The sequence below is a fragment of the Capricornis sumatraensis genome, chromosome 18, assembly GCF_032405125.1.
Source record: "Capricornis sumatraensis isolate serow.1 chromosome 18, serow.2, whole genome shotgun sequence".
Taxonomy (NCBI): domain Eukaryota; kingdom Metazoa; phylum Chordata; class Mammalia; order Artiodactyla; family Bovidae; genus Capricornis; species Capricornis sumatraensis.
The window spans coordinates 4,343,235-4,919,950 of NC_091086.1; positions in this window are offsets into that span (position 1 = coordinate 4,343,235).

Genomic DNA, 576,716 nt, shown 5'->3' on the forward strand with positions numbered 1-576,716 from the left:
GCCTGACTCCCCTGGGGAGACTCCAGAAGTACCCAAAGATCCATGTCAGCCCCTGAGAAGAATCCTCGGTTCCGGCCCTGACTCCACACAAGGTTTTTGGCCCCGGTATCGACGGGAGAGGAATCCCGAGAGGCCCCCTAGCAACTCGCATGGGGACTGGCCTCTCCTGAGGCCACCAGGGCGGGTCCCTGAGGTCCCCGTCGTAACTCGAGAACACCTGCCGCAACTCGAGAAAATCCAGGAAGTTCTCCCTTCCAGGCGAGATGAGGCCTATTTCCGATGAGGCGTCTGGAGACTAATGACACCTAACCTCTGGAACTTCGAAAGGGTCTTTCACACCCTTGCTGCAACTCAAGAAGTTCACCGCCATACCCGTCTCCAATCGAGAGGAAGCACGATGGTCCCGCCCACATCCAGAGGATCCCCGTTTCCCCCTCGGAGCTCGAGATGAGGGATCCTTTCCCTGCTTTCAACGGGAAAGAATTCCCGGCGATCCCGTCGCATCTCAAGAGGAGGCACTCTCCACTGGAAAGCCGAGAGGAACTCCATGGTCGTACCACCATTGCAAGAGTCCCCCAGATGTCTCAGTCCATTCCAGAGGAACCTCTTTGCCCTGCACTGGCTCATCTTTCACGCCGAAGATCGACTCACACCACGGTGGCACGTGGGACAGCCCTGTGGGAAAGCCTCGAGGGAAAGCCTCGAGGGAAAACCACAGATCCTTTGATCCACGCGACGGGAAGCGTGACATTACTGCTACAGCCTGGAAGGAAAGCGCACGTGCATGCCCTCACTCGAGACGAGGCCTGAATCCCCTGGGGAGACTCCAGAAGTACCCAAAGGTCCATTTCAGCCCCTGAGAGGAATCCTCGGTTCCGGCCCTGACTCCACACAAGGTTTTTGGCCCCGGTATCGATGGGAGAGGAATCCCGAGAGGCCCACTAGCAACTCGCATGGGGACTGGCCTCTCCTGAGGCCACCAGGGCGGGTCCCTGAGGTCCCCGTCGTAACTCGGGAACACCTGCCGCAACTCGAGAAAATCCAGGAAGTTCTCCCTTCCAGGCGAGATGAGGCCTATTTCCGATGAGGCGTCTGGAGACTAATGACACCTAACCTCTGGAACTTCGAAAGGGTCTTTCACACCCTTGCTGCAACTCAAGAAGTTCACCGCCATACCTGTCTCCACTCGAGAGGAAGCATGATGGTCCCGCCCACATCCAGAGGAGCCCCGTTTCCCCCTTGGAGCTCGAGATGAGGGATCCTTTCCCTGCTTTCAACGGGAAAGAATTCCCGGCGTTCCCGTCGCATCTCAAGAGGAGGCACTCTCAACAGGAAAGGCGAGAGGAACTCCATGGTCGTACCACCATTCCAAGAGTCCCCCAGATGTCTCAGTCCATTCCAGAGGAAACTCTTTGCCCTGCACTGGCTCATCTTTCACGCCGAGGATCGACTCACACCACGGTGGCACGTGGGAGAGCCCTGTGGGAAAGCCTCGAGGGAAAGCCTCGAGGGAAAACCACAGATCCTTTGATCCACGCCACGGGAAGCGTGACATTGCTGCTACAGCCTGGAAGGAAAGCGCACGTGCATGCCCCGACTCGAGACGAGGCCTGACTCCCTTGGGGACACTCCAGAAATACCCAAAGATCCATGTCAGCCCCTGAGAGGAATCCTCGGTTCCGGCCCTGACTCCAAAAAATTCTTTTGGCCCCGGTATCGACGGGAGAGGAATCCCGAGAGGCCCCCTAGCAACTCGCATGGGGACTGGCCTCTCCTGAGGCCACCAGGGCGGGTCCCTAAGGTCCCCGTCGTAACTTGAGAACACCTGCCGCAACTCGAGAAAATCCAGGAAGTTCTCCCTTCCAGGCGAGATGAGGCCTATTTCCGATGAGGCGTCTGGAGATAAATGACACCTAACTTCTGGAACTTCGAAAGGGTCTTTCACACCCTTGCTGCAACTCAAGAAGTTCACCGCCATACCCGCCTCCACTCGGGAGGAAGCACGATGGTCCCGCCCACATCCAGAGGAGTCCCGTTTCCCCCTCGTAGCTCGAGATGAGGGATCCTTTCCCTGCTTTCAACGGGAAAGAATTCCCGGCGTTCCCGTCGCATCTCAAGAGGAGGCACTCTCAACAGGAAAGGCGAGAGGAACTCCATGGTCGTACCACCATTCCAAGAGTCCCCCAGATGTCTCAGTCCATTCCAGAGGAACCTCTTTGCCCTGCACTGGCTCATCTTTCACGCCGAGGATCGACTCACACCACGGTGGCACGTGGGACAGCCCTGTGGGAAAGCCTCGAGGGAAAGCCTCGAGGGAAAACCACAGATCCTTTGATCCACGCGACGGGAAGCGTGACATTGCTGCTACAGCCTGGAAGGAAAGCGCACGTGCATGCCCCCACTCGAAACGAGGCCTGACTCCCTTGGGGAGACTGCAGAAGTACCCAAAGATCCATGTCAGCCCCTGAGAGGAATCCTCGGTTCCGGCCCTGACTCCACACAAGGTTTTTGGCCCTGGTATCAACGGGAGAGGAATCTCGAGAGGCCCCCTAGCAACTCGCATGGGGACTGGCCTCTCCTGAGGCCACCAGGGCGGGTCCCTGAGGTCCCCGTCGTAACTCGAGAACACCTGCCGCAACTCGAGAAAATCCAGGAAGTTCTCCCTTCCAGGCGAGATGAGGCCTATTTCCGATGAGGCGTCTGGAGACTAATGACACCTAACCACTGGAACTTCGAAAGGGTCTTTCACACCCTTGCTGCAACTCAAGAAGTTCACCGCCATACCCGTCTCCTCTCGAGAGGAAGCACGATGGTCCCGCCCACATCCAGAGGAGCCCCGTTTCCCCCTCGGAGCTCGAGATGAGGGATCCTTTCCCTGCTTTCAACGGGAAAGAATTCCCGGCGATCCCGTCGCATCTCAAGAGGAGGCACTCTCCACAGGAAAGCCGAGAGGAACTCCATGGTCGTACCACCATTCCAAGAGTCCCCCAGATGTCTCAGTCCATTTCAGAGGAACCTCTTTGCCCTGCACTGGCTCATCTTTCACGCCGAGGATCAACTCACACCACGGTGGCACGTGGGACAGCCCTGTGGGTAAGCCTCGAGGGACAGCCTTGAGGGAAAACCACAGATCCTTTGATCCACGGGACGGGAAGCGTGACATTGCTGCTACAGCCTGGAAGGAAAGCGCACGTGCATGCCCCCACTCGAGACGAGGCCTGACTACCCTGGGGAGACTCCAGAAGTACCCAAAGATCCATGTCAGCCCCTGAGAAAAATCCTCGGTTCCGGCCCTGACTCCAAAAAATTCTTTTGGCCCCGGTATCGACGGGAGAGGAATCCCGAGTGGCCCCCTAGCAACTCGCATGGGGACTGGCCTCTCCTGAGGCCACCAGGGCGGGTCCCTGAGGTCCCCGTCGTAACTCGAGAACACCTGCCGCAACTCGAGAAAATCCAGGAAGTTCTCCCTTCCAGGCGAGATGAGGCCTATTTCCGATGAGGCGTCTGGAGACTAATGACACCTAACCTCTGGAACTTCGAAAGGGTCTTTCACACCCTTGCTGCAACTCAAGAGGTTGACCGCCATACCCGTCTCCAATCGAGAGGAAGCACGATGGTCCCGCCCACATCCAGAGGAGCCCCGTTTCCCCCTCGGAGCTCGAGATGAGGGATCCTTTCCCTGCTTTCAACGGGAAAGAATTCCCGGCGATCCCGTCGCATCTCAAGAGGAGGCACTCTCCACAGGAAAGCCGAGAGGAACTCCATGGTCGTACCACCATTGCAAGAGTCCCCCAGATGTCTCAGTCCATTCCAGAGGAACCTCTTTGCCCTGCACTGGCTCATCTTTCACGCCGAAGATCGACTCACACCACTGTGGCACGTGGGACAGCCCTGTGGGAAAGCCTCGAGGGAAAGCCTCGAGGGAAAACCACAGATCTTTTGATCCACGCGACGGGAAGCGTGACATTACTGCTACAGCCTGGAAGGAAAGCGCACGTGCATGCCCCCACTCGAGACGAGGCCTGACTCCCCTGGAGAGACTCCAGAAGTACCCAAAGTTCCATGTCAGCCCCTGAGAGGAATCCTCGGTTCCGGCCCTGACTCCAAAAAATTCTTTTGGCCCCGGTATCGACGGGAGAGGAATCCCGAGAGGCCCCCTAGCAACTCGCATGGGGACTGGCCTCTCCTGAGGCCACCAGGGCGGGTCCCTGAGGTCCCCGTCGTAACTCGAGAACACCTGCCGCAACTCGAGAAAATCCAGGAAGTTCTCCCTTCCAGGCGAGATGAGGCCTATTTCCGATGAGGCGTCTGGAGATAAATGACACCTAACTTCTGGAACTTCGAAAGGGTCTTTCACACCCTTGCTGCAACTCAAGAAGTTCACCGCCTTACCCGCCTCCACTCGGGAGGAAGCACGATGGTCCCGCCCACATCCAGAGGAGTCCCGTTTCCCCCTCGTAGCTCCAGATGAGGGATCCTTTCCCTGCTTTCAACGGGAAAGAATTCCCGGCGTTCCCGTCGCATCTCAAGAGGAGGCACTCTCAACAGGAAAGGCGAGAGGAACTCCATGGTCGTACCACCATTCCAAGAGTCCCCCAGATGTCTCAGTCCATTCCAGAGGAACCTCTTTGCCCTGCACTGGCTCATCTTTCACGCCGAAGATCGACTCACACCACGGTGGCACGTGGGACAGCCCTGTGGGAAAGCCTCGAGGGAAAACCACAGATCCTTTGATCCACGCGACGGGAACCATGACATTGCTGCTGCAGCCTGGAAGGAAAGCGCACGTGCATGCTCCCACTCGAGACGAGGCCTGAATCCCCTGGGAAGACTCCAGAAGTACCCAAAGATCCATTTCAGCCCCTGAGAGGAATCCTCGGTTCCGGCCCTGACTCCACACAAGGTTTTTGGCCCCGGTATCGACGGGAGAGGAATCCCGAGAGGCCCCCTAGCAACTCGCATGGGGACTGGCCTCTCCTGAGGCCACCAGGGCGGGTCCCTAAGGTCCCCGTCGTAACTCGGGAACACCTGCCGCAACTCGAGAAAATCCAGGAAGTTCTCCCTTGCAGGCGAGATGAGGCCTATTTCCGATGAGGCGTCTGGAGACTAATGACACCTAACCTCTGGAACTTCGAAAGGGTCTTTCACACCCTTGCTGCAACTCAAGAAGTTCACCGCCATACCCGTCTCCACTCGAGAGGAAGCACGATGGTCCCGCCCACATCCAGAGGAGCCCCGTTTCCCCCTCGGAGCTCGATATGAGGGATCCTTTCCCTGCTTTCAACGGGAAAGAATTCCCGGCGATCCCGTCGCATCTCAAGAGGAGGCACTCTCCACAGGAAAGCCGAGAGGAACTCCATGGTCGTACCACCATTCCAAGAGTCCCCCAGATGTCTCAGTCCATTCCAGAGGAACCTCTTTGCCCTGCACTGGCTCATCTTTCACTCCGAGGATCGACTCACACCACGGTGGCACGTGGGACAGCCCTGTGGGAAAGCCTCGAGGGAAAGCCTCGAGGGAAAACCACAGATCCTTTGATCCACGCGACGGGAAGCGTGACATTGCTGCTACAGCCTGGAAGGAAAGCGCACGTGCATGCCCCCACTCGAGACGAGACCTGAATCCCCTGGGGAGACTCCAGAAGTACCCACAGATCCATTTCGGCCCCTGAGAGTAATCCTCGGTTCCGGCCCTGACTCCACACAAGGTTTTTGGCCCCGATATCGACGGTAGAGGAATCCCGAGAGGCCCCCTAGCAACTCGCATGGGGACTGGCCTCTCCTGAGGCCACCAGGGCGGGTCCCTGAGGTCCCCGTCGTAACTCGGGATAACCTGCCGCAACTCCAGAAAATCCAGGAAGTTCTCCCTTCCAGGCGAGATGAGGCCTATTTCCGATGAGGCGTCTGGAGACTAATGACACCTAACCTCTGGAACTTCGAAAAGGTCTTTCACACCCTTGCTGCAACTCAAGAAGTTCACCGCCATACCCGTCTCCACTCGAGAGGAAGCACGATGGTCCCGCCCACATCCAGAGGAGCCCCGTTTCCCCCTCGGAGCTCGAGATGAGGGATCCTTTCCCTGCTTTCAACGGGAAAGAATTCCCGGCGATCGCGTCGCATCTCAAGAGGAGGCACTCTCCACAGGAAAGCTGAGAGGAACTCCATGGTCATACCACCATTCCAAGAGTCCCCCAGATGTCTCAGTCCATTCCAGAGGAACCTCTTTGCCCTGCACTGGCTCATCTTTCACGCCGAGGATCTACTCACACCACGGTGGCACGTGGGACAGCCCTGTGGGAAAGCCTCGAGGGAAAGCCTCGAGGGAAAACCACAGATCCTTTGATCCACGCGACGGGAAGCATGACATTGCTGCTACAGCCTGGAAGGAATGCGCACGTGCATGCCCCCACTCGAGACGAGGCCTGACTCCCCTGGGGAGACTCCAGATGTACCCAAAGATACATGTCAGCCCCTGAGAGGAATCCTCGGTTCCGGCCCAGACTCCAAAAAATTCTTTTGGCCCCGGTATCGACGGGAGAGGAATCCCGAGAGGCCCCCTAGCAACTCGCATGGGGACTGGCCTCTCCTGAGGCCACCAGGGCGGGTCCCTGAGGTCCCCGTCGTAAGTCGAGAACCCCTGCCGCAACTCGAGAAAATCCAGGAAGTTCTCCCTTCCAGGCGAGATGAGGCCTATTTCCGATGAGGCGTCTGGAGACTAATGACACCTAACCTCTGGAACTTCGAAAGGGTCTTTCACACCCTTGCTGCAACTCAAGAAGTTCACCGCCATACCTGTCTCCACTCGAGAGGAAGCACGATGGTCCCGCCCACATCCAGAGGAGCCCCGTTTCCCCCTCGTAGCTCGAGATGAGGGATCCTTTCCCTGCTTTCAACGGGAAAGAATTCCCGGCGTTCCCGTCGCATCTCAAGAGGAGGCACTCTCAACAGGAAAGGCGAGAGGAACTCCATGGTTGTATCACCATTCCAAGAGTCCCCCAGATGTCTCAGTCCATTCCAGAGGAAACTCTTTGCCCTGCACTGGCTCATCTTTCACGCCGAGGATCGACTCACACCAAGGTGGCACGTGGGACAGCCCTGTGGGTAAGCCTCGAGGGAAAGCCTCGAGGGAAAACCACAGACCCTTTGATCCACGCGACGGGAAGCGTGACATTGCTGCTACAGCCTGGAAGGAAAGCGCACGTGCATGCCCCCACTCGAGACGAGGCCTGTCTCCCCTGGCGAGACTCCAGAAGTACCCAAAGATCCATATCAGCCCCTGAGAGGAATCCTCGGTTCCGGCCCTGACTCCACACAAGTTTTTGGCCCCGGTATCGACGGGAGAGGAATCCCGAGAGGCCCCCTAGCAACTCGCATGGGGACTGGCCTCTCCTGAGGCCACCAGGGCGGGTCCCTTAGGTCCCCGTCGTAACTCGGGATAACCTGCCGCAACTCGAGAAAATCCAGGAAGTTCTCCCTTCCAGGCGAGATGAGGCCTATTTCCGATGAGGCGTCTGGAGACTAATGACACCTAACCTCTGGAACTTCGAAAGGGTCTTTCACACCCTTTCTGCAACTCAAGAAGTTCACCGCCATACCCGTCTCCACTCGAGAGGAAGCACGATGGTCCCGCCCACATCCAGAGGAGCCCCGTTTCCCCCTCGGAGCTCGAGATGAGGGATCCTTTCCCTGCTTTCAACGAGAAAGAATTCCCGGCGTTCCCGTCGCATCTCAAGAAGAGGCACTCTCAACAGGAAAGGCGAGAGGAACTCCATGGTCGTACCACCATTCCAAGAGTCCCCCAGATGTCTCAGTCCATTCCAGAGGAACCTCTTTGCCCTGCACTGGCTCATCTTTCACGCCGAGGATCGACTCACACCACGGAGGCACGTGGGACAGCCCTGTGGGAAAGCCTCGAGGGAAAGCCTCGAGGGAAAACCACAGATCCTTTGATCCACGCGACGGGAAGCGTGACATTGGTGCTACAGCCTGGAAGGAATGCGCACGTGCATGCCCCCATCGAGACGAGGCCTGACTCCCCTGGGGAGACTCCAGATGTACCCAAAGATACATGTCAGCCCCTGAGAGGAATCCTCGGTTCCGGCCCTGACTCCACACAAGGTTTTTGGCCCCGGTATCGACGGGAGAGGAATCCCGAGAGGCCCCCTAGCAACTCGCATGGGGACTGGCCTCTCCTGAGGCCACCAAGGCGGGTCCCTGAGGTCCCCGTCGTAACTCCAGAACACCTGCCGCAACTCGAGAAAATCCAGGAAGTTCTCCCTTCCAGGCGAGATGAGGCCTATTTCCGATGAGGCGTCTGGAGACTAATGACACCTAAACTCTGGAACTTCAAAAGGGTCTTTCACACCCTTTCTGCAACTCAAGAAGTTCACCGCCATACCCGTCTCCACTCGAGAGGAAGCACGATGGTCCCGCCCACATCCAGAGGAGCCCCGTTTCCCCCTCGGAGCTCGAGATGAGGGATCCTTTCCCTGCTTTCATCGGGAAAGAATTCCCGGCGTTCCCGTCGCATCTCAAGAGGAGGCATTCTCAACAGGAAAGGCGAGAGGAACTCCATGGTCGTACCACCATTCCAAGAGTCCCCCAGATGTCTCAGTCCATTCCAGAGGAACCTCTTTGCCCTGCACTGGCTCATCTTTCACGCCGAGGATCGACTCACACCACGGTGGCACGTGGGACAGCCCTGTGGGAAAGCCTCTAGGGAAAGCTTCGAGGGAAAACCACAGATCCTTTGATCCACGCGACGGGAAGCGTGACATTGCTGCTACAGCCTGGAAGGAAAGCGCACGTGCATGCCCCCACACGAGACGAGGCCTGACTCCCCTGGGGAGACTCCAGAAGTACCCAAAGATCCATGTAAGCCCCTGAGAGGAATCCTCGGTTCCGGCCCTGACTCCAAAAAATTCTTTTGGCCCCGGTATCGACGGGAGAGGAATCCCGAGAGGCCCCCTAGCAACTCGCATGGGGACTGGCCTCTCCTGAGGCCACCAGGGCGGGTCCCTGAGGTCCCCGTCGTAAGTCGAGAACCCCTGCCGCAACTCGAGAAAATCCAGGAAGTTCTCCCTTCCAGGCGAGATGAGGCCTATTTCCGATGAGGCGTCTGGAGACTAATGACACCTAACCTCTGGAACTTCGAAAGGGTCTTTCACACCCTTGCTGCAACTCAAGAAGTTCACCGACATACCTGTCTCCACTCGAGAGGAAGCACGATGGTCCCGCCCACATCCAGAGGAGCCCCGTTTCCCCCTCGTAGCTCGAGATGAGGGATCCTTTCCCTGCTTTCAACGGGAAAGAATTCCCGGCGTTCCCGTCGCATCTCAAGAGGAGGCACTCTCAACAGGAAAGGCGAGAGGAACTCCATGGTCGTACCACCATTCCAAGAGTCCCCCAGATGTCTCAGTCCATTCCAGAGGAAACTCTTTGCCCTGCACTGGCTCATCTTTCACGCCGAGGATCGACTCACACCAAGGTGGCACGTGGGACAGCCCTGTGGGAAAGCCTCGAGGGAAAGCCTCGAGGGAAAACCACAGACCCTTTGATCCACGCGACGGGAAGCGTGACATTGCTGCTACAGCCTGGAAGGAAAGCGCACGTGCATGCCCCCACTCGAGACGAGGCCTGTCTCCCCTGGCGAGACTCCAGAAGTACCCAAAGATCCATATCAGCCCCTGAGAGGAATCCTCGGTTCCGGCCCTGACTCCACACAAGTTTTTGGCCCCGGTATCGACGGGAGAGGAATCCCGAGAGGCCCCCTAGCAACTCGCATGGGGACTGGCCTCTCCTGAGGCCACCAGGGCGGGTCCCTGAGGTCCCCGTCGTAACTCGGGATAACCTGCCGCAACTCGAGAAAATACAGGAAGTTCTCCCTTCCAGGCGAGATGAGGCCTATTTCCGATGAGGCGTCTGGAGACTAATGACACCTAACCTCTGGAACTTCGAAAGGGTCTTTCACACCCTTTCTGCAACTCAAGAAGTTCACCGCCATACCCGTCTCCACTCGAGAGGAAGCACGATGGTCCCGCCCACATCCAGAGGAGCCCCGTTTCCCCCTCGGAGCTCGAGATGAGGGATCCTTTCCCTGCTTTCAACGAGAAAGAATTCCCGGCGTTCCCGTCGCATCTCAAGAAGAGGCACTCTCAACAGGAAAGGCGAGAGGAACTCCATGGTCGTACCACCATTCCAAGAGTCCCCCAGATGTCTCAGTCCATTCCAGAGGAACCTCTTTGCCCTGCACTGGCTCATCTTTCACGCCGAGGATCGACTCACACCACGGTGGCACGTGGGACAGCCCTGTGGGAAAGCCTCGAGGGAAAGCCTCGAGGGAAAACCACAGATCCTTTGATCCACGCGACGGGAAGCGTGACATTGCTGCTACAGCCTGGAAGGAATGCGCACGTGCATGCCCCCATCGAGACGAGGCCTGACTCCCCTGGGGAGACTCCATATGTACCCAAAGATACATGTCAGCCCCTGAGAGGAATCCTCGGTTCCGGCCCTGACTCCACACAAGGTTTTTGGCCCCGGTATCGACGGGAGAGGAATCCCGAGAGGCCCCCTAGCAACTCGCATGGGGACTGGCCTCTCCTGAGGCCACCAGGGCGGGTCCCTGAGGTCCCCGTCGTAACTCGAGAACACCTGCCGCAACTCGAGAAAATCCAGGAAGTTCTCCCTTCCAGGCGAGATGAGGCCTATTTCCGATGAGGCGTCTGGAGACTAATGACACCTAACCTCTGGAACTTCGAAAGGGTCTTTCACACCCTTTCTGCAACTCAAGAAGTTCACCGCCATACCCGTCTCCACTCGAGAGGAAGCACGATGGTCCCGCCCACATCCAGAGGAGCCCCGTTTCCCCCTCGGAGCTCGAGATGAGGGATCCTTTCCCTGCTTTCAACGGTAAAGAATTCCCGGCGTTCCCGTCGCATCTCAAGAGGAGGCACTCTCAACAGGAAAGGCGAGAGGAACTCCATGGTCGTACCACCATTCCAAGAGTCCCCCAGATGTCTCAGTCCATTCCAGAGGAACCTCTTTGCCCTGCACTGGCTCATCTTTCACGCCGAGGATCGACTCACACCACGGTGGCACGTGGGACAGCCCTGTGGGAAAGCCTCTAGGGAAAGCTTCGAGGGAAAACCACAGATCCTTTGATCCACGCGACGGGAAGCGTGACATTGCTGCTACAGCCTGGAAGGAAAGCGCACGTGCATGCCCCCACTCGAGACGAGGCCTGACTCCCCTGGGGAGACTCCAGAAGTACCCAAAGATCCATGTAAGCCCCTGAGAGGAATCCTTGGTTCCGGCCCTGACTCCAAAAAATTCTTTTGGCCCCGGTATCGACGGGAGAGGAATCCCGAGAGGCCCCCTAGCAACTCGCATGGGGACTGGCCTCTCCTGAGGCAACCAGGGCGGGTCCCTGAGGTCCCCGTCGTAAGTCGAGAACCCCTGCCGCAACTCGAGAAAATCCAGGAAGTTCTCCCTTCCAGGCGAGATGAGGCCTATTTCCGATGAGGCGTCTGGAGACTAATGACACCTAACCTCTGGAACTTCGAAAGGGTCTTTCACACCCTTGCTGCAACTCAAGAAGTTCACCGCCATACCTGTCTCCACTCGAGAGGAAGCAAGATGGTCCCGCCCACATCCAGAGGAGCCCCGTTTCCCCCTCGTAGCTCGAGATGAGGGATCCTTTCCCTGCTTTCAACGGGAAAGAATTCCCGGCGTTCCCGTCGCATCTCAAGAGGAGGCACTCTCAACAGGAAAGGCGAGAGGAACTCCATGGTCGTACCACCATTCCAAGAGTCCCCCAGATGTCTCAGTCCATTCCAGAGGAAACTCTTTGCCCTGCACTGGCTCATCTTTCACGCCGAGGATCGACTCACACCACGGTGGCACGTGGGACAGCCCTGTGGGAAAGCCTCGAGGGAAAGCCTCGAGGGAAAACCACAGACCCTTTGATCCACGCGACGGGAAGCGTGACATTGCTGCTACAGCCTGGAAGGAAAGCGCACGTGCATGCCCCCACTCGAGACGAGGCCTGTCTCCCCTGGCGAGACTCCAGAAGTACCCAAAGATCCATATCAGCCCCTGAGAGGAACCCTCGGTTCCGGCCCTGACTCCACACAAGCTTTTGGCCCCGGTATCGACGGGAGAGGAATCCCGAGAGGCCCCCTAGTAACTCGCATGGGGACTGGCCTCTCCTGAGGCCACCAGGGCGGGTCCCTGAGGTCCCCGTCGTAACTCGGGATAACCTGCCGCAACTCGAGAAAATCCAGGAAGTTCTCCCTTCCAGGCGAGATGAGGCCTATTTCCGATGAGGCGTCTGGAGACTAATGACACCTAAACTATGAAACTTTGAAAGGGTCTTTCACACCCTTGCTGCAACTCAAGAAGTTCACCGCCATACCTGTCTCCACTCGAGAGGAAGCACGATGGTCCCGCCCACATCCAGAGGAGCACCGTTTCCCCCTCGTAGCTCGAGATGAGGGATCCTTTCCCTGCTTTCAACGGGAAAGAATTCCCGGCGTTCCCGTCGCATCTCAAGAGGAGGCACTCTCAACAGGAAAGGCGAGAGGAACTCCATGGTCGTACCACCATTCCAAGAGTCCCCCAGATGTCTCAGTCCATTCCAGAGGAAACTCTTTGCCCTGCACTGACTCATCTTTCACGCCGAGGATCGACTCACACCACGGTGGCACGTGGGACAGCCCTGTGGGAAAGCCTCGAGGGAAAGCCTCGAGGGAAAACTACAGATCCTTTGATCCACGCGGCGGGAAGCGTGACATTGCTGCTACAGCCTGGAAGGAAAGTGCACGTGCATGCCCCCACTCGAGACGAGGCCTGACTCCCCTGGGGAGACTCCACAAGTACCCAAAGATACATGTCAGCCCCTGAGAGGAATCCTCGGTTCCGGCCCTGACTCCACACAAGGTTTTTGGCCCCGGTATCGACGGGAGAGGAATCCCGAGAGGCCCCCTAGCAACTCGCATGGGGACTGGCCTCTCCTGAGGCCACCAGGGCGGGTCTCTGAGGTCCCCGTCGTAACTCGAGAACACCTGCCGCAACTCGAGAAAATCCAGGAAGTTCTCCCTTCCAGGCGAGATGAGGCCTATTTCCGATGAGGCGTCTGGAGACTGATGACACCTAACCTCTGGAACTTCGAAAGGGTCTTTCACACCCTTTCTGCAACTCAAGAAGGTCACCGCCATACCCGTCTCCACTCGAGAGGAAGCACGATGGTCCCGCCCACATCCAGAGGAGCCCCGTTTCCCCCTCGGAGCTCGAGATGAGGGATCCTTTCCCTGCTTTCAACGGGAAAGAATTCCCGGCGTTCCCGTCGCTCTGAAGAGGAGGCACTCTCAACAGGAAGGGAGAGAGGAACTCCATGGTCGTACCACCATTCCAAGAGTCCCCCAGATGTCTCAGTCCATTCCAGAGGAACCTCTTTGCCCTGCACTGGCTCATCTTTCACGCCGAGGATCGACTCACACCACGGTGGCACGTGGGACAGCCCTGTGGGAAATCCTCTAGGGAAAGCTTCGAGGGAAAATCACAGATCCTTTGATCCACGCGACGGGAAGCGTGACATTGCTGCTACAGCCTGGGAGGAAAGCGCACGTGCATGCCCCCACTCGAGACGAGCCCTGACTCCCCTGGGGAGACTCCAGAAGTACCCAAAGATCCATGTCAGCCCCTGAGAGGAATCCTCGGTTCCGGCCCTGACGCCACACAAGGTTTTTGGCCCCGGTATCGACGGGAGAGGAATCCCGAGAGGCCCCCTAGCAACTCGCATGGGGACTGGCCTCTCCTGAGGCCACCAGGGCGGGTCCCTGAGGTCCCCGTCGTAACTCGAGAACACCTGCCGCAACTCGAGAAAATCCAGGAAGTTCTCCCTTGCAGGAGAGATGAGGCCTATTTCCGATGAAGCTTCTGGAGACTAATGACACCTAAACTCTGGAACTTCGAAAGGGTCTTTCACACCCTTGCTGCAACTCAAGAAGTTCACCGCCATACCCGTCTCCACTCGAGAGGAAGCACGATGGTCCCGCCCACATCCAGAGGAGCCCCGTTTCCCCCTCGCAGCTCGAGATGAGGGATCCTTTCCCTGCTTTCAAGGGGAAAGAATTCCCGGCGTTCCCGTCGCATCTCAATAGGAGGCACTCTCAACAGGAAAGGCGAGAGGAACTCCATGGTCGTACCACCATTCCAAGAGTCCCCCAGATGTCTCAGTCCATTCCAGAGGAACCTCTTTGCCCTGCACTGGCTCATCTTTCACGCCGAGGATCGACTCACACCACGGTGGCACGTGGGACAGCCCTGTGGGAAAGCCTCGAGGGAAAGCCTCGAGGGAAAACCACAGATCGTTTGATCCACGCGACGGGAAGCGTGACATTGCTGCTACAGGCTGGAAGGAAAGTGCACGTGCATGCCCCCACTCGAGACGAGGCCTGACTCCCCTGGGGAGACTGCAGAAGTACCCAAAGATCCATGTCAGCCCCTGAGAGGAATCCTCGCTTCCGGCCCTGACTCCACACAAGGTTTTTGGCCCTGGTATCAACGGGAGAGGTATCCCGAGAGGCCCCCTAGCAATTCGCATGCGGACTGGCCTCTCCTTAGGCCACCAGGGCGGGTCCATGAGGTCCCCGTCGTAACTCGGGATAACCTGCCTCAACTCGAGAAAATCCAGGAAGTTCTCCCTTCCAGGCGAGATGAGGCCTATTTCCGATGAGGCGTCTGGAGACTAATGACACCTAACCTCTGGAACTTCGAAAGGGTCTTTCACACCCTTGCTGCAACTCAAGAAGTTCACCGCCATACCCGTTTCCACTCGAGAGGAAGCACGATGGTCCCGCCCACATCCAGAGGAGCCCCGTTTCCCCCTCGGAGCTCGAGATGAGGGATCCTTTCCCTGCTTTCAACGGGAAAGAATTCCCGGCGTTCCCGTCGCATCTCAAGAGGAGGCACTCTCAACAGGAAAGGCGAGAGGAACTCCATGGTCGTACCACCATTCCAAAAGTCCCCCAGATGTCTCAGTGCATTCCAGAGGAACATCTTTGCCCTGCACTGGCTCATCTTTCACGCCGAGGATCGACTCACACCAAGGTGGCACGTGGGACAGCCCTGTGGGAAAGCCTCTAGGGAAAGCTTCGAGGGAAAACCACAGATCCTTTGATCCACGCGACGGGAAGCGTGACATTGCTGCTACAGCCTGGAAGGAAAGCGCACGTGCATGCCCCCACTCGAGACGAGGCCTGACTCCCTTGGGGAGACTCCAGAAGTACCCAAAGATCCATGTAAGCCCCTGAGAGGAATCCTCGGTTCCGGCCCTGACTCCAAAAAATTCTTTTGGCCCCGGTATCGATGGGAGAGGAATCCCGAGAGGCCCCCTAGCAACTCGCATGGGGACTGGCCTCTCCTGAGGCCACCAGGGCGGGTCCCTGAAGTCCCCGTCGTAAGTCGAGAACCCCTGCCGTAACTCGAGAAAATCCAGGAAGTTCTCCCTTCCAGGCGAGATGAGGCCTATTTCCGATGAGGCGTCTGGAGACTAATGACACCTAACCTCTGGAACTTCGAAAGGGTCTTTCACACCCTTGCTGCAACTCAAGAAGTTCACCGCCATACCTGTCTCCACTCGAGAGGAAGCACGATGGTCCCGCCCACATCCAGAGGAGCCCCGTTTCCCCCTCGTAGCTCGAGATGAGGGATCCTTTCCCTGCTTTCAACGGGAAAGAATTCCCGGCGTTCCCGTCGCATCTCAAGAGGAGGCACTCTCAACAGGAAAGGCGAGAGGAACTCCATGGTCGTACCACCATTCCAAGAGTCCCCCAGATGTCTCAGTCCATTCCAGAGGAACCTCTTTGCCCTGCACTGGCTCATCTTTCACGCCGAGGATCGACTCACACCACGGTGGCACCTGGGACAGCCCTGTGGGAAAGCCTCGAGGGAAAGCCTCGAGGGAAAACCACAGACCCTTTGATCCACGCGACGGGAAGCGTGACATTGCTGCTACAGCCTGGAAGGAAAGCGCACGTGCATGCCCCCACTCGAGACGAGGCCTGTCTCCCCTGGCGAGACTCCAGAAGTACCCAAAGATCCATATCAGCCCCTGAGAGGAAGCCTCGGTTCCGGCCCTGACTCCACACAAGTTTTTGGCCCCGGTATCGACGGGAGAGGAATCCCGAGAGGCCCCCTAGCAACTCGCATGGGGACTGGCCTCTCCTGAGGCCACCAGGGCGGGTCCCTGAGGTCCCCGTCGTAACTCGGGATAACCTGCCGCAACTCGAGAAAATCCAGGAAGTTCTCCCTTCCAGGCGAGATGAGGCCTATTTCCGATGAGGCGTCTGGAGACTAATGACACCTAAACTCTGAAACTTCGAAAGGGTCTTTCACACCCTTGCTGCAACTCAAGAAGTTCACCGCCATACCTGTCTTCACTCGAGAGGAAGCACGATGGTCCCGCCCACATCCAGAGGAGCCCCGTTTCCCCCTCGTAGCTCGAGATGAGGGATCCTTTCCCTGCTTTCAACAGGAAAGAATTCCCGGCGTTCCCGTCGCATCTCAAGAGGAGGCACTCTCAACAGGAAAGGCGAGAGGAACTCCATGGTCGTACCACCATTCCAAGAGTCCCCCAGATGCCTCAGTCCATTCCAGAGGAAACTCTTTGCCCTGCACTGGCTCATCTTTCACGCCGAGGATCGACTCACACCACGGTGGCACGTGGGACAGCCCTGTGGGAAAGCCTCGAGGGAAAGCCTCGAGGGAAAACCACAGATCCTTTGATCCACGCGGCGGGAAGCGTGACATTGCTGCTACAGCCTGGAAGGAAAGTGCACGTGCATGCCCCCACTCGAGACGAGGCCTGACTCCCCTGGGGAGACTCCAGAAGTACCCAAAGATACATGTCAGCCCCTGAGAGGAATCCTCGGTTCCGGCCCTGACTCCACACAAGGTTTTTGGCCCCGGTATCGACGGGAGAGGAATCCCGAGAGGCCCCCTAGCAACTCGCATGGGGACTGGCCTCTCCTGAGGCCACCAGGGCGGGTCTCTGAGGTCCCCGTCGTAACTCGATAACACCTGCCGCAACTCGAGAAAATCCAGGAAGTTCTCCCTACCAGGCGAGATGAGGCCTATTTCCGATGAGGGTCTGGAGACTAATGACACCTAACCTCTGGAATTTCGAAAGGGTCTTTCACACCCTTGCTGCAACTCAAGAAGTTCACCGCCATACCCGTCTCCACTCGAGAGGAAGCACGATGGTCCCGCCCACATCCAGAGGAGCCCCGTTTCCCCCTCGGAGCTCGAGATGAGGGATCCTTTCCCTGCTTTCAAGGGGAAAGAATTCCCGGCGTTCCCGTCGCATCTCAATAGGAGGCACTCTCAACAGGAAAGGCGAGAGGAACTCCATGGTCGTACCACCATTCCAAGAGTCCCCCAGATGTCTCAGTCCATTCCAGAGGAACCTCTTTGCCCTGCACTGGCTCATCTTTCACGCCGAGGATCGACTCACACCACGGTGGCACGTGGGACAGCCCTGTGGGAAAGCCTCGAGGGAAAGCCTCGAGGGAAAACCACAGATCGTTTGATCCACGCGATGGGAAGCGTGACATTGCTGCTACAGCCTGGAAGGAAAGTGCACGTGCATGCCCCCACTCGAGACGAGGCCTGACTCCCCTGTGGAGACTCCACAAGTACCCAAAGATCCATGTCAGCCCCTGAGAGGAATCCTCGGTTCCGGCCCTGACTTCACACAAGGTTTTTGGCGCCGGTATCGACGGGAGAGGAATCCCGAGAGGCCCCCTAGCACCTCGCATGGGGACTGGCCTCTCCTGAGGCCACCAGGGCGGGTCCCTGAGGTCCCCGTCGTAACTCGAGAACACCTGCCGCAACTCGAGAAAATCCAGGAAGTTCTCCCTTCCAGGCGAGATGAGGCCTATTTCCGATACGGCGTCTGGAGACTAATGACACCTAACCTCGGGAACTTCGAAAGGGTCTTTCACACCCTTGCTGCAACTCAAGAAGTTCACCGCCATACCCGTCTCCACTCGAGAGGAAGCACGATGGTCCCGCCCACATCCAGAGGAGCCCCGTTTCCCCCTCGTAGCTCGAGATGAGGGATCCTTTCCCTGCTTTCAACGGGAAAGAATTCCCGGTGTTCCCGTCGCATCTCAAGAGGAGGCACTCTCAACAGGAAAGGCGAGAGGAACTCCATGGTCGTACCACCATTCCAAGAGTCCCGCAGATGTCTCAGTCCATTCCAGAGGAACCTCTTTGCCCTGCACTGGCTCATCTTTCACGCCGAGGATCGACTCACACCACGGTGGCACGTGGGACAGCCCTGTGGGAAAGCCTCGAGGGAAAGCCTCGAGGGAAAACCACAGATCCTTTGATCCACGCCACGGGAAGCGTGACATTGCTGCTACAGCCTGGAAGGAAAGCGCACGTGCATGCCCCCACTCGAGACGAGGCCTGACTCCCTTGGGGAGACTGCAGAAGTACCCAAAGATCCATGGCAGCCCCTGAGAGGAATCCTCGCTTCCGGCCCTGACTCCACACAAGGTTTTTGGCCCTGGTATCAACGGGAGAGGTATCCCGAGAGGCCCCCTAGCAACTCGCATGGGGACTGGCCTCTCCTGAGGCCACCAGGGCGGGTCCCTGAGGTCCCCGTCGTAACTCGAGAACACCTGCCGCAACTCGAGAAAATCCAGGAAGTTCTCCCTTCCAGGCGAGATGAGGCCTATTTCCGATGAGGCGTCTGGAGACTAATGACACCTAACCTCTGGAACTTCAAAAGGGTCTTTCACACCCTTGCTGCAACTCAAGAAGTTCACCGCCATACCCGTCTCCACTCGAGAGGAAGCACGATGGACCCGCCAACATCCAGAGGAGCCCCGTTTCCCCCTCGGAGCTCGAGATGAGGGATCCTTTCCCTGCTTTCAACGGGAAAGAATTCCCGGCGTTCCCGTCGCATCTCAAGAGGAGGCACTCTCAACAGGAAAGGCGAGAGGAACTCCATGGTCGTACCACCATTCCAAGAGTCCCCCAGATGTCGCAGTCCATTCCAGAGGAACCTCTTTGCCCTGCACTGGCTCATCTTTCACGCTGAGGATCGACTCACACCACGGTGGCACGTGGGACAGCCCTGTGGGAAAGCCTCGAGGGAAAGCCTCGAGGGAAAACCACAGATCCTTTGATCCACGCGACGGGAAGCGTGACATTGCTGCTACAGCCTGGAAGGAAAGCGCACGTGCATGCCCCGACTCGAGACGAGGCCTGACTCCCTTGGAGACACTCAAGAAGTACCCAAAGATCCATGTCAGCCCCTGAGAGGAATCCTCGTTTCCGGCCCTGACTCCAAAAAATGTTTTTGGGCCCGGTATCGACGGGAGATGAATCCCGAGAGGCCCCCTAGCAACTCGCATGGGGACTGGCCTCTCCTGAGGCCACCAGGGCGGGTCCCTGAGGTCCCCGTCGTAACTCGGGATAACCTGCCGCAACTCGAGAAAATCCAGGAAGTTCTCCCTTCCAGGCGAGATGAGGCCTATTTCCGATGAGGCGTCTGGAGATAAATGACACCTAACTTCTGGAACTTCGAAAGGGTCTTTCACACCCTTGCTGCAACTCAAGAAGTTCACCGCCATACCCGTCTCCATTAGAGAGGAAGCACGATGGTCCCGCCCACATCCAGAGGAGTCCCATTTCCCCCTCGTAGCTCGAGATGAGGGATCCTTTCCCTGCTTTCAACGGGAAAGAATTCCCGGCGTTCCTGTCACATCTCAAGAGGAGGCACTCTCAACAGGATAGGCGAGAGGAACTCCATGGTCGTACCACCATTCCAAGAGTCCCCCAGATGTCTCAGTCCATTCCAGAGGAACCGCTTTGCCCTGCACTGGCTCATCTTTCACGCCGAGGATCGACTCACACCACGATGGCACGTCGGACAGCCCTGTGGGAAAGCCTCGAGGGAAAGCCTCGAGGGAAAACCACAGATCCTTTGATCCAGGCGACGGGAAGCGTGACATTGCTGCTACAGCCTGGAAGGAAAGCGCACGTGCATGCCCCCACTCGAGACGAGGCCTGAATCCCCTGGGGAGACTCCAGAAGTACCCAAAGATCCATTTCAGCCCCTGAGAGGAATCCTCGGTTCCGGCCCTAACTCCACACAAGGTTTTTGGCCCCGGTATCGACGGGAGAGGAATCCCAAGAGGCCCCCTAGCAACTCGCATGGGGACTGGCCTCTCCTGAGGCCACCAGGGCGGGTCCCTGAGGTCCCCGTCGTAACTCGGGAACACCTGCCGCAACTCGAGAAAATCCAGGAAGTTCTCCCTTTCAGGCGAGATGAGGCCTATTTCCGATGAGGCGTCTGGAGACTAATGACACCTAACCTCTGGAACTTTGAAAGGGTCTTTCACACCCTTGCTGCAACTCAAGAAGTTCACCGCCATACCTGTCTCCACTCGAGAGGAAGCACGATGGTCCCGCCCACATCCAGAGGAGCCCCGTTTCCCCCTCGAAGCTCGAGATGAGGGATCCTTTCCCTGCTTTCAACGGGAAAGAATTCCCGGCGTTCCCGTCGCATCTCAAGAGGAGGCACTCTCAACAGGAAAGGCGAGAGGAACTCCATGGTCGTACCACCATTCCAAGAGTCCCCCAGATGTCTCAGTCCATTCAGAGGAAACTCTTTGCCCTGCACTGGCTCATCTTTCACGCCGAGGATCGACTCACACCACGGTGGCACGTGGGACAGCCGTGTGGGAAAGCCTCGAGGGAAAGCCTCGAGTGAAAACCACAGACCCTTTGATCCACGCGACGAGAAGCGTGACATTGCTGCTACAGCCTGGAAGGAAAGCGCACGTGCATGCCCCCACTTGAGACGAGGCCTGTCTCCCCTGGCGAGACTCCAGAAGTACCCAAAGATCCATATTAGCCCCTGAGAGGAATCCTCGGTTCCGGCCCTGACTCCACACAAGGCTTTTGGCCCCGGTATCGACGGGAGAGGAATCCCGAGAGGCCCCCTAGCAACTCGCATGGGGACTGGCCTCTCCTGAGGCCACCAGGGCGGGTCCCTTAGGTCCCCGTCGTAACTCGGGATAACCTGCCGCAACTCGAGAAAATCCAGGAAGTTCTCCCTTCCAGGCGAGATGAGGCCTATTTCCGAAGAGGCGTCTGGAGACTAATGACACCTAACCTCTGGAACTTCGAAAGGGTCTTTCACACCCTTGCTGCAACTCAAGAACTTCACCGCCATACCCGTCTCCACTCGAGAGGAAGCACGATGGTCCCGCCCACATCCAGAGGAGCCCCGTTTCTCCCTCGGAGCTCGAGATGAGGGATCCTTTCCCTGCTTTCAACGGGAAAGAATTCCCGGCGATCCCGTCACATCTCAAGAGGAGGCACTCTCCACAGGAAAGCCGAGAGGAACTCCATGGTCGTACCACCATTCCAAGAGTCCCCCAGATGTCTCAGTCCATTCCAGAGGAACCTCTTTGCCCTGCACTGGCTCATCTTTCACGCCGAGGATCGACTCACACCACGGTGGCACGTGGGACAGCCCTGTGGGAAAGCCTCGAGGGAAAGCCTCGAGGGAAAACCACAGATCCTTTGATCCAGGCCACGGGAAGCGTGACATTGCTGCTACAGCCTGGAAAGAAAGCGCACGTGCATGCCCCCACTCGAGACGAGGCCTGAATCCCTTGGGGAGACTCCAGAAGTACCCAAAGATCCATTTCAGCCCCTGAGAGGAATCCTCGGTTCCGGCCCTGACTCCACACAAGGATTTTGGCCCCGGTATCGACGGGAGAGGAATCCCGAGAGGCCCCCTAGCAAATCGCATGGGGACTGGCCTCTCCTGAGGCCACCAGGGCGGGTCCCTGAGGTCCCCGTCTTAACTCGGGAACACCTGCCGCAACTCGAGAAAATCCAGGAAGATCTCCCTTCCAGGCGAGATGAGACCTATTTCCGATGAGGCGTCTGGAGACTAATGACACCTAAACTCTGGAACTTCGAAAGGGTCTTTCACACCCTTGCTGCAACTCAAGAAGTTCACCGCCATACCCGTCTCCACTCGAGAGGAAGCACGATGGTCCCGCCCACATCCAGAGGAGCCCCGTTTCCCCCTCGGAGCTCGAGATGAGGGATCCTTTCCCTGCTTTCAACGGGAAAGAATTCCCGGTGCTCCCGTCGCATCTCAAGAGGAGGCACTCTCAACAGGAAAGGCGAGAGAAACTCCATGGTCGTACCACCATTCCAAGAGTCCCCCAGATGTCTCAGTCCATTCCAGAGGAACCTCTTTGCCCTGCACTGGCTCATCTTTCACGCCGAGGATCGACTCACACCACGGTGGCACGTGGGACAGCCCTGTGAGAAAGCCTCGAGGGAAAGCCTCGAGGGAAAACCACAGATCCTTTGATCCACGCCACGGGAAGCGTGACATTGCTGCTACAGCCTGGAAGGAAAGCGCACGTGCATGCCCCCACACGAGACGAGGCCTGACTCCCCTGGGGAGACTCCAGAAGTACCCAAAGATCCATGTCAGCCCCTGAGAGGAATCCTCGGTTCCGGCCCTGACTCCACACAAGGTTTGTGGCCCCGGTATCGACGGGAGAGGAATCCCGAGAGGCCCCCTAGCAACTCGCATGGGGACTGGCCTCTCCTGAGGCCACCAGGGCGGGTGCCTGAGGTCCCCGTCGTAACTCGAGAACACCTGCCGCAACTCGAGAAAATCCAGGAAGTTCTCCCTTCCAGGCGAGATGAGGCCTATTTCCGATGAGGCGTCTGGAGACTAATGACACCTAACCTCTGGAACTTCGAAAGGGTATTTCACACCCTTGCTGCAACTCAAGAAGTTCACCGCCAAACCCGTCTCCACTCGAGAGGAAGCACGATGGTCCCGCCCACATCCAGAGGAGCCCCGTTTCCCCCTCGGAGCTCGAGATGAGGGATCCTTTCCCTGCTTTCAACGGGAAAGAATTCCCGGCGATCCCGTCGCATCTCAAGAGGAGGCACTCTCCACAGGAAAGCCGAGAGGAACTCCATGGTCGTACCACCATTCCAAGAGTCCCCCAGATGTCTCAGTCCATTCCAGAGGAACCTCTTTGCCCTGCACTGGCTCATCTTTCACGCCGAGGATCGACTCACACCACGGTGGCACGTTGGACAGCCCTGTGGGAAAGCCTCGAGGGAAAGCCTCGAGGGAAAACCACAGATCCTTTGATCCACGCGACGGGAAGCGTGACATTGCTGCTACAGCCTGGAAGGAAAGCGCACGTGCATGCCCCCACTCGAGACGAGGCCTGTCTCCCCTGGCGAGACTCCAGAAGTACCCAAAGATACATATCAGCCCCTGAGAGGAATCCTCGGTTCCGGCCCTGACTCCACACAAGGTTTTTGGCCCCGGTATCGACGGGAGAGGAATTCCGAGAGGCCCCCTAGCAACTCGCATGGGGACTGGCCTCTCCTGAGGCCACCAGGGCGGGTCCCTGAGGTCCCCGTCGTAACGCGGGATGACCTGCCGCAACTCGAGAAAATCCAGGAAGTTCTCCCTTCCAGGCGAGATGAGGCCTATTTCCGATGAGGCGTCTGGAGACTAATGACACCTAACCTCTGGAACTTCGAAAGGGTCTTTCACACCCTTGCTGCAACTCAAGAAGTTCACCGCCATACCCGTCTCCACTCGAGAGGAAGCACGATGGTCCCGCCCACATCCAGAGGAGCCCCGTTTCCCCCTCGGAGCTCGAGATGAGGGATCCTTTCCCTGCTTTCAACGGGAAAGAATTCCCGGCGTTCCCGTCGCATCTCAAGAGGAGGCACTCTCAACAGGAAAGGCGAGAGGAACTCCATGGTCGTACCACCATTCCAAGAGTCCCCCAGATGTCTCAGTCCATTCCAGAGGAACCTCTTTGCCCTGCACTGGCTCATCTTTCACGCCGAGGATCGACTCACACCACGGTGGCACGTGGGACAGCCCTGTGGGAAAGCCTCGAGGGAAAGCCTCGAGGGAAAACCACAGACCCTTTGATCCACGCGACGAGAAGCGTGACATTGCTGCTACAGCCTGGAAGGAAAGCGCACGTGCATGCCCCCACTCGAGACGAGGCCTGTCTCCCCTGGCGAGACTCCAGAAGTACCCAAAGATCCATATTAGCCCCTGAGAGGAATCCTCGGTTCCGGCCCTGACTCCACACAAGGCTTTTGGCCCCGGTATCGACGGGAGAGGAATCCCGAGAGGCCCCCTAGCAACTCGCATGGGGACTGGCCTCTCCTGAGGCCACCAGGGCGGGTCCCTGAGGTCCCCGTCGTAACTCGGGATAACCTGCCGCAACTCGAGAAAATCCAGGAAGTTCTCCCTTCCAGGCGAGATGAGGCCTATTTCCGATGAGGCGTCTGGAGACTAATGACACCTAACCTCTGGAACTTCGAAAGGGTCTTTCACACCCTTGCTGCAACTCAAGAAGTTCACCGCCATACCCGTCTCCACTCGAGAGGAAGCACGATGGTCCCGCCCACATCCAGAGGAGCCCCGTTTCCCCCTCGGAGCTCGAGATGAGGGATCCTTTCCCTGCTTTCAACGGGAAAGAATTCCCGGCGTTCCCGTCGCATCTCAAGAGGAGGCACTCTCAACAGGAAAGGCGAGAGGAACTCCATGGTCGTACCACCATTCCAAGAGTCCCCCAGATGTCTCAGTGCATTCCAGAGGAACATCTTTGCCCTGCACTGGCTCATCTTTCACGCCGAGGATCGACTCACACCACGGTGGCACGTGGGACAGCCCTGTGGGAAAGCCTCTAGGGAAAGCTTCGAGGGAAAACCACAGATCCTTTGATCCACGCGACGGGAAGCGTGACATTGCTGCTACAGCCTGGAAGGAAAGTGCACGTGCATGCCCCCACTCGAGACGAGGCCTGACTCCCCTGGGGAGACTCCAGAAGTACCCAAAGATACATGTCAGCCCCTGAGAGGAATCCTCGGTTCCGGCCCTGACTCCACACAAGGTTTTTGGCCCCGGTATCGACGGGAGAGGAATCCCGAGAGGCCCCCTAGCAACTCGCATGGGGACTGGCCTCTCCTGAGGCCACCAGGGCGGGTCTCTGAGGTCCCCGTCGTAACTCGAGAACACCTGCCGCAACTCGAGAAAATCCAGGAAGTTCTCCCTTCCAGGCGAGATGAGGCCTATTTCCGATGAGGCGTCTGGAGACTAATGACACCTAACCTCTGGAACTTCGAAAGGGTCTTTCACACCCTTGCTGCAACTCAAGAAGTTCACCGCCATACCCGTCTCCACTCGAGAGGAAGCACGATGGTCCCGCCCACATCCAGAGGAGCCCCGTTTCCCCCTCGGAGCTCGAGATGAGGGATCCTTTCCCTGCTTTCAACGGGAAAGAATTCCCGGCGTTCCCGTCGCATCTCAAGAGGAGGCACTCTCAACAGGAAAGGCGAGAGGAACTCCATGGTCGTACCACCATTCCAAGAGTCCCCCAGATGTCTCAGTCCATTCCAGAGGAACCTCTTTGCCCTGCACTGGCTCATCTTTCACGCCGAGGATCGACTCACACCACGGTGGCACGTGGGACAGCCCTGTGGGAAAGCCTCGAGGGAAAGCCTCGAGGGAAAACCACAGATCCTTTGATCCACGCCACGGGAAGCGTGACATTGCTGCTACAGCCTGGAAGGAAAGCGCACGTGCATGCCCCCACACGAGACGAGGCCTGACTCCCCTGGGGAGACTCCAGAAGTACCCAAAGATCCATGTCAGCCCCTGAGAGGAATCCTCGGTTCCGGCCCTGACTCCACACAAGGTTTGTGGCCCCGGTATCGACGGGAGAGGAATCCCGAGAGGCCCCCTAGCAACTCGCATGGGGACTGGCCTCTCCTGAGGCCACCAGGGCGGGTGCCTGAGGTCCCCGTCGTAACTCGAGAACACCTGCCACAACTCGAGAAAATCCAGGAAGTTCTCCCTTCCAGGCGAGATGAGGCCTATTTCCGATGAGGCGTCTGGAGACTAATGACACCTAACCTCTGAAACTTCGAAAGGGTATTTCACACCCTTGCTGCAACTCAAGAAGTTCACCGCCATACCCGTCTCCACTCGAGAGGAAGCACGATGGTCCCGCCCACATCCAGAGGAGCCCCGTTTCCCCCTCGGAGCTCGAGATGAGGGATCCTTTCCCTGCTTTCAACGGGAAAGAATTCCCGGCGTTCCCGTCCCATCTCAAGAGGAGGCACTCTCAACAGGAAAGGCGAGAGGAACTCCATGGTCGTACCACCATTCCAAGAGTCCCCCAGATGTCGCAGTCCATTCCAGAGGAACCTCTTTGCCCTGCACTGGCTCATCTTTCACGCTGAGGATCGACTCACACCACGGTGGCACGTGGGACAGCCCTGTGGGAAAGCCTCGAGGGAAAGCCTCGAGGGAAAACCACAGATCCTTTGATCCACGCGACGGGAAGCGTGACATTGCTGCTACAGCCTGGAAGGAAAGCGCACGTGCATGCCCCGACTCGAGACGAGGCCTGACTCCCTTGGAGACACTCAAGAAGTACCCAAAGATCCATGTCAGCCCCTGAGAGGAATCCTCGGTTCCGGCCCTGACTCCAAAAAATGTTTTTGGGCCCGGTATCGACGGGAGATGAATCCCGAGAGGCCCCCTAGCAACTCGCATGGGGACTGGCCTCTCCTGAGGCGACCAGGGCGGGTCCCTGAGGTCCCCGTCGTAACTCGGGATAACCTGCCGCAACTCGAGAAAATCCAGGAAGTTCTCCCTTCCAGGCGAGATGAGGCCTATTTCCGATGAGGCGTCTGGAGATAAATGACACCTAACTTCTGGAACTTCGAAAGGGTCTTTCACACCCTTGCTGCAACTCAAGAAGTTCACCGCCATACCCGTCTCCACTAGAGAGGAAGCACGATGGTCCCGCCCACATCCAGAGGAGTCCCGTTTCCCCCTCGTAGCTCGAGATGAGGGATCCTTTCCCTGCTTTCAACGGGAAAGAATTCCCGGCGTTCCTGTCACATCTCAAGAGGAGGCACTCTCAACAGGATAGGCGAGAGGAACTCCATGGTCGTACCACCATTCCAAGAGTCCCCCAGATGTCTCAGTCCATTCCAGAGGAACCGCTTTGCCCTGCACTGGCTCATCTTTCACGCCGAGGATCGACTCACACCACGATGGGACGTCGGACAGCCCTGTGGGAAAGCCTCGAGGGAAAGCCTCGAGGGAAAACCACAGATCCTTTGATCCAGGCGACGGGAAGCGTGACATTGCTGCTACAGCCTGGAAGGAAAGCGCACGTGCATGCCCCCACTCGAGACGAGGCCTGAATCCCCTGGGGAGACTCCAGAAGTACCCAAAGATCCATTTCAGCCCCTGAGAGGAATCCTCGGTTCCGGCCCTAACTCCACACAAGGTTTTTGGCCCCGGTATCGACGGGAGAGGAATCCCAAGAGGACCCCTAGCAACTCGCATGGGGACTGGCCTCTCCTGAGGCCACCAGGGCGGGTCCCTGAGGTCCCCGTCGTAACTCGGGAACACCTGCCCCAACTCGAGAAAATCCAGGAAGTTCTCCCTTCCAGGCGAGATGAGGCCTATTTCCGATGAGGCGTCTGGAGACTAATGACACCTAACCTCTGGAACTTCGAAAGGGTCTTTCACACCCTTGCTGCAACTCAAGAAGTTCACCGCCATACCCGTCTCCACTCGAGAGGAAGCACGATGGTCCCGCCCACATCCAGAGGAGCCCCGTTTCTCCCTCGGAGCTCGAGATGAGGGATCCTTTCCCTGCTTTCAACGGGAAAGAATTCCCGGCGATCCCGTCATATCTCAAGAGGAGGCACTCTCCACAGGAAAGCCGAGAGGAACTCCATGGTCGTACCACCATTCCAAGAGTCCCCCAGATGTCTCAGTCCATTACAGAGGAACCTCTTTGCCCTGCACTGGCTCATCTTTCACGCCGAGGATCGACTCACACCACGGTGGCACGTGGGACAGCCCTGTGGGAAAGCCTCGAGGGAAAGCCTCGAGGGAAAACCACAGATCCTTTGATCCAGGCCACGGGAAGCGTGACATTGCTGCTACAGCCTGGAAGGAAAGCGCACGTGCATGCCCCCACTCGAGACGAGGCCTGAATCCCTTGGGGAGACTCCAGAAGTACCCAAAGATCCATTTCAGCCCCTGAGAGGAATCCTCGGTTCCGGCCCTGACTCCACACAAGGATTTTGGCCCCGGTATCGACGGGAGAGGAATCCCGAGAGGCCCCCTAGCAAATCGCATGGGGACTGGCCTCTCCTGAGGCCACCAGGGCGGGTCCCTGAGGTCCCCGTCGTAACTCGGGAACACCTGCCGCAACTCGAGAAAATCCAGGAAGATCTCCCTTCCAGGCGAGATGAGACCTATTTCCGATGAGGCGTCTGGAGACTAATGACACCTAACCTCTGGAACTTCGAAAGGGTCTTTCACACCCTTGCTGCAACTCAAGAAGTTCACCGCCATACCCGTCTCCACTCGAGAGGAAGCACGATGGTCCCGCCCACATCCAGAGGAGCCCCGTTTCCCCCTCGGAGCTTGAGATGAGGGATCCTTTCCCTGCTTTCAACGGGAAAGAATTCCCGGTGCTCCCGTCGCATCTCAAGAGGAGGCACTCTCAACAGGAAAGGCGAGAGAAACTCCATGGTCGTACCACCATTCCAAGAGTCCCCCAGATGTCTCAGTCCATTCCAGAGGAACCTCTTTGCCCTGCACTGGCTCATCTTTCACGCCGAGGATCGACTCACACCACGGTGGCACGTGGGACAGCCCTGTGAGAAAGCCTCGAGGGAAAGCCTCGAGGGAAAACCACAGATCCTTTGATCCACGCCACGGGAAGCGTGACATTGCTGCTACAGCCTGGAAGGAAAGCGCAAGTGCATGCCCCCACACGAGACGAGTCCTGACTCCCCTGGGGAGACTCCAGAAGTACCCAAAGATCCATGTCAGCCCCTGAGAGGAATCCTCGGTTCCGGCCCTGACTCCACACAAGGTTTTTGGCCCCGGTATCGACGGGAGAGGAATTCCGAGAGGCCCCCTAGCAACTCGCATGGGGACTGGCCTCTCCTGAGGCCACCAGGGCGGGTCCCTGAGGTCCCCGTCGTAACGCGGGATGACCTGCCGCAACTCGAGAAAATCCAGGAAGTTCTCCCTTCCAGGCGAGATGAGGCCTATTTCCGATGAGGCGTCTGGAGACTAATGACACCTAACCTCTGGAACTTCGAAAGGGTCTTTCACACCCTTGCTGCAACTCAAGAAGTTCACCGCCATACCCGTCTCCACTCGAGAGGAAGCACGATGGTCCCGCCCACATCCAGAGGAGCCCCGTTTCCCCCTCGGAGCTCGAGATGAGGGATCCTTTCCCTGCTTTCAACGGGAAAGAATTCCCGGCGTTCCCGTCGCATCTCAAGAGGAGGCACTCTCAACAGGAAAGGCGAGAGGAACTCCATGGTCGTACCACCATTCCAAGAGTCCCCCAGATGTCTCAGTCCATTACAGAGCAACCTCTTTGCCCTGCACTGGCTCATCTTTCACGCCGAGGATCGACTCACACCACCCTGGCACGTGGGACAGCCCTGTGGGAAAGCCTCGAGGGAAAGCCTCGAGGGAAAACCACAGACCCTTTGATCCACGCGACGAGAAGCGTGACATTGCTGCTACAGCCTGGAAGGAAAGCGCACGTGCATGCCCCCACTCGAGACGAGGCCTGTCTCCCCTGGCGAGACTCCAGAAGTACCCAAAGATCCATATTAGCCCCTGAGAGGAATCCTCGGTTCCGGACCTGACTCCACACAAGGCTTTTGGCCCCGGTATCGACGGGAGAGGAATCCCGAGAGGCCCCCTAGCAACTCGCATGGGGACTGGCCTCTCCTGAGGCCACCAGGGCGGGTCCCTGAGGTCCCCGTCGTAACTCGGGATAACCTGCCGCAACTCGAGAAAATCCAGGAAGTTCTCCCTTCCAGGCGAGATGAGGCCTATTTCCGATGAGGCGTCTGGAGACTAATGACACCTAACCTCTGGAACTTCGAAAGGGTCTTTCACACCCTTGCTGCAACTCAAGAAGTTCACCGCAATACCCGTCTCCACTCGAGAGGAAGCACGATGGTCCCGCCCACATCCAGAGGAGCCCCGTTTCCCCCTCGGAGCTCGAGATGAGGGATCCTTTCCCTGCTTTCAACGGGAAAGAATTCCCGGCGTTCCCGTCGCATCTCAAGAGGAGGCACTCTCAACAGGAAAGGCGAGAGGAACTCCATGGTCGTACCACCATTCCAAGAGTCCCCCAGATGTCTCAGTCCATTCCAGAGGAACCTCTTTGCCCTGCACTGGCTCATCTTTCACGCCGAGGATCGACTCACACCACGGTGGCACGTGGGACAGCCCTGTGGGAAAGCCTCGAGGGAAAGCCTCGAGGGAAAACCACAGACCCTTTGATCCACGCGACGAGAAGCGTGACATTGCTGATACAGCCTGGAAGGAAAGCGCACGTGCATGCCCCCACTCGAGACGAGGCCTGTCTCCCCTGGCGAGACTCCAGAAATACCCAAAGATCCATATCAGCCCCTGAGAGTAATCCTCGGTTCCGGCCCTGACTCCACACAAGGCTTTTGGCCCCGGTATCGACGGGAGAGGAATCCCGAGAGGCCCCCTAGCAACTCGCATGGGGACTGGCCTCTCCTGAGGCCACCAGGGCGGGTCCCTGAGGTCCCCGTCGTAACTCGAGAACACCTGCCGCAACTCGAGAAAATCCAGGAAGTTCTCCCTTCCAGGCGAGATGAGGCCTATTTCCGATGAGGCGTCTGGAGACTAATGACACCTAACCTCTGGAACTTCGAAAGGGCCTTTCACACCCTTGCTGCAACTCAAGAAGTTTACCGCCATACCCGTCTCCACTCGAGAGCAAGCACGATGGTCCCGCCCACATCCAGAGGAGCCCCGTTTCCCCCTCGGAATTCGAGATGAGGGATCCTTTCCCTGCTTTCAACGGGAAAGAATTCCCGGCGTTCCCGTCGCATCTCAAGAGGAGGCACTCTCAACAGGAAAGGCGAGAGGAACTCCATGGTCGTACCACCATTCCAAGAGTCCCCCAGATGTCTCAGTCCATTCCAGAGGAACCTCTTTGCCCTGCACTGGCTCATCTTTCACGCCGAGGATCGACTCACACCACGGTGGCACGTGGGACAGCCCTGTGGGAAAGCCTCTAGGGAAAGCTTCGAGGGAAAAACACAGATCCTTTGATCCATGCGACGGGAAGATTGACATTGCTGCTACAGCCTGGAAGGAAAGCGCACGTGCATGCCCCCACTCAAGACGAGGCCTGACTCCCCTGGGGAGACTCCAGAAGTACCCAAAGATCCATGTCAGCCCCTGAGAGGAATCCTCGGTTCCGGCCCTGACGCCACACAAGGCTTTTGGCCCCAGTATCGACGGGAGAGGAATCCCGATAGGCCCCCTAGCAACTCGCATGGGGACTGGCCTCTCCTGAGGCCACCAGGGCGGGTCCCTGAGGTCCCCGTCGTAACTCGAGAACACCTGCCGCAACTCGAGAAAATCCAGGAAGTTCTCCCTTCCAGGCGAGATGAGGCCTATTTCCGATGAAGCGTCTGGAGACTAATGACACCTAACCTCTGGAACTTCGAAAGGGTCTTTCACATCCTTGCTGCAACTCAAGAAGTTCACCGCCATACCCGTCTCCACTCGAGAGGAAGCACGATGGTCCCGCCCACATCCAGAGGAGCCCCGTTTCCCCCTCGTAGCTCGAGATGAGGGATCCATTCCCTGCTTTCAACGGGAAAGAATTCCCGGCGTTCCCGTCGCATCTCAAGAGGAGGCACTCTCAACAGGAAAGGCGAGAGGAACTCCATGGTCGTACCACCATTCCAACAGTCCCCCAGATGTCTCAGTCCATTCCAGAGGAACCTCTTGGCCCTGCACTGGCTCATCTTTCACGCCGAGGATCGACTCACACCACGGTGGCACGTGGGACAGCCCTGTGGGAAAGCCTCGAGGGAAAGCCTCGAGGGAAAACCACAGATCCTTTAATCCACGCGACGGGAAGCGTGACATTGCTGCTACAGCCTGGAAGGAAACTGCACGTGCATGCCCCCACTCGAGACGAGGCCTGACTCCCCTGGGGAGACTCCACAAGAACCCAAAGATCCATGTCAGCCCCTGAGAGGAATCCTCGGTTACGGCCCTGACTTCACACAAGGTTTTTGGCCCCGGTATCGACGGGAGAGGAATCCCGAGAGGCCCCCTAGCACCTCGCATGGGGACTGGCCTCTCCTGAGGCCACCAGGGCGGGTCCCTGAGGTCCCCGTCGTAACTCGAGAACACCTGCCGCAACTCAAGAAAATCCAGGAAGTTCTCCCTTCCAGGCGAGATGAGGCCTATTTCCGATAAGGCGTCTGGAGACTAATTACACCTAACCTCTGGAACTTCGAAAGGGTCTTTCATACCCTTGCTGCTACTCAAGAAGTTCACCGCCATACCCGTCTCCACTCGAGAGGAAGCACGATGGACCTGCCAACATCCAGAGGAGCCCCGTTTCCCCCTCGTAGCTCGAGATGAGGGATCCTTTCCCTGCTTTCAACGGGAAAGAATTCCCGGCGTTCCCGTCGCATCTCAAGAGGAGGCACTCTCAACAGGAAAGGCGAGAGGAACTCCATGGTCGTACCACCATTCCAAGAGTCCCCCAGATGTCTCAGTCCATTCCAGAGGAACCTCTTTGCCCTGCACTGGCTCATCTTTCACGCCGAGGATCGACTCACACCACGGTGGCACGTGGGACAGCCCTGTGGGAAAGCCTCGAGGGAAAGCCTCGAAGGAAAACCACAGATCCTTTGATCCACGCGACGGGAAGCGTGACATTGCTGCTACAGCCTGGAAGGAAAGCGCACGTGCATGCCCCGACTCGAGACGAGGCCTGACTCCCTTGGGGACACTCCAGAAGTACACAAAGATCCATGTCAGCCCCTGAGAGGAATCCTCGGTTCCGGCCCTGACTCCAAAAAATGTTTGTCGGCCCGGTATCGACGGGAGAGGAATACCGAGAGGCCCCCTAGCAACTCGCATGGGGACTGGCCTCTCCTGAGGCCACCAGGGCGGGTCCCTGAGGTCCCCGTCGTAACTCGAGAACACCTGCCGCAACTCGAGAAAATCCAGGAAGTTCTCCCTTCCAGGCGAGATGAGGCCTATTTCCGATGAGGCGTCTGGAGACTAATGACACCTAACCTCTGGAACTTCGAAAGGGTCTTTCACTCCCTTGCTGCAACTCAAGAAGTTTACCGCCATACCCGTCTCCACTCGAGAGGAAGCACGATGGTCCCGCCCACATCCAGAGGAGCCCCGTTTCCCCCTCGGAGCTCGAGATGAGGGATCCTTTCCCTGCTTTCAACGGGAAAGAATTCCCGGCGTTCCCGTCGCATCTCAAGAGGAGGCACTCTCAACAGGAAAGGCGAGAGGAACTCCATGGTCGTACCACCATTCCAAGAGTCCCCCAGATGTCTCAGTCCATTCCAGAGGAACCTCTTTGCCCTGCACTGGCTCATCTTTCACGCCGAGGATCGACTCACACCACGGTGGCACGTGGGACAGCCCTGTGGGAAAGCCTCTAGGGAAAGCTTCGAGGGAAAACCACAGAACCTTTGATCCACGCGACGGGAAGAATGAGATTGCTGCTACAGCCTGGAAGGAAAGCGCACGTGCATGCCCCCACTCGAGACGAGGCCTGACTCCCCTGGGGAGACTCCACAAGTACCCAAAGATCCATGTCAGCCCCTGAGAGGAATCCTCGGTTCCGGCCCTGACTTCACACAAGGTTTTTGGCGCCGGTATCGACGGGAGAGGAATCCCGAGAGGCCCCCTAGCACCTCGCATGGGGACTGTCCTCTCCTGAGGCCACCAGGGCGGGTCCCTGAGGTCCCCGTCGTAACTCGAGAACACCTGCCGCAACTCGAGAAAATCCAGGAAGTTCTCCCTTCCAGGCGAGATGAGGCCTATTTCCGATAAGGCGTCTGGAGACTAATGACATCTAACCTCTGGAACTTCGAAAGGGTCTTTCACACCCTTGCTGCAACTCAAGAAGTTCACCGCCATACCCGTCTCCACTCGAGAGGAAGCACGATGGTCCCGCCCACATCCAGAGGAGCCCCGTTTCCCCCTCGTAGCTCGAGATGAGGGATCCTTTCCCTGCTTTCAACGGGAAAGAATTCCCGGCGTTCCCGTCGCATCTCAAGAGGAGGCACTCTCAACAGGAAAGGCGAGAGGAACTCCATGGTCGTACCACCATTCCAAGAGTCCCCCAGATGTCTCAGTCCATTCCAGAGGAAACTCTTTGCCCTGCACTGGCTCATCTTTCACGCCGAGGATCGACTCACACCACGGTGGCACGTGGGACAGCCCTGTGGGAAAGCCTCGAGGGAAAGCCTCGAGGGAAAACCACAGATCCTTTGATCCACGAGACGGGAAGCGTGACATTGCTGCTACAGCCTGGAAGGAAAGCGCACGTGGATGCCCCCACTCGAGACGAGGCCTGACTCCCTTGGGGAGACTGCAGAAGTACCCAAAGATCCATGTCAGCCCCTGAGAGGAATCCTCGCTTCCGGCCCTGACTCCACACAAGGTTTTTGGCCCTGGTATCAACGGGAGAGGAATCCCGAGAGGCCCCCTAGCAACTCGCATGGGGACTGGCCTCTCCTGAGGCCACCAGGACGGGTCCCTGAGGTCCCCGTCGTAACTCGAGAACACCTGCCGCAACTCGAGAAAATCCAGGAAGTTCTCCATTCCAGGCGAGATGAGGCCTATTTCCGATGAGGCGTCTGGAGACTAATGACACCTAACCTCTGGAACTTCGAAAGGGTCTTTCACACCCTTGCTGCAACTCAAGAAGTTCACCGCCATACCCGTCTCCACTCGAGAGGAAGCACGATGGACCCGCCAACATCCAGAGGAGCCCCGTTTCCCCCTCGGAGCTCGAGATGAGGGATCCTTTCCCTGCTTTCAACGGGAAAGAATTCCCGGCGTTCCCGTCGCATCTCAAGAGGAGGCACTCTCAACAGGAAAGGCGAGAGGAACTCCATGGTCGTACCACCATTCCAAGAGTCCCCCAGATGTCTCAGTCCATTCCAGAGGAACCTCTTTGCCCTGCACTGGCTCATCGTTCACGCCGAGGATCGACTCACACCACGGTGGCACGTGGGACAGCCCTGTGGGAAAGCCTCGAGGGAAAGGCTCGAGGGAAAACCACAGATCATTTGATCCACGCGACGGGAAGCGTGACATTGCTGCTACAGCCTGGAAGAAAAGCGCTCGTGCATGCCCCCACTCGAAACGAGGCCTGACTCCAGTGGGGAGACTCCAGAAGTACCCAAAGATCGATGTCAGCCCCTGAGAGGAATCCTCGGTTCCGGCCCTGACTTCACACAAGGTTCTTGGCCCCGGTATCGACGGGAGAGGAATCCCGAGAGGCCCCCTAGCAACTCGCATGGGGACTGGCCTCTCCTGAGGCCACCAGGGCGGGTCCCTGAGGTCCCCGTCGTAACTCGAGAACACCTGCCGCAACTCGAGAAAATCCAGGAAGTTCTCCCTTCCAGGTCAGATGAGGCCTATTTCCAATGAGGCGTCTGGAGACTAATGACACCTAACCTCTGGAACTTCGAAAGGGTCTTTCACACCCTTGCTGCTACTCAAGAAGTTCACCGCCATACCCGTCTCCACTCGAGAGGAAGCACGATGGTCCCGCCCACATCCAGAGGAGCCCCGTTTCCCCCTCGGAGCTCGAGATGAGGGATCCTTTCCCTGCTTTCAACGGGAAAGAATTCCCGGCGTTCCCGTCGCATCTCAAGAGGAGGCACTCTCAACAGGAAAGGCGAGAGGATCTCCATGGTCGTACCACCATTCCAAGAGTCCCCCAGATGTCTCAGTCCATTCCAGAGGAACCTCTTTGCCCTGCACTGGCTCATCTTTCACGCCGAGGATCGACTCACACCACGGTGGCACGTGGGACAGCCCTGTGGGAAAGCCTCGAGGGAAAACCACAGATCCTTTGATCCACGTGACGGGAAGCGTGACATTGCTGCTACAGCCTGGAAGGAAAGCGCACGTGCATGCCCCCACTCGAGACGAGGCCTGACTCCCCTGGGGAGACTCCAGAAATACCCAAAGTTCCATGTCACCCCTGAGAGAAAACCACGGTTCCGGCCCTTACTTCACACAAGGTTTTTGGCCCCGGTATCGACGGGAGAGGAATCCTGAGAGGCCCCCTAGCAACTCGCATGGGGACTGGCCTTTCCTGAGGCCACCATGGCGGGTCCCTGAGGTCCCCGTCGTAACTCGAGAACACCTGCCGCAACTCGAGAAAATCCAGGAAGTTCTCCCTTCCAGGCGAGATGAGGCCTATTTCCTATGAGGCGTCTGGAGACTAATGACACCTAACCTCTGGAACTTCGAAAGGGTCTTTCACACCCTTGCTGCTACTCAAGAAGTTCACCGCCATACCCGTCTCCACTCGAGAGGAAGCACGATGGTCCCGCCCACATCCAGAGGAGCCCCGTTTCCCCCTCGTAGCTCGAGATGAGGGATCCTTTCCCTGCTTTCAACGGGAAAGAATTCCCGGCGTTCCCGTCGCATCTCAAGAGGAGGCACTCTCAACAGGAAAGGAGAGAGGAACTCCATGGTCGTACCACCATTCCAAGAGTCCCCCAGATGTCTCAGTCCATTCCAGAGGAACCTCTTTGCCCTGCACTGGCTCATCTTTCACGCCGAGGATCGACTCACACCACGGTGGCACGTGGGACAGCCCTGTGGGAAAGGCTCGAGGGAAAGCCTCGAGGGAAAACCACAGATCCTTTGATCCACGCGACGGGAAGCGTGACATTGCTGCTACAGCCTGGAAGGAAAGCGCACGTGCATGCCCCCACTCGAGACGAGGCCTGACTCCCCTGGGGAGACTCCAGAAGTACCCAAAGATCCATGTCAGCCCCTGAGAGGAATCCTCGGTTCCGGCCCTGACTCCACACAAGGTTTTTGGCCCCGGTATCCACGGGAGAGGAATCCCGAGAGGCCCCCTAGCAACTCGCCTAGGGACTGGCCTCTCCTGAGGCCACCAGGGCGGGTCCCTGAGGTCCCCGTCGTAACTCGAGAACACCTGCCGCAACTCGAGAAAATCCAGAAAGTTCTCCCTTCCAGGCGAGATGAGGCCTATTTCCGATGAGGCCTCTGGAGACTAATGACACCTAACCTCTGGAACTTCGAAAGGGTCTTTCACACCCTTGCTGCAACTCAAGAAGTTCACCGCCATACCCGTCTCCACTAGAGAGGAAGCACGATGGTCCCGCCCACATCCAGAGGAGCCCCGTTTCCCCCTCGTAGCTCGAGATGAGGGATCCTTTCCCTGCTTTCAACGGGAAAGAATTCCCGGCGTTCCCGTCTCATCTCAAGAGGAGGAACTCTCAACAGGAAAGGCGAGAGGAACTCCATGGTCGTACCACCATTCCAAGAGTCCCCCAGATGTCTCAGTCCATTCCAGAGGAACCTCTTTGCCCTGCACTGGCTCATCTTTCACGCCGAGGATCGACTCACACCACGGTGGCACGTGGGACAGCCCTGTGGGAAAGCCTCGAGGGAAAACCACAGATCCTTTGATCCACGCGACGGGAAGCGTGACATTGCTGCTACAACCTGGAAGGAAAGCGCACGTGCATGCCCCCACTCGAGACGAGGCCTGACTCCCCTGGGGAGACTCCAGAAGTACCCAAAGATCCATGTCAGCCCCTGAGAGGAATCCTCGGTTACGGCCCTGACTCCACACAAGCTTTTTGGACCCGGTATCGACGGGAGAGGAATCCCGAGAGGCCCCCTAGCAACTCGCATAGGGACTGGCCTCTCCTGAGGCCACCAGGGCCGGTCCCTGAGGTCCCCGTCGTAACTCGAGAACACCTGCCGCAACTCGAGAAAATCCAGGAAGTTCTCCCTTCCAGGCGAGATGAGGCCTATTTCCGATGAGGCGTCTGGAGACTAATGACACCTAACCTCTGGAACTTCGAAAGGGTCTTTCACACCCTTGCTGCAACTCAAGAAGTTCACCGCCATACCCGTCTCCACTCGATAGGAAGCACGATGGTCCCGTCCACATCCAGAGGAGCCCCGTTTCCCCCTCGTAGCTCAAGATGAGGGATCCTTTCCCTGCTTTCAACGGGAAAGAATTCCCGGCGTTCCCGTCGCATCTCAAGAGTAGGCACTCTCAACAGGAAAGGCGAGAGGAACTCCATGGTCTTACCACCATTCCAAGAGTCCCCCAGATGTCTCAGTCCATTCCAGAGGAAACTCTTTGCCCTGCACTGGCTCATCTTTCACGCCGAGGATCGACTCACACCACGGTGGCACGTGGGACAGCCCTGTGGGAAAGCCTCGAGGGAAAGCATCGAGGGAAAACAACAGATCCTTTGATCCACGTGACGGGAAGCGTGACATTGCTGCTACAGCCTGGAAGTAAAGCGCACGTGCATGCCCCCACTCGAGACGAGGCCTGACTCCCCTGGGGAGACTCCAGAAGTACCCAAAGATCCATGTCAGCCCCTGAGAGGAATGCTCGGTTCCGGCCCTGACTCCACTCAAGGTTTTTGGCCCCGGTATCGACGGGAGAGGAATCCCGAGAGGCCCCCTAGCAACTCGCATCGGGACTGGCCTCTCCTGAGGCCACCAGGGCGGGTGCCTGAGTTCCCCGTCGTAACTTAAGAACACCTGCCGCAACTCGAGAAAATCCAGGAAGTTCTCCCTTCCAGGCGAGATGAGGCCTATTTCCGATGAGGCGTCTGGAGACTAATGACACCTAACCTCTGGAACTTTGAAAGGGTCTTTCACACCCTTGCTGCAACTCAAGAAGTTCTCCGCCATACCCGTCTCCACTCGAGAGGAAGCACGATGGTCCCGCCCACATCCAGAGGAGCCCCGTTTCCCCCTCGGTGCTCGAGATGAGGGATCCTTTCCCTGCTTTCAACGGGAAAGAATTCCCGGCGTTCCCGTCGCATCTCAAGAGGAGGCACTCTCAACAGGAAAGGCGAGAGGATCTCCATGGTCTTACCACCATTCCAAGAGTCCCCCAGATGTCTCAGTCCATTCCAGAGGAACCTCTTTGCCCTGCACTGGCTCATCTTTCACGCCGAGGATCGACTCACACCACGGTGGCACGTGGGACAGCCCTGTGGGAAAGCCTCGAGGGAAAGCCTCGAGGGAAAACCACAGAACCTTTGATCCACGCGACGGGAAGCGTGACATTGCTGCTACAGCCTGGAAGGAAAGCGCACGTGCATGCCCCCACTCGAGACGAGGCCTGACTCCACTGGGGAGACTCCAGAAGTACCCAAAGATCCATGTCAGCCCCTGAGAAGAATCCTCGGTTCCGGCCCTGACTCCACACAAGCTTTTTGACCCCGGTATCGACGGGAGAGGAATCCCGAGAGACACCCTAGCAACTCGCATGGGGACTGGCCTCTCCTGAGGCCACCAGGGCGGGTCCCTGAGGTCCCCGTCGTAACTCGAGAACACCTGCCGCAACTCGAGAAAATCCAGGAAGTTCTCCCTTCCAGGCGAGATGAGGCCTATTTCCGATGAGGCCTCTGGAGACTAATGACACCAAATCTCTGGAACTTCGAAAGGGTCTTTCACACCCTTGCTGCAACTCAAGAAGTTCACCGCCATACCCGTCTCCACTCGAGAGGAAGCACGATGGTCCCGCCCACATCCAGAGGAGCCCCGTTTCCCCCTCGGAGCTCGAGATGAGGGATCCTTTCCCTGCTTTCAACGGGAAAGAATTCCCGGCGTTCCCGTCGCATCTCAAGAGGAGGCACTCTCAACAGGAAAGGCGAGAGGAACTCCATGGTCGTACCACCATTCCAAGAGTCCACCAGATGTCTCAGTCCATTCCAGAGGAACCTCTTTGCCCTGCACTGGCTCATCTTTCACGCCGAGGATCGACTCACACCACGGTGGCACGTGGGACAGCCCTGTGGGAAAGCCTCGAGGGAAAGCCTCGAGGGAAAACCACAGATCCTTTGATCCACGCGACAGGAAGCGTGACATTGCTGCTACAACCTGGAAGGAAAGCGCACGTGCATGCCCCCAATCGAGACGAGGCCTGACTCCCCTGGGGAGACTCCAGAAGTACCCAAAGGTCCATGTCAGCCCCTGAGAGGAATCCTCGGTTCCGGCCCTGACTCCACACAAGCTTTTTGGCCCCGGTATCGACGGGAGAGGAATCCCGAGAGGCCCCCTAGCAACTCGCATGGGGACTGGCCTCTCCTGAGGCCACCAGGGCCGGTCCCTGAGGTCCCCGTCGTAACTCGAGAACACCTGCCGCAACTCGAGAAAATCCAGGAAGTTCTCCCTTCCAGGCGAGATGAGGCCTATTTCCGATGAGGCGTCTGGAGACTAATGACACCTAACCTCTGGAACTTCGAAAGGGTCCTTCACACCCTTGCTGCAACTCAAGAAGTTCACCACCATACCCGTCTCCACTCGAGAGGAAGCACGATGGTCCCGACCACATCCAAAGGAGCCCCGTTTCCCCCTCGTAGCTCGAGATGAGGGATCCTTTCCCTGCTTTCAACGGGAAAGAATTCCCTGCGTTCCCGTCGCATCTCAAGAGGAGGCACTCTCAACAGGAAAGGCGAGAGGAACTCCATGGTCGTACCACCATTCCAAGAGTCCCCCAGATGTCTCAGTCCATTCCAGAGGAACCTCTTTGCCCTGCACTGGCTCATCTTTCACGGCGAGGATCGACTCACAACACGGTGGCACGTGGGTCAGCCCTGTGGGAAAGCCTCGAGGGAAAGCCTCGAGGGAAAACCACAGATCCTTTGATCCACGCGACGGGAAGCGTGACATTGCTGCTACAGCCTGGAAGGAAAGCGCACGTGCATGCCCCCACTCGAGACGAGGCCTGACTCCCCTGGGGAGACTCCAGAAGTACCCAAAGATCCATGTCAGCCCCTGAGAGGAATCCTCGGTTCCGGCCCTGACTCCACACAAGCTTTTTGGCCCCGGTATCGACGGGAGAGGAATCCCGAGAGGCCCCCTAGCAACTCCCATGGGGACTGGCCTCTCCTGAGGCCACCAGGGCGGGTCCCTGAGGTCCCCGTCGTAACTCGAGAACACCTGCCGCAACTCGAGAAAATCCAGGAAGTTCTCCCTTCCAGGCGAGATGAGGCCTATTTCCGATGAGGCCTCTGGAGACTAATGACACCTAACCTATGGAACTTCGAAAGGGTCTTTCACACCCTTGCTGCAACTCAAGAAGTTCACCGCCATACCCTTCTCCACTCGAGAGGAAGCACGATGGTCCCGCCCACATCCAGAGGAGCCCCGTTTCCCCCTCGTAGCTCGAGATGAGGGATCCTTTCCCTGCTTTCAACGGGAAAGTATTCCCGGCGTTCCCGTCGCATCTCAAGAGGAGGCACTCTCAACAGGAAAGGCGAGAGGAACTCCATGGTCGTACCACCATTCCAAGAGTCCCCCAGATGTCTCAGTCAATTCCAGAGGAACCTCTTTGCCCTGCACTGGCTCATCTTTCACGCCGAGGATCGACTCACAACACGGTGGCACGTGGGACAGCCCTGTGGGAAAGCCTCGAGGGAAAGCCTCGAGGGAAAACCACAGATCCTTTGATCCACGCGACGGGAAGCGTGACATTGCTGCTACAGCCTGGTAGGAAAGCGCACGTGCATGCACCCACTCGAGACGAGGCCTGACTCCCCTGGGGAGACTCCAGAAGTACCCAAAGATCCATGTCAGCCCCTGAGAGGAATCCTCGGTTCCGGCCCTGACTCCACACAAGGTTTTTGGCCCCGGTATCGACGGGAGAGGAATCCCGAGAGGCCCCCTAGCAACTCGCATGGGGACTGGCCTCTCCTGAGGCCACCAGGGCGGGTCCCTGAGGTCCCCGTCATAACTCGAGAACACCTGCCGCAACTCGAGAAAATCCAGGAAGTTCTCCCTTCCAGGCGAGATGAGGCCTATTTCCGATGAGGCGTCTGGAGACTAATGACACCTAAACTCTGGAACTTCGAAAGGGTCTTTCACACCCTTGCTGCAACTCAAGAAGTTCACCGCCATACCCGTCTCCACTCGAGAGGAAGCACGATGGTCCCGCCCACATCCAGAGGAGCCCCGTTTCCCCCTCGGAGCTCGAGATGAGGGATCCTTTCCCTGCTTTCAACGGGAAAGAATTCCCGGCGTTCCCGTCGCATCTCAAGAGGAGGCACTCTCAACAGGAAAGGCGAGAGGAACTCCATGGTCGTACCACCATTCCAAGAGTCCCCCAGATGTCTCAGTCCATTGCAGAGGAACCTCTTTGCCCTGCACTGGCTCATCTTTCACGCTGAGGATCGACTCACACCACGGTCGCACGTGGGACAGCCCTGTGGGAAAGCCTCGAGGGAAAGCCTCGAGGGAAAACCACAGATCCTTTGATCCACGCGACGGGAAGCGTGACATTGCTGCTAAAGCCTGGAAGGAAAGCGCACGTGCATGCCCCCACTCGAGACGGGGCCTGACTCCCCTGGGGAGACTCCAGAAGTACCCAAAGATCCATGTCAGCCCCTGAGAGGAATCCTCGGTTCCGGCCCTGACTCCACACAAGGTTTTTGGCCCCGGTATCGACGGGAGAGGAATCCCGAGAGGCCCCCTAACAACTCGCATGGGGACTGGCCTCTCCTGAGGCCACCAGGGCGGGTCGCTGAGGTCTCCGTCGTAACTCGAGAACACCTGCCGCAACTCGAGAAAATCCAGGAAGTTCTCCCTTCCAGGCGAGATGATGCCTATTTCCGATGAGGCGTCTGGAGACTAATGACACCTAACCTCTGGAACGTCGAAAGGGTCTTTCACACCCTTGCTGCAACTCAAGAAGTTCACCGCCATACCCTTCTCCACTCGAGAGGAAGCACGATGGTCCCGCCCACATCCAGAGGAGCCCCGTTTCCCCCTCGTAGCTCGAGATGAGGGATCCTTTCCCTGCTTTCAACGGGAAAGAATTCCCGGCATTCCCGTCGCATCTCAAGAGGAGGCACTCTCAACAGGAAAGGCGAGAGGAACTCCATGGTCGTACCACCATTCCAAGAGTCCCCCAGATGTCTCAGTCCATTCCAGAGGAACCTCTTTGCCCTGCACTGGCTCATCTTTCACGCCGAGGATCGACTCACACCACGGTGGCACGTGGGACAGCCCTGTGGGAAAGCCTCGAGGCAAAGCCTCGAGGGAAAACCACAGATCCTTTGATCCACGCGACGGGAAGCGTGACATTGCTGCTACAGCCTGGAAGGAAAGCGCACGTGCATGCCCCCACACGAGACGAGGCCTGACTCCCCTGGGGAGACTCCAGAAGTACCCAAAGATCCATGTCAGCCCCTGAGAGGAATCCTCGGTTCCGGCCCTGACTCCACACAAGGTTTTTGGCCCCGGTATCGACGGGAGAGGAATCCCGAGAGGCCCCCTAGCAACTCGCATGGGGACTGGCCTCTCCTGAGGCCACCAGGGCGGGTCCCTGAGGTCTCCGTCGTAACTCGAGAACACCTGTCCCAAATCGATAAAATCCAGGAAGTTCTCCATTCCAGGCGAGAAGAATCCTATTTCCGATGAGGCGTTTGGAGACTAATGACACCTAACCTCTGGAACTTCGAAAGGGTCTTTCACACCCTTGCTGCAACTCAAGAAGTTCACCGCCATACCCGTCTCCACTCGAGAGGAAGCACGATGGTCCCGCCCACATCCAGAGGAGCCCCGTTTCCCCCTCGTAGCTCGAGATGAGGGATCCTTTCCCTGCTTTCAACGGGAAAGAATTCCCGGCGTTCCCGTCGCATCTCAAGAGGAGGCACTCTCAACAGGAAAGGCGAGAGGAACTCCATGGTGGTACCACCATTCCAAGAGTCCCCCAGATGTCTCAGTCCATTCCAGAGGAACCTCTTTGCCCTGCACTGGCTCATCTTTCACGCTGAGGATCGACTCACACCACGGTGGCACGTGGGACAGCCCTGTGTGAAAGCCTCGAGGGAAAGCCTCGAGGGAAAACCACAGATCCTTTGATCCAGGCCACGGGAAGAGTGACATTGCTGCTACAGCCTGGAAGGAAAGCGCACGTACCTGTCCCCACTCGAGACGAGGCCTGACTCCCCTGGGGAGACTCCAGAAGTACCCAAAGATCCATGTAAGCCCCAGAGAGGAAACCTCGGTTCCGGCCCTGACTCCACACAAGGTTTTTGGACCCGGTATCGACGGGAGAGGAATCCCAGAGTCCCTCTAGCAACTCGCATGGGGATTGGCCTTTCCTGAGGCCACCAGGGCTGGTACCTGAGGTCCCCGTCGTAACTGGAGAACACCTTCCGCAACTCGAGAAAATCCAGGAAGTTCTCCCTTGCAGGCGAGATGAGGCCTATTTCCGATGAGGCGTCTGGAGACTAATGACACCTAACCTCTGGAACTTCGAAAGGGTCTTTCACTCCCTTGCTGCAACTCAAGAAGTTCTCTGCCATACCCGTCTCCACTCGAGAGGAAGCACGATGGTCCCGCCCACATCCAGAGGAGCCCCGTTTCCCCCTCGTAGCTCGAGATGAGGGATCCTTTCCCTGCTTTCAACGGGAAAGAATTCCCGGCGTTCCCGTCGCATCTCAAGAGGAGGCACTCTCAACAGGAAAGGCGAGAGGAACTCCATGGTCGTACCACCATTCCAAGAGTCCCCCAGATGTCTCAGTCCATTCCAGAGGAACCTCTTTGCCCTGCACTGGCTCATCTTTCACGCCGAGGATCGACTCACACCACGGTGGCACGTGGGACAGCCCTGTGGGAAAGCCTCGAGGGAAAGCCTTGAGGGAAAACCACAGATCCTTTGATCCACGCGACGGGAAGCGTGACATTGCTGCTACAGCCTGGAAGGAAAGCGCACGTGCATGCCCCCACTCGAGACGAGGCCTGACTCCCCTGGGGAGACTCCAGAAGTACCCAAAGATCCATATCAGCCCCTGAGAGGAATCCTCGGTTCCGGCCCTGACTCCACACAAGGTTTTTGGCCCCGGTATCGACGGGAGAGGAATCCCGAGAGGCCCCCTAGCAACTCCCATGGGGACTGGCCGTTCCTGAGGCCACCAGGGCGGGTCCCTGAGGTCCCCGTCGTAACTCGAGAACACCTGCCACAACTCGAGAAAATCCAGGAAGTTCTCCCTTCCAGGCGAGATGAGGCCTATTTCCGATGAGGCGTCTGGAGACTAACGACACCTAACCTCTGGAACTTCGAAAGGGTCTTTCACACCCTTGCTGCAACTCAAGAAGTTCACCGCCATACCCGTGTCCACTCGAGAGGAAGCACGATGGTCCCGCCCACATCCAGAGGAGCCCCGTTTCCCCCTCGTAGCTCGAGATGAGGGATCCTTTCCCTGCTTTCAACGGGAAAGAATTCCCGGCATTCCCGTCGCATCTCAAGAGGAGGCACTCTCAACAGGAAAGGCGAGGGGAACTCCATGGTCGTACCACCATTCCAAGAGTCCCCCAGATGTCTCAGTCCATTCCAGAGGAACCTCTTTGCCCTGCACTGGCTCATCTTTCACGCCGAGGATCGACTCACACCACGGTGGCACGTGGGACAACCCTGTGGGAAAGCCTCGAGGCAAAGCCTCGAGGGAAAACCACAGATCCTTTGATCCACGCGACGGGAAGCGTGACATTGCTGCTACAGCCTGGAAGGAAAGCGCACGTACCTGTCCCCACTCGAGACGAGGCCTGACTCCCCTGGGGAGACTCCAGAAGTACCCAAAGATCCATGTAAGCCCCAGAGAGGAAACCTCGGTTCCGGCCCTGACTCCACACAAGGTTTTTGGACCCGGTATCGACGGGAGAGGAATCCCAGAGTCCCTCTAGCAACTCGCATGGGGATTGGCCTTTCCTGAGGCCACCAGGGCTGGTACCTGAGGTCCCCGTCGTAACTGGAGAACACCTTCCGCAACTCGAGAAAATCCAGGAAGTTCTCCCTTGCAGGCGAGATGAGGCCTATTTCCGATGAGGCGTCTGGAGACTAATGACACCTAACCTCTGGAACTTCGAAAGGGTCTTTCACTCCCTTGCTGCAACTCAAGAAGTTCTCTGCCATACCCGTCTCCACTCGAGAGGAAGCACGATGGTCCCGCCCACATCCAGAGGAGCCCCGTTTCCCCCTCGTAGCTCGAGATGAGGGATCCTTTCCCTGCTTTCAACAGGAAAGAATTCCCGGCGTTCCCGTCGCATCTCAAGAGGAGGCACTCTCAACCGGAAAGGCGAGAGGAACTCCATGGTCGTACCACCATTCCAAGAGTCCCCCAGATGTCTCAGTCCATTCCAGAGGAACCTCTTTGCCCTGCACTGGCTCATCTTTCACGCCGAGGATCGACTCACACCACGGTGGCACGTGGGACAGCCCTGTGGGAAAGCCTCGAGGGAAAGCCTTGAGGGAAAACCACAGATCCTTTGATCCACGCGACGGGAAGCGTGACATTGCTGCTACAGCCTGGAAGGAAAGCGCACGTGCATGCCCCCACTCGAGACGAGGCCTGACTCCCCTGGGGAGACTCCAGAAGTACCCAAAGATCCATATCAGCCCCGGAGAGGAATCCTCGGTTCCGGCCCTGACTCCACACAAGGTTTTTGGCCCCGGTATCGACGGGAGAGGAATCCTGAGAGGCCCCCTAGCAACTCCCATGGGGACTGGCCGTTCCTGAGGCCACCAGGGCGGGTCCCTGAGGTCCCCGTCGTAACTCGAGAACACCTGCCACAACTCGAGAAAATCCAGGAAGTTCTCCCTTCCAGGCGAGATGAGGCCTATTTCCGATGAGGCGTCTGGAGACTAACGACACCTAACCTCTAGAACTTCGAAAGGGTCTTTCACACCCTTGCTGCAACTCAAGAAGTTCACCGCCATACCCGTGTCCACTCGAGAGGAAGCACGATGGTCCCGCCCACATCCAGAGGAGCCCCGTTTCCCCCTCGTAGCTCGAGATGAGGGATCCTTTCCCTGCTTTCAACGGGAAAGAATTCCCGGCATTCCCGTCGCATCTCAAGAGGAGGCACTCTCAACAGGAAAGGCGAGAGGAACTCCATGGTCGTACCACCATTCCAAGAGTCCCCCAGATGTCTCAGTCCATTCCAGAGGAACCTCTTTGCCCTGCACTGGCTCATCTTTCACGCCGAGGATCGACTCACACCACGGTGGCACGTGGGACAACCCTGTGGGAAAGCCTCGAGGCAAAGCCTCGAGGGAAAACCACAGATCCTTTGATCCACGCGACGGGAAGCGTGACATTGCTGCTACAGCCTGGAAGGAAAGCGCACGTGCATGCCCCCACTCGAGACGGGGCCTGACTCCCCTGGGGAGACTCCAGAAGTACCCAAAGATCCATGTCAGCCCCTGAGAGGAATCCTCGGTTCCGGCCCTGACTCCACACAAGGTTTTTGGCCCCGGTATCGACGGGAGAGGAATCCCGAGAGGCCCCCTAACAGCTCGCATGGGAACTGGCCTCTCCTGAGGCCACCAGGGCGGGTCCCTGAGGTCCGCGTCGTAACTCGAGAACACCTGCCGCAACTCGAGAAAATCCAGGAAGTTCTCCCTTCCAGGCGAGATGAGGCCTATTTCCGATGAGGCGTCTGGAGACTAATGACACCTAACCTCTGGAACTTCGAAAGGGTCTTTCACACCCTTGCTGCAACTCAAGAAGTTCACCGCCATACCCGTCTCCACTCGAGAGGAAGCACGATGGTCCCGCCCACATCCAGAGGAGCCCCGTTTCCCCCTCGTAGCTCGAGATGAGGGATCCTTTCCCTGCTTTCAACGGGAAAGTATTCCCGGCATTCCCGTCGCATCTCAAGAGGAGGCACTCTCAACAGGAAAGGCGAGAGGAACTCCATGGTCGTACCACCATTCCAAGAGTCCCCCAGATGTCTCAGTCCATTCCAGAGGAACCTCTTTGCCCTGCACTGGCTCATCTTTCACGCCGAGGATCGACTCACACCACGGTGGAACGTGGGACAGCCCTGTGGGAAAGCCTCGAGGCAAAGCCTGGAGGGAAAACCACAGATCCTTTGATCCACGCGACGGGAAGCGTGACATTGCTGCTACAGCCTGGAAGGAAAGCGCACGTGCATGCCCCCACACGAGACGAGGCCTGACTCCCCTGGGGAGACTCCAGAAGTACCCAAAGATCCATGTCAGCCCCTGAGAGGAATCCTCGGTTCCGGCCCTGACTCCACACAAGGTTTTTGGCCCCGGTATCGACGGGAGAGGAATCCCGAGAGGCCCCCTAGCAACTCGCATGGGGACTGGCCTCTCCTGAGGCCACCAGGGCGGGTCCCTGAGGTCTCCGTCGTAACTCGAGAACACCTGTCGCAACTCGAGAAAATCCACGAAGTTCTCCCTTCCAGGCGAGAAGAATCCTATTTCCGATGAGGCGTTTGGAGACTAATGACACCTAAACTCTGGAACTTCGAAAGGGTCTTTCACACCCTTGCTGCGACTCAAGAAGTTCATCGGCATACCCGTCTCCACTCGCGAGGAAGCACGATGGTCCCGCCCACATCCAGAGGAGCCCCGTTTCACCCTCGTAGCTCCAGATGACGGATCCTTTCCCTGCGTTCAACGGGAAAGAATTCCCGGCATTCCCGTCGCATCTCAAGAGGAGGCACTCTCAACAGTAAAGGCGAGAGGAACTCCATGGTCGTACCACCATTCCACGAGTCCCCCAGATGTCTCAGTCCATTTCAGAGGAACCTCTTTGCCCTGCACTGGCTCATCTTTCACGCCGACGATCGACTCACACCACGGTGGCACGTGGGACAGCCCTGTGTGAAAGCCTCGAGGGAAAGCCTCGAGGGAAAACCACAGATCCTTTGATCCAGGCCACGGGAAGCGTGACATTGCTGCTACAGCCTGGAAGGAAAGCGCACGTGCATGCCCCAACTCGAGACGAGGCCTGACGTCCCTGAGGAGACTCCAGAAGTACCCAAAGATCCATGTCAGCCCCTGAGAGGAATCCTCGATTCCGTCCCTGACTCCACACAAGGTTTCTGGCCCCGGTATCGATGGGAGAGGAATCCCGAGAGGCCCCCTAGCAACTCCCATGGGGACTGGCCGTTCCTGAGGCCACCAGGGCGGGTCCCTGAGGTCCCCGTCGTAACTCGAGAACACCTGCCACAACTCGAGAAAATCCAGGAAGTTCTCCCTTCCAGGCGAGATGAGGCCTATTTCCGATGAGGCGTCTGGAGACTAACGACACCTAACCTCTGGAACTTCGAAAGGGTCTTTCACACCCTTGCTGCAACTCAAGAAGTTCACCGCCATACCCGTGTCCACTCGAGAGGAAGCACGATGGTCCCGCCCACATCCAGAGGAGCCCCGTTTCCCCCTCGTAGCTCGAGATGAGGGATCCTTTCCCTGCTTTCAACGGGAAAGAATTCCCGGCATTCCCGTCGCATCTCAAGAGGAGGCACTCTCAACAGGAAAGGCGAGAGGAACTCCATGGTCGTACCACCATTCCAAGAGTCCCCCAGATGTCTCAGTCCATTCCAGAGGAACCTCTTTGCCCTGCACTGGCTCATCTTTCACGCCGAGGATCGACTCACACCACGGTGGCACGTGGGACAGCCCTGTGGGAAAGCCTCGAGGCAAAGCCTCGAGGGAAAACCACAGATCCTTTGATCCACGCGACGGGAAGCGTGACATTGGTGCTACAGCCTGGAAGGAAAGCGCACGTGCATGCCCCCACTCGAGACGGGGCCTGACTCCCCTGGGGAGACTCCAGAAGTACCCAAAGATCCATGTCAGCCCCTGAGAGGAATCCTCGGTTCCGGCCCTGACTCCACACAAGGTTTTTGGCCCCGGTATCGACGGGAGAGGAATCCCGAGAGGCCCCCTAGCAACTCGCATGGGGACTGGCCTCTCCTGAGGCCACCAGGGCGGGTCCCTGAGGTCTCCGTCGTAACTCGAGAACACCTGTCGCAACTCGAGAAAATCCAGCAAGTTCTCCCTTCCAGGCGAGAAGAATCCTATTTCCGATGAGGCGTTTGGAGACTAATGACACCTAAACTCTGGAACTTCGAAAGGGTCTTTCACACCCTGGCTGCAACTCAAGAAGTTCACCGCCATACCCGTCTCCACTCGCGAGGAAGCACGATGGTCCCGCCCACATCCAGAGGAGCCCCGTTTCCCCCTCGTAGCTCGAGATGAGGGATCCTTTCCCTGCTTTCAACGGGAAAGAATTCCCGGCGTTCCCGTCGCATCTAAAGAGGAGGCACTCTCAACAGGAAAGGCGAGAGGAACTCCATGGTGGTACCACCATTCCAAGAGTCCCCCAGATGTCTCAGTCCATTCCAGAGGAACCTCTTTGCCCTGCACTGGCTCATCTTTCACGCCGAGTATCAACTCACACCACGGTGGCACGTGGGACAGACCTGTGGGAAAGCCTCGAGGGAAAGCCTCGTGGGAAAACCACAGATCCTTTGATCCACGCCACGGGAAGCGTGACATTGCTGCTACAGCCTGGAAGGAAAGCGCACGTACCTGTCCCCACTCGAGACGAGGCCTGACTCCCCTGGGGAGACTCCAGAAGTACCCAAAGATCCATGTCAGCCCCTGAGAGGAATCCTCGGTTCCGGCCCTGACGCCACACAAGGTTTTTGGACCCGGTATCGACGGGAGAGGAATCCCAGAGTCCCCCTAGCAACTCGCATGGGGACTGGCCTCTCCTGAGGCCACCAGGGCGGGTCCCTGAGGTCCCCGTCGTAACTCGAGAACACCTGCCGCAACTCGAGAAAATCCAGGAAGTTCTCCCTTCCAGGCGAGATGAGGCCTATTTCCGATGAGGCGTCTGGAGACTAATGACACCTAACCTCTGGAACTTCGAAAGGGTCTTTCACACCCTTGCTGCAACTCAAGAAGTTCACCGCCATACCCGTCTCCACTCGAGAGGAAGCACGATGGTCCCGCCCACATCCAGAGGAGCCCCGTTTCCCCCTCGTAGCTCGAGATGAGGGATCCTTTCCCTGCTTTCAACGGGAAAGAATTCCCGGCGTTCCCGTCGCATCTCAAGAGGAGGCACTCTCAACAGGAAAGGCGAGAGGAACTCCATGGTCGTACCACCATTCCAAGAGTCCCCCAGATGTCTCAGTCCATTCCAGAGCAACCTCTTTGCCCTGCACTGGCTCATCTTTCACGCCGAGGATCGACTCACACCACGGTGGCACGTGGGACAGCTCTGTGGGAAAGCCTCAAGGGAAAGCCTCGAGGGAAAACCACAGATCCTTTGATCCAGGCGACGGGAAGCATGACATTGCTGCTATAGCCTGAAAGGAAAGCGCACGTGCATGCCCCCACTCGAGATGAGGCCTGACTACCCTGGGGAGACTCCAGAAGTACCCAAAGATCCATGTCAGCCCCTGAGAGGAATCCTCGGTTCCGGCCCTGACTCAACACAAGGTTTTTGGCCCCGGTATCGACGGGAGAGGAATCCCGAGAGGCCCCCTAGAAATTCGCATGGGGACTGGCCTCTCCTGAGGCCACCAGGGCGGGTCCCTGAGGTCCCCGTCGTAACTCGAGAACACCTGTCCCAACTCGAGAAAATCCAGGAAGTTCTCCATTCCAGGCGAGAAGAATCCTATTTCCGATGAGGCGTTTGGAGACTAATGACACCTAACCTCTGGAACTTCGAAAGGGTCTTTCACACCCTTGCTGCAACTCAAGAAGTTCACCGCCATACCCGTCTCCACTCGAGAGGAAGCACGATGGTCCCGCCCACATCCAGAGGAGCCCCGTTTCCCCCTCGTAGCTCGAGATGAGGGATCCTTTCCCTGCTTTCAACGGGAAAGAATTCCCGGCGTTCCCGTCGCATCTCAAGAGGAGGCACTCTCAACAGGAAAGGCGAGAGGAACTCCATGGTGGTACCACCATTCCAAGAGTCCCCCAGATGTCTCAGTCCATTCCAGAGGAACCTCTTTGCCCTGCACTGGCTCATCTTTCACGCTGAGGATCGACTCACACCACGGTGGAACGTTGGACAGACCTGTGGGAAAGCCTCGAGGGAAAGCCTCGTGGGAAAACCACAGATCCTTTGATCCAGGCCACGGGAAGAGTGACATTGCTGCTACAGCCTGGAAGGAAAGCGCACGTACCTGTCCCCACTCGAGACGAGGCCTGACTCCCCTGGGGAGACTCCAGAAGTACCCAAAGATCCATGTAAGCCCCAGAGAGGAAACCTCGGTTCCGGCCCTGATTCCACACAAGGTATTTGGACCCGGTATCGACGGGAGAGGAATCCCAGAGTCCCTCTAGCAACTCGCATGGGGATTGGCCTTTCCTGAGGCCACCAGGGCTGGTACCTGAGGTCCCCGTCGTAACTGGAGAACACCTTCCGCAACTCGAGAAAATCCAGGAAGTTCTCCCTTCCAGGCGAGATGAGGCCTATTTCCGATGAGGCGTCTGGAGACTAATGACACCTAACCTCTGGAACTTCGAAAGGGTCTTTCACTCCCTTGCTGCAACTCAAGAAGTTCTCTGCCATACCCGTCTCCACTCGAGAGGAAGCACGATGGTCCCGCCCACATCCAGAGGAGCCCCGTTTCCCCCTCGTAGCTCGAGATGAGGGATCCTTTCCCTGCTTTCAACGGGAAAGAATTCCCGGCGTTCCCGTCGCATCTCAAGAGGAGGCACTCTCAACAGGAAAGGCGAGAGGAACTCCATGGTCGTACCACCATTCCAAGAGTCCCCCAGATGTCTCAGTCCATTCCAGAGGAACCTCTTTGCCCTGCACTGGCTTATCTTTCACGCCGAGGATCGACTCACACCACGGTGGCACGTGGGACAGCCCTGTGGGAAAGCCTCGAGGGAAAGCCTTGAGGGAAAACCACAGATCCTTTGATCCACGCGACGGGAAGCGTGACATTGCTGCTACAGCCTGGAAGGAAAGCGCACGTGCATGCCCCCACTCGAGACGAGGCCTGACTCCCCTGGGGAGACTCCAGAACTACCCAAAGATCCATATCAGCCCCTGAGAGGAATCCTCGGTTCCGGCCCTGACTCCACACAAGGTTTTTGGCCCCGGTATCGACGGGAGAGGAATCCCGAGAGGCCCCCTAGCAACTCGCATGGGGACTGGCCTCTCCTGAGGCCACCAGGGCGGGTCCCTGAGGTTCCCGTCGTAACTCGAGAACACCTGCCGCAACTCGAGAAAATCCAGGAAGTTCTCCCTTCCAGGCGAGATGAGGCCTATTTCCGATGAGGCGTCTGGAGACTAATGACACCTAACCTCTGGAACTTCGAAAGGGTCTTTCACACCCTTGCTGCAACTCAAGAAGTTCACCGCCATACCCGTCTCCACTCGAGAGGAAGCACGATGGTCCCGCCCACATCCAGAGGAGCCCCGTTTCCCCCTCGTAGCTCGAGATGAGGGATCCTTTCCCTGCTTTCAACGGGAAAGAATTCCCGGCGTTCCCGTCGCATCTCAAAAGGAGGCACTCTCAACAGGAAAGGCGAGAGGAACTCCATGGTCGTACCACCATTCCAAGAGTCCCCCAGATGTCTCAGTCCATTCCAGAGCAACCTCTTTGCCCAGCACTGGCTCATTTTTCACGCCGAGGATCGACTCACACCACGGTGGCACGTGGGACAGCCTTGTGGGAAAGCCTCGAGGGAAAGCCTCGAGGGAAAACCACAGATCCTTTGATCCAGGCCACGGGAAGCGTGACATGGCTGCTACAGCCTGGAAGGAAAGCGCACGTGCATGCCCCCACTCGAGACGAGGCCTGACTCCCCTGGGGAGACTCCAGAAGTACCCAAAGATCCATGTCAGCCCCTAGAGGAATCCTCGGTTCCGGCCCTGACTCCACACAAGGTTTTTGGCCCCGGTATAGACGGGAGGGGAATCCCGAGAGGCCCCCTAGCAACTCGCATGGGGACTAGCCTCTCCTGAGGCCACCAGGGCGGGTCCCTGAGGTCCCCATCGTAACTCGAGAACACCTGCCGGAACTCGAGAAAATCCAGGAAGTTCTCCCTTCCAGGCGAGATGAGGCCTATTTCCGATGAGGCGTCTGGAGACTAATGACACCTAACCTCTGGAACTTCGAAAGGGTCTTTCACTCCCTTGCTGCAACTCAAGAAGTTCACCGCCATACCCGTCTCAACTCGAGATGAAGCACGATGGTCCCGCCCACATCCAGAGGAGCCCCGTTTCCCCCTCGGAGCTCGAGATGAGATATCCTTTCCCTGCTTTCAACGGGAAAGAATTCCCGGCGTTCCCGTCGCATCTCGAGGAGGCACTCTCAACAGGAAAGGCGAGAGGAACTCCCTGGTCGTACCACCATTCCAAGAGTCCCCCAGATGTCTCAGTCCATTCCAGAGGTACCTCTTTGCCCTGCACTGGCTCATCTTTCACGCCAAGGATCGACTCACACCACGATGGCACGTGGGACAGCCCTGTGGGACAGCCTCGAGGGAAAGCCTCGAGGGAAAACCACAGATCCTTTGATCCACGCGACGGGAAGCGTGACATTGCTGCTACAGCCTGGAATGAAAGTGCACGTGCATGCCCCCACTCGAGACGAGGCCCGACTCCCCTGGGGAGACTCCAGAAGTACCCAAAGGTCAATGTCAGCCCCTGAGAGGAATCCTCGGTTCCGGCCCTGACTCCACACAAGGTTTTTGGCCCCGGTATCGACGGGAGAGGAATCCCGAGAGGCCCCCTAGCAACTCGCATGGGGACTGGCCTCTCCTGAGGCCACCAGGGCGGGTCCCTGAGGTCCCCGTCGTAACTCGAGAACACCTGCCGCATCTCGAGAAAATCCAGGAAGTACTTCCTTCCAGGCGAGATGAGGCCTATTTCCGATGAGGCGACTGGAGACTAATGACACCTAACCTCTGGAACTTCGAAAGGGTCTTTCACACCCTTGCTGCAACTCAAGAAGTTCACCGCCATACCCGTCTCCACTCGAGAGGAAGCACGATGGTCCCGCCCACATCCAGAGGAGCCCCGTTTCCCCCTCGTAGCTCGAGATGAGGGATCCTTTCCCTGCTTTCAACGGGAAAGAATTCCCGGCGTTCCCGTCGCATCTCAAGAGGAGGCACTCTCAACAGGAAAGGCGAGAGGAACTCCATGGTCGTACCACCATTCCAAGAGTCCCCCAGATGTCTCAGTCCATTCCAGAGGAACCTCTTTGCCCTGCACTGGCTCATCTTTCACGCTGAGGATCGACTCACACCACGGTGGAACGTTGGACAGACCTGTGGGAAAGCCTCGAGGGAAAGCCTCGTGGGAAAACCACAGATCCTTTGATCCAGGCCACGGGAAGAGTGACATTGCTGCTACAGCCTGGAAGGAAAGCGCACGTACCTGTCCCCACTCGAGACGAGGCCTGACTCCCCTGGGGAGACTCCAGAAGTACCCAAAGATCCATGTAAGCCCCAGAGAGGAAACCTCGGTTCCGGCCCTGACTCCACACAAGGTTTTTGGACCCGGTATCGACGGGAGAGGAATCCCAGAGTCCCTCTAGCAACTCGCATGGGGATTGGCCTTTCCTGAGGCCACCAGGGCTGGTACCTGAGGTCCCCGTCGTAACTGGAGAACACCTTCCGCAACTCGAGAAAATCCAGGAAGTTCTCCCTTCCAGGCGAGATGAGGCCTATTTCCGATGAGGCGTCTGGAGACTAATGACACCTAACCTCTGGAACTTCGAAAGGGTCTTTCACACCCTTGCTGCAACTCAAGAAGTTCTCTGCCATACCCGTCTCCACTCGAGAGGAAGCACGATGGTCCCGCCCACATCCAGAGGAGCCCCGTTTCCCCCTCGTAGCTCGAGATGAGGGATCCTTTCCCTGCTTTCAACGGGAAAGAATTCCCGGCGTTCCCGTCGCATCTCAAGAGGAGGCACTCTCAACAGGAAAGGCGAGAGGAACTCCATGGTCGTACCACCATTCCAAGAGTCCCCCAGATGTCTCAGTCCATTCCAGAGGAACCTCTTTGCCCTGCACTGGCTTATCTTTCACGCCGAGAATCGACTCACACCACGGTGGCACGTGGGACAGCCCTGTGTGAAAGCCTCGAGGGAAAGCCTCGAGGGAAAACCACAGATCCTTTGATCCAGGCCACGGGAAGCGTGACATTGCTGCTACAGCCTGGAAGGAAAGCGCACGTGCATGCCCCAACTCGAGACGAGGCCTGACGTCCCTGAGGAGACTCCAGAAGTACCCAAAGATCCATGTCAGCCCCTGAGAGGAATCCTCGATTCCGTCCCTGACTCCACACAAGGTTTCTGGCCCCGGTATCGATGGGAGAGGAATCCCGAGAGGCCCCCTAGCAACTCCCATGGGGACTGGCCGTTCCTGAGGCCACCAGGGCGGGTCCCTGAGGTCCCCGTCGTAACTCGAGAACACCTGCCACAACTCGAGAAAATCCAGGAAGTTCTCCCTTCCAGGCGAGATGAGGCCTATTTCCGATGAGGCGTCTGGAGACTAACGACACCTAACCTCTGGAACTTCGAAAGGGTCTTTCACACCCTTGCTGCAACTCAAGAAGTTCACCGCCATACCCGTGTCCACTCGAGAGGAAGCACGATGGTCCCGCCCACATCCAGAGGAGCCCCGTTTCCCCCTCGTAGCTCGAGATGAGGGATCCTTTCCCTGCTTTCAACGGGAAAGAATTCCCGGCATTCCCGTCGCATCTCAAGAGGAGGCACTCTCAACAGGAAAGGCGAGAGGAACTCCATGGTCGTACCACCATTCCAAGAGTCCCCCAGATGTCTCAGTCCATTCCAGAGGAACCTCTTTGCCCTGCACTGGCTCATCTTTCACGCCGAGGATCGACTCACACCACGGTGGCACGTGGGACAGCCCTGTGGGAAAGCCTCGAGGCAAAGCCTCGAGGGAAAACCACAGATCCTTTGATCCACGCGACGGGAAGCGTGACATTGGTGCTACAGCCTGGAAGGAAAGCGCACGTGCATGCCCCCACTCGAGACGGGGCCTGACTCCCCTGGGGAGACTCCAGAAGTACCCAAAGATCCATGTCAGCCCCTGAGAGGAATCCTCGGTTCCGGCCCTGACTCCACACAAGGTTTTTGGCCCCGGTATCGACGGGAGAGGAATCCCGAGAGGCCCCCTAGCAACTCGCATGGGGACTGGCCTCTCCTGAGGCCACCAGGGCGGGTCCCTGAGGTCTCCGTCGTAACTCGAGAACACCTGTCGCAACTCGAGAAAATCCAGCAAGTTCTCCCTTCCAGGCGAGAAGAATCCTATTTCCGATGAGGCGTTTGGAGACTAATGACACCTAAACTCTGGAACTTCGAAAGGGTCTTTCACACCCTGGCTGCAACTCAAGAAGTTCACCGCCATACCCGTCTCCACTCGCGAGGAAGCACGATGGTCCCGCCCACATCCAGAGGAGCCCCGTTTCCCCCTCGTAGCTCGAGATGAGGGATCCTTTCCCTGCTTTCAACGGGAAAGAATTCCCGGCGTTCCCGTCGCATCTAAAGAGGAGGCACTCTCAACAGGAAAGGCGAGAGGAACTCCATGGTGGTACCACCATTCCAAGAGTCCCCCAGATGTCTCAGTCCATTCCAGAGGAACCTCTTTGCCCTGCACTGGCTCATCTTTCACGCCGAGTATCAACTCACACCACGGTGGCACGTGGGACAGACCTGTGGGAAAGCCTCGAGGGAAAGCCTCGTGGGAAAACCACAGATCCTTTGATCCACGCCACGGGAAGCGTGACATTGCTGCTACAGCCTGGAAGGAAAGCGCACGTACCTGTCCCCACTCGAGACGAGGCCTGACTCCCCTGGGGAGACTCCAGAAGTACCCAAAGATCCATGTCAGCCCCTGAGAGGAATCCTCGGTTCCGGCCCTGACGCCACACAAGGTTTTTGGACCCGGTATCGACGGGAGAGGAATCCCAGAGTCCCCCTAGCAACTCGCATGGGGACTGGCCTCTCCTGAGGCCACCAGGGCGGGTCCCTGAGGTCCCCGTCGTAACTCGAGAACACCTGCCGCAACTCGAGAAAATCCAGGAAGTTCTCCCTTCCAGGCGAGATGAGGCCTATTTCCGATGAGGCGTCTGGAGACTAATGACACCTAACCTCTGGAACTTCGAAAGGGTCTTTCACACCCTTGCTGCAACTCAAGAAGTTCACCGCCATACCCGTCTCCACTCGAGAGGAAGCACGATGGTCCCGCCCACATCCAGAGGAGCCCCGTTTCCCCCTCGTAGCTCGAGATGAGGGATCCTTTCCCTGCTTTCAACGGGAAAGAATTCCCGGCGTTCCCGTCGCATCTCAAGAGGAGGCACTCTCAACAGGAAAGGCGAGAGGAACTCCATGGTCGTACCACCATTCCAAGAGTCCCCCAGATGTCTCAGTCCATTCCAGAGCAACCTCTTTGCCCTGCACTGGCTCATCTTTCACGCCGAGGATCGACTCACACCACGGTGGCACGTGGGACAGCCCTGTGGGAAAGCCTCAAGGGAAAGCCTCGAGGGAAAACCACAGATCCTTTGATCCAGGCGACGGGAAGCATGACATTGCTGCTATAGCCTGAAAGGAAAGCGCACGTGCATGCCCCCACTCGAGATGAGGCCTGACTACCCTGGGGAGACTCCAGAAGTACCCAAAGATCCATGTCAGCCCCTGAGAGGAATCCTCGGTTCCGGCCCTGACTCAACACAAGGTTTTTGGCCCCGGTATCGACGGGAGAGGAATCCCGAGAGGCCCCCTAGAAATTCGCATGGGGACTGGCCTCTCCTGAGGCCACCAGGGCGGGTCCCTGAGGTCCCCGTCGTAACTCGAGAACACCTGTCCCAACTCGAGAAAATCCAGGAAGTTCTCCATTCCAGGCGAGAAGAATCCTATTTCCGATGAGGCGTTTGGAGACTAATGACACCTAACCTCTGGAACTTCGAAAGGGTCTTTCACACCCTTGCTGCAACTCAAGAAGTTCACCGCCATACCCGTCTCCACTCGAGAGGAAGCACGATGGTCCCGCCCACATCCAGAGGAGCCCCGTTTCCCCCTCGTAGCTCGAGATGAGGGATCCTTTCCCTGCTTTCAACGGGAAAGAATTCCCGGCGTTCCCGTCGCATCTCAAGAGGAGGCACTCTCAACAGGAAAGGCGAGAGGAACTCCATGGTGGTACCACCATTCCAAGAGTCCCCCAGATGTCTCAGTCCATTCCAGAGGAACCTCTTTGCCCTGCACTGGCTCATCTTTCACGCTGAGGATCGACTCACACCACGGTGGAACGTTGGACAGACCTGTGGGAAAGCCTCGAGGGAAAGCCTCGTGGGAAAACCACAGATCCTTTGATCCAGGCCACGGGAAGAGTGACATTGCTGCTACAGCCTGGAAGGAAAGCGCACGTACCTGTCCCCACTCGAGACGAGGCCTGACTCCCCTGGGGAGACTCCAGAAGTACCCAAAGATCCATGTAAGCCCCAGAGAGGAAACCTCGGTTCCGGCCCTGATTCCACACAAGGTATTTGGACCCGGTATCGACGGGAGAGGAATCCCAGAGTCCCTCTAGCAACTCGCATGGGGATTGGCCTTTCCTGAGGCCACCAGGGCTGGTACCTGAGGTCCCCGTCGTAACTGGAGAACACCTTCCGCAACTCGAGAAAATCCAGGAAGTTCTCCCTTCCAGGCGAGATGAGGCCTATTTCCGATGAGGCGTCTGGAGACTAATGACACCTAACCTCTGGAACTTCGAAAGGGTCTTTCACTCCCTTGCTGCAACTCAAGAAGTTCTCTGCCATACCCGTCTCCACTCGAGAGGAAGCACGATGGTCCCGCCCACATCCAGAGGAGCCCCGTTTCCCCCTCGTAGCTCGAGATGAGGGATCCTTTCCCTGCTTTCAACGGGAAAGAATTCCCGGCGTTCCCGTCGCATCTCAAGAGGAAGCACTCTCAACAGGAAAGGCGAGAGGAACTCCATGGTCGTACCACCATTCCAAGAGTCCCCCAGATGTCTCAGTCCATTCCAGAGGAACCTCTTTGCCCTGCACTGGCTTATCTTTCACGCCGAGGATCGACTCACACCACGGTGGCACGTGGGACAGCCCTGTGGGAAAGCCTCGAGGGAAAGCCTTGAGGGAAAACCACAGATCCTTTGATCCACGCGACGGGAAGCGTGACATTGCTGCTACAGCCTGGAAGGAAAGCGCACGTGCATGCCCCCACTCGAGACGAGGCCTGACTCCCCTGGGGAGACTCCAGAACTACCCAAAGATCCATATCAGCCCCTGAGAGGAATCCTCGGTTCCGGCCCTGACTCCACACAAGGTTTTTGGCCCCGGTATCGACGGGAGAGGAATCCCGAGAGGCCCCCTAGCAACTCGCATGGGGACTGGCCTCTCCTGAGGCCACCAGGGCGGGTCCCTGAGGTTCCCGTCGTAACTCGAGAACACCTGCCGCAACTCGAGAAAATCCAGGAAGTTCTCCCTTCCAGGCGAGATGAGGCCTATTTCCGATGAGGCGTCTGGAGACTAATGACACCTAACCTCTGGAACTTCGAAAGGGTCTTTCACACCCTTGCTGCAACTCAAGAAGTTCACCGCCATACCCGTCTCCACTCGAGAGGAAGCACGATGGTCCCGCCCACATCCAGAGGAGCCCCGTTTCCCCCTCGTAGCTCGAGATGAGGGATCCTTTCCCTGCTTTCAACGGGAAAGAATTCCCGGCGTTCCCGTCGCATCTCAAAAGGAGGCACTCTCAACAGGAAAGGCGAGAGGAACTCCATGGTCGTACCACCATTCCAAGAGTCCCCCAGATGTCTCAGTCCATTCCAGAGCAACCTCTTTGCCCAGCACTGGCTCATTTTTCACGCCGAGGATCGACTCACACCACGGTGGCACGTGGGACAGCCTTGTGGGAAAGCCTCGAGGGAAAGCCTCGAGGGAAAACCACAGATCCTTTGATCCAGGCCACGGGAAGCGTGACATGGCTGCTACAGCCTGGAAGGAAAGCGCACGTGCATGCCCCCACTCGAGACGAGGCCTGACTCCCCTGGGGAGACTCCAGAAGTACCCAAAGATCCATGTCAGCCCCTAGAGGAATCCTCGGTTCCGGCCCTGACTCCACACAAGGTTTTTGGCCCCGGTATAGACGGGAGGGGAATCCCGAGAGGCCCCCTAGCAACTCGCATGGGGACTAGCCTCTCCTGAGGCCACCAGGGCGGGTCCCTGAGGTCCCCATCGTAACTCGAGAACACCTGCCGGAACTCGAGAAAATCCAGGAAGTTCTCCCTTCCAGGCGAGATGAGGCCTATTTCCGATGAGGCGTCTGGAGACTAATGACACCGAACCTCTGGAACTTCGAAAGGGTCTTTCACTCCCTTGCTGCAACTCAAGAAGTTCACCGCCATACCCGTCTCAACTCGAGATGAAGCACGATGGTCCCGCCCACATCCAGAGGAGCCCCGTTTCCCCCTCGGAGCTCGAGATGAGATATCCTTTCCCTGCTTTCAACGGGAAAGAATTCCCGGCGTTCCCGTCGCATCTCGAGGAGGCACTCTCAACAGGAAAGGCGAGAGGAACTCCCTGGTCGTACCACCATTCCAAGAGTCCCCCAGATGTCTCAGTCCATTCCAGAGGTACCTCTTTGCCCTGCACTGGCTCATCTTTCACGCCAAGGATCGACTCACACCACGATGGCACGTGGGACAGCCCTGTGGGACAGCCTCGAGGGAAAGCCTCGAGGGAAAACCACAGATCCTTTGATCCACGCGACGGGAAGCGTGACATTGCTGCTACAGCCTGGAATGAAAGTGCACGTGCATGCCCCCACTCGAGACGAGGCCCGACTCCCCTGGGGAGACTCCAGAAGTACCCAAAGGTCAATGTCAGCCCCTGAGAGGAATCCTCGGTTCCGGCCCTGACTCCACACAAGGTTTTTGGCCCCGGTATCGACGGGAGAGGAATCCCGAGAGGCCCCCTAGCAACTCGCATGGGGACTGGCCTCTCCTGAGGCCACCAGGGCGGGTCCCTGAGGTCCCCGTCGTAACTCGAGAACACCTGCCGCATCTCGAGAAAATCCAGGAAGTACTTCCTTCCAGGCGAGATGAGGCCTATTTCCGATGAGGCGACTGGAGACTAATGACACCTAACCTCTGGAACTTCGAAAGGGTCTTTCACACCCTTGCTGCAACTCAAGAAGTTCACCGCCATACCCGTCTCCACTCGAGAGGAAGCACGATGGTCCCGCCCACATCCAGAGGAGCCCCGTTTCCCCCTCGTAGCTCGAGATGAGGGATCCTTTCCCTGCTTTCAACGGGAAAGAATTCCCGGCGTTCCCGTCGCATCTCAAGAGGAGGCACTCTCAACAGGAAAGGCGAGAGGAACTCCATGGTCGTACCACCATTCCAAGAGTCCCCCAGATGTCTCAGTCCATTCCAGAGGAACCTCTTTGCCCTGCACTGGCTCATCTTTCACGCTGAGGATCGACTCACACCACGGTGGAACGTTGGACAGACCTGTGGGAAAGCCTCGAGGGAAAGCCTCGTGGGAAAACCACAGATCCTTTGATCCAGGCCACGGGAAGAGTGACATTGCTGCTACAGCCTGGAAGGAAAGCGCACGTACCTGTCCCCACTCGAGACGAGGCCTGACTCCCCTGGGGAGACTCCAGAAGTACCCAAAGATCCATGTAAGCCCCAGAGAGGAAACCTCGGTTCCGGCCCTGACTCCACACAAGGTTTTTGGACCCGGTATCGACGGGAGAGGAATCCCAGAGTCCCTCTAGCAACTCGCATGGGGATTGGCCTTTCCTGAGGCCACCAGGGCTGGTACCTGAGGTCCCCGTCGTAACTGGAGAACACCTTCCGCAACTCGAGAAAATCCAGGAAGTTCTCCCTTCCAGGCGAGATGAGGCCTATTTCCGATGAGGCGTCTGGAGACTAATGACACCTAACCTCTGGAACTTCGAAAGGGTCTTTCACACCCTTGCTGCAACTCAAGAAGTTCTCTGCCATACCCGTCTCCACTCGAGAGGAAGCACGATGGTCCCGCCCACATCCAGAGGAGCCCCGTTTCCCCCTCGTAGCTCGAGATGAGGGATCCTTTCCCTGCTTTCAACGGGAAAGAATTCCCGGCGTTCCCGTCGCATCTCAAGAGGAGGCACTCTCAACAGGAAAGGCGAGAGGAACTCCATGGTCGTACCACCATTCCAAGAGTCCCCCAGATGTCTCAGTCCATTCCAGAGGAACCTCTTTGCCCTGCACTGGCTTATCTTTCACGCCGAGAATCGACTCACACCACGGTGGCACGTGGGACAGCCCTGTGGGAAAGCCTCGAGGGAAAGCCTCGAGGGAAAACCACAGATCCTTTGATCCACGCGACGGGAAGCGTGACATTGCTGCTACAGCCTGGAAGGAAAGCGCACGTGCATGCCCCCACTCGAGACGAGGCCTGACTCCCCTGGGGAGACTCCAGAAGTACCCAAAGATCCATATCAGCCCCTGAGAGGAATCCTCGGTTCCGGCCCTGACTCCACACAAGGTTTTTGGCCCCGGTATCGACGGGAGAGGAATCCCGAGAGGCCCCCTAGCAACTCGCATGGGGACTGGCCTCTCCTGAGGCCACCAGGGCGGGTCCCTGAGGTCCCCGTCGTAACTCGAGAACACCTGCCGCAACTCGAGAAAATCCAGGAAGTTCTCCCTTCCAGGCGAGATGAGGCCTATTTCCGATGAGGCGTCTGGAGACTAATGACACCTAACCTCTGGAACTTCGAAAGGGTCTTTCACACCCTTGCTGCAACTCAAGAAGTTCACCGCCATACCCGTCTCCACTCGAGAGGAAGCACGATGGTCCCGCCCACATCCAGAGGAGCCCCGTTTCCCCCTCGTAGCTCGAGATGAGGGATCCTTTCCCTGCTTTCAACGGGAAAGAATTCCCGGCGTTCCCGTCGCATCTCAAAAGGAGGCACTCTCAACAGGAAAGGCGAGAGGAACTCCATGGTCGTACCACCATTCCAAGAGTCCCCCAGATGTCTCAGTCCATTCCAGAGCAACCTCTTTGCCCAGCACTGGCTCATTTTTCACGCCGAGGATCGACTCACACCACGGTGGCACGTGGGACAGCCTTGTGGGAAAGCCTCGAGGGAAAGCCTCGAGGGAAAACCACAGATCCTTTGATCCAGGCCACGGGAAGCGTGACATTGCTGCTACAGCCTGGAAGGAAAGCGCACGTGCATGCCCCGACTCGAGACGAGGCCTGACTCCCCTGGGGAGACTCCAGAAGTACCCAAAGATCCATGTCAGCCCCTAGAGGAATCCTCGGTTCCGGCCCTGACTCCACACAAGGTTTTTGGCCCCGGTATAGACGGGAGGGGAATCCCGAGAGGCCCCCTAGCAACTCGCATGGGGACTAGCCTCTCCTGAGGCCACCAGGGCGGGTCCCTGAGGTCCCCATCGTAACTCGAGAACACCTGCCGCAACTCGAGAAAATCCAGGAAGTTCTCCCTTCCAGGCGAGATGAGGCCTATTTCCGATGAGGCGTCTGGAGACTAATGACACCTAACCTCTGGAACTTCGAAAGGGTCTTTCACTCCCTTGCTGCAACTCAAGAAGTTCACCGCCATACCCGTCTCAACTCGAGATGAAGCACGATGGTCCCGCCCAATCCAGAGGAGCCCCGTTTCCCCCTCGGAGCTCGAGATGAGATATCCTTTCCCTGCTTTCAACGGGAAAGAATTCCCGGCGTTCCCGTCGCATCTCGAGGAGGCACTCTCAACAGGAAAGGCGAGAGGAACTCCCTGGTCGTACCACCATTCCAAGAGTCCCCCAGATGTCTCAGTCCATTCCAGAGGAACCTCTTTGCCCTGCACTGGCTCATCTTTCACGCCGAGGATCGACTCACACCACGGTGGCACGTGGGACAGCCCTGTGGGAAAGCCTCGAGGGAAAGCCTCGAGGGAAAACCACAGACCCTTTGATCCACGCGACGGGATACGTGACATTGCTGCTACAGCCTGGAAGGAAAGCGCACGTGCATGCCCCCACTCGAGACGAGGCCTGTCTCCCCTGGCGAGACTCCAGGAGTACCCAAAGATCCATGTCAGCCCCTGAGAGGAATCCTCGGTTCCGGCCCTGACTCCACACAAGGTTTTTGGCCCCGGTATCGACGGGAGAGGAATCCCGAGTGGCCCCCTAGCAACTCGCATGGGGACTGGCCTCTCCTGAGGCCACCAGGGCGGGTCCCTGAGGTTCCCGTCGTAACTCGGGAACACCTGCCGCAACTCGAGAAAATCCAGGAAGTTCTCCCTTCCAGGCGAGATGAGGCCTATTTCCGATTAGGCGTCTGGAGACTAATGACACCTAACCTCTGGAACTTCGAAAGGGTCTTTCACACCCTTGCTGCAACTCAAGAAGTTCACGGCCATACCCGTCTCCACTCGAGAGGAAGCACGATGGTCCCGCCCACATCCAGAGGAGCCCCGTTTTCCCCTCGGAGCTCGAAATGGGGGATTCTTTCCCTGCTTTCAACGGGAAAGAATTCCCGGCGTTCCCGTCGCATCTCAAGAGGAGGCACTCTCAACAGGAAAGGCGAGAGGAACTCCATGGTCGTACCACCATTCCAAGAGTCCCCCAGATGTCTCAGTCCATTCCAGAGGAACCTCTTTGCCCTGCACTGGCTCATCTTTCACGCCGAGGATCGACTCACACCACGGTGGCACGTGGGACAGCCCTGTGGGAAAGCCTCGAGGGAAAGCCTCGAGGGAAAACCACAGATCCTTTGATCCACGCCACGGGAAGCGTGACATTGCTGCTACAGCCTGGAAGGAAAGTGCACGTGCATGCCCCGACTCGAGACGAGGCCTGACTCCCTTGGGGACACTCCAGAAGTACCCAAAGGTCCATGTCAGCCCCTGAGAGGAATCCTCGGTTCCGGCCCTGACTCCACACAAGTTTTTGGCCCCGGTATCTACGGGAGAGGAATCCCGAGAGGCCCCCTAGCAACTCGCATGGGGACTGGCCTCTCCTGAGGCCACCAGGGCGGGTCCCTGAGGTCCCCGTCGTAACTCGAGAACACCTGCCGCAACTCGAGAAAATCCAGGAAGTTCTCCCTTCCAGGCGAGATGAGGCCTATTTCCGATGAGGCCTCTGGAGACTAATGACACCTAACCTCTGGAACTTCGAAAGGGTCTTTCACATCCTTGCTGCAACTCAAGAAGTTCACCGCCATACCCGTCTCCACTCGAGAGGAAGCACGATGGTCCCGCCCACATCCAGAGGAGCCCAGTTTCCCCCTCGTAGCTCGAGATGAGGGATCCTTTCCCTGCTTTCAACGGGAAAGAATTCCCGGCGTTCCCGTCGCATCTCAAGAGGAGGCACTCTCAACAGGAAAGGCGAGAGGAACTCCATGGTCGTACCATCATTCCAAGAGTCCCCCAGATGTCTCAGTCCATTCCAGAGGAACCTCTTTGCCCTGCACTGGCTCATCTTTCACGCCGAGGATCGACTCACACCACCGTGGCACGTGGGACAGCCCTGTGGGAAAGCCTCGAGCGAAAGCCTAGAGGGAAAACCACAGATCCTTTGATCCACGGGACGGGAAGCGTGACATTGCTGCTACAGCCTGGAAGGAAAGCGCACGTGCATGCCCCCACTCGAGACGAGGCCTGACTCCCCTGGGGAGACTCCAGAAGTACCCAAAGATCCATGTCAGCCCCTGAGAGGAATCCTTGGTTCCGGCCCTGACTCCACACAAGGTTTTTGGCCCCGGTATCGACGGGAGAGGAATCCCGAGAGGCCCCCTAGCAACTCGCATGGGGACTGGCCTCTCCTGAGGCCACCAGGGCGGGTCCCTGAGGTCCCCGTCGTAACTCGAGAACACCTGCCTCAACTCGAGAAAATCCAGGAAGTTCTCCCTTCCAGGCGAGATGAGGCCTATTTCCGATGAGGCGTCTGGAGACTAATGACACCTAACCTCTGGAACTTCGAAAGGGTCTTTCACACCCTTGCTGCAACTCAAGAAGTTCACCGCCATACCGTCTCCACTCGAGAGGAAGCACGATGGTCCCGCCCACATCCAGAGGAGCCCCGTTTCCCCCTCGAAGCTCGAGATGAGGGATCCTTTCCCTGCTTTCAACGGGAAAGAATTCCCGGCGTTCCCGTCGCATCTCAAGAGGAGGCACTCTCAACAGGAAAGGCGAGAGGAACTCCATGGTCGTACCACCATTCCAAGAGTCCCCCAGATGTCTCAGTCCATTCCAGAGGAACCTCTTTGCCCTGCACTGGCTCATCTTTCACGCCGAGGATCGACACACACAACGGTGGCACGTGGGACAGCCCTGTGGGAAAGCCTCGAGGGAAAGCCTCGAGGGAAAACCACAGATCCTTTGATCCACGCCACGGGAAGCGTGACATTGCTGCTACAGCCTGGAAGGAAAGCGCACGTGCATGCCCCCACTCAAGACGAGGCCTGACTCCCCTGGGGAAACTCCACAAGTACCCAAAGATCCATGTCACCCCCTGAGAGGAATCCTCGGTTCCGGCCCTGACTCCACACAAGGTTTTTGGCCCCGGTATCTACGGGAGAGGAATCCCGAGAGGCCCCCTAGCAACTCGCATGGGGACTGGCCTCTCCTGAGGCCACCACGGCGGGTCCTTGAGGTCCCCGTCGTAACTCGAGAACACCTGCCGCAACTCGAGAAAATCCAGGAAGTTCTCCCTTCCAGGCGAGATGAGGCCTATTTCCGATGAGGCGTCTGGAGACTAATGACACCTAACCTCTGGAACTTCGAAAGGGTCTTTCACACCCTTGCTGCAACTCAAGAAGTTCACCGCCATACCGTCTCCACTCGAGAGGAAGCACGATGGTCCCGCCCACATCCAGAGGAGCCCCGTTTCCCCCTCGGAGCTCGAGATGAGGGATCCTTTCCCTGCTTTCAACGGGAAAGAATTCCCGGCGTTCCCGTCGCATCTCAAGAGGAGGCACTCTCAACAGGAAAGGCGAGAGGAACTCCATGGTCGTACCAAAATTCCAAGAGTCCCCCAGATGTCTCAGTCCATTCCAGAGGAACCTCTTTGCCCTGCACTGGCTCATCTTTCACGCCGAGGATCGACACACACAACGGTGGCACGTGGGACAGCCCTGTGGGAAAGCCTCGAGGGAAAGCCTCGAGGGAAAACCACAGATCCTTTGATCCACGCCACGGGAAGCGTGACATTGCTGCTACAGCTTGGAAGGAAAGCGCACGTGCATGCCCCCACTCGAGACGAGGCCTGACTCCCCTGGGGAGACTCCACAAGTACCCAAAGATCCATGTCAGCCCCTGAGAGGAATCCTCGGTTCCGGCCCTGACTCCACACAAGGTTTTTGGCCCCGGTATCTACGGGAGAGGAATCCCGAGAGGCCCCCTAGCAACTCGCATGGGGACTGGCCTCTCCTGAGGCCACCAGGGCGGGTCCTTGAGGTCCCCGTCGTAACTCGAGAACACCTGCCGCAACTCGAGAAAATCCAGGAAGTTCTCCCTTCCAGGCGAGATGAGGCCTATTTCCGATGAGGCGTCTGGAGACTAATGACACCTAACCTCTGGAACTTCGAAAGGGTCTTTCACACCCTTGCTGCAACTCAAGAAGTTCACCGCCATACCGTCTCCACTCGAGAGGAAGCACGATGGTCCCGCCCACATCCAGAGGAGCCCCGTTTCCCCCTCGGAGCTCGAGATGAGGGATCCTTTCCCTGCTTTCAACGGGAAAGAATTCCCGGCGTTCCCGTCGCATCTCAAGAGGAGGCACTCTCAACAGGAAAGGCGAGAGGAACTCCATGGTCGTACCAAAATTCCAAGAGTCCCCCAGATGTCTCAGTCCATTCCAGAGGAACCTCTTTGCCCTGCACTGGCTCATCTTTCACGCCGAGGATCGACACACACAACGGTGGCACGTGGGACAGCCCTGTGGGAAAGCCTCGAGGGAAAGCCTCGAGGGAAAACCACAGATCCTTTGATCCACGCCACGGGAAGCGTGACATTGCTGCTACAGCTTGGAAGGAAAGCGCACGTGCATGCCCCCACTCGAGACGAGGCCTGACTCCCCTGGGGAGACTCCACAAGTACCCAAAGATCCATGTCAGCCCCTGAGAGGAATCCTCGGTTCCGGCCCTGACTCCACACAAGGTTTTTGGCCCCGGTATCTACGGGAGAGGAATCCCGAGAGGCCCCCTAGCAACTCGCATGGGGACTGGCCTCTCCTGAGGCCACCAGGGCGGGTCCCTGAGGTCCCCGTCGTAACTCGAGAACACCTGCCGCAACTCGAGAAAATCCAGGAAGTTCTCCCTTCCAGGCGAGATGAGGCCTATTTCCGATGAGGCCTCTGGAGACTAATGACACCTAACCTCTGGAACTTCGAAAGGGTCTTTCACATCCTTGCTGCAACTCAAGAAGTTCACCGCCATACCCGTCTCCACTCGAGAGGAAGCACGATGGTCCCGCCCACATCCAGAGGAGCCCAGTTTCCCCCTCGTAGCTCTAGATGAGGGATCCTTTCCCTGCTTTCAACGGGAAAGAATTCCCGGCGTTCCCGTCGCATCTCAAGAGGAGGCACTCTCAACAGGAAAGGCGAGAGTAACTCCATGGTCGTACCATCATTCCAAGAGTCCCCCAGATGTCTCAGTCCATTCCAGAGGAACCTCTTTGCCCTGCACTGGCTCATCTTTCACGCCGAGGATCGACTCACACCACCGTGGCACGTGGGACAGCCCTGTGCGAAAGCTCGAGCGAAAGCCTCGAGGGAAAACCGCAGATACTTTGATCCACGCCACGGGAAGCGTGACATTGCTGCTACAGCCTGGAAGGAAAGCGCACGTGCATGCCCCCACTCGAGACGAGGCCTGACTCCCCTGGGGAGACTCCACAAGTACCCAAAGATCCATGTCAGCCCCTGAGAGGAATCCTCGGTTCCGGCCCTGACTCCACACAAGGTTTTTGGCCCCGGTATCTACGGGAGAGGAATCCCGAGAGGCCCCCTAGCAACTCGCATGGGGACTGGCCTCTCCTGAGGCCACCAGGGCGGGTCCCTGAGGTCCCCGTCGTAACTCGAGAACACCTGCCGCAACTCGAGAAAATCCAGGAAGTTCTCCCTTCCAGGCGAGATGAGGCCTATTTCCGATGAGGCGTCTGGAGACTAATGACACCTAACCTCTGGAACTTCGAAAGGGTCTTTCACACCCTTGCTGCAACTCAAGAAGTTCATCGCCATACCGTCTCCACTCGAGAGGAAGCACGATGGTCCCGCCCACATCCAGAGGAGCCCCGTTTCCCCCTCGGAGCTCGAGATGAGGGATCCTTTCCCTGCTTTCAACGGGAAAGAATTCCCGGCGTTCCCGTCGCATCTCAAGAGGAGGCACTCTCAACAGGAAAGGCGAGAGGAACTCCATGGTCGTACCACCATTCCAAGAGTCCCCCAGATGTCTCAGTCCATTCCAGAGCAACCTCTTTGCCCAGCACTGGCTCATTTTTCACGCCGAGGATCGACTCACACCACGGTGGCACGTGGGACAGCCTTGTGGGAAAGCCTCGAGGGAAAGCCTCGAGGGAAAACCACAGATCCTTTGATCCAGGCCACGGGAAGCGTGACATGGCTGCTACAGCCTGGAAGGAAAGCGCACGTGCATGCCCCCACTCGAGACGAGGCCTGACTCCCCTGGGGAGACTCCAGAAGTACCCAAAGATCCATGTCAGCCCCTAGAGGAATCCTCGGTTCCGGCCCTGACTCCACACAAGGTTTTTGGCCCCGGTATAGACGGGAGGGGAATCCCGAGAGGCCCCCTAGCAACTCGCATGGGGACTAGCCTCTCCTGAGGCCACCAGGGCGGGTCCCTGAGGTCCCCATCGTAACTCGAGAACACCTGCCGGAACTCGAGAAAATCCAGGAAGTTCTCCCTTCCAGGCGAGATGAGGCCTATTTCCGATGAGGCGTCTGGAGACTAATGACACCGAACCTCTGGAACTTCGAAAGGGTCTTTCACTCCCTTGCTGCAACTCAAGAAGTTCACCGCCATACCCGTCTCAACTCGAGATGAAGCACGATGGTCCCGCCCACATCCAGAGGAGCCCCGTTTCCCCCTCGGAGCTCGAGATGAGATATCCTTTCCCTGCTTTCAACGGGAAAGAATTCCCGGCGTTCCCGTCGCATCTCGAGGAGGCACTCTCAACAGGAAAGGCGAGAGGAACTCCCTGGTCGTACCACCATTCCAAGAGTCCCCCAGATGTCTCAGTCCATTCCAGAGGTACCTCTTTGCCCTGCACTGGCTCATCTTTCACGCCAAGGATCGACTCACACCACGATGGCACGTGGGACAGCCCTGTGGGACAGCCTCGAGGGAAAGCCTCGAGGGAAAACCACAGATCCTTTGATCCACGCGACGGGAAGCGTGACATTGCTGCTACAGCCTGGAATGAAAGTGCACGTGCATGCCCCCACTCGAGACGAGGCCCGACTCCCCTGGGGAGACTCCAGAAGTACCCAAAGGTCAATGTCAGCCCCTGAGAGGAATCCTCGGTTCCGGCCCTGACTCCACACAAGGTTTTTGGCCCCGGTATCCACGGGAGAGGAATCCCGAGAGGCCCCCTAGCAACTCGCATGGGGACTGGCCTCTCCTGAGGCCACCAGGGCGGGTCCCTGAGGTTCCCGTCGTAACTCGGGAACACCTGCCGCAACTCGAGAAAATCCAGGAAGTTCTCCCTTCCAGGCGAGATGAGGCCTATTTCCGATTAGGCGTCTGGAGACTAATGACACCTAACCTCTGGAACTTCGAAAGGGTCTTTCACACCCTTGCTGCAACTCAAGAAGTTCACGGCCATACCCGTCTCCACTCGAGAGGAAGCACGATGGTCCCGCCCACATCCAGAGGAGCCCCGTTTTCCCCTCGGAGCTCGAAATGGGGGATTCTTTCCCTGCTTTCAACGGGAAAGAATTCCCGGCGTTCCCGTCGCATCTCAAGAGGAGGCACTCTCAACAGGAAAGGCGAGAGGAACTCCATGGTCGTACCACCATTCCAAGAGTCCCCCAGATGTCTCAGTCCATTCCAGAGGAACCTCTTTGCCCTGCACTGGCTCATCTTTCACGCCGAGGATCGACTCACACCACGGTGGCACGTGGGACAGCCCTGTGGGAAAGCCTCGAGGGAAAGCCTCGAGGGAAAACCACAGATCCTTTGATCCACGCCACGGGAAGCGTGACATTGCTGCTACAGCCTGGAAGGAAAGTGCACGTGCATGCCCCGACTCGAGACGAGGCCTGACTCCCTTGGGGACACTCCAGAAGTACCCAAAGGTCCATGTCAGCCCCTGAGAGGAATCCTCGGTTCCGGCCCTGACTCCACACAAGTTTTTGGCCCCGGTATCTACGGGAGAGGAATCCCGAGAGGCCCCCTAGCAACTCGCATGGGGACTGGCCTCTCCTGAGGCCACCAGGGCGGGTCCCTGAGGTCCCCGTCGTAACTCGAGAACACCTGCCGCAACTCGAGAAAATCCAGGAAGTTCTCCCTTCCAGGCGAGATGAGGCCTATTTCCGATGAGGCCTCTGGAGACTAATGACACCTAACCTCTGGAACTTCGAAAGGGTCTTTCACATCCTTGCTGCAACTCAAGAAGTTCACCGCCATACCCGTCTCCACTCGAGAGGAAGCACGATGGTCCCGCCCACATCCAGAGGAGCCCAGTTTCCCCCTCGTAGCTCGAGATGAGGGATCCTTTCCCTGCTTTCAACGGGAAAGAATTCCCGGCGTTCCCGTCGCATCTCAAGAGGAGGCACTCTCAACAGGAAAGGCGAGAGGAACTCCATGGTCGTACCATCATTCCAAGAGTCCCCCAGATGTCTCAGTCCATTCCAGAGGAACCTCTTTGCCCTGCACTGGCTCATCTTTCACGCCGAGGATCGACTCACACCACCGTGGCACGTGGGACAGCCCTGTGGGAAAGCCTCGAGCGAAAGCCTAGAGGGAAAACCACAGATCCTTTGATCCACGGGACGGGAAGCGTGACATTGCTGCTACAGCCTGGAAGGAAAGCGCACGTGCATGCCCCCACTCGAGACGAGGCCTGACTCCCCTGGGGAGACTCCAGAAGTACCCAAAGATCCATGTCAGCCCCTGAGAGGAATCCTTGGTTCCGGCCCTGACTCCACACAAGGTTTTTGGCCCCGGTATCGACGGGAGAGGAATCCCGAGAGGCCCCCTAGCAACTCGCATGGGGACTGGCCTCTCCTGAGGCCACCAGGGCGGGTCCCTGAGGTCCCCGTCGTAACTCGAGAACACCTGCCTCAACTCGAGAAAATCCAGGAAGTTCTCCCTTCCAGGCGAGATGAGGCCTATTTCCGATGAGGCGTCTGGAGACTAATGACACCTAACCTCTGGAACTTCGAAAGGGTCTTTCACACCCTTGCTGCAACTCAAGAAGTTCACCGCCATACCGTCTCCACTCGAGAGGAAGCACGATGGTCCCGCCCACATCCAGAGGAGCCCCGTTTCCCCCTCGAAGCTCGAGATGAGGGATCCTTTCCCTGCTTTCAACGGGAAAGAATTCCCGGCGTTCCCGTCGCATCTCAAGAGGAGGCACTCTCAACAGGAAAGGCGAGAGGAACTCCATGGTCGTACCACCATTCCAAGAGTCCCCCAGATGTCTCAGTCCATTCCAGAGGAACCTCTTTGCCCTGCACTGGCTCATCTTTCACGCCGAGGATCGACACACACAACGGTGGCACGTGGGACAGCCCTGTGGGAAAGCCTCGAGGGAAAGCCTCGAGGGAAAACCACAGATCCTTTGATCCACGCCACGGGAAGCGTGACATTGCTGCTACAGCCTGGAAGGAAAGCGCACGTGCATGCCCCCACTCAAGACGAGGCCTGACTCCCCTGGGGAAACTCCACAAGTACCCAAAGATCCATGTCACCCCCTGAGAGGAATCCTCGGTTCCGGCCCTGACTCCACACAAGGTTTTTGGCCCCGGTATCTACGGGAGAGGAATCCCGAGAGGCCCCCTAGCAACTCGCATGGGGACTGGCCTCTCCTGAGGCCACCACGGCGGGTCCTTGAGGTCCCCGTCGTAACTCGAGAACACCTGCCGCAACTCGAGAAAATCCAGGAAGTTCTCCCTTCCAGGCGAGATGAGGCCTATTTCCGATGAGGCGTCTGGAGACTAATGACACCTAACCTCTGGAACTTCGAAAGGGTCTTTCACACCCTTGCTGCAACTCAAGAAGTTCACCGCCATACCGTCTCCACTCGAGAGGAAGCACGATGGTCCCGCCCACATCCAGAGGAGCCCCGTTTCCCCCTCGGAGCTCGAGATGAGGGATCCTTTCCCTGCTTTCAACGGGAAAGAATTCCCGGCGTTCCCGTCGCATCTCAAGAGGAGGCACTCTCAACAGGAAAGGCGAGAGGAACTCCATGGTCGTACCAAAATTCCAAGAGTCCCCCAGATGTCTCAGTCCATTCCAGAGGAACCTCTTTGCCCTGCACTGGCTCATCTTTCACGCCGAGGATCGACACACACAACGGTGGCACGTGGGACAGCCCTGTGGGAAAGCCTCGAGGGAAAGCCTCGAGGGAAAACCACAGATCCTTTGATCCACGCCACGGGAAGCGTGACATTGCTGCTACAGCTTGGAAGGAAAGCGCACGTGCATGCCCCCACTCGAGACGAGGCCTGACTCCCCTGGGGAGACTCCACAAGTACCCAAAGATCCATGTCAGCCCCTGAGAGGAATCCTCGGTTCCGGCCCTGACTCCACACAAGGTTTTTGGCCCCGGTATCTACGGGAGAGGAATCCCGAGAGGCCCCCTAGCAACTCGCATGGGGACTGGCCTCTCCTGAGGCCACCAGGGCGGGTCCTTGAGGTCCCCGTCGTAACTCGAGAACACCTGCCGCAACTCGAGAAAATCCAGGAAGTTCTCCCTTCCAGGCGAGATGAGGCCTATTTCCGATGAGGCGTCTGGAGACTAATGACACCTAACCTCTGGAACTTCGAAAGGGTCTTTCACACCCTTGCTGCAACTCAAGAAGTTCACCGCCATACCGTCTCCACTCGAGAGGAAGCACGATGGTCCCGCACACATCCAGAGGAGCCCCGTTTCCCCCTCGGAGCTCGAGATGAGGGATCCTTTCCCTGCTTTCAACGGGAAAGAATTCCCGGCGTTCCCGTCGCATCTCAAGAGGAGGCACTCTCAACAGGAAAGGCGAGAGGAACTCCATGGTCGTACCAAAATTCCAAGAGTCCCCCAGATGTCTCAGTCCATTCCAGAGGAACCTCTTTGCCCTGCACTGGCTCATCTTTCACGCCGAGGATCGACACACACAACGGTGGCACGTGGGACAGCCCTGTGGGAAAGCCTCGAGGGAAAGCCTCGAGGGAAAACCACAGATCCTTTGATCCACGCCACGGGAAGCGTGACATTGCTGCTACAGCTTGGAAGGAAAGCGCACGTGCATGCCCCCACTCGAGACGAGGCCTGACTCCCCTGGGGAGACTCCACAAGTACCCAAAGATCCATGTCAGCCCCTGAGAGGAATCCTCGGTTCCGGCCCTGACTCCACACAAGGTTTTTGGCCCCGGTATCTACGGGAGAGGAATCCCGAGAGGCCCCCTAGCAACTCGCATGGGGACTGGCCTCTCCTGAGGCCACCAGGGCGGGTCCCTGAGGTCCCCGTCGTAACTCGAGAACACCTGCCGCAACTCGAGAAAATCCAGGAAGTTCTCCCTTCCAGGCGAGATGAGGCCTATTTCCGATGAGGCCTCTGGAGACTAATGACACCTAACCTCTGGAACTTCGAAAGGGTCTTTCACATCCTTGCTGCAACTCAAGAAGTTCACCGCCATACCCGTCTCCACTCGAGAGGAAGCACGATGGTCCCGCCCACATCCAGAGGAGCCCAGTTTCCCCCTCGTAGCTCTAGATGAGGGATCCTTTCCCTGCTTTCAACGGGAAAGAATTCCCGGCGTTCCCGTCGCATCTCAAGAGGAGGCACTCTCAACAGGAAAGGCGAGAGTAACTCCATGGTCGTACCATCATTCCAAGAGTCCCCCAGATGTCTCAGTCCATTCCAGAGGAACCTCTTTGCCCTGCACTGGCTCATCTTTCACGCCGAGGATCGACTCACACCACCGTGGCACGTGGGACAGCCCTGTGCGAAAGCTCGAGCGAAAGCCTCGAGGGAAAACCGCAGATACTTTGATCCACGCCACGGGAAGCGTGACATTGCTGCTACAGCCTGGAAGGAAAGCGCACGTGCATGCCCCCACTCGAGACGAGGCCTGACTCCCCTGGGGAGACTCCACAAGTACCCAAAGATCCATGTCAGCCCCTGAGAGGAATCCTCGGTTCCGGCCCTGACTCCACACAAGGTTTTTGGCCCCGGTATCTACGGGAGAGGAATCCCGAGAGGCCCCCTAGCAACTCGCATGGGGACTGGCCTCTCCTGAGGCCACCAGGGCGGGTCCCTGAGGTCCCCGTCGTAACTCGAGAACACCTGCCGCAACTCGAGAAAATCCAGGAAGTTCTCCCTTCCAGGCGAGATGAGGCCTATTTCCGATGAGGCGTCTGGAGACTAATGACACCTAACCTCTGGAACTTCGAAAGGGTCTTTCACACCCTTGCTGCAACTCAAGAAGTTCATCGCCATACCGTCTCCACTCGAGAGGAAGCACGATGGTCCCGCCCACATCCAGAGGAGCCCCGTTTCCCCCTCGGAGCTCGAGATGAGGGATCCTTTCCCTGCTTTCAACGGGAAAGAATTCCCGGCGTTCCCGTCGCATCTCAAGAGGAGGCACTCTCAACAGGAAAGGCGAGAGGAACTCCATGGTCGTACCACCATTCCAAGAGTCCCCCAGATGTCTCAGTCCATTCCAGAGGAACCTCTTTGCCCTGCACTGGCTCATCTTTCACGCCGAGGATCGACACACACAACGGTGGCACGTGGGACAGCCCTGTGGGAAAGCCTCGAGGGAAAGCCTCGAGGGAAAACCACAGATCCTTTGATTCACGCCACGGGAAGCGTGACATTGCTGCTACAGCCTGGAAGGAAAGCGCACGTGCATGCCCCCACTCGAGACGAGGCCCGACTCCCCTGGGGAGACTCCAGAAGTACCCAAAGATCCATGTCAGCCCCTGAGAGGAATCCTCGGTTCCGGCCCTGACTCCACACAAGGTTTTTGGCCCCGGTATCTACGGGAGAGGAATCCCGAGAGGCCCCCTAGCAACTCGCATGGGGACTGGCCTCTCCTGAGGCCACCAGGGCGGGTCCCTGAGGTCCCCGTCGTAACTCGAGAACACCTGCCGCAACTCGAGAAAATCCAGGAAGTTCTCCCTTCCAGGCGAGATGAGGCCTATTTCCGATGAGGCCTCTGGAGACTAATGACACCTAACCTCTGGAACTTCGAAAGGGTCTTTCACATCCTTGCTGCAACTCAAGAAGTTCACCGCCATACCCGTCTCCACTCGAGAGGAAGCACGATGGTCCCGCCCACATCCAGAGGAGCCCAGTTTCCCCCTCGTAGCTCGAGATGAGGGATCCTTTCCCTGCTTTCAACGGGAAAGAATTCCCGGCGTTCCCGTCGCATCTCAAGAGGAGGCACTCTCAACAGGAAAGGCGAGAGGAACTCCATGGTTGTACCATCATTCCAAGAGTCCCCCAGATGTCTCAGTCCATTCCAGAGGAACCTCTTTGCCCTGCACTGGCTCATCTTTCACGCCGAGGATCGACTCACACCACCTTGGCACGTGGGACAGCCCTGTGGGAAAGCCTCGAGCGAAAGCCTAGAGGGAAAACCACAGATCCTTTGATCCACGCCACGGGAAGCGTAACATTGCTGCTACAGCCTGGAAGGAAAGCGCACGTGCATGACCCCACTCGAGACGAGGCCTGACTCCCCTGGGGAGACTCCACAAGTACCCAAAGATCCATGTCAGCCCCTGAGAGGAATCCTCGGTTCCGGCCCTGACTCCACACAAGGTTTTTGGCCCCGGTATCTACGGGAGAGGAATCCCGAGAGGCCCCCTAGCAACTCGCATGGGGACTGGCCTCTCCTGAGGCAACCAGGGCGGGTCCCTGAGGTCCCCGTCGTAACTCGAGAACACCTGCCGCAACTCGAGAAAATCCAGGAAGTTCTCCCTTCCAGGCGAGATGAGGCCTATTTCCGATGAGGCCTCTGGAGACTAATGACACCTAACCTCTGGAACTTCGAAAGGGTCTTTCACATCCTTGCTGCAACTCAAGAAGTTCACCGCCATACCCGTCTCCACTCGAGAGGAAGCACGATGGTCCCGCCCACATCCAGAGGAGCCCAGTTTCCCCCTCGTAGCTCGAGATGAGGGATCCTCTCCCTGCTTTCAACGGGAAAGAATTCCCGGCGTTCCCGTCGCATCTCAAGAGGAGGCACTCTCAACAGGAAAGGCGAGAGGAACTCCATGGTCGTACCATCATTCCAAGAGTCCCCCAGATGTCTCAGTCCATTCCAGAGGAGCATCTTTGCCCTGCACTGGCTCATCTTTCACGCCGAGGATCGACTCACACCACGGTGGCACGTGGGACAGCCCTGTGTGAAAGCCTCGAGCGAAAGCCTCGAGGGAAAACCACAGATCCTTTGATCCACGCGACGGGAAGCGTGACATTGCTGCTACAGCCTGGAAGGAAAGCGAACGTGCATGCCCCCACTCGAGACGAGGCCTGACTCCCCTTGGGAGACTCCAGAAGTACCCAAAGATCCATGTCAGCCCCTGAGAGGAATCCTCGGTTCCGGCCCTGACTCCACACAAGGTTTTTGGCCCCGGTATCGACGGGAGAGGAATCCGGAGAGGGCCCCTAGCAACTCGCATGGGGACTGGCCTCTCCGGAGGCCACCAGGGCGGGTCCCTGAGGTTCCCGTCGTAACTCGAGAACACCTGCCGCAACTCGAGAAAATCCAGGAAGTTCTCCCTTCCAGGCGAGATGAGGCCTATTTCCGATGAGGCCTCTGGAGACAAATGACACCTAACCTCTGGAACTTCGAAAGGGTCTTTCACACCCTTGCTGCAACTCAAGAAGTTCACCGCCGTACCCGTCTCCACTCGAGAGGAAGCACGATGGTCCCGCCCACATCCAGAGGAGCCCCGTTTCCCCCTCGTAGCTCGAGATGAGGGATCCTTTCCCTGCTTTCAACGGGAAAGAATTCCCGGCGTTCCCGTCGCATCTCAAGAGGAGGCACTCTCAACAGGAAAGGCGAGAGGAACTCCATGGTCGTACCACCATTCCAAGAGTCCCCCAGATGTCTCAGTCCATTACAGAGGAGCCTCTTTGCCCTGCACTGGCTCATCTTTCACGCCGAGGATCGACTCACACCACGGTGGCACGTGGGACAGCCCTGTGGGAAAGCCTCGAGGGAAAGCCTCGAGGGAAAACCACAGATCCTTTGATCCACGCGACGGGAAGCGTGACATTGCTGCTACAGCCTGGAAGGAAAGCGCACGTGCATGCCCCCACTCGAGACGAGGCCTGACTCCCCTGGGGAGACTCCAGAAGTACCCAAAGATCCATGTCAGCCCCTGAGAGGAATCCTCGGTTCCGGCCCTGACTCCACACAAGGTTTTTGCGCCAGTATCGATGGGAGAGGAATCCCGAGAGGCCCCCTAGCAACTCGCATGGGGACTGGCCTCTCCTGAGGCCACCAGGGCGGGTCCCTGAGGTCCCCGGCGTAACTCGAGAACACCTGCCGCAACTCGAGAATATCCAGGAAGTTCTCCCTTCCAGGCGAGATGAGGCCTATTTCCGATGAGGCCTTTGGAGACGAATGACACCTAACCTCTGGAACTTCGAAAGGGTCTTTCACACCCTTGCTGCAACTCAAGAAGTTCAGCGCCATACCCGTGTCCACTCGAGAGGAAGCACGATCGTCCCGCCCACATCCAGAGGAGCCCCGTTTCCCCCTCGTAGCTCGAGATGAGGGATCCTTTCCTGGTTTCAACGGGAAAGAATTCCCGGCGTTCCCGTCGCATCTCAAGAGGAGGCACTCTCAACAGGAAAGGCGAGAGGAACTCCATGGTCGTACCACCATTCCAAGAGTCCCCCAGATGTCTCAGTACAATCCAGAGGAACCTCTTTGCCCTGCACTGGCTCATCTTTCACGCCGAGAATCGACTCACACCACGGTGGCACGTGGGACAGCCCTGTGGGAAAGCCTCGAGGGAAAGCCTCGAGGGAAAATCACAGATCCTTTGATCCACGCCACGGGAAGCGTGACATTGCTGCTACAGCCTGGAAGGAAAGCACACGTGCATGCTCCCACTCGAGACGAGGCCTGACTCCCCTGGGGAGACTCCAGAAGTACCCAAAGATCCATGTCAGCCCCTGAGAGGAATGCTCGGTTCCGGCCCTGACTCCACACAAGGTTTTTGGCCCCGGTATCGACGGGAGAGGAGTCCCGAGAGGCCCCCTAGCAAATCGCATGGGGACTGGCCTCTCCTGAGGCCACCAGGGCGGGTCCCTGAGGTCCCCGTCTTAACTCGAGAACACCTGCCGCAACTCGAGAAAATCCAGGAAGTTCTCCCTTCCAGGCGAGATGAGGCCTATTTCCGATGAGGCGTCTGGAGACTAATGACACCTAACCTCTGGAACTTCGAAAGGGTCTTTCACACCCTTGCTGCAACTCAAGAAGTTCACCGCCATACCCGTCTCCACTCGAGAGGAAGCACGATGGTCCCGCCCACATCCAGAGGTGCCCCGTTTCCCCCTCGGAGCTCGAGATGTGGGATCCTTTCCCTGCTTTCAACGGGAAAGAATTCCCGGCGTTCCCGTCAGATCTCAAGAGGAGGCACTCTCAACAGGAAAGGCGAGAGGAACTCCATGGTCGTACCACCATTCCAAGAGTCCCCCAGATGTCTCAGTCCACTCCAGAGGAACCTCTTTGCCCTGCACTGGCTCATCTTTCACGACGAGGATCGACTCACACCACGGTGTCACGTGGGACAGCCCTGTGGGAAAGCCTCAAGGGAAAGCCTCGATGGAAAACCACAGATCCTTTGATCCACGCGACGGGAAGCGTGACATTGCTGCTACAGCCTGGATGGAAAGCGCACGTGCATGCCCCCACTCGAGACGAGGCCTGATTCCCCTCGGGAGACTCCAGAAAGACCCAAAGATCCATGTCAGCCCCTGAGAGGAATCCTCGGTTCCGGCCCTGACTCCACACAAGGATTTTGGTCCTGGTATCGACGGGAGAGAACTACCGAGAGGCACCCTAGCAACTCGAATGGGGACTGGCCTTTCCTGATGCTACCAGGGCGGGTCCCTGAGGTCCCCGTCGTAACTCGAGAACACCTGCTGCAACTCGAGAAAATCCAGGAAGTTCTCCCTTCCAGGAGAGATGAGGCCTATTTCCGATGAGGTGTCTGGAGACTAATGACACCTAACCTCTGGAACTTCGAAAGGGTCTTTCACACCCTTGCTGCAACTCAAGTAGTTCACCGCCATACCCGTCTCCACTCGAGAGGAAGCACGATCGTCCCACCCACAACCAGAGGAGCCCCGTTTCCCCCTCGTAGCTCGAGATGAGGGATCCTTTCCCTGCTTTAAATGGGAAAGAATTCCCGGTGTTCCTGTCGCATCTCAAGAGGAGGCACTCTCAACAGGAAAGGCGAGAGGAACTCCATGGTCGTACCACCATTCCAAGAGTCCCCCAGATGTCTCAGTCCATTCCAGAGGAACCTGTTTGCCCTGCACTGGCTCATCTATCACGCCGAGGATCGACTCACACCACGGTGGCTCGTGGGACAGCCCTGTGGGAAAGCCTCGAGGGTAAACCACAGATCGTTTGATCCACGCGACGGGAAGCGTGACATTGCTGCTACAGCCTGGAAGGAAAGCGCACGTGCATGCCCCCACTCGAGACGAGGCCTGACTCCCCTGGGGAGACTCCAGACGTACCCAAAGATCCATGTCAGCCGCTGAGAGGAATCCTCGGTTCCGGCCCTGACTGCACACAAGGATTTTGGCCCCGGTATCGATGGGAGAGGAATCCCGAGAGGCCCCCTAGCACCTCGCATGGGGACTGGCCTCTCCTGAGGCCACCAGGGCGGGTCCCTGAGGTCCCCGTCGTAACTCGAGAACACCTGCCACAACTCGAGAAAATCCAGGAAGTTCTCCATTCCAGGCGAGATGAGGCCTATTTCCGATGAGGTGTCTGGAGACTAATGACACCTAACCTCTGGAACTTCGAAAGGGTCTTTCACACCCTTGCTGCAACTCAAGAAGTTCACTGCCATACCCGTCTCCACTCGAGAGGAAGCACGATGGTCCCGCCCACATCCAGAGGAGCCCCGTTTCCCCCTCGGAGCTCGAGATGAGGGATCCTTTCGCTGCTTTCAACGGGAAAGAATTCCTGGCGTTCCCGTCGCATCTCAAGAGGAGGCACTCTCAACAGGAAAGGCGAGAGGAAATCCATGGTCGTACCACCATTCCAAGAGTCCCCCAGATGTCTCAGTCCATTCCAGAGGAACCTCTTTGCCCTGCACTGGCTCATCTTTCTCGCCGAGGATCGACTCACACCACGGTGGCACGTGGGACAGCCCTGTGGGAAAGCCTCGAGGGAAAGCCTCGAGGGAAAACCACAGATCCTTTGATCCACGCGACGGGAAGCGTGACATTGCCGTTACAGCCTGGAAGGAAAGCGCACGTGCATGCCCCCACTCGAGACGAGGCCTGACTCCCCTGGGGAGACTCCACAAGTACCCAAAGATCCATGTCAGCCCCTGAGAGGAATCCTCGGTTCCGGCCCTGACTCCACACAAGGTTTTTGGCCCCGGTATCGACGGGAGAGGAATCCCGAGAGGCCCCCTAGCAACTCGCATGGGGACTGGCCTCTCCTGAGGCCACCAGGGCGGGTCCGTGAGGTCCCCGTCGTAACTCGAGAACACCTGCCGCAACTCGAGAAAATCCAGGAAGTTCTCCCTTCCAGGCGAGATGAGGCCTATTTCCGATGAGGCGTCTGGAGACTAATGACACCTAACCTCTGGAACTTCGAAAGGGTCTTTCACACCCTTGCTGCAACTCAAGAAGTTCATCGCCATACCCGTCTATACTCGAGAGGATGCACGATGGGCCCGCCCACATCCAGAGGAGCCCCGTTTCCCCTCATAGCTCGAGATGAGGGATCCTTTCCCTGCTTTCAACGGGAAAGAATTCCCGGCATTCCCGTCGCATCTCAAGAGGAGGCACTCTCAACAGGAAAGGCGAGAGGAACTCCATGGTCGTACCACCATTCCAAGAGTCCCCCAGATGTCTCAGTCCATTCCAGAAGAAGCTCTTTGCCCTGCACTGGCTCATCTTTCACGCCGAGGATCGACTCACACCACGGTGGCACGTGGGACAGCCCTGTGGGAAGCCTCGAGGGAAAGCCTCGAGGGAAAACCACAGATCCTTTGATCCACGCCACGGGAAGCGTGACATTGCTGCTACAGCCTGGAAGGAAAGCGCACGGGCATGCCCCCACTCGAGACGAGGCCTGACTCCCCTGGGGAGACTCCAGAAGTACCCACAGATCCATGTCAGCGCCTGAGAGGAATCCTCGGTTCCGGCCCTGACTCCACACAAGGTTTTTGGCCCCGGTATCAACGGGAGAGGAATCTCGAGAGGCCCCCTAGCACATCGCATGGGGACTGGCCTCTCCTGAGGCCACCAGGGCGGGTCCGTGAGGTCCCCGTCGTAACTCGAGAACACCCGCCGCAACTCGAGAAAATCCAGGAAGTTCTCCCTTCCAGGCGAGATGAGGCCTATTTCCGATGAGGCGTCTGGAGACTAATGACACCTAACCTCTGGAACTTCGAAAGGGTCTTTCACACCCTTGCTGCAACTCAAGAAGTTCACTGCCATACCCGTCTCCACACGAGAGGAAGCACGATGGTCCCGCCCACATCCAGAGGAGCCCCGTTTCCCCCTCGTAGCTCGAGATGAGGGATCATTTCCCTGGTTTCAACGGGAAAGAATTCCCGGCGTTCACGTCGCATCTCAAGAGGAGGCACTCTCAACAGGAAAGGCGAGAGGAACTCCGTGGTCGTACCACCATTCCAAGAGTCCCCCAGATGTCTCAGTCCATTCCAGAGGAACCTCTTTGCCCTGCACTGGCTCATCTTTCACGCCGAGGATCGACTCACACCACGGTGGCACGTGGGACAGCCCTGTGGGAAAGCCTCGAGGGAAAGCCTCGAGGGAAAACCACAGATCCTTTGATCCACGCGACGGGAAGCGTGACATTGCTGCTACAGCCTGGAAGGAAAGCGCACATGCATGCCCCCACTCGAGACGAGGCCTGACTCCCCTGGGGAGACTCCACAAGTACCCAAAGATCCATGTCAGCCCCTGAGAGGAATCCTCGGTTCTGGCCCTGACTCCGCACAAGGTTTTTGGCCCCGGTATCGACGGGAGAGGAATCCCGAGAGGCCCCCTAGCACCTCGCATGGGGACTGGCCTCTCCTGAGGCCACCAGGGCGGGTCCCTGAGGTCCGCGTCGTAACTCGAGAACACCTGCCGCAACTCGAGAAAATCCAGGAAGTTCTCCCTTCCAGGCGAGATGAGGCCTATTTCCGATGAGGCCTCTGGAGACTAATGACACCTAACCTCTGGAACTTCGAAAGGGTCTTTCACACCCTTGCTGCAACTCAAGAAGTTCCCCGCCATACCCGTCTCCACTCGAGAGGAAGCACGATGGTCCCGCCCACATCCAGAGGAGCCCCGTTTCCACCTCGTAGCTCGAGATGAGGGATCCTTTCCCTGCTTTCAACGGGAACGAATTCCCGGCGTTCCCGTCGCATCTCAAGAGGAGGCACTCTCAACAGGAAAGGCGAGAGGAACTCCATGGTCGTACCACCATTCCAAGAGTCCCCCAGATGTCTCAGTCCATTCCAGAGGAACCTCTTTGCCCTGCACTGGCTCATCTTTCACGCCGAGGATCGACTCACACCACGGTGGCACGTGGGACAGCCCTGTGGGAAAGCCTCGAGGGAAAGCCTCGAGGGAAAACCACAGATCCTTTGATCCACGCGACGGGAAGCGTGACATTGCTGCTACAGCCTGGAAGGAAAGCGCACGTGCATGCCCCCACTCGAGACGAGGCCTGACTCCCCTGGGGAGACTCCAGAAGTACCCAAAGATCCATGTCAGCCCCTGAGAGGAATCCTCGGTTCCGGCCCTGACTCCACACAAGGTTTTTGCGCCAGTATCGATGGGAGAGGAATCCCGAGAGGCCCCCTAGCAACTCGCATGGGGACTGGCCTCTCCTGAGGCCACCAGGGCGGGTCCCTGAGGTCCCCGGCGTAACTCGAGAACACCTGCCGCAACTCGAGAATATCCAGGAAGTTCTCCCTTCCAGGCGAGATGAGGCCTATTTCCGATGAGGCCTTTGGAGACGAATGACACCTAACCTCTGGAACTTCGAAAGGGTCTTTCACACCCTTGCTGCAACTCAAGAAGTTCAGCGCCATACCCGTGTCCACTCGAGAGGAAGCACGATCGTCCCGCCCACATCCAGAGGAGCCCCGTTTCCCCCTCGTAGCTCGAGATGAGGGATCCTTTCCCTGGTTTCAACGGGAAAGAATTCCCGGCGTTCCCGTCGCATCTCAAGAGGAGGCACTCTCAACAGGAAAGGCGAGAGGAACTCCATGGTCGTACCACCATTCCAAGAGTCCCCCAGATGTCTCAGTACAATCCAGAGGAACCTCTTTGCCCTGCACTGGCTCATCTTTCACGCCGAGAATCGACTCACACCACGGTGGCACGTGGGACAGCCCTGTGGGAAAGCCTCGAGGGAAAGCCTCGAGGGAAAATCACAGATCCTTTGATCCACGCCACGGGAAGCGTGACATTGCTGCTACAGCCTGGAAGGAAAGCACACGTGCATGCTCCCACTCGAGACGAGGCCTGACTCCCCTGGGGAGACTCCAGAAGTACCCAAAGATCCATGTCAGCCCCTGAGAGGAATGCTCGGTTCCGGCCCTGACTCCACACAAGGTTTTTGGCCCCGGTATCGACGGGAGAGGAGTCCCGAGAGGCCCCCTAGCAAATCGCATGGGGACTGGCCTCTCCTGAGGCCACCAGGGCGGGTCCCTGAGGTCCCCGTCTTAACTCGAGAACACCTGCCGCAACTCGAGAAAATCCAGGAAGTTCTCCCTTCCAGGCGAGATGAGGCCTATTTCCGATGAGGCGTCTGGAGACTAATGACACCTAACCTCTGGAACTTCGAAAGGGTCTTTCACACCCTTGCTGCAACTCAAGAAGTTCACCGCCATACCCGTCTCCACTCGAGAGGAAGCACGATGGTCCCGCCCACATCCAGAGGTGCCCCGTTTCCCCCTCGGAGCTCGAGATGTGGGATCCTTTCCCTGCTTTCAACGGGAAAGAATTCCCGGCGTTCCCGTCAGATCTCAAGAGGAGGCACTCTCAACAGGAAAGGCGAGAGGAACTCCATGGTCGTACCACCATTCCAAGAGTCCCCCAGATGTCTCAGTCCACTCCAGAGGAACCTCTTTGCCCTGCACTGGCTCATCTTTCACGACGAGGATCGACTCACACCACGGTGTCACGTGGGACAGCCCTGTGGGAAAGCCTCAAGGGAAAGCCTCGATGGAAAACCACAGATCCTTTGATCCACGCGACGGGAAGCGTGACATTGCTGCTACAGCCTGGATGGAAAGCGCACGTGCATGCCCCCACTCGAGACGAGGCCTGATTCCCCTCGGGAGACTCCAGAAAGACCCAAAGATCCATGTCAGCCCCTGAGAGGAATCCTCGGTTCCGGCCCTGACTCCACACAAGGATTTTGGTCCTGGTATCGACGGGAGAGAACTACCGAGAGGCACCCTAGCAACTCGAATGGGGACTGGCCTTTCCTGATGCTACCAGGGCGGGTCCCTGAGGTCCCCGTCGTAACTCGAGAACACCTGCTGCAACTCGAGAAAATCCAGGAAGTTCTCCCTTCCAGGAGAGATGAGGCCTATTTCCGATGAGGTGTCTGGAGACTAATGACACCTAACCTCTGGAACTTCGAAAGGGTCTTTCACACCCTTGCTGCAACTCAAGTAGTTCACCGCCATACCCGTCTCCACTCGAGAGGAAGCACGATCGTCCCACCCACAACCAGAGGAGCCCCGTTTCCCCCTCGTAGCTCGAGATGAGGGATCCTTTCCCTGCTTTAAATGGGAAAGAATTCCCGGTGTTCCTGTCGCATCTCAAGAGGAGGCACTCTCAACAGGAAAGGCGAGAGGAACTCCATGGTCGTACCACCATTCCAAGAGTCCCCCAGATGTCTCAGTCCATTCCAGAGGAACCTGTTTGCCCTGCACTGGCTCATCTATCACGCCGAGGATCGACTCACACCACGGTGGCTCGTGGGACAGCCCTGTGGGAAAGCCTCGAGGGTAAACCACAGATCGTTTGATCCACGCGCCGGGAAGCGTGACATTGCTGCTACAGCCTGGAAGGAAAGCGCACGTGCATGCCCCCACTCGAGACGAGGCCTGACTCCCCTGGGGAGACTCCAGACGTACCCAAAGATCCATGTCAGCCGCTGAGAGGAATCCTCGGTTCCGGCCCTGACTGCACACAAGGATTTTGGCCCCGGTATCGATGGGAGAGGAATCCCGAGAGGCCCCCTAGCACCTCGCATGGGGACTGGCCTCTCCTGAGGCCACCAGGGCGGGTCCCTGAGGTCCCCGTCGTAACTCGAGAACACCTGCCACAACTCGAGAAAATCCAGGAAGTTCTCCATTCCAGGCGAGATGAGGCCTATTTCCGATGAGGTGTCTGGAGACTAATGACACCTAACCTCTGGAACTTCGAAAGGGTCTTTCACACCCTTGCTGCAACTCAAGAAGTTCACTGCCATACCCGTCTCCACTCGAGAGGAAGCACGATGGTCCCGCCCACATCCAGAGGAGCCCCGTTTCCCCCTCGGAGCTCGAGATGAGGGATCCTTTCGCTGCTTTCAACGGGAAAGAATTCCTGGCGTTCCCGTCGCATCTCAAGAGGAGGCACTCTCAACAGGAAAGGCGAGAGGAAATCCATGGTCGTACCACCATTCCAAGAGTCCCCCAGATGTCTCAGTCCATTCCAGAGGAACCTGTTTGCCCTGCACTGGCTCATCTTTCTCGCCGAGGATCGACTCACACCACGGTGGCACGTGGGACAGCCCTGTGGGAAAGCCTCGAGGGAAAGCCTCGAGGGAAAACCACAGATCCTTTGATCCACGCGACGGGAAGCGTGACATTGCCGTTACAGCCTGGAAGGAAAGCGCACGTGCATGCCCCCACTCGAGACGAGGCCTGACTCCCCTGGGGAGACTCCACAAGTACCCAAAGATCCATGTCAGCCCCTGAGAGGAATCCTCGGTTCCGGCCCTGACTCCACACAAGGTTTTTGGCCCCGGTATCGACGGGAGAGGAATCCCGAGAGGCCCCCTAGCAACTCGCATGGGGACTGGCCTCTCCTGAGGCCACCAGGGCGGGTCCGTGAGGTCCCCGTCGTAACTCGAGAACACCTGCCGCAACTCGAGAAAATCCAGGAAGTTCTCCCTTCCAGGCGAGATGAGGCCTATTTCCGATGAGGCGTCTGGAGACTAATGACACCTAACCTCTGGAACTTCGAAAGGGTCTTTCACACCCTTGCTGCAACTCAAGAAGTTCATCGCCATACCCGTCTATACTCGAGAGGATGCACGATGGGCCCGCCCACATCCAGAGGAGCCCCGTTTCCCCTCATAGCTCGAGATGAGGGATCCTTTCCCTGCTTTCAACGGGAAAGAATTCCCGGCATTCCCGTCGCATCTCAAGAGGAGGCACTCTCAACAGGAAAGGCGAGAGGAACTCCATGGTCGTACCACCATTCCAAGAGTCCCCCAGATGTCTCAGTCCATTCCAGAAGAAGCTCTTTGCCCTGCACTGGCTCATCTTTCACGCCGAGGATCGACTCACACCACGGTGGCACGTGGGACAGCCCTGTGGGAAGCCTCGAGGGAAAGCCTCGAGGGAAAACCACAGATCCTTTGATCCACGCCACGGGAAGCGTGACATTGCTGCTACAGCCTGGAAGGAAAGCGCACGGGCATGCCCCCACTCGAGACGAGGCCTGACTCCCCTGGGGAGACTCCAGAAGTACCCACAGATCCATGTCAGCGCCTGAGAGGAATCCTCGGTTCCGGCCCTGACTCCACACAAGGTTTTTGGCCCCGGTATCAACGGGAGAGGAATCTCGAGAGGCCCCCTAGCACATCGCATGGGGACTGGCCTCTCCTGAGGCCACCAGGGCGGGTCCGTGAGGTCCCCGTCGTAACTCGAGAACACCCGCCGCAACTCGAGAAAATCCAGGAAGTTCTCCCTTCCAGGCGAGATGAGGCCTATTTCCGATGAGGCGTCTGGAGACTAATGACACCTAACCTCTGGAACTTCGAAAGGGTCTTTCACACCCTTGCTGCAACTCAAGAAGTTCACTGCCATACCCGTCTCCACACGAGAGGAAGCACGATGGTCCCGCCCACATCCAGAGGAGCCCCGTTTCCCCCTCGTAGCTCGAGATGAGGGATCATTTCCCTGGTTTCAACGGGAAAGAATTCCCGGCGTTCACGTCGCATCTCAAGAGGAGGCACTCTCAACAGGAAAGGCGAGAGGAACTCCGTGGTCGTACCACCATTCCAAGAGTCCCCCAGATGTCTCAGTCCATTCCAGAGGAACCTCTTTGCCCTGCACTGGCTCATCTTTCACGCCGAGGATCGACTCACACCACGGTGGCACGTGGGACAGCCCTGTGGGAAAGCCTCGAGGGAAAGCCTCGAGGGAAAACCACAGATCCTTTGATCCACGCGACGGGAAGCGTGACATTGCTGCTACAGCCTGGAAGGAAAGCGCACATGCATGCCCCCACTCGAGACGAGGCCTGACTCCCCTGGGGAGACTCCACAAGTACCCAAAGATCCATGTCAGCCCCTGAGAGGAATCCTCGGTTCTGGCCCTGACTCCGCACAAGGTTTTTGGCCCCGGTATCGACGGGAGAGGAATCCCGAGAGGCCCCCTAGCACCTCGCATGGGGACTGGCCTCTCCTGAGGCCACCAGGGCGGGTCCCTGAGGTCCGCGTCGTAACTCGAGAACACCTGCCGCAACTCGAGAAAATCCAGGAAGTTCTCCCTTCCAGGCGAGATGAGGCCTATTTCCGATGAGGCCTCTGGAGACTAATGACACCTAACCTCTGGAACTTCGAAAGGGTCTTTCACACCCTTGCTGCAACTCAAGAAGTTCCCCGCCATACCCGTCTCCACTCGAGAGGAAGCACGATGGTCCCGCCCACATCCAGAGGAGCCCCGTTTCCACCTCGTAGCTCGAGATGAGGGATCCTTTCCCTGCTTTCAACGGGAACGAATTCCCGGCGTTCCCGTCGCATCTCAAGAGGAGGCACTCTCAACAGGAAAGGCGAGAGGAACTCCATGGTCGTACCACCATTCCAAGAGTCCCCCAGATGTCTCAGTCCATTCCAGAGGAACCTCTTTGCCCTGCACTGGCTCATCTTTCACGCCGAGGATCGACTCACACCACGGTGGCACGTGGGACAGCCCTGTGGGAAAGCCTCGAGGGAAAGCCTCGAGGGAAAACCACAGATCCTTTGATCCACGCAACGGGAAGCGTGACATTGCTGCTACAGCCTGGAAGGAATGCGCACATGCATGCCCCCACTCGAGACGAGGCCTGACTCCCCTGGGGAGACTCCACAAGTACCCAAAGATCCATGTCAGCCCTTGAGAGGAATCCTCGGTTCCGGCCCTGACTCCACACAAGGTTTTTGGCCCCGGTATCGACGGGAGAGGAATCCCGAGAGGCCCCCTAGCAGCTCGCATGGGGACTGGCCACTCCTGAGGCCACCAGGGCGGGTCCCTGAGGTCCCCGTCGTAACTCGAGAACACCTGCCACAACTCGAGAAAATCCAGGAAGTTCTCCCTTCCAGGCGAGATGAGGCCTATTTCCGATGAGGCGTCTGGAGACTAATGACACCTAACCTCTGGAACTTCGAAAGGGTCTTTCACACCCTTGCTGCAACTCAAGAAGTTCACCGCCATATCCGTCTCCACTCGAGAGGAAGCACGATGGTCCCGCCCACATCCAGAGGAGCCCCGTTTCCCCCTCGTAGCTCGAGATGATGGATCCTTTCCCTGCTTTCAACGGGAAAGAATTCCCGGCGTTCCCGTCGCATCTCAAGACGAGGTACTCTCAACAGGAAAGTCGAGAGGAACTCCATGGTCGTAGCACCATTCCAAGAGTCCCCCAGATGTCTCAGTCCATTCCAGAGGAACCTCTTTGCCCTGCACTGGCTCATCTTTCACGCCGAGGATCGACTCACACCACGGTGGCACGTGGGACAGCCCTGTGGGAAAGCCTCGAGGGAAAGCCTCGAGGGAAAACCACAGATCCTTTGATCCACGCCACGGGAAGCGTGACATTGCTGCTACAGCCTGGAAGGAAAGCGCACGTGCATGCCCCCACTCGAGACGAGGTCTGACTTCCCTGGGGAGACTCCAGAAGTACACAAAGATACATGTCAGCCCGTGAGAGGAATCCTCGGTTTCGGCCCTGACTCCACACAAGGTTTTTGGCCCCGGTATCGACGGGAGAGGAATCTCGAGAGGCCCCCTAGCACATCGCATGGGGACTGGCCTCTCCTGAGGCCACCAGGGCGGGTCCCTGAGGTCCCCGTCGTAACTCGAGAACACCTGCCGCAACTCGAGAAAATCCAGGAAGTTCTCCCTTCCAGGCGAGATGAGGCCTATTTCCGATTATGCGTCTGGAGACTAATGACACCTAACCTCTGGAACTTCGAAAGGGTCTTTCACACCCTTGCTGCAACTCAAGAAGTTCACTGCCATACCCGTCTCCACTCGAGAGGAAGCACGATGGTCCCGCCCACATCCAGAGGAGCCCCGTTTCCCCCTCATAGCTCGAGATGAGGGATCCTTTCCCTGCTTTCAACGGGAAAGAATTCCCGACGTTCCCGTCGCATTTCAAGAGGAGGCACTCTCAACAGGAAAGGCGAGAGGAACTCCATGGTCGTACCACCATTCCAAGAGTCCCCCAGATGTCTCAGTCCATTCCAGAGGAACCTCTTTGCCCTGCACTGGCTCATCTTTCACGCCGAGGATCGACTCACACCACGGTGGCACGTGGGACAGCCTTGTGGGAAAGCCTCGAGGGAAAGCCTCGAGGGAAAACCACAGATCCTTTGATCCACGCGACGGGAAGCGTGACATTGCTGCTACAGCCTGGAAGGAAAGCGCACATGCATGCCCCCACTCGAGACGAGGCCTGACTCCCCTGGGGAGACTCCACAAGTACACAAAGATCCATGTCAGCCCCTGAGAGGAATCCTCGGTTCTGGCCCTAACTCCGCACAAGGTTTTTGGCCCCGGTATCGACGGGAGAGGAATCCCGAGAGGCCCCCTAGCACCTCGCATGGGGACTGGCCTCTCCTGAGTCCACCAGGGCGGGTCCCTGAGGTCCGCGTCCTAACTCGAGAACACCTGCCGCAACTCGAGAAAATCCAGGAAGTTCTCCCTTCCAGGCGAGATGAGGCCTATTTCCGATGAGGCGTCTGGAGACTAATGACACCTAACCTCTGGAACTTCGAAAGGGTCTTTCACACCCTTGCTGCAACTCAAGAAGTTCACCGCCATACCCGTCTCCACTCGAGAGGAAGCACGATGGTCCCGCCCACATCCAGAGGAGCCCCGTTTCCCCCTCGTAGCTCGAGATGAGGGATCCTTTCCCTGCTTTCAACGGGAACGAATTCCCGGCGTTCCCGTCGCATCTCAAGAGGAGGCACTCTCAACAGGAAAGGCGAGAGGAACTCCATTGTCGTACCACCATTCCAAGAGTCCCCCAGATGTCTCAGTCCATTCCAGAGGAACCTCTTTGCCCTGCACTGGCTCATCTTTCATGCCGAGGATCGACTCACATCACGGTGGCCTGTGGAACAGCCCTGTGGGAAAGCCTCGAGGGAAAGCCTCGAGGGAAAACCACAGATCCTTTGATCCACGCAACGGGAAGCGTGACATTGCTGCTACAGCCTGGAAGGAATGCGCACGTGCATGCCCCCACTAGAGACGAGGCCTGACTCCCCTGGGGAGACTCCACAAGTACCCAAAGATCCATGTCAGCCCCTGAGAGGAATCCTCGGATCCGGCCCTGACTCCACACAAGGTTTTTGGCCCCGGTATCGACGGGAGAGGAATCCAGAGAGGCCCCCTAGCAACTCGCATGGGGACTGGCCTCTCCTGAGGCCACCAGGGCGGGTCCCTGAGGTACCCGTCGTAACTCGAGAACACCTGCCGCAACTCGAGAAAATCCAGGAAGTTCTCCCTTGCAGGCGAGATGAGGCCTATTTCCGATGAGGCCTCTGGAGACTAATGACACCTAACCTCTGGAACTTCGAAAGGGTCTTTCACACCCTTGCTGCAACTCAAGAAGTTCACCGCCATACCCGTCTCCACTCGAGAGGAAGCACGATGGTCCCGCCCACATCCAGAGGAGCCCCGTTTCCCCCTCGTAGCTCGAGATGAGGGATCCTTTCCCTGCTTTCAACGGGAAAGAATTCCCGGCGTTCACGTCGCATCTCAAGAGGAGGCACTCTCAACAGGAAAGGCGAGAGGAACTCCATGGTCGTACCACCATTCCAAGAGTCCCCCAGATGTCTCAGTCCATTCCAGAGGAACCTCTTTGCCCTGCACTGGCTCATCTTTCACGCCGAGGATCGACTCACACCACGGTGGCACCAGGGACAGCCCTGTGGGAAAGCCTCGAGGGAAAGCCTCGAGGGAAAACCACAGATCCTTTGATCCACGCAACGGGAAGCGTGACATTGCTGCTACAGCCTGGAAGGAATGCGCACATGCATGCCCCCACTCGAGACGAGGCCTGACTCCCCTGGGGAGACTCCACAAGTACCCAAAGATCCATGTCAGCCCCTGAGAGGAATCCTCGGATCCGGCCCTGACTCCACACAAGGTTTTTGGCCCCGGTATCGACGGGAGAGGAATCCCGAGAGGCCCCCTAGCACATCGCATGGGGACTGGCCTCTCCTGAGGCCACCAGGGCGGGTCCCTGAGGTCCCCGTCGTAACTCGAGAACACCTGCCGCAACTCGAGAAAATCCAGGAAGTTCTCCCTTCCAGGCGAGATGAGGCCTATTTCCGATGATGCGTCTGGAGACTAATGACACCTAACCTCTGGAACTTCGAAAGGGTCTTTCACACCCTTGCTGCAACTCAAGAAGTTCACTGCCATACCCGTCTCCACTCGAGAGGAAGCACGATGGTCCCGCCCACATCCAGAGGAGCCCCGTTTCCCCCTCATAGCTCGAGATGAGGGATCCTTTCCCTGCTTTCAACGGGAAAGAATTCCCGACGTTCCCGTCGCATTTCAAGAGGAGGCACTCTCAACAGGAAAGGCGAGAGGAACTCCATGGTCGTACCACCATTCCAAGAGTCCCCCAGATGTCTCAGTCCATTCCAGAGGAACCTCTTTGCCCTGCACTGGCTCATCTTTCACGCCGAGGATCGACTCACACCACGGTGGCACGTGGGACAGCCTTGTGGGAAAGCCTCGAGGGAAAGCCTCGAGGGAAAACCACAGATCCTTTGATCCACGCGACGGGAAGCGTGACATTGCTGCTACAGCCTGGAAGGAAAGCGCACATGCATGCCCCCACTCGAGACGAGGCCTGACTCCCCTGGGGAGACTCCACAAGTACACAAAGATCCATGTCAGCCCCTGAGAGGAATCCTCGGTTCTGGCCCTAACTCCGCACAAGGTTTTTGGCCCCGGTATCGACGGGAGAGGAATCCCGTGAGGCCCCCTAGCACCTCGCATGGGGACTGGCCTCTCCTGAGTCCACCAGGGCGGGTCCCTGAGGTCCGCGTCCTAACTCGAGAACACCTGCCGCAACTCGAGAAAATCCAGGAAGTTCTCCCTTCCAGGCGAGATGAGGCCTATTTCCGATGAGGCCTCTGGAGACTAATGACACCTAACCTCTGGAACTTCGAAAGGGTCTTTCACACCCTTGCTGCAACTCAAGAAGTTCACCGCCATACCCGTCTCCACTCGAGAGGAAGCACGATGGTCCCGCCCACATCCAGAGGAGCCCCGTTTCCCCCTCGTAGCTCGAGATGAGGGATCCTTTCCCTGCTTTCAACGGGAACGAATTCCCGGCGTTCCCGTCGCATCTCAAGAGGAGGCACTCTCAACAGGAAAGGCGAGAGGAACTCCATGGTCGTACCACCATTCCAAGAGTCCCCCAGATGTCTCAGTCCATTCCAGAGGAACCTCTCTGCCCTGCACTGGCTCATCTTTCACGCCGAGGATCGACTCACACCACGGTGGCACCAGGGACAGCCCTGTGGGAAAGCCTCGAGGGAAAGCCTCGAGGGAAAACCACAGATCCTTTGATCCACGCAACGGGAAGCGTGACATTGCTGCTACAGCCTGGAAGGAATGCGCACATGCATGCCCCCACTCGAGACGAGGCCTGACTCCCCTGGGGAGACTCCACAAGTACCCAAAGATCCATGTCAGCCCTTGAGAGGAATCCTCGGTTCCGGCCCTGACTCCACACAAGGTTTTTGGCCCCGGTATCGACGGGAGAGGAATCCCGAGAGGCCCCCTAGCAGCTCGCATGGGGACTGGCCACTCCTTAGGCCACCAGGGCGGCTCCCTGAGGTCCCCGTCGTAACTCGAGAACACCTGCCACAACTCGAGAAAATCCAGGAAGTTCTCCCTTCCAGGCGAGATGAGGCCTATTTCCGATGAGGCGTCTGGAGACTAATGACACCTAACCTCTGGAACTTCGAAAGGGTCTTTCACACCCTTGCTGCAACTCAAGAAGTTCACCGCCATATCCGTCTCCACTCGAGAGGAAGCACGATGGTCCCGCCCACATCCAGAGGAGCCCCGTTTCCCCCTCGTAGCTCGAGATGATGGATCCTTTCCCTGCTTTCAACGGGAAAGAATTCCCGGCGTTCCCGTCGCATCTCAAGACGAGGTACTCTCAACAGGAAAGTCGAGAGGAACTCCATGGTCGTAGCACCATTCCAAGAGTCCCCCAGATGTCTCAGTCCATTCCAGAGGAACCTCTTTGCCCTGCACTGGCTCATCTTTCACGCCGAGGATCGACTCACACCACGGTGGCACGTGGGACAGCCCTGTGGGAAAGCCTCGAGGGAAAGCCTCGAGGGAAAACCACAGATCCTTTGATCCACGCCACGGGAAGCGTGACATTGCTGCTACAGCCTGGAAGGAAAGCGCACGTGCATGCCCCCACTCGAGACGAGGTCTGACTTCCCTGGGGAGACTCCAGAAGTACACAAAGATACATGTCAGCCCGTGAGAGGAATCCTCGGTTCCGGCCCTGACTCCACACAAGGTTTTTGGCCCCGGTATCGACGGGAGAGGAATCTCGAGAGGCCCCCTAGCACATCGCATGGGGACTGGCCTCTCCTGAGGCCACCAGGGCGGGTCCCTGAGGTCCCCGTCGTAACTCGAGAACACCTGCCGCAACTCGAGAAAATCCAGGAAGTTCTCCCTTCCAGGCGAGATGAGGCCTATTTCCGATGATGCGTCTGGAGACTAATGACACCTAACCTCTGGAACTTCGAAAGGGTCTTTCACACCCTTGCTGCAACTCAAGAAGTTCACTGCCATACCCGTCTCCACTCGAGAGGAAGCACGATGGTCCCGCCCACATCCAGAGGAGCCCCGTTTCCCCCTCATAGCTCGAGATGAGGGATCCTTTCCCTGCTTTCAACGGGAAAGAATTCCCGACGTTCCCGTCGCATTTCAAGAGGAGGCACTCTCAACAGGAAAGGCGAGAGGAACTCCATGGTCGTACCACCATTCCAAGAGTCCCCCAGATGTCTCAGTCCATTCCAGAGGAACCTCTTTGCCCTGCACTGGCTCATCTTCCACGCCGAGGATCGACTCACACCACGGTGGCACGTGGGACAGCCCTGTGGGAAAGCCTCGAGGGAAAGCCTCGAGGGAAAACCACAGATCCTTTGATCCACGCGACGGGAAGCGTGACATTGCTGCTACAGCCTGGAAGGAAAGCGCACATGCATGCCCCCACTCGAGACGAGGCCTGACTCCCCTGGGGAGACTCCACAAGTACACAAAGATCCATGTCAGCCCCTGAGAGGAATCCTCGGTTCTGGCCCTAACTCCGCACAAGGTTTTTGGCCCCGGTATCGACGGGAGAGGAATCCCGTGAGGCCCCCTAGCACCTCGCATGGGGACTCGCCTCTCCTGAGTCCACCAGGGCGGGTCCCTGAGGTCCGCGTCGTAACTCGAGAACACCTGCCGCAACTCGAGAAAATCCAGGAAGTTCTCCCTTCCAGGCGAGATGAGGCCTATTTCCGATGAGGCGTCTGGAGACTAATGACACCTAACCTCTGGAACTTCGAAAGGGTCTTTCACACCCTTGCTGCAACTCAAGAAGTTCACCGCCATACCCGTCTCCACTCGAGAGGAAGCACGATGGTCCCGCCCACATCCAGAGGAGCCCCGTTTCCCCCTCGTAGCTCGAGATGAGGGATCCTTTCCCTGCTTTCAACGGGAACGAATTCCCGGCGTTCCCGTCGCATCTCAAGAGGAGGCACTCTCAACAGGAAAGGCGAGAGGAACTCCATGGTCGTACCACCATTCCAAGAGTCCCCCAGATGTCTCAGTCCATTCCAGAGGAACCTCTTTGCCCTGCACTGGCTCATCTTTCATGCCGAGGATCGACTCACATCACGGTGGCACGTGGAACAGCCCTGTGGGAAAGCCTCGAGGGAAAGCCTCGAGGGAAAACCACAGATCCTTTGATCCACGCAACGGGAAGCGTGACATTGCTGCTACAGCCTGGAAGAAATGCGCACGTGCATGCCCCCACTAGAGACGAGGCCTGACTCCCCTGGGGAGACTCCACAAGTACCCAAAGATCCATGTCAGCCCCTGAGAGGAATCCTCGGATCCGGCCCTGACTCCACACAAGGTTTTTGGCCCCGGTATCGACGGGAGAGGAATCCAGAGAGGCCCCCTAGCAACTCGCATGGGGACTGGCCTCTCCTGAGGCCACCAGGGCGGGTCCCTGAGGTACCCGTCGTAACTCGAGAACACCTGCCGCAACTCGAGAAAATCCAGGAAGTTCTCCCTTGCAGGCGAGATGAGGCCTATTTCCGATGAGGCCTCTGGAGACTAATGACACCTAACCTCTGGAACTTCGAAATTGTCTTTCACACCCTTGCTGCAACTCAAGAAGTTCACCGCCATACCCGTCTCCACTCGAGAGGAAGCACGATGGTCCCGCCCACATCCAGAGGAGCCCCGTTTCCCCCTCGTAGCTCGAGATGAGGGATCCTTTCCCTGCTTTCAACGGGAAAGAATTCCCGGCGTTCACGTCGCATCTCAAGAGGAGGCACTCTCAACAGGAAAGGCGAGAGGAACTCCATGGTCGTACCACCATTCCAAGAGTCCCCCAGATGTCTCAGTCCATTCCAGAGGAACCTCTTTGCCCTGCACTGGCTCATCTTTCACGCCGAGGATCGACTCACACCACGGTGGCACCAGGGACAGCCCTGTGGGAAAGCCTCGAGGGAAAGCCTCGAGGGAAAACCACAGATCCTTTGATCCACGCAACGGGAAGCGTGACATTGCTGCTACAGCCTGGAAGGAATGCGCACATGCATGCCCCCACTCGAGACGAGGCCTGACTCCCCTGGGGAGACTCCACAAGTACCCAAAGATCCATGTCAGCCCTTGAGAGGAATCCTCGGTTCCGGCCCTGAATCCACACAAGGTTTTTGGCCCAGGTATCGACGGGAGAGGAATCCCGAGAGGCCCCCTAGCAGCTCGCATGGGGACTGGCCACTCCTGAGGCCACCAGGGCGGGTCCCTGAGGTCCCCGTCGTAACTCGAGAACACCTGCCACAACTCGAGAAAATCCAGGAAGTTCTCCCTTCCAGGCGAGATGAGGCCTATTTCCGATGAGGCGTCTGGAGACTAATGACACCTAACCTCTGGAACTTCGAAAGGGTCTTTCACACCCTTGCTGCAACTCAAGAAGTTCACCGCCATATCCGTCTCCACTCGAGAGGAAGCACGATGGTCCCGCCCACATCCAGAGGAGCCCCGTTTCCCCCTCGTAGCTCGAGATGATGGATCCTTTCCCTGCTTTCAACGGGAAAGAATTCCCGGCGTTCCCGTCGCATCTCAAGACGAGGTACTCTCAACAGGAAAGTCGAGAGGAACTCCATGGTCGTAGCACCATTCCAAGAGTCCCCCAGATGTCTCAGTCCATTCCAGAGGAACCTCTTTGCCCTGCACTGGCTCATGTTTCACGCCGAGGATCGACTCACACCACGGTGGCACGTGGGACAGCCCTGTGGGAAAGCCTCGAGGGAAAGCCTCGAGGGAAAACCACAGATCCTTTGATCCACGCCACGGGAAGCGTGACATTGCTGCTACAGCCTGGAAGGAAAGCGCACGTGCATGCCCCCACTCGAGACGAGGCCTGACTTCCCTGGGGAGACTCCAGAAGTACACAAAGATACATGTCAGCCCGTGAGAGGAATCCTCGGTTCCGGCCCTGACTCCACACAAGGTTTTTGGCCCCGGTATCGACGGGAGAGGAATCCAGAGAGGCCCCCTAGCAACTCGCATGGGGACTGGCCTCTCCTGAGGCCACCAGGGCGGGTCCCTGAGATACCCGTCGTAACTCGAGAACACCTGCCGCAACTCGAGAAAATCCAGGAAGTTCTCCCTTGCAGGCGAGATGAGGCCTATTTCCGATGAGGCCTCTGGAGACTAATGACACCTAACCTCTGGAACTTCGAAAGGGTCTTTCACACCCTTGCTGCAACTCAAGAAGTTCACCGCCATACCCGTCTCCACTCGAGAGGAAGCACGATGGTCCCGCCCACATCCAGAGGAGCCCCGTTTCCCCCTCGTAGCTCGAGATGAGGGATCCTTTCCCTGCTTTCAACGGGAACGAATTCCCGGTGTTCCCGTCGCATCTCAAGAGGAGGCACTCTCAACAGGAAAGGCGAGAGGAACTCCATGGTCGTACCACCATTCCAAGAGTCCCCCAGAAGTCTCAGTCCATTCCAGAGGAACCTCTTTGCCCTGCACTGGCTCATCTTTCACGCCGATGATCGACTCCCACCACCGTGGCATGTGGGACAGCCCTGTGGGAAAGCCTCGAGGGAAAGCCTCGAGGGAAAACCACAGATCCTTTGATCCACGCGACGGGAAGCGTGACATTGCTGCTACAGCCTGGAAGGAAAGCGCACGTGCATGCCCCCCCTCGAGACGAGGCTTGACTCCCCTGGGGAGACACCAGACAGACCCAGAGATCCATGTCAACACCTGAGAGGAATCCTCGGTTCCGGCCCTGACTGCTCAGAAGGATTTTAGCCCCGGTATCGACGGGAGAGGAATCCGGAGAGGCCCCCTAGCAACTCTCCAGGGGACTAGCCTTTCCTGAGGCCACCAGGGCGGGTCCCTGAGGTCCCCGTCGTAACTCGAGAACACCTGCCGCAACTCGAGAAAATCCAGGAAGTTCTCCCTTCCAGGCGAGATGAGGCCTATTTCCGATGAGGCCTCTGGAGACTAATGACACCTAACCTCTGGAACTTCGAAAGGGTCTTTCACACCCTTGCTGCAATTAAGGAAGTTCACCGCCATACCCGTCTCCACTCGAGAGGAAGCACGATGGTCCCGCCCACATCCAGAGGAGCTCCGTTTCCACCTCGTAGCTCGAGAGGAGGGATCCTTTCCCTGCTTTCAACGGGAAAGAATTCCCAGCGTTCCCGTCGCATCTCAAGCGGAGGCACTCTCAACAGGAAAGGCGAGAGGAACTCCATGGTCGTACCACCATTCCAAGAGTCCCCCAGATGTCTCAGTCCATTACAGAGGAACCTCTTTGCCCTGCACTGGCTCATCTTTGACGCCGAGGATCGACTCACACCACGGTGGCACGTGGGACAGCCCTGGGGGAAGGCCTCGAGGGCAAGGCTCGAGGAAAACCACAGATCCTTTGATCCACGCCACGGGAAGCGTGACATTGCTGCTAAAGCCTGGAAGGAAAGTGCACGTGCATGCCCCCTCACGAAACGAGGCCTGTCTCCCCTGTCGAGACTCCAGAAGTATCCAAAGATCCATATCAGCCCCTGAGAGGAATCCTCGGTTCCGGCCCTGACTCCACACAAGGTTTTTGGCCCCGGTATCGACGGGAGAGGAATCCCGAGAGGCCCCCTAGCAACTCGCATGGGGACTGGCCTCTCCTGAGGGCACCAGGGCCGGTACCTGAGGTCCCCGTCGTAACTCGAGAACACCTGCCGCACCTCGAGAAAATCCAGGAAGTTCTCCCTTCCAGGCGAAATGAGGCCTATTTCCGATGAGGCGTCTGGAGACTAATGACACCTAACCTCTGGAACTTCGAAAGGGTCTTTCACACCCTTGCTGCGACTCAAGAAGTTCACCACCATACCCGTCTCCACTCGAGAGGAAGCACGATGGTCCCGACCACATCCAAAGGAGCCCCGTTTCCCCCTCGTTGCTCGAGATGAGGGATCCTTTCCCTGCTTTCAACGGGAAAGAATTCCCTGCGTTCCCGTCGCATCTCAAGAGGAGGCACTCTCAACAGGAAAGGCGAGAGGAACTCCATGGTCGTACCACCATTCCAAGAGTCCCCCAGATGTCTCAGTCCATTCCAGAGGAACCTCTTTGCCCTGCACTGGCTCATCTTTCACGCCGAGGATCGACTCACACCACGGTGGCACGTGGGACGGCCCTGTGGGAAAGCCTCGAGGGAAAGCCTCGAGGGAAAGCCTCGAGGGAAAACCACAGATCCTTTGATCCACGCGACGGGAAGCGTGACATTGCTGCTACAGCCTGGAAGGAAAGCGCACGTGCATGCCCCCACTCGAGACGAGGCCTGACTCCCCTGGGGAGACTCCAGAAGTACCCAAAGATCCATGTCAGCCCCTGAGAGGAATCCTCGGTTCCGGCCCTGACTCCACACAAGGTTTTTGGCCCCGGTATCGACGGGAGAGGAATCCCGAGAGGCCCCCTAGCAACTCGCATGGGGACTGGCCTCTACTGAGGCCACCAGGGCGGGTCCCTGAGGTCCTCGTCGTAACTCGAGAGCACCTGCCGCAACTCGAGAAAATCCAGGAAGTTCTCCCTTCCAGGCGAGATGAGGCCTATTTCCGATGAGGCGTCTGGAGACTAATGACACCTAACCTCTGGAACTTCGAAAGGGTCTTTCATACCCTTGCTGCGAATCAAGAAGTTCACCGCCATACCCGTCTCCACTCGAGAGGAAGCACGATGGTCCCGCCCACATCCAGAGGATCCCCGTTTCCCCCTCGTAGCTCGAGATGAGGGATCCTTTCCCTGCTTTAAACGGGGAAGAATTCCCGGCGTTCCCGTCGCATCTCAAGAGGAGGCACTCTCAACAGGAAAGGCGAGAGGAACTCCATGGTCGTACCACCATTCCAAGAGTCCCCCAGATGTCTCAGTCCATTCCAGAGGAACCTCTTTGCCCTGAACTGGCTCATCTTTCACGCCGAGGATCGACTCACACCACGGTGGCACGTGGGACAGCCCTGTGGGAAAGCCTCGAGGGAAAACCACAGATCCTTTGATCCACGCGACGGGAAGCGTGACATTGCTGCTACAGCCTGGAAGGAAAGCGCACGTGCATGCCCCCACTCGAGACGAGGCCTGACTCCCCTGGGGAGACTCCAGAAGTACCCAAAGATCCATGTCAGCCCCTGAGAGGAATCCTCGGTTCCGGCCCTGACTCCACACAAGGTTTTTGGCCCCGGTATCGACGGGAGAGGAATCCCGAGAGGCCCCCTAGCAACTCGCATGGGGACTGGCCTCTCCTGAGGCCACCAGGGCGGGTCCCTGAGGTCCTCGTCGTAACTCGAGAGCACCTGCCGCAACTCGAGAAAATCCAGGAAGTTCTCCCTTCCAGGCGAGATGAGGCCTATTTCCGATGAGGCGTCTGGAGACTAATGACACCTAACCTCTGGAACTTCGAAAGGGTCTTTCATACTCTTGCTGCGAATCAAGAAGTTCACCGCCATACCCGTCTCCACTCGAGAGGAAGCACGATGGTCCCGCCCACATCCAGAGGATCCCCGTTTCCCCCTCGTAGCTCGAGATGAGGGATCCTTTCCCTGCTTTAAACGGGGAAGAATTCCCGGCGTTCCCGTCGCATCTCAAGAGGAGGCACTCTCAACAGGAAAGGCGAGAGGAACTCCATGGTCGTACCACCATTCCAAGAGTCCCCCAGATGTCTCAGTCCATTCCAGAGGAACCTCTTTGCCCTGCACTGGCTCATCTTTCACGCCGAGGATCGACTCACACCACGGTGGCACGTGGGACAGCCCTGTGGGAAAGCCTCGAGGGAAAACCACAGATCCTTTGATCCACGCGACGGGAAGCGTGACATTGCTGCTACAGCCTGGAAGGAAAGCGCACGTGCATGCCCCCACTCGAGACGAGGCCTGACTCCCCTGGGGAGACTCCAGAAGTACCCAAAGATCCATGTCAGCCCCTGAGAGGAATCCTCGGTTCCAGCCCTGACTCCACACAAGGTTTTTGGCCCCGGTATCGACGGGAGAGGAATCCCGAGAGGCCCCCTAGCAACTCGCATGGGGACTGGCCTCTCCTGAGGCCACCAGGGCGGGTCCCTGAGGTCCCCGTCGTAACTCGAGAACACCTGCCGCAACTCGAGAAAATCCAGGAAGTTCTCCCTTCCAGGCGAGATGAGGGCTATTTCCGATGAGGCCTCTGGAGACTAATGACACCAAACCTCTGGAACTTCGAAACGGTCTTTCACACCCTTGCTGCAACTCAAGAAGTTCACCGCCATACCCGTCTCCACTCGAGAGGAAGCACGATGGTCCCGCCCACATCCAGAGGAGCCCCGTTTCCCCCTCGGAGCTCGAGATGAGGGATCCTTTCCCTGCTTTCAACGGGAAAGAATTCCCGGCGTTCCCGTCGCATCTCAAGAGGAGGCACTCTCAACAGGAAAGGCGAGAGGAACTCCATGGTCGTACCACCATTCCAAGAGTCCCCCAGATGTCTCAGTCCATTCCAGAGGAACCTCTTTGCCCTGCACTGGCTCATCTTTCACGCCGAGGATCGACTCACACCACGGTGGCACGTGGGACAGCCCTGTGGGAAAGCCTCGAGGGAAAACCACAGATCCTTTGATCCACGCGACGGGAAGCGTGACATTGCTGCTACAGCCTGGAAGGAAAGCGCACGTGCATGCCCCCACTCGAGACGAGGCCTGACTCCCCTGGGGAGACTCCAGAAGTACCCAAAGATCCATGTCAGCCCCTGAGAGGAATCCTCGGTTCCGGCCCTGACTCCACACAAGGTTTTTGGCCCCGGTATCGACGGGAGAAGAATCCCGAGAGGCCCCCTAGCAACTCGCATGGGGACTGGCCTCTCCTGAGGCCACCAGGGCGGGTCGCTGAGGTCCTCGTCGTAACTCGAGAGCACCTGCCGCAACTCGAGAAAATCCAGGAAGTTCTCCCTTCCAGGCGAGATGAGGCCTATTTCCGATGAGGCGTCTGGAGACTAATGACACCTAACCTCTGGAACTTCGAAAGGGTCTTTCACACCCTTGCTGCGACTCAAGAAGTTCACCGCCATACCCGTCTCCACTCGAGAGGAAGCACGATGGTCCCGCCCACATCCATAGATTCCCCGTTTCCCCCTCGTAGCTCGAGATGAGGGAACCTTTCCCTGCTTTCAACGGGAAAGAATTCCCGGCGTTCCCGTCGCATCTCAAGAGGAGGCACTCTCAACCGGAAAGGCGAGAGGAACTCCATGGTCGTACCACCATTCCAAGAGTCCCCCAGATGTCTCAGTCCATTCCAGAGGAACCTCTTTGCCCTGCACTGGCTCATCTTTCACGCCGAGGATCGACTCACACCACGGTGGCACGTGGGACAGCCCTGTGGGAAAGCCTCGAGGGAAAGCCTCGAGGGAAAACCACAGATCCTTTGATCCACGCCACGGGAAGCGTGACATTGCTGCTAAAGCCTGGAAGGAAAGTGCACGTGCATGCCCCCTCACGAAACGAGGCCTGTCTCCCCTGGCGAGACTCCAGAAGTATCCAAAGATACATATCAGCCCCTGAGAGGAATCCTCGGTTCCGGCCCTGACTCCACACAAGGTTTTTGGCCCCGCTATCGACGGAAGAGGAATCCCGAGAGGCACCCTAGCAACTCGCATGGGGACTGGCCTCTCCTGAGGCCACCAGGGCCGGTCCCTGAGGTCCCCGTCGTAACTCGAGAACACCTGCCGCAACTCGAGAAAATCCAGGAAGTTCTCCCTTCCAGGCGAGATGAGGCCTATTTCCGATGAGGCGTCTGGAGACTAATGACACCTAACCTCTGGAACTTCGAAAGGGTCTTTCACACCCTTGCTGCAACTCAAGAAGTTCACCACCATACCCGTCTCCACTCGAGAGGAAGCACGATGGTCCCGACCACATCCAGAGGAGCCCCGTTTCCCCCTCGTAGCTCGAGATGAGGGATCCTTTCCCTGCTTTCAACGGGACAGAATTCCCTGCGTTCCCGTCGCATCTCAAGAGGAGGCATTCTCAACAGGAAAGGCGAGAGGAACTCCATGGTCGTACCACCATTCCAAGAGTCCCCCAGATGTCTCAGTCCATTCCAGAGGAACCTCTTTGCCCTGCACTGGCTCATCTTTCACGCCGAGGATCGACTCACACCACGGTGGCACGTGGGACAGCCCTGTGGGAAAGCCTCGAGGGAAAGCCTCGAGGGAAAACCACAGATCCTTTGATCCACGCGACGGGAAGCGTGACATTGCTGCTACAGCCTGGAAGGAAAGCGCACGTGCATGCCCCCACTCGAGACGAGGCCTGACTCCCCTGGGGAGACTCCAGAAGTACCCAAAGATCCATGTCAGCCCCTGAGAGGAATCCTCGGTTCCAGCCCTGACTCCACACAAGGTTTTTGGCCCCGGTATCGACGGGAGAGGAATCCCGAGAGGCCCCCTAGCAACTCGCATGGGGACTGGCCTCTCCTGAGGCCACCAGGGCGGGTCCCTGAGGTCCCCGTCGTAACTCGAGAACACCTGCCGCAACTCGAGAAAATCCAGGAAGTTCTCCCTTCCAGGCGAGATGAGGCCTATTTCCGATGAGGCCTCTGGAGACTAATGACACCTAACCTCTGGAACTTCGAAACGGTCTTTCACACCCTTGCTGCAACTCAAGAAGTTCACCGCCATACCCGTCTCCACTCGAGAGGAAGCACGATGGTCCCGCCCACATCCAGAGGAGCCCCGTTTCCCCCTCGGAGCTCGAGATGAGGGATCCTTTCCCTGCTTTCAACGGGAAAGAATTCCCGGCGTTCCCGTCGCATCTCAAGAGGAGGCACTCTCAACAGGAAAGGCGAGAGGAACTCCATGGTCGTACCACCATTCCAAGAGTCCCCCAGATGTCTCAGTCCATTCCAGAGGAACCTCTTTGCCCTGCACTGGCTCATCTTTCACGCCGAGGATCGACTCACACCACGGTGGCACGTGGGACAGCCCTGTGGGAAAGCCTCGAGGGAAAGCCTCGAGGGAAAACCACAGATCCTTTGATCCACGCGACGGGAAGCGTGACATTGCTGCTACAGCCTGGAAGGAAAGTGCACGTGCATGACCCCTCACGAAACGAGGCCTGTCTCCCCTGGCGAGACTCCAGAAGTATCCAAAGATCCATATCAGCCCCTGAGAGGAATCCTCGGTTCCGGCCCTGACTCCACACAAGGTTTTTGGCCCCGGTATCGACGGGAGAGGAATCCCGAGAGGCCCCCTAGCAACTCGCATGGGGACTGGCCTCTCCTGAGGCCACCAGGGCCGGTCCCTGAGGTCCCCGTCGTAACTCGAGAACACCTGCCGCAACTCGAGAAAATCCAGGAAGTTCTCCCTTCCAGGCGAGATGAGGCCTATTTCCGATGAGGCGTCTGGAGACTAATGACACCTAACCTCTGGAACTTCGAAAGGGTCTTTCACACCCTTGCTGCAACTCAAGAAGTTCACCACCATACCCGTCTCCACTCGAGAGGAAGCACGATGGTCCCGACCACATCCAAAGGAGCCCCGTTTCCCCCTCGTAGCTCGAGATGAGGGATCCTTTCCCTGCTTTCAACGGCAAAGAATTCCCTGCGTTCCCGTCGCATCTCAAGAGGAGGCACTATCAACAGGAAAGGCGAGAGGAACTCCATGGTCGTACCACCATTCCAAGAGTCCCCCAGATGTCTCAGTCCATTCCAGAGGAACCTCTTTGCCCTGCACTGGCTCATCTTTCACGCCGAGGATCGACTCACACCACGGTGGCACGTGGGACAGCCCTGTGGGAAAGCCTCGAGGGAAAGCCTCGAGGGAAAAACACAGATCCTTTGATCCACGCGACGGGAAGCTTGACATTGCTGCTACAGCCTGGAAGGAAAGCGCACGTGCATGCCCCCACTCGAGACGAGGCCTGACTCCACTGGGGAGACTCCAGAAGTACCCAAAGATCCATGTCAGCCCCTGAGAGGAATCCTCGGTTCCGGCCCTGACTCCACACAAGCTTTTTGGCCCCGGTATCGACGGGAGAGGAATCCCGAGAGGCCCCCTAGCAACTCGCATGGGGACTGGCCTCTCCTGAGGCCACCAGGGCGGGTTCCTGAGGTCCCCGTCGAAACTCGAGAACACCTGCCGCAACTCGAGAAAATCCAGGAAGTTCTCCCTTCCAGGCGAGATGAGGCCTATTTCCGATGAGGCGTCTGGAGTCTAATGACACCTAACCTCTGGAACTTCGAAAGGGTCTTTCACACCCTTGCTGAAACTCAAGAAGTTCACCACCATACCCGTCTCCACTCGAGAGGAAGCACGATGGTCCCGCCCACATCCAGAGGAGCCCCGTTTCCCCCTCGGAGCTCGAGATGAGGGATCCTTTCCCTGGTTTCAACGGGAAAGAATTCCCGGCGTTCCCGTCGCATCTCAAGAGGAGGCACTCTCAACAGGAAAGGCGAGAGGAACTCCATGGTCGTACCACCATTCCAAGAGTCCCCCAGATGTCTCAGTCCATTCCAGAGGAACCTCTTTGCCCTGCACTGGCTCATCTTTCACGCCGAGGATCGACTCACACCACGGTGGCACGTGGGACAGCCCTGTGGGAAAGCCTCGAGGGAAAGCCTCGAGGGAAAACCACAGATCCTTTGATCCACGCGACGGGAAGCGTGACATTGCTGCTACAGCCTGGAAGGAAAGTGCACGTGCATGCCCCCTCACGAAACGAGGCCTGTCTCCCCTGGCGAGACTCCAGAAGTATCCAAAGATCCATATCAGCCCCTGAGAGGAATCCTCGGTTCCGGCCCTGACTCCACACAAGGTTTTTGGCCCCGGTATCGACGGGAGAGGAATCCCGAGAGGCCCCCTAGCAACTCGCATGGGGACTGGCCTCTCCTGAGGCCACCAGGGCCGGTCCCTGAGGTCCCCGTCGTAACTCGAGAACACCTGCCGCAACTCGAGAAAATCCAGGAAGTTCTCCCTTCCAGGCGAGATGAGGCCTATTTCCGATGAGGCGTCTGGAGACTAATGACACCTAACCTCTGGAACTTCGAAAGGGTCTTTCACACCCTTGCTGCAACTCAAGAAGTTCACCACCATACCCGTCTCCACTCGAGAGGAAGCACGATGGTCCCGCCCACATCCAAAGGAGCCCCGTTTCCAACTCGTAGCTCGAGATGAGGGATCCTTTCCCTGCTTTCAACGGGAAGGAATTCCCTGCGTTCCCGTCGCATCTCAAGAGGAGGCAGTCTCAACAGGAAAGGCGAGAGGAACTCCATGGTCGTACCACCATTCCAAGAGTCCCCCAGATGTCTCAGTCCATTCCAGAGGAACCTCTTTGCCCTGCACTGGCTCATCTTTCACGCCGAGGATCGACTCACACCACGGTGGCACGTGGGACAGCCCTGTGGGAAAGCCTCGAGGGAAAGCCTCGAGGGAAAACCACAGATCCTTTGATCCACGCGACGGGAAGCGTGACATTGCTGCTACAGCCTGAAAGGAAAGCGCACGTGCATGCCCCCACTCGAGACGAGGCCTGACTCCACTGGGGAGACTCCAGAAGTACCCAAAGATCCATGTCAGCCCCTGAGAGGAATCCTCGGTTCCGGCCCTGACTCCACACAAGGTTTTTGGCCCCGGTATCGACGGGAGAGGAATCCCGAGAGGCCCCCTAGCAACTCGCATGGGGACTGGCCTCTCCTGAGGCCACCAGGGCCAGTCCCTGAGTTCCCCGTCGTAACTCGAGAACACCTGCCGCAACTCGAGAAAATCCAGGAAGTTCTCCCTTCCAGGCGAGATGAGGCCTATTTCCGATGAGGCGTCTGGAGACTAATGACACCTAACCTCTGGAACTTCGAAAGGGTCTTTCACACCCTTGCTGCAACTCAAGAAGTTCACCACCATACCCGTCTCCACTCGAGAGGAAGCACGATGGTCCCGACCACATCCAAAGGAGCCCCGTTTCCCCCTCGTAGCTCGAGATGAGGGATCCTTTCCCTGCTTTCAACGGCAAAGAATTCCCTGCGTTCCCGTCGCATCTCAAGAGGAGGCACTCTCAACAGGAAAGGCGAGAGGAACTCCATGGTCGTACCACCATTCCAAGAGTCCCCCAGATGTCTTAGTCCATTCCAGAGGAACCTCTTTGCCCTGCACTGGCTCATCTTTCACGCCGAGGATCGACTCACACCACGGTGGCACGTGGGACAGCCCTGTGGGAAAGCCTCGAGGGAAAGCCTCGAGGGAAAACCACAGATCCTTTGATCCACGCGACGGGAAGCGTGACATTGCTGCTACAGCCTGGAAGGAAAGCGCACGTGCATGCCCCCACTCGAGACGAGGCCTGACTCCACTGGGGAGACTCCAGAAGTACCCAAAGATCCATGTCAGCCCCTGAGAGGAATCCTCGGTTCCGGCCCTGACTCCACACAAGGTTTTTGGCCCCGGTATCGACGGGAGAGGAATCCCGAGAGGCCCCCTAGCAACTCGCATGGGGACTGGCCTCTCCTGAGGCCACCAGGGCGGGTCCCTGAGGTCCCCGTCGTAACTCGACAACACCTGCCGCAACTCGAGAAAATCCAGGAAGTTCTCCCTTCCAGGCGAGATGAGGCCTATTTCCGATGAGGCGTCTGGAGACTAATGACACCTAACCTCTGGAACTTCGAAAGCGTCTTTCACACCCTTGCTGCAACTCAAGAAGTTCACCACCATACCCGTCTCCACTCGAGAGGAAGCACGATGGTCCCGACCACATCCAAAGGAGCCCCGTTTCCCCCTCGTAGCTCGAGATGAGGGATCCTTTCCCTGCTTTCAACGGCAAAGAATTCCCTGCGTTCCCGTCGCATCTCAAGAGGAGGAACTCTCAACAGGAAGGCGAGAGGAACTCCATGGTCGTACCACCATTCCAAGAGTCCCCCAGATGTCTCAGTCCATTCCAGAGGAACCTCTTTGCCCTGCACTGGCTCATCTTTCATGCCGAGGATCGACTCACACCACGGTGGCACGTGGGACAGCCCTGTGGGAAAGCCTCGAGGGAAAGCCTCGAGGGAAAACCACAGATCCTTTGATCCACGCGACGGGAAGCGTGACATTGCTGCTACAGCCTGGAAGGAAAGCGCACGTGCATGCCCCCACTCGAGACGAGGCCTGACTCCCCTGGGGAGACTCCAGAAGTACCCAAAGATCCATGTCAGCCCCTGAGAGGAATCCTCGGTTCCGGCCCTGACTCCACAGAAGGTTTTTGGCCCCGGTATCGACGGGAGAGGAATCCCGAGAGGCCCCCTAGCAACTCGCTTGGGGACTGGCCTCTCCTGAGGCCACCAGGGCGGGTCCCTGAGGTCCCCGTCGTAACTCGAGAACACCTGCCGCAACTCGAGAAAATCCAGGAAGTTCTCCCTTCCAGGCGAGATGAGGCTTATTTCCGATGAGGCGTCTGGAGACTAATGACACCTAACCTCTGGAACTTCGAAAGGGTCTTTCACACCCTTGCTGCGACTCAAGAAGTTCACCGCCATACCCGTCTCCACTCGAGAGGAAGCACGATGGTCCCGCCCACATCCAGAAGAGCCCCGTTTCCCCCTCGTAGCTCGAGATGAGGGATCCTTTCCCTGCTTTCAACGGGAAAGAATTCCCGGCGTTCCCGTCGCATCTCAAGAGGAGGCACTCTCAACAGAAAAGGCGAGAGGAACTCCATGGTCGTACCACCATTCCAAGAGTCCCCCAGATGTCTCAGTCCATTCCAGAGGAACCTCTTTGCCCTGCACTGGCTCATCTTTCACGCCGAGGATCGACTCACACCACCGTGGCACGTGGGACAGCCCTGTGGGAAAGCCTCGAGGGAAAGCCTCGAGGGAAAACCACAGATCCTTTGATCCACGCGAAGGGAAGCGTGACATTGCTGCTACAGCCTGGAAGGAAAGTGCACGTGCATGCCCCCTCACGAAACGAGGCCTGTCTCCCCTGGCGAGACTCCAGAAGTATCCAAAGATCCATATCAGCCCCTGAGAGGAATCCTCGGTTCCGGCCCTGACTCCACACAACGTTTTTGGCCCCGGTATCGACGGGAGAGGAATCCCGAGAGGCCCCCTAGCAACTCGCATGGGGACTGGCCTCTCCTGAGGCCACCAGGGCCGGTCCCTGAGGTCCCCGTCGTAACTCGAGAACACCTGCCGCAACTCGAGAAAATCCAGGAAGTTCTCCCTTCCAGGCGAGATGAGGCCTATTTCCGATGAGGCGTCTGGAGACTAATGACACCTAACCTCTGGAACTTCGAAAGGGTCTTTCACACCCTTGCTGCAACTCAAGAAGTTCACCACCATACCCGTCTCCACTCGAGAGGAAGCACGATGGTCCCGACAACATCCAAAGGAGCCCCGTTTCCCCCTCGTAGCTCGAGATGAGGGATCCTTTCCCTGCTTTCAACGGGAAAGAATTCCCTGCGTTCCCGTCGCATCTCAAGAGGAGGCACTCTCAACAGGAAAGGCGAGAGGAACTCCATGGTCGTACCACCATTCCAAGAGTCCCCCAGATGTCTCAGTCCATTCCAGAGGAACCTCTTTGCCCTGCACTGGCTCATCTTTCACGCCGAGGATCGACTCTCACCACGGTGGCACGTGGGACAGCCCTGTGGGAAAGCCTCGAGGGAAAGCCTCGAGGGAAAACCACAGATCCTTTGATCCACGCGACGGGAAGCGTGACATTGCTGCTACAGCCTGGAAGGAAAGCGCACGTGCATGCCCCTACTCGAGACGAGGCCTGACTCCCCTGGGGAGACTCCAGAAGTACCCAAAGATCCATGTCAGCCCCTGAGAGGAATCCTCGGTTCCGGCCCTGACTACACAAGGTTTTTGGCCCCGGTATCGACGGGAGAGGAATCCCGAGAGGCCCCCTAGCAACTCGCATGGGGACTGGCCTCTCCTGAGGCCACCAGGGCGGGTCCCTGAGGTCCCCGTCGTAACTCGAGAACATCTGCCGCAACTCGAGAAAATCCAGGAAGTTCTCCCTTCCAGGCGAGATGAGGCCTATTTCCGATGAGGCCTCTGGAGACTAATGACACCAAACCTCTGGAACTTCGAAAGGGTCTTTCACACCCTTGCTGCAACTCAAGAAGTTCACCGCCATACCCGTCTCCACTCGAGAGGAAGCACGATGGCCCCGCCCACATCCAGAGGAGCCCCGTTTCCCCCTCGTAGCTCGAGATGAGGGATCCTTTCCCTGCTTTCAACGGGAAAGTATTCCCGGCGTTCCCGTCGCATCTCAAGAGGAGGCACTCTCAACAGGAAAGGCGAGAGGAACTCCATGGTCGTACCACCATTCCAAGAGTCCCCCAGATGTCTCAGTCCATTCCAGAGGAACCTCTTTGCCCTGCACTGGCTCATCTTTCACGCCGAGGATCGACTCACACCACGGTGGCACGTGGGACAGCCCTGTGGGAAAGCCTCGAGGGAAAGCCTCGAGGGAAAACCACAGATCCTTTGATCCACGCGACGGGAAGCGTGACATTGCTGCTACAGCCTGGAAGGAAAGCGCACGAGCATGCCCACAGTCGAGACGAGGCCTGACTCCCCTGGGGAGACTCCAGAAGTACCCAAAGATCCATGTCAGCCCCTGAGAGGAATCCTCGGTTCCGGCCCTGACTCCACACAAGCTTTTTGGCCCCGGTATCGACGGGAGAGGAATCCCGAGAGACCCCCTAGCAACTCGCATGGGGACTGGCCTCTCCTGAGGCCACCAGGGCGGGTCCCTGAGGTCCCCGTCGTAACTCGAGAACACCTGCCGCAACTCGAGAAAATCCAGGAAGTTCTCCCTTCCAGGCGAGATGAGGCCTATTTCCGATGAGGCCTCTGGAGACTAATGACACCAAACCTCTGGACGTTCGAAAGGGTCTTTCACACCCTTGCTGCAACTCAAGAAGTTCACCGCCATACCCGTCTCCACTCGAGAGGAAGCACGATGGTCCCGCCCACATCCAGAGGAGCCCCGTTTCCCCCTCGTAGCTCGAGATGAGGGATCCTTTCCCTGCTTTCAACGGGAAAGAATTCCCGGCGTTCCAGTCGCATCTCAAGAGGAGGCACTCTCAACAGGAAAGGCGAGAGGAACTCCATGGTCGTACCACCATTCCAAGAGTCCGCCAGATGTCTCAGTCCATTCCAGAGGAACCTCTTTGCCCTGCACTGGCTCATCTTTCACGCCGAGGATCGACTCACACCACGGTGGCACGTGGGACAGCCCTGTGGGAAAGCCTCGAGGGAAAGCCTCGAGGGAAAACCACAGATCCTTTGATCCACGCGACGGGAAGCGTGACATTGCTGCTACAGCCTGGAAGGAAAGTGCACGTGCATGCCCCCTCACGAAACGAGGCCTGTCTCCCTTGGCGAGACTCCAGAAGTATCCAAAGATCCATGTCAGCCCCTGAGAGGAATCCTCGGTTCCGGCCCTGACTCCACACAAGGTTTTTGGCCCCGGTATCGACGGGAGAGGAATCCCGAGAGGCCCCCTAGCAACTCGCATGGGGACTGGCCTCTCCTGAGGCCACCAGGGCCGGTCCCTGAGGTCCCCGTCGTAACTCGAGAACACCTGCCGCAACTCGAGAAAATCCAGGAAGTTCTCCCTTCCAGGCGAGATGAGGCCTATTTCCGATGAGGCGTCTGGAGACTAATGACACCTAACCTCTGGAACTTCGAAAGGGTCTTTCACACCCTTGCTGCAACTCAAGAAGTTCACCACCATACCCGTCTCCACTCGAGAGGAAGCACGATGGTCCCGACCACATCCAAAGGAGCCCCGTTTCCCCCTCGTAGCTCGAGATGAGGGATCCTTTCCCTGCTTTCAACGGGAAAGAATTCCCTGCGTTCCCGTCGCATCTCAAGAGGAGGCACTCTCAACAGGAAAGGCGAGAGGAACTCCATGGTCGTACCACCATTCCAAGAGTCCCCCAGATGTCTCAGTCCATTCCAGAGGAACCTCTTTGCCCTGCACTGGCTCATCTTTCACGCCGAGGATCGACTCACACCACGGTGGCACGTGGGACAGCCCTGTGGGAAAGCCTCGAGGGAATACCACAGATCCTTTGATCCACGCGACGGGAAGCGTGACATTGCTGCTACAGCCTGGAAGGAAAGCGCACGTGCATGCCCCCACTCGAGACGAGGCCTGACTCCCCTGGGGAGACTCCAGAAGTACCCAAAGATCCATGTCAGCCCCTGAGAGGAATCCTCGGTTCCGGCCCTGACTCCACACAAGGTTTTTGGCCCCGGTATCGACGGGAGAGGAATCCCGAGAGGGCCCCTAGCAACTCGCATGGGGACTGGCCTCTCCTGAGGCCACCAGGGCGGGTCCCTGAGGTCCCCGTCGTAACTCGAGAACACCTGCCGCAACTCGAGAAAATCCAGGAAGTTCTCCCTTCCAGGCGAGATGAGGCTTATTTCCGATGAGGCGTCTGGAGACTAATGACACCTAACCTCTGGAACTTCGAAAGGGTCTTTCACACCCTTGCTGCGACTCAAGAAGTTCACCGCCATACCCGTCTCCACTCGAGAGGAAGCACGATGGTCCCGCCCACATCCAGAAGAGCCCCGTTTCCCCCTCGTAGCTCGAGATGAGGGATCCTTTCCCTGCTTTCAACGGGAAAGAATTCCCGGCGTTCCCGTCGCATCTCAAGAGGAGGCACTCTCAACAGGAAAGGCGAGAGGAACTCCATGTTCGTACCACCATTCCAAGAGTCCCCCAGATGTCTCAGTCCATTCCAGAGGAACCTCTTTGCCCTGCACTGGCTCATCTTTCACGCCGAGGATCGACTCACACCACGGTGGCACATGGGACAGCCCTGTGGGAAAGCCTCGAGGGAAAGCCTCGAGGGAAAACCACAGATCCTTTGATCCACGCGACGGGAAGCGTGACATTGCTGCTACAGCCTGGAAGGAAAGTGCACGTGCATGCCCCCTCACGAAACGAGGCCTGTCTCACCTGGCGAGACTCCAGAAGTATCCAAAGATCCATGTCAGCCCCTGAGAGGAATCCTCGGTTCCGGCCCTGACTCCACACAAGGTTTTTGGCCCCGGTATCGACGGGAGAGGAATCCCGAGAGGGCCCCTAGCAACTCGCATGGGGACTGGCCTCTCCTGAGGCCATCAGGGCCGGTCCCTGAGGTCCCCGTCGTAACTCGAGAACACCTGCCGCAACTCGAGAAAATCCAGGAAGTTCTCCCTTCCAGGCGAGATGAGGCCTATTTCCGATGAGGCGTCTGAAGACTAATGACACCTAACCTCTGGAACTTCGAAAGGGTCTTTCACACCCTTGCTGCAACTCAAGAAGTTCACCACCATACCTGTCTCCACTCGAGAGGAAGCACGATGGTCCCGACAACATCCAAAGGAGCCCCGTTTCCCCCTCGTAGCTCGAGATGAGGGATCCTTTCCCTGCTTTCAACGGGAAAGAATTCCCTGCGTTCCCGTCGCATCTCAAGAGGAGGCACTCTCAACAGGAAAGGCGAGAGGAACTCCATGGTCGTACCACCATTCCAAGAGTCCCCCAGCTGTCTCAGTCCATTCCAGAGGAACCTCTTTGCCCTGCACTGGCTCATCTTTCACGCCGAGGATCGACTCACACCACGGTGGCACGTGGGACAGCCCTGTGGGAAAGCCTCGAGGGAAAGCCTCGAGGGAAAACCACAGATCCTTTGATCCACGCGACGGGAAGCGTGACATTGCTGCTACAGCCTGGAAGGAAAGCGCACGTGCATGCCCCTACTCGAGACGAGGCCTGACTCCCCTGGGGAGACTCCAGAAGTACCCAAAGATCCATGTCAGCCCCTGAGAGGAATCCTCGGTTCCGGCCCTGACTCCACACAAGGTTTTTGGCCCCGGTATCGACGGGAGAGGAATCCCGAGAGGCCCCCTAGCAACTGGCATGGGGACTGGCCTCTCCTGAGGCCACCAGGGCGGGTCCCTGTGGTCCCCGTCGTAACTCGAGAACATCTGCCGCAACTCGAGAAAATCCAGGAAGTTCTCCCTTCCAGGCGAGATGAGGCCTATTTCCGATGAGGCCTCTGGAGACTAATGACACCAAACCTCTGGAACTTCGAAAGGGTCTTTCACACCCTTGCTGCAACTCAAGAAGTTCACCGCCATACCCGTCTCCACTCGAGAGGAAGCACGATGGTCCCGCCCACATCCAGAGGAGCCCCGTTTCCCCCTCGTAGCTCGAGATGAGGGATCCTTTCCCTGCTTTCAACGGGAAAGTATTCCCGGCGTTCCCGTCGCATCTCAAGAGGAGGCACTCTCAACAGGAAAGGCGAGAGGAACTCCATGGTCGTACCACCATTCCAAGAGTCCCCCAGATGTCTCAGTCCATTCCAGAGGAACCTCTTTGCCCTGCACTGGCTCATCTTTCACGCCGAGGATCGACTCACACCACGGTGGCACGTGGGACAGCCCTGTGGGAAAGCCTCGAGGGAAAGCCTCGAGGGAAAACCACAGATCCTTTGATCCACGCGACGGGAAGCGTGACATTGCTGCTACAGCCTGGAAGGAAAGCGCACGAGCATGCCCCCACTCGAGACGAGGCCTGACTCCCCTGGGGAGACTCCAGAAGTACCCAAAGATCCATGTCAGCCCCTGAGAGGAATCCTCGGTTCCGGCCCTGACTCCACACAAGGTTTTTGGCCCCGGTATCGACGGGAGAGGAATCCCGAGAGGCCCCCTAGCAACTCGCATGGGGACTGGCCTCTCCTGAGGCCACCAGGGCGGGTCCCTGAGGTCCCCGTCGTAACTCGAGAACATCTGCCGCAACTCGAGAAAATCCAGGAAGTTCTCCCTTCCAGGCGAGATGAGGCCTATTTCCGATGAGGCCTCTGGAGACTAATGACACCAAACCTCTGGAACTTCGAAAGGGTCTTTCACACCCTTGCTGCAACTCAAGAAGTTCACCGCCATACCCGTCTCCACTCGAGAGGAAGCACGATGGTCCCGCCCACATCCAGAGGAGCCCCGTTTCCCCCTCGTAGCTCGAGATGAGGGATCCTTTCCCTGCTTTCAACGGGAAAGTATTCCCGGCGTTCCCGTCGCATCTCAAGAGGAGGCACTCTCAACAGGAAAGGCGAGAGGAACTCCATGGTCGTACCACCATTCCAAGAGTCCCCCAGATGTCTCAGTCCATTCCAGAGGAACCTCTTTGCCCTGCACTGGCTCATCTTTCACGCCGAGGATCGACTCACACCACGGTGGCACGTGGGACAGCCCTGTGGGAAAGCCTCGAGGGAATACCACAGATCCTTTGATCCACGCGACGGGAAGCGTGACATTGCTGCTACAGCCTGGAAGGAAAGCGCACGTGCATGCCCCCACTCGAGACGAGGCCTGACTCCACTGGGGAGACTCCAGAAGTACCCAAAGATCCATGTCAGCCCCTGAGAGGAATCCTCGGTTCCGGCCCTGACTCCACACAAGGTTTTTGGCCCCGGTATCGACGGGAGAGGAATCCCGAGAGGCCCCCTAGCAACTCGCATGGGGACTGGCCTCTCCTGAGGCCACCAGGGCGGGTCCCTGAGGTCCCCGTCGTAACTCGAGAACACCTGCCGCAACTCGAGAAAATCCAGGATGTTCTCCCTTCCAGGCGAGATGAGGCTTATTTCCGATGAGGCGTCTGGAGACTAATGACACCTAACCTCTGGAACTTCGAAAGGGTCTTTCACACCCTTGCTGCGACTCAAGAAGTTCACCGCCATACCCGTCTCCACTCGAGAGGAAGCACGATGGTCCCGCCCACATCCAGAAGAGCCCCGTTTCCCCCTCGTAGCTCGAGATGAGGGATCCTTTCCCTGCTTTCAACGGGAAAGAATTCCCGGCGTTCCCGTCGCATCTCAAGAGGAGGCACTCTCAACAGGAAAGGCGAGAGGAACTCCATGTTCGTACCACCATTCCAAGAGTCCCCCAGATGTCTCAGTCCATTCCAGAGGAACCTCTTTGCCCTGCACTGGCTCATCTTTCACGCCGAGGATCGACTCACACCACGGTGGCACGTGGGACAGCCCTGTGGGAAAGCCTAGAGGGAAAGCCTCGAGGGAAAACCACAGATCCTTTGATCCACGCGACGGGAAGCGTGACATTGCTGCTACAGCCTGGAAGGAAAGTGCACGTGCATGCCCCCTCACGAAACGAGGCCTGTCTCACCTGGCGAGACTCCAGAAATATCCAAAGATCCATATCAGCCCCTGAGAGGAATCCTCGGTTCCGGCCCTGACTCCACACAAGGTTTTTGGCCCCGGTATCGACGGGAGAGGAATCCCGAGAGGGCCCCTAGCAACTCGCATGGGGACTGGCCTCTCCTGAGGCCATCAGGGCCGGTCCCTGAGGTCCCCGTCGTAACTCGAGAACACCTGCCGCAACTCGAGAAAATCCAGGAAGTTCTCCCTTCCAGGCGAGATGAGGCCTATTTCCGAAGAGGCGTCTGGAGACTAATGACACCTAACCTCTGGAACTTCGAAAGGGTCTTTCACACCCTTGCTGCAACTCAAGAAGTTCACCACCATACCTGTCTCCACTCGAGAGGAAGCACGATGGTCCCGACAACATCCAAAGGAGCCCCGTTTCCCCCTCGTAGCTCGAGATGAGGGATCCTTTCCCTGCTTTCAACGGGAAAGAATTCCCTGCGTTCCCGTCGCATCTCAAGAGGAGGCACTCTCAACAGGAAAGGCGAGAGGAACTCCATGGTCGTACCACCATTCCAAGAGTCCCCCAGATGTCTCAGTCCATTCCAGAGGAACCTCTTTGCCCTGCACTGGCTCATCTTTCATGCCGAGGATCGACTCACACCACGGTGGCACGTGGGACAGCCCTGTGGGAAAGCCTCGAGGGAAAGCCTCGAGGGAAAACCACAGATCCTTTGATCCACGCGACGGGAAGCGTGACATTGCTGCTACAGCCTGGAAGGAAACCGCACGTGCATGCCCCTACTCGAGACGAGGCCTGACTCCCCTGGGGAGACTCCAGAAGTACCCAAAGATCCATGTCAGCCCCTGAGAGGAATCCTCGGTTCCGGCCCTGACTCCACACAAGGTTTTTGGCCCCGGTATCGACGGGAGAGGAATCCCGAGAGGCCCCCTAGCAACTCGCATGGGGACTGGCCTCTCCTGAGGCCACCAGGGCGGGTCCCTGAGGTCCCCGTCGTAACTCGAGAACACCTGCCGCAACTCGAGAAAATCCAGGAAGTTCTCCCTTCCAGGCGAGATGAGGCCTATTTCCGATGAGGCCTCTGGAGACTAATGACACCAAACCTCTGGAACTTCGAAAGGGTCTTTCACACCCTTGCTGCAACTCAAGAAGTTCACCGCCATACCCGTCTCCACTCGAGAGGAAGCACGATGGTCCCGCCCACATCCAGAGGAGCCCCGTTTCCCCCTCGTAGCTCGAGATGAGGGATCCTTTCCCTGCTTTCAACGGGAAAGAATTCCCGGCGTTCCCGTCGCATCTCAAGAGGAGGCACTCTCAACAGGAAAGGCGAGAGGAACTCCATGGTCGTACCACCATTCCAAGAGTCCCCCAGATGTCTCAGTGCATTCCAGAGGAACCTCTTTGCCCTGCACTGGCTCATCTTTCACGCCGAGGATCGACTCACAACACGGTGGCACGTGGGACAGCCCTGTGGGAAAGCCTCGAGGGAAAGCCTCGAGGGAAAACCACAGATCCTTTGATGCACGCGACGGGAAGCGTGACATTGCTGCTACAGCCTGAAAGGAAAGCGCACGAGCATGCCCCCACTTGAGACGAGGCCTGAATCCCCTGGGGAGACTCCAGAAGTACCCAAAGATCCATGTCAGCCCCTGAGAGGAATCCTCGGTTCCGGCCCTGACTCCACACAAGCTTTTTGGCCCCGGTATCGACGGGAGAGGAATCCCGAGAGACCCCCTAGCAACTCGCATGGGGACTGGCCTCTCCTGAGGCCACCAGGGCGGGTCCCTGAGGTCCCCGTCGTAACTCGAGAACACCTGCCGCAACTCGAGAAAATCCAGGAAGTTCTCCCTTCCAGGCGAGATGAGGCCTATTTCCGATGAGGCCTCTGGAGACTAATGACACCAAACCTCTGGAACTTCGAAAGGGTCTTTCACACCCTTGCTGCAACTCAAGAAGTTCACCGCCATACCCGTCTCCACTCGAGAGGAAGCACGATGGTCCCGCCCACATCCAGAGGAGCCCCGTTTCCCCCTCGGAGCTCGAGATGAGGGATCCTTTCCCTGCTTTCAACGGGAAAGAATTCCCGGCGTTCCCGTCGCATCTCAAGAGGAGGCACTCTCAACAGGAAAGGCGAGAGGAACTCCATGGTCGTACCACCATTCCAAGAGTCCCCCAGATGTCTCAGTCCATTCCAGAGAAACCTCTTTGCCCTGCACTGGCTCATCTTTCACGCCGAGGATCGACTCACACCACGGTGGCACGTGGGACAGCCCTGTGGGAAAGCCTCGAGGGAAAGCCTCGAGGGAAAACCACAGATCCTTTGATCCACGCGACGGGAAGCGTGACATTGCTGCTACAGCCTGGAAGGAAAGCGCACGTGCATGCCCCCACTCGAGACGAGGCCTGACTCCACTGGCGAGACTCCAGAAGTACCCAAAGATCCATGTCAGCCCCTGAGAGGAATCCTCGGTTCCGGCCCTGACTCCACACAAGGTTTTTGGCCCCGGTATCGACGGGAGAGGAATCCCGAGAGGCCCCCTAGCAACTCGCATGGGGACTGCCCTCACCTGAGGCCACCAAGGCGGGTCCCTGAGGTCCCCGTCGTAACTCGAGAACACCTGCCGCAACTCGAGAAAATCCAGGAAGTTCTCCCTTCCAGGCGAGATGAGGCTTATTTCCGATGAGGCGTCTGGAGACTAATGACACCTAACCTCTGGAACTTCGAAAGGGTCTTTCACACCCTTGCTGCGACTCAAGAAGTTCACCGCCATACCCGTCTCCACTCGAGAGGAAGCACGATGGTCCCGCCCACATCCAGAAGATCCCCGTTTCCCCCTCGTAGCTCGAGATGAGGGATCCTTTCCCTGCTTTCAACGGGAAAGAATTCCCTGCGTTCCCGTCGCATCTCAAGAGGAGGCACTCTCAACAGGAAAGGCGAGAGGAACTCCATGGTCGTACCACCATTCCAAGAGTCCCCCAGATGTCTCAGTCCATTCCAGAGGAACCTCTTTGCCCTGCACTGGCTCATCTTTCACGCTGAGGATCGACTCACACCACGGTGGCACGTGGGACAGCCCTGTGGGAAAGCCTCGAGGGAAAGCCTCGAGGGAAAACCACAGATCCTTTGATCCACGCGACGGGAAGCGTGACATTGCTGCTACAGCCTGGAAGGAAAGTGCACGTGCATGCCCCCTCACGAAACGAGGCCTGTCTCCCCTGGCGAGACTCCAGAAGTATCCAAAGATCCATATCAGCCCCTGAGAGGAATCCTCGGTTCCGGCCCTGACTCCACACAAGGTTTTTGGCCCCGGTATCGACGGGAGAGGAATCCCGAGAGGGCCCCTAGCAACTCGCATGGGGACTGGCCTCTCCTGAGGCCACCAGTGCCGGTCCCTGAGGTCCCCGTCGTAACTCGAGAACACCTGCCGCAACTCGAGAAAATCCAGGAAGTTCTCCCTTCCAGGCGAGATGAGGCCTATTTCCGATGAGGCGTCTGGAGACTAATGACACCTAACCTCTGGAACTTCGAAAGGGTCTTTCACACCCTTGCTGCAACTCAAGAAGTTCACCACCATACCTGTCTCCACTCGAGAGGAAGCACGATGGTCCCGACAACATCCAAAGGAGCCCCGTTTCCCCCTCGTAGCTCGAGATGAGGGATCCTTTCCCTGCTTTCAACGGGAAAGAATTCCCTGCGTTCCCGTCGCATCTCAAGAGGAGGCACTCTCAACAGGAAAGGCGAGAGGAACTCCATGGTCGTACCACCATTCCAAGAGTCCCCCAGATGTCTCAGTCCATTCCAGAGGAACCTCTTTGCCCTGCACTGGCTCATCTTTCACGCCGAGGATCGACTCACACCACGGTGGCACGTGGGACAGCCCTGTGGGAAAGCCTCGAGGGAAAGCCTCGAGGGAAAACCACAGATCCTTTGATCCACGCGACGGGAAGCGTGACATTGCTGCTACAGCCTGGAAGGAAACCGCACGTGCATGCCCCTACTCGAGACGAGGCCTGACTCCCCTGGGGAGACTCCAGAATTACCCAAAGATCCATGTCAGCCCCTGAGAGGAATCCTCGGTTCCGGCCCTGACTCCACACAAGGTTTTTGGCCCCGGTATCGACGGGAGAGGAATCCCGAGAGGCCCCCTAGCAACTCGCATGGGGACTGGCCTCTCCTGAGGCCACCAGGGCGGGTCCCTGAGGTCCCCGTCGTAACTCGAGAACACCTGCCGCAACTCGAGAAAATCCAGGAAGTTCTCCCTTCCAGGCGAGATGAGGCCTATTTCCGATGAGGCCTCTGGAGACTAATGACACCAAACCTCTGGAACTTCGAAAGGGTCTTTCAGACCCTTGCTGCAACTCAAGAAGTTCACCGCCATACCCGTCTCCACTCGAGAGGAAGCACGATGGTCCCGCCCACATCCAGAGGAGCCCCGTTTCCCCCTCGTAGCTCGAGATGAGGGATCCTTTCCCTGCTTTCAACGGGAAAGAATTCCCGGCGTTCCCGTCGCATCTCAAGAGGAGGCACTCTCAACAGGAAAGGCGAGAGGAACTCCATGGTCGTACCACCATTCCAAGAGTCCCCCAGATGTCTCAGTCCATTCCAGAGGAACCTCTTTGCCCTGCACTGGCTCATCTTTCACGCCGAGGATCGACTCACAACACGGTGGCACGTGGGACAGCCCTGTGGGAAAGCCTCGAGGGAAAGCCTCGAGGGAAAACCACAGATCCTTTGATGCACGCGACGGGAAGCGTGACATTGCTGCTACAGCCTGGAAGGAAAGCGCACGAGTATGCCCCCACTTGAGACGAGGCCTGAATCCCCTGGGGAGACTCCAGAAGTACCCAAAGATCCATGTCAGCCCCTGAGAGGAATCCTCGGTTCCGGCCCTGACTCCACACAAGCTTTTTGGCCCCGGTATCGACGGGAGAGGAATCCCGAGAGACCCCCTAGCAACTCGCATGGGGACTGGCCTCTCCTGAGGCCACCAGGGCGGGTCCCTGAGGTCCCCGTCGTAACTCGAGAACACCTGCCGAAACTCGAGAAAATCCAGGAAGTTCTCCCTTCCAGGCGAGATGAGGCCTATTTCCGATGAGGCCTCTGGAGACTAATGACACCAAACCTCTGGAACTTCGAAAGGGTCTTTCACACCCTTGCTGCAACTCAAGAAGTTCACCGCCATACCCGTCTCCACTCGAGAGGAAGCACGATGGTCCCGCCCACATCCAGAGGAGCCCCGTTTCCCCCTCGGAGCTCGAGATGAGGGATCCTTTCCCTGCTTTCAACGGGAAAGAATTCCCGGCGTTCCCGTCGCATCTCAAGAGGAGGCACTCTCAACAGGAAAGGCGAGAGGAACTCCATGGTCGTACCACCATTCCAAGAGTCCCCCAGATGTCTCAGTCCATTCCAGAGAAACCTCTTTGCCCTGCACTGGCTCATCTTTCACGCCGAGGATCGACTCACACCACGGTGTCACGTGGGACAGCCCTGTGGGAAAGCCTCGAGCGAAAGCCTCGAGGGAAAACCACAGATCCTTTGATCCACGCGACGGGAAGCGTGACATTGCTGCTACAGCCTGGAAGGAAAGTGCACGTGCATGCCCCCTCACGAAACGAGGCCTGTCTCCCCTGGCGAGACTCCAGAAGTATCCAAAGATCCATATCAGCCCCTGAGAGGAATCCTCGGTTCCGGCCCTGACTCCACACAAGGTTTTTGGCCCCGGTATCGACGGGAGAGGAATCCCGAGAGGCCCCCTAGCAACTCGCATGGGGACTGGCCTCTCCTGAGGCCACCAGGGCCGGTCCCTGAGGTCCCCGTCGTAACTCGAGAACACCTGCCGCAACTCGAGAAAATCCAGGAAGTTCTCCCTTCCAGGCGAGATGAGGCCTATTTCCGATGAGGCGTCTGGAGACTAATGACACCTCACCTCTGGAACTTCGAAAGGGTCTTTCACACCCTTGCTGCAACTCAAGAAGTTCACCACCATACCCGTCTCCACTCGAGAGGAAGCACGATGGTCCCGACCACATCCAAAGGAGCCCCGTTTCCCCCTCGTAGCTCGAGATGAGGGATCCTTTCCCTGCTTTCAACGGGAAAGAATTCCCTGCGTTCCCGTCGCATCTCAAGAGGAGGCACTCTCAACAGGAAAGGCGAGAGGAACTCCATGGTCGTACCACCATTCCAAGAGTCCCCCAGATGTCTCAGTCCATTCCAGAGGAACCTCTTTGCCCTGCACTGGCTCATCTTTCACGCCGAGGATCGACTCACACCACGGTGGCACGTGGGACAGCCCTGTGGGAAAGCCTCGAGGGAAAGCCTCGAGGGAAAACCACAGATCCTTTGATCCACGCGACGGGAAGCGTGACATTGCTGCTACAGCCTGGAAGGAAAGCGCACGTGCATGCCCCCACTCGAGACGAGGCCTGACTCCACTGGGGAGACTCCAGAAGTACCCAAAGATCCATGTCAGCCCCTGAGAGGAATCCTCGGTTCCGGCCCTGACTCCACACAAGGTTTTTGGCCCCGGTATCGACGGGAGAGGAATCCCGAGAGGCCCCCTAGCAACTCGCATGGGGACTGGCCTCCCCTGAGGCCACCAGGGCGGGTCCCTGAGGTCCCCGTCGTAACTCGAGAACACCTGCCGCAACTCGAGAAAATCCAGGAAGTTCTCCCTTCCAGGCGAGATGAGGCTTATTTCCGATGAGGCGTCTGGAGACTAATGACACCTAACCTCTGGAACTTCGAAAGGGTCTTTCACACCCTTGCTGCGACTCAAGAAGTTCACCGCCATACCCGTCTCCACTCGAGAGGAAGCACGATGGTCCCGCCCACATCCAGAAGAGCCCCGTTTCCCCCTCGTAGCTCGAGATGAGGGATCCTTTCCCTGCTTTCAACGGGAAAGAATTCCCTGCGTTCCCGTCGCATCTCAAGAGGAGGCACTCTCAACAGGAAAGGCGAGAGGAACTCCATGGTCGTACCACCATTCCAAGAGTCCCCCAGATGTCTCAGTCCATTCCAGAGGAACCTCTTTGCCCTGCACTGGCTCATCTTTCACGCTGAGGATCGACTCACACCACGGTGGCACGTGGGACAGCCCTGTGGGAAAGCCTCGAGGGAAAGCCTCGAGGGAAAACCACAGATCCTTTGATCCACGCGACGGGAAGCGTGACATTGCTGCTACAGCCTGGAAGGAAAGTGCACGTGCATGCCCCCTCACGAAACGAGGCCTGTCTCCCCTGGCGAGACTCCAGAAGTATCCAAAGATCCATATCAGCCCCTGAGAGGAATCCTCGGTTCCGGCCCTGACTCCACACAAGGTTTTTGGCCCCGGTATCGACGGGAGAGGAATCCCGAGAGGGCCCCTAGCAACTCGCATGGGGACTGGCCTCTCCTGAGGCCACCAGTGCCGGTCCCTGAGGTCCCCGTCGTAACTCGAGAACACCTGCCGCAACTCGAGAAAATCCAGGAAGTTCTCCCTTCCAGGCGAGATGAGGCCTATTTCCGATGAGGCGTCTGGAGACTAATGACACCTAACCTCTAGAACTTCGAAAGGGTCTTTCACACCCTTGCTGCAACTCAAGAAGTTCACCACCATACCCGTCTCCACTCGAGAGGAAGCACGATGGTCCCGACAACATCCAAAGGAGCCCTGTTTCCCCCTAGTAGCTCGAGATGAGGGATCCTTTCCCTGCTTTCAACGGGAAAGAATTCCCTGCGTTCCCGTCGCATCTCAAGAGGAGGCACTCTCAACAGGAAAGGCGAGAGGAACTCCATGGTCGTACCACCATTCCAAGAGTCCCCCAGATGTCTCAGTCCATTCCAGAGGAACCTCTTTGCCCTGCACTGGCTCATCTTTCACGCCGAGGATCGACTCACACCACGGTGGCACGTGGGACAGCCCTGTGGGAAAGCCTCGAGGGAAAGCCTCGAGGGAAAACCACAGATCCTTTGATCCACGCGACGGGAAGCGTGACATTGCTGCTACAGCCTGGAAGGAAAGCGCACGTGCATGCCCCTACTCGAGACGAGGCCTGACTCCCCTGGGGAGACTCCAGAAGTACCCAAAGATCCATGTCAGCCCCTGAGAGGAATCCTCGGTTCCGGCCCTGACTTCACACAAGCTTTTTGGCCCCGGTATCAACGGGAGAGGAATCCCGAGAGACCCCCTAGCAACTCGCATGGGGACTGGCCTCTCCTGAGGCCACCAGGGCGGGTCCCTGAGGTCCCCGTCGTAACTCGAGAACACCTGCCGCAACTCGAGAAAATCCAGGAAGTTCTCCCTTCCAGGCGAGATGAGGCCTATTTCCGATGAGGCCTCTGGAGACTAATGACACCAAACCTCTGGAACTTCGAAAGGGTCTTTCGCACCCTTGCTGCAACTCAAGAAGTTCACCGCCATACCCGTCTCCACTCGAGAGGAAGCACGATGGTCCCGCCCACATCCAGAGGAGCCCCGTTTCCCCCTCGGAGCTCGAGATGAGGGATCCTTTCCCTGCTTTCAACGGGAAAGAATTCCCGGCGTTCCCGTCGCATCTCAAGAGGAGGCACTCTCAACAGGAAAGGCGAGAGGAACTCCATGGTCGTACCACCATTCCAAGAGTCCCCCAGATGTCTCAGTCCATTCCAGAAGAACCTCTTTGCCCTGCACTGGCTCATCTTTCACGCCGAGGATCGACTCACACCACGGTGCCACGTGGGACAGCCCTGTGGGAAAGCCTCGAGGGAAAGCCTCAAGGGAAAACCACAGATCCTTTGATCCACGCGACGGGAAGCGTGACATTGCTGCTACAGCCTGGAAGGAAAGCGCACGTGCATGCCCCCACTCGAGACGAGGCCTGACTCCCCTGGGGAGACTCCAGAAGTACCCAAAGATCCATGTCAGCCCCTGAGAGGCATCCTCGGTTCCGGCCCTGACTCCACACAAGGTTTTTGGCCCCGGTATCGACGGGAGAGGAATCCCGAGAGGCCCCCTAGCAACTCGCATGGGGACTGGCCTCTCCTGAGGCCACCAGGGCGGGTCCCTGAGGTCCCTGTCGTAACTCGAGAACACCTGCCGCAACTCGAGAAAATCCAGGAAGTTCTCCCTTCCAGGCGAGATGAGGCCTATTTCCGATGAGGCGTCTGGAGACTAATGACACCTAACCTCTGGAACTTCGAAAGGGTCTTTCACACCCTTGCTGCAACTCAAGAAGTTCACCACCATACCCGTCTCCACTCGAGAGGAAGCACGATGGTCCCGACCACATCCAGAGGAGCCCCGTTTCCCCCTCATAGCTCGAGATGAGGGATCCTTTCCCTGCTTTCAACGGGAAAAAATTCCCGGCGTTCCCGTCGCATCTCAAGAGGAGGCACTCTCAACAGGAAAGGCGAGAGGAACTCCATGGTCGTACCACCATTCCAAGAGTCCCCCAGATGTCTCAGTCCATTCCAGAGGAACCTCTTTGCCCTGCACTGGCTCATCTTTCACGCCGAGGATCGACTCACACCACGGTGGCACGTGGGACAGCCCTGTGGGAAAGCCTCTACGGAAAACCACACATCATTTGATCCACGCGACGTGAAGCGTGACATTGCTGCTACAGCCTGGAAGGAAAGTGCACGTGCATGCCCCCTCACGAAACGAGGCCTGTCTCCCCTGGCGAGACTCCAGAAGTATCCAAAGATCCATATCAGCCCCTGAGAGGAATCCTCGGTTCCGGCCCTGACTCCACACAAGGTTTTTGGCCCCGGTATCGACGGGAGAGGAATCCCGAGAGGCCCCCTAGCAACTCGCATGGGGACTGGCCTCTCCTGAGGCCACCAGGGCCGGTCCCTGAGGTCCCCGTCGTAACTCGAGAACACCTGCCGCAACTCGAGAAAATCCAGGAAGTTCTCCCTTCCAGGCGAGATGAGGCCTATTTCCGATGAGGCGTCTGGAGACTAATGACACCTAACCTCTGGAACTTCGAAAGGGTCTTTCACACCCTTGCTGCAACTCAAGAAGTTCACCACCATACCCGTCTCCACTCGAGAGGAAGCACGATGGTCCCGACAACATCCAAAGGAGCCCCGTTTCCCCCTCGTAGCTCGAGATGAGGGATCCTTTCCCTGCTTTCAACGGGAAAGAATTCCCTGCGTTCCCGTCGCATCTCAAGAGGAGGCACTCTCAACAGGAAAGGCGAGAGGAACTCCATGGTCGTACCACCATTCCAAGAGTCCCCCAGATGTCTCAGTCCATTCCAGAGGAACCTCTTTGCCCTGCACTGGCTCATCTTTCACGCCGAGGATCGACTCTCACCACGGTGGCACGTGGGACAGCCCTGTGGAAAAGCCTCGAGGGAAAGCCTCGAGGGAAAACCACAGATCCTTTGATCCACGCGACGGGAAGCGTGACATTGCTGCTACAGCCTGGAAGGAAAGCGCACGTGCATGCCCCTACTCGAGACGAGGCCTGACTCCCCTGGGGAGACTCCAGAAGTACCCAAAGATCCATGTCAGCCCCTGAGAGGAATCCTCGGTTCCGGCCCTGACTCCACACAAGGTTTTTGGCCCCGGTATCGACGGGAGAGGAATCCCGAGAGGCCCCCTAGCAACTCGCATGGGGACTGGCCTCTCCTGAGGCCACCAGGGCCGGTCCCTGAGGTCCCCGTCGTAACTCGAGAACACCTGCCGCAACTCGAGAAAATCCAGGAAGTTCTCCCTTCCAGGCGAGATGAGGCCTATTTCCGATGAGGCGTCTGGAGACTAATGACACCAAACCTCTGGAACTTCGAAAGGGTCTTTCACACCCTTCCTGCAACTCAAGAAGTTCACCGCCATACCCGTCTCCACTCGAGAAGAAGCACGATGGTCCCGCCCACATCCAGAGGAGCCCCGTTTCCCCCTCGTAGCACGAGATGAGGGATCCTTTCCCTGCTTTCAACGGGAAAGTATTCCCGGCGTTCCCGTCGCATCTCAAGAGGAGGCACTCTCAACAGGAAAGGCGAGAGGAACTCCATGGTCGTACCACCATTCCAAGAGTCCCCCAGATGTCTCAGTCCATTCCAGAGGAACCTCTTTGCCCTGCACTGGCTCATCTTTCACGCCGAGGATCGACTCACAACACGGTGGCACGTGGGACAGCCCTGTGGGAAAGCCTCGAGGGAAAGCCTCGAGGGAAAACCACAGATCCTTTGATCCACGCGACGGGAAGCGTGACATTGCTGCTACAGCCTGGAAGGAAAGCGCACGAGCATGCCCCCACTCGAGACGAGGCCTGACTCCCCTGGGGAGACTCCAGAAGTACCCAAAGATCCATGTCAGCCCCTGAGAGGAATCCTCGGTTCCGGCCCTGACTCCACACAAGCTTTTTGGCCCCGGTATCGACGGGAGAGGAATCCCGAGAGACCCCCTAGCAACTCGCATGGGGACTGGCCTCTCCTGAGGCCACCAGGGCGGGTCCCTGAGGTCCCCGTCGTAACTCGAGAACACCTGCCGCATCTCGAGAAAATCCAGGAAGTTCTCCCTTCCAGGCGAGATGAGGCCTATTTCCGATGAGGCCTCTGGAGACTAATGACACCAAACCTCTGGAACTTCGAAAGGGTCTTTCACACCCTTGCTGCAACTCAAGAAGTTCACCGCCATACCCGTCTCCACTCGAGAGGAAGCACGATGGTCCCGCCCACATCCAGAGGAGCCCCGTTTCCCCCTCGGAGCTCGAGATGAGGGATCCTTTCCCTGCTTTCAACGGGAAAGAATTCCCGGCGTTCCAGTCGCATCTCAAGAGGAGGCACTCTCAACAGGAAAGGCGAGAGGAACTCCATGGTCGTACCACCATTCCAAGAGTCCCCCAGATGTCTCAGTCCATTCCAGAGGAACCTCTTTGCCCTGCACTGGCTCATCTTTCACGCCGAGGATCGACTCACACCACGGGGGCACGTGGGACAGCCCTGTGGGAAAGCCTCGAGGGAAAGCCTCGAGGGAAAACCACAGATCCTTTGATCCACGCGACGGGAAGCGTGACATTGCTGCTACAGCCTGGAAGGAAAGTGCACGTGCATGCCCCCTCACGAAACGAGGCCTGTCTCCCCTGGCGAGACTCCAGAAGTATCCAAAGATCCATATCAGCCCCTGAGAGGAATCCTCGGTTCCGGCCCTGACTCCACACAAGGTTTTTGGCCCCGGTATCGACGGGAGAGGAATCCCGAGAGGCCCCCTAGCAACTCGCATGGGGACTGGCCTCTCCTGAGGCCACCAGGGCCGGTCCCTGAGGTCCCCGTCGTAACTCGAGAACACCTGCCGCAACTCGAGAAAATCCAGGAAGTTCTCCCTTCCAGGCGAGATGAGGCCTATTTCCGATGAGGCGTCTGGAGACTAATGACACCTAACCTCTGGAACTTCGAAAGGGTCTTTCACACCCTTGCTGCAACTCAAGAAGTTCACCACCATACCCGTCTCCACTCGAGAGGAAGCACGATGGTCCCGACCACATCCAAAGGAGCCCCGTTTCCCCCTCGTAGCTCGAGATGAGGGATCCTTTCCCTGCTTTCAACGGGAAAGAATTCCCTGCGTTCCCGTCGCATCTCAAGAGGAGGCACTCTCAACAGGAAAGGCGAGAGGAACTCCATGGTCGTACCACCATTCCAAGAGTCCCCCAGATGTCTCAGTCCATTCCAGAGGAACCTCTTTGCCCTGCACTGGCTCATCTTTCACGCCGAGGATCGACTCTCACCACGGTGGCACGTGGGACAGCCCTGTGGGAAAGCCTCGAGGGAAAGCCTCGAGGGAAACCACAGATCCTTTGATCCACGCGACGGGAAGCGTGACATTGCTGCTACAGCCTGGAAGGAAAGCGCACGTGCATGCCCCTACTCGAGAGGAGGCCTGACTCCCCTGGGGAGACTCCAGGAGTACCCAAAGATCCATGTCAGCCCCTGAGAGGAATCCTTGGTTCCGGCCCTGACTCCACACAAGGTTTTTGGCCCCGGTATCGACGGGAGAGGAATCCCGAGAGGCCCCCTAGCAACTCGCATGGGGACTGGCCTCTCCTGAGGCCACCAGGGCGGGTCCCTGAGGTCCCCGTCGTAACTCGAGAACACCTGCCGCAACTCGAGAAAATCCAGGAAGTTCTCCCTTCCAGGCGAGATGAGGCCTATTTCCGATGAGGCCTCTGGAGACTAATGACACCAAACCTCTGGAACTTCGAAAGGGTCTTTCACACCCTTGCTGCAACTCAAGAAGTTCACCGCCATACCCGTCTCCACTCGAGAGGAAGCACGATGGTCCCGCCCACATCCAGAGGAGCCCCGTTTCCCCCTCGTAGCTCGAGATGAGGGATCCTTTCCCTGCTTTCAACGGGAAAGAATTCCCGGCGTTCCCGTCGCATCTCAAGAGGAGGCACTCTCAACAGGAAAGGCGAGAGGAACTCCATGGTCGTACCACCATTCCAAGAGTCCCCCAGATGTCTCAGTCCATTCCAGAGGAACCTCTTTGCCCTGCACTGGCTCATCTTTCACGCCGAGGATCGACTCACACCACGGTGGCACGTGGGACAGCCCTGTGGGAAAGCCTCGAGGGAAAGCCTCGAGGGAAAACCACAGATCCTTTGATCCACGCGACGGGAAGCGTGACATTGCTGCTACAGCCTGGAAGGAAAGCGCAGGAGCATGCCCCCACTCGAGACGAGGCCTGACTCCCCTGGGGAGACTCCAGAAGTACCCAAAGATCCATGTCAGCCCCTGAGAGGAATCCTCGGTTCCGGCCCTGACTCCACACAAGCTTTTTGGCCCCGGTATCGACGGGAGAGGAACCCCGAGAGACCCCCTAGCAACTCGCATGGGGACTGGCCTCTCCTGAGGCCACCAGGGCGGGTCCCTGAGGTCCCCGTCGTAACTCGAGAACACCTGCCGCAACTCGAGAAAATCCAGGAAGTTCTCCCTTCCAGGCGAGATGAGGCCTATTTCCGATGAGGCCTCTGGAGACTAATGACACCAAACCTCTGGAACTTCGAAAGGGTCTTTCACACCCTTGCTGCAACTCAAGAAGTTCACCGCCATACCCGTCTCCACTCGAGAGGAAGCACGATGGTCCCGCCCACATCCAGAGGAGCCCCGTTTCCCCCTCGGAGCTCGAGATGAGGGATCCTTTCCCTGCTTTCAACGGGAAAGAATTCCCGGTGTTCCAGTCGCATCTCAAGAGGAGGCACTCTCAACAGGAAAGGCGAGAGGAACTCCATGGTCGTACCACCATTCCAAGAGTCCCCCAGATGTCTCAGTCCATTCCAGAGGAACCTCTTTGCCCTGCACTGGCTCATCTTTCACGCTGAGGATCGACTCACACCACGGTGGCACGTGGGACAGCCCTGTGGGAAAGCCTCGAGCGAAAGCCTCGAGGGAAAACCACAGATCCTTTGATCCACGCGACGGGAAGCGTGACATTGCTGCTACAGCCTGGAAGGAAAGTGCACGTGCATGCCCCCTCACGAAACGAGGCCTGTCTCCCCTGGCGAGACTCCAGAAGTATCCAAAGATCCATATCAGCCCCTGAGAGGAATCCTCGGTTCCGGCCCTGACTCCACACAAGGTTTTTGGCCCCGGTATCGACGGGAGAGGAATCCCGAGAGGCCCCCTAGCAACTCGCATGGGGACTGGCCTCTCCTGAGGCCACCAGGGCCGGTCCCTGAGGTCCCCGTCGTAACTCGAGAACACCTGCCGCAACTCGAGAAAATCCAGGAAGTTCTCCCTTCCAGGCGAGATGAGGCCTATTTCCGATGAGGCGTCTGGAGACTAATGACACCTAACCTCTGGAACTTCGAAAGGGTCTTTCACACCCTTGCTGCAACTCAAGAAGTTCACCACCATACCCGTCTCCACTCGAGAGGAAGCACGATGGTCCCGACCACATCCAAAGGAGCCCCGTTTCCCCCTCGTAGCTCGAGATGAGGGATCCTTTCCCTGCTTTCAACGGGAAAGAATTCCCTGCGTTCCCGTCGCATCTCAAGAGGAGGCACTCTCAACAGGAAAGGCGAGAGGAACTCCATGGTCATACCACCATTCCAAGAGTCCCCCAGATGTCTCAGTCCATTCCAGAGGAACCTCTTTGCCCTGCACTGGCTCATCTTTCACGCCGAGGATCGACTCACACCACGGTGGCACGTGGGACAGCCCTGTGGGAAAGCCTCTAGGGAAAACCACACATCATTTGATCCACGCGACGGGAAGCGTGACATTGCTGCTACAGCCTGGAAGGAAAGTGCACGTGCATGCCCCCTCACGAAACGAGGCCTGTCTCCCCTGGCGAGACTCCAGAAGTATCCAAAGATCCATATCAGCCCCTGAGAGGAATCCTCGGTTCCGGCCCTGACTCCACACAAGGTTTTTGGCCCCGGTATCGACGGGAGAGGAATCCCGAGAGGCCCCCTAGCAACTCGCATGGGGACTGGCCTCTCCTGAGGCCACCAGGGCCGGTCCCTGAGGTCCCCGTCGTAACTCGAGAACACCTGCCGCAACTCGAGAAAATCCAGGAAGTTCTCCCTTCCAGGCGAGATGAGGCCTATTTCCGATGAGGCGTCTGGAGACTAATGACACCTAACCTCTGGAACTTCGAAAGGGTCTTTCACACCCTTGCTGCAACTCAAGAAGTTCACCACCATACCCGTCTCCACTCGAGAGGAAGCACGATGGTCCCGACAACATCCAAAGGAGCCCCGTTTCCCCCTCGTAGCTCGAGATGAGGGATCCTTTCCCTGCTTTCAACGGGAAAGAATTCCCTGCGTTCCCGTCGCATCTCAAGAGGAGGCACTCTCAACAGGAAAGGCGAGAGGAACTCCATGGTCGTACCACCATTCCAAGAGTCCCCCAGATGTCTCAGTCCATTCCAGAGGAACCTCTTTGCCCTGCACTGGCTCATCTTTCACGCCGAGGATCGACTCTCACCACGGTGGCACGTGGGACAGCCCTGTGGGAAAGCCTCGAGGGAAAGCCTCGAGGGAAACCACAGATCCTTTGATCCACGCGACGGGAAGCGTGACATTGCTGCTACAGCCTGGAAGGAAAGCGCACGTGCATGCCCCTACTCGAGAGTAGGCCTGACTCCCCTGGGGAGACTCCAGGAGTACCCAAAGATCCATGTCAGCCCCTGAGAGGAATCCTCGGTTCCGGCCCTGACTCCACACAAGGTTTTTGGCCCCGGTATCGACGGGAGAGGAATCCCGAGAGGCCCCCTAGCAACTCGCATGGGGACTGGCCTCTCCTGAGGCCACCAGGGCGGGTCCCTGAGGTCCCCGTCGTAACTCGAGAACACCTGCCGCAACTCGAGAAAATCCAGGAAGTTCTCCCTTCCAGGCGAGATGAGGCCTATTTCCGATGAGGCCTCTGGAGACTAATGACACCAAACCTCTGGAACTTCGAAAGGGTCTTTCACACCCTTGCTGCAACTCAAGAAGTTCACCGCCATACCCGTCTCCACTCGAGAGGAAGCACGATGGTCCCGCCCACATCCAGAGGAGCCCCGTTTCCCCCTCGTAGCTCGAGATGAGGGATCCTTTCCCTGCTTTCAACGGGAAAGAATTCCCGGCGTTCCCGTCGCATCTCAAGAGGAGGCACTCTCAACAGGAAAGGCGAGAGGAACTCCATGGTCGTACCACCATTCCAAGAGTCCCCCAGATGTCTCAGTCCATTCCAGAGGAATCTCTTTGCCCTGCACTGGCTCATCTTTCACGCCGAGGATCGACTCACACCACGGTGGCACGTGGGACAGCCCTGTGGGAAAGCCTCGAGGGAAAGCCTCGAGGGAAAACCACAGATCCTTTGATCCACGCGACGGGAAGCGTGACATTGCTGCTACAGCCTGGAAGGAAAGCGCACGAGCATGCCCCCACTCGAGACGAGGCCTGACTCCCCTGGGGAGACTCCAGAAGTACCCAAAGATCCATGTCAGCCCCTGAGAGGAATCCTCGGTTCCGGCCCTGACTCCACACAAGCTTTTTGGCCCCGGTATCGACGGGAGAGGAACCCCGAGAGACCCCCTAGCAACTCGCATGGGGACTGGCCTCTCCTGAGGCCACCAGGGCGGGTCCCTGAGGTCCCCGTCGTAACTCGAGAACACCTGCCGCAACTCGAGAAAATCCAGGAAGTTCTCCCTTCCAGGCGAGATGAGGCCTATTTCCGATGAGGCCTCTGGAGACTAATGACACCAAACCTCTGGAACTTCGAAAGGGTCTTTCACACCCTTGCTGCAACTCAAGAAGTTCACCGCCATACCCGTCTCCACTCGAGAGGAAGCACGATGGTCCCGCCCACATCCAGAGGAGCCCCGATTCCCCCTCGGAGCTCGAGATGAGGGATCCTTTCCCTGCTTTCAACGGGAAAGAATTCCCGGTGTTCCAGTCGCATCTCAAGAGGAGGCACTCTCAACAGGAAAGGCGAGAAGAACTCCATGGTCGTACCACCATTCCAAGAGTCCCCCAGATGTCTCAGTCCATTCCAGAGGAACCTCTTTGCCCTGCACTGGCTCATCTTTCACGCTGAGGATCGACTCACACCACGGTGGCACGTGGGACAGCCCTGTGGGAAAGCCTCGAGCGAAAGCCTCGAGGGAAAACCACAGATCCTTTGATCCACGCGACGGGAAGCGTGACATTGCTGCTACAGCCTGGAAGGAAAGTGCACGTGCATGCCCCCTCACGAAACGAGGCCTGTCTCCCCTGGCGAGACTCCAGAAGTATCCAAAGATCCATATCAGCCCCTGAGAGGAATCCTCGGTTCCGGCCCTGACTCCACACAAGCTTTTTGGCCCCGGTATCGACGGGAGAGGAATCCCGAGAGGCCCCCTAGCAACTCGCATGGGGACTGGCCTCTCCTGAGGCCACCAGGGCCGGTCCCTGAGGTCCCCGTCGTAACTCGAGAACACCTGCCGCAACTCGAGAAAATCCAGGAAGTTCTCCCTTCCAGGCGAGATGAGGCCTATTTCCGATGAGGCGTCTGGAGACTAATGACACCTAACCTCTGGAACTTCGAAAGGGTCTTTCACACCCTTGCTGCAACTCAAGAAGTTCACCACCATACCCGTCTCCACTCGAGAGGAAGCACGATGGTCCCGACCACATCCAAAGGAGCCCCGTTTCCCCCTCGTAGCTCTAGATGAGGGATCCTTTCCCTGCTTTCAACGGGAAAGAATTCCCTGCGTTCCCGTCGCATCTCAAGAGGAGGCACTCTCAACAGGAAAGGCGAGAGGAACTCCATGGTCGTACCACCATTCCAAGAGACCCCAAATGTCTCAGTCCATTCCAGAGGAACCTCTTTGCCCTGCACTGGCTCATCTTTCACGCCGAGGATCGACTCACACCACGGTGGCACGTGGGACAGCCCTGTGGGAAAGCCTCGAGGGAAAGCCTCGAGGGAAAACCACAGATCCTTTGATCCACGCGACGGGAAGCGTGACATTGCTGCTACAGGCTGGAAGGAAAGCGCACGTGCATGCCCCCACTCGAGACGAGGCCTGACTCCACTGGGGAGACTCCAGAAGTACCCAAAGATCCATGTCAGCCCCTGAGAGGAATCCTCGGTTCCGGCCCTGACTCCACACAAGGTTTTTGGCCCCGGTATCGACGGAGGAGGAATCCCGAGAGGCCCCCTAGCAACTCGCATGGGGAGTGGCCTCTCCTGAGGCCACCAGGGCGGGTCCCTGAGGTCCCCGTCGTAACTCGAGAACACCTGCCGCAACTCGAGAAAATCCAGGAAGTTCTCCCTTCCAGGCGAGATGAGGCTTATTTCCGATGAGGCGTCTGGAGACTAATGACACCTAACCTCTGGAACTTCGAAAGGGTCTTTCACACCCTTGCTGCGACTCAAGAAGTTCACCGCCATACCCGTCTCCACTCGAGAGGAAGCACGATGGTCCCGCCCACATCCAGAAGAGCCCCGTTTCCCCCTCGTAGCTCGAGATGAGGGATCCTTTCCCTGCTTTCAACGGGAAAGAATTCCCGGCGTTCCCGTCGCATCTCAAGAGGAGGCACTCTCAACAGGAAAGGCGAGAGGAACTCCATGGTCGTACCACCATTCCAAGAGTCCCCCAGATGTCTCAGTCCATTCCAGAGGAACCTCTTTGCCCTGCACTGGCTCATCTTTCACGCCGAGGATCGACTCTCACCACGGTGGCACGTGGGACAGCCCTGTGGGAAAGCCTCGAGGGAAAGCCTCGAGGGAAACCACAGATCCTTTGATCCACGCGACGGGAAGCGTGACATTGCTGCTACAGCCTGGAAGGAAAGCGCACGTGCATGCCCCTACTCGAGAGGAGGCCTGACTCCCCTGGGGAGACTCCAGGAGTACCCAAAGATCCATGTCAGCCCCTGAGAGGAATCCTTGGTTCCGGCCCTGACTCCACACAAGGTTTTTGGCCCCGGTATCGACGGGAGAGGAATCCCGAGAGGCCCCCTAGCAACTCGCATGGGGACTGGCCTCTCCTGAGGCCACCAGGGCGGGTCCCTGAGGTCCCCGTCGTAACTCGAGAACACCTGCCGCAACTCGAGAAAATCCAGGAAGTTCTCCCTTCCAGGCGAGATGAGGCCTATTTCCGATGAGGCCTCTGGAGACTAATGACACCAAACCTCTGGAACTTCGAAAGGGTCTTTCACACCCTTGCTGCAACTCAAGAAGTTCACCGCCATACCCGTCTCCACTCGAGAGGAAGCACGATGGTCCCGCCCACATCCAGAGGAGCCCCGTTTCCCCCTCGTAGCTCGAGATGAGGGATCCTTTCCCTGCTTTCAACGGGAAAGAATTCCCGGCGTTCCCGTCGCATCTCAAGAGGAGGCACTCTCAACAGGAAAGGCGAGAGGAACTCCATGGTCGTACCACCATTCCAAGAGTCCCCCAGATGTCTCAGTCCATTCCAGAGGAACCTCTTTGCCCTGCACTGGCTCATCTTTCACGCCGAGGATCGACTCACACCACGGTGGCACGTGGGACAGCCCTGTGGGAAAGCCTCGAGGGAAAGCCTCGAGGGAAAACCACAGATCCTTTGATCCACGCGACGGGAAGCGTGACATTGCTGCTACAGCCTGGAAGGAAAGCGCAGGAGCATGCCCCCACTCGAGACGAGGCCTGACTCCCCTGGGGAGACTCCAGAAGTACCCAAAGATCCATGTCAGCCCCTGAGAGGAATCCTCGGTTCCGGCCCTGACTCCACACAAGCTTTTTGGCCCCGGTATCGACGGGAGAGGAACCCCGAGAGACCCCCTAGCAACTCGCATGGGGACTGGCCTCTCCTGAGGCCACCAGGGCGGGTCCCTGAGGTCCCCGTCGTAACTCGAGAACACCTGCCGCAACTCGAGAAAATCCAGGAAGTTCTCCCTTCCAGGCGAGATGAGGCCTATTTCCGATGAGGCCTCTGGAGACTAATGACACCAAACCTCTGGAACTTCGAAAGGGTCTTTCACACCCTTGCTGCAACTCAAGAAGTTCACCGCCATACCCGTCTCCACTCGAGAGGAAGCACGATGGTCCCGCCCACATCCAGAGGAGCCCCGTTTCCCCCTCGGAGCTCGAGATGAGGGATCCTTTCCCTGCTTTCAACGGGAAAGAATTCCCGGTGTTCCAGTCGCATCTCAAGAGGAGGCACTCTCAACAGGAAAGGCGAGAGGAACTCCATGGTCGTACCACCATTCCAAGAGTCCCCCAGATGTCTCAGTCCATTCCAGAGGAACCTCTTTGCCCTGCACTGGCTCATCTTTCACGCTGAGGATCGACTCACACCACGGTGGCACGTGGGACAGCCCTGTGGGAAAGCCTCGAGCGAAAGCCTCGAGGGAAAACCACAGATCCTTTGATCCACGCGACGGGAAGCGTGACATTGCTGCTACAGCCTGGAAGGAAAGTGCACGTGCATGCCCCCTCACGAAACGAGGCCTGTCTCCCCTGGCGAGACTCCAGAAGTATCCAAAGATCCATATCAGCCCCTGAGAGGAATCCTCGGTTCCGGCCCTGACTCCACACAAGGTTTTTGGCCCCGGTATCGACGGGAGAGGAATCCCGAGAGGCCCCCTAGCAACTCGCATGGGGACTGGCCTCTCCTGAGGCCACCAGGGCCGGTCCCTGAGGTCCCCGTCGTAACTCGAGAACACCTGCCGCAACTCGAGAAAATCCAGGAAGTTCTCCCTTCCAGGCGAGATGAGGCCTATTTCCGATGAGGCGTCTGGAGACTAATGACACCTAACCTCTGGAACTTCGAAAGGGTCTTTCACACCCTTGCTGCAACTCAAGAAGTTCACCACCATACCCGTCTCCACTCGAGAGGAAGCACGATGGTCCCGACCACATCCAAAGGAGCCCCGTTTCCCCCTCGTAGCTCGAGATGAGGGATCCTTTCCCTGCTTTCAACGGGAAAGAATTCCCTGCGTTCCCGTCGCATCTCAAGAGGAGGCACTCTCAACAGGAAAGGCGAGAGGAACTCCATGGTCATACCACCATTCCAAGAGTCCCCCAGATGTCTCAGTCCATTCCAGAGGAACCTCTTTGCCCTGCACTGGCTCATCTTTCACGCCGAGGATCGACTCACACCACGGTGGCACGTGGGACAGCCCTGTGGGAAAGCCTCTAGGGAAAACCACACATCATTTGATCCACGCGACGGGAAGCGTGACATTGCTGCTACAGCCTGGAAGGAAAGTGCACGTGCATGCCCCCTCACGAAACGAGGCCTGTCTCCCCTGGCGAGACTCCAGAAGTATCCAAAGATCCATATCAGCCCCTGAGAGGAATCCTCGGTTCCGGCCCTGACTCCACACAAGGTTTTTGGCCCCGGTATCGACGGGAGAGGAATCCCGAGAGGCCCCCTAGCAACTCGCATGGGGACTGGCCTCTCCTGAGGCCACCAGGGCCGGTCCCTGAGGTCCCCGTCGTAACTCGAGAACACCTGCCGCAACTCGAGAAAATCCAGGAAGTTCTCCCTTCCAGGCGAGATGAGGCCTATTTCCGATGAGGCGTCTGGAGACTAATGACACCTAACCTCTGGAACTTCGAAAGGGTCTTTCACACCCTTGCTGCAACTCAAGAAGTTCACCACCATACCCGTCTCCACTCGAGAGGAAGCACGATGGTCCCGACAACATCCAAAGGAGCCCCGTTTCCCCCTCGTAGCTCGAGATGAGGGATCCTTTCCCTGCTTTCAACGGGAAAGAATTCCCTGCGTTCCCGTCGCATCTCAAGAGGAGGCACTCTCAACAGGAAAGGCGAGAGGAACTCCATGGTCGTACCACCATTCCAAGAGTCCCCCAGATGTCTCAGTCCATTCCAGAGGAACCTCTTTGCCCTGCACTGGCTCATCTTTCACGCCGAGGATCGACTCTCACCACGGTGGCACGTGGGACAGCCCTGTGGGAAAGCCTCGAGGGAAAGCCTCGAGGGAAACCACAGATCCTTTGATCCACGCGACGGGAAGCGTGACATTGCTGCTACAGCCTGGAAGGAAAGCGCACGTGCATGCCCCTACTCGAGAGTAGGCCTGACTCCCCTGGGGAGACTCCAGGAGTACCCAAAGATCCATGTCAGCCCCTGAGAGGAATCCTCGGTTCCGGCCCTGACTCCACACAAGGTTTTTGGCCCCGGTATCGACGGGAGAGGAATCCCGAGAGGCCCCCTAGCAACTCGCATGGGGACTGGCCTCTCCTGAGGCCACCAGGGCGGGTCCCTGAGGTCCCCGTCGTAACTCGAGAACACCTGCCGCAACTCGAGAAAATCCAGGAAGTTCTCCCTTCCAGGCGAGATGAGGCCTATTTCCGATGAGGCCTCTGGAGACTAATGACACCAAACCTCTGGAACTTCGAAAGGGTCTTTCACACCCTTGCTGCAACTCAAGAAGTTCACCGCCATACCCGTCTCCACTCGAGAGGAAGCACGATGGTCCCGCCCACATCCAGAGGAGCCCCGTTTCCCCCTCGTAGCTCGAGATGAGGGATCCTTTCCCTGCTTTCAACGGGAAAGAATTCCCGGCGTTCCCGTCGCATCTCAAGAGGAGGCACTCTCAACAGGAAAGGCGAGAGGAACTCCATGGTCGTACCACCATTCCAAGAGTCCCCCAGATGTCTCAGTCCATTCCAGAGGAATCTCTTTGCCCTGCACTGGCTCATCTTTCACGCCGAGGATCGACTCACACCACGGTGGCACGTGGGACAGCCCTGTGGGAAAGCCTCGAGGGAAAGCCTCGAGGGAAAACCACAGATCCTTTGATCCACGCGACGGGAAGCGTGACATTGCTGCTACAGCCTGGAAGGAAAGCGCACGAGCATGCCCCCACTCGAGACGAGGCCTGACTCCCCTGGGGAGACTCCAGAAGTACCCAAAGATCCATGTCAGCCCCTGAGAGGAATCCTCGGTTCCGGCCCTGACTCCACACAAGCTTTTTGGCCCCGGTATCGACGGGAGAGGAACCCCGAGAGACCCCCTAGCAACTCGCATGGGGACTGGCCTCTCCTGAGGCCACCAGGGCGGGTCCCTGAGGTCCCCGTCGTAACTCGAGAACACCTGCCGCAACTCGAGAAAATCCAGGAAGTTCTCCCTTCCAGGCGAGATGAGGCCTATTTCCGATGAGGCCTCTGGAGACTAATGACACCAAACCTCTGGAACTTCGAAAGGGTCTTTCACACCCTTGCTGCAACTCAAGAAGTTCACCGCCATACCCGTCTCCACTCGAGAGGAAGCACGATGGTCCCGCCCACATCCAGAGGAGCCCCGATTCCCCCTCGGAGCTCGAGATGAGGGATCCTTTCCCTGCTTTCAACGGGAAAGAATTCCCGGTGTTCCAGTCGCATCTCAAGAGGAGGCACTCTCAACAGGAAAGGCGAGAAGAACTCCATGGTCGTACCACCATTCCAAGAGTCCCCCAGATGTCTCAGTCCATTCCAGAGGAACCTCTTTGCCCTGCACTGGCTCATCTTTCACGCTGAGGATCGACTCACACCACGGTGGCACGTGGGACAGCCCTGTGGGAAAGCCTCGAGCGAAAGCCTCGAGGGAAAACCACAGATCCTTTGATCCACGCGACGGGAAGCGTGACATTGCTGCTACAGCCTGGAAGGAAAGTGCACGTGCATGCCCCCTCACGAAACGAGGCCTGTCTCCCCTGGCGAGACTCCAGAAGTATCCAAAGATCCATATCAGCCCCTGAGAGGAATCCTCGGTTCCGGCCCTGACTCCACACAAGCTTTTTGGCCCCGGTATCGACGGGAGAGGAATCCCGAGAGGCCCCCTAGCAACTCGCATGGGGACTGGCCTCTCCTGAGGCCACCAGGGCCGGTCCCTGAGGTCCCCGTCGTAACTCGAGAACACCTGCCGCAACTCGAGAAAATCCAGGAAGTTCTCCCTTCCAGGCGAGATGAGGCCTATTTCCGATGAGGCGTCTGGAGACTAATGACACCTAACCTCTGGAACTTCGAAAGGGTCTTTCACACCCTTGCTGCAACTCAAGAAGTTCACCACCATACCCGTCTCCACTCGAGAGGAAGCACGATGGTCCCGACCACATCCAAAGGAGCCCCGTTTCCCCCTCGTAGCTCTAGATGAGGGATCCTTTCCCTGCTTTCAACGGGAAAGAATTCCCTGCGTTCCCGTCGCATCTCAAGAGGAGGCACTCTCAACAGGAAAGGCGAGAGGAACTCCATGGTCGTACCACCATTCCAAGAGACCCCAAATGTCTCAGTCCATTCCAGAGGAACCTCTTTGCCCTGCACTGGCTCATCTTTCACGCCGAGGATCGACTCACACCACGGTGGCACGTGGGACAGCCCTGTGGGAAAGCCTCGAGGGAAAGCCTCGAGGGAAAACCACAGATCCTTTGATCCACGCGACGGGAAGCGTGACATTGCTGCTACAGGCTGGAAGGAAAGCGCACGTGCATGCCCCCACTCGAGACGAGGCCTGACTCCACTGGGGAGACTCCAGAAGTACCCAAAGATCCATGTCAGCCCCTGAGAGGAATCCTCGGTTCCGGCCCTGACTCCACACAAGGTTTTTGGCCCCGGTATCGACGGAGGAGGAATCCCGAGAGGCCCCCTAGCAACTCGCATGGGGAGTGGCCTCTCCTGAGGCCACCAGGGCGGGTCCCTGAGGTCCCCGTCGTAACTCGAGAACACCTGCCGCAACTCGAGAAAATCCAGGAAGTTCTCCCTTCCAGGCGAGATGAGGCTTATTTCCGATGAGGCGTCTGGAGACTAATGACACCTAACCTCTGGAACTTCGAAAGGGTCTTTCACACCCTTGCTGCGACTCAAGAAGTTCACCGCCATACCCGTCTCCACTCGAGAGGAAGCACGATGGTCCCGCCCACATCCAGAAGAGCCCCGTTTCCCCCTCGTAGCTCGAGATGAGGGATCCTTTCCCTGCTTTCAACGGGAAAGAATTCCCGGCGTTCCCGTCGCATCTCAAGAGGAGGCACTCTCAACAGGAAAGGCGAGAGGAACTCCATGGTCGTACCACCATTCCAAGAGTCCCCCAGATGTCTCAGTCCATTCCAGAGGAACCTCTTTGCCCTGCACTGGCTCATCTTTCACGCCGAGGATCGACTCACACCACGGTGGCACGTGGGACAGCCCTGTGGGAAAGCCTCGAGGGAAAGCCTCGAGGGAAAACCACAGATCCTTTGATCCACGCGACGGGAAGCGTGACATTGCTGCTACAGCCTGAAAGGAAAGCGCACGTGCATGCCCCCACTCGAGACGAGGCCTGACTCCACTGGGGAGACTCCAGAAGTACCCAAAGATCCATGTCAGCCCCTGAGAGGAATCCTCGGTTCCGGCCCTGACTCCACACAAGGTTTTTGGCCCCGGTATCGACGGGAGAGGAATCCCGAGAGGCCCCCTAGCAACTCGCATGGGGACTGGCCTCTCCTGAGGCCACCAGGGCCAGTCCCTGAGTTCCCCGTCGTAACTCGAGAACACCTGCCGCAACTCGAGAAAATCCAGGAAGTTCTCCCTTCCAGGCGAGATGAGGCCTATTTCCGATGAGGCGTCTGGAGACTAATGACACCTAACCTCTGGAACTTCGAAAAGGTCTTTCACACCCTTGCTGCAACTCAAGAAGTTCACCACCATACCCGTCTCCACTCGAGAGGAAGCACGATGGTCCCGACCACATCCAAAGGAGCCCCGTTTCCCCCTCGTAGCTCGAGATGAGGGATCCTTTCCCTGCTTTCAACGGCAAAGAATTCCCTGCGTTCCCGTCGCATCTCAAGAGGAGGCACTCTCAACAGGAAAGGCGAGAGGAACTCCATGGTCGTACCACCATTCCAAGAGTCCCCCAGATGTCTGAGTCCATTCCAGAGGAACCTCTTTGCCCTGCACTGGCTCATCTTTCACGCCGAGGATCGACTCACACCACGGTGGCACGTGGGACAGCCCTGTGGGAAAGCCTCGAGGGAAAGCCTCGAGGGAAAACCACAGATCCTTTGATCCACGCGACGGGAAGCGTGACATTGCTGCTACAGCCTGGAAGGAAAGCGCACGTGCATGCCCCCACTCGAGACGAGGCCTGACTCCACTGGGGAGACTCCAGAAGTACCCAAAGATCCATGTCAGCCCCTGAGAGGAATCCTCGGTTCCGGCCCTGACTCCACACAAGGTTTTTGGCCCCGGTATCGACGGGAGAGGAATCCCGAGAGGCCCCCTAGCAACTCGCATGGGGACTGGCCTCTCCTGAGGCCACCAGGGCGGGTCCCTGAGGTCCCCGTCGTAACTCGAGAACACCTGCCGCAACTCGAGAAAATCCAGGAAGTTCTCCCTTCCAGGCGAGATGAGGCCTATTTCCGATGAGGCGTCTGGAGACTAATGACACCTAACCTCTGGAACTTCGAAAGCGTCTTTCACACCCTTGCTGCAACTCAAGAAGTTCACCACCATACCCGTCTCCACTCGAGAGGAAGCACGATGGTCCCGACCACATCCAAAGGAGCCCCGTTTCCCCCTCGTAGATCGAGATGAGGGATCCTTTCCCTGCTTTCAACGGCAAAGAATTCCCTGCGTTCCCGTCGCATCTCAAGAGGAGGAACTCTCAACAGAAAGGCGAGAGGAACTCCATGGTCGTACCACCATTCCAAGAGTCCCCCAGATGTCTCAGTCCATTCCAGAGGAACCTCTTTGCCCTGCACTGGCTCATCTTTCATGCCGAGGATCGACTCACACCACGGTGGCACGTGGGACAGCCCTGTGGGAAAGCCTCGAGGGAAAGCCTCGAGGGAAAACCACAGATCCTTTGATCCACGCGACGGGAAGCGTGACATTGCTGCTACAGCCTGGAAGGAAAGCGCACGTGCATGCCCCCACTCGAGACGAGGCCTGACTCCACTGGGGAGACTCCAGAAGTACCCAAAGATCCATGTCAGCCCCTGAGAGGAATCCTCGGTTCCGGCCCTGACTCCACAGAAGGTTTTTGGCCCCGGTATCGACGGGAGAGGAATCCCGAGAGGCCCCCTAGCAACTCGCTTGGGGACTGGCCTCTCCTGAGGCCACCAGGGCGGGTCCCTGAGGTCCCCGTCGTAACTCGAGAACACCTGCCGCAACTCGAGAAAATCCAGGAAGTTCTCCCTTCCAGGCGAGATGAGGCTTATTTCCGATGAGGCGTCTGGAGACTAATGACACCTAACCTCTGGAACTTCGAAAGGGTCTTTCACACCCTTGCTGCGACTCAAGAAGTTCACCGCCATACCCGTCTCCACTCGAGAGGAAGCACGATGGTCCCGCCCACATCCAGAAGAGCCCCGTTTCCCCCTCGTAGCTCGAGATGAGGGATCCTTTCCCTGCTTTCAACGGGAAAGAATTCCCGGCGTTCCCGTCGCATCTCAAGAGGAGGCACTCTCAACAGAAAAGGCGAGAGGAACTCCATGGTCGTACCACCATTCCAAGAGTCCCCCAGATGTCTCAGTCCATTCCAGAGGAACCTCTTTGCCCTGCACTGGCTCATCTTTCACGCCGAGGATCGACTCACACCACCGTGGCACGTGGGACAGCCCTGTGGGAAAGCCTCGAGGGAAAGCCTCGAGGGAAAACCACAGATCCTTTGATCCACGCGAAGGGAAGCGTGACATTGCTGCTACAGCCTGGAAGGAAAGTGCACGTGCATGCCCCCTCACGAAACGAGGCCTGTCTCCCCTGGCGAGACTCCAGAAGTATCCAAAGATCCATATCAGCCCCTGAGAGGAATCCTCGGTTCCGGCCCTGACTCCACACAATGTTTTTGGCCCCGGTATCGACGGGAGAGGAATCCCGAGAGGCCCCCTAGCAACTCGCATGGGGACTGGCCTCTCCTGAGGCCACCAGGGCCGGTCCCTGAGGTCCCCGTCGTAACTCGAGAACACCTGCCGCAACTCGAGAAAATCCAGGAAGTTCTCCCTTCCAGGCGAGATGAGGCCTATTTCCGATGAGGCGTCTGGAGACTAATGACACCTAACCTCTGGAACTTCGAAAGGGTCTTTCACACCCTTGCTGCAACTCAAGAAGTTCACCACCATACCCGTCTCCACTCGAGAGGAAGCACGATGGTCCCGACAACATCCAAAGGAGCCCCGTTTCCCCCTCGTAGCTCGAGATGAGGGATCCTTTCCCTGCTTTCAACGGGAAAGAATTCCCTGCGTTCCCGTCGCATCTCAAGAGGAGGCACTCTCAACAGGAAAGGCGAGAGGAACTCCATGGTCGTACCACCATTCCAAGAGTCCCCCAGATGTCTCAGTCCATTCCAGAGGAACCTCTTTGCCCTGCACTGGCTCATCTTTCACGCCGAGGATCGACTCTCACCACGGTGGCACGTGGGACAGCCCTGTGGGAAAGCCTCGAGGGAAAGCCTCGAGGGAAAACCACAGATCCTTTGATCCACGCGACGGGAAGCGTGACATTGCTGCTACAGCCTGGAAGGAAAGCGCACGTGCATGCCCCTACTCGAGACGAGGCCTGACTCCCCTGGGGAGACTCCAGAAGTACCCAAAGATCCATGTCAGCCCCTGAGAGGAATCCTCGGTTCCGGCCCTGACTACACAAGGTTTTTGGCCCCGGTATCGACGGGAGAGGAATCCCGAGAGGCCCCCTAGCAACTCGCATGGGGACTGGCCTCTCCTGAGGCCACCAGGGCGGGTCCCTGAGGTCCCCGTCGTAACTCGAGAACATCTGCCGCAACTCGAGAAAATCCAGGAAGTTCTCCCTTCCAGGCGAGATGAGGCCTATTTCCGATGAGGCCTCTGGAGACTAATGACACCAAACCTCTGGAACTTCGAAAGGGTCTTTCACACCCTTGCTGCAACTCAAGAAGTTCACCGCCATACCCGTCTCCACTCGAGAGGAAGCACGATGGTCCCGCCCACATCCAGAGGAGCCCCGTTTCCCCCTCGTAGCTCGAGATGAGGGATCCTTTCCCTGCTTTCAACGGGAAAGTATTCCCGGCGTTCCCGTCGCATCTCAAGAGGAGGCACTCTCAACAGGAAAGGCGAGAGGAACTCCATGGTCGTACCACCATTCCAAGAGTCCCCCAGATGTCTGAGTCCATTCCAGAGGAACCTCTTTGCCCTGCACTGGCTCATCTTTCACGCCGAGGATCGACTCACACCACGGTGGCACGTGGGACAGCCCTGTGGGAAAGCCTCGAGGGAAAGCCTCGAGGGAAAACCACAGATCCTTTGATCCACGCGACGGGAAGCGTGACATTGCTGCTACAGCCTGGAAGGAAAGCGCACGAGCATGCCCACAGTCGAGACGAGGCCTGACTCCCCTGGGGAGACTCCAGAAGTACCCAAAGATCCATGTCAGCCCCTGAGAGGAATCCTCGGTTCCGGCCCTGACTCCACACAAGCTTTTTGGCCCCGGTATCGACGGGAGAGGAATCCCGAGAGACCCCCTAGCAACTCGCATGGGGACTGGCCTCTCCTGAGGCCACCAGGGCGGGTCCCTGAGGTCCCCGTCGTAACTCGAGAACACCTGCCGCAACTCGAGAAAATCCAGGAAGTTCTCCCTTCCAGGCGAGATGAGGCCTATTTCCGATGAGGCCTCTGGAGACTAATGACACCAAACCTCTGGACGTTCGAAAGGGTCTTTCACACCCTTGCTGCAACTCAAGAAGTTCACCGCCATACCCGTCTCCACTCGAGAGGAAGCACGATGGTCCCGCCCACATCCAGAGGAGCCCCGTTTCCCCCTCGTAGCTCGAGATGAGGGATCCTTTCCCTGCTTTCAACGGGAAAGAATTCCCGGCGTTCCAGTCGCATCTCAAGAGGAGGCACTCTCAACAGGAAAGGCGAGAGGAACTCCATGGTCGTACCACCATTCCAAGAGTCCGCCAGATGTCTCAGTCCATTCCAGAGGAACCTCTTTGCCCTGCACTGGCTCATCTTTCACGCCGAGGATCGACTCACACCACGGTGGCACGTGGGACAGCCCTGTGGGAAAGCCTCGAGGGAAAGCCTCGAGGGAAAACCACAGATCCTTTGATCCACGCGACGGGAAGCGTGACATTGCTGCTACAGCCTGGAAGGAAAGTGCACGTGCATGCCCCCTCACGAAACGAGGCCTGTCTCCCTTGGCGAGACTCCAGAAGTATCCAAAGATCCATGTCAGCCCCTGAGAGGAATCATCGGTTCCGGCCCTGACTCCACACAAGGTTTTTGGCCCCGGTATCGACGGGAAAGGAATCCCGAGTGGCCCCCTAGCAACTCGCATGGGGACTGGCCTCTCCTGAGGCCACCAGGGCCGGTCCCTGAGGTCCCCGTCGTAACTCGAGAACACCTGCCGCAACTCGAGAAAATCCAGGAAGTTCTCCCTTCCAGGCGAGATGAGGCCTATTTCCGATGAGGCGTCTGGAGACTAATGACACCTAACCTCTGGAACTTCGAAAGGGTCTTTCACACCCTTGCTGCAACTCAAGAAGTTCACCACCATACCCGTCTCCACTCGAGAGGAAGCACGATGGTCCCGACCACATCCAAAGGAGCCCCGTTTCCCCCTCGTAGCTCGAGATGAGGGATCCTTTCCCTGCTTTCAACGGGAAAGAATTCCCTGCGTTCCCGTCGCATCTCAAGAGGAGGCACTCTCAACAGGAAAGGCGAGAGGAACTCCATGGTCGTACCACCATTCCAAGAGTCCCCCAGATGTCTCAGTCCATTCCAGAGGAACCTCTTTGCCCTGCACTGGCTCATCTTTCACGCCGAGGATCGACTCACACCACGGTGGCACGTGGGACAGCCCTGTGGGAAAGCCTCGAGGGAATACCACAGATCCTTTGATCCACGCGACGGGAAGCGTGACATTGCTGCTACAGCCTGGAAGGAAAGCGCACGTGCATGCCCCCACTCGAGACGAGGCCTGACTCCCCTGGGGAGACTCCAGAAGTACCCAAAGATCCATGTCAGCCCCTGAGAGGAATCCTCGGTTCCGGCCCTGACTCCACACAAGGTTTTTGGCCCCGGTATCGACGGGAGAGGAATCCCGAGAGGGCCCCTAGCAACTCGCATGGGGACTGGCCTCTCCTGAGGCCACCAGGGCGGGTCCCTGAGGTCCCCGTCGTAACTCGAGAACACCTGCCGCAACTCGAGAAAATCCAGGAAGTTCTCCCTTCCAGGCGAGATGAGGCTTATTTCCGATGAGGCGTCTGGAGACTAATGACACCTAACCTCTGGAACTTCGAAAGGGTCTTTCACACCCTTGCTGCGACTCAAGAAGTTCACCGCCATACCCGTCTCCACTCGAGAGGAAGCACGATGGTCCCGCCCACATCCAGAAGAGCCCCGTTTCCCCCTCGTAGCTCGAGATGAGGGATCCTTTCCCTGCTTTCAACGGGAAAGAATTCCCGGCGTTCCCGTCGCATCTCAAGAGGAGGCACTCTCAACAGGAAAGGCGAGAGGAACTCCATGTTCGTACCACCATTCCAAGAGTCCCCCAGATGTCTCAGTCCATTCCAGAGGAACCTCTTTGCCCTGCACTGGCTCATCTTTCACGCCGAGGATCGACTCACACCACGGTGGCACGTGGGACAGCCCTGTGGGAAAGCCTCGAGGGAAAGCCTCGAGGGAAAACCACAGATCCTTTGATCCACGCGACGGGAAGCGTGACATTGCTGCTACAGCCTGGAAGGAAAGTGCACGTGCATGCCCCCTCACGAAACGAGGCCTGTCTCACCTGGCGAGACTCCAGAAGTATCCAAAGATCCATGTCAGCCCCTGAGAGGAATCCTCGGTTCCGGCCCTGACTCCACACAAGGTTTTTGGCCCCGGTATCGACGGGAGAGGAATCCCGAGAGGGCCCCTAGCAACTCGCATGGGGACTGGCCTCTCCTGAGGCCATCAGGGCCGGTCCCTGAGGTCCCCGTCGTAACTCGAGAACACCTGCCGCAACTCGAGAAAATCCAGGAAGTTCTCCCTTCCAGGCGAGATGAGGCCTATTTCCGATGAGGCGTCTGGAGACTAATGACACCTAACCTCTGGAACTTCGAAAGGGTCTTTCACACCCTTGCTGCAACTCAAGAAGTTCACCACCATACCTGTCTCCACTCGAGAGGAAGCACGATGGTCCCGACAACATCCAAAGGAGCCCCGTTTCCCCCTCGTAGCTCGAGATGAGGGATCCTTTCCCTGCTTTCAACGGGAAAGAATTCCCTGCGTTCCCGTCGCATCTCAAGAGGAGGCACTCTCAACAGGAAAGGCGAGAGGAACTCCATGGTCGTACCACCATTCCAAGAGTCCCCCAGATGTCTCAGTCCATTCCAGAGGAACCTCTTTGCCCTGCACTGGCTCATCTTTCACGCCGAGGATCGACTCACACCACGGTGGCACGTGGGACAGCCCTGTGGGAAAGCCTCGAGGGAAAGCCTCGAGGGAAAACCACAGATCCTTTGATCCACGCGACGGGAAGCGTGACATTGCTGCTACAGCCTGGAAGGAAAGCGCACGTGCATGCCCCTACTCGAGACGAGGCCTGACTCCCCTGGGGAGACTCCAGAAGTACCCAAAGATCCATGTCAGCCCCTGAGAGGAATCCTCGGTTCCGGCCCTGACTCCACACAAGGTTTTTGGCCCCGGTATCGACGGGAGAGGAATCCCGAGAGGCCCCCTAGCAACTCGCATGGGGACTGGCCTCTCCTGAGGCCACCAGGGCGGGTCCCTGAGGTCCCCGTCGTAACTCGAGAACATCTGCCGCAACTCGAGAAAATCCAGGAAGTTCTCCCTTCCAGGCGAGATGAGGCCTATTTCCGATGAGGCCTCTGGAGACTAATGACACCAAACCTCTGGAACTTCGAAAGGGTCTTTCACACCCTTGCTGCAACTCAAGAAGTTCACCGCCATACCCGTCTCCACTCGAGAGGAAGCACGATGGTCCCGCCCACATCCAGAGGAGCCCCGTTTCCCCCTCGTAGCTCGAGATGAGGGATCCTTTCCCTGCTTTCAACGGGAAAGTATTCCCGGCGTTCCCGTCGCATCTCAAGAGGAGGCACTCTCAACAGGAAAGGCGAGAGGAACTCCATGGTCGTACCACCATTCCAAGAGTCCCCCAGATGTCTCAGTCCATTCCAGAGGAACCTCTTTGCCCTGCACTGGCTCATCTTTCACGCCGAGGATCGACTCACACCACGGTGGCACGTGGGACAGCCCTGTGGGAAAGCCTCGAGGGAAAGCCTCGAGGGAAAACCACAGATCCTTTGATCCACGCGGCGGGAAGCGTGACATTGCTGCTACAGCCTGGAAGGAAAGCGCACGAGCATGCCCCCACTCGAGACGAGGCCTGACTCCCCTGGGGAGACTCCAGAAGTACCCAAAGATCCATGTCAGCCCCTGAGAGGAATCCTCGGTTCCGGCCCTGACTCCACACAAGCTTTTTGGCCCCGGTATCGACGGGAGAGGAATCCCGAGAGGCCCCCTAGCAACTCGCATGGGGACTGGCCTCTCCTGAGGCCACCAGGGCGGGTCCCTGAGGTCCCCGTCGTAACTCGAGAACATCTGCCGCAACTCGAGAAAATCCAGGAAGTTCTCCCTTCCAGGCGAGATGAGGCCTATTTCCGATGAGGCCTCTGGAGACTAATGACACCAAACCTCTGGAACTTCGAAAGGGTCTTTCACACCCTTGCTGCAACTCAAGAAGTTCACCGCCATACCCGTCTCCACTCGAGAGGAAGCACGATGGTCCCGCCCACATCCAGAGGAGCCCCGTTTCCCCCTCGTAGCTCGAGATGAGGGATCCTTTCCCTGCTTTCAACGGGAAAGTATTCCCGGCGTTCCCGTCGCATCTCAAGAGGAGGCACTCTCAACAGGAAAGGCGAGAGGAACTCCATGGTCGTACCACCATTCCAAGAGTCCCCCAGATGTCTCAGTCCATTCCAGAGGAACCTCTTTGCCCTGCACTGGCTCATCTTTCACGCCGAGGATCGACTCACACCACGGTGGCACGTGGGACAGCCCTGTGGGAAAGCCTCGAGGGAAAACCACAGATCCTTTGATCCACGCGACGGGAAGCGTGACATTGCTGCTACAGCCTGGAAGGAAAGCGCACGTGCATGCCCCCACTCGAGACGAGGCCTGACTCCACTGGGGAGACTCCAGAAGTACCCAAAGATCCATGTCAGCCCCTGAGAGGAATCCTCGGTTCCGGCCCTGACTCCACACAAGGTTTTTGGCCCCGGTATCGACGGGAGAGGAATCCCGAGAGGCCCCCTAGCAACTCGCATGGGGACTGGCCTCTCCTGAGGCCACCAGGGCGGGTCCCTGAGGTCCCCGTCGTAACTCGAGAACACCTGCCGCAACTCGAGAAAATCCAGGATGTTCTCCCTTCCCGGCGAGATGAGGCTTATTTCCGATGAGGCGTCTGGAGACTAATGACACCTAACCTCTGGAACTTCGAAAGGGTCTTTCACACCCTTGCTGCGACTCAAGAAGTTCACCGCCATACCCGTCTCCACTCGAGAGGAAGCACGATGGTCCCGCCCACATCCAGAAGAGCCCCGTTTCCCCCTCGTAGCTCGAGATGAGGGATCCTTTCCCTGCTTTCAACGGGAAAGAATTCCCGGCGTTCCCGTCGCATCTCAAGAGGAGGCACTCTCAACAGGAAAGGCGAGAGGAACTCCATGTTCGTACCACCATTCCAAGAGTCCCCCAGATGTCTCAGTCCATTCCAGAGGAACCTCTTTGCCCTGCACTGGCTCATCTTTCACGCCGAGGATCGACTCACACCACGGTGGCACGTGGGACAGCCCTGTGGGAAAGCCTAGAGGGAAAGCCTCGAGGGAAAACCACAGATCCTTTGATCCACGCGACGGGAAGCGTGACATTGCTGCTACAGCCTGGAAGGAAAGTGCACGTGCATGCCCCCTCACGAAACGAGGCCTGTCTCACCTGGCGAGACTCCAGAAATATCCAAAGATCCATATCAGCCCCTGAGAGGAATCCTCGGTTCCGGCCCTGACTCCACACAAGGTTTTTGGCCCCGGTATCGACGGGAGAGGAATCCCGAGAGGGCCCCTAGCAACTCGCATGGGGACTGGCCTCTCCTGAGGCCATCAGGGCCGGTCCCTGAGGTCCCCGTCGTAACTCGAGAACACCTGCCGCAACTCGAGAAAATCCAGGAAGTTCTCCCTTCCAGGCGAGATGAGGCCTATTTCCGATAAGGCGTCTGGAGACTAATGACACCTAACCTCTGGAACTTCGAAAGGGTCTTTCACACCCTTGCTGCAACTCAAGAAGTTCACCACCATACCTGTCTCCACTCGAGAGGAAGCACGATGGTCCCGACAACATCCAAAGGAGCCCCGTTTCCCCCTCGTAGCTCGAGATGAGGGATCCTTTCCCTGCTTTCAACGGGAAAGAATTCCCTGCGTTCCCGTCGCATCTCAAGAGGAGGCACTCTCAACAGGAAAGGCGAGAGGAACTCCATGGTCGTACCACCATTCCAAGAGTCCCCCAGATGTCTCAGTCCATTCCAGAGGAACCTCTTTGCCCTGCACTGGCTCATCTTTCATGCCGAGGATCGACTCACACCACGGTGGCACGTGGGACAGCCCTGTGGGAAAGCCTCGAGGGAAAGCCTCGAGGGAAAACCACAGATCCTTTGATCCACGCGACGGGAAGCGTGACATTGCTGCTACAGCCTGGAAGGAAACCGCACGTGCATGCCCCTACTCGAGACGAGGCCTGACTCCCCTGGGGAGACTCCAGAAGTACCCAAAGATCCATGTCAGCCCCTGAGAGGAATCCTCGGTTCCGGCCCTGACTCCACACAAGGTTTTTGGCCCCGGTATCGACGGGAGAGGAATCCCGAGAGGCCCCCTAGCAACTCGCATGGGGACTGGCCTCTCCTGAGGCCACCAGGGCGGGTCCCTGAGGTCCCCGTCGTAACTCGAGAACACCTGCCGCAACTCGAGAAAATCCAGGAAGTTCTCCCTTCCAGGCGAGATGAGGCCTATTTCCGATGAGGCCTCTGGAGACTAATGACACCAAACCTCTGGAACTTCGAAAGGGTCTTTCACACCCTTGCTGCAACTCAAGAAGTTCACCGCCATACCCGTCTCCACTCGAGAGGAAGCACGATGGTCCCGCCCACATCCAGAGGAGCCCCGTTTCCCCCTCGTAGCTCGAGATGAGGGATCCTTTCCCTGCTTTCAACGGGAAAGAATTCCCGGCGTTCCCGTCGCATCTCAAGAGGAGGCACTCTCAACAGGAAAGGCGAGAGGAACTCCATGGTCGTACCACCATTCCAAGAGTCCCCCAGATGTCTCAGTCCATTCCAGAGGAACCTCTTTGCCCTGCACTGGCTCATCTTTCACGCCGAGGATCGACTCACAACACGGTGGCACGTGGGACAGCCCTGTGGGAAAGCCTCGAGGGAAAGACTCGAGGGAAAACCACAGATCCTTTGATGCACGCGACGGGAAGCGTGACATTGCTGCTACAGCCTGGAAGCAAAGCGCACGAGCATGCCCCCACTTGAGACGAGGCCTGAATCCCCTGGGGAGACTCCAGAAGTACCCAAAGATCCATGTCAGCCCCTGAGAGGAATCCTCGGTTCCGGCCCTGACTCCACACAAGCTTTTTGGCCCCGGTATCGACGGGAGAGGAATCCCGAGAGACCCCCTAGCAACTCGCATGGGGACTGGCCTCTCCTGAGGCCACCAGGGCGGGTCCCTGAGGTCCCCGTCGTAACTCGAGAACACCTGCCGAAACTCGAGAAAATCCAGGAAGTTCTCCCTTCCAGGCGAGATGAGGCCTATTTCCGATGAGGCCTCTGGAGACTAATGACACCAAACCTCTGGAACTTCGAAAGGGTCTTTCACACCCTTGCTGCAACTCAAGAAGTTCACCGCCATACCCGTCTCCACTCGAGAGGAAGCACGATGGTCCCGCCCACATCCAGAGGAGCCCCGTTTCCCCCTCGGAGCTCGAGATGAGGGATCCTTTCCCTGCTTTCAACGGGAAAGAATTCCCGGCGTTCCCGTCGCATCTCAAGAGGAGGCACTCTCAACAGGAAAGGCGAGAGGAACTCCATGGTCGTACCACCATTCCAAGAGTCCCCCAGATGTCTCAGTCCATTCCAGAGAAACCTCTTTGCCCTGCACTGGCTCATCTTTCACGCCGAGGATCGACTCACACCACGGTGTCACGTGGGACAGCCCTGTGGGAAAGCCTCGAGCGAAAGCCTCGAGGGAAAACCACAGATCCTTTGATCCACGCGACGGGAAGCGTGACATTGCTGCTACAGCCTGGAAGGAAAGTGCACGTGCATGCCCCCTCACGAAACGAGGCCTGTCTCCCCTGGCGAGACTCCAGAAGTATCCAAAGATCCATATCAGCCCCTGAGAGGAATCCTCGGTTCCGGCCCTGACTCCACACAAGGTTTTTGGCCCCGGTATCGACGGGAGAGGAATCCCGAGAGGCCCCCTAGCAACTCGCATGGGGACTGGCCTCTCCTGAGGCCACCAGGGCCGGTCCCTGAGGTCCCCGTCGTAACTCGAGAACACCTGCCGCAACTCGAGAAAATCCAGGAAGTTCTCCCTTCCAGGCGAGATGAGGCCTATTTCCGATGAGGCGTCTGGAGACTAATGACACCTAACCTCTGGAACTTCGAAAGGGTCTTTCACACCCTTGCTGCAACTCAAGAAGTTCACCACCATACCCGTCTCCACTCGAGAGGAAGCACGATGGTCCCGACCACATCCAAAGGAGCCCCGTTTCCCCCTCGTAGCTCGAGATGAGGGATCCTTTCCCTGCTTTCAACGGGAAAGAATTCCCTGCGTTCCCGTCGCATCTCAAGAGGAGGCACTCTCAACAGGAAAGTCGAGAGGAACTCCATGGTCGTACCACCATTCCAAGAGTCCCCCAGATGTCTCAGTCCATTCCAGAGGAACCTCTTTGCCCTGCACTGGCTCATCTTTCACGCCGAGGATCGACTCACACCACGGTGGCACGTGGGACAGCCCTGTGGGAAAGCCTCGAGGGAAAGCCTCGAGGGAAAACCACAGATCCTTTGATCCACGCGACGGGAAGCGTGACATTGCTGCTACAGCCTGGAAGGAAAGCGCACGTGCATGCCCCCACTCGAGACGAGGCCTGACTCCACTGGCGAGACTCCAGAAGTACCCAAAGATCCATGTCAGCCCCTGAGAGGAATCCTCGGTTCCGGCCCTGACTCCACACAAGGTTTTTGGCCCCGGTATCGACGGGAGAGGAATCCCGAGAGGCCCCCTAGCAACTCGCATGGGGACTGGCCTCCCCTGAGGCCACCAGGGCGGGTCCCTGAGGTCCCCGTCGTAACTCGAGAACACCTGCCGCAACTCGAGAAAATCCAGGAAGTTCTCCCTTCCAGGCGAGATGAGGCTTATTTCCGATGAGGCGTCTGGAGACTAATGACACCTAACCTCTGGAACTTCGAAAGGGTCTTTCACACCCTTGCTGCGACTCAAGAAGTTCACCGCCATACCCGTCTCCACTCGAGAGGAAGCACGATGGTCCCGCCCACATCCAGAAGATCCCCGTTTCCCCCTCGTAGCTCGAGATGAGGGATCCTTTCCCTGCTTTCAACGGGAAAGAAGTCCCTGCGTTCCCGTCGCATCTCAAGAGGAGGCACTCTCAACAGGAAAGGCGAGAGGAACTCCATGGTCGTACCACCATTCCAAGAGTCCCCCAGATGTCTCAGTCCATTCCAGAGGAACCTCTTTGCCCTGCACTGGCTCATCTTTCACGCTGAGGATCGACTCACACCACGGTGGCACGTGGGACAGCCCTGTGGGAAAGCCTCGAGGGAAAGCCTCGAGGGAAAACCACAGATCCTTTGATCCACGCGACGGGAAGCGTGACATTGCTGCTACAGCCTGGAAGGAAAGTGCACGTGCATGCCCCCTCACGAAACGAGGCCTGTCTCCCCTGGCGAGACTCCAGAAGTATCCAAAGATCCATATCAGCCCCTGAGAGGAATCCTCGGTTCCGGCCCTGACTCCACACAAGGTTTTTGGCCCCGGTATCGACGGGAGAGGAATCCCGAGAGGGCCCCTAGCAACTCGCATGGGGACTGCCCTCTCCTGAGGCCACCAGTGCCGGTCCCTGAGGTCCCCGTCGTAACTCGAGAACACCTGCCGCAACTCGAGAAAATCCAGGAAGTTCTCCCTTCCAGGCGAGATGAGGCCTATTTCCGATGAGGCGTCTGGAGAATAATGACACCTAACCTCTGGAACTTCGAAAGGGTCTTTCACACCCTTGCTGCAACTCAAGAAGTTCACCACCATACCTGTCTCCACTCGAGAGGAAGCACGATGGTCCCGACAACATCCAAAGGAGCCCCGTTTCCCCCTCGTAGCTCGAGATGAGGGATCCTTTCCCTGCTTTCAACGGGAAAGAATTCCCTGCGTTCCCGTCGCATCTCAAGAGGAGGCACTCTCAACAGGAAAGGCGAGAGGAACTCCATGGTCGTACCACCATTCCAAGAGTCCCCCAGATGTCTCAGTCCATTCCAGAGGAACCTCTTTGCCCTGCACTGGCTCATCTTTCACGCCGAGGATCGACTCACACCACGGTGGCACGTGGGACAGCCCTGTGGGAAAGCCTCGAGGGAAAGCCTCGAGGGAAAACCACAGATCCTTTGATCCACGCGACGGGAAGCGTGACATTGCTGCTACAGCCTGGAAGGAAACCGCACGTGCATGCCCCTACTCGAGACGAGGCCTGACTCCCCTGGGGAGACTCCAGAAGTACCCAAAGATCCATGTCAGCCCCTGAGAGGAATCCTCGGTTCCGGCCCTGACTCCACACAAGGTTTTTGGCCCCGGTATCGACGGGAGAGGAATCCCGAGAGGCCCCCTAGCAACTCGCATGGGGACTGGCCTCTCCTGAGGCCACCAGGGCGGGTCCCTGAGGTCCCCGTCGTAACTCGAGAACACCTGCCGCAACTCGAGAAAATCCAGGAAGTTCTCCCTTCCAGGCGAGATGAGGCCTATTTCCGATGAGGCCTCTGGAGACTAATGACACCAAACCTCTGGAACTTCGAAAGGGTCTTTCAGACCCTTGCTGCAACTCAAGAAGTTCACCGCCATACCCGTCTCCACTCGAGAGGAAGCACGATGGTCCCGCCCACATGCAGAGGAGCCCCGTTTCCCCCTCGTAGCTCGAGATGAGGGATCCTTTCCCTGCTTTCAACGGGAAAGAATTCCCGGCGTTCCCGTCGCATCTCAAGAGGAGGCACTCTCAACAGGAAAGGCGAGAGGAACTCCATGGTCGTACCACCATTCCAAGAGTCCCCCAGATGTCTCAGTCCATTCCAGAGGAACCTCTTTGCCCTGCACTGGCTCATCTTTCACGCCGAGGATCGACTCACAACACGGTGGCACGTGGGACAGCCCTGTGGGAAAGCCTCGAGGGAAAGCCTCGAGGGAAAACCACAGATCCTTTGATGCACGCGACGGGAAGCGTGACATTGCTGCTACAGCCTGGAAGGAAAGCGCACGAGTATGCCCCCACTTGAGACGAGGCCTGAATCCCCTGGGGAGACTCCAGAAGTACCCAAAGATCCATGTCAGCCCCTGAGAGGAATCCTCGGTTCCGGCCCTGACTCCACACAAGCTTTTTGGCCCCGGTATCGACGGGAGAGGAATCCCGAGAGACCCTCTAGCAACTCGCATGGGGACTGGCCTCTACTGAGGCCACCAGGGCGGGTCCCTGAGGTCCCCGTCGTAACTCGAGAACACCTGCCGAAACTCGAGAAAATCCAGGAAGTTCTCCCTTCCAGGCGAGATGAGGCCTATTTCCGATGAGGCCTCTGGAGACTAATGACACCAAACCTCTGGAACTTCGAAAGGGTCTTTCACACCCTTGCTGCAACTCAAGAAGTTCACCGCCATACCCGTCTCCACTCGAGAGGAAGCACGATGGTCCCGCCCACATCCAGAGGAGCCCCGTTTCCCCCTCGGAGCTCGAGATGAGGGATCCTTTCCCTGCTTTCAACGGGAAAGAATTCCCGGCGTTCCCGTCGCATCTCAAGAGGAGGCACTCTCAACAGGAAAGGCGAGAGGAACTCCATGGTCGTACCACCATTCCAAGAGTCCCCCAGATGTCTCAGTCCATTCCAGAGAAACCTCTTTGCCCTGCACTGGCTCATCTTTCACGCCGAGGATCGACTCACACCACGGTGTCACGTGGGACAGCCCTGTGGGAAAGCCTCGAGCGAAAGCCTCGAGGGAAAACCACAGATCCTTTGATCCACGCGACGGGAAGCGTGACATTGCTGCTACAGCCTGGAAGGAAAGTGCACGTGCATGCCCCCTCACGAAACGAGGCCTGTCTCCCCTGGCGAGACTCCAGAAGTATCCAAAGATCCATATCAGCCCCTGAGAGGAATCCTCGGTTCCGGCCCTGACTCCACACAAGGTTTTTGGCCCCGGTATCGACGGGAGAGGAATCCCGAGAGGCCCCCTAGCAACTCGCATGGGGACTGGCCTCTCCTGAGGCCACCAGGGCCGGTCCCTGAGGTCCCCGTCGTAACTCGAGAACACCTGCCGCAACTCGAGAAAATCCAGGAAGTTCTCCCTTCCAGGCGAGATGAGGCCTATTTCCGATGAGGCGTCTGGAGACTAATGACACCTCACCTCTGGAACTTCGAAAGGGTCTTTCACACCCTTGCTGCAACTCAAGAAGTTCACCACCATACCCGTCTCCACTCGAGAGGAAGCACGATGGTCCCGACCACATCCAAAGGAGCCCCGTTTCCCCCTCGTAGCTCGAGATGAGGGATCCTTTCCCTGCTTTCAACGGGAAAGAATTCCCTGCGTTCCCGTCGCATCTCAAGAGGAGGCACTCTCAACAGGAAAGTCGAGAGGAACTCCATGGTCGTACCACCATTCCAAGAGTCCCCCAGATGTCTCAGTCCATTCCAGAGGAGCCTCTTTGCCCTGCACTGGCTCATCTTTCACGCCGAGGATCGACTCACACCATGGTGGCACGTGGGACAGCCCTGTGGGAAAGCCTCGAGGGAAAGCCTCGAGGGAAAACCACAGATCCTTTGATCCACGCGACGGGAAGCGTGACATTGCTGCTACAGCCTGGAAGGAAAGCGCACGTGCATGCCCCCACTCGAGACGAGGCCTGACTCCACTGGGGAGACTCCAGAAGTACCCAAAGATCCATGTCAGCCCCTGAGAGGAATCCTCGGTTCCGGCCCTGACTCCACACAAGGTTTTTGGCCCCGGTATCGACGGGAGAGGAATCCCGAGAGGCCCCCTAGCAACTCGCATGGGGACTGGCCTCCCCTGAGGCCACCAGGGCGGGTCCCTGAGGTCCCCGTCGTAACTCGAGAACACCTGCCGCAACTCGAGAAAATCCAGGAAGTTCTCCCTTCCAGGCGAGATGAGGCTTATTTCCGATGAGGCGTCTGGAGACTAATGACACCTAACCTCTGGAACTTCGAAAGGGTCTTTCACACCCTTGCTGCGACTCAAGAAGTTCACCGCCATACCCGTCTCCACTCGAGAGGAAGCACGATGGTCCCGCCCACATCCAGAAGAGCCCCGTTTCCCCCTCGTAGCTCGAGATGAGGGATCCTTTCCCTGCTTTCAACGGGAAAGAATTCCCTGCGTTCCCGTCGCATCTCAAGAGGAGGCACTCTCAACAGGAAAGGCGAGAGGAACTCCATGGTCGTACCACCATTCCAAGAGTCCCCCAGATGTCTCAGTCCATTCCAGAGGAACCTCTTTGCCCTGCACTGGCTCATCTTTCACGCCGAGGATCGACTCACACCACGGTGGCACGTGGGACAGCCCTGTGGGAAAGCCTCGAGGGAAAGCCTCGAGGGAAAACCACAGATCCTTTGATCCACGCGACGGGAAGCGTGACATTGCTGCTACAGCCTGGAAGGAAAGCGCACGTGCATGCCCCTACTCGAGACGAGGCCTGACTCCCCTGGGGAGACTCCAGAAGTACCCAAAGATCCATGTCAGCCCCTGAGAGGAATCCTCGGTTCCGGCCCTGACTTCACACAAGCTTTTTGGCCCCGGTATCAACGGGAGAGGAATCCCGAGAGACCCCCTAGCAACTCGCATGGGGACTGGCCTCTCCTGAGGCCACCAGGGCGGGTCCCTGAGGTCCCCGTCGTAACTCGAGAACACCTGCCGCAACTCGAGAAAATCCAGGAAGTTCTCCCTTCCAGGCGAGATGAGGCCTATTTCCGATGAGGCCTCTGGAGACTAATGACACCAAACCTCTGGAACTTCGAAAGGGTCTTTCGCACCCTTGCTGCAACTCAAGAAGTTCACCGCCATACCCGTCTCCACTCGAGAGGAAGCACGATGGTCCCGCCCACATCCAGAGGAGCCCCGTTTCCCCCTCGGAGCTCGAGATGAGGGATCCTTTCCCTGCTTTCAACGGGAAAGAATTCCCGGCGTTCCCGTCGCATCTCAAGAGGAGGCACTCTCAACAGGAAAGGCGAGAGGAACTCCATGGTCGTACCACCATTCCAAGAGTCCCCCAGATGTCTCAGTCCATTCCAGAAGAACCTCTTTGCCCTGCACTGGCTCATCTTTCACGCCGAGGATCGACTCACACCACGGTGCCACGTGGGACAGCCCTGTGGGAAAGCCTCGAGGGAAAGCCTCAAGGGAAAACCACAGATCCTTTGATCCACGCGACGGGAAGCGTGACATTGCTGCTACAGCCTGGAAGGAAAGCGCACGTGCATGCCCCCACTCGAGACGAGGCCTGACTCCCCTGGGGAGACTCCAGAAGTACCCAAAGATCCATGTCAGCCCCTGAGAGGCATCCTCGGTTCCGGCCCTGACTCCACACAAGGTTTTTGGCCCCGGTATCGACGGGAGAGGAATCACGAGAGGCCCCCTAGCAACTCGCATGGGGACTGGCCTCTCCTGAGGCCACCAGGGCGGGTCCCTGAGGTCCCTGTCGTAACTCGAGAACACCTGCCGCAACTCGAGAAAATCCAGGAAGTTCTCCCTTCCAGGCGAGATGAGGCCTATTTCCGATGAGGCGTCTGGAGACTAATGACACCTAACCTCTGGAACTTCGAAAGGGTCTTTCACACCCTTGCTGCAACTCAAGAAGTTCACCACCATACCCGTCTCCACTCGAGAGGAAGCACGATGGTCCCGACCACATCCAGAGGAGCCCCGTTTCCCCCTCATAGCTCGAGATGAGGGATCCTTTCCCTGCTTTCAACGGGAAAAAATTCCCGGCGTTCCCGTCGCATCTCAAGAGGAGGCACTCTCAACAGGAAAGGCGAGAGGAACTCCATGGTCGTACCACCATTCCAAGAGTCCCCCAGATGTCTCAGTCCATTCCAGAGGAACCTCTTTGCCCTGCACTGGCTCATCTTTCACGCCGAGGATCGACTCACACCACGGTGGCACGTGGGACAGCCCTGTGGGAAAGCCTCTACGGAAAACCACACATCATTTGATCCACGCGACGGGAAGCGTGACATTGCTGCTACAGCCTGGAAGGAAAGTGCACGTGCATGCCCCCTCACGAAACGAGGCCTGTCTCCCCTGGCGAGACTCCAGAAGTATCCAAAGATCCATATCAGCCCCTGAGAGGAATCCTCGTTTCCGGCCCTGACTCCACACAAGGTTTTTGGCCCCGGTATCGACGGGAGAGGAATCCCGAGAGGCCCCCTAGCAACTCGCATGGGGACTGGCCTCTCCTGAGGCCACCAGGGCCGGTCCCTGAGGTCCCCGTCGTAACTCGAGAACACCTGCCGCAACTCGAGAAAATCCAGGAAGTTCTCCCTTCCAGGCGAGATGAGGCCTATTTCCGATGAGGCGTCTGGAGACTAATGACACCTCACCTCTGGAACTTCGAAAGGGTCTTTCACACCCTTGCTGCAACTCAAGAAGTTCACCACCATACCCGTCTCCACTCGAGAGGAAGCACGATGGTCCCGACCACATCCAAAGGAGCCCCGTTTCCCCCTCGTAGCTCGAGATGAGGGATCCTTTCCCTGCTTTCAACGGGAAAGAATTCCCTGCGTTCCCGTCGCATCTCAAGAGGAGGCACTCTCAACAGGAAAGTCGAGAGGAACTCCATGGTCGTACCACCATTCCAAGAGTCCCCCAGATGTCTCAGTCCATTCCAGAGGAGCCTCTTTGCCCTGCACTGGCTCATCTTTCACGCCGAGGATCGACTCACACCATGGTGGCACGTGGGACAGCCCTGTGGGAAAGCCTCGAGGGAAAGCCTCGAGGGAAAACCACAGATCCTTTGATCCACGCGACGGGAAGCGTGACATTGCTGCTACAGCCTGGAAGGAAAGCGCACGTGCATGCCCCCACTCGAGACGAGGCCTGACTCCACTGGGGAGACTCCAGAAGTACCCAAAGATCCATGTCAGCCCCTGAGAGGAATCCTCGGTTCCGGCCCTGACTCCACACAAGGTTTTTGGCCCCGGTATCGACGGGAGAGGAATCCCGAGAGGCCCCCTAGCAACTCGCATGGGGACTGGCCTCCCCTGAGGCCACCAGGGCGGGTCCCTGAGGTCCCCGTCGTAACTCGAGAACACCTGCCGCAACTCGAGAAAATCCAGGAAGTTCTCCCTTCCAGGCGAGATGAGGCTTATTTCCGATGAGGCGTCTGGAGACTAATGACACCTAACCTCTGGAACTTCGAAAGGGTCTTTCACACCCTTGCTGCGACTCAAGAAGTTCACCGCCATACCCGTCTCCACTCGAGAGGAAGCACGATGGTCCCGCCCACATCCAGAAGAGCCCCGTTTCCCCCTCGTAGCTCGAGATGAGGGATCCTTTCCCTGCTTTCAACGGGAAAGAATTCCCTGCGTTCCCGTCGCATCTCAAGAGGAGGCACTCTCAACAGGAAAGGCGAGAGGAACTCCATGGTCGTACCACCATTCCAAGAGTCCCCCAGATGTCTCAGTCCATTCCAGAGGAACCTCTTTGCCCTGCACTGGCTCATCTTTCACGCCGAGGATCGACTCACACCACGGTGGCACGTGGGACAGCCCTGTGGGAAAGCCTCGAGGGAAAGCCTCGAGGGAAAACCACAGATCCTTTGATCCACGCGACGGGAAGCGTGACATTGCTGCTACAGCCTGGAAGGAAAGCGCACGTGCATGCCCCTACTCGAGACGAGGCCTGACTCCCCTGGGGAGACTCCAGAAGTACCCAAAGATCCATGTCAGCCCCTGAGAGGAATCCTCGGTTCCGGCCCTGACTTCACACAAGCTTTTTGGCCCCGGTATCAACGGGAGAGGAATCCCGAGAGACCCCCTAGCAACTCGCATGGGGACTGGCCTCTCCTGAGGCCACCAGGGCGGGTCCCTGAGGTCCCCGTCGTAACTCGAGAACACCTGCCGCAACTCGAGAAAATCCAGGAAGTTCTCCCTTCCAGGCGAGATGAGGCCTATTTCCGATGAGGCCTCTGGAGACTAATGACACCAAACCTCTGGAACTTCGAAAGGGTCTTTCGCACCCTTGCTGCAACTCAAGAAGTTCACCGCCATACCCGTCTCCACTCGAGAGGAAGCACGATGGTCCCGCCCACATCCAGAGGAGCCCCGTTTCCCCCTCGGAGCTCGAGATGAGGGATCCTTTCCCTGCTTTCAACGGGAAAGAATTCCCGGCGTTCCCGTCGCATCTCAAGAGGAGGCACTCTCAACAGGAAAGGCGAGAGGAACTCCATGGTCGTACCACCATTCCAAGAGTCCCCCAGATGTCTCAGTCCATTCCAGAAGAACCTCTTTGCCCTGCACTGGCTCATCTTTCACGCCGAGGATCGACTCACACCACGGTGCCACGTGGGACAGCCCTGTGGGAAAGCCTCGAGGGAAAGCCTCAAGGGAAAACCACAGATCCTTTGATCCACGCGACGGGAAGCGTGACATTGCTGCTACAGCCTGGAAGGAAAGCGCACGTGCATGCCCCCACTCGAGACGAGGCCTGACTCCCCTGGGGAGACTCCAGAAGTACCCAAAGATCCATGTCAGCCCCTGAGAGGCATCCTCGGTTCCGGCCCTGACTCCACACAAGGTTTTTGGCCCCGGTATCGACGGGAGAGGAATCACGAGAGGCCCCCTAGCAACTCGCATGGGGACTGGCCTCTCCTGAGGCCACCAGGGCGGGTCCCTGAGGTCCCTGTCGTAACTCGAGAACACCTGCCGCAACTCGAGAAAATCCAGGAAGTTCTCCCTTCCAGGCGAGATGAGGCCTATTTCCGATGAGGCGTCTGGAGACTAATGACACCTAACCTCTGGAACTTCGAAAGGGTCTTTCACACCCTTGCTGCAACTCAAGAAGTTCACCACCATACCCGTCTCCACTCGAGAGGAAGCACGATGGTCCCGACCACATCCAGAGGAGCCCCGTTTCCCCCTCATAGCTCGAGATGAGGGATCCTTTCCCTGCTTTCAACGGGAAAAAATTCCCGGCGTTCCCGTCGCATCTCAAGAGGAGGCACTCTCAACAGGAAAGGCGAGAGGAACTCCATGGTCGTACCACCATTCCAAGAGTCCCCCAGATGTCTCAGTCCATTCCAGAGGAACCTCTTTGCCCTGCACTGGCTCATCTTTCACGCCGAGGATCGACTCACACCACGGTGGCACGTGGGACAGCCCTGTGGGAAAGCCTCTACGGAAAACCACACATCATTTGATCCACGCGACGGGAAGCGTGACATTGCTGCTACAGCCTGGAAGGAAAGTGCACGTGCATGCCCCCTCACGAAACGAGGCCTGTCTCCCCTGGCGAGACTCCAGAAGTATCCAAAGATCCATATCAGCCCCTGAGAGGAATCCTCGGTTCCGGCCCTGACTCCACACAAGGTTTTTGGCCCCGGTATCGACGGGAGAGGAATCCCGAGAGGCCCCCTAGCAACTCGCATGGGGACTGGCCTCTCCTGAGGCCACCAGGGCCGGTCCCTGAGGTCCCCGTCGTAACTCGATAACACCTGCCGCAACTCGAGAAAATCCAGGAAGTTCTCCCTTCCAGGCGAGATGAGGCCTATTTCCGATGAGGCGTCTGGAGACTAATGACACCTAACCTCTGGAACTTCGAAAGGGTCTTTCACACCCTTGCTGCAACTCAAGAAGTTCACCACCATACCCGTCTCCACTCGAGAGGAAGCACGATGGTCCCGACAACATCCAAAGGAGCCCCGTTTCCCCCTCGTAGCTCGAGATGAGGGATCCTTTCCCTGCTTTCAACGGGAAAGAATTCCCTGCGTTCCCGTCGCATCTCAAGAGGAGGCACTCTCAACAGGAAAGGCGAGAGGAACTCCATGGTCGTACCACCATTCCAAGAGTCCCCCAGATGTCTCAGTCCATTCCAGAGGAACCTCTTTGCCCTGCACTGGCTCATCTTTCACGCCGAGGATCGACTCTCACCACGGTGGCACGTGGGACAGCCCTGTGGAAAAGCCTCGAGGGAAAGCCTCGAGGGAAAACCACAGATCCTTTGATCCACGCGACGGGAAGCGTGACATTGCTGCTACAGCCTGGAAGGAAAGCGCACGTGCATGCCCCTACTCGAGACGAGGACTGACTCCCCTGGGGAGACTCCAGAAGTACCCAAAGATCCATGTCAGCCCCTGAGAGGAATCCTCGGTTCCGGCCCTGACTCCACACAAGGTTTTTGGCCCCGGTATCGACGGGAGAGGAATCCCGAGAGGCCCCCTAGCAACTCGCATGGGGACTGGCCTCTCCTGAGGCCACCAGGGCCGGTCCCTGAGGTCCCCGTCGTAACTCGAGAACACCTGCCGCAACTCGAGAAAATCCAGGAAGTTCTCCCTTCCAGGCGAGATGAGGCCTATTTCCGATGAGGCGTCTGGAGACTAATGACACCAAACCTCTGGAACTTCGAAAGGGTCTTTCACACCCTTCCTGCAACTCAAGAAGTTCACCGCCATACCCGTCTCCACTCGAGAAGAAGCACGATGGTCCCGCCCACATCCAGAGGAGCCCCGTTTCCCCCTCGTAGCACGAGATGAGGGATCCTTTCCCTGCTTTCAACGGGAAAGTATTCCCGGCGTTCCCGTCGCATCTCAAGAGGAGGCACTCTCAACAGGAAAGGCGAGAGGAACTCCATGGTCGTACCACCATTCCAAGAGTCCCCCAGATGTCTCAGTCCATTCCAGAGGAACCTCTTTGCCCTGCACTGGCTCATCTTTCACGCCGAGGATCGACTCACAACACGGTGGCACGTGGGACAGCCCTGTGGGAAAGCCTCGAGGGAAAGCCTCGAGGGAAAACCACAGATCCTTTGATCCACGCGACGGGAAGCGTGACATTGCTGCTACAGCCTGGAAGGAAAGCGCACGAGCATGCCCCCACTCGAGACGAGGCCTGACTCCCCTGGGGAGACTCCAGAAGTACCCAAAGATCCATGTCAGCCCCTGAGAGGAATCCTCGGTTCCGGCCCTGACTCCACACAAGCTTTTTGGCCCCGGTATCGACGGGAGAGGAATCCCGAGAGACCCCCTAGCAACTCGCATGGGGACTGGCCTCTCCTGAGGCCACCAGGGCGGGTCCCTGAGGTCCCCGTCGTAACTCGAGAACACCTGCCGCATCTCGAGAAAATCCAGGAAGTTCTCCCTTCCAGGCGAGATGAGGCCTATTTCCGATGAGGCCTCTGGAGACTAATGACACCAAACCTCTGGAACTTCGAAAGGGTCTTTCACACCCTTGCTGCAACTCAAGAAGTTCACCGCCATACCCGTCTCCACTCGAGAGGAAGCACGATGGTCCCGCCCACATCCAGAGGAGCCCCGTTTCCCCCTCGGAGCTCGAGATGAGGGATCCTTTCCCTGCTTTCAACGGGAAAGAATTCCCGGCGTTCCAGTCGCATCTCAAGAGGAGGCACTCTCAACAGGAAAGGCGAGAGGAACTCCATGGTCGTACCACCATTCCAAGAGTCCCCCAGATGTCTCAGTCCATTCCAGAGGAACCTCTTTGCCCTGCACTGGCTCATCTTTCACGCCGAGGATCGACTCACACCACGGGGGCACGTGGGACAGCCCTGTGGGAAAGCCTCGAGGGAAAGCCTCGAGGGAAAACCACAGATCCTTTGATCCACGCGACGGGAAGCGTGACATTGCTGCTACAGCCTGGAAGGAAAGTGCACGTGCATGCCCCCTCAGGAAACGAGGCCTGTCTCCCCTGGCGAGACTCCAGAAGTATCCAAAGATCCATATCAGCCCCTGAGAGGAATCCTCGGTTCCGGCCCTGACTCCACACAAGGTTTTTGGCCCCGGTATCGACGGGAGAGGAATCCCGAGAGGCCCCCTAGCAACTCGCATGGGGACTGGCCTCTCCTGAGGCCACCAGGGCCGGTCCCTGAGGTCCCCGTCGTAACTCGAGAACACCTGCCGCAACTCGAGAAAATCCAGGAAGTTCTCCCTTCCAGGCGAGATGAGGCCTATTTCCGATGAGGCGTCTGGAGACTAATGACACCTAACCTCTGGAACTTCGAAAGGGTCTTTCACACCCTTGCTGCAACTCAAGAAGTTCACCACCATACCCGTCTCCACTCGAGAGGAAGCACGATGGTCCCGACCACATCCAAAGGAGCCCCGTTTCCCCCTCGTAGCTCGAGATGAGGGATCCTTTCCCTGCTTTCAACGGGAAAGAATTCCCTGCGTTCCCGTCGCATCTCAAGAGGAGGCACTCTCAACAGGAAAGGCGAGAGGAACTCCATGGTCGTACCACCATTCCAAGAGTCCCCCAGATGTCTCAGTCCATTCCAGAGGAACCTCTTTGCCCTGCACTGGCTCATCTTTCACGCCGAGGATCGACTCTCACCACGGTGGCACGTGGGACAGCCCTGTGGGAAAGCCTCGAGGGAAAGCCTCGAGGGAAAACCACAGATCCTTTGATCCACGCGACGGGAAGCGTGACATTGCTGCTACAGCCTGGAAGGAAAGCGCACGTGCATGCCCCTACTCGAGAGGAGGCCTGACTCCCCTGGGGAGACTCCAGGAGTACCCAAAGATCCATGTCAGCCCCTGAGAGGAATCCTTGGTTCCGGCCCTGACTCCACACAAGGTTTTTGGCCCCGGTATCGACGGGAGAGGAATCCCGAGAGGCCCCCTAGCAACTCGCATGGGGACTGGCCTCTCCTGAGGCCACCAGGGCGGGTCCCTGAGGTCCCCGTCGTAACTCGAGAACACCTGCCGCAACTCGAGAAAATCCAGGAAGTTCTCCCTTCCAGGCGAGATGAGGCCTATTTCCGATGAGGCCTCTGGAGACTAATGACACCAAACCTCTGGAACTTCGAAAGGGTCTTTCACACCCTTGCTGCAACTCAAGAAGTTCACCGCCATACCCGTCTCCACTCGAGAGGAAGCACGATGGTCCCGCCCACATCCAGAGGAGCCCCGTTTCCCCCTCGTAGCTCGAGATGAGGGATCCTTTCCCTGCTTTCAACGGGAAAGAATTCCCGGCGTTCCCGTCGCATCTCAAGAGGAGGCACTCTCAACAGGAAAGGCGAGAGGAACTCCATGGTCGTACCACCATTCCAAGAGTCCCCCAGATGTCTCAGTCCATTCCAGAGGAACCTCTTTGCCCTGCACTGGCTCATCTTTCACGCCGAGGATCGACTCACACCACGGTGGCACGTGGGACAGCCCTGTGGGAAAGCCTCGAGGGAAAGCCTCGAGGGAAAACCACAGATCCTTTGATCCACGCGACGGGAAGCGTGACATTGCTGCTACAGCCTGGAAGGAAAGCGCAGGAGCATGCCCCCACTCGAGACGAGGCCTGACTCCCCTGGGGAGACTCCAGAAGTACCCAAAGATCCATGTCAGCCCCTGAGAGGAATCCTCGGTTCCGGCCCTGACTCCACACAAGCTTTTTGGCCCCGGTATCGACGGGAGAGGAACCCCGAGAGACCCCCTAGCAACTCGCATGGGGACTGGCCTCTCCTGAGGCCACCAGGGCGGGTCCCTGAGGTCCCCGTCGTAACTCGAGAACACCTGCCGCAACTCGAGAAAATCCAGGAAGTTCTCCCTTCCAGGCGAGATGAGGCCTATTTCCGATGAGGCCTCTGGAGACTAATGACACCAAACCTCTGGAACTTCGAAAGGGTCTTTCACACCCTTGCTGCAACTCAAGAAGTTCACCGCCATACCCGTCTCCACTCGAGAGGAAGCACGATGGTCCCGCCCACATCCAGAGGAGCCCCGTTTCCCCCTCGGAGCTCGAGATGAGGGATCCTTTCCCTGCTTTCAACGGGAAAGAATTCCCGGTGTTCCAGTCGCATCTCAAGAGGAGGCACTCTCAACAGGAAAGGCGAGAGGAACTCCATGGTCGTACCACCATTCCAAGAGTCCCCCAGATGTCTCAGTCCATTCCAGAGGAACCTCTTTGCCCTGCACTGGCTCATCTTTCACGCTGAGGATCGACTCACACCACGGTGGCACGTGGGACAGCCCTGTGGGAAAGCCTCGAGCGAAAGCCTCGAGGGAAAACCACAGATCCTTTGATCCACGCGACGGGAAGCGTGACATTGCTGCTACAGCCTGGAAGGAAAGTGCACGTGCATGCCCCCTCACGAAACGAGGCCTGTCTCCCCTGGCGAGACTCCAGAAGTATCCAAAGATCCATATCAGCCCCTGAGAGGAATCCTCGGTTCCGGCCCTGACTCCACACAAGGTTTTTGGCCCCGGTATCGACGGGAGAGGAATCCCGAGAGGCCCCCTAGCAACTCGCATGGGGACTGGCCTCTCCTGAGGCCACCAGGGCCGGTCCCTGAGGTCCCCGTCGTAACTCGAGAACACCTGCCGCAACTCGAGAAAATCCAGGAAGTTCTCCCTTCCAGGCGAGATGAGGCCTATTTCCGATGAGGCGTCTGGAGACTAATGACACCTAACCTCTGGAACTTCGAAAGGGTCTTTCACACCCTTGCTGCAACTCAAGAAGTTCACCACCATACCCGTCTCCACTCGAGAGGAAGCACGATGGTCCCGACCACATCCAAAGGAGCCCCGTTTCCCCCTCGTAGCTCGAGATGAGGGATCCTTTCCCTGCTTTCAACGGGAAAGAATTCCCTGCGTTCCCGTCGCATCTCAAGAGGAGGCACTCTCAACAGGAAAGGCGAGAGGAACTCCATGGTCATACCACCATTCCAAGAGTCCCCCAGATGTCTCAGTCCATTCCAGAGGAACCTCTTTGCCCTGCACTGGCTCATCTTTCACGCCGAGGATCGACTCACACCACGGTGGCACGTGGGACAGCCCTGTGGGAAAGCCTCTAGGGAAAACCACACATCATTTGATCCACGCGACGGGAAGCGTGACATTGCTGCTACAGCCTGGAAGGAAAGTGCACGTGCATGCCCCCTCACGAAACGAGGCCTGTCTCCCCTGGCGAGACTCCAGAAGTATCCAAAGATCCATATCAGCCCCTGAGAGGAATCCTCGGTTCCGGCCCTGACTCCACACAAGGTTTTTGGCCCCGGTATCGACGGGAGAGGAATCCCGAGAGGCCCCCTAGCAACTCGCATGGGGACTGGCCTCTCCTGAGGCCACCAGGGCCGGTCCCTGAGGTCCCCGTCGTAACTCGAGAACACCTGCCGCAACTCGAGAAAATCCAGGAAGTTCTCCCTTCCAGGCGAGATGAGGCCTATTTCCGATGAGGCGTCTGGAGACTAATGACACCTAACCTCTGGAACTTCGAAAGGGTCTTTCACACCCTTGCTGCAACTCAAGAAGTTCACCACCATACCCGTCTCCACTCGAGAGGAAGCACGATGGTCCCGACAACATCCAAAGGAGCCCCGTTTCCCCCTCGTAGCTCGAGATGAGGGATCCTTTCCCTGCTTTCAACGGGAAAGAATTCCCTGCGTTCCCGTCGCATCTCAAGAGGAGGCACTCTCAACAGGAAAGGCGAGAGGAACTCCATGGTCGTACCACCATTCCAAGAGTCCCCCAGATGTCTCAGTCCATTCCAGAGGAACCTCTTTGCCCTGCACTGGCTCATCTTTCACGCCGAGGATCGACTCTCACCACGGTGGCACGTGGGACAGCCCTGTGGGAAAGCCTCGAGGGAAAGCCTCGAGGGAAACCACAGATCCTTTGATCCACGCGACGGGAAGCGTGACATTGCTGCTACAGCCTGGAAGGAAAGCGCACGTGCATGCCCCTACTCGAGAGTAGGCCTGACTCCCCTGGGGAGACTCCAGGAGTACCCAAAGATCCATGTCAGCCCCTGAGAGGAATCCTCGGTTCCGGCCCTGACTCCACACAAGGTTTTTGGCCCCGGTATCGACGGGAGAGGAATCCCGAGAGGCCCCCTAGCAACTCGCATGGGGACTGGCCTCTCCTGAGGCCACCAGGGCGGGTCCCTGAGGTCCCCGTCGTAACTCGAGAACACCTGCCGCAACTCGAGAAAATCCAGGAAGTTCTCCCTTCCAGGCGAGATGAGGCCTATTTCCGATGAGGCCTCTGGAGACTAATGACACCAAACCTCTGGAACTTCGAAAGGGTCTTTCACACCCTTGCTGCAACTCAAGAAGTTCACCGCCATACCCGTCTCCACTCGAGAGGAAGCACGATGGTCCCGCCCACATCCAGAGGAGCCCCGTTTCCCCCTCGTAGCTCGAGATGAGGGATCCTTTCCCTGCTTTCAACGGGAAAGAATTCCCGGCGTTCCCGTCGCATCTCAAGAGGAGGCACTCTCAACAGGAAAGGCGAGAGGAACTCCATGGTCGTACCACCATTCCAAGAGTCCCCCAGATGTCTCAGTCCATTCCAGAGGAATCTCTTTGCCCTGCACTGGCTCACCTTTCACGCCGAGGATCGACTCACACCACGGTGGCACGTGGGACAGCCCTGTGGGAAAGCCTCGAGGGAAAGCCTCGAGGGAAAACCACAGATCCTTTGATCCACGCGACGGGAAGCGTGACATTGCTGCTACAGCCTGGAAGGAAAGCGCACGAGCATGCCCCCACTCGAGACGAGGCCTGACTCCCCTGGGGAGACTCCAGAAGTACCCAAAGATCCATGTCAGCCCCTGAGAGGAATCCTCGGTTCCGGCCCTGACTCCACACAAGCTTTTTGGCCCCGGTATCGACGGGAGAGGAACCCCGAGAGACCCCCTAGCAACTCGCATGGGGACTGGCCTCTCCTGAGGCCACCAGGGCGGGTCCCTGAGGTCCCCGTCGTAACTCGAGAACACCTGCCGCAACTCGAGAAAATCCAGGAAGTTCTCCCTTCCAGGCGAGATGAGGCCTATTTCCGATGAGGCCTCTGGAGACTAATGACACCAAACCTCTGGAACTTCGAAAGGGTCTTTCACACCCTTGCTGCAACTCAAGAAGTTCACCGCCATACCCGTCTCCACTCGAGAGGAAGCACGATGGTCCCGCCCACATCCAGAGGAGCCCCGATTCCCCCTCGGAGCTCGAGATGAGGGATCCTTTCCCTGCTTTCAACGGGAAAGAATTCCCGGTGTTCCAGTCGCATCTCAAGAGGAGGCACTCTCAACAGGAAAGTCGAGAAGAACTCCATGGTCGTACCACCATTCCAAGAGTCCCCCAGATGTCTCAGTCCATTCCAGAGGAACCTCTTTGCCCTGCACTGGCTCATCTTTCACGCTGAGGATCGACTCACACCACGGGGGCACGTGGGACAGCCCTGTGGGAAAGCCTCGAGCGAAAGCCTCGAGGGAAAACCACAGATCCTTTGATCCACGCGACGGGAAGCGTGACATTGCTGCTACAGCCTGGAAGGAAAGTGCACGTGCATGCCCCCTCACGAAACGAGGCCTGTCTCCCCTGGCGAGACTCCAGAAGTATCCAAAGATCCATATCAGCCCATGAGAGGAATCCTCGGTTCCGGCCCTGACTCCACACAAGGTTTTTGGCCCCGGTATCGACGGGAGAGGAATCCCGAGAGGCCCCCTAGCAACTCGCATGGGGACTGGCCTCTCCTGAGGCCACCAGGGCCGGTCCCTGAGGTCCCCGTCGTAACTCGAGAACACCTGCCGCAACTCGAGAAAATCCAGGAAGTTCTCCCTTCCAGGCGAGATGAGGCCTATTTCCGATGAGGCGTCTGGAGACTAATGACACCTAACCTCTGGAACTTCGAAAGGGTCTTTCACACCCTTGCTGCAACTCAAGAAGTTCACCACCATACCCGTCTCCACTCGAGAGGAAGCACGATGGTCCCGACCACATCCAAAGGAGCCCCGTTTCCCCCTCGTAGCTCGAGATGAGGGATCCTTTCCCTGCTTTCAACGGGAAAGAATTCCCTGCGTTCCCGTCGCATCTCAAGAGGAGGCACTCTCAACAGGAAAGGCGAGAGGAACTCCATGGTCGTACCACCATTCCAAGAGACCCCAAATGTCTCAGTCCATTCCAGAGGAACCTCTTTGCCCTGCACTGGCTCATCTTTCACGCCGAGGATCGACTCACACCACGGTGGCACGTGGGACAGCCCTGTGGGAAAGCCTCGAGGGAAAGCCTCGAGGGAAAACCACAGATCCTTTGATCCACGCGACGGGAAGCGTGACATTGCTGCTACAGCCTGGAAGGAAAGCGCACGTGCATGCCCCCACTCGAGACGAGGCCTGACTCCACTGGGGAGACTCCAGAAGTACCCAAAGATCCATGTCAGCCCCTGAGAGGAATCCTCGGTTCCGGCCCTGACTCCACACAAGGTTTTTGGCCCCGGTATCGACGGAGGAGGAATCCCGAGAGGCCCCCTAGCAACTCGCATGGGGAGTGGCCTCTCCTGAGGCCACCAGGGCGGGTCCCTGAGGTCCCCGTCGTAACTCGAGAACACCTGCCGCAACTCGAGAAAATCCAGGAAGTTCTCCCTTCCAGGCGAGATGAGGCTTATTTCCGATGAGGCGTCTGGAGACTAATGACACCTAACCTCTGGAACTTCGAAAGGGTCTTTCACACCCTTGCTGCGACTCAAGAAGTTCACCGCCATACCCGTCTCCACTCGAGAGGAAGTACGATGGTCCCGCCCACATCCAGAAGAGCCCCGTTTCCCCCTCGTAGCTCGAGATGAGGGATCCTTTCCCTGCTTTCAACGGGAAAGAATTCCCGGCGTTCCCGTCGCATCTCAAGAGGAGGCACTCTCAACAGGAAAGGCGAGAGGAACTCCATGGTCGTACCACCATTCCAAGAGTCCCCCAGATGTCTCAGTCCATTCCAGAGGAACCTCTTTGCCCTGCACTGGCTCATCTTTCACGCCGAGGATCGACTCACACCACGGTGGCACGTGGGACAGCCCTGTGGGAAAGCCTCGAGGGAAAGCCTCGAGGGAAAACCACAGATCCTTTGATCCACGCGACAGGAAGCGTGACATTGCTGCTACAGCCTGGAAGGAAAGTGCACGTGCATGCCCCCTCACGAAACGAGGCCTGTCTCCCCTGGCGAGACTCCAGAAGTATCCAAAGATCCATATCAGCCCCTGAGAGGAATCCTCGGTTCCGGCCCTGACTCCACACAAGGTTTTTGGCCCCGGTATCGACGGGAGAGGAATCCCGAGAGGGCCCCTAGCAACTCGCATGGGGACTGGCCTCTCCTGAGGCCACCAGGGCCGGTCCCTGAGGTCCCCGTCGTAACTCGAGAACACCTGCCGCAACTCGAGAATATCCAGGAAGTTCTCCCTTCCAGGCGAGATGAGGCCTATTTCCGATGAGGCGTCTGGAGACTAATGACACCTAACCTCTGGAACTTCGAAAGGGTCTTTCACACCCTTGCTGCAACTCAAGAAGTTCACCACCATACCCGTCTCCACTCGAGAGGAAGCACGATGGTCCCGACAACATCCAAAGGAGCCCCGTTTCCCCCTCGTAGCTCGAGATGAGGGATCCTTTCCCTGCTTTCAACGGGAAAGAATTCCCTGCGTTCCCGTCGCATCTCAAGAGGAGGCACTCTCAACAGGAAAGGCGAGAGGAACTCCATGGTCGTACCACCATTCCAAGAGTCCCCCAGATGTCTCAGTCCATTCCAGAGGAACCTCTTTGCCCTGCACTGGCTCATCTTTCACGCCGAGGATCGACTCACACCACGGTGGCACGTGGGACAGCCCTGTGGGAAAGCCTCGAGGGAAAGCCTCGAGGGAAAACCACAGATCCTTTGATCCACGCGACGGGAAGCGTGACATTGCTGCTACAGCCTGGAAGGAAAGCGCACGTGCATGCCCCTACTCGAGACGAGGCCTGACTCCCCTGGGGAGACTCCAGAAGTACCCAATGATCCATGTCAGCCCCTGAGAGGAATCCTCGGTTCCGGCCCTGACTCCACACAAGGTTTTTGGCCCCGGTATCGACGGGAGAGGAATCCCGAGAGGCCCCCAAGCAACTCGCATGGGGACTGGCCTCTCCTGAGGCCACCAGGGCGGGTCCCTGAGGTCCCCGTCGTAACTCGAGAACACCTGCCGCAACTCGAGAAAATCCAGGAAGTTCTCCCTTCCAGGCGAGATGAGGCCTATTTCCGATGAGGCGTCTGGAGACTAATGACATCTTACCTCTGGAACTTCGAAAGGGTCTTTCACAGCCTTGCTGCAACTTAAGACGTTCACCACCATACCCGTCTCCACTAGAGAGGAAGCACGATGGTCCCGCCCACATCCAGAGGAGCCCCGTTTCCCCCTCGTAGCTCGAGATAAGGGATCCTTTCCCTGCTTTCAACGGGAAAGAATTCCCGGCGTTCCCGTCGCATCTCAAGAGGAGGCACTCTCAACAGGAAAGGCGAGAGGAACTCCATGGTCGTACCACCATTCCAAGAGTCCCCCAGATGTCTCAGTCCATTCCAGAGGAAACTCTTTGCCCTGCACTGGCTCATCTTTCACGCCGAGGATCGACTCACACCACGGTGGCACGTGGGACAGCCCTGTGGGAAAGCCTCGAGGGAAAGCCTCGAGGGAAAACCACAGATCCTTTGATCCACGCGACGGGAAGCGTGACATTGCTGCTACAGCCTGGAAGGAAAGCGCACGTGCATGCCCCCACTCGAGACGAGGCCTGACTCCCCTGGGGAGACTCCAGAAGTACCCAAAGATCCATGTCAGCCCCTGAGAAGAATCCTCGGTTCCGGCCCTGACTCCACACAAGGTTTTTCGCCCCGGTATCAACGGGAGAGGAATCCCGAGAGGCCCCCTAGCAACACGCCTAGGGACTGGCCTCTCCTGAGGCCACCAGGGCGGGTCCCTGAGGTCCCCGTCGTAACTCGAGAACACCTGCCGCAACTCGAGAAAATCCAGGAAGTTCTCCCTTCCAGGCGAGATGAGGCCTATTTCCGATGAGGCGTCTGGAGACTAATGACAACTAACCTCTGGAACTTCGAAATGGTCTTTCACACCTTGCTGCAACTCAAAGTTCACCGCCATACCCGTCTCCACTAGAGAGGAAGCACGATGGTCCCGCCCACATCCAGAGGAGCACCGTTTCCCCCTCGTAGCTCGAGATGAGGGATCCTTTCCCTGCTTTCAACGGGAAAGAATTCCCGGCGTTCCCGTCGCATCTCAAGAGGAGGCACTCTCAACAGGAAAGGCGAGAGGAACTCCATGGTCGTACCACCATTCCAAGAGTCCCCCAGATGTCTCAGTCCATTCCAGAGGAACCTCTTTGCCCTGCACTGGCTCATCTTTCACGCCGAGGATCGACTCACACCACGGTGGCACGTGGGACAGCCCTGTGGGAAAGCCTCTAGGGAAAACCACACATCATTTGATCCACGCGACGGGAAGCGTGACATTGCTGCTACAGCCTGGAAGGAAAATGCACGTCCATGCCCCCACTCGAGACGAGGCCTGACTCCCCTGGGGAGACTCCAGAAGTACCCAAAGATCCATGTCAGCCCCTGAGAGGAATCCTCGGTTCCGGCCCTGACTCCACACAAGGTTTTTGGCCCCGGTATCGACGGGAGAGGAATCCCGAGAGGCCCCCTAGCAACTCGCATAGGGACTGGCCTCTCCTGAGGCCACCAGGGCGGGTCCCTGAGGTCCCCGTCGTAACTCGAGAACACCTGCCGCAACTCGAGAAAATCCAGGAAGTTCTCCCTTCCAGGCGAGATGAGGCCTATTTCCGATGAGGCGTCTGGAGACTAATGACACCTTACCTCTGGAACTTCGAAAGGGTCTTTCACAGCCTTGCTGCAACTCAAGAAGTTCACCACCATACCCGTCTCCACTCGAGAGGAAACACGATGGTCCCGCCCACATCCAGAGGAGCCCCGTTTCCCCCTCGTAGCTCGAGATGAGGGATCCTTTCCCTGCTTTCAACGGGAAAGAATTCCCGGCGTTCCCGTCGCATCTCAAGAGGAGGCACTCTCAACAGGAAAGGCGAGAGGAACTCCATGGTCGTACCACCATTCCAAGAGTCCCCCAGATGTCTCAGTCCATTCCAGAGGAACCTCTTTGCCCTGCACTGGCTCATCTTTCACGCCGAGGATCGACTCACACCACGGTGGCACGTGGGACAGCCCTGTGGGAAAGCCTCGAGGGAAAGCCTCGAGGGAAAACCACAGATCCTTTGATCCACGCGACGGGAAGCGTGACATTGCTGCTACAGCCTGGAAGGAAAGCGCACGTGCATGCCCCCACTCGAGACGAGGCCTGACTCCCCTGGGGAGACTCCAGAAGTACCCAAAGATCCATGTCAGCCCCTGAGAGGAATCCTCGGTTCCGGCCCTGACTCCACACAAGGTTTTTCGCCCCGGTATCAATGGGAGAGGAATCCCGAGAGGCCCCCTAGCAACACGCCTAGGGACTGGCCTCTCCTGAGGCCACCAGGGCTGGTCCCTGAGGTCCCCGTCGTAACTCGAGAACACCTGCCGCAACTCGAGAAAATCCAGGAAGTTCTCCCTTCCAGGCGAGATGAGGCCTATTTCCGATGAGGCGTCTGGAGACTAATGACACCTAACCTCTGGAACTTCGAAAGGGTCTTTCACACCCTTGCTGCAACTCAAGAAGTTCACCGCCATACCCGTCTCCACTCGAGAGGAAGCACGATGGTCCCGCCCACATCCAGAGGAGCCCCGTTTTCCCCTCGGTGCTCAAGATGAGGGAACCTTTCCCTGCTTTCAACGGGAAAGAATTCCCGGCGTTCCCGTCGCATCTCAAGAGGAGGCACTTTCAACAGGAAAGGCGAGAGGATCTCCATGGTCGTACCACCATTCCAAGAGTCCCCCAGATGTCTCAGTCCATTCCAGAGGAACCTCTTTGCCCTGCACTGGCTCATCTTTCACGCCGAAGATCGACTCACACCACGGTGGCACGTGGGACAGCCCTGTGGGAAAGCCTCGAGGGAAAGCCTCGAGGGAAAACCACAGATCCTTTGATCCACGCGACGGGAAGCGTGACATTGCTACTACAGCCTGGAAGGAAAGCGCACGTGCATGCCCCCACTCGAGACGAGGTCTGACTCCACTGGGGAGACTCCAGAAGTACCCAAAGATCCATGTCAGCCCCTGAGAGGAATCCTCGGTTCCGGCCCTGACTCCACACAAGGTTTTTGGCCCCGGTATCGACGGGAGAGGAATCCCGAGAGGCCCCCTAGCAACTCGCATGGGGACTGGCCTCTCCTGAGGCCACCAGGGCGGGTCCGTGAGGTCCCCGTCGTAACTCGAGAACACCTGCCGCAACTCGAGAAAATCCAGGAAGTTCTCCCTTCCAGGCGAGATGAGGCCTATTTCCGATGAGGCCTCTGGAGACTAATGACACCAAACCTCTGGAACTTCGAAAGGGTCTTTCACACCCTTGGTGCAACTCAAGAAGTTCACCGCCATACCCGTCTCCACTCGAGAGGAAGCACGATGGTCCCGCCCACATCGAGAGGAGCCCCGTTTCCCCCTCGTAGCTCGAGATGAGGGATCCTTTCCCTGCTTTCAACGGGAAAGAATTCCCGGCGTTCCCGTCGCATCTCAAGAGGAGGCACTCTCAACAGGAAAGGCGAGAGGAACTCCATGGTCGTACCACCATTCCAAGAGTCCCCCAGATGTCTCAGTCCATTTCAGAGGAACCTCTTTGCCCTGCACTGGCTCATCTTTCACTCCGAGGATCGACTCACAACACGGTGGCACGTGGGACAGCCCTGTGGGAAAGCCTCTAGGGAAAGCCTCGAGGGAAAACCACAGATCCTTTGATCCACGCGACGGGAAGCGTGACATTGCTGCTACAGCCTGGAAGGAAAGCGCACATGCATTTCCCACTCGAGACGAGGCCTGACTCCCCTGGGGAGACTCCAGAAGTACCCAAAGATCCATGTCAGCCCCTGAGAGGAATCCTCGGTTCTGGCCCTGACTCCACACAAGCTTTTTGGCCCCGGTATCGACGGGAGAGGAATCCCGAGAGACCCCCTAGCAACTCGCATGTGGACTGGCCTCTCCTGAGGCCACCAGGGCGGGTCCCTGAGGTCCCCGTCGTAACTCGAGAACACCTGCCGCAACTCGAGAAAATCCAGGAAGTTCTCCCCTCCAGGCGAGATGAGGCCTATTTCCGATGAGGCCTCTGGAGACTATTGACACCAAACCTCTGGAACTTCGAAAGGGTCTTTCACACCCTTGCTGCAACTCAAGAAGTTCACCGCCATACCCGTCTCCACTCGAGAGGAAGCACGATGGTCCCGCCCACATCCAGAGGAGCCCCGTTTCCCCCTCGTAGCTCGAGATGAGGGATCCTTTCCCTGGTTTCAACGGGAAAGAATTCCCGGCGTTCCCGTCGCATCTCAAGAGGAGGCACTCTCAACAGGAAAGGCGAGAGGAACTCCATGGTCGTACCACCATTCCAAGAGTCCCCCAGATGTCTCAGTCCATTCCAGAGGAAGCTCTTTGCCCTGCACTGGCTCATCTTTCACGCCGAGGATCGACTCACACCACGGTGGCACGTGGGACAGCCCTGTGGGAAAGCCTCGAGGGAAAGCCTCGAGGGAAAACCACAGATCCTTTGATCCACGCGACGGGAAGCGTGACATTGCTGCTACAGCCTGGAAGGAAAGCGCACGTGCATGCCCCCACTCGAGACGAGGCCTGACTCCCCTGGGGAGACTCCAGAAGTACCCAAAGTTCCATGTCAGCCCCTGAGAGGAATCCTCGGTTCCGGCCCTGACTCCACACAAGGTTTTTGGCCCCGGTATCAACGGGAGAGGAATCCCGAGAGGCCCCCTAGCAACTCGCCTAGGGACTGGCCTTTCCTGAGGCCACCAGGGCGGGTCCCTGAGGTCCCCGTCGTAACTCGAGAACACCGGCCGCAACTCGAGAAAATCCAGGAAGTTCTCCCTTCCAGGCGAGATGAGGCCTATTTCCGATGAGGCCTCTGGAGACTAATGACACCTAACCTCTGGAACTTCGAAAGGGTCTTTCACACCCTTGCTGCAACTCTAGAAGTTCACCGCCATACCCGTCTCCACTCGAGAGGAAGCACGATGGTCCCGCCCACATCCAGAGGAGCCCCGTTTCCCCCTCGTAGCTCGAGATGAGGGATCCTTTCCCTGCTTTCAACGGGAAAGAATTCCCGGCGTTCCCGTCGCATCTCAAGAGGAGGCACTCTCAACAGGAAAGGCGAGAGGAACTCCATGGTCGTACCACCATTCCAAGAGTCCCCCAGATGTCTCAGTCCATTCCAGAGGAACCTCTTTGCCCTGCACTGGCTCATCTTTCACGCCGAGGATCGACTCACACCACGGTGGCACGTGGGACAGCCCTGTGGTTAAGCCTCGAGGGAAAGCCTCGAGGGAAAACCACAGATCCTTTGATCCACGTGACGGGAAGCGTGACATTGCTGCTACAGCCTGAAAGGAAAGCGCACGTGCATGCCTCCATTCGAGACGAGGCCTGACTCCACTGGGGAGACTCCAGAAGTACCCAAAGATCCATGTCAGCCCCTGAGAGGAATCCTCGGTTCCGGCCCTGACTCCACACAAGCTTTTTGGCCCCGGTATCGACGGGAGAGGAATCCCGAGAGGCCCCCTAGCAACTCGCATGGGGACTGGCCTCTCCTGAGGCCACCAGGGCGGGTCCCTGAGGTCCCCGTCGAAACTCAGAACACCTGCCGCAACTCGAGAAAATCCAGGAAGTTCTCCCTTCCAGGCGAGATGAGGCCTATTTCCGATGAGGCGTCTGGAGACTAATGACACCTAACCTCTGGAACTTCGAAAGGGTCTTTCACACCCTTGCTGCAACTCAAGAAGTTCACCGCCATACCCGTCTCCACTCGAGAGGAAGCACGATGGTCCCGCCCACATCCAGAGGAGCCCCGTTTTCCCCTCGTAGCTCGAGATGAGGGATCCTTTCCCTGCTTTCAACGGGAAAGAATTCCCGGCGTTCCCGTCGCATCTCAAGAGGAGGCACTCTCAACAGGAAAGGCGAGAGGAACTCCATGGTCGTACCACCATTCCAAGAGTCCCCCAGATGTCTCAGTCCATTCCAGAGGAACCTCTTTGCCCTGCACTGGCTCATCTTTCACGCCGAGGATCGACTCACACCACGGTGGCACGTGGGACAGCCCTGTGGGAAAGCCTCGAGGGAAAGCCTCGAGGGAAAACCACAGATCCTTTGATCCAAGCGACGGGAAGCGTGACATTGCTGCTAAAGCCTGGAAGGAAAGCGCACGCGCATGCCCCCACTCGAGACGAGGCCTGACTCCCCTGGGGAGACTCCAGAAGTACCCAAAGATCCATGTCAGCCCCTGAGAGGAATCCTCGGTTCCGGCCCTGACTCCACACAAGCTTTTTGGCCCCGGTATCGACGGGAGAGGAATCCCGAGAGGCCCCCTAGCAACTCGCATGGGGACTGGCCTCTCCTGAGGCCACCAGGGCGGGTCCCTGAGTTCCCCGTCGTAACTTAAGAACACCTGCCGCAACTCGAGAAAATCCAGGAAGTTCTCCCTTTCAGGCGAGATGAGGCCTATTTCCGATGAGGCGTCTGGAGACTAATGACACCTAACCTCTGGAACTTTGAACGGGTCTTTCACACCCTTGCTGCAACTCAAGAAGTTCTCCGCCATACCCGTCTCCACTCGAGAGGAAGCACGATGGTCCCGCCCACATCCAGAGGAGCCCCGTTTTCCCCTCGGTGCTCGAGATGAGGGAACCTTTCCCTGCTTTCAACGGGAAAGAATTCCCGGCGTTCCCGTCGCATCTCAAGAGGAGGCACTCTCAACAGGAAAGGCGAGAGGATTTCCATGGTCGTACCACCATTCCAAGAGTCCCCCAGATGTCTCAGTCCATTCCAGAGGAACCTCTTTGCCCTGCACTGGCTCATCTTTCACGCCGAGGATCGACTCACACCACGGTGGCACGTGGGACAGCCCTGTGGGAAAGCCTCGAGGGAAAACCACAGATCCTTTGATCCACGCGACGGGAAGCGTGACATTGCTACTACAGCCTGGAAGGAAAGCGCACGTGCATGCCCCCACTCGAGACGAGGTCTGACTCCACTGGGGAGACTCCAGAAGTACCCAAAGATCCATGTCAGCCCCTGAGAGGAATCCTCGGTTCCGGCCCTGACTCCACACAAGGTTTTTGGCCCCGGTATCGACGGGAGAGGAATCCCGAGAGGCCCCCTAGCAACTCGCATGGGGACTGGCCTCTCCTGAGGCCACCAGGGCGGGTCCCTGAGGTCCCCGTCGTAACTCGAGAACACCTGCAGCAACTCGAGAAAATCCAGGAAGTTCTCCCTTCCAGGCGAGATGAGGCCTATTTCCGATGAGGCCTCTGGAGACTAATGACACCAAACCTCTGGAACTTCGAAAGGGTCTTTCACAGCCTTGGTGCAACTCAAGAAGTTCACCGCCATACCCGTCTCCACTCGAGAGGAAGCACGATGGTCCCGCCCACATCGAGAGGAGCCCCGTTTCCCCCTCGTAGCTCGAGATGAGGGATCCTTTCCCTGCTTTCAACGGGAAAGAATTCCCGGCGTTCCCGTCGCATCTCAAGAGGAGGCACTCTCAACAGGAAAGGCGAGAGGAACTCCATGGTCGTACCACCATTCCAAGAGTCCCCCAGATGTCTCAGTCCATTCCAGAGGAAGCTCTTTGCCCTGCACTGGCTCATCTTTCACGCCGAGGATCGACTCACACCACGGTGGCACGTGGGACAGCCCTGTGGGAAAGCCTCGAGGGAAAACCACACATCATTTGATCCACGCGACGGGAAGCGTGACATTGCTGCTACAGCCTGAAAGGAAAGCGCACGTGCATGCCCCCACTCGAGACGAGGCCTGACTCCACTGGGGAGACTCCAGAAGTACCCAAAGATCCATGTCAGCCCCTGAGAGGAATCCTCGGTTCCGGCCCTGACTCCACACAAGCTTTTTGGCCCCGGTATCGACGGGAGAGGAATCCCGAGAGGCCCCCTAGCAACTCGCATGGGGACTGGCCTCTCCTGAGGCCACCAGGGCGGGTTCCTGAGGTCCCCGTCGAAACTCGAGAACACCTGCCGCAACTCGAGAAAATCCAGGAAGTTCTCCCTTCCAGGCGAGATGAGGCCTATTTCCGATGAGGCGTCTGGAGTCTAATGACACCTAACCTCTGGAACTTCGAAAGGGTCTTTCACACCCTTGCTGCAACTCAAGAAGTTCACCGCCATACCCGTCTCCACTAGAGAGGAAGCACGATGGTCCCGCCCACATCCAGAGGAGCCCCGTTTCCCCCTCGTAGCTCGAGATGAGGGATCCTTTCCCTGCTTTCAACGGGAAAGAATTCCCGGCGTTCCCGTCGCATCTCAAGAGGAGGCACTCTCAACAGGAAAGGCGAGAGGAACTCCATGGTCGTACCACCATTCCAAGAGTCCCCCAGATGTCTCAGTCCATTCCATAGGAACCTCTTTGCCCTGCACTGGCTCATCTTTCACGCCGAGGATCGACTCACACCACGGTGGCACGTGGGACAGCCCTGTGGGAAAGCCTCGAGGGAAAGCCTCGAGGGAAAACCACAGATCCTTTGATCCAAGCGACGGGAAGCGTGACATTGCTGCTAAAGCCTAGAAGGAAAGCGCACGCGCATGCCCCCACTCGAGACGAGGCCTGACTCCCCTGGGGAGACTCCAGAAGTACCCAAAGATCCATGTCAGCCCCTGAGAGGAATCCTCGGTTCCGGCCCTGACTCCACACAAGGTTTTTGGCCCCGGTATCGACGGGAGAGGAATCCCGAGAGGGCCCCTAGCAACTCGCATGGGGACTGGCCTCTCCTGAGGCCACCAGGGCGGGTCCCTGAGGTCCCCGTCGTAACTCGAGAACACCTGCCGCAAATCTAGAAAATCCAGGAAGTTCTCCCTTCCAGGCGAGATGAGGCCTATTTCCGATGAGGCGTCTGGAGACTAATGACACCTAACCTCTGGAACTTCGAAAGGGTCTTTCACACCCTTGCTGCAACTCAAGAAGTTCACCGCCATACCCGTGTCCACTCAAGAGGAAGCACGATGGTCCCGCCCACATCCAGAGGAGCCCCGTTTCCCCCTCGTAGCTCGAGATGAGGGATCCTTTCCCTGCTTTCAACGGGAAAGAATTCCCGGCGTTCCCGTCGCATCTCAAGAGGAGGCACTCTCAACAGGAAAGGCGAGAGGAACTCCATGGTCGTACCACCATTCCAAGAGTCCCCCAGATGTCTCAGTCCATTCCAGAGGAACCTCTTTGCCCTGCACTGGCTCATTTTTCACGCCGAGAATCGACTCACACCACGGTGTCACGTGGGACAGCCCTGTGGGAAAGCCTCGAGGGAAAGCCTCGAGCAAAAACCGCAGATCCTTTGATCCACGCGACGGGAAGCGTGACATTGCTGATACAGCCTGGAAGGAAAGTCCACGTGCATGCCCCCACACGAGACGAGGCCTGTCTCCCCTGGCGAGTCTCCAGAAGTACCCAAAGATCCATATCAGTCCCTGAGAGGAATCCTCGGTTCCGGCCCTGACTCCACACAAGGATTTTGGCCCCGGTATCGACGGGAGAGGAATCCCGAGGGGCCCCCTAGCAACACGCATAGGGACTGGCCTCTCCTGAGGCCAACAGGGCGGGTCCCTGAGGTCCCCGTCGTAACTCGAGAACACCTGCCGCAACTCGAGAAAATCAAGGAAGTTCTCCCTTCCAGGCGAGATGAGGCCTATTTCCGATGAGGCGTCTGGAGACTAATGACACCTACCTCTGGAACTTCGAAAGGGTCTTTCACACCCTTGCTGCAACTCAAGAAGTTCACCGCCATACCCGTCTCCACTCGAGAGAAAGCACGATGGTCCCGCCCACATCCAGAGGAGCCCCGTTTCCCCCTCGTAGCTCGAGATGAGGGATCCTTTCCCTGCTTTCAACGGCAAAAAATTCCCGGCGTTCCCGTCGCATCTCAAGAGGAGGCACTCTCAACAGGAAAGGCGAGAGGAACTCCATGGTTGTACCACCATTCCAAGAGTCCCCCAGATGTCTCAGTCCATTACAGAGGAACCTCTTTGCCCTGCACTGGCTCATCTTTCACGCCGAGGATCGACTCACACCACGGTGGCACGTGGGACAGCCCTGTGGGTAAGCCTCGAGGGAAAACCACACATCATTTGATCCACGCGACGGGAAGCGTGACATTGCTGCTACAGCCTGGAAGGAAAGTGCACGTGCATGCCCCCACTCGAGAAGAGGCCTGACTCCCCTGGGGAGACTCCAGAAGTACCCAAAGATCCATGTCAGCCCCTGAGAGGAATCCTCGGTTCCGGCCCTGACTCCACACAAGGGTTTTGGCCCCGGTATCGACGGGAGAGGAATCCCGAGAGGCCCCCTAGCAACTCGCATAGGGACTGGCCTCTCCTGAGGCCACGAGGGCGGGTCCCTGAGGTCCCCGTCGTAACTCGAGAACACCTGCGGCAACTCGAGAAAATCCAGGAAGTTCTCCCTTCCAGGCGAAATGAGGCCTATTTCCGATGAGGCGTCTGGAGACTAATGACACCTTACCTCTGGAACTTCGAAAGGGTCTTTCACAGCCTTGCTGCAACTCAAGAAGTTCACCACCATACCCGTCTCCACTAGAGAGGAAGCACGATGGTCCCGCCCACATCCAGAGGTGCCCCGTTTCCCCCTCATAGCTCGAGATGAGGGATCCTTTCCCTGCTTTAAACGGGAAAGAATTCCCGGCGATCCCGTCGCATCTCAAGAGGAGGCACTCTCAACAGGAAAGGCGAGAGGAACTCCATGGTCGTACCACCATTCCAAGAGTCCCCCAGATGTCTCAGTCCATTCCAGAGGAACCTCTTTGCCCTGCACTGGCTCATCTTTCACGCCCAGGATTGACTCACACCACGGTGGCACGTGGGACAGCCCTGTGGGAAAGCCTCGAGGGAAAACCACAGATCCTTTGATCCACGCGACGGAAAGCGTGACATTGCTGCTACAGCCTGGAAGGAAAGTGCACGTGCATGGCCCCACTGGAGACGAGGCCTGACTCCCCTGGGGAGACTCCAGAAGTACCCAAAGATCCATGTCAGCCCCTGAGAGGAATCCTCGGTTCCGGCCCTGACTCCACACAAGGTTTTTGGCCCCAGTATCGACGGGAGAGGAATCCCGAGAGGCCCCCTAGCAACTCGCATGGTGACTGGCCTCTCCTGAGGCCACCAGGGCGGGTCCCTGAGGTCCCCGTCGTAACTCGAGAACACCTGCCGCAACTCGAGAAAATCCAGGAAGTTCTCCCTTCCAGGCGAGATGAGGCCTATTTCCGATGAGGCGTCTGGAGACTAATGACACCTAACCTCTGGAACTTCGAAAGGGTCTTTCACACCCTTGCTGCAACTCAAGAAGTTCACCGCCATACCGTCTCCACTCGAGAGGAAGCACGATGGTCCCGCCCACATCCAGAGGAGCCCCGTTTCCCCCTCGGAGCTCGAGATGAGGGATCCTTTCCCTGCTTTCAACGGGAAAGAATTCCCGGCGTTCCCGTCGCATCTCAAGAGGAGGCACTCTCAACAGGAAAGGCGAGAGGAACTCCATGGTCGTACCACCATTCCAAGAGTCCCCCAGATGTCTCAATCCATTCCAGAGGAACCTCTTTGCCCTGCACTGGCTCATCTTTCACGCCGAGGATCGACACACACAACGGTGGCACGTGGGACAGCCCTGTGGGAAAGCCTCGAGGGAAAGCCTCGAGGGAAAACCACAGATCCTTTGATCCACGCGACGGGAAGCGTGACATTGCTGCTACAGCCTGGAAGGAAAGGGCACGTGCATGCCCCCACTCGAGACGAGGCGTGACTCCCCTGGGGAGACTCCACAAGTACCCAAAGATCCATGTCAGCCCCTGAGAGGAATCCTCGGTTCCGGCCCTGACTCCACACAAGGTTTTTGGCCCCGGTATCGACGGGAGAGGAATCCCGAGAGGCCCCCTAGCAACTCGCATGGGGACTGGCCTCTCCTGAGGCCACCAGGGCGGGTCCCTGAGGTCCCCGTCGTAACTCGAGAACACCTGCCGCAACTCGAGAAAATCCAGGAAGTTCTCCCTTCCAGGCGAGATGAGGCCTATTTCCGATGAGGCCTCTGGAGACTAATCACACCTAACCTCTGGAACTTCGAAAGGGTCTTTCACATCCTTGCTGCAACTCAAGAAGTTCACCGCCATACCCGTCTCCACTCGAGAGGAAGCACCATGGTCCCGCCCACATCCAGAGGAGCCCAGTTTCCCCCTCGTAGCTCGAGATGAGGGATCCTTTCCCTGCTTTCAACGGGAAAGAATTCCCGGCGTTCCCGTCGCATCTCAAGAGGAGGCACTCTCAACAGGAAAGGCGAGAGGAACTCCATGGTCCTACCATCATTCCAAGAGTCCCCCAGATGTCTCAGTCCATTCCAGAGGAACCTCTTTGCCCTGCACTGGCTCATCTTTCACGCCGAGGATCGACTCACACCACCGTGGCACGTGGGACAGCCCTGTGGGAAAGCCTCGAGCGAAAGCCTCGAGGGAAAACCACAGATCCTTTGATCCACGGGACGGGAAGCGTGACATTGCTGCTACAGCCTGGAAGGAAAGCGCACGTGCATGCCCCCACTCGAGACGAGGCCTGACTCCCCTGGGGAGACTCCACAAGTACCCAAAGATCCATGTCAGCCCCTGAGAGGAATCCTCGGTTCCGGCCCTGACTCCACACAAGGATTTTTGCCCCGGTATCGACCGGAGAGGAATCCCGAGAGGCCTCCTAGTAACTCGCATGGGGACTGGCCTCTCCTGAGGCCACCAGGGCGGGTCCCTGAGGTCCCCGTCGTAACTCGAGAACACCTGCCGCAACTCGAGAAAATCCAGGAAGTTCTCCCTTCCAGGCGAGATGAGGCCTATTTCCGATGAGGCGTCTGGAGACAAATGACAACAAACCTCTGGAACTTCGAAAGGGTCTTTCACACCCTTGATGCAACTCATGAAGTTCACCTCCATACCCGTCTCCACTCGAGAGGAAGCACGATGGTCCCGCCCACATCCAGAGGAGCCCCGTTTCCCCCTCGGAGCTCGAGATGAGGGATCCTTTCCCTGCTTTCAACGGGAAAGTATTCCCGGCGTTCCCGTCGCATCTCAAGAGGAGGCACTCTCAACAGGAAAGGCGAGAGGAACTCCATGGTCGTACCACCATTCCAAGAGTCCCCCAGATGTCTCAGTCCATTCCAGAGGAGCCTCTTTGCCCTGCACTGGCTCATCTTTCACGCCGAGGATCGACTCACACCACGGTGGCACGTGGGACAGCCCTGTGGGAAAGCCTCGACGGAAAGCCTCGAGGGAAAACCACAGATCCTTTGATCCACGCGACGGGAAGCGTGACATTGCTGCTACAGCCTGGAAGGAAAGCGCACGTGCATGCCCCCACTCGAGACGAGGCCTGACTCCCCTGGGGAGACTCCACAAGTACCCAAAGATCCATGTCAGCCCCTGAGAGGAATCCTCGGTTCCGGCCCTGACTCCACACAAGGTTTTTTGCCCCGGTATCGACCGGAGAGGAATCCCGAGAGGCCCCCTAGCAACTCGCATGGGGACTGGCCTCTCCTGAGGCCACCAGGGCGGGTCCCTGAGGTCCCCGTGTAACTCGAGAACACCTGCCGCAACTCGAGAATATCCAGGAAGTTCTCCCTTCCAGGCGAGATGAGGCCTATTTCCGATGAGGCCTCTGGAGACTAATGACACCTAAACTCTGGAACTTCGAAAGGGTCTTTCACACCCTTGCTGCAACTCAAGAAGTTCACCGCCATACCCGTCTCCACTCGAGAGGAAGCACGATGGTCCCGCCCACATCCAGAGGAGCCCCGTTTCCCCCTCGGAGCTCGAGATGAGGGATCCATTCCCTGCTTTCAACGGGAAAGAATTCCCGGCGTTCCCGTCGCATCTCAAGAGGAGGCACTCTCAACAGGAAAGGCGAGAGGAACTCCATGGTCGTACCACCATTCCAAGAGTCCCCCAGATGTCTCAGTCCATTCCAGAGGAGCCTCTTTGCCCTGCACTGGCTCATCTTTCACGCCGAGGATCGACTCACACCACGGTGGCACGTGGGACAGCCCTGTGGGAAAGCCTCGAGGGAAAGCCTCGAGGGAAAACCACAGATCCTTTGATCCACGCGACGGGAAGCGTGACATTGCTGCTACAGCCTGGAAGGAAAGCGAACGTGCATGCCCCCACTCAAGACGAGGCCTGACTCCCCTGGGGAGACTCCAGAAGTACCCAAAGATCCATGTCAGCCCCTGAGAGGAATCCTCGGTTCCGGCCCTGACTCCACACAAGGTTTTTGGCCCCGGTATCGACGGGAGAGGAATCCCGAGAGGGCCCCTAGCAACTCGCATGGGGACTGGCCTCTCCGGAGGCCACCAGGGCGGGTCCCTGAGATTCCCGTCGTAACTCGAGAACACCTGCCGCAACTCGAGAAATTCCAGAAAGTTCTCCCTTCCAGGCGAGATGAGGCCTATTTCCGATGAGGCGTCTGGAGACAAATGACACCTAACCTCTGGAACTTCGAAAGGGTCTTTCACACCCTTGCTGCAACTCAAGAAGTTCACCGCCGTACCCGTCTCCACTCGAGAGGAAGCACGATGGTCCCGCCCACATCCAGAGGAGCCCCGTTTCCCCCTCGTAGCTCGAGATGAGGGATCCTTTCCCTGCTTTCAACGGGAAAGAATTCCCGGCGTTCCCGTCGCATCTCAAGAGGAGGCACTCTCAACAGGAAAGGCGAGAGGAACTCCATGGTCGTACCACCATTCCAAGAGTCCCCCAGATGTCTCAGTCCATTACAGAGGAGCCTCTTTGCCCTGCACTGGCTCATCTTTCACGCCGAGGATCGACTCACACCACGGTGGCACGTGGGACAGCCCTGTGGGAAAGACTCGAGGGAAAGCCTCGAGGGAAAACCACAGATCCTTTGATCCACGCTACGGGAAGCGTGACATTGCTGCTACAGCCTGGAAGGAAAGCGCACGTGCATGCCCCCACTCGAGACGAGGCCTGACTCCCCTGGGGAGACTCCAGAAGTACCCAAAGATCCATGTCAGCCCCTGAGAGGAATCCTCGGTTCCGGCCCTGACTCCACACAAGGTTTTTGCGCCAGTATCGATGGGAGAGGAATCCCGAGAGGCCCCCTAGCAACTCGCATGGGGACTGGCCTCTCCTGAGGCCACCAGGGCGGGTCCCTGAGGTCCCCGGCGTAACTCGAGAACACCTGCCGCAACTCGAGAATATCCAGGAAGTTCTCCCTTCCAGGCGAGATGAGGCCTATTTCCGATGAGGCCTTTGGAGACGAATGACACCTAACCTCTGGAACTTCGAAAGGGTCTTTCACAACCTTGCTGCAACTCAAGAAGTTCAGCGCCATACCCGTGTCCACTCGAGAGGAAGCACGATCGTCCCGCCCACATCCAGAGGAGCCCCGTTTCCCCCTCGTAGTTCGAGATGAGGGATCCTTTCCCTGGTTTCAACGGGAAAGAATTCCCGGCGTTCCCGTCGCATCTCAAGAGGAGGCACTCTCAACAGGAAAGGCGAGAGGAACTCCATGGTCGTACCACCATTCCAAGAGTCCCCCAGATGTCTCAGTCCAATCCAGAGGAACCTCTTTGCCCTGCACTGGCTCATCTTTCACGCCGAGAATCGACTCACACCACGGTGGCACGTGGGACAGCCCTGTGGGAAAGCCTCGAGGGAAAGCCTCGAGGGAAAACCACAGATCCTTTGATCCACGCCACGGGAAGCGTGACATTGCTGCTACAGCCTGGAAGGAAAGCACACGTGCATGCTCCCACTCGAGACGTGGCCTGACTCCCCTGGGGAGACTCCAGAAGTACCCAAAGATCCATGTCAGCCCCTGAGAGGAATGCTCGGTTCCGGCCCTGACTCCACACAAGGTTTTTGGCCCCGGTATCGACGGGAGAGGAGTCCCGAGAGGCCCCCTAGCAAATCGCATGGGGACTGGCCTCTCCTGAGGCCACCAGGGCGGGTCCCTGAGGTCCCCGTCTTAACTCGAGAACACCTGCCGCAACTCGAGAAAATCCAGGAAGTTCTCCCTTCCAGGCGAGATGAGGCCTATTTCCGATGAGGCGTCTGGAGACTAATGACACCTAACCTCTGGAACTTCGAAAGGGTCTTTCACACCCTTGCTGCAACTCAAGAAGTTCACCGCCATACCCGTCTCCACTCGAGAGGAAGCACGATGGTCCCGCCCACATCCAGAGGTGCCCCGTTTCCCCCTCGGAGCTCGAGATGTGGGATCCTTTCCCTGCTTTCAACGGGAAAGAATTCCCGGCGTTCCCGTCAGATCTCAAGAGGAGGCACTCTCAACAGGAAAGGCGAGAGGAACTCCATGGTCGTACCACCATTCCAAGAGTCCCCCAGATGTCTCAGTCCACTCCAGAGGAACCTCTTTGCCCTGCACTGGCTCATCTTTCACGACGAGGATCGACTCACACCACGGTGTCACGTGGGACAACCCTGTGGGAAAGCCTCAAGGGAAAGCCTCGATGGAAAACCACAGATCCTTTGATCCACGCGACGGGAAGCGTGACATTGCTGCTACAGCCTGGATGGAAAGCTCACGTGCATGCCCCCACTCGAGACGAGGCCTGATTCCCCTCGGGAGACTCCAGAAAGACCCAAAGATCCATGTCAGCCCCTGAGAGGAATCCTCGGTTCCGGCCCTGACTCCACACAAGGATTTTGGTCCTGGTATCGACGGGAGAGAACTACCGAGAGGCACCCTAGCAACTCGAATGGGGACTGGCCTTTCCTGATGCCACCAGGGCGGGTCCCTGAGGTCCCCGTCGTAACTCGAGAACACCTGCTGCAACTCGAGAAAATCCAGGAAGTTCTCCCTTCCAGGCGAGATGAGGCCTATTTCTGATGAGGTGTCTGGAGACTAATGACACCTAACCTCTGGAACTTCGAAAGGGTCTTTCACACCCTTGCTGCAACTCAAGTAGTTCACCGCCATACCCGTCTCCACTCGAGAGGAAGCACGATCGTCCCACCCACAACCAGAGGAGCCCCGTTTCACCCTCGTAGCTCGAGATGAGGGATCCTTTCCCTGCTTTAAATGGGAAAGAATTCCCGGCGTTCCCGTCGCATCTCAAGAGGAGGCACTCTCAACAGGAAAGGCGAGAGGAACTCCATGGTCGTACCACCATTCCAAGAGTCCCCCAGATGTCTCAGTCCATTCCAGAGGAACCTCTTTGCCCTGCACTGGCTCATCTTTCACGCCGTGGATCGACTCACACCACGGTGGCACGTGGGACAGCCCTGTGGGAAAGCCTCCAGGGAAAGCCTCGAGGGAAAACCACAGATCCTTTGATCCACGCGACGGGAAGCGTGACATTGCTGCTACAGCCTGGAAGGAAAGCGCTCGTGCATGCCCCCACTCGAGACGAGGCCTGACTCCCCTGGGGAGACTCCAGAAGTACCCAAAGATCCATGTCAGCCCCTGAGAGGAATCCTCGGTTCCGGCCCTGACTCCACACAAGCTTTTTGGCCCCGGTATCGACGGGAGAGGAATCCCGAGAGGCCCCCTAGCAACTCGCATGGGGACTGGCCTCTCCTGAGGCCACCAGGGCCGGTCCCTGAGGTCCCCGTCGTTACTCGAGAACACCTGCCACAACTCGAGAAAATCCAGGAAGTTCTCCCTTCCAGGCGAGATGAGGCTTATTTCCGATGAAGCGTCTGGAGACTAATGACACCTAACCTCTGGAACTTCGAAAGGGTCTTTCACACCCTTGCTGCAACTCAAGAAGTTCACCACCATACCCGTCTCCACTCGAGAGGAAGCACGATGGTCCCGACCACATCCAAAGGAGCCCCGTTTCCCCCTCTTAGCTCGAGATGAGGGATCCTTTCCCTGCTTTCAACGGGAAAGAATTCCCTGCGTTCCCGTCGCATCTCAAGAGGAGGCACTCTCAACAGGAAAGGCGAGAGGAACTCCATGGTCGTACCACCATTCCAAGAGTCCCCCAGATGTCTCAGTCCATTCCAGAGGAAGCTCTTTGCCCTGCACTGGCTCATCTTTCACGCCGAGGATCGACTCACACCACGGTGGCACGTGGGACAGCCCTGTGGGAAAGCCTCGAGGGAAAACCACACATCATTTGATCCACGCGACGGGAAGCGTGACATTGCTGCTACAGCCTGAAAGGAAAGCGCACGTGCATGCCCCCACTCGAGACGAGGCCTGACTCCACTGGGGAGACTCCAGAAGCACCCAAAGATCCATGTCAGCCCATGAGAGGAATCCTCGGTTCCGGCCCTGACTCCACACAAGGGTTTTGGCCCCGGTATCGACGGGAGAGGAATCCCGAGAGGCCCCCTAGCAACTCGCATAGGGACTGGCCTCTCCTGAGGCCACGAGGGCGGGTCCCTGAGGTCCCCGTCGTAACTCGAGAACACCTGCCGCAACTCGAGAAAATCCAGGAAGTTCTCCCTTCCAGGCGAAATGAGGCCTATTTCCGATGAGGCGTCTGGAGACTAATGACACCTTACCTCTGGAACTTCGAAAGGGTCTTTCACAGCCTTGCTGCAACTCAAGAAGTTCACCACCATACCCGTCTCCACTCGAGAGGAAGCACGATGGTCCCGCCCACATCCAGAGGATCCCCGTTTCCCCCTCGTAGCTCGAGATGAGGGATCCTTTCCCTGCTTTCAACGGGAAAGAATTCCTGGCGTTCCCGGCGCATATCAAGAGGAGGCACTCTCAACAGGAAAGGCGAGAGGAACTCCATGGTCGTACCACCATTCCAAGAGTCCCCCAGATGTCTCAGTCCATTCCAGAGGAACCTCTTTGCCCTGCACTGGCTCATCTTTCACGCCGAGGATCGACTCACACCACGGTGGCACGTGGGACAGCCCTGTGGGAAAGCCTCGAGGGAAAGCCTCGAGGGAAAACCACAGATCCTTTGATCCACGTGACGGGAAGCGTGACATTGCTGCTACAGCCTGGAAGGAAAGCGCACGTGCATGCCCCCACTCGAGACGAGGCATGACTCCCCTGGGGAGACTCCAGAAGTACCCAAAGATCCATGTCAGCCCCTGAGAGGAATCCTCGGTTCCGGCCCTGACTCCACACAAGGTTTTTGGCCCCGGTATCGACGGGAGAGGAATCCCGAGAGGCCCCCTAGCAACTCGCATGGGGACTGGCCTCTCCTGAGGCCACCAGGGCGGGTCCCTGAGGTCCCCGTCGTAACCCGAGAACACCTGCCGCAACTCGAGAAAATCCAGGAAGTTCTCCCTTCCAGGAGAGATGAGGCCTATTTCCGATGAGGCCTCTGGAGACTAATGACACCAAACCTCTGGAACTTCGAAAGGGTCTTTCACACCCTTGGTGCAACTCAAGAAGTTCACCGCCATACCCGTCTCCACTCGAGAGGAAGCACGATGGTCCCGCCCACATCCAGAAGAGCCCCGTTTCCCCCTCGTAGCTCGATATGAGGGATCCTTTCCCTGCTTTCAACGGGAAAGAATTCCCGGCGTTCCCGTCGCATCTCAAGAGGAGGCACTCTCAACAGGAAAGGCGAGAGGAACTCCATGGTCGTACCACCATTCCAAGAGTGCCCCAGATGTCTCAGTCCATTCCAGAGGAACCTCTTTGCCCTGCACTGGCTCATCTTTCACGCCGAGGATCGACTCACACCACGGTGGCACGTGGGACAGCCCTGTGGGAAAGCCTCGAGGGAAAACCACAGATCCTTTGATCCACGCGACGGGAAGCGTGACATTGCTGCTACAGCCTGGAAGGAAAGTGCACGTGCATGCCTCCACTCGAGACGAGGCCTGACTCCCCTGGGGAGACTCCAGAAGTACCCAAAGATCCATGTCAGCCCCTGAGAGGAATCCTCGGTTCCGGCCCTGACTCCACACAAGGTTTTTGGCCCCGGTATCAACGGGAGAGGAATCCCGAGAGGCCCCCTAGCAACTCGCATGGGGACTGGCCTCTCCTGAGGCCACCAGGGCGGGTCCCTGAGGTCCCCGTCGTAACTCGAGAACACCTGCCGCAACTCGAGAAAATCCAGGAAGTTCTCCCTTCCAGGCGAGATGAGGCCTATTTCCGATGAGGCGTCTGGAGACTAATGACACCTAACCTCTGGAACTTCGAAAGGGTCTTTCACACCCTTGCTGCAACTCAAGAAGTTCTCCGCCATACCCGTCTCCACTCGAGAGGAAGCACGATGGTCCCGCCCACATCCAGAGGAGCCCCGTTTCCCCCTCGTAGCTCGAGATGAGGGATCCTTTCCCTGCTTTCAACGGGAAAGAATTCCCGGCGTTCCAGTCGCATCTCAAGAGGAGGCACTCTCAACAGGAAAGGCGAGAGGAACTCCATGGTCGTACCACCATTCCAAGAGTCCCCCAGATGTCTCAGTCCATTCCAGAGGAAACTCTTTGCCCTGCACTGGCTCATCTTTCACGCCGAGGATCGACTCACACCACGGTGGCACGTGGGACAGCCCTGTGGGAAAGCCTCGAGGGAAAGCCTCGAGGGAAAACCACAGATCCTTTGATGCACGTGACGGGAAGCGTGACATTGCTGCTACAGCCTGGAAGGAAAGCGCACGTGCATGCCCCCACTCGAGACGAGGCCTGACTCCCCTGGGGAGACTCCAGAAGTACCCAAAGATCCATGTCAGCCCCTGAGAGGAATCCTCGGTTCCGGCCCTGTCTCCACTCAAGGTTTTTGGCCCCGGTATCGACGGGAGAGAAATCCCGAGAGGCCCCCTAGCAACTCGCATGGGGACTGGCCTCTCCTGAGGCCACCAGGGCGGGTCCCTGAGTTCCCCGTCGTAACTTTAGAACACCTGCCGCAACTCGAGAAAATCCAGGAAGTTCTCCCTTCCAGGCGAGATGAGGCCTATTTCCGATGAGGCGTCTGGAGACTAATGACACCTAACCTCTGGAACTTTGAAAGGGTCTTTCACACCCTTGCTGCAACTCAAGAAGTTCTCCGCCATACCCGTCTCCACTCGAGAGGAAGCACGATGGTCCCGCCCACATCCAGAGGAGCCCCGTTTTCCCCTCGGTGCTCGAGATGAGGGATCCTTTCCCTGCTTTCAACGGGAAAGAATTCCCGGCGTTCCCGTCGCATCTCAAGAGGAGGCACTCTCAACAGGAAAGGCGAGAGGAACTCCATGGTCGTACCACCATTCCAAGAGTCCCCCAGATGTCTCAGTCCATTCCTGAGGAACCTCTTTGCCCTGCACTGGCTCATCTTTCACGCCGAGGATCGACTCACACCACGGTGGCACGTGGGACAGCCCTGTGGGAAAGCCTAGAGGGAAAGCCTCGAGGGAAAACCACAGATCCTTTGATCCACGCGACGGGAAGCGTGACATTGCTGCTACAGCCTGGAAGGAAAGCGCACGTGCATGCCCCCACTCGAGACGAGGTCTGACTCCACTGGGGAGACTCCAGAAGTACCCAAAGATCCATGTCAGCCCCTGAGAGGAATCCTCGGTTCCGGCCCTGACTCCACACAAGGTTTTTGGCCCCGGTATCGACGGGAGAGGAATCCCGAGAGGCCCCCTAGCAACTCGCATGGGGACTGGCCTCTCCTGAGGCCACCAGGGCGGGTCCCTGAGGTCCCCGTCGTAACTCGAGAACACCTGCCGCAACTCGAGAAAATCCAGGAAGTTCTCCCTTCCAGGCGAGATGAGGCCTATTTCCGATGAGGCCTCTGGAGACTAATGACACCAAACCTCTGGAACTTCGAAAGGGTCTTTCACACCCTTGGTGCAACTCAAGAAGTTCACCGCCATACCCGTCTCCACTCGAGAGGAAGCACGATGGTCCCGCCCACATCCAGAGGAGCCCCGTTTCCCCCTCGTAGCTCGAGATGAGGGATCCTTTCCCTGCTTTCAACGGGAAAGAATTCCCGGCGTTCCCGTCGCATCTCAAGAGGAGGCACTCTCAACAGGAAAGGCGAGAGGAACTCCATGGTCGTACCACCATTCCAAGAGTCCCCCAGATGTCTCAGTCCATTTCAGAGGAACCTCTTTGCCCTGCACTGGCTCATCTTTCACGCCGAGGATCGACTCACAACACGGTGGCACGTGGGATAGCCCTTTGGGAAAGCCTCGAGGGAAAGCCTCGAGGGAAAACCACAGATCCTTTGATCCACGCGACGGGAAGCATGACATTGCTGCTACAGCCTGGAAGGAAAGCGCACATGCATGCCCCCACTCGAGACGAGGCCTGACTCCCCTGGGGAGACTCCAGAAGTACCCAAAGATCCATGTCAGCCCCTGAGAAGAATCCTCGGTTCCGGCCCTGACTCCACACAAGCTTTTTGGCCCCGGTATCGACGGGAGAGGAATCCCGAGAGACCCCCTAGCAACTCGCATGGGGACTGGCCTCTCCTGAGGCCACCAGGGCGGGTCCCTGAGGTCCCCGGCGTAACTCGAGAACACCTGCCGCAACTCGAGAAAATCCAGGAAGTTCTCCCTTCCAGGCGAGATGAGGCCTATTTCCGATGAGGCCTCTGGAGACTAATGACACCAAACCTCTGGAACTTCGAAAGGGTCTTTCACAGCCTTGCTGCAACTCAAGAAGTTCACCGCCATACCCGTCTCCACTCGAGAGGAAGCACGATGGTCCCGCCCACATCCAGAGGAGCCCCGTTTCCCCCTCGTAGCTCGAGATGAGGGATCCTTTCCCTGGTTTCAACGGGAAAGAATTCCCGGCGTTCCCGTCGCATCTCAAGAGGAGGCACTCTAAACAGGAAAGGCGAGAGGAACTCCATGGTCGTACCACCATTCCAAGAGTCCCCCAGATGTCTCAGTCCTTTCCAGAGGAACCTCTTTGCCCTGCACTGGCTCATCTTTCACGCCGAGGATCGACTCACAACACGGTGGCACGTGGGACAGCCCTGTGGGAAAGCCTCGAGGGAAAGCCTCGAGGGAAAACCACAGATCCTTTGATCCACGCGACGGGAAGCGTGACATTGCTGCTACAGCCTGGAAGGAAAGCGCACGTGCATGCCCCCACTCGAGACGAGGCCTGACTCCCCTGGGGAGACTCCAGAAGTACCCAAAGATCCATGTCAGCCCCTGAGAGGAATCCTCGGTTCCGGCCCTGACTCCACACAAGGTTTTTGGCCCCGGTATCGACGGGAGAGGAATCCCGAGAGGCACCCTAGCAACTCGCATGGGGACTGGCCTCTCCGGAGGCCACCAGGGCGGGTCCCTGAGGTCCCCGTCGTAACTCGAGAACACCTGCCGCAACTCGAGAAAATCCAGGAAGTTCTCCCTTCCAGGCGAGATGAGGCCTATTTCCGATGAGGCCTCTGGAGACTAATGACACCAAACCTCTGGAACTTCGAAAGGGTCTTTCACACCCTTGCTGCAACTCAAGAAGTTCACCGCCATACCCGTCTCCACTCGAGAGGAAGCACGGTGGTCCCGCCCACATCCAGAGGAGCCCCGTTTCCCCCTCGTAGCTCGAGATGAGGGATCCTTTCCCTGGTTTCAACGGGAAAGAATTCCCGGCGTTCCCGTCGCATCTCAAGAGGAGGCACTCTAAACAGGAAAGGCGAGAGGAACTCCATGGTCGTACCACCATTCCAAGAGTCCCCCAGATGTCTCAGTCCATTCCAGAGGAACCTCTTTGCCCTGCACTGGGTCATCTTTCACGCCGAGGATCGACTCACAACGCGGTGGCACGTGGGACAGCCCTGTGGGAAAGCCTCGAGGGAAAGCCTCGAGGGAAAACCACAGATCCTTTGATCCACGCGACGGGAAGCGTGACATTGCTGCTACAGCCTGGAAGGAAAGCGCACGTGCATGCCCCCACTCGAGACGAGGCCTGACTCCCCTGGGGAGACTCCAGAAGTACCCAAAGATCCATGTCAGCCCCTGAGAGGAATCCTCGGTTCCGGCCCTGACTCCACACAAGCTATTTGGCCCCGGTATCGACGGGAGAGGAATCCCGAGAGGCCCCCTAGCAACTCGCATGGGGACTGGCCTCTCCTGAGGCCACCAGGGCGGGTCCCTGAGGTCCCCGTCGTAACTCGAGAACACCAGCCGCAAATCGATAAAATCCAGGAAGTTCTCCCTTCCAGGCGAGATGAGGCCTTTTTCCGATGAGGCCTCTGGAGACTAATGACACCTAACCTCTGGAACTTCGAAAGGGTCTTTCACACCCTTGCTGCAACTCAAGAAGTTCACCGCCATACCCGTGTCCACTCAAGAGGAAGCACGATGGTCCCGCCCACATCCCGAGGAGCCCCGTTTCCCCCTCGTAGCTCGAGATGAGGGATCCTTTCCCTGCTTTCAACGGGAAAGAATTCCCGGCGTTCCCGTCGCATCTCAAGAGGAGGCACTCTCAACAGGAAAGGCGAGAGGAACTCCATGGTCGTACCACCATTCCAAGAGTCCCCCAGATGTCTCAGTCCATTCCAGAGGAACCTCTTTGCCCTGCACTCGCTCATTTTTCACGCCGAGAATCGACTCACACCACGGTGTCACGTGGGACAGCCCTGTGGGAAAGCCTCGAGGGAAAGCCTCGAGCGAAAACCGCAGATCCTTTGATCCACGCGACGGGAAGCGTGACATTGCTGCTACAGCCTGGAAGGAAAGTGCACGTGCATGCCCCCACACGAGCCGAGGCCTGTCTCCCCTGGCGAGACTCCAGAAGTACCCAAAGATCCATATCAGTCCCTGAGAGGAATCCTCGGTTCCGGCCCTGACTCCACACAAGGTTTTTGGCCCCGGTATCGACGGGAGAGGAATCCCGAGGGGCCCCCTAGCAACACGCATAGGGACTGGCCTCTCCTGAGGCCAACAGGGCGGGTCCCTGAGGTCCCCGTCGTAACTCGAGAACACCTGCCGCAACTCGAGAAAATCCAGGAAGTTCTCCCTTGCAGGCGAGATGAGGCCTATTTCCGATGAGGCGTCTGGAGACTAATGACACCTAACCTCTGGAACTTCGAAAGGGTCTTTCACACCCTTGCTGCAACTCAAGAAGTTCACCGCCATACCCGTCTCCACTCGAGAGAAAGCACGATGGTCCCGCCCACATCCAGAGGAGCCCCGTTTCCCCCTTGTAGCTCGAGATGAGGGATCCTTTCCCTGCTTTCAACGGCAAAAAATTCCCGGCGTTCCCGTCGCATCTCAAGAGGAGGCACTCTCAACAGGAAAGGCGAGAGGAACTCCATGGTCGTACCACCATTCCAAGAGTCCCCCAGATGTCTCAGTCCATTCCAGAGGAACCTCTTTGCCCTGCACTGGCTCATCTTTCACGCCGAGGATCGACTCACACCACGGTGGCACGTGGGACAGCCCTGTGGGAAAGCCTCGAGGGAAAACCACAGATCCTTTGATCCACGCGACGGGAAGCGTGACATTGCTGCTACAGCCTGGAAGGAAAGTGCACGTGCATGCCCCCACTCGAGACGAGGCCTGACTCCCCTGGGGAGACTCCAGAAGTACCCAAAGATCCATGTCAGCCCCTGAGAGGAATCCTCGGTTCCGGCCCTGACTCCACACAAGGTTTTTGGCCCCGGTATCGACGGGAGAGGAATCCCGAGAGGCCCCCTAGCAACTCGCATAGGGACTGGCCTCTCCTGAGGCCACCAGGGCGGGTCCCTGAGGTCCCCGTCGTAACTCGAGAACACCTGCCGCAACTCGAGAAAATCCAGGAAGTTCTATCTTCCAGGCGAAATGAGGCCTATTTCCGATGAGGCCTCTGGAGACTAATGACACCTAACCTCTGGAACTTCGAAAGGGTCTTTCACACCCTTGCTGCAACTCAAGAAGTTCACCGCCATACCCGTCTCCACTCGAGAGGAAGCACGATGGTCCCGCCCACATCCAGAGGAGCCCCGTTTCCCGCTCGTAGCTCGAGATGAGGGATCCTTTCCCTGCTTTCAACGGCAAAAAATTCCCGGCGTTCCCGTCGCATCTCAAGAGGAGGCACACTCAACAGGAAAGGCGAGAGGAACTCCATGGTCGTACCACCATTCCAAGAGTCCCCCAGATGTCTCAGTCCATTCCAGAGGAACCTCTTTGCCCTGCACTGGCTCATCTTTCACGCCGAGGATCGACTCTCTCCACGGTGGCACGTGGGACAGCCCTGTGGGAAAGCCTCGAGGGAAAGCCTCGAGGGAAAACCACAGATCCTTTGATCCAAGCGACGGGAAGCGTGACATTGCTGCTAAAGCCTGGAAGGAAAGCGCACGCGCATGCCCCCACTCGAGACGAGGCCTGACTCCCCTGGGGAGACTCCAGAAGTACCCAAAGATCCATGTCAGCCCCTGAGAGGAATCCTCGGTTCCGGCCCTGACTCCACACAAGGTTTCTGGCCCCGGTATCGACGGGAGAGGAATCCCGAGAGGCCCCCTAACAACTCGCATGGGGACTGGCCTCTCCTGAGGCCACCAGGGCGGGTCCCTGAGGTCCCCGTCGTAACTCGAGAACACCTGCCGCAAATCGAGAAAATCCAGGAAGTTCTCCCTTCCAGGCGAGATGAGGCCTATTTCCGATGAGGCGTCTGGAGACTAATGACACCTAACCTCTGGAACTTCGAAAGGGTCTTTCACACCCTTGCTGCAACTCAAGAAGTTCACCGCCATACCCGTGTCCACTCAAGAGGAAGCACGATGGTCCCGCCCACATCCAGAGGAGCCCCGTTTCCCCCTCGTAGCTCGAGATGAGGGATCCTTTCCCTGTTTTCAACGGGAAAGAATTCCCGGCGTTCCCGTCGCATCTCAAGAGGAGGCACTCTCAACAGGAAAGGCGAGAGGAACTCCATGGTCGTACCACCATTCCAAGAGTCCCCCAGATGTCTCAGTCCATTCCAGAGGAATCTCTTTGCCCTGCACTGGCTCATTTTTCACGCCGAGAATCGACTGACACCACGGTGTCACGTGGGACAGCCCTGTGGGAAAGCCTCGAGGGAAAGCCTCGAGCGAAAACCGCAGATCCTTTGATCCACGCGACGGGAAGCGTGACATTGCTGCTACAGCCTGGAAGGAAAGTGCACGTGCATGCCCCCACACGAGACAAGGCCTGTCTCCCCTGGCGAGACTCCAGAAGTACCCAAAGATCCATATCAGTCCCTGAGAGGAATCCTCGGTTCCGGCCCTGACTCCACACAAGGTTTTTGGCCCCGGTATCGACGGGAGAGGAATCCCGAGGGGCCCCCTAGCAACACGCATAGGGACTGGCCTCTCCTGAGGCCAACAGGGCGGGTCCCTGAGGTCCCCGTCGTAACTCGAGAACACCTGCCGCAACTCGAGAAAATCAAGGAAGTTCTCCCTTCCAGGCGAGATGAGGCCTATTTCCGATGAGGCGTCTGGAGACTAATGACACCTAACCTCTGGAACTTCGAAAGGGTCTTTCACACCCTTGCTGCAACTCAAGAAGTTCACCGCCATACCCGTCTCCACTCGAGAGAAAGCACGATGGTCCCGCCCACATCCAGAGGAGCCCCGTTTCCCCCTCGTAGCTCGAGATGAGGGATCCTTTCCCTGCTTTCAACGGCAAAAAATTCCCGGCGTTCCCGTCGCATCTCAAGAGGAGGCACTCTCAACAGGAAAGGCGAGAGGAACTCCATGGTCGTACCACCATTCCAAGAGTCCCCCAGATGTCTCAGTCCATTCCAGAGGAACCTCTTTGCCCTGCACTGGCTCATCTTTCACGCCGAGGATCGACTCACACCACGGTGGCACGTGGGACAGCCCTGTGGGAAAGCCTCGAGGGAAAACCACACATCATTTGATCCACGAGACGGGAAGCGTGACATTGCTGCTACAGCCTGGAAGGAAAGTGCACGTGCATGCCCCCACTCGAGACGAGGCCTGACTCCCCTGGGGAGACTCCAGAAGTACCCAAAGATCCATGTCAGCCCCTGAGAGGAATCCTCGGTTCCGGCCCTGACTCCACACAAGGTTTTTGGCCCCGGTATCGACGGGAGAGGAATCCCGAGAGGCCCCCTAGCAACTCGCATAGGGACTGGCCTCTCCTGAGGACACCAGGGCGGGTCCCTGAGGTCCCCGTCGTAACTCGAGAACACCTGCCGCAACTGGAGAAAATCCAGGAAGTTCTCCCTTCCAGGCGAAATGAGGCCTATTTCCGATGAGGCGTCTGGAGACTAATGACACCTTACCTCTGGAACTTCGAAAGGGTCTTTCACAGCCTTGCTGCAACTCAAGAAGTTCACCACCCTACCCATCTCCACTAGAGAGGAAGCACGATGGTCCCGCCCACATCCAGAGGAGCCCCGTTTCCCCCTCGTAGCTCGAGATGAGGGATCCTTTCCCTGCTTTAAACGGGAAAGAATTCCCGGCGTTCCCGTCGCATCTCAAGAGGAGGCACTCTCAACAGGAAAGGCGAGAGGAACTCCATGGTCGTACCACCATTCCAAGAGTCCCCCAGATGTCTCAGTCCATTCCAGAGGAACCTCTTTGCCCTGCACTGGCTCATCTTTCACGCCCAGGATTGACTCACACCACGGTGGCACGTGGGACAGCCCTGTGGGAAAGCCTCGAGGGAAAGCCTCGAGGGAAAACCACAGATCCTTTGATCCACGCGACGGGAAGCGTGACATTGCTGCTACAGCCTGGAAGGAAAGCGCACGTGCATGCCCCCACTCGAGACGAGGCCTGACTCCCCTGGGGAGACTCCAGAAGTACCCAAAGATCCATGTCAGCCCCTGAGAGGAATCCTCGGTTCCGGCCCTGACTCCACACAAGGTTTTTGGCCCCGGTATCAACGGGAGAGGAATCCCGAGAGGCCCCCTAGCAACTCGCCTAGGGACTGGCCTCTCCTGAGGCCACCAGGGCGGGTCCCTGAGGTCCCCATCGTAACTCGAGAACACCTGCCGCAACTCGAGAAAATCCAGGAAGTTCTCCCTTCCAGGCGAGATGAGGCCTATTTCCGATGAGGCCTCTGGAGACTAATGACACCTAACCTCTGGAACTTCGAAAGGGTCTTTCACACCCTTGCTGCAACTCAAGAAGTTCACCGCCATACCCGTCTCCACTAGAGAGGAAGCACGATGGTCCCGCCCACATCCAGAGGAGCCCCGTTTCCCCCTCGTAGCTCGAGATGAGGGATCCTTTCCCTGCTTTCAACGGGAAAGAATTCCCGGCGTTCCCGTCGCATCTCAAGAGGAGGCACTCTCAACAGGAAAGGCGAGAGGAACTCCATGGTCGTACCACCATTCCAAGAGTCCCCCAGATGTCTCAGTCCATTCCAGAGGAACCTCTTTGCCCTGCACTGGCTCATCTTTCACGCCGAGGATCGACTCACACCACGGTGGCACGTGGGACAGCCCTGTGGGAAAGCCTCGAGGGAAAACCACAGATCCTTTGATCCACGCGACGGGAAGCGTGACATTGCTGCTACAGCCTGGAAGGAAAGTGCACGTGCATGTCCCCACTCGAGACGAGGCCTGACTCCCCTGGGGAGACTCCAGAAGTACCCAAAGATCCATGTCAGCCCCTGAGAGGAATCCTCGGTTCCGGCCCTGACTCCACACAAGGTTTTTGGCCCCGGTATCGACGGGAGAGGAATCCCGAGAGGCCCCCTAGCAACTCGCATGGGGACTGGCCTCTCCTGAGGCCACCAGGGCGGGTCCCTGAGGTCCCCGTCGTAACTCGAGAACACCTGCCGCAACTCGAGAAAATCCAGGAAGTTCTCCCTTCCAGGCGAGATGAGGCCTATTTCCGATGAGGCGTCTGGAGACTAATGACACCTAACCTCTGGAACTTCGAAAGGGTCTTTCACACCCTTGCTGCAACTCAAGAAGTTCACCGCCATACCCGTCTCCACTCGAGAGGAAGCACGATGGTCCCGCCCACATCCAGAGGAGCCCCGTTTCCCCCTCGTAGCTCGAGATGATGGATCCATTCCCTGCTTTCAACGGGAAAGAATTCCCGGCGTTCCCGTCGCATCTCAAGAGGAGGCACTCTCAACAGGAAAGGCGAGAGGAACTCCATGGTCGTACCACCATTCCAAGAGTCCCCCAGATGTCTCAGTCCATTCCAGAGGAACCTCTTTGCCCTGCACTGGCTCATCTTTCACGCCCAGGATTGACTCACACCACGGTGGCACGTGGGACAGCCCTGTGGGAAAGCCTCGAGGGAAAGCCTCGTGGGAAAACCACAGATCCTTTGATCCACGCGACGGGAAGCGTGACATTGCTGCTACAGCCTGGAAGGAAAGCGCACGTGCATGCCCCCACTCGAGACGAGGCCTGACTCCCCTGGGGAGACTCCAGAAGTACCCAAAGATCCATGTCAGCCCCTGAGAGGAATCCTCGGTTCCGGCCCTGACTCCACACAAGGTTTTTGGCCCCGGTATCAACGGGAGAGGAATCCCGAGAGGCCCCCTAGCAACTCGCCTAGGGACTGGCCTCTCCTGAGGCCACCAGGGCGGGTCCCTGAGGTCCCCGTCGTAACTCGAGAACACCTGCCGCAACTCGAGAAAATCCAGGAAGTTCTCCCTTCCAGGCGAGATGAGGCCTATTTCCGATGAGGCCTCTGGAGACTAATGACACCTAACCTCTGGAACTTCGAAAGGGTCTTTCACACCCTTGCTGCAACTCAAGAAGTTCACCGCCATACCCGTCTCCACTAGAGAGGAAGCACGATGGTCCCGCCCACATCCAGAGGAGCCCCGTTTCCCCCTCGTAGCTCGAGATGAGGGATCCTTTCCCTGCTTTCAACGGGAAAGAATTCCCGGCGTTCCCGTCGCATCTCAAGAAGAGGCACTCTCAACAGGAAAGGCGAGAGGAACTCCATGGTTGTACCACCATTCCAAGAGTCCCCCAGATGTCTCAGTCCATTCCAGAGGAACCTCTTTGCCCTGCACTGGCTCATCTTTCACGCCGAGGATCGACTCACACCACGGTGGCACGTGGGACAGCCCTGTGGGAAAGCCTCGAGGGAAAGCCTCGAGGAAAAACCACAGATCCTTTGATCCACGCGACGGGAAGCGTGACATTGCTGCTACAGCCTGGAAGGAAAGCGCACGTGCATGCCCCCACTCGAGACGAGGCCTGACTCCCCTGGGGAGACTCCAGAAGTACCCAAAGATCCATGTCAGCCCCTGAGAGGAATCCTCGGTTCCGGCCCTGACTCCACACAAGCTTTCTGGCCCCGGTATTGACGGGAGAGGAATCCCGAGAGGCCCCCTAGCAACTCGCATGGGGACTGGCCTCTCCTGAGGCCACCAGGGCCGGTCCCTGAGGTCCCCGTCGTTACTCGAGAACACCTGCCGCAACTCGAGAAAATCCAGGAAGTTCTCCCTTCCAGGCGAGATGAGGCCTATTTCCGATGAGGCGTCTGGAGACTAATGACACCTAACCTCTGGAACTTCGAAAGGGTCTTTCACACCCTTGCTGCAACTCAAGAAGTTCACCACCATACCCGTCTCCACTCGAGAGGAAGCACGATGGTCCCGACCACATCCAAAGGAGCCCCGTTTCCCCCTCGTAGCTCGAGATGAGGGATCCTTTCCCTGCTTTCAACGGGAAAGAATTCCCTGCGTTCCCGTCGCATCTCAAGAGGAGGCACTCTCAACAGGAAAGGCGAGAGGAACTCCATGGTCGTACCACCATTCCAAGAGTCCCCCAGATGTCTCAGTCCATTCCAGAGGAAGCTCTTTGCCCTGCACTGGCTCATCTTTCACGCCGAGGATCGACTCACACCACGGTGGCACGTGGGACAGCCCTGTGGGAAAGCCTCGAGGGAAAGCCTCGAGGGAAAACCACAGATACTTTGATCCAAGCGACGGGAAGCGTGACATTGCTGCTACAGCCTGGAAGGAAAGCGCACGTGCATGCCCCCACTCGAGACGAGGCCTGACTCCACTGGGGAGACTCCAGAAGTACCCAAAGATCCATGTCAGCCCCTGAGAGGAATCCTCGGTTCCGGCCCTGACTCCACACAAGGTTTTTGTCCCCGGTATCGACGGGAGAGGAATCCCGAGAGGGCCCCTAGCAACTCGCATGGGGACTGGCCTCTCCGGAGGCCACCAGGGCGGGTCCCTGAGGTCCCCGTCGTAATTCGAGAACACCTGCCGCAACTCGAGAAAATCCAGGAAGTTCTCCCTTCCAGGCGAGATGAGGCCTATTTCCGATGAGGCCTCTGGAGACTAATGACACCTAACCTCTGGAACTTCGAAAGGGTCTTTCACACCTTGCTGCAACTCATGAAGTTCACCGCCATACCCGTCTCCACTCGAGAGGAAGCACGATGGTCCCGCCCACATCCAGAGGAGCCCCGTTTCCCCCTCGTAGCTCGAGATGAGGGATCCTTTCCCTGCTTTCAACGGGAAAGAATTCCCGGCGTTCCCGTCGCATCTCAAGAGGAGGCACTCTCAACAGGAAAGGCGAGAGGAACTCCATGGTCGTACCACCATTCCAAGAGTCCCCCAGATGTCTCAGTCCATTCCAGAGGAACCTCTTTGCCCTGCACTGGCTCATCTTTCACGCCGAGGATCGACTCACAACACGGTGGCACGTGGGACAGCCCTGTGGGAAAGCCTCGAGGGAAAGCCTCGAGGGAAAACCACAGATCCTTTGATCCACGCGACGGGAAGCGTGACATTGCTGCTACAGCCTGGAAGGAAAGCGCACGTGCATGCCCCCACTCGAGACGAGGCCTGACTCCCCTGGGGAGACTCCAGAAGTACCCAAAGATCCATGTCAGCCCCTGAGAGGAATCCTCGGTTCCGGCCTTGACTCCACACAAGCTTTTTGGCCCCGGTATCGACGGGAGAGGAATCCCGAGAGGCCCCCTAGCAACTCGCATGGGGACGGGCCTCTCCTGAGACCACCAGGGCGGGTCCCTGAGGTCCCCGTCGTAACTCGAGAACACCTGCCGCAACTCGAGAAAATCCAGGAAGTTCTCCCTTCCAGGCGAGATGAGGCCTATTTCCGATGAGGCCTCTGGAGACTAATGACACCTAACCTCTGGAACTTCGAAAGGGTCTTTCACACCCTTGCTGCAACTCAAGAAGTTCACCGCCATATCCGTCTCCACTCGAGAGGAAGCACGATGGTCCCGCCCACATCCAGAGGAGCCCCGTTTCCCCCTCGTAGCTCGAGATGAGAGATCCTTTCCCTGCTTTCAACGGCAAAAAATTCCCGGGGTTCCCGTCGCAACTCAAGAGGAGGCACTCTCAACAGGAAAGGCGAGAGGAACTCCATGGTCGTACCACCATTCCAAGAGTCCCCCAGATGTCTCAGTCCATTCCAGAGAAACCTCTTTGCCCTGCACTGGCTCATCTTTCACGCCGAGGATCGACTCACACCACGGTGGCACGTGGGACAGCCCTGTGGGAAAGCCTCGAGGGAAAACCACACATCATTTGATCCACGCGACGGGAAGCGTGACATTGCTGCTACAGCCTGGAAGGAAAGTGAACGTGCATGCCCCCACTCGAGACGAGGCCTGACTCCCCTGGGGAGACTCCAGAAGTACCCAAAGATCCATGTCAGCCCCTGAGAGGAATCCTCGGTTCCGGCCCTGACTCCACACAAGGATTTTGGCCCCGGTATCGACGGGAGAGGAATCCCGAGAGGCCCCCTAGCAACTCGCATAGGGACTGGCCTCTCCTGAGGCCACCAGGGCGGGTCCCTGAGGTCCCCGTCGTAACTCGAGAACACCTGCCGCAACTCGAGAAAATCCAGGAAGTTCTCCCTTCCAGGCGAGATGAGGCCTATTTCCGATGAGGCGTCTGGAGACTAATGACACCTAACCTCTGGAACTTCGAAAGGGTCTTTCACACCCTTGCTGCAACTCAAGAAGTTCACCACCATACCCGTCTCCACTAGAGAGGAAGCACGATGGTCCCGCCCACATCCAGAGGAGCCCCGTTTCCCCCTCTTAGCTCGAGATGAGGGATCCTTTCCCTGCTTTCAACGGGAAAGAATTCCCGGCGTTCCCGTCGCATCTCAAGAGGAGGCACTCTCAACAGGAAAGGCGAGAGGAACTCCATGGTCGTACCACCATTCCAAGAGTCCCCCAGATGTCTCAGTCCATTCCAGAGGAACCTCTTTGCCCTGCACTGGCTCATCTTTCACGCCGAGGATCGACTCACACCACGGTGGCACGTGGGACAGCCCTGTGGGAAAGGCTCGAGGGAAAGCCTCGAGGGAAAACCACAGATCCTTTGATCCACGCGACGGGAAGCGTGACATTGCTGCTACAGCCTGGAAGGAAAGCGCACGTGCATGCCCCCACTCGAGACGAGGCCTGACTCCCCTGGGGAGACTCCACAAGTACCCAAAGATCCATGTCAGCCCCTGAGAGGAATCCTCGGTTCCGGCCCTGACTCCACACAAGCTTTTTGGCCCCGGTATCGACGGGAGAGGAATCCCGAGAGGCCCCCTAGCAACTCGCATGGGGACTGGCCTCTCCTGAGGCCACCAGGGCGGGTCCCTGAGGTCCCCGTCGTAACTCGAGAACACCTGCCGCAACTCGAGAAAATCCAGGAAGTTCTCCCTTCCAGGCGAGATGAGGCCTATTTCCGATGAGGCCTCTGGAGACTAATGACACCAAACCTCTGGAACTTCGAAAGGGTCTTTCACACCCTTGCTGCAACTCAAGAAGTTCACCGCCATAGCCGTCTCCACTCGAGAGGAAGCACGATGGTCCCGCCCACATCCAGAGGAGCCCCGTTTCCCCCTCGGAGCTCGAGATGAGGGATCCTTTCCCTGCTTTCAACGGGAAAGAATTCCCGGCGTTCCCGTCGCATCTCAAGAGGAGGCACTCTCAACAGGAAAGGCGAGAGGAACTCCATGGTCGTACCACCATTCCAAGAGTCCCCCAGATGTCTCAGTCCATTTCAGAGGAACCTCTTTGCCCTGCACTGGCTCATCTTTCACGCCGAGGATCGACTCACACCACGGTGGCACGTGGGACAGCCCTGTGGGAAAGCCTCGAGGGAAAACCACAGATCCTTTGATCCACGCGACGGAAAGCGTGACATTGCTGCTACAGCCTGGAAGGAAAGTGCACGTGCATGCCCCCACTCGAGACGAGGCCTGACTCCCCTGGGGAGACTCCAGAAGTACCCAAAATCCATGTCAGCCCCTGAGAGGAATCCTCGGTTCCGGCCCTGACTCCACAGAAGGTTTTTGGCCCCGGTATCAACGGGAGAGGAATCCCGAGAGGCCCCCTAGCAACTCGCATGGGGACTGGCCTCTCCTGAGGCCACCAGGGCGGGTCCCTGAGGTCCCCGTCGTAACTCGAGAACACCTGCCGCAACTCGAGAAAATCCAGGAAGTTCTCCCTTCCAGGCGAGATGAGGCCTATTTCCGATGAGGCGTCTGGAGACTAATGACACCTAACCTCTGGAAATTCGAAAGGGTCTTTCACACCCTTGCTGCAACTCAAGAAGTTCACCGCCATACCCGTCTCCACTCGAGAGGAAGCACGATGGTCCCGCCCACATCCAGAGGAGCCCCGTTTCCCCCTCGTAGCTCGAGATGAGGGATCCTTTTCCTGCTTTCAACGGGAAAGAATTCCCGGCGTTCCCGTCGCATCTCAAGAGGAGGCACTCTCAACAGGAAAGGCGAGAGGAACTCCATGGTCGTACCACCATTCCAAGAGTCCCCCAGATGTCTCAGTCCATTCCAGAGGAAGCTCTTTGCCCTGCACTGGCTCATCTTTCACGCCGAGGATCGACTCACACCATGGTGGCACGTGGGACAGCCCTGTGGGAAAGCCTCGAGGGAAAGCCTCGAGGGAAAACCACAGATCCTTTGATCCACGCGACGGGAAGCGTGACATTGCTGCTACAGCCTGGAAGGAAAGCGCACGTGCATGCCCCCACTCGAGACGAGGCCTGACTCCCCTGGGGAGACTCCAGAAGTACCCAAAGATCCATGTCAGCCCCTGAGAGGAATCCTCGGTTCCGGCCCTGAATCCACACAAGGTTTTTGGCCCCGGTATCGACGGGAGAGAAATCCCGAGAGGCCCCCTAGCAACTCGCATGGGGACTGGCCTCTCCTGAGGCCACCAGGGCGGGTCCCTGAGGTCCCCGTCGTAACTCGAGAACACCTGCCGCAACTCGAGAAAATCCAGGAAGTTCTCCCTTCCAGGCGAGATGAGGCCTATTTCCGATGAGGCGTCTGGAGACTAATGACACCTAACCTCTGGAACTTCGAAAGGGTCTTTCACACCCTTGCTGCAACTCAAGAAGTTCACCGCCATACCCGTCTCCACTCGAGAGGAAGCACGATGGTCCCGCCCACATCCAGAGGAGCCCCGTTTCCCCCTCGTAGCTCGAGATGAGGGATCCTTTCCCTGCTTTCAACGGGAAAGAATTCCCGGCATTCCCGTCGCATCTCAAGAGGAGGCACTCTCAACAGGAAAGGCGAGAGGAACTCCATGGTCGTACCACCATTCCAAGAGTCCCCCAGATGTCTCAGTCCATTCCAGAGGAAACTCTTTGCCCTGCACTGGCTCATCTTTCACGCCGAGGATCGACTCACACCACGGTGGCACGTGGGACAGCCCTGTGGGAAAGCCTCGAGGGAAAGCCTCGAGGAAAAACCACAGATCCTTTGATCCACGCGACGGGAAGCGTGACATTGCTGCTACAGCCTGGAAGGAAAGCGCACGTGCATGCCCCCACTCGAGACGAGGCCTGACTCCACTGGGGAGACTCCAGAAGTACCCAAAGATCCATGTCAGCCCCTGAGAGGAATCCTCGGTTCCGGCCCTGACTCCACACAAGCTTTCTGGCCCCGGTATTGACGGGAGAGGAATCCCGAGAGGCCCCCTAGCAACTCGCATGGGGACTGGCCTCTCCTGAGGCCACCAGGGCCGGTCCCTGAGGTCCCCGTCGTAACTCGAGAACACCTGCCGCAACTCGAAAAAATCCAGGAAGTTCTCCCTTCCAGGCGAGATGAGGCCTATTTCCGATGAGGCGTCTGGAGACTAATGACACCTAACCTCTGGAACTTCGAAAGGGTCTTTCACACCCTTGCTGCAACTCAAGAAGTTCACCACCATACCCGTCTCCACTCGAGAGGAAGCACGATGGTCCCGACCACATCCAAAGGAGCCCCGTTTCCCCCTCGTAGCTCGAGATGAGGGATCCTTTCCCTGCTTTCAACGGGAAAGAATTCCCTGCGTTCCCGTCGCATCTCAAGAGGAGGCACTCTCAACAGGAAAGGCGAGAGGAACTCCATGGTCGTACCACCATTCCACGAGTCCCCCAGATGTCTCAGTCCATTCCAGAGGAAGCTCTTTGCCCTGCACTGGCTCATCTTTCACGCCGAGGATCGACTCACACCACGGTGGCACGTGGGACAGCCCTGTGGGAAAGCCTCGAGGGAAAGCCTCGAGGGAAAACCACAGATCCTTTGATCCAAGCGACGGGAAGCGTGACATTGCTGCTACAGCCTGGAAGGAAAGCGCACGTGCATGCCCCCACTCGAGACGAGGCCTGACTCCACTGGGGAGACTCCAGAAGTACCCAAAGATCCATGTCAGCCCCTGAGAGGAATCCTCGGTTCCGGCCCTGACTCCACACAAGGTTTTTGGCCCCGGTATCGACGGGAGAGGAATCCCGAGAGGCCCCCTAGCAACTCGCATGGGGACTGGCCTCTCCTGAGGCCACCAGGGCGGGTCCCTGAGGTTCCCGTCGTAACTCGAGAACACCTGCCGCAACTCGAGAAAATCCAGGAAGTTCTCCCTTCCAGGCGAGATGAGGCCTATTTCCGATGAGGCCTCTGGAGACTAATGACACCAAACCTCTGGAACTTCGAAAGGGTCTTTCACACCCTTGCTGCAACTCAAGAAGTTCACCGCCATACCCGTCTCCACTCGAGAGGAAGCACGATGGTCCCGCCCACATCCAGAGGAGCCCCGTTTCCCCCTCGTAGCTCGAGATGAGGGATCCTTTCCCTGCTTTCAACGGGTAAGAATTCCCGGCGTTCCCGTCGCATCTCAAGAGGAGGCACTCTCAACAGGAAAGGCGAGAGGAACTCCATGGTCGTACCACCATTCCAAGAGTCCCCCAGATGTCTCAGTCCATTCCAGAGGAACCTCTTTGCCCTGCACTGGCTCATCTTTCACGCCGAGGATCGACTCACACCACGGTGGCACGTGGGACAGCCCTGTGGGAAAGCCTCGAGGGAAAACCACAGATCCTTTGATCCACGCGACGGGAAGCGTGACATTGCTGCTACAGCCTGGAAGGAAAGTGCACGTGCATGCCCCCACTCGAGACGAGGCCTGACTCCCCTGGGGAGACTCCAGAAGTACCCAAAATCCATGTCAGCCCCTGAGAGGAATCCTCGGTTCCGGCCCTGACTCCACAGAAGGTTTTTGGCCCCGGTATCGACGGGAGAGGAATCCCGAGAGGCCCCCTAGCAACTCGCATGGGGACTGGCCTCTCCTGAGGCCACCAGGGCGGGTCCCTGAGGTCCCCGTCGTAACTCGAGAACACCTGCCGCAACTCGAGAAAATCCAGGAAGTTCTCCCTTCCAGGCGAGATGAGGCCTATTTCCGATGAGGCGTCTGTAGACTAATGACACCTAACCTCTGGAACTTCGAAAGGGTCTTTCACACCCTTGCTGCAACTCAAGAAGTTCACCGCCATACCCGTCTCCACTCGAGAGGAAGCACGATGGTCCCGCCCACATCCAGAGGAGCCCCGTTTCCCCCTCGTAGCTCGAGATGAGGGATCCTATTCCTGCTTTCAACGGGAAAGAATTCCCGGGGTTCCCGTCGCATCTCAAGAGGAGGCACTCTCAACAGGAAAGGCGAGAGGAACTCCATGGTCGTACCACCATTCCAAGAGTCCCCCAGATGTCTCAGTCCATTCCAGAGGAAGCTCTTTGCCCTGCACTGGCTCATCTTTCACGCCGAGGATCGACTCACACCACGGTGGCACGTGGGACAGCCCTGTGGGAAAGCCTCGAGGGAAAGCCTCGAGGGAAAACCACAGATCCTTTGATCCACGCGACGGGAAGCGTGACATTGCTGCTACAGCCTGGAAGGAAAGCGCACGTGCATGCCCCCACTCGAGACGAGGCCTGACTCCCCTGGGGAGACTCCAGAAGTACCCAAAGATCCATGTCAGCCCCTGAGAGGAATCCTCGGTTCCGGCCCTGACTCCACACAAGCTTTTTGGCCCCGGTATCAACGGGAGAGGAATCCCGAGAGGCCCCCTAGCAACTCGCCTAGGGACTGGCCTCTCTTGAGGCCACCAGGGCGGGTCCCTGAGGTCCCCGTCGTAACTCGAGAACACCTGCCGCAACTCGAGAAAATCCAGGAAGTTCTCCCTTCCAGGCGAGATGAGGCCTATTTCCGATGAGGCCTCTGGAGACTAATGACACCTAACCTCTGGAACTTCGAAAGGGTCTTTCACACCCTTGCTGCAACTCAAGAAGTTCACCGCCATACCCGTCTCCACTCGAGAGGAAGCACGATGGTCCCGCCCACATCCAGAGGAGCCCCGTTTCCCCCTCGTAGCTCGAGATGAGGGATCCTTTCCCTGCTTTCAACGGGAAAGAATTCCCGGCGTTCCCGTCGCATCTCAAGAGGAGGCACTCTCAACAGGAAAGGCGAGAGGAACTCCATGGTCGTACCACCATTCCAAGAGTCCCCCAGATGTCTCAGTCCATTCCAGAGGAACCTCTTTGCCCTGCACTGGCTCATCTTTCACGCCGAGGATCGACTCACACCACGGTGGCACGTGGGACAGCCCTGTGGGAAAGCCTCGAGGGAAAACCACAGATCCTTTGATCCACGCGACGGGAAGCGTGACATTGCTGCTACAGCCTGGAAGGAAAGTGCACGTGCATGCCCCCACTCGAGACGAGGCCTGACTCCCCTGGGGAGACTCCAGAAGTACCCAAAGATCCATGTCAGCCCCTGAGAGGAATCCTCGGTTCCGGCCCTGAATCCACACAAGGTTTTTGGCCCCGGTATCGACGGGAGAGGAATCCCGAGAGGCCCCCTAGCAACTCGCATGGGGACTGGCCTCTCCTGAGGCCACCAGGGCGGGTCCCTGAGGTCCCCGTCGTAACTCGAGAACACCTGCCGCAACTCGAGAAAATCCAGGAAGTTCTCCCTTCCAGGCGAGATGAGGCCTATTTCCGATGAGGCGTCTGGAGACTAATGACACCTAACCTCTGGAACTTCGAAAGGGTCTTTCACACCCTTGCTGCAACTCAAGAAGTTCACCGCCATACCCGTCTCCACTCGAGAGGAAGCACGATGGTTCCGCCCACATCCAGAGGAGCCCCGTTTCCCCCTCGTAGCTCGAGATGAGGGATCCTTTCCCTGCTTTCAACGGGAAAGAATTCCCGGCATTCCCGTCGCATCTCAAGAGGAGGCACTCTCAACAGGAAAGGCGAGAGGAACTCCATGGTCGTACCACCATTCCAAGAGTCCCCCAGATGTCTCAGTCCATTCCAGAGGAAACTCTTTGCCCTGCACTGGCTCATCTTTCACGCCGAGGATCGACTCACACCACGGTGGCACGTGGGACAGCCCTGTGGGAAAGCCTCGAGGGAAAGCCTCGAGGGAAAACCACAGATCCTTTGATCCACGTGACGGAAAGCGTGACATTGCTGCTACAGCCTGGAAGGAAAGCGCACGTGCATGCCCCCACTCGAGACGAGGCCTGACTCCCCTGGGGAGACTCCAGAAGTACCCAAAGATCCATGTCAGCCCCTGAGAGGAATCCTCGGTTCCGGCCCTGATTCCACTCAAGGTTTTTGGCCCCGGTATCGACGGGAGAGGAATCCCGAGAGGCCCCCTAGCAACTCGCATGGGGACTGGCCTCTCCTGAGGCCACCAGGGCGGGTCCCTGAGGTCCCCGTCGTAATTCGAGAACACCTGCTGCAACTCGAGAAAATCCAGGAAGTTCTCCCTTCCAGGCGAGATGAGGCCTATTTCCGATGAGGCCTCTGGAGACTAATGACACCAAACCTCTTGAACTTCGAAAGGGTCTTTCACACCCTTGCTGCAACTCAAGAAGTTCACCGCCATACCCGTCTCCTATCGAGAGGAAGCACGATGGTCCCGCCCACATCCAGAGGAGCCCCGTTTCCCCCTCGTAGCTCGAGATGAGGGATCCTTTCCCTGGTTTCAACGGGAAAGAATTCCCGGCGTTCCCGTCGCATCTCAAGAGGAGGCACTCTCAACAGGAAAGGCGAGAGGAACTCCATGGTCGTACCACCATTCCAAGAGTCCCCCAGATGTCTCAGTCCATTCCAGAGGAACCTCTTTGCCCTGCACTGGCTCATCTTTCACGCCGAGGATCGACTCACACCACGGTGGCACGTGGGACAGCCCTGTGGGAAAGCCTCGAGGGAAAGCCTCGAGGGAAAACCACAGATCCTTTGATCCACGCGACGGGAAGCGTGACATTGCTGCTACAGCCTGGAAGGAAAGGGCACGTGCATGCCCCCACTCGAGACGAGGCGTGACTCCCCTGGGGAGACTCCACAAGTACCCAAAGATCCATGTCAGCCCCTGAGAGGAATCCTCGGTTCCGGCCCTGACTCCACACAAGGTTTTTGGCCCCGGTATCGACGGGAGAGGAATCCCGAGAGGCCCCCTAGCAACTCGCATGGGGACTGGCCTCTCCTGAGGCCACCAGGGCGGGTCCCTGAGGTCCCCGTCGTAACTCGAGAACACCTGCCGCAACTCGAGAAAATCCAGGAAGTTCTCCCTTCCAGGCGAGATGAGGCCTATTTCCGATGAGGCCTCTGGAGACTAATCACACCTAACCTCTGGAACTTCGAAAGGGTCTTTCACATCCTTGCTGCAACTCAAGAAGTTCACCGCCATACCCGTCTCCACTCGAGAGGAAGCACCATGGTCCCGCCCACATCCAGAGGAGCCCAGTTTCCCCCTCGTAGCTCGAGATGAGGGATCCTTTCCCTGCTTTCAACGGGAAAGAATTCCCGGCGTTCCCGTCGCATCTCAAGAGGAGGCACTCTCAACAGGAAAGGCGAGAGGAACTCCATGGTCGTACCATCATTCCAAGAGTCCCCCAGATGTCTCAGTCCATTCCAGAGGAACCTCTTTGCCCTGCACTGGCTCATCTTTCACGCCGAGGATCGACTCACACCACCGTGGCACGTGGGACAGCCCTGTGGGAAAGCCTCGAGCGAAAGCCTCGAGGGAAAACCACAGATCCTTTGATCCACGCTACGGGAAGCGTGACATAGCTGCTACAGCCTGGAAGGAAAGCACACGTGCATGCCCCCACTCGAGACGAGGCCTGACTCCCCTGGGGAGACTCCAGAAGTACCCAAAGATCCATGTCAGCCCCTGAGAGGAATCCTCGGTTCCGGCCCTGACTCCACACAAGGTTTTTTGCCCCGGTATCGACCGGAGAGGAATCCCGAGAGGCCCCCTAGTAACTCGCATGGGGACTGGCCTCTCCTGAGGCCACCAGGGCGGGTCCCTGAGGTCCCCGTCGTAACACGAGAACACCTGCCGCAACTCGAGAAAATCCAGGAAGTTCTCCCTTCCAGGCGAGATGAGGCCTATTTCCGATGAGGCGTTTGGAGACGAATGACACCTAACATCTGGAACTTCGAAAGGGTCTTTCACACCCTTGCTGCAACTCAAGAAGTTCAGCGCCATACCCGTGTCCACTCGAGAGGAAGCACGATCGTCCCGCCCACATCCAGAGGAGCCCAGTTTCCCCCTCGTAGCTCGAGATGAGGGATCCTTTCCCTGCTTTCAACGGGAAAGAATTCCCGGCGTTCCCGTCGCATCTCAAGAGGAGGCACTCTCAACAGGAAAGGCGAGAGGAACTCCATGGTCGTACCACCATTCCAAGAGTCCCCCAGATGTCTCAGTCCATTCCAGAGGAACCTCTTTGCCCTGCACTGACTGATCTTTCACGCCGAGGATCGACTCACACCACGGTGGCACGTGGGACAGCCCTGTGGGAAAGCCTCGAGGGAAAGCCTCGAGGGAAAACCACAGATCCTTTGATCCACGCTACGGGAAGCGTGACATTGGTGCTACAGCCTGGAAGGAAAGCGCACGTGCATGCCCCCACTCGAGACGAGGCCTGACTCCCCTGGGGAGACTCCAGAAGTACCCAAAGATCCATGTCAGCCCCTGAGAGGAATCCTCGGTTCCGGCCCTGACTCCACACAAGGTTTTTGGCCCCGGTATCGACGGGAGAGGAATCCCGAGAGGCCCCCTAGCAACTCGCATGGGGACTGGCCTCTCCTGAGGCCACCAGGGCGGGTCCCTGAGGTCCCCGTCGTAACTCGAGAACACCTGCCGCAACTCGAGAAAATCCAGGAAGTTCTCCCTTCCAGGCGAGATGAGGCCTATTTCCGATGAGGCCTCTGGAGACTAATGACACCTAACCTCTGGAACTTCGAAAGGGTCTTTCACACCCTTGCTGCAACTCAAGAAGTTCACCGCCATACCGTCTCCACTCGAGAGGAAGCACGATGGTCCCGCCCACATCCAGAGGAGCCCCGTTTCCCCCTCGGAGCTCGAGATGAGGGATCCTTTCCCTGCTTTCAACGGGAAAGAATTCCCGGCGTTCCCGTCGCATCTCAAGAGGAGGCACTCTCAACAGGAAAGGCGAGAGGAACTCCATGGTCGTACCACCATTCCAAGAGTCCCCCAGATGTCTCAATCCATTCCAGAGGAACCTCTTTGCCCTGCACTGGCTCATCTTTCACGCCGAGGATCGACACACACAACGGTGGCACGTGGGACAGCCCTGTGGGAAAGCCTCGAGGGAAAGCCTCGAGGGAAAACCACAGATCCTTTGATCCACGCGACGGGAAGCGTGACATTGCTGCTACAGCCTGGAAGGAAAGGGCACGTGCATGCCCCCACTCGAGACGAGGCGTGACTCCCCTGGGGAGACTCCACAAGTACCCAAAGATCCATGTCAGCCCCTGAGAGGAATCCTCGGTTCCGGCCCTGACTCCACACAAGGTTTTTGGCCCCGGTATCGACGGGAGAGGAATCCCGAGAGGCCCCCTAGCAACTCGCATGGGGACTGGCCTCTCCTGAGGCCACCAGGGCGGGTCTCTGAGGTCCCCGTCGTAACTCGAGAACACCTGCCGCAACTCGAGAAAATCCAGGAAGTTCTCCCTTCCAGGCGAGATGAGGCCTATTTCCGATGAGGCCTCTGGAGACTAATCACACCTAACCTCTGGAACTTCGAAAGGGTCTTTCACATCCTTGCTGCAACTCAAGAAGTTCACCGCCATACCCGTCTCCACTCGAGAGGAAGCACCATGGTCCCGCCCACATCCAGAGGAGCCCAGTTTCCCCCTCGTAGCTCGAGATGAGGGATCCTTTCCCTGCTTTCAACGGGAAAGAATTCCCGGCGTTCCCGTCGCATCTCAAGAGGAGGCACTCTCAACAGGAAAGGCGAGAGGAACTCCATGGTCGTACCATCATTCCAAGAGTCCCCCAGTTGTCTCAGTCCATTCCAGAGGAACCTCTTTGCCCTGCACTGGCTCATCTTTCACGCCGAGGATCGACTCACACCACCGTGGCACGTGGGACAGCCCTGTGGGAAAGCCTCGAGCGAAAGCCTCGAGGGAAAACCACAGATCCTTTGATCCACGGGACGGGAAGCGTGACATTGCTGCTACAGCCTGGAAGGAAAGCGCACGTGCATGCCCCCACTCGAGACGAGGCCTGACTCCCCTGGGGAGACTCCACAAGTACCCAAAGATCCATGTCAGCCCCTGAGAGGAATCCTCGGTTCCGGCCCTGACTCCACACAAGGTTTTTTGCCCCGGTATCGACCGGAGAGGAATCCCGAGAGGCCTCCTAGTAACTCGCATGGGGACTGGCCTCTCCTGAGGCCACCAGGGCGGGTCCCTGAGGTCCCCGTCGTAACTCGAGAACACCTGCCGCAACTCGAGAAAATCCAGGAAGTTCTCCCTTCCAGGCGAGATGAGGCCTATTTCCGATGAGGCGTCTGGAGACAAATGACAACAAACCTCTGGAACTTCGAAAGGGTCTTTCACACCCTTGATGCAACTCATGAAGTTCACCTCCATACCCGTCTCCACTCGAGAGGAAGCACGATGGTCCCGCCCAAATCCAGAGAGGCCCCGTTTCCCCCTCGGAGCTCGAGATGAGGGATCCTTTCCCTGCTTTCAACGGGAAAGAATTCCCGGCGTTCCCGTCGCATCTCAAGAGGAGGCACTCTCAACAGGAAAGGCGAGAGGAACTCCATGGTCGTACCACCATTCCAAGAGTCCCCCAGATGTCTCAGTCCATTCCAGAGGAGCCTCTTTGCCCTGCACTGGCTCATCTTTCACGCCGAGGATCGACTCACACCACGGTGGCACGTGGGACAGCCCTGTGGGAAAGCCTCGACGGAAAGCCTCGAGGGAAAACCACAGATCCTTTGATCCACGCGACGGGAAGCGTGACATTGCTGCTACAGCCTGGAAGGAAAGCGCACGTGCATGCCCCCACTCGAGACGAGGCCTGACTCCCCTGGGGAGACTCCACAAGTACCCAAAGATCCATGTCAGCCCCTGAGAGGAATCCTCGGTTCCGGCCCTGACTCCACACAAGGTTTTTTGCCCCGGTATCGACCGGAGAGGAATCCCGAGAGGCCCCCTAGCAACTCGCATGGGGACTGGCCTCTCCTGAGGCCACCAGGGCGGGTCCCTGAGGTCCCCGTGTAACTCGAGAACACCTGCCGCAACTCGAGAATATCCAGGAAGTTCTCCCTTCCAGGCGAGATGAGGCCTATTTCCGATGAGGCCTCTGGAGACTAATGACACCTAAACTCTGGAACTTCGAAAGGGTCTTTCACACCCTTGCTGCAACTCAAGAAGTTCACCGCCATACCCGTCTCCACTCGAGAGGAAGCACGATGGTCCCGCCCACATCCAGAGGAGCCCCGTTTCCCCCTCGGAGCTCGAGATGAGGGATCCATTCCCTGCTTTCAACGGGAAAGAATTCCCGGCGTTCCCGTCGCATCTCAAGAGGAGGCACTCTCAACAGGAAAGGCGAGAGGAACTCCATGGTCGTACCACCATTCCAAGAGTCCCCCAGATGTCTCAGTCCATTCCAGAGGAGCCTCTTTGCCCTGCACTGGCTCATCTTTCACGCCGAGGATCGACTCACACCACGGTGGCACGTGGGACAGCCCTGTGGGAAAGCCTCGAGGGAAAGCCTCGAGGGAAAACCACAGATCCTTTGATCCACGCGACGGGAAGAGTGACATTGCTGCTACAGCCTGGAAGGAAAGCGAACGTGCATGCCCCCACTCAAGACGAGGCCTGACTCCCCTGGGGAGACTCCAGAAGTACCCAAAGATCCATGTCAGCCCCTGAGAGGAATCCTCGGTTCCGGCCCTGACTCCACACAAGGTTTTTGGCCCCGGTATCGACGGGAGAGGAATCCCGAGAGGGCCCCTAGCAACTCGCATGGGGACTGGCCTCTCCGGAGGCCACCAGGGCGGGTCCCTGAGGTTCCCGTCGTAACTCGAGAACACCTGCCGCAACTCGAGAAATTCCAGAAAGTTCTCCCTTCCAGGCGAGATGAGGCCTATTTCCGATGAGGCGTCTGGAGACAAATGACACCTAACCTCTGGAACTTCGAAAGGGTCTTTCACACCCTTGCTGCAACTCAAGAAGTTCACCGCCGTACCCGTCTCCACTCGAGAGGAAGCACGATGGTCCCGCCCACATCCAGAGGAGCCCCGTTTCCCCCTCGTAGCTCGAGATGAGGGATCCTTTCCCTGCTTTCAACGGGAAAGAATTCCCGGCGTTCCCGTCGCATCTCAAGAGGAGGCACTCTCAACAGGAAAGGCGAGAGGAACTCCATGGTCGTACCACCATTCCAAGAGTCCCCCAGATGTCTCAGTCCATTACAGAGGAGCCTCTTTGCCCTGCACTGGCTCATCTTTCACGCCGAGGATCGACTCACACCACGGTGGCACGTGGGACAGCCCTGTGGGAAAGACTCGAGGGAAAGCCTCGAGGGAAAACCACAGATCCTTTGATCCACGCTACGGGAAGCGTGACATTGCTGCTACAGCCTGGAAGGAAAGCACACGTGCATGCCCCCACTCGAGACGAGGCCTGACTCCCCTGGGGAGACTCCAGAAGTACCCAAAGATCCATGTCAGCCCCTGAGAGGAATCCTCGGTTCCGGCCCTGACTCCACACAAGGTTTTTGCGCCAGTATCGATGGGAGAGGAATCCCGAGAGGCCCCCTAGCAACTCGCATGGGGACTGGCCTCTCCTGAGGCCACCAGGGCGGGTCCCTGAGGTCCCCGGCGTAACTCGAGAACACCTGCCGCAACTCGAGAATATCCAGGAAGTTCTCCCTTCCAGGCGAGATGAGGCCTATTTCCGATGAGGCCTTTGGAGACGAATGACACCTAACCTCTGGAACTTCGAAAGGGTCTTTCACACCCTTGCTGCAACTCAAGAAGTTCAGCGCCATACCCGTGTCCACTCGAGAGGAAGCACGATCGTCCCGCCCACATCCAGAGGAGCCCCGTTTCCCCCTCGTAGTTCGAGATGAGGGATCCTTTCCCTGGTTTCAACGGGAAAGAATTCCCGGCGTTCCCGTCGCATCTCAAGAGGAGGCACTCTCAACAGGAAAGGCGAGAGGAACTCCATGGTCGTACCACCATTCCAAGAGTCCCCCAGATGTCTCAGTCCAATCCAGAGGAACCTCTTTGCCCTGCACTGGCTCATCTTTCACGCCGAGAATCGACTCACACCACGGTGGCACGTGGGACAGCCCTGTGGGAAAGCCTCGAGGGAAAGCCTCGAGGGAAAACCACAGATCCTTTGATCCACGCCACGGGAAGCGTGACATTGCTGCTACAGCCTGGAAGGAAAGCACACGTGCATGCTCCCACTCGAGACGTGGCCTGACTCCCCTGGGGAGACTCCAGAAGTACCCAAAGATCCATGTCAGCCCCTGAGAGGAATGCTCGGTTCCGGCCCTGACTCCACACAAGGTTTTTGGCCCCGGTATCGACGGGAGAGGAGTCCCGAGAGGCCCCCTAGCAAATCGCATGGGGACTGGCCTCTCCTGAGGCCACCAGGGCGGGTCCCTGAGGTCCCCGTCTTAACTCGAGAACACCTGCCGCAACTCGAGAAAATCCAGGAAGTTCTCCCTTCCAGGCGAGATGAGGCCTATTTCCGATGAGGCGTCTGGAGACTAATGACACCTAACCTCTGGAACTTCGAAAGGGTCTTTCACACCCTTGCTGCAACTCAAGAAGTTCACCGCCATACCCGTCTCCACTCGAGAGGAAGCACGATGGTCCCGCCCACATCCAGAGGTGCCCCGTTTCCCCCTCGGAGCTCGAGATGTGGGATCCTTTCCCTGCTTTCAACGGGAAAGAATTCCCGGCGTTCCCGTCAGATCTCAAGAGGAGGCACTCTCAACAGGAAAGGCGAGAGGAACTCCATGGTCGTACCACCATTCCAAGAGTCCCCCAGATGTCTCAGTCCACTCCAGAGGAACCTCTTTGCCCTGCACTGGCTCATCTTTCACGACGAGGATCGACTCACACCACGGTGTCACGTGGGACAACCCTGTGGGAAAGCCTCAAGGGAAAGCCTCGATGGAAAACCACAGATCCTTTGATCCACGCGACGGGAAGCGTGACATTGCTGCTACAGCCTGGATGGAAAGCTCACGTGCATGCCCCCACTCGAGACGAGGCCTGATTCCCCTCGGGAGACTCCAGAAAGACCCAAAGATCCATGTCAGCCCCTGAGAGGAATCCTCGGTTCCGGCCCTGACTCCACACAAGGATTTTGGTCCTGGTATCGACGGGAGAGAACTACCGAGAGGCACCCTAGCAACTCGAATGGGGACTGGCCTTTCCTGATGCCACCAGGGCGGGTCCCTGAGGTCCCCGTCGTAACTCGAGAACACCTGCTGCAACTCGAGAAAATCCAGGAAGTTCTCCCTTCCAGGCGAGATGAGGCCTATTTCCGATGAGGTGTCTGGAGACTAATGACACCTAACCTCTGGAACTTCGAAAGGGTCTTTCACACCCTTGCTGCAACTCAAGTAGTTCACCGCCATACCCGTCTCCACTCGAGAGGAAGCACGATCGTCCCACCCACAACCAGAGGAGCCCCGTTTCACCCTCGTAGCTCGAGATGAGGGATCCTTTCCCTGCTTTAAATGGGAAAGAATTCCCGGCGTTCCCGTCGCATCTCAAGAGGAGGCACTCTCAACAGGAAAGGCGAGAGGAACTCCATGGTCGTACCACCATTCCAAGAGTCCCCCAGATGTCTCAGTCCATTCCAGAGGAACCTCTTTGCCCTGCACTGGCTCATCTTTCACGCCGTGGATCGACTCACACCACGGTGGCACGTGGGACAGCCCTGTGGGAAAGCCTCCAGGGAAAGCCTCGAGGGAAAACCACAGATCCTTTGATCCACGCGACGGGAAGCGTGACATTGCTGCTACAGCCTGGAAGGAAAGCGCTCGTGCATGCCCCCACTCGAGACGAGGCCTGACTCCCCTGGGGAGACTCCAGAAGTACCCAAAGATCCATGTCAGCCCCTGAGAGGAATCCTCGGTTCCGGCCCTGACTCCACACAAGCTTTTTGGCCCCGGTATCGACGGGAGAGGAATCCCGAGAGGCCCCCTAGCAACTCGCATGGGGACTGGCCTCTCCTGAGGCCACCAGGGCCGGTCCCTGAGGTCCCCGTCGTTACTCGAGAACACCTGCCACAACTCGAGAAAATCCAGGAAGTTCTCCCTTCCAGGCGAGATGAGGCTTATTTCCGATGAAGCGTCTGGAGACTAATGACACCTAACCTCTGGAACTTCGAAAGGGTCTTTCACACCCTTGCTGCAACTCAAGAAGTTCACCACCATACCCGTCTCCACTCGAGAGGAAGCACGATGGTCCCGACCACATCCAAAGGAGCCCCGTTTCCCCCTCTTAGCTCGAGATGAGGGATCCTTTCCCTGCTTTCAACGGGAAAGAATTCCCTGCGTTCCCGTCGCATCTCAAGAGGAGGCACTCTCAACAGGAAAGGCGAGAGGAACTCCATGGTCGTACCACCATTCCAAGAGTCCCCCAGATGTCTCAGTCCATTCCAGAGGAAGCTCTTTGCCCTGCACTGGCTCATCTTTCACGCCGAGGATCGACTCACACCACGGTGGCACGTGGGACAGCCCTGTGGGAAAGCCTCGAGGGAAAACCACACATCATTTGATCCACGCGACGGGAAGCGTGACATTGCTGCTACAGCCTGAAAGGAAAGCGCACGTGCATGCCCCCACTCGAGACGAGGCCTGACTCCACTGGGGAGACTCCAGAAGTACCCAAAGATCCATGTCAGCCCCTGAGAGGAATCCTCGGTTCCGGCCCTGACTCCACACAAGGGTTTTGGCCCCGGTATCGACGGGAGAGGAATCCCGAGAGGCCCCCTAGCAACTCGCATAGGGACTGGCCTCTCCTGAGGCCACGAGGGCGGGTCCCTGAGGTCCCCGTCGTAACTCGAGAACACCTGCCGCAACTCGAGAAAATCCAGGAAGTTCTCCCTTCCAGGCGAAATGAGGCCTATTTCCGATGAGGCGTCTGGAGACTAATGACACCTTACCTCTGGAACTTCGAAAGGGTCTTTCACAGCCTTGCTGCAACTCAAGAAGTTCACCACCATACCCGTCTCCACTCGAGAGGAAGCACGATGGTCCCGCCCACATCCAGAGGATCCCCGTTTCCCCCTCGTAGCTCGAGATGAGGGATCCTTTCCCTGCTTTCAACGGGAAAGAATTCCTGGCGTTCCCGGCGCATATCAAGAGGAGGCACTCTCAACAGGAAAGGCGAGAGGAACTCCATGGTCGTACCACCATTCCAAGAGTCCCCCAGATGTCTCAGTCCATTCCAGAGGAAACTCTTTGCCCTGCACTGGCTCATCTTTCACGCCGAGGATCGACTCACACCACGGTGGCACGTGGGACAGCCCTGTGGGAAAGCCTCGAGGGAAAACCACAGATCCTTTGATCCACGCGACGGGAAGCGTGACATTGCTGCTACAGCCTGGAAGGAAAGTGCACGTGCATGCCTCCACTCGAGACGAGGCCTGACTCCCCTGGGGAGACTCCAGAAGTACCCAAAGATCCATGTCAGCCCCTGAGAGGAATCCTCGGTTCCGGCCCTGACTCCACACAAGGTTTTTGGCCCCGGTATCAACGGGAGAGGAATCCCGAGAGGCCCCCTAGCAACTCGCATGGGGACTGGCCTCTCCTGAGGCCACCAGGGCGGGTCCCTGAGGTCCCCGTCGTAACTCGAGAACACCTGCCGCAACTCGAGAAAATCCAGGAAGTTCTCCCTTCCAGGCGAGATGAGGCCTATTTCCGATGAGGCGTCTGGAGACTAATGACACCTAACCTCTGGAACTTCGAAAGGGTCTTTCACACCCTTGCTGCAACTCAAGAAGTTCTCCGCCATACCCGTCTCCACTCGAGAGGAAGCACGATGGTCCCGCCCACATCCAGAGGAGCCCCGTTTCCCCCTCGTAGCTCGAGATGAGGGATCCTTTCCCTGCTTTCAACGGGAAAGAATTCCCGGCGTTCCAGTCGCATCTCAAGAGGAGGCACTCTCAACAGGAAAGGCGAGAGGAACTCCATGGTCGTACCACCATTCCAAGAGTCCCCCAGATGTCTCAGTCCATTCCAGAGGAAACTCTTTGCCCTGCACTGGCTCATCTTTCACGCCGAGGATCGACTCACACCACGGTGGCACGTGGGACAGCCCTGTGGGAAAGCCTCGAGGGAAAGCCTCGAGGGAAAACCACAGATCCTTTGATGCACGTGACGGGAAGCGTGACATTGCTGCTACAGCCTGGAAGGAAAGCGCACGTGCATGCCCCCACTCGAGACGAGGCCTGACTCCCCTGGGGAGACTCCAGAAGTACCCAAAGATCCATGTCAGCCCCTGAGAGGAATCCTCGGTTCCGGCCCTGTCTCCACTCAAGGTTTTTGGCCCCGGTATCGACGGGAGAGAAATCCCGAGAGGCCCCCTAGCAACTCGCATGGGGACTGGCCTCTCCTGAGGCCACCAGGGCGGGTCCCTGAGTTCCCCGTCGTAACTTTAGAACACCTGCCGCAACTCGAGAAAATCCAGGAAGTTCTCCCTTCCAGGCGAGATGAGGCCTATTTCCGATGAGGCGTCTGGAGACTAATGACACCTAACCTCTGGAACTTTGAAAGGGTCTTTCACACCCTTGCTGCAACTCAAGAAGTTCTCCGCCATACCCGTCTCCACTCGAGAGGAAGCACGATGGTCCCGCCCACATCCAGAGGAGCCCCGTTTTCCCCTCGGTGCTCGAGATGAGGGATCCTTTCCCTGGTTTCAACGGGAAAGAATTCCCGGCGTTCCCGTCGCATCTCAAGAGGAGGCACTCTCAACAGGAAAGGCGAGAGGAACTCCATGGTCGTACCACCATTCCAAGAGTCCCCCAGATGTCTCAGTCCATTCCTGAGGAACCTCTTTGCCCTGCACTGGCTCATCTTTCACGCCGAGGATCGACTCACACCACGGTGGCACGTGGGACAGCCCTGTGGGAAAGCCTAGAGGGAAAGCCTCGAGGGAAAACCACAGATCCTTTGATCCACGCGACGGGAAGCGTGACATTGCTGCTACAGCCTGGAAGGAAAGCGCACGTGCATGCCCCCACTCGAGACGAGGCCTGACTCCCCTGGGGAGACTCCAGAAGTACCCAAAGATCCATGTCAGCCCCTGAGAGGAATCCTCGGTTCCGGCCCTGACTCCACACAAGGTTTTTGGCCCCGGTATCGACGGGAGAGGAATCCCGAGAGGCCCCCTAGCAACTCGCATGGGGACTGGCCTCTCCGGAGGCCACCAGGGCGGGTCCCTGAGGTCCCCGTCGTAACTCGAGAACACCTGCCGCAACTCGAGAAAATCCAGGAAGTTCTCCCTTCCAGGCGAGATGAGGCCTATTTCCGATGAGGCCTCTGGAGACTAATGACACCAAACCTCTGGAACTTCGAAAGGGTCTTTCACACCCTTGCTGCAACTCAAGAAGTTCACCGCCATACCCGTCTCCACTCGAGAGGAAGCACGGTGGTCCCGCCCACATCCAGAGGAGCCCCGTTTCCCCCTCGTAGCTCGAGATGAGGGATCCTTTCCCTGGTTTCAACGGGAAAGAATTCCCGGCGTTCCCGTCGCATCTCAAGAGGAGGCACTCTAAACAGGAAAGGCGAGAGGAACTCCATGGTCGTACCACCATTCCAAGAGTCACCCAGATGTCTCAGTCCATTCCAGAGGAACCTCTTTGCCCTGCACTGGGTCATCTTTCACGCCGAGGATCGACTCACAACGCGGTGGCACGTGGGACAGCCCTGTGGGAAAGCCTCGAGGGAAAGCCTCGAGGGAAAACCACAGATCCTTTGATCCACGCGACGGGAAGCGTGACATTGCTGCTACAGCCTGGAAGGAAAGCGCACGTGCATGCCCCCACTCGAGACGAGGCCTGACTCCCCTGGGGAGACTCCAGAAGTACCCAAAGATCCATGTCAGCCCCTGAGAGGAATCCTCGGTTCCGGCCCTGACTCCACACAAGCTATTTGGCCCCGGTATCGACGGGAGAGGAATCCCGAGAGGCCCCCTAGCAACTCGCATGGGGACTGGCCTCTCCTGAGGCCACCAGGGCGGGTCCCTGAGGTCCCCGTCGTAACTCGAGAACACCAGCCGCAAATCGATAAAATCCAGGAAGTTCTCCCTTCCAGGCGAGATGAGGCCTTTTTCCGATGAGGCCTCTGGAGACTAATGACACCTAACCTCTGGAACTTCGAAAGGGTCTTTCACACCCTTGCTGCAACTCAAGAAGTTCACCGCCATACCCGTGTCCACTCAAGAGGAAGCACGATGGTCCCGCCCACATCCCGAGGAGCCCCGTTTCCCCCTCGTAGCTCGAGATGAGGGATCCTTTCCCTGCTTTCAACGGGAAAGAATTCCCGGCGTTCCCGTCGCATCTCAAGAGGAGGCACTCTCAACAGGAAAGGCGAGAGGAACTCCATGGTCGTACCACCATTCCAAGAGTCCCCCAGATGTCTCAGTCCATTCCAGAGGAACCTCTTTGCCCTGCACTCGCTCATTTTTCACGCCGAGAATCGACTCACACCACGGTGTCACGTGGGACAGCCCTGTGGGAAAGCCTCGAGGGAAAGCCTCGAGCGAAAACCGCAGATCCTTTGATCCACGCGACGGGAAGCGTGACATTGCTGCTACAGCCTGGAAGGAAAGTGCACGTGCATGCACCCACACGAGCCGAGGCCTGTCTCCCCTGGCGAGACTCCAGAAGTACCCAAAGATCCATATCAGTCCCTGAGAGGAATCCTCGGTTCCGGCCCTGACTCCACACAAGGTTTTTGGCCCCGGTATCGACGGGAGAGGAATCCCGAGGGGCCCCCTAGCAACACGCATAGGGACTGGCCTCTCCTGAGGCCAACAGGGCGGGTCCCTGAGGTCCCCGTCGTAACTCGAGAACACCTGCCGCAACTCGAGAAAATCAAGGAAGTTCTCCCTTCCAGGCGAGATGAGGCCTATTTCCGATGAGGCGTCTGGAGACTAATGACACCTAACCTCTGGAACTTCGAAAGGGTCTTTCACACCCTTGCTGCAACTCAAGAAGTTCACCGCCATACCCGTCTCCACTCGAGAGAAAGCAAGATGGTCCCGCCCACATCCAGAGGAGCCCCGTTTCCCCCTTGTAGCTCGAGATGAGGGATCCTTTCCCTGCTTTCAACGGCAAAAAATTCCCGGCGTTCCCGTCGCATCTCAAGAGGAGGCACTCTCAACAGGAAAGGCGAGAGGAACTCCATGGTCGTACCACCATTCCAAGAGTCCCCCAGATGTCTCAGTCCATTCCAGAGGAACCTCTTTGCCCTGCACTGGCTCATCTTTCACGTCGAGGATCGACTCACACCACGGTGGCACGTGGGACAGCCCTGTGGGAAAGCCTCGAGGGAAAACCACACATCATTTGATCCACGCGACGGGAAGCGTGACATTGCTGCTACAGCCTGGAAGGAAAGTGCACGTGCATGCCCCCACTCGAGACGAGGCCTGACTCCCCTGGGGAGACTCCAGAAGTACCCAAAGATCCATGTCAGCCCCTGAGAGGAATCCTCGGTTCCGGCCCTGACTCCACACAAGGTTTTTGGCCCCGGTATCGACGGGAGAGGAATCCCGAGAGGCCCCCTAGCAACTCGCATAGGGACTGGCCTCTCCTGAGGCCACCAGGGCGGGTCCCTGAGGTCCCCGTCGTAACTCGAGAACACCTGCCGCAACTCGAGAAAATCCAGGAAGTTCTCCCTTCCAGGCGAAATGAGGCCTATTTCCGATGCGGCGTCTGGAGACTAATGACACCTTACCTCTGGAACTTCGAAAGGGTCTTTCACAGCCTTGCTGCAACTCAAGAAGTTCACCACCATACCCGTCTCCACTAGAGAGGAAGCACGATGGTCCCGCCCACATCCAGAGGAGCCCCGTTTCCCCCTCGTAGCTCGAGATGAGGGATCCTTTCCCTGCTTTAAACGGGAAAGAATTCCCGGCGTTCCCGTCGCATCTCAAGAGGAGGCACTCTCAACAGGAAAGGCGAGAGGAACTCCATGGTCGTACCACCATTCCAAGAGTCCCCCAGATGTCTCAGTCCATTCCAGAGGAACCTCTTTGCCCTGCACTGGCTCATCTTTCACGCCCAGGATTGACTCACACCACGGTGGCACGTGGGACAGCCCTGTGGGAAAGCCTCGAGGGAAAGCCTCGAGGGAAAACCACAGATCCTTTGATCCACACGACGAGAAGCGTGACATTGCTGCTACAGACTGGAAGGAAAGCGCACGTGCATGCCCCCACTCGAGACGAGGCCTGACTCCCCTGGGGAGACTCCAGAAGTACCCAAAGATCCATGTCAGCCCCTGAGAGGAATCCTCGGTTCCGGCCCTGACTCCACACAATGTTTTTGGCCCCGGTATCAACGGGAGAGGAATCCCGAGAGGCCCCCTAGCAACTCGCCTAGGGACTGGCCTCTCCTGAGGCCACCAGGGCGGGTCCCTGAGGTCCCCGTCGTAACTCGAGAACACCTGCCGCAACTCGAGAAAATCCAGGAAGTTCTACCTTCCAGGCGAGATGAGGCCTATTTCAGATGAGGCCTCTGGAGACTAATGACACCTAACCTCTGGAACTTCGAAAGGGTCTTTCACACCCTTGCTGCAACTCAAGAAGTTCACCGCCATACCCGTCTCCACTAGAGTGGAAGCACGATGGTCCCGCCCACATCCAGAGGAGCCCCGTTTCCCCCTCGTAGCTCGAGATGAGGGATCCTTTCCCTGCTTTGAACGGGAAAGAATACCCGGCGTTCCCGTCGCATCTCAAGAGGAGGCACTCTCAACAGGAAAGGCGAGAGGAACTCCATGGTCGTACCACCATTCCAAGAGTCCCCCAGATGTCTCAGTCCATTCCAGAGGAACCTCTTTGCCCTGCACTGGCTCATCTTTCACGCCGAGGATCGACTCACACCACGGTGGCACGTGGGACAGCCCTGTGGGAAAGCCTCGAGGGAAAGCCTCGAGGGAAAACCACAGATCCTTTGATCCAAGCGACGGGAAGCGTGACATTGCTGCTAAAGCCTGGAAGGAAAGCGCACGCGCATGCCCCCACTCGAGACGAGGCCTGACTCCCCTGGGGAGACTCCAGAAGTACCCAAAGATCCATGTCAGCCCCTGAGAGGAATCCTCGGTTCCGGCCCTGACTCCACACAAGGTTTTTGGCCCCGGTATCGACGGGAGAGGAATCCCGAGAGGCCCCCTAACAACTCGCATGGGGACTGGCCTCTCCTGAGGCCACCAGGGCGGGTCCCTGAGGTCCCCGTCGTAACTCGAGAACACCAGCCGCAAATCGATAAAATCCAGGAAGTTCTCCCTTCCAGGCGAGATGAGGCCTATTTCCGATGAGGCGTCTGGAGACTAATGACACCTAACCTCTGGAACTTCGAAAGGGTCTTTCACACCCTTGCTGCAACTCAAGAAGTTCACCGCCATACCCGTGTCCACTCACGAGGAAGCACGATGGTCCCGCCCACATCCAGAGGAGCCCCGTTTCCCCCTCGTAGCTCGAGATGAGGGATCCTTTCCCTGCTTTCAACGGGAAAGAATTCCCGGCGTTCCCGTCGCATCTCAAGAGGAGGCACTCTCAACAGGAAAGGCGAGAGGAACTCCATGGTCGTACCACCATTCCAAGAGTCCCCCAGATGTCTCAGTCCATTCCAGAGGAACCTCTTTGCCCTGCACTCGCTCATTTTTCACGCCGAGAATCGACTCACACCACGGTGTCACGTGGGACAGCCCTGTGGGAAAGCCTCGAGGGAAAGCCTCGAGCGAAAACCGCAGATCCTTTGATCCACGCGACGGGAAGCGTGACATTGCTGCTACAGCCTGGAAGGAAAGTGCACGTGCATGCCCCTACACGAGACGAGGCCTGTCTCCCCTGGCGAGACTCCAGAAGTACCCAAAGATCCATATCAGTCCCTGAGAGGAATCCTCGGTTCCGGCCCTGACTCCACACAAGGTTTTTGGCCCCGGTATCGACGGGAGAGGAATCCCGAGGGGCCCCCTAGCAACACGCATAGGGACTGGCCTCTCCTGAGGCCAACAGGGCGGGTCCCTGAGGTCCCCGTCGTAACTCGAGAACACCTGCCGCAACTCGAGAAAATCCAGGAAGTTCTCCCTTGCAGGCGAGATGAGGCCTATTTCCGATGAGGCGTCTGGAGACTAATGACACCTAACCTCTGGAACTTCGAAAGGGTCTTTCACACCCTTGCTGCAACTCAAGAAGTTCTCCGCCATACCCGTCTCCACTCGAGAGGAAGCACGATGGTCCCGCCCACATCCAGAGGAGCCCCGTTTCCCCCTCGTAGCTCGAGATGAGGGATCCTTTCCCTGCTTTCAACGGGAAAGAATTCCCGGCGTTCCAGTCGCATCTCAAGAGGAGGCACTCTCAACAGGAAAGGCGAGAGGAACTCCATGGTCGTACCACCATTCCAAGAGTCCCCCAGATGTCTCAGTCCATTCCAGAGGAAACTCTTTGCCCTGCACTGGCTCATCTTTCACGCCGAGGATCGACTCACACCACGGTGGCACGTGGGACAGCCCTGTGGGAAAGCCTCGAGGGAAAGCCTCGAGGGAAAACCACAGATCCTTTGATGCACGTGACGGGAAGCGTGACATTGCTGCTACAGCCTGGAAGGAAAGCGCACGTGCATGCCCCCACTCGAGACGAGGCCTGACTCCCCTGGGGAGACTCCAGAAGTACCCAAAGATCCATGTCAGCCCCTGAGAGGAATCCTCGGTTCCGGCCCTGTCTCCACTCAAGGTTTTTGGCCCCGGTATCGACGGGAGAGAAATCCCGAGAGGCCCCCTAGCAACTCGCATGGGGACTGGCCTCTCCTGAGGCCACCAGGGCGGGTCCCTGAGGTCCCCGTCGTAACTCGAGAACACCTGCCGCAACTCGAGAAAATCCAGGAAGTTCTCCCTTCCAGGCGAGATGAGGCCTATTTCCGATGAGGCCTCTGGAGACTAATGACACCAAACCTCTGGAACTTCGAAAGGGTCTTTCACACCCTTGGTGCAACTCAAGAAGTTCACCGCCATACCCGTCTCCACTCGAGAGGAAGCACGATGGTCCCGCCCACATCCAGAGGAGCCCCGTTTCCCCCTCGTAGCTCGAGATGAGGGATCCTTTCCCTGCTTTCAACGGGAAAGAATTCCCGGCGTTCCCGTCGCATCTCAAGAGGAGGCACTCTCAACAGGAAAGGCGAGAGGAACTCCATGGTCGTACCACCATTCCAAGAGTCCCCCAGATGTCTCAGTCCATTTCAGAGGAACCTCTTTGCCCTGCACTGGCTCATCTTTCACGCCGAGGATCGACTCACAACACGGTGGCACGTGGGATAGCCCTTTGGGAAAGCCTCGAGGGAAAGCCTCGAGGGAAAACCACAGATCCTTTGATCCACGCGACGGGAAGCATGACATTGCTGCTACAGCCTGGAAGGAAAGCGCACATGCATGCCCCCACTCGAGACGAGGCCTGACTCCCCTGGGGAGACTCCAGAAGTACCCAAAGATCCATGTCAGCCCCTGAGAAGAATCCTCGGTTCCGGCCCTGACTCCACACAAGCTTTTTGGCCCCGGTATCGACGGGAGAGGAATCCCGAGAGACCCCCTAGCAACTCGCATGGGGACTGGCCTCTCCTGAGGCCACCAGGGCGGGTCCCTGAGGTCCCCGGCGTAACTCGAGAACACCTGCCGCAACTCGAGAAAATCCAGGAAGTTCTCCCTTCCAGGCGAGATGAGGCCTATTTCCGATGAGGCCTCTGGAGACTAATGACACCAAACCTCTGGAACTTCGAAAGGGTCTTTCACAGCCTTGCTGCAACTCAAGAAGTTCACCGCCATACCCGTCTCCACTCGAGAGGAAGCACGATGGTCCCGCCCACATCCAGAGGAGCCCCGTTTCCCCCTCGTAGCTCGAGATGAGGGATCCTTTCCCTGGTTTCAACGGGAAAGAATTCCCGGCGTTCCCGTCGCATCTCAAGAGGAGGCACTCTAAACAGGAAAGGCGAGAGGAACTCCATGGTCGTACCACCATTCCAAGAGTCCCCCAGATGTCTCAGTCCTTTCCAGAGGAACCTCTTTGCCCTGCACTGGCTCATCTTTCACGCCGAGGATCGACTCACAACACGGTGGCACGTGGGACAGCCCTGTGGGAAAGCCTCGAGGGAAAGCCTCGAGGGAAAACCACAGATCCTTTGATCCACGCGACGGGAAGCGTGACATTGCTGCTACAGCCTGGAAGGAAAGCGCACGTGCATGCCCCCACTCGAGACGAGGCCTGACTCCCCTGGGGAGACTCCAGAAGTACCCAAAGATCCATGTCAGCCCCTGAGAGGAATCCTCGGTTCCGGCCCTGACTCCACACAAGGTTTTTGGCCCCGGTATCGACGGGAGAGGAATCCCGAGAGGCCCCCTAGCAACTCGCATGGGGACTGGCCTCTCCGGAGGCCACCAGGGCGGGTCCCTGAGGTCCCCGTCGTAACTCGAGAACACCTGCCGCAACTCGAGAAAATCCAGGAAGTTCTCCCTTCCAGGCGAGATGAGGCCTATTTCCGATGAGGCCTCTGGAGACTAATGACACCAAACCTCTGGAACTTCGAAAGGGTCTTTCACACCCTTGCTGCAACTTAAGAAGTTCACCGCCATACCCGTCTCCACTCGAGAGGAAGCACGGTGGTTCCGCCCACATCCAGAGGAGCCCCGTTTCCCCCTCGTACCTCGAGATGAGGGATCCTTTCCCTGGTTTCAACGGGAAAGAATTCCCGGCGTTCCCGTCGCATCTCAAGAGGAGGCACTCTAAACAGGAAAGGCGAGAGGAACTCCATGGTCGTACCACCATTCCAAGAGTCCCCCAGATGTCTCAGTCCTTTCCAGAGGAACCTCTTTGCCCTGCACTGGGTCATCTTTCACGCCGAGGATCGACTCACAACGCGGTGGCACGTGGGACAGCCCTGTGGGAAAGCCTCGAGGGAAAGCCTCGAGGGAAAACCACAGATCCTTTGATCCACGCGACGGGAAGCGTGACATTGCTGCTACAGCCTGGAAGGAAAGCGCACGTGCATGCCCCCACTCGAGACGAGGCCTGACTCCCCTGGGGAGACTCCAGAAGTACCCAAAGATCCATGTCAGCCCCTGAGAGGAATCCTCGGTTCCGGCCCTGACTCCACACAAGCTATTTGGCCCCGGTATCGACGGGAGAGGAATCCCGAGAGGCCCCCTAGCAACTCGCATGGGGACTGGCCTCTCCTGAGGCCACCAGGGCGGGTCCCTGAGGTCCCCGTCGTAACTCGAGAACACCAGCCGCAAATCGATAAAATCCAGGAAGTTCTCCCTTCCAGGCGAGATGAGGCCTTTTTCCGATGAGGCCTCTGGAGACTAATGACACCTAACCTCTGGAACTTCGAAAGGGTCTTTCACACCCTTGCTGCAACTCAAGAAGTTCACCGCCATACCCGTGTCCACTCAAGAGGAAGCACGATGGTCCCGCCCACATCCCGAGGAGCCCCGTTTCCCCCTCGTAGCTCGAGATGAGGGATCCTTTCCCTGCTTTCAACGGGAAAGAATTCCCGGCGTTCCCGTCGCATCTCAAGAGGAGGCACTCTCAACAGGAAAGGCGAGAGGAACTCCATGGTCGTACCACCATTCCAAGAGTCCCCCAGATGTCTCAGTCCATTCCAGAGGAACCTCTTTGCCCTGCACTCGCTCATTTTTCACGCCGAGAATCGACTCACACCACGGTGTCACGTGGGACAGCCCTGTGGGAAAGCCTCGAGGGAAAGCCTCGAGCGAAAACCGCAGATCCTTTGATCCACGCGACGGGAAGCGTGACATTGCTGCTACAGCCTGGAAGGAAAGTGCACGTGCATGCCCCCACACGAGCCGAGGCCTGTCTCCCCTGGCGAGACTCCAGAAGTACCCAAAGATCCATATCAGTGCCTGAGAGGAATCCTCGGTTCCGGCCCTGACTCCACACAAGGTTTTTGGCCCCGGTATCGACGGGAGAGGAATCCCGAGGGGCCCCCTAGCAACACGCATAGGGACTGGCCTCTCCTGAGGCCAACAGGGCGGGTCCCTGAGGTCCCCGTCGTAACTCGAGAACACCTGCCGCAACTCGAGAAAATCAAGGAAGTTCTCCCTTCCAGGCGAGATGAGGCCTATTTCCGATGAGGCGTCTGGAGACTAATGACACCTAACCTCTGGAACTTCGAAAGGGTCTTTCACACCCTTGCTGCAACTCAAGAAGTTCACCGCCATACCCGTCTCCACTCGAGAGAAAGCAAGATGGTCCCGCCCACATCCAGAGGAGCCCCGTTTCCCCCTTGTAGCTCGAGATGAGGGATCCTTTCCCTGCTTTCAACGGCAAAAAATTCCCGGCGTTCCCGTCGCATCTCAAGAGGAGGCACTCTCAACAGGAAAGGCGAGAGGAACTCCATGGTCGTACCACCATTCCAAGAGTCCCCCAGATGTCTCAGTCCATTCCAGAGGAACCTCTTTGCCCTGCACTGGCTCATCTTTCACGTCGAGGATCGACTCACACCACGGTGGCACGTGGGACAGCCCTGTGGGAAAGCCTCGAGGGAAAACCACACATCATTTGATCCACGCGACGGGAAGCGTGACATTGCTGCTACAGCCTGGAAGGAAAGTGCACGTGCATGCCCCCACTCGAGACGAGGCCTGACTCCCCTGGGGAGACTCCAGAAGTACCCAAAGATCCATGTCAGCCCCTGAGAGGAATCCTCGGTTCCGGCCCTGACTCCACACAAGGTTTTTGGCCCCGGTATCGACGGGAGAGGAATCCCGAGAGGCCCCCTAGCAACTCGCATAGGGACTGGCCTCTCCTGAGGCCACCAGGGCGGGTCCCTGAGGTCCCCGTCGTAACTCGAGAACACCTGCCGCAACTCGAGAAAATCCAGGAAGTTCTCCCTTCCAGGCGAAATGAGGCCTATTTCCGATGCGGCGTCTGGAGACTAATGACACCTTACCTCTGGAACTTCGAAAGGGTCTTTCACAGCCTTGCTGCAACTCAAGAAGTTCACCACCATACCCGTCTCCACTAGAGAGGAAGCACGATGGTCCCGCCCACATCCAGAGGAGCCCCGTTTCCCCCTCGTAGCTCGAGATGAGGGATCCTTTCCCTGCTTTAAACGGGAAAGAATTCCCGGCGTTCCCGTCGCATCTCAAGAGGAGGCACTCTCAACAGGAAAGGCGAGAGGAACTCCATGGTCGTACCACCATTCCAAGAGTCCCCCAGATGTCTCAGTCCATTCCAGAGGAACCTCTTTGCCCTGCACTGGCTCATCTTTCACGCCCAGGATTGACTCACACCACGGTGGCACGTGGGACAGCCCTGTGGGAAAGCCTCGAGGGAAAGCCTCGAGGGAAAACCACAGATCCTTTGATCCACACGACGGGAAGCGTGACATTGCTGCTACAGACTGGAAGGAAAGCGCACGTGCATGCCCCCACTCGAGACGAGGCCTGACTCCCCTGGGGAGACTCCAGAAGTACCCAAAGATCCATGTCAGCCCCTGAGAGGAATCCTCGGTTCCGGCCCTGACTCCACACAATGTTTTTGGCCCCGGTATCAACGGGAGAGGAATCCCGAGAGGCCCCCTAGCAACTCGCCTAGGGACTGGCCTCTCCTGAGGCCACCAGGGCGGGTCCCTGAGGTCCCCGTCGTAACTCGAGAACACCTGCCGCAACTCGAGAAAATCCAGGAAGTTCTACCTTCCAGGCGAGATGAGGCCTATTTCCGATGAGGCCTCTGGAGACTAATGACACCTAACCTCTGGAACTTCGAAAGGGTCTTTCACACCCTTGCTGCAACTCAAGAAGTTCACCGCCATACCCGTCTCCACTAGAGTGGAAGCACGATGGTCCCGCCCACATCCAGAGGAGCCCCGTTTCCCCCTCGTAGCTCGAGATGAGGGATCCTTTCCCTGCTTTCAACGGGAAAGAATACCCGGCGTTCCCGTCGCATCTCAAGAGGAGGCACTCTCAACAGGAAAGGCGAGAGGAACTCCATGGTCGTACCACCATTCCAAGAGTCCCCCAGATGTCTCAGTCCATTCCAGAGGAACCTCTTTGCCCTGCACTGGCTCATCTTTCACGCCGAGGATCGACTCACACCACGGTGGCACGTGGGACAGCCCTGTGGGAAAGCCTCGAGGGAAAGCCTCGAGGGAAAACCACAGATCCTTTGATCCAAGCGACGGGAAGCGTGACATTGCTGCTAAAGCCTGGAAGGAAAGCGCACGCGCATGCCCCCACTCGAGACGAGGCCTGACTCCCCTGGGGAGACTCCAGAAGTACCCAAAGATCCATGTCAGCCCCTGAGAGGAATCCTCGGTTCCGGCCCTGACTCCACACAAGGTTTTTGGCCCCGGTATCGACGGGAGAGGAATCCCGAGAGGCCCCCTAGCAACTCGCATAGGGACTGGCCTCTCCTGAGGCCACCAGGGCGGGTCCCTGAGGTCCCCGTCGTAACTCGAGAACACCTGCCGCAACTCGAGAAAATCCAGGAAGTTCTCCCTTCCAGGCGAAATGAGGCCTATTTCCGATGAGGCGTCTGGAGACTAATGACACCTTACCTCTGGAACTTCGAAAGGGTCTTTCACAGCCTTGCTGCAACTCAAGAAGTTCACCACCATACCCGTCTCCACTCGAGAGGAAGCACGATGGTCCCGCCCACATCCAGAGGAGCCCCGTTTCCCCCTCGTAGCTCGAGATGAGGGATCCTTTCCCTGCTTTAAACGGGAAAGAATTCCCGGCGTTCCCGTCGCATCTCAAGAGGAGGCACTCTCAACAGGAAAGGCGAGAGGAACTCCATGGTCGTACCACCATTCCAAGAGTCCCCCAGATGTCTCAGTCCATTCCAGAGGAACCTCTTTGCCCTGCACTGGCTCATCTTTCACGCCCAGGATTGACTCACACCACGGTGGCACGTGGGACAGCCCTGTGGGAAAGCCTCGAGGGAAAGCCTCGAGCGAAAACCGCAGATCCTTTGATCCACGCGACGGGAAGCGTGACATTGCTGCTACAGCCTGGAAGGAAAGCGCACGTGCATGCCCCCACTCGAGACGAGGCCTGACTCCCCTGGGGAGACTCCAGAAGTACCCAAAGATCCATGTCAGCCCCTGAGAGGAATCCTCGGTTCCGGCCCTGACTCCACACAAGGTTTTTGGCCCCGGTATCAACGGGAGAGGAATCCTGAGAGGCCCCCTTGCAACTCGCCTAGGGACTGGCCTCTCCTGAGGCCACCAGGGCGGGTCCCTGAGGTCCCCGTCGTAACTCGAGAACACCTGCCGCAACTCGAGAAAATCCAGGAAGTTCTCCCTTCCAGGCGAGATGAGGCCTATTTCCGATGAGGCCTCTGGAGACTAATGACACCTAACCTCTGGAACTTCGAAAGGGTCTTTCACACCCTTGCTGCAACTCAAGAAGTTCACCGCCATACCCGTCTCCACTCGAGAGGAAGCACGATGGTCCCGCCCACATCCAGAGGAGCCCCGTTTCCCGCTCGTAGCTCGAGATGAGGGATCCTTTCCCTGCTTTCAACGGCAAAAAATTCCCGGCGTTCCCGTCGCATCTCAAGAGGAGGCACACTCAACAGGAAAGGCGAGAGGAACTCCATGGTCGTACCACCATTCCAAGAGTCCCCCAGATGTCTCAGTCCATTCCAGAGGAACCTCTTTGCCCTGCACTGGCTCATCTTTCACGCCGAGGATCGACTCTCTCCACGGTGGCACGTGGGACAGCCCTGTGGGAAAGCCTCGAGGGAAAGCCTCGAGGGAAAACCACAGATCCTTTGATCCAAGCGACGGGAAGCGTGACATTGCTGCTAAAGCCTGGAAGGAAAGCGCACGCGCATGCCCCCACTCGAGACGAGGCCTGACTCCCCTGGGGAGACTCCAGAAGTACCCAAAGATCCATGTCAGCCCCTGAGAGGAATCCTCGGTTCCGGCCCTGACTCCACACAAGGTTTCTGGCCCCGGTATCGACGGGAGAGGAATCCCGAGAGGCCCCCTAACAACTCGCATGGGGACTGGCCTCTCCTGAGGCCACCAGGGCGGGTCCCTGAGGTCCCCGTCGTAACTCGAGAACACCAGCCGCAAATCGAGAAAATCCAGGAAGTTCTCCCTTCCAGGCGAGATGAGGCCTATTTCCGATGAGGCGTCTGGAGACTAATGACACCTAACCTCTGGAACTTCGAAAGGGTCTTTCACACCCTTGCTGCAACTCAAGAAGTTCACCGCCATACCCGTGTCCACTCAAGAGGAAGCACGATGGTCCCGCCCACATCCAGAGGAGCCCCGTTTCCCCCTCGTAGCTCGAGATGAGGGATCCTTTCCCTGCTTTCAACGGGAAAGAATTCCCGGCGTTCCCGTCGCATCTCAAGAGGAGGCACTCTCAACAGGAAAGGCGAGAGGAACTCCATGGTCGTACCACCATTCCAAGAGTCCCCCAGATGTCTCAGTCCATTCCAGAGGAACCTCTTTGCCCTGCACTGGCTCATTTTTCACGCCGAGAATCGACTGACACCACGGTGTCACGTGGGACAGCCCTGTGGGAAAGCCTCGAGGGAAAGCCTCGAGCGAAAACCGCAGATCCTTTGATCCACGCGACGGGAAGCGTGACATTGCTGCTACAGCCTGGAAGGAAAGTGCACGTGCATGCCCCCACACGAGACAAGGCCTGTCTCCCCTGGCGAGACTCCAGAAGTACCCAAAGATCCATATCAGTCCCTGAGAGGAATCCTCGGTTCCGGCCCTGACTCCACACAAGGTTTTTGGCCCCGGTATCGACGGGAGAGGAATCCCGAGGGGCCCCCTAGCAACACGCATAGGGACTGGCCTCTCCTGAGGCCAACAGGGCGGGTCCCTGAGGTCCCCGTCGTAACTCGAGAACACCTGCCGCAACTCGAGAAAATCAAGGAAGTTCTCCCTTCCAGGCGAGATGAGGCCTATTTCCGATGAGGCGTCTGGAGACTAATGACACCTAACCTCTGGAACTTCGAAAGGGTCTTTCACACCCTTGCTGCAACTCAAGAAGTTCACCGCCATACCCGTCTCCACTCGAGAGAAAGCACGATGGTCCCGCCCACATCCAGAGGAGCCCCGTTTCCCCCTCGTAGCTCGAGATGAGGGATCCTTTCCCTGCTTTCAACGGCAAAAAATTCCCGGCGTTCCCGTCGCATCTCAAGAGGAGGCACTCTCAACAGGAAAGGCGAGAGGAACTCCATGGTCGTACCACCATTCCAAGAGTCCCCCAGATGTCTCAGTCCATTCCAGAGGAACCTCTTTGCCCTGCACTGGCTCATCTTTCACGCCGAGGATCGACTCACACCACGGTGGCACGTGGGACAGCCCTGTGGGAAAGCCTCGAGGGAAAACCACACATCATTTGATCCACGAGACGGGAAGCCTGACATTGCTGCTACAGCCTGGAAGGAAAGTGCACGTGCATGCCCCCACTCGAGACGAGGCCTGACTCCCCTGGGGAGACTCCAGAAGTACCCAAAGATCCATGTCAGCCCCTGAGAGGAATCCTCGGTTCCGGCCCTGACTCCACACAAGGTTTTTGGCCCCGGTATCGACGGGAGAGGAATCCCGAGAGGCCCCCTAGCAACTCGCATAGGGACTGGCCTCTCCTGAGGACACCAGGGCGGGTCCCTGAGGTCCCCGTCGTAACTCGAGAACACCTGCCGCAACTGGAGAAAATCCAGGAAGTTCTCCCTTCCAGGCGAAATGAGGCCTATTTCCGATGAGGCGTCTGGAGACTAATGACACCTTACCTCTGGAACTTCGAAAGGGTCTTTCACAGCCTTGCTGCAACTCAAGAAGTTCACCACCCTACCCGTCTCCACTAGAGAGGAAGCACGATGGTCCCGCCCACATCCAGAGGAGCCCCGTTTCCCCCTCGTAGCTCGAGATGAGGGATCCTTTCCCTGCTTTAAACGGGAAAGAATTCCCGGCGTTCCCGTCGCATCTCAAGAGGAGGCACTCTCAACAGGAAAGGCGAGAAGAACTCCATGGTCGTACCACCATTCCAAGAGTCCCCCAGATGTCTCAGTCCATTCCAGAGGAACCTCTTTGCCCTGCACTGGCTCATCTTTCACGCCCAGGATTGACTCACACCACGGTGGCACGTGGGACAGCCCTGTGGGAAAGCCTCGAGGGAAAGCCTCGAGGGAAAACCACAGATCCTTTGATCCACGCGACGGGAAGCGTGACATTGCTGCTACAGCCTGGAAGGAAAGCGCACGTGCATGCCCCCACTCGAGACGAGGCCTGACTCCCCTGGGGAGACTCCAGAAGTACCCAAAGATCCATGTCAGCCCCTGAGAGGAATCCTCGGTTCCGGCCCTGACTCCACACAAGGTTTTTGGCCCCGGTATCAACGGGAGAGGAATCCCGAGAGGCCCCCTAGCAACTCGCCTAGGGACTGGCCTCTCCTGAGGCCACCAGGGCGGGTCCCTGAGGTCCCCATCGTAACTCGAGAACACCTGCCGCAACTCGAGAAAATCCAGGAAGTTCTCCCTTCCAGGCGAGATGAGGCCTATTTCCGATGAGGCCTCTGGAGACTAATGACACCTAACCTCTGGAACTTCGAAAGGGTCTTTCACACCCTTGCTGCAACTCAAGAAGTTCACCGCCATACCCGTCTCCACTAGAGAGGAAGCACGATGGTCCCGCCCACATCCAGAGGAGCCCCGTTTCCCCCTCGTAGCTCGAGATGAGGGATCCTTTCCCTGCTTTCAACGGGAAAGAATTCCCGGCGTTCCCGTCGCATCTCAAGAGGAGGCACTCTCAACAGGAAAGGCGAGAGGAACTCCATGGTCGTACCACCATTCCAAGAGTCCCCCAGATGTCTCAGTCCATTCCAGAGGAACCTCTTTGCCCTGCACTGGCTCATCTTTCACGCCGAGGATCGACTCACACCACGGTGGCACGTGGGACAGCCCTGTGGGAAAGCCTCGAGGGAAAACCACAGATCCTTTGATCCACGCGACGGGAAGCGTGACATTGCTGCTACAGCCTGGAAGGAAAGTGCACGTGCATGTCCCCACTCGAGACGAGGCCTGACTCCCCTGGGGAGACTCCAGAAGTACCCAAAGATCCATGTCAGCCCCTGAGAGGAATCCTCGGTTCCGGCCCTGACTCCACACAAGGTTTTTGGCCCCGGTATCGACGGGAGAGGAATCCCGAGAGGCCCCCTAGCAACTCGCATGGGGACTGGCCTCTCCTGAGGCCACCAGGGCGGGTCCCTGAGGTCCCCGTCGTAACTCGAGAACAACTGCCGCAACTCGAGAAAATCCAGGAAGTTCTCCCTTCCAGGCGAGATGAGGCCTATTTCCGATGAGGCGTCTGGAGACTAATGACACCTAACCTCTGGAACTTCGAAAGGGTCTTTCACACCCTTGCTGCAACTCAAGAAGTTCACCGCCATACCCGTCTCCACTCGAGAGGAAGCACGATGGTCCCGCCCACATCCAGAGGAGCCCCGTTTCCCCCTCGTAGCTCGAGATGATGGATCCATTCCCTGCTTTCAACGGGAAAGAATTCCCGGCGTTCCCGTCGCATCTCAAGAGGAGGCACTCTCAACAGGAAAGGCGAGAGGAACTCCATGGTCGTACCACCATTCCAAGAGTCCCCCAGATGTCTCAGTCCATTCCAGAGGAACCTCTTTGCCCTGCACTGGCTCATCTTTCACGCCCAGGATTGACTCACACCACGGTGGCACGTGCGACAGCCCTGTGGGAAAGCCTCGAGGGAAAGCCTCGAGGGAAAACCACAGATCCTTTGATCCACGCGACGGGAAGCGTGACATTGCTGCTACAGCCTGGAAGGAAAGCGCACGTGCATGCCCCCACTCGAGACGAGGCCTGACTCCCCTGGGGAGACTCCAGAAGTACCCAAAGATCCATGTCAGCCCCTGAGAGGAATCCTCGGTTCCGGCCCTGACTCCACACAAGGTTTTTGGCCCCGGTATCAACGGGAGAGGAATCCCGAGAGGCCCCCTAGCAACTCGCCTAGGGACTGGCCTCTCCTGAGGCCACCAGGGCGGGTCCCTGAGGTCCCCGTCGTAACTCGAGAACACCTGCCGCAACTCGAGAAAATCCAGGAAGTTCTCCCTTCCAGGCGAGATGAGGCCTATTTCCGATGAGGCCTCTGGAGACTAATGACACCTAACCTCTGGAACTTCGAAAGGGTCTTTCACACCCTTGCTGCAACTCAAGAAGTTCACCGCCATACCCGTCTCCACTAGAGAGGAAGCACGATGGTCCCGCCCACATCCAGAGGAGCCCCGTTTCCCCCTCGTAGCTCGAGATGAGGGATCCTTTCCCTGCTTTCAACGGGAAAGAATTCCCGGCGTTCCCGTCGCATCTCAAGAAGAGGCACTCTCAACAGGAAAGGCGAGAGGAACTCCATGGTTGTACCACCATTCCAAGAGTCCCCCAGATGTCTCAGTCCATTCCAGAGGAACCTCTTTGCCCTGCACTGGCTCATCTTTCACGCCGAGGATCGACTCACACCACGGTGGCACGTGGGACAGCCCTGTGGGAAAGCCTCGAGGGAAAGCCTCGAGGAAAAACCACAGATCCTTTGATCCACGCGACGGGAAGCGTGACATTGCTGCTACAGCCTGGAAGGAAAGCGCACGTGCATGCCCCCACTCGAGACGAGGCCTGACTCCCCTGGGGAGACTCCAGAAGTACCCAAAGATCCATGTCAGCCCCTGAGAGGAATCCTCGGTTCCGGCCCTGACTCCACACAAGCTTTCTGGCCCCGGTATTGACGGGAGAGGAATCCCGAGAGGCCCCCTAGCAACTCGCATGGGGACTGGCCTCTCCTGAGGCCACCAGGGCCGGTCCCTGAGGTCCCCGTCGTAACTCGAGAACACCTGCCGCAACTCGAGAAAATCCAGGAAGTTCTCCCTTCCAGGCGAGATGAGGCCTATTTCCGATGAGGCGTCTGGAGACTAATGACACCTAACCTCTGGAACTTCGAAAGGGTCTTTCACACCCTTGCTGCAACTCAAGAAGTTCACCACCATACCCGTCTCCACTCGAGAGGAAGCACGATGGTCCCGACCACATCCAAAGGAGCCCCGTTTCCCCCTCGTAGCTCGAGATGAGGGATCCTTTCCCTGCTTTCAACGGGAAAGAATTCCCTGCGTTCCCGTCGCATCTCAAGAGGAGGCACTCTCAACAGGAAAGGCGAGAGGAACTCCATGGTCGTACCACCATTCCAAGAGTCCCCCAGATGTCTCAGTCCATTCCAGAGGAAGCTCTTTGCCCTGCACTGGCTCATCTTTCACGCCGAGGATCGACTCACACCACGGTGGCACGTGGGACAGCCCTGTGGGAAAGCCTCGAGGGAAAGCCTCGAGGGAAAACCACAGATCCTTTGATCCAAGCGACGGGAAGCGTGACATTGCTGCTACAGCCTGGAAGGAAAGCGCACGTGCATGCCCCCACTCGAGACGAGGCCTGACTCCACTGGGGAGACTCCAGAAGTACCCAAAGATCCATGTCAGCCCCTGAGAGGAATCCTCGGTTCCGGCCCTGACTCCACACAAGGTTTTTGTCCCCGGTATCGACGGGAGAGGAATCCCGAGAGGGCCCCTAGCAACTCGCATGGGGACTGGCCTCTCCGGAGGCCACCAGGGCGGGTCCCTGAGGTCCCCGTCGTAATTCGAGAACACCTGCCGCAACTCGAGAAAATCCAGGAAGTTCTCCCTTCCAGGCGAGATGAGGCCTATTTCCGATGAGGCCTCTGGAGACTAATGACACCTAACCTCTGGAACTTCGAAAGGGTCTTTCACACCTTGCTGCAACTCATGAAGTTCACCGCCATACCCGTCTCCACTCGAGAGGAAGCACGATGGTCCCGCCCACATCCAGAGGAGCCCCGTTTCCCCCTCGTAGCTCGAGATGAGGGATCCTTTCCCTGCTTTCAACGGGAAAGAATTCCCGGCGTTCCCGTCGCATCTCAAGAGGAGGCACTCTCAACAGGAAAGGCGAGAGGAACTCCATGGTCGTACCACCATTCCAAGAGTCCCCCAGATGTCTCAGTCCATTCCAGAGGAACCTCTTTGCCCTGCACTGGCTCATCTTTCACGCCGAGGATCGACTCACAACACGGTGGCACGTGGGACAGCCCTGTGGGAAAGCCTCGAGGGAAAGCCTCGAGGGAAAACCACAGATCCTTTGATCCACGCGACGGGAAGCGTGACATTGCTGCTACAGCCTGGAAGGAAAGCGCACGTGCATGCCCCCACTCGAGACGAGGCCTGACTCCCCTGGGGAGACTCCAGAAGTACCCAAAGATCCATGTCAGCCCCTGAGAGGAATCCTCGGTTCCGGCCTTGACTCCACACAAGCTTTTTGGCCCCGGTATCGACGGGAGAGGAATCCCGAGAGGCCCCCTAGCAACTCGCATGGGGACGGGCCTCTCCTGAGACCACCAGGGCGGGTCCCTGAGGTCCCCGTCGTAACTCGAGAACACCTGCCGCAACTCGAGAAAATCCAGGAAGTTCTCCCTTCCAGGCGAGATGAGGCCTATTTCCGATGAGGCCTCTGGAGACTAATGACACCTAACCTCTGGAACTTCGAAAGGGTCTTTCACACCCTTGCTGCAACTCAAGAAGTTCACCGCCATATCCGTCTCCACTCGAGAGGAAGCACGATGGTCCCGCCCACATCCAGAGGAGCCCCGTTTCCCCCTCGTAGCTCGAGATGAGAGATCCTTTCCCTGCTTTCAACGGCAAAAAATTCCCGGGGTTCCCGTCGCAACTCAAGAGGAGGCACTCTCAACAGGATAGGCGAGAGGAACTCCATGGTCGTACCACCATTCCAAGAGTCCCCCAGATGTCTCAGTCCATTCCAGAGAAACCTCTTTGCCCTGCACTGGCTCATCTTTCACGCCGAGGATCGACTCACACCACGGTGGCACGTGGGACAGCCCTGTGGGAAAGCCTCGAGGGAAAGCCTCGAGGGAAAACCACAGATCCTTTGATCCACGTGACGGGAAGCCTGACATTGCTGCTACAGCCTGGAAGGAAAGCGCACGTGCATGCCCCCACTCGAGACGAGGCCTGACTCCCCTGGGGAGACTCCAGAAGTACCCAAAGATCCATGTCAGCCCCTGAGAGGAATCCTCGGTTCCGGCCCTGACTCCACACAAGCTTTTTGGCCCCGGTATCGATGGGAGAGGAATCCCGAGAGGCCCCCTAGCAACTCGCATGGGGACTGGCCTCTCCTGAGGCCACCAGGGCGGGTCCCTGAGGTCCCAGTCGTAACTCGAGAACACCTGCCGCAACTCGAGAAAATCCAGGAAGTTCTCCCTTCCAGGCGAGATGAGGCCTATTTCCGATGAGGCCTCTGGAGACTAATGACACCAAACCTCTGGAACTTCGAAAGGGTCTTTCACACCCTTGCTGCAACTCAAGAAGTTCACCGCCATACCCGTCTCCACTCGAGAGGAAGCACGATGGTCCCGCCCACATCCAGAGGAGCCCCGTTTCCCCCTCGTAGCTCGAGATGAGGGATCCTTTCCCTGCTTTCAACGGGAAAGTATTCCAGGCGTTCCCGTCGCATCTCAAGAGGAGGCACTCTCAACAGGAAAGGCGAGAGGAACTCCATGGTCGTACCACCATTCCAAGAGTCCCCCAGATGTCTCAGTCCATTCCAGAGGAACCTCTTTACCCTGCACTGGCTCATCTTTCACGCCGAGGATCGACTCACAACACGGTGGCACGTGGGACAGCCCTGTGGGAAAGCCTCGAGGGAAAGCCTCGAGGGAAAACCACAGATCCTTTGATCCACGCGACGGGAAGCGTGACATTGCTGCTACAGCCTGGAAGGAAAGCGCACGTGCATGCCCCCACTCGAGACGAGGCCTGACTCCCCTGGGGAGACTCCAGAAGTACCCAAAGATCCATGTCAGCCCCTGAGAGGAATCCTCGGTTCCGGCCCTGACTCCATACAAGGTTTTTGGCCGCGGTATCGACGGGAGAGGAATCCCGAGAGGCCCCCTAACAACTCGCATGGGGACTGGCCTCTCCTGAGGCCACCAGGGCGGGTCCCTGAGATCCCCGTCGTAACTCGAGAACACCTGCCACAACTCCAGAAAATCCAGGAAGTTCTCCCTTCCAGGCGAGATGAGGCCTATTTCCGATGAGGCGTCTGGAGACTAATGACACCTAACCTCTGGAACTTCGAAAGGGTCTTTCACACCCTTGCTGCAACTCAAGAAGTTCACCGCCATACCCGTCTCCACTCGAGAGGAAGCACGATGGTCCCGCCCACATCCAGAGGAGCCCCGTTTCCCCCTCGTAGCTCGAGATGAGGGATCCTTTCCCTGCTTTCAACGGGAAAGAATTCCCGGCGTTCCCGTCGCAACTCAAGAGGAGGCACTCTCAACAGGAAAGGCGAGAGGAACTCCATGGTCGTACCACCATTCCAAGAGTCCCCCAGATGTCTCAGTCCATTCCAGAGGAACCTCTTTGCCCTGCACTGGCTCATCTTTCACGCCGAGGATCGACTCACACCACGGTGGCACGTGGGACAGCCCTGTGGGAAAGCCTCGAGGGAAAACCACAGATCCTTTGATCCACGCGACGGGAAGCGTGACATTGCTGCTACAGCCTGGAAGGAAAGTGCACGTGCATGCCCCCACTCGAGACGAGGCCTGACTCCCCTGGGGAGACTCCAGAAGTACCCAAAGATCCATGTCAGCCCCTGAGAGGAATCCTCGGTTCCGGCCCTGACTCCACACAAGGTTTTTGGCCCCGGTATCGACGGGAGAGGAATCCCGAGAGGCCCCCTAGCAACTCGCATGGGGACTGGCCTCTCCTGAGGCCACCAGGGCGGGTCCCTGAGGTCCCCGTCGTAACTCGAGAACACCTGCCGCACCTCGAGAAAATCCAGGAAGTTCTCCCTTCCAGGCGAGATGAGGCCTATTTCCCATGAGGCGTCTGGAGACTAATGACACCTAACCTCTGGAACTTCGAAAGGGTCTTTCACACCCTTGCTGCAACTCAAGAAGTTCACCGCCATACCCGTCTCCACTCGAGAGGAAGCACGATGGTCCCGCCCACATCCAGAGGAGCCCCGTTTCCCCCTCGTAGCTCGAGATGAGGGATCCTTTCCCTGCTTTCAACGGGAAAGAATTCCCGGCGTTCCCGTCGCATCTCAAGAGGAGGCACTCTCAACAGGAAAGGCGAGAGGAACTCCATGGTCGTACCACCATTCCAAGAGTCCCCCAGATGTCTCAGTCCATTCCAGAGGAACCTCTTTGCCCTGCACTGGCTCATCTTTCACGCCGAGGATCGACTCACACCACGGTGGCACGTGGGACAGCCCTGTGGGAAAGCCTCGAGGGAAAACCACAGATCCTTTGATCCACGCGACGGGAAGCGTGACATTGCTGCTACAGCCTGGAAGGAAAGTGCACGTGCATGCCCCCACTCGAGACGAGGCCTGACTCCCCTGGGGAGACTCCAGAAGTACCCAAAGATCCATGTCAGCCCCTGAGAGTAATCCTCGGTTCCGGCCCTGACTCCACACAAGGTTTTTGGCCCCGGTATCGACGGGAGAGGAATCCCGAGAGGCCCCCTAGCAACTCGCATGGGGACTGGCCTCTCCTGAGGCCACCAGGGCGGGTCCCTGAGGTCCCCGTCGTAACTCGAGAACACCTGCCGCAACTCGAGAAAATCCAGGAAGTTCTCCCTTCCAGGCGAGATGAGGCCTATTTCCGATGAGGCATCTGGAGACTAATGACACCTAACCTCTGGAACTTCGAAAGGGTCTTTCACACCCTTGCTGCAACTCAAGAAGTTCACCGCCATACCCGTCTCCACTCGAGAGGAAGCACGATGGTCCCGCCCACATCCAGAGGAGCCCCGTTTCCCCCTCGTAGCTCGAGATGAGGGATCCTTTTCCTGCTTTCAACGGGAAAGAATTCCCGGCGTTCCCGTCGCATCTCAAGAGGAGGCACTCTCAACAGGAAAGGCGAGAGGAACTCCATGGTCGTACCACCATTCCAAGAGTCCCCCAGATGTCTCAGTCCATTCCAGAGGAACCTCTTTGCCCTGCACTGGCTCATCTTTCACGCCGAGGATCGACTCACACCACGGTGGCACATGGGACAGCCCTGTGGGAAAGCCTCGAGGGAAAGCCTCGAGGGAAAACCACAGATCCTTTGATCCACGCGACGGGAAGCGTGACATTGCTGCTACAGCCTGGAAGGAAAGCGCACGTGCATGCCCCCGCTCGAGACGAGGCCTGACTCCACTGGGGAGACTCCAGAAGTACCCAAAGATCCATGTCAGCCCCTGAGAGGAATCCTCGGTTCCGGCCCTGACTCCACACAAGGTTTTTGGCCCCGGTATCGACGGGAGAGGAATCCCGAGAGGCCCCCTAGCAACTCGCATGGGGACTGGCCTCTCCGGAGGCCACCAGGGCGGGTCCCTGAGGTCCCCGTCGTAACTCGAGAACACCTGCCGCAACTCGAGAAAATCCAGGAAGTTCTCCCTTCCAGGCGAGATGAGGCCTATTTCCGATGAGGCCTCTGGAGACTAATGACACCAAACCTCTGGAACTTCGAAAGGGTTTTTCACACCCTTGCTGCAACTCAAGAAGTTCACCGCCATACCCGTCTCCACTCGAGAGGAAGCACGATGGTCCCGCCCACATCCAGAGGAGCCCCGTTTTCCCCTCGGTGCTCGAGATGAGGGATCCTTTCCCTGGTTTCAACGGGAAAGAATTCCCGGCGTTCCCGTCGCATCTCAAGAGGAGCCACTCTCAACAGGAAAGGCGAGAGGAACTCCATGGTCGTACCACCATTCCAAGAGTCCCCCAGATGTCTCAGTCCATTCCAGAGGAACCTCTTTGCCCTGCACTGGCTCATCTTTCACGCCGAGGATCGACTCACAAAACGGTGGCACGTGGGACAGCCCTGTGGGAAAGCCTCGAGGGAAAGCCTCGAGGGAAAACCACAGATCCTTTGATCCACGCGACGGGAAGCGTGACATTGCTGCTACAGGCTGGAAGGAAAGCGCACGTGCATGCCCCTACTCGAGACGAGGCCTGACTCCCCTGGGGAGACTCCAGAAGTACCCAAAGATCCATGTCAGCCCCTGAGAGGAATCCTCGGTTCCGGCCCTGACTGCACACAAGGTTTTTGGCCCCGGTATCGACGGGAGAGGAATCCCGAGAGGCCCCCTAGCAACTCGCATGGGGACTGGCCTCTCCTGAGGCCACCAGGGCGGGTCCCTGAGGTCCCCGTCGTAACTCGAGAACACCTGCCGCAACTCGAGAAAATCCAGGAAGTTCTCCCTTCCAGGCGAGATGAGGCCTATTTCCGATGAGGCCTCTGGAGACTAATGACACCTAACCTCTGGAACTTCGAAAGGGTCTTTCACACCCTTGCTGCAACTCAAGAAGTTCACCGCCATACCCGTCTCCACTCGAGAGGAAGCACGATGGTCCCGCCCACATCCAGAGGAGCCCCGTTTCCCCCTCGTAGCTAGAGATGAGGGATCCTTTCCCTGCTTTCAACGGGAAAGTATTCCCGGCGTTCCCGTCGCATCTCAAGAGGAGGCACTCTCAACAGGAAAGGCAAGAGGAACTCCATGGTCGTACCACCATTCCAAGAGTCCCCCAGATGTCTCAGTCCATTCCAGAGGAACCTCTTTGCCCTGCACTGGCTCATCTTTCACGCCGAGGATCGACTCACACCACGGTGGCACGTGGGACAGCCCTGTGGGAAAGCCTCGAGGGAAAACCACAGATCATTTGATCCACGCGACAGGTAGCGTGACATTGCTGCTACAGCCTGGAAGGAAAGTGCACGTGCATGCCCCCACTCGAGACGAGGCCTGACTCCCCTGGGGAGACTCCAGAAGTACCCAAAGATCCATGTCAGCCCCTGAGAGGAATCCTCGGTTCCGGCCCTGACTCCACACAAGGTTTTTGGCCCCGGTATCGACGGGAGAGGAATCCCGAGAGGCCCCCTAGCAACTCGCATAGGGACTGGCCTCTCCTGAGGCCACCAGGGCGGGTCCCTGAGGTCCCCGTCGTAACTCGAGAACACCTGCCGCAACTCGAGAAAATCCAGGAAGTTCTCCCTTCCAGGTGAGATGAGGCCTATTTCCGATGAGGCGTCTGGAGACTAATGACACCTTACCTCTGGAACTTCGAAAGGGTCTTTCACAGCCTTGCTGCAACTCAAGAAGTTCACCACCATACCCTGCCGGAAGCCAGTGTGAGGAATCCCGCCCGTGACAAGGTCATGAGGAAGGAAGCTGACATACACAAGGCGTGCTCAGACTTCAGGGACCCCTCTGGATATTCCTAAGCATGTACCCCAGCAAAAATCTGCCGGCTTTTGTGCTCTGCTTTTCCACTTTTCTGATATTCTCTGGAAAAAAGTCAATTCAGGGTTTTAGTCTTCTGCATTTGAAAGGGATGTTTCAGTTAAACCCCTCTGATAGCTCTCTAGTCTGCCTAACAGTTTCCCCAGACCTCTTACAGCTTGTGAATTGCTTACAGCCCCCCAACCGTGAGAGGCACAAAGCTTACAGCTTGTGAATTGCTTACAGCCCCCCAACCGCGGGAGGCACAAAGCTTAAAAGCATCTTAAAGATACAGAGCCTTTTCTAAAGAGTTAAAAATTATATTGGTAGAGGGTTTTCACTGTTGACTCAAGGATTGCTGCCAGACCTCCTTATTCTTTATCTTTTAGGCACCTGGAAGGATGTTAATGTAAGCAGGATGTAGAAAAAGATACATAGTAGTTTTGATGTTAGCAACACTAGACTTTTGAGTTAATTGCTTCTCTTTTGCTATAAATCACTGCACTCCCTCTACTTGTTATAAGTTGCTGTATCCTTGCTGTCTAAGAATGTAACTTTCTTTAGTGCTTTCCGAGAGTGGCACCAGACCTTGGGAAGATCAACACAAATAAGTCTTGTGGTTGACAAACCCTTATCAGAAAAAAGGCTGTAAAATGTTAATTGGCCCTTTTGGTTGGAAGATGATGTAAATTACCTAAGACTTGTGTATACAATTAGGTATGCAGAGAGAAAAGCCTGGTTTTGATAAGAGTCTGGACTGCTAACGCTGCATAACTTTGTGTTACCCATTGATCTCCATGTTTTATCAAAAGTATAAAAGGCCTTCTGAACAATAAAGGACGGGACCAGATTCTCAGACCAGTTTCTCGGACTAGTCTCGGCCTGGTTTCTTGGGAATCTGGCTCCCCCCCTGTCTCTCTCTCTCTCTCTTTTTCTCTCCCTTTTCTTCCCTCTGCTCTTTACTTTAATTTCAGGCTGAATTTCCATCTGGGGCGCGGAGGCTCGCCAGGTCTACTTATTTGCCCTGGTTATTAAGATCCGCGAGAAAGGGAGCTTAAGGCGAGGCACCCTTAGATATTCAAGCGGGCACCGGTGGCCCAACGTAGATGGTGCAAATTCCTTGTCTGGAATTTTATTGGTCTTCCGCGTAAACCAAGCTATTCAGCCCTCTTTCTCCACTTAATCTTCCTACTGCACTACAGTTTCTTAATCTAATCTTATATTAATAAATAAACAAGTCTTTCCACGCCAACGCCGTCCACCCTTCGAATTCCCTGGATCCACCGGGGCTGGACCCCGGCAAGTGGCGCCCGGAACAGGCTATTCGAAGGTAGGTTCCTCGGAGCAAAAGCTCCCCCCGGAGCACTCTCTGTAGCTCCCCCCGGAGCACTCTCTGTTGCTCCCCCCGGAGCACTCTCTGTTGCTCCCCCCCGGAGTGACTTAATCACTCCCCCCGGAGTACTTTCGGGTACTCCCCCAGTGTTGAGTGTTCGGGACGGCTAGGACCCCAGTCAGGGTGCCGCGGACCCCCCTGTAGGATAGACAGGGTGAGGAGGAGTGGGAAGTGTTCAAGGGTTTAAGAGAAACCTGGTGCTCTAGAGGTTGAAAAGAAACCTGCTATCTTAGGGTTGAAAACAAAACCCCCCTCGCCAAAGGTAAAACCTTTTTGTTGAGGTAGACTTTTCTATAAGACTTAATTTTCTGACATGGGTAACAGTGAATCAAAAGAAAGACAGCTTTTTACAGGAGTAATCTTGCAGTTACTAACTAAACGAGGAATTAAAGTTAAAAAATCCAATATTCATTCATTTTTTTCCTTTGTACAAGAACAGTGTCCCTGGTTTCCAGAAGAAGGCACTGTTAACTTAGACACCTGGGAGAGAGTAGGAAAACAACTAAAAACTTACCATGCTGAACATGGCTCACAAAAGGTGCCTACTGACGCCTTTTCCTTATGGAATATAATTAGGGACGCTCTAGACCCTGCCCCTGAATCTGAAAAGGTACATCTTAAAGAGGAAAGTGCAGAGAAAAAGGTATCTATCGAAGAGGAGAGTGATGAAAAGGAGGCTACACCTAACTATCGGCAGTTGAGTCAAATGATAGCTGCAATGACTGCCCAAGAAAAGGTAATAGATAGAGATGACAAAAAAGAGCAGCTTTCAGATGAGGAAGATTTGGAAGAGGAAGTAAGTCAAGATCATTCTGATGAGGACTGGTCTTTATTAAATAAAGATGCTCCAAGGAGTTTAAGAGAAACTTCTCCAATTAGATTATCTGCTCCAAAGAGCTTAATAAAAACTTCCCCAACCAGACCACCTGCTTCCACAAATTCAAGAGAAATTTCCTTAATTAAGCCTTCTGCTTCCAGAGGCTCAAGACAAATGTCCCCCATCAGATTATATGCACCTGAGAGTTTAAGGCCAGATTCCCCAGATAAAACATCCGTAAGACCTAAACACAGAACGGATAAAAAATTCCCAAAGTACGAAGAAAGTGACATAGGACACCCCTTGCCCCCCCTCCCTATAAGGGTGAGGGGCCTCCACTAGAAGCTCCCCGAAGAAGAGTTTTCTCTAGCCCAGATGATGAACTTGATCCCCACCTTGAGGCTTGTTTCCCCATAATATTTGGTGGAAGTGGTGGGAGAACAGCCCCCCACTGGGAACCCATTCCAATGAAAATGATTAAAGAACTCAAACAGGCTTGTGCTTTGTATGGGCCTAAAGCCCCGTACACTGTATCATTGGTGGAAGCTTTAGCGGGCAGATGGATGACACCCCATGACTGGAAGACAGTCGCTAAAGCTTGTCTGTCTGGAGGTCAATATGTACTTTGGAGAACTGAATATGAAGATCTAGCCCAAAAACAGGCTGATGCTAACCAAAAATATGGCCCAAGATATATTATAAAAAATATGTTGGCAGGGACTAATGATTTTGGAACACTTAGAGATCAAATGGGATTAGATAAAACCACTTTAGATCAAGTAACCGCCTGCGCCCTTGGGGCTTGGCGTTTGTTGCCTGAAGGGAAAGAATCTACCTCTTCCTTCTCAAATGTTAAACAAAAACCAGAAGAGCCATATGAAGACTTTATATCAAGACTTGCAGAGGCAGTCAACAGAGTAATTTCCAACACTGAGGCAGCTAGTATATTGATAAAACAACTGGCATTTGAAAATGCTAATTCTACCTGCCAGGCCATTTTACGTCCTATTAAAAAAACTGGGGAAATAATAGATTATATCAGGCAATGTGCAGATGTAGGACCAGCGATGATGCAGGGCGTTGCCATAGCTGCAGCCATAAAGGGAAATTCTTACCAGCAGGCAGTACAGTCCTTTTTTACAAATAGAAATAACCCGTCAAAGAGTCATTCCAGTAGTCCAGGCCAGAATATTGGTTTATCCAAGGCCTGCTTCTCTTGCGGACGGGAAGGGCACCTTATGCGAGCTTGTCCCCAAAAAGCAGCCGGTTCTTCTCTGCCGAATTCTCCCTCCCCGGCTGTGCCTACTAATCTCCCTAGATCTCTCTGCCCTCGTTGTCAAAAAGGATATCACTGGGCAAAAGAATGTAGGTCACAATTCCATAGAAATGGAGCCTTTTTGGGCCCCGACCAGCAGTCGGGAAACGGATTGAGGGGCCAGCCTCAGGCCCCGACAACAATTGGGGCAGCCTCACTGAACCCATTCATTCCCTTCGTCCCATCGCAGAACTCATCAGAGCAACCCCAGGCAGCGCAGGACTGGACCTCAGTTCCACCACCTCAGCAATATTAACACCAGATAGCCCCACTGTAAAAATACCTACAGGAGTTAAAGGCCCATTACCAACAGGTTTAGTAGGAATTATACTAGGCAGACGTTCCTTAGCTATGCAAGGTCTCACAATCATCCCTGGAGTAATTGACTCAGATTATACAGGAGAAATCCAGATAATGATTTCACCCCCAACTAAAACTTTCCAAATACATCAGGGACAAAGAATAGCCCAACTTTTGCTTTTGCCTTACCACACTGCAATTGGGCGCACAGCTACTCAAAATGAAAGGCAGGATAAAGGATTTGGGTCTAGTGATATGGTTTTTTGGATAACAGAAATTACTCAGAAACGTCCTATGAAGACTATCCTGATTAATGGCAAGTCTATTGTGGGGTTATTAGACACAGGAGCAGATGTTTCTTGCATTTCAGGAAAAGACTGGCCCAGCTCCTGGCCCACACATACTACTGAAAATAACTTGGTGGGGATAGGAAGAGCCCCCACAATAGCCAAAAGTGCAAAAATTTTAGATTGGCAATTTGAGGATACCCGTGGAACTTTCCAACCTTATGTCGTTCCTTCGCTCCCCCTTACCCTGTGGGGGAGGGACGTGCTATCTCAAATGGGAGTGTTACTTTTTAGCCCTGATGATAAAGTGACCTCTCAGATGTTGCAGATGGGCTATGATCCATCAAAAGGATTGGGTAAACAACAGACAGGAATAATTGAGCCAATTTGCCCAACTCCTCGCAAGCTACGTGCTGGATTGGGATATCCAAATTTATAATTGAGGCCATTGTTTTTGCTGCCGACCCCATCACATGGAAATCTCAAGATCCGGTGTGGGTAGAACAGTGGCCTCTGCATAAGGAAAAATTATTGGCAGCTAAAGCATTAATCTTTGAACAATTAGAATTGGGACATATTGAGCCCTCCAATAGCCCCTGGAACACTCCTATTTTTGTCATTAAGAAAAAATCTGGTAAATGGCGACTTTTACAGGATTTGAGAGCTATTAATGCCACCATGGAGGACATGGGGGCCTTACAGCCTGGGCTCCCTTCCCCAGTAGCCGTTCCAGAGGGATATAATATAATTGTTATTGATTTACAAGATTGTTTTTTCACTATTCCCTTAAATCCTGAGGATAAAAAGCGATTTGCCTTTAGTCTGCCATCAGAAAATCTTAAACAGCCTTATTTACGGTTTCAGTGGAAGGTTCTGCCTCAGGGAATGAAAAATAGCCCTACTTTATGCCAAAAATTTGTTAATGCCGCTCTAGAAGATACTAGGGCTAAATATGAACACGTGTATATGATTCACTATATGGATGATATTTTAATAGCTCATCCTGATAGAGTTCACCTGCAGACTGTGCTCCAGGACCTGACCCAGGCATTGACAGACAGAGGCCTAAAAATTGCCCCAGAAAAAATTCAAATCAATCCGCCCATAACTTACTTAGGAAGAGTCATAAATTCGGAAACGGTGACTCATACCCCGCTGCAATTGAGAAAAGACCATCTTATTACTTTAAATGATTATCAAAAACTCTTAGGTGATATTAATTGGATTAGACCATATTTAAAATTAACCACTGCCGAATTAAAACCTCTTTTTAACACTTTACGCGGGGATCCTGATCCAACCTCAAAAAGACAATTAACAGCTGAGGCTCAAGAAGCCCTAGGCAAAGTAGAAGCAGCCTTATCAAATAGCTATGTAAAAAGAATTGATTTGACGATGACGTGGCAGTTCCTTTGCCTAGCTACTCCAACGGCGCCTACGGGAGTTCTGTGGCAACGCGGCCCTTTAGAATGGATCCATCTTCCTACCCAAGCTAAAAAAGTCGTGGCTTCTTATCCTGGTTTAATTGCCACATTAATGCTAAAAGGAAGGAAGCGGAGCATTGAATTGTTTGGTAAAGAGCCATCAGAGATTGTAATTCCATATAATAAGGAGCAGCTTGATGCTCTTTTAATGTTTGATGAAGACTGGCAGATTGCCATAGGGAATTACTGTGGTCAAATTTTGCATCATTTACCCTCGCATGTTTTACTAAATTTTATGTCTAACCATCCAGTTATTTTTCCTGTCCGGTGTAAACAGTTCCCTATTTCAGATGCTCAGGTAGTCTTTACTGATGGATCGGCTAACGGTAGAGCCTCTATAGTCACAAGAGATCATCAAAAACTTTTGGAAACACAAGAAACTTCAGCTCAAAGGGCTGAAATCACAGCTGTTATTGAGGCCTTTGTTATGTTTGCGGAGAAAGAATTTAACCTTTATTCTGACTCTCAGTATGTGGTCAGGCTGTTTCCACACATTGAGACTGCAGTTTTGCCTGAAAACAAAACTGCTATCTTCCATTTGTTAACTAAACTGCAGCAGCAAATATGGAAAAGAAATCGGGCGTTCTTTATCGGCCACATTCGGGCTCATTCCGGCCTGCCTGGCCCTTTAAATGCTCTCAATGAATTGGCAGATTCGTTAACCAGGATTTCAGTGGCTTCTGTTTTTGAAGAAGCTCGAGCTTCTCACTCACTTCATCACCAAAATGCCACTGCCTTACGATACCAGTTTCAAATTCCTCGAGAATCTGCCCGAGAGATTGTTCGTTCTTGTTCACATTGTCCTACTACCGTGAATGCTTTGCCTCTGGGAGTTAACCCTCGCGGTCTCAAACCTAATGCACTCTGGCAAATGGATGTAACCCATGTCTCTTCATTTGGAAAACTGTCTTTTGTTCATGTAACTGTAGATACCTTCTCTCATGTTATTATTGCCACTGCTCGTACAGGGGAAGCAGTTAAAGATGTAATACAACATCTTTTTACATGCTTTTCCTATCTGGGCTTGCCAAAAGCTTTAAAAACTGATAATGCTCCTGCTTACACTTCTAAATCTTTTCAGCAATTCTGTACAAGATTTCAAATTAAACATAACACCGGCATCCCTTATAACCCACAAGGACAAGCCATTGTGGAAAGAGCACATCAAACACTGAAAATCCATATTCAAAAACTAAAAGAAGGGGAATTTAAATATAGTTCCCCCCATCAGATTTTGCAACATGCTCTTTTCGTAATAAATAACTTAAATGCTGATTCATCCGGAAACACTGCAATGCTTCGCCATTGGTGCCCAGAGCAATTGAATGCAAAACCATTAGTAAAATGGAGGGACCTTCTTTCCGGACAATGGAAAGGTCCTGACCCCTTATTAACCAATGGGCGAGGGTATGCTTGTGTTTTTCCACAGGACGCGGACGCTCCGATTTGGGTTCCAGACAGACTAATTCGCCATGTCTCAGCTCCCCGGATACCAGAATCCCCCACCACCGCGATCTCTAAAAAGGAAGAAACTCCCTCTTCCCCCGCTCCCTCCGCCAGCACGGGAAACGCCGCTGACCCCAGGACAGCTGACATTGGAGATCCCGGATAGGCGCGGATCGGAGCCACCCACTGGACAGATGTCACGACTTCAGATACAGGATATTGCACCCCCTGATTTTTTGCCTCGCAGGAATCCATTAGGACGCCCAGCTCAGTCAACCCAACAAGCCTCCTTGCCCACCTGGGGACAGATTAAAGCTCTCTGTCGCCAGGCACAGGGGATAGCTACCCTACAGGGATCGTCAGTCTCTCCTGAAAAGGTGTTTATTGCCATGCTTGCCTTGCTCTCTTGCCAGGTAAGCGCTGCTCCCATTCCAACCAAATATTGGGCGTTTCTCCCGGATCCTCCAACTTTCCAAGTTGTTACTTGGAACAGTGACCCCATACGAGTTAGTACAGACCAGCCTCGCCTTTTGGGAGGATCTTATACTTCCTATACAAAAGACCAATACCCTATTAATTTCAATTATACCTTTAAAGGACTAGCAGATGATTTTCCTGTCTGCTTTAATTTTCCTCCTGGCCTTACAGGAGACTTCTTTACCAAGACAGGATGCATTGGAGCCTCCACAAAAGCAGTTATGACAGATTCCCCAACCTCTAAATTTGCATCTATAGGGGATCGGTCTGCTTGGATATTACGAGCCCGTATGCCTGGGGTCCTTGGCCCCTATAAGTCTTTGTCTCTCAAAACTCCATCAGAATATCCAAATTGTGATGATGTTGCTCCCTCAGATGTTATTTGGAAAACTATAGATGATCATTCAGGATATCCGATTTGGAAATCTTGTATTTATAATTCGAGAGTAGATTACAATATGCCGGGAGGAAGAAATTGTGCGATTCAGGACTGGAGCAACCCAAATCCAGGTCAAGACCCTGAGTCTGACGATGACTTTATCAATAGATTGGATAATTGGAAAGAATATTCAATTTCTTGGCCGTTAGTTGCCACCAGACGGCATCATAACCAATTTGTTCCCCCTATGCTGTCTTATATAACTAGAGGTAAAACCTTTTGGCAGCCAGAAATTTGGAGAGCCCTTGCGGCTACCGCCCCTATTATTTTAATCCGACCAAAAAATACCTCTATTTACTCTATTTTAGCTTGTCTACCCTCTCCTTATGTTTTTCTTTTCACTAATGATTCTGAAAGACTTAACATACAATTGAATTATACAGGTGGACCCCATGTAGTGTCTTGTGAACAATGTATGCTTTCATCCTGTTTAACTCCTCAATATAAAGTTTGCTCTTTCATGGTTTTAAAACGTCCGCCCTATCTCATGGTACCTGTAACTGTAGCCACGTATTGGTATGATAACCATGGCCTAGCTGTACTGCAACAGCTACAAGATTTAATGCGAACACGACGGTTTGTGGGCTTACTTGTTTTGGGAATATCAGCTTTGATAACCGCAATTACTTCTGTTACTGTGGCGGCATTATCATTGTCTCAACAAGTGTATACTGCCCAATATGTTGACACCGTATCCAAAAATGTTTCTCTAACGCTGGCAACCCAGGAAATTATAGATAGGAAGCTAGAAATAAGGATTGATGCCTTAGAAGAAGCAGTAATGCATATTGGGAATGAATTACAGAGTCTGAAAATGAAATTGGCTCTTTCATGTCATGCCGATTACCGGTGGATATGTGTTACATCCCTGAAAGTAAATGAGACAGATTTTAAATGGGAGAGGGTCAAAAATCATATTTTAGGTGTCTGGAACAGCTCAGATATTAGTTTAGATTTAGGGAAACTTCATAATCAGATTCAGACCTTGGAACACTCCCGATTAGATTTTACCGCCGCAGGAGAAGCCAATGACTTTTTCCACACCTTCTCTGACTTCATTTCTGGAAAAACTCTTCTGACTACTGTCTCTAGCTATGCTGCTGTGGGTGCCATAATCCTGCTCCTTGTAATCCTGCTTCCTTGTGTTGTCAGGACTCTTCGGCAGAGCATTCGGAATCTCGCGACTGAACTGCACCTAATTTTTTTAAAAAACTAATAAAGAAGGGGGAGTTGCCGGAAGCCAGTGTGAGGAATCCCGCCCGTGACAAGGTCATGAGGAAGGAAGCTGACATACGCAAGGCGTGCTCAGACTTCAGGGACCCCTCTGGATATTCCTAAGCATGTACCCCAGCAAAAATCTGCCGGCTTTTGTGCTCTGCTTTTCCACTTTTCTGATATTCTCTGGAAAAAAGTCAATTCAGGGTTTTAGTCTTCTGCATTTGAAAGGGATGTTTCAGTTAAACCCCTCTGATAGCTCTCTAGTCTGCCTAACAGGTTCCCCAGACCTCTTACAGCTTGTGAATTGCTTACAGCCCCCCAACCGCGAGAGGCACAAAGCTTACAGCTTGTGAATTGCTTACAGCCCCCCAACCGCGGGAGGCACAAAGCTTAAAAGCATCTTAAAGATACAGAGCCTTTTCTAAAGAGTTAAAAATTATATTGGTAGAGGGTTTTCACTGTTGACTCAAGGATTGCTGCCAGACCTCCTTATTCTTTATCTTTTAGGCACCTGGAAGGATGTTAATGTAAGCAGGATGTAGAAAAAGATACATAGTAGTTTTGATGTTAGCAACACTAGACTTTTGAGTTAATTGCTTCTCTTTAGCTATAAATCACTGCACTCCCTCTACTTGTTATAAGTTGCTGTATCCTTGCTGTCTAAGAATGTAACTTTCTTTAGTGCTTTCCGAGAGTGGCACCAGACCTTGGGAAGATCAACACAAATAAGTCTTGTGGTTGACAAACCCTTATCAGAAAAAAGGCTGTAAAATGTTAATTGGCCCTTTTGGTTGGAAGATGATGTAAATTACCTAAGACTTGTGTATACAATTAGGTATGCAGAGAGAAAAGCCTGGTTTTGATAAGAGTCTGGACTGCTAACGCTGCATAACTTTGTGTTACCCATTGATCTCCATGTTTTATCAAAAGTATAAAAGGCCTTCTGAACAATAAAGGACGGGACCAGATTCTCAGACCAGTTTCTTGGACTAGTCTCGGCCTGGTTTCTTGGGAATCTGGCTCCCCCCGTGTCTCTCTCTCTCTCTCTTTTTCTCTCCCTTTTCTTCCCTCTGCTCTTTACTTTAATTTCAGGCTGAATTTCCATCTGGGGCGCGGAGGCTCGCCAGGTCTACTTATTTGCCCTGGTTATTAAGATCCGCGAGAAAGGGAGCTTAAGGCGAGGCACCCTTAGATATTCAAGCGGGCACCGGTGGCCCAACGTAGATGGTGCAAATTCCTTGTCTGGAATTTTATTGGTCTTCCGCGTAAACCAAGCTATTCAGCCCTCTTTCTCCACTTAATCTTCCTACTGCACTACAGTTTCTTAATCTAATCTTATATTAATAAATAAACAAGTCTTTCCACGCCAACGCCGTCCACCCTTCGAATTCCCTGGATCCACCGGGGCTGGACCCCGGCAATACCCGTCTCCACTAGAGAGGAAGCACGATGGTCCCGCCCACATCCAGAGGAGCCCCGTTTCCCCCTCGGAGCTCGAGATGAGGGATCCTTTCCCTGCTTTCAACGGGAAAGAATTCCCGGCGTTCCCGTCGCATCTCAAGAGGAGGCACTCTCAACAGGAAAGGCGAGAGGAACTCCATGGTCGTACCACCATTCCAAGAGTCCCCCAGATGTCTCAGTCCATTCCAGAGGAACCTCTTTGCCCTGCACTGGCTCATCTTTCACGCCGAGGATCGACTCACACCACGGTGGAACGTGGGACAGCCCTGTGGGAAAGCCTCGAGGGAAAACCACAGATCCTTTGATCCACGCGACGGGAAGCGTGACATTGCTGCTACAGCCTGGAAAGAAAACGCACGTGCATGCCCCCACTCGAGACGAGGCCTGACTCCCCTGCGGAGACTCCAGAAGTACCCAAAGATCCATGTCAGCCCCTGAGAGGAATCCTCGTTTCCGGCCCTGACTCCACACAAGGTTTTTGGCCCCGGTATCGACGGGAGAGGAATCCCGCGAGGCCCCCTAGCAATTCGCATGTGGACTGGCCTCTCCTGAGGCCACCAGGGCGGGTCCCTGAGGTCCCCGTCGTAACTCGAGAACACCTGCCGCATCTCGAGAAAATCCAGGAAGTTCTCCCTTCCAGGCGAGATGAGGCGTATTTCCGATGAGGCGTCTGGAGACTAATGACACCTAACCTCTGGAACTTCGAAAGGGTCTTTCACACCCTTGCTGCAACTCAAGAAGTTCACTTCCATACCCGTCTCCACTCGAGAGGAAGCAGGATGGTCCCGCCCACATCCAGAGGAGCCCCGTTTCCCCCTCGTAGCTCGAGATGAGGGATCCTTTGCCTGCTTTCAACGGGAAAGAATTCCCGGCGTTCCCGTCGCATCTCAAGAGGAGGCACTCTCAACAGGAAAGGCGAGAGGAACTCCATGGTCGTACCACCATTCCAAGAGTCCCCCAGATGTCTCAGTCCATTCCAGAGGAAGCTCTTTGCCCTGCACTGGCTCATCTTTCACGCCGAGGATCGACTCACACCACGGTGGCACGTGGGACAGCCCTGTGGGAAAGCCTCGAGGGAAAGCCTCGAGGGAAAACCACAGATCCTATGATCCACGCGACGGGAAGCGTGACATTGCTGCTACAGCCTGGAAGGAAAGCGCACGTGCATTCCCCCTCGAGACGAGGCCTGACTCCCCTGGGGAGACTCCAGAAGTACCCAAAGATCCATGTCAGCCCCTGAGAGGAATCCTCGGTTCCGGCCCTGACTCCACACAAGGTTTTTGGCCCCGGTATCGACGGGAGAGGAATCCCGAGAGGCCCCCTAGCAAATCGCATAGGGACTGGCCTCTCCTGAGGCCACCAGGGCGGGTCCCAGAGGTCCCCGTCGTAACTCGAGAACACCTGCCGCAACTCGAGAAAATCAAGGAAGTTCTCCCTTCCAGGCGAGATGAGGCCTATTTCTGATGAGGCGTCTGGAGACTAATGATACCTAAACTCTGGAACTTCGAAAGGGTCTTTCACACCCTTGCTGCAACTCAAGAAGTTCACCGCCATACCCGTCTCCACTCGAGAGGAAGCACGATGGTCCCGCCCACATCCAGAGGAGCCCCGTTTCCCCCTGTAGCTCGAGATGAGGGATCCTTTTCCTGCTTTCAACGGGAAAAAATTCCCGGCGTTCCCATCGCATCTCAAGAGGAGGCACTCTCAACAGGAAAGGCGAGAGGAACTCCATGGTCGTACCACCATTCCAAGAGTCCCCCAGATGTCTCAGTCCATTCCAGAGGAAACTCTTTGCCCTGCACTGGCTCATCTTTCACGCCGAGGATCGACTCACACCACGGTGGCACGTGGGACAGCCCTGTGGGAAAGCCTCGAGGGAAAGCCTCGAGGGAAAACCACAGATCCTTTGATCCACGCGACGGGAAGCGTGACATTGCTGCTACAGCCTGGAAGGAAAGCACACGTGCATGCCCCCACTCGAGACGAGGCCTGACTCCCCTGGGGAGACTCCAGAAGTACCCAAAGATCCATGTCAGCCCCTGAGAGGAATCCTCGGTTCCGGCCCTGACTCCACACAAGGTATTTGGCACCGGTATCGACGGGAGAGGAATCCCGAGAGGCCCCCTAGCAACTCGCATGGGGACTGGCCTTTCCTGAGGCCACCAGGGAGGGTCCCTGAGGTCCACGTCGTAACTCGAGAACACCTGCTGAAACTCGAGAAAATCCAGGAAGTTCTCCCTTCCAGGCGAGATGAGGCCTATTTCCGATGAGGCTTCTGGAGACTAATGACACCTAACCTCTGGAACTTCGAAAGGGTCTTTCACACCCTTGCTGCAACTCAAGAAGTTCACCGCCATACCCGTCTCCACTCGAGAGGAAGCACGATGGTCCCGCCCACATCCAGAGGAGCCCCGTTTCCCCCTCGTAGCTCGAGATGAGGGATCCTTTCCCTGCTTTCAACGGGAAAGAATTCCAGGCGTTCCCGTCGCATCTCAAGAGGAGGCACTCTCAACAGGAAAGGCGAGAGGAACTCCATGATCGTACCACCATTCCAAGAGTCCCCCAGATGTATCAGTCCATTCCAGAGGAACCTCTTTGCCCTGCACTGGCTCATCTTTCACGCCGAAGATCGACTCACACCACGGTGGCACGTGGGACAGCCCTGTGGGAAAGCCTGGAGGGAAAACCACAGATCCTTTGATCCATGGGTCGAGAAGCGTGACATTGCTGCTACAGCTTGGAAGGATAGCGCACGTGCATGCCCCCACTCGAGACGAGGCCTGACTCCCCTGCGGAGACTCCAGAAGTACCCAAAGATCCATGTCAGCCCCTGAGAGGAATCCTCGTTTCCGGCCCTGACTCCACACAAGGTTTTTGGCCCCGGTATCGACGGGAGAGGAATTCCGAGAGGCCCCCTAGCAACTCGCATGTGGACTGGCCTCTCCTGAGGCCACCAGGGCGGGTCCCTGAGGTCCCCGTCGTAACTCGAGAACACCTGCCGCATCTCGAGAAAATCCAGGAAGTTCTCCCTTCCAGGCGAGAAGAATCCTATTTCCGATGAGGCGTCTGGAGACTAATGACACCTAACCTCTGGAATTTCGAAAGGGTCTTTCACACCCTTGCTGCAACTCAAGAAGTTCACTTCCATACCCGTCTCCACTCGAGAGGAAGCAGGATGGTCCCGCCCACATCCAGAGGAGCCTCGTTTCCCCCTCGTAGCTCGAGATGAGGGATCCTTTGCCTGCTTTCAACGGGAAAGAATTCCCGGCGTTCCCATCGCATCTCAAGAGGAGGCACTCTCAACAGGAAAGGCGGGAGGAACTCCATGGTGGTACCACCATTCCAAGAGTCCCCCAGATGTCTCAGTCCATTCCAGAGGAAGCTCTTTGCCCTGCACTGGCTCATCTTTCACGCCGAGGATCGACTCACACCACGGTGGCACGTGGGACAGCCCTGTGGGAAAGCCTCGAGGGAAAGCCTCGAGGGAAAACCACAGATCCTATGATCCACGCGACGGGAAGCGTGACATTGCTGCTACAGCCTGGAAGGAAAGTGCAAGTGCATGCCCCCTCACGAGACGAGGCCTGTCTCCCCTGGCGAGACTCCAGAAGTACCCAAAGATCCATATCAGCCCCTGAGAGGAATCCTCGGTTCCGGCCCTGACTCCACACAAGGTTTTTGGCCCCGGTATCGACGGGAGAGGAATCCCGAGAGGCCCCCTAGCAACTCGCATGGTGACTGGCCACTCCTGAGGCCACCAGGGCGGGTCCCTGAGATCCCCGTCGTAACTCGAGAACACCTGCCGCAACTCGAGAAAATCCAGGAAGTTCTCCCTTCCAGGTGAGATGAGGCCTATTTCCGATGAGGCGTCTGGAGACTAATGACACCTAACCTCTGGAACTTCGAAAGGGTCTTTCACACCCTTGCTGCAACTCAAGAAGTTCACCGCCATACCCGTCTCCACTCGAGAGGAAGCACGATGGTCCCGCCCACATCCAGAGGAGCCCCGTTTCCCCCTCGTAGCTCGAGATGAGGGATCCTTTTCCTGCTTTCAACGGGAAAAAATTCCCGGCGTTCCCATCGCATCTCAAGAGGAGGCACTCTCAACAGGAAAGGCGAGAGGAACTCCATGGTCGTACCACCATTCCAAGAGTCCCCCAGATGTCTCAGTCCATTCCAGAGGAAACTCTTTGCCCTGCACTGGCTCATCTTTCACGCCGAGGATCGACTCACACCACGGTGGCACGTGGGACAGCCCTGTGGGAAAGCCTCGAGGGAAAGCCTCGAGGGAAAACCACAGATCCTTTGATCCACGCGACGGGAAGCGTGACATTGCTGCTACAGCCTGGAAGGAAAGTGCACGTGCATGCCCCCTCACGAGACGAGGCCTGTCTCCCCTGGCGAGACTCCAGAAGTACCCAAAGATCCATATCAGCCCCTGAGAGGAATCCTCGGTTCTGGCCCTGACTCCACACAAGGTTTTTGGCCCCGGTATCGACGGGAGAGGAATCCCGAGAGGCCCCCTAGCAACTCGCATGGGGACTGGCCTCTACTGAGGCCACCAGGGCGGGTCCCTGAGGTCCCCGTCGTAACTCGAGAACACCTGCCGCAACTCGAGAAAATCCAGGAAGTTCTCCCTTCCAGGCGAGATGAGGCCTATTTCCGATGAGGCGTCTGGAGACTAATGACACCTAACCTCTGGAACTTCGAAAGGGTCTTTCACACCCTTGCTGCAACTCAAGAAGTTCACCGCCATACCCGTCTCCACTCGAGAGGAAGCATGATGGTCCCGCCCACATCCAAAGGAGCCCCGTTTCCCCCTCGGAGCTCGAGATGATGGATCCTTTCCCTGCTTTCAACGGGGAAGAATTCCCGGCGTTCCCGTCGCATCTCAAGAGGAGGCACTCTCAACAGGAAAGGCGAGAGGAACTCCATGGTCGTACCACCATTCCAAGAGTCCCCCAGATGTCTCAGTCCATTCCAGAGGAACCTCTTTGCCCTGCACTGGCTCATCTTTCACGCCGAGGATCGACTCACACCACGGTGGCACGTGGGACAGCCCTGTGGGAAAGCCTCGAGGGAAAACCACAGATCCTTTGATCCACGCGACGGGAAGCGTGACATTGCTGCTACAGCCGGGAAGGAAAGCGCACGTGCATGCCCCCACTGGAGAAGAGTCCTAACTCCCCTGGGGAGACTCCAGAAGTACCCAAAGATCCATGTCAGCCCCTGAGAGGAATCCTCGGTTCCGGCCCTGACTCCACACAAGGTTTTTGGCCCCGGTATCGACGGGAGAGGAATCCCGAGAGGCCCCCTAGCACCTCGCATGGGGACTGGCCTCTCCTGAGGCCACCAGGGCGGGTCCCTGAGGTCCCCGTCGTAACTCGAGAACACCTGCCGCAACTCGAGAAAATCCAGGAAGTTCTCCCTTTCAGGCGAGATGAGGCCTATTTCCGATGAGGCGTCTGGAGACTAATGACACCTAACCTCTGGAACTTCGAAAGAGTCTTTCACACCCTTGCTGCAACTCAAGAAGTTCACCGCCATACCCGTCTCCACTCGAGAGGAAGCACGATGGTCCCGCCCACATCCAGAGGAGCCCCGTTTCCCCCTCGTATCTCGAGATGAGGGAACCTTTCCCTGCTTTAGACGGGAAAGAATTCCCGGCGTTCCCGTCGCATCTCAAGAGGAGGCACTCTCAACAGGAAAGGCGAGAGGAACTCCATGGTCGTACCACCATTCCAGGAGTCCCCCAGATGTCTCAGTCCATTCCAGAGGAACCTCTTTGCCCTGCACTGGCTCATCTTTCACGCCGAGGATCGACTCACACCACGGTGGCACGTGGGACAGCCCTGTGGGAAAGCCTCGAGGGAAAGCCTCGAGGGAAAACCACAGATTCTTTGATCCACACGACAGGAAGCGTGACATTGCTGCTACAGCCTGGAAGGAAAGCGCACGTGCATGCCCCCACTCGAGACGAGGCCTGACTCCCCTCAGGAGACTCCAGAAGTACCCAAAGATCCATGTCAGCCCCTGAGAGGAATCCTCGGTTCCGGCCCTGACTCCACACAAGGTTTTTGGCCCCGGTATCAACGGGAGAGGAATTCCGAGAGGCCCCCTAGCACATCGCATGGGGACTGGCCTCTCCTGAGGCCACCAGGGCGGGTCCCTGAGGTCCCCGTCGTAACTCGAGAACACCTGCCGCAACTCGAGAAAATCCAGGAAGTTCTCCCTTCCAGGCGAGATGAGGCCTATTTCCGATGAGGCGTCTGGAGACTAATGACACCTAACCTCTGGAACTTCGAAAGGGTCTTTCACACCCTTGCTGCAACTCAAGAAGTTCACCGCCATACCCGTGTCCACTCGAGAGGAAGCACGATGGTCCCGCCCACATCCAGAGGAGCCCCGTTTCCCCCTCGTAGCTCGAGATGAGGGATCCTTTCCCTGCTTTCAACGGGAAAGAATTCCCGGCGTTCCCGTCGCTACTCAAGAGGAGGAACTCTCAACAGGAAAGGCGAGAGGAACTCCATGGTCGTACCACCATTCCAAGAGTCCCCCAGATGTCTCAGTCCATTCCAGAGGAACCTCTTTGCCCTGCACTGGCTCATCTTTCACGCCGAGGATCGACTCACACCACGGTGGCACGTGGGACAGCCCTGTGGGAAAGCCTCGAGGGAAAGCCTCGAAGGAAAACCACAGATCCTTTGATCCACGCGACGGGAAGCGTGACATTGCTGCTACAGCCTGGAAGGAAAGCGGACGTGCATGCCCCCACTCGAGACGAGGCCTGACTCCACTGGGGAGTCTCCAGACGTACCCAAAGATCCATGTCAGCCCATGAGAGGAATCCTCGGTTACGGCCCTGACTCCACACAAGGTTGTTGGCCCCGGTATCGACGGGAGAGGAATCCCGAGAGGCCCCCTAGAAACTCGCATAGGGACTGGCCTCTCCTGAGGCCACCAGGGCGGGTCCCTGAGGTCCCCGTCGTAACTCGAGAACACCTGCCACAACTCGAGAAAATCCAGGAAGTTCTCCCTTCCAGGCGAGATGAGGCCTATTTCTGATGAGGCGTCTGGAGACTAATGACACCTAACCTCTGGAACTTCGAAAGGGTCTTTCACACCCTTGCTTCAACTCAAGAAGTTCACCGCCATACCCGTCTCCACTCGAGATGAAGCACGATGGTCCCGCCCACATCCAGAGGAGCCCCGTTTTCCCCTCGTAGCTCGAGATGAGGGATCCTTTCCCTGGTTTCAAAGGGAAAGAGTTCCCGGCGTTCCCGTCGCATCTCAAGAGGAGGCACTCTCAACAGGAAAGGCGAGAGGAACTCCATGGTCGTACCACCATTCCAAGAGTCCCCCAGATATCTCAGTCCATTCCAGAGGAACCTCTTTGCCCTGCACTGGCTCATCTTTCACGCCGAGGATCGACTCACACCACGGTGGCACGTGGGACAGCCCTGTGGGAAAGCCTCGAGGGATAACCACAGATCCTTTGATACACGCCACGGGAAGAGTGACATTGCTGCTACAGCCGGGAAAGAAAGCGCACGTGCATGCCCCCACTCGAGAAGAGGCCTAACTCCCCTGGGGAGACTCCAGAAGTACCCAAAGATCCATGTCAGCCCCTGAGAGGAATCCTCGGTTCCGGCCCTGACTCCACACAAGGTTTTTGGCCCCGGTATCGACGGGAGAGGAATCCCGAGAGGCCCCCTAGCACCTCGCATGGGGACTGGCCTCTCCTGAGGCCACCAGGGCGGGTCCCTGAGGTCCCCGTCGTAACTCGAGAACACCTGCCGCAACTCGAGAAAATCCAGGAAGTTCTCCCTTCCAGGCGAGATGAGGCCTATTTCCGATGAGGCGTCTGGAGACTAATGACACCTAACCTCTGGAACTTCGAAAGGGTCTTTCACACCCTTGCTGCAACTCAAGAAGTTCACCGCCATACCCGTCTCCACTCGAGAGGAAGCACGATGGTCCCGCCCACATCCAGAGGAGCCCGTTTCCCCCTCGTATCTCGAGATGAGGGAACCTTTCCCTGCTTTAGACGGGAAAGAATTCCCGGCGTTCCCGTCGCATCTCAAGAGGAGGCACTCTCAACAGGAAAGGCGAGAGGAACTCCATGGTCGTACCACCATTCAAGGAGTCCCGAAGATGTCTCAGTCCATTCGAGAGGAACCTCTTTGCCCTGCACTGGCTCATCTTTCACGCCGAGGATCGACTCATACCACGGTGGCACGTGGGACAGCCCTGTGGGAAAGCCTCGAGGGAAAGCCTCGAGGGAAAACCACAGATCCTTTGATCCACGCGACAGGAAGCGTGACATTGCTGCTACAGCCTGGAAGGAAAGCTCACGTGCATGCCCCCACTCGAGACGAGGCCTGACTCCCCTGGGGAGACTCCAGAAGTACCCAAAGATCCATGTCAGCCCCTGAGAGGAATCCTCGGTTCCGGCCCTGACTCCACACAAGGTTTTTGGCCCCGGTATCGACGGGAGAGGAATCCCGAGAGGCCCCCTAGCACATCGCATGGGGACTGGCCTCTCCTGAGGCCACCAGGGCGGGTCCCTGAGTTCCCCGTCGTAACTCGAGAACACCTGCCGCAACTCGAGAAAATCCAGGAAGTTCTCCCTTCCAGGCGAGATGAGGCCTATTTCCGATGAGGCGTCTGGAGACTAATGACACCTAACCTCTGGAACTTCGAAAGGGTCTTTCACACCCTTGCTGCAACTCAAGAAGTTCACCGCCATACCCGTGTCCACTCGAGAGGAAGCACGATGGTCCCGCCCACATCCAGAGGAGCCCCGTTTCCCCCTCGTAGCTCGAGATGAGGGATCCTTTCCCTGCTTTCAACGGGAAAGAATTCCCGGCGTTCCCGTCGCATCTCAAGAGGAGGCACTCTCAACAGGAAAGGCGAGAGGAACTCCATGGTCGTACCACCATTCCAAGAGTCCCCCAGATGTCTCAGTCCATTCCAGAGGAACCTCTTTGCCCTGCACTGGCTCATCTTTCACGCCGAGGATCGACTCACACCACGGTGGCACGTGGGACAGCCCTGTGGGAAAGTCTCGAGGGAAAACCACAGATCCTTTGATACACGCCACGGGAAGCGTGACATTGCTGCTACAGCCTGGAAGGAAAGCGCACGTGCATGCCCCCACTCGAGTCGAGGCCTGACTCCCCTGGGGAGACTCCAGAAGTACCCAAAGATCCATGTCAGCCCCTGAGAGGAATCCTCGGTTCCGGCCCTGACTCCACACAAGCTTTTTGGCCCCGGTATCGACGGGAGAGGAATCCCGAGAGGCCCCCTAGCACCTCGCATGGGGACTGGCCTCTCCTGAGGCCACCAGGGCGGGTCCCTGAGGTCCCCTTCTTAACTCGAGAACACCTGCCGCAACTCGAGAAAATCCAGGAAGTTCTCCCTTCCAGGCGAGATGAGGCCTATTTCCGATGAGGCGTCTGGAGACTAATGACACCTAACCTTTGGAATTTCGAAAGGGTCTTTCACACCCTTGCTGCAACTCAAGAAGTTCACCGCCATACCCGTCTCCACTCGAGAGGAAGCACGATGGTCCCGCCCACATCCAGAGGAGCCCCGTTTCCCTCTCGGAGCTCGAGATGAGGGATCCTTTCCTGCTTTCAACGGGAAGGAATTCCCGGCGTTCCCGTCGCATCTCAAGAGGAGGCACTCTCAACAGGAAAGGCGAGAGGAACTCCATGGTCGTACCACCATTCCTAGAGTCCCCCAGATGTCTCAGTCCATTCCAAAGGAACCTCTTTGCCCTGCACTGGCTCATCTTTCACGCCGAGGATCGACTCACACCACGGAGGCACGTGGGACAGCCCTGTGGGAAAGCCTCGAGGGAAAGCCTCGAGGGAAAACCACAGATCCTTTGATCCACGCGACGGGAAGCGTGACATTGCTGCTACAGCCTGGAAGGAAAGCGCACGTGCATGCCCCCACTATAGACGAGGCCTGTCTCCCCTGGGGAGACTCCAGAAGTACCCAAAGATCCATGTCAGCCCCTGAGAGGAATCCTCGGTTCCGGCCCTGACTGCACACAAGGTTTTTGGCCCCGGTATCGACGGGAGAGGAATCCCGAGAGGCCCCCTAGCACCTCGCATGGGGACTGGCCTCTCCTGAGGCCACCAGGGCGGGTCCCTGAGGTCTCCGTCGTAACTCGAGAACACCTGCCGCAACTCGAGAAAATCCAGGAAGTTCTCCCTTCCAGGCGAGATGAGGCCTATTTCCGATGAGGCGTCTGGAGACTAATGACACCTAACCTCTCGAACTTCGAAAGGGTCTTTCACACCCTTGCTGCAACTCAAGAAGTTCACCGCCATACCCGTCTCCACTCGAGAGGAAGCACGATGGTCCCGCCCACATCCAGAGGAGCCCCGTTTCCCCCTCGTAGCTCAAGATGAGGGATCCTTTCCCTGCTTTCAACGGGAAAGAATTCCCGGCGTTCCCGTCGCATCTCAGGAGGAGGCACTCTCAACAGGAAAGGCGAGAGGAACTCCATGGTCGTACCACCATTCCAAGAGTCCCCCAGATGTCTCAGTCCATTCCAGAGGAACCTCTTTGCCCTGCACTGGCTCATCTTTCACGCCGAGGATCGACTCACACCATGGTGGCACGTGGGACAGCCCTGTGGGAAAGCCTCGAGGGAAAACCACAGATCCTTTGATCCACGCGACGGGAAGCGTGACATTGCTGCTCTAGCCTGGAAGGAAAGCGCACGTGCATGCCCCCACTCGAGACGAGGCCTGACTCCCCTGGGGAGACTCCAGAAGTACCCAAAGATCCATGTCAGCCCCTGAGAGGAATCCTCGGTTCCGGCCCTGACTCCACACAAGGTATTTGGCCCCAGTATCGACGGGAGAGGAATCCCGAGAGGCCCCCTAGCAACACGCATGGGGACTGGCCTCTCCTGATGCCATCAGGGCGGGTCCCTGTGGTACCAGTCGTAACTCGAGAACACCTGCCGCACCTCGAGAAAATCCAGGAAGTTCTCCCTTCCAGGCGAGATGAGGTCTATTTCCGATGAGGCGTCTGGAGACTGACACGTAACCTCAGGAACTTCGAAAGGGTCTTTCACACCCTTGCTGCAACTCAAGAAGTTCACCGCCATACCCGTCTCCACTCGAGAGGAAGCACGATGGTCCCGCCCACATCCAGAGGAGCCCCGTTTCCCCCTCGTAGCTCGAGATGAGGGATCCTTTCCCTGCTTTCAACGGGAAAGAATTCCCAGCGTTCCCGTCGCATCTCAAGAGGAGGCACTCTCAACAGGAAAGGCGAGAGGAACTCCATGGTCGTACCACCATTCCAAGAGTCCCCCAGATGTCTCAGTCCATTCCAGAGGAACCTCTTTGCCCTGCACTGGCTCATCTTTCACTCCGAGGATCGACTCACACCACGGTGGCACGTGGGACAGCCCTGTGGGAAAGCCTCGAGGGAAAGCCTCGAGGGAAAACCACAGATCATTTGATCCACGCGACGGGAAGCGTGACATTGCTGCTACAGCCTGAAAGGAAAGCGCACGTGCATGCCCCCACTCGAGACGAGGCCTGACTCCCCTGGGGAGACTCCAGAAGTACCCAAAGATCCATGTCAGCCCCTGAGAGGAATCCTCGGTTCCGGCCCTGACTCCACACAAGGTTTTTGGCGCCGGTATCGACGGGAGAGGAATCCCGAGAGGCCCCCTAGCAACTCACATGGGGACTGGCCTCTCCTGAGGCCACCAGGGCGGGTCCCTGAGGTCCCCGTCGTAACTCGAGAACACCTGCCGAAACTCGAGAAAATCCAGGAAGTTCTCCCTTCCAGGCGAGATGAGGCCTATTTCCGATGAGGCGTCTGGAGACTAATGACACCTAACCTCTGGAACTTCGAAAGGGTCTTTCACACCCTTGCTGCAACTCAAGAAGTTCACCGCCATACCCGTCTCCACTCGAGAGGAAGCACGATGGTCCCGCCCACATCCAGAGGAGCCCCGTTTCCCCCTCGTAGCTCGAGATGAGGGATCCTTTCCCTGCTTTCAACGGGAAAGAATTCCCGGCGTTCCCGTCGGATCTCAAGAGGAGGCACTCTTAACAGGAAAGGCGAGAGGAACTCCATGGTCGTACCACCATTCCAAGAGTCCCCCAGATGTCTCAGTCCATTCCAGAGGAACCTCTTTGCCCTGCACTGGCTCATCTTTCGCGCCGAGGATCGACTCACACCACGGTGGCACGTGGGACAGCCCTGTGGGAAAGCCTCGAGGGAAAGCCTCGAGGGAAAACCACAGATCCTTTGATCCACGCGACGGGAAGCGTGACATTGCTGCTACAGCCTGGAAGGAAAGCGCACGTGCATGCCCCCTCTCGAGACGAGGCCTGACTCCCCTGGGGAGACTCCAGAAGTACCCAAAGATCCATGTCAGCCCCTGAGAGGAATCCTCGGTTCTGGCCCTGACTCCACACAAGGTTTTTGGCCCCGGTATCGATGGGAGAGGAATCCCGAGAGGCCCCCTAGCAACTCGCATGGGGACTGGCCTCTCCTGAGGCCACCAGGGCGGGTCCCTGAGGTCCCCGTCGTAACTCGAGAACACCTGCCGCAACTCGAGAAAATCCAGGAAGTTCTCCCTTCCAGGCGAGATGAGGCCTATTTCCGATGAGGCGTCTGGAGACTAATGACACCTAACCTCTGGAACTTCGAAAGGGTCTTTCACACCCTTGCTGCAACTCAAGAAGTTTACCGCCATACCCGTCTCCACACGAGAGAAAGCACGATGGTCCCGCCCACATCCAGAGGAGCCCCGTTTCCACCTCGTAGCTCGAGATGAGGGATCCTTTCCCTGCTTTCAACGGGAAAGAATTCCCGGCATTCCGTCGCATCTCAAGAGGAGGCACTCTCAACAGGAAAGGCGAGAGGAACTCCATGGTCGTACCACCATTCCAAGAGTCCCCCAGATGTCTCAGTCCATTCCAGAGGAACCTCTTTGCCCTGCACTGGCTCATCTTTCACGCCGAGAATCGACTCAAACCACGGTGGCACGTGGGACAGCCCTGTGGGAAAGCCTCGAGGGAAAGCCTAGAGGGAAAACCACAGATACTTTGATCCACGCGACGGGAAGCGTGACATTGCTGCTCTAGCCTGGAAGGAAAGCGCACGTGCATGCCCCCACTCGAGACGAGGCCTGACTCCCCTGGGGAGACTCCAGAAGTACCCAAAGATCCATGTCAGCCCCTGAGAGGAATCCTCGGTTCCGGCCCTGACTCCACACAAGGTATTTGGCCCCAGTATCGACGGGAGAGGAATCCCGAGAGGCCCCCTAGCAACACGCATGGGGACTGGCCTCTCCTGATGCCATCAGGGCGGGTCCCTGTGGTACCAGTCGTAACTCGAGAACACCTGCCGCACCTCGAGAAAATCCAGGAAGTTCTCCCTTCCAGGCGAGATGAGGTCTATTTCCGATGAGGCGTCTGGAGACTGACACGTAACCTCAGGAACTTCGAAAGGGTCTTTCACACCCTTGCTGCAACTCAAGAAGTTCACCGCCATACCCGTCTCCACTCGAGAGGAAGCACGATGGTCCCGCCCACATCCAGAGGAGCCCCGTTTCCCCCTCGTAGCTCGAGATGAGGGATCCTTTCCCTGCTTTCAACGGGAAAGAATTCCCAGCGTTCCCGTCGCATCTCAAGAGGAGGCACTCTCAACAGGAAAGGCGAGAGGAACTCCATGGTCGTACCACCATTCCAAGAGTCCCCCAGATGTCTCAGTCCATTCCAGAGGAACCTCTTTGCCCTGCACTGGCTCATCTTTCACTCCGAGGATCGACTCACACCACGGTGGCACATGGGACAGCCCTGTGGGAAAGCCTCGAGGGAAAGCCTCGAGGGAAAACCACAGATCATTTGATCCACGGGACAGGAAGCGTGACATTGCTGCTAGAGCCTGGAAGGAAAGCGCACGTGCATGCCCCCACTCGAGAAGAGGCCTGACTCCCCTGGGGAGACTCTAGAAGTACCCAAAGATCCATGTCAGCCCCTGAGAGGAATCCTCGGTTCTGGCCCTGACTCCACACAAGGTTTTTGGCCCCGGTATCGACTGGAGAGGAATCCCGAGAGGCCCCCTAGCAACTCGCATGGGGACTGTCCTCTCCTGAGGCCATCAGGGCGGGTCCCTGTGGTACCCGTCGTAACTCGAGAACACCTGCCGCACCTCGAGAAAATCCAGGAAGTTCTCCCTTCCAGGCGAGATGAGGTCTATTTCCGATGAGGCGTCTGGAGACTGACACGTAACCTCTGGAACTTCGAAAGGGTCTTTCACACCCTTGCTGCAACTCAAGAAGTTCACCGCCATACCCGTCTCCACTCGAGAGGAAGCACGATGGTCCCGCCCACATCCAGAGGAGCCCCGTTTACCCCTCGTAGCTCGAGATGAGGGATCCTTTCCCTGCTTTCAACGGGAAAGAATTCCCAGCGTTCCCGTCGCATCTCAAGAGGAGGCACTCTCAACAGGAAAGGCGAGAGGAACTCCATGGTCGTACCACCATTCCAAGAGTCCCCCAGATGTCTCAGTCCATTCCAGAGGAACCTCTTTGCCCTGCACTGGCTCATCTTTCACGCCGAGGATCGACTCACACCACGGTGGCACGTGGGACAGCCCTGGGGGAAAGCCTCGAGGGAAAGCCTCGAGGGAAAACCACAGATCCTTTAACCCTCGCGATGCGAAGCGTGACATTGCTGCTACAGCCTGGAAGGAAAGCGCACGTGCATGCCCCCACTCGAGACGAGGCCTGACTCCCCTGGGGAGACTCCAGAAGTACCCAAAGATCCATGTAACCCCTGAGAGGAATGATCGGTTCCGGCCCTGACTCCACACAAAGCTTTTGGCCCCGGTATCGACGGGAGAGGAATCCCGAGAGGCCCCCTAGCAACTCGCATGGGGACTGGCCTCTCCTGAGGCCACCAGGGCGGGTCCCTGAGGTCCCCGTCGTAACTCGAGAACACCTGCCGCAACTCGAGAAAATCCAGGAAGTTCTCCCTTCCAGGCGAGATGAGGCCTATTTCCGATGAGGCGTCTGGAGACTAATGACACCTAACCTCTGGAATTTCGAAAGGGTCTTTCACACCCTTGCTGCAACTCAAGAAGTTCACCGCCATACCCGTGTCCACTCGGGAGGAAGCACGATGGTCCCGCCCACATCCAGAGGAGCCCCGTTTCCCCCTCGGAGCTCGAGATGAGGGATCCTTTCCCTGCTTTCAACGGGAAAGAATTCCCGGCGTTCCCGTCGCATCTCAAGAGGAGGCACTCTCAACAGGAAAGGCGAGAGGAACTCCATGGTCGTACCACCATTCCAAGAGTCCCCCAGATGTCTCAGTCCATTCCAGAGGAAACCGTTTGCCCTGCACTGGCTCATCTTTCACGCCGAGGATCGACTCACACCACGGTGGCACGTGGGACAGCCCTGTGGGAAAGCCTCGAGGGAAAGCCTCGAGGGAAAACCACAGATCCTTTGATCCACGCGACGGGAAGCGTGACATTGCTGCTACAGCCTGGAAGGAAAGCACACGTGCATGCCCCCACTCGAGACGAGGCCTGACTCCCCTGGGGAGACTCCAGAAGTACCCAAAGATCCATGTCAGCCCCTGAGAGGAATCCTCGGTTCCGGCCCTGACTCCACACAAGGTTTTTGGCCCCGGTATCGACGGGAGAGGAATCCCGAGAGGCACCCTAGCAACTCGCATGGGGACTGGCCTCTCCTGAGGCCACCAGGGCGGGTCCCTGAGGTCCCCGTCGTAACTCGGGAACACCTGCCGCAACTCGAGAAAATCCAGGAAGTTCTCCCTTCCAGGCGAGATGAGGTCTATTTCCGATGAGGCGTCTGGAGACTGACACGTAACCTCTGGAACTTCGAAAGGGTCTTTCACACCCTTGCTGCAACTCAAGAAGTTCACCGCCATACCCGTCTCCACTCGAGAGGAAGCACGATAGTCCCGCCCACATCCAGAGGAGCCCCGTTTCCCCCTCGTAGCTCGAGATGAGGGATCCTTTCCCTGCTTTCAACGGGAAAGTATTCCCAGCGATCCCGTTGCATCTCAAGAGGAGGCACTCTCAACAGGAAAGGCGAGAGGAACTCCATGGTCGTACCACCATTCCAAGAGTCCCTCAGATGTCTCAGTCCATTCCAGAGGAACCTCTTTGCCCTGCACTGGCTCATCTTTCACGCCGAGGATCGACTCACACCACGGTGGCACGTCGGACAGCCCTGTGGGAAAGCCTCGAGGGAAAGCCTCGAGGGAAAACCACAGATCCTTTGATCCACGCGACAGGAAGCTTGACATTGCTGCTACAGCCTGGAAGGAAAGCGCACGTGCATGCCCCCACTCGAGACGAGGCCTGACTCCTCTGGGGAGACTCCAGAAGTACCCAAAGATCCATGTCAGCCCCTGAGAGGAATCCTCGGTTCTGGCCCTGACTCCACACAAGGTTTTTGGCCCCGGTATCGACGGGAGAGGAATCCCGAGAGGCCCCCTAGCAACTCGCATGGGGACTGGCCTCTCCTGAGGCCATCAGGGCGGGTCCCTGTGGTACCCGTCGTAACTCGAGAACACCTGCCGCACCTCGAGAAAATCCAGGAAGTTCTCCCTTCCAGGCTAGATGAGGCCTATTTCCGATGAGGCGTCTGGAGACTAATGACACCTAACCTCTGGAACTTCGAAAGGGTCTTTCACACCCTTGCTGCAACTCAAGAAGTTCACCGACATACCCGTGTCCACTCGAGAGGAAGCACGATGGTCCCGCCCACATCCCGAGGAGCCCCGTTTCCCCCTCGTAGCTTGAGATGAGGGATCCTTTCCCTGCTTTCAACGGGAAAGAATTCCCGGCATTCCCGTCGCATCTCAAGAGGAGGCACTCTCAACAGGAAAGGCGAGAGGAACTCCATGGTCGTACCAACATTCCAAGAGTCCCCCAGATGTCTCAGTCCATTCCAGAGGAACCTCTTTGCCCTGCACTGGCTCATCTTTCACGCCGAGGATCGACCCACACCACGGTGGTACGTGGGACAGCCCTGTGGGAAAGCCTCGAGGGAAAGCCTCGAGGGAAAACCACAGATCCTTTGATCCACGCGACAGGAAGCTTGACATTGCTGCTACAGCCTGGAAGGAAAGCACACGTGCATGCCCCCACTCGAGACGAGGCCTGACTCCCCTGGGGAGACTCCAGAAGTACCCAAAGATCCATGTCAGCCCCTGAGAGGAATCCTCGGTTCTGGCCCTGACTCCACACAAGGTTTTTGGCCCCGGTATCGACGGGAGAGGAATCCCTAGAGGCCCCCTAGCAACTCGCATGGGGACTGGCCTCTCCTGAGGCCATCAGGGCGGGTCCCTGTGGTACCCGTCGTAACTCGAGAACACCTGCCGCACCTCGAGAAAATCCAGGAAGTTCTCCCTTCCAGGCTAGATGAGGCCTATTTCCGATGAGGCGTCTGGAGACTAATGACACCTAACCTCTGGAACTTCGAAAGGGTCTTTCACACCCTTGCTGCAACTCAAGAAGTTCACCGACATACCCGTGTCCACTCGAGAGGAAGCACGATGGTCCCGCCCACATCCCGAGGAGCCCCGTTTCCCCCTCGTAGCTCGAGATGAGGGATCCTTTCCCTGCTTTCTACGGGAAAGAATTCCCGGCGTTCCCGTCGCATCTCAAGAGGAGGCACTCTCAACAGGAAAGGCGAGAGGAACTCCATGGTCGTACCACCATTCCAAGAGTCCCTCAGATATCTCAGTCCATTCCAGAGGAACCTCTTTGCCCTGCACTGGCTCATCTTTCACGCCGAGGATCGACTCACACCACGGTGGCACGTGGGACAGCCCTGTGGGAAAGCCTCGAGGGAAAGCCTCGAGAGAAAACCACAGATCATTTGATCCACGCGACGGGAAGCGTGACATTGCTGCTACAGCCTGGAAGGAAAGCGCACGTGCATGCCCCCACTCGAGACGAGGCCTGACTCCCCTGGGGAGACTCTAGAAGTACCCAAAGATCCATGTCAGCCCCTGAGAGGAATCCTCGGTTCTGGCCCTGACTCCACACAAGGTTTTTGGCCCCGGTGTCGACGGGAGAGGAATCCCGAGAGGCCCCCTAGCAACTCGCATGGGGACTGGCCTCTCCTGAGGCCATCAGGGCGGGTCCCTGTGGTACCCGTCGTAACTCGAGAACACCTGCCGCACCTCGAGAAAATCCAGGAAGTTCTCCCTTCCAGGCTAGATGAGGCCTATTTCCGATGAGGCGTCTGGAGACTAATGACACCTAACATCTGGAACTTCGAAAGGGTCTTTCACACCCTTGCTGCAACTCAAGAAGTTTACCGCCATACCCGTCTCCACACGAGAGAAAGCACGATGGTCCCGCCCACATCCCGAGGAGCCCCGTTTCCCCCTCGTAGCTCGAGATGAGGGATCCTTTCCCTGCTTTCAACGGGAAAGAATTCCCGGCATTCCCGTCGCATCTCAAGAGGAGGCACTCTCAACAGGAAAGGCGAGATGAACTCCATGGTCGTACCACCATTCCAAGAGTCCCCCAGATGTCTCAGTCCATTCCAGAGGAACCTCTTTGCCCTGCGCTGGCTCATCTTTCACGCCGAGGATCGACTCACACCACGGTGGCACGTGGGACAGCCCTGTGGGAAAGCCTCGAGGGAAAGCCTCGAGGGAAAACAACAGATCCTTTGATCCACGCGACGTGAAGCGTGACATTGCTGCTACAGCCTGGAAGGAAAGCGCACGTGCATGCCCCCACTCGAGACGAGGCCTGACTACCCTCGGGAGACTCTAGAAGTACCCAAAGATCCATGTCAGCCCCTGAGAGGAATCCTCGGTTCCGGCCCTGACTCCACACAAGGTTTTTGGCCCCGGTATCGACGGGAGAGGAATCCCGAGAGGCCCCCTAGCAACTCGCATGGGGACTGGCCTCTCCTGAGGCCACCAGGGCGGGTCCCTGAGGTCCCCGTCGTAACTCGAGAACACCTGCCGCAACTCGAGAAAATCCAGGAAGTTCTCCCTTCCAGGCGAGATGAGGCCTATTTCCGATGAGGCGTCTGGAGACTAATGACACCTAACCTCTGGAACTTCGAAAGGGTCTTTCACACCCTTGCTGCAACTCAAGAAGTTCACCGACATACCCGTCTCCACTCGAGAGGAAGCACGATGGTCCCGCCCACATCCAGAGGAGCCCCGTTTCCCCCTCGTAGCTCGAGATGAGGGATCCTTTCCCTGCTTTCAACGGGAATGAATTCCCAGCGTTCCCGTCGCATCTCAAGAGGAGGCACTCTCAACAGGAAAGGCGAGAGGAACTCCATGGTCGTACCACCATTCCAAGAGTCCCCCAGATGTCTCAGTCCATTCCAGAGGAACCTCTTTGCCCTGCACTGGCTCATCTTTCACGCCGAGGATCGACTCACACCACGGTGGCACGTGGGACAGCCCTGTGGGAAAGCCTCGAGGGAAAGCCTCGAGGGAAAACCACAGATCCTTTGATCCACGCGACGGGAAGCGTGACATTGCTGCTACAGCCTGGAAGGAAAGCGCACGTGCATGCCCCCACTCGAGACGAGGCCTGACTCCCCTGGGGAGACTCCAGAAGTACCCAAAGATCCATGTCAGCCCCTGAGAGGAATCCTCGGTTCTGGCCCTGACTCCACACAAGTTTTTTGGCCCCGGTATCGACGGGAGAGGAATCCCGAGAGGCCCCCTAGCAACTCGCATGGGGACTGGCCTCTCCTGAGGCCATCAGGGCGGGTCCCTGTGGTACCCGTCGTAACTAGAGAACACCTGCCGCACCTCGAGAAAATCCAGGAAGTTCTCCCTTCCAGGCTAGATGAGGCCTATTTCCGATGAGGCGTCTGGAGACTAATGACACCTAACCTCTGGAACTTCGAAAGGGTCTTTCACACCCTTGCTGCAACTCAAGAAGTTAACCGACATACCCGTGTCCACTCGAGAGGAAGCACGATGGTCCCTTCCACATCCCGAGGAGCCCCGTTTCCCCCTCGTAGCTCGAGATGAGGGATCCTTTCCCTGCTTTCAACGGGAAAGAATTCCCGGCGTTCCCGTCGCATCTCAAGAGGAGGCACTCTCAACAGGAAAGGCGAGAGGAACTCCATGGTCGTACCACCATTCCAAGAGTCCCCCAGATGTCTCAGTCCATTCCAGAGGAACCTCTTTGCCCTGCACTGGCTCATCTTTCACGCCGAGGATCGACTCACACCACGGTGGCACGTGGGACAGCCCTGTGGGAAAGCCTCGAGGGAAAGCCTCGAGGGAAAACCACAGATCCTTTGATCCACGCGACGGGAAGCGTGACATTGCTGCTACAGCCTGGAAGGAAAGCACACGTGCATGCCCCCACTCGAGACGAGGCCTGACTCCCCTGGGGAGACTCCAGAAGTACCCAAAGATCCATGTCAGCCCCTGAGAGGAATCCTCGGTTCCGGCCCTGACTCCACACAAGGTTTTTGGCCCCGGTATCGACGGGAGAGGAATCCCGAGAGGCCCCCTAGCACCTCGCATGGGGACTGGCCTCTCCTGAGGCCACCAGGGCGGGTCCCTGAGGTCTCCGTCGTAACTCGAGAACACCTGTCGCAACTCGAGAAAATCCAGGAAGTTCTCCCTTCCAGGCGAGAAGAATCCTATTTCCGATGAGGCGTTTGGAGACTAATGACACCTAAACTCTGGATCTTCGAAATGGTCTTTCACACCCTTGCTGCAACTCAAGAAGTTCACCTCCATACCCGTCTCCACTCGCGAGGAAGCACGATGGTCCCGCCCACATCCAGAGGAGCCCCGTTTCCCCCTCGTAGCTCGAGATGAGGGATCCTTTCCCTGCGTTCAACGGGAAAGAATTCCCGGCGTTCCCATCGCATCTCAAGAGGAGGCACTCTCAACAGGAAAGGCGAGAGGAACTCCATGGTCGTACGACCATTCCACGAGTCCCCCAGATGTCTCAGTCCATTCCAGAGGAACCTCTTTGCCCTGCACTGGCTCATCTTTCACGCCGACGATCGACTCACACCACGGTGGCACGTGGGACAGCCCTGTGTGAAAGCCTCGAGGGAAAGCCTCGAGGGAAAACCACAGATCCTTTGATCCAGGCCACGGGAAGCGTGACATTGCTGCTACAGCCTGGAAGGAAAGCGCACGTGCATGCCCCCACTCGAGACGAGGCCTGACGGCCCTGGGGAGACTCCAGAAATACCCAAAGATCCATGTCAGCCCTTGAGAGGAATCCTCGATTCCGGCCCTGACTCCACACAAGGTTTTTGGCCCCGGTATCGACGGGAGAGGAATCCCGAGAGGCCACCTAGCAACTCCCATGGGGACTGGCCGTTCCTGAGGCCACCAGGGCGGGTCCCTGAGGTCCCCGTCGTAACTCGAGAACACCTGCCACAACTCGAGAAAATCCAGGAAGTTCTCCCTTCCAGGCGAGATGAGGCCTATTTCCGATGAGGCGTCTGGAGACTAACGACACCTAATCTCTGGAACTTCGCAAGGGTCTTTCACACCCTTGCTGCAACTCAAGAAGTTCACCGCCATACCCGTGTCCACTCGAGAGGAAGCACGATGGTCCCGCCCACATCCAGAGGAGCCCCGTTTCCCCCTCGTAGCTCGAGATGAGGGATCCTTTCCCTGCTTTCAACGGGAAAGAATTCCCGGCATTCCCGTCGCATCTCAAGAGGAGGCACTCTCAACAGGAAAGGCGAGAGGAACTCCATGGTCGTACCACCATTCCAAGAGTCCCCCAGATGTCTCAGTCCATTCCAGAGGAACCTCTTTGCCCTGCACTGGCTCATCTTTCACGCCGAGGATCGACTCACACCACGGTGGCACGTGGGACAGCCCTGTGGGAAAGCCTCGAGGGAAAGCCTCGAGGGAAAACCACAGATCCTTTGATCCACGCGACGGGAAGCGTGACATTGCTGCTACAGCCTGGAAGGAAAGCGCACGTGCATGCCCCCACTCGAGACGAGGCCTGACTCCCCTGGGGAGACTCCAGAAGTACCCAAAGATCCATGTCAGCCCCTGAGAGGAATCCTCGGTTCTGGCCCTGACTCCACTCAAGTTTTTTGGCCCCGGTATCGACGGGAGAGGAATCCCGAGAGGCCCCCTAGCAACTCGCATGGGGACTGGCCTCTCCTGAGGCCATCAGGGCGGGTCCCTGTGGTACCCGTCGTAACTAGAGAACACCTGCCGCACCTCGAGAAAATCCAGGAAGTTCTCCCTTCCAGGCTAGATGAGGCCTATTTCCGATGAGGCGTCTGGAGACTAATGACACCTAACCTCTGGAACTTCGAAAGGGTCTTTCACACCCTTGCTGCAACTCAAGAAGTTAACCGACATACCCGTGTCCACTCGAGAGGAAGCACGATGGTCCCTTCCACATCCCGAGGAGCCCCGTTTCCCCCTCGTAGCTCGAGATGAGGGATCCTTTCCCTGCTTTCAACGGGAAAGAATTCCCGGCGTTCCCGTCGCATCTCAAGAGGAGGCACTCTCAACAGGAAAGGCGAGAGGAACTCCATGGTCGTACCACCATTCCAAGAGTCCCCCAGATGTCTCAGTCCATTCCAGAGGAACCTCTTTGCCCTGCACTGGCTCATCTTTCACGCCGAGGATCGACTCACACCACGGTGGCACGTGGGACAGCCCTGTGGGAAAGCCTCGAGTGAAAGCCTCGAGGGAAAACCACAGATCCTTTGATCCACGCGACGGGAAGCGTGACATTGCTGCTACAGCCTGGAAGGAAAGCACACGTGCATGCCCCCACTCGAGACGAGGCCTGACTCCCCTGGGGAGACTCCAGAAGTACCCAAAGATCCATGTCAGCCCCTGAGAGGAATCCTCGGTTCTGGCCCTGACTCCACACAAGTTTTTTGGCCCCGGTATCGACGGGAGAGGAATCCCGAGAGGCCCCCTAGCAACTCGCATGGGGACTGGCCTCTCCTGAGGCCATCAGGGCGGGTCCCTGTGGTACCCGTCGTAACTAGAGAACACCTGCCGCACCTCGAGAAAATCCAGGAAGTTCTCCCTTCCAGGCTAGATGAGGCCTATTTCCGATGAGGCGTCTGGAGACTAATGACACCTAACCTCTGGAACTTCGAAAGGGTCTTTCACACCCTTGCTGCAACTCAAGAAGTTAACCGACATACCCGTGTCCACTCGAGAGGAAGCACGATGGTCCCTTCCACATCCCGAGGAGCCCCGTTTCCCCCTCGTAGCTCGAGATGAGGGATCCTTTCCCTGCTTTCAACGGGAAAGAATTCCCGGCGTTCCCGTCGCATCTCAAGAGGAGGCACTCTCAACAGGAAAGGCGAGAGGAACTCCATGGTCGTACCACCATTCCAAGAGTCCCCCAGATGTCTCAGTCCATTCCAGAGGAACCTCTTTGCCCTGCACTGGCTCATCTTTCACGCCGAGGATCGACTCACACCACGGTGGCACGTGGGACAGCCCTGTGGGAAAGCCTCGAGGGAAAGCCTCGAGGGAAAACCACAGATCCTTTGATACACGCGACGGGAAGCGTGACATTGCTGCTACAGCCTGGAAGGAAAGCACACGTGCATGCCCCCACTCGAGACGAGGCCTGACTCCCCTGGGGAGACTCCAGAAGTACCCAAAGATCCATGTCAGCCCCTGAGAGGAATCCTCGGTTCCGGCCCTGACTCCACACAAGGTTTTTGGCCCCGGTATCGACGGGAGAGGAATCCCGAGAGGCCCCCTAGCACCTCGCATGGGGACTGGCCTCTCCTGAGGCCACCAGGGCGGGTCCCTGAGGTCTCCGTCGTAACTCGAGAACACCTGTCGCAACTCGAGAAAATCCAGGAAGTTCTCCCTTCCAGGCGAGAAGAATCCTATTTCCGATGAGGCGTTTGGAGACTAATGACACCTAAACTCTGGATCTTCGAAATGGTCTTTCACACCCTTGCTGCGACTCAAGAAGTTCACCTCCATACCCGTCTCCACTCGCGAGGAAGCACGATGGTCCCGCCCACATCCAGAGGAGCCCCGTTTCCCCCTCGTAGCTCGAGATGAGGGATCCTTTCCCTGCGTTCAACGGGAAAGAATTCCCGGCGTTCCCATCGCATCTCAAGAGGAGGCACTCTCAACAGGAAAGGCGAGAGGAACTCCATGGTCGTACGACCATTCCACGAGTCCCCCAGATGTCTCAGTCCATTCCAGAGGAACCTCTTTGCCCTGCACTGGCTCATCTTTCACGCCGACGATCGACTCACACCACGGTGGCACGTGGGACAGCCCTGTGTGAAAGCCTCGAGGGAAAGCCTCGAGGGAAAACCACAGATCCTTTGATCCAGGCCACGGGAAGCGTGACATTGCTGCTACAGCCTGGAAGGAAAGCGCACGTGCATGCCCCCACTCGAGACGAGGCCTGACGGCCCAGGGGAGACTCCAGAAATACCCAAAGATCCATGTCAGCCCTTGAGAGGAATCCTCGATTCCGGCCCTGACTCCACACAAGGTTTTTGGCCCCGGTATCGACGGGAGAGGAATCCCGAGAGGCCACCTAGCAACTCCCATGGGGACTGGCCGTTCCTGAGGCCACCAGGGCGGGTCCCTGAGGTCCCCGTCGTAACTCGAGAACACCTGCCACAACTCGAGAAAATCCAGGAAGTTCTCCCTTCCAGGCGAGATGAGGCCTATTTCCGATGAGGCGTCTGGAGACTAACGACACCTAATCTCTGGAACTTCGCAAGGGTCTTTCACACCCTTGCTGCAACTCAAGAAGTTCACCGCCATACCCGTGTCCACTCGAGAGGAAGCACGATGGTCCCGCCCACATCCAGAGGAGCCCCGTTTCCCCCTCGTAGCTCGAGATGAGGGATCCTTTCCCTGCTTTCAACGGGAAAGAATTCCCGGCATTCCCGTCGCATCTCAAGAGGAGGCACTCTCAACAGGAAAGGCGAGAGGAACTCCATGGTCGTACCACCATTCCAAGAGTCCCCCAGATGTCTCAGTCCATTCCAGAGGAACATCTTTGCCCTGCACTGGCTCATCTTTCACGCCGAGGATCGATTCACACCACGGTGGCACGTGGGACAGCCCTGTGGGAAAGCCTCGAGGGAAAGCCTCGAGAGAAAACCACAGATCATTTGATCCACGCGACGGGAAGCGTGACATTGCTGCTACAGCCTGGAAGGAAAGCGCACGTGCATGCCCCCACTCGAAACGAGGCCTGACTCCCCTGGGGAGACTCTAGAAGTACCCAAAGATCCATGTCAGCCCCTGAGAGGAATCCTCGGTTCTGGCCCTGACTCCACACAAGGTTTTTGGCCCCGGTATCGACGGGAGAGGAATCCCGAGAGGCCCCCTAGCAACTCGCATGGGGACTGGCCTCTCCTGAGGCCATCAGGGCGGGTCCCTGTGGTTCCCGTCGTAACTCGAGAACACCTGCCGCACCTCGAGAAAATCCAGGAAGTTCTCCCTTCCAGGCTAGATGAGGCCTATTTCCGATGAGGCGTCTGGAGACTAATGACACCTAACCTCTGGAACTTCGAAAGGGTCTTTCACACCCTTACTGCAACTCAAGAAGTTCACCGACATACCCGTGTCCACTCGAGAGGAAGCACGATGGTCCCGCCCACATCCCGAGGAGCCCCATTTCCCCCTCGGAGCTCGAGATGAGGGATCCTTTCCCTGCTTTCAACGGGAAAGAATTCCCGGCGTTCCCGTCGCATCTCAAGAGGAGGCACTCTCAACAGGAAAGGCGAGAGGAACTCCATGGTCGTACCACCATTCCAAGAGTCCCCCAGATGTCTCAGTCCATTCCAGAGGAACCTCTTTGCCCTGCACTGGCTCATCTTTCACGCCGAGGATCGACTCACACCACGGTGGCACGTGGGACAGCCCTGTGGGAAAGCCTCGAGGGAAAGCCTCGAGGGAAAACCACAGATCCTTTGATCCACGCGACGGGAAGCGTGACATTGCTGCTACAGCCTGGAAGGAAAGCGCACGTGCATGCCCCCACTCGAGACGAGGCCTGACTCCCCTGGGGAGACTCCAGAAGTACCCAAAGATCCATGTCAGCCCCTGAGAGGAATCCTCGGTTCTGGCCCTGACTCCACTCAAGTTTTTTGGCCCCGGTATCGACGGGAGAGGAATCCCGAGAGGCCCCCTAGCAACTCGCATGGGGACTGGCCTCTCCTGAGGCCATCAGGGCGGGTCCCTGTGGTACCCGTCGTAACTAGAGAACACCTGCCGCACCTCGAGAAAATCCAGGAAGTTCTCCCTTCCAGGCTAGATGAGGCCTATTTCCGATGAGGCGTCTGGAGACTAATGACACCTAACCTCTGGAACTTCGAAAGGGTCTTTCACACCCTTGCTGCAACTCAAGAAGTTAACCGACATACCCGTGTCCACTCGAGAGGAAGCACGATGGTCCCTTCCACATCCCGAGGAGCCCCGTTTCCCCCTCGTAGCTCGAGATGAGGGATCCTTTCCCTGCTTTCAACGGGAAAGAATTCCCGGCGTTCCCGTCGCATCTCAAGAGGAGGCACTCTCAACAGGAAAGGCGAGAGGAACTCCATGGTCGTACCACCATTCCAAGAGTCCCCCAGATGTCTCAGTCCATTCCAGAGGAACCTCTTTGCCCTGCACTGGCTCATCTTTCACGCCGAGGATCGACTCACACCACGGTGGCACGTGGGACAGCCCTGTGGGAAAGCCTCGAGTGAAAGCCTCGAGGGAAAACCACAGATCCTTTGATCCACGCGACGGGAAGCGTGACATTGCTGCTACAGCCTGGAAGGAAAGCACACGTGCATGCCCCCACTCGAGACGAGGCCTGACTCCCCTGGGGAGACTCCAGAAGTACCCAAAGATCCATGTCAGCCCCTGAGAGGAATCCTCGGTTCCTGCCCTGACTCCACACAAGGTTTTTGGCCCCGGTATCGACGGGAGAGGAATCCCGAGAGGCCCCCTAGCACCTCGCATGGGGACTGGCCTCTCCTGAGGCCACCAGGGCGGGTCCCTGAGGTCTCCGTCGTAACTCGAGAACACCTGTCGCAACTCGAGAAAATCCAGGAAGTTCTCCCTTCCAGGCGAGAAGAATCCTATTTCCGATGAGGCGTTTGGAGACTAATGACACCTAAACTCTGGATCTTCGAAAGGGTCTTTCACACCCTTGCTGCTACTCAAGAAGTTCACCGCCATACCCGTCTCCACTCGAGAGGAAGCACGATGGTCCCGCCCACATCCAGAGGAGCCCCGTTTCCCCCACGTAGCTCGAGATGAGGGATCCTTTCCCTGCTTTCAACGGGAAAGAATTCCCGGCGTTCCCGTCGAATCTCAAGAGGAGGCACTCTCAACAGGAAAGGCGAGAGGAACTCCATGGTCGTACCACCATTCCAAGAGTCCCCCAGATGTCTCAGTCCATTACAGAGGAACCTCTTTGCCCTGCACTGGCTCATCTTTCACGCCGAGGATCGACTCACACCACGGTGGCACGTGGGACAGCCCTGTGGGAAAGCCTCGAGGGAAAACCACAGATCCTTTGATCCACGCGACGGGAAGCGTGACATTGCTGCTACAGCCTGGAAGGAAAGCGCACGTGCATGCCCCCACTCGAGACGAGGCCTGACTCCCCTGGGGAGACTCCAGAAATATCCAAAGTTCCATGTCACCCCTGAGAGAAAACCTCGGTTCCGGCCCTTACTCCACACAAGGTTTTTGGCCCCGGTATCGACGGGAGAGGAATCCTGAGAGGCCCCCTAGCAACTCGCATGGGGACTGGCCTTTCCTGAGGCCACCATGGCGGGTCCCTGAGGTCCCCATCGTAACTCGAGAACACCTGCCGCAACTCGAGAAAATCCAGGAAGTTCACCCTTCCAGGCGAGATGAGGCCTATTTCCTATGAGGCGTCTGGAGACTAATGACACCTAACCTCTAGAACTTCGAAAGGGTCTTTCACACCCTTGCTGCTACTCAAGAAGTTCACCGCCATACCCTTCTCCACTCGAGAGGAAGCACGATGGTCCCGCCCACATCCAGAGGAGCCCCGTTTCCCCCTCGTAGCTCGAGATGAGGGATCCTTTCCCTGCTTTCAACGGGAAAGAATTCCCGGCGTTCCCGTCGCATCTCAAGAGGAGGCACTCTCAACAGGAAAGGCGAGAGGAACTCCATGGTCGTACCACCATTCCAAGAGTCCCCCAGATGTCTCAGTCCATTCCAGAGGAACCTCTTTGCCCTGCACTGGCTCATCTTTCACTCCGAGGATCGACTCACACCACGGTGGCAAGTGGGACAGCCCTGTGGGAAAGCCTCGAGGGAAAGCCTCGAGGGAAAACCACAGATCCTTTGATCCACGCGAAGGTAAGTGTGACATTGCTGCTACAGCCAGGAAGAAAAGCGCTCGTGCATGCCCCCACTTGAAACGAGGCCTGACTCCAGTGGGGAGACTCCAGAAGTACCCAAAGATCCATGTCAGCCCCTGAGAGGAATCCTCGGTTCCGGCCCTGACTCCAAACAAGGTTTTTGGCCACGGTATCGACAGGAAAGGAATCCTGAGAGGCCCCCTAGCAACTCGCATGGGGACTGGCTTTTCCTGAGGCCACCAGGGCGGTTCCCTGAGGTCCCCGTCGTAACTCGAGAACACCTGCCGCAACTCGAGAAAATCCAGGATGTTCTCCCTTCCAGGCGAGATGAGGCCTATTTCCAATGAGGCGTCTGGAGACTAATGACACCTAACCTCTGGAACTTCGAAAGGGTCTTTCACACCCTTGCTGCAACACAAGAAGTTCACCGCCATACCCGTCTCCACTCGAGAGGAAGCACGATGGTCCCGCCCACATCCAGAGAAGCCCCGTTTCCCCCTCGTAGCTCGAGATGAGGGATCCTTTCCCTGCTTTCAACGGGAAAGAATTCCCGGCGTTCCCGTCGCATCTCAAGAGGAGGCACTCTCAACAGGAAAGGCGAGAGGAACTCCATGGTCGTACGACCATTCCACGAGTCCCCCAGATGTCTCAGTCCATTCCAGAGGAACCTCTTTGCCCTGCACTGGCTCATCTTTCACGCCGACGATCGACTCACACCACGGTGGCACGTGGGACAGCCCTGTGTGAAAGCCTCGAGGGAAAGCCTCGAGGGAAAACCACAGATCCTTTGATCCAGGCCACGGGAAGCGTGACATTGCTGCTACAGCCTGGAAGGAAAGCGCACGTGCATGCCCCCACTCGAGACGAGGCCTGACGGCCCTGGGGAGACTCCAGAAATACCCAAAGATCCATGTCAGCCCTTGAGAGGAATCCTCGATTCCGGCCCTGACTCCACACAAGGTTTTTGGCCCCGGTATCGACGGGAGAGGAATCCCGAGAGGCCCCCTAGCAACTCCCATGGGGACTGGCCGTTCCTGAGGCCACCAGGGCGGGTCCCTGAGGTCCCCGTCGTAACTCGAGAACACCTGCCACAACTCGAGAAAATCCAGGAAGTTCTCCCTTCCAGGCGAGATGAGGCCTATTTCCGATGAGGCGTCTGGAGACTAACGACACCTAACCTCTGGAACTTCGAAAGGGTCTTTCACACCCTTGCTGCTACTCAAGAAGTTCACCGCCATACCCGTGTCCACTCGAGAGGAAGCACGATGGTCCCGCCCACATCCAGAGGAGCCCCGTTTCCCCCTCGTAGCTCGAGATGAGGGATCCTTTCCCTGCTTTCAACGGGAAAGAATTCCCGGCATTCCCGTTGCATCTCAAGAGGAGGCACTCTCAACAGGAAAGGCGAGAGGAACTCCATGGTCGTACCACCATTCCAAGAGTCCCCCAGATGTCTCAGTCCATTCCAGAGGAACATCTTTGCCCTGCACTGGCTCATCTTTCACGCCGAGGATCGACTCACACCACGGTGGCACGTGGGACAGCCCTGTGGGAAAGCCTCGAGGCAAAGCCTCGAGGGAAAACCACAGATCCTTTGATCCACGCGACGGGAAGCGTGACATTGCTGCTACAGCCTGGAAGGAAAGCGCACGTGCATGCCCCCACTCGAGACGAGGCCTGACTCCCCTGGGGAGACTCCAGAAATATCCAAAGTTCCATGTCACCCCTGAGAGAAAACCTCGGTTCCGGCCCTTACTCCACACAAGGTTTTTGGCCCCGGTATCGACGGGAGAGGAATCCTGAGAGGCCCCCTAGCAACTCGCATGGGGACTGGCCTTTCCTGAGGCCACCATGGCGGGTCCCTGAGGTCCCCATCGTAACTCGAGAACACCTGCCGCAACTCGAGAAAATCCAGGAAGTTCACCCTTCCAGGCGAGATGAGGCCTATTTCCTATGAGGCGTCTGGAGACTAATGACACCTAACCTCTAGAACTTCGAAAGGGTCTTTCACACCCTTGCTGCTACTCAAGAAGTTCACCGCCATACCCTTCTCCACTCGAGAGGAAGCACGATGGTCCCGCCCACATCCAGAGGAGCCCCGTTTCCCCCTCGTAGCTCGAGATGAGGGATCCTTTCCCTGCTTTCAACGGGAAAGAATTCCCGGCGTTCCCGTCGCATCTCAAGAGGAGGCACTCTCAACAGTAAAGGCGAGAGGATCTCCATGGTCGTACCACCATTCCAAGAGTCCCCCAGATGTCTCAGTCCATTGCAGAGGAACCTCTTTGCCCTGCACTGGCTCATCTTTCACGCCGAGGATCGACTCACACCACGGTGGAACGTGGGAAAGCCCTGTGGGAAAGCCTCGAGGGAAAGCCTCGAGGGAAAACCACAGATCCTTTGATCCACGCGACGGGAAGCGTGACATTGCTGCTACAGCCTGGAAGGAAAGCGCACGTGCATGCCCCCACTCGAGACGAGGCCTGACTCCCCTGGGGAGACTCCAGAAATACCCAAAGTTCCATGTCACCCCTGAGAGAAAACCTCGGTTCCGGCCCTTACGCCACACAAGGTTTTTGGCCCCGGTATCGACGGGAGAGGAATCCTGAGAGGCCCCCTAGCAACTCGCATGGGGACTGGCCTTTCCTGAGGCCACCATGGCGGGTCCCTGAGGTCCCCGTCGTAACTCGAGAACACCTGCCGCAACTCGAGAAAATCCAGGAAGTTCTCCCTTCCAGGCGAGATGAGGCGTATTTCCTATGAGGCGTCTGGAGACTAATGACACCTAACCTCTGGAACTTCGAAAGGGTCTTTCACACCCTTGCTGCTACTCAAGAAGTTCACCGCCATACCCGTCTCCACTCGAGAGGAAGCACGATGGTCCCGCCCACATCCAGAGGAGCCCCGTTTCCCCCTCGTAGCTCGAGATGAGGGATCCTTTCCCTGCTTTCAACGGGAAAGAATTCCCGGCGTTCCCGTCGCATCTCAAGAGGAGGCACTCTCAACAGGAAAGGCGAGAGGAACTCCATGGTCGTACCACCATTCCAAGAGTCCCCCAGATGTCTCAGTCCATTCCAGAGGAACCTCTTTGCCCTGCACTGGCTCATCTTTCACGCCGAGGATCGACTCACACCACGGTGGCAAGTGGGACAGCCCTGTGGGAAAGCCTCGAGGGAAAGCCTCGAGGGAAAACCACAGATCCTTTGATCCACGCGAAGGTAAGTGTGACACTGCTGCTACAGCCTGGAAGAAAAGCGCTCGTGCATGCCCCCACTTGAAACGAGGCCTGACTCCAGTGGGGAGACTCCAGAAGTACCCAAAGATCCATGTCAGCCCCTGAGAGGAATCCTCGGTTCCGGCCCTGACTCCAAACAAGGTTTTTGGCCCCGGTATCGACAGGAGAGGAATCCTGAGAGGCCCCCTAGCAACTCGCATGGGGACTGGCTTTTCCTGAGGCCACCAGGGCGGTTCCCTGAGGTCCCCGTCGTAACTCGAGAACACCTGCCGCAACTCGAGAAAATCCAGGATGTTCTCCCTTCCAGGCGAGATGAGGCCTATTTCCAATGAGGCGTCTGGAGACTAATGACACCTAACCTCTGGAACTTCGAAAGGGTCTTTCACACCCTTGCTGCAACACAAGAAGTTCACCGCCATACCCGTCTCCACTCGACAGGAAGCACGATGGTCCCGCCCACATCCAGAGGAGCCCCGTTTCCCCTCGTAGCTCGAGATGAGGGATCCTTTCCCTGCTTTTAACGGGAAAGAATTCCCGGCATTTCCGTCGCATCTCAAGAGGAGGCACTCTCAACAGGAAAGGCGAGAAGAACTCCATGGTCGTACCACCATTCCAAGAGTCCCCCAGATGTCTCAGTCCATTCCAGAGGAACCTCTTTGCCCTGCACTGGCTAATCTTTCACGCCGAGGATCGACTCACACCACGGCGGCACGTGGGACAACCCTGTGGGAAAGCCTCGAGGGAAAGCCTAGAGGGAAAACCACAGATCCTTTGATCCAGGCGAAGGTAAGCGTGACATTGCTGCTACAGCCTGGGAGAAAAGCGCTCGTGCATGCCCCCACTCGAAACGAGCCCTGACTCCAGTGGGGAGACTCCAGAAGTACCCAAAGATACATGTCAGCCCCTGAGACGAATCCTCGGTTACGGCCCTGACTCCAAACAAGGTTTTTGGCCCCGGTATCGACAGGAGAGGAATCCTGAGAGGCCCCCTAGCAACTCGCATGGGGACTGGCTTTTCCTGAGGCCACCAGGGCGGTTCCCTGAGGTCCCCGTCGTAACTCGAGAACACCTGCCGCAACTCGAGAAAATCCAGGATGTTCTCCCTTCCAGGCGAGATGAGGCCTATTTCCAATGAGGCGTCTGGAGACTAATGACACCTAACCTCTGGAACTTCGAAAGGGTCTTTCACACCCTTGCTGCAACACAAGAAGTTCACCGCCATACCCGTCTCCACTCGAGAGGAAGTACGATGGTCCCGCCCACATCCAGAGGAGCCCCGTTTCCCCTCGTAGCTCGAGATGAGGGATCCTTTCCCTGCTTTTAACGGGAAAGAATTCCCGGCATTTCCGTCGCATCTCAAGAGGAGGCACTCTCAACAGGAAAGGTGAGAAAAACTCCATGGTCGTACCACCATTCCAAGAGTCCCCCAGATGTCTCAGTCCATTCCAGAGGAACCTCTTTGCCCTGCACTGGCTCATCGTTCACGCCGAGGATCGACTCACACAACGGCGGCACGTGGGACAACCCTGTGGGAAAGCCTCGAGGGAAAGCCTCGAGGGAAAACCACAGATCCTTTGATCCACGCGACGGGAAGTGTGACATTGCTGCTACAGCCTGGAAGGAAAGCGCACGTGCATGCCCCCACTCGAAACGAGGCCTGACTCCCCTGGGGAGACTCCAGAAGTACCCAAAGATCCATGTCAGCCCCTGAGAGGAATCCCCGGTTCCGGCCCTGACTCCACACAAGGTTTTTGGCCCCGGTATCGACGGGAGAGGAATCCCGAGAGGCCCCCTAGCAACTCGCATGGGGAATGGCCTCTCCTGGGGCCACCAGGGCGGGTCCCTGAGGTCCCCGTCGTAACTCGAGAACACCTGCCGCAACTCGAGAAAATCCATGAAGTTCTCCCTTCCAGGCGAGATGAGGCCTATTTCCGATGAGGCGTCTGGAGACTAATGACACCTAAACTCTGGAATTTCGAGAGGGTCTTTCACACCCTTGCTGCTACTCAAGAAGTTCACCTCCATACCCGTCTCCACTCGAGAGGAAGCACGATGGTCCCGCCCACATCCAGAGGAGCCCCGTTTCCCCCTCGTAGCTCGAGATGAGGGATCCTTTCCCTGCTTTCAACGGGAAAGAATTCCCGGGGTTCCCGTCGCATCTCAAGAGGAGGCACTCTCAACAGGAAAGGCGAGAGGAACTCCATGGTCGTACCACCATTCCAAGAGTCCCCCAGATGTCTCAGTCCATTCCAGTGGAACCTCTTTGCCCTGCACTGGCTAATCTTTCACGCCGAGGATCGACTCACACCACGGTGGCACGTGGGACAGCCCTGTGGGAAAGCCTCGAGGGAAAGCCTCGAGGGAAAACCACAGATCCTTTGATCCACGCGACGGGAAGCGTGACATTGCTGCTACAGCCTGGAAAGAAAGCGCACGTGCATGGCCCCAATCGAGACGAGGCCTGACTCCCCTGGGGAGACTCCAGAAGTACCCAAAGATCCATGTCAGCTCCTGAGAGGAATCCTCGGTTCCGGCCCTGACTCCACACAAGGTTTTTGGCCCCGGTATCGACGGGAGAGGAATCCCGAGAGGCCCCCTAGCAACTCGCATGGGGACTGGCCTCTCCTGAGGCCACCAGGGCGGGTCCCTGAGGTCCCCGTCGTAACTCGAGAACACCTGCCGCAACTCGAGAAAATCCAGGAAGTTCTCCCTTCCAGGCGAGATAAGGCCTATTTCCGATGAGGCGTCTGGAGACTAATGACACCTAACCTCTGGAACTTCGAAAGGGTCTTTCACACCCTTGCTGCTACTCAAGAAGTTCACCGCCATACCCGTCTCCACTCGAGAGGAAGCACGATGGTCCCGCCCACATCCAGAGGAGCCCCGTTTCCCCCTCGTAGCTCGAGATGAGGGATCCTTTCCCTGCTTTCAACGGGAAAGAATTCCCGGCGTTCCCGTCGCATCTCAAGAGGAGGCACTCTCAACAGGAAAGGCGAGAGGAACTCCATGGTCGTACCACCATTCCAAGAGTCCCCCAGATGTCTCAGTCCATTCGAGAGGAAGCTCTTTGCCCTGCACTGGCTCATCTTTCACGCCGAGGATCGACTCACACCACGGTGGCACGTGGGTCAGCCCTGTGGGAAAGCCTCGACGGAAAGCCTCGAGGGAAAACCACAGATCCTTTGATCCACGCGACGGGAAGCGTGACATTGCTGCTTCAGCCTGGAGGGAAAGTGCACGTGCATGCCCCCACTCGAGACGAGGCCTGACTCCCCTGGGGAGACTCCAGAAATACCCAAAGTTCCATGTCACCCCTGAGAGAAAACCTCGGTTCCGGCCCTGACTCCACACAAGGTTTTTGGCCCCGGTATCGACGGGAGAGGAATCCTGAGAGGCCCCCTAGCAACTCGCATGGGGACTGGCCTTTCCTGAGGCCACCAGGGCGGGTCCCTGAGGTGCCCGTCGTAACTCGAGAACACCTGCCGCAACTCGAGAAAATCCAGGAAGTTCTCCCTTCCAGGCGAGATGAGGCCTATTTCCTATGAGGCGTCTGGAGACTAATGACACCTAACCTCTGGAACTTCGAAAGGGTCTTTCACACCCTTGCTGCAACTCAAGAAGTTCACCGCCATACCCGTCTCCACTCGAGAGGAAGCACGATGGTCCCGCCCATATCCAGAGGAGCCCCGTTTCCCCCTCGTAGCTCGAGATGCGGGATCCTTTCCCTGCTTTCAACGGGAAAGAATTCCCGGCATTCCCCTCGCATCTCAAGAGGAGGCACTCTCAACAGGAAAGGGGAGAGGAACTCTATGGTCGTACCACCATTCCAAGAATCCCCCAGATGTCTCAGTCCATTCCATAGGAACCTCTTTGCCCTGCACTGGCTCATCTTTCACGCCGAGGATCGACTCACACCACGGTGGCAAGTGGGACAGCCCTGTGGGAAAGCCTCGAGGGAAAGCCTCGAGGGAAAACCACAGATCCTTTGATCCAGGCGAAGGTAAGCGTGACATTGCTGCTACAGCCTGGAAGAAAAGCGCTCGTGCATGCCCCCACTCGAAACGAGCCCTGACTCCAGTGGGGAGACTCCAGAAGTACCCAAAGATACATGTCAGCCCCTGAGACGAATCCTCGGTTACGGCCCTGACTCCAAACAAGGTTTTTGGCCCCGGTATCGACAGGAGAGGAATCCTGAGAGGCCCCCTAGCAACTCGCATGGGGACTGGCTTTTCCTGAGGCCACCAGGGCGGTTCCCTGAGGTCCCCGTCGTAACTCGAGAACACCTGCCGCAACTCGAGAAAATCCAGGATGTTCTCCCTTCCAGGCGAGATGAGGCCTATTTCCAATGAGGCGTCTGGAGACTAATGACACCTAACCTCTGGAACTTCGAAAGGGTCTTTCACACCCTTGCTGCAACACAAGAAGTTCACCGCCATACCCGTCTCCACTCGAGAGGAAGTACGATGGTCCCGCCCACATCCAGAGGAGCCCCGTTTCCCCTCGTAGCTCGAGATGAGGGATCCTTTCCCTGCTTTTAACGGGAAAGAATTCCCGGCATTTCCGTCGCATCTCAAGAGGAGGCACTCTCAACAGGAAAGGTGAGAAGAACTCCATGGTCGTACCACCATTACAAGAGTCCCCCAGATGTCTCAGTCCATTCCAGAGGAACCTCTTTGCCCTGCACTGGCTCATCGTTCACGCCGAGGATCGACTCACACAACGGCGGCACGTGGGACAACCCTGTGGGAAAGCCTCGAGGGAAAGCCTCGAGGGAAAACCACAGATCCTTTGATCCACGCGACGGGAAGTGTGACATTGCTGCTACAGCCTGGAAGGAAAGCGCACGTGCATGCCCCCACTCGAAACGAGGCCTGACTCCCCTGGGGAGACTCCAGAAGTACCCAAAGATCCATGTCAGCCCCTGAGAGGAATCCCCGGTTCCGGCCCTGACTCCACACAAGGTTTTTGGCCCCGGTATCGACGGGAGAGGAATCCCGAGAGGCCCCCTAGCAACTCGCATGGGGAATGGCCTCTCCTGGGGCCACCAGGGCGGGTCCCTGAGGTCCCCGTCGTAACTCGAGAACACCTGCCGCAACTCGAGAAAATCCATGAAGTTCTCCCTTCCAGGCGAGATGAGGCCTATTTCCGATGAGGCGTCTGGAGACTAATGACACCTAAACTCTGGAATTTCGAGAGGGTCTTTCACACCCTTGCTGCTACTCAAGAAGTTCACCTCCATACCCGTCTCCACTCGAGAGGAAGCACGATGGTCCCGCCCACATCCAGAGGAGCCCCGTTTCCCCCTCGTAGCTCGAGATGAGGGATCCTTTCCCTGCTTTCAACGGGAAAGAATTCCCGGGGTTCCCGTCGCATCTCAAGAGGAGGCACTCTCAACAGGAAAGGCGAGAGGAACTCCATGGTCGTACCACCATTCCAAGAGTCCCCCAGATGTCTCAGTCCATTCCAGAGGAACCTCTTTGCCCTGCACTGGCTAATCTTTCACGCCGAGGATCGACTCACACCACGGTGGCACGTGGGACAGCCCTGTGGGAAAGCCTCGAGGGAAAGCCTCGAGGGAAAACCACAGATCCTTTGATCCACGCGACGGGAAGCGTGACATTGCTGCTACAGCCTGGAAAGAAAGCGCACGTGCATGGCCCCAATCGAGACGAGGCCTGACTCCCCTGGGGAGACTCCAGAAGTACCCAAAGATCCATGTCAGCTCCTGAGAGGAATCCTCGGTTCCGGCCCTGACTCCACACAAGGTTTTTGGCCCCGGTATCGACGGGAGAGGAATCCTGAGAGGCCCCCTAGCAACTCGCATGGGGACTGGCCTTTCCTGAGGCCACCATGGCGGGTCCCTGAGGTCCACGTCGTAACTCGAGAACACCTGCCGCAACTCGAGAAAATCCAGGAAGTTCTCCCTTCCAGGCGAGATGAGGCCTATTTCCGATGAGGCGTCTGGAGACTAATGACACCTAACCTCTGGAACTTCGAAAGGGTCTTTCACACCCTTGCTGCTACTCAAGAAGTTCACCGCCATACCCGTCTCCACTCGAGAGGAAGCACGATGGTCCCGCCCACATCCAGAGGAGCCCCGTTTCCCCCTCGTAGCTCGAGATGAGGGATCCTTTCCCTGCTTTCAGCGGGAAAGAATTCCCGGCGTTCCCGTCGCATCTCAAGAGGAGGCACTCTCAACAGAAAAGGCGATAGGAACTCCATGGTCGTACCACCATTCCAAGAGTCCCCCAGATGTCTCAGTCCATTCCAGAGGAACCTCTTTGCCCTGCACTGGCTCATCTTTCAGCCGAGGATCGACTCACACCACGGTGGCATGTGGGACAGCCCTGTGGGAAAGCCTCGAGGGAAAACCACAGATCTTTTGATCCACGCGACGGGAAGTGTGACATTGCTGCTACAGCCTGGAAGGAAAGCGCACGTGCATGCCCCCACTCGAAACGAGGCCTGACTCCCCTGGGGAGACTCCAGAAGTACCCAAAGATCCATGTCAGCCCCTGAGAGGAATCCCCGGTTCCGGCCCTGACTCCACACAAGGTTTTTGGCCCCGGTATCGACGGGAGAGGAATCCCGAGAGGCCCCGTAGCAACTCGCATGGGGACTGGCCTCTCCTGGGGCCACCAGGGCGGGTCCCTGAAGTCCCCGTCGTAACTCGAGAACACCTGCCGCAACTCGAGAAAATCCATGAAGTTCTCCCTTCCAGGCGAGATGAGGCCTATTTCCGATGAGGCGTCTGGAGACTAATGACACCTAACCTCTGGAATTTCGAGAGGGTCTTTCACACCCTTGCTGCAACTCAAGAAGTTCACCGCCATACCCGTCTCCACTCGAGAGGAAGCACGATGGTCCCGCCCACATCCAGAGGAGCCCCGTTTCCCCCTCGTAGCTCGAGATGAGCGATCCTTTCCCTGCTTTCAACGGGAAAGAATTCCCGGCGTTCCCGTCGCATCTCAAGAGGAGGCACTCTCAACAGGAAAGGCGAGAGGAACTCCATGGTCGTACCACCATTCCAAGAGTCCCCCAGATGTCTCAGTCCATTCGAGAGGAAGCTCTTTGCCCTGCACTGGCTCAGCTTTCACGCCGAGGATCGACTCACACCACGGTGGCACGTGGGACAGCCCTGTGGGAAAGCCTCGACGGAAAGCCTCGAGGGAAAACCACAGATCCTTTGATCTACGCGACGGGAAGCGTGACATTGCTGCTTCAGCCTGGAGGGAAAGCGCACGTCCATGCCCCCACTCGAGACGAGGCCTGACTCCCCTGGGGAGACTCCAGAAGTACCCAAAGATCCATGTCAGCCCCTGAGAGGAATCCTCGTTTCCGGCCTGACTCCACACAAGGATTTGGCCCGGGTATCGACGGGAGAGAAATCCCGAGAGGCCCCCTAGCAACTCGCTTGGGGACTGGCCTCTCCTGAGGCCACCAGGGCGGGTCCCTGAGGTCCCCATCGTAACTCGAGATCACCTGCCGCAACTCGAGAAAATCCAGGAAGTTCTCCCTTCCAGGCGAGATGAGGCCTATTTCTCATGAGGCGTCTAGAGACTAATGACACCTAAACTATGGAACTTGGAAAGGGTCTTTCACACCCTTGCTGCAACTCAAGTAGTTCACCGCCATACCCGTATCCACTCGAGAGGAAGCACGATGGTCCCGCCCACATCCAGAGGAGCCCCGCTTCCCCCTCGGAGCTCGAGATGAGGGATCCTTTCCCTGCTTTCAACGGGAAAGAATTCCCGGCGTTCCTGTCGCATCTCAAGAGGAGGCACTCTCAACAGGAAAGGCGAGAGGAACTCCATGGTCGTACCACCATTCCAAGAGTCCCCCAGATGTCTCAGTCCATTCCAGAGGAACCTCTTTGCCCTGCACTGGCTCATCTTTCACGCCGAGGATCGACTCACACCACGGTGGCACGTGGGACAGCCCTGTGGGAAAGCCTCGAGGGAAAACCACAGATCCTTTGATCCACGCGACGGGAAGCGTGACATTGCTGCTACAGCCTGGAAGGAAAGCGCACGTGCATGCCCCCACTCGAGACGAGGCCTGACTCCCCTGGGGAGACTCCAGAAATACCCAAAGTTCCATGTCACCCCTGAGAGAAAACCTCGGTTCCGGCCCTGAATCCACACAAGGTTTTTGGGCCCGGTATCGACGGGAGAGGAATCCCGAGAGGCCCCCTAGCAACTCGCATGGGGACTGGCCTCTCCTGGGGCCACCAGGGCGGGTCCCTGAGGTCCCCGTCGTAACTCGAGAACACCTGCCGCAACTCGAGAAAATCCATGAAGTTCTCCCTTCCAGGCGAGATGAGGCCTATTTCCGATGAGGCGTCTGGAGACTAATGACACCTAACCTCTGGAATTTCGAGAGGGTCTTTCACACCCTTGCTGCTACTCAAGAAGTTCACCTCCATACCCGTCTCCACTCGAGAGGAAGCAAGATGGTCCCGCCCACATCCAGAGGAGCCCCGTTTCCCCCTCGTAGCTCGAGATGAGGGATCCTTTCCCTGCTTTCAACGGGAAAGAATTCCCGGGGTTCCCGTCGCATCTCAAGGGGAGGCACTCTCAACAGGAAAGGCGAGAGGAACTCCATGGTCGTACCACCATTCCAAGAGTCCCCCAGATGTCTCAGTCCATTCCAGAGGAACCTCTTTGCCCTGCACTGGCTAATCTTTCACGCCGAGGATCGACTCACACCACGGTGGCACGTGGGACAGCCCTGTGGGAAAGCCTCGAGGGAAAGCCTCGAGGGAAAACCACAGATCCTTTGATCCACGCGACGGGAAGCGTGACATTGCTGCTACAGCCTGGAAAGAAAGCGCACGTGCATGGCCCCAATTGAGACGAGGCCTGACTCCCCTGGGGAGACTCCAGAAGTACCCAAAGATCCATGTCAGCTCCTGAGAGGAATCCTCGGTTCCGGCCCTGACTCCACACAAGGTTTTTGGCCCCGGTATCGACGGGAGAGGAATCCCGAGAGGCCCCCTAGCAACTCGCATGGGGACTGGCCTCTCCTGAGGCCACCAGGGAGGGTCCCTGAGGTCCCCGTCGTAACTCGAGAACACCTGCCGCAACTCGAGAAAATCCAGGAAGTTCTCCCTTCCAGGCGAGATAAGGCCTATTTCCGATGAGGCGTCTGGAGACTAATGACACCTAACCTCTGGAACTTCGAAAGGGTCTTTCACACCCTTGCTGCAACTCAAGAAGTTCACCGCCATACCCGTCTCCACTCGAGAGGAAGCACGATGGTCCCGCCCACATCCAGAGGAGCCCCGTTTCCCCCTCGGAGCTCGAGATGAGGGATCCTTTCCCTGCTTTCAACGGGAAAGAATTCCCGGCGTTCCTGTCGCATCTCAAGAGGAGGCACTCTCAACAGGAAAGGCGAGAGGAACTCCATGGTCGTACCACCATTCCAAGAGTCCCCCAGATGTCTCAGTCCATTCCAGAGGAACCTCTTTGCCCTGCACTGGCTCATCTTTCACGCCGAGGATCGACTCACACCACGGTGGCACGTGGGACAGCCCTGTGGCAAAGCCTCGAGGGAAAGCCTCGAGGGAAAACCACAGATCCTTTGATCCACGCGACGGGAAGCGTGACATTGCTGCTACAGCCTGGAAGGAAAGCGCACGTGCATGCCCCCACTCGAGACGAGGCCTGACTCCCCTGGGGAGACTCCAGAAATACCCAAAGTTCCATGTCACCCCTGAGAGGAAACCTCGGTTCCGACCCTGACTCCACACCAGGTTTTTGGCCCCGGTATCGACGGGAGAGGAATCCTGAGAGGCCCCCTAGCAACTCGCATGGGGACTGGCCTTTCCTGAGGCCACCATGGCGGGTCCCTAAGGTCCTCGTCGTAACTCGAGAACACCTGCCGCAACTCGAGAAAATCCAGGAAGTTCTCCCTTCCAGGCGAGATGAGGCCTATTTCCGATGAGGCGTCTGGAGACTAATGACACCTAACCTCTGGAACTTCGAAAGGGTCTTTCACACCCTTGCTGCAACTGAAGAAGTTCACCGCCATACCCGTCTCCACTCGAGAGGAAGCACGATGGTCCCGCCCACATCCAGAGGAGCCCCGTTTCACATTCGTAGCTCGAGATGAGGGATCCTTTCCCTGCTTTCAACGGGAAAGAATTCCCGGCGTTCCCGTCGCATCTCAAGAGGAGGCACTCTCAACAGGAAAGGCGAGAGGAACTCCATGGTCGTACCACCATTCCAAGAGTACCCCAGATGTCTTAGTCCATTCCAGAGGAACCTCTTTGCCCTGCACTGGCTCATCTTTCACGCTGAGGATCGACTCACACCACGGTGGCACGTGGGACAGCCCTGTGGGAAAGCCTCAAGGGAAAGCCTCGAGGGAAAACCACAGATCCTTTGATCCACGCGACGGGAAGCGTGACATTGCTGCTACAGCCTGGAAGGAAAGCACACGTGCATGCCCCCACTCGAGACGAGGCCTGACTCCCCTGGGGAGACTCCAGAAGTACCCAAAGATCCATGTCAGCCCCTGAGAGGAATCCTCGGTTCCGGCCCTGACTCCACACAAGGTTTTTGGCCCCGGTATCGACGGGAGAGGAATCCCGAGAGGCCCCCTAGCAAATCGCATGGGGACTGGCCTCTCCTGAGGCCACCAGGGCGGGTCCCTGAGGTCCCCGTCGCAACTCGAGAACACCTGCCGCAACTCGAGAAAATCCAGGAAGTTCTCCCTTCCAGGCGAGATGAGGCCTATTTCCGATGAGGCGTCTGGAGACTAATGACACCTAACCTCTGGAACTTCGAAAGTGTCTTTCACACCCTTGCTGCAACTCAAGAAGTTCACCGCCATACCCGTCTCCAATCGAGAGGAAGCACGATGGTCCCGCCCACATACAGAGGAGCCCCGTTTCCCCCTCGTAGCTCGAGATGAGGGATCCTTTCCCTGCTTTCAACGGGAAAGAATTCCCGGCGTTCCCGTCGCATCTCAAGAGGAGGCACTCTCAACAGAAATGGCGATAGGAACTCCATGGTCGTACCACCATTCCAAGAGTCCCCCAGATGTCTCAGTCCATTCCAGAGGAACCTCTTTGCCCTGCACTGGCTCATCTTTCACGCCGAGGATCGACTCACACCACGGTGGCACGTGGGACAGCCCTGTGGGAAAGCATCGAGGGAAAACCACAGATCCTTTGATCCACGCGACGGGAAGTGTGACATTGCTGCTACAGCCTGGAAGGAAAGCGCACGTGCATGCCCCCACTCGAAACGAGGCCTGACTCCCCTGGGGAGACTCCAGAAGTACCCAAAGATCCATGTCAGCCCCTGAGAGGAATCCCCGGTTCCGGGCCTGACTCCACACAAGGTTTTTGGCCCCGGTATCGACGGGAGAGGAATCCCGAGAGGCCCCGTAGCATCTCGCATGGGGACTGGCCTCTCCTGGGGCCACCAGGGCGGGTCCCTGAAGTCCCCGTCGTAACTCGAGAACACCTGCCGAAACTCGAGAAAATCCATGAAGTTCTCCCTTCCAGGCGAGATGAGGCCTATTTCCGATGAGGCGTCTGGAGACTAATGACACCTAACCTCTGGAATTTCGAGAGGGTCTTTCACACCCTTGCTGCAACTCAAGAATTTCACCGCCATACCCGTCTCCACTCGAGAGGAAGCACGATGGTCCCGCCCACATCCAGAGGAGCCCCGTTTCCCCCTCGTAGCTCGAGATGAGCGATCCTTTCCCTGCTTTCAACGGGAAAGAATTCCCGGCGTTCCCGTCGCATCTCAAGAGGAGGCACTCTCAACAGGAAAGGCGAGAGGAACTCCATGGTCGTACCACCATTCCAAGAGTACCCCAGATGTCTTAGTCCATTCCAGAGGAACCTCTTTGCCCTGCACTGGCTAATCTTTCACGCCGAGGATCGACTCACACCACGGTGGCACGTGGGACAGCCCTGTGGGAAAGCCTCGAGGGAAAGCCTCGAGGGAAAACCACAGATCCTTTGATCCACGCGACGGGAAGCGTGACATTGCTGCTACAGCCTGGAAAGAAAGCGCACGTGCATGGCCCCAATCGAGACGAGGCCTGACTCCCCTGGGGAGACTCCAGAAGTACCCAAAGATCCATGTCAGCTCCTGAGAGGAATCCTCGGTTCCGGCCCTGACTCCACACAAGGTTTTTGGCCCCGGTATCGACGGGAGAGGAATCCCGAGAGGCCCCCTAGCAACTCGCATGGGGACTGGCCTCTCCTGAGGCCACCAGGGCGGGTCCCTGAGGTCCCCGTCGTAACTCGAGAACACCTGCCGCAACTCGAGAAAATCCAGGAAGCTCTCCCTTCCAGGCGAGATAAGGCCTATTTCCGATGAGGCGTCTGGAGACTAATGACACCTAACCTCTGGAACTTCGAAAGGGTCTTTCACACCCTTGCTGCTACTCAAGAAGTTCACCGCCATACTCGTCTCCACTCGAGAGGAAGCACGATGGTCCCGCCCACATCCAGAGGAGCCCCGTTTCCCCCTCGTAGCTCGAGATGAGGGATCCTTTCCCTGCTTTCAACGGGAAAGAATTCCTGGCGTTCCCGTCGCATCTCAAGAGGAGGCACTCTCAACAGGAAAGGCGAGAGGAACTCCATGGTCGTACCACCATTCCAAGAGTCCCCCAGATGTCTCAGTCCATTCCAGAGGAACCTCTTTGCCCTGCACTGGCTCATCTTTCACGCCGAGGATCGACTGACACCACGGTGGCACGTGGGACAGCCCTGTGGGAAAGCCTCGAGGGAAAACCACAGATCCTTTGATCCACGCGATGGGAAGCGTGACATTGCTGCTACAGCCTGGAAGGAAAGCGCACGTGCATGCCCCCACTCGAGACGAGGCCTGACTCCCCTGGGGAGACTCCAGAAATACCCAAAGTTCCATGTCACCCCTGAGAGGAAACCTCAGTTCCGACCCTGACTCCACACAAGGTTTTTGGCCCCGGTATCGACGGGAGAGGAATCCTGAGAGGCCCCCTAGCAACTCGCATGGGGACTGGCCTTTCCTGAGGCCACCATGGCGGGTCCCTGAGGTCCCCGTCGTAACTCGAGAACACCTGCCGCAACTCGAGAAAATCCAGGAAGTTCTCCCTTCCAGGCGAGATGAGGCCTATTTCCGATGAGGCGTCTGGAGACTAATGACACCTAACCTCTGGAACTTCGAAAGGGTCTTTCACACCCTTGCTGCTACTCAAGAAGTTCACCGCCATCCCCGTCTCCACTCGAGAGGAAGCACGATGGTCCCGCCCACATCCAGAGGAGCCCCGTTTCCCCCGCGTAGCTCGAGATGAGGGATCCTTTCCCTGCTTTCAGCGGGAAAGAATTCCCGGCGTTCCCGTCGCATCTCAAGAGGAGGCACTCTCAACAGGAAAGGCGAGAGGAACTCAATGCTCGTACCACCATTCCAAGAGTCCCCCAGATGTCTCAGTCCATTCCAGAGGAACCTCTTTGCCCTGCACTGGCTCATCTTTCACGCCGAGGATCGACTCACACCACGGTGGCACGTGGGACAGCCCTGTGGCAAAGCCTCGAGGGAAAGCCTCGAGGGAAAACCACAGATCCTTTGATCCACGCGACGGGAAGCGTGACATTGCTGCTACAGCCTGGAAGGAAAGCACACGTGCATGCCCCCACTCGAGACGAGTCCTGACTCCCCTGGGGAGACTCCAGAAGTACCCAAAGATCCATGTCAGCCCCTGAGAGGAATCCTCGGTTCCGGCCCTGACTCCACACAAGGTTTTTGGCCCCGGTATCGACGGGAGAGGAATCCCGAGAGGCCCCCTAGCAAATCGCATGGGGACTGGCCTCTCCTGAGGCCACCAGGGCGGGTCCCTGAGGTCCCCGTCGTAACTCGAGAACACCTGCCGCAACTCGAGAAAATCCAGGAAGTTCTCCCTTCCAGGCGAGATGAGGCCTATTTCCGATGAGGCGTCTGGAGACTAATGACACCTAACCTCTGGAACTTCGAAAGGGTCTTTCACACCCTTGCTGCAACTCAAGAAGTTCACCGCCATACCCGTCTCCAATCGAGAGGAAGCACGATGGTCCCGCCCACATCCAGAGGAGCCCCGTTTCCCCCTCGTAGCTCGAGATGAGGGATCCTTTCCCTGCTTTCAACGGGAAAGAATTCCCGGCGTTCCCGTCGCATCTCAAGAGGAGGCACTCTCAACAGAAAAGGCGATAGGAACTCCATGGTCGTACCACCATTCCAAGAGTCCCCCAGATGTCTCAGTCCATTCCAGAGGAACCTCTTTGCCCTGCACTGGCTCATCTTTCAGCCGAGGATCGACTCACACCACGGTGGCACGTGGGACAGCCCTGTGGGAAAGCCTCGAGGGAAAACCACAGATCCTTTGATCCACGCGACGGGAAGTGTGACATTGCTGCTACAGCCTGGAAGGAAAGCGCACGTGCATGCCCCCACTCGAAACGAGGCCAGACTCCCCTGGGGAGACTCCAGAAGTACCCAAAGATCCATGTCAGCCCCTGAGAGGAATCCCCGGTTCCGGCCCTGACTCCACACAAGGTTTTTGGCCCCGGTATCGACGGGAGAGGAATCCCGAGAGGCCCCGTAGCAACTCGCATGGGGACTGGCCTCTCCTGGGGCCCCCAGGGCGGGTCCCTGAAGTCCCCGTCGTAACTCGAGAACACCTGCCGCAACTCGAGAAAATCCATGAAGTTCTCCCTTCCAGGCGAGATGAGGCCTATTTCCGATGAGGCGTCTGGAGACTAATGACACCTAACCTCTGGAATTTCGAGAGGGTCTTTCACACCCTTGCTGCAACTCAAGAAGTTCACCGCCATACCCGTCTCCACTCGAGAGGAAGCACGATGGTCCCGCCCACATCCAGAGGAGCCCCGTTTCCCCCTCGGAGCTCGAGATGAGGGATCCTTTCCCTGCTTTCAACGGGAAAGAATTCCCGGCGTTCCCGTCGCATCTCAAGAGGAGGCACTCTCAACAGGAAAGGCGAGAGGAACTCCATGGTCGTACCACCATTCCAAGAGTCCCCCAGATGACTCAGTCCATTCCAGAGGAACCTCTTTGCCCTGCACTGGCTCATCTTTCACGCCGAGGATCGACTCACACCACGGTGGCACGTGGGACAGCCCTGTGGGAAAGCCTCGAGGGAAAGCCTCGAGGGAAAACCACAGATCCTTTGATCCACGCGACGGGAAGCGTGACATTGCTGCTACAGCCTGGAAGGAAAGCTCACGTGCATGCCCCCACTCGAGACGAGGCCTGACTCCCCTGGGGAGACTCCAGAAGTACCGAAATATCCTTGTCACCCCTGAGAGGAATCCTCGGTCCCGGCCCTGACTCCACACAAGGTTTTTGGCCCCGGTATCGACGGGAGAGGAATCCCGAGAGGCCCCCTAGCAACTCGCATGGGGACTGGCCTCTCTTTAGGCCACCCGGGCGGGTCCCTTAGGTCCCCGTCGTAACTCGAGAACACCTGCCGCAACTCAAGAAAATCCAGGAAGTTCTCCCTTCCAGGCGAGATGAGGCCTATTTCCGATGAGGCGTCTGGAGACTAATGACACCTAACCTCTGGAACTTCGAAAGGGTCTTTCACACCCTTGTTGCAACTCAAGAAGTTCACCGCCATACCCGTCTCCACTCGAGAGGAAGTACGATGGTCCCGCCCACATCCAGAGGAGCCCCGTTTCCCCCTCGGAGCTCGAGATGAGGGATCCTTTCCCTGCTTTCAACGGGAAAGAATTCCCGGCGTTCCCGTCGCATGTCAAGAGGAGGCACTCTCAACAGGAAAGGCGAGAGGAACTCCATGGTCGTACCACCATTCCAAGACTCCCCCAGATGTCTCAGTCCATTCCAGAGGAACCTCTTTGCCCTGCACTGGCTCATCTTTCACGCCGAGGATCGACTCACACCACGGTGGCACGTGGGACAGCCCTGTGGGAAAGCCTCGAGGGAAAGCCTCGAGGGAAAACCACAGATCCTTTGATCCACGCGACGGGAAGCGTGACATTGCTGCTACAGCCTGGAAGGAAAGCGCACGTGCATGGCCCCACTCGAGAGGAGGCCTGACTCCCCTGGGGAGACTCCAGAAGTACCCAAAGATCCATGTCACCCCTGAGAGGAATCCTCGGTCCCGGCCCTGACTCCACACAAGGTTTTTGGCCCCGGTATCGACGGGAGAGGAATCCCGAGAGGCCCCCTAGCAACTCGCATGGGGACTGGCCTCTCCTGAGGCAACCAGGGCGGGTCCCTGAGGTCCCTGTCGTAACTCGAGAACACCTGCCGCAACTCGAGAAAATCCAGGAAGTTCTCCCTTCCAGGCGAGATGAGGCCTATTTCCGATGAGGCGTCTGGAGACTAATGACACCTAACCTCTGGAACTTCGAAAGGGTCTTTCACACCCTTGCTGCAACTCAAGAAGTTCACCGCCATACCCGTCTCCACTCGAGAGGAGGCACGATGGTCCCGCCCACATCCAGAGGAGCCCCGTTTCCCCCTCGGAGCTCGAGATGAGGGATCCTTTCCCTGCTTTCAACGGGAAAGAATTCCCGGCGTTCCCGTCGCTTCTCAAGAGGAGGCACTCTCAACAGGAAAGGCGAGAGGAACTCCATGGTCGTACCACCATTCCAAGAGTCCCCCAGATGTCTCAGTCCATTCCAGAGGAACCTCTTTGCCCTGCACTGGCTCATTTTTCACGCCGAGGATCGACTCACACCACGGTGGCACGTGGGACAGCCCTGTGGGAAAGCCTCGAGGGAAAGCCTCGAGGGAAAACCACAGATCCTTTGATCCACGCGACGGGAAGCGTGACATTGCTGCTACAGCCTGGAAGGAAAGCACACGTGCATGCCCCCACTCGAGACGAGGCCTGACTCCCCTGGGGAGACTCCAGAAGTACCCAAAGATCCATGTCAGCCCCTGAGAGGAATCCTCGGTTCGGGCCCTGACTCCACACAAGGTTCTTGGCCCCGGTATCGACGGGAGAGGAATCCCGAGAGGCCCCCTAGCAACTCGCATGGGGACTGGCCTCTCCTTAGGCCACCAGGGCGGGTACCTGAGGTCCCCGTCCTAACTCGAGAACACCTGCCGTAACTCGAGAAAATCCAGGAAGTTCTCCCTTCCAGGCGAGATGAGGCCTATTTCCGATGAGGCGTCTGGAGACTAATGACACCTAACCTCTGGAATTTCGAAAGGGTCTTTCACACCCTTGCTGCAACTCAAGAAGTTCACCGCCATACCCGTCTCCACTCGAGAGGAAGCACGATGGTCCCGCCCACATCCAGAGGAGCCCCGTTTCCCCCTCGTAGCTCGAGATGAGGGATCCTTTCCCTGCTTTCAACGGGAAAGAATTCCCGGCGTTCCCGTCGCATCTCAAGAGGAGGCACTCTCAACAGGAAAGGCGAGAGGAACTCCACGGTCGTACCACCATTCCAAGAGTCCCCCAGATGTCTCAGTCCATTCCAGAGGAACCTCTTTGCCCTGCACTGGCTCATCTTTCACGCCGAGGATCGACTCACACCACGGTGGCACGTGGGACAGCCCTGTGGGAAAGCCTCGAGGGAAAGCCTCGAGGGAAAACCACAAATCCTTTGATCCACGCGACGGGAAGTATGACATTGCTGCTACAGTCTGGAAGGAAAGCGCACGTGCATGCCCCCACTCGAGACGAGGCCTGACTCCCCTGGGGAGACTCCAGAAGTACTCAAAGATCCATGTCAGCCCCTGAGAGGAATCCTCGGTTCGGGCCCTGACTCCACACAAGGTTATTGGCCCCGGTATCGACGGGAGAGGAATCCCGAGAGGCCCCCTAGCAACTCGCATGGGGACTGGCCTCTCCTGAGGCCACCAGGGCGGGTCCCTGAGGTCCCCGTCGTAACTCGAGAACACCTGCCGCAACTCGAGAAAATCCAGGAAGTTCTCCCTTCCAGGTGAGATGAGGCCTATTTCCGATGAGGCGTCTGGAGACTAATGACACCTAACCTCTGGAATTTCGAAAGGGTCTTTCACACCCTTGCTGCAACTCAAGAAGTACACCGCCATACCCGTCTCCACTCGAGAGGAAGCACGATGGTCCCGCCCACATCCAGAGGTGCCCCGTTTCCCCCTCGGAGCTCGAGATGAGGGATCCTTTCCCTGCTTTCAACGGGAAAGAATTCCCAGCGTTCCAGTCGCATCTCAAGAGGAGGCACTCTCAACAGGAAAGGCGAGAGGAACTCCATGGTCGTACCACCATTCCAAGAGTCCCCCAGATGTCTCAGTCCATTCCAGAGGAACATCTCTGCCCTGCACTGGCTCATCTTTCACGCCGAGGATCGACTCTCACCACGGTGGCACGTGGGACAGCCTTGTGGGAAAGCCTCGAGGGAAAGCCTCGAGGGAAAACCACAGATCCTTTGATCCACTCGACGGGAAGCGTGACATTGCTGCTACAGCCTGGAAGGAAAGCGCACGTGCATGCCCCCACTCGAGACGAGGCCTGACTCCCCTGGGGAGACTCCAGAAGTACCCAAAGATACATGTCACCCCTGAGAGGAATCCTCGGTTCCGGCCCTGACTCCACACAAGGTTTTTGGCCCCGGTATCGACGGGAGAGGAATCCCGAGAGGCCCCCTAGCAACTCGCATGGGGACTGGCCTCTCCTGAGGCCAACAGGGCGGGTCCCTGAGGTCCCCGTCGTAACTCGAGAACACCTGCCGCAACTCGAGAAAATCCAGGAAGTTCTCCCTTCCAGGCGAGATGAGGCCTATTTCCGATGAGGCGTCTGGAGACTAATGACACCTAACCTCTGGAACTTCGAAAGGGTCTTTCACACCCTTGCTGCAACTCAAGAAGTTCACCGCCATACCCGTCTCCACTCGAGAGGAAGCACGATGGTCCCGCCCACATCCAGAGGAGCCCAGTTTCCCCCTCGGAGCTCGAGATGAGGGATCCTTTCCCTGCTTTCAAAGGGAAAGAATTCCCGGCGTTCCCGTCGCATCTCAAGAGGAGGCACTCTCAACAGGAAAGGCGAGAGGAACTCCATGGTCGTACCACCATTCCAAGAGTCCCCCAGATGTCTCAGTCCATTCCAGAGGAACCTCTCTGCCCTGCACTGGCTCATTTTTCACGCCGAGGATCGACTCACACCACGGTGGCACGTGGGACAGCCCTGTGGGAAAGCCTCGAGGGAAAGCCTCGAGGGAAAACCACAGATCCTTTGATCCACGCGACGGGAAGCGTGACATTGCTGCTACAGCCTGGAAGGAAAGCACACGTGCATGCCCCCACTCGAGACGAGGCCTGACTCCCTTGGGGAGACTCCAGAAGTACCCAAAGATCCATGTCAGCCCCTGAGAGGAATCCTCGGTTCGGGCCCTGACTCCACACAAGGTTCTTGGCCCCGGTATCGACGGGAGAGGAATCCCGAGAGGCCCCCTAGCAACTCGCATGGGGACTGGACTCTCCTGAGGCCACCAGGGCGGGTCCCTGAGGTCCCCGTCGTAACTCGAGAACACCTGCCGTAACTCGAGAAAATCCAGGAAGTTCTCCCTTCCAGGCGAGATGAGGCCTATTTCCGATGAGGCGTCTGGAGACTAATGACACCTAACCTCTGGAATTTCGAAAGGGTCTTTCACACCCTTGCTGCAACTCAAGAAGTTCACCGCCATACCCGTCTCCACTCGAGAGGAAGCACGATGGTCCCGCCCACATCCAGAGGAGCCCCGTTTCCCCCTCGGAGCTCGAGATGAGGGATCCTTTCCCTGCTTTTAACGGGAAAGTATTCCCGGCGTTCCCGTCGCATCTCAAGAGGAGGCACTCTCAACAGGAAAGGCGAGAGGAACTCCATGGTCGTACCACCATTCCAAGAGTCCCCCAGATGTCTCAGTCCATTCCAGAGGAACCTCTTTGCCCTGCACTGGCTCATCTTTCACGCCGAGGATCGACTCACACCACGGTGGCACGTGGGACAGCCCTGTGGGAAAGCCTCGAGGGAAAGCCTCGAGGGAAAACCACAGATCCTTTGATCCACGCGACGGGAAGTGTGACATTGCTGCTACAGTCTGGAAGGAAAGCGCACGTGCATGCCCCCACTCGAGACGAGGCCTGACTCCCCTGGGGTGACTCCAGAAGTACTCAAAGATCCATGTCAGCCCCTGAGAGGAATCCTCGGTTCGGGCCCTGACTCCACACAAGGTTATTGGCCCCGGTATCGACGGGAGAGGAATCCCGAGAGGCCCCCTAGCAACTCGCATGGGGACTGGCCTCTCCTGAGGCCACCAGGGCGGGTCCCTGAGGTCCCCGTCGTAACTCGAGAACACCTGCCGCAACTCGAGAAAATCCAGGAAGTTCTCCCATCCAGGTGAGATGAGGCCTATTTCCGATGAGGCGTCTGGAGACTAATGACACCTAACCTCTGGAACTTCGAAAGGGTCTTTCACACCCTTGCTGCAACTCAAGAAGTTCACCGCCATACCCGTCTCCACTCGAGAGGAAGCATGATGGTCCCGCCCACATCCAGAGGAGCCCCGTTTCCCCCTCGTAGCTCGAGATGAGGGATCCTTTCCCTGCTTTCAACGGGAAAGAATTCCCGGCGTTCCCGTCGCATCTCAAGAGGAGGCACTCTCAACAGGAAAGTCGAGAGGAACTCCATGGTCGTACCACCATTCCAAGAGTCCCCCAGATGACTCAGTCCATTCCAGAGGAACCTCTTTGCCCTGCACTGGCTCATCTTTCACGCCGAGGATCGACTCACACCACGGTGGCACGTGGGACAGCCCTGTGGGAAAGCCTCGAGGGAAAGCCTCGAGGGAAAACCACAGATCCCTTGATCCACGCGACGGGAAGCGTGACATTGCTGCTACAGCCTGGAAGGAAAGCGCACGTGCATGCCCCCACTCGAGAGGAGGCCTGACTCCCCTGGGGAGACTCCAGAAGTACCCAAAGATCCTTGTCACCCTTGAGAGGAATCCTCGGTCCCAGCCCTGACACCACACAAGGTTTTTTGCCCCGGTATCGACGGGAGAGGAATCCAGAGAGGCCCCCTAGCAACTCGCATGGGGACTGGCCTCTCTTGAGGCCACCCGGGCGGGTCCCTGAGGTCCCCGTCGTAACTCGAGAACACCTGCCGCAACTCGAGAAAATCCAGGAAGTTCTCCCTTGCAGGCGAGATGAGGCCTATTTCCGATGAGGCGTCTGGAGACTAATGACACCTAACCTCTGGAACTTCGAAAGGGTCTTTCACACCCTTGCTGCAACTCAAGAAGTTCACCGCCATACCCGTCTCCACTCGAGAGGAAGTACGATGGTCCCGCCCACATCCAGAGGAGCCCCGTTTCCCCCTCGGAGCTCGAGATGAGGGATCCTTTCCCTGCTTTCAACGGGAAAGAATTCCCGGCGTTCCCGTCGCATCTCAAGAGGAGGCACTCTCAACAGGAAAGGCGAGAGGAACTCCATGGTCGTATCACCATTCCAAGACTCCCCCAGATGTCTCAGTCCATTCCAGAGGAACCTCTTTGCCCTGCACTGGCTCATCTTTCACGCCGAGGATCGACTCACACCACGGTGGCACGTGGGACAGCCCTGTGGGAAAGCCTCGAGGGAAAGCCTCGAGGGAAAACCACAGATCCTTTGATCCACGCGACGGGAAGCGTGACATTGCTGCTACAGCGTGTAAGGAAAGCGCACGTGCATGCCCCCACTCGAGAGGAGGCCTGACTCCCCTGGGGAGACTCCAGAAGTACCCAAAGATCCATGTCACCCCTGAGAGGAATCCTCGGTTCCGGCCCTGACTCCACACAAGGTTTTTGGCCCCGGTATCGACGGGAGAGGAATCCCGAGAGGCCCCCTAGCAACTCGCATGGGGACTGGCCTCTCCTGAGGCCACCAGGGCGGGTCCCTGAGGTCCCCGTCGTAACTCGAGAACACCTGCCGCAACTCGAGAAAATCCAGGAAGTTCTCCCTTCCAGGCGAGATGAGGCCTATTTCCGATGAGGCGTCTGGAGACTAATGACACCTAACCTCTGGAACTTCGAAAGGGTCTTTCACACCCTTGCTGCAACTCAAGAAGTTCACCGCCATACCCGTCTCCACTCGAGAGGAAGCACGATGGTCCCGCCCACATCCAGAGGAGCCCCGTTTCCCCCTCGTAGCTCGAGATGAGGGATCCTTTCCCTGCTTTCAACGGGAAAGAATTCCCGGCGTTCCCGTCGCATCTCAAGAGGAGGCACTCTCAACAGGAAAGGCGAGAGGAACTCCATGGTCGTACCACCATTCCAAGAGTCCCCCAGATATCTCAGTCCATTCCAGAGGAACCTCTTTGCCCTGCACTGGCTCATTTTTCACGCCGAGGATCGACTCACACCACGGTGGCACGTGGGACAGCCCTGTGGGAAAGCCTCGAGGGAAAGCCTCGAGGGAAAACCACAGATCCTTTGATCCACGCGACGGGAAGCGTGACATTGCTGCTACAGCCTGGAAGGAAAGCACACGTGCATGCCCCCACTCGAGACGAGGCCTGACTCCCCTGGGGAGACTCCAGCAGTACCCAAAGATCCATGTCAGCCCCTGAGAGGAATCCTCAGTTCGGGCCCTGACTCCACACAAGGTTCTTGGCCCCGGTATCGACGGGAGAGGAATCCCGAGAGGCCCCCTAGCAACTCGCATGGGGACTGGCCTCTCCTGAGGCCACCAGGGCGGGTCCCTGAGGTCCCCGTCGTAACTCGAGAACACCTGCCGTAACTCGAGAAAATCCAGGAAGTTCTCCCTTCCAGGCGAGATGAGGCCTATTTCCGATGAGGCGTCTGGAGACTAATGACACCTAACCTCTGGAATTTCGAAAGGGTCTTTCACACCCTTGCTGCAACTCAAGAAGTTCACCGCCATACCCGTGTCCACTCGAGAGGAAGCACGATGGTCCCGCCCACATCCAGAGGAGCCCCGTTTCCCCCTCGGAGCTCGAGATGAGGGATCCTTTCCCTGATTTCAACGGGAAAGAATTCCCGGCATTCCCGTCGCATCTCAAGAGGAGGCACTCTCAACAGGAAAGGCGAGAGGAACTCCATGGTCGTACCACCATTCCAAGAGTCCCCCAGATGTCTCAGTCCATTCCAGAGGAACCTCTTTGCCCTGCACTGGCTCATCTTTCACGCCGAGGATCGACTCACACCACGGTGGCACGTGGGACAGCCCTGTGGGAAAGCCTCGAGGGAAAGCCTCGAGGGAAAACCACAGATCCTTTGATCCACGCGACGGGAAGTGTGACATTGCTGCTACAGTCTGGAAGGAAAGCGCACGTGGATGCCCCCACTCGAGACGAGGCCTGACTCCCCTGGGGAGACTCCAGAAATACTCAAAGATCCATGTCAGCCCCTGAGAGGAATCCTCCGTTCGGGCCCTGACTCCACACAAGGTTATTGGCCCCGGTATCGACGGGAGAGGAATCCCGAGAGGCCCCCTAGCAACTCGCATGGGGACTGGCCTCTCCTGAGGCCACCAGGGCGGGTCCCTGAGGTCCCCGACGTAACTCGAGAACACCTGCCGCAACTCGAGAAAATCCAGGAAGTTCTCCCGTCCAGGTGAGATGAGGCCTATTTCCGATGAGGCGTCTGGAGACTAATGACACCTAACCTCTGGAGTTTCGAAAGGGTCTTTCACACCCTTGCTGCAACTCAAGAAGTACACCGCCATACCCGTCTCCACTCGAGAGGAAGCACGATGGTCCCGCCCACATCCAGAGGAGCCCCGTTTCCCCCTCATAGCTCGAGATGAGGGATCCTTTCCCTGCTTTCAACGGGAAAGAATTCCCAGCATTCCCGTCGCATCTCAAGAGGCGGCACTCTCAACAGGAAAGGCGAGAGGAACTCCATGGTCGTACCACCATTCCAAGAGTCCCCCAGATGTCTCAGTCCATTCCAGAGGAACCTCTTTGCCCTGCACTGGCTCATCTTTCACGCCGAGGATCGACTCACACCACGGTGGCACGTGGGACAGCCTTGTGGGAAAGCCTCGAGGGAAAGCCTCGAGGGAAAACCACAGATCCTTTGATCCACTCGACGGGAAGCGTGACATTGCTGCTACAGCCTGGAAGGAAAGCGCACGTGCATGCCCCCACTCGAGACGAGGCCTGACTCCCCTGGGGAGACTCCAGAAGTACCCAAAGATACATGTCACCCCTGAGAGGAATCCTCGGTTCCGGGCCTGACTCCACACAAGGTTTTTGGCCCCGGTATCGACGGGAGAGGAATCCCGAGAGGCCGCCTAGCAACTCGCACGGGGAGTGGCCTCTCCTGAGGCCAGAAGGGCGGGTCCCTGACGTCCCCGTCGTAACTCGAGAACAGCTGCCGCAACTCGAGAAAATCCAGGAAGTTCTCCCTTCCAGGCGAGATGAGGCCTATTTCCGATGAGGCGTCTGGAGTCTAATGACACCTAACCTCTGGAACTTCTAAAGGGTCTTTCACACCCTTGCTGCAACTCAAGAAGTTCACCGCCATACCCGTCTCCACTCGAGAGGAAGCACGATGGTCCCGCCCACATCCAGAGGAGCCCCGTTTCCCCCTCGTAGCTCGAGATGAGGGATCCTTTCCCTGCTTTCAACGGGAAAGAATTCCCGGCGTTCCCGTCGCATCTCAAGAGGAGGCACTCTCAACAGGAAAGGCGAGAGGAACTCCATGGTCGTACCACCATTCCAAGACTCCCCCAGATGTCTCAGTCCATTCCAGAGGAAACTCTTTGCCCTGCACTGGCTCATCTTTCACGCCGAGGATCGACTCACAACACGGTGGCACGTGGGACAGCCCTGTGTGAAAGCCTCGAGGGAAAGCCTCGAGGGAAGCCACAGATCCTTTGATAAATGCGACGGGAATCGTGACATTGCTGCTACAGCCTGGAAGGAAAGCGCACGTGCATGCCCCCACTCGAGACGAGGCCTGACTCCCGTGGGGAGACTCCAGAAGTACCCAAAGATCCATGTCAGCCCCTGAGAGGAATCCTCGGTCCCGGCCCTGACTCCACACAAGGTTTTTGGCCCCGGTATCGACGGGAGAGGAATCCCGAAAGGCCCCCTAGCAACTCGCATGCGGACTGGCCTCTCCTGAGGCCACCAGGGCGGGTCCCTGAGGTCCCCGTCGTAACTCGAGAACACCTGCCGCAACTCGAGAAAATCCAGGAAGTTCTCCCTTCCAGGCGAGATGAGGCCTATTTCCGATGAGGCGTCTGGAAACTAATGACACATGACCTCTGGAACTTCGAAAGGGTCTTTCACACCCTTGCTGCAACTCAAGAAGTTCACCGCCATACCCGTCTCCACTCGAGAGGAAGCACGATGGTCCCGCCCACATCCAGAGGAGCCCCGTTTCCCCCTCGTAGCTCGAGATGAGGGATCCTTTCCCTGCTTTCAACGGGAAAGAATTCCCGGCGTTCCCGTCGCATCTCAAGAGGAGGCACTCTCAACAGGAAAGGCGAGAGGAACTCCATGGTCGTACCACCATTCCAAGAGTCCCCCAGATGTCTCAGTCCATTCCAGAGGAACCTTTTGCCCTGCACTGGCTCATCTTTCACGCCGAGGATCGACTCACACCACGGTGGCACGTGGGAAAGCCTTGTGGGAAAGCCTCGAGGGAAAGCCTCGAGGGAAAACCACAGATCCTTTGATCCACGCGACGGGAAGCGTGACATTGCTGCTGCAGCCTGGAAGGAAAGCGCACGTGCATGCCCCCACTCGAGACGAGTCCTGACTCCCCTGGGGAGACTCCAGAAGTACCCAAAGATACATGTCACCCCTGAGAGTAATCCTCGGTTCCGGCCCTGACTCCACACAAGGTTTTTGGCCCCGGTATCGACGGGAGAGGAATCCCGAGAGGCCCCCTAGCAACTCGCATGGGGACTGGCCTCTCCTGAGGCAACCAGGGCGGGTCCCTGAGGTCCCCGTCGTAACTCGAGAACACCTGCCGCAACTCGAGAAAATCCAGGAAGTTCTCCCTTGCAGGCGAGATGAGGCCTATTTCCGATGAGGCGTCTGGAGACTAATGACACCTAACCTCTGGAACTTCGAAAGGGTCTTTCACACCCTTGCTGCAACTCAAGAAGTTCACCGCCATACCCGTCTCCACTCGAGAGGAAGCACGATGGTCCCGCCCACATCCAGAGGAGCCCCGTTTCCCCCTCGTAGCTCGAGATGAGGGATCCTTTCCCTGCTTTCAACGGGAAAGAATTCCCGGCGTTCCCGTCGCATCTCAAGAGGAGGCACTCTCAACAGGAAAGGCGAGAGGAACTCCATGGTCGTACCACCATTCCAAGAGTCCCCCAGATGTCTCAGTCCATTCCAGAGGAACCTCTTTGCCCTGCACTGGCTCATCTTTCACGCCGAGGATCGACTCACACCACGGTGGCACGTGGGACAGCCCTGTGGGAAAGCCTCGAGGGAAAGCCTCGAGGGAAAACCACAGATCCTTTGATCCACGCGACGGGAAGCGTGACATTGCTGCTACAGCCTGGAAGGAAAGCGCACGTGCATGCCCCCACTCGAGACGAGGCCTGACTCCCCTGGGGAGACTCCAGAAGTACCCAAAGATCCATGTCAGCCCCTGAGAGGAATCCTCGGTTCCGGGCCTGACTCCACACAAGGTTTTTGGCCCCGGTATCGACGGGAGAGGAATCCCGAGAGGCCCCCTAGCAAATTGCATGGGGACTGGCCTCTCCTGAGGCCACCAGGGCGGTTCCCTGAGGTCCCCGTCGTAACTCGAGAACACCTGCCGCAACTCGAGAAAATCCAGGAAGTTCTCCCTTCCAGGCGACATGTGGCCTATTTCCGATGAGGCGTCTTGAGACTAATGACACCTAACCTCTGGAACTTCGAAAGGGTATTTCACACCCTTGCTGCAACTCAAGAAGTTCACCGCCATACCCGTCTCCACTCGAGAGGAAGCACGATGGTCCCGCCCACATCCAGAGGAGCCCCGTTTCCCCCTCGTAGCTCGAGATGAGGGATCCTTTCCCTGCTTTCAACGGGAAAGAATTCCCAGTGTTCCCGTCGCATCTCAAGAGGAGGCATTCTCAACAGGAAAGGCGAGAGGAACTCCATGGTCGTACCACCATTCCAGGATTGCCCAGATGTCTCAGTCCATTCCAGAGGAACCTCTTTGCCCTGCACTGGCTCATCTTTCACGCCGAGGATCGACTCACACCACGGTGGCACGTGGGAAAGCCTTGTGGGAAAGCCTCGAGGGAAAGCCTCGAGGGAAAACCACAGATCCTTTGATCCACGCGACGGGAAGCGTGACATTGCTGCTGCAGCCTGGAAGGAAAGCGCACGTGCATGCCCCCACTCGAGACGAGTCCTGACTCCCCTGGGGAGCCTCCAGAAGTACCCAAAGATACATGTCACCCCTGAGAGTAATCCTCGGTTCCGGCCCTGACTCCACACAAGGATTTTGGCCCCGGTATCGACGGGAGAGGAATCCCGAGAGGCCGCCTAGCAACTCGCATGGGGACTGGCCTCTCCTGAGGCAACCAGGGCGGGTCCCTGAGGTCCCCGTCGTAACTCAAGAACACCTGCCGCAACTCGAGAAAATCCAGGAAGTTCTCCCTTGCAGGCGAGATGAGGCCTATTTCCGATGAGGCGTCTGGAGACTAATGACACCTAACCTCTGGAACTTCGAAAGGGTCTTTCACACCCTTGCTGCAACTCAAGAAGTTCACCGCCATACCCGTCTCCACTTGAGAGGAAGCACGATGGTCCCGCCCACATCCAGAGGAGCCCCGTTTCCCCCTCGTAGCTCGAGATGAGGGATCCTTTCCCTGCTTTCAACGGGAAAGAATTCCCGGCGTTCCCGTCGCATCTCAAGAGGAGGCACTCTCAACAGGAAAGGCGAGAGGAACTCCATGGTCGTACCACCATTCCAAGAGTCCCCCAGATGTCTCAGTCCATTCCAGAGGAACCTCTTTGCCCTGCACTGGCTCATCTTTCACGCCGAGGATCGACTCACACCACGGTGGCACGTGGGACAGCCCTGTGGGAAAGCCTCGAGGGAAAGACTCGAGGGAAAACCATAGATCCTTTGATCCACGCGACGGGAAGCGTGACATTGCTGCTACAGCCTGGAAGGAAAGCGCACGTGCATGCCCCCACTCGAGACGAGGCCTGACTCCCCTGGGGAGACTCCAGAAGTACCCAAAGATCCATGTCAGCCCCTGAGAGGAATCCTCGGTTCCGGGCCTGACTCCACACAAGGTTTTTGGCCCCGGTATCGACGGGAGAGGAATCCCGAGAGGCCCCCTAGCAAATTGCATGGGGACTGGCCTCTCCTGAGGCCACCAGGGCGGTTCCCTGAGGTCCCCGTCGTAACTCGAGAACACCTGCCGCAACTCGAGAAAATCCAGGAAGTTCTCCCTTCCAGGCGACATGTGGCCTATTTCCGATGAGACGTCTGGAGACTAATGACACCTAACCTCTGGAACTTCGAAAGGGTCTTTCACACCCTTGCTGCAACTCAAGAAGTTCACCGCCATACCCGTCTCCACTCGAGAGGAAGCACGATGGTCCCGCCCACATCCAGAGGAGCCCCGTTTCCCCCTCGTAGCTCGAGATGAGGGATCCTTTCCCTGCTTTCAACGGGAAAGAATTCACGGCGTTCCCGTCGCATCTCAAGAGGAGGCACTCTCAACAGGAAAGGCGAGAGGAACTCCATGGTCGTACCACCATTCCAAGACTCCCCCAGATGTCTCAGTCCATTCCAGAGGAAACTCTTTGCCCTGCACTGGCTCATCTTTCACGCCGAGGATCGACTAACAACACGGTGGCACGTGGGACAGCCCTGTGGGAAAGCCTCGAGGGAAAGCCTCGAGGGAAAGCCACAGATCCTTTGATAAATGCGACGGGAATCGTGACATTGCTGCTACAGCCTGGAAGGAAAGCGCACGTGCATGCCCCCACTCGAGACGAGGCCTGACTCCCGTGGGGAGACTCCAGAAGTACCCAAAGATCCATGTCAACCCCTGAGAGGAATCCTCGGTCCCGGCCCTGACTCCACACAAGGTTTTTGGCCACGGTATCGACGGGAGAGGAATCCCGAGAGGCCCCCTAGCAACTCGCATGGGGACTGGCCTCTCCTGAGGCCACCAGGGCGGGTCCCTGAGGTCCCCGTCGTAACTCGAGAACACCTGCCGCAACTCGAGAAAATCCAGGAAGTTCTCCCTTCCAGGCGAGATGAGGCCTATTTCCGAAGAGGCGTCTGGAGACTAATGACACCTAAACTCTGGAACTTCGAAAGGGTCTTTCACACCCTTGCTGCAACTCAAGAAGTTCACCGCCATACCCGACTCCACTCGAGAGGAAGCACGATGGTCCCGCCCACATCCAGAGGAGCCCCGTTTCCCCCTCGTAGCTCGAGATGAGGGATCCTTTCCCTGCTTTCAACGGGAAAGAATTCCCAGCGTTCCCGTCGCATCTCAAGAGGAGGCACTCTCAACAGGAAAGGCGAGAGGAACTCCATGGTCGTACCACCATTCCAAGAGTCCCCCAGATGTCTCAGTCCAATCCAGAGGAACCTTTTGCCCTGCACTGGCTCATCTTTCACGCCGAGGATCGACTCACACCACGGTGGCACGTGGGAAAGCCTTGTGGGAAAGCCTCGAGGGAAAGCCTCGAGGGAAAACCACAGATCCTTTGATCCACGCGACGGGAAGCGTGACATTGCTGCTGCGTCCTGGAAGGAAAGCGCACGTGCATGCCCCCACTCGAGACGAGTCCTGACTCCCCTGGGGAGACTCCAGAAGTACCCAAAGATACATGTCACCCCTGAGAGTAATCCTCGGTTCCGGCCCTGACTCCACACAAGGTTTTTGGCCCCGGTATCGACGGGAGAGGAATCCCGAGGGGCCCCCTAGCAACTAGCATGGGGACTGGCCTCTCCTGAGGCCACCAGGGCGGGTCCCTGAGGTCCCCGTCGTAACTCGAGAACACCTGCCGCAACTCGAGAAAATCCAGGAAGTTCTCCCTTCCAGGCGAGATGAGGCCTATTTCCGATGAGGCGTCTGGAGACTAATGACACCTAACCTCTGGAACTTCGAAAGGGTCTTTCACACCCTTGCTGCAACTCAAGAAGTTCACCGCCATACCCGTCTCCACTCGGGAGGAAGCACGATGGTCCCGCCCACATCCAGAGGAGCCCCGTTTCCCCCTCGGAGCTCGAGATGAGGGATCCTTTCCCTGCTTTCAACGGAAAAGAATTCCTGGCGTTCCCGTCGCATGTCAAGAGGAGGCACTCTCAACAGGAAAGGCGAGAGGAACACCATGGTCGTACCACCATTCCAAGAGTCCCCCAGATGTCTCAGTCCATTCCAGAGGAACCTCTTTGCCCTGCACTGGCTCATCTTTCACGCCGAGGATCGACTCACACCACAGTGGCACGTGGGACAGCCCTGTGGGAAAGCCTCGAGGGAAAGCCTCGAGGGAAAACCACAGATCCTTTGATCCACGCCACGGAAATCGTGACATTGCTGCTACAGCCTGGAAGGAAAGCGCACGTGCATGCCCCCACTCGAGACGAGGCCTGACTCCCCTGGGGAGACTCCAGAAGTACCCAAAGATCCATGTCAGCCCCTGAGAGGAATCCTCGGTTCCGGCCCTGACTCCACACAATGTTTTTGGCCCCAGTATTGATGGGATAGGAATCCCGAGAGGCCCCCTAGCATCTCGCATGGGGACTGGCCGTTCCTGAGGCCACCAGGGCGGGTCCCTGAGGTCCCCGTCGTAACTCGAGAACTCCTGCCGAAACTCGAGAAAATCCAGGAAGTTCTCCCTTCCAGGCGAGATGAGGCCTATTTCCGATGAGGCGTCTGGAGACTAATGACACCTAACCTCTGGAACTTCGAAAGGGTCTTTCACACCCTTGCTGCAACTCAAGAAGTTCACCGCCATACCCGTCTCCACTCGAGAGGAAGCACGATGGTCCCGCCCACATCCAGAGGAGCCCCGTTTCCCCCTCGGAGCTCGAGATGAGGGATCGTTTCCCTGCTTTCAACAGGAAAAAATTCCCAGCATTCCCGTCGTATCTCAAGAGGAGGCACTCTCAACAGGAAAGGCGAGAGGAACTCAATGGTTGTACCACCATTCCTAGAGTCCCCTAGATGTCTCAGTCCATTCCAGAGGAACCTCTTTGACCTGCACTGGCTCATCTTTCACGCCGAGGATCGACTCACACCACGGTGGCACGTGGGACAGCCCTGTGGGAAAGCCTCGAGGGAAAGCCTCGAGGGAAAGCCACAGATCCTTTGATAAATGCGACGGGAAGAATGACATTGCTGCTACAGCCTGGAAGGAAAGCGCACGTGCATGCCCCCAATCGAGACGAGGCCTGACTCCCCTGGGGAGACTCCAGAAGTACTCAAAGATCCATGTCAGCCCCTGAGAGGAATCCTCGGTTCGGGCCCTGACTCCACACAAGGTTATTGGCCCCGGTATCGACGGGAGAGGAATCCCGAGAGGCCCCCTAGCAACTCGCATGGGGACTGGCCTCTCCTGAGGCCACCAGGGCGGGTCCCTGAGGTCCCCGTCGTAACTCTAGAACACCTCCCGCAACTCGAGAAAATCCAGGAAGTTCTCCCTTCCAGGCGAGATGAGGCCTATTTCCGATGAGGCGTCTGGAGACTAATGACACCTAACCTCAGGAACTTCGAAAGGGTCATTCACATCCTTGCTGCAACTCAAGAAGTTCACCGAAATACCCGTCTCCACTCGGGAGGAAGCACGATAGTCCCGCCCACATCCAGAGGAGCCCCGTTTCCCCCTCGGAGCTTGAGATGAGGGATCCTTTCCCTGCTTTCAACGGGAAAGATTTCCCGGCGTTCCCGTCGCATCTCAAGAGGAGGCACTCTCAACAGGAAAGGCGAGAGGAACTCCATGGTCGTACCACCATTCCAAGCTTCCCCCAGATGTCTCAGTCAATTCCAGAGGAACCTCTTTGCCCTGCACTGGCTCATCTTTCACGCCGAGGATCGACTCACACCACGGTGGCACGTGGGACAGCCCTGTGGGAAAGCCTCGAGGGGAAGTCTCGAGGGAAAGCCACAGATCCTTTGATAAATGCGACGGGAAGAATGACATTGCTGCTACAGCCTGGAAGGAAAGCGCACGTGCATGCCCCCACTCGAGACGAGGCCTGACTCCCCTGGGGAGACTCCAGAAGTACCCAAAGATCCATGTCAGCCCCTGAGAGGAATCCTCGGTTCCGGCCCTGACTCTACACAAGGTTTTTGGCCCCGGTATCGAAGGGAGAGGAATCCCGAGGGGCCCCCTAGCAACTAGCATGGGGACTGGCCTCTCCTGAGGCCACCAGGGCGGGTCCCTGAGGTCCCCGTCGTAACTCGAGAACACCTGCCGCAACTCGAGCAAATCCAGGAAGTTCTCCCTTCCAGGCCAGATGAGGCCTATTTCCGATGAGGCGTCTGGAGACTAATGACACCTAACCTCTGGAACTTCGAAAGGGTCATTCACACCCTTGCTGCAACTCAAGAAGTTCACCGCCATACCCGTCTCCACTCGGGAGGAAGCACGATGGTCCCGCCCACATCCAGAGGAGCCCCGTTTCCCCCTCGTAGCTCGAGATGAGGGATCCTTTCCCTGCTTTCAACGGGAAAGAATTCCCGGCGTTCCCGTCGCATCTCAAGAGGAGGCACTCTCAACAGGAAAGGCGAGAGGAACTCCATGGTCGTACCACCATTCCAAGAGTCCCCCAGATGTCTCAGTCCATTCCAGAGGAACCTCTTTGCCCTGCACTGGCTCATCTTTCACACCGAGGATCGACTCACACCACGGTGGCACGTGGGACAGCCCTGTGGGAAAGCCTCGAGGGGAAGTCTCGAGGGAAAGCCACAGATCCTTTGATAAATGCGACGGGAAGAATGACATTGCTGCTACAGCCTGGAAGGAAAGCGCACGTGCATGCCCCCACTCGAGACGAGGCCTGACTCCCCTGGGGAGACTCCAGAAGTACCCAAAGATCCATGTCAGCCCCTGAGAGGAATCCTCGGTTCCGGCCCTGACTCCACACAAGGTTTTTGGCCCCGGTATCGAAGGGAGAGGAATCCCGAGGGGCCCCCTAGCAACTAGCATGGGGACTGGCCTCTCCTGAGGCCACCAGGGCGGGTCCCTGAGGTCCCCGTCGTAACTCGAGAACACCTGCCGCAACTCGAGAAAATCCAGGAAGTTCTCCCTTCCAGGCGAGATGAGGCCTATTTCCGATGAGGCGTCTGGAGACTAATGACACCTAACCTCTGGAACTTCGAAAGGGTCTTTCACACCCTTGCTGCAACTCAAGAAGTTCACCGCCATACCCGTCTCCACTCGAGAGGAAGCACGATGGTCCCGCCCACATCCAGAGGAGCCCCGTTTCCCCCTCGTAGCTCGAGATGAGGGATCCTTTGCCTGCTTTCAACGGGAAAGAATTCCCGGCGTTCCCGTCGCATCTCAAGAGGTGGCACTCTCAACAGGAAAGGCGAGCGGAACTCCATGGTCGTACCACCATTCCAAGAGTCCCCCAGATGTCTCAGTCCATTCCAGAGGAACCTCTTTGCCCTGCACTGGCTCATCTTTCACGCCGAGGATCGACTCACACCACGGTGGCACGTGGGACAGCCCTGTGGGAAAGCCTCGAGGGAACGCCTCGAGGGAAAACCACAGATCCTTTGATCCACGCGACGGGAAGCGTGACATTGCTGCTACAGCCTGGAAGGAAAGCGCACGTGCATGCCCCCACTCGAGACGAGGCCTGACTCCCCTGGGGAGACTCCAGAAGTACCCAAAGATCCATGTCAGCCCCTGAGAGGAATCCTCGGTTCCGGCCCTGACTCTACACAAGGTTTTTGGCCCCGGTATCGACGGGAGAGTAATTCCGAGAGGCCCCCTAGCAACTCGCATGGGGACTGGCCTCTCCTGAGGCCACCAGGGCGGGTCCCTGAGGTCCCCGTCGTAACTCGAGAACACCTGCCGCAACTCCAAAAATCCAGGAAGTTCTCCCTTCCAGGCGAGATGAGGCCTATTTCCGATGAGGCGTCTGGAGACTAATGACACCTAACCTCTGGAACTTCGAAAGGGTCTTTCACACCCTTGCTGCAACTCAAGAAGTTCACCGCCATACCCGTCTCCACTCGAGAGGATGCACGATGGTCCCGCCCACATCCATAGGAGCCCCGTTTCCCCCTCGAAGCTCGCGATGAGGGATCCTTTCCCTGCTTTCAACGCAAAGAATTCCCAGCGTTCCCGTCACATCTCAAGAGGAGGCACTCTCAACAGGAAAGGCGAGAGGAACTCCATGGTCGTACCACCATTCCAAGAGTCCCCGAGATGTCTCAGTCCATTCCAGAGGAACCTCTTTGCCCTGCACTGCTCATCTTTCACGCCGAGGATCGACTCACACCACGGTGGCACGTGGGACAGCCCTGTGGGAAAGCCTCGAGGGAAAGCCTCGAGGGAAAACCACAGATCCTTTGATCCACGCCACGGGAAGCGTGACATTGCTGCTACAGCCTGGAAGGAAAGCGCACGTGCATGCCCCCACTCGAGACGAGGCCTGACTCCCCTGGGGAGACTCCAGAAGTACCCAAAGATCCATGTCAGCCCCTGAGAGGAATCCTCGGTTCCGGCCCTGACTCCACACAAGGTTTTTGGCCACGGTATCGACGGGAGAGGAATCCCGAGAGGCCCCCTAGCAACTCGCATGGGGACTGGCCTCTCCTGAGGCCACCAGGGCGGGTCCCTGAGGTCCCCGTCGTAACTCGAGAACACCTGCCGCAACTCGAGAAAATCCAGGAAGTTCTCCCTTCCAGGCGACATGAGGCCTATTTCCGATGAGGCGTCTGGAGTCTAATGACACCTAACCTCTGGAACTTCGAAAGGGTCTTTCACACCCTTGCTGCAACTCAAGAAGTTCACCGCCATACCCGTCTCCACTCGAGAGGAAGCACGATGGTCCCGCCCACATCCAGAGGAGCCCCGTTTCCCCCTCGTAGCTCGAGATGAGGGATCCTTTTCCTGCTTTCAACGGGAAAGAATTCCCAGCGTTCCCGTCGCATCTCAAGACAAGGCACTCTCAACAGAAAAGGCGAGAGGAACTCCATGGTCGTACCACCATTCCAAGAGTCCCCCAGATGTCTCAGTCCATTCCAGAGGAACCTCTTTGCCCTGCACTGGCTCATCTTTCACGCCGAGGATCGACTCACACCACGGTGGCACGTGGGACAGCCCTGTGGGAAAGCCTCGAGGGAAAACCACAGATCCTTTGATCCACGCCACGGGAAGCGTGACATTGCTGCTACAGCCTGTAAGGAAAGCGCACGTGCATGCCCCCACTCGAGACGAGGCCTGACTCCCCTGGGGAGACTCCAGAAGTACCCAAAGATCCATGTCAGCCCCTGAGACGAATCCTCGGATCCGGCCCTGACTCCAAACAAGGTTTTTGGCCCCGGTATCGACAGAAGAGGAATCCCGAGAGGCCCCCTAGCAACTCGCATGGGGAATGGCCTCTCCTGAGGCCACCAGGGCGGGTCCCTGAGGTCCCCGTCGTAACTCGAGAACACCTGCCGCAACTCGAGAAAATCCAGGAAGTTCTCCCTTCCAGGCGAGATGAGGCCTATTTCCGATGAGGCGTCTGGAGACTAATGACACCTAACCTCTGGAACTTCGAAAGGGTCTTTCACACCCTTGCTGCAACTCAAGAAGTTCACCGCCATACCCGTCTCCACTCGAGAGGAAGCACGATGGTCCCGCCCACATCCAGAGGAGCCCCGTTTCCCCCTCGTAGCTCGAGATGAGGGATCCTTTCCCTGCTTTCAACGGGAAAGAATTCCCGGCATTCACGTCGCATCTCAAGAGGAGGCACTCTCAACAGGAAAGGCGAGAGGAACTCCATGGTCGTACCACCATTCCAAGAGTCCCCCAGATGTCTCAGTCCATTCCAGAGGAACCTCTTTGCCCTGCACTGGCTCATCTTTCACGCTGAGGATCGACTCACACCACGGTGGCACGTGGGACAGCCCTGTGGGAAAGCCTCGAGGGAAAGCCTCGAGGGAAAACCACAGATCCTTTGATCCACGCGACGGGAAGTGTCACATTCCTGCTACAGCCTGGAAGGAAAGCGCACGTGCATGCCCCCGCTCGAGACGAGGCCTGACTCCCCTGGGGAGACTCCAGAAGTACCCAAAGATCCATGTCACCCCTGAGAGGAATCCTCGGTTCCGGCCCTGACTCCACACAAGGTTTTTGGCCCCGGTATCGACAGGAGAGGAATCACGAGAGGCCACCTAGCAACTCGCATGGACCTGGCCTCTCCTGAGGCCATCAGGGCGGGTCCCTGAGGTCCCCGTCGTAATCGAGAACACCTGCCGCAACTCAAAAAAATCCAGGAAGTTCTCCCTTCCAGGCGAGATGAGGCCTATTTCCGATGAGGCGTCTGGAGACTAATGACACCTAACCTCTGGAACTTCGAAAGGGTCTTTCACACCCTTGCTGCAACTCAAGAAGTTCACCGCCATACCCATCTCCACTCGAGATGAAGCACGACGGTCCCGCCCACATCCAGAGGAGCCCCGTTTCCCCCTCGTAGCTCGAGATGAGGGATCCTTTCCCTGCATTTAACGGGAAAGAATTCCCGGCGTTCTCGTCGCATCTCAAGAGGAGGCACTCTCAACAGGAAAGGCTTGAGGAACTCCATGGTCGTACCACCATGCCAAGAGTCCCCCAGATGTCTCAGTCCATTCCAGAGGAACCTCTTTGCCCTGCACTGGCTCATCTTTCACGCCTAGGATCGGCTCACACCACGGTGGCACGTGGGACAGCCCTGTGGGAAAGCCTCGAGGGAAAGCCTCGAGGGAAAACCACAGATCCTTTGATCCACGCGACGGGAAGCGTGACATTGCTGCTACAGCCTGGAAGGAAAGCGCACGTGCATGCCCCCACTCGAGACGAGGCCTGACTCCCCTGGGGAGACTCCTGAAGTACCCAAAGATCCATGTCAGCCATTGAGAGGAATTCTCGGTTCCGGCCCTGACTCCACACAAGGTTTTTGGCCCCAGTATCGACGGGAGAGGAATCCCGAGAGGCCCCCTAGCAACTCGCATGGGGACTGGCCTCTCCTGAGGCCACCAGGGCGGGTCCCTGAGGTCCCCGTCGTAACTCGAGAACACCTGCCGCAACTCGAGAAAATCCAGGAAGTTCTCCCTTCCAGGCGAGATGAGGCTTATTTCCGATGAGGCGTCTGGAGACTAATGACACCTAACCTCTGGAACTTCGAAAGGGTCTTTCACACCCTTGCTGCAACTCAAGAAGTTCACCGCCATACCCGTCTCCACTCGAGAGGAAGCACGATGGTCCCGCCCACATCCAGAGGAGCCCCGTTTCCCCCTCGTAGCACGAGATTAGGGATCCTTTCACTGCTTTCAAAGCAAAGAATTCCCGGCGTTCCTGACGCATCTCAAGAGGTGGCACTCTAAACAGGAAAGGCGAGAGGAACTCCATGGTCGTACCACCATTCCAAGAGTCCCCCAGATGTCTCAGTCCATTCCAGAGGAACCTCTTTGCCCTGCACTGGCTCATCTTTCACGCCGAGGATCGACTCACACCACGGTGGCACGTGGGACAGCCCTGTGGGAATGCCTCGATGGAAAATCACAGATCCTTTGATCCACGCGACGGGAAGCGTGACATTGCTGCTACAGCCTGGAAGGAAAGCGCACGTACATGCCCCCACTCGAGACGAGGCCTGACTCCCCTGGGGAGACTCCAGAAGTACCCAAAGATCCATGTCAGCCCATGAGAGGAATCCTCGGTTCCGGCCCTGACTCTACACAAGGTTTTTGGCCCCGGTATCGACGGGAGAGGAATCCCGAGAGGCCCCCTAGCAACTCGCATGGGGACTGGCCTCTCCTGAGGCCACCAGGGCGGGTCGCTGAGGTCCCCGTCGTAACTCGAGAACACCTGCCGCAACTCGAGAAAATCCAGGAATTTCTCCCTTCCAGGCGAGATGAGGCCTATTTCCGATGAGGCGTCTGGAGACTAATGACACCTAACCTCTGGAACTTCGAAAGGGTCTTTCACACCCTTGCTGCAACTCAAGAAGTTCACCGCCATACCCGTCTCCACTCGAGAGGAAGCACGATGGTCCCGCCCACATCCAGAGGAGCCCCGTTTCCCCCTCGTAGCTCGAGATGAGGGATCCTTTCACTGCTTTCAAAGCAAAGAATTCCCGGCGTTCCTGACGCATCACAAGAGGTGGCACTCTCAACAGGAAAGGCGAGAGGAACTCCATGGTCGTACCACCATTCCAAGAGTCCCCCAGATGTCTCAGTCCATTCCAAAGGAACCTCTTTGCCCTGCACTGGCTCATCTTTCACGCCGAGGATCGACTCACACCACGGTGGCACGTGGGACAGCCCTGTGGGAAAGCCTCGATGGAAAATCACAGATCCTTTGATCCACGCGACGGGAAGCGTGACATTGCTGCTACAGCCTGTAAGGAAAGCGCACGTGCATGCCCCCACTCGAGACGAGGCCTGACTCCCCTGGGGAGACTCCAGAAGTACCCAAAGATCCATGTCAGCCCCTGAGAGGAATCCTCGGTTCCGGCCCTGACTCCACACAAGGTTTTTGGCCCCGGTATCGACGGGAGAGGAATCCCGAGAGGCCCCCTAGCAACTCGCATGGGGACTGGCCTCTCCTGAGGCCACCAGGGCGGGTCCCTGAGGTCCCCGTCGTAACTCGAGAACACCTGCCGCAACTCCAGAAAATCCAGGAAGTTCTCCCTTCCAGGCGAGATGAGGCCTATTTCCGATGAGGCGTCTGGAGACTAATGACACCTAACCTCTGGAACTTCGAAAGGGTCTTTCACACCCTTGCTGCAACTCAAGAAGTTCACCGCCATACCCGTCTCCACTCGAGAGGATGCACGATGGTCCCGCCCACATCCAGAGGAGCCCCGTTTCCCCCTCGTAGCTCGAGATGAGGGATCCTTTCCCTGCTTTCAACGGGAAAGAATTCCCGGCGTTCCCATCGCATCTCAAGAGGAGGCACTCTCAACAGGAAAGGAGAGAGAAACTCCATGGTCGTACCACCATTCCAAGAGTCCCCCAGATGTCTCAGTCCATTCCAGAGGAAACTCTTTGCCCTGCACTGGCTCATCTTTCACGCCGAGGATCGACTCACACCACGGTGGCACGTGGGGCAGCCCTGTGGGAAAGCCTCGAGGGAAAGCCTCGAGGGAAAACCACAGATCCTTTGATCCACGCGACGGGAAGCGTGACATTGCTGCTACAGCCTGGAAGGAAAGCGCACGTGCATGCCCCCACTCGAGACGAGGCCTGACTCCCCTGGGGAGACTCCAGAAGTACCCAAAGATCCATGTCAGCCCCTGCGAGGAATCCTCGGTTCCGGCCCTGACTCTACACAAGGTTTTTGGCCCCGGTATCGACGGGAGAGTAATTCCGAGAGGCCCCCTAGCAACTCGCATGGGGACTGGCCTCTCCTGAGGCCACCAGGGCGGGTCCCTGAGGTCCCCGTCGTAACTCGAGAACACCTGCCGCAACTCCAGAAAATCCAGGAAGTTCTCCCTTCCAGGCGAGATGAGGCCTATTTCCGATGAGGCGTCTGGAGACTAATGACACCTAACCTCTGGAACTTCGAAAGGGTCTTTCACACCCTTGCTGCAACTCAAGAAGTTCACCGCCATACCCGTCTCCACTCGAGAGGAAGCACGATGGTCCCGCCCACATCGAGAGGAGCCCCGTTTCCCCCTCGAAGCTCGAGATGAGGGATCCTTTCCCTGCTTTCTACGCAAAGAATTCCCAGCGTTCCCGTCACAACTCAAGAGGAGGCACTCTCAACAGGAAAGGCGAGAGGAACTCCATGGTCGTACCACCATTCCAAGAGTCCCCGAGATGTCTCAGTCCATTCCAGAGGAACCTCTTTGCCCTGCACTGGCTCATCTTTCACGCCGAGGATCGACTCACACCACGGTGGCACGTGGGACAGCCCTGTGGGAAAGCCTCGAGGGAAAGCGTCGAGGGAAAACCACAGATCCTTTGATCCACGCCAGGGGAAGCGTGACATTGCTGCTACAGCCTGGAAGGAAAGCGCACGTGCATGCCCCCACTCGAGACGAGGCCTGACTCCCCTGGGGAGACTCCAGAAGTACCCAAAGATCCATGTCAGCCCTTGAGAGGAATTCTCGGTTCCGGCCCTGACTCCACACAAGGTTTTTGGCCCCGGTATCGACGGGAGAGGAATCCCGAGAGGCCTCCCAGCAACTCGCATGGGGACTGGCCTCTCCTGAGGCCACCAGGGCGGGTTCCTGAGGTCCCCGTCGTAACTCGAGAACACCTGCCACAACTCGAGAAAATCCAGGAAGTTCTCCCTTCCAGGCGAGATGAGGCCTATTTCCGATGAGGCGTCTGGAGACTAATGACACCTAACCTCTGGAACTTCGAAAGGGTCTTTCACACCCTTGCTGCAACTCAAGAAGTTCACCGCCATACCCGTCTCCACTCGAGAGGAAGCACGATGGTCCCGCCCACATCCAGAGGAGCCCCGTTTCCCCCTCGTAGCTCGAGATGAGGGATCCTTTCCCTGCTTTCAACGGGAAAGAATTCCCGGCGTTCCCGTCGCATCTCAAGAGGAGGCACTCTCAACAGGAAAGGCGAGAGGAACTCCATGGTCGTACCACCATTCCAAGAGTCCCCCAGATGTCTCAGTCCATTCCAGAGGAACCTCTTTGCCCTGCACTGGCTCATCTTTCACTCCGAGGATCGACTCACACCACGGTGGCACGTGGGACAGCCCTGTGGGAAAGCCTCGAGGGAAAGCCTCGAGGGAAAACCACAGATCCTTTGATCCACGCGATGGGAAGCGTGACATTGCTGCTACAGCCTGGAAGGAAAGCGCACGTGCATGCCCCCACTCGAGACGAGGCCTGACTCCCATGGGGAGACTCCAGAAGGACCCAAAGATCCATGTCAGCCCCGGAGAGGAATCCTCGGTTCCGGCCCTGACTCCACACAAGGTTTTTGGCCCCGGTATCGACGGGAGAGGAATCCCGAGAGGCCCCCTAGCAACTCGCATGGGGACTGGCCTCTCCTGAGGCCACCAGGGCGGGTCCCTGAGCTCCCCGTCGTAACTCGAGAACACCTGCCGCAACTCCAGAAAATCCAGGAAGTTCTCCCTTCCAGGCGAGATGAGGCCTATTTCCGATGAGGCGTCTGGAGACTAATGACACCTAACCTCTGGAACTGTGAAAGGGTCTTTCACACCCTTGCTGAAACTCAAGAAGTTCACCGCCATACCCGTCTCCACTCGAGAGGAAGCACGATAGTCCCGCCCACATCCAGAGGAGCCCCGTTTCCCCCTCCTAGCTCGAGATGAGCGATCCTTTCCCTGCTTTCAACGGGAAAGAATTCCCGGTGTTCCCGTCCCATCTCAAGAGGAGGCACTCTCAACAGGAAAGGCGAGAGGAACTCCATGGGCGTACCACCATTCCAAGAGTCCTCCAGATGTCTCAGTCCATTCCAGAGGAACCTCTTTGCCCTGCACTGGCTCATCTTTCACGCCGAGGATTGACTCACACCACGGTGGCACGTGGGACAGCCCTGTGGGAAAGCCTCGAGGGAAAGCCTCGAGGGAAAACCACAGATCCTTTGATCCACGCCACGGGAAGCGTGACATTGCTGCTACAGCCTGGAAGGAAAGTGCACGTGCATGCCCCGACTCGAGACGAGGCCTGACTCCCCTGGGGAGACTCCAGAAGTACCCAAAGATCCATGTCAGCCCCTGAGATGAATCCTCGGTTCAGGCCCTGACTCCACACAAGGTTTTTGGCCCCGGTATCGACGGGAGAGGAATCCCGAGAGGCCCCCTAGCAACTCGCATGGGGACTGGCCTCTCCTGAGGCCACCAGGGCGGGTCCCTGAGGTCCCCGTCGTAACTCGAGAACACCTGCCACAACTCGAGAAATTCCAGGAAGTTCCCCCTTCCAGGCGAGATGAGGCCTATTTCCGATGAGGCGTCTGGAGACTAATGACACCTAACCTCTGGAACTTCGAAAGGGTCTTTCACACCCTTGCTGCAACTCAAGAAGTTCACCGCCATACCCGTCTCCACTCGAGAGGAAGCACGATAGTCCCGCCCCCATCCAGAGGAGCCCCGTTTCCCCCTCGTAGCTCGAGATGAGGGATCCTTTCCCTGCTTTCAACGGGAAAGAATTCCCGGCGTTCCCGTCGCATCTCAAGAGGAGGCACTCTCAACAGGAAAGGCGAGAGGAACTCCATGGTCGTACCACCATTCCAAGAGTCCCCCAGATGTCTCAGTCCATTCCAGAGGAAGCTCTTTGCCCTACACTGGCTCATCTTTCACGCCGAGGATCGACTCACACCACGGTGGCACGTGGGACAGCCCTGTGGGAAAGCCTCGAGGGAAAGCCTCGAGGGAAAACCACAGATCCTTTGATCCACGCGACGGGAAGCGTGACATTGCTGCTACAGCCTGGAAGGAAAGCGCACGTGCATGCCCCGACTCGAGACAAGGCCTGACTCCCATGGGGAGACTCCAGAAGTACCCAAAGATCCATGTCAGCCCCTGAGAGAAATTCTCGGTTCCGGCCCTGACACCACACAAGGTTTTTGGCCCCGGTATCGACGGGAGAGGAATCCCGAGAGGGCCCCTAGCAACTCGCATGGGGACTGGCCTCTCCTGAGGCCACCAGGGCGGGTCCCTGAGGTCCCCGTCGTAACTCGAGAACACCTGCCGCAACTCGAGAAAATCCAGGAAGTTCTCCCTTCCAGGCGAGATGAGGCCTATTTCCGATGAGGCGTCTGGAGACTAATGACACCTAACCTCTGGAACTTCGAAAGGGTCTTTCACACCCTTGCTGCAACTCAAGAAGTTCACCGCCATACCCGTCTCCACTCTAGAGGAAGCACGATGGTCCCGCCCACATCCAGCGGAGCCCCGTTTCCCCCTCGTAGCTCGAGATGAGGAATCCTTTCCCTGCTTTCAACGGGAAAGAATTCCCGGCGTTCCCGTCGCATCTCAAGAGGAGGCACTCTCAACAGGAAAGGCGAGAGGAACTCCATGGTTGTACCACCATTCCAAGAGTCCCCCAGATGTCTCAGTCCATTCCAGAGGAACCTCTTTGCCCTGCACTGGCTCATCTTTCACGCCGAGGATCGACTCACACCACGGTGGCACGTGGGAGAGCCCTGTGGGAAAACCACAGATCCTTTGATCCACGCGATGGGAAGCGTGACATTGCTGCTACAGCCTGGAAGGAAAGCGCACGTGCATGCCCCCACTCGAGATGGGTCCTGTCTCCCCTGGCGAGACTCCAGAAGTACCCAAAGATCCATATCAGCCCGTGAGAGGAATCCTCGGTTCCGGCCCTGACTCCACACAAGGTTTTTGGCCCGGGTATCGACGGGAGAGGAATCCCGAGAGGCCCCCTAGCAACTCGCATGGGGACTGGCCTCTCCTGAGGCCACCAGGGCGGGTCCCTGAGGTCCCCGTCGTAACTCGAGAACACCTGCCGCAACTCGAGAAAATCCAGGAAGTTCTCCCTTCCAGGCAGGATGAGGCCTATTTCCGATGAGGCGTCTGGAGACTAATGACACCTAACCTCTGGAACTTCGAAAGGGTCTTTCACACCCTTGCTGCAACTCAAGAAGTTCACCGCCATACCCGTCTCCACTCGAGAGGAAACACGATCGTCCCGCCCACATCCAGAGGAGCCCCCTTTCCCCCTCGTAGCTCGAGATGAGGAATCCTTTCCCTGCTTTCAATGGGAAAGAGTTCCCGGCGTTCCCGTCGCATCTCAAGCGGAGGCACTCTCAACAGGAAAGGCGAGAGGAACTCCATGGTCGTACCACCATTCCAAGAGTCCCCCAGATGTCTCAGTACATTCCAGAGGAAGCTCTTTGCCCTGCACTGGCTCATCTTTCACGCCGAGGAACGACTCACACCACGGTGGCACGTGGGACAGCCCTGTGGGAAAGCCTCGAGGGAAAGCCTCGAGGGAAAACCACAGATCCTTTGATCCACGCCACGGGAAGCGTGACATTGCTGCTACAGCCTGGAAGGAAAGTGCACGTGCATGCCCCGACTCGAGACGAGGCCTGACTCCCCTGGGGAGACTCCAGAAGAACCCAAAGATCCCTGTCAGCCCGTGAGAGGAATCCTCGGTTCCGGCCCTGACTCCACCCAAGGTTTTTGGCCCCGGTATCGACGGGAGAGGAATCCCGAGAGGCCCCCTAGCAAGTCGCATGGGGACTGGCCTCTCCTGAGGCCACCAGGGCGGGTCCCTGAGGTCCCCGTCGTAACTCGAGAACACCTGCCACAGCTCGAGAAATTCCAGGAAGTTCCCCCTTCCAGGCGAGATGAGGCCTATTTCCGATGAGGCGTCTGGAGACTAATGACACCTAACCTCTGGAACTTCGAAAGGGTCTTTCACACCCTTGCTGCAACTCAAGAAGTTCACCGCCATACCCGTCTCCACTCGAGAGGAAGCACGATCGTCCCGCCCACATCCAGAGGAGCCCCCTTTCCCCGTCGTAGCTCGAGATGAGGAATCCTTTCCCTGCTTTCAATGGGAAAGAATTCCCGGCGTTCCCGTCGCATCTCAAGCGGAGGCACTCTCAACAGGAAAGGCGAGAGGAACTCCATGGTCGTACCACCATTCCAAGAGTCCCCCAGATGTCTCAGTCCATTCCAGAGGAACCTCTTTGCCCTGCACTGGCTCATCTTTCACGCCGAGGATCGACTCACACCACGGTGGCACGTGGGACAGCCCTGTGGGAAAGCCTCGAGGGAAAGCCTCGAGGGAAAACCACAGATCCTTTGATCCACGCGACGGGAAGCGTGACATTGCTGCTACAGCCTGGAAGGAAAGCGCACGTGCATGCCCCCACTCGAGACGAGGCCTGACTCCCATGGGGAGACTCCAGAAGTACCCACAGATCCATGTCAGCCCCTGAGAGGAATCCTCGGTTCCGGCCCTGACTCCACACAAGGTTTTTGGCCCCGGTATCGACGGGAGAGGAATCCCGAGAGGCCCCCTAGCAACTCGCATGGGGACTGGCCTCTCCTGAGGCCACCAGGGCGGGTCCCTGAGGTCCCCGTCGTAACTCGAGAACACCTGCCGCAACTCGAGAAAATCCAGGAAGTTCTCCCTTCCAGGCGAGATGAGGCCTATTTCCGATGAGGCGTCTGGAGACTAATGACACCTAACCTCTGGAACTTCGAAAGGGTCTTTCACACCCTTGCTGCAACTCAAGAAGTTCACCGCCATACCCGTCTCCACTCGAGAGGAAGCACGATGGTCCCGCCCACATCCAGAGGAGCCCCGTTTCCCCTCCTAGCTCGAGATGAGCGATCCTTTCCCTGCTTTCAACGGGAAAGAATTCCCGGCGTTCCCGTCGCATCTCAAGAGGAGGCACTTTCAACAGGAAAGGCGAGAGGAACTCCATGGTTGTACCACCATTCCAAGAGTCCCCCAGATGTCTCAGTCCATTCCAGAGGAACCTCTTTGCCCTGCACTGGTTCATCTTTCACGCCGAGGATCGACTCACACCACGGTGGCACGTGGGACAGCCCTGGGGGAAAGCCTCGAGGGAAAGCCTCGAGGGAAAACCACAGATCCTTTGATCCACGCCACGGGAAGCGTGACATTGCTGCTACAGCCTGGAAGGAAAGCGCACGTGCATGCCCCCACTCGAGACGAGGCCTGACTCCCATGGGGAGACTCCAGAAGTACCCAAAGATCCATGTCAGCCCCTGAGAGGAATCCTCGGTTCCGGCCCTGACTCCACACAAGGTTTTTGGCCCCGGTATCGACGGGAGAGGAATCCCGAGAGGGCCCCTAGCAACTCGCATGGGGACTGGCCTCTCCTGAGGCCACCAGGGCGGGTCCCTGAGGTCCCCGTCGTAACTCGAGAACACCTGTCGCAACTCGAGAAAATCCAGGAAGTTCTCCCTTCCAGGCGAGATGAGGCCTATTTCCGATGAGGCGTCTGGAGACTAATGACACCTAACCTCTGGAACTTCGAAAGGGTCTTTCACACCCTTGCTGCAACTCAAGAAGTTCACCGCCATACCCGTCTCCACTCTAGAGGAAGCACGATGGTCCCGCCCACATCCAGCGGAGCCCCGTTTCCCCCTCGTAGCTCGAGATGAGGAATCCTTTCCCTGCTTTCAACGGGAAAGAATTCCCGGCGTTCCCGTCGCATCTCAAGAGGAGGCACTCTCAACAGGAAAGGCGAGAGGAACTCCATGGTTGTACCACCATTCCAAGAGTCCCCCAGATGTCTCAGTCCATTCCAGAGGAACCTCTTTGCCCTGCACTGGCTCATCTTTCACGCCGAGGATCGACTCACACCACGGTGGCACGTGGGAGAGCCCTGTGGGAAAACCACAGATCCTTTGATCCACGCGATGGGAAGCGTGACATTGCTGCTACAGTCTGGAAGGAAAGCGCACGTGCATGCCCCCACTCGAGATGGGTCCTGTCTCCCCTGGCGAGACTCCAGAAGTACCCAAAGATCCATATCAGCCCGTGAGAGGAATCCTCGGTTCCGGCCCTGACTCCACACAAGGTTTTTGGCCCGGGTATCGACGGGAGAGGAATCCCGAGAGGCCCCCTAGCAACTCGCATGGGGACTGGCCTCTCCTGAGGCCACCAGGGCGGGTCCCTGAGGTCCCCGTCGTAACACGAGAACACCTGCCGCAACTCGAGAAAATCCAGGAAGTTCTCCCTTCCAGGCAGGATGAGGCCTATTTCCGATGAGGCGTCTGGAGACTAATGACACCTAACCTCTGGAACTTCGAAAGGGTCTTTCACACCCTTGCTGCAACTCAAGAAGTTCACCGCCATACCCGTCTCCACTCGAGAGGAAACACGATCGTCCCGCCCACATCCAGAGGAGCCCCCTTTCCCCTCGTAGCTCGAGATGAGGAATCCTTTCCCTGCTTTCAATGGGAAAGAGTTCCCGGCGTTCCCGTCGCATCTCAAGCGGAGGCACTCTCAACAGGAAAGGCGAGAGGAACTCCATGGTTGTACCACCATTCCAAGAGTCCCCCAGATGTCTCAGTCCATTCCAGAGGAACCTCTTTGCCCTGCACTGGCTCATCTTTCACGCCGAGGATCGACTCACACCACGGTGGCACGTGGGAGAGCCCTGTGGGAAAACCACAGATCCTTTGATCCACGCGATGGGAAGCGTGACATTGCTGCTACAGCCTGGAAGGAAAGCGCACGTGCATGCCCCCACTCGAGATGGGTCCTGTCTCCCCTGGCGAGACTCCAGAAGTACCCAAAGATCCATATCAGCCCGTGAGAGGAATCCTCGGTTCCGGCCCTGACTCCACACAAGGTTTTTGGCCCGGGTATCGACGGGAGAGGAATCCCGAGAGGCCCCCTAGCAACTCGCATGGGGACTGGCCTCTCCTGAGGCCACCAGGGCGGGTCCCTGAGGTCCCCGTCGTAACTCGAGAACACCTGCCGCAACTCGAGAAAATCCAGGAAGTTCTCCCTTCCAGGCAGGATGAGGCCTATTTCCGATGAGGCGTCTGGAGTCTAATGACACCTAACCTCTGGAACTTCGAAAGGGTCTTTCACACCCTTGCTGCAACTCAAGAAGTTCACCGCCATACCCGTCTCCACTCGAGAGGAAACACGATCGTCCCGCCCACATCCAGAGGAGCCCCCTTTCCCCCTCGTAGCTCGAGATGAGGAATCCTTTCCCTGCTTTCAATGGGAAAGAGTTCACGGCGTTCCCGTCGCATCTCAAGCGGAGGCACTCTCAACAGGAAAGGCGAGAGGAACTCCATGGTCGTACCACCATTCCAAGAGTCCCCCAGATGTCTCAGTACATTCCAGAGGAAGCTCTTTGCCCTGCACTGGCTCATCTTTCACGCCGAGGAACGACTCACACCACGGTGGCACGTGGGACAGCCCTGTGGGAAAGCCTCGAGGGAAAGCCTCGAGGGAAAACCACAGATCCTTTGATCCACGCCACGGGAAGCGTGACATTGCTGCTACAGCCTGGAAGGAAAGTGCACGTGCGTGCATGCCCCGACTCGAGACGAGGCCTGACTCCCCTGGGGAGACTCCAGAAGAACCCAAAAATCCCTGTCAGCCCGTGAGAGGAATCCTCGGTTCCGGCCCTGACTCCACCCAAGGTTTTTGGCCCCGGTATCGACGGGAGAGGAATCCCGAGAGGCCCCCTAGCAACTCGCATGGGGACTGGCCTCTCCTGAGGCCACCAGGGCGGGTCCCTGAGGTCCCCGTCGTAACTCGAGAACACCTGCCACAGCTCGAGAAATTCCAGGAAGTTCCCCCTTCCAGGCGAGATGAGGCCTATTTCCGATGAGGCGTCTGGAGACTAATGACACCTAACCTCTGGAACTTCGAAAGGGTCTTTCACACCCTTGCTGCAACTCAAGAAGTTCACCGCCATACCCGTCTCCACTCGAGAGGAAGCACGATCGTCCCGCCCACATCCAGAGGAGCCCCCTTTCCCCGTCGTAGCTCGAGATGAGGAATCCTTTCCCTGCTTTCAATGGGAAAGAATTCCCGGCGTTCCAGTCGCATCTCAAGCGGAGGCACTCTCAACAGGAAAGGCGAGAGGAACTCCATGGTCGTACCACCATTCCAAGAGTCCCCCAGATGTCTCAGTCCATTCCAGAGGAAGCTCTTTTCCCTGCACTGGCTCATCTTTCACGCCGAGGATCGACTCACACCACGGTGGCACGTGGGACAGCCCTGTGGGAAAGCCTCGAGGGAAAGCCTCGAGGGAAAACCACAGATGCTTTGATCCACGCGACGGGAAGCGTGACATTGCTGCTACAGCCTGGAAGGAAAGCGCACGTGCATGCCCCCACTCGAGACAAGGCCTGACTCCCATGGGGAGACTCCAGAAGTACCCACAGATCCATGTCAGCCCCTGAGAGGAATCCTCGGTTCCGGCCCTGACTCCACACAAGGTTTTTGGCCCCGGTATCGACGGGAGAGGAATCCCGAGAGGCCCCCTAGCAACTCGCATGGGGACTGGCCTCTCCTGAGGCCACCAGGGCGGGTCCCTGAGGTCCCCGTCGTAACTCGAGAACACCTGCCGCAACTCGAGAAAATCCAGGAAGTTCTCCCTTCCAGGCGAGATGAGGCCTATTTCCGATGAGGCGTCTGGAGACTAATGACACCTAACCTCTGGAACTTCGAAAGGGTCTTTCACAACCTTGCTGCAACTCAAGAAGTTCACCGCCATACCCGTCTCCACTCGAGAGGAAGCACGATGGTCCCGCCCACATCCAGAGGAGCCCCGTTTCCCCTCCTAGCTCGAGATGAGCGATCCTTTCCCTGCTTTCAACGGGAAAGAATTCCCGGCGTTCCCGTCGCATCTCAAGAGGAGGCACTTTCAACAGGAAAGGCGAGAGGAACTCCATGGTTGTACCACCATTCCAAGAGTCCCCCAGATGTCTCAGTCCATTCCAGAGGAACCTCTTTGCCCTGCACTGGTTCATCTTTCACGCCGAGGATCGACTCACACCACGGTGGCACGTGGGACAGCCCTGTGGGAAAGCCTCGAGGGAAAGCCTCGAGGGAAAACCACAGATCCTTTGATCCACGCCACGGGAAGCGTGACATTGCTGCTACAGCCTGGAAGGAAAGCGCACGTGCATGCCCCCACTCGAGACGAGGCCTGACTCCCATGGGGAGACTCCAGAAGTACCCAAAGATCCATGTCAGCCCCTGAGAGGAATCCTCGGTTCCGGCCCTGACTCCACACAAGGTTTTTGGCCCCGGTATCGACGGGAGAGGAATCCCGAGAGGGCCCCTAGCAACTCGCATGGGGACTGGCCTCTCCTGAGGCCACCAGGGCGGGTCCCTGAGGTCCCCGTCGTAACTCGAGAACACCTGTCGCAACTCGAGAAAATCCAGGAAGTTCTCCCTTCCAGGCGAGATGAGGCCTATTTCCGATGAGGCGTCTGGAGACTAATGACACCTAACCTCTGGAACTTCGAAAGGGTCTTTCACACCCTTGCTGCAACTCAAGAAGTTCACCGCCATACCCGTCTCCACTCTAGAGGAAGCACGATGGTCCCGCCCACATCCAGCGGAGCCCCGTTTCCCCCTCGTAGCTCGAGATGAGGAATCCTTTCCCTGCTTTCAACGGGAAAGAATTCCCGGCGTTCCCGTCGCATCTCAAGAGGAGGCACTCTCAACAGGAAAGGCGAGAGGAACTCCATGGTTGTACCACCATTCCAAGAGTCCCCCAGATGTCTCAGTCCATTCCAGAGGAACCTCTTTGCCCTGCACTGGCTCATCTTTCACGCCGAGGATCGACTCACACCACGGTGGCACGTGGGAGAGCCCTGTGGGAAAACCACAGATCCTTTGATCCACGCGATGGGAAGCGTGACATTGCTGCTACAGTCTGGAAGGAAAGCGCACGTGCATGCCCCCACTCGAGATGGGTCCTGTCTCCCCTGGCGAGACTCCAGAAGTACCCAAAGATCCATATCAGCCCGTGAGAGGAATCCTCGGTTCCGGCCCTGACTCCACACAAGGTTTTTGGCCCGGGTATCGACGGGAGAGGAATCCCGAGAGGCCCCCTAGCAACTCGCATGGGGACTGGCCTCTCCTGAGGCCACCAGGGCGGGTCCCTGAGGTCCCCGTCGTAACACGAGAACACCTGCCGCAACTCGAGAAAATCCAGGAAGTTCTCCCTTCCAGGCAGGATGAGGCCTATTTCCGATGAGGCGTCTGGAGACTAATGACACCTAACCTCTGGAACTTCGAAAGGGTCTTTCACACCCTTGCTGCAACTCAAGAAGTTCACCGCCATACCCGTCTCCACTCGAGAGGAAACACGATCGTCCCGCCCACATCCAGAGGAGCCCCCTTTCCCCTCGTAGCTCGAGATGAGGAATCCTTTCCCTGCTTTCAATGGGAAAGAGTTCCCGGCGTTCCCGTCGCATCTCAAGCGGAGGCACTCTCAACAGGAAAGGCGAGAGGAACTCCATGGTTGTACCACCATTCCAAGAGTCCCCCAGATGTCTCAGTCCATTCCAGAGGAACCTCTTTGCCCTGCACTGGCTCATCTTTCACGCCGAGGATCGACTCACACCACGGTGGCACGTGGGAGAGCCCTGTGGGAAAACCACAGATCCTTTGATCCACGCGATGGGAAGCATGACATTGCTGCTACAGCCTGGAAGGAAAGCGCACGTGCATGCCCCCACTCGAGATGGGTCCTGTCTCCCCTGGCGAGACTCCAGAAGTACCCAAAGATCCATATCAGCCCGTGAGAGGAATCCTCGGTTCCGGCCCTGACTCCACACAAGGTTTTTGGCCCGGGTATCGACGGGAGAGGAATCCCGAGAGGCCCCCTAGCAACTCGCATGGGGACTGGCCTCTCCTGAGGCCACCAGGGCGGGTCCCTGAGGTCCCCGTCGTAACTCGAGAACACCTGCCGCAACTCGAGAAAATCCAGGAAGTTCTCCCTTCCAGGCAGGATGAGGCCTATTTCCGATGAGGCGTCTGGAGTCTAATGACACCTAACCTCTGGAACTTCGAAAGGGTCTTTCACACCCTTGCTGCAACTCAAGAAGTTCACCGCCATACCCGTCTCCACTCGAGAGGAAGCACGATCGTCCCGCCCACATCCAGAGGAGCCCCCTTTCCCCGTCGTAGCTCGAGATGAGGAATCCTTTCCCTGCTTTCAATGGGAAAGGATTCCCGGCGTTCCCGTCGCATCTCAAGCGGAGGCACTCTCAACAGGAAAGGCGAGAGGAACTCCATGGTCGTAACACCATTCCAAGAGTCCCCCAGATGTCTCAGTCCATTCCAGAGGAAGCTCTTTTCCCTACACTGGCTCATCTTTCACGCCGAGGATCGACTCACACCACGGTGGCACGTGGGACAGCCCTGTGGGAAAGCCTCGAGGGAAAGCCTCGAGGGAAAACCACAGATGCTTTGATCTACGCGACGGGAAGCGTGACATTGCTGCTACAGCCTGGAAGGAAAGCGCACGTGCATGCCCCCACTCGAGACGAGGCCTGACTCCCATGGGGAGACTCCAGAAGTACCCACAGATCCATGTCAGCCCCTGAGAGGAATCCTCGGTTCCGGCCCTGACTCCACACAAGGTTTTTGGCCCCGGTATCGACGGGAGAGGAATCCCGAGAGGCCCCCTAGCAACTCGCATGGGGACTGGCCTCTCCTGAGGCCACCAGGGCGGGTCCCTGAGGTCCCCGTCGTAACTCGAGAACACCTGCCGCAACTCGAGAAAATCCAGGAAGTTCTCCCTTCCAGGCGAGATGAGGCCTATTTCCGATGAGGCGTCTGGAGACTAATGACACCTAACCTCTGGAACCTCGAAAGGGTCTTTCACACCCTTGCTGCAACTCAAGAAGTTCACCGCCATACCCGTCTCCACTCGAGAGGAAGCACGATGGTCCCGCCCACATCCAGAGGAGCCCCGTTTCCCCCTCCTAGCTCGAGATGAGCGATCCTTTCCCTGCTTTCAACGGGAAAGAATTCCCGGCGTTCCCGTCGCATCTCAAGAGGAGGCACTTTCAACAGGAAAGGCGAGAGGAACTCCATGGTTGTACCACCATTCCAAGAGTCCCCCAGATGTCTCAGTCCATTCCAGAGGAACCTCTTTGCCCTGCACTGGTTCATCTTTCACGCCGAGGATCGACTCACACCACGGTGGCACGTGGGACAGCCCTGTGGGAAAGCCTCGAGGGAAAGCTTCGAGGGAAAACCACAGATCCTTTGATCCACACGACGGGAAGCGTGACATTGCTGCTACAGCCTGGAAGGAAAGCGCACGTGCATGCCCCCACTCGAGATGAGGCCTGTCTCCCCTGGCGAGACTCCAGAAGTACCCAAAGATCCATATCAGCCCGTGAGAGGAATCCTCGGTTCCGGCCCTGACTCCACACAAGGTTTTTGGCCCGGGTATCGACGGGAGAGGAATCCCGAGAGGCCCCCTAGCAACTCGCATGGGGACTGGCCTCTCCTGAGGCCACCAGGGCGGGTCCCTGAGTTCCCCGTCGTAACTCGAGAACACCTGCCGCAACTCGAGAAAATCCAGGAAGTTCTCCCTTCCATGCAGGATGAGGCCTATTTCCGATGAGGCGTCTGGAGACTAATGACACCTAACCTCTGGAACTTCGAAAGGGTCTTTCACACCCTTGCTGCAACTCAAGAAGTTCACCGCCATACCCGTCTCCACTCGAGAGGAAGCACGATCGTCCCGCCCACATCCAGAGGAGCCCCCTTTCCCCCTCGTAGCTCGAGATGAGGAATCCTTTCCCTGCTTTCAATGGGAAAGAATTCCCGGCGTTCCCGTCGCATCTCAAGCGGAGGCACTCTCAACAGGAAAGGCGAGAGGAACTCCATGGTCGTACCACCATTCCAAGAGTCCCCCAGATGTCTCAGTCCATTCCAGAGTAAGCTCTTTGCCATGCACTGGCTCATCTTTCACGCCGAGGATCGACTCACACCACGGTGGCACGTGGGACAGCCCTGTGGGAAAGCCTCGAGGGAAAGCCTCGAGGGAAAACCACAGATCCTTTGATCCACGCCACGGGAAGCGTGACATTGCTGCTACAGCCTGGAAGGAAAGCGCACGTGCATGCCCCCACTCGAGACGAGGCCTGACTCCCATGGGGAGACTCCAGAAGTACCCAAAGATCCATGTCAGCCCCTGAGAGGAATCCTCGGTTCCGGCCCTGACTCCACACAAGGTTTTTGGCCCCGGTATCGACGGGAGAGGAATCCCGAGAGGCCCCCTAGCAAGTCGCATGGGGACTGGCCTCTCCTGAGGCCACCAGGGCGGGTCCCTGAGGTCCCCGTCGTAACTCGAGAACACCTGCCGTAACTCGAGAAACTCCAGGAAGTTCTCCCTTCCAGGCGAGATGAGGCCTATTTCCGATGAGGCGTCTGGAGACTAATGACACCTAACCTCTGGAACTTCGAAAGGGTCTTTCACACCCTTGCTGCAATTCAAGAAGTTCACCGCCATACCCGTCTCCACTCGAGAGGAAGCACGATGGTCCCGCCCACATCCACAGGAGCCCCGTTTCCCCCTCGTAGCTCGAGATGAGGAATCCTTTCCCTGCTTTCAACGGGAAAGAATTCCCGGTATTCCCGTCCCATCTCAAGAGGAGGCACTCTCAACAGCAAAGGCGAAAGGAACTCCATGGTCGTACCACCATTCCAAGAGTCCCCCAGATGTCTCAGTCCATTCCAGAGGAAACCCTTTGCCCTGCACTGGCTCATCTTTCACGCCGAGGATCGACTCACACCACGGTGGCACGTGGGACAGCCCTGTGGGAAAGCCTCGAGGGAAAGCCTCGAGGGAAAACCACAGATCCTTTGATCCATGCGACGGGAAGCGTGACATTGCTGCTACAGCCTGGAAGGAAAGTGCACGTGCATGCACCCACTCGAGACGAGGCCTGTCTCCCCTGGCGAGACTACAGAAGTACCCAAAGATCCATATCAGCCCCTGAGAGGAATCCTCGGTTCCGGCCCTGACGCCACACAAGGTTTTTGGCCCCGGTATCGACGGGAGAGTAATCCCGAGAGGCCCCCTAGCAACTCGCATGGGGACTGGCCTCTCCTGAGGCCACCAGGGCGGGTCCCTGAGGTCCCCGTCGTAACTCGAGAACACCTGCCGCAACTCGAGAAAATCCAGGAAGTTCTCCCTTCCAGTCGAGATGAGGCCTATTTCCGATGAGGCGTCTGGAGACTAATGGCACCTAACCTCTGGAACTTCGAAAGGGTCTTTCACACCCTTGCTGCAACTCAAGAAGTTCACCGCCATACCCGTCTCCACTCGAGAGGAAGCACGATAGGCCCGCCCCCATCCAGAGGAGCCCCGTTTCCCCCTCGTAGCTCGAGATGAGGGATCCTTTCCCTGCTTTCAACGGGAAAGACTTCCCGGCGTTCCCGTCTCATCTCAAGAGGAGGCACTCTCAACAGGAAAGGCGAGAGGAACTCCCTGGTTGTACCACCATTCCAAGAGTCCCCCAGATGTCTCAGTCCATTCCAGAGGAAGCTCTTTGCCCTACACTGGCTCATCTTTCACGCCGAGGATCGACTCACACCACAGTGGCACGTGGGACAGCCCTATGGGAAAGCCTCGAGGGAAAGCCTCGAGGGAAAACCACAGATCCTTTGATCCACGCCACGGGAAGCGTGACATTGCTGCTACAGCCTGGAAGGAAAGCGCACGTGCATGCCCCGACACGAGACGAGGCCTGACTCCCCTGGGGAGACTCCAGAAGTATCCAAAGATCCATGTCAGCCCCTGAGAGGAATCCTCGGTTCCGGCCCTGACTCCACACAAGGTTTTAGGCCCCGGTATCGACGGGAGAGGAATCCCGAGAGGGCCCCTAGCAACTCGCATGGGGACTGGCCTCTCCTGAGGCCACCAGGGCGGGTCCCTGAGGTCCCCGTCGTAACTCGAAAACACCTGCCGCAACTCGAGAAAATCGAGGAAGTTCTCCCTTCCAGGCGAGATGAGGCCTATTTCCGATGAGGCGTCTGGAGACTAATGACACCTAACCTCTGGAACTTCGAAAGGGTCTTTCACACCCTTGCTGCAACTCAGGAAGTTCACCGCCATACCCGTCTCCACTCGAGAGGAAGCACAATGGTCCCGCCCACATCCAGAGGAGCCCCGTTTCCCCGTCGTAGCTCGAGATGAGGGATCCTTTCCCTGCTTTCAATGGGAAAGAATTCCCGGCGTTCCCGTCGCATCTCAAGAGGAGGCACTCTCAACAGGAAAGGCGAGAGGAACTCCATGGTCGTACCACCATTCCAAGAGTCCCCCAGATGTCTCAGTCCATTCCAGAGGAACCTCTTTGCCCTGCACTGGCTCATCTTTCACGCCGAGGATCGACTCACACCACGGTGGCACGTGGGACAGCCCTGTGGGAAAGCCTCGAGGGAAAGCCTCAAGGGAGAACCACAGATCGTTTGATTCACGCCACGGGAAGCGTGACATTGCTGCTACAGCCTTGAAGGAAAGCGCACGTGCATGCCCCCACTTGAGACGAGGCCTGACTCCCCTGGGGAGACTCCAGAAGTACCCAAAGTTCCATGTCAGCCACTGAGAGGAATCCTCGGTTCCGGCCCTGACCCAACACAAGGTTTTTGGCCCCGGTATCGACGGGAGAGCAATCCCGAGAGGCCCCCTAGCAACTCGCATGGGGACTGGCTTCTCCTGAGGCCACCAGGGCGGGTCCCTGAGGTCCCCGTCGTAACTCGAGAACACCTGCCGCAACTCGAGAAAATCCAGGAAGTTCTCCCTTCCAGGCGAGATGAGGCCTATTTCCGATGAGGCGTCTGGAGACTAATGACACCTAACCTCTGGAACTTCGAAAGGGTCTTTCACACCCTTGCTGCAACTCAAGAAGTTCACCGCCATACCCGTCTCCACTCTAGAGGAAGCACGATGGTACCGCCCACATCCAGAGGAGCCCCGTTTCCCCCTCGTAGCTCGAGATGAGGAATCCTTTCCCTGCTTTGAACGGGAAAGAATTCCCGGCGTTCCCGTCGCATCTCAAGAGGAGGCACTCTCAACAGGAAAGGCGAGAGGAACTCCATGGTTGTACCACCATTCCAAGAGTCCCCCAGATGTCTCAGTCCATTCCAGAGGAACCTCTTTGCCCTGCACTGGCTCATCTTTCACGCCGAGGATCGACTCACACCACGGTGGCTCGTGGGAGAGCCCTGTGGGAAAACCACAGATCCTTTGATCCACGCGATGGGAAGCGTGACATTGCTGCTACAGCCTGGAAGGAAAGCGCAAGTGCATGCCCCCACATGAGACGAGGCCTGACTCCCCTGGGGAGACTCCAGAAGTACCCAAAGATCCATGTCAGCCCCTGAGAGGAATCCTCGTTTCCGGCCCTGACTCCACACAAGGTTTTTGGCCCCGGTATCGACGGGAGAGGAATCCCGAGAGGCCCCCTAGCAACTCGCATGGGGACTGGCCTCTCCTGAGGCCTCCAGGGCGGGTCCCTGAGGTCCCCGTCGTAACTCGAGAACACCAGCCGCAACTCGAGAAATTCCAGGAAGTTCCCCCTTCCAGGCGAGATGAGGCTTATTTCCGATGAGGCGTCTGGAGACTAATGACACCTAACCTCTCGAACTTCGAAAGGGTCTTTCACACCCTTGCTGCAACTCAAGAAGTTCACCGCCATACCCGTCTCCACTCGAGAGGAAGAACGATCGTCCCGCCCACATCCAGAGGAGCCCCCTTTCCCCCTCGTAGCTCGAGATGAGGAATCCTTTCCCTGCTTTCAATGGGAAAGAATTCCCGGCGTTCCCGTCGCATCTCAAGCGGAGGCACTCTCAACAGGAAAGGCGAGAGGAACTCCAAGGTCGTACCACCATTCCAAGAGTCCCCCAGATGTCTCAGTCCATTCCAGAGGAACCTCTTTGCCCTGCACTGGCTCATCTTTCACGCCGAGGATCGACTCACACCACGGTGGCTCGTGGGAGAGCCCTGTGGGAAAACCACAGATCCTTTGATCCACGCGATGGGAAGCGTGACATTGCTGCTACAGCCTGGAAGGAAAGCGCAAGTGCATGCCCCCACACGAGACGAGGCCTGACTCCCCTGGGGAGACTCCAGAAGTACCCAAAGATCCATGTCAGCCCCTGAGAGGAATCCTCGTTTCCGGCCCTGACTCCACACAAGGTTTTTGGCCCCGGTATCGACGGGAGAGGAATCCCGAGAGGCCCCCTAGCAACTCGCATGGGGACTGGCCTCTCCTGAGGCCTCCAGGGCGGGTCCCTGAGGTCCCCGTCGTAACTCGAGAACACCAGCCGCAACTCGAGAAATTCCAGGAAGTTCCCCCTTCCAGGCGAGATGAGGCTTATTTCCGATGAGGCGTCTGGAGACTAATGACACCTAACCTCTCGAACTTTGAAAGGGTCTTTCACACCCTTGCTGCAACTCAAGAAGTTCACCGCCATACCCGTCTCCACTCGAGAGGAAGAACGATCGTCCCGCCCACATCCAGAGGAGCCCCCTTTCCCCCTCGTAGCTCGAGATGAGGAATCCTTTCCCTGCTTTCAATGGGAAAGAATTCCCGGCGTTCCCGTCGCATCTCAAGCGGAGGCACTCTCAACAGGAAAGGCGAGAGGAACTCCATGGTCGTACCACCATTCCAAGAGTCCCCCAGATGTCTCAGTCCATTCCAGAGGAACCTTTTTGCCCTGCACTGGCTCATCTTTCACGCCGAGGATCGACTCACACCACGGTGGCACGTGGGACAGCCCTGTGGGAAAGCCTCGAGGGAAAGCCTCGAGGGAAAACCACAGATCCTTTGATCCACGCCACGGGAAGCGTGACATTGCTGCTACAGCCTGGAAGGAAAGTGCACGTGCATGCCCAGACTCGAGACGAGGCCTGACTCCCCTGGGGAGACTCCAGAAGTACCCAAAGATCCATGTCAGCCCCTGAGAGGAATCCTCGGTTCCGGCCCTGACTCCACACAAGGTTTTTGGCCCCGGTATCGACGGGAGAGGAATCCCGAGAGGCCGCCTAGCAACCCGCATGGGGACTGGCCTCTCCTGAGGCCACCAGGGCGGGTCCCTGAGGTCCCCGTCGTAACTCGAGAACACCTGCCACAACTCGAGAAATTCCAGGAAGTTCCCCCTTCCAGGCGAGATGAGGCCTATTTCCGTTGAGGCGTCTGGAGACTAATGACACCTAACCTCTGGAACTTCGAAAGGGTCTTTCACACCCTTGCTGCAACTCAAGAAGTTCACCGCCATACCCGTCTCCACTCGAGAGGAAGCACGATGGTCCCGCCCACATCCAGAGGAGCCCCGTTTCCCCCTCGTAGCTCGAGATGAGGGATCCTTTCCCTGCTTTCAACGGGAAAGAATTCCTGGCGTTCCCGTCCCATCTCAAGAGGAGGCACTCTCAACAGGAAAGGCGAGAGGAACTGCAAGGTCGTACCACCATTTCAAGAGTCCCCCAGATGTCTCAGTCCATTCCAGAGGAACCTCTTTGCCCTGCACTGGCTCATCTTTCACGGCGAGGATCGACTCACACCACGGTGGCACGTGGGACAGCCCTGTGGGAAAGCCTCGAGGGAAAGCCTCGAGGGAAAAACACAGATCCTTTGATCCACGCCACGGGATGCGTGACATTGCTGCTACAGCCTGGAACGAAAGCGCACGTGCATGCCCCCACTCGAGATGAGGCCTGTCTCCCCTGGCGAGACTCCAGAAGTACCCAAAGATCCATATCAGCCCCTGAAAGGAATCCTCGGTTCCGGCCCTAACTCCACAAAAGGTTTTTGGCCCCGGTATCGAAGGGAGAGGAATACCGAGAGGCCCCCTAGCAAGTCGAATGGGGACTGGCCTCTCCTGAGGCCACCAGGGCGGGTCCCTGAGGTCCCCGTCGTAACTCGAGAACACCTGCCGCAACTCGAGAAAATCCAGGAAGTTCACCCTTCCAGGCGAGATGAGGCCTATTTCCGATGAGGCGTCTGGAGACTAATGACACCTAACCTCTGGAACTTCGAAAGGGTCTTTCACACCCTTGCTGCAACTCAAGAAGTTCACCGCCATACCCGTCTCCAGTCGAGAGGAAGCACGATGGTCCCGCCCACATCCAGAGGAGCCCCGTTTCCCCCTCGTAGCTCGAGATGAGGAATCCTTTCCCTGCTTTCAACGGGAAAGAATTCCCGGTATTCCCGTCCCATCTCAAGAGGAGGCACTCTCAACAGCAAAGGCGAGAGGAACTCCATGGTCTTACCACCATTCCAAGAGTCCCCCAGATGTCTCAGTCCATTCCAGAGGAACCTCTTTGCCCTGCACTGGCTCATCTTTCACACCGAGGATCAACTAACACCACGGTGGCACGTGGGACAGCCCTGTGGGAAAGCCTCGAGGGAAAGCCTCGAGGGAAAACCACAGATCCTTTGATCCACGACACGGGAAGCGTGACATTGCTGCTACAGCCTGGAAGGAAAGCGCACGTGCATGCCCCGACTCGAGACAAGGCCTGACTCCCCTGGGGAGACTCCAGAAGTACCCAAGATCCATGTCAGCCCCTGAGAGAAATCCTCGGTTCCGGCCCTGACACCACACAAGGTTTTTGGCCCCGGTATCGACGGGAGAGGAATCCCGAGAGGGCCCCTTGCAACTCGCATGGGGACTGGCCTCTCCTGAGGCCACCAGGGCGGGTCCCTGAGGTCCCCGTCGTAACTCGAGAACACCTGCCGCAACTCGAGAAAATCCAGGAAGTTCTCCCTTCCAGGCGAGATGAGGCCTATTTCCGATCAGGCGTCTGGAGACTAATGACACCTAACCTCTGGAACTTCGAAAGGGTCTTTCACACCCTTGCTGCAACTCAAGAAGTTCACCGCCATACCCGTCTCCACTCGAGAGGAAGCACGATGGTCCCGCCCACATCCAGAGGAGCCCCGTTTCCCCCTCGTAGCTCGAGATGAGGGATCCTTTCCCTGCTTTCAACGGGAAAGATTTCCCGGAGTTCCCGTCGCATCTCAAGAGGAGGCACTCTCAACAGGAAAGGCGAGAGGAACTCCAAGGTCGTACCACCATTCCAAGAGTCCCCCAGATGTCTCAGTCCATTCCAGAGGAACCTCTTTGCCCTGCACTGGCTCATCTTTCACGGCGAGGATCGACTCACACCACGGTGGCACGTGGGACAGCCCTGTGGGAAAGCCTCGAGGGAAAGCCTCGAGGGAAAAACACAGATCCTTTGATCCACGCCACGGGATGCGTGACATTGCTGCTACAGCCTGGAACGAAAGCGCACGTGCATGCCCCCACTCGAGATGAGGCCTGTCTCCCCTGGCGAGACTCCAGAAGTACCCAAAGATCCATATCAGCCCCTGAAAGGAATCCTCGGTTCCGGCCCTAACTCCACAAAAGGTTTTTGGCCCCGGTATCGAAGGGAGAGGAATACCGAGAGGCCCCCTAGCAAGTCGAATGGGGACTGGTCTCTCCTGAGGCCACCAGGGCGGGTCCCTGAGGTCCCCGTCGTAACTCGAGAACACCTGCCGCAACTCGAGAAAATCCAGGAAGTTCACCCTTCCAGGCGAGATGAGGCCTATTTCCGATGAGGCGTCTGGAGACTAATGACACCTAACCTCTGGAACTTCGAAAGGGTCTTTCACACCCTTGCTGCAACTCAAGAAGTTCACCGCCATACCCGTCTCCACTCGAGAGGAAGAACGATCGTCCCGCCCACATCCAGAGGAGCCCCCTTTCCCCCTCGTAGCTCGAGATGAGGAATCCTTTCCCTGCTTTCAATGGGAAAGAATTCCCGGCGTTCCCGTCGCATCTCAAGCGGAGGCACTCTCAACAGGAAAGGCGAGAGGAACTCCATGGTCGTACCACCATTCCAAGAGTCCCCCAGATGTCTCAGTCCATTCCAGAGGAACCTTTTTGCCCTGCACTGGCTCATCTTTCACGCCGAGGATCGACTCACACCACGGTGGCACGTGGGACAGCCCTGTGGGAAAGCCTCGAGGGAAAGCCTCGAGGGAAAACCACAGATCCTTTGATCCACGCCACGGGAAGCGTGACATTGCTGCTACAGCCTGGAAGGAAAGTGCACGTGCATGCCCAGACTCGAGACGAGGCCTGACTCCCCTGGGGAGACTCCAGAAGTACCCAAAGATCCATGTCAGCCCCTGAGAGGAATCCTCGGTTCCGGCCCTGACTCCACACAAGGTTTTTGGCCCCGGTATCGACGGGAGAGGAATCCCGAGAGGCCGCCTAGCAACCCGCATGGGGACTGGCCTCTCCTGAGGCCACCAGGGCGGGTCCCTGAGGTCCCCGTCGTAACTCGAGAACACCTGCCACAACTCGAGAAATTCCAGGAAGTTCCCCCTTCCAGGCGAGATGAGGCCTATTTCCGTTGAGGCGTCTGGAGACTAATGACACCTAACCTCTGGAACTTCGAAAGGGTCTTTCACACCCTTGCTGCAACTCAAGAAGTTCACCGCCATACCCGTCTCCACTCGAGAGGAAGCACGATGGTCCCGCCCACATCCAGAGGAGCCCCGTTTCCCCCTCGTAGCTCGAGATGAGGGATCCTTTCCCTGCTTTCAACGGGAAAGAATTCCTGGCGTTCCCGTCGCATCTCAAGAGGAGGCACTCTCAACAGGAAAGGCGAGAGGAACTGCATGGTCGTACCACCATTTCAAGAGTCCCCCAGATGTCTCAGTCCATTCCAGAGGAACCTCTTTGCCCTGCACTGGCTCATCTTTCACGGCGAGGATCGACTCACACCACGGTGGCACGTGGGACAGCCCTGTGGGAAAGCCTCGAGGGAAAGCCTCGAGGGAAAAACACAGATCCTTTGATCCACGCCACGGGATGCGTGACATTGCTGCTACAGCCTGGAACGAAAGCGCACGTGCATGCCCCCACTCGAGATGAGGCCTGTCTCCCCTGGCGAGACTCCAGAAGTACCCAAAGATCCATATCAGCCCCTGAAAGGAATCCTCGGTTCCGGCCCTAACTCCACAAAAGGTTTTTGGCCCCGGTATCGAAGGGAGAGGAATACCGAGAGGCCCCCTAGCAAGTCGAATGGGGACTGGCCTCTCCTGAGGCCACCAGGGCGGGTCCCTGAGGTCCCCGTCGTAACTCGAGAACACCTGCCGCAACTCGAGAAAATCCAGGAAGTTCACCCTTCCAGGCGAGATGAGGCCTATTTCCGATGAGGCGTCTGGAGACTAATGACACCTAACCTCTGGAACTTCGAAAGGGTCTTTCACACCCTTGCTGCAACTCAAGAAGTTCACCGCCATACCCGTCTCCACTCGAGAGGAAGCACGATGGTCCCGCCCACATCCAGAGGAGCCCCGTTTCCCCCTCGTAGCTCGAGATGAGGGATCCTTTCCCTGCTTTCAACGGGAAAGATTTCCCGGAGTTCCCGTCGCATCTCAAGAGGAGGCACTCTCAACAGGAAAGGCGAGAGGAACTCCAAGGTCGTACCACCATTCCAAGAGTCCCCCAGATGTCTCAGTCCATTCCAGAGGAACCTCTTTGCCCTGCACTGGCTCATCTTTCACGGCGAGGATCGACTCACACCACGGTGGCACGTGGGACAGCCCTGTGGGAAAGCCTCGAGGGAAAGCCTCGAGGGAAAAACACAGATCCTTTGATCCACGCCACGGGATGCGTGACATTGCTGCTACAGCCTGGAACGAAAGCGCACGTGCATGCCCCCACTCGAGATGAGGCCTGTCTCCCCTGGCGAGACTCCAGAAGTACCCAAAGATCCATATCAGCCCCTGAAAGGAATCCTCGGTTCCGGCCCTAACTCCACAAAAGGTTTTTGGCCCCGGTATCGAAGGGAGAGGAATACCGAGAGGCCCCCTAGCAAGTCGAATGGGGACTGGTCTCTCCTGAGGCCACCAGGGCGGGTACCTGAGGTCCCCGTCGTAACTCGAGAACACCTGCCGCAACTCGAGAAAATCCAGGAAGTTCACCCTTCCAGGCGAGATGAGGCCTATTTCCGATGAGGCGTCTGGAGACTAATGACACCTAACCTCTGGAACTTCGAAAGGGTCTTTCACACCCTTGCTGCAACTCAAGAAGTTCACCGCCATACCCGTCTCCACTCGAGAGGAAGAACGATCGTCCCGCCCACATCCAGAGGAGCCCCCTTTCCCCCTCGTAGCTCGAGATGAGGAATCCTTTCCCTGCTTTCAATGGGAAAGAATTCCCGGCGTTCCCGTCGCATCTCAAGCGGAGGCACTCTCAACAGGAAAGGCGAGAGGAACTCCATGGTCGTACCACCATTCCAAGAGTCCCCCAGATGTCTCAGTCCATTCCAGAGGAACCTTTTTGCCCTGCACTGGCTCATCTTTCACGCCGAGGATCGACTCACACCACGGTGGCACGTGGGACAGCCCTGTGGGAAAGCCTCGAGGGAAAGCCTCGAGGGAAAACCACAGATCCTTTGATCCACGCCACGGGAAGCGTGACATTGCTGCTACAGCCTGGAAGGAAAGTGCACGTGCATGCCCAGACTCGAGACGAGGCCTGACTCCCCTGGGGAGACTCCAGAAGTACCCAAAGATCCATGTCAGCCCCTGAGAGGAATCCTCGGTTCCGGCCCTGACTCCACACAAGGTTTTTGGCCCCGGTATCGACGGGAGAGGAATCCCGAGAGGCCGCCTAGCAACCCGCATGGGGACTGGCCTCTCCTGAGGCCACCAGGGCGGGTCCCTGAGGTCCCCGTCGTAACTCGAGAACACCTGCCACAACTCGAGAAATTCCAGGAAGTTCCCCCTTCCAGGCGAGATGAGGCCTATTTCCGTTGAGGCGTCTGGAGACTAATGACACCTAACCTCTGGAACTTCGAAAGGGTCTTTCACACCCTTGCTGCAACTCAAGAAGTTCACCGCCATACCCGTCTCCACTCGAGAGGAAGCACGATGGTCCCGCCCACATCCAGAGGAGCCCCGTTTCCCCCTCGTAGCTCGAGATGAGGGATCCTTTCCCTGCTTTCAACGGGAAAGAATTCCTGGCGTTCCCGTCGCATCTCAAGAGGAGGCACTCTCAACAGGAAAGGCGAGAGGAACTGCATGGTCGTACCACCATTTCAAGAGTCCCCCAGATGTCTCAGTCCATTCCAGAGGAACCTCTTTGCCCTGCACTGGCTCATCTTTCACGGCGAGGATCGACTCACACCACGGTGGCACGTGGGACAGCCCTGTGGGAAAGCCTCGAGGGAAAGCCTCGAGGGAAAAACACAGATCCTTTGATCCACGCCACGGGATGCGTGACATTGCTGCTACAGCCTGGAACGAAAGCGCACGTGCATGCCCCCACTCGAGATGAGGCCTGTCTCCCCTGGCGAGACTCCAGAAGTACCCAAAGATCCATATCAGCCCCTGAAAGGAATCCTCGGTTCCGGCCCTAACTCCACAAAAGGTTTTTGGCCCCGGTATCGAAGGGAGAGGAATACCGAGAGGCCCCCTAGCAAGTCGAATGGGGACTGGCCTCTCCTGAGGCCACCAGGGCGGGTCCCTGAGGTCCCCGTCGTAACTCGAGAACACCTGCCGCAACTCGAGAAAATCCAGGAAGTTCACCCTTCCAGGCGAGATGAGGCCTATTTCCGATGAGGCGTCTGGAGACTAATGACACCTAACCTCTGGAACTTCGAAAGGGTCTTTCACACCCTTGCTGCAACTCAAGAAGTTCACCGCCATACCCGTCTCCACTCGAGAGGAAGCACGATGGTCCCGCCCACATCCAGAGGAGCCCCGTTTCCCCCTCCTAGCTCGAGATGAGGAATCCTTTCCCTGCTTTCAACGGGAAAGAATTCCCGGTATTCCCGTCCCATCTCAAGAGGAGGCACTCTCAACAGCAAAGGCGAGAGGAACTCCATGGTCTTACCACCATTCCAAGAGTCCCCCAGATGTCTCAGTCCATTCCAGAGGAACCTCTTTGCCCTGCACTGGCTCATCTTTCACACCGAGGATCAACTAACACCACGGTGGCACGTGGGACAGCCCTGTGGGAAAGCCTCGAGGGAAAGCCTCGAGGGAAAACCACAGATCCTTTGATCCACGACACGGGAAGCGTGACATTGCTGCTACAGCCTGGAAGGAAAGCGCACGTGCATGCCTCGACTCGAGACAAGGCCTGACTCCCCTGGGGAGACTCCAGAAGTACCCAAGATCCATGTCAGCCCCTGAGAGAAATCCTCGGTTCCGGCCCTGACACCACACAAGGTTTTTGGCCCCGGTATCGACGGGAGAGGAATCCCGAGAGGGCCCCTAGCAACTCGCATGGGGACTGGCCTCACCTGAGGCCACCAGGGCGGGTCCCTGAGGTCCCCGTCGTAACTCGAGAACACCTGCCGCAACTCGAGAAAATCCAGGAAGTTCTCCCTTCCAGGCGAGATGAGGCCTATTTCCGATCAGGCGTCTGGAGACTAATGACACCTAACCTCTGGAACTTCGAAAGGGTCTTTCACACCCTTGCTGCAACTCAAGAAGTTCACCGCCATACCCGTCTCCACTCGAGAGGAAGCACGATGGTCCCGCCCACATCCAGAGGAGCCCCGTTTCCCCCTCGTAGCTCGAGATGAGGGATCCTTTCCCTGCTTTCAACGGGAAAGATTTCCCGGAGTTCCCGTCGCATCTCAAGAGGAGGCACTCTCAACAGGAAAGGCGAGAGGAACTCCAAGGTCGTACCACCATTCCAAGAGTCCCCCAGATGTCTCAGTCCATTCCAGAGGAACCTCTTTGCCCTGCACTGGCTCATCTTTCACGGCGAGGATCGACTCACACCACGGTGGCACGTGGGACAGCCCTGTGGGAAAGCCTCGAGGGAAAGCCTCGAGGGAAAAACACAGATCCTTTGATCCACGCCACGGGATGCGTGACATTGCTGCTACAGCCTGGAACGAAAGCGCACGTGCATGCCCCCACTCGAGATGAGGCCTGTCTCCCCTGGCGAGACTCCAGAAGTACCCAAAGATCCATATCAGCCCCTGAAAGGAATCCTCGGTTCCGGTCCTAACTCCACAAAAGGTTTTTGGCCCCGGTATCGAAGGGAGAGGAATACCGAGAGGCCCCCTAGCAAGTCGAATGGGGACTGGTCTCTCCTGAGGCCACCAGGGCGGGTCCCTGAGGTCCCGTCGTAACTCGAGAACACCTGCCGCAACTCGAGAAAATCCAGGAAGTTCACCCTTCCAGGCGAGATGAGGCCTATTTCCGATGAGGCGTCTGGAGACTAATGACACCTAACCTCTGGAACTTCGAAAGGGTCTTTCACACCCTTGCTGCAACTCAAGAAGTTCACCGCCATACCCGTCTCCACTCGAGAGGAAGCACGATGGTCCCGCCCACATCCAGAGGAGCCCCGTTTCCCCCTCGTAGCTCGAGATGAGGGATCCTTTCCCTGCTTTCAACGGGAAAGATTTCCCGGAGTTCCCGTCGCATCTCAAGAGGAGGCACTCTCAACAGGAAAGGCGAGAGGAACTCCAAGGTCGTACCACCATTCCAAGAGTCCCCCAGATGTCTCAGTCCATTCCAGAGGAACCTCTTTGCCCTGCACTGGCTCATCTTTCACGCCGAGAATCGACTCACACCACGGTGGCACGTGGGACAGCCCTGTGGGAAAGCCTCGAGGGAAAGCCTCGAGGGAAAACCACAGATCGTTTGATTCACGCCACGGGAAGCGTGACATTGCTGCTACAGCCTTGAAGGAAAGCGCACGTGCATGCCCCCACTCGAGACGAGGCCTGACTCCCCTGGGGAGACTCCAGAAGTACCCAAAGATCCATGTCAGCCCCTAAGAGGAATCCTCGGTTCCGGCCCTGACTCCACACAAGGTTTTTGGCCCCGGTATCGACGGGAGGGGAATCCCGAGAGGCCCCCTAGCAACTCGCATGGGGACTGGCCTCTCCTGAGGCTACCAGGGCGGGTCCCTGAGGTCCCCGTCGTAACTCGAGAACACCTGCCGCAACTCGAGAAAATCCAGGAAGTTCTCCCTTCCAGGCGAGATGAGGCCTATTTCCGATCAGGCGTCTGGAGACTAATGACACCTAACCTCTGGAACTTCGAAAGGGTCTTTCACACCCTTGCTGCAACTCAAGAAGTTCACCGCCATACCCGTCTCCACTCTAGAGGAAGCACGATGGTCCCGCCCACATCCAGAGGAGCCCCGTTTCCCCCTCCTAGCTCGAGATGAGCGATCCTTTCCCTGCTTCCAACGGGAAAGAATTCCCGGCGTTCCCGTCGCATCTCAAGAGGAGGCACTCTCAACAGGAAAGGCGAGAGGAACTCCATGGTCGTACCACCATTCCAAGAGTCCCCCAGATGTCTCAGTCCATTCCAGAGGAACCTCTTTGCCCTGCACTGGCTCATCTTTCACGCCGAGGATCGACTCACACCACGGTGGCACGTGGGACAAACCTGTGGAAAAACCACAGATCCTTTGATCCACGCGATGGAAAGCGTGACATTGCTGCTACAGCCTGGAAGGAAAGCGCACGTGCATGCCCCCACTCGAGATGGGGCCTGTCTCCCCTGGCGAGACTCCAGAAGTACCCAAAGATCCATATCAGCCCGTGAGAGGAATCCTCGGTTCCGGCCCTGACTCCACACAAGGTTTTTGGCCCGGGTATCGACGGGAGAGGAATCCCGAGAGGCCCCCTAGCAACTCGCATGGGGACTGGCCTCTCCTGAGGCCACCAGGGCGGGTCCCTGAGGTCCCCGTCGTAACTCGAGAACACCTGCCGCAACTCGAGAAAATCCAGGAAGTTCTCCCTTCCAGGCAGGATGAGGCCTATTTCCGATGAGGCGTCTGGAGACTAATGACACCTAACCTCTGGAACTTCGAAAGGGTCTTTCACACCCTTGCTGCAACTCAAGAAGTTCACCGCCATACCCGTCTCCACTGGAGAGGAAGCACGATCGTCCCGCCCACATCCAGAGGAGCCCCCTTTCCCCCTCGTAGCTCGAGATGAGGAATCCTTTCCCTGCTTTCAATGGGAAAGAATTCCCGGCGTTCCCGTCGCATCTCAAGCGGAGGCACTCTCAACAGGAAAGGCGAGAGGAACTCCATGGTCGTACCACCATTTCAAGAGTCCCCCAGATGTCTCAGTCCATTCCAGAGGAATCTCTTTGCCCTGCACTGGCTCATCTTTCACGCCGAGGATCGACTCACACCACGGTGGCACGTGGGACAGCCCTGTGGGAAATCCTCGAGGGAAAGCCTCGAGGGAAAACCACAGATCCTTTGATCCACGCCACGGGAAGCGTGACATTGCTGCTACAGCCTGGAAGGAAAGTGCACGTGCATGCCCCGACTCGAGACGAGGCCTGACTCCCCTGGGGAGACTCCAGAAGTACCCAAAGATCCATGTCAGCCCGTGAGAGGAATCCTCGGTTCCGGCCCTGACTCCACACAAGGTTTTTGGCCCCGGTATCGATGGGAGAGGAATCCCGAGAGGCCCCCTAGCAACTCGCATGGGGACTGGCCTCTCCTGAGGCCACCAGGGCGGGTCCCTGAGGTCCCCGTCGTAACTCAAGAACACCTGCCACAACTCGAGAAATTCCAGGAAGTTCCCCCTTCCAGGCGAGATGAGGCCTATTTCCGATGAGGCGTCTGGAGACTAATGACACCTAACCTCTGGAACTTCGAAAGGGTCTTTCACACCCTTGTTGCAACTCAAGAAGTTCACCGCCACACCCGTCTCCACTCGAGAGGAAGCACGATGGTCCCGCCCACATCCAGAGGAGCCCCGTTTCCCCCTCGTATCTCGAGATGAGGGATCCTTTCCCTGCTTTCAACGGGAAAGAATTCCCGGCGTTCCCGTCGCATCTCAAGAGGAGGCACTCTCAACAGGAAAGGCGAGAGGAACTCCATGGTCGTACCACCATTCCAAGAGTCCCCCAGATGTCTCAGTCCATTCCAGAGGAACGTCTTTGCCCTGCACTGTCTCATCTTTCACGCCGAGGATCGACTCACACCACGGTGGCACGTGGGACAGCCCTGTGGGAAAGCCTCGAGGGAAAGCCTCGAGGGAAAACCACAGATCGTTTGATTCACGCCACGGGAAGCGTGGCATTGCTGCTACAGCCTTGAAGGAAAGCGCACGTGCATGCCCCCTCTCGAGACGAGGCCTGACTCCCCTGGGGAGACTCCAGAAGTACCCAAAGATCCATGTCAGCCACTGAGAGGAATCCTCGGTTCCGGCCCTGACTCCACACAAGGTTTTTGGCCCCAGTATCGACGGGAGAGGAATCCCGAGAGGCACCCTAGCAACTCGCATGGGGACTGGCCTCTCCTGAGGCCACCAGGGCGGGTCCCTGAGGTCCCCGTCGTAACTCGAGAACACCTGCCGCAACTCGAGAAAATCCAGGAAGTTCTCCCTTCCAGGCGAGATGAGGCCTATTTCCGATGAGGCGTCTGGAGACTAATGACACCTTACCTCTGGAACTTCTAAAAGGTCTTTCACACCCTTGCTGCAACTCAAGAAGTTCACCGCCATACCCGTCTCCACTCTAGAGGAAGCACGATGGTCCCGCCCACATCAAGAGGAGCCTCGTTTCCCCCTCCTAGAACGAGATGAGCGATCCTTTCCCTGCTTTCAACGGGAAAGAATTCCCGGTATTCCCGTCCCATCTCAAGAGGAGGCACTCTCAACAGCAAAGGCGAGAGGAACTCCATCGTCGTACCACCATTCCAAGAGTCCCCCAGATGTCTCAGTCCATTCCAGAGGAACCTCTTTGCCCTGCACTGGCTCATCTTTCACTCCGAGGATCGACTCACACCACGGTGGCACGTGGGACAGCCCTGTGGGAAAGCCTCGAGGGAAAGCCTCCAGGGAAAACCACAGATCCTTTGATCCACGCGACGGGAAGCGTCACATTGCTGCTACAGCCTGGAAGGAAAGTGCACGTGCATGCCCCCACTCGAGACGAGGCCTGTCTCCCCTGGCGAGACTCCAGAAGTACCCAAAGATCCATATCAGCCCCTGAGAGGAATCCTCGGTTTGGGCCCTGACTCCACACAAGGTTTTTGGCCCCGGTATCGACGGGAGAGGAATCCCGAGAGGCCCCCTAGCAACTCGCATGGGGACTGGCCTCTCCTGAGGGCACCAGGGCGGGTCCCTGAGGTCCCCGTCGTAACTCGAGAACACCTGCCGCAACTCGAGAAAATCCAGGAAGTTCTCCCTTCCAGGCGAGATGAGGCCTATTTCCGATGAGGCGTCTGGAGACTAATGACACCTAACCTCTGGAACTTCGAAAGGGTCTTTCACACCCTTGCTGCAACTCAAGAAGTTCACCGCCATACCCGTCTCCACTCGAGAGGAAGCACGATGGTCCCGCCCACATCCAGAGGAGCCCCGTTTCCCCCTCGTAGCTCGAGATGAGGGATCCTTTCCCTGCATTCAACGGGAAAGAATTCCCGGCGTTCCCGTCGCATCTCAAGAGGAGGCACTCTCAACAGGAAAGGCGAGAGGAACTCCATGGTCGTACCATCATTCCAAGAGTCCCCCAGATGTCTCAGTCCATTCCAGAGGAACCTCTTTGCCCTGCACTGGCTCATCTTTCACGCCTAGGATCGACTCACACCACGGTGGCACGTGGGACAGCCCTGTGGGAAAGCCTCGAGGGAAAACCACAGATCCTTTGATCCACGTCACGGGAAGCGTGACATTGCTGCTACAGCCTGGAAGGAAAGCGCACGTGCATGCCCCCACTCGAGACGAGGCCTGACTCCCCTGGGGAGACCTCAGAAGTACCCAAAGATCCATCTCAGCCCCTGAGAAGAATCCTCGGTTCCGGCCCTGACTCCACACAAAGTTTTTGGCCCCGGTATCGACGGGAGAGGAATCCCGAGAGGCCCCCTATCACCTCGCATGGGGACTGGCCTCTCCTGAGGCCACCAGGGCGGGTCCCTGAGGTCCCCGTCGTAACTCGAGAACACCTGCCGCAACTCGAGAAAATCCAGGAAGTTCTCCCTTCCAGGCGAGATGAGGCCTATTTGCGATGAGGCGTCTGGAGACTAATGACCCCTAACGTTTGGAACTTCGAAAGGGTCTTTCACACCCTTGCTGCAACTCAAGAAGTTCACCGCCATACCCGTCTCCACTCGAGAGGAAGCACGATGGTCCCGCCCACATCTATAGGAGCCCCGTTTCCTCCTCGGAGCTCGAGATGACGGATCCTTTCCCTGCTTTCAACGGGAAAGAATTCCCGGCGTTCCCATCGCATCTCAAGAGGAGGCACTCTCAACAGGAAAGGCGAGAGGAACTCCATGGTCGTACCACCATTCCAAGAGTCCCCCAGATGTCTCAGTCCATTCCAGAGGAACTTCTTTGCCCTGCACTGGCTCATCTTTCACCCCGAGGATCGATTCACACCACGGTGGCACGTGGGACAGCCCTGTGGGAAAGCCTCGAGGGAAAGCCTCGAGGGAAAACCACAGATCCTTTGATCCACGCCACAAGAAGCGTGACATTGCTGCTACAGCCTCGAAGGAAAGCGCACGTGCATGCCCCCACTCGAGACGAGGCCTGACTCCCCTGTGGAGACCCCACAAGTACCCAAAGATCCATGTCAGCCCCTGAGAGGAATCCTCGGTTCCGGCCCTGACTCCACACAAGGTTTTTGGCCCCGGTATCGAAGGGAGAGGAATCCCGAGAGGCCCCCAAGCAACTCGCCTGGGGACTGGCCTCTCCTGAGGCCACCAGGGCGGGTCCCTGAGGTCCCCATCGTAACTCGAGAACACCGGCTGCAACTCGAGAAAATCCAGGAAATTCTCCCTTGCAGGCTAGATGAGGCCTATTTCCGATGAGGCGTCTGGAGACTAATGACATTTAACCTCTGGAACTTCGAAAGGGTCTTTCACACCCTTGCTGCAACTCAAGAAGTTCACCGCCATACCCGTCTCCACTCGCGAGGAAGCACGATGGTCCCTCCCAAATCCAGAGGAGCCCCGTTTCCCCCTCGTAGCTCGAGATGAGGGATCCTTTCCCTGGTTTCAACGGGAAAGAATTCCCGGCGTTCCCGTCGCATCTCAAGAGGAGGCACTCTCAACAGGAAAGGCGAGAGGAACTCCATGGTCGTACCACCATTCCAAGAGTCCCCCAGATGTCTCAGTCCATTCCAGAGGAACCTCTTTGCCCTGCACTGGCTCATCTTTCACGCCGAGGATCGACTCACACCACGGTGGCACGTGGGAGAGGCTTGTGGGAAAGCCTCGAGGGAAAGCCTCGAGGGAAAACCACAGACCCTTTAATCCACGCGACGGGAAGCGTGACATTGCTGCTACAGCCTGGAAGGAAAGCGCACGTGCATGCCCCCACTCGAGACGAGGCCTGACTCCCCTGGGGAGACTCCAGAAGTACCCAAAGATCCATGTCAGCCCCTGAGAGGAATCCTCGGTTCCGGCCCTGACTACACACAAGGTTTTTGGCCCCGGAATTGACGGGAGAGGAACCCCAAGAGGTCCCCTAGCACCTCGCATGGGGACTGGCCTCTCCTGAGGCCACCAGGTCGGGTCCCTGAGGTCACCGTCGTAACTCGAGAACACCTGCCGCAACTCGAGAAAATCCAGGAAGTTCTCCCTTCCAGGCGAGATGAGGCCTATTTCCGATGAGGCGTCTGGAGACTAATGACACCTAACCTCTGGAACTTCGAAAGGGTCTTTCACACCCTTGCTGCAACTCAAGAAGTTCACCGCCATACCCGTCTCCACTCGAGAGGAAGCACAATGGTCCCGCCCACATCCAGAGGAGCCCCGTTTCCCCCTCGTAGATCAAGATGAGGGATCCTTTCCCTGCTTTCAACGGGAAAGAATTCCCGGCGTTCCCGTCGCATCTCAAGAGGAGGCACTCTCAACAGGAAAGGCGAGAGGAACTCCATGGTCGTACCACCATTCCAAGAGTCCCCCAGATGTCTCAGTCCATTCCAGAGGAACCTCTTTGCCCTGCACTGGCTCATCTTTCACGCCGAGGATCGACTCACACCACGGTGGCACGTGGGACAGCCCTGTGGGAAAGCCTCGAGGGAAAACCACAGATCCTTTGATCCACGCGACGGGAAGCGTGACATTGCTGCTACAGCCTGGAAGGAAAGCGCACGTGCATGCCCCCACTCGAGACGAGGCCTGACTCCCCTGGGGAGACTCCAGAAGTACCCAAAGATCCATGTCAGCACCTGAGAGGAATCCTCGGTTCCGGCCCTGACTCCACACAAGGTTTTTGGCCCCGGTATCGACGGGAGAGGAATCCCGAGAGGCCCCCTAGCAACTCGCATGGGGACTGGCCTCTCCTGAGGCCACCAGGGCGGGTCCCTGAGGTCCCCGTCGTAACTCGAGAACACCTGCCGCAACTCGAGAAAATCCAGGAAGTTCTCCTTTCCAGGCGAGATGAGGCCTATTTCCGATGAGGCGTCTGGAGATTAATGACACCTAACCTCTGGAACTTCGAAAGGGTCTTTCACACCCTTGCTGAAACTCAAGAAATTCACCGCCATACCCGTCTCCACTCGAGAGGAAGCACGATGGTCCCGCCCACATCCAGAGGAGCCCCGTTTCCCCCTTGTAGCTCGAGATGAGGGATCCTTTCCCTGCTTTCAACGGGAAAGAATTCCCGGTGTTCCCGTCGCATCTCAAGAGGAGGAACTCTCAACAGGAAAGGCGAGAGGAACTCCATGGTCGTACCACCATTCCAAGAGTCCCCCAGATGTCTCAGTCCATTCCAGAGGAACCTCTTTGCCCTGCACTGGCTCATCTTTCACGCCGAGGATCGACTCACACCACGGTGGCACGTGGGACAGCCCTGTGGGAAAGCCTCGAGGGAATGCCTCGAGGGAAAATCACAGATCCTTTGATCCACGCGACGGGAAGCGTGACATTGCTGCTACAGCCTGGAAGGAAAGCGCACGTGCATGCCCCCACTCGAGACGAGGCCTGACTCCCCTGGGGAGACTCCACAAGTACCCAAAGATCCATGTCAGCCCCTGAGAGGAATCCTCGGTTCCGGCCCTGACTCCACACAAGGATTTTGGCCCCGGTATCGAAGGGAGAGGAATCCCGAGAGGCCCCCTAGCAACTCGCATGGGGACTGGCCTCTCCTGAGGCCACCAGGGCGGGTCCCTGAGGTCCCCATCGTAATTCGAGAACACCGGCTGCAACTCGAGAAAATCCAGGAAGTTCTCCCTTCCAGGCGAGATGAGGCCTATTTCCGATGAGGCGTCTGGAGACTAATGACACCTAACCTCTGGAACTTCGAAAGGGTCTTTCACACCCTTGCTGCAACTCAAGAAGTTCACCGCCATACCCGTCTCCACTCGAGAGGAAGCACGATGGTCCCGCCCACATCCAGAGGATCCCCGTTTCCCCCTCGTAGCTCGAGATGAGGGATCCTTTCCCTACTTTCAACGGGAAAGAATTCCCGGCGTTCCCGTCGCATCTCAAGAGGAGGCACTCTCAACAGGAAAGGCGAGAGGAACTCCATGGTCGTACCACCATTCTAAGAGTCCCCCAGAAGTCTCAGTCCATTCCAGAGGAACCTCTTTGCCCTGCACTGGCTCATCTTTCACGCCGAGGATCGACTCACACCACGGTGGCACGTGGGACAGCCCTGTGGGAAAGCCTCGAGGGAAAGCCTCGAGGGAAAACCACAGATCCTTTGATCCAGGCCACGGGAAGCGTGACATTACTGCTACAGCCTGGAAGGAAAGCACACGTGCATGCCCCCACTCGAGACGAGGCCTGACTCCCCTGTGGAGACTCCACAAGTACCCAAAGATCAATGTCAGCCCCTGAGAGGAATCCTCGGTTCCGGCCCTGACTCCACACAAGGTTTTTGGCCCCGGTATCGAAGGGAGAGGAATCCCGAGAGGCCCCCTAGCAACTCGCCTGGGGACTGGCCTCTCCTGAGGCCACCAGGGCGGGTCCCTGAGGTCACCATCGTAACTCGAGAACACCGGCTGCAACTCGAGAAAATCCAGGAAATTCTCCCTTCTAGGCTAGATGAGGCCTATTTCCGATGAGGCGTCTGGAGACTAATGACACTTAACCTCTGGAACTTCGAAAGGGTCTTTCACACCCTTGCTGCAACTCAAGAAGTTCACCGCCATACCCGTCTCCACTCGCGAGGAAGCACGATGGTCCCTCCCAAATCCAGAGGAGCCCCGTTTCCCCCTCGTAGCTCGAGATGAGGGATCCTTTCCCTGCTTTCAACGGGAAAGAATTCCCGGCGTTCCCGTCGCATCTCAAGAGGAGGCACTCTCAACAGGAAAGGCGAGAGGAACTCCATGGTCGTACCACCATTCCAAGAGTCCCCCAGATGTCTCAGTCCATTCCAGAGGAACCTCTTTGCCCTGCACTGGCTCATCTTTCACGCCGAGGATCGACTCACACCACGGTGGCACGTGGGAGAGCCCTGTGGGAAAGCCTCGAGGGAAAGCCTCGAGGGAAAACCACAGATCCTTTAATCCACGCGACGGGAAGCGTGACATTGCTGCTACAGCCTGGAAGGAAAGCGCACGTGCATGCCCCCACTCGAGACGAGGCCTGACTCCCCTGGGGAGACTCCACAAGTACCCAAAGATCCATGTCAGCCCCTGAGAGGAATCCTCGGTTCCGGCCCTGACTACACACAGGGTTTTGGGCCCCGGAATTGACGGGAGAGGAACCCCAAGAGGTCCCCTAGCACCTCGCATGGGGACTGGCCTCTCCTGAGGCCACCAGGGCGGGTCCCTGAGGTCACCGTCGTAACTCGAGAACACCTGCCGCAACTCGTGAAAATCCCGGAAGTTCTCCCTTCCAGGCGAGATGAGGCCTATTTCCGATGAGGCGTCTGGAGACTAATGACACCTAACCTCTGGAACTTCGAAAGGGTCTTTCACACCCTTGCTGCAACTCAAGAAGTTCACCGCCATACCCGTCTCCACTCGAGAGGAAGCACGATGGTCCCGCCCACATCCAGAGGAGCCCCGTTTCCCCCTCGTAGATCAAGATGAGGGATCCTTTCCCTGCTTTCAACGGGAAAGAATTCCCGGCGTTCCCGTCGCATCTCAAGAGGAGGCACTCTCAACAGGAAAGGAGAGAGGAACTCCATGGTCGTACCACCATTCCAAGAGTCCCCCAGATGTCTCAGTCCATTCCAGAGGAACCTCTTTGCCCTGCACTGGCTCATCTTTCACGCCGAGGATCGACTCACACCACAGTGGCACGTGCGACAGCCCTGTGGGAAAGCCTCGAGGGAAAACCACAGATCCTTTGATGCACGCGACGGGAATCGTGACATTGCTGCTACAGCCTGGAAGGAAAGCGCACGTGCATGCCCCCACTCGAGACGAGGCCTGACTCCCCTGGGGAGACTCCAGAAGTACCCAAAGATCCATGTCAGCCCCTGAGAGGAATCCTCGGTTCCGGCCCTGACTCCACACAAGGTTTTTGGCCCCGGTATCGACGGGAGAGGAATCCCGAGAGGCCCCCTAGCAACTCGCATGGGGACTGGCCTCTCCTGAGGCCACCAGGGCGGGTCCCTGAGGTCCCCGTCGTAACTCGAGAACACCTGCCGCAACTCGAGAAAATCCAGGAAGTTCTCCCTTCCAGGCGAGATGAGGCCTATTTCCGATGAGGCGTCTGGAGCCTAATGAGACCTAACCTCTGGAACTTCGAAAGGGTCTTTCACACCCTTGCTGCAACTCAAGAAGTTCACCGCCATACCCGTCTCCACTCGAGAGGAAGCACGATGGTCCCGCCCACATCCAGAGGAGCCCCGTTTCCCCCTCGTAGCTCGAGATGAGGGATCCTTTCCCTGCTTTCAACGGGAAAGAATTCCCGGCGTTCCCGTCGCATCTCAAGAGGAGGCACTCTCAACAGGAAAGGCGAGAGGAACTCCATGGTCGTACCACCATTCCAAGAGTCCCCCAGATGTCTCAGTCCATTCCAGAGGAACCTCTTTGCCCTGTACTGGCTCATCTTTCACGCCAGGATCGACTCACACCACGGTGGCACGTGGGACAGCCTTGTGGGAAAGCCTCGAGGGAAAGCCTCGAGGGAAAACCACAGATCCTTTGATCCACGCGAAGGGAAGCGTAACATTGCTGCTACAGCCTGGAAGGAAAGCGCACGTGCATGCCCCCACTCGAGACGAGGCCTGACTCCCCTGGGGAGACTCCAGAAGTACCCAAAGATCCATGTCAGCCTCTGAGAGGAATCCTCGGTTCCGGCCCTGACTCCACACAAGGTTTTTGGCCCCGGTATCGACGGGAGAGGAATCCCGAGAGGCCCCCTAGCAACTCGCATGGGGACTGGCCTCTCCTGAGGCCACCAGGGCGGGTCCCTGAGGTCCCCGTCGTAACTCGAGAACACCTGCCGCAACTCGAGAAAATCCAGGAAGTTCACCATTCCAGGCAAGATGAGGCCTATTTCCGATGAGGCATCTGGAGACTAATGACACCAAACCTCTGGAACTTCGGAAGAGTCTTTCACACCCTTGCTGCAACTCAAGAAGTTCACCGCCATACCCGTCTCCACTCGAGAGGAAACACGATGGTCCCGCCCACATCCAGAGGAGCCCCGTTTCCCCATCGTAGCTCGAGATGAGGGATCCTTTCCCTGCTTTCAACGGGAAAGAATTCCTGCGTTCCCGTCGCATCTCAAGAGGAGGCACTCTCAACAGGAAAGGCGAGAGGAACTCCATGGTCGTACCACCATTCCAAGAGTCCCCCAGATGTCTCAGTCCATTCCAGAGGAACCTCTTTGCCCTGCACTGGCTCATCTTTCACGCCGAGGATCGATTCACACCACGGTGGCACGTGGGACAGCCCTGTGGGAAAGCCTCGAGGGAAAACCACAGATCCTTTGATCCACGCGAAGGGAAGCGTGACATTGCTGCTACAGGCTGGAAGGAAAGCGCACGTGCATGCCCCCACTCGAGACGAGGCCTGATTCCCCTGGGGAGACTCCAGAAGTACCCAAAGATCCATGTCAGCCCCTGAGAGGAATCCTCGATTCCGGCCCTGACTCCACACAAGGTTTTTGGCCCCGGTATCGACGGGAGAGGAATCCCGAGAGGCCCCCTAGCAACTCGCATGGGGACTGGCCTCTCCTGAGGCCACCAGGGCGGGTCCCTGAGGTCCCCGTCGTAACTCGAGAACACCTGCCGCAACTCGAGAAAATCCAGGAAGTTCTCCCTTCCAGGCGAGATGAGGCCTATTTCCGATGAGGCGTCTGGAGACTAATGACACCTAACCTCTGGAACTTCGAAAGGGTCTTTCACACCCTTGCTGCAACTCAAGAAGTTCACCGCCATACCCGTCTCCACTCGAGAGGAAGCACGATGGTCCCGCCCACATCCAGAGGAGCCCCGTTTCCCCCTCGTAGCTCGAGATGAGGGATCCTTTCCCTGCTTTCAACGGGAAAGAATTCCCGGCGTTCCCGTCGCATCTCAAGAGGAGGCACTCTCAACAGGAAAGGCGAGAGGAACTCCATGGTCGTACCACCATTCCAAGAGTCCCCCAGATGTCTCAGTCCATTCCAGAGGAACCTCTGTACCCTGCACTGGCTCATCTTTCACGCCAGGATCGACTCACACCACGGTGGCACGTGGGACAGCCCTGTGGGAAAGCCTCGAGGGAAAGCCTCGAGGGAAAACCACAGATCCTTTGATCCACGCGAAGGGAAGCGTAACATTGCTGCTACAGCCTGGAAGGAAAGCGCACGTGCATGCCCCCACTCGAGACGAGGCCTGACTCCCCTGGGGAGACTCCAGAAGTACCCAAAGATCCATGTCAGCCTCTGAGAGGAATCCTCGGTTCCGGCCCTGACTCCACACAAGGTTTTTGGCCCCGGTATCGACGGGAGAGGAATCCCGAGAGGCCCCCTAGCAACTCGCATGGGGACTGGCCTCTCCTGAGGCCACCAGGGCGGGTCCCTGAGGTCCCCGTCGTAACTCGAGAACACCTGCCGCAACTCGAGAAAATCCAGGAAGTTCACCATTCCAGGCAAGATGAGGCCTATTTCCGATGAGGCATCTGGAGACTAATGACACCAAACCTCTGGAACTTCGGAAGGGTCTTTCACACCCTTGCTGCAACTCAAGAAGTTCACCGCCATACCCGTCTCCACTCGAGAGGAAACACGATGGTCCCGCCCACATCCAGAGGAGCCCCGTTTCCCCATCGTAGCTCGAGATGAGGGATCCTTTCCCTGCTTTCAACGGGAAAGAATTCCTGCGTTCCCGTCGCATCTCAAGAGGAGGCACTCTCAACAGGAAAGGCGAGAGGAACTCCATGGTCGTACCACCATTCCAAGAGTCCCCCAGATGTCTCAGTCCATTCCAGAGGAACCTCTTTGCCCTGCACTGGCTCATCTTTCACGCCGAGGATCGATTCACACCACGGTGGCACGTGCGACAGCCCTGTGGGAAAGCCTCGAGGGAAAACCACAGATCCTTTGATCCACGCGACGGGAAGCGTGACATTGCTGCTACAGCCTGGAAGGAAAGCGCACGTGCATGCCCCGACTCGAGACGAGGCCTGACTCCTCTGGGGAGACTCCAGAAGTACCCAAAGATCCATGTAAGCCCCTGAGAGGAATCCTCGTTTCCGGACCTGACTCCACACAAAGTTTTTGGCCCCGGTATCGACGGGAGAGGAATCCCGAGAGGCCCCCTAGCATCTCGCATGGGGACTGGCCTCTCCTGAGGCCACCAGGGCGGGTCCCTGAGGTCCCCGTCGTAACTCGAGAGCACCTCCCGCAACTCGATAAAATCCAGGAAGTTCTCCCTTCCAGGCGAGATGAGGCCTATTTCCGATGAGGCGTCTGGAGACTAATGACACCTAACCTCTGGAACTTCGAAAGGGTCTTTCACACCCTTGCTGCAACTCAAGAAGTTCACCGCCATACCCGTCTCCACTCGAGAGGAAGCACGATGGTCCCGCCCACATCCAGAGGAGCCCCGTTTCCCCCTCGTAGCTCGAGATGAGCGATCCTTTCCCTGCTTTCAACGGGAAAGAATTCCCGGCGTTCCCGTCGCATCTCAAAAGGAAGCACTCTCAACAGGAAAGGCGAGAGGAACTCCATGGTCGTACCACCATTCCAAGAGTCCCCCAGATGTCTCAGTCCATTCCAGCGGAACCTCTGTACCCTGCACTGGCTCATCTTTCACGCCAGGATCGACTCACACCACGGTGGCACGTGGGACAGCCCTGTGGGAAAGCCTCGAGGGAAAGCCTCGAGGGAAAACCACAGATCCTTTGATCCACGCGAAGGGAAGCGTGACATTGCTGCTACAGGCTGGAAGGAAAGCGCACGTGCATGCCCCCACTCGAGACGAGGCCTGATTCCCCTGGGGAGACTCCAGAAGTACCCAAAGATCCATGTCAGCCCCTGAGAGGAATCCTCGATTCCGGCCCTGACTCCACACAAGGTTTTTGGCCCCGGTATCGACGGGAGAGGAATCCCGAGAGGCCCCCTAGCAACTCGCATGGGGACTGGCCTCTCCTGAGGCCACCAGGGCGGGTCCCTGAGGTCCCCGTCGTAACTCGAGAACACCTGCCGCAACTCGAGAAAATCCAGGAAGTTCTCCCTTCCAGGCGAGATGAGGCCTATTTCCGATGAGGCCTCTGGAGACTAATGACACCTAACCTCTGGAACTTCGAAAGGGTCTTTCACACCCTTGCTGCAACTCAAGAAGTTCACCGCCATACCCGTCTCCACTCGAGAGGAAGCACGATGGTCCCGCCCACATCCAGAGGAGCCCCGTTTCCCCCTCGTAGCTCGAGATGAGGGATCCTTTCCCTGCTTTCAACGGGAAAGAATTCCCGGCGTTCCCGTCGCATCTCAAGAGGAGGCACTCTCAACAGGAAAGGCGAGAGGAACTCCATGGTCGTACCACCATTCCAAGAGTCCCCCAGATGTCTCAGTCCATTCCAGAGGAACCTCTTTGCCCTGCACTGGCTCATCTTTCACGCCAGGATCGACTCACACCACGGTGGCACGTGGGACAGCCCTGTGGGAAAGCCTCGAGGGAAAGCCTCGAGGGAAAACCACAGATCCTTTGATCCACGCGAAGGGAAGCGTAACATTGCTGCTACAGCCTGGAAGGAAAGCGCACGTGCATGCCCCCACTCGAGACGAGGCCTGACTCCCCTGGGGAGACTCCAGAAGTACCCAAAGATCCATGTCAGCCTCTGAGAGGAATCCTCGGTTCCGGCCCTGACTCCACACAAGGTTTTTGGCCCCGGTATCGACGGGAGAGGAATCCCGAGAGGCCCCCTAGCAACTCGCATGGGGACTGGCCTCTCCTGAGGCCACCAGGGCGGGTCCCTGAGGTCCCCGTCGTAACTCGAGAACACCTGCCGCAACTCGAGAAAATCCAGGAAGTTCACCATTCCAGGCAAGATGAGGCCTATTTCCGATGAGGCATCTGGAGACTAATGACACCAAACCTCTGGAACTTCGGAAGGGTCTTTCACACCCTTGCTGCAACTCAAGAAGTTCACCGCCATACCCGTCTCCACTCGAGAGGAAACACGATGGTCCCGCCCACATCCAGAGGAGCCCCGTTTCCCCATCGTAGCTCGAGATGAGGGATCCTTTCCCTGCTTTCAACGGGAAAGAATTCCTGCGTTCCCGTCGCATCTCAAGAGGAGGCACTCTCAACAGGAAAGGCGAGAGGAACTCCATGGTCGTACCACCGTTCCAAGAGTCCCCCAGATGTCTCAGTCCATTCCAGAGGAACCTCTTTGCCCTGCACTGGCTCATCTTTCACGCCGAGGATCGATTCACACCACGGTGGCACGTGCGACAGCCCTGTGGGAAAGCCTCGAGGGAAAACCACAGATCCTTTGATCCACGCGACGGGAAGCGTGACATTGCTGCTACAGCCTGGAAGGAAAGCGCACGTGCATGCCGCGACTCGAGACGAGGCCTGACTCCTCTGGGGAGACTCCAGAAGTACCCAAAGATCCATGTAAGCCCCTGAGAGGAATCCTCGTTTCCGGACCTGACTCCACACAAAGTTTTTGGCCCCGGTATCGACGGGAGAGGAATCCCGAGAGGCCCCCTAGCATCTCGCATGGGGACTGGCCTCTCCTGAGGCCACCAGGGCGGGTCCCTGAGGTCCCCGTCGTAACTCGAGAGCACCTCCCGCAACTCGATAAAATCCAGGAAGTTCTCCCTTCCAGGCGAGATGAGGCCTATTTCCGATGAGGCGTCTGGAGACTAATGACACCTAACCTCTGGAACTTCGAAAGGGTCTTTCACACCCTTGCTGCAACTCAAGAAGTTCACCGCCATACCCGTCTCCACTCGAGAGGAAGCACGATGGTCCCGCCCACATCCAGAGGAGCCCCGTTTCCCCCTCGTAGCTCGAGATGAGCGATCCTTTCCCTGCTTTCAACGGGAAAGAATTCCCGGCGTTCCCGTCGCATCTCAAAAGGAAGCACTCTCAACAGGAAAGGCGAGAGGAACTCCATGGTCGTACCACCATTCCAAGAGTCCCCCAGATGTCTCAGTCCATTCCAGCGGAACCTCTGTACCCTGCACTGGCTCATCTTTCACGCCAGGATCGACTCACACCACGGTGGCACGTGGGACAGCCCTGTGGGAAAGCCTCGAGGGAAAGCCTCGAGGGAAAACCACAGATCCTTTGATCCACGCGAAGGGAAGCGTGACATTGCTGCTACAGGCTGGAAGGAAAGCGCACGTGCATGCCCCCACTCGAGACGAGGCCTGATTCCCCTGGGGAGACTCCAGAAGTACCCAAAGATCCATGTCAGCCCCTGAGAGGAATCCTCGATTCCGGCCCTGACTCCACACAAGGTTTTTGGCCCCGGTATCGACGGGAGAGGAATCCCGAGAGGCCCCCTAGCAACTCGCATGGGGACTGGCCTCTCCTGAGGCCACCAGGGCGGGTCCCTGAGGTCCCCGTCGTAACTCGAGAACACCTGCCGCAACTCGAGAAAATCCAGGAAGTTCTCCCTTCCAGGCGAGATGAGGCCTATTTCCGATGAGGCCTCTGGAGACTAATGACACCTAACCTCTGGAACTTCGAAAGGGTCTTTCACACCCTTGCTGCAACTCAAGAAGTTCACCGCCATACCCGTCTCCACTCGAGAGGAAGCACGATGGTCCCGCCCACATCCAGAGGAGCCCCGTTTCCCCCTCGTAGCTCGAGATGAGGGATCCTTTCCCTGCTTTCAACGGGAAAGTATTCCCGGCGTTCCCGTCGCATCTCAAGAGGAGGCACTCTCAACAGGAAAGGCGAGAGGAACTCCATGGTCGTACCACCATTCCAAGAGTCCCCCAGATGTCTCAGTCCATTCCAGAGGAACCTCTTTGCCCTGCACTGGCTCATCTTTCAAGCCGAGGATCGACTCACAACACGGTGGCACGTGGGACAGCCCTGTGGGAAAGCCTCGAGGGAAAGCCTCGAGGGAAAACCACAGATCCTTTGATCCACGCGACGGGAAGCGTGACATTGCTGCTACAGCCTGGAAGGAAAGCGCACGTGCATGCCCCCACTCGAGACGAGGCCTGACTCCCCTGGGGAGACTCCAGAAGTACCCAAAGATCCATGTCAGCCCCTGAGAGGAATCCTCGGTTCCGGCCCTGACTCCACACAAGCTTTTTGGCCCCGGTATCGACGGGAGAGGAATCCCGAGAGGCCCCCTAGCAACTCGCATGGGGACTGGCCTCTCCTGAGGCCACCAGGGCGGGTCCCTGAGGTCCCCGTCGTAACTCGAGAACACCTGCCGCAACTCGAGAAAATCCAGGAAGTTCTCCCTTCCAGGCGAGATGAGGCCTATTTCCGATGAGGCGTCTGGAGACTAATGACACCTAACCTCTGGAACTTCGAAAGGGTCTTTCACACCCTTGCTGCAACTCAAGAAGTTCACCGCCATACCCGTCTCCACTCGAGAGAAAGCACGATGGTCCCGCCCACATCCAGAGGAGCCCCGTTTCCCCCTCGTAGCTCGAGATGAGGGATCCTTTCCCTGCTTTCAACGGGAAAGAATTCCCGGCGTTCCCGTCGCATCTCAAGAGGAGGCATTCTCAACAGGAAAGGCGAGAGGAACTCCATGGTCGTACCACCATTCCAAGAGTCCCCCAGATGTCTCAGTCCATTCCAGAGGAACCTCTTTGCCCTGCACTGGCTCATTTTTCACGCCGAGAATCGACTCACACCACGGTGTCACGTGGTACAGCCCTGTGGGAAAACCTCGAGGGAAAGCCTCGAGGGAAAACCACAGATCCTTTGATCCACGCGACGTGAAGCGTGACATTGCTGCTACAGCCTGGAAGGAAAGTGCACGTGCATGCCCCCACACGAGACGAGGCCTGTCTCCCCTGGCGAGACTCCAGAAGTACCCAAAGATCCATATCAGTCCCTGAGAGGAATCCTCGGTTCCAGCCCTGTCTCCACACAAGGTTTTTGGCCCCGGTATCGACGGGAGAGGAATCCCGAGGGGCCCCCTAGCAACACGCATAGGGACTGGCCTCTCCTGAGGCCAACAGGGCGGGTCCCTGAGGTCCCCGTCGTAACTCGAGAACACCTGCCGCAACTCGAGAAAATCATGGAAGTTCTCCCTTCCAGGCGAGATGAGGCCTATTTCCGATGAGGCGTCTGGAGACTAATGACACCTAACCTCTGGAACTTCGAAAGGGTCTTTCACACCCTTGCTGCAACTCAAGAAGTTTACCGCCATACCCGTCTCCACTCGAGAGAAAGCACGATAGTCCCGCCCACATCCAGAGGAGCCCCGTTTCCCCCTCGTAGCTCGAGATGAGGGATCCTTTCCCTGCTTTCAACGGGAAAATATTCCCGGCGTTCCCGTCGCATCTCAAGAGGAGGCACTCTCAACAGGAAAGGCGAGAGGAACTCCATGGTCGTACCACCATTCCAAGAGTCCCCCAGATGTCTCAGTCCATTCCAGAGGAACCTCTTTGCCCTGCACTGGCTCATCTTTCACGCCGAGGATCGACTCACACCACGGTGGCACGTGGGACAGCCCTGTGGGAAAGCCTCGAGGGAAAACCACAGATCATTTGATCCACGCGACAGGTAGCGTGACATTGCTGCTACAGCCTGGAAGGAAAGTGCACGTGCATGCCCCCACTCGAGACGAGGCCTGACTCCCCTGGGGAGACTCCAGAAGTACCCAAAGATCCATGTCAGCCCCTGAGAGGAATCCTCGGTTCCGGCCCTGACTCCACACAAGGTTTTTGGCCCCGGTATCGACGGGAGAGGAATCCCGAGAGGCCCCCTAGCACTTCGCATGGGGACTGGCCTCTCCTGAGGCCACCAGGGCGGGTCCCTGAGGTCCCCGTCGTAACTCGAGAACACCTGCCGCAACTCGAGAAAATCCAGGAAGTTCTCCCTTCCAGGCGAGATGAGGCCTATTTCCGATGAGGCGTCTGGAGACTAATGACACCTTACCTCTGGAACTTCGAAAGGGTCTTTCACAGCCTTGCTGCAACTCAAGAAGTTCACCACCATACCCTGCCGGAAGCCAGTGTGAGGAATCCCGCCCGTGACAAGGTCATGAGGAAGGAAGCTGACATACGCAAGGCGTGCTCAGACTTCAGGGACCCCTCTGGATATTCCTAAGCATGTACCCCAGCAAAAATCTGCCGGCTTTTGTGCTCTGCTTTTCCACTTTTCTGATATTCTCTGGAAAAAAGTCAATTCAGGGTTTTAGTCTTCTGCATTTGAAAGGGATGTTTCAGTTAAACCCCTCTGATAGCTCTCTAGTCTGCCTAACAGGTTCCCCAGACCTCTTACAGCTTGTGAATTGCTTACAGCCCCCCAACCGCGAGAGGCACAAAGCTTACAGCTTGTGAATTGCTTACAGCCCCCCAACCGTGGGAGGCACAAAGCTTAAAAGCATCTTAAAGATACAGAGCCTTTTCTAAAGAGTTAAAAATTATATTGGTAGAGGGTTTTCACTGTTGACTCAAGGATTGCTGCCAGACCTCCTTATTCTTTATCTTTTAGGCACCTGGAAGGATGTTAATGTAAGCAGGATGTAGAAAAAGATACATAGTAGTTTTGATGTTAGCAACACTAGACTTTTGAGTTAATTGCTTCTCTTTTGCTATAAATCACTGCACTCCCTCTACTTGTTATAAGTTGCTGTATCCTTGCTGTCTAAGAATGTAACTTTCTTTAGTGCTTTCCGAGAGTGGCACCAGACCTTGGGAAGATCAACACAAATAAGTCTTGTGGTTGACAAACCCTTATCAGAAAAAAGGCTGTAAAATGTTAATTGGCCCTTTTGGTTGGAAGATGATGTAAATTACCTAAGACTTGTGTATACAATTAGGTATGCAGAGAGAAAAGCCTGGTTTTGATAAGAGTCTGGACTGCTAACGCTGCATAACTTTGTGTTACCCATTGATCTCCATGTTTTATCAAAAGTATAAAAGGCCTTCTGAACAATAAAGGACGGGACCAGATTCTCAGACCAGTTTCTCGGACTAGTCTCGGCCTGGTTTCTTGGGAATCTGGCTCCCCCCCTGTCTCTCTCTCTCTCTCTTTTTCTCTCCCTTTTCTTCCCTCTGCTCTTTACTTTAATTTCAGGCTGAATTTCCATCTGGGGCGCGGAGGCTCGCCAGGTCTACTTATTTGCCCTGGTTATTAAGATCCGCGAGAAAGGGAGCTTAAGGCGAGGCACCCTTAGATATTCAAGCGGGCACCGGTGGCCCAACGTAGATGGTGCAAATTCCTTGTCTGGAATTTTATTGGTCTTCCGCGTAAACCAAGCTATTCAGCCCTCTTTCTCCACTTAATCTTCCTACTGCACTACAGTTTCTTAATCTAATCTTATATTAATAAATAAACAAGTCTTTCCACGCCAACGCCGTCCACCCTTCGAATTCCCTGGATCCACCGGGGCTGGACCCCGGCAAGTGGCGCCCGGAACAGGCTATTCGAAGGTAGGTTCCTCGGAGCAAAAGCTCCCCCCGGAGCACTCTCTGTAGCTCCCCCCGGAGCACTCTCTGTTGCTCCCCCCGGAGCACTCTCTGTTGCTCCCCCCCGGAGTGACTTAATCACTCCCCCCGGAGTACTTTCGGGTACTCCCCCAGTGTTGAGTGTTCGGGACGGCTAGGACCCCACTCAGGGTGCCGCGGACCCCCCTGTAGGATAGACAGGGTGAGGAGGAGTGGGAAGTGTTCAAGGGTTTAAGAGAAACCTGGTGCTCTAGAGGTTGAAAAGAAACCTGCTATCTTAGGGTTGAAAACAAAACCCCCCTCGCCAAAGGTAAAACCTTTTTGTTGAGGTAGACTTTTCTATAAGACTTAATTTTCTGACATGGGTAACAGTGAATCAAAAGAAAGACAGCTTTTTACAGGAGTAATCTTGCAGTTACTAACTAAACGAGGAATTAAAGTTAAAAAATCCAATATTCATTCATTTTTTTCCTTTGTACAAGAACAGTGTCCCTGGTTTCCAGAAGAAGGCACTGTTAACTTAGACACCTGGGAGAGAGTAGGAAAACAACTAAAAACTTACCATGCTGAACATGGCTCACAAAAGGTGCCTACTGACGCCTTTTCCTTATGGAATATAATTAGGGACGCTCTAGACCCTGCCCCTGAATCTGAAAAGGTACATCTTAAAGAGGAAAGTGCAGAGAAAAAGGTATCTATCGAAGAGGAGAGTGATGAAAAGGAGGCTACACCTAACTATCGGCAGTTGAGTCAAATGATAGCTGCAATGACTGCCCAAGAAAAGGTAATAGATAGAGATGACAAAAAAGAGCAGCTTTCAGATGAGGAAGATTTGGAAGAGGAAGTAAGTCAAGATCATTCTGATGAGGACTGGTCTTTATTAAATAAAGATGCTCCAAGGAGTTTAAGAGAAACTTCTCCAATTAGATTATCTGCTCCAAAGAGCTTAATAAAAACTTCCCCAACCAGACCACCTGCTTCCACAAATTCAAGAGAAATTTCCTTAATTAAGCCTTCTGCTTCCAGAGGCTCAAGACAAATGTCCCCCATCAGATTATATGCACCTGAGAGTTTAAGGCCAGATTCCCCAGATAAAACATCCGTAAGACCTAAACACAGAACGGATAAAAAATTCCCAAAGTACGAAGAAAGTGACATAGGACACCCCTTGCCCCCCCCTCCCTATAAGGGTGAGGGGCCTCCACTAGAAGCTCCCCGAAGAAGAGTTTTCTCTAGCCCAGATGATGAACTTGATCCCCACCTTGAGGCTTGTTTCCCCATAATATTTGGTGGAAGTGGTGGGAGAACAGCCCCCCACTGGGAACCCATTCCAATGAAAATGATTAAAGAACTCAAACAGGCTTGTGCTTTGTATGGGCCTAAAGCCCCGTACACTGTATCATTGGTGGAAGCTTTAGCGGGCAGATGGATGACACCCCATGACTGGAAGACAGTCGCTAAAGCTTGTCTGTCTGGAGGTCAATATGTACTTTGGAGAACTGAATATGAAGATCTAGCCCAAAAACAGGCTGATGCTAACCAAAACTATGGCCCAAGATATATTATAAAAAATATGTTGGCAGGGACTAATGATTTTGGAACACTTAGAGATCAAATGGGATTAGATAAAACCACTTTAGATCAAGTAACCGCCTGCGCCCTTGGGGCTTGGCGTTTGTTGCCTGAAGGGAAAGAATCTACCTCTTCCTTCTCAAATGTTAAACAAAAACCAGAAGAGCCATATGAAGACTTTATATCAAGACTTGCAGAGGCAGTCAACAGAGTAATTTCCAACACTGAGGCAGCTAGTATATTGATAAAACAACTGGCATTTGAAAATGCTAATTCTACCTGCCAGGCCATTTTACGTCCTATTAAAAAAACTGGGGAAATAATAGATTATATCAGGCAATGTGCAGATGTAGGACCAGCGATGATGCAGGGCGTTGCCATAGCTGCAGCCATAAAGGGAAATTCTTACCAGCAGGCAGTACAGTCCTTTTTTACAAATAGAAATAACCCGTCAAAGAGTCATTCCAGTAGTCCAGGCCAGAATATTGGTTTATCCAAGGCCTGCTTCTCTTGCGGACGGGAAGGGCACCTTATGCGAGCTTGTCCCCAAAAAGCAGCCGGTTCTTCTCTGCCGAATTCTCCCTCCCCGGCTGTGCCTACTAATCTCCCTAGATCTCTCTGCCCTCGTTGTCAAAAAGGATATCACTGGGCAAAAGAATGTAGGTCACAATTCCATAGAAATGGAGCCTTTTTGGGCCCCGACCAGCAGTCGGGAAACGGATTGAGGGGCCAGCCTCAGGCCCCGACAACAATTGGGGCAGCCTCACTGAACCCATTCATTCCCTTCGTCCCATCGCAGAACTCATCAGAGCAACCCCAGGCAGCGCAGGACTGGACCTCAGTTCCACCACCTCAGCAATATTAACACCAGATAGCCCCACTGTAAAAATACCTACAGGAGTTAAAGGCCCATTACCAACAGGTTTAGTAGGAATTATACTAGGCAGAAGTTCCTTAGCTATGCAAGGTCTCACAATCATCCCTGGAGTAATTGACTCAGATTATACAGGAGAAATCCAGATAATGATTTCACCCCCAACTAAAACTTTCCAAATACATCAGGGACAAAGAATAGCCCAACTTTTGCTTTTGCCTTACCACACTGCAATTGGGCGCACAGCTACTCAAAATGAAAGGCAGGATAAAGGATTTGGGTCTAGTGATATGGTTTTTTGGATAACAGAAATTACTCAGAAACGTCCTATGAAGACTATCCTGATTAATGGCAAGTCTATTGTGGGGTTATTAGACACAGGAGCAGATGTTTCTTGCATTTCAGGAAAAGACTGGCCCAGCTCCTGGCCCACACATACTACTGAAAATAACTTGGTGGGGATAGGAAGAGCCCCCACAATAGCCAAAAGTGCAAAAATTTTAGATTGGCAATTTGAGGATACCCGTGGAACTTTCCAACCTTATGTCGTTCCTTCGCTCCCCCTTACCCTGTGGGGGAGGGACGTGCTATCTCAAATGGGAGTGTTACTTTTTAGCCCTGATGATAAAGTGACCTCTCAGATGTTGCAGATGGGCTATGATCCATCAAAAGGATTGGGTAAACAACAGACAGGAATAATTGAGCCAATTTGCCCAACTCCTCGCAAGCTACGTGCTGGATTGGGATATCCAAATTTATAATTGAGGCCATTGTTTTTGCTGCCGACCCCATCACATGGAAATCTCAAGATCCGGTGTGGGTAGAACAGTGGCCTCTGCATAAGGAAAAATTATTGGCAGCTAAAGCATTAATCTTTGAACAATTAGAATTGGGACATATTGAGCCCTCCAATAGCCCCTGGAACACTCCTATTTTTGTCATTAAGAAAAAATCTGGTAAATGGCGACTTTTACAGGATTTGAGAGCTATTAATGCCACCATGGAGGACATGGGGGCCTTACAGCCTGGGCTCCCTTCCCCAGTAGCCGTTCCAGAGGGATATAATATAATTGTTATTGATTTACAAGATTGTTTTTTCACTATTCCCTTAAATCCTGAGGATAAAAAGCGATTTGCCTTTAGTCTGCCATCAGAAAATCTTAAACAGCCTTATTTACGGTTTCAGTGGAAGGTTCTGCCTCAGGGAATGAAAAATAGCCCTACTTTATGCCAAAAATTTGTTAATGCCGCTCTAGAAGATACTAGGGCTAAATATGAACACGTGTATATGATTCACTATATGGATGATATTTTAATAGCTCATCCTGATAGAGTTCACCTGCAGACTGTGCTCCAGGACCTGACCCAGGCATTGACAGACAGAGGCCTAAAAATTGCCCCAGAAAAAATTCAAATCAATCCGCCCATAACTTACTTAGGAAGAGTCATAAATTCGGAAACGGTGACTCATACCCCGCTGCAATTGAGAAAAGACCATCTTATTACTTTAAATGATTATCAAAAACTCTTAGGTGATATTAATTGGATTAGACCATATTTAAAATTAACCACTGCCGAATTAAAACCTCTTTTTAACACTTTACGCGGGGATCCTGATCCAACCTCAAAAAGACAATTAACAGCTGAGGCTCAAGAAGCCCTAGGCAAAGTAGAAGCAGCCTTATCAAATAGCTATGTAAAAAGAATTGATTTGACGATGACGTGGCAGTTCCTTTGCCTAGCTACTCCAACGGCGCCTACGGGAGTTCTGTGGCAACGCGGCCCTTTAGAATGGATCCATCTTCCTACCCAAGCTAAAAAAGTCGTGGCTTCTTATCCTGGTTTAATTGCCACATTAATGCTAAAAGGAAGGAAGCGGAGCATTGAATTGTTTGGTAAAGAGCCATCAGAGATTGTAATTCCATATAATAAGGAGCAGCTTGATGCTCTTTTAATGTTTGATGAAGACTGGCAGATTGCCATAGGGAATTACTGTGGTCAAATTTTGCATCATTTACCCTCGCATGTTTTACTAAATTTTATGTCTAACCATCCAGTTATTTTTCCTGTCCGGTGTAAACAGTTCCCTATTTCAGATGCTCAGGTAGTCTTTACTGATGGATCGGCTAACGGTAGAGCCTCTATAGTCACAAGAGATCATCAAAAACTTTTGGAAACACAAGAAACTTCAGCTCAAAGGGCTGAAATCACAGCTGTTATTGAGGCCTTTGTTATGTTTGCGGAGAAAGAATTTAACCTTTATTCTGACTCTCAGTATGTGGTCAGGCTGTTTCCACACATTGAGACTGCAGTTTTGCCTGAAAACAAAACTGCTATCTTCCATTTGTTAACTAAACTGCAGCAGCAAATATGGAAAAGAAATCGGGCGTTCTTTATCGGCCACATTCGGGCTCATTCCGGCCTGCCTGGCCCTTTAAATGCTCTCAATGAATTGGCAGATTCGTTAACCAGGATTTCAGTGGCTTCTGTTTTTGAAGAAGCTCGAGCTTCTCACTCACTTCATCACCAAAATGCCACTGCCTTACGATACCAGTTTCAAATTCCTCGAGAATCTGCCCGAGAGATTGTTCGTTCTTGTTCACATTGTCCTACTACCGTGAATGCTTTGCCTCTGGGAGTTAACCCTCGCGGTCTCAAACCTAATGCACTCTGGCAAATGGATGTAACCCATGTCTCTTCATTTGGAAAACTGTCTTTTGTTCATGTAACTGTAGATACCTTCTCTCATGTTATTATTGCCACTGCTCGTACAGGGGAAGCAGTTAAAGATGTAATACAACATCTTTTTACATGCTTTTCCTATCTGGGCTTGCCAAAAGCTTTAAAAACTGATAATGCTCCTGCTTACACTTCTAAATCTTTTCAGCAATTCTGTACAAGATTTCAAATTAAACATAACACCGGCATCCCTTATAACCCACAAGGACAAGCCATTGTGGAAAGAGCACATCAAACACTGAAAATCCATATTCAAAAACTAAAAGAAGGGGAATTTAAATATAGTTCCCCCCATCAGATTTTGCAACATGCTCTTTTTGTAATAAATAACTTAAATGCTGATTCATCCGGAAACACTGCAATGCTTCGCCATTGGTGCCCAGAGCAATTGAATGCAAAACCATTAGTAAAATGGAGGGACCTTCTTTCCGGACAATGGAAAGGTCCTGACCCCTTATTAACCAATGGGCGAGGGTATGCTTGTGTTTTTCCACAGGACGCGGACGCTCCGATTTGGGTTCCAGACAGACTAATTCGCCATGTCTCAGCTCCCCGGATACCAGAATCCCCCGCCACCGCGATCTCTAAAAAGGAAGAAACTCCCTCTTCCCCCGCTCCCTCCGCCAGCACGGGAAACGCCGCTGACCCCAGGACAGCTGACATTGGAGATCCCGGATAGGCGCGGATCGGAGCCACCCACTGGACAGATGTCACGACTTCAGATACAGGATATTGCACCCCCTGATTTTTTGCCTCGCAGGAATCCATTAGGACGCCCAGCTCAGTCAACCCAACAAGCCTCCTTGCCCACCTGGGGACAGATTAAAGCTCTCTGTCGCCAGGCACAGGGGATAGCTACCCTACAGGGATCGTCAGTCTCTCCTGAAAAGGTGTTTATTGCCATGCTTGCCTTGCTCTCTTGCCAGGTAAGCGCTGCTCCCATTCCAACCAAATATTGGGCGTTTCTCCCGGATCCTCCAACTTTCCAAGTTGTTACTTGGAACAGTGACCCCATACGAGTTAGTACAGACCAGCCTCGCCTTTTGGGAGGATCTTATACTTCCTATACAAAAGACCAATACCCTATTAATTTCAATTATACCTTTAAAGGACTAGCAGATGATTTTCCTGTCTGCTTTAATTTTCCTCCTGGCCTTACAGGAGACTTCTTTACCAAGACAGGATGCGTTGGAGCCTCCACAAAAGCAGTTATGACAGATTCCCCAACCTCTAAATTTGCATCTATAGGGGATCGGTCTGCTTGGATATTACGAGCCCGTATGCCTGGGGTCCTTGGCCCCTATAAGTCTTTGTCTCTCAAAACTCCATCAGAATATCCAAATTGTGATGATGTTGCTCCCTCAGATGTTATTTGGAAAACTATAGATGATCATTCAGGATATCCGATTTGGAAATCTTGTATTTATAATTCGAGAGTAGATTACAATATGCCGGGAGGAAGAAATTGTGCGATTCAGGACTGGAGCAACCCAAATCCAGGTCAAGACCCTGAGTCTGACGATGACTTTATCAATAGATTGGATAATTGGAAAGAATATTCAATTTCTTGGCCGTTAGTTGCCACCAGACGGCATCATAACCAATTTGTTCCCCCTATGCTGTCTTATATAACTAGAGGTAAAACCTTTTGGCAGCCAGAAATTTGGAGAGCCCTTGCGGCTACCGCCCCTATTATTTTAATCCGACCAAAAAATACCTCTATTTACTCTATTTTAGCTTGTCTACTCTCTCCTTATGTTTTTCTTTTCACTAATGATTCTGAAAGACTTAACATACAATTGAATTATACAGGTGGACCCCATGTAGTGTCTTGTGAACAATGTATGCTTTCATCCTGTTTAACTCCTCAATATAAAGTTTGCTCTTTCATGGTTTTAAAACGTCCGCCCTATCTCATGGTACCTGTAACTGTAGCCACGTATTGGTATGATAACCATGGCCTAGCTGTACTGCAACAGCTACAAGATTTAATGCGAACACGACGGTTTGTGGGCTTACTTGTTTTGGGAATATCAGCTTTGATAACCGCAATTACTTCTGTTACTGTGGCGGCATTATCATTGTCTCAACAAGTGTATACTGCCCAATATGTTGACACCGTATCCAAAAATGTTTCTCTAACGCTGGCAACCCAGGAAATTATAGATAGGAAGCTAGAAATAAGGATTGATGCCTTAGAAGAAGCAGTAATGCATATTGGGAATGAATTACAGAGTCTGAAAATGAAATTGGCTCTTTCATGTCATGCCGATTACCGGTGGATATGTGTTACATCCCTGAAAGTAAATGAGACAGATTTTAAATGGGAGAGGGTCAAAAATCATATTTTAGGTGTCTGGAACAGCTCAGATATTAGTTTAGATTTAGGGAAACTTCATAATCAGATTCAGACCTTGGAACACTCCCGATTAGATTTTACCGCCACAGGAGAAGCCAATGACTTTTTCCACACCTTCTCTGACTTCATTTCTGGAAAAACTCTTCTGACTACTGTCTCTAGCTATGCTGCTGTGGGTGCCATAATCCTGCTCCTTGTAATCGTGCTTCCTTGTGTTGTCAGGACTCTTCGGCAGAGCATTCGGAATCTCGCGACTGAACTGCACCTAATTTTTTTAAAAAACTAATAAAGAAGGGGGAGTTGCCGGAAGCCAGTGTGAGGAATCCCGCCCGTGACAAGGTCATGAGGAAGGAAGCTGACATACGCAAGGCGTGCTCAGACTTCAGGGACCCCTCTGGATATTCCTAAGCATGTACCCCAGCAAAAATCTGCCGGCTTTTGTGCTCTGCTTTTCCACTTTTCTGATATTCTCTGGAAAAAAGTCAATTCAGGGTTTTAGTCTTCTGCATTTGAAAGGGATGTTTCAGTTAAACCCCTCTGATAGCTCTCTAGTCTGCCTAACAGGTTCCCCAGACCTCTTACAGCTTGTGAATTGCTTACAGCCCCCCAACCGCGAGAGGCACAAAGCTTACAGCTTGTGAATTGCTTTCAGCCCCCCAACCGCGGGAGGCACAAAGCTTAAAAGCATCTTAAAGATACAGAGCCTTTTCTAAAGAGTTAAAAATTATATTGGTAGAGGGTTTTCACTGTTGACTCAAGGATTGCTGCCAGACCTCCTTATTCTTTATCTTTTAGGCACCTGGAAGGATGTTAATGTAAGCAGGATGTAGAAAAAGATACATAGTAGTTTTGATGTTAGCAACACTAGACTTTTGAGTTAATTGCTTCTCTTTTGCTATAAATCACTGCACTCCCTCTACTTGTTATAAGTTGCTGTATCCTTGCTGTCTAAGAATGTAACTTTCTTTAGTGCTTTCCGAGAGTGGCACCAGACCTTGGGAAGATCAACACAAATAAGTCTTGTGGTTGACAAACCCTTATCAGAAAAAAGGCTGTAAAATGTTAATTGGCCCTTTTGGTTGGAAGATGATGTAAATTACCTAAGACTTGTGTATACAATTAGGTATGCAGAGAGAAAAGCCTGGTTTTGATAAGAGTCTGGACTGCTAACGCTGCATAACTTTGTGTTACCCATTGATCTCCATGTTTTATCAAAAGTATAAAAGGCCTTCTGAACAATAAAGGACGGGACCAGATTCTCAGACCAGTTTCTTGGACTAGTCTCGGCCTGGTTTCTTGGGAATCTGGCTCCCCCCGTGTCTCTCTCTCTCTCTCTTTTTCTCTCCCTTTTCTTCCCTCTGCTCTTTACTTTAATTTCAGGCTGAATTTCCATCTGGGGCGCGGAGGCTCGCCAGGTCTACTTATTTGCCCTGGTTATTAAGATCCGCGAGAAAGGGAGCTTAAGGCGAGGCACCCTTAGATATTCAAGCGGGCACCGGAGGCCCAACGTAGATGGTGCAAATTCCTTGTCTGGAATTTTATTGGTCTTCCGCGTAAACCAAGCTATTCAGCCCTCTTTCTCCACTTAATCTTCCTACTGCACTACAGTTTCTTAATCTAATCTTATATTAATAAATAAACAAGTCTTTCCACGCCAACGCCGTCCACCCTTCGAATTCCCTGGATCCACCGGGGCTGGACCCCGGCAATACCCGTCTCCACTAGAGAGGAAGCACGATGGTCCCGCCCACATCCAGAGGAGCCCCGTTTCCCCCTCGTAGCTCGAGATGAGGGATCCTCTCCCTGCTTTCAACGGGAAAGAATTCCCGGCGTTCCCGTCGCATCTCAAGAGGAGGCACTCTCAACAGTAAAGGCGAGAGGAACTCCATGGTCGTACCACCATTCCAAGAGTCCCCCAGATGTCTCAGTCCATTCCAGAGGAACCTCTTTGCCCTGCACTGGCTCATCTTTCATGCCGAGGATCGACTCACACCACGGTGGCACGTGGGACAACCCTGTGGGAAAGCCTCGAGGGAAAGCCTCGAGGGAAAACCACAGATCCTTTGATCCACGCGACGGGAAGCGTGACATTGCTGCTACAGCCTGGAAGGAAAGCGCACGTGCATGCCCCCACTCGAGACGAGGCCTGACTCCCCTGGGGAGACTCCAGAAGTACCCAAAGATCCATGTCAGCCCCTGAGAGGAATCCTCGGTTCCGGCCCTGACTCCACACAAGGTTTTTGGCCCCGGTATCAACGGGAGAGGAATCCCGAGAGGCCCCCTAGCAACTCGCCTAGGGACTGGCCTCTCCTGAGGCCACCAGGGCGGGTCCCTGAGGTCCCCGTTGTAACTCGAGAACACCTGCCGCAACTCGAGAAAATCCAGGAAGTTCTCCCTTCCAGGCGAGATGAGGCCTATTTCCGATGAGGCGTCTGGAGACTAATGACACCTAACCTCTCGAACTTCGAAAGGGTCTTTCACACCCTTGCTGCAACTCAAGAAGTTCACCGCCATACCCGTCTCCACTCAAGAGGAAGCACGATGGTCCCGCCCACATCCAGAGGAGCCCCGTTTCCCCCTCGTAGCTCGAGATGAGGGATCCTTTCCCTGCTTTCAACGGGAAAGAATTCCCGGCGTTCCCGTCGCATCTCAAGAGGAGGCACTCTCAACAGGAAAGGCGAGAGGAACTCCATGGTCGTACCACCATTCCAAGAGTCCCCCAGATGTCTCAGTCCATTCCAGAGGAACCTCTGTGCCCTGCACTGGCTCATCTTTCACGCCGAGGATCGACTCACACCACGGTGGAACGTGGGACAGCCCTGTGGGAAAGCCTCGAGGGAAAACCACAGATCCTTTGATCCACGCGACGGGAAGCGTGACATTGCTGCTACAGCCTGGAAAGAAAACGCACGTGCATGCCCCCACTCGAGACGAGGCCTGAATCCCCTGCGGAGACTCCAGAAGTACCCAAAGATCCATGTCAGCCCCTGAGAGGAATCCTCGTTTCCGGCCCTGACTCCACACAAGGTTTTTGGCCGCGGTATCGACGGGAGAGGAATCCCGCGAGGCCCCCTAGCAACTCGCATTTGGACTGGCCTCTCCTGAGGCCACCAGAGCGGGTCCCTGAGGTCCCCGTCGTAACTCGAGAACACCTGCCGCATCTCGAGAAAATCCAGGAAGTTCTCCCTTGCAGGCGAGATGAGGCCTATTTCTGATGAGGCGTCTGGAGACTAATGACACCTAACCTCTGGAACTTCGAAAGGGTCTTTCACACCCTTGCTGCAACTCAAGAAGTTCACTTCCATACCCGTCTCCACTCGAGAGGAAGCACGATGGTCCCGCCCACATCCAGAGGAGACCCGTTTCCCCCTCGTAGCTCGAGATGAGGGATCCTTTGCCTGCTTTCAACGGGAAAGAATTCCCGGCGTTCCCGTCGCATCTCAAGAGGAGGCACTCTCAACAGGAAAGGCGAGAGGAACTCCATGGTCGTACCACCATTCCAAGAGTCCCCCAGATGTCTCAGTCCATTCCAGAGGAAGATCTTTGCCCTGCACTGGCTCATCTTTCACGCCGAGGATCGACTCACACCACGGTGGCACGTGGGACAGCCCTGTGGGAAAGCCTCGAGGGAAAGCCTCGAGGGAAAACCACAGATCCTATGATCCACGCGACGGGAAGCGTGACATTGCTGCTAAAGCCTGGAAGGAAAGCGCACGTGCATGCCCCCACTCGAGACGAGGCCTGACTCCACTGGGGAGTCTCCAGACGTACCCAAAGATCCATGTCAGCCCATGAGAGGAATCCTCGGTTACGGCCCTGACTCCACACAAGGTTGTTGGCCCCGGTATCGACGGGAGAGGAATCCCGAGAGGCCCCCTAGCAACTCGCATAGGGGCTGGCCTCTCCTGAGGCCACCAGGGCGGGTCCCTGAGGTCCCCGTCGTAACTCGAGAACACCTGCCACAACTCGAGAAAATCCAGGAAGTTCTCCCTTCCAGGCGAGATGAGGCCTATTTCTGATGAGGCGTCTGGAGACTAATGACACCTAACCTCTGGAACTTCGAAAGGGTCTTTCACACCCTTGCTGCAACTCAAGAAGTTCACCGCCATACCCGTCTCCACTCGAGAGGAAGCACGATGGTCCCGCCCACATCCAGAGGAGCCCCGTTTTCCCCTCGTAGCTCGAGATGAGGGATCCTTTCCCTGGTTTCAAAGGGAAAGAGTTCCCGGCGTTCCCGTCGCATCTCAAGAGGAGGCACTCTCAACAGGAAAGGCGAGAGGAACTCCATGGTCGTACCACCATTCCAAGAGTCCCCCAGATATCTCAGTCCATTCCAGAGGAACCTCTTTGTCCTGCACTGGCTCATCTTTCACGCCGAGGATCGACTCACACCACGGTGGCACGTGGGACAGCCCTGTGGGAAAGCCTCGAGGGAAATCCACAGATCCTTTGATCCACGCGACGGGAAGCGTGACATTGCTGCTACAGCCTGGAAGGAAAGTGCACGTGCATGCCCCCACTCGAGACGAGGCCTGACTCCCCTGGGGAGACTCCAGAAGTACCCAAAGATCCATGTCAGCCCCTGAGAGGAATCCTCGGTTCCGGCCCTGACTCCATACAAGGTTTTTGGCCCCGGTATCGACGGGAGAGGAATCCCGAGAGGCCCCCTAGCACCTCGCATAGGGACTGGCCTCTCCTGAGGCCACCAGGGCGGGTTCCTGAGGTCCCCGTCGTAACTCGAGAACACCTGCCGCAACTCGAGAAAATCCAGGAAGTTCTCCCTTCCAGGCGAGATGAGGCCTATTTCCTATGAGGCGTCTGGAGACTAATGACACCTAACCTCTGGAACTTCGAAAGGGTCTTTCACACCCTTGCTGCAACTCAAGAAGTTCACCACCATACCCGTCTCCACTAGAGAGGAAGCACGATGGTCCCGCCCACATCCAGAGGAGCCCCGTTTCCCCCTCGTAGCTCGAGATGAGGGATCCTTTTCCTGCTTTCAACGGGAAAGAATTCCCGGCGTTCCCGTCGCATCTCAAGAGGAGGCACTCTCAACAGGAAAGGCGAGAGGAACTCCATGGTCGTACCACCATTCCAAGAGTCCCCCAGATGTCTCAGTCCATTCCAGAGGAACCTCTTTGCCTTGCACTGGCTCATCTTTCACGCCGAGGATCGACTCACACCACGGTGGCACGTGGGACAGCCCTGTGGGAAAGCCTCGAGGGAAAGCCTCGAGGGAAAACCACAGATCCTTTGATCCACGCGACGGGAAGCGTGACATTGCTGCTACAGCCTGGAAGAAAAGCGCACGTGCATGCCCCCACTCGAGACGAGGCCTGACTCCCCTGGGGGGACTCCAGAAGAACCCAAAGATCCATGTCAGCCCCTGAGAGGAATCCTCGGTTCCGGCCCTGACTCCATACAAAGTTTTTGGCCCCGGTATCGACGGGAGAGGAATCCCGAGAGGCCCCCTAGCACCTCGCATGGGGACTGGCCTCTCCTGAGGCCACCAGGGCGGGTCCCTGAGGTACCCGTCGTAACTCCAGAACACCTGCCGCATCTCGAGAAAATCCAGGAAGTTCTCCCTTCCAGGCGAGATGAGGCCTATTTCCGATGAGGCGTCTGGAGACTAATGACACCTAACCTCTGGAACTTCGAAAGGGTCTTTCACACCCTTGCTGCAACTCAAGAAGTTCACCGCCATACCCGTCTCCACTCGAGAGGAAGCATGATGGTCCCGCCCACATCCAAAGGAGCCCCGTTTCCCCCTCGGAGCTCGAGATGATGGATCCTTTCCCTGCTTTCAACGGGGAAGAATTCCCGGCGTTCCCGTCGCATCTCAAGAGGAGGCACTCTCAACAGGAAAGGCGAGAGGAACTCCATGGTCGTACCACCATTCCAAGAGTCCCCAGATGTCTCCGTCCATTCCAGAGGAACCTCTTTGCCCTGCACTGTCTCATCTTTCACGCCGAGGATCGACTCACACCACGGTGGCACGTGGGACAGCCCTGTGGGAAAGCCTCGAGGGAAAACCACATATCCTTTGATCCATGCGACGGGAAGCGTGACATTGCTGCTACAGCCGGGAAGGAAAGCGCACGTGCATGCCCCCACTCGAGAAGAGGCCTAACTCCCCTGGGGAGACTCCAGAAGTACCCAAAGATCCATGTCAGCCCCTGAGAGGAATCCTCGGTTCCGGCCCTGACTCCACACAAGGTTTTTGGCCCCGGTATCGACGGGAGAGGAATACCGAGAGGCCCCCTAGCACCTCGCATGGGGACTGGCCTCTCCTGAGGCCACCAGGGCGGGTCCCTGAGGTCCCCGTCGTAACTCGAGAACACCTGCCGCAACTCGAGAAAATCCAGGAAGTTCTCCCTTTCAGGCGAGATGAGGCCTATTTCCGATGAGGCGTCTGGAGACTAATGACACCTAACCTCTGGAAATTCGAAAGGGTCTTTCACACCCTTGCTGCAACTCAAGAAGTTCACCGCCATACCCGTCTCCACTCGAGAGGAAGCACGATGGTCCCGCCCACATCCAGAGGAGCCCCGTTTCCCCCTCGTATCTCGAGATGAGGGAACCTTTCCCTGCTTTAGACGGGAAAGAATTCCCGGCGTTCCCGTCGCATCTCAAGAGGAGGCACTCTCAACAGGAAAGGCGAGAGGAACTCCATGGTCGTACCACCATTCCAGGAGTCCCCCAGATGTCTCAGTCCATTCCAGAGGAACCTCTTTGCCCTGCACTGGCTCATCATTCACGCCGAGGATCGACTCAAACCACGGTGGCACGTGGGACAGCCCTGTGGAAAAGCCTCGAAAGAAAGCCTCGAGGGAAAACCACAGATCCTTTGATCCACGTGACAGGAAGCGTGACATTGCTGCTACAGCCTGGAAGGAAAGCGCACGTGCATGCCCCCACTCGAGACGAGGCCTGACTCCCCTGGGGAGACTCCAGAAGTACCCAAAGATCCATGTCAGCCCCTGAGAGGAATCCTCGGTTCCGGCCCTGACTGCACACAAGGTTTTTGGCCCCGGTATCGACGGGAGAGGAATCCCGAGAGGCCCCCTAGCACCTCGCATGGGGACTGGCCTCTCCTGAGGCCACCAGGGCGGGTCCCTGAGGTCCCCGTCGTAACTCGAGAACACCTGCCGCAACTCGAGAAAATCCAGGAAGTTCTCCCTTCCAGGCGAGATGAGGCCTATTTCCGATGAGGCGTCTGGAGACTAATGACACCTAACCTCTCGAACTTCGAAAGGGTCTTTCACACCCTTGCTGCAACTCAAGAAGTTCACCGCCATACCCGTCTCCACTCGAGAGGAAGCACGATCGTCCCGCCCACATCCAGAGGAGCCCCGTTTCCCCCTCGTAGCTCAAGATGAGGGATCCTTTCCCTGCTTTCAACGGGAAAGAATTCCCGGCGTTCCCGTCGCATCTCAAGAGGAGGCACTCTCAACAGAAAAGGCGAGAGGAACTCCATGGTCGTACCACCATTCCAAGAGTCCCCCAGATGTCTCAGTCCATTCCAGAGGAACCTCTTTGCCCTGCACTGCCTCATCTTTCACGCCGAAGATCGACTCACACCACGGTGGGACGTGGGATGGCCCTGTGGGAAAGCCTCGAGGGAAAGCCTCGAGGGAAAACCACAGATCCTTTGATCCACGCGACGGGAAGCGTGACATTGCTGCTACAGCCTGGAAGTAAAGCGCACGTGCATGCCCCGACTCGAGACGAGGCCTGACTCCCCTGGGGAGACTCCAGAAGTACCCAAAGATCCATGTCAGCCCCTGAGAGGAATCCTCGGTCCGGCCCTGATGCCACACAAGGTTTTTGACCCCGGTATCGATGGGAGAGGAATCCCGAGAGGCCCCCTAGCAACTCGCATGGGGACTGGCCTCTCCTGAGGCCACCAGGGCGTGTCCCTGAGGTCCCCGTTGTAACTCGAGAACACCTGCCGCAACTCGAAAAATCCAGGAAGTTCTCCCTTCCAGGCGAGATGAGGCCTATTTCCGATGAGGCTTCTGGAGACTAATGACACCTAACCTCTGGGACTTCGAAAGGGTCTTTCACACCCTTGCTGCAACTCAAGAAGTTCACCGCCATACCCGTCTCCACTCGAGAGGAAGCACGATGGTCCCGCCCACATCCAGAGGAGCCCCGTTTCCCCCTCGTAGCTCGAAATGAGGGATCCTTTCCCTGCTTTCAACGGGAAAGAATTCCCGGCGTTCCCGTCGCATCTCAAGAGGTGGCACTCTCAACAGGAAAGGCGAGAGGAACTCCATGGTCGTACCACCATTCCACGAGTCCCCCAGATGTCTCAGTCCATTCCAGAGGAACCTCTTTGCCCTGCACTGGCTCATCTTTCACGCCGAGGATCGACTCACACCACGGTGGCACGTGGGACAGCCCTGTGGGAAAGCCTCGAGGGAAAACCACAGATCCTTTGATCCATGCGACGGGAAGCGTGACATTGCTGCTTCAGCCGGGAAGGAAAGCGCACGTGCATGCCCCCACTCGAGAAGAGGCCTAACTCCCCTGGGGAGACTCCAGAAGTACCCAAAGATCCATGTCAGCCCCTGAGAGGAATCCTCGGTTCCGGCCCTGACTCCACACAAGGTTTTTGGCCCCGGTATCGACGGGAGAGGAATCCCGAGAGGCCCCCTAGCACCTTGCATGGGGACTGGCCTCTCCTGAGGCCACCAGGGCGGGTCCCTGAGGTCCCCTTCGTAACTCGAGAACACCTGCCGCAACTCGAGAAAATCCAGGAAGTTCTCCCTTTCATGCGAGATGAGGCCTATTTCCGATGAGGCGTCTGGAGACTAATGACACCTAACTTCTGGAACTTCGAAAGGGTCTTTCACACCCTTGCTGCAACTCAAGAAGTTTACCGCCATACCCGTCTCCACACGAGAGAAAGCACGATGGTCCCGCCCACATCCAGAGGAGCCCCGTTTCCCCCTCGGAGCTCGAGATGAGGGATCCTTTCCCTGCTTTCAACGGGAAAGAATTCCCGGCATTCCCGTCACATCTCAAGAGGAGGCACTCTCAACAGGAAAGGCGAGAGGAACTCCATGGTCGTACCACCATTCCAAGAGTCCCCCAGATGTCTCAGTCCATTCCAGAGGAACCTCTTTGCCCTGCACTGGCTCATCTTTCACGCCGAGGATCGACTCACACCACGGTGGCACGTGGGACAGCCCTGCTGGAAAGCCTCGAGGGAAAGCCTCGAGGGAAAACCACAGATCCTTTGATGCACGCGACGGGAAGCGTGACATTGCTGCTACAGCCTGGAAGGAAAGCACACGTGCATGCCGCCAGTCGAGACGAGGCCTGACTCCCCTGGGGAGACTCCAGAAGTACCCAAAGATCCATGTCACCCCTGAGAGGAATCCTCGGTTCCGGCCCTGACTCCACACAAGGTTTTTGGCCCCGGTATCGACGGGAGAGGAATCCCGAGAGGCCCCCTAGCAACTCGCATGGGGACTGGCCTCTCCTGAGGCCACCAGGGCGGGTCCCTGAGGTCCCCGTCGTAACTCGAGAACACCTGCCGCAAATCGAGAATATCCAGGAAGTTCTCCCTTCCAGGCGAGATGAGGCCTATTTCCGATGAGGCGTCTGGAGACTAATGACACCTAACCTCTGGAATTTCGAAAGGGTCTTTCACACCCTTGCTGCAACTCAAGAAGTTCACCGCCATACCCATGTCCACTCGAGAGGAAGCACGATGGTCCCGCCCACATCCAGAGGAGCCCCGTTTCCCCCTCGTAGCTCGAGATGAGGGATCCTTTCCCTGCTTTCAACGGGAATGAATTGCCGGCGTTCCCGTCGCATCCAAAGAGGAGGCACTCTCAACAGGAAAGGCGAGAGGAACTCCATGGTCGTACCACCATTCCAAGAGTCCCCCAGATGTCTCAGTCCATTCCAGAGGACCCTCTTTGCCCTGCACTGGCTCATCTTTCACGCCGAGGATCGATTCACACCACGGTGGCACGTGGGACAGCCCTGTGGGAAAGCCTCGAGGGAAAGCCTCGAGGGAAAACCACAGATCCTTTGATTCTCGCGACGGGAAGCGTGACATTGCTGCTACAGCCTGGAAGGAAAGCGCACGTGCATGCCCCCACTCGAGACGAGGCCTGACTCCCCTGGGGAGACTCCAGAAGTACCCAAAGATCCATGTCACCCCTGAGAGGAATGCTCGGTTCTGGCCCTGACTCCACACAAGGCTTTTGGCCCCGGTATCGACGGGAGAGGAATCCCGAGAGGCCCCCTAGCAACTCGCATGGGGACTGGCCTCTCCTGAGGCCACCAGGGCTGGTCCCTGAGGTCCCCGTCGTAACTCGAGAACACCTGCCGCAACTCGAGAAAATCCAGGAAGTTCTCCCTTCCAGGCGAGATGAGGCCTATTTCCGATGAGGCGTCTGCAGACTAATGACACCTAAACTCTGGAACTTCGAAAGGGTCTTTCACACCCTTGCTGCAACTCAAGAAGTTCACCGCCATACCCGTGTCCACTCGGGAGGAAGCACGATGGTCCCGCCCACATCCAGAGGAGCCCCGTTTCCCCCTCGGAGCTCGAGATGAGGGATCCTTTCCCTGCTTTCAACGGGAAAGAATTCCCGGCGTTCCCGTCGCATCTCAAGAGGAGGCACTCTCAACAGGAAAGGCGAGAGGAACTCCATGGTCGTACCACCATTCCAAGAGTCCCCCAGATGTCTCAGTCCATTCCAGAGGAACCTCTTTGCCCTGCACTGGCTCATCTTTCACGCCGAGGATCGACTCACACCACGGTGGCACGTGGGACAGCCCTGTGGGAAAGCCTCGAGGGAAAACCACAGATCCTTTGATCCACGCGACGGGAAGCGTGACATTGCTGCTACAGCCTGGAAGGAAAGCACACGTGCATGCCCCCAATCGAGAAGAGGCCTGACTCCCCTGGTGGGACTCCAGAAGTACCCAAAGATCCATGTCAGCTCCTGAGAGGAATCCTCGGTTCCAGCCCTGACTCCACACAAGGTTTTTGGCCCCGGTATCGACGGGACAGGAATCCCGAGAGGCCCCCTAGCAACTCGCATGGGGACTGGCCTCTCCTGAGGCCACCAGGGCGGGTCCCTGAGGTCCCCGTGGTAACTCGAGAACACCTGCCGCAACTCGAGAAAATCCAGGAAGTTCTCCCTTCCAGGCGAGATGAGGCCTATTTCCGATGAGGCGTCTGGAGACTAATGACACCTAACCTCTGGAACTTCGAAAGGGTCTTTCACACCCTTGCTGCAACTCAAGAAGTTTACCGCCATACCCGTCTCCACACGAGAGAAAGCACGATGGTCCCGCCCACATACAGAGGAGCCACGTTTTCCCCTCGGAGCTCGAGATGAGGGATCCTTTCCCTGCTTTCAACGGGAAAGAATTCCCGGCATTCCCGTCACAGCTCAAGAGGAGGCACTCTCAACAGGAAAGGCGAGAGGAACTCCATGGTCGTACCACCATTCCAAGAGTCCCCCAGATGTCTCAGTCCATTCCAGAGGAAGCTCTTTGCCCTGCACTGGCTCATCTTTCACGCCGAGGATCGACTCACACCACGGTGGTACGTGGGACAGCCCTGTGGGAAAGCCTCGAGGGAAAGCCTCGAGGGAAAACCACAGATCCTTTAATCCTCGCAATGGGAAGCGTGACATTGCTGCTACAGCCTGGAAGGAAAGCGCACGTGCATGCCCCCACTCGAGACGAGGCCTGACTCCCCTGGGGAGACTCCAGAAGTATCCAAAGATCCATGTAACCCCTGAGAGGAATGCTCGGTTCCGGCCCTGACTCCACACAATGCTTTTGGCCCCGGTATCGACGGGAGAGGAATCCCGAGAGGCCCCCTAGCAACTCGCATGGGGACTGGCCTCTACTGAGGCCACCAGGGCGGGTCGCTGAGGTCCCCGTCGTAACTCGAGAACACCTGCCGCAACTCGAGAAAATCCAGGAAGTTCTCCCTTCCAGGCGAGATGAGGCCTATTTCCGATGAGGCGTCTGGAGACTAATGACACCTAACCTCTTGAACTTCGAAAGGGTCTTTCACACCCTTGCTGCAATTCAAGAAGTTCACCGCCATACCCGTGTCCACTCGGGAGGAAGCACGATGGTCCCGCCCACATCCAGAGGAGCCCCGTTAACCCCTCGGAGCTCGAGATGAGGGATCCTTTCCCTGCTTTCAACGGGAAAGAATTCCCGGCATTCCCGTCGCATCTCAAGAGGAGGCACTCTCAACAGGAAAGGCGAGAGGAACTCCATGGTCGTACCACCATTCCAAGAGTCCCCCAGATGTCTCAGTCCATTCCAGAGGAACCTCTTTGCCCGGCACTGGCTCATCTTTCACGCCGAGGATCGACTCACACCACGGTGGCCCGTGGGACAGCCCTGTGGGAAAGCCTCGAGGGAAAGCCTCGAGGGAAAACCACAGATCCTTTAATCCTCGCGATGGGAAGCGTGACATTGCTGCTACAGCCTGGAAGGAAAGCGCACGTGCATGCCCGCACTCGAGACGAGGCCTGACTCCCCTGGGGAGACTCCACAAGTACCCAAAGATCCATGTCAGCCCCTGAGAGGAATCCTCGGTTCTGGCCCTGACTCCACACAAGGCTTTTGGCCCCGGTATCGACGGGAGAGGAATCCCGAGAGGCCCCCTAGCAACTCGCATGGGGACTGGCCTCTACTGAGGCCACCAGGGCGGGTCCCTGAGGTCCCCGTCGTAACTCGAGAACACCTGCCGCAACTCGAAAAAATCCAGGAAGTTCTCCCTTCCAGGCGAGATGAGGCCTATTTCCGATGAGGCGTCTGGAGACTAATGACACCTAACCTCTGGAACTTCGAAAGGGTCTTTCACACCCTTGCTGCAACTCAAGAAGTTCACCGCCATACCCGTGTCCACTCGGGAGGAAGCACGATGGTCCCGCCCACATCCAGAGGAGCCCCGTTTCCCCCTCGGAGCTCGAGATGAGGGAACCTTTCCCTGCTTTCAACGGGAAAGAATTCCCGGCGTTCCCGTCGCATCTCAAGAGGAGGCACTCTCAACAGGAAAGGCGAGAGGAACTCCATGGTCGTACCACCATTCCAAGAGTCCCCCAGATGTCTCAGTCCATTCCAGAGGAACCCCTTTGCCCTGCACTGGCTCATCTTTCACGCCGAGGATCGACTCACACCTCGGTGGCACGTGGGACAGCCCTGTGGGAAAGCCTCGAGGGAAAGCCTCGAGGGAAAACCACAGATCATTTGATCCACGCGACAGGAAGCGTGACATTGCTGCTACAGCCTGAAAGGAAAGCGCACGTGCATGCCCCCACTCGAGACGAGGCCTGACTCTCCTGGGGAGACTCTAGAAGTACCCAAAGATCCATGTCAGCCCCTGAGAGGAATCCTCGGTTCCGGCCCTGACTCCACACAAGGTTTTTGGCCCCGGTATCGACGGGAGAGGAATCCCGAGAGGCCCCCTAGCAACTCGCATGGGGACTGGCCGTTCCTGAGGCCATCAGGGCGGGTCCATGTGGTACCCGTCGTAACACGAGAACACCTGCCGCACCTCGAGAAAATCCAGGAAGTTCTCCCTTCCAGGCTAGATGAGGCCTATTTCCGATGAGGGGTCTGGAGACTAATGACACCTAACCTCTGGAACTTCGAAAGGGTCTTTCACACCCTTGCTGCAACTCAAGAAGTTCACCGCCATACCCGTCTCCACTCGAAAGGAAGCACGATGGTCCCGCCCACATCCAGAGGAGCCCCGTTTCCCCCTCGTAGCTCGAGATGAGGGATCCTTTCCCTGCTTTCAACGGGAAAGAATTCCCGGCGTTCCCGTCGGATCTCAAGAGGAGGCACTCTTAACAGGAAAGTCGAGAGGAACTCCATGGTCGTACCACCATTCCAAGAGTCCCCCACATGTCTCAGTCCATTCCAGAGGAACCTCTTTGCCCTGCACTGGCTCATCTTTCGCGCCGAGGATCGACTCACACCACGGTGGTACGTGGGACAGCCCTGTGGGAAAGCCTCGAGGGAAAGCCTCGAGGGAAAACCACAGATCCTTTGATCCACGCGACGGGAAGCGTGACATTGCTGCTACAGCCTGGAAGGAAAGCGCACGTGCATGCCCCCACTCGAGACGAGGCCTGACTCCCCTGGGGAGACTCCAGAAGTACCCAAAGATCCATGTCAGCCCCTGAGAGGAATCCTCGGTTCTGGCCCTGACTCCACACAAGGTTTTTGGCCCCGGTATCGACGGGAGAGGAATCCCGAGAGGCCCCCTAGCAACTCGCATGGTTACTGGCCTCTCCTGAGGCCACCAGGGCGGGTCCCTGAGGTCCCCGTCGTAACTCGAGAACACCTGCCGCAACTCGAGAAAATCCAGGAAGTTCTCCCTTCCAGGCGAGATGAGGCCTATTTCCGATGAGGCGTCTGGAGACTAATGACACCCAAACTCTGGAACTTCGAAAGGGTCTTTCACACCTTTGCTGCAACTCAAGAAGTTTACCGCCATACCCGTCTCCACACGAGAGAAAGCACGATGGTCCCACCCACATCCAGAGGAGCCCCGTTTCCCCCTCGTAGCTCGAGATGAGGGATCCTTTCCCTGCTTTCAACGGGATAGAATTCCCGGCATTCCCGTCGCATCTCAAGAGGAGGCACTCTCAACAGGAAAGGCGAGAGGAACTCCATGGTCGTACCACCATTCCAAGAGTCCCCCAGATGTCTCAGTCCATTCCAGAGGAACCTCTTTGCCCTGCACTGGCTCATCTTTCACGCCGAGAATCGACTCACACCACGGTGGCACGTGGGACAGCCCTGTGGGAAAGCCTCGAGGGAAACCCTAGAGGGAAAACCACAGATACTTTGATCCACGCGACGGGAAGCGTGACATTGCTGCTACAGCCTGGAAGGAAAGCGCACGTGCATGCCCCCACTCGAGACGAGGCCTGACTCCCCTGGGGAGACTCCAGAAGTACCCAAAGATTCATGTCAGCCCCTGAGAGGAATCCTCGGTTCCGGCCCTGACTCCACACAAGGTATTTGGCCCCAGTATCGACGGGAGAGGAATCCCGAGAGGCTCCCTAGCAACACGCATGGGGACTGGCCTCTCCTGAGGCCATCAGGGCGGGTCCCTGTGGTACCAGTCGTAAGTCGAGAACACCTGCCGCACCTCGAGAAAATCCAGGAAGTTCTCCCTTCCAGGCGAGATGAGGTCTATTTCCGAGGAGGCGTCTGGAGACTGACACGTATCCTCTGGAACTTCGAAAGGGTCTTTCACACCCTTGCTGCAACTCAAGAAGTTCACCGCCATACCCGTCTCCACTCGAGAGGAAGCACGATGGTCCCGCCCACATCCAGAGGAGCCCCGTTTCCCCCTCGTAGCTCGAGATGAGGGATCCTTTCCCTGCTTTCAACGGGAAAGAATTCCCGGCGTTCCCGTCGCATCTCAAGAGGAGGCACTCTCAACAGGAAAGGCGAGAGGAACTCCATGGTCGTACCACCATTCCAAGAGTCCCCCAGATGTCTCAGTCCATTCCAGAGGAACCTCTTTGCCCTGCACTGGCTCATCTTTCACGCCGAGGATCGACTCACACCACGGTGGTACGTGGGACAGCCCTGTGGGAAAGCCTCGAGGGAAAGACTCGAGGGAAAACCACAGATCCTTTAATCTTCGCGATGGGAAGCGTGACATTGCTGCTACAGCCTGGAAGGAAAGCGCACGTGCATGCCCCCACTCGAGACGAGGCCTGACTCCCCTGGGGAGACTCCAGAAGTACCCAAAGATCCATGTAACCCGAGAGGAATGCTCGGTTCCGGCCCTGACTCCACACAATGCTTTTGGCCCCGGTATCGACGGGAGAGGAATCCCGAGAGGCCCCCTAGCAACTCGCATGGGGACTGGCCTCTACTGAGGCCACCAGGGCGGGTCGCTGAGGTCCCCGTCGTAACTCGAGAACACCTGCCGCAACTCGAGAAAATCCAGGAAGTTCTCCCTTCCAGGCGAGATGAGGCCTATTTCCGATGAGGCGTCTGGAGACTAATGACACCTAACCTCTTGAACTTCGAAAGGGTCTTTCACACCCTTGCTGCAATTCAAGAAGTTCACCGCCATACCCGTGTCCACTCGGGAGGAAGCACGATGGTCCCGCCCACATCCAGAGGAGCCCCGTTTCCCCCTCGGAGCTCGAGATGAGGGATCCTTTCCCTGCTTTCAACGGGAAAGAATTCCCGGCATTCCCGTCGCATCTCAAGAGGAGGCACTCTCAACAGGAAAGGCGAGAGGAACTCCATGGTCGTACCACCATTCCAAGAGTCCCCCAGATGTCTCAGTCCATTCCAGAGGAACCTCTTTGCCCGGCACTGGCTCATCTTTCACGCCGAGGATCGACTCACACCACGGTGGCCCGTGGGACAGCCCTGTGGGAAAGCCTCGAGGGAAAGCCTCGAGGGAAAACCACAGATCCTTTAATCCTCGCGATGGGAAGCGTGACATTGCTGCTACAGCCTGGAAGGAAAGCGCACGTGCATGCCCGCACTCGAGACGAGGCCTGACTCCCCTGGGGAGACTCCACAAGTACCCAAAGATCCATGTCAGCCCCTGAGAGGAATCCTCGGTTCTGGCCCTGACTCCACACAAGGCTTTTGGCCCCGGTATCGACGGGAGAGGAATCCCGAGAGGCCCCCTAGCAACTCGCATGGGGACTGGCCTCTACTGAGGCCACCAGGGCGGGTCCCTGAGGTCCCCGTCGTAACTCGAGAACACCTGCCGCAACTCGAAAAAATCCAGGAAGTTCTCCCTTCCAGGCGAGATGAGGCCTATTTCCGATGAGGCGTCTGGAGACTAATGACACCTAACCTCTGGAACTTCGAAAGGGTCTTTCACACCCTTGCTGCAACTCAAGAAGTTCACCGCCATACCCGTGTCCACTCGGGAGGAAGCACGATGGTCCCGCCCACATCCAGAGGAGCCCCGTTTCCCGCTCGGAGCTCGAGATGAGGGATCCTTTCCCTGCTTTCAACGGGAAAGAATTCCCGGCGTTCCCGTCGCATCTCAAGAGGAGGCACTCTCAACAGGAAAGGCGAGAGGAACTCCATGGTCGTACCACCATTCCAAGAGTCCCCCAGATGTCTCAGTCCATTCCAGAGGAACCCCTTGCCCTGCACTGGCTCATCTTTCACGCCGAGGATCGACTCACACCACGGTGGCACGTGGGACAGCCCTGTGGGAAAGCCTCGAGGGAAAGCCTCGAGGGAAAACCACAGATCATTTGATCCACGCGACGGGAAGCGTGACATTGCTGCTACAGCCTGAAAGGAAAGCGCACGTGCATGCCCCCACTCGAGACGAGGCCTGACTCTCCTGGGGAGACTCTAGAAGTACCGAAAGATCCATGTCAGCCCCTGAGAGGAATCCTCGGTTCCGGCCCTGACTCCACACAAGGTTTTTGGCCCCGGTATCGACGGGAGAGGAATCCCGAGAGGCCCCCTAGCAACTCGCATGGGGACTGGCCGTTCCTGAGGCCATCAGGGCGGGTCCATGTGGTACCCGTCGTAACACGAGAACACCTGCCGCACCTCGAGAAAATCCAGGAAGTTCTCCCTTCCAGGCTAGATGAGGCCTATTTCCGATGAGGCGTCTGGAGACTAATGACACCTAACCTCTGGAACTTCGAAAGGGTCTTTCACACCCTTGCTGCAACTCAAGAAGTTCACCGCCATACCCGTCTCCACTCGAAAGGAAGCACGATGGTCCCGCCCACATCCAGAGGAGCCCCGTTTCCCCCTCGTAGCTCGAGATGAGGGATCCTTTCCCTGCTTTCAACGGGAAAGAATTCCCGGCGTTCCCGTCGGATCTCAAGAGGAGGCACTCTTAACAGGAAAGTCGAGAGGAACTCCATGGTCGTACCACCATTCCAAGAGTCCCCCACATGTCTCAGTCCATTCCAGAGGAACCTCTTTGCCCTGCACTGGCTCATCTTTCGCGCCGAGGATCGACTCACACCACGGTGGTACGTGGGACAGCCCTGTGGGAAAGCCTCGAGGGAAAGCCTCGAGGGAAAACCACAGATCCTTTGATCCACGCGACGGGAAGCGTGACATTGCTGCTACAGCCTGGAAGGAAAGCGCACGTGCATGCCCCCACTCGAGACGAGGCCTGACTCCCCTGGGGAGACTCCAGAAGTACCCAAAGATCCATGTCAGCCCCTGAGAGGAATCCTCGGTTCTGGCCCTGACTCCACACAAGGTTTTTGGCCCCGGTATCGACGGGAGAGGAATCCCGAGAGGCCCCCTAGCAACTCGCATGGTTACTGGCCTCTCCTGAGGCCACCAGGGCGGGTCCCTGAGGTCCCCGTCGTAACTCGAGAACACCTGCCGCAACTCGAGAAAATCCAGGAAGTTCTCCCTTCCAGGCGAGATGAGGCCTATTTCCGATGAGGCGTCTGGAGACTAATGACACCCAAACTCTGGAACTTCGAAAGGGTCTTTCACACCTTTGCTGCAACTCAAGAAGTTTACCGCCATACCCGTCTCCACACGAGAGAAAGCACGATGGTCCCACCCACATCCAGAGGAGCCCCGTTTCCCCCTCGTAGCTCGAGATGAGGGATCCTTTCCCTGCTTTCAACGGGATAGAATTCCCGGCATTCCCGTCGCATCTCAAGAGGAGGCACTCTCAACAGGAAAGGCGAGAGGAACTCCATGGTCGTACCACCATTCCAAGAGTCCCCCAGATGTCTCAGTCCATTCCAGAGGAACCTCTTTGCCCTGCACTGGCTCATCTTTCACGCCGAGAATCGACTCACACCACGGTGGCACGTGGGACAGCCCTGTGGGAAAGCCTCGAGGGAAAGCCTAGAGGGAAAACCACAGATACTTTGATCCACGCGACGGGAAGCGTGACATTGCTGCTACAGCCTGGAAGGAAAGCGCACGTGCATGCCCCCACTCGAGACGAGGCCTGACTCCCCTGGGGAGACTCCAGAAGTACCCAAAGATTCATGTCAGCCCCTGAGAGGAATCCTCGGTTCCGGCCCTGACTCCACACAAGGTATTTGGCCCCAGTATCGACGGGAGAGGAATCCCGAGAGGCTCCCTAGCAACACGCATGGGGACTGGCCTCTCCTGAGGCCATCAGGGCGGGTCCCTGTGGTACCAGTCGTAAGTCGAGAACACCTGCCGCACCTCGAGAAAATCCAGGAAGTTCTCCCTTCCAGGCGAGATGAGGTCTATTTCCGAGGAGGCGTCTGGAGACTGACACGTATCCTCTGGAACTTCGAAAGGGTCTTTCACACCCTTGCTGCAACTCAAGAAGTTCACCGCCATACCCGTCTCCACTCGAGAGGAAGCACGATGGTCCCGCCCACATCCAGAGGAGCCCCGTTTCCCCCTCGTAGCTCGAGATGAGGGATCCTTTCCCTGCTTTCAACGGGAAAGAATTCCCGGCGTTCCCGTCGCATCTCAAGAGGAGGCACTCTCAACAGGAAAGGCGAGAGGAACTCCATGGTCGTACCACCATTCCAAGAGTCCCCCAGATGTCTCAGTCCATTCCAGAGGAACCTCTTTGCCCTGCACTGGCTCATCTTTCACGCCGAGGATCGACTCACACCACGGTGGTACGTGGGACAGCCCTGTGGGAAAGCCTCGAGGGAAAGACTCGAGGGAAAACCACAGATCCTTTAATCTTCGCGATGGGAAGCGTGACATTGCTGCTACAGCCTGGAAGGAAAGCGCACGTGCATGCCCCCACTCGAGACGAGGCCTGACTCCCCTGGGGAGACTCCAGAAGTACCCAAAGATCCATGTAACCCGAGAGGAATGCTCGGTTCCGGCCCTGACTCCACACAATGCTTTTGGCCCCGGTATCGACGGGAGAGGAATCCCGAGAGGCCCCCTAGCAACTCGCATGGGGACTGGCCTCTACTGAGGCCACCAGGGCGGGTCGCTGAGGTCCCCGTCGTAACTCGAGAACACCTGCCGCAACTCGAGAAAATCCAGGAAGTTCTCCCTTCCAGGCGAGATGAGGCCTATTTCCGATGAGGCGTCTGGAGACTAATGACACCTAACCTCTTGAACTTCGAAAGGGTCTTTCACACCCTTGCTGCAATTCAAGAAGTTCACCGCCATACCCGTGTCCACTCGGGAGGAAGCACGATGGTCCCGCCCACATCCAGAGGAGCCCCGTTTCCCCCTCGGAGCTCGAGATGAGGGATCCTTTCCCTGCTTTCAACGGGAAAGAATTCCCGGCATTCCCGTCGCATCTCAAGAGGAGGCACTCTCAACAGGAAAGGCGAGAGGAACTCCATGGTCGTACCACCATTCCAAGAGTCCCCCAGATGTCTCAGTCCATTCCAGAGGAACCTCTTTGCCCGGCACTGGCTCATCTTTCACGCCGAGGATCGACTCACACCACGGTGGCCCGTGGGACAGCCCTGTGGGAAAGCCTCGAGGGAAAGCCTCGAGGGAAAACCACAGATCCTTTAATCCTCGCGATGGGAAGCGTGACATTGCTGCTACAGCCTGGAAGGAAAGCGCACGTGCATGCCCGCACTCGAGACGAGGCCTGACTCCCCTGGGGAGACTCCACAAGTACCCAAAGATCCATGTCAGCCCCTGAGAGGAATCCTCGGTTCTGTCCCTGACTCCACACAAGGCTTTTGGCCCCGGTATCGACGGGAGAGGAATCCCGAGAGGCCCCCTAGCAACTCGCATGGGGACTGGCCTCTACTGAGGCCACCAGGGCGGGTCCCTGAGGTCCCCGTCGTAACTCGAGAACACCTGCCGCAACTCGAAAAAATCCAGGAAGTTCTCCCTTCCAGGCGAGATGAGGCCTATTTCCGATGAGGCGTCTGGAGACTAATGACACCTAACCTCTGGAACTTCGAAAGGGTCTTTCACACCCTTGCTGCAACTCAAGAAGTTCACCGCCATACCCGTGTCCACTCGGGAGGAAGCACGATGGTCCCGCCCACATCCAGAGGAGCCCCGTTTCCCGCTCGGAGCTCGAGATGAGGGATCCTTTCCCTGCTTTCAACGGGAAAGAATTCCCGGCGTTCCCGTCGCATCTCAAGAGGAGGCACTCTCAACAGGAAAGGCGAGAGGAACTCCATGGTCGTACCACCATTCCAAGAGTCCCCCAGATGTCTCAGTCCATTCCAGAGGAACCCCTTTGCCCTGCACTGGCTCATCTTTCACGCCGAGGATCGACTCACACCACGGTGGCACGTGGGACAGCCCTGTGGGAAAGCCTCGAGGGAAAGCCTCGAGGGAAAACCACAGATCATTTGATCCACGCGACGGGAAGCGTGACATTGCTGCTACAGCCTGAAAGGAAAGCGCACGTGCATGCCCCCACTCGAGACGAGGCCTGACTCTCCTGGGGAGACTCTAGAAGTACCGAAAGATCCATGTCAGCCCCTGAGAGGAATCCTCGGTTCCGGCCCTGACTCCACACAAGGTTTTTGGCCCCGGTATCGACGGGAGAGGAATCCCGAGAGGCCCCCTAGCAACTCGCATGGGGACTGGCCGTTCCTGAGGCCATCAGGGCGGGTCCATGTGGTCCCCGTCGTAACACGAGAACACCTGCCGCACCTCGAGAAAATCCAGGAAGTTCTCCCTTCCAGGCTAGATGAGGCCTATTTCCGATGAGGCGTCTGGAGACTAATGACACCTAACCTCTGGAACTTCGAAAGGGTCTTTCACACCCTTGCTGCAACTCAAGAAGTTCACCGCCATACCCGTCTCCACTCGAAAGGAAGCACGATGGTCCCGCCCACATCCAGAGGAGCCCCGTTTCCCCCTCGTAGCTCGAGATGAGGGATCCTTTCCCTGCTTTCAACGGGAAAGAATTCCCGGCGTTCCCGTCGGATCTCAAGAGGAGGCACTCTTAACAGGAAAGTCGAGAGGAACTCCATGGTCGTACCACCATTCCAAGAGTCCCCCACATGTCTCAGTCCATTCCAGAGGAACCTCTTTGCCCTGCACTGGCTCATCTTTCGCGCCGAGGATCGACTCACACCACGGTGGTACGTGGGACAGCCCTGTGGGAAAGCCTCGAGGGAAAGCCTCGAGGGAAAACCACAGATCCTTTGATCCACGCGACGGGAAGCGTGACATTGCTGCTACAGCCTGGAAGGAAAGCGCACGTGCATGCCCCCACTCGAGACGAGGCCTGACTCCCCTGGGGAGACTCCAGAAGTACCCAAAGATCCATGTCAGCCCCTGAGAGGAATCCTCGGTTCTGGCCCTGACTCCACACAAGGTTTTTGGCCCCGGTATCGACGGGAGAGGAATCCCGAGAGGCCCCCTAGCAACTCGCATGGTTACTGGCCTCTCCTGAGGCCACCAGGGCGGGTCCCTGAGGTCCCCGTCGTAACTCGAGAACACCTGCCGCAACTCGAGAAAATCCAGGAAGTTCTCCCTTCCAGGCGAGATGAGGCCTATTTCCGATGAGGTGTCTGGAGACTAATGACACCCAAACTCTGGAACTTCGAAAGGGTCTTTCACACCTTTGCTGCAACTCAAGAAGTTTACCGCCATACCCGTCTCCACACGAGAGAAAGCACGATGGTCCCACCCACATCCAGAGGAGCCCCGTTTCCCCCTCGTAGCTCGAGATGAGGGATCCTTTCCCTGCTTTCAACGGGATAGAATTCCCGGCATTCCCGTCGCATCTCAAGAGGAGGCACTCTCAACAGGAAAGGCGAGAGGAACTCCATGGTCGTACCACCATTCCAAGAGTCCCCCAGATGTCTCAGTCCATTCCAGAGGAACCTCTTTGCCCTGCACTGGCTCATCTTTCACGCCGAGAATCGACTCACACCACGGTGGCACGTGGGACAGCCCTGTGGGAAAGCCTCGAGGGAAAGCCTAGAGGGAAAACCACAGATACTTTGATCCACGCGACGGGAAGCGTGACATTGCTGCTACAGCCTGGAAGGAAAGCGCACGTGCATGCCCCCACTCGAGACGAGGCCTGACTCCCCTGGGGAGACTCCAGAAGTACCCAAAGATTCATGTCAGCCCCTGAGAGGAATCCTCGGTTCCGGCCCTGACTCCACACAAGGTATTTGGCCCCAGTATCGACGGGAGAGGAATCCCGAGAGGCTCCCTAGCAACACGCATGGGGACTGGCCTCTCCTGAGGCCATCAGGGCGGGTCCCTGTGGTACCAGTCGTAAGTCGAGAACACCTGCCGCACCTCGAGAAAATCCAGGAAGTTCTCCCTTCCAGGCGAGATGAGGTCTATTTCCGAGGAGGCGTCTGGAGACTGACACGTATCCTCTGGAACTTCGAAATGGTCTTTCACACCCTTGCTGCAACTCAAGAAGTTCACCGCCATACCCGTCTCCACTCGAGAGGAAGCACGATGGTCCCGCCCACATCCAGAGGAGCCCCGTTTCCCCCTCGTAGCTCGAGATGAGGGATCCTTTCCCTGCTTTCAACGGGAAAGAATTCCCGGCGTTCCCGTCGCATCTCAAGAGGAGGCACTCTCAACAGGAAAGGCGAGAGGAACTCCATGGTCGTACCACCATTCCAAGAGTCTCCCAGATGTCTCAGTCCATTCCAGAGGAACCTCTTTGCCCTGCACTGGCTCATCTTTCACTCCGAGGATCGACTCACACCACGGTGGCACATGGGACAGCCCTGTGGGAAAGCCTCGAGGGAAAGCCTCGAGGGAAAACCACAGATCATTTGATCCACGCGACGGGAAGCGTGACATTGCTGCTACAGCCAGGAAGGAAAGCGCACGTGCATGCCCCCACTCGAGACGAGGCCTGACTCCCCTGGGGAGACTCTAGAAGTACCCAAAGTTCCATGTCAGCCCCTGAGAGGAATCCTCGGTTCCGTCCCTGACTCCACACAAGGTTTTTGGCCCCGGTATCGACTGGAGAGGAATCCCGAGAGGCCCCCTAGCAACTCGCATGGGGACTGGCCTCTCCTGAGGCCATCAGGGCGGGTCCCTGTGGTACCCGTCGTAACTCGAGAACACCTGCCGCACCTCGAGAAAATCCAGGAAGTTCTCCCTTCCAGGCTAGATGAGGACTATTTCTGATGAGGCGTCTGGAGACTAATGACACCTAACCTCTGGAACTTCGAAAGGGTCTTTCACACCCTTGCTGCAACTCAAGAAGTTCACCGACATACCCGTGTCCACTCGAGAGGAAGCACGATGGTCCCGCCCACATCCCGAGGAGCCCCGTTTCCCCCTCGTAGCTCGAGATGAGGGATCCTTTCCCTGCTTTCAACGGGAAAGAATTCCCGGCGTTCCCGTCACAACTCAAGAGGAGGCACTCTCAACAGGAAAGGCGAGAGGAACTCCACGGTGGTACCACCATTCCAAGAGTCCACCAGATGTCTCAGTCCATTCCAGAGGAACCTCTTTGCCCTGCACTGGCTCATCTTTCACGCCGAGGATCGACTCACACCACGGTGGCACGTGGGACAGCCCTGTGGGAAAGCCTCGAGGGAAAGCCTCGAGGGAAAACCACAGATCCTTTGATCCACGCGACGGGAAGCGTGACATTGCTGCTACAGCCTGGAAGGAAAGCGCACGTGCATGCCCCCACTCGAGACGAGGCCTGACTCCCCTGGGGAGACTCCAGAAGTACCCAAAGATCCATGTCAGCCCCTGAGAGGAATCCTCGGTTCTGGCCCTGACTCCACACAAGGTTTTTGGCGCCGGTATCGAAGGGAGAGGAATCCCGAGAGGCCCCCTAGCAACTTGCATGGGGACTGGCCTCTCCTGAGGCCATCAGGGCGGGTCCCTGTGGTACCCGTCGTAACTCGAAAACACCTGCCGCACCTCGAGAAAATCCAGGAAGTTCTCCCTTCCAGGCTAGATGAGGCCTATTTCCGATGAGGCGTCTGGAGACTAATGACACCTAACCTCTGGAACTTCGAAAGGGTCTTTCACACCCTTGCTGCAACTCAAGAAGTTCACCGACATACCCGTGTCCACTCGAGAGGAAGCACGATGGTCTCGCCCACATCCCGAGGAGCCCCGTTTCCCCCTCGGAGCTCGAGATGAGGGATCCTTTCCCTGCTTTCAACGGGAAAGAATTCCCGGCGTTCCCGTCGCATCTCAAGAGGAGGCACTCTCAACAGGAAAGGCGAGAGGAACTCCATGGTCGTACCACCATTCCAAGAGTCCCCCAGATGTCTCAGTCCATTCCAGAGGTACCTCTTTGCCCTGCACTGCCTCATCTTTCACGCCGAGGATCGACTCACACCACGGTGGCACGTGGGACAGCCCTGTGGGAAAGCCTCGAGGGAAAACCACAGATCCTTTGATCCACGCGACGGGAAGCGTGACATTGCTGCTACAGCCTGGAAGGAAAGCACACGTGCATGCCCCCAATCGAGAAGAGGCCTGACTCCCCTGGTGGGACTCCAGAAGTACCCAAAGATCCATGTCAGCTCCTGAGAGGAATCCTCGGTTCCAGCCCTGACTCCACACAAGGTTTTTGGCCCCGGTATCGACGGGAGAGGAATCCCGAGAGGCCCCCTAGCAACTCGCATGGGGACTGGCCTCTCCTGAGGCCACCAGGGCGGGTCCCTGAGGTCCCCGTCGTAACTCGAGAACACCGGGCGCACCTTGAGAAAATCCGGGAAGTTCTCCCTTCCAGGCGAGATGCGGCCTATTTCCGATGAGGCGTCTGGAGACTAATGACACCTAAACTCTGGAACTTCGAAAGGGTCTTTCACACCCTTGCTGCAAATCAAGAAGTTTACCGCCATACCCGTCTCCACACGAGAGAAAGCACGATGGTCCCGCCCACATCCAGAGGAGACCCGTTTCCCCCTCGGAGCTCGAGATGAGGGATCCTTTCCCTGCTTTCAACGGGAAAGAATTCCCGGCATTCCCGTCGCATCTCAAGAGGAGGCACTCTCAACAGGAAAGGCGAGAGGAACTCCATGGTCGTACCACCATTCCAAGAGTCCCCCAGATGTCTCAGTCCATTCCAGAGGAACCCCTTTGCCCTGCACTGGCTCATCTTTCACGCCGAGGATCGACTCACACCACGGTGGCACGTGGGACAGCCCTGTGGGAAAGCCTCGAGGGAAAGCCTCGAGGGAAAACCACAGATCCTTTGATCCACGCGACGGGAAGCGTGACATTGCTGCTACAGCCTGGAAGGAAAGCGTACGTGCATGCCCCCACTCGAGACGAGGCCTGACTCCCCTGGGGAGACTCTAGAAGTACCCAAAGATCCATGTCAGCCCCTGAGAGGAATCCTCGGTTCCGGCCCTGACTCCACACAAGGTTTTTGGCCCCGGTATCGACGGGAGAGGAATCCCGAGAGGCCCCCTAGCAACTCGCATGGGGACTGGCCGTTCCTGAGGCCATCAGGGCGGGTCCATGTGGTACCCGTCGTAACTCGAGAACACCTGCCGCACCTCGAGAAAATCCAGGAAGTTCTCCCTTCCAGGCTAGATGAGGCCTATTTCCGATGAGGCGTCTGGAGACTAATGACACCTAACCTCTGGAACTTCGAAAGGGTCTTTCACACCCTTGCTGCAACTCAAGAAGTTCACCGCCATACCCGTCTCCACTCGAAAGGAAGCACGATGGTCCCGCCCACATCCAGAGGAGCCCCGTTTCCCCCTCGTAGCTCGAGATGAGGGATCCTTTCCCTGCTTTCAACGGGAAAGAATTCCCGGTGTTCCCGTCGGAACTCAAGAGGAGGCACTCTTAACAGGAAAGGCGAGAGGAACTCCATGGTCGTACCACCATTCCAAGAGTCCCCCACATGTCTCAGTCCATTCCAGAGGAACCTCTTTGCCCTGCACTGGCTCATCTTTCGCGCCGAGGATCGACTCACACCACGGTGGCACGTGGGACAGCCCTGTGGGAAAGCCTCGAGGGAAAGCCTCGAGGGAAAACCACAGATCCTTTGATCCACGCGACGGGAAGCGTGACATTGCTGCTACAGTCTGGAAGGAAAGCGCATGTGCATGCCCCCACTCGAGACGAGGCCTGACTCCCCTGGGGAGACTCCAGAAGTACCCAAAGATCCATGTCACCCCTGAGAGGAATGCTCGGTTCCGGCCCTGACTCCACACAAGGCTTTTGGCCCCGGTATCGACGGGAGAGGAATCCCGAGAGGCCCCCTAGCAACTGGCATGGGGACTGGCCTCTCCTGAGGCCACCAGGGCGGGTCCCTGAGGTCCCCGTCGTAACTCGAGAACACCTGCCGCAACTCGAGAAAATCCAGGAAGTTCTCCCTTCCAGGCGAGATGAGGCCTATTTCTGATGAGGCGTCTGGAGACTAATGACACCTAACCTCTGGAACTTCGAAAGGGTCTTTCACACCCTTGCTGCAACTCAAGAAGTTTACCGCCATACCCGTCTCCACACGAGAGAAAGCACGATGGGCCCGCCCACATCCAGAGGAGCCCCGTTTCCCCCTCGTAGCTTGAGATGAGGGATCCTTTCCCTGCTTTCAACGGGAAAGAATTCCCGGCATTCCCGTAGCATCTCAAGAGGAGGCACTCTCACCAGGAAAGGCGAGAGGAACTCCATGGTGGTACCACCATTCCAAGAGTCCCCCAGATGTCTCAGTCCATTCCAGAGGAACCTCTTTGCCCTGCACTGGCTCATCTTTCACGCCGAGGATCGACTCACACCACGGTGGCACGTGGGATAGCCCTGTGGGAAAGCCTCGAGGGAAAGCCTCGAGGGAAAACCACAGATCCTTTAATCCTCGCGATGGGAAGCGTGACATTGCTGCTACAGCCTGGAAGGAAAGCGCACGTGCATGCCCCCACTCGAGACGAGGCCTGACTCCCCTGGGGAGACTCCAGAAGTACCCAAAGATCCATGTAACCCCTGAGAGGAATGCTCGGTTCCGGCCCTGACTCCACACAAGGCTTTTGGCCCCGGTATCGACGGGAGGGGAATCCCGAGAGGCCCCCTAGCAACTCGCATGGGGACTGGCCTCTCCTGAGGCCACCAGGGCGGGTCCCTGAGGTCCCCGTCGTAACTCGAGAACACCTGCCGCAACTCGAGAAAATCCAGGAAGTTCTCCCTTCCAGGCGAGATGAGGCCTATTTCCGATGAGGCGTCTGGAGACTAATGACACCTAACCTCTGGAACTTCGAAAGGGTCTTTCACACCCTTGCTGCAACTCAAGAAGTTCACCGCCATACCCGTGTCCACTCGGGAGGAAGCACGATGGTCCCGCCCACATCCAGAGGAGCCCCGTTTAACCCTCGGAGCTCGAGATGAGGGATCCTTTCCCTGCTTTCAACGGGAAAGAATTCCCGGCGTTCCCGTCGCATCTCAAGAGGAGGCACTCTCAACAGGAAAGGCGAGAGGAACTCCATGGTCGTACCACCATTCCAAGAGTCCCCCAGATGTCTCAGTCCATTCCAGAGGAACCCCTTTGCCCTGCACTGGCTCATCTTTCACGCCGAGGATCGACTCACACCACGGTGGCACGTGGGACAGCCCTGTGGGAAAGCCTCGAGGGAAAGGCTCGAGGGAAAACCACAGATCATTTGATCCACGCGACGGGAAGCGTGACATTGCTGCTACAGCCTGAAAGGAAAGCGCACGTGCATGCCCCCTCTCGAGACGAGGCCTGACTCTCCTGGTGAGACTCTAGAAGTACCCAAAGATCCATGTCAGCCCCTGAGAGGAATCCTCGGTTCCGGCCCTGACTCCACACAAGGATTTTGGCCCCGGTGTCGACGGGAGAGGAATCCCGAGAGGCCCCCTAGCAACTCGAATGGGGACTGGCCGTTCCTGAGGCCATCAGGGCGGGTCCATGTGATACCCGTCGTAACTCGAGAACACCTGCCGCACCTCGAGAAAATCCAGGAAGTTCTCCCTTCCAGGCTAGATGAGGCCTATTTCCGATGAGGCGTCTGGAGACTAATGACACCTAACCTCTGGAACTTTGAAAGGGTCTTTCACACCCTTGCTGCAACTCAAGAAGTTCACCGCCATACCCGTCTCCACTCGAGAGGAAGCACGATGGTCCCGTCCACATCCAGAGGAGCCCCGTTTCCCCCTCGTAGCTCGAGATGAGGGATCCTTTCCCTGCTTTCAACGGGAAAGAATTCCCGGCGTTCCCATCGGATCTCAAGAGGAGGCACTCTTAACAGGAAAGGCGAGAGGAACTCCATGGTCGTACCACCATTCCAAGAGTCCCCCAGATGTCTCAGTCCATTCCAGAGGAACGTCTTTGCCCTGCACTGGCTCATCTTTCACGCCGAGGATCGACTCACACCACGGTGGCACGTGGGACAGCCCTGTGGAAAAGCCTCGAGGGAAAGCCTCGAGGGAAAACCACAGATCCTTTGATCCACGCGACGGGAAGAGTGACATTGCTGCTACAGCCTGGAAGGAAAGCGCACGTGCATGCCCCCACTCGAGACGAGGCCTGACTCCCCTGGGGAGACTCCAGAAGTACCCCAAGATCCATGTCAGCCCCTGAGAGGAATCCTCGGTTCTGGCCCTGACTCCACACAAGGCTTTTGGCCCCGGTATCGACGGGAGAGGAATCCCGAGAGGCCCCCTAGCAACTCGCATGGGGACTGGCCTCTCCTGAGGTCACCAGGGCGGGTCCATGAGGTCCCCGTCGTAACTCGAGAACACCTGCCGCAACTCGAGAAAATCCAGGAAGTTCTCCCTTCCAGGCGAGATGAGGCCTATTTCCGATGAGGCGTCTGGAGACTAATGACACCTAACCTCTGGAACTTCGAAAGGGTCTTTCACACCCTTGCTGCAACTCAAGAAGTTCACCGCCATACCCGTGTCCACTCGGGAGGAAGCACGATGGTCCCGCCCACATCCAGAGGAGCCCCGTTTCCCCCTCGGAGCTCGAGATGAGGGATCCTTTCCCTGCTTTCAACGGGAAAGAATTCCCGGCGTTCCCGTCGCATCTCAAGAGGAGGCACTCTCAACAGGAAAGGCGAGAGGAACTCCATGGTCGTACCACCATTCCAAGAGTCCCCCAGGTGTCTCAGTCCATTCCAGAGGAACCTCTTTGCCCTGCAATGGCTCATCTTTCACGCCGAGGATAGACTCACACCACGGTGGCACGTGGGACAGCCCTGTGGGAAAGCCTCGAGGGAAAGCCTCGAGGGAAAACCACAGATCATTTGATCCACGCGACGGGAAGCGTGACATTGCTGCTACAGCCTGAAAGGAAAGCGCACGTGCATGCCCCCTCTCGAGACGAGGCCTGACTCTCCTGGGGAGACTATAGAAGTACCCAAAGATCCATGTCAGCCCCTGAGAGGAATCCTCGGTTCCGGCCCTGACTCCACACAAGGATTTTGGCCCCGGTATCGACGGGAGAGGAATCCCGAGGGCCCCCTAGCAACTCGCTTGGGGACTGGCCGTTCCTGAGGCCATCAGGGCGGGTCCATGTGATACCCGTCGTAACTCGAGAACACCTGCCGCACCTCGAGAAAATCCAGGAAGTTCTCCCTTCCAGGCGAGATGAGGCCTATTTCCGATGAGGCGTCTGGAGACTGACACGTAACCTCTGGAACTTCGAAAGGGTCTTTCACACCCTTGCTGCAACTCACGAAGTTCACCGCCATACCCGTCTCCACTCGAGAGGAAGCACGATGGTCCCGCCCACATCCAGAGGAGCCCCGTTTCCCCCTCGTAGCTCGAGATGAGGGATCCTTTCCCTGCTTTCAACGGGAAAGAATTCCCAGCGTTCCCGTCGCATCTCAAGTGGAGGCACTCTCAACAGGAAAGGCGAGAGGAACTCCATGGTCGTACCACCATTCCAAAAATCCCCCAGATGTCTCAGTCCATTCCAGAGGAACCTCTTTGCCCTGCACTGGCTCATCTTTCAGGCCGAGGATCGACTCACACCACGGTGGCACGTGGGACAGCCCTGTGGGAAAGCCTCGAGGGAAAACCACAGATCCTTTGATCCACGCGACGGGAAGCGTGACATTGCTGCTACAGCCTGGAAGGAAAGCGCACGTGCATGCCCCCACTCGAGACGAGGTCTGACTCCCCTGGGGAGACTCCAGAAGTACCCAAAGATCCATGGCAGCCCCTGAGAGGAATCCTCGGTTCTGGCCCTGACTCCACACAAGGTTTTTGGCGCCGGTATTGACGGGAGAGGAATCCCGAGAGGCCCCCTAGCAACTCGCATGGGGACTGGCCTCTCCTGAGGCCATCAGGGCGGGTCCCTGTGGTACCCGTCGTAACTCGAGAACACCTGCCGCACCTCGAGAAAATCCAGGAAGTTCTCCCTTCCAGGCGAGATGAGGCCTATTTCCGATGAGGCGTCTGGAGACTAATGACACCTAACCTCTGGAACTTCGAAAGGGTCTTTCACACCCTTGCTGCAACTCAAGAAGTTCACCGACATACCCGTGTCCACTCGAGAGGAAGCACGATGGTCCCGCCCACATCCCGAGGAGCCCCGTTTCCCCCTCGTAGCTCGAGATGAGGGATCCTTTCCCTGCTTCCAACGGGAAAGAATTCCCGGCGTTCCCGTCGCATCTCAAAAGGAGGCACTCTCAACAGGAAAGGCGAGAGGAACTCCATGGTCGTACCACCATTCCAAGAGTCCCCCAGATGTCTCAGTCCATTCCAGAGGAACCTCTTTGCCCTGCACTGGCTCATCTTTCACGCCGAGGATCGACTCACACCACGGTGGCACGTGGGACAGCCCTGTGGGAAAGCCTCAAGGGAAAGCCTCGAGGGAAAACCACAGATACTTTGATCCACGCGACGGGAAGCGTGACATTGCTGCTACAGCCTGGAAGGAAAGCGCACGTCCATGCCCCCACTCGAGACGAGGCCTGACTCCCCTGGGGAGACTCCAGAAGTACCCAAAGATCCATGTCAGCCCCTGAGAGGAATCCTCGGTTCCGGCCCTGACTCCACACAAGGTTTTTGGCCCCGGTATCGACGGGAGAGGAATCCCGAGAGGCCCCCTAGCAACTCGCATGGGGACTGGCCTCTACTGAGGCCACCAGGGCGGGTCCCTGAGGTCCCCGTCGTAACTCGAGAACACCTGCCGCAACTCGAGAAAATCCAGGAAGTTCTCCCTTCCAGGCGAGATGAGGCCTATTTCCGATGAGGCGTCTGGAGACTAATGACACCCAACCTCTGGAACTTCGAAAGGGTCTTTCACACCCTTACTGCAACTCAAGAAGTTTACCGCCATACCCGTCTCCACACGAGAGAAAGCACGATGGTCCCGCCCACATCCAGAGGAGCCCCGTTTCCCCCTCGTAGCTCGAGATGAGGGATCCTTTCCCTGCTTTCAACGGGAAAGAATTCCCGGCATTCCCGTCGCATCTCAAGAGGAGGCACTCTCAACAGGAAAGGCGAGAGGAACTCCATGGTCGTACCACCATTCCAAGAGTCCCCCAGATGTCTCAGTCCATTCCAGAGGAACCTCTTTGCCCTGCACTGGCTCATCTTTCACGCCGAGGATCGACTCACACCACGGTGGCACGTGGGACAGCCCTGTGGGAAAGCCTCGAGGAAAAGCCTCGAGGGAAAACCACAGATACTTTGATCCACGCGACGGGAAGCGTGACATTGCTGCTACAGCCTGGAAGGAAAGCGCACGTCCATGCCCCCACTCGAGACGAGGCCTGACTCCCCTGGGGAGACTCCAGAAGTACCCAAAGATCCATGTCAGCCCCTGAGAGGAATCCTCGGTTCCGGCCCTGACTCCACACAAGGTTTTTGGCCCCAGTATCGACGGGAGAGGAATCCCGTGAGGCCCCCTAGCAACTCGCATGGGGACTGGCCTCTCCTGAGGCCATCAGGGCGGGTCCCTGTGGTACCCGTCGTAACTCGAGAACACCTGCCGCACCTCGAGAAAATCCAGGAAGTTCTCCCTTCCAGGCGAGAAGAATCCTATTTCCGATGAGGCGTTTGGAGACTAATGACACCTAAACTCTGGAACTTCGAAAGGGTCTTTCACACCCTTGCTGCAACTCAAGAAGTTCACCGCCATACCCGTCTCCACTCGCGAGGAAGCACGATGGTCCCGCCCACATCCAGAGGAGCCCCGTTTCCCCCTCGTAGCTCGAGATGAGGGATCCTTTCCCTGCTTTCAACGGGAAAGAATTCCCGGCGTTCCCATCGCATCTCAAGAGGAGGCACTCTCAACAGGAAAGGCGAGAGGAACTCCATGGTCGTACCACCATTCCACGAGTCCCCCAGATGTCTCAGTCCATTCCAGAGGAACCTCTTTGCCCTGCACTGGCTCATCTTTCACGCCGACGATCGACTCACACCACGGTGGCACGTGGGACAGCCCTGTGTGAAAGCCTCGAGGGAAAGCCTCGAGGGAAAACCACAGATCCTTTGATCCAGGCCACGGGAAGCGTGACATTGCTGCTACAGCCTGGAAGGAAAGCGCACGTGCATGCCCCCACTCGAGACGAGGCCTGACGGCCCTGGGGAGACTCCAGAAGTACCCAAAGATCCATGTCAGCCCCTGAGAGGAATCCTCATTTCCGGCCCTGACTCCACACAAGGTTTTTGGCCCCGGTATCGACGGGAGAGGAATCCCGAGAGGCCCCCTAGCAACTCGCATGGGGACTGGCCTCTCCTGAGGCCACCAGGGCGGGTCCCTGAGGTCTCCGTCGTAACTCGAGAACACCTGTCGCAACTCGAGAAAATCCAGAAAGTTCTCCATTCCAGGCGAGAAGAATCCTATTTCCGATGAGGCGTTTGGAGACTAATGACACCTAAACTCTGGAACTTCGAAAGGGTCTTTCACACCCTTGCTGCGACTCAAGAAGTTCACCGCCATACCCGTCTCCACTCGTGAGGAAGCACGATGGTCCCGCCCACATCCAGAGGAGCCCCGTTTCCCCCTCGTAGCTCGAGATGAGGGATCCTTTCCCTGCGTTCAACGGGAAAGAATTCCCGGCGTTCCCATCGCATCTCAAGAGGAGGCACTCTCAACAGGAAAGTCGAGAGGAACTCCATGGTCGTACCACCATTCCACGAGTCCCCCAGATGTCTCAGTCCATTCCAGAGGAACCTCTTTGCCCTGCACTGGCTCATCTTTCACGCCGACGATCGACTCACACCACGGTGGCACGTGGGACAGCCCTGTGTGAAAGCCTCGAGGGAAAGCCTCGAGGGAAAACCACAGATCCTTTGATCCAGGCCACGGGAAGCATGACATTGCTGCTACAGCCTGGAAGGAAAGCGCACGTGCATGCCCCCACTCGAGACGAGGCCTGACGGCCCTGGGGAGACTCCAGAAGTACCCAAAGATCCATGTCAGCCCCTGAGAGGAATCCTCGATTCCGGCCCTGACTCCACACAAGGTTTCTGGCCCCGGTATCGACGGGAGAGGAATCCCGAGAGGCCCCCTAGCAACTCCCATGGGGACTGGCCGTTCCTGAGGCCACCAGGGCGGGTCCCTGAGGTCCCCGTCGTAACTCGAGAACACGTGCCACAACTCGAGAAAATCCAGGAAGTTCTCCCTTCCAGGCGAGATGAGGCCTATTTCCGATGAGGCGTCTGGAGACTAACGACACCTAACCTCTGGAACTTCGAAAGGGTCTTTCACACCCTTGCTGCAACTCAAGAAGTTCACCGCCATACCCGTGTCCACTCGAGAGGAAGCACGATGGTCCCGCCCACATCCAGAGGAGCCCCGTTTCCCCCTCGTAGCTCGAGATGAGGGATCCTTTCCCTGCTTTCAACGGGAAAGAATTCCCGGCGTTCCCGTCGCATCTCAAGAGGAGGCACTCTCAGCAGGAAAGGCGAGAGGAACTCCATGGTCGTACCACCATTCCAAGAGTCCCCCAGATGTCTCAGTCCATTCCAGAGGAACCTCTTTGCCCTGCACTGGCTCATCTATCACGCCGAGGATCGACTCACACCATGGTGGCACGTGGGACAGCCCTGTGGGAAAGCCTCGATGGAATGCCTCGAGGGAAAACCACAGATCCTTTGATCCACGCCACGGGAAGCGTGACATTGCTGCTACAGCCTGGAAGGAAAGCGCACGTGCATGCCCCCAGTCGAGACGAGGCCTGACTCCCCTGGGAGACTCCAGAAGTACTCAAAGATCCATGTCAGCCCCTGAGAGGAATCCTCGGTTCCGGCCCTGACTCCACCAAAGGTTTTTGGCCCCGGTATCGACGGGAGAGGAATCCCGAGAGGCCCCCTAGCAACTCGCATGGGGACTGGCCTCTCCTGAGGCCACCAGGGCGGGTCCCTGAAGTCCCCGTCGTAACTCGAGAACACCTGCCGCAACTCGAGAAAATCCAGGAAGTTCTCCCTTCCAGGCGAGATGAGGCCTATTTCCGATGAGGCGTCTGGAGACTAACGACACCTAACCTCTGGAACTTCGAAAGGGTCTTTCACACCCTTGCTGCGACTCAAGAAGTTCACCGCCATACCCGTGTCCACTCGAGAGGAAGCACGATGGTCCCGCCCACATCCAGAGGAGCACCGTTTCCCCCTCGTAGCTCGAAATGAGGGAACCTTTCCATGCTTTCAACGGGAAAGAATTCCCGGCGTTCCCGCCGCATCTCAAGAGGAGGCACTCTCAGCAGGAAAGACGAGAGGAACTCCATGGTCGTACCACCATTCCAAGAGTCCCCCAGATGTCTCAGTCCATTCCAGAGGAACCTCTTTGCCCTGCACTGGCTCATCTATCACGCCGAGGATCGACTCACACCATGGTGGCACGTGGGACAGCCCTGTGGGAAAGCCTCGATGGAAAGCCTCGAGGAAAAACCACAGATCCTTTGATCCACGCCACGGGAAGCGTGACATTGCTGCTACAGCCTGGAAGGAAAGCGCACGTGCATGCCCCCAGTCGAGACGAGGCCTGACTCCCCTGGGGAGACTCCAGAAGTACTCAAAGATCCATGTCAGCCCCTGAGAGGAATCCTCTGTTCCGGCCCTGACTCCACCAAAGGTTTTTGGCCCCGGTATCGACGGGAGAGGAATCCCGAGAGGCCCCCTAGCAACTCGCATGGGGACTGGCCTCTCCTGAGGCCACCAGGGCGGGTCCCTGAGGTCCCCGTCGTAACTCGAGAACACCTGCCGCAACTCGAGAAAATCCAGGAAATTCTCCCTTCCAGGCGAGATGAGGCCTATTTCCGATGAGGCGTCTGGAGACTAATGACACCTAACCTCTGGAACTTCGAAAGGGTCTTTCACACCCTTGCTGCGACTCACGAAGTTCACCGCCATACCCGTGTCCACTCGAGAGGAAGCACGATGGTCCCGCCCACATCCAGAGGAGCCCCGTTTCCCCCTCGTAGCTCGAGATGAGGGATCCTTTCCCTGCTTTCAACGGGAAAGAATTCCCGGCATTCCCGTCGCATCTCAAGAGGAGGCACTCTCAACAGGAAAGGCGAGAGGAACTCCATGGTCGTACCACCATTCCAAGAGTCCCCCAGATGTCTCAGTCCATTCCAGAGGAACCTCTTTGCCCTGCACTGGCTCATCTTTCACGCCGAGGATCGACTCACACCACGGTGGCACGTGGGACAGCCCTGTGGGAAAGCCTCGAGGAAAAGCCTCGAGGGAAAACCACAGATACTTTGATCCACGCGACGGGAAGCGTGACATTGCTGCTACAGCCTGGAAGGAAAGCGCACGTCCATGCCCCCACTCGAGACGAGGCCTGACTCCCCTGGGGAGACTCCAGAAGTACCCAAAGATCCATGTCAGCCCCTGAGAGGAATCCTCGGTTCCGGCCCTGACTCCACACAAGGTTTTTGGCCCCAGTATCGACGGGAGAGGAATCCCGTGAGGCCCCCTAGCAACTCGCATGGGGACTGGCCTCTCCTGAGGCCATCAGGGCGGGTCCCTGTGGTACCCGTCGTAACTCGAGAACACCTGCCGCACCTCGAGAAAATCCAGGAAGTTCTCCCTTCCAGGCGAGAAGAATCCTATTTCCGATGAGGCGTTTGGAGACTAATGACACCTAAACTCTGGAACTTCGAAAGGGTCTTTCACACCCTTGCTGCAACTCAAGAAGTTCACCGCCATACCCGTCTCCACTCACGAGGAAGCACGATGGTCCCGCCCACATCCAGAGGAGCCCCGTTTCCCCCTCGTAGCTCGAGATGAGGGATCCTTTCCCTGCTTTCAACGGGAAAGAATTCCCGGCGTTCCCATCGCATCTCAAGAGGAGGCACTCTCAACAGGAAAGGCGAGAGGAACTCCATGGTCGTACCACCATTCCACGAGTCCCCCAGATGTCTCAGTCCATTCCAGAGGAACCTCTTTGCCCTGCACTGGCTCATCTTTCACGCCGACGATCGACTCACACCACGGTGGCACGTGGGACAGCCCTGTGTGAAAGCCTCGAGGGAAAGCCTCGAGGGAAAACCACAGATCCTTTGATCCAGGCCACGGGAAGCGTGACATTGCTGCTACAGCCTGGAAGGAAAGCGCACGTGCATGCCCCCACTCGAGACGAGGCCTGACGGCCCTGGGGAGACTCCAGAAGTACCCAAAGATCCATGTCAGCCCCTGAGAGGAATCCTCATTTCCGGCCCTGACTCCACACAAGGTTTTTGGCCCCGGTATCGACGGGAGAGGAATCCCGAGAGGCCCCCTAGCAACTCGCATGGGGACTGGCCTCTCCTGAGGCCACCAGGGCGGGTCCCTGAGGTCTCCGTCGTAACTCGAGAACACCTGCCGCACCTCGAGAAAATCCAGGAAGTTCTCCCTTCCAGGCGAGAAGAATCCTATTTCCGATGAGGCGTTTGGAGACTAATGACACCTAAACTCTGGAACTTCGAAAGGGTCTTTCACACCCTTGCTGCGACTCAAGAAGTTCACCGCCATACCCGTCTCCACTCGTGAGGAAGCACGATGGTCCCGCCCACATCCAGAGGAGCCCCGTTTCCCCTCGTAGCTCGAGATGAGGGATCCTTTCCCTGCGTTCAACGGGAAAGAATTCCCGGCGTTCCCATCGCATCTCAAGAGGAGGCACTCTCAACAGGAAAGGCGAGAGGAACTCCATGGTCGTACCACCATTCCACGAGTCCCCCAGATGTCTCAGTCCATTCCAGAGGAACCTCTTTGCCCTGCACTGGCTCATCTTTCACGCCGACGATCGACTCACACCACGGTGGCACGTGGGACAGCCCTGTGTGAAAGCCTCGAGGGAAAGCCTCGAGGGAAAACCACAGATCCTTTGATCCAGGCCACGGGAAGCATGACATTGCTGCTACAGCCTGGAAGGAAAGCGCACGTGCATGCCCCCACTCGAGACGAGGCCTGACGGCCCTGGGGAGACTCCAGAAGTACCCAAAGATCCATGTCAGCCCCTGAGAGGAATCCTCGATTCCGGCCCTGACTCCACACAAGGTTTCTGGCCCCGGTATCGACGGGAGAGGAATCCCGAGAGGCCCCCTAGCAACTCCCATGGGGACTGGCCGTTCCTGAGGCCACCAGGGCGGGTCCCTGAGGTCCCCGTCGTAACTCGAGAACACGTGCCACAACTCGAGAAAATCCAGGAAGTTCTCCCTTCCAGGCGAGATGAGGCCTATTTCCGATGAGGCGTCTGGAGACTAACGACACCTAACCTCTGGAACTTCGAAAGGGTCTTTCACACCCTTGCTGCAACTCAAGAAGTTCACCGCCATACCCGTGTCCACTCGAGAGGAAGCACGATGGTCCCGCCCACATCCAGAGGAGCCCCGTTTCCCCCTCGTAGCTCGAGATGAGGGATCCTTTCCCTGCTTTCAACGGGAAAGAATTCCCGGCGTTCCCGTCGCATCTCAAGAGGAGGCACTCTCAGCAGGAAAGGCGAGAGGAACTCCATGGTCGTACCACCATTCCAAGAGTCCCCCAGATGTCTCAGTCCATTCCAGAGGAACCTCTTTGCCCTGCACTGGCTCATCTATCACGCCGAGGATCGACTCACACCATGGTGGCACGTGGGACAGCCCTGTGGGAAAGCCTCGATGGAATGCCTCGAGGGAAAACCACAGATCCTTTGATCCACGCCACGGGAAGCGTGACATTGCTGCTACAGCCTGGAAGGAAAGCGCACGTGCATGCCCCCAGTCGAGACGAGGCCTGACTCCCCTGGGAGACTCCAGAATTACTCAAAGATCCATGTCAGCCCCTGAGAGGAATCCTCGGTTCCGGCCCTGACTCCATCAAAGGTTTTTGGCCCCGGTATCGACGGGAGAGGAATCCCGAGAGGCCCCCTAGCAACTCGCATGGGGACTGGCCTCTCCTGAGGCCACCAGGGCGGGTCCCTGAGGTCCCCGTCGTAACTCGAGAACACCTGCCGCAACTCGAGAAAATCCAGGAAGTTCTCCCTTCCAGGCGAGATGAGGCCTATTTCCGATGAGGCGTCTGGAGACTAATGACACCTAACCTCTGGAACTTCGAAAGGGTCTTTCACACCCTTGCTGCGACTCAAGAAGTTCACCGCCATACCCGTGTCCACTCGAGAGGAAGCACGATGGTCCCGCCCACATCCAGAGGAGCACCGTTTCCCCCTCGTAGCTCGAAATGAGGGAACCTTTCCATGCTTTCAACGGGAAAGAATTCCCGGCGTTCCCGCCGCATCTCAAGAGGAGGCACTCTCAGCAGGAAAGACGAGAGGAACTCCATGGTCGTACCACCATTCCAAGAGTCCCCCAGATGTCTCAGTCCATTCCAGAGGAACCTCTTTGCCCTGCACTGGCTCATCTATCACGCCGAGGATCGACTCACACCATGGTGGCACGTGGGACAGCCCTGTGGGAAAGCCTCGATGGAAAGCCTCGAGGGAAAACCACAGATCCTTTGATCCACGCCACGGGAAGCGTGACATTGCTGCTACAGCCTGGAAGGAAAGCGCACGTGCATGCCCCCAGTCGAGACGAGGCCTGACTCCCCTGGGGAGACTCCAGAAGTACTCAAAGATCCATGTCAGCCCCTGAGAGGAATCCTCTGTTCCGGCCCTGACTCCACCAAAGGTTTTTGGCCCCGGTATCGACGGGAGAGGAATCCCGAGAGGCCCCCTAGCAACTCGCATGGGGACTGGCCTCTCCTGAGGCCACCAGGGCGGGTCCCTGAGGTCCCCGTCGTAACTCGAGAACACCTGCCGCAACTCGAGAAAATCCAGGAAATTCTCCCTTCCAGGCGAGATGAGGCCTATTTCCGATGAGGCGTCTGGAGACTGATGACACCTAACCTCTGGAACTTCGAAAGGGTCTTTCACACCCTTGCTGCGACTCACGAAGTTCACCGCCATACCCGTGTCCACTCGAGAGGAAGCACGATGGTCCCGCCCACATCCAGAGGAGCACCGTTTCCCCCTCGTAGCTCGAGATGAGGGAACCTTTCCATGCTTTCAACGGGAAAGAATTCCCGGCGTTCCCGTCGCATCTCAAGAGGAGGCACTCTCAACAGGAAAGGCGAGAGGAACTCCATGGTCGTACCACCATTCCACGAGTCCCCCAGATGTCTCAGTCCATTCCAGAGGAACCTCTTTGCCCTGCACTGGCTCATCTTTCACGCCGACGATCGACTCACACCACGGTGGCACGTGGGACAGCCCTGTGTGAAAGCCTCGAGGGAAAGCCTCGAGGGAAAACCACAGATCCTTTGATCCAGGCCACGGGAAGCATGACATTGCTGCTACAGCCTGGAAGGAAAGCGCACGTGCATGCCCCCACTCGAGACGAGGCCTGACGGCCCTGGGGAGACTCCAGAAGTACCCAAAGATCCATGTCAGCCCCTGAGAGGAATCCTCGATTCCGGCCCTGACTCCACACAAGGTTTCTGGCCCCGGTATCGACGGGAGAGGAATCCCGAGAGGCCCCCTAGCAACTCCCATGGGGACTGGCCGTTCCTGAGGCCACCAGGGCGGGTCCCTGAGGTCCCCGTCGTAACTCGAGAACACGTGCCACAACTCGAGAAAATCCAGGAAGTTCTCCCTTCCAGGCGAGATGAGGCCTATTTCCGATGAGGCGTCTGGAGACTAACGACACCTAACCTCTGGAACTTCGAAAGGGTCTTTCACACCCTTGCTGCAACTCAAGAAGTTCACCGCCATACCCGTGTCCACTCGAGAGGAAGCACGATGGTCCCGCCCACATCCAGAGGAGCCCCGTTTCCCCCTCGTAGCTCGAGATGAGGGATCCTTTCCCTGCTTTCAACGGGAAAGAATTCCCGGCGTTCCCGTCGCATCTCAAGAGGAGGCACTCTCAGCAGGAAAGGCGAGAGGAACTCCATGGTCGTACCACCATTCCAAGAGTCCCCCAGATGTCTCAGTCCATTCCAGAGGAACCTCTTTGCCCTGCACTGGCTCATCTATCACGCCGAGGATCGACTCACACCATGGTGGCACGTGGGACAGCCCTGTGGGAAAGCCTCGATGGAATGCCTCGAGGGAAAACCACAGATCCTTTGATCCACGCCACGGGAAGCGTGACATTGCTGCTACAGCCTGGAAGGAAAGCGCACGTGCATGCCCCCAGTCGAGACGAGGCCTGACTCCCCTGGGAGACTCCAGAAGTACTCAAAGATCCATGTCAGCCCCTGAGAGGAATCCTCGGTTCCGGCCCTGACTCCACCAAAGGTTTTTGGCCCCGGTATCGACGGGAGAGGAATCCCGAGAGGCCCCCTAGCAAATCGCATGGGGACTGGCCTCTCCTGAGGCCACCAGGGCGGGTCCCTGAGGTCCCCGTCGTAACTCGAGAACACCTGCCGCAACTCGAGAAAATCCAGGAAGTTCTCCCTTCCAGGCGAGATGAGGCCTATTTCCGATGAGGCGTCTGGAGACTAATGACACCTAACCTCTGGAACTTCGAAAGGGTCTTTCACACCCTTGCTGCGACTCAAGAAGTTCACCGCCATACCCGTGTCCACTCGAGAGGAAGCACGATGGTCCCGCCCACATCCAGAGGAGCACCGTTTCCCCCTCGTAGCTCGAAATGAGGGAACCTTTCCATGCTTTCAACGGGAAAGAATTCCCGGCGTTCCCGCCGCATCTCAAGAGGAGGCACTCTCAGCAGGAAAGACGAGAGGAACTCCATGGTCGTACCACCATTCCAAGAGTCCCCCAGATGTCTCAGTCCATTCCAGAGGAACCTCTTTGCCCTGCACTGGCTCATCTATCACGCCGAGGATCGACTCACACCATGGTGGCACGTGGGACAGCCCTGTGGGAAAGCCTCGATGGAAAGCCTCGAGGGAAAACCACAGATCCTTTGATCCACGCCACGGGAAGCGTGACATTGCTGCTACAGCCTGGAAGGAAAGCGCACGTGCATGCCCCCAGTCGAGACGAGGCCTGACTCCCCTGGGGAGACTCCAGAAGTACTCAAAGATCCATGTCAGCCCCTGAGAGGAATCCTCTGTTCCGGCCCTGACTCCACCAAAGGTTTTTGGCCCCGGTATCGACGGGAGAGGAATCCCGAGAGGCCCCCTAGCAACTCGCATGGGGACTGGCCTCTCCTGAGGCCACCAGGGCGGGTCCCTGAGGTCCCCGTCGTAACTCGAGAACACCTGCCGCAACTCGAGAAAATCCAGGAAATTCTCCCTCCAGGCGAGATGAGGCCTATTTCCGATGAGGCGTCTGGAGACTAATGACACCTAACCTCTGGAACTTCGAAAGGGTCTTTCACACCCTTGCTGCGACTCACGAAGTTCACCGCCATACCCGTGTCCACTCGAGAGGAAGCACGATGGTCCCGCCCACATCCAGAGGAGCACCGTTTCCCCCTCGTAGCTCGAGATGAGGGAACCTTTCCATGCTTTCAACGGGAAAGAATTCCCGGCGTTCCCGTCGCATCTCAAGAGGAGGCACTCTCAACAGGAAAGGCGAGAGGACCTCCATGGTCGTACCACCATTCCAAGAGTCCCCCAGATGTCTCAGTCCATTCCAGAGGAACCTCTTTGCCCTGCACTGGCTCATCTTTCACGCCGAGGATTGACTCACACCATGGTGGCACGTGGGACAGCCCTGTGGGAAAGCCTCGAGGGAAAGCCTCGAGGGAAAACCACAGATCCTTTGATCCACGCGACGGGAAGCGTGACATTGCTGCTACAGCCTGGAAGGAAAGTGCACGTGCACGCCCCGACTCGAGACGAGGCCTGTCTCCCCTGGCGAGACTCCAGATGTACCCAAAGATCCATATCAGCCCCTGAGAGGAATCCTCGGTTCCGGCCCTGACTCCACACAAGGTTTTTGGCCCCGGTATCGACGGGAGAGGAATCCCGAGAGGCCCCCTAGCAACTCGCATGGGGACTGGCGTCTCCTGAGGCCACCAGGGCGGGTCCCTGAGGTCCCTGTCGTAACTCGAGAACACCTGCCGCAACTCGAGAAAATCCAGGAAGTTCTCCCTTCCAGGCGAGATGAGGCCTATTTCTGATGAGGCGTCTGGAGACTAATGACACCTAACTTCTGGAACTTCGAAAGAGTCTTTCACACCCTTGCTGCAACTCAAGAAGTTCACCGCCATACCCGTGTCCACTCAAGAGGAAGCACGATGGTCCCGCCCACATCCAGAGGAGCACGGTTTCCCCCTCGTAGCTCGAGATGAGGGATCCTTTCCCTGCTTTCAACGGGAAAGAATTCCCGGCGTTCCCGTCGCATCTCAAGAGCAGGCACTCTCAACAGGAAAGGCGAGAGGAACTCCATGGTCGTACCACCATTCCAAGAGTCCCCCAGATGTCTCAGTCCATTCCAAAGGAACCTCTTTGCCCTGCACTGGCACATCTTTCACGCCGAGGATCGAATCACACCACGGTGGCACGTGGGACAGCCCTGTGGGAAAGCCTCGAGGGAAAGCCTCGAGGGAAAACCACAGATCCTTTGATCCACGCGACGGGAAGCGTGACATTGCTGCTACAGCCTGGAAGGAAAGCGCACGTGCATGCCCCCACTCGAGACGAGGCCTGACTCCCCTGGGGAGACTCCAGAAGTACCCAAAGATCCATGTCAGCCCCTGAGAGGAATCCTCGGTTCCGGCCCTGACTCCACCAAATGTTTTTGGCCCCGGTATCGACGGGAGAGGAATCCCGAGAGGCCCCCTAGCAACTCGCATGGGGACTGGCCTCTCCTGAGGCCACCAGGGCGGGTCCCTGAGGTCCCCGTCGTAACTCGAGAACACCTGCCGCAACTCGAGAAAATCCAGGAAGTTCTCCCTTCCAGGCGAGATGAGGCCTATTTCCGATGAGGCGTCTGGAGACTAATGACACCTAACCTCTGGAACTTCGAAAGGGTCTTTCACACCCTTGCTTCGACTCAAGAAGTTCACCGCCATACCCGTCTCCACTCGAGAGGAAGCACGATGGTCCCGCCCACATCCAGAGGAGCCCCGTTTCCCCCTCGTAGCTCGAGATGAGGGATCCTTTCCCTGCTTTCAACGAGAAAGAATTCCCGGCGTTCCCGTCGCATCTCAAGAGGAGGCACTCTCAACAGGAAAGGCGAGAGGAACTCCATGGTCGTACCACTATTCCAAGAGTCCCCCAGATGTCTCAGTCCATTCCAGAGGAACCTCTTTGCCCTGCACTGGCTCATCTTTCACGCCGAGGATCGACTCACACCACGGTGGCACGTGGGACAGCCCTGTGGGAAAGCCTCAAGGGAAAGCCTCGAGGGAAAACCACAGATCCCTTGATCCACGCGACGGGAAGCGTGACATTGCTGCTACAGCCTGGAAGGAAAGTGCACGTGCATGCCCCGACTCGAGACGAGGCCTGTCTCCCCTGGCGAGACTCCAGATGTACCCAAAGATCCATATCAGCCCCTGAGAGGAATCCTCGGTTCCGGCCCTGACTCCACACAAGGTTTTTGGCCCCGGTATCGACGGGAGAGGAATCCCGAGAGGCCCCCTAGCAACTCGCATGGGGACTGGCGTCTCCTGAGGCCACCAGGGCGGGTCCCTGAGGTCCCCGTCGTAACTCGAGAACACCTGCCGCAACTCGAGAAAATCCAGGAAGTTCTCCCTTCCAGGCGAGATGAGGCCTATTTCTGATGAGGCGTCTGTAGACTAATGACACCTAACCTCTGGAACTTCGAAAGAGTCTTTCACACCCTTGCTGCAACTCAAGAAGTTCACCGCCATACCCGTGTCCACTCAAGAGGAAGCACGATGGTCCCGCCCACATCCAGAGGAGCACCGTTTCCCCCTCGTAGCTCGAGATGAGGGATCCTTTCCCTGCTTTCAACGGGAAAGAATTCCCGGCGTTCCCGTTGCATCTCAAGAGCAGGCACTCTCAACAGGAAAGGCGAGAGGAACTCCATGGTCGTACCACCATTCCAAGAGTCCCCCAGATGTCTCAGTCCATTCCAAAGGAACCTCTTTGCCCAGCACTGGCACATCTTTCACGCCGAGGATCGAATCACACCACGGTGGCACGTGGGACAGCCCTGTGGGAAAGCCTCGAGGGAAAGCCTCGAGGGAAAACCACAGATCCTTTGATCCACGCCACGGGAAGCGTGACATTGCTGCTACAGCCTGGAAGGAAAGCGCACGTGCATGCCCCCACTCGATACGAGGCCTGACTCCCCTGGGGAGACTCCAGAAGTACCCAAAGATCCATGTCAGCCCCTGAGAGGAATCCTCGGTTCCGGCCCTGACTCCACTCAAGGTTTTTGGCCCCGGTATCGACGGGAGAGAAATCCCGAGAGGCCCCCTAGCAACTCGCATGGGGACTGGCCTCTCCTGAGGCCACCAGGGCGGGTCCCTGAGTTCCCCGTCGTAACTTTAGAACACCTGCCGCAACTCGAGAAAATCCAGGAAGTTCTCCCTTCCAGGCGAGATGAGGCCTATTTCCGATGAGGCGTCTGGAGACTAATGACACCTAACCTCTGGAACTTTGAAAGGGTCTTTCACACCCTTGCTGCAACTCAAGAAGTTCTCCGCCATACCCGTCTCCACTCGAGAGGAAGCACGATGGTCCCGCCCACATCCAGAGGAGCCCCGTTTTCCCCTCGGTGCTCGAGATGAGGGATCCTTTCCCTGCTTTCAACGGGAAAGAATTCCCGGCGTTCCCGTCGCATCTCAAGAGGAGGCACTCTCAACAGGAAAGGCGAGAGGAACTCCATGGTCGTACCACCATTCCAAGAGTCCCCCAGATGTCTCAGTCCATTCCTGAGGAACCTCTTTGCCCTGCACTGGCTCATCTTTCACGCCGAGGATCGACTCACACCACGGTGGCACGTGGGACAGCCCTGTGGGAAAGCCTCGAGGGAAAGCCTCGAGGGAAAACCACAGATCCTTTGATCCACGCGACGGGAAGCGTGACATTGCTGCTACAGCCTGGAAGGAAAGCGCACGTGCATGCCCCCACTCGAGACGAGGTCTGACTCCACTGGGGAGACTCCAGAAGTACCCAAAGATCCATGTCAGCCCCTGAGAGGAATCCTCGGTTCCGGCCCTGACTCCACACAAGGTTTTTGGCCCCGGTATCGACGGGAGAGGAATCCCGAGAGGCCCCCTAGCAACTCGCATGTGGACTGGCCTCTCCTGAGGCCACCAGGGCGGGTCCCTGAGGTCCCCGTCGTAACTCGAGAACACCTGCCGCAACTCGAGAAAATCCAGGAAGTTCTCCCTTCCAGGCGAGATGAGGCCTATTTCAGATGAGGCCTCTGGAGACTAATGACACCAAACCTCTGGAACTTCGAAAGGTTCTTTCACACCCTTGGTGCAACTCAAGAAGTTCACCGCCATACCCGTCTCCACTCGAGAGGAAGCACGATGGTCCCGCCCACATCCAGAGGAGCCCCGTTTCCCCCTCGTAGCTCGAGATGAGGGATCCTTTCCCTGCTTTCAACGGGAAAGAATTCCCGGCGTTCCCGTCGCATCTCAAGAGGAGGCACTCTCAACAGGAAAGGCGAGAGGAACTCCATGGTCGTACCACCATTCCAAGAGTCCCCCAGATGTCTCAGTCCATTCCAGAGGAACCTCTTTGCCCTGCACTGGCTCATCTTTCACGCCGAGGATCGACTCACAACACGGTGGCACGTGGGACAGCCCTGTGGGAAAGCCTCGAGGGAAAGCCTCGAGGGAAAACCACAGATCCTTTGATCCACGCGACGGGAAGCGTGACATTGCTGCTACAGCCTGGAAGGAAAGCGCACGTGCATGCCCCCACTCGAGACGAGGCCTGACTCCCCTGGGGAGACTCCAGAAGTACCCAAAGATCCATGTCAGCCCCTGAGAGGAATCCTCGGTTCCGGCCCTGACTCCACACAAGCTTTTTGGCCCCGGTATCGACGGGAGAGGAATCCCGAGAGGCCCCCTAGCAACTCGCATGGGGACTGGCCTCTCCTGAGGCCACCAGGGCTTGTCCCTGAGGTCCCCGTCGTAACTCGAGAACACCTGCCGCAACTCGAGAAAATCCAGGAAATTCTCCCTTCCAGGCGAGATGAGGCCTATTTCCGATGAGGCGTCTGGAGACTAATGACACCTAACCTCTGGAACTTCGAAAGGGTCCTTTACACCCTTGCTGCGACTCACGAAGTTCACCGCCATACCCGTGTCCACTCGAGAGGAAGCACGATGGTCCCGCCCACATCCAGAGGAGCACCGTTTCCCCCTCGTAGCTCGAGATGAGGGAACCTTTCCATGCTTTCAACGGGAAAGAATTCCCGGCGTTCCCGTCGCATCTCAAGAGGAGGCACTCTCAACAGGAAAGGCGAGAGGAACTCCATGGTCGTACCACCATTCCAAGAGTCCCCCAGATGTCTCAGTCCATTCCAGAGGAACCTCTTTGCCCTGCACTGGCTCATCTTTCACGCCGAGGATCGACTCACACCATGGTGGCACGTGGGACAGCCCTGTGGGAAAGCCTCGAGGGAAAGCCTCGAGGGAAAACCACAGATCCTTTGATCCACGCGACGGGAAGCGTGACATTGCTGCTACAGCCTGGAAGGAAAGTGCACGTGCACGCCCCGAATCGAGACGAGGCCTGTCTCCCCTGGCGAGACTCCAGATGTACCCAAAGATCCATATCAGCCCCTGAGAGGAATCCTCGGTTCCGGCCCTGACTCCACACAAGGTTTTTGGCCCCGGTATCGACGGGAGAGGAATCCCGAGAGGCCCCCTAGCAACTCGCATGGGGACTGGCGTCTCCTGAGGCCACCAGGGCGGGTCCCTGAGGTCCCCGTCGTAACTCGAGAACACCTGCCGCAACTCGAGAAAATCCAGGAAGTTCTCCCTTCCAGGCGAGATGAGGCCTATTTCTGATGAGGCGTCTGGAGACTAATGACACCTACCTTCTGGAACTTCGAAAGAGTCTTTCACACCCTTGCTGCAACTCAAGAAGTTCACCGCCATACCCGTGTCCACTCAAGAGGAAGCACGATGGTCCCGCCCACATCCAGAGGAGCACGGTTTCCCCCTCGTAGCTCGAGATGAGGGATCCTTTCCCTGCTTTCAACGGGAAAGAATTCCCGGCGTTCCCGTCGCATCTCAAGAGCAGGCACTCTCAACAGGAAAGGCGAGAGGAACTCCATGGTCGTACCACCATTCCAAGAGTCCCCCAGATGTCTCAGTCCATTCCAAAGGAACCTCTTTGCCCTGCACTGGCACATCTTTCACGCCGAGGATCGAATCACACCACGGTGGCACGTGGGACAGCCCTGTGGGAAAGCCTCGAGGGAAAGCCTCGAGGGAAAACCACAGATCCTTTGATCCACGCCACGGGAAGCGTGACATTGCTGCTACAGCCTGGAAGGAAAGCGCACGTGCATGCCCCCACTCGAGACGAGGCCTGACTCCCATGGGGAGACTCCAGAAGTACCCAAAGATCCATGTCAGCCCCTGAGAGGAATCCTAGGTTCCGGCCCTGACTCCACCAAATGTTTTTGGCCCCGGTATCGACGGGAGAGGAATCCCGAGAGGCCCCCTAGCAACTCGCATGTGGACTGGCCTCTCCTGAGGCCACCAGGGCGGGTCCCTGAGGTCCCCGTCGTAACTCGAGAACACCTGCCGCAACTCGAGAAAATCCAGGAAGTTCTCCCTTCCAGGCGAGATGAGGCCTATTTCAGATGAGGCCTCTGGAGACTAATGACACCAAACCTCTGGAACTTCGAAAGGGTCTTTCACACCCTTGGTGCAACTCAAGAAGTTCACCGCCATACCCGTCTCCACTCGAGAGGAAGCACGATGGTCCCGCCCACATCCAGAGGAGCCCCGTTTCCCCCTCGTAGCTCGAGATGAGGGATCCTTTCCCTGCTTTCAACGGGAAAGAATTCCCGGCGTTCCCGTCGCATCTCAAGAGGAGGCACTCTCAACAGGAAAGGCGAGAGGAACTCTATGGTCGTACCACCATTCCAAGAGTCCCCCAGATGTCTCAGTCAATTCCAGAGGAACCTCTTTGCCCTGCACTGGCTCATCTTTCACGCCGAGGATCGACTCACAACACGGTGGCACGTGGGACAGCCCTGTGGGAAAGCCTCGAGGGAAAGCCTCGAGGGAAAACCACAGATCCTTTGATCCACGCGACGGGAAGCGTGACATTGCTGCTACAGCCTGGAAGGAAAGCGCACGTGCATGCCCCCACTCGAGACGAGGCCTGACTCCCCTGGGGAGACTCCAGAAGTACCCAAAGATCCATGTCAGCCCCTGAGAGGAATCCTCGGTTCCGGCCCTGACTCCACACAAGCTTTTTGGCCCCGGTATCGACGGGAGAGGAATCCCGAGAGGCCCCCTAGCAACTCGCATGGGGACTGGCCTCTCCTGAGGCCACCAGGGCTGGTCCCTGAGGTCCCCGTCGTAACTCGAGAACACCTGCCGCAACTCGAGAAAATCCAGGAAGTTCTCCCTTCCAGGCGAGATGAGGCCTATTTCCGATGAGGCGTCTGGAGACTAATGACACCTAACCTCTGGAACTTCGAAAGGGTCTTTCACACCCTTGCTGCAACTCAAAAAGTTCACCACCATACCCGTCTCCACTCGAGAGGAAGCACGATGGTCCCGACCACATCCAAAGGAGCCCCGTTTCCCCCTCGTAGCTCGAGATGAGGGATCCTTTCCCTGCTTTCAACGGGAAAGAATTCCCGGCGTTCCCGTCGCATCTCAAGAGGAGGCACTCTCAACAGGAAAGGCGAGAGGAACTCCATGGTCGTACCACCATTCCAAGAGTCCCCCAGATGTCTCAGTCCATTCCAGAGGAACCTCTTTGCCCTGCACTGGCTCATCTTTCACGCCGAGGATCGACTCACACCACGGTGGCACGTGGGACAGCCCTGTGGGAAAGCCTCGAGGGAAAGCCTCGAGGGAAAACCACAGATCCTTTGATCCACGCGACGGGAAGCGTGACATTGCTGCTACAGCCTGGAAGGAAAGCGCACGTGCATGCCCCCACACGAGACGAGGCCTGACTCCCCTGGGGAGACTCCAGAAGTACCCAAAGATCCATGTCAGCCCCTGAGAGGAATCCTCGGTTCCGGCCTTGACTCCACACAAGCTTTTTGGCCCCGGTATCGACGGGAGAGGAATCCCGAGAGGCCCCCTAGCAACTCGCATGGGGACTGGCCTCTCCTGAGGCCACCAGGGCGGGTCCCTGAGGTCCCCGTCGTAACTCGAGAACACCTGCCGCAACTCGAGAAAGTCCAGGAAGTTCTCCCTTCCAGGCGAGATGAGGCCTATTTCCGATGAGGCGTCTGGAGACTAATGACACCTAACCTCTGGAACTTCGAAAGGGTCTTTCACACCCTTGCTGCAACTCAAGAAGTTCACCGCCATACCCGTCTCCACTCGAGAGGAAGCACGATGGTCCCGCCCACATCCAGATGAGCCCCGTTTCCCCCTCGTAGCTCGAGATGAGGGATCCATTCCCTGCTTTCAACGGCAAAAAATTCCCGGCGTTCCCGTCGCATCTCAAGAGGAGGCACTCTCAACAGGAAAGGCGAGAGGAACTCCATGGTCGTACCACCATTCCAAGAGTCCCCCAGATGTCTCAGTCCATTCCAGAGGAACCTCTTTGCCCTGCACTGGCTCATCTTTCACGCCGAGGATCGACTCACACCACGGTGGCACGTGGGACAGCCCTGTGGGAAAGCCTCGAGGGAAAGCCTCGAGGGAAAACCACAGATCCTTTGATCCAAGCGACGGGAAGCGTGACATTGCTGCTAAAGCCTGGAAGGAAAGCGCACGCGCATGCCCCTCACGAGACGAGGCCTGACTCCCCTGGGGAGACTCCAGAAGTACCCAAAGATCCATGTCAGCCCCTGAGAGGAATCCTCGGTTCCGGCCCTGACTCCACACAAGGTTTTTGGCCCCGGTATCGACGGGAGAGGAATCCCGAGAGGCCCCCTAACAACTCGCATGGGGACTGGCCTCTCCTGAGGCCACCAGGGCGGGTCCCTGTGGTCCCCGTCGTAACTCGAGAACACCTGCCGCAAATCGAGAAAATCCAGGAAGTTCTCCCTTCCAGGCGAGATGAGGCCTATTTCCGATGAGGCGTCTGGTGACTAATGACACCTAACCTCTGGAACTTCGAAAGGGTCTTTCACACCCTTGCTGCAACTCAAGAAGTTCACCGCCATACCCGTGTCCACTCAAGAGGAAGCAGGATGGTCCCGCCCACATCCAGAGGAGCCCCGTTTCCCCCTCGTAGCTCGAGATGAGGAATCCTTTCCCTGCTTTCAACGGGAAAGAATTCCCGGCGTTCCCGTCGCATCTCAAGAGGAGGCACTCTCAACAGGAAAGGCGAGAGGAACTCCATGGTCGTACCACCATTCCAAGAGTCCCCCAGATGTCTCAGTCCATTCCAGAGGAACCTCTTTGCCCTGCACTGGCTCATTTTTCACGCCGAGAATCGACTCACACCACGGTGTCACGTGGGACAGCCCTGAGGGAAAGCCTCGAGGGAAAGCCTCGAGCGAAAACCGCAGATCCTTTGATCCACGCGACGGGAAGCGTGACATTGCTGCTACAGCCTGGAAGGAAAGTGCACGTGCATGCCCCCACACGAGACGAGGCCTGTCTCCCCTGGCGAGACTCCAGAAGAACCCAAAGATCCATATCAGTCCCTGAGAGGAATCCTCGGTTCCGGCCCTGACTCCACACAAGGTTTTTGGCCCCGGTATCGACGGGAGAGGAATCCCGAGGGGCCCCCTAGCAACACGCATAGGGACTGGCCTCTCCTGAGGCCAACAGGGCGGGTCCCTGAGGTCCCCGTCGTAACTCGAGAACAACTGCCGCAACTCGAGAAAATCAAGGAAGTTCTCCCTTCCAGGCGAGATGAGGCCTATTTCCGATGAGGCGTCTGGAGACTAATGACACATAACCTCTGGAACTTCGAAAGGGTCTTTCACACCCTTGCTGGAACTCAAGAAGTTCACCGCCATACCCGTCTCCACTCGAGAGAAAGCACGATGGTCCCGCCCACATCCAGAGGAGCCCCGTTTCCCCCTCGTAGCTCGAGATGAGGGATCCTTTCCCTGCTTTCAACGGCAAAAAATTCCCGGCGTTCCCGTCGCATCTCAAGAGGAGGCACTCTCAACAGGAAAGGCGAGAGGAACTCCATGGTCGTACCACCATTCCAAGAGTCCCCCAGATGTCTCAGTCCATTCCAGAGGAACCTCTTTGCCCTGCACTGGCTCATCTTTCACGCCGAGGATCGACTCACACCACGGTGGCACGTGGGACAGCCCTGTGGGAAAGCCTCGAGGGAAAACCACACATCATTTGATCCACGCGACGGGAAGCGTGACATTGCTGCTACAGCCTGGAAGGAAAGTGCACGTGCATGCCCCCACTCGAGACGAGGCCTGACTCCCCTGGGGAGACTCCAGAAGTACCCAAAGATCCATGTCAGCCCCTGAGAGGAAACCTCGGTTCCGGCCCTGACTCCACACAAGGTTTTTGGCCCCGGTATCGACGGGAGAGGAATCCCGAGAGGCCCCCTAGCAACTCGCATAGGGACTGGCCTCTCCTGAGGCCACCAGGGCGGGTCCCTGAGGTCCCCGTCGTAACTCGAGAACACCTGCCGCAACTCGAGAAAATCCAGGAAGTTCTCCCTTCCAGGCGAGATGAGGCCTATTTCCGATGAGGCGTCTGGAGACTAATGACACCTAACCTCTGGAACTTCGAAAGGGTCTTTCACACCCTTGCTGCAACTCAAGAAGTTCAAAGCCATACCCGTCTCCACTCGAGAGGAAGCACGATGGTCCCGCCCACATCCAGAGGAGCCCCGTTTCCCCCTCGTAGCTCGAGATGAGGGATCCTTTCCCTGCTTTCAACGGGAAAGAATTCCCGGCGTTCCCGTCGCATCTCAAGAGGAGGCACTCTCAACAGGAAAGGCGAGAGGAACTCCATGGTCGTACCACCATTCCAAGAGTCCCCCAGATGTCTCAGTCCATTCCAGAGGAAACTCTTTGCCCTGCACTGGCTCATCTTTCACGCCGAGGATCGACTCACACCACGGTGGCACGTGGGACAGCCCTGTGGGAAAGCCTCGAGGGAAAGCCTCGAGTGAAAATCACAGATCCTTTGATCCACGTGACGGGAAGTGTGACATTGCTGCTACAGCCTGGAAGGAAAGCGCACGTGCATGCCCCCACTCGAGACGAGGCCTGACTCCCCTGGGGAGACTCCAGAAGTACCCAAAGATCCATGTCAGCCCCTGAGAGGAATCCTCGGTTCCGGCCCTGACTCCACTCAAGGTTTTTGGCCCCGGTATCGACGGGAGAGGAATCCCGAGAGGCCCCCTAGCAACTCGCATGGGGACTGGCCTCTCCTGAGGCCACCAGGGCGGGTCCCTGAGTTCCCCGTCGTAACTTAAGAACACCTGCCGCAACTCGAGAAAATCCAGGAAGTTCTCCCTTCCAGGCGAGATGAGGCCTATTTCCGATGAGGCGTCTGGAGACTAATGACACCTAACGTTTGGAACTTTGAAAGGGTCTTTCACACCCTTGCTGCAACTCAAGAAGTTCTCCGCCATACCCGTCTCCACTCGAGAGGAAGCACGATGGTCCCGCCCACATCCAGAGGAGCCCCGTTTTCCCCTCGGTGCTCGAGATGAGGGATCCTTTCCCTGCTTTCAACGGGAAAGAATTCCCGGCGTTCCCGTCGCATCTCAAGAGGAGGCACTCTCAACAGGAAAGGCGAGAGGATCTCCATGGTCGTACCACCATTCCAAGAGTCCCCCAGATGTCTCAGTCCATTCCAGAGGAACCTCTTTGCCCTGCACTGGCTCATCTTTCACGCCGAGGATGGACTCACACCACGGTAGCACGTGGGACAGCCCTGTGGGAAAGCCTCGAGGGAAAGCCTCGAGGGAAAACCACAGATCCTTTGATCCACGCGACGGGAAGCGTGACATTGCTGCTACAGCCTGGAAGGAAAGCGCACGTGCATGCCCCCACTCGAGACGAGGTCTGACTCCACTGGGGAGACTCCAGAAGTACCCAAAGATCCATGTCAGCCCCTGAGAGGAATCCTCGGTTCCGGCCCTGACTCCACACAAGGTTTTTGGCCCCGGTATCGACGGGAGATTAATCCCGAGAGGCCCCCTAGCAACTCGCATGGGGACTGGCCTCTCCGGAGGCCACCAGGGCGGGTCCCTGAGGTCCCCGTCGTAACTCGAGAACACCTGCCGCAACTCGAGAAAATCCAGGAAGTTCTCCCTTCCAGGCGAGATGAGGCCTATTTCCGATGAGGCCTCTGGAGACTAATGACACCAAACCTCTTGAACTTCGAAAGGGTCTTTCACACCCTTGGTGCAACTCAAGAAGTTCACCGCCATACCCGTCTCCACTCGAGAGGAAGCACGATGGTCGCGCCCACATCCAGAGGAGCCCCGTTTCCCCCTCGGTGCTCGAGATGAGGGATCCTTTCCCTGCTTTCAACGGGAAAGAATTCCCGGCGTTTCCGTCGCATCTCAAGAGGAGGCACTCTCAACAGGAAAGGCGAGAGGAACTCCATGGTCGTACCACCATTCCAAGAGTCCCCCAGATGTCTCAGTCCATTTCAGAGGAACCTCTTTGCCCTGCACTGGCTCATCTTTCACGCCGAGGATCGACTCACAACACGGTGGCACGTGGGACAGCCCTGTGGGAAAGCCTCGAGGGAAAGCCTCGAGGGAAAACCACAGATCCTTTGATCCACGCGACGGGAAGCATGACATTGCTGGAACAGCCTGGAAGGAAAGCGCACATGCATGCCCCCACTCGAGACGAGGCCTGACTCCCCTGGGGAGACTCCAGAAGTACCCAAAGATCCATGTCAGCCCCTGAGAAGTATCCTCGGTTCCGGCCCTGACTCCACACAAGCTTTTTGGCCCCGGTATCGACGGGAGAGGAATCCCGAGAGACCCCCTAGCAACTCGCATGGGGACTGGCCTCTCCTGAGGCCACCAGGGCGGGTCCCTGAGGTCCCCGTCGTAACTCGAGAACACCTGCCGCAACTCGAGAAAATCCAGGAAGTTCTCCCTTCCAGGCGAGATGAGGCCTATTTCCGATGAGGCCTCTGGAGACTAATGACACCAAACCTCTGGAACTTCGAAAGGGTCTTTCACACCCTTGCTGCAACTCAAGAAGTTCACCGCCATACCCGTCTCCACTCGAGAGGAAGCACGATGGTCCCGCCCACATCGAGAGGAGCCCCGTTTCCCCCTCGTAGCTCGAGATGAGGGATCCTTTCCCTGGTTTCAACGGGAAAGAATTCCCGGCGTTCCCGTCGCATCTCAAGAAGAGACACTCTCAACAGGAAAGGCGAGAGGAACTCCATGGTCGTACCACCATTCCAAGAGTCCCCCAGATGTCTCAGTCCATTCCAGAAGAACCTCTTTGCCCTGCACTGGCTCATCTTTCACGCCGAGGATCGACTCACACCACGGTGGCACGTGGGACAGCCCTGTGGGAAAGCCTCGAGGGAAAACCACACATCATTTGATCCACGCGACGGGAAGCGTGACATTGCTGCTAAAGCCTGGAAGGAAAGCGCACGCGCATGCCCCCACTCGAGACGAGGCCTGACTCCCCTGGGGAGACTCCAGAAGTACCCAAAGATCCATGTCAGCCCCTGAGAGGAATCCTCGGTTCCGGCCCTGACTCCACACAAGGTTTTTGGCCCCGGTATCGACGGGAGAGGAATCCCGAGAGGCCCCCTAACAACTCGCATGGGGACTGGCCTCTCCTGAGGCCACCAGGGCGGGTCCCTGAAGTCCCCGTCGTAACTCGAGAACACCAGCCGCAAATCGAGAAAATCCAGGAAGTTCTCCCTTCCAGGCGAGATGTGGCCTATTTCCGATGAGGCGTCTGGAGACTAATGACACCTAACCTCTGGAACTTCGAAAGGGTCTTTCACACCCTTGCTGAAACTCAAGAAGTTCACCGCCATACCCGTGTCCACTCAAGAGGAAGCACGATGGTCCCGCCCACATACAGAGGAGCCCCGTTTCCCCCTCGTAGCTCGAGATGAGGGATCCTTTCCCTGCTTTCAACGGGAAAGAATTCCCGGTGTTCCCGTCGCATCTCAAGAGGAGGCACTCTCAACAGGAAAGGCGAGAGGAACTCCATGGTCGTACCACCATTCCAAGAGTCCCCCAGATGTCTCAGTCCATTCCAGAGGAACCTCTTTGCCCTGCACTGGCTCATTTTTCACGCCGAGAATCGACTCACACCACGGTGTCACGTGGGACAGCCCTGTGGGAAAGCCTCGAGGGAAAGCCTCGAGCGAAAACCGCAGATCCTTTGATCCACGCGACGGGAAGCGTGACATTGCTGCTACAGCCTGGAAGGAAAGTGCACGTGCATGCCCCCACACGAGACGAGGCCTGTCTCCCCTGGGGAGACTCCAGAAGTACCCAAAGATCCATATCAGTCCCTGAGAGGAATCCTCGGTTCCGGCCCTGACTCCACACAAGGTTTTTGGCCCCGGTATCGACGGGAGAGGAATCCCGAGGGGCCCCCTAGCAACACGCATAGGGACTGGCCTCTCCTGAGGCCAACAGGGCGGGTCCCTGAGGTCCCCGTCGTAACTCGAGAACACCTGCCGGAACTCGAGAAAATCAAGGAAGTTCTCCCTTCCAGGCGAGATGAGGCCTATTTCCGATGAGGCGTCTGGAGACTAATGACACCTAACCTCTGGAACTTCGAAAGGGTCTTTCACACCCTTGCTGCAACTCAAGAAGTTCACCGCCATACCCGTCTCCACTCGAGAGAAAGCACGATGGTCCCGCCCACATCCAGAGGAGCCCCGTTTCCCCCTCGTAGCTCGAGATGAGGGATCCTTTCCCTGCTTTCAACGGCAAAAAATTCCCGGCGTTCCCGTCGCATCTCAAGAGGAGGCACTCTCAACAGGAAAGGCGAGAGGAACTCCATGGTCGTACCACCATTCCAAGAGTCCCCCAGATGTCTCAGTCCATTCCAGAGGAACCTCTTTGCCCTGCACTGGCTCATCTTTCACGCCGAGGATCGACTCACACCACGGTGGCACGTGGGACAGCCCTGTGGGAAAGCCTCGAGGGAAAACCACAGATCCTTTGATACACGCCACGGGAAGCGTGACATTGCTGCTACAGCCTGGAAGGAAAGCGCACGTGCATGCCCCGACTCGAGACGAGGCCTGACTCCCCTGGGGAGACTCCAGAAGTACCCAAAGATCCATGTCAGCCCCTGAGAGGAATCCTCGGTTCCGGCCCTGACTCCACACAAGGTTTTTGGCCCCGGTATCGACGGGAGAGGAATCCCGAGAGGCCCCCTAGCACCTCGCATGGGTACTGGCCTCTCCTGAGGCCACCAGGGCGGGTCCCTGAGGTCCCCGTCGTAACTCGAGAACACCTGCCGCAACTCGAGAAAATCCAGGAAGTTCTCCCTTCCAGGCGAGATGAGGCCTATTTCCGATGAGTCGTCTGGAGACTAATGACACCTAACCTCTGGAAATTCGAAAGGGTCTTTCACACCCTTGCTGCAACTCAAGAAGTTCACCGCCATACCCGTCTCCACTCGAGAGGAAGCACGATGGTCCCGCCCACATCCAGAGGAGCCCCGTTTCCCCCTCGTAGCTCGAGATGAGGGATCCTTTCCCTGCTTTCAACGGGAAAGAATTCCCGGCGTTCCCGTCGCATCTCAAGAGGAGGCACTCTCAACAGGAAAGGCGAGAGGAACTCCATGGTCGTACCACCATTCCAAGAGTCCCCCAGATGTCTCAGTCCATTCCAGAGGAACCTCTTTGCACTGCACTGGCTCATCTTTCACGCCGAGGATCGACTCACACCACGGTGGCACGTGGGACAGCCCTGTGGGAAAGCCTCGAGGGAAAACCACAGATCCTTTGATCCACGCCACGGGAAGCGTGACATTGCTGCTACAGCCTGGAAGTAAAGCGCACGTGCATGCCCCGACTCGAGACGAGGCCTGACTCCCCTGGGGAGACTCCAGAAGTACCCAAAAATCCATGTCAGCCCCTGAGAGGAATCCTCGGTTCCGGCCCTGACTCCACACAAGGTTTTTGACCCCGGTATCGACGGGAGAGGAATCCCGAGAGGCCCCCTAGCAACTCGCATGGGGACTGGCCTCTCCTGAGGCCACCAGGGCGGGTCCCTGAGGTCCCCGTTGTAACTCGAGAACACCTGCCTCAACTCGAGAAAATCCAGGAAGTTCTCCCTTCCAGGCGAGATGAGGCCTATTTCCGATGAGGCGTCTGGAGACTAATGACACCTAACCTCTGGGACTTCGAAAGGGTCTTTCACACCCTTGCTGCAACTCAAGAAGTTCGCCGCCATACCCGTCTCCACTCGAGAGGAAGCACAATGGTCCCGCCCACATCCAGAGGAGCCCCGTTTCCCCCTCGTGGCTCGAAATGAGGGATCCTTTCCCTGCTTTCAACGGGAAAGAATTCCCGGCGTTCCCGTCGCATCTCAAGAGGTGGCACTCTCAACAGGAAAGGCGAGAGGAACTCCATGGTCGTACCACCATTCCACGAGTCCCCCAGATGTCTCAGTCCATTCCAGAGGAACCTCTTTGCCCTGCACTGGCTCATCTTTCACGCCGAGGATCGACTCACACCACGGTGGCACGTGGGACAGCCCTGTGGCAAAGCCTCGAGGGAAAGCCTCGAGGGAAAACCACAGATCCTTTGATCCATGCGACGGGAAGCGTGACATTGCTGCTACAGCCTGGAAGGAAAGCGCACGTGCATGCCCCCACTCGAGACGAGGCCTGACTCCCCTGGGGAGACTCCAGAAGTACCCAAAGATCCATGTCAGCCCCTGAGAGGAATCCTCGGTTACGGCCCTGACTCCACACAAGGTTTTTGGCCCCGGTATCGACGGGAGAGGAATCCCGAGAGGCCCCGTAGCAAATCGCATGGGGACTGACCTCTTGAGGCAACCAGGGCGGGTCCCTGAGGTCCCCGTCGTAACTCGAGAAGACCTGCCGCAACTCGAGAAAATCCAGGAAGTTCTCCCTTCCAGGCGAGATGAGGCCTATTTCCGATGAGGCGTCTGGAGACTAATGACACCCAACCTCTGGAACTTCGAAAGGGTCTTTCACACCCTTGCTGCTACTCAAGAAGTTCACCTCCTTGCCCGTCTCCACTCGAGAGGAAGCACGATGGTCCCGCCCACATCCAGAGGAGCCCCGTTTCCCCCTCGTAGCTAGAGATGAGGGATCCTTTCCCTGCTTTCAACGGGAAAGAATTCCCGGCATTCCCGTCGCATCTCAAGAGGAGGCACTCTCAACAGGAAAGGCGAGAGGAACTCCATGGTCGTACCACCATTCCAAGAGTCCCCCAGATGTCTGAGTCCATTCCAGAGGAACCTCTTTGCCCTGCACTGGCTCATCTTTCATGCCGAGGGTCGACTCACACCATGGTGGCACGTGGGACAGCACTGTGGGAAAGCCTCGAGGGAAAGCCTCGAGGGAAAACCACAGATCCTTTGATCCACGCGACGGGAAGCGTGACATTGCTGCTACAGCCTGGAAGGAAAGCACACGTGCATGCCCCCACTCGAGACGAGGCCTGACTCCCCTGGGGAGACTCCAGAAGTACCCAAAGATCCATGTCAGCCCCTGAGAGGAATCCTCGGTTCCGGCCCTGACTCCACACAAGGTTTTTGGCCCCGGTATCGACGGGAGAGGAATCCCGAGAGGCCCCCTAGCAACTCGCATGGGGACTGGCTGTTCTTGAGGCCACCAGGGCGGGTCCCTGTGATCCCCGTCGTAACTCGAGAACACCTGCCGCAACTCTAGAAAATCCAGGAAATTCTCCCTTCCAGGCGAGATGAGGCCTATTTCCGATGAGGCGTCTGGAGACTAATGACACCTAACCTCTGGAACTTCGAAAGGGTCTTTCACACCCTTGCTGCAACTCAAGAAGTTCACCGCCATACCCGTCTCCACTCGAGAGGAAGCACGATGGTCCCGCCCACATCCAGAGGAGCCCCGTTTCCCCCTCGTAGCTCGAGATGAGGGATCCTTTCCCTGCTTTCAACGGGAAAGAATTCCCGGCGTTCCCGTCGCATCCAAAGAGGAGGCACTCTCAACAGGAAAGGCGAGAGGAACTCCATGGTCGTACCACCATTCCAAGAGTCCCCCAGATGTCTCAGTCCATTCCAGAGGAACCTCTTTGCCCTGCACTGGCTCATCTTTCACGCCGAGGATCGACTCACACCACGGTGGCACGTGGGACAGCCCTGTGGGAAAGCCTCGAGGGAAAGCCCCGAGGGAAAACCACAGATCCTTTGATGCACGCGACGGGAAGCGTGACATTGCTGCTACAGCCTGGAAGGAAAGCGCACGTGCATGCCCCCACTCGAGACGAGGCCTGACTCCCCTGGGGAGACTCCAGAAGTACCCAAAGATCCATGTCACCCCTGCGAGGAATGCTCGGTTCCGGCCCTGACTCCACACAAGGCTTTTGGCCCCGGTATCGACGGGAGAGGAATCCCGAGAGGCCCCATAGCAACTCGCATGGGGACTGGCCTCTCCTGAGGCCACCAGGGCGGGTCCCTGAGGTCCCCGTCGTAACTCGAGAACACCTGCCGCAACTCGAGAAAATCCAGGAAGTTCTCCCTTCCAGGCGAGATGAGGCCTATTTCCGATGAGGCGTCTGCAGACTAATGACACCTAAACTCTGGAACTTCGATAGGGTCTTTCACACCCTTGCTGCAACTCAAGAAGTTCACCGCCATACCTGTGTCCACTCGGGAGGAAGCACGATGGTCCCGCCCACATCCAGAGGAGCCCCATTTCCCCCTCGGAGCTCGAGATGAGGGATCCTTTCCCTGCTTTCAACGGGAAAGAATTCCCGGCGTTCCCGTCGCATCTCAAGAGGAGGCACTCTCAACAGGAAAGGCGAGAGGAACTCCATGGTCGTACCACCATTCCAAGAGTCCCCCAGATGTCTCAGTCCATTCCAGAGGAACCTCTTTGCCCTGCACTGGCTCATCTTTCACGCCGAGGATCGACTCACACCACGGTGGCACGTGGGACAGCCCTGTGGGAAAGCCTCGAGGGAAAACCACAGATCCTTTGATCCACGCGACGGGAAGCGTGACATTGCTGCTACAGCCTGGAAGGAAAGCACACGTGCATGCCCCCAATCGAGAAGAGGCCTGACTCCCCTGGTGGGACTCCAGAAGTACCCAAAGATCCATGTCAGCTCCTGAGAGGAATCCTCGGTTCAAGCCCTGACTCCACACAAGGTTTTTGGCCCCGGTATCGACGGGAGAGGAATCCCGAGAGGCCCCCTAGCAACTTGCATGGGGACTGGCCTCTCCTGAGGCCACCAGGGCGGGTCCCTGAGGTCCCCGTCGTAACTCGAGAACACCGGCCGCACCTCGAGAAAATCCGGGAAGTTCTCCCTTCCAGGCGAGATGAGTCCTATTTCCGATGAGGCGTCTGGAGACTAATGACACCTAACCTCTGGAACTTCGAAAGGGTCTTTCACACCCTTGCTGCAACTCAAGAAGTTTACCGCCATACCCGTCTCCACACGAGAGAAAGCACGATGGTCCCGCCCACATCCAGAGGAGCCCCGTTTCCCCCTCGGAGCTCGAGATGAGGGATCCTTTCCCTGCTTTCAACGGGGAAGAATTCCCGGCATTCACGTCGCATCTCAAGAGGAGGCACTCTCAACAGGAAAGGCGAGAGGAACTCCATGGTCGTACCACCATTCCAAGAGTCCCCCAGATGTCTCAGTCCATTCCAGAGGAACCTCTTTGCCCTGCACTGGCTCATCTTTCACGCCGAGGATCGACTCACACCACGGTGGCACGTGGGACAGCCCTGTGGGAAAGCTTCGAGGGAAAGCCTCGAGGGAAAACCACAGATCCTTTGATCCACAAGACGGGAAGCGTGACATTGCTGCTACACCCTGGAAGGAAAGCGCACGTGCATGCCCCCACTCGAGACGAGGCCTGACTCCCCTGGGGAGACTCTAGAAGTACCCAAAGATCCATGTCAGCCCCTGAGAGGAATCCTCGGTTCCGGCCCTGACTCCACACAAGGTTTTTGGCCCCGGTATCGACGGGAGAGGAATCCCGAGAGGCCCCCTAGCAACTCGCATGGAGACTGGCCGTTCCTGAGGCCATCAGGGCGGGTCCCTGTGGTACCCGTCGTAACTCGAGAACACCTATCGCACCTCGAGAAAATTCAGGAAGTTCTCCCTTCCAGGCTAGATGAGGCCTATTTCCGATGAGGCTTCTGGAGACTAAGGATACCTAACCTCTGGAACTTCGAAAGGGTCTTTCACACCCTTGCTGCAACTCAAGAAGTTCACCGCCATACCCGTCTCCACTCGAGAGGAAGCACGATGGTCCCGCCCACATCCAGAGGAGCCCTGTTTCCCCCTCGTAGCTCGAGAAGAGGGATCCTTTCCCTGCTTTCAACGGGAAAGAATTCCCGGCGTTCCCGGCGCATCTCAAGAGGAGGCACTCTCAACAGGAAAGGCGAGAGGAACTCCATGGTCGTACCACCATTCCAAGAGTCCCCCAGATGTCTCAGTCCATTCCAGAGGAACCTCTTTACCCTGCACTGGCTCATCTTTCACGCCGAGGATCGACTCACACCACGGTGGCACGTGGGACAGCCCTGTGGGAAAGCCTCGAGGGAAAGCCTCGAGGGAAAACCACAGATCCTTTGATCCACGCGACGGGAAGCGTGACATTGCTGCTACAGCCTGGAAGGAAAGCACACGTGCATGCCCCCACTCGAGACGAGGCCTGACTCCCCTGGGGAGACTCCAGAAGTACCCAAAGATCCATGTCAGCCCCTGAGAGGAATCCTCGGTTCCGGCCCTGACTCCACACAAGGTTTTTGGCCCCGGTATCGACGGGAGAGGAATCCCGAGAGGCCCCCTAGCAACTTGCATGGGGACTGGCCTCTCCTGAGGCCACAAGGGCGGGTCCCTGAGGTCCCCGTCGTAACTCGAGAACACCTGCCGCAACTCGAGAAAATCCAGGAAGTTCTCCCTTCCAGGCGAGATGAGGCCTATTTCCGATGAGGCGTCTGGAGACTAATGACACCTAACCTCTGGAACTTCGAAAGGGTCTTTCACACCCTTGCTGCAACTCAAGAAGTTTACCGCCATACCCGTCTCCACACGAGAGAAAGCACGATGGTCCCGCCCACATCCAGAGGAGTCCCGTTTCCCCCTCGGAGCTCGAGATGAGGGATCCTTTCCCTGCTTTCAACGGGGAAGAATTCCCGGCATTCCCGTCGCATCTCAAGAGGAGGCACTCTCAACAGGAAAGGCGAGAGGAACTCCATGGTCGTACCACCATTCCAAGAGTCCCCCAGATGTCTCAGTCCATTCCAGAGGAACCTCTTTGCCCTGCACTGGCTCATCTTTCACGCCGAGGATCGACTCACACCACGGTGGCACGTGGGACAGCCCTGTGGGAAAGCCTCGAGGGAAAGCCTCGAGGGAAAACCACAGATCCTTTGATCCACAAGACGGGAAGCGTGACATTGCTGCTACACCCTGGAAGGAAAGCGCACGTGCATGCCCCCACTCGAGACGAGGCCTGACTCCCCTGGGGAGACTCTAGAAGTACCCAAAGATCCATGTCAGCCCCTGAGAGGAATCCTCGGTTCCGGCCCTGACTCCACACAAGGTTTTTGGCCCCGGTATCGACGGGAGAGGAATCCCGAGAGGCCCCCTAGCAACTCGCATGGAGACTGGCCGTTCCTGAGGCCATCAGGGCGGGTCCCTGTGGTACCCGTCGTAACTCGAGAACACCTGCCGCACCTCGAGAAAATTCAGGAAGTTCTCCCTTCCAGGCTAGATGAGGCCTATTTCCGATGAGGCTTCTGGAGACTAATGACACCTAACCTCTGGAACTTCGAAAGGGTCTTTCACACCCTTGCTGCAACTCAAGAAGTTCACCGCCATACCCGTCTCCACTCGAGAGGAAGCACGATGGTCCCGCCCACATCCAGAGGAGCCCTGTTTCCCCCTCGTAGCTCGAGAAGAGGGATCCTTTCCCTGCTTTCAACGGGAAAGAATTCCCGGCGTTCCCGGCTCATCTCAAGAGGAGGCACTCTCAACAGGAAAGGCGAGAGGAACTCCATGGTCGTACCACCATTCCAAGAGTCCCCCAGATGTCTCAGTCCATTCCAGAGGAACCTCTTTGCCCTGCACTGGCTCATCTTTCACGCCGAGGATCGACTCACACCACGGTGGCACGTGGGACAGCCCTGTGGGAAAGCCTCGAGGGAAAGCCTCGAGGGAAAACCACAGATCCTTTGATCCACGCGACGGGAAGCGTGACATTGCTGCTACAGCCTGGAAGGAAAGCACACGTGCATGCCCCCACTCGAGACGAGGCCTGACTCCCCTGGGGAGACTCCAGAAGTACCCAAAGATCCATGTCAGCCCCTGAGAGGAATCCTCGGTTCCGGCCCTGACTCCACACAAGGTTTTTGGCCCCGGTATCGACGGGAGAGGAATCCCGAGAGGCCCCCTAGCAACTTGCATGGGGACTGGCCTCTCCTGAGGCCACAAGGGCGGGTCCCTGAGGTCCCCGTCGTAACTCGAGAACACCTGCCGCAACTCGAGAAAATCCAGGAAGTTCTCCCTTCCAGGCGAGATGAGGCCTATTTCCGATGAGGCGTCTGGAGACTAATGACACCTAACCTCTGGAACTTCGAAAGGGTCTTTCACACCCTTGCTGCAACTCAAGAAGTTTACCGCCATACCCGTCTCCACACGAGAGAAAGCACGATGGTCCCGCCCACATACAGAGGAGCCACGTTTCCCCCTCGGAGCTCGAGATGAGGGATCCTTTCCCTGCTTCCAACGGGAAAGAATTCCCGGCATTCCCGTCGCAGCTCAAGAGGAGGCACTCTCAACAGGAAAGGCGAGAGGAACTCCATGGTCGTACCACCATTCCAAGAGTCCCCCAGATGTCTCAGTCCATTCCAGAGGAACCTCTTTGCCCTGCACTGGCTCATCTTTCACGCCGAGGATCGACTCACACCACGGTGGCACGTGGGACAGCCCTGTGGGAAAGCCTCGAGGGAAAGCCTCGAGGGAAAACCACAGATCCTTTAATCCTCGCGATGGGAAGCGTGACATTGCTGCTACAGCCTGGAAGGAAAGCGCACGTGCATGCCCCCACTCGAGACGAGGCCTGACTCCCCTGGGGAGACTCCAGAAGTACCCAAAGATCCATGTAACCCCTGAGAGGAATGCTCGATTCCGGCCCTGACTCCACACAAGGCTTTTGGCCCCGGTATCGACGGGAGAGGAATCCCGAGAGGCCCCCTAGCAACTCGCATGGGGACTGGCCTCTACTGAGGCCACCAGGGCGGGTCCCTGAGGTCCCCGTCGTAACTCGAGAACACCTGCCGCAACTCGAGAAAATCCAGGAAGTTCTCCCTTCCAGGCGAGATGAGGCCTATTTCCGATGAGGCGTCTGGAGACTAATGACACCTAACCTCTGGAACTTCGAAAGGGTCTTTCACACCCTTGCTGCAACTCAAGAAGTTCACCGCCATACCCGTCTCCACTCGAGAGGAAGCACGATGGTCCCGCCCACATCCAGAGGAGCCCCGTTTCCCCCTCGTAGCTCGAGATGAGGGATCCTTTCCCTGCTTTCAACGGGAAAGAATTCCCGGCGTTCCCGTCGGATCTCAAGAGGAGGCACTCTTAACAGGAAAGGCGAGAGGAACTCCATGGTCGTACCACCATTCCAAGAGTCCCCCAGATGTCTCAGTCCATTACAGAGGAACCTCTTTGCCCTGCACTGGCTCATCTTTCGCGCCGAGTATCGACTCACACCACGGTGGCACGTGGGACAGCCCTGTGGGAAAGCCTCGAGGGAAAGCCTCGAGGGAAAACCACAGATCCTTTGATCCACGCGACGGGAAGCGTGACATTGCTCCTACAGCCTGGAAGGAAAGCGCACGTGCATGCCCCCACTCGAGACGAGGCCTGACTCCCCTGGGGAGACTCCAGAAGTACCCAAAGATCCATGTCAGCCCCTGAGAGGAATCCTCGGTTCTGGCCCTGACTCCACACAAGGTTTTTGGCCCCGGTATCGACGGGAGAGGAATCCCGAGAGGCCCCCTAGCAACTCGCATGGGGACTGGCCTCTCCTGAGGCCACCAGGGCGGGTCCCTGAGGTCCCCGTCGTAACTCGAAAACACCTGCCGCAACTCGAGAAAATCCAGGAAGTTCTCCCTTCCAGGCGAGATGAGGCCTATTTCCGATGAGGCGTCTGGAGACTAATGACACCTAACCTCTGGAACTTCGAAAGGGTCTTTCACACCCTTGCTGCAACTCAAGAAGTTTACCGCCATACCCGTCTCCACACGAGAGAAAGCACGATGGTCCCGCCCACATCCAGAGGAGCCCCGTTTCCACCTCGTAGCTCGAGATGAGGGATCCTTTCCCTGCTTTCAACGGGAAAGAATTCCCGGCATTCCCGTCGCAGCTCAAGAGGAGGCACTCTCAACAGGAAAGGCGAGAGGAACTCCATGGTCGTACCACCATTCCAAGAGTCCCCCAGATGTCTCAGTCCATTCCAGAGGAACCTCTTTGCCCTGCACTGGCTCATCTTTCACGCCGAGGATCGACTCACACCACGGTGGCACGTGGGACAGCCCTGTGGGAAAGCCTCGAGGGAAAGCCTAGAGGGAAAACCACAGATACTTTGATCCACGCGACGGGAAGCGTGACATTGCTGCTATAGCCTGGAAGGAAAGCGCACGTGCATGCCCCCACTCGAGACGAGGCCTGACTCCCCTGGGGAGACTCCACAAGTACCCAAAGATCCATGTCAGCCCCTGAGAGGAATCCTCGGTTCCGGCCCTGACTCCACACAAGGTATTTGGCCCCAGTATCAACGGGAGAGGAATCCCGAGAGGCCCCCTAGCAACACGCATGGGGACTGGCCTCTCCTGAGGCCATCAGGGCGGGTCCCTGTAGTACCAGTCGTAACTCGAGAACACCTGCCGCACCTCGAGAAAATCCAGGAAGTTCTCCCTTCCAGGCGAGATGAGGTCTATTTCCGATGAGGCGTCTGGAGACTGACACGTAACCTCAGGAACTTCGAAAGTGTCTTTCACACCCTTGCTGCAACTCAAGAAGTTCACCGCCATACCCGTCTCCACTCGAGAGGAAGCACGATGGTCCCGCCCACATCCAGAGGAGCCCCGTTTCCCCCTCGTAGCTCGAGATGAGGGATCCTTTCCCTGCTTTCAACGGGAAAGAATTCCCAGCGTTCCCGTCGCATCTCAAGAGGAGGCACTCTCAACAGGAAAGGCGAGAGGAACTCCATGGTCGTACCACCATTCCAAGAGTCCCCCAGATGTCTCAGTCCATTCCAGAGGAACCTCTTTACCCTGCACTGGCTCATCTTTCACTCCGAGGATCGACTCACACCACGGTGGCACATGGGACAGCCCTGTGGGAAAGCCTCGAGGGAAAGCCTCGAGGGAAAACCACAGATCATTTGATCCACGGGACGGGAAGCGTGACATTGCTGCTACAGCCTGGAAGGAAAGCACACGTGCATGCCCCCACTCGAGAAGAGGCCTGACTCCCCTGGGGAGACTCTAGAAGTACCCAAAGATCCATGTCAGCCCCTGAGAGGAATCCTCGGTTCTGGCCCTGACTCCACACAAGGTTTTTGGCCCCGGTATCGACTGGAGAGGAATCCCGAGAGGCCCCCTAGCAACTCGCATGGGGACTGTCCTCTCCTGAGGCCATCAGGGCGGGTCCCTGTGGTACCCGTCGTAACTCGAGAACACCTGCCGCACCTCGAGAAAATCCAGGAAGTTCTCCCTTCCAGGCTAGATGAGGCCTATTTCCGATGAGGCGTCTGGAGACTAATGACACCTAACCTCTGGAACTTCGAAAGGGTCTTTCACACCCTTGCTGCAACTCAAGAAGTTCACCGACATACCCGTGTCCACTCGAGAGGAAGCACGATGGTCCCGCCCACATCCCGAGGAGCCCCGTTTCCCCCTCGTAGCTCGAGATGAGGGATCCTTTCCCTGCTTTCAACGGGAAAGAATTCCCGGCGTTCTCGTCACAACTCAAGAGGAGGCACTCTCAACAGGAAAGGCGAGAGGAACTCCATGGTCGTACCACCATTCCAAGAGTTCCCCAGATGTCTGAGTCCATTCCAGAGGAACCTCTTTGCCCTGCACTGGCTCATCTTTCACGCCGAGGATCGACTCACACCATGGTGGCACGTGGGACAGCCCTGTGGGAAAGCCTCGAGGGAAAGCCTCGAGGGAAAACCACAGATCCTTTGATCCACGCGACGGGAAGCGTGACATTGCTGCTACAGCCTGGAAGGAAAGCGCACGTGCATGCCCCCACTCGAGACGAGGCCTGACTCCCCTGGGGAGACTCCAGAAGTACCCAAAGATCCATGTCAGCCCCTGAGAGGAATCCTCGGTTCTGGCCCTGACTCCACACAAGGTTTTTGGCGCCGGTATCGACGGGAGTGGAATCCCGAGAGGCCCCCTAGCACCTCGCATGGGGACTGGCCTCTCCTGAGGCCATCAGGGCGGGTCCCTGTGGTACCCGTCGTAACTCGAAAACACCTGCCGCACCTCGAGAAAATCCAGGAAGTTCTCCCTTCCAGGCGAGATGAGGCCTATTTCTGATGAGGCGTCTGGAGACTAATGACACCTAACCTCTGGAACTTCGGAAGGGTCTTTCACACCCTTGCTGCAACTCAAGAAGTTCACCGACATACCCGTGTCCACTCGAGAGGAAGCACGATGGTCCCGCCCACATCCCGAGGAGCCCCGTTTCCCCCTCATAGCTCGAGATGAGGGATCCTTTCCCTGCTTTCAACGGGAAAGAATTCCCGGCGTTCCCGTCGCATCTCAAGAGGAGGCACTCTCAACAGGAAAGGCGAGAGGAACTCCATGGTCGTACCACCATTCCAAGAGTCCCCCAGATGTCTCAGTCCATTCCAGAGGAACCTCTTTGCCCTGCACTGGCTCATCTTTCACGCCGAGGATCGACTCACACCACGGTGGCACGTGGGACAGCCCTGTGGGAAAGCCTCGAGGGAAAGCCTCGAGGGAAAACCACAGATCCTTTGATCCACGCGACGGGAAGCGTGACATTGCTGCTACAGCCTGGAAGGAAAGCACACGTGCATGCCCCCACTCGAGACGAGGCCTGAGTCCCCTGGGGAGACTCCAGAAGTACCCAAAGATCCATGTCAGCCCCTGAGAGGAATCCTCGGTTCCGGCCCTGACTCCACACAAGGTTTTTGGCCCCGGTATCGACGGGAGAGGAATCCCGAGAGGCCCCCTAGCAACTCGCATGGGGACTGGCCTCTCCTGAGGCCACCAGGGCGGGTCCCTGAGGTCCCCGTCGTAACTCGAGAACACCTGCCGCAACTCGAGAAAATCCAGGAAGTTCTCCCTTCCAGGCGAGATGAGGCCTATTTCCGATGAGGCGTCTGGAGACTAATGACACCCAAACTCTGGAACTTCGAAAGGGTCTTTCACACCCTTGCTGCAACTCAAGAAGTTTACCGCCATACCCGTCTCCACACGAGAGAAAGCACGATGGTCCCGCCCACATCCAGAGGAGCCCCGTTTCCCCCTCGTAGCTCGAGATGAGGGATCCTTTCCCTGCTTTCAACGGGAAAGAATTCCCGGCATTCCTGTCGCATCTCAAGAGGAGGCACTCTCAACAGGAAAGGCGAGAGGAACTCCATGGTCGTACCACCATTCCAAGAGTCCCCCAGATGTCTCAGTCCATTCCAGAGGAACCTCTTTGCCCTGCACTGGCTCATCTTTCACGCCGAGAATCGACTCACACCACGGTGGCACGTGGGACAGCCCTGTGGGAAAGCCTCGAGGGAAAGCCTAGAGGGAAAACCACAGATACTTTGATCCACGCGACGGGAAGCGTGACATTGCTGCTACAGCCTGGAAGGAAAGCGCACGTGCATGCCCCCACTCGAGACGAGGCCTGACTCCCCTGGGGAGACTCCAGAAGTACCCAAAGATCCATGTCAGCCCCTGTGAGGAATCCTCGGTTCCGGCCCTGACTCCACACAAGGTATTTGGCCCCAGTATCGACGGGAGAGGAATCCCGAGAGGCCCCCTAGCAACACGCATGGGGACTGGCCTCTCCTGAGGCCATCAGGGCGGGTCCCTGTGGTACCAGTCGTAACTCGAGAACACCTGCCGCACCTCGAGAAAATCCAGGAAGTTCTCCCTTCCAGGCGAGATGAGGTCTATTTCCGATGAGGCGTCTGGAGACTGACACGTAACCTCTGGAACTTCGAAAGGGTCTTTCACACCCTTGCTGCAACTCAAGAAGTTCACCGCCATACCCGTCTCCACTCGAGAGGAAGCACGATGGTCCCGCCCACATCCAGAGGAGCCCCGTTTACCCCTCGTAGCTCGAGATGAGGGATCCTTTCCCTGCTTTCAACGGGAAAGAATTCCCAGCGTTCCCGTCGCATCTCAAGAGGAGGCACTCTCAACAGGAAAGGCGAGAGGAACTCCATGGTCGTACCACCATTCCAAGAGTCCCCCAGATGTCTCAGTCCATTCCAGAGGAACCTCTTTGCCCTGCACTGGCTCATCTTTCACGCCGAGGATCGACTCACACCACGGTGGCACGTGGGACAGCCCTGTGGGAAAGCCTCAAGGGAAAGCCTCGAGGGAAAACCACAGATCCTTTAATCCTCGCGATGCGAAGCGTGACATTGCTGCTAAAGCCTGGAAGGAAAGCGCACGTGCATGCCCCCACTCGAGACGAGGCCTGACTCCCCTGGGGAGACTCCAGAAGTACCCAAAGATCCATGTAACCCCTGAGAGGAATGCTCGGTTCCGGCCCTGACTCCACCCAAGGCTTTTGGCCCCGGTATCGACGGGAGAGGAATCCCGAGAGGCCCCCTAGCAACTCGCATGGGGACTGGCCTCTCCTGAGGCCACCAGGGCGGGTCCCTGAGGTCCCCGTCGTAACTCGAGAACACCTGCCGCAACTCGAGAAAATCCAGGAAGTTCTCCCTTCCAGGCGAGATGAGGCCTATTTCCGATGAGGCGTCTGGAGACTAATGACACCTAACCTCTGGAACTTCGAAAGGGTCTTTCACACCCTTGCTGCAACTCAAGAAGTTCACCGCCATACCCGTGTCCACTCGGGAGGAAGCACGATGGTCCCGCCCACATCCAGAGGAGCCCCGTTTCCCCCTCGGAGCTCGAGATGAGGGATCCTTTCCCTGATTTCAACGGGAAAGAATTCCCGGCGTTCCCGTCGCATCTCAAGAGGAGGCACTCTCAACAGGAAAGGCGAGAGGAACTCCATGGTCGTACCACCATTCCAAGAGTCCCCCAGATGTCTCAGTCCATTCCAGAGGAACCCCTTTGCCCTGCACTGGCTCATCTTTCACGCCGAGGATCGAATCACACCACGGTGGCACGTGGGACAGCCCTGTGGGAAAGCCTCGAGGGAAAGCCTCGAGGGAAAACCACAGATCATTTGATCCACGCGACGGGAAGAGTGACATTGCTGCTACAGCCTGAAAGGAAAGCGCACGTGCATGCCCCCACTCGAGACGAGTCCTGACTCCCCTAGGGAGACTCCAGAAGTACCCAAAGATCCATGTCACCCCTGAGAGGAAACCTCGGTTCCGGCCCTGACTCCACACAAGGTTTTTGGCCCCGGTATCGACGGGAGAGGAATCCTGAGAGGCCCCCTAGCACCTCGCATGGGGACTGGCCTCTCCTGAGGCCATCAGGGCGGGTCCCTGTGGTACCCGTCGTAACTCGAAAACACCTGCCGCACCTCGAGAAAATCCAGGAAGTTCTCCCTTCCAGGCGAGATGAGGCCTATTTCTGATGAGGCGTCTGGAGACTAATGACACCTAACCTCTGGAACTTCGGAAGGGTCTTTCACACCCTTGCTGCAACTCAAGAAGTTCACCGACATACCCGTGTCCACTCGAGAGGAAGCACGATGGTCCCGCCCACATCCCGAGGAGCCCCGTTTCCCCCTCATAGCTCGAGATGAGGGATCCTTTCCCTGCTTTCAACGGGAAAGAATTCCCGGCGTTCCCGTCGCATCTCAAGAGGAGGCACTCTCAACAGGAAAGGCGAGAGGAACTCCATGGTCGTACCACCATTCCAAGAGTCCCCCAGATGTCTCAGTCCATTCCAGAGGAACCTCTTTGCCCTGCACTGGCTCATCTTTCACGCCGAGGATCGACTCACACCACGGTGGCACGTGGGACAGCCCTGTGGGAAAGCCTCGAGGGAAAGCCTCGAGGGAAAACCACAGATCCTTTGATCCACGCGACGGGAAGCGTGACATTGCTGCTACAGCCTGGAAGGAAAGCACACGTGCATGCCCCCACTCGAGACGAGGCCTGAGTCCCCTGGGGAGACTCCAGAAGTACCCAAAGATCCATGTCAGCCCCTGAGAGGAATCCTCGGTTCCGGCCCTGACTCCACACAAGGTTTTTGGCCCCGGTATCGACGGGAGAGGAATCCCGAGAGGCCCCCTAGCAACTCGCATGGGGACTGGCCTCTCCTGAGGCCACCAGGGCGGGTCCCTGAGGTCCCCGTCGTAACTCGAGAACACCTGCCGCAACTCGAGAAAATCCAGGAAGTTCTCCCTTCCAGGCGAGATGAGGCCTATTTCCGATGAGGCGTCTGGAGACTAATGACACCCAAACTCTGGAACTTCGAAAGGGTCTTTCACACCCTTGCTGCAACTCAAGAAGTTTACCGCCATACCCGTCTCCACACGAGAGAAAGCACGATGGTCCCGCCCACATCCAGAGGAGCCCCGTTTCCCCCTCGTAGCTCGAGATGAGGGATCCTTTCCCTGCTTTCAACGGGAAAGAATTCCCGGCATTCCTGTCGCATCTCAAGAGGAGGCACTCTCAACAGGAAAGGCGAGAGGAACTCCATGGTCGTACCACCATTCCAAGAGTCCCCCAGATGTCTCAGTCCATTCCAGAGGAACCTCTTTGCCCTGCACTGGCTCATCTTTCACGCCGAGAATCGACTCACACCACGGTGGCACGTGGGACAGCCCTGTGGGAAAGCCTCGAGGGAAAGCCTAGAGGGAAAACCACAGATACTTTGATCCACGCGACGGGAAGCGTGACATTGCTGCTACAGCCTGGAAGGAAAGCGCACGTGCATGCCCCCACTCGAGACGAGGCCTGACTCCCCTGGGGAGACTCCAGAAGTACCCAAAGATCCATGTCAGCCCCTGTGAGGAATCCTCGGTTCCGGCCCTGACTCCACACAAGGTATTTGGCCCCAGTATCGACGGGAGAGGAATCCCGAGAGGCCCCCTAGCAACACGCATGGGGACTGGCCTCTCCTGAGGCCATCAGGGCGGGTCCCTGTGGTACCAGTCGTAACTCGAGAACACCTGCCGCACCTCGAGAAAATCCAGGAAGTTCTCCCTTCCAGGCGAGATGAGGTCTATTTCCGATGAGGCGTCTGGAGACTGACACGTAACCTCTGGAACTTCGAAAGGGTCTTTCACACCCTTGCTGCAACTCAAGAAGTTCACCGCCATACCCGTCTCCACTCGAGAGGAAGCACGATGGTCCCGCCCACATCCAGAGGAGCCCCGTTTACCCCTCGTAGCTCGAGATGAGGGATCCTTTCCCTGCTTTCAACGGGAAAGAATTCCCAGCGTTCCCGTCGCATCTCAAGAGGAGGCACTCTCAACAGGAAAGGCGAGAGGAACTCCATGGTCGTACCACCATTCCAAGAGTCCCCCAGATGTCTCAGTCCATTCCAGAGGAACCTCTTTGCCCTGCACTGGCTCATCTTTCACGCCGAGGATCGACTCACACCACGGTGGCACGTGGGACAGCCCTGTGGGAAAGCCTCAAGGGAAAGCCTCGAGGGAAAACCACAGATCCTTTAATCCTCGCGATGCGAAGCGTGACATTGCTGCTAAAGCCTGGAAGGAAAGCGCACGTGCATGCCCCCACTCGAGACGAGGCCTGACTCCCCTGGGGAGACTCCAGAAGTACCCAAAGATCCATGTAACCCCTGAGAGGAATGCTCGGTTCCGGCCCTGACTCCACCCAAGGCTTTTGGCCCCGGTATCGACGGGAGAGGAATCCCGAGAGGCCCCCTAGCAACTCGCATGGGGACTGGCCTCTCCTGAGGCCACCAGGGCGGGTCCCTGAGGTCCCCGTCGTAACTCGAGAACACCTGCCGCAACTCGAGAAAATCCAGGAAGTTCTCCCTTCCAGGCGAGATGAGGCCTATTTCCGATGAGGCGTCTGGAGACTAATGACACCTAACCTCTGGAACTTCGAAAGGGTCTTTCACACCCTTGCTGCAACTCAAGAAGTTCACCGCCATACCCGTGTCCACTCGGGAGGAAGCACGATGGTCCCGCCCACATCCAGAGGAGCCCCGTTTCCCCCTCGGAGCTCGAGATGAGGGATCCTTTCCCTGATTTCAACGGGAAAGAATTCCCGGCGTTCCCGTCGCATCTCAAGAGGAGGCACTCTCAACAGGAAAGGCGAGAGGAACTCCATGGTCGTACCACCATTCCAAGAGTCCCCCAGATGTCTCAGTCCATTCCAGAGGAACCCCTTTGCCCTGCACTGGCTCATCTTTCACGCCGAGGATCGAATCACACCACGGTGGCACGTGGGACAGCCCTGTGGGAAAGCCTCGAGGGAAAGCCTCGAGGGAAAACCACAGATCATTTGATCCACGCGACGGGAAGAGTGACATTGCTGCTACAGCCTGAAAGGAAAGCGCACGTGCATGCCCCCACTCGAGACGAGTCCTGACTCCCCTAGGGAGACTCCAGAAGTACCCAAAGATCCATGTCACCCCTGAGAGGAAACCTCGGTTCCGGCCCTGACTCCACACAAGGTTTTTGGCCCCGGTATCGACGGGAGAGGAATCCTGAGAGGCCCCCTAGCAACTCGCATGGGGACTGGCTTTCCTGAGGCCACCAGGGCGGGTCCCTGAGGTCCCCGTCGTAACTCGAGAACACCTGCCGCAACTCGAGAAAATCCAGGAAGTTCTCCCTTCCAGGCGAGATGAGGCCTATTTCCAATGAGGCGTCTGGAGACTAATGACACCTAACCTCTGGAACTTCGAAAGGGTCTTTCACACCCTTGCTGCAACTCAAGAAGTTCACCGCCATACCCGTCTCCAATCGAGAGGAAGCACGATGGTCCCGCCCATATCTAGAGGAGCCCCGTTTCCCCCTCGTAGCTCGAGATGAGGGATCCTTTCCCTGCTTTCAACGGGAAAGAATTCCCGGCATTCCCCTCGCATCTCAAGAGGAGGCACTCTCAACAGGAAAGGCGAGAGGAACTCTATGGTCGTACCACCATTCCAAGAATCCCCCAGATGTCTCAGTCCATTCCAGAGGAACCTCTTTGCCCTGCACTGGCTCATCTTTCACGCCGAGGATCGACTCACACCACGGTGGCAAGTGGGACAGCCCTGTGGGAAAGCCTCGAGGGAAAGCCTCGAGGGAAAACCACAGATCCTTTGATCCACGCGAAGGTAAGCGTGACATTGCTGCTACAGCCTGGAAGAAAAGCGCTCGTGCATGCCCCCACTCGAAACGAGGCCTGACTCCAGTGGTGAGACTCCAGAAGTACCCAAAGATCCATGTCAGCCCCTGAGAGGAATCCTCGGTTCCGGCCCTGACTCCAAACAAGGTTTTTGGCCCCGGTATCGACAGGAGAGGAATCCTGAGAGGCCCCCTAGCAACTCGCATGGGGACTGGCTTTTCCTGATGCCACCAGGGCGGTTCCCTGAGGTCCCCGTCGTAACTCGAGAACACCTGCCGCAACTCGAGAAAATCCAGGATGTTCTCCCTTCCAGGCGAGATGAGGCCTATTTCCAATGAGGCGTCTGGAGACTAATGATACCTAACCTCTGGAACTTCGAAAGGGTCTTTCACACCCTTGCTGCAACACAAGAAGTTCACCGCCATACCCGTCTCCACTCGAGAGGAAGCACGATGGTCCCGCCCACATCCAGAGGAGCCCCGTTTCCCCTCGTAGCTCGAGATGAGGGATCCTTTCCCTGCTTTTAACGGGAAAGAATTCCCGGCATTTCCGTCGCATCTCAAGAGGAGGCACTCTCAACAGGAAAGGCGAGAAAAACTCCATGGTCGTACCACCATTCCAAGAGTCCCCCAGATGTCTCAGTCCATTCCAGAGGAACCTCTTTGCCCTGCACTGGATAATCTTTCACGCCGAGGATCGACTCACACCACGGCGGCACGTGGGACAACCCTGTGGGAAAGCCTCGAGGGAAAGCCTCGAGGGAAAACCACAGATCCTTTGATCCACGCGAAGGTAAGCGTGACATTGCTGCTACAGCCTGGAAGAAAAGCGCTCGTGCATGCCCCCACTCGAAACGAGGCCTGACTCCAGTGGGGAGACTCCAGAAGTACCCAAAGATCGATGTCAGCCCCTGAGAGGAATCCTCGGTTCCGGCCCTGACTTCACACAAGGTTCTTGGCCCCGGTATCGACGGGAGAGGAATCCCGAGAGGCCCCCTAGCAACTCGCATGGGGACTGGCCTCTCCTGAGGCCACCAGGGCGGGTCCCTGAGGTCCCCGTCGTAACTCGAGAACACCTGCCGCAACTCGAGAAAATCCAGGAAGTTCTCCCTTCCAGGTCAAATGAGGCCTATTTCCAATGAGGCGTCTGGAGACTAATGACACCTAACCTCTGGAACTTCGAAAGGGTCTTTCACACCCTTGCTGCTACTCAAGAAGTTCACCGCCATACCCGTCTCCACTCGAGAGGAAGCACGATGGTCCCGCCCACATCCAGAGGAGCCCCGTTTTCCCCTCGTAGCTCGAGATGAGGGATCCTTTCCCTGCTTTCAACGGGAAAGAATTCCCGGCGTTCCCGTCGCATCTCAAGAGGAGGCACTCTCAACAGGAAAGGCGAGAGGATCTCCATGGTCGTACCACCATTCCAAGAGTCCCCCAGATGTCTCAGTCCATTCCAGAGGAACCTCTTTGCCCTGCACTGGCTCATCTTTCACGCCGAGGATCGACTCACACCACGGTGGCACGTGGGACAGCCCTGTGGGATAGCCTCGAGGGAAAACCACAGATCCTTTGATCCACGTGACGGGAAGCGTGACATTGCTGCTACAGCCTGGAAGGAAAGCGCACGTGCATGCCCCCACTCGAGACGAGGCCTGACTCCCCTGGGGAGACTCCAGAAATACCCAAAGTTCCATGTCAGCCCTGAGAGAAAACCACGGTTCCGGCCCTTACTTCACACAAGGTTTTTGGCCCCGGTATCGACGGGAGAGGAATCCTGAGAGGCCCCCTAGCAACTCGCATGGGGACTGGCCTTTCCTGAGGCCACCATGGCGGGTCCCTGAGGTCCCCGTCGTAACTCGAGAACACCTGCCGCAACTCGAGAAAATCCAGGAAGTTCTCCCTTCCAGGCGAGATGAGGCCTATTTCCTATGAGGCGTCTGGAGACTAATGACACCTAACCTCTGGAACTTCGAAAGGGTCTTTCACACCCTTGCTGCTACTCAAGAAGTTCACCGCCATACCCGTCTCCACTCGAGAGGAAGCACGATGGTCCCGCCCACATCCAGAGGAGCCCCGTTTCCCCCTCGTAGCTCGAGATGAGGGATCCTTTCCCTGCTTTCAACGGGAAAGAATTCCCGGCGTTCCCGTCGCATCTCAAGAGGAGGCACTCTTAACAGGAAAGGAGAGAGGAACTCCATGGTCGTACCACCATTCCAAGAGTCCCCCAGATGTCTCAGTCCATTCCAGAGGAACCTCTTTGCCCTGCACTGGCTCATCTTTCACGCCGAGGATCGACTCACACCACGGTGGCACGTGGGACAGCCCTGTGGGAAAGGCTCGAGGGAAAGCCTCGAGGGAAAACCACAGATCCTTTGATCCACGCGACGGGAAGCGTGACATTGCTGCTACAGCCTGGAAGGAAAGCGCACGTGCATGCCCCCACTCGAGACGAGGCCTGACTCCCCTGGGGAGACTCCAGAAGTACCCAAAGATCCATGTCAGCCCCTGAGAGGAATCCTCGGTTCCGGCCCTGACTCCACACAAGGTTTTTGGCCCCGGTATCCACGGGAGAGGAATCCCGAGAGGCCCCCTAGCAACTCGCCTAGGGACTGGCCTCTCCTGAGGCCACCAGGGCGGGTCCCTGAGGTCCCCGTCGTAACTCGAGAACACCTGCCGCAACTCGAGAAAATCCAGAAAGTTCTCCCTTCCAGGCGAGATGAGGCCTATTTCCGATGAGGCCTCTGGAGACTAATGACACCTAACCTCTGGAACTTCGAAAGGGTCTTTCACACCCTTGCTGCAACTCAAGAAGTTCACCGCCATACCCGTCTCCCCTAGAGAGGAAGCACGATGGTCCCGCCCACATCCAGAGGAGCCCCGTTTCCCCCTCGTAGCTCGAGATGAGGGATCCTTTCCCTGCTTTCAACGGGAAAGAATTCCCGGCGTTCCCGTCTCATCTCAAGAGGAGGCACTCTCAACAGGAAAGGCGAGAGGAACTCCATGGTCGTACCACCATTCCAAGAGTCCCCCAGATGTCTCAGTCCATTCCAGAGGAACCTCTTTGCCCTGCACTGGCTCATCTTTCACGCCGAGGATCGACTCACACCACGGTGGCACGTGGGACAGCCCTGTGGGAAAGCCTCGAGGGAAAACCACAGATCCTTTGATCCACGCGACGGGAAGCGTGACATTGCTGCTACAACCTGGAAGGAAAGCGCACGTGCATGCCCCCACTCGAGACGAGGCCTGACTCCCCTGGGGAGACTCCAGAAGTACCCAAAGATCCATGTCAGCCCCTGAGAGGAATCCTCGGTTACGGCCCTGACTCCACACAAGCTTTTTGGACCCGGTATCGACGGGAGAGGAATCCCGAGAGGCCCCCTAGCAACTCGCATAGGGACTGGCCTCTCCTGAGGCCACCAGGGCCGGTCCCTGAGGTCCCCGTCGTAACTCGAGAACACCTGCCGCAACTCGAGAAAATCCAGGAAGTTCTCCCTTCCAGGCGAGATGAGGCCTATTTCCGATGAGGCGTCTGGAGACTAATGACACCTAACCTCTGGAACTTCGAAAGGGTCTTTCACACCCTTGCTGCAACTCAAGAAGTTCACCGCCATACCCGTCTCCACTCGATAGGAAGCACGATGGTCCCGTCCACATCCAGAGGAGCCCCGTTTCCCCCTCGTAGCTCAAGATGAGGGATCCTTTCCCTGCTTTCAACGGGAAAGAATTCCCGGCGTTCCCGTCGCATCTCAAGAGTAGGCACTCTCAACAGGAAAGGCGAGAGGAACTCCATGGTCTTACCACCATTCCAAGAGTCCCCCAGATGTCTCAGTCCATTCCAGAGGAAACTCTTTGCCCTGCACTGGCTCATCTTTCACGCCGAGGATCGACTCACACCACGGTGGCACGTGGGACAGCCCTGTGGGAAAGCCTCGAGGGAAAGCATCGAGGGAAAACCACAGATCCTTTGATCCACGTGACGGGAAGCGTGACATTGCTGCTACAGCCTGGAAGTAAAGCGCACGTGCATGCCCCCACTCGAGACGAGGCCTGACTCCCCTGGGGAGACTCCAGAAGTACCCAAAGATCCATGTCAGCCCCTGAGAGGAATCCTCGGTTCCGGCCCTGACTCCACTCAAGGTTTTTGGCCCCGGTATCGACGGGAGAGGAATCCCGAGAGGCCCCCTAGCAACTCGCATCGGGACTGGCCTCTCCTGAGGCCACCAGGGCGGGTGCCTGAGTTCCCCGTCGTAACTTAAGAACACCTGCCGCAACTCGAGAAAATCCAGGAAGTTCTCCCTTCCAGGCGAGATGAGGCCTATTTCCGATGAGGCGTCTGGAGACTAATGACACCTAACCTCTGGAACTTTGAAAGGGTCTTTCACACCCTTGCTGCAACTCAAGAAGTTCTCCGCCATACCCGTCTCCACTCGAGAGGAAGCACGATGGTCCCGCCCACATCCAGAGGAGCCCCGTTTCCCCCTCGGTGCTCGAGATGAGGGATCCTTTCCCTGCTTTCAACGGGAAAGAATTCCCGGCGTTCCCGTCGCATCTCAAGAGGAGGCACTCTCAACAGGAAAGGCGAGAGGATCTCCATGGTCGTACCACCATTCCAAGAGTCCCCCAGATGTCTCAGTCCATTCCAGAGGAACCTCTTTGCCCTGCACTGGCTCATCTTTCACGCCGAGGATCGACTCACACCACGGTGGCACGTGGGACAGCCCTGTGGGAAAGCCTCGAGGGAAAGCCTCGAGGGAAAACCACAGATCCTTTGATCCACGCGACGGGAAGCGTGACATTGCTGCTACAGCCTGGAAGGAAAGCGCACGTGCATGCCCCCACTCGAGACGAGGCCTGACTCCACTGGGGAGACTCCAGAAGTACCCAAAGATCCATGTCAGCCCCTGAGAAGAATCCTCGGTTCCGGCCCTGACTCCACACAAGCTTTTTGACCCCGGTATCGACGGGAGAGGAATCCCGAGAGACACCCTAGCAACTCGCATGGGGACTGGCCTCTCCTGAGGCCACCAGGGCGGGTCCCTGAGGTCCCCGTCGTAACTCGAGAACACCTGCCGCAACTCGAGAAAATCCAGGAAGTTCTCCCTTCCAGGCGAGATGAGGCCTATTTCCGATGAGGCCTCTGGAGACTAATGACACCAAATCTCTGGAACTTCGAAAGGGTCTTTCACACCCTTGCTGCAACTCAAGAAGTTCACCGCCATACCCGTCTCCACTCGAGAGGAAGCACGATGGTCCCGCCCACATCCAGAGGAGCCCCGTTTCCCCCTCGGAGCTCGAGATGAGGGATCCTTTCCCTGCTTTCAACGGGAAAGAATTCCCGGCGTTCCCGTCGCATCTCAAGAGGAGGCACTCTCAACAGGAAAGGCGAGAGGAACTCCATGGTCGTACCACCATTCCAAGAGTCCACCAGATGTCTCAGTCCATTCCAGAGGAACCTCTTTGCCCTGCACTGGCTCATCTTTCACGCCGAGGATCGACTCACACCACGGTGGCACGTGGGACAGCCCTGTGGGAAAGCCTCGAGGGAAAGCCTCGAGGGAAAACCACAGATCCTTTGATCCACGCGACAGGAAGCGTGACATTGCTGCTACAACCTGGAAGGAAAGCGCACGTGCATGCCCCCAATCGAGACGAGGCCTGACTCCCCTGGGGAGACTCCAGAAGTACCCAAAGGTCCATGTCAGCCCCTGAGAGGAATCCTCGGTTCCGGCCCTGACTCCACACAAGCTTTTTGGCCCCGGTATCGACGGGAGAGGAATCCCGAGAGGCCCCCTAGCAACTCGCATGGGGACTGGCCTCTCCTGAGGCCACCAGGGCCGGTCCCTGAGGTCCCCGTCGTAACTCGAGAACACCTGCCGCAACTCGAGAAAATCCAGGAAGTTCTCCCTTCCAGGCGAGATGAGGCCTATTTCCGATGAGGCGTCTGGAGACTAATGACACCTAACCTCTGGAACTTCGAAAGGGTCCTTCACACCCTTGCTGCAACTCAAGAAGTTCACCACCATACCCGTCTCCACTCGAGAGGAAGCACGATGGTCCCGACCACATCCAAAGGAGCCCCGTTTCCCCCTTGTAGCTCGAGATGAGGGATCCTTTCCCTGCTTTCAACGGGAAAGAATTCCCTGCGTTCCCGTCGCATCTCAAGAGGAGGCACTCTCAACAGGAAAGGCGAGAGGAACTCCATGGTCGTACCACCATTCCAAGAGTCCCCCAGATGTCTCAGTCCATTCCAGAGGAACCTCTTTGCCCTGCACTGGCTCATCTTTCACGGCGAGGATCGACTCACAACACGGTGGCACGTGGGACAGCCCTGTGGGAAAGCCTCGAGGGAAAGCCTCGAGGGAAAACCACAGATCCTTTGATCCACGCGACGGGAAGCGTGACATTGCTGCTACAGCCTGGAAGGAAAGCGCACGTGCATGCCCCCACTCGAGACGAGGCCTGACTCCCCTGGGGAGACTCCAGAAGTACCCAAAGATCCATGCGTGCCCCTGAGAGGAATCCTCGGTTCCGGCCCTGACTCCACACAAGCTTTTTGGCCCCGGTATCGACGGGAGAGGAATCCCGAGAGGCCCCCTAGCAACTCCCATGGGGACTGGCCTCTCCTGAGGCCACCAGGGCGGGTCCCTGAGGTCCCCGTCCTAACTCGAGAACACCTGCCGCAACTCGAGAAAATCCACGAAGTTCTCCCTTCCAGGCGAGATGAGGCCTATTTCCGATGAGGCCTCTGGAGACTAATGACACCTAACCTCTGGAACTTCGAAAGGGTCTTTCACACCCTTGCTGCAACTCAAGAAGTTCACCGCCATACCCTTCTCCACTCGAGAGGAAGCACGATGGTCCCGCCCACATCCAGAGGAGCCCCGTTTCCCCCTCGTAGCTCGAGATGAGGGATCCTTTCCCTGCTTTCAACGGGAAAGTATTCCCGGCGTTCCCGTCGCATCTCAAGAGGAGGCACTCTCAACAGGAAAGGCGAGAGGAACTCCATGGTCGTACCACCATTCCAAGAGTCCCCCAGATGTCTCAGTCAATTCCAGAGGAACCTCTTTGCCCTGCACTGGCTCATCTTTCACGCCGAGGATCGACTCACAACACGGTGGCACGTGGGACAGCCCTGTGGGAAAGCCTCGAGGGAAAGCCTCGAGGGAAAACCACAGATCCTTTGATCCACGCGACGGGAAGCGTGACATTGCTGCTACAGCCTGGTAGGAAAGCGCACGTGCATGCACCCACTCGAGACGAGGCCTGACTCCCCTGGGGAGACTCCAGAAGTACCCAAAGATCCATGTCAGCCCCTGAGAGGAATCCTCGGTTCCGGCCCTGACTCCACACAAGGTTTTTGGCCCCGGTATCGACGGGAGAGGAATCCCGAGAGGCCCCCTAGCAACTCGCATGGGGACTGGCCTCTCCTGAGGCCACCAGGGCGGGTCCCTGAGGTCCCCGTCATAACTCGAGAACACCTGCCGCAACTCGAGAAAATCCAGGAAGTTCTCCCTTCCAGGCGAGATGAGGCCTATTTCCGATGAGGCGTCTGGAGACTAATGACACCTAAACTCTGGAACTTCGAAAGGGTCTTTCACACCCTTGCTGCAACTCAAGAAGTTCACCGCCATACCCGTCTCCACTCGAGAGGAAGCACGATGGTCCCGCCCACATCCAGAGGAGCCCCGTTTCCCCCTCGGAGCTCGAGATGAGGGATCCTTTCCCTGCTTTCAACGGGAAAGAATTCCCGGCGTTCCCGTCGCATCTCAAGAGGAGGCACTCTCAACAGGAAAGGCGAGAGGAACTCCATGGTCGTACCACCATTCCAAGAGTCCCCCAGATGTCTCAGTCCATTGCAGAGGAACCTCTTTGCCCTGCACTGGCTCATCTTTCACGCTGAGGATCGACTCACACCACAGTCGCACGTGGGACAGCCCTGTGGGAAAGCCTCGAGGGAAAGCCTCGAGGGAAAACCACAGATCCTTTGATCCACGCGACGGGAAGCGTGACATTGCTGCTACAGCCTGGAAGGAAAGCGCACGTGCATGCCCCCACACGAGACGAGGCCTGACTCCCCTGGGGAGACTCCAGAAGTACCCAAAGATCCATGTCAGCCCCTGAGAGGAATCCTCGGTTCCGGCCCTGACTCCACACAAGGTTTTTGGCCCCGGTATCGACGGGAGAGGAATCCCGAGAGGCCCCCTAGCAACTCGCATGGGGACTGGCCTCTCCTGAGGCCACCAGGGCGGGTCCCTGAGGTCTCCGTCGTAACTCGAGAACACCTGTCGCAACTCGAGAAAATCCAGGAAGTTCTCCCTTCCAGGTGAGAAGAATCCTATTTCCGATGAGGCGTTTGGAGACTAATGACACCTAAACTCTGGAACTTCGAAAGGGTCTTTCACACCCTTGCTGCGACTCAAGAAGTTCATCGCCATACCCGTCTCCACTCGAGAGGAAGCACGATGGTCCCGCCCACATCAAGAGGAGCCCCGTTTCCCCCTCGTAGCTCGAGATGAGGGATCCTTTCCCTGCTTTCAACGGGAAAGAATTCCCGGCATTCCCGTCGCATCTCAAGAGGAGGCACTCTCAACAGGAAAGGCGAGAGGAACTCCATGGTCGTACCACCATTCCACGAGTCCCCCAGATGTCTCAGTCCATTTCAGAGGAACCTCTTTGCCCTGCACTGGCTCATCTTTCACGCCGACGATCGACTCACACCACGGTGGCACGTGGGACAGCCCTGTGTGAAAGCCTCGAGGGAAAGCCTCGAGGGAAAACCACAGATCCTTTGATCCAGGCCACGGGAAGCGTGACATTGCTGCTACAGCCTGGAAGGAAAGCGCACGTACATGCCCCAACTCGAGACGAGGCCTGACGGCCCTGGGGAGACTCCAGAAGTACCCAAAGATCCATGTCAGCCCCTGAGAGGAATCCTCGATTCCGGCCCTGGCTCCATACAAGGTTTCTGGCCCCGGTATCGACGGGAGAGGAATCCCGAGAGGCCCCCTAGCAACTCCCATGGGGACTGGCCGTTCCTGAGGCCACCAGGGCGGGTCCCTGAGGTCCCCGTCGTAACTCGAGAACACCTGCCACAACTCGAGAAAATCCAGGAAGTTCTCCCTTCCAGGCGAGATGAGGCCTATTTCCGATGAGGCGTCTGGAGACTAACGACACCTAACCTCTGGAACTTCGAAAGGGTCTTTCACACCCTTGCTGCAACTCAAGAAGTTCACCGCCATACCCGTGTCCACTCGAGAGGAAGCACGATGGTCCCGCCCACATCCAGAGGAGCCCCGTTTCCCCCTCGTAGCTCGAGATGAGGGATCCTTTCCCTGCTTTCAACGGGAAAGAATTCCCGGCATTCCCGTCGCATCTCAAGAGGAGGCACTCTCAACAGGAAAGGCGAGAGGAACTCCATGGTCGTACCACCATTCCAAGAGTCCCCCAGATGTCTCAGTCCATTCCAGAGGAACCTCTTTGCCCTGCACTGGCTCATCTTTCACGCCGAGGATCGACTCACACCACGGTGGCACGTGGGACAGCCCTGTGGGAAAGCCTCGAGGCAAAGCCTCGAGGGAAAACCACAGATCCTTTGATCCACGCGACGGGAAGCGTGACATTGCTGCAACAGCCTGGAAGGAAAGCGCACGTGCATGCCCCCACTCGAGACGGGGCCTGACTCCCATGGGGAGACTCCAGAAGTACCCAAAGATCCATGTCAGCCCCTGAGAGGAATCCTCGGTTCCGGCCCTGACTCCACACAAGCTTTTTGGCCCCGGTATCGACGGGAGAGGAATCCCGAGAGGCCCCCTAGCAACTCGCATGGGGACTGGCCTCTCCTGAGGCCACCAGGGCGGGTCCCTGAGGTCCCCGTCGTAACTCGAGAACACCTGCCGCAACTCGAGAAAATCCAGGAAGTTCTCCCTTCCAGGCGAGATGAGGCCTATTTCCGATGAGGCGTCTGGAGACTAATGACACCTAACCTCTGGAACTTCGAAAGGGTCTTTCACACCCTTGCTGCAACTCAAGAAGTTCACCGCCATACCGGTCTCCACTCGAGAGAAAGCACGATGGTCCCGCCCACATCCAGAGGAGCCCCGTTTCCCCCTCGTAGCTCGAGATGAGGGATCCTTTCCCTGCTTTCAACGGGAAAGAATTCCCGGCGTTCCCGTCGCATCTCAAGAGGAGGCACTCTCAACAGGAAAGGCGAGAGGAACTCCATGGTCGTACCACCATTCCAAGAGTCCCCCAGATGTCTCAGTCCATTCCAGAGGAACCTCTTTGCCCTGCACTGGCTCATTTTTCACGCCGAGAATCGACTCACACCACGGTGTCACGTGGGACAGCCCTGTGGGAAAGCCTCGAGGGAAAGCCTCGAGGGAAAACCGCAGATCCTTTGATCCACGCGACGTGAAGCGTGACATTGCTGCTACAGCCTGGAAGGAAAGTGCACGTGCATGCCCCCACACGAGACGAGGCCTGTCTCCCCTGGCGAGACTCCAGAAGTACCCAAAGATCCATATCAGTCCCTGAGAGGAATCCTCGGTTCCAGCCCTGTCTCCACACAAGGTTTTTGGCCCCGGTATCGACGGGAGAGGAATCCCGAGGGGCCCCCTAGCAACACGCATAGGGACTGGCCTCTCCTGAGGCCAACAGGGCGGGTCCCTGAGGTCCCCGTCGTAACTCGAGAACACCTGCCGCAACTCGAGAAAATCAAGGAAGTTCTTCCTTCCAGGCGAGATGAGGCCTATTTCCGATGAGGCGTCTTGAGACTAATGACACCTAACCTCTGGAACTTCGAAAGGGTCTTTCACACCCTTGCTGCAACTCAAGAAGTTCACCGCCATACCCGTCTCCACTCGAGAGAAAGCACGATGGTCCCGCCCACATCCAGAGGAGCCCCGTTTCCCCCTCGTAGCTCGAGATGAGGGATCCTTTCCCTGCTTTCAACGGGAAAATATTCCCGGCGTTCCCGTCGCATCTCAAGAGGAGGCACTCTCAACAGGAAAGGCGAGAGGAACTCCATGGTCGTACCACCATTCCAAGAGTCCCCCAGATGTCTCAGTCCATTCCAGAGGAACCTCTTTGCCCTGCACTGGCTCATCTTTCACGCCGAGGATCGACTCACACCACGGTGGCACGTGGGACAGCCCTGTGGGAAAGCCTCGAGGGAAAACCACAGATCATTTGATCCACGCGACTGGTAGCGTGACATTGCTGCTACAGCCTGGAAGGAAAGTGCACGTGCATGCCCCCACTCGAGACGAGGCCTGACTCCCCTGGGGAGACTCCAGAAGTACCCAAAGATCCATGTCAGCCCCTGAGAGGAATCCTCGGTTCCGGCCCTGACTCCACACAAGGTTTTTGGCCCCGGTATCGACGGGAGAGGAATCCCGAGAGGCCCCCTAGCAACTCGCATAGGGACTGGCCTCTCCTGAGGCCACCAGGGCGGGTCCCTGAGGTCCCCGTCGTAACTCGAGAACACCTGCCGCAACTCGAGAAAATCCAGGAAGTTCTCCCTTCCAGGCGAGATGAGGCCTATTTCCGATGAGGCGTCTGGAGACTAATGACACCTTACCTCTGGAACTTCGAAAGGGTCTTTCACAGCCTTGCTGCAACTCAAGAAGTTCACCACCATACCCTGCCGGAAGCCAGTGTGAGGAATCCCGCCCGTGACAAGGTCATGAGGAAGGAAGCTGACATACGCAAGGCGTGCTCAGACTTCAGGGACCCCTCTGGATATTCCTAAGCATGTACCCCAGCAAAAATCTGCCGGCTTTTGTGCTCTGCTTTTCCACTTTTCTGATATTCTCTGGAAAAAAGTCAATTCAGGGTTTTAGTCTTCTGCATTTGAAAGGGATGTTTCAGTTAAACCCCTCTGATAGCTCTCTAGTCTGCCTAACAGGTTCCCCAGACCTCTTACAGCTTGTGAATTGCTTACAGCCCCCCAACCGCGAGAGGCACAAAGCTTACAGCTTGTGAATTGCTTACAGCCCCCCAACCGCGGGAGGCACAAAGCTTAAAAGCATCTTAAAGATACAGAGCCTTTTCTAAAGAGTTAAAAATTATATTGGTAGAGGGTTTTCACTGTTGACTCAAGGATTGCTGCCAGACCTCCTTATTCTTTATCTTTTAGGCACCTGGAAGGATGTTAATGTAAGCAGGATGTAGAAAAAGATACATAGTAGTTTTGATGTTAGCAACACTAGACTTTTGAGTTAATTGCTTCTCTTTTGCTATAAATCACTGCACTCCCTCTACTTGTTATAAGTTGCTGTATCCTTGCTGTCTAAGAATGTAACTTTCTTTAGTGCTTTCCGAGAGTGGCACCAGACCTTGGGAAGATCAACACAAAGAAGTCTTGTGGTTGACAAACCCTTATCAGAAAAAAGGCTGTAAAATGTTAATTGGCCCTTTTGGTTGGAAGATGATGTAAATTACCTAAGACTTGTGTATACAATTAGGTATGCAGAGAGAAAAGCCTGGTTTTGATAAGAGTCTGGACTGCTAACGCTGCATAACTTTGTGTTACCCATTGATCTCCATGTTTTATCAAAAGTATAAAAGGCCTTCTGAACAATAAAGGACGGGACCAGATTCTCAGACCAGTTTCTCGGACTAGTCTCGGCCTGGTTTCTTGGGAATCTGGCTCCCCCCCTGTCTCTCTCTCTCTCTCTCTTTTTCTCTCCCTTTTCTTCCCTCTGCTCTTTACTTTAATTTCAGGCTGAATTTCCATCTGGGGCGCGGAGGCTCGCCAGGTCTACTTATTTGCCCTGGTTATTAAGATCCGCGAGAAAGGGAGCTTAAGGCGAGGCACCCTTAGATATTCAAGCGGGCACCGGTGGCCCAACGTAGATGGTGCAAATTCCTTGTCTGGAATTTTATTGGTCTTCCGCGTAAACCAAGCTATTCAGCCCTCTTTCTCCACTTAATCTTCCTACTGCACTACAGTTTCTTAATCTAATCTTATATTAATAAATAAACAAGTCTTTCCACGCCAACGCCGTCCACCCTTCGAATTCCCTGGATCCACCGGGGCTGGACCCCGGCAAGTGGCGCCCGGAACAGGCTATTCGAAGGTAGGTTCCTCGGAGCAAAAGCTCCCCCCGGAGCACTCTCTGTAGCTCCCCCCGGAGCACTCTCTGTTGCTCCCCCCGGAGCACTCTCTGTTGCTCCCCCCCGGAGTGACTTAATCACTCCCCCCGGAGTACTTTCGGGTACTCCCCCAGTGTTGAGTGTTCGGGACGGCTAGGACCCCACTCAGGGTGCCGCGGACCCCCCTGTAGGATAGACAGGGTGAGGAGGAGTGGGAAGTGTTCAAGGGTTTAAGAGAAACCTGGTGCTCTAGAGGTTGAAAAGAAACCTGCTATCTTAGGGTTGAAAACAAAACCCCCCTCGCCAAAGGTAAAACCTTTTTGTTGAGGTAGACTTTTCTATAAGACTTAATTTTCTGACATGGGTAACAGTGAATCAAAAGAAAGACAGCTTTTTACAGGAGTAATCTTGCAGTTACTAACTAAACGAGGAATTAAAGTTAAAAAATCCAATATTCATTCATTTTTTTCCTTTGTACAAGAACAGTGTCCCTGGTTTCCAGAAGAAGGCACTGTTAACTTAGACACCTGGGAGAGAGTAGGAAAACAACTAAAAACTTACCATGCTGAACATGGCTCACAAAAGGTGCCTACTGACGCCTTTTCCTTATGGAATATAATTAGGGACGCTCTAGACCCTGCCCCTGAATCTGAAAAGGTACATCTTAAAGAGGAAAGTGCAGAGAAAAAGGTATCTATCGAAGAGGAGAGTGATGAAAAGGAGGCTACACCTAACTATCGGCAGTTGAGTCAAATGATAGCTGCAATGACTGCCCAAGAAAAGGTAATAGATAGAGATGACAAAAAAGAGCAGCTTTCAGATGAGGAAGATTTGGAAGAGGAAGTAAGTCAAGATCATTCTGATGAGGACTGGTCTTTATTAAATAAAGATGCTCCAAGGAGTTTAAGAGAAACTTCTCCAATTAGATTATCTGCTCCAAAGAGCTTAATAAAAACTTCCCCAACCAGACCACCTGCTTCCACAAATTCAAGAGAAATTTCCTTAATTAAGCCTTCTGCTTCCAGAGGCTCAAGACAAATGTCCCCCATCAGATTATATGCACCTGAGAGTTTAAGGCCAGATTCCCCAGATAAAACATCCGTAAGACCTAAACACAGAACGGATAAAAAATTCCCAAAGTACGAAGAAAGTGACATAGGACACCCCTTGCCCCCCCCCTCCCTATAAGGGTGAGGGGCCTCCACTAGAAGCTCCCCGAAGAAGAGTTTTCTCTAGCCCAGATGATGAACTTGATCCCCACCTTGAGGCTTGTTTCCCCATAATATTTGGTGGAAGTGGTGGGAGAACAGCCCCCCACTGGGAACCCATTCCAATGAAAATGATTAAAGAACTCAAACAGGCTTGTGCTTTGTATGGGCCTAAAGCCCCGTACACTGTATCATTGGTGGAAGCTTTAGCGGGCAGATGGATGACACCCCATGACTGGAAGACAGTCGCTAAAGCTTGTCTGTCTGGAGGTCAATATGTACTTTGGAGAACTGAATATGAAGATCTAGCCCAAAAACAGGCTGATGCTAACCAAAAATATGGCCCAAGATATATTATAAAAAATATGTTGGCAGGGACTAATGATTTTGGAACACTTAGAGATCAAATGGGATTAGATAAAACCACTTTAGATCAAGTAACCGCCTGCGCCCTTGGGGCTTGGCGTTTGTTGCCTGAAGGGAAAGAATCTACCTCTTCCTTCTCAAATGTTAAACAAAAACCAGAAGAGCCATATGAAGACTTTATATCAAGACTTGCAGAGGCAGTCAACAGAGTAATTTCCAACACTGAGGCAGCTAGTATATTGATAAAACAACTGGCATTTGAAAATGCTAATTCTACCTGCCAGGCCATTTTACGTCCTATTAAAAAAACTGGGGAAATAATAGATTATATCAGGCAATGTGCAGATGTAGGACCAGCGATGATGCAGGGCGTTGCCATAGCTGCAGCCATAAAGGGAAATTCTTACCAGCAGGCAGTACAGTCCTTTTTTACAAATAGAAATAACCCGTCAAAGAGTCATTCCAGTAGTCCAGGCCAGAATATTGGTTTATCCAAGGCCTGCTTCTCTTGCGGACGGGAAGGGCACCTTATGCGAGCTTGTCCCCAAAAAGCAGCCGGTTCTTCTCTGCCGAATTCTCCCTCCCCGGCTGTGCCTACTAATCTCCCTAGATCTCTCTGCCCTCGTTGTCAAAAAGGATATCACTGGGCAAAAGAATGTAGGTCACAATTCCATAGAAATGGAGCCTTTTTGGGCCCCGACCAGCAGTCGGGAAACGGATTGAGGGGCCAGCCTCAGGCCCCGACAACAATTGGGGCAGCCTCACTGAACCCATTCATTCCCTTCGTCCCATCGCAGAACTCATCAGAGCAACCCCAGGCAGCGCAGGACTGGACCTCAGTTCCACCACCTCAGCAATATTAACACCAGATAGCCCCACTGTAAAAATACCTACAGGAGTTAAAGGCCCATTACCAACAGGTTTAGTAGGAATTATACTAGGCAGAAGTTCCTTAGCTATGCAAGGTCTCACAATCATCCCTGGAGTAATTGACTCAGATTATACAGGAGAAATCCAGATAATGATTTCACCCCCAACTAAAACTTTCCAAATACATCAGGGACAAAGAATAGCCCAACTTTTGCTTTTGCCTTACCACACTGCAATTGGGCGCACAGCTACTCAAAATGAAAGGCAGGATAAAGGATTTGGGTCTAGTGATATGGTTTTTTGGATAACAGAAATTACTCAGAAACGTCCTATGAAGACTATCCTGATTAATGGCAAGTCTATTGTGGGGTTATTAGACACAGGAGCAGATGTTTCTTGCATTTCAGGAAAAGACTGGCCCAGCTCCTGGCCCACACATACTACTGAAAATAACTTGGTGGGGATAGGAAGAGCCCCCACAATAGCCAAAAGTGCAAAAATTTTAGATTGGCAATTTGAGGATACCCGTGGAACTTTCCAACCTTATGTCGTTCCTTCGCTCCCCCTTACCCTGTGGGGGAGGGACGTGCTATCTCAAATGGGAGTGTTACTTTTTAGCCCTGATGATAAAGTGACCTCTCAGATGTTGCAGATGGGCTATGATCCATCAAAAGGATTGGGTAAACAACAGACAGGAATAATTGAGCCAATTTGCCCAACTCCTCGCAAGCTACGTGCTGGATTGGGATATCCAAATTTATAATTGAGGCCATTGTTTTTGCTGCCGACCCCATCACATGGAAATCTCAAGATCCGGTGTGGGTAGAACAGTGGCCTCTGCATAAGGAAAAATTATTGGCAGCTAAAGCATTAATCTTTGAACAATTAGAATTGGGACATATTGAGCCCTCCAATAGCCCCTGGAACACTCCTATTTTTGTCATTAAGAAAAAATCTGGTAAATGGCGACTTTTACAGGATTTGAGAGCTATTAATGCCACCATGGAGGACATGGGGGCCTTACAGCCTGGGCTCCCTTCCCCAGTAGCCGTTCCAGAGGGATATAATATAATTGTTATTGATTTACAAGATTGTTTTTTCACTATTCCCTTAAATCCTGAGGATAAAAAGCGATTTGCCTTTAGTCTGCCATCAGAAAATCTTAAACAGCCTTATTTACGGTTTCAGTGGAAGGTTCTGCCTCAGGGAATGAAAAATAGCCCTACTTTATGCCAAAAATTTGTTAATGCCGCTCTAGAAGATACTAGGGCTAAATATGAACACGTGTATATGATTCACTATATGGATGATATTTTAATAGCTCATCCTGATAGAGTTCACCTGCAGACTGTGCTCCAGGACCTGACCCAGGCATTGACAGACAGAGGCCTAAAAATTGCCCCAGAAAAAATTCAAATCAATCCGCCCATAACTTACTTAGGAAGAGTCATAAATTCGGAAACGGTGACTCATACCCCGCTGCAATTGAGAAAAGACCATCTTATTACTTTAAATGATTATCAAAAACTCTTAGGTGATATTAATTGGATTAGACCATATTTAAAATTAACCACTGCCGAATTAAAACCTCTTTTTAACACTTTACGCGGGGATCCTGATCCAACCTCAAAAAGACAATTAACAGCTGAGGCTCAAGAAGCCCTAGGCAAAGTAGAAGCAGCCTTATCAAATAGCTATGTAAAAAGAATTGATTTGACGATGACGTGGCAGTTCCTTTGCCTAGCTACTCCAACGGCGCCTACGGGAGTTCTGTGGCAACGCGGCCCTTTAGAATGGATCCATCTTCCTACCCAAGCTAAAAAAGTCGTGGCTTCTTATCCTGGTTTAATTGCCACATTAATGCTAAAAGGAAGGAAGCGGAGCATTGAATTGTTTGGTAAAGAGCCATCAGAGATTGTAATTCCATATAATAAGGAGCAGCTTGATGCTCTTTTAATGTTTGATGAAGACTGGCAGATTGCCATAGGGAATTACTGTGGTCAAATTTTGCATCATTTACCCTCGCATGTTTTACTAAATTTTATGTCTAACCATCCAGTTATTTTTCCTGTCCGGTGTAAACAGTTCCCTATTTCAGATGCTCAGGTAGTCTTTACTGATGGATCGGCTAACGGTAGAGCCTCTATAGTCACAAGAGATCATCAAAAACTTTTGGAAACACAAGAAACTTCAGCTCAAAGGGCTGAAATCACAGCTGTTATTGAGGCCTTTGTTATGTTTGCGGAGAAAGAATTTAACCTTTATTCTGACTCTCAGTATGTGGTCAGGCTGTTTCCACACATTGAGACTGCAGTTTTGCCTGAAAACAAAACTGCTATCTTCCATTTGTTAACTAAACTGCAGCAGCAAATATGGAAAAGAAATCGGGCGTTCTTTATCGGCCACATTCGGGCTCATTCCGGCCTGCCTGGCCCTTTAAATGCTCTCAATGAATTGGCAGATTCGTTAACCAGGATTTCAGTGGCTTCTGTTTTTGAAGAAGCTCGAGCTTCTCACTCACTTCATCACCAAAATGCCACTGCCTTACGATACCAGTTTCAAATTCCTCGAGAATCTGCCCGAGAGATTGTTCGTTCTTGTTCACATTGTCCTACTACCGTGAATGCTTTGCCTCTGGGAGTTAACCCTCGCGGTCTCAAACCTAATGCACTCTGGCAAATGGATGTAACCCATGTCTCTTCATTTGGAAAACTGTCTTTTGTTCATGTAACTGTAGATACCTTCTCTCATGTTATTATTGCCACTGCTCGTACAGGGGAAGCAGTTAAAGATGTAATACAACATCTTTTTACATGCTTTTCCTATCTGGGCTTGCCAAAAGCTTTAAAAACTGATAATGCTCCTGCTTACACTTCTAAATCTTTTCAGCAATTCTGTACAAGATTTCAAATTAAACATAACACCGGCATCCCTTATAACCCACAAGGACAAGCCATTGTGGAAAGAGCACATCAAACACTGAAAATCCATATTCAAAAACTAAAAGAAGGGGAATTTAAATATAGTTCCCCCCATCAGATTTTGCAACATGCTCTTTTCGTAATAAATAACTTAAATGCTGATTCATCCGGAAACACTGCAATGCTTCGCCATTGGTGCCCAGAGCAATTGAATGCAAAACCATTAGTAAAATGGAGGGACCTTCTTTCCGGACAATGGAAAGGTCCTGACCCCTTATTAACCAATGGGCGAGGGTATGCTTGTGTTTTTCCACAGGACGCGGACGCTCCGATTTGGGTTCCAGACAGACTAATTCGCCATGTCTCAGCTCCCCGGATACCAGAATCCCCCACCACCGCGATCTCTAAAAAGGAAGAAACTCCCTCTTCCCCCGCTCCCTCCGCCAGCACGGGAAACGCCGCTGACCCCAGGACAGCTGACATTGGAGATCCCGGATAGGCGCGGATCGGAGCCACCCACTGGACAGATGTCACGACTTCAGATACAGGATATTGCACCCCCTGATTTTTTGCCTCGCAGGAATCCATTAGGACGCCCAGCTCAGTCAACCCAACAAGCCTCCTTGCCCACCTGGGGACAGATTAAAGCTCTCTGTCGCCAGGCACAGGGGATAGCTACCCTACAGGGATCGTCAGTCTCTCCTGAAAAGGTGTTTATTGCCATGCTTGCCTTGCTCTCTTGCCAGGTAAGCGCTGCTCCCATTCCAACCAAATATTGGGCGTTTCTCCCGGATCCTCCAACTTTCCAAGTTGTTACTTGGAACAGTGACCCCATACGAGTTAGTACAGACCAGCCTCGCCTTTTGGGAGGATCTTATACTTCCTATACAAAAGACCAATACCCTATTAATTTCAATTATACCTTTAAAGGACTAGCAGATGATTTTCCTGTCTGCTTTAATTTTCCTCCTGGCCTTACAGGAGACTTCTTTACCAAGACAGGATGCATTGGAGCCTCCACAAAAGCAGTTATGACAGATTCCCCAACCTCTAAATTTGCATCTATAGGGGATCGGTCTGCTTGGATATTACGAGCCCGTATGCCTGGGGTCCTTGGCCCCTATAAGTCTTTGTCTCTCAAAACTCCATCAGAATATCCAAATTGTGATGATGTTGCTCCCTCAGATGTTATTTGGAAAACTATAGATGATCATTCAGGATATCCGATTTGGAAATCTTGTATTTATAATTCGAGAGTAGATTACAATATGCCGGGAGGAAGAAATTGTGCGATTCAGGACTGGAGCAACCCAAATCCAGGTCAAGACCCTGAGTCTGACGATGACTTTATCAATAGATTGGATAATTGGAAAGAATATTCAATTTCTTGGCCGTTAGTTGCCACCAGACGGCATCATAACCAATTTGTTCCCCCTATGCTGTCTTATATAACTAGAGGTAAAACCTTTTGGCAGCCAGAAATTTGGAGAGCCCTTGCGGCTACCGCCCCTATTATTTTAATCCGACCAAAAAATACCTCTATTTACTCTATTTTAGCTTGTCTACCCTCTCCTTATGTTTTTCTTTTCACTAATGATTCTGAAAGACTTAACATACAATTGAATTATACAGGTGGACCCCATGTAGTGTCTTGTGAACAATGTATGCTTTCATCCTGTTTAACTCCTCAATATAAAGTTTGCTCTTTCATGGTTTTAAAACGTCCGCCCTATCTCATGGTACCTGTAACTGTAGCCACGTATTGGTATGATAACCATGGCCTAGCTGTACTGCAACAGCTACAAGATTTAATGCGAACACGACGGTTTGTGGGCTTACTTGTTTTGGGAATATCAGCTTTGATAACCGCAATTACTTCTGTTACTGTGGCGGCATTATCATTGTCTCAACAAGTGTATACTGCCCAATATGTTGACACCGTATCCAAAAATGTTTCTCTAACGCTGGCAACCCAGGAAATTATAGATAGGAAGCTAGAAATAAGGATTGATGCCTTAGAAGAAGCAGTAATGCATATTGGGAATGAATTACAGAGTCTGAAAATGAAATTGGCTCTTTCATGTCATGCCGATTACCGGTGGATATGTGTTACATCCCTGAAAGTAAATGAGACAGATTTTAAATGGGAGAGGGTCAAAAATCATATTTTAGGTGTCTGGAACAGCTCAGATATTAGTTTAGATTTAGGGAAACTTCATAATCAGATTCAGACCTTGGAACACTCCCGATTAGATTTTACCGCCACAGGAGAAGCCAATGACTTTTTCCACACCTTCTCTGACTTCATTTCTGGAAAAACTCTTCTGACTACTGTCTCTAGCTATGCTGCTGTGGGTGCCATAATCCTGCTCCTTGTAATCGTGCTTCCTTGTGTTGTCAGGACTCTTCGGCAGAGCATTCGGAATCTCGCGACTGAACTGCACCTAATTTTTTTAAAAAACTAATAAAGAAGGGGGAGTTGCCGGAAGCCAGTGTGAGGAATCCCGCCCGTGACAAGGTCATGAGGAAGGAAGCTGACATACGCAAGGCGTGCTCAGACTTCAGGGACCCCTCTGGATATTCCTAAGCATGTACCCCAGCAAAAATCTGCCGGCTTTTGTGCTCTGCTTTTCCACTTTTCTGATATTCTCTGGAAAAAAGTCAATTCAGGGTTTTAGTCTTCTGCATTTGAAAGGGATGTTTCAGTTAAACCCCTCTGATAGCTCTCTAGTCTGCCTAACAGGTTCCCCAGACCTCTTACAGCTTGTGAATTGCTTACAGCCCCCCAACCGCGAGAGGCACAAAGCTTACAGCTTGTGAATTGCTTACAGCCCCCCAACCGCAGGAGGCACAAAGCTTAAAAGCATCTTAAAGATACAGAGCCTTTTCTAAAGAGTTAAAAATTATATTGGTAGAGGGTTTTCACTGTTGACTCAAGGATTGCTGCCAGACCTCCTTATTCTTTATCTTTTAGGCACCTGGAAGGATGTTAATGTAAGCAGGATGTAGAAAAAGATACATAGTAGTTTTGATGTTAGCAACACTAGACTTTTGAGTTAATTGCTTCTCTTTTGCTATAAATCACTGCACTCCCTCTACTTGTTATAAGTTGCTGTATCCTTGCTGTCTAAGAATGTAACTTTCTTTAGTGCTTTCCGAGAGTGGCACCAGACCTTGGGAAGATCAACACAAAGAAGTCTTGTGGTTGACAAACCCTTATCAGAAAAAAGGCTGTAAAATGTTAATTGGCCCTTTTGGTTGGAAGATGATGTAAATTACCTAAGACTTGTGTATACAATTAGGTATGCAGAGAGAAAAGCCTGGTTTTGATAAGAGTCTGGACTGCTAACGCTGCATAACTTTGTGTTACCCATTGATCTCCATGTTTTATCAAAAGTATAAAAGGCCTTCTGAACAATAAAGGACGGGACCAGATTCTCAGACCAGTTTCTCGGACTAGTCTCGGCCTGGTGTCTTGGGAATATGGCTCCCCCCGTGTCTCTCTCTCTCTCTCTTTTTCTCTCCCTTTTCTTCCCTCTGCTCTTTACTTTAATTTCAGGCTGAATTTCCATCTGGGGCGCGGAGGCTCGCCAGGTCTACTTATTTGCCCTGGTTATTAAGATCCGCGAGAAAGGGAGCTTAAGGCGAGGCACCCTTAGATATTCAAGCGGGCACCGGTGGCCCAACGTAGATGGTGCAAATTCCTTGTCTGGAATTTTATTGGTCTTCCGCGTAAACCAAGCTATTCAGCCCTCTTTCTCCACTTAATCTTCCTACTGCACTACAGTTTCTTAATCTAATCTTATATTAATAAATAAACAAGTCTTTCCACGCCAACGCCGTCCACCCTTCGAATTCCCTGGATCCACCGGGGCTGGACCCCGGCAATACCCGTCTCCACTAGAGAGGAAGCACGATGGTCCCGCCCACATCCAGAGGAGCCCGGTTTCCCCCTCGGAGCTCGAGATGAGGGATCCTTTCCCTGCTTTCAACGGGAAAGAATTCCCGGCGTTCCCGTCGCATCTCAAGAGGAGGCACTCTCAACAGGAAAGGCGAGAGGAACTCCATGGTCGTACCACCATTCCAAGAGTCCCCCAGATGTCTCAGTCCATTCCAGAGGAACCTCTTTGCCCTGCACTGGCTCATCTTTCACGCCGAGGATCGACTCACACCACGGTGGAACGTGGGACAGCCCTGTGGGAAAGCCTCGAGGGAAAACCACAGATCCTTTGATCCACGCGACGGGAAGCGTGACATTGCTGCTACAGCCTGGAAAGAAAACGCACGTGCATGCCCCCACTCGAGACGAGGCCTGACTCCCCTGCGGAGACTCCAGAAGTACCCAAAGATCCATGTCAGCCCCTGAGAGGAATCCTCGTTTCCGGCCCTGACTCCACACAAGGTTTTTGGCCCCGGTATCGACGGGAGAGGAATCCCGCGAGGCCCCCTAGCAACTCGCATGTGGACTGGCCTCTCCTGAGGCCACCAGGGCGGGTCCCTGAGGTCCCCGTCGTAACTCGAGAACACCTGCCCCAACTCGAGAAAATCCAGGAAGTTCTCCCTTCCAGGCGAGATGAGGCCTATTTCCGATGAGGCGTCTGGAGACTAATGACACCTAACCTCTGGAACTTCGAAAGGGTCTTTCACACCCTTGCTGCAACTCAAGAAGTTCACTTCCATACCCGTCTCCACTCGAGAGGAAGCAGGATGGTCCCGCCCACATCCAGAGGAGCCCCGTTTCCACCTCGTAGCTCGAGATGAGGGATCCTTTGCCTGCTTTCAACGGGAAAGAATTCCCGGCGTTCCCGTCGCATCTCAAGAGGAGGCACTCTCAACAGGAAAGGCGAGAGGAACTCCATGGTCGTACCACCATTCCAAGACTCCCCCAGATGTCTCAGTCCATTCCAGAGGAAGCTCTTTGCCCTGCACTGGCTCATCTTTCACGCCGAGGATCGACTCACACCACGGTGGCACGTGGGACAGCCCTGTGGAAAGCCTCGAGGGAAAGCCTCGAGGGAAAACCACAGATCCTATGATCCACGCGACGGGAAGTGTGACATTGCTGCTACAGCCTGGAAGGAAAGCGCACGTGCATGCCCCCCTCGAGACGAGGCCTGACTCCCCTGGGGAGACTCCAGAAGTACCCAAAGATCCATGTCAGCCCCTGAGAGGAATCCTCGGTTCCGGCCCTGACTCCACACAAGGTTTTTGGCCCCGGTATCGACGGGAGAGGAATCCCGAGAGGCCCCCTAGCAACTCGCATAGGGACTGGCCTCTCCTGAGGCCACCAGGGCGGGTCCCAGAGGTCCCCGTCGTAACTCGAGAACACCTGCCGCAACTCGAGAAAATCCAGGAAGTTCTCCCTTGCAGGCGAGATGAGGCCTATTTCTGATGAGGCGTCTGGAGACTAATGACACCTAACCTCTGGAACTTCGAAAGGGTCTTTCACACCCTTGCTGCAACTCAAGAAGTTCACCGCCATACCCGTCTCCACTCGAGAGGAAGCACGATGGTCCCGCCCACATCCAGAGGAGCCCCGTTTCCCCCTCGTAGCTCGAGATGAGGGATCCTTTTCCTGCTTTCAACGGGAAAAAATTCCCGGCGTTCCCGTCGCATCTCAAGAGGAGGCACTCTCAACAGGAAAGGCGAGAGGAACTCCATGGTCGTACCACCATTCCAAGAGTCCCCCAGATGTCTCAGTCCATTCCAGAGGAAACTCTTTGCCCTGCACTGGCTCATCTTTCACGCCGAGGATCGACTCACACCACGGTGGCACGTGGGACAGCCCTGTGGAAAGCCTCGAGGGAAAGCCTCGAGGGAAAACCACAGATCTTTTGATCCACGCGACGGGAAGCGTGACATTGCTGCTACAGCCTGGAAGGAAAGTGCACGTGCATGCCCCGACTCGAGACGAGGCCTGTCTCCCCTGGCGAGACTCCAGAAGTACCCAAAGATCCATATCAGCCCCTGAGAGGAATCCTCGGTTCTGGCCCTGACTCCACACAAGGTTTTTGGCCCCGGTATCGACGGGAGAGGAATCCCGAGAGGCCCCCTAGCAACTCGCATGGTGAGTGGCCACTCCTGAGGCCACCAGGGCGGGTCCCTGAGGTCCCCGTCGTAACTCGAGAACACCTGCCGCAACTCGAGAAAATCCAGGAAGTTCTCCCTTCCAGGCGAGATGAGGCCTATTTCCGATGAGGCGTCTGGAGACTAATGACACCTAACCTCTGGAACTTCGAAAGGGTCTTTCACACCCTTGCTGCAACTCAAGAAGTTCACTGCCATACCCGTCTCCACTCGAGAGGAAGCACGATGGTCCCGCCCACATCCAGAGGAGCCCCGTTTCCCCCTCGTAGCTCGAGATGAGGGATCCTTTGCCTGCTTTCAACGGGAAAGAATTCCCGGAGTTCCCGTCGCATCTCAAGAGGAGGCACTCTCAACAGGAAAGGCGAGAGGAACTCCATGGTCGTACCACCATTCCAAGAGTCCCCCAGATGTCTCAGTCCATTCCAGAGGAACCTCTTTGCCCTGCACTGGCTCATCTTTCACGCCGAGGATCGACTCACACCACGGTGGCACGTGGGACAGCCCTGTGGGAAAGCCTCGAGGGAAAACCACAGATCCTTTGATCCACGCGAAGGGAAGCGTGACATTGCTGCTACAGCCTGGAAAGAAAACGCACGTGCATGCCCCCACTCGAGACGAGGCCTGACTCCCCTGCGGAGACTCCAGAAGTACCCAAAGATCCATGTCAGCCCCTGAGAGGAATCCTCGTTTCCGGCCCTGACTCCACACAAGGTTTTTGGCCCCGGTATCGACGGGAGAGGAATCCCGCGAGGCCCCCTAGCAACTCGCATGTGGACTGGCCTCTCCTGAGGCCACCAGGGCGGGTCCCTGAGGTCCCCGTCGTAACTCGAGAACACCTGCCGCATCTCGAGAAAATCCAGGAAGTTCTCCCTTCCAGGCGAGATGAGGCCTATTTCCGATGAGGCGTCTGGAGACTAATGACACCTAACCTCTGGAACTTCGAAAGGGTCTTTCACACCCTTGCTGCAACTCAAGAAGTTCACTTCCATACCCGTCTCCACTAGAGAGGAAGCAGGATGGTCCCGCCCACATCCAGAGGAGCCCCGTTTCCCCCTCGTAGCTCGAGATGAGGGATCCTTTGCCTGCTTTCAACGGGAAAGAATTCCCGGCGTTCCCGTCGCATCTCAAGAGGAGGCACTCTCAACAGGAAAGGCGAGAGGAACTCCATGGTCGTACCACCATTCCAAGAGTCCCCCAGATGTCTCAGTCCATTCCAGAGGAACCTCTTTGCCCTGCACTGGCTCATCTTTCACGCAGAGGATCGACTCACACCATGGAGGCACGTGGGACAGCCCTGTGGGAAAGCCTCGAGGGAAAGCCTCGAGGGAAAACCACAGATCCTATGATCCACGCGACGGGAAGTGTGACATTGCTGCTACAGCCTAGAAGGAAAGCGCACGTGCATGCCCCCCTCGAGACGAGGCCTGACTCCCCTGGGGAGACTCCAGAAGTACCCAAAGATCCATGTCAGCCCCTGAGAGGAATCCTCGGTTCCGGCCCTGACTCCACACAAGGTTTTTGGCCCCGGTATCGACGGGAGAGGAACCCCGAGAGGCCCCCTAGCAACTCGCATAGGGACTGGCCTCTCCTGAGGCCACCAGGGCGGGTCCCAGAGGTCCCCGTCGTAACTCGAGAACACCTGCCGCAACTCGAGAAAATCCAGGAAGTTCTCCCTTGCAGGCGAGATGAGGCCTATTTCTGATGAGGCGTCTGGAGACTAATGACACCTAACCTCTGGAACTTCGAAAGGGTCTTTCACACCCTTGCTGCAACTCAAGAAGTTCACCGCCATACCCGTCTCCACTCGAGAGGAAGCACGATGGTCCCGCCCACATCCAGAGGAGCCCCGTTTCCCCCTCGTAGCTCGAGATAAGGGATCCTTTTCCTGCTTTCAACGGGAAAAAATTCCCGGCGTTCCCGTCGCATCTCAAGAGGAGGCACTCTCAACAGGAAAGGCGAGAGGAACTCCATGGTCGTACCACCATTCCAAGAGTCCCCCAGATGTCTCAGTCCATTCCAGAGGAAACTCTTTGCCCTGCACTGGCTCATCTTTCACGCCGAGGATCGACTCACACCACGGTGGCACGTGGGACAGCCCTGTGGAAAGCCTCGAGGGAAAGCCTCGAGGGAAAACCACAGATCCTTTGATCCACGTGACGGGAAGCGTGACATTGCTGCTACAGCCTGGAAGGAAAGTGCACGTGCATGCCCCCTCACGAGACGAGGCCTGTCTCCCCTGGCGAGACTTCAGAAGTACCCAAAGATCCATATCAGCCCCTGAGAGGAATCCTCGGTTCTGGCCCTGACTCCACACAAGGTTTTTGGCCCCGGTATCGACGGGAGAGGAATCCCGAGAGGCCCCCTAGCAACTCGCATGGTGAGTGGCCACTCCTGAGGCCACCAGGGCGGGTCCCTGAGGTGCCCGTCGTAACTCGAGAACACCTGCCGCAACTCGAGAAAATCCAGGAAGTTCTCCCTTCCAGGCGAGATGAGGCCTATTTCCGATGAGGCGTCTGGAGACTAATGACACCTAACCTCTGGAACTTCGAAAGGGTCTTTCACACCCTTGCTGCAACTCAAGAAGTTCACTGCCATACCCGTCTCCACTCGAGAGGAAGCACGATGGTCCCGCCCACATCCAGAGGAGCCCCGTTTCCCCCTCGTAGCTCGAGATGAGAGATCCTTTGCCTGCTTTCAACGGGAAAGAATTCCCGGAGTTCCCGTCGCATCTCAAGAGGAGGCACTCTCAACAGGAAAGGCGAGAGGAACTCCATGGTCGTACCACCATTCCAAGAGTCCCCCAGATGTCTCAGTCCATTCCAGAGGAACCTCTTTGCCCTGCACTGGCTCATCTTTCACGCCGAGGATCGACTCACACCACGGTGGCACGTGGGACAGCCCTGTGGGAAAGCCTCGAGGGAAAACCACAGATCCTTTGATCCACGCGAAGGGAAGCGTGACATTGCTGCTACAGCCTGGAAAGAAAACGCACGTGCATGCCCCCACTCGAGACGAGGCCTGACTCCCCTGCGGAGACTCCAGAAGTACCCAAAGATCCATGTCAGCCCCTGAGAGGAATCCTCGTTTCCGGCCCTGACTCCACACAAGGTTTTTGGCCCCGGTATCGACGGGAGAGGAATCCCGCGAGGCCCCCTAGCAACTCGCATGTGGACTGGCCTCTCCTGAGGCCACCAGGGCGGGTCCCTGAGGTCCCCGTCGTAACTCGAGAACACCTGCCGCATCTCGAGAAAATCCAGGAAGTTCTCCCTTCCAGGCGAGATGAGGCCTATTTCCGATGAGGCGTCTGGAGACTAATGACACCTAACCTCTGGAACTTCGAAAGGGTCTTTCACACCCTTGCTGCAACTCAAAAAGTTCACCGCCATACCCGTCTCCACTCGAGAGGAAGCACGATGGTCCCGCCCACATCCAGAGGAGCCCCGTTTCCCCCTCGTAGCTCGAGATGAGGGATCCTTTCCCTGCTTTCAACGGGAAAGAATTCCAGGCGTTCCCGTCGCATCTCAAGAGGAGGCACTCTCAACAGGAAAGGCGAGAGGAACTCCATGATCGTACCACCATTCCAAGAGTCCCCCAGATGTATCAGTCCATTCCAGAGGAACCTCTTTGCCCTGCACTGGCTCATCTTTCACGCCGAAGATCGACTCACACCACGGTGGCACGTGGGACAGCCCTGTGGGAAAGCCTGGAGGGAAAACCACAGATCCTTTGATCCATGGGTCGAGAAGCGTGACATTGCTGCTACAGCTTGGAAGGATAGCGCACGTGCATGCCCCCACTCGAGACGAGGCCTGACTCCCCTGCGGAGACTCCAGAAGTACCCAAAGATCCATGTCAGCCCCTGAGAGGAATCCTCGTTTCCGGCCCTGACTCCACACAAGGTTTTTGGCCCCGGTATCGACGGGAGAGGAATTCCGAGAGGCCCCCTAGCAACTGGCATGTGGACTGGCCTCTCCTGAGGCCACCAGGGCGGGTCCCTGAGGTCCCCGTCGTAACTCGAGAACACCTGCCGCATCTCGAGAAAATCCAGGAAGTTCTCCCTTCCAGGCGAGAAGAATCCTATTTCCGATGAGGCGTCTGGAGACTAATGACACCTAACCTCTGGAACTTCGAAAGGGTCTTTCACACCCTTGCTGCAACTCAAGAAGTTCACTTCCATACCCGTCTCCACTCGGGAGGAAGCAGGATGGTCCCGCCCACATCCAGAGGAGCCCCGTTTCCCCCTCGTAGCTCGAGATTAGGGATCCTTTGCCTGCTTTCAACGGGAAAGAATTCCCGGCGTTCCCATCGCATCTCAAGAGGAGGCACTCTCAACAGGAAAGGCGAGAGGAACTCCATGGTGGTACCACCATTCCAAGAGTCCCCCAGATGTCTCAGTACATTCCAGAGGAAGCTCTTTGCCCTGCACTGGCTCATCTTTCACGCCGAGGATCGACTCACACCACGGTGGCACGTGGGACAGCCCTGTGGGAAAGCCTCGAGGGAAAGCCTCGAGGGAAAACCACAGATCCTATGATCCACGCGACGGGAAGCGTGACATTGCTGCTACAGCCTGGAAGGAAAGTGCACGTGCATGCCCCCTCACGAGACGAGGCCTGTCTCCCCTGGCGAGACTCCAGAAGTACCCAAAGATCCATGTCAGCCCCTGAGAGGAATCCTCGGTTCTGGCCCTGACTCCACACAAGGTTTTTGGCCCCGGTATCGACGGGAGAGGAATCCCGAGAGGCCCCCTAGCAACTCGCATGGTGAGTGGCCACTCCTGAGGCCACCAGGGCGGGTCCCTGAGGTCCCCGTCGTAACTGGAGAACACCTGCCGCAACTCGAGAAAATCCAGGAAGTTCTCCCTTCCAGGCGAGATGAGGCCTATTTCCGATGAGGCGTCTGGAGACTAATGACACCTAACCTCTGGAACTTCGAAAGGGTCTTTCACACCCTTGCTGCAACTCAAGAAGTTCACCGCCATACCCGTCTCCACTCGAGAGGAAGCACGATGGTCCCGCCCACATCCAGAGGAGCCCCGTTTCCCCCTCGTAGCTCGAGATGAGGGATCCTTTCCCTGCTTTCAACGGGAAAGTATTCCCGTCATTCCCGTCGCATCTCAAGAGGAGGCACTCTCAACAGGAAAGGCGAGAGGAACTCCATGGTCGTACCACCATTCCAAGAGTCCCCCAGATGTCTCAGTCCATTCCAGAGGAAACTCTTTGCCCTGCACTGGCTCATCTTTCATGCCGAGGATCGACTCACACCACGGTGGCACGTGGGACAGCCCTGAGGGAAAGCCTCAAGGGAAAGCCTCGAGGGAAAACCACAGATCCTTTGATCCACGCGAAGGGAAGCGTGACATTGCTGCTACAGCCTGGAAGGAAAGCGCACGTGCATGCCCCCACTCGAGACGAGGCCTGACTCCCCTGGGGAGACTCCAGAAGTACCCAAAGATCCATGTCAGCCCCTGAGAGGAATCCTCGGTTCCGGCCCTGACTCCACACAAGGTTTTTGGCCCCGGTATCGACGGGAGAGGAATCCCGAGAGGCCCCCTAGCAACTCGCATGGGGACTGGCCTCTACTGAGGCCACCAGGGCGGGTCCCTGAGGTCCCCATCGTAACTCGAGAACACCTGCCCCAACTCGAGAAAATCCAGGAAGTTCTCCCTTCCAGGCGAGATGAGGCCTATTTCCGATGAGGCGTCTGGAGACTAATGACACCTAACCTCTGGAACTTCGAAAGAGTCTTTCACACCCTTGCTGCAACTCAAGAAGTTCACCGCCATACCCGTCTCCACTCGAGAGGAAGCACGATGGTCCCGCCCACATCCAGAGGAGCCCTGTTTCCCCCTCGGAGCTCGAGATGAGGGATCCTTTCCCTGCTTTCAACGGGAAAGAATTCCCGGCGTTCCCGTCGCATCTCAAGAGGAGGCACTCTCAACAGGAAAGGCGAGAGGAACTCCATGGTCGTACCACCATTCCAAGAGTCCCCCAGATGTCTCAGTCCATTCCAGAGGAACCTCTTTGCCCTGCACTGGCTCATCTTTCACGCCGAGGATCGACTCACACCACGGTGGCACGTGGGACAGCCCTGTGGGAAAGCCTCGAGGGAAAGCCTCGAGGGAAAACCACAGATCCTTTGATCCACGCGACGGGAAGCGTGACATTGCTGCTACAGCCTGGAAGGAAAGGGCACGTGCATGCCCCCACTCGAGACGAGGCCTGACTCCACTGGGGAGACCCCAGAAGTACCCAAAGATCCATGTCAGCCCCTGAGAGGAATCCTCGGTTCCGGCCCTGACTCCATACAAGGTTTTTGGCCCCGGTATCGACGGGAGAGGAATCCCGAGAGGCCCCCTAGCAACTCGCATAGGGACTGGCCTCTCCTGAGGCCACCAGGGCGGGTTCCTGAGGTCCCCGTCATAACTCGAGAACACCTGCCTCAACTCGAGAAAATCCAGGAAGTTCTCCCTTCCAGGCGAGATGAGGCCTATTTCCGATGAGGCGTCTGGAGACTAATGACACCTAACCTCTGGAACTTCGAAAGGGTCTTTCACACCCTTGCTGCAACTCAAGAAGTTCACCACCATACCTGTCTCCACTAGAGAGGAAGCACGATGGTCCCGCCCACATCCAGAGGAGCCCCGTTTCCCCCTCGTAGCTCGAGATGAGGGATCCTTTTCCTGCTTTCAACGGGAAAGAATTCCCGGCGTTCCCGTCGCATCTCAAGAGGAGGCACTCTCAACAGGAAAGGCGAGAGGAACTCCATGGTCGTACCACCATTCCAAGAGTCCCCCAGATGTCTCACTCCATTCCAGAGGAACCTCTTTGCCATGCACTGGCTCATCTTTCACGCCGAGGATCGACTCACACCACGGTGGCACGTGGGACAGCCCTGTGGGAAAGCCTCGAGGGAAAGCCTCGAGGGAAAACCACAGATCCTTTGATCCACGCGACGGGAAGCGTGACATTGCTGCTACAGCCTGGAAGGAAAGCGCACGTGCATGCCCCCACTCGAGACGAGGCCTGACTCCCCTGGGGAGACTCCAGAAGTACCCAAAGATCCATGTCAGCCCCTGAGAGGAATCCTCGGTTCCGGCCCTGACTCCATACAAAGTTTTTGGCCCCGGTATCGACGGGAGAGGAATCCCGAGAGGCCCCCTAGCAACTCGGATGGGGACTGGCCTCTCCTGAGGCCACCAGGGCGGGTCCCTGAGGTCCCCGTCGTAACTCGAGAACACCTGCCCCAACTCGAGAAAATCCAGGAAGTTCTCCCTTCCAGGCGAGATGAGGCCTATTTCCGATGAGGCGTCTGGAGACTAATGACACCTAACCTCTGGAACTTCGAAAGGGTCTTTCACACCCTTGCTGCAACTCAAGAAGTTCACCGCCATACCCGTCTCCACTCGAGAGGAAGCATGATGGTCCCGCCCACATCCAAAGGAGCCCCGTTTCCCCCTCGGAGCTCGAGATGATGGATCCTTTCCCTGCTTTCAACGGGGAAGAATTCCCGGCGTTCCCGTCGCATCTCAAGAGGAGGCACTCTCAACAGGAAAGGCGAGAGGAACTCCATGGTCGTACCACCATTCCAAGAGTCCCCCAGATGTCTCAGTCCATTCCAGAGGAACCTCTTTGCCCTGCACTGGCTCATCTTTCACGCCGAGGATCGACTCACACCACGGTGGCACGTGGGACAGCCCTGTGGGAAAGCCTCGAGGGAAAACTACAGATCCTTTGATCCACGCGACGGGAAGCGTGACATTGCTGCTACAGCCGGGAAGGAAAGCGCACGTGCATGCCCCCACTCGAGAAGAGTCCTAACTCCCCTGGGGAGACTCCAGAAGTACCCAAAGATCCATGTCAGCCCCTGAGAGGAATCCTCGGTTCCGGCCCTGACTCCACACAAGGTTTTTGGCCCCGGTATCGACGGGAGAGGAATCCCGAGAGCCCCCTAGCACCTCGCATGGGGACTGGCCTCTCCTGAGGCCACCAGGGCGGGTCCCTGAGGTCCCCGTCGTAACTCGAGAACACCTGCCGCAACTCGAGAAAATCCAGGAAGTTCTCCCTTTCAGGCGAGATGAGGCCTATTTCCGATGAGGCGTCTGGAGACTAATGACACCTAACCTCTGGAACTTCGAAAGGGTCTTTCACACCCTTGCTGCAACTCAAGAAGTTCACCGCCATACCCGTCTCCACTCGAGAGGAAGCACGATGGTCCCGCCCACATCCAGAGGAGCCCCGTTTCCCCCTCGTATCTCGAGATGAGGGAACCTTTCCCTGCTTTAGACGGGAAAGAATTCCCGGCGTTCCCGTCGCATCTCAAGAGGAGGCACTCTCAACAGGAAAGGCGAGAGGAACTCCATGGTCGTACCACCATTCCAGGAGTCCCCCAGATGTCTCAGTCCATTCCAGAGGAACCTCTTTGCCCTGCACTGGCTCATCTTTCACGCCGAGGATCGACTCACACCACGGTGGCACGTGGGACAGCCCTGTGGGAAAGCCTCGAGGGAAAGCCTCGAGGGAAAACCACAGATTCTTTGATCCACGCGACAGGAAGCGTGACATTGCTGCTACAGCCTGGAAGGAAAGCGCACGTGCATGCCCCCACTCGAGACGAGGCCTGACTCCCCTGGGGAGAATCCAGAAGTACCCAAAGATCCATGTCAGCCCCTGAGAGGAATCCTCGGTTCCGGCCCTGACTCCACACAAGCTTTTTGGCCCCGGTATCGAAGGGAGAGGAATCCCGAGAGGCCCCCTAGCACCTCGCATGGGGACTGGCCTCTCCTGAGGCCACCAGGGCGGGTCCCTGAGGTCCCCGTCGTAACTCGAGAACACCTGCCGCAACTCGAGAAAATCCAGGAAGTTCTCCCTTCCAGGCGAGATGAGGCCTATTTCCGATGAGGCGTCTGGAGACTAATGACACCTAAGCTTTGGAATTTCGAAAGGGTCTTTCACACCCTTGCTGCAACTCAAGAAGTTCACCGCCATACCCGTCTCCACTCGAGAGGAAGCACGATGGTCCCGCCCACATCCAGAGGAGCCCCGTTTCCCTCTCGGAGCTCGAGATGAGGGATCCTTTCCTGCTTTCAACGGGAAGGAATTCCCGGCGTTCCCGTCGCATCTCAAGAGGAGGCACTCTCAACAGGAAAGCCGAGAGGAACTCCATGGTCGTACCACCATTCCAAGAGTCCCCCAGATGTCTCAGTCCATTCCAGAGGAACCTCTTTGCCCTGCACTGGCTCATCTTTCACGCCGAGGATCGACTCACACCACGGAGGCACGTGGGACAGCCCTGTGGGAAAGCCTCGAGGGAAAGCCTCGAGGGAAAACCACAGATCCTTTGATGCACGCGACGGGAAGCGTGACATTGCTGCTACAGCCTGGAAGGAAAGCGCACGTGCATGCCCCCACTCGAGACGAGGCCTGTCTCCCCTGGCGAGACTCCAGAAGTACCCAAAGATCCATATAAGCCCCTGAGAGGAATCCTCGGTTCCGACCCTGACTCCACACAAGGTTTTTGGCCTCGGTATCGACGGGAGAGGAATCCCGAGAGGCCCCCTAGCACCTCGCATGGGGACTGGCCTCTCCTGAGGCCACCAGGGCGGGTCCCTGAGGTCCCCGTCGTAACTCGAGAACACCTGCCGCAACTCGAGAAAATCCAGGAAGTTCTCCCTTGCAGGCGAGATGAGGCCTATTTCAGATGAGTCGTCTGGAGACTAATGACACCTAACCTCTGGAACTTCGAAAGGGTCTTTCACACCCTTGCTGCAACTCAAGAAGTTCACCGCCATACCCGTCTCCACTCGAGAGGAAGCACGATGGTCCCGCCCACATCCAGAGGAGCCCCGTTTCCCCCTCGTAGCTCGAGATGAGGGATCCTTTCCCTGCTTTCAACGGGAAAGAATTCCCGGCGTTCCCGTCGCATCTCAAGAGGAGGCACTCTCAACAGGAAAGGCGAGAGGAACTCCATGGTCGTACCACCATTCCTAGAGTCCCCCAGATGTCTCAGTCCATTCCAGAGGAACCTCTTTGCCCTGCACTGGCTCATCTTTCACGCCGAGGATCGACTCACACCACGGAGGCACGTGGGACAGCCCTGTGGGAAAGCCTCGAGGGAAAGCCTCGAGGGAAAACCACAGATCCTTTGATCCACGCGACGGGAAGCGTGACATTGCTGCTACAGCCTGGAAGGAAAGCGCACGTGCATGCCCCCACTCGAGACGAGGCCTGTCTCCCCTGGCGAGACTCCAGAAGTACCCAAAGATCCATATCAGCCCCTGAGAGGAATCCTCGGTTCCGGCCCTGACTCCACACAAGGTTTTTGGCCCCGGTATCGACGGGAGAGGAATCCCGAGAGGCCCCCTAGCAACTCGCATGGGGACTGGCCTCTCCTGAGGCCACCAGGGCGGGTCCCTGAGGTCCCCGTCGTAACTCGAGAACACCTGCCGCAACTCGAGAAAATCCAGGAAGTTCTCCCTTCCAGGCGAGATGAGGCCTATTTCCGATGAGGCGTCTGGAGACTAATGACACCTAACCTCTGGAACTTCGAAAGAGTCTTTCACACCCTTGCTGCAACTCAAGAAGTTCACCGCCATACCCGTCTCCACTCGAGAGGAAGCACGATGGTCCCGCCCACATCCAGAGGAGCCCCGTTTCCCCCTCGGAGCTCGAGATGAGGGATCCTTTCCCTGCTTTCAACGGGAAAGAATTCCCGGCGTTCCCGTCGCATCTCAAGAGGAGGAACTCTCAACAGGAAAGGCGAGAGGAACTCCATGGTCGTACCACCATTCCAAGAGTCCCCCAGATGTCTCAGTCCATTCCAGAGGAACCTCTTTGCCCTGCACTGGCTCATCTTTCAAGCCGAGGATCGACTCACACCACGGTGGCACGTGGGACAGCCCTGTGGGAAAGCCTCGAGGGAAAGCCTCGAGGCAAAACCACAGATCCTTTGATCCACGCGACGGGAAGCGTGACATTGCTGCTACAGCCTGGAAGGAAAGTGCACGTGCATGCCCCCACTCGAGACGAGGCCTGACTCCACTGGGGAGTCTCCAGACGTACCCAAAGATTCATGTCAGCCCATGAGAGGAATCCTCGGTTACGGCCCTGACTCCACACAAGGTTGTTGGCCCCGGTATCGACGGGAGAGGAATCCCGAGAGGCCCCCTAGCAACTCGCATAGGGACTGGCCTCTCCTGAGGCCACCAGGGCGGGTCCCTGAGGTCCCCGTCGTAACTCGAGAACACCTGCCGCAACTCGAGAAAATCCAGGAAGTTCTCCCTTCCAGGCGAGATGAGGCCTATTTCTGATGAGGCGTCTGGAGACTAATGACACCTAACCTCTGGAACTTCGAAAGGGTGTTTCACACCCTTGCTGCAACTCAAGAAGTTCACCGCCATACCCGTCTCCACTCGAGATGAAGCACGATGGTCCCGCCCACATCCAGAGGAGCCCCGTTTTCCCCTCGTAGCTCGAGATGAGGGATCCTTTCCCTGGTTTCAAAGGGAAAGAGTTCCCGGCGTTCCCGTCGCATCTCAAGAGGAGGCACTCTCAACAGGAAAGGCGAGAGGAACTCCATGGTCGTACCACCATTCCAAAAGTCCCCCAGATATCTCAGTCCATTCCAGAGGAACCTCTTTGTCCTGCACTGGCTCATCTTTCACGCCGAGGATCGACTCACACCACGGTGGCACGTGGGACAGCCCTGTGGGAAAGCCTCGAGGGAAAACCACAGATCCTTTGATCCACGCGACGGGAAGCGTGACATTGCTGCTACAGCCTGGAAGGAAAGTGCACGTGCATGCCCCCACTCGAGACGAGGCCTGACTCCCCTGGGGAGACCCCAGAAGTACCCAAAGATCCATGTCAGCCCCTGAGAGGAATCCTCGGTTCCGGCCCTGACTCCATACAAGGTTTTTGGCCCCGGTATCGACGGGAGAGGAATCCCGAGAGGCCCCCTAGCAACTCGCATAGGGACTGGCCTCTCCTGAGGCCACCAGGGCGGGTTCCTGAGGTCCCCGTCATAACTCGAGAACACCTGCCTCAACTCGAGAAAATCCAGGAAGTTCTCCCTTCCAGGCGAGATGAGGCCTATTTCCTATGAGGCGTCTGGAGACTAATGACACCTAACCTCTGGAACTTCGAAAGGGTCTTTCACACCCTTGCTGCAACTCAAGAAGTTCACCACCATACCTGTCTCCACTAGAGAGGAAGCACGATGGTCCCGCCCACATCCAGAGGAGCCCCGTTTCCCCCTCGTAGCTCGAGATGAGGGATCCTTTTCCTGCTTTCAACGGGAAAGAATTCCCGGCGTTCCCGTCGCATCTCAAGAGGAGGCACTCTCAACAGGAAAGGCGAGAGGAACTCCATGGTCGTACCACCATTCCAAGACTCCCCCAGATGTCTCAGTCCATTCCAGAGGAACCTCTTTGCCCTGCACTGGCTCATCTTTCACGCCGAGGATCGACTCACACCACGGTGGCACGTGGGACAGCCCTGTGGGAAAGCCTCGAGGGAAAGCCTCGAGGGAAAACCACAGATCCTTTGATCCACGCGACGGGAAGCGTGACATTGCTGCTACAGCCTGGAAGGAAAGCGCACGTGCATGCCCCTACTCGAGACGAGGCCTGACTCCCCTGGGGGGACTCCAGAAGTACCCAAAGATCCATGTCAGCCCCTGAGAGGAATCCTCGGTTCCGGCCCTGACTCCATACAAAGTTTTTGGCCCCGGTATCGACGGGAGAGGAATCCCGAGAGGCCCCCTAGCAACTCGCATGGGGACTGGCCTCTCCTGAGGCCACCAGGGCGGGTCCCTGAGGTCCCCGTCGTAACTCGAGAACACCTGCCCCAACTCGAGAAAATCCAGGAAGTTCTCCCTTCCAGGCGAGATGAGGCCTATTTCCGATGAGGCGTCTGGAGACTAATGACACCTAACCTCTGGAACTTCGAAAGGGTCTTTCACACCCTTGCTGCAACTCAAGAAGTTCACCGCCATACCCGTCTCCACTCGAGAGGAAGCATGATGGTCCCGCCCACATCCAAAGGAGCCCCGTTTCCCCCTCGGAGCTCGAGATGATGGATCCTTTCCCTGCTTTCAACGGGGAAGAATTCCCGGCGTTCCCGTCGCATCTCAAGAGGAGGCACTCTCAACAGGAAAGGCGAGAGGAACTCCATGGTCGTACCACCATTCCAAGAGTCCCCCAGATGTCTCAGTCCATTCCAGAGGAACCTCTTTGCCCTGCACTGGCTCATCTTTCACGCCGAGGATCGACTCACACCACGGTGGCACGTGGGACAGCCCTGTGGGAAAGCCTCGAGGGAAAACCACAGATCCTTTGATCCACGCGACGGGAAGCGTGACATTGCTGCTACAGCCGGGAAGGAAAGCGCACGTGCATGCCCCCACTCGAGAAGAGTCCTAACTCCCCTGGGGAGACTCCAGAAGTACCCAAAGATCCATGTCAGCCCCTGAGAGGAATCCTCGGTTCCGGCCCTGACTCCACACAAGGTTTTTGGCCCCGGTATCGACGGGAGAGGAATCCCGAGAGCCCCCTAGCACCTCGCATGGGGACTGGCCTCTCCTGAGGCCACCAGGGCGGGTCCCTGAGGTCCCCGTCGTAACTCGAGAACACCTGCCGCAACTCGAGAAAATCCAGGAAGTTCTCCCTTTCAGGCGAGATGAGGCCTATTTCCGATGAGGCGTCTGGAGACTAATGACACCTAACCTCTGGAACTTCGAAAGGGTCTTTCACACCCTTGCTGCAACTCAAGAAGTTCACCGCCATACCCGTCTCCACTCGAGAGGAAGCACGATGGTCCCGCCCACATCCAGAGGAGCCCCGTTTCCCCCTCGTATCTCGAGATGAGGGAACCTTTCCCTGCTTTAGACGGGAAAGAATTCCCGGCGTTCCCGTCGCATCTCAAGAGGAGGCACTCTCAACAGGAAAGGCGAGAGGAACTCCATGGTCGTACCACCATTCCAGGAGTCCCCCAGATGTCTCAGTCCATTCCAGAGGAACCTCTTTGCCCTGCACTGGCTCATCTTTCACGCCGAGGATCGACTCACACCACGGTGGCACGTGGGACAGCCCTGTGGGAAAGCCTCGAGGGAAAGCCTCGAGGGAAAACCACAGATTCTTTGATCCACGCGACAGGAAGCGTGACATTGCTGCTACAGCCTGGAAGGAAAGCGCACGTGCATGCCCCCACTCGAGACGAGGCCTGACTCCCCTGGGGAGAATCCAGAAGTACCCAAAGATCCATGTCAGCCCCTGAGAGGAATCCTCGGTTCCGGCCCTGACTCCACACAAGCTTTTTGGCCCCGGTATCGAAGGGAGAGGAATCCCGAGAGGCCCCCTAGCACCTCGCATGGGGACTGGCCTCTCCTGAGGCCACTAGGGCGGGTCCCTGAGGTCCCCGTCTTAACTCGAGAACACCTGCCGCAACTCGAGAAAATCCAGGAAGTTCTCCCTTCCAGGCGAGATGAGGCCTATTTCCGATGAGGCGTCTGGAGACTAATGACACCTAAGCTTTGGAATTTCGAAAGGGTCTTTCACACCCTTGCTGCAACTCAAGAAGTTCACCGCCATACCCGTCTCCACTCGAGAGGAAGCACGATGGTCCCGCCCACATCCAGAGGAGCCCCGTTTCCCTCTCGGAGCTCGAGATGAGGGATCCTTTCCTGCTTTCAACGGGAAGGAATTCCCGGCGTTCCCGTCGCATCTCAAGAGGAGGCACTCTCAACAGGAAAGGCGAGAGGAACTCCATGGTCGTACCACCATTCCAAGAGTCCCCCAGATGTCTCAGTCCATTCCAGAGGAACCTCTTTGCCCTGCACTGGCTCATCTTTCACGCCGAGGATCGACTCACACCACGGAGGCACGTGGGACAGCCCTGTGGGAAAGCCTCGAGGGAAAGCCTCGAGGGAAAACCACAGATCCTTTGATGCACGCGACGGGAAGCGTGACATTGCTGCTACAGCCTGGAAGGAAAGCGCACGTGCATGCCCCCACTCGAGACGAGGCCTGTCTCCCCTGGCGAGACTCCAGAAGTACCCAAAGATCCATATAAGCCCCTGAGAGGAATCCTCGGTTCCGACCCTGACTCCACACAAGGTTTTTGGCCTCGGTATCGACGGGAGAGGAATCCCGAGAGGCCCCCTAGCACCTCGCATGGGGACTGGCCTCTCCTGAGGCCACCAGGGCGGGTCCCTGAGGTCCCCGTCGTAACTCGAGAACACCTGCCGCAACTCGAGAAAATCCAGGAAGTTCTCCCTTGCAGGCGAGATGAGGCCTATTTCCGATGAGTCGTCTGGAGACTAATGACACCTAACCTCTGGAACTTCGAAAGGGTCTTTCACACCCTTGCTGCAACTCAAGAAGTTCACCGCCATACCCGTCTCCACTCGAGAGGAAGCACGATGGTCCCGCCCACATCCAGAGGAGCCCCGTTTCCCCCTCGTAGCTCGAGATGAGGGATCCTTTCCCTGCTTTCAACGGGAAAGAATTCCCGGCGTTCCCGTCGCATCTCAAGAGGAGGCACTCTCAACAGGAAAGGCGAGAGGAACTCCATGGTCGTACCACCATTCCTAGAGTCCCCCAGATGTCTCAGTCCATTCCAGAGGAACCTCTTTGCCCTGCACTGGCTCATCTTTCACGCCGAGGATCGACTCACACCACGGAGGCACGTGGGACAGCCCTGTGGGACAGCCTCGAGGGAAAGCCTCGAGGGAAAACCACAGATCCTTTGATCCACGCGACGGGAAGCGTGACATTGCTGCTACAGCCTGGAAGGAAAGCGCACGTGCATGCCCCCACTCGAGACGAGGCCTGTCTCCCCTGGCGAGACTCCAGAAGTACCCAAAGATCCATATCAGCCCCTGAGAGGAATCCTCGGTTCCGGCCCTGACTCCACACAAGGTTTTTGGCCCCGGTATCGACGGGAGAGGAATCCCGAGAGGCCCCCTAGCAACTCGCATGGGGACTGGCCTCTCCTGAGGCCACCAGGGCGGGTCCCTGAGGTCCCCGTCGTAACTCGAGAACACCTGCCGCAACTCGAGAAAATCCAGGAAGTTCTCCCTTCCAGGCGAGATGAGGCCTATTTCCGATGAGGCGTCTGGAGACTAATGACACCTAACCTCTGGAACTTCGAAAGAGTCTTTCACACCCTTGCTGCAACTCAAGAAGTTCACCGCCATACCCGTCTCCACTCGAGAGGAAGCACGATGGTCCCGCCCACATCCAGAGGAGCCCCGTTTCCCCCTCGGAGCTCGAGATGAGGGATCCTTTCCCTGCTTTCAACGGGAAAGAATTCCCGGCGTTCCCGTCGCATCTCAAGAGGAGGAACTCTCAACAGGAAAGGCGAGAGGAACTCCATGGTCGTACCACCATTCCAAGAGTCCCCCAGATGTCTCAGTCCATTCCAGAGGAACCTCTTTGCCCTGCACTGGCTCATCTTTCAAGCCGAGGATCGACTCACACCACGGTGGCACGTGGGACAGCCCTGTGGGAAAGCCTCGAGGGAAAGCCTCGAGGCAAAACCACAGATCCTTTGATCCACGCGACGGGAAGCGTGACATTGCTGCTACAGCCTGGAAGGAAAGTGCACGTGCATGCCCCCACTCGAGACGAGGCCTGACTCCACTGGGGAGTCTCCAGACGTACCCAAAGATCCATGTCAGCCCATGAGAGGAATCCTCGGTTACGGCCCTGACTCCACACAAGGTTGTTGGCCCCGGTATCGACGGGAGAGGAATCCCGAGAGGCCCCCTAGCAACTCGCATAGGGACTGGCCTCTCCTGAGGCCACCAGGGCGGGTCCCTGAGGTCCCCGTCGTAACTCGAGAACACCTGCCGCAACGCGAGAAAATCCAGGAAGTTCTCCCTTCCAGGCGAGATGAGGCCTATTTCTGATGAGGCGTCTGGAGACTAATGACACCTAACCTCTGGAACTTCGAAAGGGTGTTTCACACCCTTGCTGCAACTCAAGAAGTTCACCGCCATACCCGTCTCCACTCGAGATGAAGCACGATGGTCCCGCCCACATCCAGAGGAGCCCCGTTTTCCCCTCGTAGCTCGAGATGAGGGATCCTTTCCCTGGTTTCAAAGGGAAAGAGTTCCCGGCGTTCCCGTCGCATCTCAAGAGGAGGCACTCTCAACAGGAAAGGCGAGAGGAACTCCATGGTCGTACCACCATTCCAAAAGTCCCCCAGATATCTCAGTCCATTCCAGAGGAACCTCTTTGTCCTGCACTGGCTCATCTTTCACGCCGAGGATCGACTCACACCACGGTGGCACGTGGGACAGCCCTGTGGGAAAGCCTCGAGGGAAAACCACAGATCCTTTGATCCACGCGACGGGAAGCGTGACATTGCTGCTACAGCCTGGAAGGAAAGTGCACGTGCATGCCCCCACTCGAGACGAGGCCTGACTCCCCTGGGGAGACCCCAGAAGTACCCAAAGATCCATGTCAGCCCCTGAGAGGAATCCTCGGTTCCGGCCCTGACTCCATACAAGGTTTTTGGCCCCGGTATCGACGGGAGAGGAATCCCGAGAGGCCCCCTAGCAACTCGCATAGGGACTGGCCTCTCCTGAGGCCACCAGGGCGGGTTCCTGAGGTCCCCGTCATAACTCGAGAACACCTGCCTCAACTCGAGAAAATCCAGGAAGTTCTCCCTTCCAGGCGAGATGAGGCCTATTTCCTATGAGGCGTCTGGAGACTAATGACACCTAACCTCTGGAACTTCGAAAGGGTCTTTCACACCCTTGCTGCAACTCAAGAAGTTCACCACCATACCTGTCTCCACTAGAGAGGAAGCACGATGGTCCCGCCCACATCCAGAGGAGCCCCGTTTCCCCCTCGTAGCTCGAGATGAGGGATCCTTTTCCTGCTTTCAACGGGAAAGAATTCCCGGCGTTCCCGTCGCATCTCAAGAGGAGGCACTCTCAACAGGAAAGGCGAGAGGAACTCCATGGTCGTACCACCATTCCAAGACTCCCCCAGATGTCTCAGTCCATTCCAGAGGAACCTCTTTGCCCTGCACTGGCTCATCTTTCACGCCGAGGATCGACTCACACCACGGTGGCACGTGGGACAGCCCTGTGGGAAAGCCTCGAGGGAAAGCCTCGAGGGAAAACCACAGATCCTTTGATCCACGCGACGGGAAGCGTGACATTGCTGCTACAGCCTGGAAGGAAAGCGCACGTGCATGCCCCTACTCGAGACGAGGCCTGACTCCCCTGGGGGGACTCCAGAAGTACCCAAAGATCCATGTCAGCCCCTGAGAGGAATCCTCGGTTCCGGCCCTGACTCCATACAAAGTTTTTGGCCCCGGTATCGACGGGAGAGGAATCCCGAGAGGCCCCCTAGCAACTCGCATGGGGACTGGCCTCTCCTGAGGCCACCAGGGCGGGTCCCTGAGGTCCCCGTCGTAACTCGAGAACACCTGCCCCAACTCGAGAAAATCCAGGAAGTTCTCCCTTCCAGGCGAGATGAGGCCTATTTCCGATGAGGCGTCTGGAGACTAATGACACCTAACCTCTGGAACTTCGAAAGGGTCTTTCACACCCTTGCTGCAACTCAAGAAGTTCACCGCCATACCCGTCTCCACTCGAGAGGAAGCATGATGGTCCCGCCCACATCCAAAGGAGCCCCGTTTCCCCCTCGGAGCTCGAGATGATGGATCCTTTCCCTGCTTTCAACGGGGAAGAATTCCCGGCGTTCCCGTCGCATCTCAAGAGGAGGCACTCTCAACAGGAAAGGCGAGAGGAACTCCATGGTCGTACCACCATTCCAAGAGTCCCCCAGATGTCTCAGTCCATTCCAGAGGAACCTCTTTGCCCTGCACTGGCTCATCTTTCACGCCGAGGATCGACTCACACCACGGTGGCACGTGGGACAGCCCTGTGGGAAAGCCTCGAGGGAAAACCACAGATCCTTTGATCCACGCGACGGGAAGCGTGACATTGCTGCTACAGCCGGGAAGGAAAGCGCACGTGCATGCCCCCACTCGAGAAGAGTCCTAACTCCCCTGGGGAGACTCCAGAAGTACCCAAAGATCCATGTCAGCCCCTGAGAGGAATCCTCGGTTCCGGCCCTGACTCCACACAAGGTTTTTGGCCCCGGTATCGACGGGAGAGGAATCCCGAGAGCCCCCTAGCACCTCGCATGGGGACTGGCCTCTCCTGAGGCCACCAGGGCGGGTCCCTGAGGTCCCCGTCGTAACTCGAGAACACCTGCCGCAACTCGAGAAAATCCAGGAAGTTCTCCCTTTCAGGCGAGATGAGGCCTATTTCCGATGAGGCGTCTGGAGACTAATGACACCTAACCTCTGGAACTTCGAAAGGGTCTTTCACACCCTTGCTGCAACTCAAGAAGTTCACCGCCATACCCGTCTCCACTCGAGAGGAAGCACGATGGTCCCGCCCACATCCAGAGGAGCCCCGTTTCCCCCTCGTATCTCGAGATGAGGGAACCTTTCCCTGCTTTAGACGGGAAAGAATTCCCGGCGTTCCCGTCGCATCTCAAGAGGAGGCACTCTCAACAGGAAAGGCGAGAGGAACTCCATGGTCGTACCACCATTCCAGGAGTCCCCCAGATGTCTCAGTCCATTCCAGAGGAACCTCTTTGCCCTGCACTGGCTCATCTTTCACGCCGAGGATCGACTCACACCACGGTGGCACGTGGGACAGCCCTGTGGGAAAGCCTCGAGGGAAAGCCTCGAGGGAAAACCACAGATTCTTTGATCCACGCGACAGGAAGCGTGACATTGCTGCTACAGCCTGGAAGGAAAGCGCACGTGCATGCCCCCACTCGAGACGAGGCCTGACTCCCCTGGGGAGAATCCAGAAGTACCCAAAGATCCATGTCAGCCCCTGAGAGGAATCCTCGGTTCCAGCCCTGACTCCACACAAGCTTTTTGGCCCCGGTATCGAAGGGAGAGGAATCCCGAGAGGCCCCCTAGCACCTCGCATGGGGACTGGCCTCTCCTGAGGCCACCAGGGCGGGTCCCTGAGGTCCCCGTCTTAACTCGAGAACACCTGCCGCAACTCGAGAAAATCCAGGAAGTTCTCCCTTCCAGGCGAGATGAGGCCTATTTCCGATGAGGCGTCTGGAGACTAATGACACCTAAGCTTTGGAATTTCGAAAGGGTCTTTCACACCCTTGCTGCAACTCAAGAAGTTCACCGCCATACCCGTCTCCACTCGAGAGGAAGCACGATGGTCCCGCCCACATCCAGAGGAGCCCCGTTTCCCTCTCGGAGCTCGAGATGAGGGATCCTTTCCTGCTTTCAACGGGAAGGAATTCCCGGCGTTCCCGTCGCATCTCAAGAGGAGGCACTCTCAACAGGAAAGCCGAGAGGAACTCCATGGTCGTACCACCATTCCAAGAGTCCCCCAGATGTCTCAGTCCATTCCAGAGGAACCTCTTTGCCCTGCACTGGCTCATCTTTCACGCCGAGGATCGACTCACACCACGGAGGCACGTGGGACAGCCCTGTGGGAAAGCCTCGAGGGAAAGCCTCGAGGGAAAACCACAGATCCTTTGATGCACGCGACGGGAAGCGTGACATTGCTGCTACAGCCTGGAAGGAAAGCGCACGTGCATGCCCCCACTCGAGACGAGGCCTGTCTCCCCTGGCGAGACTCCAGAAGTACCCAAAGATCCATATAAGCCCCTGAGAGGAATCCTCGGTTCCGACCCTGACTCCACACAAGGTTTTTGGCCTCGGTATCGACGGGAGAGGAATCCCGAGAGGCCCCCTAGCACCTCGCATGGGGACTGGCCTCTCCTGAGGCCACCAGGGCGGGTCCCTGAGGTCCCCGTCGTAACTCGAGAACACCTGCCGCAACTCGAGAAAATCCAGGAAGTTCTCCCTTCCAGGCGAGATGAGGCCTATTTCAGATGAGTCGTCTGGAGACTAATGACACCTAACCTCTGGAACTTCGAAAGGGTCTTTCACACCCTTGCTGCAACTCAAGAAGTTCACCGCCATACCCGTCTCCACTCGAGAGGAAGCACGATGGTCCCGCCCACATCCAGAGGAGCCCCGTTTCCCCCTCGTAGCTCGAGATGAGGGATCCTTTCCCTGCTTTCAACGGGAAAGAATTCCCGGCGTTCCCGTCGCATCTCAAGAGGAGGCACTCTCAACAGGAAAGGCGAGAGGAACTCCATGGTCGTACCACCATTCCTAGAGTCCCCCAGATGTCTCAGTCCATTCCAGAGGAACCTCTTTGCCCTGCACTGGCTCATCTTTCACGCCGAGGATCGACTCACACCACGGAGGCACGTGGGACAGCCCTGTGGGAAAGCCTCGAGGGAAAGCCTCGAGGGAAAACCACAGATCCTTTGATCCACGCGACGGGAAGCGTGACATTGCTGCTACAGCCTGGAAGGAAAGCGCACGTGCATGCCCCCACTCGAGACGAGGCCTGTCTCCCCTGGCGAGACTCCAGAAGTACCCAAAGATCCATATCAGCCCCTGAGAGGAATCCTCGGTTCCGGCCCTGACTCCACACAAGGTTTTTGGCCCCGGTATCGACGGGAGAGGAATCCCGAGAGGCCCCCTAGCAACTCGCATGGGGACTGGCCTCTCCTGAGGCCACCAGGGCGGGTCCCTGAGGTCCCCGTCGTAACTCGAGAACACCTGCCGCAACTCGAGAAAATCCAGGAAGTTCTCCCTTCCAGGCGAGATGAGGCCTATTTCCGATGAGGCGTCTGGAGACTAATGACACCTAACCTCTGGAACTTCGAAAGAGTCTTTCACACCCTTGCTGCAACTCAAGAAGTTCACCGCCATACCCGTCTCCACTCGAGAGGAAGCACGATGGTCCCGCCCACATCCAGAGGAGCCCCGTTTCCCCCTCGGAGCTCGAGATGAGGGATCCTTTCCCTGCTTTCAACGGGAAAGAATTCCCGGCGTTCCCGTCGCATCTCAAGAGGAGGAACTCTCAACAGGAAAGGCGAGAGGAACTCCATGGTCGTACCACCATTCCAAGAGTCCCCCAGATGTCTCAGTCCATTCCAGAGGAACCTCTTTGCCCTGCACTGGCTCATCTTTCAAGCCGAGGATCGACTCACACCACGGTGGCACGTGGGACAGCCCTGTGGGAAAGCCTCGAGGGAAAGCCTCGAGGCAAAACCACAGATCCTTTGATCCACGCGACGGGAAGCGTGACATTGCTGCTACAGCCTGGAAGGAAAGTGCACGTGCATGCCCCCACTCGAGACGAGGCCTGACTCCACTGGGGAGTCTCCAGACGTACCCAAAGATTCATGTCAGCCCATGAGAGGAATCCTCGGTTACGGCCCTGACTCCACACAAGGTTGTTGGCCCCGGTATCGACGGGAGAGGAATCCCGAGAGGCCCCCTAGCAACTCGCATAGGGACTGGCCTCTCCTGAGGCCACCAGGGCGGGTCCCTGAGGTCCCCGTCGTAACTCGAGAACACCTGCCGCAACTCGAGAAAATCCAGGAAGTTCTCCCTTCCAGGCGAGATGAGGCCTATTTCTGATGAGGCGTCTGGAGACTAATGACACCTAACCTCTGGAACTTCGAAAGGGTGTTTCACACCCTTGCTGCAACTCAAGAAGTTCACCGCCATACCCGTCTCCACTCGAGATGAAGCACGATGGTCCCGCCCACATCCAGAGGAGCCCCGTTTTCCCCTCGTAGCTCGAGATGAGGGATCCTTTCCCTGGTTTCAAAGGGAAAGAGTTCCCGGCGTTCCCGTCGCATCTCAAGAGGAGGCACTCTCAACAGGAAAGGCGAGAGGAACTCCATGGTCGTACCACCATTCCAAAAGTCCCCCAGATATCTCAGTCCATTCCAGAGGAACCTCTTTGTCCTGCACTGGCTCATCTTTCACGCCGAGGATCGACTCACACCACGGTGGCACGTGGGACAGCCCTGTGGGAAAGCCTCGAGGGAAAACCACAGATCCTTTGATCCACGCGACGGGAAGCGTGATATTGCTGCTACAGCCTGGAAGGAAAGTGCACGTGCATGCCCCCACTCGAGACGAGGCCTGACTCCCCTGGGGAGACCCCAGAAGTACCCAAAGATCCATGTCAGCCCCTGAGAGGAATCCTCGGTTCCGGCCCTGACTCCATACAAGGTTTTTGGCCCCGGTATCGACGGGAGAGGAATCCCGAGAGGCCCCCTAGCAACTCGCATAGGGACTGGCCTCTCCTGAGGCCACCAGGGCGGGTTCCTGAGGTCCCCGTCATAACTCGAGAACACCTGCCTCAACTCGAGAAAATCCAGGAAGTTCTCCCTTCCAGGCGAGATGAGGCCTATTTCCTATGAGGCGTCTGGAGACTAATGACACCTAACCTCTGGAACTTCGAAAGGGTCTTTCACACCCTTGCTGCAACTCAAGAAGTTCACCACCATACCTGTCTCCACTAGAGAGGAAGCACGATGGTCCCGCCCACATCCAGAGGAGCCCCGTTTCCCCCTCGTAGCTCGAGATGAGGGGTCCTTTTCCTGCTTTCAACGGGAAAGAATTCCCGGCGTTCCCGTCGCATCTCAAGAGGAGGCACTCTCAACAGGAAAGGCGAGAGGAACTCCATGGTCGTACCACCATTCCAAGACTCCCCCAGATGTCTCAGTCCATTCCAGAGGAACCTCTTTGCCCTGCACTGGCTCATCTTTCACGCCGAGGATCGACTCACACCACGGTGGCACGTGGGACAGCCCTGTGGGAAAGCCTCGAGGGAAAGCCTCGAGGGAAAACCACAGATCCTTTGATCCACGCGACGGGAAGCGTGACATTGCTGCTACAGCCTGGAAGGAAAGCGCACGTGCATGCCCCTACTCGAGACGAGGCCTGACTCCCCTGGGGGGACTCCAGAAGTACCCAAAGATCCATGTCAGCCCCTGAGAGGAATCCTCGGTTCCGGCCCTGACTCCATACAAAGTTTTTGGCCCCGGTATCGACGGGAGAGGAATCCCGAGAGGCCCCCTAGCAACTCGCATGGGGACTGGCCTCTCCTGAGGCCACCAGGGCGGGTCCCTGAGGTCCCCGTCGTAACTCGAGAACACCTGCCCCAACTCGAGAAAATCCAGGAAGTTCTCCCTTCCAGGCGAGATGAGGCCTATTTCCGATGAGGCGTCTGGAGACTAATGACACCTAACCTCTGGAACTTCGAAAGGGTCTTTCACACCCTTGCTGCAACTCAAGAAGTTCACCGCCATACCCGTCTCCACTCGAGAGGAAGCATGATGGTCCCGCCCACATCCAAAGGAGCCCCGTTTCCCCCTCGGAGCTCGAGATGATGGATCCTTTCCCTGCTTTCAACGGGGAAGAATTCCCGGCGTTCCCGTCGCATCTCAAGAGGAGGCACTCTCAACAGGAAAGGCGAGAGGAACTCCATGGTCGTACCACCATTCCAAGAGTCCCCCAGATGTCTCAGTCCATTCCAGAGGAACCTCTTTGCCCTGCACTGGCTCATCTTTCACGCCGAGGATCGACTCACACCACGGTGGCACGTGGGACAGCCCTGTGGGAAAGCCTCGAGGGAAAACCACAGATCCTTTGATCCACGCGACGGGAAGCGTGACATTGCTGCTACAGCCGGGAAGGAAAGCGCACGTGCATGCCCCCACTCGAGAAGAGTCCTAACTCCCCTGGGGAGACTCCAGAAGTACCCAAAGATCCATGTCAGCCCCTGAGAGGAATCCTCGGTTCCGGCCCTGACTCCACACAAGGTTTTTGGCCCCGGTATCGACGGGAGAGGAATCCCGAGAGCCCCCTAGCACCTCGCATGGGGACTGGCCTCTCCTGAGGCAACCAGGGCGGGTCCCTGAGGTCCCCGTCGTAACTCGAGAACACCTGCCGCAACTCGAGAAAATCCAGGAAGTTCTCCCTTTCAGGCGAGATGAGGCCTATTTCCGATGAGGCGTCTGGAGACTAATGACACCTAACCTCTGGAACTTCGAAAGGGTCTTTCACACCCTTGCTGCAACTCAAGAAGTTCACCGCCATACCCGTCTCCACTCGAGAGGAAGCACGATGGTCCCGCCCACATCCAGAGGAGCCCCGTTTCCCCCTCGTATCTCGAGATGAGGGAACCTTTCCCTGCTTTCGACGGGAAAGAATTCCCGGCGTTCCCGTCGCATCTCAAGAGGAGGCACTCTCAACAGGAAAGGCGAGAGGAACTCCATGGTCGTACCACCATTCCTAGAGTCCCCCAGATGTCTCAGTCCATTCCAGAGGAACCTCTTTGCCCTGCACTGGCTCATCTTTCACGCCGAGGATCGACTCACACCACGGAGGCACGTGGGACAGCCCTGTGGGAAAGCCTCGAGGGAAAGCCTCGAGGGAAAACCACAGATCCTTTGATCCACGCGACGGGAAGCGTGACATTGCTGCTACAGCCTGGAAGGAAAGCGCACGTGCATGCCCCCACTCGAGACGAGGCCTGTCTCCCCTGGCGAGACTCCAGAAGTACCCAAAGATCCATATCAGCCCCTGAGAGGAATCCTCGGTTCCGGCCCTGACTCCACACAAGGTTTTTGGCCCCGGTATCGACGGGAGAGGAATCCCGAGAGGCCCCCTAGCAACTCGCATGGGGACTGGCCTCTCCTGAGGCCACCAGGGCGGGTCCCTGAGGTCCCCGTCGTAACTCGAGAACACCTGCCGCAACTCGAGAAAATCCAGGAAGTTCTCCCTTCCAGGCGAGATGAGGCCTATTTCCGATGAGGCGTCTGGAGACTAATGACACCTAACCTCTGGAACTTCGAAAGAGTCTTTCACACCCTTGCTGCAACTCAAGAAGTTCGCCGCCATACCCGTCTCCACTCGAGAGGAAGCACGATGGTCCCGCCCACATCCAGAGGAGCCCCGTTTCCCCCTCGGAGCTCGAGATGAGGGATCCTTTCCCTGCTTTCAACGGGAAAGAATTCCCGGCGTTCCCGTCGCATCTCAAGAGGAGGAACTCTCAACAGGAAAGGCGAGAGGAACTCCATGGTCGTACCACCATTCCAAGAGTCCCCCAGATGTCTCAGTCCATTCCAGAGGAACCTCTTTGCCCTGCACTGGCTCATCTTTCAAGCCGAGGATCGACTCACACCACGGTGGCACGTGGGACAGCCCTGTGGGAAAGCCTCGAGGGAAAGCCTCGAGGCAAAACCACAGATCCTTTGATCCACGCGACGGGAAGCGTGACATTGCTGCTACAGCCTGGAAGGAAAGTGCACGTGCATGCCCCCACTCGAGACGAGGCCTGACTCCCCTGGGGAGACTCCAGAAGTACCCAAATATCCATGTCAGCCCCTCAGAGGAATCCTCGGTTCCGGCCCTGACTCCATACAAGGTTTTTGGCCCCGGTATCGACGGGAGAGGAATCCCGAGAGGCCCCCTAGCAACTCGCATAGGGACTGGCCTCTCCTGAGGCCACCAGGGCGGGTTCCTGAGGTCCCCGTCGTAACTCGAGAACACCTGCCGCAACTCGAGAAAATCCAGGAAGTTCTCCCTTCCTGGCGAGATGAGGCCTATTTCCTATGTGGCGTCTGGAGACTAATGACACCTAACCTCTGGAACTTCGAAAGGGTCTTTCACACCCTTGCTGCAACTCAAGAAGTTCACCACCATACCCGTCTCCACTAGAGAGGAAGCACGATGGTCCCGCCCACATCCAGAGGAGTCCCGTTTCCCCCTCGTAGCTCGAGATAAGGGATCCTTTTCCTGCTTTCAACGGGAAAGAATTCCCGGCGTTCCCGTCGCATCTCAAGAGGAGACACTCTCAACAGGAAAGGCGAGAGGAACTCCATGGTCGTACCACCATTCCAAGAGTCCCCCAGATGTCTCAGTCCATTCCAGAGGAACCTCTTTGCCCTGAACTGGCTCATCTTTCACGACGAGGATCGACTCACACCACGGTGGCACGTGGGACAGCCCTGTGGGAAAGCCTCGAGGGAAAGCCTCGAGGGAAAACCACAGATCCTTTGATCCACGCGACTGGAAGCGTGACATTGCTGCTACAGCCTGGAAGGAAAGCGCACGTGCATGCCCCCACTCGAGACGAGGCCTGACTCCCCTGGGGGGACTCCAGAAGAACCCAAAGATCCATGTCAGCCCCTGAGAGGAATCCTCGGTTCCGGCCCTGACTCCACACAAGCTTTTTGGCCCCGGTATCGAAGGGAGAGGAATCCCGAGAGGCCCCCTAGCACCTCGCATGGGGACTGGCCTCTCCTGAGGCCACCAGGGCGGGTCCCTGAGGTCCCCGTCTTAACTCGAGAACACCTGCCGCAACTCGAGAAAATCCAGGAAGTTCTCCCTTCCAGGCGAGATGAGGCCTATTTCCGATGAGGCGTCTGGAGACTAATGACACCTAACCTTTGGAATTTCGAAAGGGTCTTTCACACCCTTGCTGCAACTCAAGAAGTTCACCGCCATACCCGTCTCCACTCGAGAGGAAGCACGATGGTCCCGCCCACATCCAGAGGAGCCCCGTTTCCCTCTCGGAGCTCGAGATGAGGGATCCTTTCCTGCTTTCAACGGGAAGGAATTCCCGGCGTTCCCGTCGCATCTCAAGAGGAGGCACTCTCAACAGGAAAGGCGAGAGGAACTCCATGGTCGTACCACCATTCCAAGAGTCCCCCAGATGTCTCAGTCCATTCCAGAGGAACCTCTTTGCCCTGCACTGGCTCATCTTTCACGCCGAGGATCGACTCACACCACGGAGGCACGTGGGACAGCCCTGTGGGAAAGCCTCGAGGGAAAGCCTCGAGGGAAAACCACAGATCCTTTGATGCACGCGACGGGAAGCGTGACATTGCTGCTACAGCCTGGAAGGAAAGCGCACGTGCATGCCCCCACTCGAGACGAGGCCTGTCTCCCCTGGCGAGACTCCAGAAGTACCCAAAGATCCATATAAGCCCCTGAGAGGAATCCTCGGTTCCGACCCTGACTCCACACAAGGTTTTTGGCCTCGGTATCGACGGGAGAGGAATCCCGAGAGGCCCCCTAGCACCTCGCATGGGGACTGGCCTCTCCTGAGGCCACCAGGGCGGGTCCCTGAGGTCCCCGTCGTAACTCGAGAACACCTGCCGCAACTCGAGAAAATCCAGGAAGTTCTCCCTTGCAGGCGAGATGAGGCCTATTTCCGATGAGTCGTCTGGAGACTAATGACACCTAACCTCTGGAACTTCGAAAGGGTCTTTCACACCCTTGCTGCAACTCAAGAAGTTCACCGCCATACCCGTCTCCACTCGAGAGGAAGCACGATGGTCCCGCCCACATCCAGAGGAGCCCCGTTTCCCCCTCGTAGCTCGAGATGAGGGATCCTTTCCCTGCTTTCAACGGGAAAGAATTCCCGGCGTTCCCGTCGCATCTCAAGAGGAGGCACTCTCAACAGGAAAGGCGAGAGGAACTCCATGGTCGTACCACCATTCCTAGAGTCCCCCAGATGTCTCAGTCCATTCCAGAGGAACCTCTTTGCCCTGCACTGGCTCATCTTTCACGCCGAGGATCGACTCACACCACGGAGGCACGTGGGACAGCCCTGTGGGACAGCCTCGAGGGAAAGCCTCGAGGGAAAACCACAGATCCTTTGATCCACGCGACGGGAAGCGTGACATTGCTGCTACAGCCTGGAAGGAAAGCGCACGTGCATTCCCCCACTCGAGACGAGGCCTGTCTCCCCTGGCGAGACTCCAGAAGTACCCAAAGATCCATGTCAGCCCCTGAGAGGAATCCTCGGTTCCGGCCCTGACTCCATACAAGGTTTTTGGCCCCGGTATCGACGGGAGAGGAATCCCGAGAGGCCCCCTAGCAACTCGCATAGGGACTGGCCTCTCCTGAGGCCACCAGGGCGGGTTCCTGAGGTCCCCGTCGTAACTCGAGAACACCTGCCGCAACTCGAGAAAATCCAGGAAGTTCTCCCTTCCTGGCGAGATGAGGCCTATTTCCTATGTGGCGTCTGGAGACTAATGACACCTAACCTCTGGAACTTCGAAAGGGTCTTTCACACCCTTGCTGCAACTCAAGAAGTTCACCACCATACCCGTCTCCACTAGAGAGGAAGCACGATGGTCCCGCCCACATCCAGAGGAGTCCCGTTTCCCCCTCGTAGCTCGAGATAAGGGATCCTTTTCCTGCTTTCAACGGGAAAGAATTCCCGGCGTTCCCGTCGCATCTCAAGAGGAGACACTCTCAACAGGAAAGGCGAGAGGAACTCCATGGTCGTACCACCATTCCAAGAGTCCCCCAGATGTCTCAGTCCATTCCAGAGGAACCTCTTTGCCCTGAACTGGCTCATCTTTCACGACGAGGATCGACTCACACCACGGTGGCACGTGGGACAGCCCTGTGGGAAAGCCTCGAGGGAAAGCCTCGAGGGAAAACCACAGATCCTTTGATCCACGCGACTGGAAGCGTGACATTGCTGCTACAGCCTGGAAGGAAAGCGCACGTGCATGCCCCCACTCGAGACGAGGCCTGACTCCCCTGGGGGGACTCCAGAAGAACCCAAAGATCCATGTCAGCCCCTGAGAGGAATCCTCGGTTCCGGCCCTGACTCCATAAAATGTTTTTGGCCCCGGTATCGACGGGAGAGGAATCCCGAGAGGCCCCCTAGCAACTCGCATGGGGACTGGCCTCTCCTGACGCCACCAGGGCGGGTCCCTGAGGTCCCCGTCGTAACTCGAGAACACCTGCCCCAACTCGAGAAAATCCAGGAAGTTCTCCCTTCCAGGCGAGATGAGGCCTATTTCCGATGAGGCGTCTGGAGACTAATGACACCTAACCTCTGGAACTTCGAAAGGGTCTTTCACACCCTTGCTGCAACTCAAGAAGTTCACCGCCATACCCGTCTCCACTCGAGAGGAAGCACGATGGTCCCGCCCACATCCAAAGGAGCCCCGTTTCCCCCTCGGAGCTCGAGATGATGGATCCTTTCCCTGCTTTCAACGGGGAAGATTTCCCGGCGTTCCCGTCGCATCTCAAGAGGAGGCACTCTCAACAGGAAAGGCGAGAGGAACTCCATGGTCGTACCACCATTCCAAGAGTCCCCCAGATGTCTCAGTCCATTCCAGAGGAACCTCTTTGCCCTGCACTGGCTCATCTTTCACGCCGAGGATCGACTCACACCACGGTGGCACGTGGGACAGCCCTGTGGGAAAGCCTCGAGGGAAAACCACAGATCCTTTGATACACGCCACGGGAAGCGTGACATTGCTGCTACAGCCGGGAAAGAAAGCGCACGTGCATGCCCCCACTCGAGAAGAGGCCTAACTCCCCTGGGGAGACTCCAGAAGTACCCAAAGATCCATGTCAGCCCCTGAGAGGAATCCTCGGTTCCGGCCCTGACTCCACACAAGGTTTTTGTCCCCGGTATCGACGGGAGAGGAATCCCGAGAGGCCCCCTAGCACCTCGCATGGGGACTGGCCTCTCCTGAGGCCACCAGGGCGGGTCCCTGAGGTCCCCGTCGTAACTCGAGAACACCTGCCGCAACTCGAGAAAATCCAGGAAGTTCTCCCTTTCAGGCGAGATGAGGCCTATTTCCGATGAGGCGTCTGGAGACTAATGACACCTAACCTCTGGAACTTCGAAAGGGTCTTTCACACCCTTGCTGCAACTCAAGAAGTTCACCGCCATACCCGTCTCCACTCGAGAGGAAGCACGATGGTCCCGCCCACATCCAGAGGAGCCCCGTTTCCCCCTCGTATCTCGAGATGAGGGAACCTTTCCCTGCTTTAGACGGGAAAGAATTCCCGGCGTTCCCGTCGCATCTCAAGAGGAGGCACTCTCAACAGGAAAGGCGAGAGGAACTCCATGGTCGTACCACCATTCAAGGAGTCCCGAAGATGTCTCAGTCCATTCCAGAGGAACCTCTTTGCCCTGCACTGGCTCATCTTTCACGCCGAGGATCGACTCATACCACGGTGGCACGTGGGACAGCCCTGTGGGAAAGCCTCGAGGGAAAGCCTCGAGGGAAAACCACAGATCCTTTGATCCACGCGACAGGAAGCGTGACATTGCTGCTACAGCCTGGAAGGAAAGCGCACGTGCATGCCCCCACTCGAGACGAGGCCTGACTCCCCTGGGGAGACTCCAGAAGTACCCAAAGATCCATGTCAGCCCCTGAGAGGAATCCTCGGTTCCGGCCCTGACTCCACACAAGGTTTTTGGCCCCGGTATCGACGGGAGAGGAATCTCGAGAGGCCCCCTAGCAACTCGCATGGGGACTGGCCTCTCCTGAGGCCACCAGGGCGGGTCCCTGAGTTCCCCGTCGTAACTCGAGAACACCTGCCGCAACTCGAGAAAATCCAGGAAGTTCTCCCTTCCAGGCGAGATGAGGCCTATTTCCGATGAGGCGTCTGGAGACTAATGACACCTAACCTCTGGAACTTCGAAAGGGTCTTTCACACCCTTGCTGCAACTCAAGAAGTTCACCGCCATACCCGTGTCCACTCGAGAGGAAGCACGATGGTCACGCCCACATCCAGAGGAGCCCCGTTTCCCCCTCGTAGCTCGAGATGAGGGATCCTTTCCCTGCTTTCAACGGGAAAGAATTCCCGGCGTTCCCGTCGCATCTCAAGAGGAGGCACTCTCAACAGGAAAGGCGAGAGGAACTCCATGGTCGTACCACCATTCCAAGAGTCCCCCAGATGTCTCAGTCCATTCCAGAGGAACCTCTTTGCCCTGCACTGGCTCATCTTTCACGCCGAGGATCGACTCACACCACGGTGGCACGTGGGACAGCCCTGTGGGAAAGCCTCGAGGGAAAGCCTCGAGGGAAAACCACAGATCCTTTGATCCACGCGACGGGAAACGTGACATTGCTGCTACAGCCTGGAAGGAAAGCGCACGTGCATGCCCCCACTGGAGACGAGGCCTGACTCCACTGGGGAGTCTCCAGACGTACCCAAAGATCCATGTCAGCCCCTGAGAGGAATCCTCGGTTCTGGCCCTGAATCCACACAAGGTTGTTGGCCCCGGTATCGACGGGAGAGGAATCCCGAGAGGCCCCCTAGCAACTCGCATGGGGACTGGCCTCTCCTGAGGCCACCAGGGCGGGTCCCTGAGGTCCCCGTCGTAACTCGAGAACACCTGCCGCAACTCGAGAAAATCCAGGAAGTTCTCCCTTCCAGGCGAGATGAGGCCTATTTCCGATGAGGCCTCTGGAGACTAATGACACCTAAACTCTGGAACATCGAAAGGGTCTTTCACACCCTTGCTGCAACTCAAGAAGTTCACCGCCATACCCGTCTCCACTCGAGATGAAGCACGATGGTCCCGCCCACATCCAGAGGAGCCCCGTTTTCCCCTCGTAGCTCGAGATGAGGGATCCTTTCCCTGGTTTCAAAGGGAAAGAGTTCCCGGCGTTCCCGTCGCATCTCAAGAGGAGGCACTCTCAACAGGAAAGGCGAGAGGAACTCCATGGTCGTACCACCATTCCAAAAGTCCCCCAGATATCTCAGTCCATTCCAGAGGAACCTCTTTGTCCTGCACTGGCTCATCTTTCACGCCGAGGATCGACTCACACCACGGTGGCACGTGGGACAGCCCTGTGGGAAAGCCTCGAGGGAAAACCACAGATCCTTTGATCCACGCGACGGGAAGCGTGACATTGCTGCTACAGCCTGGAAGGAAAGTGCACGTGCATGCCCCCACTCGAGACGAGGCCTGACTCCCCTGGGGAGACTCCAGAAGTACCCAAAGATCCATGTCAGCCCCTGAGAGGAATCCTCGGTTCCGGCCCTGACTCCATACAAGGTTTTTGGCCCCGGTATCGACGGGAGAGGAATCCCGAGAGGCCCCCTAGCAACTCGCATAGGGACTGGCCTCTCCTGAGGCCACCAGGGCGGGTTCCTGAGGTCCCCGTCATAACTCGAGAACACCTGCCTCAACTCGAGAAAATCCAGGAAGTTCTCCCTTCCAGGCGAGATGAGGCCTATTTCCTATGAGGCGTCTGGAGACTAATGACACCTAACCTCTGGAACTTCGAAAGGGTCTTTCACACCCTTGCTGCAACTCAAGAAGTTCACCACCATACCTGTCTCCACTAGAGAGGAAGCACGATGGTCCCGCCCACATCCAGAGGAGCCCCGTTTCCCCCTCGTAGCTCGAGATGAGGGATCCTTTCCCTGCTTTCAACGGGAAAGAATTCCCGGCGTTCCCGTCGCATCTCAAGAGGAGGCACTCTCAACAGGAAAGGCGAGAGGAACTCCATGGTCGTACCACCATTCCAAGAGTCCCCCAGATGTCTCAGTCCATTCCAGAGGAACCTCTTTGCCCTGCACTGGCTCATCTTTCACGCCGAGGATCGACTCACACCACGGTGGCACGTGGGACAGCCCTGTGGGAAAGCCTCGAGGGAAAGCCTCGAGGGAAAACCACAGATCCTTTGATCCACGCGACGGGAAGCGTGACATTGCTGCAACAGCCTGGAAGGAAAGCGCACGTGCATGCCCCCACTCGAGACGAGGCCTGACTCCCCTGGGGGGACTCCAGAAGTACCCAAAGATCCATGTCAGCCCCTGAGAGGAATCCTCGGTTCCGGCCCTGACTCCATACAAAGTTTTTGGCCCCGGTATCGACGGGAGAGGAATCCCGAGAGGCCCCCTAGCAACTCGCATGGGGACTGGCCTCTCCTGAGGCCACCAGGGCGGGTCCCTGAGGTCCCCGTCGTAACTCGAGAACACCTGCCCCAACTCGAGAAAATCCAGGAAGTTCTCCCTTCCAGGCGAGATGAGGCCTATTTCCGATGAGGCGTCTGGAGACTAATGACACCTAACCTCTGGAACTTCGAAAGGGTTTTTAACACCCTTGCTGCAACTCAAGAAGTTCACCGCCATACCCGTCTCCACTCGAGAGGAAGCATGATGGTCCCGCCCACATCCAAAGGAGTCCCGTTTCCCCCTCGGAGCTCGAGATGATGGATCCTTTCCCTGCTTTCAACGGGGAAGAATTCCCGGCGTTCCCGTCGCATCTCAAGAGGAGGCACTCTCAACAGGAAAGGCGAGAGGAACTCCATGGTCGTACCACCATTCCAAGAGTCCCCCAGATGTCTCAGTCCATTCCAGAGGAACCTCTTTGCCCTGCACTGGCTCATCTTTCACGCCGAGGATCGACTCACACCACGGTGGCACGTGGGACAGCCCTGTGGGAAAGCCTCGAGGGAAAACCACAGATCCTTTGATCCACGCGACGGGAAGCGTGACATTGCTGCTACAGCCGGGAAGGAAAGCGCACGTGCATGCCCCCACTCGAGAAGAGTCCTAACTCCCCTGGGGAGACTCCAGAAGTACCCAAAGATCCATGTCAGCCCCTGAGAGGAATCCTCGGTTCCGGCCCTGACTCCACACAAGGTTTTTGGCCCCGGTATCGACGGGAGAGGAATCCCGAGAGCCCCCTAGCACCTCGCATGGGGACTGGCCTCTCCTGAGGCCACCAGGGCGGGTCCCTGAGGTCCCCGTCGTAACTCGAGAACACCTGCCGCAACTCGAGAAAATCCAGGAAGTTCTCCCTTTCAGGCGAGATGAGGCCTATTTCCGATGAGGCGTCTGGAGACTAATGACACCTAAACTCTGGAACTTCGAAAGGGTCTTTCACACCCTTGCTGCAACTCAAGAAGTTCACCGCCATACCCGTCTCCACTCGAGAGGAAGCACGATGGTCCCGCCCACATCCAGAGGAGCCCCGTTTCCCCCTCGTATCTCTAGATGAGGGAACCTTTCCCTGCTTTAGACGGGAAAGAATTCCCGGCGTTCCCGTCGCATCTCAAGAGGAGGCACTCTCAACAGGAAAGGCGAGAGGAACTCCATGGTCGTACCACCATTCCAGGAGTCCCCCAGATGTCTCAGTCCATTCCAGAGGAACCTCTTTGCCCTGCACTGGCTCATCTTTCACGCCGAGGATCGACTCACACCACGGTGGCACGTGGGACAGCCCTGTGGGAAAGCCTCGAGGGAAAGCCTCGAGGGAAAACCACAGATTCTTTGATCCACGCGACAGGAAGCGTGACATTGCTGCTACAGCCTGGAAGGAAAGCGCACGTGCATGCCCCCACTCGAGACGAGGCCTGACTCCCCTGGGGAGAATCCAGAAGTACCCAAAGATCCATGTCAGCCCCTGAGAGGAATCCTCGGTTCCGGCCCTGACTCCACACAAGCTTTTTGGCCCCGGTATCGAAGGGAGAGGAATCCCGAGAGGCCCCCTAGCACCTCGCATGGGGACTGGCCTCTCCTGAGGCCACCAGGGCGGGCCCCTGAGGTCCCCGTCGTAACTCGAGAACACCTGCCGCAACTCGAGAAAATCCAGGAAGTTCTCCATTCCAGGCGAGATGAGGCCTATTTCCAATGAGGCGTCTGGAGACTAATGACACCTAACCTCTGGGACTTCGAAAGGGTCTTTCACACCCTTGCTGCAACTCAAGAAGTTCACCGCCATACCCGTGTCCACTCAAGAGGAAGCACGATGGTCCCGCCCACATCCAGAGGAGCACCGTTTCCCCCTCGTAGCTCGAGATGAGGGATCCTTTCCCTGCTTTCAACGGGAAAGAATTCCCGGCGTTCCCGTCGCATCTCAAGAGGAGGCACTCTCAACAGGAAAGGCGAGAGGAACTCCATGGTCGAACCACCATTCCAAGAGTCCCCGAGATTTCTCAGTCCATTCCAGAGGAAACTCTTTGCCCTGCACTGGCTCATCTTTCACGCCGAGGATTGACTCACACCACGGTGGCACGTGGGTCAGCCCTGTGGGAAAGCCTCGAGGGAAAGCCTCGAGGGAAAACCACAGATCCTTTGATCCACGAGCCGGGAAGCGTGACATTGCTGCTACAGCCTGGAAGGAAAGCGCACGTGCATGCCCCCACTCGAGACGAGTCCTGACTCCCCTGGGGAGACTCCAGAAGTACCCAAAGATCCATGTCAGCCCCTGAGAGGAATCCTCGGTTCCGGCCCTGACTCCACACAAGGTTTTTGGCCCCGGTATCGACGGGAGCGGAATCCCGAGAGGCACCCTAGCAACTAGCATGGGGACTGGCCGTTCCTGAGGCCACCAGGGCGGATCTCTGAGGTCCCCGTCGTAAATCGAGAACACCTGCCGCAACTCGAGAAAATCCAGGAAGTTCTCCTTTCCAGGCGAAATGAGGCCTATTTCCGATGAGGCGTCTGGAGACTAATGACACCTAAACTCTGGAACTTCGAAAGGGTCTTTCACACCCTTGCTGCAACTCAAGAATTTCACCGCCATACCCGTCTCCACTCGAAAGGAAGCACGATGGTCCCGCCCACATCCAGAGGAGCCCCGTTTCCCCCTCGTAGCTCGAGATGAGGGATCCTTTCCCTGCTTTCAACGGGAAAGAATTCCCGGCGTTCCCGTCGCATCTCAAGAGGAGGCACTCTCAACAGGAAAGGCGAGAGGAACTCCATGGTCGTACCACCATTCCAAGAGTCCCCCAGATGTCTCAGTCCATTCCAGAGGAACCTGTTTGCCCTGCACTGGCTCATCTTTCACGCCGAGGATCGACTCACACAACGGTGGCACGTGAGACAGCCCTGTGGGAAAGCCTCGAGGGAAAGCCTCGAGGGAAAACCACAGATCCTTTGATCCACGCGACGGGAAGCGTGACATTGCTGCTACAGCCTGGAAGGAAGGCGCACGTGCATGCCCACACTCGAGACGAGGCCTGACCAACCTGGGGAGACTCCAGAAGTACCCAAAGACCCATGTCAGCCCCTGAGAGGAATCCTCGGTTCCGGCCCTGACTCCACAGAAGGATTTTGGCCCCGGTATCGACGGGAGAGGAATCCCGAGAGGCCCCCGAGCAACTCGCATGGGGACTGGCCTTTCCTGAGGACACCAGGGCGGGTCCCTGAGGTCCCCGTCGTAACTCGAGAACACCTGCCGCAACTCGAGAAAATCCAGGAAGTTCTCCCTTCCAGGCGAGATGAGGCCTATTTCCGATGAGGCGTCTGGAGACTAATGACACCGAACCTCTGGAACTTCGAAAGGGTCTTTCACACCCTTGCTGCAACTCAAGAAGTTCACCGCCATACCCGTCTCCACTCGAGAGGAAGCACGATGGTCCCGCCCACATCCAGAGGAGCCCCGTTTCCCCCTCGTAGCTCGAGATGAGGGATCCTTTCCCTGCTTTCAACGGGAAAGAATTCACGGCGTTCCCGTCGCATCTCAAGAGGAGGCACTCTCAACAGGAAAGGCGAGAGGAACTCCATGGTCCTACCACCATTCCAAGAGTCCCCCAGATGTCTCAGTCCAATCCAGAGGAACCTCTTTGCCCTGCACTGTCTCATCTTTCACGCCGAGAATCGACTCACACCACGGTGGCACGTGGGACAGCCCTGTGGGAAAGCCTCGAGGGAAAACCACAGATCCATTGATCCACGCGACGGGAACCGAGACATTGCTGCTACAGCCTGGAAGGAAAGCGCACGTGCATGCCCCCACTCGAGACAAGGCCTGACTCCCCTGGGGAGACTCCAGAAGTACCCAAAGATCCATGTCAGCCCCTGAGAGGAATCCTCGGTTCCGGCCCTGACTCCACACAAGTTTTTTGGCCCCGGTATCGACAGGAGAGGAATCCTGAGAGGCCCCCGAGCAACTCGCATGGGGATTGGCCTTTCCTGAGGCCACTAGGGCGGGTCCCTGAGGTCCCCGTCGTAACTCGAGAACACCTGCCGCAACTCGAGAAACTTCAGTAAGTTCTCCCTTCCAGGCGAGATGAGGCCTATTTCCGATGAGGCGTCTGGAGACTAATGACACGGAACCTCTGGAACTTCGAAAGGGTCTTTCACACCCTTGCTGCAACTCAAGAAGTTCACCGCCATATCCGTCTCCACTCGAGAGGAAACATGATGGTCCCACCCACATCCAGAGGAGCCCCGTTTGCCCCTCGTAGCTCGAGATGAGGGATCCTTTCCCTGCTATCAACGGGAAAGTATTTTCGGCGTTCCCGTCGCATCTCAAGAGGAGGCACTCTCAACTGGAAAGATGAGAGGAACTCCATGGTCGTACCACCATTCTAAGAGTCCCCCAGATGTTTCAGTCTATTCCAGAGGAACCTCTTTGCCCTGCACTGACTCATCTTTCATGCCGAAGATCGACTCACACCACGGTGGCAAGTGGGACAGCCCTGTGGGATAGCCTCGAGGGAAAGCCTAGAGGGAAAACCACTGATCCTTTGATCCACGCGACGGGAAGCGTGACATTGCTGCTACAGCCTGGAAGGAAAGCGCACGTGCATGCCCCCACTCGAGACGAGGCCTGACTCCCCTGGGGAGACTCCAGAAAGACCCAAAGATCCATGTCAGCCCCTTAGAGGAATCCTCCGTTCCGGCCCTGACTCCACACAAGGTTTTAGGCCCCGGTATCGACTGGAGAGGAATCCCGAGAGGCACCCTAGCAACTCGTATGGGGACTGGAGTTTCCTGAGGCCACCAGGGCTTGTCCCTCACGTCCCCGTCGTAACTCGAGAACACCTGCCGCAACTCGAGAAAATCCAGGACGTTCTCCCTGCCAGGCGAGATGAGGCCTATTTCCGATGAGGCGTCTGGAGACTAATGACAGTTAATCTCTGGGACTTCAAAAGGGTCTTTCACACCCTTGCTGCAACTCAAGAAGTTCACCGCCATACCCGTTTCCACTCGAGAGGAAGCACGATGGTCCCGCCCACATTCAGAGGAGCCCCGTTTCCCCCTCGTAGCTCGAGATGAGGGATCCTTTCCCTGCTTTCAACAGGAAAGAGTTCCCGGCGTTCCCGTCGCATCTCAAGAGGAGGAACTCTCAACAGGAAAGGCGAGAGGAACTCCATGGTCGTACCACCATTCCAAGAGTCCCCCAGATGTCTCAGTCCATTCCAGAGGAACCTCTTTGCCCTGCACTGGCTCATCTTTCACGCCGAGGATCGACTCACACCACGGTGGCACGTGGGACAGCCCTGTGGGAAAGCCTCGAGGGAAAACCACAGATCCTTTGATCCACGCGACGGGAACCGTGACATTGCTGCTACAGCCTGTAAGGAAAGCGCACGTGCATGCCCCCACTCGAGACGAGGCCTGACTCCCCTGGGGAGACTCCAGAAGTACCCAAAGATCCATGTCCGCCCCTGAGAGGAATCCTCGGTTCCGGCCCTGACTCCACACAAGTATTTTGGCCCCGGTATCGACGGGAGAGGAATCCCGAGAGGCCCCCTAGGAACTCGCAAGGGGACTGACCTTTCCTGAGGCCACCAGGGCGGGTTCCTGAGGTCCCCGTCGTAACTCGAGAACACCTGCCGCAACTCGAGAAAATCCAGGAAGTTCTCCCTTCCAGGCGAGATGAGGCTTATTTCCGATAAGGCGTCTGGAGACTAATGACACGGAACCTCTGGAACTTCGAAAGGGTCTTTCACACCCTTGCTGCAACTCAAGAAGTTCACCGCCATATCCGTCTCCACTCGAGAGGAAACATGATGGTCCCGCCCACATCCAGAGGAGCCCCGTTTGCCCCTCGTAGCTCGAGATGAGGGATCCTTTCCCTGCTATCAACGGGAAAGTATTTTCGGCGTTCCCGTCGCATCTCAAGAGGAGGCACTCTCAACAGGAAAGACGAGAGGAACTCCATGGTCGTACCACCATTCCAAGAGTCCCCCAGATGTCTCAGTCCATTCCAGAGGAACCTCTTTGCCCTGCACTGGCTCATCTTTCACGCCGAGGATCGACTCACACCACGGTGGCACGTGGGACAGCCCTGTGGGAAAGCCTCGAGGGTAAACCACAGATCCTTTGATCCACGCGACGGGAAGCGTGACATTGCTGCTACAGCCTGGAAGGAAAGCGCACGTGCATGCCCCCACTCGAGACGAGGCCTGACTCCCCTGGGGAGACTCCAGAAGTACCCAAAGATCCATGTCAGCCCCTGAGAGGAATCCTCGGTTCCGGCCCTGACTCCACACAAAGTTTTTGGCCCCCATATCGACGGGAGAGGAATCCCGAGAGGCCCCCGAGCAACTCGCATGGGGACTGGCCTTTCCTGAGGCCACCAGGGCGGGTCCCTGAGGTCCCCGTCGTAACTCGAGAACACCTGCCGCAACTCGAGAAAATCCAGGAAGTTCTCCCTTCCAGGCGAGATGAGGCCTACTTCCGATGAGACGTCTGGAGACTAATGACACCGAACCTCTGGAACTTCGAAAGGGTCTTTCACACCCTTGCTGCAACTCAAGAAGTTCACCGCCATACCCGTCTCCACTCGAGAGGAAACACGATGGTCCCGCCCACATCCAGAGGAGCCCCGTTTCCCCCTCGTAGCTCGAGATGATGGATCCTTTCCCTGCTATCAACGGGAAAGAATTCCCGGCGTTCCCGTCGCATCTCAAGAGGAGGCACTCTCAACAGGAAAGATGAGAGGAACTCCATGGTCGTACCACCATTCCAAGAGTCCCCGAGATTTCTCAGTCCATTCCATAGGAAACTCTTTGCCGTGCACTGGCTCATCTTTCACGCCGAGGATCGACTCACACCACGGTGGCACTTGGGACAGCCCTGTGGGAAAGCCTCGAGGGAAAGCCTCGAGGGAAAACCACAGATCCTTTGATCCACGAGCCGGGAAGCGTGACATTGCTGCTACAGCCTGGAAGGAATGCGCATGTGCATTTCCCCACTCGAGACGAGGCCTGACTCCCCTGGGGAGACTCCAGAAGTACCCAAAGATCCATGTCAGCCCCTGAGAGGAATCCTCGGTTCCGGCCCTGACTCCACACAAGGTTTTTGGCCCCGGTATCGACGGGAGAGGAATCCCGAGAGGCCCCCTAGCAACTAGCATGGGGACTGGCCGTTCCTGAGGCCACCAGGGCGGGTCCCTGAGGTCCCCGTCGTAACTCGAGAACACCTGCCGCAACTCGAGAAAATCCAGGAAGTTCTCCTTTCCAGGCGAAATGAGGCCTATTTCTGATGAGGCGTCTGGAGACTAATGACACCTAACCTCTGGAACTTCGAAAGGGTCTTTCACACCCTTGCTGCAACTCAAGAATTTCACCGCAATACCCGTCTCCACTCGAGAGGAAGCACGATGGTCCCGCCCACATCCAGAGGAGCCCCGTTTCCCCCTCGTAGCTCGAGATGAGGGATCCTTTCCCTGCTTTCAATGGGAAAGAATTCCCGGCGTTCCCGTCGCATCTCAAGAGGAGGCACTCTCAACAGGAAAGGCGAGAGGAACTCCATGGTCGTACTACCAATCCAAGAGTCCCCCAGATGTCTCAGTCCAATCCAGAGGAACCTCTTTGCCCTGAACTGGCTCATCTTTCACGCCGAGAATCGACTCACACAACGGTGGCACGAGGGACAGCCCTGTGGGAAAGCCTCGAGGGAAAACCACAGATCCTTTGATCCACGAGACGGGAAGCGTGACATTGCTGCTACAGCCTGGAAGGAAGGCGCACGTGCATGCCCCCACTCGAGACGAGGCCTGACCACCCTGGGGAGACTCCAGAAGTACCCAAAGACCCATGTCAGCCCCTGAGAGGAATCCTCGGTTCCGGCCCTGACTCCACACAAGGATTTTGGCCCCGGTATCGACGGGAGAGGAATCCCGAAAGGCCCCCTAGGAACTCCCATGGGGACTGGCCTTTCCTGAGGCCACCAGGGCGGATCCCTGAGGTCCCCGTCGTAACTCGAGAACACCTGACGCAACTCGAGAAAATCCAGGAAGTTCTCCCTTCCAGGCGAGATGAGGCCTATTTCCGATGAGGCGTCTTGAGACTAATGACACCGAACCTCTGGAACTTCGAAAGGGTCTTTCACACCCTTGCTGCAACTCAGGAAGTTCACCGCCTTACCCGTCTCCACTCGAGAGGAAGCACGATGGTCCCGCCCACATCCAGAGGAGCCCCGTTTCCCCCTCGTAGCTCGAGATGAGGGATCCTTTCCCTGCTATCAACGGGAAATAATTCCCGGCGTTCCCGTCGCATCTCAAGAGGAGGCACTCTCAACAGGAAAGGCGAGAGGAACTCCATGGTCGTACCACCATTCCAAGAGTCCCCCAGATGTCTCAGTCCATTCCAGAGGAGCCTCTTTGCCCTGCACTGGCTCATCTTTCACGCCGAGGATCGACTCACACCACGGTGGTACGTGGGACAGCCCTGTGGGAAAGCCTCGAGGGAAAGCCTCGAGGGAAAACCACAGATCCTTTGATCCACGCGACGGGAAGCGTGACATTGCTGCTACAGCCTGGAAGGAAAGCGCACGTGCATGCCCCCACTCGAGACGAGGCCTGACTCCCCTGGGGAGACTCCAGAAGTACCCAAAGATCCATGTCAGCCCCTGAGAGGAATCCTCGGTTCCGGCCCTGACTCCACACAAGGTTTTTGGCCCCGGTATCGACGGGAGAGGAATCCCGAGAGGCCCCCTAGCAACTCGCATGGGGACTGGCCTCTCCTGAGGCCACCAGGGCGGGTTCCTGAGGTCCCCGTCGTAACTCGAGAACACCTGCCGCAACTCGAGAAAATCCAGTAAGTTCTCCCTTCCAGGCGAGATGAGGCCTATTTCCGATGAGGCGTCTGGAGACTAATGACACCTAAACTCTGGAACTTCGAAAGGGTCTTTCACACCCTTGCTGCAACTCAAGAAGTTCACCGCCATACCCGTCTCCACTCGAGAGGAAGCACGATGGTCCCGCCCACATCCAGAGGAGACCCGTTTCCCCCTCGGAGCTCGAGATGAGGGATCCATTCCCTGCTTTCAACGGGAAAGAATTCCCGGCGTTCCCGTCGCATCTCAAGAGGAGGCACTCTCAACAGGAAAGGCGAGAGGAACTCCATGGTCGTACCACCATTCCAAGAGTCCCCCAGATGTCTCAGTCCATTCCAGAGGAGCCTCTTTGCCCTGCACTGGCTCATCTTTCACGCCGAGGATCGACTCACACCACGGTGGCACGTGGGACAGCCCTGTGGGAAAGCCTCGAGGGAAAGCCTCGAGGGAAAACCACAGATCCTTTGATCCACGCGACGGGAAGCGTGACATTGCTGCTACAGCCTGGAAGGAAAGCGCACGTGCATGCCCCCACTCGAGACGAGGCCTGACTCCCCTGGGGAGACTCCAGAAGTACCCAAAGATCCATGTCAGCCCCTGAGAGGAATCCTCGGTTCCGGACCTGACTCCACACAAGGTTTTTGGCCCTGGTATCGACGGGAGAGGAATCCCGAGAGGCCCCCTAGCAACTCGCATGGGGACTGGCCTCTCCTGAGGCCACCAGGGCGGGTCCCTGAGGTCCCCGTCGTAACTCGAGAACACCTGCCGCAACTCGAGAAAATCCAGGAAGTTCTCCCTTCCAGGCGAGATGAGGCCTATTTCCGATGAGGCGTCTGGAGACTAATGACACCTAAACTCTGGAACTTCGAAAGGGTCTTTCACACCCTTGCTGCAACTCAAGAAGTTCACCGCCATACCCGTCTCCACTCGAGAGGAAGCACGATGGTCCCGCCCACATCCAGAGGAGACCCGTTTCCCCCTTGGAGCTCGAGATGAGGGATCCATTCCCTGCTTTCAACGGGAAAGAATTCCCGGCGTTCCCGTCGCATCTCAAGAGGAGGCACTCTCAACAGGAAAGGCGAGAGGAACTCCCTGGTCATACCACCATTCCAAGAGTCCCCCAGATGTCTCAGTCCATTCCAGAGGAGCCTCTTTGCCCTGCACTGGCTCATCTTTCACGCCGAGGATCGACTCACACCATGGTTGCATGTGGGACAGCCCTGTGGGAAAGCCTCGAGGGAAAGCCTCGAGGGAAAACCACAGATCCTTTGATCCACGCGACGGGAAGCGTGACATTGCTGCTACAGCCTGGAAGGAAAGCGCACGTGCATGCCCCCACTCGAGACGAGGCCTGACTCCCCTGGGGAGACTCCAGAAGTACCCAAAGATCCATGTCAGCCCCTGAGAGGAATCCTCGGTTCCGGCCCTGACTCCACACAAGGTTTTTGGCCCCGGTATCGACGGGAGAGGAATCCCGAGAGGCCCCCTAGCAACTCGCAAGGGGACTGGCCTCTCCTGAGGCCAACAGGGCGGGTCCCTGAGGTCCCCGTCGTAACTCGAGAACACCTGCCGCAACTCGAGAAAATCCAGGAAGTTCTCCCTTCCAGGCGAGATGAGGCCTATTTCCGATGAGGCCTCTGGAGACAAATGACACCTAACCTCTGGAACTTCGAAAGGGTCTTTCACACCCTTGCTGCAACTCAATAAGTTCACCGCCGTACCCGTCTCCACTCGAGAGGAAGCACGATGGTCCCGCCCACATCCAGAGGATCCCCGTTTCCCCCTCGTAGCTCGAGATGAGGGATCCTTTCCCTGCTTTCAACGGGAAAGAATTCCCGGCGTTCCCGTCGCATCTCAAGAGGAGGCACTCTCAACAGGAAAGGCGAGAGGAACTCCAAGGTCGTACCACCATTCCAAGAGTCCCCGAGATTTCTCAGTCCATTCCAGAGGAACCTCTTTGCCCTGCACTGGCTCATCTTTCACGCCGAGGATCGACTCACACCACGGTGGCACGTGGGACAGCCCAGTGGGAAAGCCTCGAGGGAAAACCACAGATCCTTTGATCCACGCGACGGGAATCGTGACATTGCTGCTACAGCCTGGAAGGAAAGCGCACGTGCATGCCCCCACTCGAGACGAGGCCTGACTCCCCTGGGGAGACTCCAGAAGTACCCAAAAATCCATGTCATCCCCTGAGAGGAATCCTCGGTTCCGGCCCTGACTCCACACAAGGTTTTTGGCCCCGGTATCGACGGGAGAGGAATCCCGAGAGGCCCCCGAGCAACTCGCATGGGGACTGGCCTTTCCTGAGGACACCAGGGCGGGTCCCTGAGGTCCCCGTCGTAACTCGAGAACACCTGCCGCAACTCGAGAAAATCCAGGAAGTTCTCCCTTCCAGGCGAGATGAGGCCTATTTCCGATGAGACGTCTGGAGACTAATGACACCGAACCTCTGGAACTTCGAAAGGGTCTTTCACACCCTTGCTGCAACTCAAGAAGTTCACCGCCATACCCGTCTCCACTCGAGAGGAAACACGATGGTCCCGCCCACATCCAGAGGAGCCCCGTTTCCCCCTCGTAGCTCGAGATGAGGGATCCTTTCCCTGCTATCAACGGGAAAGAATTCCCGGCGTTCCCGTCGCATCTCAAGAGGAGGCACTCTCAACAGGAAAGATGAGAGGAACTCCATGGTCGTACCACCATTCCAAGAGTCCCCGAGATTTCTCAGTCCATTCCAGAGGAAACTCTTTGCCCTGCACTGGCTCATCTTTCACGCCGAGGATCGACTCACACCACGGTGGCACGTGGGACAGCCCTGTGGGAAAGCCTCGAGGGAAAGCCTCGAGGGAAAACCACAGATACTTTGATCCACGCGACGGGAAGAATGACATTGCTGCTACAGCCTGGAAGGAAAGCGCACGTGCATGCCCCCACTCGAGACGAGGCCTGACTCCCCTGGGGAGACTCCAGAAGTACCCAAAGATCCATGTCAGCCCCTGAGAGGAACCCTCGGTTCCGGCCCTGACTCCACACAAGGTTTTTGGCCCCGGTATCGACGGGAGAGGAATCCCGAGAGGACCCCTAGCAACTAGCATGGGGACTGGCCGTTCCTGAGGCCACCAGGGCGGGTCCCTGAGGTCCCCGTCGTAACTCGAGAACACCTGCCGCAACTCGAGAAAATCCAGGAAGTTCTCCTTTCCAGGCGAAATGAGGCCTATTTCTGATGAGGCGTCTGGAGACTAATGACACCTAACCTCTGGAACTTCGAAAGGGTCTTTCACACCCTTGCTGCAACTCAAGAATTTCACCGCAATACCCGTCTCCACTCGAGAGGAAGCACGATGGTCCCGCCCACATCCAGAGGAGCCCCGTTTCCCCCTCGTAGCTCGAGATGAGGGATCCATTCCCTGCTGTCAACGGGAAAGAATTCCCGGCGTTCCCGTCGCATCTCAAGAGGTGGCACTCTCAACAGGAAAGGCGAGAGGAACTCCATGGTCGTACCACCATTCCAAGAGTTCCCCAGATGTCTCAGTCCATTCCAGAGGAGCCTCTTTGCCCTGCACTGGCTCATCTTTCACGCCGAGGATCGACTCACACCACGGTGGCACGTGGGACAGCCCTGTGGGAAAGCCTCGAGCGAAAGCCTCGAGGGAAAACCACAGATCCTTTGATCCACGCGACGGGAAGCGTGACATTGCTGCTACAGCCTGGAAGGAAAGCGCACGTGCATTCCCCCACTCGAGACGAGGCCTGACTCCCCTGGGGAGACTCCAGAAGTACCCAAAGATCCATGTCAGCCCCTGAGAGGAATCCTCGGTTCCGGCCCTGACTCCACACAAGGTTTTTGGCCCCGGTATCGACGGGAGAGGAATCCCGAGAGGCCCCCTAGCAACTCGCATGGGGACTGGCCTCTCCTGAGGCCACCAGGGCGGGTCCCTGAGGTCCCCGTCGTAACTCGAGAACACCTGCCGCAACTCGAGAAAATCCAGTAAGTTCTCCCTTCCAGGCGAGATGAGGCCTATTTCCGATGAGGCGTCTGGAGACTAATGACACCTAAACTCTGGAACTTCGAAAGGGTCTTTCACACCCTTGCTGCAACTCAAGAAGTTCACCGCCATACCCGTCTCCACTGGAGAGGAAGCACGATGGTCCCGCCCACATCCAGAGGAGACCCGTTTCCCCCTCGGAGCTCGAGATGAGGGAACCATTCCCTGCTTTCAACGGGAAAGAATTCCCGGCGTTCCCGTCGCATCTCAAGAGGAGGCACTCTCAACAGGAAAGGCGAGAGGAACTCCATGGTCGTACCACCATTCCAAGAGTCCCCCAGATGTCTCAGTCCATTCCAGAGGAGCCTCTTTGCCCTGCACTGGCTCATCTTTCACGCCGAGGATCGACTCACACCACGGTGGCACGTGGGACAGCCCTGTGGGAAAGCCTCGAGGGAAAGCCTCGAGGGAAAACCACAGATCCTTTGATCCACGCGACGGGAAGCGTGACATTGCTGCTACAGCCTGGAAGGAAAGCGCACGTGCATGCCCCCACTCGAGACGAGGCCTGACTCCCCTGGGGAGACTCCAGAAGTACCCAAAGATCCATGTCAGCCCCTGAGAGGAATCCTCGGTTCCGGCCCTGACTCCACACAAGGTTTTTGGCCCTGGTATCGACGGGAGAGGAATCCCGAGAGGCCCCCTAGCAACTCGCATGGGGACTGGCCTCTCCTGAGGCCACCAGGGCGGGTCCCTGAGGTCCCCGTCGTAACTCGAGAACACCTGCCGCAACTCGAGAAAATCCAGGAAGTTCTCCCTTCCAGGCGAGATGAGGCCTATTTCCGATGAGGCGTCTGGAGACTAATGACACCTAAACTCTGGAACTTCGAAAGGGTCTTTCACACCCTTGCTGCAACTCAAGAAGTTCACCGCCATACCCGTCTCCACTCGAGAGGAAGCACGATGGTCCCGCCCACATCCAGAGGAGCCCCGATTGCCCCTCGTAGCTCGAGATGAGGGATCCTTTCCCTGCTATCAACGGGAAAGTATTTTCGGCGTTCCCGTCGCATCTCAAGAGGAGGCACTCTCAACAGGAAAGACGAGAGGAACTCCATGGTCGTACCACCATTCCAAGAGTCCCCGAGATTTCTCAGTCCATTCCAGAGGAACCTCTTTGCCCTGCACTGGCTCATCTTTCACGCCGAGGATCGACTCACACCACGGTGGCACGTGGGACAGCCCTGTGGGAAAGCCTCGAGGGTAAACCACAGATCCTTTGATCCACGCGACGGGAAGCGTGACATTGCTGCTACAGCCTGGAAGGAAAGCGCACGTGCATGCCCCCACTCGAGACGAGGCCTGACTCCCCTGGGGAGACTCCAGAAGTACCCAAAGATCCATGTCATCCCCTGAGAGGAATCCTCGGTTCCGGCCCTGACTCCACACAAAGTTTTTGACCCCGGTATCGACGGGAGAGGAATCCCAAGAGGCCCCCGAGCAACTCGCATGGGGACTGGCCTTTCCTGAGGCCACCAGGGCGGGTCCCTGAGGTCCCCGTCGTAACTCGAGAACACCTGCCGCAACTCGAGAAAATCCAGGAAGTTCTCCCTTCCAGGCGAGATGAGGCCTATTTCCGATGAGACGTCTGGAGACTAATGACACCTAACCTCTGGAACTTCAAAAGGGTCTTTCACACCCTTGCTGCAACTCAAGAAGTTCACCGCCATACCCGTCTCCACTCGAGAGGAAACACGATGGTCCCGCCCACATCCAGAGGAGCCCCGTTTCCCCCTCGTAGCTCGAGATGAGGGATCCTTTCCCTGCTATCAACGGGAAAGAATTCCCGGCGTTCCCGTCGCATCTCAAGAGGAGGCACTCTCAACAGGAAAGATGAGAGGAACTCCATGGTCGTACCACCATTCCAAGAGTCCCCGAGATTTCTCAGTCCATTCCAGAGGAACCTCTTTGCCCTGCACTGGCTCATCTTTCACGCCGAGGATTGACTCACACCACGGTGGCACGTGGGACAGCCCTGTGGGAAAGCCTCGAGGGAAAGCCTCGAGGGAAAACCACAGATCCTTTGATCCACGTGACGGGAAGCGTGACATTGCTGCTACAGCCTGGAAGGAAAGCGCACGTGCATGCCCCCACTCGAGACGAGGCCTGACTCCACTGGGGAGACTCCAGAAGTACCCAAAGATACATGTCAGCCCCTGAGAGGAATCCTCGGTTCCGGCCCTGACTCCACACAAGGTTTTTGGCCCCGGTATCGATGGGAGAGGAATCCCGAGAGGCCCCCTAGCAACTCGCATGGGGACTGGCCTCTCCTGAGGCCACCAGGGCGGGTCCCTGAGGTCCCCGTCGTAACTCGAGAACACCTGCCGCAACTCGAGAAAATCCAGGAAGTTCTCCCTTCCAGGCGAGATGAGGCCTATTTCCGATGAGGCGTCGGGAGACTAATGACACCTAACCTCTGGAACTTCGAAAGGGTCTTTCACACCCTTGCTGCAACTCAAGAAGTTCACCGCCATACCCGTGTCCACTCGAGAGGAAGCATGATGGTCCCGCCCACATCCAGAGGAGCCCCGTTTCCCCCTCGTAGCTCGAGATGAGGGATCCTTTCCCTGCTTTCAACGGGAAAGAATTCCCGGCGTTCCCGTCGCATCTCAAGAGGAGGCACTCTCAACAGGAAAGGCGAGAGGAACTCCATGGTCGTACCACCATTCCAAGAGTCCCCCAGATGTCTCAGTCCTTTCCAGAGGAAGCTCTTTGCCCTGCACTGGCTCATCTTTCACGCCGAGGATCGACTCACACCACGGTGGCACGTGGGACAGCCCTGTGGGAAAGCCTCGAGGGAAAACCACAGATCCTTTGATCCACGCGACGGGAAGCGTGACATTGCTGCTACAGCCTGGAAGGAAAGCGCACGTGCATGCCCCCACACGAGACGAGGCCTAACTCCGCTGGGGAGTCTCCAGAAGTACCCAAAGATCCATGTCATCCCCTGAGAGGAATCCTCGGTTCCGGCCCTGACTCCACACAAGGTTTTTGGCCCCGGTATCGACGGGAGAGGAATCCCGAGAGGCCCCCTAGCAACTAGCATGGGGATTGGCCGTTCCTGAGGCCACTAGGGCGGGTCCCTGAGGTCCCCGTCGTAAATCGAGAACACCTGCCGCAACTCGAGAAAATCCAGGAAGTTCTCCTTTCCAGGCGAAATGAGGCCTATTTCCGATGAGGCGTCTGGAGACTAATGACACCTAACCTCTGGAACTTCGAAAGGGTCTTTCACACCCTTGCTGCAACTCAAGAATTTCACCGCCATACCCGTCTCTACTCGAAAGGAAGCACGATGGTCCCGCCCACATCCAGAGGAGCCCCGTTTCCCCCTCGTAGCTCGAGATGAGGGATCCTTTCCCTGCTTTCAACGGGAAAGATTTCCCGGCGTTCCCGTCGCATCTCAAGAGGAGGCACTCTCAACAGGAAAGGCGAGAGGAACTCCATGGTCGTACCACCATTCCAAGAGTCCCCCAGATGTCTCAGTCCATTCCAGAGGAACCTTTTTGCCCTGCACTGGCTCATCTTTCACGCCGAGGATCGACTCACACCACGGTGGCACGTGAGACAGCCCTGTGGGAAAGCCTCGAGGGAAAGCCTCGAGGGAAAACCACAGATCCTTTGATCCACGCGACGGGAAGCATGACATTGCTGCTACAGCCTGGAAGGAAAGCGCACGTGCATGCCCCCACTCGAGACGAGTCCTGACTCCCCTGGGGAGACTCCAGAAGTACCCAAAGATCCATGTCAGCCCCTGAGAGGAATCCTCGGTTCCGGCCCTGACTCCACACAAGGTTTTTGGCCCCGGTATCGACGGGAGAGGAATCCCGAGAGGCCCCCTAGCAACTAGCATGGGGACTGGCCGTACCTGAGGCCACCAGGGCGTGTCCCTGAGGTCCCCGTCGTAAATCGAGAACACCTGCCGCAACTCGAGAAAATCCAGGAAGTTCTCCTTTCCAGGCGCAATGAGGCCTATTTCCGATGAGGCGTCTGGAGACTAATGACACCTAACCTCTGGAAATTTGAAAGGGTCTTTCACACCCTTGCTGCAACTCAAGAATTTCACCGCCATACCCGTCTCCACTCGAGAGGAAGCACGATGGTCCCGCCCACATCCAGAGGAGCCCCGTTTCCCCCTCGTAGCTCGAGATGAGGGATCCTTTCCCTGCTTTCAACGGGAAAGAATTCCCGGCGTTCCCGTCGCATCTCAAGAGGAGGCACTCTCAACAGGAAAGGCGAGAGGAACTCCATGGTCGTACCACCATTCCAAGAGTCCCCCAGATGTCTCAGTCCAATCCAGAGGAACCTCTTTGCCCTGCACTGTCTCATCTTTCACGCCGAGAATCGACTCACACCACGGTGGCACGTGAGACAGCCCTGTGGGAAAGCCTCGAGGGAAAACCACAGATCCTTTGATCCACCCGACGGGAACCGAGACATTGCTGCTACAGCCTGGAAGGAAAGCGCACGTGCATGCCCCCACTAGAGACAAGGCCTGACTCCCCTGGGGAGACTCCAGAAGTACCCAAAGATCCATGTCAGCCCCTGAGAGGAATCCTCGGTTCCGGCCCTGACTCCACACAAGTTTTTTGGCCCCGGTATCGACAGGAGAGGAATCCTGAGAGGCCCCCGAGCAACTCGCATGGGGACTGGCCTTTCCTGAGGCCACCAGGGCGGGTCCCTGAGGTCCCCGTCGTAACTCGAGAACACCTGCCGCAACTCGAGAAACTTCAGGAAGTTCTCCCTTCCAGGCGAGATGAGGCCTATTTCCGATGAGGCGTCTGGAGACTAATGACACGGAACCTCTGGAACTTCGAAAGGGTCATTCACACCCTTGCTGCAACTCAAGAAGTTCACCGCCATAACCGTCTCCACTCGAGAGGAAACATGATGGTCCCGCCCACATCCAGAGGAGCCCCGTTTGCCCCTCGTAGCTCGAGATGAGGGATCCTTTCCCTGCTATCAACGGGAAAGTATTTTCGGCGTTCCCGTCGCATCTCAAGAGGAGGCACTCTCAACAGGAAAGACGAGAGGAACTCCATGGTCGTACCACCATTCCAAGAGTCCCCCAGATGTTTCAGTCCATTCCAGAGGAACCTCTTTGCCCTGCACTGGCTCATCTTTCATGCCGAAGATCGACACACAACACGGTGGCACGTGGGACAGCCCTGTGGGATAGCCTCGAGGGAAAGCCTAGAGGGAAAACCACAGATCCTTTGATCCACGCGACGGGAAACGTGACATTGCTGCTACAGCATGGAAGGAAAGCGCACGTGCATGCCCCCACTCGAGACGAGGCCTGACTCCCCTGGGGAGACTCCAGAAAGACCCAAAGATCCATGTCAGCCCCTGAGAGGAATCCTCGGTTCCGGCCCTGACTCCACACAAGGTTTTTGGCCCCGGTATCGACTGGAGAGGAATCCCGAGAGGCACCCTAGCAACTCGCATGGGGACTGGAGTTTCCTGAGGCCACCAGGGCTTGTCCCTGACGTCCCCGTCGTAACTCGAGAACACCTGCCGCAACTCGAGAAAATCCAGGAAGTTCTCCGTTCCAGGCGAGATGAGGCCTATTTCCGATGAGGCGTCTGGAGTCTAATGACAGCTAATCTCTGGGACTTCAAAAGGGTCTTTCACACCCATGCTGCAACTCAAGAAGTTCACCGCCATACCCGTCTCCACTAGAGAGGAAGCACGATGGTCCCGCCCACATTCAGAGGAGCCACATTTCCCCCTCGTAGCTCGAGATGAGGGATCCTTTCCCTGCTTTCAACAGGAAAGAATTCCCGGCGTTCCCGTCGCATCTCAAGAGGAGGAACTCTCAACAGGAAAGGCGAGAGGAACTCCATGGTCGTACCACCATTTTAAGAGTCCCCCAGATGTCTCAGTCCATTCCAGAGGAACCTCTTTGCCCTGCACTGGCTCATCTTTCACGCCGAGGATCGACTCACTCCACGGTGGCACGTGGGACATCCCTGTGGGAAAGTCTCGAGGGAAAACCACAGATCCTTTGATCCACCCGACGGGAACCGTGACATTGCTGCTACAGCCTGTAAGGAAAGCGCACGTGCATGCCCCCACTCGAGACGAGGCCTGACTCCCCTGGGGAGACTCCAGAAGTAACCAAAGATCCATGTCAGCCCCTGAGAGGAATCCTCGGTTCCGGCCCTGACTCCACACAAGTATTTTGGCCCCGGTATCGACGGGAGAGGAATCCCGAGAGGCCCCCTAGGAACTCGCAAGGGGACTGACCTTTCCTGAGGCCACCAGGGCGGGTTCCTGAGGTCCCCGTCGTAACTCGAGAACACCTGCCGCAACTCGAGAAAATCCAGGAAGTTCTCCCTTCCAGGCGAGATGAGGCCTATTTCCGATAAGGCGTCTGGAGACTAATGACACGGAACCTCTGGAACTTCGAAAGGGTCTTTCACACCCTTGCTGCAACTCAAGAAGTTCACCGCCATACCCGTCTCCACTCGAGAGGAAACATGATGGTCCCGCCCACATCCAGAGGAGCCCCGTTTGCCCCTCGTAGCTCGAGATGAGGGATCCTTTCCCTGCTTTCAACGGGAAAGTATTTTCGGCGTTCCCGTCGCATCTCAAGAGGAGGCACTCTCAACAGGAAAGACGAGAGGAACTCCATGGTCGTACCACCATTCCAAGAGTCCCCGAGATTTCTCAGTCCATTCCAGAGGAACCTCTTTGCCCTGCACTTGCGCATCTTTCACGCCGAGGATCGACTCACACCACGGTGGCACGTGGGACAGCCCTGTGGGAAAGCCTCGAGGGTAAACCACAGATCCTTTGATCCACGCGACGGGAAGCGTGACATTGCTGCTACAGCCTGGAAGGAAAGCGCACGTGCATGCCCCCACTCGAGACGAGGCCTGACTCCCCTGGGGAGACTCCAGAAGTACCCAAAGATCCATGTCAGCCCCTGAGAGGAATCCTCGGTTCCGGCCCTGAATCCACACAAGGTTTTTGGCCCCGGTATCGACGGGAGAGGAATCCCGAGAGGCCCCCTAGCAACTCACATGGGGACTGGCCTCTCCTGAGGCCACCAGGGCGGGTCCCTGAGGTCCCCGTCGTAACACGAGAACACCTGCCGCAACTCGAGAAAATCCAGGAAGTTCTCCCTTCCAGGCGAGATGAGGCCTATTTCCGATGAGGCCTCTGGAGACAAATGACACCTAACCTCTGGAACTTCGAAAGGGTCTTTCACACCCTTGCTGCAACTCAAGAAGTTCACCGCCATACCCGTCTCCACTCGAGAGGAAGCACGATGGTCCCGCCCACATCCAGAGGAGCCCCGTTTCCCCCTCGTAGCTCGAGATGAGGGATCCATTCCCTGCTTTCAACGGGAAAGAATTCCCGGCGTTCCCGTCGCATCTCAAGAGGAGGCACTCTCAACAGGAAAGGCGAGAGGAACTCCATGGTCGTTCCACCATTCCAAGAGTCCCCCAGATGTCTCAGTCCATTCCAGAGGAGCCTCTTTGCCCTGCACTGGCTCATCTTTCACGCCGAGGATCGACTCACACCACGGTGGCACGTGGGACAGCCCTGTGGGAAAGCCTCGAGCGAAAGCCTCGAGGGAAAACCACAGATCCTTTGATCCACGCGACGGGAAGCGTGACATTGCTGCTACAGCCTGGAAGGAAAGCGCACGTGCATGCCCCCACTCGAGACGAGGCCTGACTCCCCTGGGGAGACTCCACAAGTACCCAAAGATCCATGTCAGCCCCTGAGAGGAATCCTCGGTTCCGGCCCTGACTCCACACAAGGTTTTTGGCCCCGGTATCGACGGGAGAGGAATCCCGAGAGGCCCCCTAGCAACTCGCATGGGGACTGGCCGTTCCTGAGGCCACCAGGGCGGGTCCCTGAGGTCCCCGACGTAACTCGAGAACACCTGCCGCAACTCGAGAAAATCCAGGAAGTTCTCCCTTCCAGGCGAGATGAGGCCTATTTCCGATGAGGCGTCTGGCTACTAATGACACCTAACCTCTGGAACTTCGAAAGGGTCTTTCACACCCTTGCTGCAACTCAAGAAGTTCACCGCCATACCCGTCTCCACTCGAGAGGAAGCACGATGGTCCCGCCCACATCCAGAGGTGCCCCGTTTCCCCCTCGGAGCTCGAGATGTGGGATCCTTTCCCTGCTTTCAACGGGAAAGAATTCCCGGCGTTCCCGTCACATCTCAAGAGGAGGCACTCTCAACAGGAAAGGCGAGAGGAACTCCATGGTCGTACCACCATTCCAAGAGTCCCCCAGATGTCTCAGTCCACTCCAGAGGAACCTCTTTGCCCTGCACTGGCTCATCTTTCACGCCGAGGATCGACTCACACCACGGTGTCACGTGGGACAGCCCTGTGGGAAAGCCTCAAGGGAAAGCCTCGATGGAAAACCACAGATCCTTTGATCCACGCGACGGGAAGCGTGACATTGCTGCTACAGGCTGGAAGGAAAGCGCACGTGCATGCCCCCACTCGAGACGAGGCCTGATTCCCCTCGGGAGACTCCAGAAAGACCCAAAGATCCATGTCAGCCCCTGAGAGGAATCCTCGGTTCCGGCCCTGACTCCACACAAGGATTTTGGTCCTGGTATCGACGGGAGAGAACTACCGAGAGGCACCCTAGCAACTCGAATGGGGACTGGCCTCTCCTGAGGCCAACAGGGCGGGTCCCTGAGGTCCCCGTCGTAACTCGAGAACACCTGCCGCAACTCGAGAAAATCCAGGAAGTTCTCCCTTCCAGGCGAGATGAGGCCTATTTCCGATGAGGCCTCTGGAGACAAATGACACCTAACCTCTGGAACTTCGAAAGGGTCTTTCACACCCTTGCTGCAACTCAAGAAGTTCACCGCCATACCCGTCTCCACTCGAGAGGAAGCACGATGGTCCCGCCCACATCCAGAGGAGCCCCGTTTCCCCCTCGTAGCTCGAGATGAGGGATCCATTCCCTGCTTTCAACGGGAAAGAATTCCCGGCGTTCCTGTCGCATCTCAAGAGGAGGCACTCTCAACAGGAAAGGCGAGAGGAACTCCATGGTCGTACCACCATTCCAAGAGTCCCCCAGATGTCTCAGTCCATTCCAGAGAAGCCTCTTTGCCCTGCACTGGCTCATCTTTCACGCCGAGGATCGACTCACACCACGGTGGCACGTGGGACAGCCCTGTGGGAAAGCCTCGAGCGAAAGCCTCGAGGGAAAACCACAGATCCTTTGATCCACGCGACGGGAAGCGTGACATTGCTGCTACAGCCTGGAAGGTAAGCGCACGTGCATGCCCCCACTCGAGACGAGGCCTGACTCCCCTGGGGAGACTCCACAAGTACCCAAAGATCCATGTCAGCCCCTGAGAGGAATCCTCGGTTCCGGCCCTGACTCCACACAAGGTTTTTGGCCCCGGTATCGACGGGAGAGGAATCCCGAGAGGCCCCCTAGCAACTCGCATGGGTACTGGCCTCTCCTGAGGCCACCAGGGCGGGTCCCTGAGGTCCCCGTCGTAACTCGAGAACACCTGCCGCAACTCGAGAAAATCCAGGAAGTTCTCCCTTCCAGGCAAGATGAGGCCTATTTCCGATGAGGCGTCTGGAGACTAATGACACCTAAACTCTGGAACTTCGAAAGGGTCCTTCACACCCTTGCTGCAACTCAAGAAGTTCACCGCCATACCCGTCTCCACTCGAGAGGAAGCACGATGGTCCCGCCCACATCCAGAGGAGACCCGTTTCCCCCTCGGAGCTCGAGATGAGGGATCCATTCCCTGCTTTCAACGGGAAAGAATTCCCGGCGTTCCCGTCGCATCTCAAGAGGAGGCACTCTCAACAGGAAAGGCGAGAGGAACTCCATGGTCGTACCACCATTCCAAGAGTCCCCCAGATGTCTCAGTCCATTCCAGAGGAGCCTCTTTGCCCTGCACTGGCTCATCTTTCACGCCGAGGATCGACTCACACCACGGTGGCACGTGGGACAGCCCTGTGGTAAAGCCTCGAGGGAAAGCTTCGAGGGAAAACCACAGATCCTTTGATCCACGCGACGGGAAGTGTGACATTGCTGCTACAGCCTGGAAGGAAAGCGCACGTGCATGCCCCCACTCGAGACGAGTCCTGACTCCCCTGGGGAGACTCCAGAAGTACCCAAAGATCCATGTCAGCATCTGAGAGGAATCCTCGGTTCCGGCCCTGACTCCACACAAGGTTTTTGGCCCCGGTATCGACGGGAGAGGAATCCCGAGAGGCCCCCTAGCAACTAGCATGGGGACTGGCCATTCCTGAGGCCACCAGGGCGGGTCCCTGAGGTCCCCGTCTTAACTCGAGAACACCTGCCGCAACTCGAGAAAATCCAGGAAGTTCTCCTTTCCAGGCGAAATGAGGCCTATTTCCGATGAGGCGTCTGGAGACTAATGACACCTAACCTCTGGAACTTCGAAAGGGTCTTTCACACCCTTGCTGCAACTCAAGTAGTTCACCGCCATACCCGTCTCCACTCGAGAGGAAGCACGATCGTCCCACCCTCAACCAGAGGAGCCCCGTTTCCCCCTCGAGCTCAAGATGAGGGATCCTTTCCCTGCTTTAAATGGGAAAGAATTCCGGGGTTCCTGTCGCATCTCAAGAGGAGGCACTCTCAACAGGAAAGGCGAGAGGAGCTCCATGGTCGTACCACCATTCCATGAGTCCCCCAGATGTCTCAGTCCATTCCAGAGGAAACTCTTTGCCCTGTACTGGCTCATCTTTCAGGCCGAGGAGCGACTCACACCACGGTGGCACGTGGGACAGCCCTGTGGGAAAGCCTCGAGGGAAAGCCTCGAGGGAAAACCACAGATCCTTTGATCCACGCGACGGGAAGCATGACATTGCTGCTACAGCCTGGAAGGAAAGCGCACGTGCATGCCCCCACTCGAGACGAGGCCTGACTCCCCTGGGGAGACTCCAGAAGTACCCAAAGATCCATGTCAGCCCCTGAGAGGAATCCTCGGTTCCGGCCCTGACTCCACACAAGGTTTTAGGCCCCGGTATCGACGGGAGAGGAATCCCGAGAGGCCCCCTAGCAACTAGCATGGGGACTGGCCGTTCCTGAGGCCACCAGGGCGGGTCCCTGAGGTCCCCGACGTAACTCGAGAACACCTGCCGCAACTCGAGAAAATCCAGGAAGTTCTCCTTTCCAGGCGAAATGAGGCCTATTTCCGATGAGGCGTCTGGAGACTAATGACACCTAACCTCTGGAACTTCGAAAGGGTTTTTCACACCCTTGCTGCAACTCAAGAATTTCACCGCCATACCCGTCTCCACTCGAGAGGAAGCACGATGGTCCCGCCCACATCCAGAGGAGCCCCGTTTCCCCCTCGTAGCTCGAGATGAGGGATCCTTTCCATGCTTTCAACGGGAAAGAATTCCCGGCGTTCCCGTCGCATCTCAAGAGGAGGCACTCTCAACAGGAAAGGCGAGAGGAACTCCATGGTCGTACCACCATTCCAAGAGTCCCCCAGATGTCTCAGTCCAATCCAGAGGAACCTCTTTGCCCTGCACTGGCTCATCTTTCACGCCGAGAATCGACTCACACCACGGTGGCACGTGGGACAGCCCTGTGGGAAAGCCTCGAGCGAAAGCCTCGAGGGAAAACCACAGATCCTTTGATCCACGCCACGGGAAGCGTGACATTGCTGCTACAGCCTGGAAGGAAAGCACACGTGCATGCTCCCACTCGAGACGAGGCCTGACTCCCCTGGGGAGACTCCAGAAGTACCCAAAGATCCATGTCAGCCCCTGAGAGGAATGCTCGGTTCCGGCCCTGACTCCACACAAGGTTTTTGGCCCCGGTATCGACGGGAGAGGAGTCCCGAGAGGCCCCCTAGCAAATCGCATGGGGACTGGCCTCTCCTGAGGCCACCAGGGCGGGTCCCTGAGGTCCCCGTCTTAACTCGAGAACACCTGCCGCAACTCGAGAAAATCCAGGAAGTTCTCCCTTCCAGGCGAGATGAGGCCTATTTCCGATGAGGCGTCTGGAGACTAATGACACCTAACCTCTGGAACTTCGAAAGGGTCTTTCACACCCTTGCTGCAACTCAAGAAGTTCACCGCCATACCCGTCTCCACTCGAGAGGAAGCACGATGGTCCCGCCCACATCCAGAGGTGCCCCGTTTCCCCCTCGGAGCTCGAGATGTGGGATCCTTTCCCTGCTTTCAACGGGAAAGAATTCCCGGCGTTCCCGTCGCATCTCAAGAGGAGGCACTCTCAACAGGAAAGGCGAGAGGAACTCCATGGTCGTACCACCATTCCAAGAGTCCCCCAGATGTCTCAGTCCATTCCAGAGGAACCTCTTTGCCCTGCACTGGCTCATCTTTCACGACGAGGATCGACTCACACCACGGTGTCACGTGGGACAGCCCTGTGGGAAAGACTCAAGGGAAAGCCTCGATGGAAAACCACAGATCCTTTGATCCACGCGACGGGAAGCGTGACATTGCTGCTACAGCCTGGAAGGAAAGCGCACGTGCATGCCCCCACTCGAGACGAGGCCTGATTCCCCTCGGGAGACTCCAGAAAGACCCAAAGATCCATGTCAGCCCCTGAGAGGAATCCTCGGTTCCGGCCCTGACTCCACACAAGGATTTTGGTCCTGGTATCGACGGGAGAGAACTACCGAGAGGCACCCTAGCAACTCGAATGGGGACTGGCCTTTCCTGATGCCACCAGGGAGGGTCCCTGAGGTCCCCGTCGTAACTCGAGAACACCTGCTGCAACTCGAGAAAATCCAGGAAGTTCTCCCTTCCAGGCGAGATGAGGCCTATTTCCGATGAGGTGTCTGGAGACTAATGACACCTAACCTCTGGAACTTCGAAAGGGTCTTTCACACCCTTGCTGCAACTCAAGTAGTTCACCGCCATACCCGTCTCCACTCGAGAGGAAGCACGATCGTCCCACCCATAAGCAGAGGAGCCCCGTTTCCCCCTCGTAGCTCGAGATGAGGGATCCTTTCCCTGCTTTAAATGGGAAAGAATTCCCGGTGTTCCTGTCGCATCTCAAGAGGAGGCACTCTCAACAGGAAAGGCGAGAGGAACTCCATGGTCGTACCACCATTCCAAGAGTCCCCCAGATGTCTCAGTCCATTCCAGAGGAACCTGTTTGCCCTGCACTGGCTCATCTATCACGCCGAGGATCGACTCACACCACGGTGGCTCGTGGGACAGCCCTGTGGGAAAGCCTCGAGGGTAAACCACAGATCCTTTGATCCACGCGACGGGAAGCGTGACATTGCTGCTACAGCCTGGAAGGAAAGGGCACGTGCATGACCCCACTCGAGACGAGGACTGACTCCCCTGGGGAGACTCCAGAAGTACCCCAAAATCCATGTCAGCCCCTGAGAGGAATCCTCGGTTCCGGCCCTGACTCCACACAAGGTTTTTGGCCCCGTTATCGACGTGAGAGGAATCCCGAGAGGCCCCCTAGCACCTCGCATGGGGACTGGCCTTTCCTGAGGCCACCAGGCCGGTCCCTGAGGTCCCCGTCGTAAGTGGAGAACACCTGCCGCAACTCGAGAAAATCCAGGAAGTTCTCCCTTCCAGGCGAGATGAGGCCTATTTCCGATGAGGCGTCTGGACACTAATGACACCTAACCTCTGGAACTTCGAAAGGGTCTTTCACACCCTTGCTGCAACACAAGAAGTTCACCGCCATACCCGTGTCGACTCGAGATGAAGCATGATGGTCCCGCCCACATCCAGAGGAGCCCCGTTTCCCCCTCGTAGCTCGAGATGAGGGATCCTTTCCCTGCTTTCAACGGGAAAGAATTCCCGGCGTTCCCGTCACATCTCAAGAGGAGGCACTCTCAACAGGAAAGGCGAGAGGAACTCCATGGTCGTACCACCATTCCAAGAGTCCCCCAGATGTCTCAGTCCTTTCCAGAGGAAGCTCTTTGCCCTGCACTGGCTCATCTTTCACGCCGAGGATCGACTCACACCACGGTGGCACGTGGGACAGCCCTGTGGGAAAGCCTCGAGGGAAAACCACAGATCCTTTGATCCACGCGACGGGAAGCGTGACATTGCTGCTACAGCCTGGAAGGAAAGCGCACGTGCATGCCCCCACACGAGACGAGGCCTAACTCCGCTGGGGAGTCTCCAGAAGTACCCAAAGATCCATGTCATCCCCTGAGAGGAATCCTCGGTTCCGGCCCTGACTCCACACAAGGTTTTTGGCCCCGGTATCGACGGGAGAGGAATCCCGAGAGGCCCCCTAGCAACTAGCATGGGGATTGGCCGTTCCTGAGGCCACTAGGGCGGGTCCCTGAGGTCCCCGTCGTAAATCGAGAACACCTGCCGCAACTCGAGAAAATCCAGGAAGTTCTCCTTTCCAGGCGAAATGAGGCCTATTTCCGATGAGGCGTCTGGAGACTAATGACACCTAACCTCTGGAACTTCGAAAGGGTCTTTCACACCCTTGCTGCAACTCAAGAATTTCACCGCCATACCCGTCTCTACTCGAAAGGAAGCACGATGGTCCCGCCCACATCCAGAGGAGCCCCGTTTCCCCCTCGTAGCTCGAGATGAGGGATCCTTTCCCTGCTTTCAACGGGAAAGATTTCCCGGCGTTCCCGTCGCATCTCAAGAGGAGGCACTCTCAACAGGAAAGGCGAGAGGAACTCCATGGTCGTACCACCATTCCAAGAGTCCCCCAGATGTCTCAGTCCATTCCAGAGGAACCTTTTTGCCCTGCACTGGCTCATCTTTCACGCCGAGGATCGACTCACACCACGGTGGCACGTGAGACAGCCCTGTGGGAAAGCCTCGAGGGAAAGCCTCGAGGGAAAACCACAGATCCGTTGATCCACGCGACGGGAAGCATGACATTGCTGCTACAGCCTGGAAGGAAAGCGCACGTGCATGCCCCCACTCGAGACGAGTCCTGACTCCCCTGGGGAGACTCCAGAAGTACCCAAAGATCCATGTCAGCCCCTGAGAGGAATCCTCGGTTCCGGCCCTGACTCCACACAAGGTTTTTGGCCCCGGTATCGACGGGAGAGGAATCCCGAGAGGCCCCCTAGCAACTAGCATGGGGACTGGCCGTACCTGAGGCCACCAGGGCGTGTCCCTGAGGTCCCCGTCGTAAATCGAGAACACCTGCCGCAACTCGAGAAAATCCAGGAAGTTCTCCTTTCCAGGCGCAATGAGGCCTATTTCCGATGAGGCGTCTGGAGACTAATGACACCTAACCTCTGGAAATTTGAAAGGGTCTTTCACACCCTTGCTGCAACTCAAGAATTTCACCGCCATACCCGTCTCCACTCGAGAGGAAGCACGATGGTCCCGCCCACATCCAGAGGAGCCCCGTTTCCCCCTCGTAGCTCGAGATGAGGGATCCTTTCCCTGCTTTCAACGGGAAAGAATTCCCGGCGTTCCCGTCGCATCTCAAGAGGAGGCACTCTCAACAGGAAAGGCGAGAGGAACTCCATGGTCGTACCACCATTCCAAGAGTCCCCCAGATGTCTCAGTCCAATCCAGAGGAACCTCTTTGCCCTGCACTGTCTCATCTTTCACGCCGAGAATCGACTCACACCACGGTGGCACGTGAGACAGCCCTGTGGGAAAGCCTCGAGGGAAAACCACAGATCCTTTGATCCACCCGACGGGAACCGAGACATTGCTGCTACAGCCTGGAAGGAAAGCGCACGTGCATGCCCCCACTAGAGACAAGGCCTGACTCCCCTGGGGAGACTCCAGAAGTACCCAAAGATCCATGTCAGCCCCTGAGAGGAATCCTCGGTTCCGGCCCTGACTCCACACAAGTTTTTTGGCCCCGGTATCGACAGGAGAGGAATCCTGAGAGGCCCCCGAGCAACTCGCATGGGGACTGGCCTTTCCTGAGGCCACCAGGGCGGGTCCCTGAGGTCCCCGTCGTAACTCGAGAACACCTGCCGCAACTCGAGAAACTTCAGGAAGTTCTCCCTTCCAGGCGAGATGAGGCCTATTTCCGATGAGGCGTCTGGAGACTAATGACACGGAACCTCTGGAACTTCGAAAGGGTCATTCACACCCTTGCTGCAACTCAAGAAGTTCACCGCCATAACCGTCTCCACTCGAGAGGAAACATGATGGTCCCGCCCACATCCAGAGGAGCCCCGTTTGCCCCTCGTAGCTCGAGATGAGGGATCCTTTCCCTGCTATCAACGGGAAAGTATTTTCGGCGTTCCCGTCGCATCTCAAGAGGAGGCACTCTCAACAGGAAAGACGAGAGGAACTCCATGGTCGTACCACCATTCCAAGAGTCCCCCAGATGTTTCAGTCCATTCCAGAGGAACCTCTTTGCCCTGCACTGGCTCATCTTTCATGCCGAAGATCGACACACAACACGGTGGCACGTGGGACAGCCCTGTGGGATAGCCTCGAGGGAAAGCCTAGAGGGAAAACCACAGATCCTTTGATCCACGCGACGGGAAACGTGACATTGCTGCTACAGCATGGAAGGAAAGCGCACGTGCATGCCCCCACTCGAGACGAGGCCTGACTCCCCTGGGGAGACTCCAGAAAGACCCAAAGATCCATGTCAGCCCCTGAGAGGAATCCTCGGTTCCGGCCCTGACTCCACACAAGGTTTTTGGCCCCGGTATCGACTGGAGAGGAATCCCGAGAGGCACCCTAGCAACTCGCATGGGGACTGGAGTTTCCTGAGGCCACCAGGGCTTGTCCCTGACGTCCCCGTCGTAACTCGAGAACACCTGCCGCAACTCGAGAAAATCCAGGAAGTTCTCCGTTCCAGGCGAGATGAGGCCTATTTCCGATGAGGCGTCTGGAGTCTAATGACAGCTAATCTCTGGGACTTCAAAAGGGTCTTTCACACCCATGCTGCAACTCAAGAAGTTCACCGCCATACCCGTCTCCACTCGAGAGGAAGCACGATGGTCCCGCCCACATTCAGAGGAGCCACATTTCCCCCTCGTAGCTCGAGATGAGGGATCCTTTCCCTGCTTTCAACAGGAAAGAATTCCCGGCGTTCCCGTCGCATCTCAAGAGGAGGAACTCTCAACAGGAAAGGCGAGAGGAACTCCATGGTCGTACCACCATTTTAAGAGTCCCCCAGATGTCTCAGTCCATTCCAGAGGAACCTCTTTGCCCTGCACTGGCTCATCTTTCACGCCGAGGATCGACTCACTCCACGGTGGCACGTGGGACATCCCTGTGGGAAAGTCTCGAGGGAAAACCACAGATCCTTTGATCCACCCGACGGGAACCGTGACATTGCTGCTACAGCCTGTAAGGAAAGCGCACGTGCATGCCCCCACTCGAGACGAGGCCTGACTCCCCTGGGGAGACTCCAGAAGTAACCAAAGATCCATGTCAGCCCCTGAGAGGAATCCTCGGTTCCGGCCCTGACTCCACACAAGTATTTTGGCCCCGGTATCGACGGGAGAGGAATCCCGAGAGGCCCCCTAGGAACTCGCAAGGGGACTGACCTTTCCTGAGGCCACCAGGGCGGGTTCCTGAGGTCCCCGTCGTAACTCGAGAACACCTGCTGCAACTCGAGAAAATCCAGGAAGTTCTCCCTTCCAGGCGAGATGAGGCCTATTTCCGATAAGGCGTCTGGAGACTAATGACACGGAACCTCTGGAACTTCGAAAGGGTCTTTCACACCCTTGCTGCAACTCAAGAAGTTCACCGCCATACCCGTCTCCACTCGAGAGGAAACATGATGGTCCCGCCCACATCCAGAGGAGCCCCGTTTGCCCCTCGTAGCTCGAGATGAGGGATCCTTTCCCTGCTTTCAACGGGAAAGTATTTTCGGCGTTCCCGTCGCATCTCAAGAGGAGGCACTCTCAACAGGAAAGACGAGAGGAACTCCATGGTCGTACCACCATTCCAAGAGTCCCCGAGATTTCTCAGTCCATTCCAGAGGAACCTCTTTGCCCTGCACTTGCGCATCTTTCACGCCGAGGATCGACTCACACCACGGTGGCACGTGGGACAGCCCTGTGGGAAAGCCTCGAGGGTAAACCACAGATCCTTTGATCCACGCGACGGGAAGCGTGACATTGCTGCTACAGCCTGGAAGGAAAGCGCACGTGCATGCCCCCACTCGAGACGAGGCCTGACTCCCCTGGGGAGACTCCAGAAGTACCCAAAGATCCATGTCAGCCCCTGAGAGGAATCCTCGGTTCCGGCCCTGAATCCACACAAGGTTTTTGGCCCCGGTATCGACGGGAGAGGAATCCCGAGAGGCCCCCTAGCAACTCACATGGGGACTGGCCTCTCCTGAGGCCACCAGGGCGGGTCCCTGAGGTCCCCGTCGTAACTCGAGAACACCTGCCGCAACTCGAGAAAATCCAGGAAGTTCTCCCTTCCAGGCGAGATGAGGCCTATTTCCGATGAGGCCTCTGGAGACAAATGACACCTAACCTCTGGAACTTCGAAAGGGTCTTTCACACCCTTGCTGCAACTCAAGAAGTTCACCGCCATACCCGTCTCCACTCGAGAGGAAGCACGATGGTCCCGCCCACATCCAGAGGAGCCCCGTTTCCCCCTCGTAGCTCGAGATGAGGGATCCATTCCCTGCTTTCAACGGGAAAGAATTCCCGGCGTTCCCGTCGCATCTCAAGAGGAGGCACTCTCAACAGGAAAGGCGAGAGGAACTCCATGGTCGTTCCACCATTCCAAGAGTCCCCCAGATGTCTCAGTCCATTCCAGAGGAGCCTCTTTGCCCTGCACTGGCTCATCTTTCACGCCGAGGATCGACTCACACCACGGTGGCACGTGGGACAGCCCTGTGGGAAAGCCTCGAGCGAAAGCCTCGAGGGAAAACCACAGATCCTTTGATCCACGCGACGGGAAGCGTGACATTGCTGCTACAGCCTGGAAGGAAAGCGCACGTGCATGCCCCCACTCGAGACGAGGCCTGACTCCCCTGGGGAGACTCCACAAGTACCCAAAGATCCATGTCAGCCCCTGAGAGGAATCCTCGGTTCCGGCCCTGACTCCACACAAGGTTTTTGGCCCCGGTATCGACGGGAGAGGAATCCCGAGAGGCCCCCTAGCAACTCGCATGGGGACTGGCCGTTCCTGAGGCCACCAGGGCGGGTCCCTGAGGTCCCCGACGTAACTCGAGAACACCTGCCGCAACTCGAGAAAATCCAGGAAGTTCTCCCTTCCAGGCGAGATGAGGCCTATTTCCGATGAGGCGTCTGGCTACTAATGACACCTAACCTCTGGAACTTCGAAAGGGTCTTTCACACCCTTGCTGCAACTCAAGAAGTTCACCGCCATACCCGTCTCCACTCGAGAGGAAGCACGATGGTCCCGCCCACATCCAGAGGTGCCCCGTTTCCCCCTCGGAGCTCGAGATGTGGGATCCTTTCCCTGCTTTCAACGGGAAAGAATTCCCGGCGTTCCCGTCACATCTCAAGAGGAGGCACTCTCAACAGGAAAGGCGAGAGGAACTCCATGGTCGAACCACCATTCCAAGAGTCCCCCAGATGTCTCAGTCCACTCCAGAGGAACCTCTTTGCCCTGCACTGGCTCATCTTTCACGACGAGGATCGACTCACACCACGGTGTCACGTGGGACAGCCCTGTGGGAAAGCCTCAAGGGAAAGCCTCGATGGAAAACCACAGATCCTTTGATCCACGCGACGGGAAGCGTGACATTGCTGCTACAGGCTGGAAGGAAAGCGCACGTGCATGCCCCCACTCGAGACGAGGCCTGATTCCCCTCGGGAGACTCCAGAAAGACCCAAAGATCCATGTCAGCCCCTGAGAGGAATCCTCGGTTCCGGCCCTGACTCCACACAAGGATTTTGGTCCTGTTATCGACGGGAGAGAACTACCGAGAGGCACCCTAGCAACTCGAATGGGGACTGGCCTCTCCTGAGGCCACCAGGGCGGGTCCCTGAGGTCCCCGTCGTAACTCGAGAACACCTGCCGCAACTCGAGAAAATCCAGGAAGTTCTCCCTTCCAGGCGAGATGAGGCCTATTTCCGATGAGGCCTCTGGAGACAAATGACACCTAACCTCTGGAACTTCGAAAGGGTCTTTCACACCCTTGCTGCAACTCAAGAAGTTCACCGCCATACCCGTCTCCACTCGAGAGGAAGCACGATGGTCCCGCCCACATCCAGAGGAGCCCCGTTTCCCCCTCGTAGCTCGAGATGAGGGATCCATTCCCTGCTTTCAACGGGAAAGAATTCCCGGCGTTCCTGTCGCATCTCAAGAGGAGGCACTCTCAACAGGAAAGGCGAGAGGAACTCCATGGTCGTACCACCATTCCAAGAGTCCCCCAGATGTCTCAGTCCATTCCAGAGAAGCCTCTTTGCCCTGCACTGGCTCATCTTTCACGCCGAGGATCGACTCACACCACGGTGGCACGTGGGACAGCCCTGTGGGAAAGCCTCGAGCGAAAGCCTCGAGGGAAAACCACAGATCCTTTGATCCACGCGACGGGAAGCGTGACATTGCTGCTACAGCCTGGAAGGAAAGCGCACGTGCATGCCCCCACTCGAGACGAGGCCTGACTCCCCTGGGGAGACTCCAGAAGTACCCAAAGATCCATGTCAGCCCCTGAGAGGAATCCTCGGTTCCGGCCCTGACTCCACACAAGGTTTTTGGCCCCGGTATCGACGGGAGAGGAATCCCGAGAGGCCCCCTAGCAACTCGCATGGGTACTGGCCTCTCCTGAGGCCACCAGGGCGGGTCCCTGAGGTCCCCGTCGTAACTCGAGAACACCTGCCGCAACTCGAGAAAATCCAGGAAGTTCTCCCTTCCAGGCAAGATGAGGCCTATTTCCGATGAGGCGTCTGGAGACTAATGACACCTAAACTCTGGAACTTCGAAAGGGTCCTTCACACCCTTGCTGCAACTCAAGAAGTTCACCGCCATACCCGTCTCCACTCGAGAGGAAGCACGATGGTCCCGCCCACATCCAGAGGAGACCCGTTTCCCCCTCGGAGCTCGAGATGAGGGATCCATTCCCTGCTTTCAACGGGAAAGAATTCCCGGCGTTCCCGTCGCATCTCAAGAGGAGGCACTCTCAACAGGAAAGGCGAGAGGAACTCCATGGTCGTACCACCATTCCAAGAGTCCCCCAGATGTCTCAGTCCATTCCAGAGGAGCCTCTTTGCCCTGCACTGGCTCATCTTTCACGCCGAGGATCGACTCACACCACGGTGGCACGTGGGACAGCCCTGTGGTAAAGCCTCGAGGGAAAGCTTCGAGGGAAAACCACAGATCCTTTGATCCACGCGACGGGAAGTGTGACATTGCTGCTACAGCCTGGAAGGAAAGCGCACGTGCATGCCCCCACTCGAGACGAGTCCTGACTCCCCTGGGGAGACTCCAGAAGTACCCAAAGATCCATGTCAGCATCTGAGAGGAATCCTCGGTTCCGGCCCTGACTCCACACAAGGTTTTTGGCCCCGGTATCGACGGGAGAGGAATCCCGAGAGGCCCCCTAGCAACTAGCATGGGGACTGGCCATTCCTGAGGCCACCAGGGCGGGTCCCTGAGGTCCCCGTCTTAACTCGAGAACACCTGCCGCAACTCGAGAAAATCCAGGAAGTTCTCCTTTCCAGGCGAAATGAGGCCTATTTCCGATGAGGCGTCTGGAGACTAATGACACCTAACCTCTGGAACTTCGAAAGGGTCTTTCACACCCTTGCTGCAACTCAAGTAGTTCACCGCCATACCCGTCTCCACTCGAGAGGAAGCACGATCGTCCCACCCTCAACCAGAGGAGCCCCGTTTCCCCCTCGAGCTCAAGATGAGGGATCCTTTCCCTGCTTTAAATGGGAAAGAATTCCGGGGTTCCTGTCGCATCTCAAGAGGAGGCACTCTCAACAGGAAAGGCGAGAGGAGCTCCATGGTCGTACCACCATTCCATGAGTCCCCCAGATGTCTCAGTCCATTCCAGAGGAAACTCTTTGCCCTGTACTGGCTCATCTTTCAGGCCGAGGAGCGACTCACACCACGGTGGCACGTGGGACAGCCCTGTGGGAAAGCCTCGAGGGAAAGCCTCGAGGGAAAACCACAGATCCTTTGATCCACGCGACGGGAAGCATGACATTGCTGCTACAGCCTGGAAGGAAAGCGCACGTGCATGCCCCCACTCGAGACGAGGCCTGACTCCCCTGGGGAGACTCCAGAAGTACCCAAAGATCCATGTCAGCCCCTGAGAGGAATCCTCGGTTCCGGCCCTGACTCCACACAAGGTTTTAGGCCCCGGTATCGACGGGAGAGGAATCCCGAGAGGCCCCCTAGCAACTAGCATGGGGACTGGCCGTTCCTGAGGCCACCAGGGCGGGTCCCTGAGGTCCCCGACGTAACTCGAGAACACCTGCCGCAACTCGAGAAAATCCAGGAAGTTCTCCTTTCCAGGCGAAATGAGGCCTATTTCCGATGAGGCGTCTGGAGACTAATGACACCTAACCTCTGGAATTTCGAAAGGGTTTTTCACACCCTTGCTGCAACTCAAGAATTTCACCGCCATACCCGTCTCCACTCGAGAGGAAGCACGATGGTCCCGCCCACATCCAGAGGAGCCCCGTTTCCCCCTCGTAGCTCGAGATGAGGGATCCTTTCCATGCTTTCAACGGGAAAGAATTCCCGGCGTTCCCGTCGCATCTCAAGAGGAGGCACTCTCAACAGGAAAGGCGAGAGGAACTCCATGGTCGTACCACCATTCCAAGAGTCCCCCAGATGTCTCAGTCCAATCCAGAGGAACCTCTTTGCCCTGCACTGGCTCATCTTTCACGCCGAGAATCGACTCACACCACGGTGGCACGTGGGACAGCCCTGTGGGAAAGCCTCGAGCGAAAGCCTCGAGGGAAAACCACAGATCCTTTGATCCACGCCACGGGAAGCGTGACATTGCTGCTACAGCCTGGAAGGAAAGCACACGTGCATGCTCCCACTCGAGACGAGGCCTGACTCCCCTGGGGAGACTCCAGAAGTACCCAAAGATCCATGTCAGCCCCTGAGAGGAATGCTCGGTTCCGGCCCTGACTCCACACAAGGTTTTTGGCCCCGGTATCGACGGGAGAGGAGTCCCGAGAGGCCCCCTAGCAAATCGCATGGGGACTGGCCTCTCCTGAGGCCACCAGGGCGGGTCCCTGAGGTCCCCGTCTTAACTCGAGAACACCTGCCGCAACTCGAGAAAATCCAGGAAGTTCTCCCTTCCAGGCGAGATGAGGCCTATTTCCGATGAGGCGTCTGGAGACTAATGACACCTAACCTCTGGAACTTCGAAAGGGTCTTTCACACCCTTGCTGCAACTCAAGAAGTTCACCGCCATACCCGTCTCCACTCGAGAGGAAGCACGATGGTCCCGCCCACATCCAGAGGTGCCCCGTTTCCCCCTCGGAGCTCGAGATGTGGGATCCTTTCCCTGCTTTCAACGGGAAAGAATTCCCGGCGTTCCCGTCGCATCTCAAGAGGAGGCACTCTCAACAGGAAAGGCGAGAGGAACTCCATGGTCGTACCACCATTCCAAGAGTCCCCCAGATGTCTCAGTCCATTCCAGAGGAACCTCTTTGCCCTGCACTGGCTCATCTTTCACGACGAGGATCGACTCACACCACGGTGTCACGTGGGACAGCCCTGTGGGAAAGACTCAAGGGAAAGCCTCGATGGAAAACCACAGATCCTTTGATCCACGCGACGGGAAGCGTGACATTGCTGCTACAGCCTGGAAGGAAAGCGCACGTGCATGCCCCCACTCGAGACGAGGCCTGATTCCCCTCGGGAGACTCCAGAAAGACCCAAAGATCCATGTCAGCCCCTGAGAGGAATCCTCGGTTCCGGCCCTGACTCCACACAAGGATTTTGGTCCTGGTATCGACGGGAGAGAACTACCGAGAGGCACCCTAGCAACTCGAATGGGGACTGGCCTTTCCTGATGCCACCAGGGAGGGTCCCTGAGGTCCCCGTCGTAACTCGAGAACACCTGCTGCAACTCGAGAAAATCCAGGAAGTTCTCCCTTCCAGGCGAGATGAGGCCTATTTCCGATGAGGTGTCTGGAGACTAATGACACCTAACCTCTGGAACTTCGAAAGGGTCTTTCACACCCTTGCTGCAACTCAAGTAGTTCACCGCCATACCCGTCTCCACTCGAGAGGAAGCACGATCGTCCCACCCATAAGCAGAGGAGCCCCGTTTCCCCCTCGTAGCTCGAGATGAGGGATCCTTTCCCTGCTTTAAATGGGAAAGAATTCCCGGTGTTCCTGTCGCATCTCAAGAGGAGGCACTCTCAACAGGAAAGGCGAGAGGAACTCCATGGTCGTACCACCATTCCAAGAGTCCCCCAGATGTCTCAGTCCATTCCAGAGGAACCTGTTTGCCCTGCACTGGCTCATCTATCACGCCGAGGATCGACTCACACCACGGTGGCTCGTGGGACAGCCCTGTGGGAAAGCCTCGAGGGTAAACCACAGATCCTTTGATCCACGCGACGGGAAGCGTGACATTGCTGCTACAGCCTGGAAGGAAAGGGCACGTGCATGACCCCACTCGAGACGAGGACTGACTCCCCTGGGGAGACTCCAGAAGTACCCCAAAATCCATGTCAGCCCCTGAGAGGAATCCTCGGTTCCGGCCCTGACTCCACACAAGGTTTTTGGCCCCGTTATCGACGTGAGAGGAATCCCGAGAGGCCCCCTAGCACCTCGCATGGGGACTGGCCTTTCCTGAGGCCACCAGGCCGGTCCCTGAGGTCCCCGTCGTAAGTGGAGAACACCTGCCGCAACTCGAGAAAATCCAGGAAGTTCTCCCTTCCAGGCGAGATGAGGCCTATTTCCGATGAGGCGTCTGGACACTAATGACACCTAACCTCTGGAACTTCGAAAGGGTCTTTCACACCCTTGCTGCAACACAAGAAGTTCACCGCCATACCCGTGTCGACTCGAGATGAAGCATGATGGTCCCGCCCACATCCAGAGGAGCCCCGTTTCCCCCTCGTAGCTCGAGATGAGGGATCCTTTCCCTGCTTTCAACGGGAAAGAATTCCCGGCGTTCCCGTCACATCTCAAGAGGAGGCACTCTCAACAGGAAAGGCGAGAGGAACTCCATGGTCGTACCACCATTCCAAGAGTCCCCCAGATGTCTCAGTCCATTCCAGAGGAACCTCTTTGCCCTGCACTGGCTCATCTTTCACGCCGAGGATCGAATCACACCACGGTGGCACGTGGGACAGCCCTGTGGGAAAGCCTCAAGGGAAAGCCTCGATTGAAAACCACAGATCCTTTGATCCACGCGACGGGAAGCGTGACATTGCTGCTACAGCCTGGAAGGAAAGCGCACGTGCATGCCCCCACTCGAGACGAGGCCTGACTCCCCTGGGGAGACTCCAGAAGTACCCCAAGATTCATGTCAGCCCGGAGAGGAATCCTCGGTTCCGGCCCTGACTCCACACAAGGTTTTTGGCCCCGGTATCGATGGAAGAGTAATCCCGAGAGGCCCCCTAGCACCTCGCATGGGGACTGGACTTTCCTGAGGCCACCAGGCCGGTCCGTGAGGTCCCCGTCGTAACTGGAGAACACCTGCCGCAACTCGAGAAAATCCAGGAAGTTCTCCCTTCCAGGCGAGATGAGGCCTATTTCCGATGAGGCGTCTGGAGACTAATGACACCTAACCTCTGGAACTTCGAAAGGGTCTTTCACACCCTTGCTGCAACTCAAGTAGTTCACCGCCATACCCGTCTCCACTCGAGAGGAAGCACGATCGTCCCACCCATAACCAGAGGAACCCCGTTTCCCCCTCGTAGCTCAAGATGAGGGATCCTTTCCCTGCTTTAAATGGGAAAGAATTCCGGGGTTCCCTTCGCATCTCAAGAGGAGGCACTCTCAACAGGAAAGGCGAGAGGAACTCCATGGTCGTACCACCATTCCAAGAGTCCCCCAGATGTCTCAGTCCATTCCAGAGGAACCTCTTTGCCCTGCACTGGCTCATCTTTCACGCCGAGGATCGACTCACACCACGGTGGCACGTGGGACAGCCCTGTGGGAAAGCCTCTAGGGAAAGCCTCGAGGGAAAACCACAGATCCCTTGATCCACGCGACGGGAAGCGTGACATTGCTGCTACAGCCTGGAAGGAAAGCGCACGTGCATGCCCCCACTCGAGACGAGGCCTGACTCCCCTGGGGAGACTCCAGAAGTACCCAAAGATCCATGTCAGCCCCTGAGAGGAATCCTCGGTTCCGGCCCTGACTCCACACAAGGTTTTTGGCCCCGGTATCGACGGGAGAGGAATCCCGAGAGGCCCCCTAGCAACTCGCATGGGGACTGGCCTCTCCTGAGGCCACCAGGGCGGGTCCCTGAGGTCCCCGTCGTAACTCGAGAACACCTGCCGCAACTCGAGAAAATCCAGGAAGTTCTCCCTTCCAGGCGAGATGAGGCTTATTTCCGATGAGGCGTCTGGAGACTAATGACACCTAACCTCTGGAACTTCGAAAGGGTCTTTCACACCCTTGCTGCGACTCAAGAAGTTCACCGCCATACCCGTCTCCACTCGAGAGGAAGCACGATGGTCCCGCCCACATCCAGAAGAGCCCCGTTTCCCCCTCGTAGCTCGAGATGAGGGATCCTTTCCCTGCTTTCAACGGGAAAGAATTCCCGGCGTTCCCGTCGCATCTCAAGAGGAGGCACTCTCAACAGGAAAGGCGAGAGGAACTCCATGGTCGTACCACCATTCCAAGAGTCCCCCAGATGTCTCAGTCCATTCCAGAGGAACCTCTTTGCCCTGCACTGGCTCATCTTTCACGCCGAGGATCGACTCACACCACGGTGGCACGTGGGACAGCCCTGTGGGAAAGCCTCGAGGGAAAGCCTCGAGGGAAAACCACAGATCCTTTGATCCACGCGACGGGAAGCGTGACATTGCTGCTACAGCCTGGAAGGAAAGTGCACGTGCATGCCCCCTCACGAAACGAGGCCTGTCTCCCCTGGCGAGACTCCAGAAGTATCCAAAGATCCATATCAGCCCCTGAGAGGAATCCTCGGTTCCGGCCCTGACTCCACACAAGGTTTTTGGCCCCGGTATCGACGGGAGAGGAATCCCGAGAGGCCCCCTAGCAACTCGCATGGGGACTGGCCTCTCCTGAGGCCACCAGGGCCGGTCCCTGAGGTCCCCGTCGTAACTCGAGAACACCTGCCGCAACTCGAGAAAATCCAGGAAGTTCTCCCTTCCAGGCGAGATGAGGCCTATTTCCGATGAGGCGTCTGGAGACTAATGACACCTAACCTCTGGAACTTCAAAAGGGTCTTTCACACCCTTGCTGCAACTCAAGAAGTTCACCACCATACCCGTCTCCACTCGAGAGGAAGCACGATGGTCCCGACAACATCCAAAGGAGCCCCGTTTCCCCCTCATAGCTCGAGATGAGGGATCCTTTCCCTGCTTTCAACGGGAAAGAATTCCCTGCGTTCCCGTCGCATCTCAAGAGGAGGCACTCTCAACAGGAAAGGCGAGAGGAACTCCATGGTCGTACCACCATTCCAAGAGTCCCCCAGATGTCTCAGTCCATTCCAGAGGAACCTCTTTGCCCTGCACTGGCTCATCTTTCACGCCGAGGATCGACTCTCAGCACGGTGGCACGTGGGACAGCCCTGTGGGAAAGCCTCGAGGGAAAGCCTCGAGGGAAAACCACAGATCCTTTGATCCACGCGACGGGAAGCGTGACATTGCTGCTACAGCCTGGAAGGAAAGCGCACGTGCATGCCCCTACTCGAGACGAGGCCTGACTCCCCTGGGGAGACTCCAGAAGTACCCAAAGATCCATGTCAGCCCCTGAGAGGAATCCTCGGTTCCGGCCCTGACTCCACACAAGGTTTTTGGCCCCGGTATCGACGGGAGAGGAATCCCGAGAGGCCTCCTAGCAACTCGCATGGGGACTGGCCTCTCCTGAGGCCACCAGGGCGGGTCCCTGAGGTCCCCGTCGTAACTCGAGAACACCTGCCGCAACTCGAGAAAATCCAGGAAGTTCTCCCTTCCAGGCGAGATGAGGCCTATTTCCGATGAGGCCTCTGGAGACTAATGACACCAAACCTCTGGAACTTCGTAAGGGTCTTTCACACCCTTGCTGCAAATCTAGAAGTTCACCGCCTTACCCGTCTCCACTCGAGAGGAAGCACGATGGTCCCGCCCACATCCAGAGGAGCCCCGTTTCCCCCTCGTAGCTCGAGATGAGGGATCCTTTCCCTGCTTTCAACGGGAAAGAATTCCCGGCGTTCCCGTCGCATCTCAAGAGGAGGCACTCTCAACAGGAAAGGCGAGAGGAACTCCATGGTCGTACCACCATTCCAAGAGTCCCCCAGATGTCTCAGTCCATTCCAGAGGAACCTCTTTGCCCTGCACTGGCTCATCTTTCACGCCGAGGATCGACTCACACCACGGTGGCACGTGGGACAGCCCTGTGGGAAAGCCTCGAGGGAAAACCACAGATCCTTTGATCCACGCGACGGGAAGCGTGACATTGCTGCTACAGCCTGGAAGGAAAGCGCACGAGCATGCCCCCACTCGAGACGAGGCCTGACTCCCCTGGGGAGACTCCAGAAGTACCCAAAGATCCATGTCAGCCCCTGAGAGGAATCCTCGGTTCCGGCCCTGACTCCACACAAGCTTTTTGGCCCCGGTATCGACGGGAGAGGAATCCCGAGAGACCCCCTAGCAACTCGCATGGGGACTGGCCTCTCCTGAGGCCACCAGGGCGGGTCCCTGAGGTCCCTGTCGTAACTCGAGAACACCTGCCGCAACTCGAGAAAATCCAGGAAGTTCTCCCTTCCAGGCGAGATGAGGCCTATTTCCGATGAGGCCTCTGGAGACTAATGACACCAAACCTCTGGAACTTCGAAAGGGTCTTTCACACCCTTGCTGCAACTCAAGAAGTTCACCGCCATACCCGTCTCCACTCGAGAGGAAGCACGATGGTCCCGCCCACATCCAGAGGAGCCCCGTTTCCCCCTCGTAGCTCGAGATGAGGGATCCTTTCCCTGCTTTCAACGGGAAAGAATTCCCGGCGTTCCCGTCGCATCTCAAGAGGAGGCACTCTCAACAGGAAAGGCGAGAGGAACTCCATGGTCGTACCACCATTCCAAGAGTCCCCCAGATGTCTCAGTCCATTCCAGAGGAACCTCTTTGCCCTGTACTGGCTCATCTTTCATGCCGAGGATCGACTCACACCACGGTGGCACGTGGGACAGCCCTGTGGGAAAGCCTCGAGGGAAAGCCTCGAGGGAAAACCACAGATCCTTTGATCCACGCGACGGGAAGCGTGACATTGCTGCTACAGCCTGGAAGGAAAGCGCACGTGCATGCCCCCACTCGAGACGAGGCCTGACTCCACTGGGGAGACTCCAGAAGTACCCAAAGATCCATGTCAGCCCCTGAGAAGAATCCTCGGTTCCGGCCCTGACTCCACACAAGGGTTTTGGCCCCGGTATCGACGGGAGAGGAATCCCGAGAGGCCCCCTAGCAACTCGCATGGGGACTGGCCTCTCCTGAGGCCACCAGGGCGGGTCCCTGAGGTCCCCGTCGTAACTCGAGAACACCTGCTGCAACTCGAGAAAATCCAGGAAGTTCTCCCTTCCAGGCGAGATGAGGCTTATTTCCGATGAGGCGTCTGGAGACTAATGACACCTAACCTCTGGAACTTCGAAAGGGTCTTTCACACCCTTGCTGCAACTCAAGAAGTTCACCGCCATACCCGTCTCCACTCGAGAGGAAGCACGATGGTCCCGCCCACATCCAGAGGAGCCCCGTTTCCCCCTCGGAGCTCGAGATGAGGGATCCTTTCCCTGCTTTCAACGGGAAAGAATTCCCGGCGTTCCCGTCGCATCTCAAGAGGAGGCACTCTCAACAGGAAAGGCGAGAGGAACTCCATGGTCGTACCACCATTCCAAGAGTCCCCCAGATGTCTCAGTCCATTCCAGAGGAAACTCTTTGCCCTGCACTGGCTCATCTTTCACGCCGAGGATCGACTCACACCATGGTGGCACGTGGGACAGCCCTGTGGGAAAGCCTCGAGGGAAAGCCTCGAGGGAAAACCACAGATCCTTTGATCCACGCGACGGGAAGCGTGACATTGCTGCTACAGCCTGGAAGGAAAGTGCACGTGCATGCCCCCTCACGAAACGAGGCCTGTCTCCCCTGGCGAGACTCCAGAAGTATCCAAAGATTAATATCAGCCCCTGAGAGGAATCCTCGGTTCCGGCCCTGACTCCACACAAGGTTTTTGGCCCCGGTATCGACGGGAGAGGAATCCCGAGAGGCCCCCTAGCAACTCGCATGGGGACTGGCCTCTCCTGAGGCCACCAGGGCCGGTCCCTGAGGTCCCCGTCGTAACTCGAGAACACCTGCCGCAACTCGAGAAAATCCAGGAAGTTCTCCCTTCCAGGCGAGATGAGGCCTATTTCCGATGAGGCGTCTGGAGACTAATGACACCTAACCTCTGGAACTTCGAAAGGGTCTTTCACACCCTTGCTGCAACTCAAGAAGTTCACCACCATACCCGTCTCCACTCGAGAGGAAGCACGATGGTCCCGACAACATCCAAAGGAGCCCCGTTTCCCCCTCGTAGCTCGAGATGAGGGATCCTTTCCCTGCTTTCAACGGGAAAGAATTCCCTGCGTTCCCGTCGCATCTCAAGAGGAGGCACTCTCAACAGGAAAGGCGAGAGGAACTCCATGGTCGTACCACCATTCCCAGAGTCCCCCAGATGTCTCAGTCCATTCCAGAGGAACCTCTTTGCCCTGCACTGGATCATCTTTCACGCCGAGGATCGACTCTCACCACGGTGGCAAGTGGGACAGCCCTGTAGGAAAGCCTCGAGGGAAAGCCTCGAGGGAAAACCACAGATCCTTTGATCCACGCGACCGGAAGCGTGACATTGCTGCTACAGCCTGGAAGGAAAGCGCACGTGCATGCCCCTACTCGAGACGAGGCCTGACTCCCCTGGGGAGACTCCAGGAGTACCCAAAGATCCATGTCAGCCCCTGAGAGGAATCCTCGGTTCCGGCCCTGACTCCACACAAGGTTTTTGGCCCCGGTATCGACGGGAGAGGAATCCCGAGAGGCCCCCTAGCAACTCGCATGGGGACTGGCCTCTCCTGAGGCCACCAGGGCGGGTCCCTGAGGTCCCCGTCCTAACTCGAGAACACCTGCCGCAACTCGAGAAAATCCAGGAAGTTCTCCCTTCCAGGCGAGATGAGGCCTATTTCCGATGAGGCCTCTGGAGACTAATGACACCAAACCTCTGGAACTTCGAAAGGGTCTTTCACACCCTTGCTGCAACTCAAGAAGTTCACCGCCATACCCGTCTCCACTCGAGAGGAAGCACGATGGTCCCGCCCACATCCAGAGGAGCCCCGTTTCCCCCTCGTAGCTCGAGATGAGGGATCCTTTCCCTGCTTTCAACGGGAAAGAATTCCCGGCGTTCCCGTCGCATCTCAAGAGGAGGCACTCTCAACAGGAAAGGCGAGAGGAACTCCATGGTCGTACCACCATTCCAAGAGTCCCCCAGATGTCTCAGTCCATTCCAGAGGAACCTCTTTGCCCTGCACTGGCTCATCTTTCACGCCGAGGATCGACTCACACCACGGTGGCACGTGGGACAGCCCTGTGGGAAAGCCTCTAGGGAAAGCCTCGAGGGAAAACCACAGATCCCTTGATCCACGCGACGGGAAGCGTGACATTGCTGCTACAGCCTGGAAGGAAAGCGCACGTGCATGCCCCCACTCGAGACGAGGCCTGACTCCCCTGGGGAGACTCCAGAAGTACCCAAAGATCCATGTCAGCCCCTGAGAGGAATCCTCGGTTCCGGCCCTGACTCCACACAAGGTTTTTGGCCCCGGTATCGACGGGAGAGGAATCCCGAGAGGCCCCCTAGCAACTCGCATGGGGACTGGCCTCTCCTGAGGCCACCAGGGCGGGTCCCTGAGGTCCCCGTCGTAACTCGAGAACACCTGCCGCAACTCGAGAAAATCCAGGAAGTTCTCCCTTCCAGGCGAGATGAGGCTTATTTCCGATGAGGCGTCTGGAGACTAATGACACCTAACCTCTGGAACTTCGAAAGGGTCTTTCACACCCTTGCTGCGACTCAAGAAGTTCACCGCCATACCCGTCTCCACTCGAGAGGAAGCACGATGGTCCCGCCCACATCCAGAAGAGCCCCGTTTCCCCCTCGTAGCTCGAGATGAGGGATCCTTTCCCTGCTTTCAACGGGAAAGAATTCCCGGCGTTCCCGTCGCATCTCAAGAGGAGGCACTCTCAACAGGAAAGGCGAGAGGAACTCCATGGTCGTACCACCATTCCAAGAGTCCCCCAGATGTCTCAGTCCATTCCAGAGGAACCTCTTTGCCCTGCACTGGCTCATCTTTCACGCCGAGGATCGACTCACACCACGGTGGCACGTGGGACAGCCCTGTGGGAAAGCCTCGAGGGAAAACCACAGATCCTTTGATCCACGCGACGGGAAGCGTGACATTGCTGCTACAGCCTGGAAGGAAAGCGCACGAGCATGCCCCCACTCGAGACGAGGCCTGACTCCCCTGGGGAGACTCCAGAAGTACCCAAAGATCCATGTCAGCCCCTGAGAGGAATCCTCGGTTCCGGCCCTGACTCCACACAAGGTTTTTGGCCCCGGTATCGACGGGAGAGGAATCCCGAGAGACCCCCTAGCAACTCGCATGGGGACTGGCCTCTCCTGAGGCCACCAGGGCGGGTCCCTGAGGTCCCCGTCGTAACTCGAGAACACCTGCCGCAACTCGAGAAAATCCAGGAAGTTCTCCCTTCCAGGCGAGATGAGGCCTATTTCCGATGAGGCCTCTGGAGACTAATGACACCAAACCTCTGGAACTTCGAAAGGGTCTTTCACACCCTTGCTGCAACTCAAGAAGTTCACCGCCATACCCGTCTCCACTCGAGAGGAAGCACGATGGTCCCGCCCACATCCAGAGGAGCCCCGTTTCCCCCTCGTAGCTCGAGATGAGGGATCCTTTCCCTGCTTTCAACGGGAAAGAATTCCCGGCGTTCCCGTCGCATCTCAAGAGGAGGCACTCTCAACAGGAAAGGCGAGAGGAACTCCATGGTCGTACCACCATTCCAAGAGTCCCCCAGATGTCTCAGTCCATTCCAGAGGAACCTCTTTGCCCTGCACTGGCTCATCTTTCACGCCGAGGATCGACTCACACCACGGTGGCACGTGGGACAGCCCTGTGGGAAAGCCTCGAGGGAAAGCCTCGAGGGAAAACCACAGATCCTTTGATCCACGCGACGGGAAGCGTGACATTGCTGCTACAGCCTGGAAGGAAAGTGCACGTGCATGCCCCCTCACGAAACGAGGCCTGTCTCCCCTGGCGAGACTCCAGAAGTATCCAAAGATCCATATCAGCCCCTGAGAGGAATCCTCGGTTCCGGCCCTGACTCCACACAAGGTTTTTGGCCCCGGTATCGACGGGAGAGGAATCCCGAGAGGCCCCCTAGCAACTCGCATGGGGACTGGCCTCTCCTGAGGCCACCAGGGCCGGTCCCTGAGGTCCCCGTCGTAACTCGAGAACACCTGCCGCAACTCGAGAAAATCCAGGAAGTTCTCCCTTCCAGGCGAGATGAGGCCTATTTCCGATGAGGCGTCTGGAGACTAATGACACCTAACCTCTGGAACTTCAAAAGGGTCTTTCACACCCTTGCTGCAACTCAAGAAGTTCACCACCATACCCGTCTCCACTCGAGAGGAAGCACGATGGTCCCGACAACATCCAAAGGAGCCCCGTTTCCCCCTCATAGCTCGAGATGAGGGATCCTTTCCCTGCTTTCAACGGGAAAGAATTCCCTGCGTTCCCGTCGCATCTCAAGAGGAGGCACTCTCAACAGGAAAGGCGAGAGGAACTCCGTGGTCGTACCACCATTCCAAGAGTCCCCCAGATGTCTCAGTCCATTCCAGAGGAACCTCTTTGCCCTGCACTGGCTCATCTTTCACGCCGAGGATCGACTCTCACCACGGTGGCACGTGGGACAGCCCTGTGGGAAAGCCTCGAGGGAAAGCCTCGAGGGAAAACCACAGATCCTTTGATCCACGCGACGGGAAGCGTGACATTGCTGCTACAGCCTGGAAGGAAAGCGCACGTGCATGCCCCTACTCGAGACGAGGCCTGACTCCCCTGGGGAGACTCCAGAAGTACCCAAAGATCCATGTCAGCCCCTGAGAGGAATCCTCGGTTCCGGCCCTGACTCCACACAAGGTTTTTGGCCCCGGTATCGACGGGAGAGGAATCCCGAGAGGCCTCCTAGCAACTCGCATGGGGACTGGCCTCTCCTGAGGCCACCAGGGCGGGTCCCTGAGGTCCCCGTCGTAACTCGAGAACACCTGCCGCAACTCGAGAAAATCCAGGAAGTTCTCCCTTCCAGGAGAGATGAGGCCTATTTCCGATGAGGCCTCTGGAGACTAATGACACCAAACCTCTGGAACTTCGAAAGGGTCTTTCACACCCTTGCTGCAAATCTAGAAGTTCACCGCCTTACCCGTCTCCACTCGAGAGGAAGCACGATGGTCCCGCCCACATCCAGAGGAGCCCCGTTTCCCCCTCGTAGCTCGAGATGAGGGATCCTTTCCCTGCTTTCAACGGGAAAGAATTCCCGGCGTTCCCGTCGCATCTCAAGAGGAGGCACTCTCAACAGGAAAGGCGAGAGGAACTCCATGGTCGTACCACCATTCCAAGAGTCCCCCAGATGTCTCAGTCCATTCCAGAGGAACCTCTTTGCCCTGCACTGGCTCATCTTTCACGCCGAGGATCGACTCACACCACGGTGGCACGTGGGACAGCCCTGTGGGAAAGCCTCGAGGGAAAACCACAGATCCTTTGATCCACGCGACGGGAAGCGTGACATTGCTGCTACAGCCTGGAAGGAAAGCGCACGAGCATGCCCCCACTCGAGACGAGGCCTGACTCCCCTGGGGAGACTCCAGAAGTACCCAAAGATCCATGTCAGCCCCTGAGAGGAATCCTCGGTTCCGGCCCTGACTCCACACAAGCTTTTTGGCCCCGGTATCGACGGGAGAGGAATCCCGAGAGACCCCCTAGCAACTCGCATGGGGACTGGCCTCTCCTGAGGCCACCAGGGCGGGTCCCTGAGGTCCCTGTCGTAACTCGAGAACACCTGCCGCAACTCGAGAAAATCCAGGAAGTTCTCCCTTCCAGGCGAGATGAGGCCTATTTCCGATGAGGCCTCTGGAGACTAATGACACCAAACCTCTGGAACTTCGAAAGGGTCTTTCACACCCTTGCTGCAACTCAAGTAGTTCACCGCCATACCCGTCTCCACTCGAGAGGAAGCACGATCGTCCCACCCATAACCAGAGGAACCCCGTTTCCCCCTCGTAGCTCGAGATGAGGGATCCTTTCCCTGCTTTCAACGGGAAAGAATTCCCGGCGTTCCCGTCGCATCTCAAGAGGAGGCACTCTCAACAGGAAAGGCGAGAGGAACTCCATGGTCGTACCACCATTCCAAGAGTCCCCCAGATGTCTCAGTCCATTCCAGAGGAACCTCTTTGCCCTGCACTGGCTCATCTTTCACGCCGAGGATCGACTCACACCACGGTGGCACGTGGGACAGCCCTGTGGGAAAGCCTCGAGGGAAAGCCTCGAGGGAAAACCACAGATCCTTTGATCCACGCGACGGGAAGCGTGACATTGCTGCTACAGCCTGGAAGGAAAGTGCACGTGCATGCCCCCTCACGAAACGAGGCCTGTCTCCCCTGGCGAGACTCCAGAAGTATCCAAAGATCCATATCAGCCCCTGAGAGGAATCCTCGGTTCCGGCCCTGACTCCACACAAGGTTTTTGGCCCCGGTATCGACGGGAGAGGAATCCCGAGAGGCCCCCTAGCAACTCGCATGGGGACTGGCCTCTCCTGAGGCCACCAGGGCCGGTCCCTGAGGTCCCCGTCGTAACTCGAGAACACCTGCCGCAACTCGAGAAAATCCAGGAAGTTCTCCCTTCCAGGCGAGATGAGGCCTATTTCCGATGAGGCGTCTGGAGACTAATGACACCTAACCTCTGGAACTTCAAAAGGGTCTTTCACACCCTTGCTGCAACTCAAGAAGTTCACCACCATACCCGTCTCCACTCGAGAGGAAGCACGATGGTCCCGACAACATCCAAAGGAGCCCCGTTTCCCCCTCATAGCTCGAGATGAGGGATCCTTTCCCTGCTTTCAACGGGAAAGAATTCCCTGCGTTCCCGTCGCATCTCAAGAGGAGGCACTCTCAACAGGAAAGGCGAGAGGAACTCCATGGTCGTACCACCATTCCAAGAGTCCCCCAGATGTCTCAGTCCATTCCAGAGGAACCTCTTTGCCCTGCACTGGCTCATCTTTCACGCCGAGGATCGACTCTCACCACGGTGGCACGTGGGACAGCCCTGTGGGAAAGCCTCGAGGGAAAGCCTCGAGGGAAAACCACAGATCCTTTGATCCACGCGACGGGAAGCGTGACATTGCTGCTACAGCCTGGAAGGAAAGCGCACGTGCATGCCCCTACTCGAGACGAGGCCTGACTCCCCTGGGGAGACTCCAGAAGTACCCAAAGATCCATGTCAGCCCCTGAGAGGAATCCTCGGTTCCGGCCCTGACTCCACACAAGGTTTTTGGCCCCGGTATCGACGGGAGAGGAATCCCGAGAGGCCTCCTAGCAACTCGCATGGGGACTGGCCTCTCCTGAGGCCACCAGGGCGGGTCCCTGAGGTCCCCGTCGTAACTCGAGAACACCTGCCGCAACTCGAGAAAATCCAGGAAGTTCTCCCTTCCAGGCGAGATGAGGCCTATTTCCGATGAGGCCTCTGGAGACTAATGACACCAAACCTCTGGAACTTCGAAAGGGTCTTTCACACCCTTGCTGCAAATCTAGAAGTTCACCGCCTTACCCGTCTCCACTCGAGAGGAAGCACGATGGTCCCGCCCACATCCAGAGGAGCCCCGTTTCCCCCTCGTAGCTCGAGATGAGGGATCCTTTCCCTGCTTTCAACGGGAAAGAATTCCCGGCGTTCCCGTCGCATCTCAAGAGGAGGCACTCTCAACAGGAAAGGCG